Here is a 416,108-nt window from a genome sequence, read left to right as displayed (position 1 = left end):
GTGACCACCTCAAAATAAAAAGCTAAACAGGAAGGTTTAGACACATTTCTTTTCTGCAAACAGGCAGCAGTGTTTATACTGGTTGTCTAGTAAAGGCTATTTAAATAGCTCGTCTAAGAAAATTTGTTTGAGCACATTCAAGCCTGTGAGTTGCTTGCAGGTGGATTCATTTATTTCTGGTATTCAAGCTCTGTCCTTGGTCACCTAAGATACATTATATTGATTCCTTTCCTGACTGGAAAACTTAAAATCCACAAACTCTTACTACTTCTATTCAAAACAGATTTTATTTTTGTCACCTGAGTGAACAACTACCGTGATTAAACAAGTCCTGTCTGTGAGCTCAGGCTGCAGGCTTTCTCATGCACCCATCCACACACAAAAGTCTTTTCATAGAAATGGCCATGAAAAGTACATAGTCTGAGTGATAACAGCCACCTGGAGCCTCCCATTAACCCTGGCCAAAGACAGGCTTCCAAAAGCCTACTGAGAAATCACAAAAATGCCAGCGATTAAACTTGTATCCCTCGTATGGGAAATCAGGACGGCACACAGAGGAGTGTGCAGGAGTCAGTGCAGACTGGAATTTCTGAGAAAAATCTGAGAATATATTCAGCACAGACACTGGAGCAGTTTAAGGCTGTTGCAACATAAACTGTGATAGAAAACTCTGTACAAAACTCCAACTGAGCCAATATCCTTAACCCCCACCAAAATGATTATAAAAATACATATGTCCAATGGCTTTCTTTCTAAAGAGAAAGAAAAGGGAGTATGGCTGAACTGAGCTGTGGATGCTGATCTGAAATGGAAGAAAAAAAAGGAAAAAAGTTTTAAAACAAAGCACGGGGAAGTTTCACCAAAAAGTTTCATCTATTGCAAGCAGCAGAAGCAGAGCCTACTGCCTACAGCATCAGGGGATGGGGCTGGCCTTGACCAGACTTAGCACTGACCACAGCTGCAAAAGCAAGGCTCAGAGATGGGGCTGCAGGTGCAGTTTGGGGAGGCACAGCACCAACACCAGCCAAGCACCTCCATATTCCCTCAGGACATTTGCTTGTGGAAGACCACCAGTAACCCTCCCTGTCCCATCTTTCTCTTCTTCTCTTCTCTTCTCTTCTCTTCTCTTCTCTTCTCTTCTCTTCTCTTCTCTTCTCTTCTCTTCTCTTCTCTTCTCTTCTCTTCTCTTCTCTTCTCTTCTCTTCTCTTCTCTTCTCTTCTCTTCTCTTCTCTTCTCTTCTCTTCTCTTCTCTTCTCTTCTCTTCTCTTCTCTTCTCTTCTCTTCTCTTCTCTTCTCTTCTCTTCTCTTCTCTTCTCTTCTCCTTCTTGTGAAAGCTAGAGCCTTTCGTGGTTTAATAATGGAAGAAACAACTGCTCCAAAGCATTTAATTAAATGTTTTTCATCACTCTGAGTTTGCAAGATTTTCTGGCCTCTAAAAGTATGAAAAAGGGGAAAAGAAGCATGTGACTCTCCTTTGACTAACATACGCTATAGTCTGGGACAGATGTCTCAGCAAAAGGTCAAGGAGTGATATTCCTTTCACTTCACTAAAAGGCATTTCACTAACCATGGCATCCACCACTGCAAAATGTCACCAGCCACTGTCCAGGGCTGAGCTGCTAGGTACAGCACAATGTGTAATAATAACCAGAAAATAATAAGCCAGGGGAAAAAAATACTTTTCCTTTTTTCTCTGGAGCCCATGCTTCCAGCCAGAAGCTGCTTGCTGTAGAAACAGCAGCTGGCAGCTCCTACTTCTTGATCCTTCCTCCACAGATGCTCCACTGCACAGACCTTAGCAAGCTGCTCAGCCTTTCTGCATCTGTCATTTTGCTTCATCTCTTAAATTTTAATTTTATTTTGTGCCCATACTTCCCACTGTAAAAGCCCTGCACTACCCTGCTCATCCTCATCAGAATGCCCCTCCATGGCAGATGAATATCAGTGCTCCTGTTTCAATAAGATGGAGAAATTGAAGCATGGAAATTAAATTACTACTCCACGGTCTCAGACCTCTCTGAATCAAAGCAATATCTTTTTGGTTTGTAGAGGTGTCCTCTCACTACAAGATCATTTCTTTCCATCTAGTTCAGAGATAATAATATCTCTGTAACTAATGCCTGTGGTTGTTTTGAAAATCCTCTGTTCATTGTGTTGAAAATGTAAAGCAGTATAAAATATATTACTGATTAAAGATATATTACTGATTAAAGTCACAGTGAAGGTGGAAAATTAGAGTTATTCCTCCTAATTTTTAGATTTTCATCTGCAGCAACATGACATACCTCCCAGAGCCTTGCTCTCCATCCTGTTATTTCTATAATGCTTTTCCAGAGGAACTGCACAGGTGGGCACTGCTTAATGAGAGGACATTAAAAGACAGTGTTATTCAGAAGAGGAGTGGACCATCACAGTGAGGTAAATTTTTAAGATACAGACAAAAGAAATGCATGCCATCAACTGGAAAGGACGGTGGTAAGTTTCCATTGATTTGAAGTAATTCAAGAATAGTGTTTCCATAGTCAAAAAATCCATTCTAAACTTTCCTGTCCTTCCCTGCTGAGTCCTTCAAAGGTTAAACCACCAGCACAGCTCTGCCAATAGGACCAAATTCCAGGGAGCTTATGTGAAACCCTGGGGACCCAAAATACTAGAAACAATGGTTTCAAAACAAGAAGGGCTGGGCTGTACCAAAATGAAGGGATGAGGGAAGAGACTGGAGCTCTGGTTGGTGATTTTTATATCCCAGACTAGAAATGACCCAGAGTTTCTCCAGATGTCAGCCAGCATCTGGGCCTGCTTACAGCAGCTTGTGTCCCCATGGCCAGGGAGGGGCTGATTTTAGCACAAAATGTGGAGAAAATCAGGCAGTTAGGTGTACAGACAGCAAGCAAGCAAACACACAGGATCCACAAAAGTAATGTGAATATGCTTTTCTAGCCAAATGTGTAAAAACTGGCCTTTAAGACAGACAGGTGGTGTTAAACTTGGCTCAGAGTTCAAGACAGAAGTTGGTCATGTTTATGGCTAAATTTTTTTCTGGCAAGAACCATGTTGTTTAAAAGCATGAAGAATTCATACCCCTAAACAGCACATATTTGTATAAAAGTCTTTTAATAACACAAGTAATAAATTATTTCACAGGAGATTGGGCTTTTTTTTTTTTTTCTCCTCACTCTCCTCCCTTATTTCTCAAGTATTTCATTATGGCCAATTACTTTCTTAGAATAAGAAAGTGTACTGGGACTTTGTATGCACCAGGGGAAGTTTGCCAATCACTTGAACCATGTAGACATGCAAATCCTCTTAGTGGAGACACAGTTTATAAAGTCAAAGGAGATGTATATCTAAATGGCCTGCTCAAAATGGCAAACTCCTAATGCAGACAAAACTGTTGTTTATTTTGTTATTCTGATAAGCACTAGTGATAAAATACTGAAGTATTAAACTTGAATTTAATGAAGTTTGGCCTCTAGTTGCTCTGCCACTCGAGAGAACAAATCTAAGAGATGCCAATTAGGAGGGAAAAAAAAGCCAGGCACCAAAATGAGTGTCTCCATCACAATGAGTTAGATTCCAAACAGTTCCATCATGGATGAGATATAGCCTTTCATCATTTTTGGAAACTTCCCTTCCCAATTAGAGAATACAGCTGCTCGAATAGTGTCATGTCTGTTCAGCAAGTAGCAGGCACAATATGTAAGCACTTGTAGCATCAATAGGGGCCATTGTTCAGAAAATATTGCCATTGAAATCTTGTAAATGTGAATAGAATTAACTTCCCATTCATCTCTTGCTGTCACACTCTGTTTATTTTACTGCATTGTCTGAATGAACGTGCAGCCTCTCATATGCTCGTAGGTCCCATTTCACCTAACAAACGTTTGATTGTAGTCACTGCTCTTCCCTTCCTCCCCACTGGGTTTCCTGCAGAGATCAGGGCATTAATGAAACCCCTCCCCAAATTGTCCTTTTCCTGCCGAGAATGTTATATAAGGCCTAATTCTTCTTTATGTTATTCTGTGCAAAGCCCTTTTGCTCTTCTACTCATGGAACAAAAGAGACTTGTTCAGCCATAGCAGAGGAGAATCAAAAGATCATATTCTTTCAGGTAATGGCACATTTCTGCTGATTGGTTACTTGAGTCTTGCTATGAAAGAAAGTAACATGTCACATCCCAGAAGAAGTTAATCACACCTGACTATTACACTCTGTTCTGAATTAGGACTATCATGAAAAAACACAGGTTGATGAAACCAATATTCTTCGATCACTTAATATCTTTTATACCCTCAAACTTCCAGCTTTCCAATGGTGCTCTTGAAGATTTAAAATATTTTTATGTGTAATGAACAGTCTCATTCTCTTTTTCAGAGTAGATATGCATCTTTCTTTTAATTAATTTTAGGGCTGTAGGATTTACAGTACAGGACTGCAGATACCACAGAGGTTGCATTTGTGTGGAAATGAGTGTGTGCATCTCATGGGGCACTGGGAAAGGGCAGGGGAAAATTCTGTATGAGCTACTATGACTTCTGCTTCTAATGCTGCAGCTTTTTAAAATCCAACTGCTTTAATGGGACCTTTATCAAATCCCATTATATGGGTGGGAAACTTACAATGCACTTCAGTGGGAGGTCAGTTAGATTCACGTCACTAAACAGTGCTGATGGACAGTCTGCAGTTGTATCTTACTCATTTTCCAGTATTTGCTAAAAATAGGAGAGACACAGCTGATGTGCAGTGGAGTGTGCCCTGCTGTCCTGCTGTCTGCAGAGGACCAGCTGACATGGCTAGGAAAGCACAGGTCTTTCCTGCCTCTATCTTCCCTTCAGCTAACTCAGTCACAAAATGACAGAACTGTTGGAGGTGTCTAGTCCAGCCTTCTGTTCAGAGCAGGGTTAGGGCCAGTGCAGCTCACTCAGGGCTCTATTTAGTAGATATCTACAATATCCACAAGCATGGAGATTCACAGCCTTTCTGGGTCACTGTTTAAATATTTGACCACCCTTGCTGGGTTTCTGCCCTGCCCCTTAGGAATCCTTATATCAATTTCACACATTTCAGGTTGTGCCCATCACTTCCCTGGGCACCCCAAGAAGAGTCTGTATGTGTCTACACCTTCCTATCAGAGGTCTGTAAACAGCACTAAGAACCTCCAGGCTGAACAAGCCCAGCTCTCTCATTCTCTCCTCATACCATATGCTTCAGCCCCTGAAAATCTTTGTGAATCTGTGTGGGACTTTGGTTTGTTAATGTTTTTCTTGCTCCAGGGTGCCCAAAACTGGTCACACTCCTCTAGATGCAGTCTTAAAGATGCTAATTAATGAGGGGGAAATCACTTCGCTCCTGCTAGCTACTGTTTTGGTAACACAGCCCACGATGACTTGTTACAAGGACACACTCCACACTCCAGCTACACTCCCAGATTTCTTCTGCTTCCATGCCAGTTGGCCCCCAGCCTGTACTGGTGCAGTGGGTTATTCTGGTCCAGTTGAAGGAAAGTGCACTGACACTTGCTCAGCTTCATGGGAAGTGAAGGACAAGTCAACAGGAACTTGCTGACGAGTACCTGTCAGGTCACCTCTCCAGCCTGTCCATGGTCCTCTGAATAGCAGCCCTGCCCTCCAGGTTATTGATTGCTTGTCCACAAACTCACTGAGAGTGCACTTTATCCCCCTGTGCCATTAATAAAGACATTAAACAACACTGGCTCAAACATCAGTCCCTGAGATAAACCACTAGTAACTGGCTGACAGTTATTCCAGACCATGGATCACTAACAATCTAATTTTCACCCCCCTTTCATCCTCACATCCAGTCTGTATCTCAGCACTTGGGCAATTTTAGTGATAAGCTGATCATGGGCAATACAGGGAAACCTGATGTATGCAAAGATGTACAGGGGAAAAAATTATGAGTGTTGTAGGTCAGGAAAGCACAGAAAGGCAATTTGCTTTATTTGTGATTGCTCCTGTCTGCAACACTCATCTGTTGAACAGTGGTGTTCTCTTCAAAGCCCCTCAGAAGTCTAAGCTTCAAGAAAATTAGTATGAACCTTGAATTTTCTTTTTCTACTGGGGAAAACCTTCTGAGAATAATTTCAAGGATCAGAAGAAAAGCATAAATCCTCCACTTTTCTCAGTAAGTGAGTTTCAACATTTCTTATCCAAACATGTCAATGCACTGGGCCCAGATGCAATGGCAGTTCACCACAACCAAAGCTGGATTTCAAACAGAATTGAAAAGTGGTACAGTAACCATGACAGATGTCTCCCTGCTTTTCCTAACTTGAATGAGTTAAACACACTAAAACAATTTCCAGGAAACTCTTGCAGCAACATGATGGAAACAGAAATTTTTGTCTTGAGTTTGCCACTAAAACTAACCTAGAAGAGAGTGCAGACACAGTCCCCCTTCCAGATTCTTTGGTTCTTGTCCCAGGGTTTCATTTGGGACTTGGAAACAGTTTAAAATGCCAGGACTTTCAGACCTCCTGCTATGAAACAAGAAGCCTTATGTGCTTGTGCTAAATTAACTGTGCTTGAATTTAAGCTACAGACATTCAGGTGTGTCCCAAAGTTACATCTATGGTGCTGCTGGTGAAAAGGGCTGCACCTGGTGCACACCCTGCACATTTAGGCATTGGTTCCCTGGGTGGTCCCAGAGCTCTCAGCTGGTCCCTGCAGGGGTGACACAAGGGACTGATCTCAGACAAAATTATTGTCTGAGCTCACAAACACCCTCACAGTAAAGCCTTTGTCTAATTCCTTCAGGAGGAATTAGGTGGGATTACATACGGGAATTTTGAACAGACTCAGAGATTCTCCCAGGCAGTTCCTGCTGTACCTAGATCATTTCACAGACTGTACTGAATGTGTCAATGTGTTGCTATATGGGATGGCAAATCTGGCTGTGTTGGGGACATCTCCAAGCCATACCTGCTGCAGAACTGACAAACCTACACATTGATGAGCTACTTCTAACTACTCAGTAGAAATTGTTCCTGCAGTATCAGAAATGGTCATGCAGAACACCCTTCTGCACACAGTAAAGATAAATAGGGGATGTTTTGCTTATGGTTAAAGAAAATCTACAGTAGACCATGTAGCACTGCAACACAGCTGGACAACAGGAACAGAGCAGGATGGTGCTTCAGGAAGTGTCACCTGATCCAGCAGAAGACACAGTTGCAGGGACAGCCACTTCATTTGCCATGTGGATAGTGAGCCAAACATCCCATCCAAGAGACGTGATTTCCCACGCGAGCATTACCCTAAGCCAAGACCCCAATAAGTTAGGGATTTTCTTAAGGAAACAAACACTCTCCATAAGACAACAGATGTTTCACATTTGTTGTGCAGATGTGCAAGGCTTGAAGCCTTAGAGCACTGTAGTTATCCCCATCTAGACCTTGTGGTCCATCACTGCCCCTGGGATCGTGGGAGCCCTGCAAACTCAGTGAGGCGTGAACGCTCAGAGCTGCTGGACTGTCTGCAGAAAGGCACACAAAATTCTGCGAGTCTCGGGTCTTTTGGGGCTGGGGGTGTCTGGTTTGTAAGAGAACATTGACAGCTGCTTAGATCTATAAATGTTCATGCTGATTTCACAACTGCTGCCACAACAGTGGGCCCAGAGAGATTCCTGGAATGTGAATGGAACTGGAATGCAGTATTGCATGTACAAAAAGTTAAAAAAAAAAAATTCTGCCACCAAATAATGTTGGTTTCCAGTAAGCTGCAGCTGCTACCCTCAGATAGGGCAGAGGAGAGCTGTGAAAGACTAGCAGGAGTCGGACATTTGGCTGCTGACCAACACGTGGATCTTCATTCTGCAGCATATAGTGCATGTCCCCGCTCAAGTCCTTCTCCAGGCCTTTACACTGTACTTCAGGACTCACCCTCCCCTGCCTTTGATTGCTGGTACTGATCACCACATGGGCTCTTCCATGAGGCTGGAGTTGTTTTTCCACACTACTCCCAGCTCTGCTCATTGCGCTTCCCTACATTTAATCTAACCCAGCCTTAAAACAACATTAAAGAGTCTGGATTAAAAAAATAAATTAATTCCCATAGGCTCAAAACAGCACTATCTTTAAGAATTCTGTGTTCTCTGGCCAAGTATATACTATAATTATACAAGCTTATCACTGTTATCATGAATGCATTTTTCACTTTTATAGTAAATGTACAGCAATCTTGCTTTTATTGTTATGTTTTAATAATGGATTGCCACCCAGAAAAAATCAGAGTTGCTGTAGGCAACTGGGAAGCAGTCCAGAGCTACCCTCCTGTGTGTTCTTGGTGCTGGATTTCAGAGGCTCATGCTTATTTGTCTCAGCTCAAATCTAGTGAGAAAGTTATTCTGCATTTGCATCAGCATAAAGAAACATATTTTGCTAAAATCACCGCCTAGTCCCCACTGTTTTTTGTCTAATTATATGTGGTAGAACCAGATTCCCAGAGGAAGTATACTTGGCTAATAACTGTGCTGACTATCCCAATTGTTAACACATTGTGCAATTTCTATTACTACCTCCATTTTAACAACCTATTTTTAATCTATACTAAATAAATATTAAATAAAACCCCAATATTTTAGAAACCACCCAATCTTTGAAATTATGTTTTCCATTATGTGTGTTTCAGCACAGTCTAACCAACATCACCTACCTAAAGACCAAACTTTTTATGAAAAGATGCAAGAAATTCACTTCCACTATAATACCAATTTTAAAAAGGATTCTGTCTATTCCACCCTGCCAGAAGATTAGTCGATATGTTTCAAACTAAACATGGTTTTCAGTTCTGGAGTAGATATTAGTTCAGTTAAATATACAAAAGTAAATCTAGTTAGTATGTCACACCAAAAAGCTCCAAACTCCAAGAGCGTTCCACCTCAGTAGACTCCTTGGGCAGAAGCAGGGGCAGTGGCCACAGTGAGGGGAACACAGAATGGGTAAGGTAGGGTAGGGTAGGGTAGGGTAGGGTAGGGTAGGGTAGGGTAGGGTAGGGTAGGGTAGGGTAGGGTAGGGTAGGGTAGGGTAGGGTAGCCTATTCACTGATCATACAAACAACAATGTGCACAGTGTGGAAGAGCTAAAGAGGATGTGGTTTGGTAGCACTGGGTGGTAAAAAGAGATTACATCTAGAGGTTTCTGCATTCTCTGTTACTTCTTCATCTTTTAATTTCATCCTGAATATTGAGAAATGTCATTGTGTAGCCCACATAATAATTTCCTTTAAAGAAAGTTAAGGTACTTTAAAAAGAAATTCAGTATTATAGGTATTCAGGCTTATACACAGAAAAATACTGACATAAAGGCAATCCACAAACAAACAAAAACTTTTATGAATCTGTCAGGCAGATGGGGAAAGGGCTCAAACATCTGTCCTACAATGCATTGTGCAACAGGTGGGATTAAAGGATGTTTAAATGTCACATAACCAGTGCCACTTAGGTATCAGCATCAAATACCTTCAAAGTTTCTTAAAATGGAATTTGAAGCAACTTTGTTTGTGATTTATAAATACGGTGGGTTTGCCTCCAACAGAGGTATCTGATTTAACACAGAACTGTGGTCCATTTGACAACTGTAGCAGTGAATAGATCTATTGTGACCCAGTTTCTGGTTTGCAGCTCACATTCACTGCCACGGTGCAGAGCTCGAAGGGGCTGCCTGAGCTCCTTGCCCTCTCTGGTGAAGGTGCCTCTGAAGCACAGAGAACCTCTCCCACTTGGAGTATCAAGTCACTATTCCAAGCAAGGACAGGCAGGTAGGAGAGCCTTGCTCAGGTCCTGGAGGGCTCCAAGAAAGTTCTTCTTTGATAACCAGGAGGGCCATGGCACTTGCCTCTCTTGGGCTTAGGGATGCTCTTGGGAGACAAACTTGTGCTGAAGTCACAGTATGAGCTCAGCATCATCTCTGCAGGACCAGTCTTGGAGAACAGCCTGTCTCCAGATTGCAAACTCCTCTCTTCATTTCCTTCTGTCCGAACAAACCATCTCTGTTTTCCGCCACTGTAATAGGCTGGTTTACAGCCTTGGAAGTTGCGTGGAAAGAGGGACAATGACCTTATTTCACCTGTGAGAGGGTACAGCTGGGGAAAACTAGCTTTTCTAGCTGAACTACTTTGCACAAAGGAAGCAAACACTTCTGGCACCTGCAAAGCATCCAGCTTCTCTCCTTTTGTGTGCAGCAGGCTGCAGGCACAGATGTCTGGTGAATACCTCAGGAGAAATGAATACTGTAGGGGATCCCAAGGCAGGAAAAGTCCGAAGACCTTGTGGACAGCGTGTTTCACAGGCACCATGGCAGGAGAGGAGTGGAAGGTAGGGCACGTCCAAGTGAGATTTGCAGGAATGTACAGGATTTGACAGGTTGAGGACATGGGCATGAAGTCACTGGGTTGTAACACACGACACATCTCACCTCAACAACATTAAGAAAAAGTTTACACCAAGGCTAAGACCAAGAAGAATGAACAAGATGGTAAAAAATGCTTTTGTTCTTTTGACACCCAACCAGATGAATGTGTTTCTGATGAAAATGAAAACCAAAGCTGAAACATGCTGGATGGTATCTGGAGTTCCACTACCTTTTTCATTATTTATTATATGTTCAAGAATTACTGCAATGCAAACCTCTGATCTTGGCATTTAAAACATCCTGGCTTAGCTTACGGAGTGGAGGGAGATCGGTATGCAAGAGATAAAAAACTAATTCAAGAACTGCAGGATCAAAGTAACTTCGAAGGAAAAAGTTAAGAAACTAATGCACCAAGAGAGATCTACAAAGCAGAGGAAAGACAAAACCAGGAAAATCCCTGCTATAAACAGTGTAGCTATGAAACTTTATTTTCAGAGTCTTTTGAATTTAGTTATTTCATAAAATTGCTTGAAGTCATGGCAAATTTTTCTAGAGTTCTGAGCTTGATCTTGTCTATTTTAAAATAATTTTAATAGTAGAAAGAACCAGACTCAGATCTGTGTGCACAAGAAACCTGAACACTTCTGGCACACGCTTCTGCACTAACTTGTGCCAGAGTTGTATTTGCAGCAGGGAGAAGTTTATTTGCATCCTGGCCCACAACTCCATGGCTGTGGGAATATTTGCTCAGTTTGCCTAGTTAACATGTGACTCAGGTAGGTGCACATATGGATTTCACACACATCCTTCTTTCATGTACACACAAGTAGGTTCCTGCTTTGAAAAACTGAATGCATAAAGCATTTGCTGGCAAGCAGTTATGCATTCATTTTATTTTCAAATGCCATGATGTGTGGAAAAACCTGGACAGCTTCAAACTAGGAAGAGAAAAACAAATGCTTTTGTAATTTGGAAAATAAACCATAATGCAACCTCCAGGTTATGAAGTTCTTCAGGCATTCTTGACATCTTCATAAACACCACCAGCACCAAAGAGCAATGATTACTGAATGCTGACTTTAAAGCAAACAGGCTCCCTCAGCACTGAGGGAAGGAGGAAGGGAGGATTACTCCTGGGGATTAGGTGGGCTGCCTGCCCTGCACCAGCAATGCCTGTTGGAAGGCACGGGCCACGTGTGATGTCCCTGCACCGTGCAATGGGGACATCTCCATCAGGCATAGACATAGGAGGGGCTGCCATGGGGGAGTGAGTAGTTCAGGCATGCTCCTCAGAGAGGAACTTAAACTTGGCTGCTGGAGTGTCTGGGATCACTGAAGTAGCTGAACTCCCTTCCAGCTTTCTCGTTACTTGTCGGGTTTCCAGCACTGGCCTTCCGACACTGGACTTCCTTCCTATCCAGATCCATCTGCTGAGCTGGTCGGTGTCAGGGTAACAAGATGGGAACGTCATTATCCAGACCTGATTTTGTCCAACCTCCGTCATCTGAAACATGTTCAAGGATCACAACCCTCTTGTTTCCAATTTAAAGCACTTTTGGCTGAGCTAGCTTTGAGCTGTTGTAACAGTGATAATGCAAAAAGGAAGAAAAATAAGATACGCAAAGGATTTGAGCATGTCCCATAAGCCCTTCAAAAATTACACCTCTATAGCAGAGGTGTAAAAAAAAAAAAAAGAAAAGCACAGTCATAAAGAAGCCACAGCTATAGAAAAGCTTTCCTGTGTCCTTAACTTCTCTGCCTGTGAGGGGAATGGGAGCTATGTTCCCTGCACCACTGAATGGTGAGCTTGCATATGAGCCTTGCAATGATTTTGCTATCAGGAAGACAGTTTATTTACACAATATGTGAACACTGACCTCTTTGCTTGAAAAGAGAGGGGAAAACCCCCAATAACAAGCAGTGTCCTCATTCTGTCTCCAGTAGCCTCTATAGTAAAGCTGAGCCTCAAGAACATCTTCAGTGCTATACCTACAACCCTCTGAGTTTTTCTTGTATTTTTGTTCTTGCACACATGCCCAGACCCCAAATCTCTTGATCTTGCTTGGACACCCAGGCAGTTCCTCAGACATCATTGCTGCACTTTATGACCTGGACATGCTTCGGTGCTCCTTGTCCTGGGAAGCAGCTTCTGTCTGTTTTTCAGTGCCCTGACTTCTTCCAGTTCACTGAACTGCTTCTTCCATTTAGGCCCTTGACTTTAGCTGAGCCCATAGGCCCCTGCAGGTCAACAGCAGCTATTAGCATTATCCTGCCTAACAATTTGTTTATGCAGCAGGAGTGGAAGGGACACTAACCTAGTTCAAGCATTTAAGCACTGATAAAATACAAAAATAAAAAAAATATTATTTGGCTTGTTTGAAAGACTCCATTCTTCACAGCAAACCATTTCAGAAGGACAACTGATAGAGAAAGAGTTTTGCTAAGCTTTATCTGCACTGAAAGCCTTTCTAGTGATTAGAGATGGAGGTCTGGAAGTATTGAGTGTTTTGCCCATCCCACTAAACATCCCAGCTTCCTTGCAGAGAGTCACACTGAACACTGCAATTGCAGGGTGAGTAATTACAGATGCTGCCAGAAACAACACTGTCAGGAAAAGTTTGTAGTTGAAATTAGGAATTTGCTTTCTGCTATGTCCTGGAAACCATTAGGGACCAGCAGCTGACTTTGGAATAAAAATTTTATCTGTAGCAAACCAGGGCATCCAATAGATGAATACCCAATTAAACACCTGTTTTTATCTTCTGTTTCTGCTCCTGCTGCATAAACCTGAATTTCAGAAATCACACTGCAGGTGTGACTGGCAGACCTAAGGACTAAGGACAGTAATGTTGGCAGGGGTACCAGCAGAGAAGTCCCAGGACACCCTTACTTTCTCACCCTCAGTTCAGCAGCCTGAAGTTGCTCTTGGGGTACACAAAGACTCGGGGTACACAAACACAGTTATGAGCCTGCGCTCCCAGGACAGGGAACACAGACATCAGGCATCAATTGCAGTGTCTCCAAGAGGACAGACAATCTGGGACACTGTTTGCCTCGAGCCTGGGCCTTAGCATCTCTAACACTATCTTTACCTTTAGTTCCAAGACTAAAATATCACCTCTGTTTTCTTCACAGATCCAAGGTGGGCAGAGAGGGGGAGGAGGAAGCAGTGAAGGCTGCTATAAAGTCTTTTTTGTACCAGGGATCTATATCTCAGATGCTGGCCCTGGGAAACTTTATTATTTACCCCTGTTGGAATGGGAAAGGAAAATAGCTGGAATAAGCACAGCTCTCAGATACACGCAGTGCAATTGTCTATACGAGCAAGTTCCATGGGAATCCCACTGGAGCTCCAGACACACTCAGCAAACACAGTCCAAACACACAGTGTGCCAAAGAAGCGTGAGACATTAAACATTGACTTTCCTTTCTCTATTACCTTTGCACAGTGGCACAGAAATCACCTGAATATTTCTTCATTGTAAATTTTCTGAAACTACTTTGAAAATACACATTTCCATTAGCATTAGCACTGATCCTTTATTAATTAATGAAGAAGAAACATGAAATAATTGGTAAGAGCTGATCGCTTGGAAACACATGTCTGATTTTATAACTTGGCCGGGACACTTGGGCTTGAAACTTACACAGGAGTGCTACAACAACTGGTGCTGTAACACCAGTTAGCCTGTCCTTTCCCTCCCATCCTTCTCTCACCTCCCTGAAGCTGCTGGAACCAAAGGAGCACATTCATTAACTATACTTTGTATGTGGGAATGGGACCTACAAGAGCTCACCAACCCAAACATCCAGGGTATTGTACATGAGCTACCTAAATCAGCAAGGGAGAAAGCAGCTGGAGAAAAGGGTGTGTTACAGCCTCCTCCTGTATAGGGATTAGGTGCCTTATTCAGGTTTAGCGGGACATGCTTCTTTTCACTCAGGATTCACAGCCCTGAAAACTTAATTATAGCTTTTCACCTTGCATTGATTAACATCAGAAATGAAGAGACCTCTCTTCCGTCTGTTTTTTCTCCACCCACTCATTATCCTTGAATAACCCATCACCTGTGGGTTCTCACTCTCCATAGGTGCAGGGTTGCATTCCTAGTGGGGAGGGATGTGAGCATAGCCTGGATGAGGCTGCAGGTGAAGCAGCATAGAGGCCTCCTTCAGCTGCCTTTTGGAGGAAAGGGAAAGCGTTTTGTGTAGCTTAGTGCAAGCAGCATGGTCAGAGAGACCCTAGTAAACCAAGACAAGCTTGTTTGAGGATGACCCCATATATAGATCCTACCCCACGCTGAGGAGGTGAGTCCCGAGTTGCCCAGCCCACATTAACCTGGGGCACGTGTGTGTGTGTACCTGGAAGCAAACCCCCAGTGTGAGAAGTTAATGGCATCACTTTTAAAAAAGGGCCAGATGCGTTACTTAGGGAGCCACATGACTCACATGGCTGAAGTGATTGGGACTAACACCTTCTCTGGCCATCCCACTCTCCAGTGTTGTTCAAACATACACCAAACGGTCTAGAACCACTGGAGTTTTCATTCCAGCTTAGGAAGGAGGCAGAGCTGCTCTGCAAGGAGCAGAAACAAAGGCATTCCTGGAGGTGCTTCCTGTCTGTAGATGTTGTGGGGGAGCACCTCCAGGACTGCTGGAGACATTTCCGAAAGGCAACGAGAAAGTGCTGCCTTATCTGATGCCTAAGCAGGAGCTTCAAGCCCCTTGTCATGACCCTGCTGTTTCCTAGGAGGGAAAGGAGGATGGGCAAAACTGCAAAATGAGACATGTAGCCCTCACGAGTCTCTAACATTTGTAATCCAAGGGCATAGAAAACAATTATAAAATGTGCAAAAGTATCCGTCACCTGCACTTAATACTTCCATCCTATAAAGCCGTGAAATAAATCGTATTCTCTTTTCATACAGCTGAAATTTAAGTACCTTTAACCCGTTAATTTATATTTAAATTTAAACCCGTTACTTTTAATTCGCATTACAGAAAAATCCCCGGGAAAAAAAAAAAAAAAACAACTGAGTTGGGTTTTCCTTATCTCTTCCCTGCCGTTGATTTCCTTCAGCTCCTCTCTACATCCCACTGCAGACGGCAGCTCCGGCGGGCCCAGATGCCATCAGGGCCCGCGCTGGGAAGGAGCCGCGGCTCATCGCGGGGTGTCCCCGGCCGTGTCCCCGCGGGAGGGGCGGGACAGCCCGGTCCCACTCCGCCCGCGGGCGGTGCCGCCAGGTGCGCCCGCCCCGGCGCGGCCCCGGGGGGGCGGCCGCGGCTCCTCGCCCCACCCCGCCGCGCCGGGAGCTGCCGCCCCCCGGCTGAAGTCCGGTGCCGCCGTGCCGAGCCGAGCCGTGCCGGGGGTGCTGTCACTCGGCGCTTCCAGCATGCTCCTAAGATGGCGGTAGCGGCGGCGGGCGGCGGCGGGGGCGGCCGGGCGCAGCGCAGCGGCTGGCTGGAAGTTTTGGTGCGGGAGCGCTGGCACAAAGTGCTGGCCAACTTGGGCGGCGAGGCGCTGGTGCTGAGCGGCGAGGAGCGCCCCGACGGCGCGGCCCACAACGGGCTGGGCGGCGATGGGACGGCGTGCCGCGGGGCCGAGGGCGGCGGGGGCCCGGCGGCGGTGCGCACCGCCTTCACCGACCCCCCCGAGCAGGTGCCCGAGGCCATCTCCAACAAGAAGCGGTGCGTGAAGGTGCTGAAGCAGGAGCTGGGCGGACTGGGCATCAGCATCAAGGGGGGCAAGGAGAACAAGATGCCCATCCTCATCAGCAAGATCTTCAAGGGGCTGGCGGCCGACCAGACCCAGGCTCTCTACGTGGGCGATGCCATCCTGGCCGTGAACGGCACCGACCTGCGGGATGCCACTCACGACGAGGCGGTGCAGGCGCTCAAACGGGCCGGCAAGGAGGTGCTGCTGGAAGGTAGGGGAGCGGGGACGGTCCGGCCGTGCAGCCCCGGAGCGGGGGCTGTGGGGCGGCTCGGCTGCCCGAGAGGCCGCGGGGCCGAGCCGGGGGCCAGGGGGTGACCCCGGGCATCTCGTCCCGCTCCTCCGGGCGTCTTTCCGGCGCGGGGAGTTCACTCTCTGTGCGCCGCGCCGGGGCCCTCGACGGCGTGTGTTCCGGACACAGCCCCTCGGGAAGGGACAGGGGGGATGCCGGGGAGCCGCGCTTGAACTTTCCGCCCTCGCATGTGCCGGCTCAGTCCCCAGAGCCCCGTCCGTGCGCGGTCCGTGGGAGGCTCCGCGGGTCCGTCCGGTCGCGGCGACGGCTCTGCTCCTGGGCTGAGCCTCCCGGTGAGAGCCTGATCGAGCCTCCTGCGGGGTGAGGGATCTTCTGGATCTGCGTCAGGACGTTTTCACATCTTTTCAGCCCAAGAAAGATGGTGAGAGTTAGGTACTGTGAGAGGAGGGGTTAAAGAGGTAAAGGAATCCCCCCCTCCTCCCTTGGCGTTAAGGGGATGGCTCGGGTGGCTTTGCCCTTACTCATCTCGAAACACCCGACACCACCCTCTCTCCAGTTCCCCCTTCCCGCACCCTACATCCCGATCCGGGACGGGGGCTGGGGGCAGAGCGGTTTCAATGAAGCTGGCGGTGCCTCACGGACTCATTAGCCATCCCTGCAAAGCAGCGCCTTTTCCTTTCTCAGGGTGACTGAAACAGTCTTGTAAAAAGTAGCCGTAGAAATTGACTTCAGGGAAAGGAGCAGACGCTGGTTTGCGTGGAGGAGACGTGGAGGGAGGGTGCACCCCCAGAACGGGACCTCTGTTGGGGGCAGCAAGTAAAAAAGCACAGCCAGATTCCCCCAGACCACGAGTTCATGAGGAGAGAGGCGTGCACAAACGTTTAATTCCTGCCTTTTCACAAGGACTAATTTACTTGCTCCACCTGAGAGAATGAACAGCTTCAGAACTGCCCTTGGCGTGTGTGAGATAAAGCGATTACATATTTGCCCACAAGTTCATTTAACCGGAGGTCAATGGCATTTGAGGCATGCTGCAGCGCTGCCTTCCCCTGTGCCATCGCTCTCCGGCACTCCCTCCCCGCTGTACGTGGAGCCCTTTCCGTACCGCATATTTCCTCACGTGTGTTTTTTTGAAGAGATATTCAAAATACGTGGGTATTTTGAAGAGCAAAGGAGGTGCTGCTGCTGGCTGAGGATCAGCCGTGAGCAGCCGACTGTGGCATAAAGTTACAGAAAAAGTTTGAAAGGGAGAGAAAGTGAGAAATGTATTCCACAGTAGTGTGTGCTGAGAAACTCATTTGTTGTCCCCGTGACGGTGAAAACTGGAGGAGTTAGTACTCGATGAGGATTTAAGAAGCTGAGGACAATTGTGTCTCCCCTCCCTGTGTGCCCTGCAATAGCTGCAGGACCAAAGTGTGTCTTGTCTTCCCCCAGTGCATTGAGGGAATTGTTTACAGATATACCTCTGTAGTATTAATATGAACTTCTCTGGGCAGTCTAAAGTGGGGCTGTTGCATCTAAATTTTATCACTGATTTTTTTACACAGTTTAAGGGTTATCTGGAGTGCAGGCCAGGTCGTGGCTGAGCTTTGCTGTGACCTAATGAGTGATGTGTACAGTGCTTGCAACAGCCCCATCCCTCTGTGCACCTGAGCACGGTCCTGCAGCACGAGCCTTAAAAACCCCTCCGTTTTCTTCTGGGCTAGGAGTGAAGATGAAGCCATTTCAGTGGGGACTCTAAGCATCCTCCTTCACTCCTTTTGACATCACCACTGTCTTGCATTTCTTTGCTCTGTGCTGAGGTGCCTCAGTAGTTATTTTTGCAATTGAATTTGTCATTTACAAAACGAGACTATTCTTCAGTAGTGATCTATATGTAGAGTTAAAGTATTCTGCTGCTGCTCTCAGTATTTTGTCCTGCCTTTCTCTTGCTATTTCAGCAGAGTAACCAAACCGAATGTTGGCTCCAGCATTGCGTGGGAGGGCTGCTCCCTTCAGCGGGGACCCACTCCACATGAATGGCTTGTGAAAACAGGCAGCTTAGAACAATTCCCTGCCATTCTATTGCCCACTTTGAAGCTCATTCTTCAGCAGCAGAGTCTAAAATGGTATTTTTATTACTGAAGGAAGGAAAATCCAAAAGTTCTTTTTAGTCTTTAAAGTGTAAAAGTGTAAAACATTTGATTTTCCTTTCCTTACAGACTTTGGGAAAAATCCTTCAGGATTTTGCCATTTCCTGACCTCTTAGGGAGTTATATATGGCAAAAAGCAGTCTGTGATGAGGCAGGGCAAGACCCTTGTGCAGCTCCTCTCTAGACTCTCCAGTTTACAGAGCAAAGCCAGCATGTGTTTCCAGGGTCAAAGTATAAGATTTACATTTTAGGGAGATTCTGAGATTTGTTTGTGACTTCCAGCCAAGGAAAGCCAAATTTACAAAGGCATGGGAAGGTGTAAAGCACGAGAAACACATTTGATGGTGCAGCAGGGCTCTGGGTACTGCCCAACGCATTGTGCATTCCTGGAAAGGGTCTTAGCATTGAGTATTTCCTAGAGGTTATGGCAAGGAAGATGTGGCTCAATACACCCAATATCAGAGGGCTGGAGCCTGCCTGTTTTATAGTGTCCTGCCTAAAACTGCTTGCTCAGTGAAATGAGGCATTTACCAGCTCAGCACTAAACTGTAGTCTCCTGCATTCCTGTGCGGGGAGGAAGGGAGTGGAAAATCCCTCCCCAGACCTCTGTGTGGGAGGCAGGGCTGGCACCCGGGTGGGTGGCAGGAGGAGGAAGGTCTGTGAAAAGAAGGGATCAGGCAGTGATTCATTTTAACACTTGCCCCTTTTCCTGCATTGATCACTGTCTCTGAGCTGCTGGAAGGAGAGATTTGCTGAAGGGTCAGGGGTGGTGTAGCTGCAGCAGCTGTGATGGTGTGGGGGAGCACAGCTGTAAAGCCCAGTAGGAGAGGTCCTACTATACCAAATTTAATAGCTATGCTGGGTTGTTCTGTCTTCTCATTTTCCATCCCTGACACTTGTATAATTCACCTACTAAGCTAAAGTTCCTTCTTATAGGTGTGGTCTGTGTCATTGGCCAGGGGGCCTTAAATCCAATAGAATTTGATAAACAGAAGGGAAATAAGGTAACAGGTGATACTGCCTTAAGAGAGGCTGTATGGACGAAAGTTCTAGAGGAGAGGGAGGTGATGAGGAGGAAGGACTTGAGCCCTTAAAAATCACTGTCTCCTCATCTGCAGGGATGGACCGCTTCTGCCTGCAGGGTTTAATTTCCTGTGAGCTTTCCATCACAGCCTGGGTGTGGGTGCGGGGAGCAAAGCTGGCAGAGGGAGCAGGAGTGGGGGTAACCCTGATTTTGGGCTTGTCAGCCCTGGGTGGCTTCTCAGGTGTTCAGCAGGATGGAGTTTCTCAAGGCATTCAGGGGCAGAGAGAATTTCCCTACGTGAGAGGCAAGGCAGCCTCCTTGTACAATACATATTTGCAGGTGTGGAAGAAAGCTAAAATTATCCTGACAGCTATTGTTTGTACAAATAATTTCCTTGTGGTTCTGTTAAATTTGTGCTTCTTAAATAAGCACTTTGGAAAATCAAGCAGCCCCTCTCTTGTGTGAAGCACATTACATTCAAGTGACTCTCAAGACACCAAAGGTATTTGTTTTTATCAAAGCATCCTGAATAAGAGCAGTTCCTTGACGTACTCTGTAACCAAGCTTGTTGTGCTTTACTTTATTCTCTATGTGTTCAGTGAAAAAAATGAAAAATTGAAGTAGCCTATGCTAATGTCAGTGTCAGGACCCCCCCACAAGATGTTGTATTGGAATGTGAAGATAAAAAACCCTGCACTGGTGACTTTTGCTATCTTTCTGCAGGGTATTTTTCCCTAACTTGTTTAGTGTGTGTGGATGAGCTATTAATGATGGTGGTGGAAGGTATGTAGTGGGAAAAGGAGCATCTTCTTAATGTTGTTAGAGTTTTATTGGTTCTGAATGATTCCCAGTTAACACAATTCCAAGGCCTGTGGAGAAGTGGCTTTGGCAGCCTCCCTGGGTTTGCATAAATTTCCCACAGAGAGGCAGCCCCCTGCATAGTGAATTTCAGCATATAGGCAGTAGACTATAGTCATCTTCTGTGGCTTTCTTGGGACTAATACACAGCTTTAAAGCTATGTACGAATAAGCATGATGCAATTTGTACTGCAGTAACATGCATTATTTTCCAAACAATATTTCTGTAAGAATTGTAAGGATTCTCCCCTTCCTACCCTTTTTAAATTTCCTCTGTGTGAAGCAAAGCAATCCTATCTGTGTGAATTACATGTTGAAATAGTGTAAAATAGGTATGGGCTTCTTGTTTGCTGTAGTTTCTGATCTTATCTATGTTTTTGTGCTTCTCTCAGTAAAGTAGTGAGAACAGGAGATTTATGAGGGATAAAAATATACAGTATTTATCCAAAAACTATGTCTCCTGCAAGTATAGAGGAAAAATGAGGCACAGGGCACTTAAGTGCGTATGTGACATAACTATTTACTACAGTCAGGTCAGGGCTGTAAATCTCAGTGATTGCAAATTGTATGCATAGTTATTCTTTATACTTCCAGTATATGTATGGACAAAACACTTTTTTTTTTTTTTTTTTTTTTTTTTTTTTTTTTTTTTTGTGGGGTGGTGGTTTGTACCAGCAAATGGGCAGTTAGGGAAATGCCTTTTATTTAGAAGCTGTACATTTCATGACTCATGTAGCTGCCCTTGGCACACATCAGTTTGAAAGTGAAATTGAAAGGGAAAGGAGCAGGTAATCTTATTCTAAGAGTTCCAGGTCTAAGCAGTTCCTGAGAATCTCAGTTTTTATTGTTTCAGCTGCCTGCAGCTGATGGGGAAGCTTGAGTGGCAACACTTGATGTGTTTTTCATTGATTAGATTAGATTACAGGCTAATTTAGCAGTCCAGACAGCCTGTATAACCTTTCACAGATAAAAATCAGTACATCGTCTTTGCAGTAATTCTTGTATGAGTCCTCTGTCTCGGTTACTCTAAAGAAAATAAGGCAGCTGTGGGCAACACATTCTTGGATTTATTTGGACCAAGTGCAAGGTGCCCTGTCAACCCATCCATCCTGGAAATCATATACTACAGGAGCAACTTACTGCCATCTCCTTAAGGGTGCTTAGAAGATTGAATATGTCTAGAGACCTGGGATTCAATTGCACATACAGATTATACAGGTTAAGTATCATTAGAAAAGAAAAACCTTGTTTTAAAATCCTAGTAGTAATTTCTTCATGAAAATTAAATTTAAATCTTGGTATAACTCTTTGAAGAATCTTTAAACCATGAGAGTAAAATTGAAAGCTGAAGGCTTCTGCTATGGTTAATAAAACAATGTTTGTATCTTAATTTTGCTAGGGCAGGTGCCTTTTCACTGAAGGCCATTTCCACCCTCTCAGGACAGCATTTTCACACAGGTGATGCCAAGGGCACTGGCTTCTTCCCACTCCTGCTGCCCACTGGGTTTGGGTCAGAGACACTCACTGCATGTCTGTCCTGAGGGAGCTGATAAGGAGTGTCCAGAATTCAAAACAGTTTGGATTTGGGACAGCCCAGCTCAGGTGCTGATCCAAATAGATTGATGGTTTCAGGTGTAACCTGGGAATGAGTTTTAATTATCTTTTATTCTCTTAATCTCACTGTATTTAATACATGGTGTGGAACTTGCCCTGCTAGTAATGTATCTGTAAATTTGGCTGTAAGTATAGCATCTGTATTGATTCAGAGCTCATAAGTATTGGAGAGTTTGCTCTATTTGTAACCTGTACCAGTAGTCAGTCTATTTCCAGGCTTTAAAAACACATTATTTCCATTCCATTTTTCTAATTTAGATTTCTGATCACAGGATTATTTTGTCCTTTATTCTGCAAGATTATGTTGCCATGGCTACTTGTTAGAATTGGTACAGCGACTTCAGTAGAAGGGAAATTGGAGGAAACAGTAGTTCAAAAGAGCAATGGCATAAGTGAACAAAATGTGATGGGAACAAAGCTGTCCCAGTACAGCTGGCTTTCCAAGTCTGAAACAATTCCTCAAGCATCTCAGAAAAATAGTTGGTGAAGAAGGGATGGTAGCAGTATTTCTAGAACGTGCAGAAAGTCCTTTAACTACTTATTGTATAGAGTTTGTGAGCAGGCTGTAGAACACAGATTTGCTCTCCTTGACATGGTGGGTGGAGGTGAGCCAGGTTCTTCTTTTAGCCTCTCCCAGCCCAGCAGTGGTGTCACTACAGCAGCTGAAGCTGGTGTGAAGTGGGCTTCACTCAGCTCAACTATGTCACCTCTCCAAACCTTAAACTGTCAAGCAGAGAAAAATACTTCAGCATAAGGTGTGCCTGTGCTGAGGGTCTTTGCCAGGACATCTGTTCTTAGTGCAATCAGGGAGAGCACTGGACTGCAGTGGCAGATTGGGAAAGAGTTAAGACTCAGAATAAATTGACTTGTTTTCGCAGAGGCACAAGGTTGTAATGATGGGAAGGCACATCAGGGGAGTGGCAGAATTTGGTACATGCCTTGAGGAGTGTCACTGCAAGCAAGGAGGCAGTTTGAAGATGTGCAAGGTGAGACATGGCTGGTTTGGGCTAGAGAAGTCTGTGAGAAACTACAAAGTATGTAGAAAGCATGGAGTGCTACTTGTCATTCATGTTGGAAGGTGTGTTGGGAGCCTCCTTCATGCTCTTAAATAAGTGTGTCGGCTGCTATTTTGCAGGACCAGGAAAGCTGCTCTATGAGACCATATCTCTGTGCTTTAAAAGACGGTTAATTGCTCAGCCGTCTTTACCGTGCACTTCTGGGAGAGAGGATTAATTGAAGTTATGACATCCAGCATCTTGCAACATCTCAGACTCCAGCAATACTGAGTAATGAACTAGGACACAAAAGTTGGCTTGTGGGGGAAGTTGGGAAAAGACAGAATTGGTTTGTTCATCATCTAATTAACAATCAAAACATAATTTTTTTCCAGAACATAAGTTAATAAACTTGCTTAAGAAAGGTTTAATCAGCTGTGAATAGTTTATCAGATTGCTTCAACACTAGATATTGCCTTGCTGTTAGGTTGTTTGTTCTTTAACATAAATTCAATTAAGGGACATAATTTCCACATAATTCTTTGGCAGATATGGATTTCTGAGTGCTGCTACTGTACACTTCTGTTACAGTCTGGCTTTAATTTCGTCTGTCTAGAGCTTGAACTACTGAACTGGTTACGGCTTTGTTGCACATATGCTAAGGGCACAACAAAGTAGGTCACTGCCAAAGCAGCACATCTGTATTGCACTGTTGGGTAAAATGGAGTTTTTAATTGTAAGGAAATGAGCCAGAAAAGTAGATGTGGAAAAACTGTCTCTGATTAGAAATGATTAGCACACAGCACACTCCTTCTAAAAATGATATGCAGGTTTTTGCTGAACTGTTGGAAGTTGTGCTTGTTGGTGGAGCTCTAGAAGTCATCAGAACGAAAGCTGTGGCTGTTTATTCCTCTCTGCTCTGGGGTATTTCCTTCTGAATATGACATGTATTTGAGCAGTGAGGCAGCTTCAAGGCAGGACATGGGTGGGTAATGTGTGTTTGTGAAACTATGTGAGCAGCTTTTGTTCACTTTAATGGCAGAATAAAAATTAGTAAATTCCTGGTATGGTGTGGCTACCTGAGAAACAGAATTTTTTTCCAAGTGTCAGAAAGCTAGAAATATATCATAGCATAAAAATAAACTGTAAAAAGGTAACATCAGAATATAAATTCTTTTCTGGCAAAAGAGACACAACTTACCTGATTTGCTTCAGCAGATGACATGACCTCTTGGGAATATTTATCAGCCTCGTGTGCCCTTTCAGCCAAGTGGGCCCATTAGTTTAGCTTTATGTTCCAGTTGCCATAGGCATATGCAGCTGGTGCAGTACCTATATTGGCTTTTAACATAATCAACAAGTTGTGAGAGAGCATGGAAACCTACACCATGGAAATAACATATCTCCACTTTAGTCTGAATTATTTCAAGAACAGATATTTCCAGGATGATTTACTATACTGATAGATATTTCAACTTCTATTGGCTCTGATTCTCTGAGGGGAGCAAGAGACAGCTGTGTGAAGATGCTGGAGAGGTTCGGGGTTATCCAGCACATATCTTACAAGGCTGCTTAAGCTAATAGTTTTAACTCAACCAGTGAAAGTTTAATCTGTTTATCCTGGGCTTTGGGCTTTAGTCTCCACAAAACAGCCTGGAAAGACAAAGCTAGCAGAGGGATTGGCAGGATTGTCATGGCAGATATGATATCCCTTATAGCAGGCAGCTTCCCTTTGGTCTTACTCTTCCCAGGTAGAAGTCAGAAGGATTCTTTTCTTGCTGATGTGAAGCCAAAGGAGGTATTTAAGTATTGGCTGTTCAGAAGTATTTTCCAGGAATAAGGTGAGCAGGATTTGCCTTCAATACTTGTTGCTTGATTTCTTTGTGAGGTTTTTTATTGGACTTATTTTGTCTGGTTTGGAGGATTCTTATTTGGGTTTTTTGTTTGTTTGTGTGGGTTTTTGTTTATTTGGTTGGGTTTTTTTTGTGGAGGATGCTGTGAACAGAAAAAATGTTTCCAAATTATGATTGTTTTTCAAAGATCACATTATTCTTGGTAACTACCTGTCCCTTTTAAACTACTTGTCCTGTCTCATGCAGTGATAGACTTTCCTTGGTGCCCAGTCTCCTCCTCCATCAGTGATGGGTGGGTGGGATGGAGAAGTGTCTGCAGAGACCCAGCAGGGTTCCTACTATATAAATATATACTTGAGAGACACAGACCATAGGGTGTATTTATATACATACTTCTGTAATGAGCAGTCCCATCAACAGGTATTCCTTGTTTGGTGCTTGACCTTCATACGAGCTTAGGGCCAGCATGACAGCTTTATGCTGCTGGGGCTTTGCCAGGTCTGGAGAGGCTGAGCTGATGCCTGTTACCTGTTGGGTCTCTCTGCTTTTAGCACATTGTGGTGGGCTGCTGTAGCTCAACACTGGAGAGGTTGTGGAGTCTCCCTCACTGGAGATGCTCAGGAGCAGTCCAGGTGTTACCCTGCTCTAGGGAGGTTCTGCTTAAGGAGGGAGGTTGGACAAGATACCCCACCCATGGTCCCTTCCAGCCTTAACTGTTCTGTGATTCTTACTCTGTATCTCACTGCTGGGAAGACTTTTCCAGAGCTGGGGATATGGTTGTTTGTGAGCTCTGTCCTATTAAAGTCAGAAAGATGTGCTTATGCAAGAGAAGGGAAGCAGGCTTCAAGCTGGAAGGCCTTAGATTATGACAACAGGCTTTTCATTAAAGCTCCAGGTGTTATTACTGTGTTTTGCCCAAATTAAACTCTTCTAGATTGTAGAAGCTTAGGTAAATAGCCAGTCAAACAGTAAAAATAATCCAAATTTTTGAAGTCCTGAGCACAATGGTGAGGAGTGATACAAGCAACACTTAAACTGATTAAAGACCTAAAGGTGCTGCAGATGTCTCAGCTAATAAGCTTGAAGCCACGGTTGCTTTCATGGATTTTGTAACCCTTTGCAGGAATAGTGGTTGGGTTGCAGGCTGATGCTCTTGGGATGTTTGCAAGACACAACTCTCATCTAGCTCTGGGGAGGAAATCTCTATCCCTGCCTTGAAACTGGTAAAAAACCCTCATGCTAACTTCAGTCTTTATGTTTGTGAAATGCTGGAGAGGTGTCAGGCCAAAAACATCCATAAAAGCAAATAACATTTAAATACAGGAAGAATGCGAGTGAAAGCAGCTAGTTAGAAGAAGCTCCCTGTTCAGTGAACAGCTGTCTGTATAACTAAGCCAGACCTAGGTGATGTGTGAGGACAGGTCATAAAGAAAGAATTGCAGTAACAGACCAGTGGAATTTCCACTTTACGTGTTAAAATCAACCCTGAAAGTCTCCATTAAGGAGAGTCATAAATTGAAGTTCTAAGAGATGGCATATAAAATATCCCTGAAACTAAAAAGGTCATCTGACAGTTTTATGTTTCCCTTTCACTCTGTTATATCTATTTTAATAAACTTGTGGGATAGATTATCAAAAGAGCAGCACTTTTTTAATGAAGTCTTGAGGAAAGAGTGAGTCTGAGTATATTATAAATTACACCAAATAAAAACAAACTGAAATTGATTATGGCCTTTGCCTGTGTTCTGACTGCCTTTCTAGGATCATTCTGTGTTGATCTTGTTTTATATATGTATTGAGCTTTTCTGCTAGGCATACTGTGAAATGTTAGTATGTAATGCTTGAGTTTTCCTTCAAATACTGCCAGAACTTTTTGCCTATGTGCATAAATAGCATTAAGACCTTAGAGAGGTTTCAGGGTTCACTCTCTTTACAAAAGAGTGGGGAACAAATACCTTTTGGTTTTTGAGGGAGGAGAGGAAGGGCTAACTTGAAAACACACAGGTTTCTGTGGGAATTTTTATGATGTTTCAATGTGAGATGGCATTTTATATCATAAAGTTAATCAAATTTCTTTCAAAAGGCTGATTTGAACTTGCATTAAAAACCTTTTATAAGTAGAATTTTCTGTGTGGAAGAGCAGAGAATTACCCAATGTACCATCTCCTCATAGAAAATTTTTGCAGTCGCATCATCATTATCGTCACATTTATCACAGGAAATTCTCACAGCCAGAAAGTTTTGACCAACTCAGTGTACTATTTGGTTCCCATTTTTTAAAATACAGTTAATTTCGTTAGGTGCAGGTATTTACTCAGGTCTTTGGAAAATTTAGATATGCTGTTCTCCTTAATCACTTTGTTCTGTTACTTTTCTATCAATATGCATGCTGTAAGAAGTGAATAAGGATGTATATTTGGTATGAGCCAAGACAAATACGCTTCCAGTAGAGAAGTCACAAGTGATACATTATATGAATTCCTGTAAGATATTTACATTTGATCTTTTCAGTTAGTCATACTTCTGGGGGAATGCTTCCTTGTTTCTCTGAAACTCACTGGAAACCTTGAATATAGGAGGAAATGAGGAAGAGACTTTTCTCATCTATAAAACTTGCATAAAATAGTTCTTTACATGTAATTTTAACAACTTCTCAATGGAGCTGTAAATTGACCACCACCTTTTTAGCTTTTTCTGTATTAAAGATTTCATGTAGAAATCTGTATGTGAAGGAATTAAGTCCATGAAACCATAAAGGCTGTGCAATTATTTCTATAATAAATATGTTATTTAGTTTGTTTATTTTCTTTTTGTTTTCTTTCTGTTCAGCTACTGCATTGGCTGATGTTGGTTTAGGAATGCCTTCAAGTGTAGCTGTTAAATTCCAGAGCTCTGGTGCGGCACAGCTATAAATGTGGGCACAGCTATAAATGTCTATCAGCAGTTTTACACAGGCACAAGGTGCAGGTGGGCACACACAGCTTGCATGCATGTTGTACCTGTGTTTGCTCATATCCAAGACAGAATTTGGTTGTTGTCAGTGCAATGTAGATTAAGTTAGCTGTTCTTTGAAAACATAAATAAATAGTCTTGATTATACTTGCACTGAAGGAGTCTCAGGGTTGATTCATTTTCTGAAATGCTTTACAGAAGGCTGCACCTGCAGTTTTGGTTTTTTCAGGGTCTGTGTTTCCCACCCAGACCCTGCTGTCCCTGTCTGGTTGTCTGTGGCCGAGCCTCTGGCGGTAAGACGGTGATGGCCAGGCTGGTGGGGACAGCCTGCCCTCTGCTAGAGTGCCAGGAAGGGGAGTGAACATGGAGCAGGAGGTGGGAGAGTGAAAGTCACCTTGTCTTCAAGCTGCCATGATTTTTCCCATTAATTTCCATGGGATGAGGATATTTTTTAGCAAGCAATAATGACATAAATGACAGATGGGGAAAAAATATGCCAATACAGTTTTATCTTTTTCCCAATCCCTACTGTATTAATTCCTCTTTAAAACAGCATGGACAGCTCTTTGGTCCTGACTGGGTGATTCACTTGGCTGGCTTTCTGCTCCAGGCTGTCCATGGAGTCTCTGTTACTGTGGTGCTTTCCTGTGCTCAGCAAACCTGGCTCCATCCTCTGCCTCCCCAGCCCTGTCAGGCTGTCCCTCCTCCCTTCCCACTCCTCCAAAGAGCGATGAGCAAAAGCTTTGTAAAACGCACGTGGCAGCAGTTCAGTCTCCAAGTTCAGTCATTTTGTGCAATAATATTTGATTAAACAATTGTTGTTTCTTTATTTGCAGTTCTATGCTAATCACAAAGGTTGAATAGCTCTGCACAGTCACCTGCTTAAGTTGTGGGCACTTGTGTCAAATTAGAAAGTATCAAAATGTTTCTTCTACAAACCTCCCTGCTTTCTCTTGAATTCCAGGGTGACAGATACTGTCACTGGTGAGAGGATGTTTTAGGTCTTTCTTGTTCAGAGCTCAGCCCTGACCTCTTCAAGAGCAGAAACATACTAAAAATAATGTTTCACTGGAGCAGAAAGCGGTCACTGTTTGTGGAGACAACAAAACTGTAGTTTCGAGTGGAGGCTGGTTTATGAAATAATGATTTTTGGGTTTTTTTTCTTTCCAAAAAGCTGCACCCAGCAGAGATTTGACCCCTTTCCATTTGAACAGGAGGTTTGTAAGTGCCCTCATGCCCTCTCTTTAAAACTGTCTGTGCATAAATGATTTTCCAGGAGAAATTTGAGTTTGTAACTGCCTTGGTGCCATTGCAGTGTAGAGTTACAGACCGTGACAGACATCAGAGGTATTCTGGGTCTGTGGAGTACACCAAACCCAGAGTCTCTGCATGTCTTACGCCTGACCCAACACCATGATGCTCCTCTCTCCACTGGGTTTTCTGGGTATCATTTGCCTTCTTTCTGACTTGCAGCATTTAGGATGCGAGGCAACACCAGAAAAAATTTGATGCTTATCAGCCTGATTATGCAGGAAAACCTGCAGTTGTAGCTGAACAAGTAATTGCATAATCAAAACCTTGGCTTGCTGGCTTTATCCCGGCTGGCTGCTTTGTGTGTCTGAACGCTGGCAGATCCCTGCTGGGGATGAGCAGGGGTTCCGGGCAGGCTCCATCAGCTGCTGATGGCTACCTGGCTAACAGCCAGAGCCCATGGTTTTCCTTGTCTTTAAAGAGGTGCAAATTTCTGACCACAGTTTAAGAGTGATTGAAAAGTGACAGAATTGGTATCATCACAAGAAAGTTGAAGCTATATTTTGTGCCTGAGGTCTCAGGGGAATTTGGGTTAGCTCAGAAGCCCTGAGATCTCCAGGTCTGGAATGAAACACAATTACCTTGTGAGTTTGTTGTTTTTTTTTTCTTTTAAATATAGGTGTCATTAGAAAACATGGAGAGTTGAAGCTAAGTCATAATGTTAAACCTGTAATCATAGCTTTGGAGGGTGCTGCAAAGAAATCTCTTATAGTATTAAGTGAAGAGTACCCTGTTAAAATACAGTAAGTGTTTCTGAAAAGTCAAGTGAGACACAGCTCTGCCATAATAATGCCATGTGTTTTGAATGTTATTTACTTTATAAATGATAGAATAACAAAAAGTAAGTCTGATTCAACAGCACTTCAGCTGCAATGCCCCTGGCATTGACTCCTTTGGGGATCAGTTCTAGTGGAAGGACCCCTGTGGTACAGCTTGGGCCCTCTGAATAGCCCTGCTGAAGGACACTTTTGTGTGAGTCACAGTGGCCAAGGAGGCTGGAGAAAAGAGGGCCTGTTAGTCTGCTTGCTCTGGGGATGGGAGTGATTTAAGAGTCGCAGAACTGCTTAGGTTAGAAAAGACTCTAAAGGTCATTGAGTCCAACTGTTGACCCAGCGATGCCAAATTCACCACTAAACCATCCATCCCTACATTCCACATCCACACATCTTTAAATATGTTCAGGGAAATATGTGTTCACCACTTGCCTGGGCAGCCTGTTCCAGTGCTCAATACCCCCTTTCTATGAAGAAAATTTTCATACTGTCCAGTCTTAACCTCTCCTGGCACAACCTCAAGCCAGCTCTTCTTGTCCTGTTACTTGGGATAAGAGATTGTCCCCCATCTTGCTGAAAACTCCTTTCAGGGAGTTGTAGAGAGAAGTAAGGTCTCTCTTGAGCCTCCTTTTCTCCAGGCTAAATACCCCCAGCTCCCTCAGTCGCTCACCATAAGACTCCTACTCCAGACCCTTTCCCAGCTCCTTTGCCTTTCTTTGAACATGTTTCTGTCCCAGAGCCACCTTCCACCATGTCCCTGTTTATTACAGTAGGTGTGAAGGGGAGGGAGCCTGGCAGGCGCTGTCAGCCCCCTCAGACCAGCTTTCCTTCCTGCCTCCTGCTGTGGCTGGATCCATGGTTTTTATGCACAGATATTCCTGAAAGTAAGGGAGGCCCTGCAAACAGAAATACTCCACTTCATAGGCTGAAGCAGGGTGGGCAGGCAGCAAGGCCAGGCAGAATGCCCTGACCTGCTCTGCAGTTCAGTAGGCTGAAGTTTAGTGTGTACAGTTTCCTCTGTCCATGTCCTGATCCTGTAACTGCATAGACGAGGATGACCTTTAATATAATACAATATGTCTTTCATGTTGATTTCATTAAGGCTAAGTTTAGGTAAGGCTATGCAAGAAGAAGAGCCATGACTTTGTTTTCTTTCTCCTGTGGGCACGCGAGTGCTGATTGTACTATATAAAGCTGCTTGCTGTCGAGCCTGTTCCCGTTCAAGGTGAGGAGAAAAAGTGTTCATGTTTTTATTATCATCCCTCCCTCCCTCCCTCCCTCTCTCCCTCCCTCCCTCTCTCCCTATGCTGCACCAAAACAAACAAGCAAATGGTAGCAATGGCCAAGGAGAGAAGCAGTGTTTTGCAGAACATGGCTTTTTCTGTAAGGAAACACATTTAACTTCTTTTTAAAGAGTGGCAATGTTGAATATAGAAATTAAACTCAAATTTGCACAGTTGAGATTCCCATGAGCTCTTCACACAAGTATTCTCAAAGTGCAATGTTTTGAAGTAATGACATTTGCTAGGAAGAGTCTTTGGGGAAATGGGACAAGCCTTGTGTTTGTACCCTTCCCCGTGTGACGCCAGCCTGTGCCAGCCAGCGCTGCAGCCAGCTCTGAACAGATGGGCCTTTGTGTCCCCTGCACAGACATCCCTCTTCTTTCTGAGGGAATGGGCAAAATAGCTTCTGACCAGCACAACCAGCTGTTTGCAGCTTGTTGGGCAGCAGAAGAGAGACAAGTGGCTCCTCTGTGTCCCTGTTAAAATGCTGCCACAGAGTGAGCTGTGGAGCAGGCAGTGAAACAGCTTAAGTCTTTACAAGCCAAAGTTTAATATCAGCTGTGAGGTACTTCAGCTGTGTCACAAGACTCCCCAGCTTGCTCTGCAGAAGTTTTCTGCTCTGGTTGGAGGCTTGGAGCTGCTTTGCTGCCCTAGTGCTCTGGGAGGTGCAGAGGTGCATTAGTATCCAGCAAAGCCGCTGCTGGTTGTTTCTTTCCTTGGCAACTTAAATCTTCAAGTGTTTAGTGGGAATGCCTCTTGTGGGCACAATTTAAAACTTAGAAAAGCCAGTAACAACGTCTGCCATTGTTACTTCAGAAGCTGTGTCCTTGTGAAATTTCGGAGGAGATCTGGAATCATGTAGAGTCTAATTCTGCCCTTTTCATTTATATGATGCTTTACACTGATATTAAAGTACTTGGTATTTTGACTATTCTTAAGTAAACTCAGACTTGAGTTACTTTGCTTGGCCCAAGACTTATTCACCATTCTTCCTGAGTGTGGTGTAGCTCGCAGCACCTTTTACCATCAGCAGCAGAGACGTGGGGTGTATGGGACTGTAGTTCCAGCTTTGCCAGTGTTGTTTGCATGGCTCCTTTGGCTTTGTCTCAAGAATGCATCAGAGGAAGAGTAGGAAGAGGAAGATGCTTAAAAGCCATTGCTATTCAGAGCACCGCTCAAATGCTGCACGGGTTGGGATCCCTGCTGCCTATCATTGCCACTCAGCCTGGCACTTTGTAAGCTGCTGAAGTTAATGGGGCTGAGCCTCTGTAGCCAAGTGTGGAGTGCTCCCATCACCAGGGAAAATGCTTTTCACACCCTACCTGTCATGTAGGGAGCGTGGTCTGATTTCTGTGCACACTCCAGTTCCTCCTAACTCAGTTAATGATGTGGAGCCAGGGCTGGCATGTGGGCAGCCATGAAGCTGGATCCTACAGAAAATGTTTTCATCACCTCCAAATGCCTGTCTTTTTATTTGTAGCAGTGGTGATGGACTGTGAGAGGTGGGCCTGAGCATCTGGCTCCCAGGGTAGGCAGTATTATTAATGTCCAGTAGCACTAATTAAAAGCTGAGTGCTGAAAAAGCTTTGTGCTGGAGACAAAGTCCATTCTTTGTTCCTTTAGCTCCCTCATGCTGATCCTTCTTTGCTTCTCTGTCGTTTAGGGCTGGGCTGGGCTTCAGCAAATAAAGCCAAGTGAAACCTGTCTTTTTAGGCCTGGTGTGGCACGTTTGCTTTTGGGTCATGGTTTTTGTTGTTCATGCTGTAGAGGTAACAACAGATCTTGATGCCTTGGTGTGTGGGGTCCTGGCATGGTCTTCCCTCTGGGGCAGAGGATCATTGAGCCAGCACAGTGTGAGGCTCGATTGTGGCTGGGATGCTATCCTCATGCACTGATGTTTCTATATCCTGTGGGGCAGGAGGGAAAATGCCCCACTGCTACTGTCCCTGTACCACAGCTGCCCAAGAAGTCTGTCTCCTGGGTAGTTTCAGTCCTCGTTGGGCAGCTAGACTGCAACCCAGGCTTCTGGGTAGACTTTAATTTGAGGGGTAATGTCTGGAATACAGCCTTTGCTCTTAAAGGAATATTAAGTAATTCCTTTAGGCTTTTGGTTGAAAGGATATATCATTCTCCCTTTTCCTCTTTTTTATTATTCCTTTTATTTATAAAATAATTATCTTATAAATAAATTGTTTGTATCTTTGAGTGTTGCCTTTATACTGTAATTTTTTACTCATTGTGTAGCGACCTTTGCCACCCCCAAAATCTTAATTTCTAATTCTGAGCATTAGAGGTAATAGGCAGAGAAAGGTGCTTGTGATTTTGTTTTCCCCTTTCCCAGGTATGTTCAGACTTTTAGACAAGATTCTTCTTACTTTAGGCATTTAGGCTATGCTGAGCATCTCTTCTCTCAGGACCAGCAGCAGAGAGAAACGGACTGGGTGATTTTTGGGAGATGCCATTCTCCTTCCTCATTTACTACAGGGATACTAGCTTGGCTTCCAGTTTTGTATAAAGCTATGTGACATACACTCCCTCCCTTACAGTGTGTTTCAAGCTTTTCATTTGCAACCCAAGGACAGTTCTGTATCTCTCAGTTCTCATTCAGTTACATGGTTCTCCAGAACTGGAATTTTGTGTAAGGCAGGATATAGTCCAAGGAGCAGAAAGTGCTGTTATAATAACTTTGTTATAATAATCATACAAGAAGATTCCAATATATACTGTTTGAGAATATTAGCATGTAATTGTGTTGTGTGCTGGCCTTGACCAGAGACCTGCATGAGCAAAGCCCATCCCTGTGCCGCAGTGCATCTCTCTGTGGTTGCACTGAATTGTGGTGATGCTATGCCAGAAGCAGATTATTTAAATTTACATGGGTTAAATGTATGCTCCAGAAAAGATGTCATCTCAAGTGCTTCCTTTCTCCATGATGGAGTTTACAGAGCAGACTGGAAAGCAGTTGTGTCTACAGAAGGGAGTTGTGGAGCTTAGCACAAGGCAGAAGTGCCGAGGCTGGAAGAAGAGCCCAGCAAGATGGTTTTGTCACTGAAGCCAGTGTGTTGTGAAACTGCAGCTGAGCTGATCAGAACTTTCCTGCCATCCTCCTGGCCTTGGCAGCTCATTCCCGCTCTTCCACCTGAGCTCTGCCAACTGCATCCCTGTGGCCATGCTGTGTGTTGTGTGTTCCAGGTCCCCAGGCTGGCTCTCTGGGTGGCAGCAGGCCATGAGAAGCTTGACCCTCAAGGGAGGTCCCTTTTGTGGGACAGCTCATATTTAAGTTCCATGTAAAGCTGTTGTGAAACTGCACCAATCATGCCGAGGCTTGTCTTGTTGCTGTCAACATGCAGTGGATGAAATCTGGCCCCGGTGAAACCAACTTCAAACACTAATTGATGGAGCAGAGCCAGGATCTCTCTTAGTGTTGCAAGTTGTGCCACAGTTGAGAAAAAAGCCACCTTTTCTCTTTTCCTTTGAAGTGCTAGACTTCTGAGTGATAATCTTGAATTTTCAGTGTTAATTGTGTCACTTACAAGTTAAAGTGTGCTTCTCACCTGCTTTGTATTCTGCATATCCCAGCTTTTATATAACCTTGTATTTCTGTACAAAGGATGGATATAAATCTTTTATACCGAATGTCTCCTGGATTGTGTGGGAAATTCTGCAGAAGTTAAAAGTACCTATCCTGAACAAAGGCTGGGTTGATTTGACAGCAAGAGCAATGACCTTACAGTTGAAGTCCCAGGTCCTTCCATGGGCAAGAAGAGAGAGCTGAGCCTTGTGCCAAGGAGCAAAGCACAGACTCAGCTGAGCCTCTGGAGCTGGGCATGTTTAACTGTTAATTTGCATCAACACAGGAAGGGAGATTGAAGTGCAGCAGCTTTACTTGTATAAACCTTGCTTAGAGAAAAAATACATCTTATTCATGAATGAGTTTCTGTCCAGTGTCCCCTAGTTTCATGTTCTTGCTAGCCATACATAGAGACGTCTTAAAAACTTCAAATGCACCGTGTTCCTGGGCGTGCTAAATTTGGTCCACACTGTGCAGCTGGACACGCTTTAAATGTGGGAATCCTGTGATTTTTTTTTAGTGTTTTCATGGATCTCAGTTCTGGATGACTTGTCCTGTGCCATACTCAGTCAAGCTGTATTTACTGTGCCTGGAGGCTATTGAAATAAATTGACTTTTCTACCCATTTCATAGCTGTTTGAGTTGTTTTTTTGAGGTCTGCAGCCTTTCCAAATGCTCTAGTTTATTTATGTAAGGCTTTTTTACAATGCTATTTCTTTCTGTATTCAGTCCCTGTTGTATTAGTAATAAATTTGATTTTTAAAACTTGCTGCTTGTCACTTCTGTTGTTTCTGCCTTCTTATTTCGGAGTTTTGGTGACTCCAGCATGAATGTTCTGGTTCTTTGCACCTTCACCAGCAGTTTGTTCCACTGCATGTTCTTCCAGCTTACTAAATCCAGCAACACTATCCAGAATACCAGGTGTTTGAATATTTAAAGATCTGCTTTCTTGAAAAAATATTAAAAAAAAAAAATAATTCAGGAAACACCCTCAGATGTGTAAGAAGCTTATCTTTAGTAGCTAAATTAGAAAATTGTGAAGGTTCCAAAGATCTGCCAAAAAAACCCACCAAACAAAATCCCCAAAAACCAAAACAAACCAACAAAAAACCAAACAAACAAACCACAGAAAACAAGTGGAATTAGGAAGTTTGGAAAGCTCTGAAATGTTCTTGAGAACTTGACTCCTTGGATTGTGCTAAAGGATGGTGACCCTTAAATTTGGTTGCAAGACTGATTGCTTTGCATTTTCTTATTCAGGAGTTACAATTCATTCCTTAGCACAAGGCTGCTTTCCAGGTCCTTGGCATGGCTCTTCCAGAAGATTGGGTGCTGCAATGTGGAAATATAATTCTGTATGATCCAACAACTTTAGTGTATTGATCCAGCGTGAGTTAATGCACATGTGAGAACTTGGGGTGTTGGTTACATTGCATTTAAAACTTCTCAAATGGTTGTCACTGTGGCACTGATCTCCTTCCACCCCCAGCTGTGTGTTCCTGACTCTTCTTCACATGGTTCAGGCCTTTATCTGAGTTTCTAGGGGCCTGGCTCAGATAATTAGACCAGCAATAGTTTGGGGCTGTTGCACTGGCCATGCAGACCTGAACTGTCCCTTATACGTGTTTTTGCAATCAGGCAGGGAGTTGGTTCACACAGCTGAACATGAGGAGTGTTTGTGTTTCATCAACAGGGTGAAATGATTCCCTACCTGAATATCTTTCAGGAAACCTGCTATAGTTTTTCACCCAGTGTATTGTCATCAGCCCAGCAGAGAGGGTGGCAAACAGCAGTTTGTGGATAGAACCAAGAATTTGGCATGGCACTTCTTGAACCTGGTGGAGAAATCACTATTACATGCTGACTGATTTCAGTTTTCAGGAGTTTTTTGAGGAGTTCCTGAATGCAGTGGTTTTGGAGGCAGCAGCCTTCTTCACATCCTTATACATTGTTCTTATTTGTGGGTTTTTTATTTCCCCTTAACTGGTATATTTTAGCATAATATCAGTTAAAAGTTTCAGGTTCTGTGAAAGTGTAAGAACCATTGTGTCTGAATCAGTGATTATCTCCTTTTTGGAGGGTTATTTGATTTAATCAACATGACTAAAAAGCACTAGAATGGGGAGGCCATGGAAACCCTTGCTGTGAATAGCCCAGATGACTTCTCTCCAAACTCACAGTTTGGGCACAGAGACTGCAATATCTCACATGTCCCTTTTCACGCTGTTTTATAGTGGGTTTTGAGAAACATGCACAAAAGTTTAGCCTTTGGAAGAGGACTTCAGCCTTTTACTGATGCTTTGTGTGAAGACATGGTCAGCATTGAAGGCTGGGGATCAACATGACTACATGAGTTCCTGGGTTCAGATTACCTTTCAAATATCCCTAAGCAGTGCCCTAGTGCAGTCCCCACACATACAGTGGAGGCAGTCAGAAAACCTTCAGGGAGTTTTGGCTGTAGAGCAGATGAATAGTGGCACTGTGTCAGTTTATCTTAACAACTGATACGGTAAAATCACCTGGTTTTCCCCTCCTTTTCTTGTCTTTTCCTCCTCTCCTGGGTTGCTGTTGTGAACTGCCAGTGTCCCTTTTGTTCAGAGATGCTGTGGGGTGGTGGCAGTGCCACGTGGCACAGGGTGAAGGTAGAGGAGCCAACTATATAGCTCTGCTTGATGCACCCATTATGTTTTTTCCTTTCTTTTTTTTTTTTTTTCTGTATATGAACATCAAATCTTACACACTGCATCTCTGCATGTACTCTTGTAGTTGTTCTTGCTCTTACAAGCTCTTTTACATGGCTCTGCAGGTTAAGATTTCTAGACCTCATAAGGTCCCTCATCTCTCCTTCTCCTTTTACTTTTTTCTTTCTTATATTTTTCCCTTTATACTACCACCAAGGTACCTAAGCAGCAATTTTCAATAAAAATACTTGCATCTTTGCTTTCCTGAAGTTGCAGCCTTCCTGTGACTTGGGCTGATGGAGGTCTCTGCTTTTTCCTGGAGGGGGTAAACACAGGCCTCAGCTTTAGTGGAGGTAAAGCCAGGTCTAGCTGCACATTTCTCACCTCCTTGGAGAGAATAAATTAGCTATTGAAAGTTCAGTGGTTCAGAGCCTGTCTGTTTTGCACAGGACAGAAGAGGTGGGAGGGTTTCGTGTCTTTCTTGCAACAACAAAGGCAGCAGGAAGTACAAAATATGAAGTTGATTCAAATTTTTTTTTACTTTATGTTGAAATTAAGCATGCTGAATCTGGAAAGGAGCTAAAATATTAATCTGGCTTAGGTAATTTTGCCAAAGTGTGAGCCCTCTTTACACCAGTAATAGTCCTTGAGGAGCTGGTTGGATGTCAGACAGTATGGTTTCATGTGTCATAGCGTTTTGAACATTTTAAATTTGGGGTGAGCAAACTTAGCTAAGAAATGCTAATAAATGTATTCAATATTTTAAGTCTTTGTAAGTACTGATGTTTATTTCTGCTGATAAGGCTGCAAATCTCCTGAAATGGAGGTGCAAGTGGAGAGGTGGTAAATTTATCCTTCATACAAAGATGTATTTCTGTAAAAGTAAAAAAGCACATCTCCAAATCCAATAAAAATTAGGATGGAAAGTCATCTGTCATCCCAGGGTTCTGCCACAGCAGTGAAGCTAACAGCCCTCACTTCACTTCAGGATTTCTGATGATGTAGCTTGAAAATACCATTCTTAATTTCCATGACAGAAGAATACGGAGTTTCACATATGTTTCCAATTCACACATAAAAATAGATAAATGGAAATTTTTACCATCTATTAAAGTTTCAAAGGAAGTAGTTATGTTTAGTTAATTAGCTTTGCTGTTTCAATATCTACAATCCATCCTTTACTGGCATGTAGATTTAGTAAAGAATCCATTACAGAAATGATAGCCCAGGGGGACTGTATCTGTCCTGTAAACCCTGTTAGCTGATGGGTATTATGAATGTATGTGAAATGTCAGCTTTGTTCAAATGCAGGAATAAATAATGCTTTTGTAATGTGCTTTTTTTTTTTTCATCTGGTGCTTGATCAGAGGTTTTGGCTTCACAAACCAAAGGAGTAGAGAGAGTGAAGAGGAAATAGGGTAGAAAGCAAAGAGGAACCAAAGCATTTGCAAATCTTTGCAAAATGTTTGAGGCTGATTCCTGGAGAATTTGGTGGTGAGGGTGTGTTGTCAGCTTAGCACACAATGTTGTTGTCTTCATGTGATCTGTCTTCACCTGGAATATAGACTACACAGATGTATTCTACGAAGTGAACCTTCATCCATGTCAACAAGGAGCCCAACAATTTTCTGTTTGCCTTTTCTCTCTGCTGTTGTGTCTTCTGGGTCACCATTCCTTGTATGTTTTTTTCTGGTTCCTGCTCCTGTGTGTCACCTGTGGAGCGTCCTCACTGCCGCAAGCCCTCGTCGCCTCTTCCACACTCAGACGTGATTACACAGCCACAGGAGCGTGGGGAAGCTGCTTGCACAAAGGCACTGGAACTCTTGGCCTTAGGATCTTTACTCAGAGGTTAAACTGCTTCAGACACCTGTTATTTTGGCCCTGCAATTTAAGTTATGAATCTTCTTGCTATTTCTGCTCTACGTTTGCTTCACAGTAAATACATACTTATCTTTGCCTTTCACAAACCTACAGAAAGTGCAATTTATGGATCCAGTCTGTGTTTAATGATTGGGTCTTTTACAGGCTGGCTGAGAAAACTGTCCTCTTATTCAGAGCAATGGTATTTTTCTTCCCCCGAGTGTCTCAGCTGCTGAAAAAAATGGGGAGAATGCCTTCATTAAAGCAGCATATGACAAAGTCAGTATTGATTGAAGGCTGAAGTTGTGCATACAGGTGTTTGTGCATTTCTGTGCATAATTTAATGTCTTTGAAGCTGAGCAACAGAATTTTTCCCACTTTTAAGATCAGCAGTCACTTTCCAAAATGTCCAGTTCTAATGGGACTAAAGTACATTGGGGGAGAACAAATAATGAAAAATGAAAGCAAGAAATAAAGTCTGCAGAAGTGGTTCTGGCAAAGCCTTGCATCCACTGTGTTTTTAATAATGAAATGATTCTTTCTTAAATGACAAGGGAACAAATATTATGGTTCATTTCAGTGAAATTTTTAAATATGGCTAGTTTTAATGTACTTTATTTGCTATAAGAGTTATTTTTTTATTGCATCATTAGTAGAAGATCAGTTAGATTCCTTTGAACGTGCTATGTCTGTAGGAGATTAAAAATGAAAGAGACCATATGTGTTTTCTTGAGTCTCCATCACATACTGGAACCTAATCCAAAGCCTTCTTAAATTGCTGAGTAGAAAGGAATCTTTTCATTGACTTCAGGTTTCTTTGGACAAGTCTTCATAAGAAAAATTCATTTGGACCATTTAATTCTTGTTACAAATATGCAAACGTAAATACTATATGGAATCGGATTTGTGCCTGCACGTTCTAAAACATTTTGGTTGTTGTTTGAATAATTAGGAGACAAATGAGATTTTACATGTGTCAAATGTATGTTCTTCAGGTAGGTACCTTTACTGGTGAATAGGATTTGCTACATTTTTTTGTGGCTGCCTAATAAACTGTTGGAATGGGACACCCCATTTCCTTGGCAGGTTCAGTGCTCTGAACTTTAACAGAAAGACCTAGTGAGACTGTTCCCTTATTTCCCTTATCTTAAACTGAAGCAAGTTTTGAACAGTTGCAAACTTCCTCTATTTACTCAAGAGAAGGCTGTTTGAAAGTATCCCATCTTTATGTGGGACTTATAAGAGTATTATTATTTCAATCACTTATGGTGGCCTGGAGAATACTAATAGCAGGGCCAGTTTGATTGATTTTGTCGGTACTTTTTTACTACTTGAAGTCACACAGGCATATTTACAGCTGTAGGGGAACTAAAAGAAAAATGTTCTGCCTTGCAATAGTTTTCAGTGCTTCTGGTAGATGCAAAGTGTTTTGCTGACCCCCTAGCAGACAGACCAGAGATGTGTTTTGTCTTGATCTTGTTATTGTGAAGGTATAAGATTACCTCTGAGTGGAGGAGAGCTAGAGAGAAAATTAGTCTTGGGGCTTACTCAGAGTCATTTATATTTGTCAGTATGGTGTTGCCTTGGGGATTTTTTTTGCACTTGTTAAAAATAAAGACAAACCTCAGGGGGGTGGGGAGTCTGGACAGCATCTCATCAGGGTGTGGGAACAGCGTGGGCATTTGGCTCCTTGTGACGTCCTGTTTCCCCAAGTTATCACAGCAAGTCTTTACTCTTTTTCCAGCCAGGCTTCACGAGTCCCTCCTCTCACCATGCCCTCCCATCTTTAACTCCTTTTCTTCCTGCCGTGGCTGGGAAGGAGGAGTGCTTGACTGCTGCGTGCAAGGATATTTTTGCCACTGTTCCTTGTGGAGCTGGATGATGGAGGTTGAGGAACTTACCTGGTGTGAACACAGAAAATGGTGGCTGAGTCAGGCCACTTCCAAAGTGTGGGTTGTTGGGAGAAGAGAGATCTGCAACTTTCCTGGCTGTTGGAATCACTTCTTTCTATAGGGACAGAGCTGGTGAACATCCCTGGAGTGCCTCAGTGGGTGAGCTGAGTCAGCTTCACCCCTGGCCTGCAATGGGGTGGTGAGCACACCTCCAGCTCCTGGAATACTCTGTGAAGGATTTGGATTGGCAATGTGTGGGAAGCACACAGGACTGCTGCTCACGAGCAAGCTACCTTCCAAAGCTGAGGTGAGGACGTCCTCATCTCGCAGCTCACTCTGGGCTGGGCCCACCCTTAGATATGTAATTTGATCCTGTGCATGTCCATAAACACCCATACAGATATGGCTGTATGCCTGCCCCCCCAGCATTCTCTGTTACACTGGCCAGTAACCTGGTATTTAGGGGTATTGTAGTTTAATCTCAGCCAGCAACTCATCCCCACACATCCCTTACTTATCCCTATGGGATGGGGGAGAGAATCAGAAGAGTAAAAGTGAGTAAACTCATGGGTTGAGAAAAAGACAGTTTAATAGGTAAAGCAAAAGCCACACATACAAACAAAGCAAAACAAATTAATTCACCCCTTCTCATGGACAGACAGGTGTTCCTTCATGCCAAGGAAAGCAGGTCTCCATCACGCATAGTAGTGACTTGGGAAGACAAATGCCATCACTCTGAGTGTCTCCCCCTTCGTCCTTCTCACCCCATCTGTATATACTGGGTGTGATGCTACATGGTACAGAATGTCCCTTGGGTTGGTTTGGGTCAGCTCTCCTCGCTGTGTCCCCTCCCAACTCCTTGTGCACCCCCAGTCTCTTCGTGAGGGGCAGAAAAGGCCTTGACACTGTGTAAGCACTGCTCAGCAATGACAGAAACATCCTTGTGTCATCAACACTGTTTTCAGCAAAAACCTAAAGCACAGCACTCACAGCTCCTCCAGAGAAAATTAACTATCCCAGCTAAAACCACCATGGTAGGGAATGTATAAAAATCTGCCTGTGTGTGAGGCGCTGTTCCTTCCCTTCATGTCCTCTTCTGCTCTGGGCTGCTGGATGCAGGCATTGTACTGCAGCCACTGCACGTCATAGCCACTGCTGGCCTAACCCCCATGAGTTTGTTTGAAGTTTTTTTAAGCCCTGAAATATCTGAAGCTATGCCTGCAGTATCTTGCAGCAAGCAAATGTAGAAGAAGAAATACTTTTCTTTTAAACTGTCGAGCTGATAATTTCACAGCATGATCATTAGTTCTCTGGCAGGAAAAAATGATGAATAGTTGTTGTTTTCTCTGTCATTTCTATCATCAAACACATTTTTTTGAACATGTTCTGATATCCTCAGTCTACTGATGTGTCTGGAAACTGGCACTTAAAGCCTTTCTTTCAATCCTCACTGCCTTTTCTTGTTTTTCTTTATAAAGCCTTCTTGAAATGGTGTGACCAGGAGAGAAGGCTGTGCTGGAGATGTGAGTGAATTGTCAATGTATTTCTCTTTCTTGCAGTCCCCTGGTCTGATGTTCCTTGAGCTAACGTTAATCTCATCAGTAACGCCTTTTGGGAGTATCCTGATGCCTGTCCAGGTTGGTTTAACCAAACCTTGGAACACTTCTTGTCTGGCACGGGACTGGGAGGCAGGTAGAATCTCCACAAAGAGCTGAAACCCCAGAGTCCTCAGCAGAGTGAAAGCAGAGGGATTAAGGTTGATGGGTGAATTTAACTGTTTTGTGAAGAATTGCTGCCACCTCTGTTTGATAGACAGGCTACAAATAATACATTTTTTCACTTCAACCCTGAAATAACTTCAGTGGCCGTGGCATAAGACTCCTGGGGAGGTTTTATCAGTTCTCTTTGACTCCCTGATGTACTTCAAGTGTCAGTGATTCCCCAACTCAGCCCTTTTGCCTCTGACCAGATCCTTAAACCATGACATAGATACTTTCCCTGGTTATGTGGCAGCACATTTGTCCTTCAACAGTATTTGAACACCTAAACTACACCAAGAAGGAACTGATCTTGAATTTGTTGAGTTGCATGGCACAATTTGACTTTCCGTGTCTGAATTTTTTGAGGGACAAGGATGGAGTTAGATCTGAGATGAGGTGAAATCCTTTAGCAGACAAAAGGAAACCCTCTGAGCTGGAAGTCATGTTGTGAGGGCTGCTGGCTGTTGTAACCTTGCATCTGATTTCCAGCTACAACATCCAAGTCCAGTGGCTTTAAGCGTTTGCTTCAAACCTCCAATAACTTAAGTTTTTTAATTAATTAATTAATTAATCTAGCTGGGGGGAGTTGAAGGGGAGAAGCAGGACAGTCTCTATGGAGGCCCAGGTAAAAGTGCTATTTAACTGGAACATGATTTTTTCCTTGTCTCTGGATCCTCAATGTCATCCAAGCCAAGAGTGATACAAATAATTAATTTTAGTGATTAGAATATTTATGCTGTATCTATTTATCTGCTGACAAAGAAAATGTACCAGATGTCACAGCATATAGCTGCATGTCAATATATTTTGATAATTCAGTGCTCAGTTAGATAACTTTCTTTAGGAAAAAAGTTACAAATTTAAGATTTAACTTTATTAAAAAAAAATGCAAACTAGGATAAAAACTGTTATGTTTATTTAAATCAAGGCTTCCCACTGCCTTCATTGCACCAGCCAGCCTCTTCCGATCTTTTCAGCCAGTTGAGTGTAGTAATCTTTAAGCTTGTGAACAAACTGTACTTCTTATTTATTTGTAAGCTCTCACTGGCCCTTACTGGTTTGTTTTGTAACATCACTTAATTAATGAGTAAACCCTTTGGAGAGTCTCACTAGCTTATCCATTGACAAATGTCTGACCCTGTTTAACAGCACAGCCTGCCCTGGTTGGGTTATGGTGCATGGTGAAATCTGGGCTGTCAGCCTCCAAATATAGGGATAAGTGTCCCTTCTTCAGAGTGTCCACAGTCTAAATAAACAATACCAGTGAGGCAGAGCGGGAAGGGGAACTAAAACAGTATGTGCTAACCTACTGCATGTTAGCTCCACAGCTTTTATTTTTTATTTTTAAATCCTCATTTTATGTTTTTTGCCCTTGAAGTAACAGACATGGGAGCCCACGTAGCAGCCGGTGCTCCAGCTGCAGCTTTTACTGGAGCAGGTAAGGCTGCAGATGGTGCAGTGCCTGCAAACTGTGAGGCAGCCACCCTGCTCTTTATGTGTGCAGCACATCTCTGCTTGCAGTGCCTGAGACTTTGCAGAAGAACCAGATACTTCCTTTTCTGTTCAAGGCATGGGAGTTTATTACTAGGCAGACGGAATGCCAGTGGTGGAATTATTTCTGGTTTATTATTTTCTCCCCCCTTTTGCCTTTCTAGTGATTTTGCCTTTCTAGTAATGGTTTGAAAATTGCATCTCCTTGAAACAACCCTTTTCCTTGTAGCAATGCTATCGAGAAAAACTTGAAAATAAGCACTCAAATCCTTGCTCCCAGACTTTCTGTAGTTGCAGCAAGTAAATATACTCTTTAGATGTATCTTAGGCACTGTGTAAAGTAAAACTCACAGCTCCGTTCCACTTACATTTCTGTCTACACTAATCCATCTAATCTTGCTTTTATTCACAACTGGCAATCAGTCTTTTTTTCGTGGGAGTTCTACTGTGTGGGTGATCATGACTGTTCTGGGAGGGTCTGTCAAAATAAAGGTGTTTGGGTGTTCTGAGGATGATGCTTTTCCTCAGCCTCATTCCCGTAGACTTGTGAGGAAGCATGCAAAGCCTGGTTGAGCAGAGAACTTGGACTAAAAGGTTCTTGAGTGTCTGATGGGAAATAGTGCTGATTTGGCTGTCCAAGAAAACAAAGACTTTCACCCCAAAAACATTCACCCTGGACTGATATGGTTCAGTCCTTAGATTTTCCCCTTTAGTGTACTGCAGACTTGTTGTTCCCTAACCCGGTGTGTATCCCTGTTCAGTTCCTGGTGCACCAGCAGCCTTGGCAGCATTTGGTGGTTTGTTGATGAAATTGAAAACACAAAACTTCCTAAGGCCTTTCACTGGTGTTTGAAATTCAGTTCACGTCAGTAGTGATTGAATCCTGTTATCTGATGGTTGTTCAGTGACCTTTGCAAATTAATAGCTTGTTTGCTCTCCTTGTAGTTCTCAGTAGATAAATAGTTATGTTACAGGACATGCTCGTTGATGATACTTCACTGATTTGTCTTGGGGTTTGGGGTTTTCTTTCTTTCCCCGTAGGATTTCTCCTCTTTTGCACTTCTAGAGAGGAATGATGATTAAATCCAGTTTTAGGAATGGCTTCTCTCTGTGTGCTGAGACATAGTGAGGGCTTGCTGAAGTGCTGGTTACATTAGTAGGGAGATGTGGGTATTTATTAAGGATATGAAAGCTAACACTAAAATATTATCCTGCTGAGCACAAAATAGATGGGGGACAGTACCAAAACTCATCTTAGATTAAGGAGTGCTTAAAGTTATGGTCAAATACTTGCTGCTGGCTTAGAGGCAGTTGTGGACTGTGTCACACAATGGGATTTTTTTGTTTCTTGGGCTTTTTTGGAGAGGGTTGCACTCTGGGTTTGAATCTCATGCCTTTTTTTCCTGCCAGTTGCAGATGTGCAGCTTTTTTCCTGGCTTTTGAATCCAGGAGGCAGCCAGATGTTGAGTTCTTCTTCCAGTCATGTTTGCAGTCTGCCTGCTGCTTTTACTACTAGCTCCTAGACTGCTTGCTGGATTATTTAGAGCAGGAAAAAGCCCTATTGTAAAAGTGTAACAGGTTACATAAGCATTTGGAAAGCATACCCTCTAGCACTTGAGGTCTTTCAAGTGTTTTAGAAAAAAAGTAAAAAATTACAGGCTTGCTGTGTTTTCTGCCCTGGCGTTTTGTATTTGGAAAGGTAGGATTCTTGGTAACATTATGTTCTGCCCTCCCAAAAGGTAAGTGGCCATGCTATTTCTGCTGCATTCATCAGTGACTTTATCTATAAAAAAACACAGATCAGTGAACCACTTAGAATTGGAGTGGGTTGACAGATCATAGGCATTTTAGCATTTCCTTTCTAAAGACAAAACTGGAAATATTAAAATTAATAACAACTGAATATTCTTTCCTTTTGCCTGTAAAGTTTTGTAGGAAGCTTTTACCTGAATAAAATTTAGAGTATAGAATTTTAAATGTAGTTTAATTCAGCCTTGCAGCACAAGAACTGCACATTGTATTTCCAACTGAGAGACACAAGTTTAGGAGTAAACAGACTACTTTGCTACCACATGCCAAAAATAGTTATTGTTATTATTATTATTAATAATAATAATAATGCCCTTCAAAACTGCTTTAGTAATTTGATTACCTTCTGTGTATTAATGTTTTATTCAATTTTATGCACAGTCCTCCTGTTTCATGTGCCAGATGATTCTGCTCATGCTTTGGCTGCAGAAAAAACTGTGTTGGATTTTGGGGTCTGTATCAGGGTTCTTCATGAGCTCTTAATATTAAGAGAGCATCAAGTTATCTGGTCCAATTCCTGTAAGCTGCATTACAGGCATTGTTTTTTTAGCAGTTCAAGGCCAGAAGGGCATGATGAACAGTAATCACAGAGTCAAAGTGTCTGTGGTGGCCATAGGTTTTCAAAATCCCAGCTGTGGCCTGCAAATTTCTAGATCTCAGTGCATGACAAAATGCAGTTGCTAATGTGACTGAGAAACAAAGGAATGTCCCATGGAGGTCATGTTTTGCCTGTATCACTTGGGCATGCTTATTTCTCCCACTTTCCTTTTCCTTTCATGCTAATGAAATGTGGGTTCACAGAAGAATCTTATCTGAATAGATTCACCACACGGTCTGGCAATTTAATCCTTATTCAATTTAGTATTTTTGTCATACTACCACCTAATGGTTGTTCTAGACCTACCATAACTTTTTTGAGTTACCTCAATACCTTGAGTACTATCAATAATCTGAAATCCCAAGGTTTATTTTTCATGATGATTAGAACAGTAAGTTCAAAATCTTGTCCCTTAACAGTCTTGACCTGAAAATGTTCATTTTTCCTCCTTGTAGTGTACTTTGTAAATTTGTCTTGAGGTAAATTAATCAAGATGACTGTACTTAAGTTGATATCATGAAGAATAATTCAGGAGATGTCAAGAGTTAGACTTCCAAAAGCCAACATTTTGCACGCTTTTTATCCAAAAGAATGTGTTTTGCCTTATATCAAAAACCTCAGAAGTTTTCTGGAAGATTTTCATGTCACTTTCATGTCTTGGTTGTAAAAGCTTCAAAAAAGGTCTTCACTGTGTTGGTTTATTCTGCACATTCTTCTGTACTCCAGATTCACCTTAGAGGTGAACGTGTTGACTTGTTGGCATTTAAAATTACATTTTTTACAGAAACAACCAGAAGAAGAATCTGGACTAAGAGATTGATACCTTTTGCAGGCCAAACCAGCTTGGTAGTGTTGTGCTAGAATTATTGGAGTCTCCTGATGAAACAAATGGCAGGATGTGTATAAACCAGCAAGTGTCTTTCTTGTGGAAGAGGAAACATCCCTATGCTGTTAAGGACGGGAGACTGTGGCCACCACTGAACTGAGTAAGAACTGGATAGGCAGCTTTTGGGTTTTAATTTTTAGGTTTGTAGGTAAATGTAGTTGTCATTTTTGCTTCAATAGGCAAATAGGATGACAAAGCTGACTGATCTATTGGAAGGTTATTCTAAAAATGACTCTCTGGTCTGACTGATCTCTAACAGAGACAACTGAAAGAAAAAAACAAGATCCTATCATGTCTAACCTAAACATGTGATACACAACTTGGTGCTAGAACTTCCTCATGAAAATAACAAAAGGGACCAACTGTCTACATCTGATTTATACAAATTGGTATATATATTGGTATATATAGGGTGTATATCTGAAAATCTCCTTGCTTTGGTATATAGCTTCTAATATTGTCTTTTAATGTTGTTTTCTTGCTTATTTTTATGTTTTTTGCAATGAAGACAAAATCTTCCTTTTTTTTTTTTTTTAAGAAGTAGTATAGTCAACTGGCACTGTCTTGAGATAAAAATAGCATATTTTACTTGGGGTCAATAATCAGAAATTACATCAAGCTGTACCTTCTGATATACAGAGATACTCGACTAGCCTGCATAGTTCTAACAAACATCTATGAAATTCTCCCCATAGTTCACTTGAACATGTTCAGACTAACTCAAACATTTGTTTCCGTCTGTTGTACTCTTGACCAGAGTTTATTTGCTTTCTTTTTAAATATGACTTTTTAAAAAAATAAATTGTTCTGCAGATGGAACGAGAAACATCAGGGACAAATGTAATGGTGCAAGCAGTTCAGAAGCATTTCCTGAGCTATTTCACTGCATCTGGTAATTCTTTGCATAATCTTCTCTTCAGAAATCTTATCAAACCAATTGTATCCAGGCAACATATTTTGAGCCTTTAATCTTCAAAATCCACAGTGTGTGAAACTTAGAAACTTCCTAAAGAGTTGATTAGTGGTAGAACTGGATACAAATACAAACAAAACAGGCGCTCCTCATGGCACTGACCCAGGGTCTAGGTTGGAGCCATGATCAAAAGCACCTTGGGCCCTTGGCCAAAATGTGTGAATCAGCTCTGTGAAAAGAGGGAATTGACAGTGTGTGTCTCTACTAAACTTTGTTGATGTAGACTTTCTTTCCTTCCACTTTCCCATCTTGGTGCTGGGGAATTGGGATTTGCCAACACTTGCAGTTCTTAAAGCTTCAAATTGCCATAGCTGATATCTTTTTAATCTCGCAGGTTGAAACAAGGAATTCCAGTTCAATATAAAGCAGAAATTCTTCAGAAAGCAAGGTCAAACACTGGGACAAATTGCCCTGAAAGTCTTTGTAATCACAGTCCCCAAAGGAGTTAAAAACTTGCCTGGGCAAGGCCCTGAGCATCTGGCTCTTGGCTAGAGGTTGGTCCTGCTCTGAGCAGGGGCTGGACCGGGCAACCTCCAGAGGTCCCTTCCAACCTCTACCTTTGCAGCTTTTGTTCAGTAGCTAAGTTCTTCTGAAGATTTTCAAAATTTGTCCAAGGTAAAGAAGGGAAATGTAGATTCTTTGGATTCATTTACCATTGCTTTTATCAAAAATAAAGCATCTTACTGCCAGTCAGAGAAGATGTTTTCAGAGAAATATGCATGAAACATGAAAGGGGAGGAAATTGGTAGAAGGCAAAGTTTTTCTTTTGGTAATTTACTGGTAACCACAGAATATTAGTGTAAACGTTTAAAAGGGAGGACAACTACTTTTTCTTCCTACAGGAGATTGTATTTGCTGGCCTTATTCTGCCTTTTCTTGCGATTAGAAGCATTTCTGTAAATAGATTGTGTATGTCCAGACTGTTCTTTATGTCTCTGATTCTGGTAAGCAAACGCATGCCTGGCAGCATCCTGCCCACAGTATATGTTAGCAAAGCCTGTATCAAGAGGATATTCAAAATCTTTAATCTTGTAAAGAAGTAGCTTACAAATGTATGCCCAAGAATTCCTGCATGCAAAGCGGCATTTCCCTGCAGGCATGTTGTTTGGTGGCAGCTAAACTGAGTTCTCCTTTCAGCTCTGGCTGTGACAAAGTTCTTCCTATTAGAAACGTATATGGATATTTTGTGACTTTCTCTGGGATTAGTTTTGGGGTGTTTTTTCCCTCTGTGTACACCAGTTTCATGTTACTGCCTTTCAGAATTACAGAATCATCAGGGTTGTCAGAGACTTTCAAGGTTTGTCCACTCCAACCATCAACCCAGTCCCACCATAGTCACCCCCTAAACCTGACTTCCCAAGTGCCACATCCAAATGCCTCTTGAACAGTTCCAGATGGTGACTCCACCATCTACCTGGGCAACATTCCAGTGCCTGACCTTTCTTTCTGTGAAAAAAATAAATAAATTATGATATCTAATCTGAACCTTTCCACATGCTGCTTAAGGCCATTTGCAACTGACTCCCATCTCACTACAACCTCCTTATTAAATGACAGAGATTTTGGTTCTTGGTGAAGTAAGGAAAGGGGTCAACAAAGCCTCTGCCTTCAACTTCTAGAGGGTGGACTTTGGCCTGTGCAGGGCACTGGTTCACAGAGTCCCTTGGGAAGCAGTGCTAAATAATGATGAGCTGTGAAGGAAGAAAACCAGCCTGGCTGAACAGGGAGCTTTCTCTAGAACTCAGAAAAGAAAGAGTTTATAAACTTTGGAAGAAAGGTCAGTCAATTCAGGAAGAGTACAAAAACATTGTTAGGTCACGTAGAGAGAAAACAAGAAAGGCAAAACTCATCTAGAACTCAGTCTTGCCACTGCTGTAGAAGGTAGTAAAGAGTGTTTTATAAATACATTAACAACAAAAGGAGGGCCAAAGAAAAACCCCATTATTTACTGTATGGGGTGGTAAACATGTCACCAAGGATGAGAAAAAAACTGAGGTACTTAATGCTTTCTTTGCCTCAGTTATGCATAGGGATGGGGAGCAGAATAGACTCCCTGCAATCCAGGAGGAAGTAATTAGTGACCTTCTGTGCCGCTTAGATACAAATCTAGGGCCGGACTGGATTCACCTGAGGGTACTGAGGAATCTGATAGAAAAGCTTTCCGAGCAATTCTCCATCATTTTTCTTTAGTCCTGGTTAACCAGAAAGGCTTTGGATGACTGAAGGTTGGCCTGTGATGCCCATCTACAAGAAGGGTTGGAAGGAGGATCCAGGGAGCTACAGGCCTGTCAGCCAGGGAAGGAGCATATCCTGAGTGTGATCACATCACACGTGCAGGACAACCAGGGGATCAGCCCCATAGAGCATGGATTTGTGAAAGGAAGGTCCTGATCTGTGGCCAGGTGAGCTGCCAACTGGATGAGGGAAAGGATGTGGATGTTGTCTACCTGGACTGTAGTAAAACCTTCAATACTGTGTCCCACAGCATTTTCCTGGAGAGGCTGGCTTCATGGTTTGGACTGGTGCAAGCTTTGCTGGGTTAAAAACTGGCCAAATAGCCAGGCCCAGAAACAGGATGGTGAAGGTTCTAGAATCAGTTATATGAGGAATAGCTGAGGGAGCTGGGAGTGTTTAGCCTGGAGAAAAGGAGACTCGAGGGAGACCTTACCGCTTCCTACACCTACCAGAAAGGAGTGTGTAGCCAGGTGGGGATTGGTCCCTTGTCCCAGGTAACAAGCAATTGACAAGAGAAAATGGCCTTAGGATGTTCCAGGGAGGTTCAGGTTGGAAAGAATTTCTCCACTGAAGGGTTGGTTAAGCACTAGAACAGGTTATCCAGGGAGGTGATGGAGTTACCATTCAAGAAATGACTGGACACAGCTCTGAGTGCCACGGTTAGGTAACAGGCGCTTCGTGCCGTGGTACAGGTAACAGGATTGTGTTTGGTCAAAGCTTGAACTTGATGGTCTTGAAAAGGTCTTTTCCAACCTTAATTATTCTATCTGATTTGCATCCATGAGCAAAAGGGCTAAAAAGCCCAGAGATAAGAATTAGTTTTGATTGAAGCTCAGCAGCCATACTGGGTCCTCCTAACTAATGCTTGGTCAGCTCTGATGTTGTCAGCAGGGTTTTTGGAGGGAGCACCAGGAAGGGCTACACATTGTGGTTCAGCCAAGGCATGTCTTTCTCTGCTGGAGATTAACTGTGAGCTAGTTTCTATTGTAACCATAGACTGTCTCAATAGAAGGGCTGTCTGGGCACAGAGAGGATTTACTTCACTGTTGAAATAACAATTTGGCCCCTGAATATCTCCCCTACAGCTACCAAATAAATTCCTTGGAGCTCTGTTTCCAACCATTTATTTTTACCACCCATCCTTGACTGAGATTGTGGCATAGAGATCAGTGTCCTGTTTTCATTACCAGGGAATGAAAAAGATTTTCTATGCAAACTAAATTATGTTTCTCCATGCTTAGACCTCTGTATGGTTTTGGGTATGGACTTGGTAAACTTTGGATTTTCTTTTGGTTTTATTTCTACCATGCCTCTGAAGTTGATTTCCTGTTTATTTTTTTTCCGTAGCTTTGAATTTCTTACTTGTTATACACCCAGGTAACTCTGACATTTAAAAAGTCAGGTCCTGTACTCTCCCCTTCTACATAAACTTTTTAGCATTTAGAAATGAAGTACTGAGGTACTAAATAGCTGTTGGTCAACAATACATATTAATGTGCCTTCCATGCAGAAAAAAGTCCTGAAAGACCTCCACATATAGCTTAAACTTTTAACTTGTACCTTGAAATTGTGCACATGAGATTGGAAAACATGCAGTAATGTGAGCCTGGAGAATTGATGTGATGAAAACCTTGGGCATAGGGGCCAGTTATTTAAAGTGGTTGTTCAGAACAAGGTTCCCATGTAGACACTAGTTTTTCAGAGAGTGAGTTGACCATGATTTGAGGATACTAGTCATTATGCTTGAACATAAATTCATTCTAAGTTCCTAAATAATTGTGCTACAGATTAGTGCTTGCATTAGAGAAAATTAATACACGATTGCTGAAATATTTTTGGACCTGGAATAAAGTGGTTTGGTTTCTCCTGTCCAGTTAAGACTAATTATTGTAATTTTACCATAAAAAATGGAATAAGGTAGCAGTTGATTCATTGATGGAAGAGCATTTAGAGTGCAGTTCAGAATTTACTTGTATAAATAAAATATTGTTATTCTTTTAAAAGAAGAAAATGTCAGTTAAAGCATAGGCAATACATTGTCTAATTCCTGCAATCTTTTTTCCCTTTTCTTGTTTTTTGGTAGTGCTAGATTCTAAGTTTAATTCTTCCCCACAGACAGTCCTCACTGTTCAATGCAAATGCATGAGTTCATTGGTTTCAAAGTAAAAATCTTCACAATACTGGTGGTAATAGTAAAAGAAGTTAACAGTCAAATTTGCAGGACTGTGTGTAACTGTGTCATGTTTTGACAGCTTGGCCTTTAGTTTTAATTCTTGCTAATGTCATTGGGAACCATCACTGAGCAGAGCAGTGAAGTGAAGGCAGTAAGAGGCTGAAAATCTGACATCACCCCAGGGACTGGGGAGAATGCTTAGCTGCTGAGTTTGCCTGTTCAGCTCATATATTATTAGGTGTAAATAGTACATTTCTGGTGCCTCACTTAGGATCTTGGATTTATGAAGACAAAAAGCAGGACATTTGAAAACCCTCAAGCTTCCATGAGAGATTTCCAAGGAGAAGAAGGCAGTGCTGCAGGGGCTGTATGTGACAGGTGGTTCCTGAGCTGTCAAAATGAGTATTGAGTTGTGTATTACATTGCTCAGTGACAGGGATGTGTAGTTGTGTAACTCTATATGAAAAAGGACAATACATAGTCTATTCTTTGATTGTCATGATCTTTTAAATTTATATTTCTATTTAGTTTTGCCTCACACAGTTACTTTAAAAGATTGTTCAATTTCACACCTGCTGAGAAAAGTCTTTTTTAAACATCCATTCCTCCCTGTCTGTGGAAGATGCCATCCAAATAAACCTGCCCAGAGGAATTCCTGAATGTCTGTTTTATCTCTGACTATCCAGGATTTGTATTGGAAACAGGATAATCTATACCTTTGATTTAGAATAGGTTTCGGAAGGAATGGGAAAAGGAGGGATGGATGGGTTTGAGCTTCCTTTTTGTTCAAGATCCATTAGTTTGGACTTGCAAAACTTAATGAACTGCCTTGACATCTCTGATTATGGCATGCAGTTAAAAGAATAATGTATATGTATGTGAGTTGTGTATGGTAATGTAATCAAAAAACCTTATGGAAACTCCAGAGCTTTTAATTTACTCTTATTTTCCTGTCTCCCAAGTCTTTGCAGTACCACTTCAGCATTCACAAATTATAATTGAATGATATGACCTTGGATTTAAAATACTGGATTTGATGCAAAATCAAATACAGGTTGATCAAGTGGAGTCTCTTGGTCTTCTGGATGAGCTTCACATCCCTCTGAACTTTAGCTTGACAGCTAGCTAAAATGAGATACTGACTCTTCACACTTGTTAACAAAGAAAAGGAGAAAACCTGGCAGCTCCAAAAACTGATTTCTTCCCACTTTACAATAACTGCTGCATGAATTGCCCTCTGGAGAGGAGTATTTATCTCTGTGAACTACAGAAATTGCCAGTTTCTAACATAGGAATTTTAACTCAGTGAATTCCTCCTGTTATGCCACATAGTTGGCTGTCTTCATTTTAGATTTTAAGTTGTGTTAGATCACATTAAAGGCCTCTTTCTCTCCACAGACTTCTCATTTTTAGTCATTTGATTTTGCTAACTTGATCACCAAGGGAATAGCAGCAGCATGTGTCTACCAAAAGCTAACTGTGCCAAAGCAGCAGAGACAAATCATCTCCTGAAGTCTTGGGAGCACAGCCAGGCCTGGTTTCTGTTCTACAAGAAGATTTCCTGGTCTTTTTTGTCTTAAAGGACCAATATCACCATGCTTGGTTAAGCAAGGGGATTGATGGCTTTGGTGACTGGAATCCTCAGTAGGGCCAGGCTGCTGCACTGGGTGCTGGTGTGCCCAGCTATTGGCATGCTGAAGAGCTGAAGAGCTGAAGAGCTGAAGAGCTGAAGAGCTGAAGAGCGTGTGTTACGGCTCTTCAGGCCTCGCTTCTCCACTCAGCTCCCCTCAGGGCTCCATCTGGCCAGCTATGGAGCATTGCTAAGTGGGGATGACTCTGTTTATGGATACTTTTGGCAAGGACTTGACAAGCTGAAGGCAGCTGCATGTCTTGTACTATTCAGGCTCTTCCCATTGCAAGGGAACAGGTTCCTGCTCAGACAGACTATTATTTTGGGCTTGGGCTTTCTCTGTAGATTCTTTGAGGAATCTAATGTTCTGTGTGTTTGCTGTGCATGTAATTGGACTTCCTGGTTATTTGCAAAAAACATGAAGTCTGACAGCCCCAGAATTAATAGAGCCTGGTTTTCAGTGAATCCTGTTTCATGGTTGATTTATTTCTTAATCTAATTAATCAACTAGAAATATTATAAGACTGTGGTGGGAACTGATGTCTTGTAAACATCAGAGTCAAGAGTGAGAGAGTTGTAATGTCCTAATGCAGGAAACATTTTGCTGAGCTTTTATACCTCTTTACCAAAGAATCTGCAAGAGAAGAAAATATTTCATACCACTTTCCTTCTGTAGATCTTCTGGTGTCTAGGGAGGGTTTGCCTCTGGTTATTTCCTTTAGCAGGCTGCTGATAAAGTCTCTCTGCTCTGCTGTTTGATCAGTGTTTCCAAGGAGGTACATTATATTGTCTAAGGTTTGAGGTGTGTTTTCCTTCCTCCTGCCTCTCCAGTTTTTGGCGGGACTGCTTGGATGTCTGTAGTGGTAGCAACCCAAAAGCAAGACAGACTTTTTTTCATGCTAGTGAACGTCAGGATCATATCACTGCAGTGCTGGGCAATGCAGACGGAAGGCAGAGGAGACAGTGCATTGATTGAAGAGATCAGCATTTAAGAATAAGATGTGACAAGTTTGTGTAACTGCTGATGAGAGTAAAATAGGGATGAAAGGTGAGAATAATAGTAAAAGATGATGAGCTGTTACATAGACTTAGTTTTGTGGAATTACACAGCCCTGACCTGCCTAATTGGTTGATTGTATGAAACAAATCAGATGGTAAAATAGAGCTGATCTCTTTTCTTCTCCTTAGTGGTGCCAGTTGGGAGAGCCCTGTAGATTTTTGTCAGAAACAGAGCACAAGCACAAAGGGGTATCCATGGAAAGGAATGTGGTGAGGATACCGAAAGCAGAGGATGGTAGGAAAAGGTAATTTAAATTGAACACCTGTTTGAGGCTGCAGAAGGACTGTAGAGCAGTAAACAGAATGTTGTGTGAGAGAATACGTATGGGAAAAAAACAGTGTGTGTTCCTTTGCTTCTGCTGATATTTCTGTGTCTGGTGGATGCCAGGAACAAGCTGGGTTGTGTGAGCAGCTGGGGCTTTGCTCCGTGCAGGATGGCTCGGCTGGCAGCAGGGCTGTTTGTGCACACTTCCTTTCCTCCCACTGGAGGAGCAACTGTTGAATTTAAAGAAAAACAATGGTTCTTCAAAAAGTGATAGCCCTTGCAAAGGAGCCTGCTTTTTGTCACAGCGCGAGTCAGAGCCTTGGCTTCAGACAGCTGTAGTTACAGCAGAGCTCTGCTCCAGCACAGGGGTGAGGGGCAATGGACATAGCAAAAGGGGCTTGGACCTGCTTTCCTCACTTCTCCCCTGGGGATGAAGAGGCCCTGCTGCTACAAGAACATTTTAGGAGATTTGGGAAATGGTTTTTAGTAAGAAGTGTGGGACCAAGGCAATAGCATAACCCATTGTCTTTTCCACAGCAATGTTGTTCAAGAGATTCTCAACCACTACAAAAACCCTGATCACAAATTTTGAAGTCAATATATGAGGCTCCTTCTTGAGTTTCATGGGTACATGTCAGCCACACACTCCTGAGTATGTATTTAAAATGATAATTATTTCTGTTCACAAGTAAGAAATGGGAAGTTCTGGGGTGCCATAGAACCATAGGAGTAGGGGGATGCACATCTGGGAGAGGAGCTGTTGGTGGCCCATTGGGTAAGTCTTGCTGGAAGGTGGAACATGACTTAATTGACTGAGGGTTTCTGTTGTGTTTTACTTCTGAGGAATTTCTGGAGCTTTCCATCTCCTGAACACAGCAGGCATCTGCACAATTACTGCGGCATGATGCAGAGAGACGGGGGGAGAAAGTGTTGACTGTGGGATCCTGACAAACATTATTTAAACCATTGGAGAAGTGCAGCAGATTGACTCCCTGGCCATCACTGCCGATAATGCTGCTCATAGAGCTTGTCAGCATTCCAGCTCCACGTTTTTATAACCATTTAATTACTGCCTGTATTGAATGTAGCTGGAATTCACCATTGCAACTAATGCTCTGGAAATGCACTGTAGACTATAAGAAAGTTAAGAATTTCAAGGAGATAGGCTGTAATGAGTTTGCTCATCCTGTTAGGTAACATCTCCTTAACAGCCCCAATAAACATTCTGTTTGTTTTGTGCTTGGTTTATTTTTTGTTGTTGTTTGGTTTTGTTGGAGTTTTTTTGGTTTTAGGATACAGTGTCCTTGATTTGATAAAGTTTTCTTTTCCATTAAAATCACGCTCCCTTTCTCAAAACTTATTTTGACTTTGTATTATTAAATGTATTTTGTCTTTAACTTTCTTCTAACTCCCCATGCCTGGCAGAAGGTGGTGGTGGCCATGCCATGGCCCAGCATGGACACCTCGTTCCTGTTTTATCTGAGGCTTCTATTTGCAGAACCCTACTGCCACAGCTTGATCTGACTGTGGTGGGTGTTGAGCTGCTGTGAAGTAACTTGAAAATACTGGTTAGAGAATGCTATGAATGTTGTAAAGGTATTTTTGTCAGGGAGACAATATTTCTGTGTAATGGTAGATAGAATTCCTGATGTGAACGTGTTGGCATCATTCACCAGAGTACAACACGTGGCTCATGGCTCAAGGCTTCTGCCCTTGCTGCTGTTCCCACAGGGACAGCTCTGCAAGCTGCACAGCACAGCCTGAGAGCTTCTTGCAGCACTTGTCCCAGCACAGGGCGCTTCCAGGGGGGGAGATGTGCTGGGGTCCAGCACCAGCTGCTGCTCCTGTGTGCAGCCTCTGCACCACGCAAACGGGGAGCAGGCAAGGGCAGCCTGGCTCAGCACCACTGGTAATCTCTTCCTCCTCCTTCCCCTCAGCAGAAGAATTTAGAGGCTGCTGCTGTGGGAAGGGAAGGGTAAAAGGGAAGGTGAGGTGTTTTGGGCAGGGAGGGAAGAGACTGGCACTCACTGAGGTGGGTGAGAGGGGTGTGCAGGGTGTGCCCATGGGAGGGAGGCAGCGGAGGGGCTGGGGCACATGCTGGCTGCAGGGGGGACTGCTGCTGCTGCTGCTGCTGCTCAGTTCCTGACAGAGGAACAAATGTAGAATTCGTCACAGGGGTTGAGGGGTAGGACCACTGTGGTCAGGTAACAGCTGCTGGGGACCCAGAAATCTCTAGCAGTACCCTAGGACATGGCACATGTTGAAAAGATGAATGTATATCTGCGTGCACTTATAAATGTCTATATATTACTGTGTTGGCTTGTGCTTATGTAGTTGCTCTGTTGTACTTCTGTTGCTACTGAATTATCTCATTAACAGTTTTGTTGAAGAGGGCTTTCTGGTCATTGATCATTAGTGTCACTGCATGCTAAGCACAAATCCTATAAACCTCAGTGTGAGCCAGGTCTAGTGTTTGTAAACTAAACTGAGATCCAGGGATTGTGCTGTCAATCTGAAAGAATCCTATGAGTATCCTAGTCCTGCCTCTGAAGGTGATGATGATTTGTCCCTTCAGTGGGCTAAGAAAAGGCAGTGCAATATAAATAGTGTGAGCTTCCTCCTCCTGGAGGAAGCTGAAGTGACCTAGAAGTAGAATTTACTGGCACGTACTTCAGAACTGGTCTGCCCTCTTTGGAATTGATAGGCTTGTACATTGTCTAATCTATCATTCATTTAATGAAAGAGCTGCAGAATAACCCTTGGTTAAACGAAGAGTGTATAGAACACTCCAGTATTCTCAGCTTCTGACTTGGGATAACTAGTGGGCCATTACTTACCCATCAGAATAAATTAATAATAGAATAAGTTTCTAACATTCCCCATGGCAGAAGAGATGTAAATGTCACAGACATACCTCTGCCACCAGCTAGCTTAAAATCCTCTCCCAGATCCTCATCTTTTTTTCTTAAATTCAATAACCAATCAGGCAGATTCCTCAGAGGTTTTGCTTTAGGGTCTCAATCTGCCACAAGCTTTACTTCAGCCTCTTATAGCTTCTAAAAGGGGAGAAATTGCAGAGTTGGTCTTTAAAGAGTTGTAGATGATTATTGTATAAATACTAAATTTTTAGTTTCCAATATTTGCTATCTAGAGTTTCAAGCTTGTCCTTTAAACACTGGAGCACAAACCTACAATAGCAATAAACCCAAAGGTCAGCTTATTTATGTGAGTGATCTCTTTAGAAATATATGTTGATAATATTTTGATGGCCTTTGGTGTGCAAGATGAGAGAAGAGTCACCCTGACTGTGGGGACATGGGCTGGTGTTTGCAACCTGCAGAGGTATGGTGTCAGCACTATAGCTGATGTCAAAGCTCTTTTCCAATGGTTCCATTTGGGATATCTCTTGTTGAACTGGAGTTCAACAGCTGCTTATGCTGCTATATAACCTGCCAGGGTTAGTTTTCCTCCCACTTCCCATTTTTTGCTTCTCTATAGACTACTCATATCTTCAGCTTTGACCATATGACCTGAGCTCATTCCCACTGATGATGAACCCAGTGACTTTGGCAGAAATTGTAAGTGACCTTGAGATCAGAAGCACTTTGAGGCAGAAATTATTCTTCATACATTCTTTTCCCCTCTGTGCCCATCAGTGCTGCTGCTGTTTAAAAAAAAAAAAAAAAAATTAAAAAAAAAAAAAAAGGAAAAAAGCAGCAGCCCTGATATAATCTGATTGTGCTGTCAGCAAGTAGCAAGTGAGACCTGCCCTTGAGCTAAATAAAGCAAATAAGCCTCAAACAGATAGTTATCCCTGTTGTGTATCCCCAAGCCTCTGTAAAAGCACAGATGTGGCTGAGAAAGCTGTGCTTCCAGCTCCTCATTTCACAGGTACTCCCACACCAGAGCATGAAGGAAACCAGTTACACTAATGAAGCATACACATGTACTATCCTTTGCTTTCAGTCTGCAAGCCTTGCAAGCTTGTTTACTTTTGCAACAGGATTATTCCCAGGTCTCACAGGACAGACATACAAGCAGGGTATTTTTTTGCCCCTTTTGTGTGAATCATGCGAGGCCAAGAGAGAGATTGTGAGGTTCAGCAGAGCTGCATCTGCACATGTATTGAGGACTTTTCATTATATGTACCTCAAGGCCAGCCTGCCTGCCCGTCCAGGCTCTGCTGGACATCTTATCTGGTTAACTGTTCCCAGTCACCTGAGCTGTCCTTGCTTCAGACAAATGCTTTTATATCTATATTTATATATAAGCAGAATTCAAGCTACAGCTCCAGTGTGAAAACCTTTTATGCCCGAGGTGGTGTTGCAAGTTTATGTCTTGATGGAGTTCCTGCTTTGGAAGTAGCAGTGATAACAAGGGAAAATTTTTGCTACTATTAATTGTAAAAGCATCCTAGCAACTGTATCACTCCACTCATATTTTTTCAGTGTTTTTACAAACAGCACCTGGTACTGCTGTCTCTGTTACAGGGAATGCAGTGCAGCTGTAACAACATGGGGAGATACATGCATGGTTTTTACTGTGGGTTCTTCTGCCTGCTTATTTCCTTGTCATGTCCCTATTGTCCTTTAACTTGTACTTGATTTCTAAGATCTTTGGGAGGGGACCAGCTTTTTGTTCTGTGTTTGCACAGCATCTGAGGCTGTCGTGCCCTGGTTCCTCACTAATCCTAGTAAGTGGTCCAGTAGTACAAATGGCAAATAAATTTGATATATAAACAAATTAGCATTCTTCTCACTGATTAAACAAACGGTTTCTCTGTGATGATTTGAACCGGGGTTGCATTTTATTACAGCCCTTTGAAGCTCAGCTTGAAGTTGCCAGTTTCTTTTCCAGCCTCTGTTATCAGCCTCTTGTACTAGTTGACCAAAAAGTACTTGGCAGGCAGTTTGCAGACTTTGAAAAACAATAGGTTGTACTATTTTAACCTGGCTTTGACCTAACCTGAAACAGTCAAAACTGACATTTAGCAAATGTGTTTTGATGTGCCGAAACAACTTCACTTGCTGAAAGCAGCTGCTGAGAGCAACCTGTGCCTGTCTTGCGCTACAGAGAGGTGGGGGGACTTTGCTGGCCCCAGCATCAGCTCACGGTGAGGACAGACTCAGTAGTTCTCTGTAATAGGGCTGGAGTGAAGCAGGGAATTATTTCACCCTTAAATTGAAGATTAATATGTTTTTTTTCTGGGACAGAAAACATTGCTTGTTTTCTGTAAGGATAAAGTGCCCACTGGAACGGGATTATATTTACATTATTATTGCAGGGTGATCTGTGAAATAGGCTTTCTGTGCCTCAGTAAAGAGCCATGACCCCTCACAGAGTTATCTTTTAAGCTGTGTGCTAAACCCAGAGGGGGCTTATGGCTCAAAGCTAATGGGGATTTAACTTCTCACTGAAAGGAATTTGCAGCCTAACCCTATTTAGATGTTCTTTGCTCTCATTGATTAAATGCCCAGTCCACTGCAAGAAATCTAATAGAATCATAACTGTATAAATTTTCCAGCTGACAAAATGGATGCTGGGAAACTCTATGCAATATTTATTAGAAAAGGAGTTTGATCTTAAAAAGACATTTTAAATCAAAATGTCAATTCACAGTTCTGTTTTGTTTGTAGAGAAAGAAAAGAATTTGAATGAAGATGTCTTTTTTAAAGCACTTCACAAAACCATTTCATGAAAAAAACCCATTTCTAAAATAAGTATTTTTGTGAGGATTTTCATTGCTTCCCTTGTTCACTGTGTTCACTAATTCGTTTTTGAGATCCTGTCTGTAGAACAGTTTTAGATGAGGCTATTTAAAAGTAATAAACTTTCCCCTCCTCCCAAGTATTTCTCACCCCAAATTGCATTATGCACTGAAGTTCCAGGAGGACCATATTCCATCATGGATCACTGGCATTTTTTTAAGATACAGTAACTATAGCTCCTCAGGGACCAGAACAGAAGAGCTGTCATCTTGGTAAGAGACTTTGAGATGCAAAGAGCAGTACACAATGCCATCCATGGTCCTATGGCAGCACAGTTGCATTTCAGTCTCAGTCTCTTTCTGAGTCAGTTCTGAGAATTTCCCATGCTTGCTTAAAGTGCAGGTGGTTTCTGAAAACCTTTTAGCCAATGCTAATGACTACTGTTCTTATTCTTTAATTGTTGATTGTTGTAGTTTGTTGATAGGATTTCAGTGGCTTATTCCTAGAGAAATCCATAATCCGTGGTAGAAAAGAGCTCCATTCAATTTGGAACCAAAGAACTGAGGCACAAGGATGTGGTTTAATGTTTCATTGTCCAACTGTTTTCATTACCCTTCCTGCATATACAGTCCTGTTTCCTTTACCCCTTGAAATACAAGGGGTGGTGTCAGGCGAGCTCTTCTCTCCCTCCCAGTGCCCCAGCAAGCAATCCGTCTGCTTCAGGTGGTTTTCTTCTAGCCTGTAGATGAGCCAGGAAATAGGTGTACAGCCAAATCTCATTCCAGGTCTGCCTGGTTAATCTTGCAAATGACTTTAGGTAGAGTGGAGGCGGTGTCAGGCTGTGCTTGGACTTCAGAACCAGGCAAAGGTGCTCTTGATCTGTGTGAAAACAGAGTTTCTACATTATGCCCATGTCAGATACATTTATCCCAGTTTCCCGTAATCAGTTTAGGATTTGTGTTTGCCATTCAACTTAGTGTTTGTATTCTCCCTCCCTTCCTCCTGTCCCCATGTGGATAAGTATTCATTAATCTCTGTTACTTGAGGACTCTGGATGTGGCCATTGGCCTGTCCTGTTGGTAAGGTTGCAAACTAAAGGATTCCCCAAAACAAAGAATTTAAGGTGCCTTTTCATGCACAGCCCAGCCACAGGAGTTACAGCAAGTTCTTAGCTGAATGTGTGCCCTGAGTTTGTTCATTTTCAAAGCTCTTGGTGTTGTCCAGTGAAGAATGAAAAGGGTGAACTGAAACTTTCAGAGATTTCAGCTCTGCTCTTCAAAATAAATCCTGGAGATCTTACAAGGTCTTCAAAGGTCTTCTCATAGGGAGAAAACACTAGACATTGTGAATCCAGTTTTCTCTGGCACTAGGAACTTTCTGAGTTGTTTAAACAGGAAAAATAATATAGGTAGAAACTGAGTGTAATGCTGAGAGCTCTGTCAGTGACTTACTGCATGACTTTGAGGAAGGCAGTTTAACTTGCCTGTGTCAGTTTAGCCATCTGTAAAACAGGTACAATCATACACAGCATAATAATTTCCCTCTCAGTGAGTGCCATTTTCAGTCTACCCTGTACTACTTAATGATTTGTGTGCCTGCTGAAATAACAGCATCCTCTAAAACTGTAATACCCTTATGTATTTTTCACATGATCACTAGCTAGTTGAAATATTTGTTCTGACACTTGAGATTACTCATGTAAATAGAAAAATTATAGCATGCTGGCAATGCCAGACACCTTGAATTCCATCTGAGTGTGTGGGTGATGGGAGAGGGATCTATAAATACTGGCAGAGGCAGGGAAACAAGCATGAGAAGCACACAAGAAATTGTGAATCAACTTATTCCTGAGATATAGGTAAAAGATTTTAAAACATAGTGTCAATTTGGGGTAGGAGAAGGCCCTTTGAAATCTGCATGCTACAGTTCCATTGAAGAAATGTATTTTGCTCCATTTCTCTGCTTTACATGAAGTTACATTCATAAAGTTCTGTTGTACTTTAGGGCAGGAGTACTTTTTTTTTTTTTTTTTTTTTTGGTTTTTTTTTTGTTTTTTGGAAGCTTAGGAAACATTCTACCTTGGGGGACAAGCAAGAGCTCCAGTTTGGTTATCAGTGAGTCACTCACTGGTCCCACAATGCTTTTTCTCAAAATGTGGCTGCTAATTTCCATGTTCAGCTCCCAAATTACCGGTTTCAGATGTTTTCTACTTCCATTATGAAAGATCTGCATAGTTCTAATTGCAGAGTTCAGTGTCACATAACAATGCAGCAAATGAGCTGTGTCACATTTTACTTAAAAAAATGTAGTAGGTTAGATAGCTACAGCCTTCAGGTTTTGGCAGTAGTTTTTTCAATTTGTAGTTATTTGGTAAGAGGCACTTGTGCAATGTAGCTGCTCCATGTTCTCCACTGGGTCCTGTTTATTTGAGTACAAGCTCTTCAAGATAGCATCAGTGTCCCCTAGATCAAGCTATAAGCATCTTCTTTTTAACCAAACATTGTACTTCTGGGATTTACAAGCTAAAATTTGTTTTTCAGATTATGAAGAGCGAGATGTGCATGCATTTATTTTGCTGCAGTAGGTAAAGTTTTTGAAATATAGATTAATAGCTTATGGGACCTTGAATTCATGAAATTATTGTTAGTGGCATATTAAAACTGAACTGAATACATCCAACTGATTGAAACAGAAACTTTGAAATTTAAAATAAACTAAATTACTTGAAGGAGACTGTAGTAAATTCAGCATAGTAGGTATGAGTAATGGACATTATAATGGAAAGTATTGAGAAACACCCAATGGAAACAGTCTGCCTTTAGTTTATTATTATTATTATTATTATTATTATTATTATTATTATTATTATTATTATTATTATTATTATTACTACTACTTTACCAGTTGAAATTTTTGTGTACCAGGTTACTGGCAAGCTGTGACTGTTTTTAATCACTTCATCAGCTTAAGTACTGGTGTCACATATTCCAGCCTCCAGTTCCTTTGTGATTCTGTGTGATGAAGTTTGTCTGATTACCTTCTGTTAATCTGTTTTGAGCAGAAATACAGAAGAATCTCACCCCAGCACTGAAATTTCTCCTGCTTCCTCTAACATGGCTGCTGTTAACTTTAAACGTGAACTTTATTATGAGGCCATGGAAATGCATCTCACAAAGGAGCTGAAGGGGGAAGGTTAGCAGTGACCAGCTCCAAGTGATCTCAGAGAGAAGTGGGCGGGCAGTGCTGACTGGAGGTGAAGATTTCAGGCTGTCTGGTACAGGCTGGTGGGGTCTGAGTTGTGTGCTTCATGCTGCTCTGTGTGCCATACAAAACCACAGCTCTGTGGAGGAATGAAAATGAATTAATATTTAGAGGCTTTACAGTTGACAAAATTGATATGCTGTGTATGATAAGAAGACATATAAAGCCTTCCCTCTGTAGAAAACATTTATGCTGAGGAAACTCAGAAACGGTTGAAGTGTTTGCTAATGGGGAAACATCAGCCTAGGGAATCAGTGGCTGAATCAGCCCACATCACAGGCAAAGTCTCAGGAAAAGAAACTGAGGATAAGTAAAAGAAGAATTTTTGGTGTTATGCAGAAGCATGGGATGGGCCATGAGTGTAATCTCCATTGGATGTGTGAGTTTCACAAGTGCTGGAATCAGAGTGGAGGCCCCTGGTGCAGATGGGAAGGAGGAAGCGTCCACAGGGGCTGCCCACTGCTCCAGCCAAAACTTCTGCTGCCACACAAGCTTTCCCCTGCCATTTCTTAACTTCTAAGACATTTTTGGTGGTGAGGTATGTTTTTTGAAGCCTATGTAGATAACACAGTGTGGCTAATCACTGTGACCTGTTCAAGGTATCAAAACAATGAGGTTTCACAAACTTGAAACCTCACAAACCTTGCATGGCTTCCTGAGACTAACCTGTTTAGTCCCATTTTCTTGTGTTTGATGGGGCCAGGACTGCAAGTCTTCTTGCCTTGTTGACAAAGAAGTTCTCTTAACAACATTAAATTGCTTATTGCAAGATACTTTGAAGGTACTGCCTTCATTTGTTGAATGCAAATGTGTGATGGTGCTTATACCCCTCCTTAACATAGCTTTACCTTTCCTATAAAAACAGCTGCAAATTTAAAAGGATACTATGAAGTAATCATTATATTTTTAAAATGCAGTTGTTTATTTTTTTAATCCAGCCTATTTGTCCCTACTGAAAACTCAAACTTGAAGCATGATTGCTTACTAGCCACCTTTTGGGACCAATTGCTAAGGTGCTTTTTTCAGGTAAACTTTATCTTACAGATGTGTTTCTCTTCTGGATCTTTCTGAAGTTATTCTTTCAAAAGAGTCATCCTTGTATTCCATATAAAAAGTATAATAACTGCAGTGTATTTTAAAATGGATTTAAAAACAGCCCCTTATGATTTAAATCCAAGCCTATCTCTCTAAGAGATGGATAGACAGTACACTGAAATAAAAGTAATTCAGTGGAATTACTTTAAAAACAGCACAAAATGGGAAACTGAGCATAGTCTCACTACAGTGTGAGAAATGTCCAAAGCATAAAGGGGATTTTTATTATCACAAGGTGTTCATTTTAACTAAGTTTTGTCATCTCCCAGAGGTGGAGATATGATGCTTTTGGCAGATCAAGAGGTTTACTATTGCAGATCCATTTCAGCATGGGGGAAGGCAGATGATGTTAACAGATAATACTTGTCCGAAAGTAGTAGCAGATGTTTCAGTAGGAAATGTAGTGGAAACAGACAAGCAGGATTGTTGACTGTTTTTTCGGTTTATGCCCACATTAAAGCTGCTGAAAGGATCATGTGGCACATCTTCATAGATGGTCTGACTCATAAATTCTTTCCTTTGGGTCTTAGTTTTGATGATGGCACCAGCAGCTCATCTCATTTTTATACAGTGCTTGACTGTAAGGCATGCGCTTGGCTTGAGTTTAGAGGAAATTTGATCTCTCACATAAAGCCAAGCAGGCAAATTGTGGTACTATGGTAGAGGACACTCTGTGCTTTTCTCCTGCAAAGGGGAATTCCTTGATCAAGTGTCTTCAAGCAGATTCAGGTATGTTGTTCCTTTTACTTCTGTATTGTAAACCTACACATCCTGTCCTCGTTCCTGGAGTAACAAAAGATCTTTCCTCCGCTTGCTGGCTTCCCCTTAGTGCTCTTTGTCTTCCCTCCTAGGAAACAGTTTGAATGTGTCAGAAGAGTCCCAGTTCCTCAGAAAGGCATCTGGCCAAGAACCTGACCAAGTTGGTCTGTAGTATTTCTCTCATTAAAAGCCTGCTTCTTCCCCCTCTAAAAAAGTCATCGGTGAACAGAAACAAAGGATTAATTGTGGAGTCTTGGGACTTGGCAGAAGTGCTTATAAATGAAGTGCTATTTTGGAAGCTACATTGCCTGTCTTGCAGATCAAAAAATAAATCCAAAATATGTCAATGTGCATCAGTGGATTAATTCATTTGATTGCCACTTGCCTTCCTTTTCTCTTTGTGGGGAGGGACGCTCCGGAGATTGGAATTTTAATTGCTTGACCGCAGTTTCTTATTATTGGTGCAGCAAAAGGGTATGGATCATTAATTAGTACTGAGTATAAGGATCTCTGAAGTTGAGCTATAGCAACAAACAAATGAGTTTAGACAATTCCTGACTAAATTTATGAGTGAATTGAGTTATAATAATGAAACTATTAGAATTTTTTTCTGAGTCCCTGAATGTTGTTTTCTGTGTTTGCAGTCTTCAGGTGGTCATAAAGATTGTAGCATTTTAATACAAATATATATTTAATATTTGTATATATGTTAGACATAGGTATTTATTCTGAAGGTATATATATGTGTATACATGCCTATAAAATAGTTTTTCAAAATTCAGAGTTGTTATACAATGGCATGCTTTACTTAGTTTCATTAAATGTTTCGAGGTTTTAATTCAATAGGTAGTTTCATTGGCAATATATAAAACAAGTGTTTTTGATAGTTGCTTTCTTTTTCATTTAGTACCTGAATTTGTGCTACTGTATCGAAAAGGAAATACAGCTCTTGAGTTAATGCTCTGAAAGCAGAATATTATCCACATTATTACTTTAATGTCCAATAGACTGTATCATCTTTTTTGCTGTTTTTAAAACCTGATGATGAAGTGTATTGTATAACTTCAGTTTAACTTTGCTGTATCCATGATTCTCAGATCATGCAGTGTGGAATAGGAATATGACACATATAATAGATACATATAATAGATACTGGTATCAACTTGTTTTCTGCTATGTGGATTCTGGTTAGTGAACAAGCTGCAAAATGTAAACTTATGGGGTCATCCTAAATTGCTCTGTATGTAGTGGGGTTGCTGGTGCATTGTTATAAACCAGCAATTTTTTGGTGCAGTATTTGCACCCAGAATTTAAAGGTAAATAGGAAATAATTGCTGATAAAACTTATGAGTCATCTGAACAGTGTGTGCCTGATTTCAGCTAAATTCGTAAACTGGGCTTTGGTTATGGACATGTAATTACAGGTGTTGAGGAAGGAAATGGAAAGCAGTGGCTCTGAAGTTTAAATAATAACAAAAAAAAATACATAAATGAATCAAGTTCTTCCACCTGTTCCACTCCCATATTATATTTGTGCTTTTATATGTGTCCATTTGGGGGCTTTTAAAATATGAAACACACCTGAATATGCAACAGCCATAAAGTCTGGACTGTAAAACCCAGCAGAATTCAGCCAAGAATCCAGAGAGCTGTGCTTGTGTTTATTAGGAAGTGGGATGTTATTAGCAAAAGCTAGAAAAATATTGGTTTTTGTTTTTTTTTTTAAACAGAAAGCATGTTTACTTCATTTTTTCATTCTACTGTGGAATTTCATATGAAGATGGTGTTAGCAGTTTATCAGTGCATTAATCGCTCTTTATTCATATCCCTGGGGCTGAGCAACCATCTTCTGTTGAGATGTAGCAGAAACTAGATAGATGTCTGTGAATTCAGTAGTTGGAAGGAATTTTCATAGGATGTACTTCCTCAAGGTAGTTTTCCTGGCTTTTGCTGTGTTTAAGACTCAGTTTCTGGAAAGAGGATTGTGTTTCTGCTCTCCCCCTACTCCTCCTTCCTTTTTCATGGGATTTTGTGAAACACTGCAGCTGTCTGCCATGAATTCACCGGTACATCGCATGGAAACTTGGCTTTTGGCTCATGGAAGGGCTGCCTCTTTTCTTCTGTCCCATCTCCGGGGAATTAAATTCACATTTTGTGTTCCTGCTTAGGTTTTCAGCCAATTTTTCTACTTCAGCTTCCTTCCTCCCCTTGCCCCTCTCTTCTTTTCTTAATTAAAATATGCTAAGGTTGAATGGATATAGCTGCAACTGAAAAAGGACAAAAATAGCACAGATGAAATAGCTACACTATTGAGATCTGGATCTTTATTTGGAATCACATTTGCTGGCATGTCACTGCACCAGGGTTCAAAAACTGACTGGATTACTTTTTCAACAGATCAATCATTAATCTCAATCATTAATCTCTAATTTTAAAGGTAACAAAATTTTGTTTGAAGTTGAATGTGATTTTCACAGCTTCAACTGTTCCGCCCATGTAAATTAATGACAAAGTCGTGTTCATTCAGTGTTAACAGGAGTAGATTCACCACATCTGTAACTGTTCTGTTTCTTGGCTTCCCTAAGGTCATGAGTACATCCAAACTGAGATGGCAACTGCTGAAACCAGTATCTCTATGACACTGGCAACAACTGCTTATTTTCAGCACCTTTGAAAATCATGTAATTTGTGGAGTACCCAAGGATGAGCACTGGTTTGGGGAGTTAGGTGACACAGGTTTTAGATAGTGGACTTTAGGTAGAAATCTAAAAAAGTTTTTAAAAAATCAATCTCACCTCGTTTTGCCTGAAATAGTTTCTGGAAGCCTGGCAGAACTCTGTGCCAACTCCTTCCTGAGAAGAGAACGAATTAATTTAAGAAAATAACTCAGAATAGGATTGGACAAGGAAATGAAAACATCAGTGTTGAGTGGACATATCAGCCTTTCTGATAAATCAAAAATGGTCCTTCCCAAAAAGGAATATCCCATAATATACCTAAACACAGAAGTCTTTGTGATTAAAGTTAACAGATTTTTTTTAAAAAAAGGATAAAATGAGCAATGGCAAGATGGGCTCTAAGGTGTTTTAGAGAAAAAGTAGCAATCAGTGCTCACAGAGCCTGGACTCTAGATTTGTACTGGTTTCTCTCTTGGTAATATTTTTATGAAGTGCCTTGAAAATAGTGCTGCTGAAGCTGATCACCTAACCTGTGGTTTTGACAGGAACACTGTTGTTCTTCTCCACTCTTCTGAATACTTCTCTTGCTTTCATTTGAACTCAAAAACTTCAGTTGGCTTTCCCTAATTTAAGATCCTTCACCACAATGCCCTTTTGTAATTTACCCACCCTTTTGTTATTCAGTCATTCCCAGTTTCTTCAGCTGAGCTGACACGATGATCTGCGCCATTTCCTTGAAACAGTCTCTCACAGCATTTTAATAACTTCCCCAAATAAATTCACAATGCCCGGGTCCTTTCAGGTCATGTCACTGCTGTTTGAGTTCTGGGTACAATCAAGGGGCAGCAGCCAGTGATGCACCACAGCTGAGTGCAGGGGGAATATTGGCTTGACCAGGGCACTTAAATGGGACACTGGTCTTGTCTGAGCTCCATCAGGTTTGTGAAGGGGAAGGAGATTGTGACTGGCAGATTTGTGAAGCACATGAATAGCAAAAGCAAAAGTGAGCTTAAACTACCAAAGAATTAAAAGACAAGAGAAAAATGTTGCAGGATTTGCCTGCATAAAGAGAGGAATGTGAATCATACATGTAAAAGTTTGGTTTTAATACAGTAAGATAATTTCAGAATCCTGCATTCATTTTTCTTATCCATTCTGGAAAAAAGCCCGGAAGAGACTGAGATCTAATCTGACACTTTCACAAAAGGCTCAAACTCCATTTTATTTTCCCAAGAGAAGGCTAAGAAGTGAATTGTTTTTTGTTTATTCCATATATATATGTACAAGTAGATTAGGTAAAACTGCTTCCCAGGAAGCAGAAATAGTTGTTGAGATTAGTGGTGGGACACTGACAAGTGTGAACTAGAAGAAAGATATGAGTTGGAATCATGGAAGTATTGCTAGAACATTTTAGATAAAGTAATAATAGGTTCACTGTCACTTGGTTGAATGTCTTCCTTTAAAACATCCCTGTACCTCAGACAGCTCACAGCTTCTGCATGAAGCAATTGTTGCATGACTGCTTACCCACTGTCACAGAAAGGTGGGATGGTTCCATCCCTTTCACTGTATGGCTGTATGTTCTTACTTTGCCTACTCTGTTATTTTCCCTCCTTTTATTCATACTGAGTACTGGCAGCAGGCACATCTCCATCTGCTGTATTTGCACAGCATCCCATGCTGGGATGCTTGGTGAGCAGAAATAATGGACAGCACTGAGGGTTAACGCCAGTCCCGAGAGCTTACATGGGCATGCAACTCCTGAATATTCATTTATTTATTGTTTTCCATCTCTTTTTCTCTCTTCCATAGTGAAATACATGAGAGAAGCAACCCCCTATGTGAAGAAAGGCTCCCCCGTGTCAGAGATCGGGTGGGAGACGCCTCCCCCCGAATCTCCACGCCTGGGCTGTGCCTCTGCTGACCCGATGTCACAGCTTTCGCTCTCCATCCACAGAGACAGGAAGACAATTCCCCTCAAGATGTGCTACGTGACCCGCAACATGACGGTGTCAGACCCTGAAAACAGGTGAGTGGGGATTTGCTTGGCCTTGGGATTTCACTTCCACGTCGAGTGGTTGTTGACGTTGTCTGCGCTGGGGCTGGTGAGCAGGAGCGGGGCTGTGGCCACACGCAGCAGCCCAGCAAGAGGAGTGATCACTGCTTTGGGAGGGGTGGGTGCTGGTGTCTGAGCCATGTGAGGTATGGCTCAGCTTTTGGGTTATGCTAGAGAAACTTCGATGCAGGAATCCTGCACTTTTGTTGGAAACAGAATCTCAGGGGGTTGTTTCCATCCTGATTAAGTGTCTGCTTTTGAAGGAAAAGACACTGCACACACTAATTGGTTACATCCTCCAGGCTGGCTAAATCTGATTCCACTAAATTGCATTTTCTTTCCCTTTTTTAATGAATATTGTTTTAAGAATGATCTGGTTTGAGTATAGAGTTCTGGACATTAAAGTCAAGAAGAAGAGAAAAGTTCCGCTTAGAAGGCATTAATGGGGAGTTTTTGTGACTTGTTTTTTTTCCTGATGTTAAAAATAGGATGAGGTTCTACCAGCCCTTATTTATAACATATGTGGAACAGCTGCACTGCACCAGCACACTCCCTGATCCCTTCTCTAACAGCTGCTAATAAAAAAAGGGAACAGTCAAGTGACTGATACAGACTGATTCTCCATCCACATAATGGCCTTTTCGTTTTTCTGCAGTGCTCAGAAGCTGGGTGTAATGCCTTTGATTCTTAGCATTTACAAATAGGCACAAACAAGTTACATTTTTCTCTTTGCAGAGAAGGATAAGGAGAAGTGGAGAGAGCAGAAAGTGGCTTGGGAAGGATGGATTTCTCTATAATCTCTTGCACTGCAATGCAGAAACTTTATTAGTTTATTAGTTTGCATTTATCTGTGTAGTTTTGCATATTTCCTTTTTATATTTGTCTGACCTTTTTCATTTTCCTCCTTCATGCTTTATTGTTTAGTATGGCTTTACTTTGCCCTGGCTCTTCATCTCACAGTGGTTGCCACCATAGACAGGGTTACTGACTGCTACAGAAGTGTAACTGTAAACCAGAAATAACCCTAGCAGTCCTTCTCAGTTTAGATCAAGATGTTTATTGATATTGGCCACTTTTTTTTCCCACATGTCTGCATGGTTTAAGGTTTGACAGCTGTATCACTTGTCTGAAAGTTTGTCTTTCTCTCTGCCATGGAGTGTATTTTAAAAATACTCATACAGGCCGCATTTTTTGAATCAGTCAAATGTAATGATACTTTGCCTACATTGACTTTATTTTCTCATATTTTTTCCCCTTTCCTTTTTGACTTCATTGTAGTTTTAACCTTCTGTCACTCTGCTGGCCCTCAGCTGATTTGAGAGCCAGGACTGACTCAGAGGGATACACGCTCATTGTTCATGATACCTCTGCAATGTAGCTGACTTTTCTGAAGTATGCTACAAATGTGTGTGTTCTTCAGTGTTACTAGGAAGTAATGTGTGGGAGAGTCATATTGCTTGTTATCATGGTTTGCATTTTGTGTTGCTGTCATTTCCTGTGGAAAGAGTGACTTATGATTTTTACTGTAGTCCAGCACAGTGCAGTCTAAGATGGATTTTTCCATCAAAGCATGCAGTACCTCACCATCGTGCTAGCTGCTGTGTCATAGAAGCACCCTATGGATTAGCATCTTTACTGGTTCCAGTGGTTTTTAACAATTCTGAGCTCATATTTCCCAGTATAAATGCTGTTACAGTGCAGCGACCCTTTCCCACTGGAATGCCTTCCAAGATAGTAATCTGATTCCAGAAAAAGAATTTTATCTTTGTTCACAGTAGAGCCTAAGCCATGTCCTTACATGCTTGCAACACTTCTGTTTCATTATCCAGTGACCTGACACACATAGATTTTGTAACTGATGGTGTCACTTTGCTGGATGGCTTTAAGAGAGCTCTGCTGGCAGGATGCCAAAGCATAGGTTGGCCATTAAAGGCCTCCTTTGGTCTATAACTGAGCTAATTTCCATTTAGGAGCAAGTGTGGGCATGGAAAGCCTGAGTTTTCCAGTGCAGTAATTTCTTCAGTGCAAGCTGGGGATAATGTCAGAAGCCTTCTGGGACCAGGATTGAACTGAATTGATGTTCAGCATGAGAAGATACCTATGTTAAGGGACCCAAATACTTATTTGTTGGCACTGACTTTTCTCCAGTTCTTAGAAAGCTGCAGTGAAATGTGGATTTAATGGGCATGGAGGAGTATTATTTTTCCCATTACAGCTGGTAGCCCTGCATAGGATTTTTTCTTCTCATGGAAGACTGACCCCAGTTCAGGGATTCTCAAGTCTGTGTCTACTCTCAGGAGCTTGTTATTTTGGAGCAGAAGTGAAGTCTGATGCTTTTAGAGCCAGCAGTTCTCAGATGTCTCCTTCACCTAATCTGCCTGCAGGTTCACTCTGGAGGAGATCAGGAGATGTCTTTTCTGTTACCTGATAAAAAAGCTGTAAGATACCAAGGAGAATATCCATAATACAAACCTATTCCAAAATTAATGTGTAGGATTTTTTTTTTTAACAATAAACACAGGGCAACAGGAGAAAAGATGCAGACCATCTATTCTGTTCTTCTCTAGGTGTAGGGTTTATTATATTTTCGGCTGGAAGAAACTAGTTAAAATAATTGCTACTTAAACCAGTTGTTTGCCTGTGTTTTTACTGATAAGTGACCTTTTTGGTGGCAGCAACAAATGTTAATGTCAGGCCTCACAGAGGAGCATCCCCTCCCAATGAAGGGACACGTAGAAATGATCATGGCTAGTAATGCCAATAAACAGAAGATCTTGCTGCAGTGTAGAAAGCTTTTCATCAATTTCTGGTGATGATATTAAGGAACAGGAGGAAAAAAAGGTCTCTCAGGTAAATTTTTTTCTGTTGGTGGTTTTAAAATATTGGAACATAATGGAAAGGTACTTCTGTACACAACACAGGAGACATTCCCTGGAGAAATGAGACAATGCTGTGTGGATGGAAAAGGTTTTCTCATCTGCTTTTTAAGCAACCCTAAAATTCTGCTTGCACATCTTTCAGCCAAACCCAGGATGTGTGGGCCTGATGCTGTCAGCACTTGGTGTGCACACATTGTGTTCTTCCAGTGTCAGGAGTCCAGAGCAGTGTGATCCTCACAGGGAACTTCAGCAGGGCCCAGCCTTAATGACTGGGTTACTTATTGGAAGGATTTGGCCCTCTGATGGGAAAGGTTTGCTTTGGTCTGGAAGTTAGGAAAAATGGACTGAGATAGATTCCCAGCTGTAAACTTTTCTTATCATTGTCCATTTCAGGATTGGACTGAGAATTACAATCAGAAGATAAAATTGAGCAGGTACATTCTATAGGTGTGTGTTGGGTTTGCATGGGCAGGTTCTGGTAGCAGGGGAGCTACAGAGGTGGCTTCTGTGAGAAGGTGTCAGAAACTTCCTCCATGTCCTACAGTGTCCTGCAGTGCCAATGGCAACCAGCAGCAAGATGGACCCTGGTCAAAGCTGAGCCGGTCAGGAATCACAATAACACCTCTGTGATAACATGTTTAAAAAGGAAAATAAGAAAGTTACCTTGCAGATGTAATTGTGGCCAGAGAAGACTGGAGTGAGGATGTGTGAGAGGAGCAGCCCTGTAGACTCCCAGGTCAGTGAGGAAGGAGGGGCAGGAGATGATCCAGGTGCCAGAGCAGAGATTCTCCTGCAGCCCACGGGGGATCACAGGGATGCAGAGATGTTCTTGCTGCCTATGGAGGAGCCCATGCCAGAGCAGGTGGGTGCCCAAAAGAGTCTGTGACTGTGTGGGAAATCTGTGCTGAAGCAGGTTCCTGGCACGGACCTTTGGAGAGAAGGGTCCACCCTGGAGCAGGTTTGGTGGCAGGACTTGTGACCTCGTGGGGGATCCATGCAGGAGCAGCCTGTTCCTGAAGCACTGCACCCTGTGGAAAGGGAGCCACACTGGAGCAGTTCATGAAGATCTGCAGCTCATAGGATGGACTCACATTGGAGAAGTTCATGAAGAACTGTCTCCTGTGGGGGGAACCCCACACTGGAACAGGGGGTTCCTGAGCAGCAGCAGAAACAACCTGTGATGAACTGTGTAACCCTCACTCCCTGTCTCCCTGTGCCACTGGAGGGAGGAGGTAGAGCCTGGGAAGGAAGGGGTTGGGGAGAGAAGGTGTTTTAAGATTTATTTTACTTCTCAGTATCCTACTCTGATTTTGTAAGTAATAAATTCAATTAATTTCCCGAAGTTGGAGCCTGTTTTGTTTGTGATGGTATTTGGTGAGTGAGTGCTCCTGGTCCTTATCTCAGTCAGGAACCTGTCATATTTTCTGTCCCCTGTCCACTAGTGGAGGAGAGTGATAGAGTAACTTTGGTGGGTGCCTGGGTCAGGGTCAGCCCACTGCAAGATAGCAGAGGAACTTGCTGGTATCCACTCATTCTGGACTCTGCACAGTGAGCTGCATCTGGGAATTACCTGAGCATCCCAAGACATCGAGGAAAAAAACAGGACAGACTGAGACATATTTACTCCAAAGACAGAAATAGATTCAAGCAGCTTCATTACTTTGAGGTGGGGTTTTTTTGGTGTTTTTTGGGGTTTGTTTTTTTATTTTGTTTTTTGCATTGGGAAATACTGATTCATTGAACGAAGTATTTACAAGATCTATTGCAAAGCCATTGTTCCCCAAGCTTCCTTTTGCACACATTTTTAAATAATAATTTCTTCTTACATTATTTAATGACAATATCAGTAATGGAAAGTAATAGTGTCAGTGAGATTTAACATTTCGAACCGTAGTTGGTGTATAAGTATGTAACTTATGCAGCAGGAAATAGCACAATGTGATTCTAAAATGCCATCTCAAAATCTTAAATATAAAACAAATTCTAGCAAATTTGCATGTATTTACTTTTGTTACAATAAGACATGAGAAGAAAAGTTGAAGCTTCTTTAAGAAAAGAACTGAGTTTCAAACAGACTTAATATGATGTAGTAGAAACAAGTCCTTGCATCAAAAAACTTGAGTCACTAATGCTCACAACAAATATAAGATGTAAGCAGAAGATTGTAAAAATGCAATGAAAAGACAACTTGAAGTAGATGAGGGAATGAAAGACCAAGGAGCTCCTGTACCTCTTCAAGTTCCTGCTTATATAACTTAAGGGGAACTGAGGAGACAGGGAGGCAAATATTTTAGGCAGTAGCAAGCAGAGGTGGGGTTAGGGGCTGGGTAAAGGCTGAGCCCTGCACCAAGGAATAAGGAGGTCACAGCCCATCCCAGCAGTGTGCTGGCACTGCTGACATGCTGTGTCAGACCTGGGTGGACATGCACAGCTCTGTGGGCCTTCCTGGGGAGGTGGAAATTCTTTTTCCCTAGTGCACAGTACAGATTTATTTGGATTGAGCCCTGGTTTAGGAAACTTGTGCCTTTTTTCTGTTACTGTATGTTGTAGATAGGCAAAGGAAAGACAAAGAACTTAGATCTGCACGGGGGATAGAGCATGGATAAAGATATAGAATGGGAGCTAAAAGTCGCCCATCACATCTCCTCAAGGAATTTATGCTTTGCTCCTTGTGTTGTTATTGAGCTGCTCTCTGGCTGTAGAACCTTTATTAAATGCAGAGACCATACTTAATTCATAGTGTTATTGTGAGCTACAGTTTGAGATCCGAGGATGAAAGGCACATAGCAGTTAATTATCATTATTGGTACAGACATGTTTTACTATATGAATATCAATAAGTCCTTTGAAGAAGTCATTGAGCATGCTCGAGTCAGTCTGATTTATATCATGAATTTTTGTTAGCATTTGTTGTTTTTTTTTTCCTGGTGGGCTGTGTTTATTATCTCCTTAGATTACTATATCAACAATCCAACATTAAAGTAAAGCAACTTGAAAGAGTGTAATTCAAATCCAGAAAAGAACAAAAGTGACAATAATGAGGGTGAAATCTGGTTGACTCTCCCCTCATCCTTAAATCACCCTGTTGTGCTATCACAGTGTGCTTGGTCTGTTACAGCCTTGCCTTGCTTGTGTTACAACACAAAAGGCTGTAGATTTAAAGTCATGATGAACATGTGTTTTTAACCTTAGCTTCCAACTATTTTACTGTAATGGATCCAAATCCAGCTTTTGTGTGAAGTTGGATGTCTCTTGTTGTGTTCCTGTGCTGTAACTGCTAATCTGCTTACAAAATCTGCTCTTTACTGGAGGGGATGAACAACGTAGGCAGTACTTGAGGTTGCTTCTACTGTTGCTTCTTTCAAGCTGAGAGAAGTTAGGTAATTAGCTAAAAAGGCATTGGCTGCATCCCCTTCAGTACTCTGAGGGTAGGAGAGGGAAGAAGTTGGGGTGTGGGCAGCAGGAGTGGAGTTGTGGGATGGGTCATGGGGAAGGTCTCATCTTCCTCCTCAATACATTGCATTCTCAGTAGCCAGGGTCAGTGCATTCAGGGTTGTCAGATGAGGGACCTGTAACATTGCTTTTTTTTCTCTCATAACAGTATTTTTGGGTCAAGTCATTAACTGCTAGAATTTATAATTCATTAACTGATAGATTTAATAATTAATGGCTCTATAATTGATTGTTTGACAGCTCTCTGTCATCTACATCATCTGCTTTTTGGGCAGCTCTGCAATTGCTGGTGCATTTTGCAAGCTGTAGTCATCTATCTTGATAAGGGGCAGTTTTCCAAGCCTGTAGGAGCTGGAGCTCTGAAGGCTCTAGGCAGAAACTGTGATTTTTAAATTTGATTTTCATTATGCAGAATAGTGGTTTTCCATCATTTGTGAAACTCCCCACCAGCCAAACAGTTTTAGTCTGGGTCATACCAATTTTTCTCTTAGGCCTCAGTTTCTTCTCATCTTCCTTGAAAAGCTACTGAGATCAGACACTTCTGTAGGACTATCCTTCCCATAAAGATGAGCATTTTTGTCTTTTTTGAGACAAATCACCAAACTAGGGTGAACTTTATTACTTTTTTTTTTTTCTTCATGATTTAATTCTTGTTCAGTTAAATCATGTTAGAATAGGTTTATATCCTATAGTCTCTGCTGTAGTTTCTAGGCAGTGGTTTGAGAACTGAATTACTGGGAGATGTGCCAGGATCTGGGGACACAGTGGAAACCCCTGAGTTTTCCTGCAGTGTGTTTGAGATACCAGTGTAGAACTGGATAGTTACAGCATGTCATGACTGACCTTCAATCTCTGCAGGTCCTGGTGAATGTGGGACTAGGCATGTCTCATTTTCTTGGAAAAAAAAAAAAAAAAGAATCTTCTGGGATAAGGACATGGGGCTTTCTCCCTTCCCCATCCTTCTGGGCCATACAGGTGAGCTCCTGGTGTCCTTCCCATCTCCAGCATAAATCAAATAGGAATGGGCAAAGCTCCTGTGTGTGTAACTCAGAAGCAGTGTTTGTGCATGCATGCATGCATATATGTGACTATAAATAAAATTTTATGTATATGTGTGTGTGTGTCTGTGTGAGCTGGGCTGAACATGACCTGACAGGAATAAAATGTGTGACTGTGAGTTGGGTGGTGAGAAAGGATGTGGGTGATGAGGAGGTGACAGTAACTACAACTGGAACAATGCTTTCAGCTGGATTTTTGATTAAAAAACTTTTAACCAAAGTTGTTCTTTCCTGTGAAAATATTTAAATAATGAAAAAACCCATATGCTGGTGGGTTTTTTTCTTGCATTTTGGGTTTTTTTTCAGCCATTGCTTCAGTTAGGGGAGTTTTGAAAAAGTCAAAGAATTTTGATTTTTCCAATCAGCTTCAGCTGTAGAGGGTTGAGCTGAGAAATGGAAATAAGAGCAAAGGAACTGTAAATGAATCAGGTGAAGGGGAACAAAAAAAAAAAAAAAAAAAAAAGAACTGCCTTGAGAAATGCATGGAGGGAAGAGAGGAGCACAAATTAAGAAAAAGTGATTGAAGATGAAGCCAACCAGCAAGGCAGAGCAACAAACCCAGAGAGTGAAGACTACAGAAGACTTTACGGAGCAAACACTTTGGTAAAAAAGAAAAAAACCCTAATGTTCTGGAGAGGTGGAGAAAGATAAATGCTCCAAGAAATGTGTCACAGAATAAAGGAAAAGAAAGAGCAGTGGGAGTGCTGGAGGGAGGAGGACAACAAATAGTAATCATGTTTTTATATCCATCTGTATGTAAAGGTATGTAAGTGCTGACATCCAGGCTGCTGGTAAATAATGTTGAAGAGCAGTTTAAAGACCCCTGAGATCTCCCAAAGAAAGAAAGTTGATGTGCAGGGGTTTCAGTTTCCTGCTATGCTCCCAGTCCCCACAGTCTTTGCATTATGGCTTGGACAGAGTGACAACCTCAAGGCTCTTTTTCCTGCCTGGCTGTTGTCCTGTGCTCAGTGCTGAGCTCTCCTTTGCCTACCAGCCTGCCTGCAAACTGGATTTCAGTCTCACAGGTCTGATCTGGCCTGATCTGCCATTAATTAAGGAGCAGGATTTGCAGCTGGTGTATTTAAAGCTGCTGCCTCCTGCACCTCGTGTAGTCACGGGTATGGCAGCAAATGACATCCACAGTGTGAGCCCTGGTGGGCTGCCATCAGAGGTGTCCCAGCACTGCATTGGTAGATGCTTGGTAGAGGCTGATTCTTGGTGCTTAGGTTGTGTGTGAATATTTTGCTATTTTAATACCCTCGGGTCACTTCTAGCTTGCTTTCTCCCTTGATTCTGCTAATGAAAATGGTTTACTGCAGTAAGAGTTTTGCTGAAGTTGCTACTTCTTCTCATCACTTACATACAGCTTTTCCATCAGTCTGTGTGTCTGTTCAGTGGGGAGATGAGTCTACTGCCAGTTGTGAAAGTGTCAGGAGGTGACCCCTGCCCACTGTCCCCAAAGAAGCTGGTAGTATCTCTGGGAGACTGGCTCTGAGGTGGTGCCTCTCCCCACAGCAATGAGAGGCCAGTAACTGATCCAGAAGGAATTTGTGGCTTTGTATAATGGTTGTCTGGCTTTGGTTTTGCTTCACTTAGTGAGTAAGCAGTGATCCCTGGGATTCTCAATCATGGGAGCCAAAAAGTAGATCTATAATGTAATGAGGCATTGAGACATACCCTGCTGGATAAGGTGGACCTGCCGTTTCTCTCTTCCAACAAGACTTTCTTCTGTGACAATTCATCCACAAGAGAGAGCTGATCTGCCAGCAGCCCTACTGATTTTTCCTGTTTCCATATCAGTTTTCACTCATGCTTGTGGATCACATGCACTTCTTTTCCTTGGGTCCTACTACAGCTCTTCCTAACAGAAGACATCTAATTCTTCTCCAAACCTGTGATCTCTTACTTACACAGTAGCATGAGACCCTCCACCCTCTTCTCAATTTGAAGGGGTCATTTACCACCATTACCAGCTGCAGTCATATGCTCTGCCAAGCCCCGATGCAGTTCCAGTTGCAGAAGGTTTGCTTTGCTGCTGCTGCTTTGAGTTTGACTGTGGCTTTGCTTCAGGGAAAACAGCTGCTTCAGGGAGCTGTGGTCAGTGTATTGAATATACCAATCACATCTTCTGTTCTTAATATTTCAGCACTTTCTAAAGTTAAAACAAATTCCTGACATCTTTTTTGAAATAATGCTGTTTGTGGGGATTTTTTCCCAAATAATTGACCCCAACTGCTCCTTGAAACAGCGCTTTTGCCATTGTTTTGTGCTGAATTCACTGTGAAGAAGGCTGAACTCTATATTCCTGGATTACCAATATTCAGTACAATTACAACCAGAATATAAAAGAAAAAATCAAGAAAGTAAAGTCTAAGTCTTTTGGGCACTGTGGTGTAAGATCCTGCTCTTTAATATCCATATACATTTAGAAACTAATCAGTTACTTTTGTGGTTGCTCTGGGTGGAGAAGGCAGTGTGTGATGGCTCTGCAGGCTGGTCAGCATCTGCATGCAGTGGTGTGAGCAAGTCCATTGCAGAACCAAATCCTTTCTTTACTTGCATGTGGCACAACTCCACTGATATCCCTTTTATTAAAGCCCAGTGGATGGCAAATAGAAATTGAATCACCTGTGACAGCTCATTAGTGATGTATACACCCTCTGGTTGGACATCAGTCTAGTCCAGCTCCCAGGAAAGCATCTACATCATTTTTAGCACTGTAAGCTCAAAGTCACCAAGTAACTGTTAATACAAAAATACAGCAAGTTAATACAGTTAATACAGCAAGGACCCTTGTGACAGTGAGGGGACACAGAGAAATTCCACTTGATTACCATGTAGTGCTTGCTTGGTAAAATTGCTTTCAACTCCGTTTAGGTTCATCAAATGAAGATGCTTCTTCAGAGAATATGCTGGGGAATTCATTGCAAGCCTAACAGTCTCTCTCTGGAATATTTTTCTTGAAGACTAAGCCCAAAGTTTCTATTGCTTAATTTTAATGTATTCTGTTCCTGGTTCATCTCCTGATGCTGCATGTAGAATTCAAAAGAATTCTAACAGTTTTTTAAAATTTATTTTATAACAAAACCTACAACTATTTAAATATAAATCAGGTTGTGTTCTTCTATATCCCTCCTTTTCCTGGAAAGGCTCCTATGTTTTTACATTTAGAAAAAAAAAAAATTACTTACTGTGGTTTCATGTGCAGACAGTGATGGAGGAGACAGAGTGAACAGTTTGGCCTTTGACTCATCTTTAAGTCTGCAAAGTCCTTGACAGACTGTTTTGTTTCTCTCTGTGCCAGTGCAGAATCAAAGTAGTGTGATGGACTTGAATAACTCTGGCTCCAGCTTATCATTAACTTCAAGGGATTTACTCCACACTTTCATCAGTCACCGAATACATAATCTGACCCAGGAAGAGTCATGAAGTGTAACTCAGTCCCTGATTTGGTCCTGAGCCAATGCTGGTGGCAGAAGTACTTTAAAGAGTTTTGATAAAAGGTATTTCTTAGATAATGAACACTCCTACAGAAGGAAGCTTTATCAAATGTGGAATGAATATGGTCTACCAAACATTTGCTTTCAACTTCTTCTGATGCTCTGTGAAGTAAAAAGTCTGATGAAGAAAGGGAGAGAGTTTTCCTCTTACGTGCCAGGTTACAGCATTTGGAAGCACTGGGTTTTGTGTCACCCCCGTGTTCTGTGGGTGGACAAGGGGATGCTGGAAACACTCCTCAGCTCATTGAGGGTCTTTGAGAAGGAGAGAGACAATTACTCTTTTATTATAAGGTTTGCCAAATGATCTCTGAGAAAATGTGATATCATTCATATGCATTGCCAAGCTGGAGAGATGCCGCACATCTTGGCAGTCATCTAGAGCTAACATATAATTCCTTTGGGTTAGTATGGGCTTTATCAGAAACAGCTCCATATGCAGTATTTACATAACTGTGGTGGAGTGTGAGAATAAACACAGCTGTGGCATTGCCCTAAATATTTCAATTCAGTGGGGAATTAAGGGAACTTTATCACTGAACTGCAGATAAACAGAAGTCAGTAAGAGGTGGTCAGTTTAGCTAAGGAACAAATCAAAACTATAATGGCTAGACTGCTGGAAGCATTTAAGTGCCTTAGTCTTGCAGTTTACTAAGGTCACTTGTGTTTTTTTCTTTTCAGAATGTATGGAAATGCCATCAGTCAGCTGCTATACAGAAAGCATCATCCAATTGGACTGGTGAATCAAAGCAGCGTGGGCTGAAAGGCAGAAAAGGAAAGAGTTTATAGGGATGCAGCACTTTCAGCATCTGATTGCAGTTAGAGCCCATGGATTTCTGGGAAGATTTAAAGTTTCTTTTAGTATCTCCATCCCAGTTGGCTGTGGAGACAGGAGTCCTGGGTTTTTGGTGGAAATCTGCAAGCTTGGTTTCCTAAGGTTTTCTAGTACCGATCTTACAGCAATCACCCGTAGCAGAATTCATACAGTTGTTATTTAGACTTTAGGGTGTATATATAAAAGTTGGCCTATGTAGCAGCTTGCTAAGGAGTGATGCTTGCAGCTGCATTTTTGGGAGTGGACAAGTGCTGTGGATAAAAACAGTAATTTTCAGCACAGTCAATGCAGCATGTATTCCTTTTTCAACTAAGTTTTGAGAAGTGTAGTAGTGTTGTCCAGTCATCTTGTTACTCAGCTCATGGAACAAGGATGTCTTTCTGCAATTGTTAGTGCATCACCATCAAACTCTGGTGACTGACAAGCAATCTCAAGCTAGCTCTATTAGAAGTCACTGAGCAATGAGTATTTTTGCAAGCATGACTCAGTATGTGTGTATGCAGATGTATATTAGAATTTAGACTTTGATATCACATTTGAATATGTAGATAGTGGAAAGAATATGCATGGTTTAGAACCCCTTAAACAGAACTGTTAAAACTGTCTAAATGTTCATTATTTTAGGGGATAGAACTCTTGTACAAATACTTAGTCACCATCAAGAAAAATACACTTTGATGAGGGCCCAAGTACTAAAATACCTGTTTGTATGTTAATCCACTTGTTTGAAAGAAGAATTTACAAATTAGAGGTAACAAGTTGCCATTTGAAGCTCTTTCAGCTCTCTATAATTTAAGTCAAAACCTGCTACAACTCTAACTTAGAAAGAAATCACACAAGTTTGCTGCTGCTCCTTTGCAACTGAAAAAGCAGCACTTTCTTCTGAGTCTTGAGAGTCTGTTCAGCACTTTGTTTACTGCATGATGTGCAGTAAGTTTGTAGGTGGAAATCCCCATGTAGAAACCGCAGGCTTTGTAAAGAACATTGTTTCACACAATCTATATGGTGTGTTAACATTTTTCAAATGCAGTACAGTACTGCTGTGTTGTCCAAATAATTTTTGTTTTTAAAAGAAGTATTAAAATGGGAGGCAGAGGACTGAAAATTGCTGCTCCTGGCCTGTTCCCTGCCTTGTCTGGGTTCTTCACTTTTCCACTTTTTTGTGGGTGAAATGAGGATGCTGTCACTGACCTCATTTGTGAAATGTTGCAAGATCTCCTGCCAAAAACTGTTCTGTAAATAATAAGCAACATTTCACTGATTACGACAATGTATTTTGAAAATCCAAACCTGTCTAGTTTGTTTTTGGTGGTGAATGCCTACAAGAACATGCTCCAACTCCAGAGTCACAGTGGGACTCAGCAGTGGGAGAGCTGTGTTTGTGATGGAAAGACAGACCAAGAGTATGGTAGCTATGCATGATCATAATGATCAGTGGACACAAATGGCTAAATCCTAACCATGAAGGAGATGGCTGTCTCTAGCAGTTCAGAAAAAAATGAGAGTGTGATTTGGAATGTGCCTGTCTATAAATATAGTTTTCTAGTTCACAAGACTGCCACCATGTATCAAGGAATTTTTGCTGTGGTACCTGAAACTGAAAATTTGGTGCATCCTAGAGTGGCTAAATAAGAAGATTAATTTTCAGATACTGCTGAACTGTAGCAGCTTTACTGAGGAAACATGCATTACTGTGTTGGCTCAGTGCTTCCTGAAAAATCAAGCCACTTCTTAAGCTACCCAGTGATTTAAGACCCTGTACAGTTCAGCTGCTGAGTTTGGAAAATCATGACCTTTTCTATATTTAGAACCGTGTCTACGTGGAAACCTCCCCTTCTCAAAATGGACAAACATGAAACCAGGGATCCTTCCTCTCTGAACTCCAGAGAGCTGTGCAGATTGAGTCACCTCTGTTCTGGATTTTGCTCTGGTTTAACCAAATAATTAAAACCTCTTAATTGTTAGTTAAGCTCCAAATTGCTGGATTTTGTAATTGCACAACAAATACGTGCATTGCAGTGCTGTTTTGAACTTCAACCTGAATAAATTCCACTGAACTAATTAATTTTCTGCTGCAGAAAGGAGCCATTGTGTGTCCCAGAGGCTGGGCAGCCATACACAGGACAGAAGAACATGCCTAGGCACAGATCCCAGGTCGAATTTGGGAGGGTAACATTCAGGACTGTCACTGTCCTTTTATAATAAAAAAGCACAAATGTGATACAGAGTTGAACGATGGGCAATGACCAGGACTTTGTTTTATAACTGCCACATAAAGATAAACCAGGCTATTACTTTGTGGGTTATTTAACAGATGTTCAAGTAAAATGGCCCACACAGCTATGAAGAGTACACAAAGCCCCACTAATAATTGATAACTTCGCTGAGAACAGTGCTGAAATAGCTGCAAATAGCAATAGCTGCCTGTCAAAGCACCTTTGTTGTTGTTGTTGTTAGCAAAGGTGTTGGCACAGGTCCCATTACCACAATGAACAGGATTCGTTTTCCTGAAATCTGTGTTCAGTTGTACTTTTCAAACCATATTGGAAACCCACAGGATAGTCCAGTAAGAATGTTTTCTTTGAAGCAAAACTCATTTCCTTCTGCAGGATTTTGAAAATCTGTAAAGGTGCCTGCCAGCAGCAATCATATGGTTGTTATTAGCACTTTCTTGTTGCCACTGTTAGCAGGATGTAAATGGAGCATTGGGGATGCTGGTAACTCCTGGAGAAGGCCACTTGTGCTAGGCCTGTGTTAATGTGCAGTGGTATCACTGAAGCCACAGAACAATCCTAGGAAAATTCCTCTGTTTGGGGCGAGGCTGATTTTCATTTATCTCTGTATGTAAAAAATAAACATATTGAAAAACTCTGGTTGTGCCATGATGACCAGCTAAGGAAGGCAGCAGCTTATCTCTGTCTTCTCCACAGTCATCTTCCATGCAGTTTGCAGTTCTGGACAGTGTCCCTGTCAGTGAATATTCATCTTGCCTTTATATTTGAAATTCCTATTGACATGCTGTATGTGGGATTGCATCAGCACTGGCAAATCCCCTTCTCAAGGATGTTATAATACCAGTAGAGATCTGGCTTCAGTTAAGATGATCCCACTCTATTCAGGTGTTGAAAAGGTAAGTTTTTAGTGCTAGGTCTCACTATTAGTATCCTTTTTAACTCATTGCATTCACTAAGCGAGGTAATAAATTTAGTTGCCTACTAGTATATGAATGAACATAATGTTTTTCCCCCCATTTTTCTAGAATTATTGAAGTTCATTCACCTGATGCCAAGCACACCGTGGTGCTCAGGAGTAAGGATTCAGCTACAGCCCAGGCCTGGTTCAATGCCATCCACTCCAGTGTCAATGAGCTCATCCCCAGGGTGATTGCAGAGGTCAGAGACCAGCTGGGTAAAACAGGGATTGCTGGAAGTCGAGAAATTAGGCATCTAGGCTGGCTTGCAGAAAAGGTAACAAAAACATTCTTATTTTAATTTCTAAGCTCTCTCTTTTATTCTCTGTTCCTGACTTCAGCCTTGTCTAGGAGTAGAGAGACTAAATGAGATTCTGGGGTTTGATATACCTTTTCTTGAAGACTTTTCTTAACGTGCCAAATTTTGTGCTTTAAAAAACAAGCAGAAAACTGCAATGTCCTCATAGTCTTTTCTTCCACGTGCCAATTAACAAAGACTTTCCTGTCAGATCAAAAAGTCTCATGTCAAGTTCAAGGATGGTACAAGAGTCACAAAAACTGACACCAGCCCTTGAGATTACCTGCTGTTATAACTCCTGTCATGTATGTGAGTTGTCACCTTCCTACTCCCAGCTTGGGAAGTACCTATTTACATGGGCCATGGGCCACCCCTCTGCTGTGCCTGGCCTCTGGAGCTGGGCATGATCTGGAGCTTCCCATAAAGGCTGGGAATTGTTCTTTAATTGTACCCCTGTGTTTGAGCTGAGCATCCTATCAGGCTGAGCTTGCAGTTGCAACTCTTGCCCGTCTTTCAAGGTTTGAGTCTTAAAATGTTTCATGCACAGAGAAAACGTGGTGTTCATTTCAAGAGTACTTTGGGATGTGTTGACCTGTGGAAAGACAACCCACGAATGCACAGGGGTGGTATCAGTATTAGATAATCTGCTTTTAAATCAGTAGCCTCAGAATTCATTTTAGGCACTGTACCAACTGATAAGTGTGGATTTGCTATGGTAGCAGTATTAGAATTGTGCCTAGAAATAATTCCCATCCATTTACTGCCTGGGCAGCCTTTCAGAGCATCTCTGCCCCTTCAGCTGGGGTGTGTGGAAAAATGGCCACTGTGTACACACTGCCCTTTCAACCTGTGCATCCAGCACAGATGTGGAAAACTGACTGTAACTGCCCTAAAAAAAATACTGTATGTTTTATCTCTTTGGGGATTTTGTAGATGAAAATATGGAAGCCACAGGCACAGATGCTGTATTTCAATCTAGTGTCCTTTAAGAAGGCACATAATTAATTTTTAGCAAAACATGGGTCACTCTACACCACTTGCAGTGACACAAAGATTGCAAAACCTTTCAGGCAGATTTTGTATCTTTTCCTGTCCCTCCCTCCAAGCTCACAGAGTGGGGGCAACAGCACAACTCTTTGGTTTAGTGCTGTAGAAAGTGTAAAAGTCTGGGGGAATAATTTGGGATTAAATCACCAAAGGACTGGTAAGTAAATTTTAGCAGTATTAAACTATACAGCCATGTATAGTTGAATCTTGTTTTCCTTTTTGTAGTTCTATAAACTTATAAAAAGCTGAACATAAGGGGCTTTTCCTGTTGCAAAATGCTTTCCTCTGAAGGATCTTTGTAGTAGATCACAGAGATGTTGTAAATAGATTTACAGATCATCTTAAGTGGACACATCCCATTCCCATGCTTCTCTCTTACTCCTTTTTTTTTTTTCTTTGTTTTTTCTCTTTCCCCTTATGGGCTGAAATCTTATTTTGTGTTACTCAATATAGATCATTTTGAAGTTTTTCTAAATTTAGTGGTGAAACTTGTTTTGCCTTTGTTAGGGTCAGGCTGTGGCTCTGTGCATGTTCCAGTGTATTTATGGTGGCTGTTACCAAGAATTAGCCTTGAGAGATCTGCAGTGACATTGTTACTGAAAAGGCAACTTGTTTTTTTTCACTAAAAACCATCTAGAACGGTGCCGTAGTAACAGAGTGATGTCAAAAGTTCCCACCTTTCTCTCATGTTGGAGACCTGTTAAAACGTAGAGAAAATCCCTACATGTGGCAAAATGGGATGTGACATTCTTATTATTTTCTTACTGGTCTGTGGGCTGTAAAGCCTGGATGAAGGAGATAACCTGAATATACTTTTATATATGCCAGATGTTTATATAGTATTTCAGAGGAGGTGTTCAAGGCAGCTGAGGGAGGTGCTGACCAGAGATGCTCCTTGTGAAATACCTGGGTTTGTTAGTGGGAAGAGGTTAAATTCTGCAGTGATTTGTGGAAGTCACTGTGAATACCAGTGTGGTTGTTTGACTCTGCCTGGATGCCAGGTGCTCACCAAAGCTGCTGTATTGCTCCCCCTCTTCAGCTGGACAGGAGAGAGAACAGAAAAGGCTTATGATTTAAAGTCAGGGAAACATAATTCACCAATTATCATCATGGGCTAAACAGACTTGACTTGGGGGGAAATTTAATTGAATTTATTACCAAACAAACCAGAGTAGGATAATGAGAAAATAAAGCCAAATCTTAAAAAAACCTTTTCCCTGCTCCTCTCTTCTTCGCTTACTTGTGATTTTCTCTACTTTTCTCCCCTCCCTGTGGCCCAAGAGGACAGGAATGGAGTTGTGGTCATCACACCTTGTCTCTGCTGCTCCTTCCTCCTCAGGGGAGGGCTCCTCACACTGCTGCCCTGATCCAGGGTGGGGGCTCTCCTGCAGGAGCCAATCTTCCAGGAACTTCTCCAACATGAGCCCTTCCCATGGGCAGCAGCTCCTCACAAACTGCCCCAGCATGGATCCCCAGCAGCCTCACAGGTCCTGCCTGCTCCAGGGTGGGCACCTCTCCACAGGGCCACCAGTCCTGCCAGGAACCAGCTCCAGCATGGGCTTCCCACAGGGTCACAAAAGCGTCTCAAACTGTAAGTTTTGAGACAGATTTTATGGCATCATATTATGTTACTTTCTCACCAAAATGGGAAGACTGTGAGCTGAATTCCTCTGCTTGTTTGGGGAATGCAAAATGTAATCCCATAGAAATTTCACTGTAATTTGCTGTGATTACTCTCTGCTTCAATTAAACTATTTCCTGGTTTGATATTTTTTATGTGACTGCTCTAAACTTAGCTCTAAACTTCAACCTACATGACATTACGAAAATAGATTCATTAGGGGAGCCTCCCTCAGGTGGGTAACATTAAAATGAATAGTAGGTTATCTAAGATACAAAGCCATTGCATGCTAACAGGATTCTACCACCTTAATTGAACTTCTCTGTCAAGAAAGCATTAAACTTGTGGTCTTCAACCTGAAACTTCCATCTTGCAAGTCCACCTTCAGGTTCCTGGGGGCAGTCAGGGTCTGTCTGCTGGTAAATAGAGAGCTCTGCATCACTTTAAGAAAGCAAATGTTCTCTTTGGCCTTCTTGTAGGCAAGGAGAAAAACAGCCAGAAGCAATCATTAGAGATGCCATATTCCCTCTGTTATTAAGGAAGTAGCCTAGCCCTCACCTTGGCCTTATGAAGGTTTCTAAAGCTGACCGAGGATTAGGGAGTTGTATTAGTCACCAGTGTTCTAAATCTCTGTAACTAAGAGAAATACCAGGTGCTGGTTTGTAACGAGGTGTGTGCACTCCTCATCACTTCATGTTTCCTGTATTTGTCTTTTCACTTCAGCAAGACCTGTGCATTTAACAGTCGTGCAAAGCACGAGGGAATAGTTACATGTGTGTTTTAATCTGCCCAGGTCTTGTCTTTTTATAATGTTCTCTATAAAGATATTTTTAGCAACCAAATGAAAAAAAATTAGTAATCTAATGTAAATTGAGAAGTTTTTCCAAATGTGTATTGTTTCTGCTCTTCCAGAAACACTCTCAATCCTTGTAGAATGTCTTCTCCAGCTTTCCCCTCTTCCTTTTTTAAACACTTCTGCACATCTCATGACTTACAGAGAAGCTGAAACAGGCTGCTCTTCTCCTTACACTTACCCATCTACCACTGAGTTCCTTCATGAGGAGCAAATTCTGCTCTGAATGAAGAGCTAAAACACTGAGGAAATGCTGGTTTATTTTATCACTCTGAAACGTCTGCTCCAATAGACCAAAATATTGTTGGCAAAAGCTTTATCTGAATTTTTTCTTTAATGCAAGCACAAAAAGGTGTTCTGGCAAAAGGGGTTTTGTGAAGGTAGCTTTTGCCAATTCAGCAGTCAGCTACACAAGCAAAAGCATGACTGGCTTCAGGGGCAGCTGGAACTGTAGCCAGGCGCCAGCGTCAAGCTGGGTCGGTTAAGAAAAAAGCCCAAAACTAAATGAAACCCTGGGCTGTGCATCTCTCTCTGTCCTCACTGTGCCAGTGATACTTTTCATGTAGGCTTGGAAGAAAGAAAAAGTGCCTCTGCAGCCAGAAACTGTTCTCCTTTCCGGATGTCAAATGTCTTACAGGCAGTGGGCTTCTTAAAATTATCTCAAAGCTCCTTTGAGAAACTTAAAAATAGGAATTGCTGCAAGTTGTCTTTTAGAATGTTAATTTTTGAAGCTGCAGAAAAAGCGACCCTACGGACTTTTCTTGCTAGATCTTAACCCCAGCACGTGGTTCCTGGTCATGTTGCTGTGCCTGAGCAGGGTGGGGGTGTTCCTGCTCCCACAAATCTGGTGAGGGTTTCAGAGGGAAGACCTGAGGGGAAATAACCAGAGCAGCATGATGAACCAGAGTTGTTTTTCAGCTCCTGACACTATCTCTGAAATGAAAAGTGTGTTAATATATTACAGGTTGTTCAGTCTCCTCAAACCATAGATAACCATATCATTGTGTTAGTGCTGAAGTGCAAGGCATGTCACAGCAGAGTGATCTTCAGTATCGAGCTGTATATTGCAGTATTACATTTATCTCCCTGCTCTCACTCTAATTCAGAGGAGCTAGTGATAACAGGAAAATTGTGAGACGTGCAAGCTGTCCAAACAAGATTTAGGCAAATGACATCAGAGTGTATTTGAGGTTATTTTTCTTCCCCAGTATGAAATGAAAATGTTAGCATTCCCTTAGGAAGCATGTCCACAGGTTAGCATCACAGACAAATGAGTTTTCAAATGGAGATCTTTAGTTAAAAAATTTTACGTAATTTCCAAATTGTAAAAGTGAGCTTAAGGTGTCTTTGTCTGAGAAAACCACCAGCCCACCATGTAGTTAAAACATTTTGCCATTATTTAACGTGATGTGTCTGATGTTATCTGATCTTATTTATTTATATCTGACTTTAATCCACCTTCCTGTGAAGCACAGCATCTGCTAGGCAGCATTTTAAAAAATGTGGCATGGCTGTGGTTGCAGCTGCCACTGTTCCCCTTAGCACTCCCAGCTCTTCCATCATAGTGGTGGCAGTTCTGGTAGAAAAGTCATTACTTTTGGAGGGACACCATTAATTTTCTGCAGGTTTTGTGACAGAGGCAAATCCCAGTGCAAGACAAGTAGTGAGAACCTGTGGCAAGGAGGAGGAGATTGGGAAGCTGCTGCTTCATTAGGCAGTGTGTCACTGTTTCTCAGGGGTGGCTTCCTCATCAGGCTGCACCATCTGAACCAGCAGCATTTTCAGGAATAAAATCCAGGTTATACTAATCCCCAGGTCTCTCTTCTGTGCCTGGAAAGTACCTGTGCATGTTTAGGCTGAGCCTACAGCAAGCTTTGGGTTGTACTGTGTGTTAACCCAGTACAAATCAATATATGATTTAACCAGATAAATAAACTGCGAGAAAAATGGGTGTTTGCTAAAAAAAAACATTACTGAAATGCCTAATTTATTTGCAAGGGATTTACAGACAAGTTTGTAAATACTACCCACCTATAATATCCAGGAAGAAGAGCAAGGCAATTCAGTCCTGCTCTCCTGTTTTTTGTGGTTAAAGAAGGATGCAATTTCTCATATTGATAATATGCATCCGGTCATAATCTCAAAATTGTTCTGCCGTTTTAGACATTACATGTTCCTCAAATGGAAAACTTTCTCTGTGTCCTAAATTAGAAATTGCACTTTTAAATACCAGCTAATGACTTGCTCTGGAGCACTTATAACTTCTTATAAATTAAGAATCCTGGTTTTGCCCTGTGTCACTTAACCTTGCAGGTTATTAATTACAGAACTTATTTGTTTGCTTTGTAAAACACTAGAACAGAGTTCTTAATTACATTAACAGTCTTCATTATCTGGGATAACGATCAGCCTGTTCTTAGGAAAGACGTAAACCTGAAATAGCATGAAGAGTAATTTCCTCTCCAAGCTTCAGTGAGGTTCTTCCACAGGCCATTTTTACCAGCAGTGACATCGTTCTCTCCTTGCTTTCAGTGCCTTCAGTAAATGGCTCTACTAAGGAAAACTCAGGCTGGAAACAGCCTTTTCATTCACTGCAGTGTTTTAAAGGATTTTCCAGTCTCTATCTGTAACACACTCTGTAACACTATTTCTTCTCATGACAATGAGAGATGAGCAAATAATAAAATTAAAGTGAAGCGCTCATTGCAAGGGGTCTGGAAAGAAGAACAGGTATAGGTAAACAATTAAAAATTGTAGGAATATGGTGGTAAATGCAATGAAGAACCTGAAATGAAAAGTCTGTATTTCTGCAGTACAGTTGGTTGTTACAGTGAAGGAAAACCCCTCTATCAGATAATTATAGAGCACAGTTAAATAGCAAATGAGCTCTGTTGTGCCTGTGGTAGCCTTCAGGTATTAAATTATTCTTGCACAAGTTGAGCTGCAGTGTGAACTGGGCCCTGCATATTCCCTGGCCCTTCCCATGAGGGCTGCATTAGTTCTGGTCAGATCCCAGCAGAGGTAATCTCATCCTTCCCACTCTCCCTCTGCCTCAGCTTTGATCTGACTGCCCTTGCAGATGACTTAGCTTTCTCCATGAAATACAGTACATGTCTATCGCTGTTCCTATGAACCCCAGGAATGATGAGAAATTTCCTTTTCATAATCATTCCTCTCCAGAGAGTTTTATTTAACTTCTCCCTCCCTGCATCAGGAGGAGCTCAGAGCTCGAGGTGTGGCTGCTGCTATGTCAGCTATGCCTGCACTGGCAGGGGGACACCAACCACAGGCAGGATCCACCTGGCTGCGCTGTGGCGGGGGCTCTGCAGATGTCTGGTCAGCAAACCCGGGCTAGGGGCTGAGAGGGGAAATGCTGGCTGAAGCTTGAAGGGAGGGAGGGGATGCTGAGAGGAAATGGGGAGTTCAGAGCCTTCCTGAGGTGTGGGAGCTGTTGCTGTTGGTTCCTCCAACAGAACAGGGTGGTGGCTGTGGGACCACAGCCTAGTGTGGTCTGAAGCACGTCCTGATGTGCACTGCCTGCTTTGCACAGTGTGTCTGCCACAGCACAAATACTTAACTCTTTGTTCTAGATAACCCAAACTGGAACTGCTCTTTGGCTGGGTTGGGTTTTTCTGTACAAGGAGCTTTCTAGATTTTGGTTGATGAGGTGTTTTCTTCCTAGATTGTGCTAAATTTTCAGGATGTTGGGCCTTTCCATCTTTGCCTTGGCAGCTGCAGTTGATCTGTCCAAAAGAATCCAGCTCCCCTCGTGCATGTGCTGGGTCACCTCTCCTTTTGGGGCTGCACAGGTTTGAAAGCCTCTGTTTGAACATATTTGAAATACAGTTCATTTGAAAAAAAAAAAAAACAGCAGCAAAAATACAGCTGTGATGTGAAGGAAGGCTTTGATCCCCTTCCTTCCGAAGCTGGGGAAAGGTTTCCTTTTTTCTCTCAGCCTCTGACAGAAAATATTGCAAGAAGGATAGTAAAGGAATTGGAGGCAGTGATGCTCTTTGGTATTCAAATGTGACTTAAATGCAGCATGAACCTCCTGTATAAAACACATTGCATAGGGAGCAGAGACCTCTACTTAATCCATATCCAGCACTGCTGTTAGTGGGGAGTACAGGGAGATCTTCTTAATTATTTTAAGTGCTTAATTGCCAAAACAACTGATCTGCTTCTGCCCCAGTGTGTTTCTGCCTCCTCTCACTGATGCAAGTAGGAGCCAGCAGGAGTGGAAGAGGAAAGGGAAGTGCCTGTTCTTGCCCAGCTGTGGGATGCAGGGTGGGAGAAACCAGACCAGCACAATGGGTGAGGAAGGTGTGGAGCTCATCCTGGGCACTTGGAGAAGCAGTGGAGTGGTTATTCAGGTTAAGGAAGCTGCCATTGAGGCAATAGTTTGGGGCAAACTCAGCTGAAAGAAAGAGCGAGGCAAATGCAGTCTGAGCAATAGGAAAGTGCACTGACCACAGTGACACGAGCAGCACTGGGGACACCCTTCAGCCCCTGGATCCCCCTCACTTCTCTGGCCCAAGCAGACTTAGGCTCATCCCCAGGGCTGATCCACCCTGAGTACACATCTGTGCAATGCTGGCAAGCCCTGTTTTGCAAGAGCTGTGCCCTTGCACTCTGTTTGCTCATTTGTCTGCATTTTTCTGCTTACAGGCTGCATGTTACAAGCTTGAAAGGAAAGGAATTGTCTATCTTAGAGAATCCTGGATTTTTCAGGCATTAAGTTCCCATCGAGCTGCATTTTTTCTGTTCAACGTTACCTGGTTCTCATTTGCTGTTTTTGTCTCCTGATGTTAAAAATCACCTTCAGGGGAATGGAGGGGCCTGTTAGGGGAGTGTTGACCTTCAGGCTTTGCCCAGTATGAATTCCTCTCACCCCAGCATTGTTTCTTTGGGTTTTTTTCTAGCATAACAATACTCCTATTTCAGCTTTTTGATTAATGGCATGAATAAATAGATCAGAAAGCAGCAGAACTGGCTATGAGAAAGCTTCTGCAGTCCTTCTTCTCCCCCCAGGTCCCTCAGCTGATCCCCAGAGAAAACTTCTGGCAAAAGTAGAGCTATTCTTAGTAAAAATACCCTAATTTAGAGAGAAACATTTGGATTCTTTCCTCTCTTTTTGCATATTATTGTCCCACAATCACACTCCCCCACTCAGCAGTCAGAGGAGTGCTATCTCTACCCACAAGTGCTTTTAGGACAGATGAGCTGGTTAATGTTGGAGGGCTGTTGTGGAAGAGCAGAGTATCACTGCTGCTACAAGCAGAAGCAATATATGCCTTGAAAGCTGTTTTCCCAAACAACTGTTAACAGAGAAAAATAAACAGATTTTCTAAATATATCTTGAGAAGAAGTTGTGTTCTCTCTTGGAAAGAGGGATTGACCTTTAGAAGAATAAGAGAGTTTTAAAAGAACAGTGAAGTGGGAAAAGTTACATGTGTTACAATTTTCAGTGTGGCAAGACATTCAGTCAGTGCCTACTCTACAAATCCAGTTCTCTGTTTAATGCACTAAGTTCCTAAGGCTATTAATACCAGCCTTTTATCTTACTATTGCATCCTGTAAAAATAAAATTATACTCCATAATACCATGAGAACTCTTACAAAAATGTGCCATTAGACAATTCTATTGTAACACAGCAACTGTGTAGACTGCAGGGAAGTATTTCTCATACAGTCTAATTGTTGTATCAATAATATTTTCCACAGCCTTCGTTACTGAGGAAGAAATAACATGCTGATACCATAGGTAAAACAGCACAGTTTTGAAGTTCTGATTTCAGGGCTTGACTGTGGGAAAAGTTCTTGAGTATGAGTGAAATCCTTGTAAGAACTGTACTTGAAACAAATCCACAACTGAAAAGGTTTCATGTATCATTCCTCTTCTCTCTCCCAGTTTTAAATTAATGATTGTTTTATTTTAGTTATTTTAAGATGGGAAATGTTTTGACAATGGAGTTTTAACATTGAAAAAAACACCTATTGCTGATTAAAAAAAAATCCTTTTATTCCCTTTCCTCCAGATTCTTCAGAACCAATGATTTATTTCTGCCTGCAGAATTACCCTCTCTTCTTAAGTGGACAGTAATTGATAGTGCACATTATGATAATTAGTCTAACGAGTCTCCTAAACCCCAAGCCCCACAGCTATCTTTAAGCTCCACATTATCTTCAGTGTCTGTAATGTAAATAAAAGCTTTAGAAAAGGACTGAAAATAAATTTGATAGTGAAGGAACCTTGTTGTCCTCTCCAAGGGGTTTCCTCTACTCATTTTTAATGAGGCCCATGTTACTTGTCATTTGTACCTTCCCTGGTGAATAGTTTGGAAGAAAAGCTTTCTCCGAGCACAGCGAAATTTGTGCCAAGTTGCTGACCTTTGCTTTTGGTGAGACCTCATTTGATTCTTAGTCCCAAGCCCAAACATATTGTTGGATCAATCACGCTGATTTTTGGCTCAGATAGTAATGCAGGGCTAATGAGTTGTGCTGTGTACACATTAACCTCAGACCCGGAGCGCTTACGGCAGGCTCGGAGCAGGACGCGCATTCAGTGCTGGCATCTTAATAGAAGGAGACGATTGAAAACAGTGGGGCAGTATCACAGGTTCACTGCTTGTGGGATGTGGGATTTAATCAAAGCTGGAAAAACAAACTGCCTTCTGTTCTGTTTGGGAAAAAAAGCCACAACCACCTCAGTACCATAAAGGTGCTTTATGAACTGTGAAATAGAGAGGAAAGCCTGAATGTTTAAACAGTAAGACAATGAATCTACTACCAAAAGGGAATCTGCTTCGGGGAACAGCCTTTGAATAGCATTAGATTTAACCTTGTCAGAGCTTGCATTCTAATGGCTATAATGGTATTGCAAGGAATTTGGGAGCAGTGAGGTATTTTTCTTATTAGTAGATACCTTATTTAGCAATACTTTAGCAAAGTTATCCTTTATTTATAAGTAAAATTCTTAAGACCAATTGTTGAATTACCAGAAACAGCTGGTATCCCTGGTTTTAAAATAAGGTGTTTCTTATTATTTCCAAAAGCAACACTTCCCTCAAAGGACAAGATTTTGACCTCATTTTACAATTGTAAATCTAGGGAGAGATAGTGTTTCACTAATCATCCTTATGGAGAGAGAGACAAAAATCCCAACACACACAATATCCTTGTACTGACTGTTTTCCTCCCATGAAGGATTAGGAAAGGAAGGAAGGGTTACTCAGTGACTAGTATGAAAGCAACATTTTCAATTTTAATTTTAATGTAAGCTCTAAACAACTACTTCTAAGGGACAGGGAAATAGAGACAGAATGAATTTGATTTCTGCAGATGACACAGTTTGTGTCATCATTCAGCAAGAACTGACCAATAAGGCTGAAAGACCATTACTGCTTCAACTAGGAAATCCAGTGAAATCAAATGAAAAAACACAAAGTACATAGAAATCCAGCCTTTGGTGTTCACGTTAGTCTTTGGATGCAAGATAGGAAACACAGCTGAAAGGGACAGGGTGAGAAGGGGGTAGGAGTATCCAAAACAGGATCTGCTAGAAGAGCAAAGTTCTCTACAGGTATGAGAAGCTGCCCCATCCTGCAATTTTTGTGGCATTGCTGGAAGGGCATTTTGGCTTGTACACTGAGCCTGTTCAATAGTCAGGGTACAAAAAGGGGATCTGGAGCCAAATTGTGTGTCTGGAGGTTTGGACCTTCTGCTCTCAGTGTAGTGACACTGCTGTTGAAGATAAATGGACTTGCCAAAGGTTTTCTCAGATGTTTCTGGATTCCCTGCGTTGCAGGTGTTCCTGCAGTACCAGCGGCCCTGCTGGAAGGAAGCACCTGGGTGTTAATTACTAATGACTGTTAGCTGCAGTGAAGATTCCTGAAACTCCGTGAACACATCGTGTTACTTTTGGAGCTTTTTTGGTTTATACATTTCTGCTGAGCAAATGCTGCTGTGCAAACATTCATTTGTTGATCTTGTGCTGAAAATAGTTGCAGACATTGGCCAGAGTAGCTGCCAATGTGTAGTGTGGCTATAGCTGCTTTTTTGTACTTCATGCTGGAAATGCCAGTGATGTTTATGGAAATGGTTCTAAAAGGTTCACTTTGAGGAGAAGCCCACTACGGGAATAGAAGATTAGCTATTTGTTTGTGGAATGAAAAGCTTGTACATCATTACGAAAATAAATAGTTTATGGTGTTGTCTCTGGCTTCTGTCACCCTGGGAAGTTTAGTGCAGGGCTCTTCAGGTTGGGGAATACATTAAAACTTCATGTTTAAACATACACATGTATTCATTCCACATAAAAGCTGCTTATTATTGCTATGCTATTTGGATCCCTGAATCACAGGGTTAAAGAATACATTAATATTCTCCCACATAAAATTTCAAAACAGAGGTTTAAATCTGCTTGCCCAAAACTGCAGACATGTGTTAACTAGGCAATAGCCAAAGCCAGAATGTCATGGTGTGAGATTGCAGCAGAAATAGTACCAGCAGGAGCAGATCCTTCTCCAAACTCTAACCATGTGAGTAGGCAAGAAGAGATAGAAGGAAATGTGGGACCAAACATCTGGTATGTCCCTGCTGTGATTTTTGTTCCTCTGAGACATAAGCCAAATGGATGAGTGCAGAAAGACAATTAGAGCTGGGGGAAAAGGAAGAATGGGACAGCACTGGAAGAGATTGGAAGATTCTGAGCTAAGGGAGCCTCGAGGAAGGTGACAGTGGAAGAAGCAGCTCATTGATGAACTGCAGAGAGCTCTGAGTACAGACAGATACACAAAATGTTGAGTGGACTGTAAGGTATTGAAATCTTCTCTACTGGCAAGAATAAGACCAGCCTTCTCTGAACCTTTCATAGCCACATAAGATTAGCTCTTCACAGCTGCAAGAAGACTTCAAAGAGAGGAATTTTAGCTCTCCTCTCTTATTTTCCTTCAGATTTGACTCGGAGTTTGAACTCATCAAAGGTCACGTACATCATCAGTTTCTCTTAGCCCAGATACATCAAGTAAAACTTCCATCTCTACCCTCTTCAAATAACTTGAAACAGCTGCTTGGATATTTGCAATTGCAAGCAGAAGGAATGGGTTGTGGTTACAGGATCACATTCAAGTGAGTGAACAATTCTGAAGAACAGTGACAAGGAGGCAACCACTAACTGGTAATGGTTACACATCTGTAGCCCTGTGTGGACCTGCAAAGGGGTTCACAGCTTTGGAAACAATAGCATTACAGGCTGCTCTGCTAAAAAATGAAATACAAGAATATCACTCTCAGAGGTAACAGAGATCTCAGACTGCTTTTCTTCTAGGGAAGCAAACAGCCACCATGTTGCCTTGTGTCAGCCCCAGACATCATCAGCTTGGTGCCCAGGATTCAGCAGCAGCAAAGGTTATGTGCCTGTGCAGATAACAGCACATGAAGTTTGCTCCAAATCTCCTCTTTCTCTTCCCCTTGTGTCACTCTGCAGCTCAGCCTCAGCATTCCCCATCACTGACTGCCCCTGATGCTGGCTGGGCTATCTGAGCGTGCCTGCTGTCTGAGGATGTACTTTTGAATAAACGGTGCCTTTAAAGGGGTACTAGTTAAATGCATGAAAATGTTGTAACAGCTAGCCTGATTTCCATCTGGCATAACTTAGGAGTAAATCCATTGACGTCAGTAGAACTGAAAGGATATAAATATAATTGAAGTCAGACCCTATATTTTTAGGGTTAAGCCTAAAAACACTGTAACTTACTCTCCCTCCTTCCCCCTCAAATCTTTTCTCTTTCAAGCTCTGTCACAAATTCAAATGTCTTAATTGAGATTTTGTCTGTTTCTGCCTAGTTTAATCAAGGATCTGTCAGTAAAGAATGTTAGGAGATGCAGAGGTGAAGCTCTCCTGACCCCCTACCTATCTTTAGAAAATCTCACTGGCTGCTGGTTCTGAAAAACCGTGGCAGCAGTTGTTCTCCTCTGCCTTGGTCAGTTGTGTCAAGCTGTGTATCTGTAGCTAAGTTTAGTTCAGAGCACAAACATGAGGCAGAAATGGAAACTTTTTTGGCAAGCAAAGAATGTGATTTTCAGCCCATTCACACAGAATGGTGTTAATTAATAGATTGTTTTCTGACAAATAGTTAATTGTGCCTGACTGTTTTCCATATGGCTAAGGAAATAAAAAAGCCAATGAGAAGAGGGTATTTAAAAATCCAGAAATTTTGGTATGAAACTGCTGATATGATAGCCAGTGCAATCCCATTTGCTCTACTTCTAAAATGGGTTGTGTGAATATTAGCATTTAACTTTGTAATGAAATACATAATTCTCAATTTTCTTTTTGCAGTGTTACTAAACTAAGTTACTTAAGATTTTTTTCGACCAATATATAGAGATGCTTAGGCCAGTAGATACTACAAAAGAAATCTCAATGAATAGGCAAATATTTTTCTCTGTTGTAGGAATAAAAGCAATAGAAATAATTTATAAAATTTCCTAGTGAAATTTTCCTTCAGGGCATGTATATTTCTAACACCAAGGGAGGAATTAGGTGTAGTCAGTTGGTAACATTGACATGTGTTTGTCTTCTTGGAGTTTCCACTTTCTTGTAATTGCAGAAGTTACAGCAGCTCTGTGATGTTCAAGTTATCCTCAGCCAGCTCATAAATGGCTGGCACTTGCTGGCTGGGGTGATTTATTAGCCCACAGCAGGAAAGAAACTTCCATTGATCAAATCAGTTGGTTTGTGAGATCATATGTCTCTTGTGCCAAAAATAATCTCTCTTTGGATAGGTGATGTTTGTTGAGAGATCTTAAAGTCTAATGCTGTTACCAGGAAGTTCTTTATTTTATTAAAATATGTATCCCAGGGATAATTCCTAAATCTGAAACTTTAAATTTCAGATTTAATTCTTAAATCTGAAATCATCCTGGCTCCACAGATACATAACCTGTAGCATGCAATCTGGTTATAATAACGTTGGAGATTAACTTTATTCTTCCCAAGTTTTTCTTCTAGAAGGATGTTCAGATCTCAGTGGAATTTTCTGAAAGTAGTTTAATGCTGTAATTATTTTAAAAATATGATACACTGAGAATTAGAACAGATAGAGAACATTAGCTTTAAAAATTACATATCTTACAGTATTTAATTTGCTGATATTTGTAGGATTTGGATCTGTAGATTGATGGCCCTAATTGTGTATTTTAAAGTAATCTAGATGAAATAACATGGAACAGCACTGAAGTCCTTTGTCCTGTGAGGCTAATTTAAAGCTCAGCATAGGTAACTGCCAATTAGAATATTCTTTATTTGTCTTCCTTATGTAGCTCTGTTGAATATTCATAATTTCTATTAACACATGGCCTTCAATATTTGCTTTTTTTGTTTGGTTGGTTTGGGTTTTTGGTTGGTGGTTTTTTTTTTAGATAGCAGATTAATTAAAAGAGTTGTTACTGTAAACCGCTGTGCTGTGATCTTGCCTGGTCTTGTAATATAAACAGTATCAGATCTGGGAAAGTCATGGCTCTTGGGAAGTGGCAGCTCACATCCTGCCTGTAGGTGGCAACTATAGCTTGAATACTTCTACTTTAGGGATATTTCTTCGACTTCATTTTCTGAAATAAATAGGGTTTATGAAAGCTGAGCTCTCATTTTTTTTTTATGTTCCTAACCACAGAGAAAAGCTTGAAACTATGGAATGTCAGCAAAGCAAAAAGGCTTGATGTATCAGCAAGAATTAAAAATGTATTTTAAATACCAGGCAAACCTCAGACTGATTTTCAAGCCCCAGTTGACATCCCCAAGGGAAATTTGGCTGACTACAGTTGGTAACAGTGGTTTCCTATTAAAGCTGCCTTGCCAGTTATTTTTGCATCATTAGGGCTGTGTGTATTTCTTCGTGTGCCACACAGTTAGCGGAGACAGCTGTCCAGCAGATCACAGAGTGGTGGCAAACTGCAGTTATCCTCTAGCTCTGAACTTCCTCTTCCCACCTTCCCATTTCCTCTGTGATCATTGCTCTCCTGAAATTACTTTGGCAGGGTTACAGTAAAGACTTTTTAGCTAAAAAAAGCAAATTCAAGTTTTCTCTTAGTCTCCCAAGCATGTAATGATACCTGAACTCACAGTAACCCCAGGGCCATGTGCTGGGGCATGTGCTCCAGTATGGGCAATGATTTCCTAATGGTGAAACTGGCCTAGGACTACAATGGAGTAGCTGAGGATTTCTGTCAGGAAAGGTTTTAAAGAACAATCTAGACAAATCTTGGGAACAAAGGCTGTCCTCCCCTGGGCAGTGTTCATCTTTCAAGTCATCTAGGAGGTTCCTGGAGTGACACAGCTGGGGGGAGCCAGCTCAGGAAGGCACCTGACTGGATCTGCTGTTTGGAGCAGAGGAGGACTGGTGTGATGTGGTGTGTGTGATGTGTGTGATGTGATGGCTGGAGCCCATCCTGGCACAGTGATCACAAAATGAGTTTCCAGGTTTGGGAGAAATAAGGAGGGGGGGTCAGCCAAACTAGTAGCATGGGCTTTTGGAGGGCAGACTTTCATCTGTTTGAGAGATTGGTTCAGAGAATCCCTTGGGAAGCACTCCTGAAGGGCAGAGGGGTCCAGGAAGGCTGGACAGTGTTCAGGAAGGAAGTAATAAAGGCACAGGAGCAGACCCTCCCTGTGTGCTGAAAGGTGAGCTGGTGGGGATGAAGATGAGCCCGGGTGAATGGGAAGCTTTGACTGGAACTCATGACAAAAAGGAGAGTTTATGACCATTGGAATACAGGATGGGGAACTCAGGAAGACTACAAGGATGTTGTGAGGAGGATGTTGCAGGGAGAAAACTACAAGGGTGAAAGCCCATATAGAACCTAACCTGGGTGCTGTGGTAAAAGACAATAAAAGATGTCCCTATAAATACATCAACAAAAAAAGGAAGACTAAAGGAGAATCTCCATCCGTTATTGGAGGTGAGGGAACACATAGTAACAAAGAATGAGGATTGATAAAGCCTTCTTTGTCTCAATCTTTAATGTTAAGACCAGTTCTTTCAGTACCAAGCCCCCTGAACTGTGCTAACAGTTGGAATTTATGCTCTTAGAGGTCTTTTCCAACTAAAACAGTTCCATGTTTCTATGGTTCCATGATTCTGTCTTCAGCTCTCTTTCTATGAATCTAAGCATTCATATTTCTGAACCAGTGATTGGCTTGGATTGATTTCTGCCTTCCTTCTTGAAGACAGAAAAAAAAAGTTTTTTTTAAGTTTTGCAGTGGGGAAAGTGTCATTTTTGGTTAGATACCATTTGTCCTCTCTACAGATTCCTTAGAAAACTAACAAATGGCAAATCAAACAGAACTCTCTGAAAGGGCAAAGATTTTAAATTCAGTTTTGTCATCATTAAGTATTAAAAGAAAGTGAATTGGATATTAAGTGGAATAGCTGTTCATTTCTTGCCTTTACTGACACCCTGGGATCCACTCATGCCAAGATCCACCAGGACAACCTACTGGATGTTCTGCCAGCTCTCCACACTGTCTGCCAGGGTGTATCAAACCTCTTGGTGAACAGAGATCTCTTGGAGCTCAGCTGACTTTCTGGCTTCCTGACATTTCCAGGGGAAAAAAATAATCCTGCCCATAAGAAATTTTTGAATATGATAAATCAAAATGAAAAGTGCATGTTTAATTTTCTCCCCCTCCCCCACCCCAAAAAACCCCACCAAAACCAGGTATATTGCTTGTGTTCCTTAGATAGTTTGTGGAGGTCTGTTGAGATAATGGAGGTACAGACTTTGTAACCAATTTTTAAAAAGTTTTCAAATAATCAGATGTCTTTGAAGCTGACAACTAAGTAAATAAATAAACTAGAAAAAAAGACAAGTACAAGATATTTTTTGTGGTGAATCTTAATAAGTAGATTTGGATTCTGAATTGTGACTAATTTTCACCAAATTTTTCAGATATCTGTGGCTGCTGCACATTCTTTCAAAATGAAATTAAATTACTAAGAATTTTAATTGAATTTTTGCTTTTTTAATAAGGCTTTCAAACATTTTTCAGCATGCTCAAAATTGCATTTGATGAAGCATAGAATGCAGATTTGAATTGTTTTTTTTAAAGGTAACACATTTTTGTGCCAGGCATGTCGTGAATTCACTCATTTGCTCGAGGTCATTAGATGCATTGCAGTCTATCAGTATTACTGAATATTGATCAGTGACAGACTGAAATGACATAGTATTCTGGATTGCCCTTCAGACAACATAATAACAATGAGAATGAAACATCTTGTTCTCTCTGTATTGCTCCCCTACTATTTTTTGTTCTAGCACTTGTGATTTATTATGACCCTTGAGTAAAGTAGTCAAATCTGACAGTCTTCAAAAGGTACCAGTCATGATGGGCCATTATTTCTGAGACTGAATATTAGGGAAGACAATGTGGTAGACAAAGGCACAGAACATCTCCTGGGACAGATTTCAGTCACTATAGTTTTAATGTAGACATCAATGATTGCCTGTCCTTCACCAAATAGACACTGTAATAATTTCAAATTGCATTTTTCATGTTTCAGCCATTGCTAAAAACTGCAAGCTGCTTTCAAATCAAAAGTCCACCTCCAGCATTAACATTTGATTGGATGCTGTTGAAAAGTATTCTTGAGCTGCTATATAGAAATCCACACACTTTTAAGTGGATTGAAAGATGACACGCTTGTATCTTTTGAGGCAGTGGGTATTATTACTCATTTATCTTAAAGTGAACCCATTTGATCAGCAGAGGTCAGATTCAATTGCAAATTACAGACCCTTCAGGGACAGTGAGTTGAAATTAGGGTGCCTGCACATGGATTCTGCTCTTGTACAATAACCATTATGCCCCACTGATGATGATGATGTACTTCTTCAAAAAGTGCTTCAGCTTGGCTTGAGCAGAGCACTCTGCTCCCAGAACAGCTCCAGCACACAGTAACCTGCAGGGCATAGCAGGGATCTGTGGCTGTCCCTGGTGTCCTGGAGCATACCAGTTTTTCCCACCACTGAGTAACAATATCTGTTCTTGGACAGTTGCACAGGAAATGTGGTAGAGCTTCCAAAGCCTCCAACACAAAGTAGAATCCCTTTCCTTCTGTGCCTGACCCTGATGTGCAAAATAACTTCTCATGGACTGAAGCAGAAGATACACAACTGTGCTGTGCTCCTTCTGGGTTTTCACAGAGCAAGCCTGTCTTACTGGAGGAAGGAGAATGCTCCATTAAAAAAAAAAAAATAAAAATACAGATTTGTGCCCTAGCACTAGGTTTTTAGTGCTTTGGGGTCCAGTGATTATTTTGAAGACAACACAGCTGCTCACCTCTCCCAAAACTAAGCTACATCTTAGAAGTACAGTTTCTACCACATTTTAATTTTGTGATTTTTATTTAAATATTTATTAAACTTCTGATAGTTGCTGTCAGCAGCTTTTTGGTGATATGTTCATGAGACATGTTTCAGAAAGTTTATAGCCACTCTCACATGCAGTGTGAAGAGCCCAGACACCTCACAAATAAGTTATGCCTGCACACACAACAGATTCAAAAGTGTCTGCTGATAGCATCTTCACTTTTATCCTGAATGTGTGGTTGAGAGCATGCTGGAAGAGAGATTGATTGCTTTGTGAAACACTGGTGCTGGCAGATCAAATAGTTGCTGGCAGGTTATGGTACTTGAGATTGCCTCCACTTTTACAGATATTTTTGCTTATAAATAGCAGGTTTGTGCTCACACCCACTCTTCAGACTTTGCATTCATTTGTTCAATCAGTATAACTGATTAGAAAAGCCTGGGGTTAATGGTCTTTCCCTCCCTTTAGTCCTCCCTCCCCTGTGCCTCTTTTACGAGCACTACTAAAAATGTGACCTCTTCCAGTCCAGGTTTATTCCCAGGTAAGTTGTCTTTGAAGGTCAGTTGAACTTTAGCTGTCCTCTGTCTCCTGATGAGCCTCAATGGCCAGTGGAGCTGTGCTGATCTTCCTGTGTGTCTGACTTGTATCTGTCCCTGTCCTTGTGACTTACAGGTTGGCCACTGCCCTTGAGTGATGAAATGTCCTCTTACCTTCCCTGTTCTCCCCTCGCAATTTCTGAGAAGCAATAAAAATGAAAACAAGAAAAGATAGCAAAGTGCAGGTTTTTCTGCAGAAGTAATTTGGTTCAACACTATCATTTCAGGAGTGGACCTTTGCTATTTGCAAAGCTTTGCTATCATAAATTACTACTACTCTAATTTCACACAGTGCTGTCATGGTCTGAAGTCACTGCTGTAGAAGAAAATGTGTTTTACCCAGGAAGCACCAGCACACTTCTTAAATCACAATGATCACCTTAACTAAGATGAAAAGCAATCAGTGTCCTAACAAATGGTGTGGGGCATTTGCCATCTCCTGTGCATACTGCCTGTTTGGCTTTCCTGGAAAGATTCCTGACATTATCAGGAAGTTATAATCTCCTGTCTCACTGAAGAATAGCTCTTACTTATGGACCTTCAAGTCCCAGCTTCATGCTTAGCAGAAGGATTGTGGGTCATAGTTGAGGTTTCAAAAATAGATGAATTACCATTTTGTCCCTTTTTGAGTCCCCTGGACTTGGATTTCTGTGTACTTAGTTAATCAGTTTCTGTGGATCTCAAGACAACATATCAGGATTTTAAACTTTTCTCATGTTATTGTGTAATATATTTTTACTTAGTAAAGTGAATAAAGTTTATGTGATGCTGGGTTTTTCATTCCCTTACGTTTCTTATCTTTAATCTTCTGCAATGGAAATGCAGAGTGTTAGACTCCATAAAGATAGAAGGACCAAGGATACACTTCTTATACAGCTCTAGAGGATTTAAGGCTCAAGGCAAATCATCCTGCAAACCCTTTAGCAGTGATAACTATTTTGTATTACTACTGCATTAATATTGATGCAACATTCATGGAATACATGCATGAAAAATTGTATGTGAACAGAATAATTATACAACCAACTTTAACTGAGGGGCAATCTATATGATGACTCGGACTTCTTCAGTTTTTTCTGGTATTTCAGACTCACAGAATAACACAGGTTGGAAGGGTTTCAACCTTCCTGCTCTAAGTAGACCCAACTAGAGCAGCTTGCTCAGGCCCTTGCTTAGTCACGTTGTGAGTAACTTGAGGGATGGCCATTCAGTCTGTCCCAGTATTTGACCACCATGACACACAGAAAAGGTTTCTCCAAGTATCAAATCAAAATTCCCCTTCCTTCAATTTGTGTATATTGAATGCCATCCTCTTCCAGTGCACCTCCAAAAGGAATTTGGCTCCATCTTCTCTGTAGTGTGGAAGACATGAAACCCTCCAGGGTTTCCCAAGGGCATGGTCTAAAGAGTTATTAGAAAATTTCCAGCTGACTTCACCAAACTCTGGAATAAACCTCTGTTGCAAAATTTGGAGTAGGCATTCCTGTTTGGTTGTAGGAAAGGTCTCAGATCACCTGCCATTCTTGTATGGGTGAGTTCACAGCACTTGGGTACTTTTCTTGCGTTTAGAGGTCTTTGGATATGAGCTAGAGCTGTTTGAAAATCCCATTAATCTAGAGAGTAAGGACATTGTTTGAAAATATTGTTGTGTTGATGTGTTTGACTGTGTTCATTTTGGCAAAAGTTGGCTTGTGTCCTGTCGTTTTAGAGGATAATGAGAAGGAGTTCAGACTTGAACAGACCTGCCTTGAGAATGAGTGTCTTGTCCATGCCCAGCAGTGCCTGTGGCTGAGGCTGTCAGTGTGTTCCTGGGCTCTGCTCGGGGTGCTGCAGCGGGTGGATCAGTGTGGACCCACGTGCCTCTGGCTGCCTGCACAGCACTGGTGCCTTGGCGTGCATCGCTTGCTCACTGCTCACAGGAGCCAGTGGTGTGCCCTTTGAGGGGTTTTCATGTGTGCATTGACTTCAGTCCAGATCTGATAACGGCACAGGCCCCCTTTGAGCCATCACTGAGGTCAAAACAAGAGAAAAACAAAACCAGACACGTTTTCATTAGCTTTTAAAAAAATCTTAAACAACGTGCACGTTATTTCCTGTTTAAAACTACAAAGTTTAGCAGCAAAACACATCTCATCCGCATGTGGTATGGGAGGTGTTGATATCCCCTGCCTACGGCTGTCACTTACACCCACTCCTGCATTGCAAATTGCCTCCCATCAAATGAGCTCCCACAAATATCAGCGTTGTTGCATATGCTGGGGTTTGCAGGATGTATTTCTGCTTCCCTGCTGTTCATCTTGCAAATACCCTTTTCAGTCCCAGCTGTTATTTTCAGGAACTGACAAGTGGGTTTCTGTAAATTAATCAAATTTATTCTGAACATGGATGTAACCTTTCATCAAAAGACAATGAAAAGGCAAGAAATACGTAGCAGAACACATCTCTCAGCCCGTGTCAAATCTGGCTTGTCAGCACAGAGAAATTTTAAGGAAGAGATAAAATAGCAAGAAAATTCTTTCTTGGTTGCTCCTCCTGTGCTCAGTAAGAGGGTAACGTAGGTCTGAGATTTGGGAGGAGGCATTAGAAAAGGGGGTTAAACAAACCACTTACTGTAGACATAAACTTGCTACCTTCACTTTGGTCTCTGGAAAGACATATGGATACTTGCTGCAGTGGAGTCTGCTGGCAGTTTATAATTTGTTTACTAAACAGGGAATGTAATTAAAATGTCCCTTTTGAGGTAACAAAAATATAAGAGTAGACCAAGAGTATTCAGAGGCAAGTAGCCCAAGGCATCTAATTTAATTATCTGTGTCACAGATTAAAAGTATTTTTTCATCCATTCCTGACAGCCTGAAGTAGATGAATAACTGAAATTCAAAGCAAAATCTATTAAAAAGGAGACCTGGCGGATGGCAGAGCAAAGGTCCAAACAGTTTGTAAAAGGCTTTATCTCCACTGAGATGCCTGTTGTCTTTACAGCAACTGATTATGTGTAAAAACTGTTCAAGGTTTGGAAGCTGTGATACCCATTGGAGGGGACAGGGGTCCCCATCACTTCAGGCACAATAATCTGGCTCCTTTCAAACACTGCTGTCTACCAGGGGAATTACTCCTTAAGGGTACATTGTGAGCAGTGGCCAGAAAAGCAGCAGGAGCAGAGCTGCCACACAAGTGATGCTGAGCTTGTGTCAGTGCTTGCAGTCAGTCCTTGGCACCACAGATCTGGTCCCAAAGCAAAGCCTGGCACTGCACAGGCATCGGAGGCAGCCGGAGCTCAGGCATGTCCTCGTGCCGTGGGGTCTGGTGTGTCCCAGCCCTGCGTGTCCTGCACTGCAGCATGGATGTGTCAGCCAAAGGCTGATGGCCAGGTCTCCCTGGAGCTGCTGGAGTTCAGCAGCTGCTCTTGCACACGTTTTGTCTGCCCCCACATTGCCTTCTGTTCCCACTGTGTGTGTCACAGCAGCACTTCCAACCCCAGCAGAGGCCGCAGTGTCCGTGTGGAAACACAGAGCACTTAACCTGACTCTGCAGGGGAAGTCTGTGTCTGAGCAAGTCGTGAACACAGGTCTCCTCTGGTGTCATCCCAAGCCCAGCCATCATGCTATTATTCACAACAAAATTAGATTTCATCCCTGCAGCACATGAAATATTTTCTGAATTTGGAAAGGTAAACCAAAGACATGCATATGGGAAAAAGTGGCGTTTCCACTTAAAGGGGTGAGTAAATGAGAAACAAAGAGGTTTGGAGTAGCAAAAATGGGTTATTTTCTTAGAAAAACGTTCTCCCTTTTCAAGTTTGTGCTTTAAGACTTTGATCTAGGGGCACAGTATGTCTAGGAAACAAAAAAATCAAGTTTGCTTCTGGTAAAAACATTTATAGCTTCATTGACTTGAAGTGGAATTTTACCTGGGAATGTAAGCGGTGACCCCAGTGACACATAGAGGGAACACTGGCACCTGTTGATTGGAGGTACTTGAGCAGTGCCCAGAACACCAGAAAAATATCTGCTGATTCATTTCGTTGTAGAGTACTGACTTTTCTGTAGTTGATCTAGAGTTGATCTAACAATTCTGACTTTGAAAAAGGGTTGAGTTTGAAAAGTTTTTTAGAATGGATGGTGATTTTATTTTTCTGCAACACGGATTAATGCACTTTAAATTGTACATGTGCAAGTGGGAACTGGACTGAAGAAACTGTAGTGCAAGTGCCAGAATTCTGCAAAATTCTGGCTAAGGAACTGGCCCTAATCATTATCTAAAACCATGCATCTAAAATGTATCTCAAATGGTATTTAAATTTACTCTTACACAGGTATTTCATGTTATCTTTATGCTGGCTATTTAAACCTTTAAAAACCTTTAAAACATGAAAAAATCTTTCACTTAGCTGCCCACAAGCAGCATGTTTTTTGCTTTTGATTTGTAATTTGCTATTGTACCCACACTTGGTATAACAGTTGTTGATCTGGATTAATTTCTCATGTGGATTTGTGATGAATGGGCCCTGTAGGTTAATGGTATATTTGGTATATCTCTTCTTCCTTTGTAAAATCTGCTATTACCATTTACAGGACAGCATGTTCTCTTTGACACCTTCCAGAAGTGCCAACTGCCTGTTGAACAGCATGGCATCAGCTGTTACAGTCTGATCCAAACCCTACAAAATAAGGGAACAGTGATGCAATTCAAGGTTTTTAAGGAAAGGCAGTATCTTTTATTAGATCAGCTGTTACAGTCGGGAAAAAAAACAGACAGGCTTTCAGGCACACAGATCCTTCTTCAGGTCTGAAATAGCAGCAGTGTTGCTTACACCAGCATTCCTCATCAGTGAGGCAGCTATGGTCCCAGTAAGGTTTAAAAACTGCTGAAAATTGTGTGTATTGCATGGCCCTTCTCACTGGGGAGGGCTTCAGAGCAGGACACAGGCAAACATCATTCCCCTCCTCACCTCTTCCCAGGACACACCCTACAAACAAGGGATACATCCTACAAGCAGAAGCAGTCACTTACTCTTGAGAAAAATCTTCAATACCTTATGACCAAGCCACATCTCCACAGTCACCCTACTGTTGGGGAGGACTGGGGCAAAGCTGTGGGCTTCACAGTGCAGGTCTTTAACTTCAGAATTCATGCTGGAAATTCTGTCTCCTAATATTTACAGCTGTCCAGCAAAGAGTTGTGGGACCAGCTGACAAAATCAGTTTTATTCTCTTTCTTGTAATTACTTGTGTTTCCCAAAGTTTCTGAAGTCACTGTTGACTGACCAGCCACCTGATCACAAAACTTAAATTGTGATTGAAAATGCTACACAGGCAGGGTGGTTCTACAGAAAAGCTGTGAACAGCTTCCCACAGTCTTTAGATTGCTTGTGATCCCAGAGATTTCATATTTATCTTCCTTCTTCTTTTCTGGAAATCTTCAAAAGTATGTACTAAAGTCTTTCTAGTTAACAAGCACAGGTGAGGTGGTCCAAATTAAACATTAACATTTACTGAATGTTAATATTAACTGTGACACTCATTTCTGTATTCCCACGCTAGGACCTGGGGTGTTAACTGTAGTTTATAGCTGTGGTATTAAGAAGCTGAGGATGCTTTTAGCTCATGTGAATATTTTCATGGTACATGGACTGTGAGAACTCTGGATTTTGCATTCTTTCTTGAGTGTAATAATGTGTGTGTTAATTATGTGGCTTCTCTATTCAGCCCTATTCAAAAATGAAAGATGGCATTTCAAGAAACTGTCACCACAAGAAAATTGTAAATAAGTATTAGTGCTGCTGTAGAAATTGAAAGGCCAAACTGTTTTTGACTTCAAGAGACTTGAACAACCAATGAGCAAGTAATGCTGTAAACAGGAATATGATTATTGGAAAAGCTTAGTTCAGAGGGAGAAATACATCTTAAAAATTACATAAGCCAAAAATCTTAGTTTAAGATATGCTTTTGGACATTGATGTTCTGAGGTAAAGGTGTGTTACATCTTGAAAGCCTTTAAAAGTTTAGAAATTTGTGGGAGCCTGTCTTTGTATAAAATACAAGTGTTTCAAATGTAGTTCTGAATTATCATACCTGGGTGTGCCATTCCCAAACTTTGATCCCTTTTATATGTTTCTCCATCTAACAATGTGCCCAGTGATACATGCCTGTGGCAAGTAGGCTGGCATCACCACAGAGCAGCACAGACAGCTGCTTCTCTGTCCCAGGAGAGGTTTTAGTAGAGGAATCATGAAGACAAGCAGATTCTCTGGTGAATTTCAGAATTTCTTTCATTCCTTTTAGTATCCAGCCAAGATGTTTGTGTTTGAAAGCATGGCTGTGAGTGTTACTGTGGACCAGTGTTTCTTTTTATTTATGTGCCCTAAAAGAAAAACGATTTGTCAGTTAAAGAGCTTCAGTCTCAATTGAAACAAAGGTCCTTTCATATTCCTAACTATTTTAAGACACTTCTATGCTGCCAGAGTAGAAGAAGTGAAATCCAGGATCCATACATAGTCCCCATTGCAATAATTGTGTTGCCATGTGGACATCACACATCTAACCTGCAAAATATTCCACATCTGGATTCTGCAGCCTGTAAAGGGCTCTGATGCTCTAGTCTTTAGACATCTTTGACAGAAAGGTTTGAAATGTGAAGGCAGATCCATCCCAGAGTCAATGCTTGATATCAACCCCACATTTAGGGTGGATCTCTTTATAAAGGCATTTCTAAAATGGGAAGAATGGTATGAAGGAAGGAGAAGCAAAAAAAAAAAAAAAAGTAAACTGCTGAGGAAAAAAGCATCTACTCCCAAACCACTACTTTTTGCTATCTATAACTCTTCTTTAATAGTGATGATGTTGCAGCTTTTTTAAACAGAAACAGCAGCAGCAGTGTGCAGGACTCAGGTTAATGTGCCAGCTACTCATGAATGGTGCACATTATAAATATACATTTAAGGTCCTTTCATGCATACCACAGCTAACTAGCAGCCAGCTCCACCTCAGTGTTCTTCCAGTACTGCATTTATGGAGTAGCCTGTACTAAAGGAAGGCTGGAAATGGCAGTGCTAAAGGTAGCAGCAGATGACTTCGCACATTATTCCATTTGTGCTGTATCTGATTGTAAATTCAGGTGGGAGATGTCAAAAAGCCAGAGAAGTAAAACTCTCTTGTGTTAATTTTCTCACCCAGAACTCGACATGTTCGTCTCATCTGGCTTTGCATGGTGGTAGTTTGTCTCTTGTTTCACTGAGACTTTCCTCTTTTCCAGGTGCCAGGAGACAATGAAAAGCACTGGAAGCCAGTGTTAGTAGTTTTGACAGAGAAAGACCTGTTAATATATGAGAGCATGCCACGGATGAAGGAAGCCTGGTTCAGCCCTGTGCATACCTACCCCCTGCTCGCCACCAGGTACCTTTGCTTTTCTTTCATGACAGCTCAGGAGCAGTGGGAACAGCTGAGTCAGCCAGGAATGAGTAGAGCTGGTGCACAGCTTGAGTCACTCTTGAAATGTTGTGGTTGGAGAAGCAGGTTCTTCTCCAGTGGGCTGATATACTGAGCTTAACTCTTCTTTCCTCCACCATTTCAAGCTGTGGCTGAGGCTGATGACCAGAAGCTCACTGGGATTTTGGCTGTGGCCACTTGGCCTGGATACAGAGGCAGGAGTGCTGAAAAAGCCAAGAGCTCAATCTCCTGAGATGCCTGTCTCAATGTGCAGACCTGTGAGCTTGGCAGAAACACTGACTTCCAGCTCCTCCAGGCTAAAACAAAGTGAACTTGTTGCCCTGAGTTGAATGTTCCGGTGTGGCAGTTCTGCACCACCAGTTTGGGCCTTTTGGAGGGTTCCACATGTGTTGGAAACACTTCCAAGAGAGCTTCTGTTTCTGCTCTAGCAAATTAATTCCTGGATTTTTTTAGCTTAAAATGGTAAGCTTGGAAGACACATTCTTGAATCTAGGTTGGAAGTAAGCATTTGCATTATTTTGAAGATATCCATTAGCACTAATTTAGAGAGAGCTTTCCCATGGTTGCCTTTATGCAGTGGAAACTGTCTGTGCTTCTTGGTGTGAATCTTAATCATGTTTCTCTGCCAGTATGGTCAAAGGGCTTGAGAAAGAGCTGTTGTTCCTTGTTACAGCCTTGCTACAGGCCTCTATTATACCATTTTCAATGAGTTCTCATTCAGAAGGGCTGGTTGCCCCAGCCAGAAGCAGTGGGTCTCTTACTGCACTCTCATTAGTTAACTTTTGTTCTCTGTCTCTCCCCAAATGAACTGACGCTTTGCTACTAAGTCATTATATTAAAAAAATAAAAATTGACCTCACTGATTTACACTGATGACTGGTTGTCCCAGTCTAACTACGTGTGATGGGGCTCTCAGACTTCCTGGGAAGCCACCATCTGACTCCCCCTTTGTTACCCTAGCACAGGGTGGGAGGCACCAGCTTTGCAGCGTGCAGCCTGCTGCATGGTGTGGTGCTGGATGTTGACATTTCTAGGTGACAAGTCCCAGTGAAAGCTGGGTGAAGTGTTGCAGCCTGTGTCCAGCTGTGTCACTACGCCTTAGAATTTGAGAAGCAATAGCACCCGAGCAGAAGGTGATGCATTTCCTCCCCTTTTTGGGGGGGGTTCATTTTTACATGAGCTCAAACCCTCCTTAAAGTGACTGGGTACTTGTAGTGCAGCCTGCCCCTTCCTGGCCACATCTTGTCATGTGTAAAGACAACTCCTTGCTGAGTACTGTCAGCACCCATCATCAGTGAGACCAGTTTAATCATCAAACAATCTAAGGCCACATCTTGGGGCCTGTTACTTAATTATTTTTTCTCAAGAGGTCACACTGGATAGCAGACAGACTCGCCTTGGGTGGGGATGGTCATCTCCTTGTCTGATGGGATACCTTCCTGAGTGGAAAAACATTGGTCTTCATGCTGGAGGGGAATGAGAGGTTGCACAGCACGTGTGTCAGGCTGCTGAAGGGTCTTTAGATACTGGGAAGAAAGCAAGCCAGGATGGTCTGTAAGAAAGCCAGGGTGCAGTTCAGAAAGGACAGGTGCAAAGTTCAGTGCTGGGAAATAATCACCTCTGCTATTTTGGGGTGGAATGGGAGCAACAAAGTAGTTGCTCTACCAGGAAGCACCTGAGCACTGTGCTAACATTGCTTGAATCTAAGGTGCTGTGTTTTTAAGAGGGGAAAATGAAAACAATCATCTTGGGTTATAGCAGAAATGTTGCATTTTGAGCAGATGTAGTAATCATATATCTACAGAGAATGAGTAAAGCCTCAGGTGATACTCCATGTTCATGAGAGGCATTGCACTTCCAAAAAGATGCCAGTTAACTGTGGAAGGTCTAGAAGAAAGCAATGCAAATATATAATATAGAAACACTGTCAGGAGGGGAATACTTTAGAAACCTTAGTAGCTGAACTTAGAGAAGTCCATGTAAAACATGTCAATAGTTTTCAGATATGAAGATAAGACACAAGGAGTGTGTATCTTTTCTAGACCCCTCCTGAACACAACAGGACAGAGCTGACTGCACTTGTGGCAGGGAATTGGTGAGGTACTGGTTTAGATTCTCTGGGAAAGGTGTGGGGACATGGAAGAATGGGTGACACACATCACAGTTAGCCCTGCTGTGTGAAGGAGGAGGTCCTGGGTGACTTCCTGACAAGCATTCCAGCCCTATTTTTGCAATTTCTTACTGCTATCACTGAATGGAACACCCAGATAAAAAGACAGCAACTATACAGAATTTGGTGTTCAGAATGGGAGTCTATGATAAATACACATATACACATATACAGCAAATTCCATAAATAGACAGATTCCCTAAATCTAAATCCCTAAAACTTCCTGTTTTGGATGATTTTAATTAAAACCCTGCAGGGTCCTTCTTGTATGATCTGCCACACTGAGTAGAGTTATAGCAAAAAAATACAGCAGGTTTTCTGTTGGTATTGACTGCTGTGTTCATTCTCGGTCAGTGATTCCGCTCCTCGTGACGAGTTTTTTAATCCCCTCTGTGCATTGATCAGAGCAATTTAGAACTTTTCACCTGGAAAGTTTGCAGAGCACATGTTGTAATCTTAGCTGCTCCCATCTTTCAGATTTTTATGAGTCCTTGGGAAAACATTTTTGCTTAGCTAATGCATATTTGGAAAGCTGCTGAAACTGGAAAACTTCAGTGCCAGATACTGTACAGAGTCATGCTTAATCTACCCAAGACATAATGAGCAGAGAAAATTGGAAAGTTGTAGAAGGATTACAATCTTCTCACAGTCCTTTAACAGCAAAATTTCAACATGCCCTTCTTGTTTGTTGGTAAGTTTGCCTACAACCTATGGATGTCATTAAGACCTAAAAGTATTTTCCAGCTTTGCTTGGAATATAAATAATAGCTCAAATAAAACTGAGATCAGATTTAAGGCAGGGCAGCTGGCACACAGCCCTGACTCCAAGGACCTTTTTGTCATAATCTCTGTTTCAGTGTTTCCTTATGCCTGAATAACAGTGCCTCCCTCTAGCATGGGAATGGGGCTTAAGTAATTACATCTTATATGTTTGCAATCAAATTCCATTATCTATCATAGCTAGATATGAAAGGAGAAAAAAAAAAGCAGCCTATGTTGGGCTCTGATTAAAGATCAGGTAAGAAGCTTCTGTGAACAGCTGAGGTCTGAAACCAGAAAGTATTAAAGCAGTTTGATAGCTAACAACGTGGAAAACACGGGGAAGGAGTTTGGGCACTGATCAGTCATCCAGGCAAGTGGGCAGGGGAGAGGCAGAGAGCACTGGGTACCCTGAGAGCCCCAGGGAGGTGTCTGAGGTGCTATGTGAGTTCTCTGCTTGTCTCCCCAAGGCAGACAGGGGGGCTGTGGGTGCAGATGAATTCAGAGATACGTTTCCAAGGAGCCATTCCAGGGCAGGGTAAGTCAGGGTGCCACAGGAAAGGTCAGATGGTGGTGGTGTTCTAACCAGCAGAGCTGCACAAGTGTTGATGCACTTGGACGTGGTCTCTTCTGAGCTAAATCTCAAGTGAGCAGCTGAAGGCTTCCTTTGAATGTCAGTGCTGGTTTCACTGTCCTTTCTGAAGAGACCATTAGATCTGGCCGTGAATTGCTGAAACTCTTCCCCATGGCATTAGGATGAGCCACAAGTCCCAGTGCATGTCATCATCCTGCACCAGCACTTCATGTTAGACCATTTCTTGCTGTCACACGTTTGCAAAGAATAAGGTTAAAAAGGTCCCCGAGATATGGAGGGACAAGGGAGAATTGAGAGAGGATGAGAAGTGTCTCCGAGGCTCCCGGAGGATGCCGAGGGTTGCGTTTTGCAGCCGTCGCGTTCCGTGCGAGCCCGGCCTCCTCCTGCCCTCTGGCGGCTGTGCCTGGGCCGGGAGCAGCGCTCGGGGCTCCGGCCGCGGCTCCGCTGCCACACATTCCCCCAGAAACATCCACGGAGCACAGGAACCCTCAAGGGCTTGGCTGAATATCGCCACATCCGGGCCTGGGGTGCTTCTTGGGCTCTAGGGTGCAGCACACAGCCCCTCCCCTGCAGTCAGGGTGATGGGAGGCAGGAGCGAGGGGAAGCCTTCTGTGAGCTGTCTGAGGCTGATTTTTGCCTTTTGAAGTATCTCTGTGTCTTTAGGATAAAACACCTTCTATTTAGATGAAATGGCCCACGTAAATACAACTTTATTAAAGCATGGGAATCCTTTGATCTGTACCCAAGTACAGCAGTACTGACAGCTGGTACATAAATGCTATCAAATGTCCTTCTGCATGTTTGTCTAGTTCATGTTTAAGTGCATGACTTTCCAAAGCATGATCTGGAGTTGCTTGAAAGAACAGCATCTTTAAATAGTGAAACTGGATTTTTAATAATGAGGAGATAATGAGAAAAGGCAGGCAAGAATCATTGTTCATGTTGGATATGTTCACATAATTTGTAAAGTACATCTTCATTCTATCCATATGCTGAAAAACCTACAATACAGTGCTATGGATACAGCATGAAGGTGTGGGGGAGTGGGTGGTGGTGCTGTGTGTTTTGGAAGGAAATCAAACATTGGAACCATCTGTTTGTTATGTACTCAGGAACATAAGTAATAGAAAATTATTTTTAGTACGGCTGATGAGCGCTGCATAAAGGAGATGACCCAGGAAAAAGGTGGATTAGTTCTATTTCTAATGACAAACTCAATGTGATTTTCCAGGCTGCTTTTCCACAGCCCTGTAGCCGAAGGCAGCATGAGAGCAGTGGCTGTGCCTGGGTGACCAGCCAGGGACAGACAGCAGCAGATGTCACTGGAGATTTCAGTTCCCTAATTCCTGCCTTAGTTATCAAGATGTAGCTTCCCCTCAGAGTTTGCACCTTCTCACACCAAATGAAAGGGCATTAAAATGTTTGGGCTGTTTGTTTGCCACTCAGTCCCTGACTACAAAATCTCCTATAGTACAGATAGGAGGGTCTGAATATTAAAGCTGAGTGGGGCATTAACTCAGCCTTTCTAGAGAGGAAAAAAAGCCCTTCTTGTCCTGCCCAGATACAGGGCAGAATATCTCTGACCAGGATATTCTGTGTCTCCCTTCCCAGAAGCTCTTGGGACCATAAAATCAAAGGGGATGCCCAAAAGCAAAAGAAAGTTCCCATGAACTTGAGCATGAGCAAATCTTGCAAACCTTCTAGTGGGATATGAAAGAGGGGTGCATCTCTTTGCCACAATGTGCATCCCAAATGTCAGCACAGACTGTCAGGGAATTGGAGAAAATTTCAGATGCCCTGTGGCTGGTGTTTCAATAATTAAAAAGCTAAAGTGTGCTTTTTCTTTCCTTTCTGCTTTTTTCCTTTCTACTAAAACATTCCTGTTTGGTGGCATACCCAAACAGTGTCAGCTAACAGGCAACTATTCTTGCTGATAAAAAACAATAATTTGAGGAGAAATTAGTATTCAGTAGATTAGTTTAATCTAATGTTTTCATCCTGTAGCACAAGTGTTCCACTACCATGCCACATACTTTATAGACTACTATGAAGTATATTGTTTCCCTGTAGAAAGAAAAACAGAAGGCACAAGACAAAAATAAGCTTTTCAGACAAATTTCATTTTTTGATTGTCTCTCAGGGTTGGTCTCTGAATCTCAGAGTGATGAGCTCCTCATGATTATTCTTTTCCGATGAATCAGTGTTGTGTTCTTGAGTGAATTCTGTGTTGACTGTCCATACTTTTAGAGGGGAAAAAAAATATAACATAAAAGGGCAGATTTAAGGAAGAATTAATTTTTATGAGGTATTGATTTTCTCACTCAAAAATATTCCCTGCAATTTTTGTTTGCCCACATGAATAAACCTTCCCTGGCCACAGGAGATTAGCTGTTGATGCTGGGCAAAAAAATGTTAATTGCAGACAAATATGAGAGAATTTCAGATTACAAGTAGCTGCAACATTTTGCATTTTACAGGTTCCTTATGGGAAAAGTATGTACAAGACAGTACTTTGGCATCTACATATTTTACAGAGCTTCATACTTTATTCAACACTATTTATCATTGAATTTGACAGCAGATGTTTAAACTTTAGAGCAAATGCTGCTTCACAGTGGAAGTTGGATTCAGGTGCCTCATCTGAGCCAGCACTTGTATCTGTGGACCAGATTCCATCACCACAGACCAGTCAGGGATTTCTCTCAGTTCCTCATCCAAAATGATGTTTTGTTCAATTCATTAAGTAATTTTGGGACATCCATGTCATCACCTGTGTGTCCAGATGCTTCTGTGCTCACTGCCTTGGACCATCACTCTTCTGAGAGAAAATAGAGGAGATGTGAGTTCTCATGCTGCCAACCAGAGCAGAGCTGTGCTCAGGTGGGGATTTTGGTGCAGTGCACTGTTGTTGGAATTTCCTGATGTGTTTCCAAATCCAATTGCAGGTTGGTTCATTCTGGGCCAGGAAAAGGCTCACCGAAGTCAGGGGTGGATTTGTCTTTTGCAACCCGTACTGGTACAAGACAAGGGATTGAAACTCATCTGTTCAGGACTGAGACCAGTCGAGACCTCTCATTGTGGACAAGGAGTGTAGTGCAGGGCTGCCACAATTCTGCAGAGCTCATCACAGAAATCACCACATGTGAGTAACACCTGCAGCCCCACCATTCCCACACCTCCACACCCTCCCTGAGACACTCGTAGCAGTTCAAGTTCCTTCTGCTAGAGGTTATTTGTTTTATAAATATGCATGTTTAGGATTCTACTTGTTTAAAATACTGTCGGGTTCTGAGCCAGTCCCAGCTGCTATTGTACCTGTGTTCAGTGACACACTCATTGTCATGCTGACTTTTGGGTTTGTTTTCAGCATGTTGTTTCAGAAACGAGTCTGTAGTCAGCCATGTAGGTCTTCATGTCACAGACAAGTGATTGTCAGAGGTTTGGCCAGAAACCCACAGAAAAGAGCATTTTTCTGAGATTCAGGAGACTCCTGCTAGCCTAGCAGGAGCTTCTCCTGCAGAGGGAAGAGGCAGAAGAGGACCGGCAAATTCACAAATATGAATTGGTCATTTATTCACCCAGCTCTATACCCTAGAGTAAAAAACCCACAAATCAGTCTAATAACCACATTTTGATGGGGATTAATTCCCTTCCCTGAACATCAGGGCGTCACTTCTCAGTGCTTCTGTACATGCAAAATCAATTGGAATAAAAGTACTTGGCTGCAGATGCTCTGGAGTGTAGCCCTGTTTGGCCAGGTAGCTGCAAGCCTGGTGTGGCTCTGGGCTTTGAGGCTGGGCCTTTCTCTTGAGTGCCCCCAGGCTTTGGAGTACTTCCCCTGCTAGTCCTACAATTGGCAGGGCTGTTAATGTTGAATTTTATCTCCACTCATTTCCCAAAAATGTGAGAGCAGGAGCTAAAGCACAAATGCAGCCGTGCTGAAGGGCAGTTCATGTTTCTCAAAGCTCAGGTAGAGCCACGTGGCTGTGTGTCAGCTGGCAGCCCCAGCCCCCACAGGGAGCTCAGGATGGTTGATGTGCAAACCAGACAGAGAACTCAGGGGGAAGCAGCTGGAGAACAGGTCCATCTCCTCAGTACCGTGACAGAGATGCCATTCTTTCCAAAAGAAGGGCATCAGCCCCTTCTGTTATCAGTGTGCTTTTATCTCACTGCCAAGGATCCTTCTTGGTAGAATTGTTCCAAGAAAGTGGTGGAATAGTAAATTTGGGATGTGAACTCCAAAACTTTTAATTCTTTAATTTGGATCATGGCCTCTTCCAGAGCTGAGTGGAAGATGCAGATTTTCTGCTGCAGGAGCTATTATATACAATTACCTGGGCCCTTTTTCAATTACCACGACACTAAGGAGGACTCAGGAGTGTGTCTTTAGGGAAATCCTTTACAGGTCCTAATTTTCTCATGTATTGTGTGCCATGTTTATTGATTCTGGCTGTGTCTGTCAGATGCAAGAAGAGTAGTTGTGACTTTGTCAAGGTTTGGAAGGAGGAAACACTGGTCTGAGCCTTCTTAAACTTCAGTACACTGTTTTTTGTCAGAATGTAGATGTATGATGCAACATGAAAAACTGCTTTTAAGAATGTGAGAGACTAAATTTTGATTTCTTCTCCAGCTTGCACATACAAAAGCCAGGAGTGCCGCTTGACCATCCATTATGAACATGGATTCTCCCTCACAACCGAACCACAAGATGGTGCCTTCTCCAAGATAATTGCACAATATCCCTACGAAAAACTGAAAATGTCCTCAGATGATGGGATAAGGATGCTTTATTTAGACTTTGGAGAAAAAGATGGAGAAATTGTAAGTACTGCATTTAGTAAAGGGATGCATGTTACCATCTCCTTGATTGGCATGGAGAAGCACTAATTGAAGTTGGACTAGATGAGCCCTGTAGGCCCCTTCCAACTGAAATACTTTATTCCATTCTAACAGTTGGCCAGTGCCAGGTTCCAGTACCAATATTTAGACACTTTTCTTTCTAGCACAGCATGATGATCAGGCTTTAGAAGGCGATAAACTAAAAAGACAGTTAAAATTGTAAAACCATACAAAGAGAGATGAAAGATTCGTCATATTTAAGAACAAACTGTGCCTCTAAATAGCCAGATGTTAAAATTTGTGTATATATCCATTTCACTTTTTTAAATAATTGAGGATGAAAGAAAAATGAGACCTAATTAATTCCACTGTACACATAGGGACTTCATGTTTTGACAACAAGCTATGTTTTAGGTGTTTCTGAATATGTCGTTGCTGAAAAAAAAAGCTACAGATGTTGTGAAAGCTGTCTGTGTAGGCCTCTAAGCTGTCACAATGCCTAAAGATAAGGCACACATTCCAATGAGCAGTTTAACTCCATTAATTATGAATGTAAACATGGTCTTTCCTCACAGATTTTTTCAGCTGTTCCTAAACATGGTGGGTGCTGAATTCTAAACATCATCTTTGTTGACATATACTCTGCAAACTGCTCATTGTCAGGCTTTTGAAGGGAATTTCTTACTAGCTGTCAATAAACTTGATTCGTGACTGCTGGAAAGGTGTCACAAATGAGTGAGATCACTTACAAAATCACCAGCAAGGGCATCAGCAAAAACCAGATTTAATATTTAGCAGCAGCATGACAGAGTTTGTTGGTAAGATTCCCTCTACTGCCTACAGGACAATTAAGGCACACCAAGGAAACAAAGCAACAATAAAGCCAGGCAATCAAAATCCAGGCAATCAAAACAGAAATGAACTGAGAACTATCTATGGGGTGCGTGTGTGTGTGTTAAGGTCTGCATATCAAAAGGATAGCAAAGGCAAGGATAAAAAGGAACACAGTCTAAAAACTTAACAGCACTCACGCTTTACAGTACTTATACCTTAAATGTAACATTTTAACAAAGGAATGACACTTAACTTACACATAACAATTTAGCAGAGGAATAACAGCATTTAACCCAATTTATGACTTCAAAGTTGAAGTTAGCCAGTAGAAGAATACCACTCAGCAGCATTTAATTTAGCTTACAGCTTATGACTTAACTTACTGAGAAATCTAAGGTTCTTAAACATCTAAGAAATCATCATTTCTCCCAGATTTGCTAAAGCAGGTGCATGCACACAGACAGAAAGAGTGAATGCAAGCAAGGTACCTGTGAAAAATTCCCCTCAGAGCTCAGGGAAACACTCACTTTGGATACTTTTGCAGCTCCCGACAGGCAAAGGGTCGGGACCAAAGCAGTGAGGGTACCAGCCCAGGACTCATTGTTTGGTGATCATCCAAGCACAGCAAACCTGAGAGTTCACTGGCTCCGAGAGGCTCTGCTCAGACAGAGTTGCTGCAGTTCAGGAGAGCTCAAAGGATCTCATTTTGAACAGCTGTTTGTAGGGTCATAAGAGAATCGGCTTCAGTCATAACAATGTTTCATCCTGGCCACAATTTGGGTCACCACTTTCTTCCAAAGGGTGAGAACAGGAATGTTGTGCTGTTCAGGCAAGGAAAATAGTTTACAAGGTTGTTCATTAGGAAAACAGGAGCTCCTTAGACAGCAGTAGTTCCTGGGAGCAGACAGATGCTTCTGATAAACTCAAAAAGGGATGGGCCCAGATGCTGCTTTTCAAGGCCAAGGCCTAATGAGCGTTTCTCAGAGTGCAGTGCAGCCTGGAAAAAGGAGGAAGCAGGGCAGAATGCACCACCACAAAACACAAATGTGGTTTATTTTGATGTGACTCTGTCTTTGGGCCTCTACACGCTGACAAGCCTGTCACACTTAGCAAGTGTGAGATGGGATCACCGGAACCATGACTATGGAAAACAAAGTCTGAGTTCAGTCTCACTGCTGGCTGTGAGAACAGAGAAGCAGCTGTGCAGCACCAGCTGAAGGTACTTCACCTGCACCAGCAGCAAAGGCACTGGGGGTCAGACAGAGCAGTGCCACCCCCATCCCAGGCAGAAATGGCCAAAAAAGATGGGGCTGAGTCTCTTGGAAAGTGCTTGCAGCATCTGACTCAGTTTTCTGCTGCTTACCCAGGTGGATACAAGGCCAAAGGCATCAGGATCTCACCTGCTTCCAAGATGCTTACTACTTTCAGTAACCTAAGTATTTGCAGCTGAATGCAATGGGAAAACAGTATGTTGTAGAGAAGGGTTGTTATTAATAGAAGCCTGTTCAAAATACAAGACAGCAGTTTGAGTACTCAGTAAATGATTTCTTGTTTGAGCTATAATTCTCAGCTTGATTTTTTTTTTTCTTTCAGCAACTGGACCTTCATTCCTGTCCAAAACCAATTGTTTTCATCATTCATTCCTTCCTGTCAGCAAAGATCACAAGACTGGGCTTGGTGGCATAAGTGGGATCCATCTGTTTCTTCAAAGAGAGACAGGGTAACCACACTAATCTGAAGTACAGTCAAGAGCAGCAACCTGTCCCAGCTGGCAGCAGACACCAGCCTGGGACTCAGAACTGGGCATTGATCATTTCTGCAGTCCTCCAAGGCCCAGGTTTCATTTTGACCAGCTAAAGAGATGGCATGACAAGGAAGATGGTGGATTTCATTGTAAATAATGGGATTTTAAAATCCCATATGAGACCGTAAAAGCGTGTAGTACCCTATATGTAAAAGTTTCAGAATCATAAATCGTGCCTATTTCAATGTACTTGTCTATATAAAGTAAAGGGCTATGCAGGCAAGAGCACTTGTTGGTTGTGATGCAAGCTGAGGTTGGTTGGGGAGAAATCCTCTAAAGATTGTCCCATCACCTGAAAGGTCCTTTCAGTTATAATCCATGCACCTCTGACAGAAGATTTTTCTTTTGGAGCACTGCCAAAACCTGTTGCATGAATACCCAGCAGAGCCTGCAAATACACACCTTTGAGTTGGACTCTGAAGCAATCCAGCTGTGGTCAGGTAACAGCTGGAGGGCCTCTGCCTGGGGCAGTTTCACATGAAGCAGTAACCATGTCACCCACACTCCTAGTGATGGAGCCAAAGCAGGACCAGCCACAGGGATGGTAGTGAGAGGCTGTCAGGGGGCACAGGCAGTAGCCACAGTCCTTTGTTAATGAACACAGGATGCATTTTAATAGTGACTTCCCAGAATAGCTTAATGAGCTTTAGCTATTTGGAAGCCCCAGCTCAGGTAGAAGCTACCTGAATTCATTCTGAGGCATGATTATGCTTCTGCCAGCATAGCTGTGTGGCAGGTTTCCAGTAGAAAGCCATACCAACATTCTGTCCTCCTGCCCCTACTGAGCCACCCCCCTTTTCTCAGACAAGGCTGGTTGTGTGGTCTTCATAGAAGAACTAACATAGGGAAGGAGGAAGACTTGATTTTATGAATTTTTGCAAAAAATTATTGAAGCAGCTCCACAACAGCTAGAAACATATGCCAGGGCAGGAAAATGAGCTGCACCCCTTGAGATGGAACTGCTCCTGTGGGAATGACTTGGCAAGACCAAATTTCTCGCTGGGGAAATAGAAGATGTTCATCTCCATGCCCACTGCTTACTGGTGACTGTGTTGCACCACAGCTTACTGCTGTGGCTCAAAACTTGATTCACTGAGTTTCAGCCTTATTCACAGCTACTTGAGCCACAAAAAGCGGGCAGGAACACTGACCTTCAGCCCCAGAGATGATACACACAGCTTGCACCTGGAAGTAATAAACTGGCATCATGTGATCTGCTGGGAAAAGGAAGAAGCAAAACAGGGATGCCACTTATGTTGTTCTTCCTTTGTAAAAAGAACAGCTTCACACAGGGGTCTACTTTTAGAGTTATGCCCTAAATTCACACTTTGAAGGACAGGAAGTAATATACAGTAATGTACAGGCAGTAATATATTCAGTGTCGTTCACAATATACTCAGTGGATGTTCAGTTTTCATATTACAACATTTCTTTTATTCCTGAGAAAGCACATAGATTTCAACTTTGTACCACTTAGCTGGCAAAGGGGAAATTAAAACATATTTTGGTTCCATGTTGTTTTTAAGCTAAGGTTGAGAGTTAAGCATAAGTCATATGCTGTCTATTCACAGCATAAGAATATGGTGATTTCCACAGGTATCTTAATCATCAAAACCAATTAAAATATTAGGATGATAGGCTGAATTCATAAATACAGAAAACAATCACTGAAGAACAGCTCAGTGTCCCACTGGAAGAGCAGCCCCATTCCCAGCACCTCTCACCAGTCAAAGGCACACCAGGAAGGGAGCCACCCAGCTCTGCACTTTCATTTCATTGCCATGGTACTTGCACTTAAAAATTAATTCCTCATGTAAATTAACAGGGTAGGAGGTAACATGTTGTGTAACTTACCAGTAATTTCCAGATGGACATTTTTCTGACCACTGCCATTCACACAACTTCCTGTGGCAGTTACTTGGGACTCCTTGAGCTTGGAAGCTTCTAGGAGAGATGTGAGAAGCTGAGAGCAGTCGGTACGCAGGGGGACAGGACTCTGAGGAGGAGCTCATGTCACCTTATCAAGGAAACTGTTGTGTGAAATCTTTAAAAACCAGTTCAGAACATTTTTATGGCTGTTCCAAAGTATTAAAAATTTGGAGACAGGCTCCTATAAAGGTTCCGGAGGTTGAAGTGAAAACTTGCATTCTGGGGTGGGTAGGCTAAATACATATGTAAACTATACTGCACTATTTCCTTATTCCTTTTAACACTTACAAATCACTGGAATGCTACACCTAACATGTATGTGCATTGTAAATATTACGAATTCCTATATTAGTGCCAACAATTAAATGACAAATGTAATCTAAGGTGCTCAGTACTATATGAAGTCTAAGTGAATAACTAAGCAGTTTGCAAAGAAAATTCATATTATATATATTTATAAAAAAATAATGATAATTACAGATGTTATTTCTTCATTTTCAGATTTTGGACTGATTCATATTTGGATGAGATAGACAAATGAAATATGAACCCCACTCCACATTTATAAGAGTATAGTGAATATTTATATTTTAGAGGAAAAGAATATATTTAATAAAGTCATTTATTGGATTTTTGTGGGGTGAGCTTACTTTGTATCCACACAAACTATCTGGAAGGCGGTCCTTTGGTTTTGGGCTGGGAGAAATACATTTAAACTTCAGTGCTTCTGTTACAAGAGAGAACTGTTAATTGCAGTGGTGGAATGACTTAAAAACTTAAAATTAAAAAAACCAAAAACCTGAAATCACACTGGGATGTTTCAGGACAGGTCATTCAGACATCTCTGCTGAAGTTGCAATGCTTTCTTCTGTCGCTTATACTGGACTAGGTGGTAACACAAGACTTAGGAAAAAAAATTAAGAAAAAGCAAAAGCTTCTGCATTCAAGGACTGAGGCCAACATGTGCCTTTTTTCTCTTACAAATGTTTATGGGAAAAAAAGTTTTTGGTTTTTTTTCTCCTTTGATTTAATGCTTAACTTAGTGGCCCAAAAAGAAAATCTAACTGTGGGAATTTAAGTCTTTTCTTTCAGTCTGACCCAAGTTATGACAGAACAGCCTCATGGAAAGCCTAAAACAGGATATTCCAGAGTTCCACTCTTTTCACAAAAGAATGACTATAAATGGAATGATCTTACCAGAGAATTTGTATAGCAGCTTCACCATGAGAAAGATTGAGACATATATTGGAGCAAAAATGTTATTGGAAAAATGTGATCTAAAGTGTTTGTTAAAAAAAAATAAATAAAGCTGATCTGATTGTATTCAGGGAATCATACTGGTTTTTTTAATAGTCCTGCCCTTCATATGAAACCAAGCATCTCTCTTAAGGTACTTTGGAAATCAGAGCAAGATTCTTGACATGCTACCAAGCAAATCACCCCCACAAACACCATCAGAATTGATCTTTTGCAAATGACAAAACGAGTGCTTTCATTCTGCAGAATGTTAGAATTTCTTCCTCCCACAGCATAGGGCAGCACACTCCATTCAGCCCTTTGCATTGGGAAGCTCAGCTGATTTGAAGGGGAGATCGATCTGATTTCCACCTGAAAGCATTCTCAGTGTCCTCTTACCCATGCTTAGAAGTTAACTGGAGCTTCTTTGGTTTCAGTGGAAGCAGAATCAGAGCCTAAAGAAATTACATGCTCCAGATCATTACACTGCCACTGATTTCTAAATTTATGTTATTTTTCATAGAAGTCAAGCTGGCAGATTGATAACTAGCTATTTACTGAGTCTTATTTACTATATAGACAGACCATTAATACAGTAAATATTAAGTATTTATATGTAATAACACTGTATATTGTGGACCCTTTTGAATTCAGTGGTGGCTTCAATTTTCAAGAGCAGATACTAATAATATGCTTGGAAAATTTTGAGAAACTCAGTCTGCTTACTGTAAATGAACCCTCAGACTAACCAGGGCAAAAATTTAATTTAAAAGAATGAGGAGAAGAACATTCTAAATATTTAACAGAGATGATAACCTCCTGTTGAACATAATCACCTGCTTTTCCCACATGGGATTTGCTTTTCATTTTTTTTCCTTCATCAGAATTTCCATGCTTGTGTAAATAATGAGGCATTAGGAAACAAATTTAGAAAACAAATTCCAAGAGGGAACTATGAATCGAGACAAAGAAGTTTGTGAATTTGGACAAGCATTAGTACCCCCAAGCTAAGTTCTGTGGTAGCTCAGTGATATTCATCACATAACTGCTGTAATATAACAAGTAATCATATCACCAAGTAATTGCAACCATATCAGTACTGTCTTACCCCAGTCCTGTGGGGAATATAAGCACATAACATGGATGGATGATGTGCTTCTAATATAATACATAATATTATTATATTATGCTATATTACACACTTACTAGACAGGATGGCTGGATTATAGGTAAACCAGAAATGTGTTCTGGTGACATTTGATATATGGTGATATATGACTTATATCCTGACTTGCAAAAAACATGAAAGCAAGCACCCAAAAGATGCATAAGGCAGACTGGATTTGGGATTCAGCAGCCACAAACAAGAAAATAATTTGAATTTCAGAGGCAATGGGTGATGTTACATTCTGCAACACTTAAGTTACAGCACATAGGCTGAGCTGCAGGAACTCTCAGTGTGGGGTTTTGGAACTATGACAGATATAAAATAATTTAGTTTAGTGCTGTTACAGTGGACCAAGTCAAATTATTGTGCCTGCTTTTTTGTAGGTTAAGAGCATGGACAGGGACAGTTATCACAGCTCATAAGGGGCACAGTGTTATTAAGCCACAATAATAAACCAGCCACCACTTGCCCTAAAAAGCCACCAACACAAAGAGCAAATGAGACATGGGTAGCAGTGTATTACTTTTGCGCTGGGAATTGTGCAAAAAGCCAATACATCAAAATGCTTATGTTTCCCTAACTGCTTTCCTGCTGATTATTTCAGGCCAGCCTTTGAGTCTACAAAATTAATTAAACCAATAAGCATTAAGTTCTACTTGAAGTACAAGAAAAACAGTTCAAAGTATTAATTACTTTCCTGAAGGTATTTTCTTTGCTTATGGCAGCTAGCCTCAAGGATTTATGAAATGTAGAGCTTCTGTACTTTTACTTATCAGCTTATGTATAATTATTAACTACAAAGTTTTTCTAATTACAAATATATAAACGTCCTCAAATTAAGTAGAAAATACAACTTTCAGTGGTTTGCTTTAGTATTCAAACAAAAGTATCAGCATTCAGGCTGAAGAGATAAGGCTACAGCTTACAACTTTTCTCTCTGGAAGCAGAGACTTTCTTGATTCACTATAAGATATTAAGAAAGGTTTACGTCTTGATTACTTCTCTCGTTTTCTATATTGAATGCAAAGAAATCTGAGCCATAGACAGTAATCATTACGTTGGAGCAATTTTGACTTATTAAATGATTATTTAAATATCTCTCTTCATTGCATTTCTATTTTACCAAATCACTAAAACTGGGACGCTGTGGATGTGTGGCATTCTGCAGACAAATAGAATCCATCTTACAAGTAGTTATGTTTGTCCTGGGCTTAGATGCACACAGTGCTCACTAGAGCCCAGTGTCACAGCAGAACAACTTCAGAGCTCTCCTACTGCAGCTCAGTTAAACCCAGTACACACCCACTCATTAAAGGTCTTGTAGAGTTCAGAACAATGATAAACTTGGGAACAAAGGAACAGAACAGTTTAACTCAAGATTCTGTTAGACATGTAAAACCTCCTTAGGGCTCAGCTTTAACCAAATAGAATTAAGCAAACAGTAATGTCACAAAATCAGGAATTCTTTTTAGAGAAAGCATAGATTTTACAGTATTAAGTCCAACCTCCACATGGTTTAGTTCGATTACTTTTTCACTACATTGTATTTCATTTCTATTTGTATTGATTAATCTATTTTCCTACCAGGATAATATAGCAAACAATAGCCCTGCATCTGTCAGTTTTAATACTGTTAGCTTATATGATAAATAGGAAACCCTTAATAGAGAAAGCTCAGTAGGAACTTCTCATCTCAACAAAATACTAACTTAAATAATTACATCAGTCCCAGCCAGGTACATGCCAGAGACTTAAACAAACCGAGGCCAAATTTAGTATTTTACTGTGTTTGCAACACAGCTAGAAACTCTTTTTTCCCTTTACATTTCAGCATAGCACACCAGCTCTTTTCCAGCTCTTACCATCCTCATTACCACTACTGCTTTGATTTTCTCCTCTTCCAGGAAAAGAAATCAGACTTCTTAGATATTTTTCTAAGGAGTGTTACAAAGAGCATGCAGGAAATTATACCAAAATTCAGCTTGTAAAGCAAAGAAACTTTCTTTAATAGGACCCTGCATCAAGTTTCAAGCCTGCATCAAGTTTCATGCTTTTTTTCCTCCTTATACTACAACATAGAGATAATTATTATTCAAATTCTGATTATGTATTATGTATTCTGATTATGTATTATTATGTATATGTATTATGTATTGTTTTCACCTGCAGAATAGGAACTGTTCCTTAAATTAGTGTATAAAATGTTAATGGCTGATGCTGTAAACAGCTGTTTATACAAGAGCAAGCTGTAGTAAGTAGAATAGAGGTCTTCACACAGAAAGGTAAAACAAAGTAGTAGGTATCAAAATTAAATATGTGGGGTTTTTTATTCATATAAAAACCAAATACACTGGTTTAAAAAGATACAAAGCATTATAAACCAAGTCAAGCTATGTTCCTTTTAACAAACATAATAAATACACATATAAAATGCAATCTCTTTTCATTTGAATTAAAAAAAAAAAATAAAACTTTCAGTATAAAAAGCTTCCAACCATCCTCCTGTGCTTGAAGAATGAGTCTATATAATTCCACTGACCAAAGTCCTCCCAGTGTGCAGATCTGTGTGTGCATTGGGCAGTCTAAAGCTTCTCCAGTCAGAAGTGCTCTGTCTCCACAGCTCCTGGAAAGGTGTGAATAGAATCCACAGTGCCTCTACTTGCCAGTCTTCTCCAAAACCCATTCAATCACCTGGGCAAATTAATGAGGATGCAAACAATTTACGTAACTCCTGGTTTTGAATGCAAATTAAGAACATCTCACAGACTTCATCAATTCTTCCTTTAGTCATTTGTCACTATATCTGTGGTATTTACTAAACAGGATTTAAAAGCAAACTATTCAAGAGGAGCAAGTGTTATTAATAAACTAAGAGGAAAGAGTATTACCCTAGAATTGTATTTAATATAACAGAATGCTTTGTCTTTAGGAAAAGGTATTTTTAACCCCTGAACTACTTCACCCCATTCTCTCCAGAGAGTTTGTGTGAGATGAGAGTGAAACAGGACCCACAGCCAAGGGTATGCACCTCCTCATCCCTTAAAGCTGTGGACTAAACCAAGGTGCCACAGCAACATTTAGCCTTGGCTATGTACAGGAACAAACAAACACATGACCTTACCTGTTTGGCATTGCTATTTGCTGTTTTCTTCATTTCATCTAGAAGTCCTCTAGAAGTTTTAAGGTCCTAAATATGAAACAAAAAGTCATATTAGTCAGCAAACTCATATGGTCACTCTAATTTGGGTTATAAGAGCCCTGTTGTTCAGAACAACAGAATTATCTTACATTGCTTTTTTAATTAAAAAAAAAAGGAAAATAATTTAAATTTAGTCCAATGGGCAGCAGGTTTCCTTACAGCAGTCCAAACCTAGTACTCAATTATGACTGAGTCTTCCTAACCTTCTGCATGTTTTGCAGAATTTCCAGAACTTTTTTTTTCTTCAATGATATTCAAAGTTCTTACAGTCTTGGTCTGTTTGTATATAAACATGGAAATCAGCTGTGATCTTACCCTGTAATACAGAGTTCTGGCAAGGAACAGAGAAACAGACATCAGAAAAGAAAATGGGTGCAGAAAAGGGAAAAATCTAGAATGGCTTTTCTGTTTTGCAGTCCATTTAATGAGTTTAACCTAATCTACTCTTTTAAACAAAGAAAGAACAAAACTTTGCCTGAAGAGAAAGAAAATTAATTTACTACTTGTCTCCAGAGGAGAATGATACCTATGTTACCTTGCTTTTGAATTATGCAGCACACAAAAGGATTCAAAAGACTCCCACAGACTTGGAGCTGCAAGACAGTTCAGGAGAACAAAATCCTGACACCTCTCTCCAGAAAGGACAGGATCACTGCCATATTCTTCCTTTTCCTTTTCTACTTGGAATGGAACCACAAACCCTGATTTGCTCTACATCCCTACATGCATCCCTTTCTGATTTTGGATTAGGAGATCTTCCTTCAGGACATATTTCAGGGAGATTTTGGGAGCACTTATAGAATGACTGCACAACTGTGTTCCAATTATTTAAGAAGCTGGTGGTTATCAACAAGGTGTTCTGATTGTGTAAGCATCCAGTCCTGTTCAACTTTCATTTAGCTTAAAGCACCATTACTGAAGTTGACTAAACTGAGCTGGTTCACCCACAGCAGTAGGTTAAACAGCAGCTCAGCTTATGAGCAACAGCTTTTAATCACTCAAGTAATTAACTTGATTTTGTGCTCAGACCAAGTACCATGGGCTTCAGCATTGACTCAAAGTCTCCTGAGTGTTGTGGAAAGAATTCTCATCTTCCCCTCAACATGAGACTGATGCAATTCTGTGGGGTGCTGCTGAGCCAGTATGTGTTAGATAATAGAGCACATCATGTCAGGGAATTGCAATTTCGGAGTCAGTTCTGTAAGCTACTTATTGAACCAACAACCTCAGAAAAAGGGAGAAGTGGAGCTGTCACAGCTACAGCTGGGAGATTCTCTATTGCTTCCTTAGCTGTCACAGCTCTAAGAGTGACCTGACCTAACAGGCCCATGCTCTAGCATATTATTTCACTATGCATGAAAGGCTAATGCTTTAGAAGGTTTTAAAACAAGCAAAACCCCACCAAAATATATTGTAAAACTATCTTCTGCAGTTGACAACAAATCCAAAGGTTTCTCCACACAATCTACACATTACTAACACACCACTGGGAAATATTAGCTTGATCAACTCTGAATATCCCATATGCTCTCTAAAGTTTTATTCAAGAGTGGCTTCACTTAACTAAGAATAAAAAACTCTAAGAGTGTGTCTTCCAGTTACCTTTAAGTAGAATTTTGATATCTCAAATAGACGTTGGCTGCATGATGCAAAGCACTTATGATCTTCTGCAATCCCATGTTTTTGAAGAGTCTTAGCAACCACCTCCTTCAGCATCTTGGAAACAGAAGAAACACACACAGAAGCTCATCAACTATTGACATGAAAAATTGCCAAGGGAAGCAAAAAAGCCCAAAATAGAAAACCTGATATTTGTGAACTTGTCTGTCTTAAATCTATTGCCAAATGCGATCTGCTCACTGCCTGAATTTGAGCAGAGTTATTTAACAATCTATTTCCATTCTCTTTATTTTTTAAAAAATAAGAAAATGCTTACATGTCAAGGATCAGTGAATATTCACATGGAACTTGGAAGATTAAAAAAAAAAAAATCAATATTATTTTGGGTTTTTCTTCTCCAAAATAATATATATAAAGATCACTTTTTGCTTTATTGATACTCCCTTGTTTGATGCATACATATTAAAAAAAATTTAAAAATCTGACACTAAAGTCTCATTAGAAGATTTCCTCTGACATTCTTTACATCACAGATGTTTAAACTCTGCTGCAGGTCTGAATGAGTCACACCAATTTATGCTTCATTGGACCATTCCAACTTGCCTTTGACAGTACATTAACATTCTTGCAGTGTTTTCCTGGGATTAAATTAAAATTAGTATCAGCAAGCCAGAAACAGTTTTGTGTACTGTATTTAAGAACAGGCATTCCTAATACACACAGCTGTTAATTAAACACTATTCCACCAAATTATTTAACTGCTATCTCAATTAATGGATTTACAGAACAACTGGAATCTCTTTATTCTCAAAACAGTTTGTTCCTCCACAATGCCTTTGACCCTTCTAGTATCTATATCTATATTTATCTTTGATGCCTTTAGGTTTTATATTAATCATCTATATTTCCTAACTCCTATTAATTGATATTCACTTCCACCTTTTTTATTCTTCACTGTTATCTCTCTCAGCCTTAATTTCTTGGGCATGATAAAATTTCCTTTACACACCTTTTCACTGCTTTTGCAGCACTCTCCTTGGTGCCTTCAGGATTCACTTACACAAGTGAACAGAATGAAATTCAGAAGAAGATAGTACACCTTAAGTTTAAAAATTTTTAAAAATCAAGTCCCATGGGAAAAAGCAAAACAGCTGCTTCTTCACTAAAAGAACAAGGTAGATTTTTACCCTCGTGTGCTTCTGGGATCTTGATTCCTTCTCTGGCTTTGAGGCCTCGGGCTCTGCAGCTGAGCCAGCCTTGGTGGTTGCTCTGTGGGCTTGGCTGGGCAGTTTCGATGGCACTGCAGCCACAGAAACGGATCTTTCTGAGCATTTCCTCGTCACACCAACTGCACAGTGACTCCTGCTGCTCCCACTTGCCTGAGACAGGAGGGAGTCTGTACTCTCAGATTTGGTTAGCCTAGAAAGAATAATTAAAAAAAAAAAACAATAAAAATAACCTTCAGGTTTTGTACTGACTCTTTTAGTGCCACTGTTTCTGCTACACAGGCTGCTGCTTTAGAGCTGTAAGTACTGAGCATTCCTGCAAACAACATCTGAAAAGGACAGAAGACAGGATTCTATTCTGTAAAATTTTTTGTATTAAAAGAACACTGCTGACTGGATTGGCCTCTGATACGTAGACCCATTGCACCTCCAATTAAAAAGGTCCAGCAACAAATTCAAGAAATCAGGTAACTACGAAAATAAAACTCTTGGAAGGAGAATTGGCCTCCAGTCTTAGGATGAGACAAAACTTCTTGAAACTAATTTCTTTTGGCCCTATAGGAATGTCACAACTCACTTTAACTACAGGAAGTTGGGCATTGTAATTCTATGGGAACATAGTTATCCTTGATCCTTCAACTGTAAGAGCACTAGTAATTCCAAACTCCAATTTACAAAATGTTAAGTATAATCACATCTTCTTTTCTAACTATTCAGTAAGCTGAAAAAGATATACATATTTCTAAACCAAGACCTCTATTAAAGGCTTATTGTGATTAGAATGCAAAGGGTATCAAATTGGAAATAAGGAATAAGTGAAGTATTACAGTAAAAAAAGTGAATGTGGAAATAGTGTTACCTAGCAGTTATTTTTCAGTGACAGAGTTTGCATCTTCAGAATGAGAACAAGGTTCAAATGGAAATCTTAAAAAGTAAACTTCCAGAAAAGACTTTAATAAACAAGGCTGACAATAAGATTGAATTTTGGTAGGTCATCTTATGCCAGCAGTCGTTTGGATTAGAAATTCAGTTATTCTGTTTGTACAATCCTTGGCTTTCTAAACCTTTAGTTATTTATTTGTAGTGCAGGAGCACGGACTATTTCAGTCCTAGATGAGGCTGTCATCTTTTCAAAGGCATTTGAGACTGCAAGATAGAACCCCAAATCTACTAAATAAAGTGTGCCTGTGCTGCATGGTTTCGATTAATCTAATGCCATTGATGAGAGATCACACTTGAGAAAAAAAAATGAACCTACAGAAGAGGATTAAACAATTAGAACATTTGTCTAGATAGCTTCACTAAAATATTTTGAGATGAAAGAAAAGATGTGGTTCACAAGAGACTACTGAAACATTTCACGCTTAAGGTTCATTTCATTCAGTGCATTACCTTTTCTTGGGATAAAAGTAATCCAGGTCTTTTGATCTGCATTTTAGCCTTGATGTCTCTGTTTTGAATTCACTTTGTAAAGACTCTCCATCAGGGACACTTCCAGGCTCTGACAAGACTGCAGGAGATGGCAGAGGACTCAAGACAAGTGGCACAGGGCAGCACTCCTTCGTGCAAGTTGTCTGAGTTTCGTAGCGAATAAGACGAGTTTGAAGTTCAGCATATCCCACATCTCTCTCCAAGGCTCTTCTGTTATCTAGACAATATCTAAATTGGAATTGGGTGAGAAACCTGTGAGAGAAAGTCTCTGCCTTATTATAATCAGGAAAACTTCCAAGAGTCATGTGAACGCCAAAACTTTTATTTTTGTTTGAACTGGTGTACTGTTCTTTAAGACAACCTTTAACAGCCCAGTAAATTAATACTTGCCCGGTAGATTTTGCTATACTTAAGTCCAACCCAAACAAAGAAGCTGAATTATATATTATTTGTAACTCTTTACACTGTTCTTACAAGATTTCCATGGACCTTAGCAGAAATTTTTCCTTGAACAAACTCTTTGAAATGCAACTTTTAGCTCTGAGATAAACACTGCTCTATGAGGGATTCACATTTTTTAAGTACTAAAAATACAAAAAAAGTATCACTGAGCAAGCACAAGCTTCCTATTGACTACAATGAATAAGTGGCTTACTCAACCAAATCAACAGAAAAAACAGTTTTAACTACAGTGGGGCTGAACTATAACGAATGAACAGTGCTAACTCAGTAAAACACACAAGATAACACAAAATGCATCTTAAATAACTTTTCTCTGGTGTAGATGATTTTCAGTATTCCTTGCAAGAGAACAGTATTTCATCACCCAGTATTTTACTATAATGCAAGGAAAGATAACAGTAAATCCTGTATTATTTCAGCCTCTTTGTTACAAAATGTTTTGTGCAGTGTAAGCTATTGCTCAGCCCACCCTTCAAACTGCTCAGCAGTGTTTCCTACTCTTAGGAATGCAACACAGATTCTTTACTTTTAGCTCTTAAATGGAGCCATGTTAAATTGCTAGTTCTGATGTTTCCACCTTCTTCAGAGTATTTTTGTATTTAGGGAGAAATTAGTTTTTCTAATAACTGGCTGATGAATCCATTTCTACAGCTGAGAAAGACCTTCCACTAGAGATGAATTCATTATCTGATAAGAGAGTAAGTTGTCTTGACTTAAAAATTTTAAGGTATTTAATTTTTCTTATTTATATTCTCAGTCCCAAGTAGTAACATACCCTATGAAGATACAAAAAGTCTATTTAACTTTAGAAGGCAAATTGTCATTTTACTCACTTCTTTAATGGCTCTTTGCAAAACAGTATTCAAGTATCTGGCACAATGTTCATTACACCAAAAATTTGATCTGATCATAAACAGGAACAGCCTCATGTCTTCAGCCATCCCAATAATCTGCTGGAGGGCCAATACGCAGGGCAGAGGCAATCGAGGCAGTTCCTGGAATGCACTGGTGACCTCCTTCCCTGAGTGAGGTGAGGAGCTATGCTGGACCTTGTGCCCACCAACAAGGAGGGGGTGGTGGGGAATGTGGTAGCCTTGGCTCCAGTGACCATTAACCAGTGCAGTTTGAGACCCTCAGGGCAGCAAGGAGAGCACACAAGCTCACCCCTGGACTTCAGGAAAGCAAAGCTGTTGGCCATTGACACCAAGCTCTGTGGTACAGTCAACACCAGGGAAGGGGTCCCATCAAGAGGCTTGAGAGGTGGCCCTGTGCAAACCTTATGAGGTTCAACAAGGCCAAGTACAAGGTCCTGCCCCTAAGTAAGGGCAATGCCAGCACAAATACAGGCTAAGTGAAAAATTAATTAAGAGCATCTCAGGGAAAAAAGATGTGAGATATTGGTGTTCCTACCCATGTCATGGAGGCTGCAACTAGATGATCTTTAAGGTCCCTTCCAACACAATCCATTCTATGATAACTGCTACTACTCCTTGATTTTTGACAAGACTTTACTTCCAAATATAAATACAGCAGCTGGACAGATGAAAACTGCATAGTAACAAACACATCTGCCCCAAAACCACAATACTCTTGTTAAAATACCTCTCACTACTTCCCTCCCATACTGCTAAGCACATTGTCCCTGCAGTATTAACATGCCAGGATCTTCTTCCTCTCCACAATACCCAGGCCTCCCTGTGGTCATATTTTGCTAGAAGAGGCAGCACAAGCTGTGCTGTGCCTAATTTTAAATCTCAGGCACACTCTTTGCTGAGGTCATGCAGGGAAGCAAGATACCACATAGCAACAAACAAGTTGTTTCTTCTCACACCTACCATATGTATTTCTCTTTTCTACCCAGTTGCCTCTCATGTATCACTTATTACAAATTTAAAAAGGCTAACACTCATCAGTTACCATTTAGAAAAGGAGGTAACAAAAGAGGTAAGAATGCTTCACTGCCCTTGAGAGCCTGGCTAAAATTACCAGATATTAAACACAGGCTTAACCAAACTGTAAAATTGATAGGAAAAAAATACCAGCAGCATTGTTAGCCACATTCTGATAATCTGATCATTTGAAAATGTGATTTTAGGAAGCAGCAGAAATTTGCACAGAAACTGAACTAACTGTGTTTGGTATCCACTGCATTTCTTAATATATACTGCACTAAGACTGCCTATATGGGAGAATTATTAATTATCTGCTCCAGCATTTCTATAGCCTTTTTCCTTTTCCCTCAATGTCAATATTTGTATTTTTCTAAACTATTTTTATACAGTCACATTATGTGACAGTTTGCCCATTTATTTGCTTTGACAAATAACTATTTCTGGCTGGCTGGGATTAACTAACAGTCCTAACTATATGGATCCTTTTGAACATTGTTACCACTAACACTTGCCTGCTGGTGTTTTCAGGTTCCCTGAACATACAGGTAGCAGCATCACAGCAGCTCTCAGTAAACCTTTTGACTATTAGTCTGGAAGAGTCTACAATTAAATACCAAAGCAGAAACCATGTATGTACTTAAAGCATGTGTTTCTGAGGAACTTGATATGTACAAAGAACCCTAATTCCCTTGCCAGTTTTAGTTCTGAAAAAATTTTCAGAGACACTCAGAATAGATACAGCAGTACAACTGAGAAAAGAAGACCTTCAATGTTTCTACAAACATCAGGCATCAAGGCAGGAATGTTGAGATTTAAACCAGTGACATTTAAACCATAATTAACATACCCTTAACATGTTGCTTGAAACTTTTCTAATTATACCTAGCCTGGAAAATAAAAAATAAATCTGGGAAAAGAAGCCAGGAAACTTACTCGAGTCCATGATAATAGCATCCAGCTGCTTTTTCAAAAGGCAAAGCTCTGAGTTTCCTAGGAGTAAGCTCTGGTGTCAAAAGAAATGTATTTTCACTGAAAGGAGAAAAATAAAGATCTATTTTAACCAGTTACTGTCAGGATAAACTATACTTCCAAAAATCAGAAACAAATGCCTTGACACAGGAAGAACAAAACAGCATGTCTTGCAGCTAAGCCTCTAGGATAAGGCATCAATGGAAAATTAAATCTGTATTGAAGTGAGAATTTAAATTCAACTAATTCCTATTGAGCTATTATTGTTACAAAAGCTCTTAGACATTTCTCAGACAGTTAAGGTCACTGCTCCAAATAATTTACCACTAAAACTAGAAAAATATCACAATGTCACAATGGGACACCTGAGTAGTAGCATGAACTGAGAGGAACTGGCAAGTGACCTCCCATTTTTCACACACACTGTAAGTAGTGAATTCCTTCGCTTTGGCTTCAAGTTGTTGCCTCACCCAACACTCATCTCTTCCAGATCTCAGAACTAAGGGCTTGTTTCCTGGGATATTTCAATTCCAGCTAGTAACTCTCTGCAGCTAAATCATATGAGTGTATTTGTTTGAAGGTATTTCAACAGAATAAGCCATAGCAAGGCAGATAGAACAATCTTACTGCCAGATCTCAACACACCATGACACTTATCTCTAAAGAAGGGAAGAGACAAAGGCAAGATGTAATAGAGTCTGAAACTTACACATTGCTTCAAATTTTACTCATATAGACTGCCTCTGCACCATTTCCACTGGAATAATCTGAGAAAAATATCCAGGAAAGATGTGATACTGAATCTAGCAAGATGGTAATTTGGAGAGACTGTCAGCCAAAACTGTAATATATCAAACTTCTATCTCAGCTCAAACACAGAAAACAAGTGAACATGCCCTTAATTCACCAATCTCTCTCAAATCTCTTCAATCCTTTTGTTGGTCAGGAAGATCCTTGGGTCTGTATTCACTGCTCTTGGTCACCTACTGTGCAAAGTTCCTCATTTAATCAGAGAATTTAGTCAGAGCATCTGACAGGGGAGTGAGCAGCTCAGTGTACAGGGTTCTGCTGGACTTGATTCAAATTCAGACCTCACTCATCAATGCAAATCATTCAAGACACTCAAGGTACTCTCTGCTACAGTGCTTCTCTGGAGGCTTTGAAAAAAATCAAGACTAAAAAATAGATCTCTGTAGTGAAAAATTATTCACTTCTTTCCCACACAACTAGTTAGAAGGAAAATATTTTACTCAAAATTATAAATCTTTTGCACTCATTAATAACCCAGTAGGAGATTCTAAATCTTTACAGCATGTTTTCTAATTTGCTTGAATTCTCTGCTCAGAACATATTTTGTTTCAAAATTTCAGTAACTATTTTACAGAAGTCTCAAAAATCCTACAGAAAATTCAAAATACTACAGAACCTTTTCCCTCTCACAAGCACTGTTATGACATATAATGAAGTCTGAAAAAGGATCAAGGGCTATATCAAATAATTGCATCATAGTTTCTAGTATTCAGTATTAAAAAGGTCAACAAATATAATTGCAGTGACTGCAAAGACTGTCTTGCTTACCTAGCAGTCTGTGACACACTGCACAAATAGCAGAGGCTCTGCTTCTACAAACACTATGACTCCTGTAGAGTCTAGCCTTAAATCTAACAGATATTCAGATCCTGAAAATTATTCCAGTAACTCCATGTATCTATCTTCCTGCTGAAAAAGCAGAAGTTAATATACTAATAATTACCAGCAGACACACTAAGAATGAATACTTGCAAAGCCACCAGAGTACGTAAGTTTCCTTCAAGAAGCACTTTACCACATAAAAAGCATGACAGGAAAAACACACAGTTAAACAGGCTCAGCAATTTCCTTTTCCTATTTTGTCTTCTCACCTAGACTCCTCTCCACTGAAAGAAATCACATCAAAAAAGTTAAATTACTCTGCCACAGTAGCTTCTGCTTTACTAGAAATACTCTCTTGGAAATAGACACATAGGCAGCAGCAGCTTAGCAGAGCTCTACCAGTAACACTTGTGCTTCAAGAGATTCTTTTGTTGTTTAAATGCCTAGGACCAAGATCATCATCTCCAGCCATTTTGGATTCTGAAAGAACTAAATAGCAATACTGATGGGAGACCAAAACAGTTGATTTCACTGGCAGGCATGTGATGTAAGGATGTTGCAAGTTAAAAACTCAAATCTAGTTATGCCATTCTGTGACGCCCATTCCACCCTTATTTACATGTCCCTACATCAGCTCTGAGTGTGGTCCTCAGTGGCTTTAACAAGCTGATCATACCGCTTGGGAACTTGGAGTGGCTGGAGATCCCCCACGGGCAGCCCTTCTGGGGTGAAATACTTCAGCAGCTCTTTAGCGTCCAGCAGGGTCAGGGACTCCCGCTGGCTGTCTCTATGTCCCAGCAACTGCTCGGACGAATGTGCAAACAGAGGAACTCTGGAAAAAAGGAAGCAAGGAAAGATCAGTCTAAGATTTTTTTTTTTTTTTTTTTTTAATAAACTCATGGTATTTTAAAAGATATTAAATCATTTCTGCTCTGGAGAAATTAAACTAGCACCAAAGTAAAATGAACAAAGTTGCTCTTTAAGAACATTCACACAAATGTTCATGATAAAGAACATGATAATTGGTGTAAATTCTCTAACATTTGACTGAAGAAAGTAATTTCTTCAAGAATTTAGAGTTTGGTGATGAAATACAACATGGGAAGAAGATTATTCAAACCTTTTTACTATTTTAGGACCAAAAATTGATTCCCATTAAAAAAATATATACAATAGACAGGAAAGGAACCATGAAGTCACTACTGCATACAACCCTCCATTCTTTCTTAGTGTCTTCAATCAAGTATATCAAAGTTCCCCTTTTCTACTGTTAGGAAAAACATTATATCCTGATGCAGGATAAGAAAGATAATCAGTTCAGATTATGAGCAATAAAATAAACACTGACTATGTGTCAGTGAACAGAAAGGTCCTTCAGGAAGCTTTTTGACAGCTAATTAAAAGGAAGAACTTTGCCTGTTTGAGAAACAAAAGCCAATAGTAATAATAAGAATAAGAATACCACCATGAGAATGCTAATGTGAGAATTTATCATATGCAGAACTCCAGTCTAAGCCATGGCAAACTACTGTACTTGAAAGAGGGAAATGGGACGGAAGTGACTCAGAAAAGGACAGTTGGACACTTGGCTCTACAGGTCTGTCAGCATGAATGTTACCACCAAAGACCATTAAGTCACAGAATCACAAAACAAGCTGAGTTGGAAGGGACCACAAGGATCATCAAGTCCAACTCCTGGCCCTGCACAGGACCATCCCCAAGAGCCACACCATGTGCCTGAGAACACTGTCCAAACTCTTTTTGAGCTCTGTCAGGCTGGTGCTGTGACACTTTCATGCGGAGCCTGTTCAATGCCCAACCACCCCCTGGGTAAAGAATCTTTTTCTAATATCCAACCAAAACATTCCTTGACAAGTGTTATATAAAGAGAGAGCTGAACTGAAATCTACAGGCTGCCTTAAGTGACACAAAGATCTACGGGTTTCATTTGAACAGCACTGAAGGCAAAACATAACTAAATATAAATTCCAAATATAAAACCAATAGGCTCTTTGACTTCAAAATTACTTGATACATGATATTAAGTACTGACTATGAAATACAAGCAGATTAGAACACACTGTACATGTTGACAAAAACAACAAAATTATCTCTATTACTTAGGGTGTATTGGGAGAAAGAAAAGCTTTTGTATGTTTTCCCACCATGGCTACTATTTTCTAGAAGTGCCATTTTGGTAATTTAGTTTTAGAACTATTCTACTTTCAGCTAGCTTCCAGCTGCATTTAGTCAATAAAAATCAAAACAACACTTATTTAAATACCAAGAAATTACACCTTTAGAAATTGACAGAAAAATAGTTTTAGACTTAAGCAATTATTTTCTTTGAAAGATTATCAATATATGTGAAAATGGTTTACACAGTGGTTATCAACACAAAGTTCCTCTATAGCAAAATTCAATGGCTACTCCAAAAAAAATCTCCAGTATTTTATTATTACCTCATTTTTTGCTTGTTTTTTTCAAAGTTTTCTAAATTCTGAAGAACGTGTCTTTCTGGCCACTCCAATGGATTTGGCTCCATTAAATCAGGCTCTGCAAAAAGTACATATTGGATAACTCTAAATAAAGAATCTTTTTCCTTAAAGAAATAGATATACAGTCCATTATATTAGATATTCCTCAAGTCATATCTCTGAAAGTATGTAAATAAAAATCTACCTCGTTATGCAATCAGAAATGTTTTCTGGAAAAATTTTTGTCAAGAAAGAAAAAGGAAACAGGCATTGCAAGTTTAATTTCAGTTTGCAAAATAAGCCTAGAAAGCTACTTTACTTTTCCTTCCATGTTTTCCTCTTTTGGTAAAAATACTTTATTCTTTTTCGCAAAATATTGATGACCAAAAAATATTGAAAAACATCCAAAGAAAATAAACAGCGTATTTTGTAAATAAAAATACTTACCACAAGTCACAGTGCATGATCTGGTTTTATTGCAGACTTTCTGTAGAACAGGTTTAGGAAGACTAGTGCTGTACAGGTCCAAAAAACATTCTCTTGTAAGTTTTAATAAGCTTTTAAACTCATTGGTAGAAATAACTGCAGGCTTCTTGGTCAATTCCTTTCTGTCTATAAAAGAAAAAATAAAAGGTACTGCATCTGCAAGTAACAACAACAGGAGCCTGCTAAAAAACAATTAAACAAGAAAATCCCCACCCAAACACAGTAAGACAATAAGTTAACTTGACATTTACTATTGTACCAGTAAGACATGGGTGGTTTATTCCAAAGAAAAGTTGAAAAAATAGCAGTTAGAACAGCTGAAGTCACACATGATTCATGTTTTTACAGTCCTTTAACTTCTGGGTATATGCATTTCTGAGTACATCCAGGTTTGAATCCCCCAGAGACAAACACCTGGACTTGCTGAGATTAAAAGCAAAAGTCTCCAGCCTGCAGAGCCTCCCACCCACCTGTTTCCACTGCTGTAGCAGGTGTGGCTCCACTATAACTGAAAGCCTGTTCTGGACTCTTCGGTCAGAATATCAAAGGTCAGGTAATTCTCTATGATTTAGGTCCCAGTGTGAATCAGTGAATCCCAACTGAATCCCTTAATGGAAATGGGTGACCCACTCAAAAGAAACTAAAACACAAGCTCTAAAACTGGCCAAGCAGGCCCAGCCTCAGGGCTGAGGCAGACAGGAATCTGAAAATAACTGTGAGTCAGCAGGGGGTGCGGGGTGGGAGACACGGCTACTTACAGAAATTTTATTTTATTTAAGCTGCTATTCTGGTAATGAGAATACAGTTAAATTATCTCCACAGCATGCCATTTTCAATAAGCCAGCCAAACTTTCTGAAGCATTTTTTCTTTTAATTGAGTCTCTTTATGCAATGGATTTAAGATGGAAAAAAAAGGGGACACTCAAATGTACTTCTCTGCAAAGTCATAAAAATCTAAGGAGGATGATCTTTTAAGTTATCATTATGAACAATACATCATGATAAATCTAACAAATCTACAATCCATGGTGTTCCTCTGCTGCTTAAGACTTTTCAAATAAAGAATAAAAATTTAAAAAGCTGAAAAATCCAAACAAGAATTCTTATTTTTGTAGAAGGCATATGCAGCAGTAAATCATTTTGGGGAAATCATCACAGAATTGCACAGAATTATTTCAAAGCTATGCTCAAAAATTCAGAGTATTCTCTGTAGCAACCACCAACACTAGTTCTTTCATTATCTGTCAGATAACTTCCATTATCTGACAGATAATCATGGATGTACTTCAAAGTTTAAAAATAAACTTCTGCTATTTCTTCACAAAATGATCAACACACTTGGGTTGTCAAACAACTTCAGTTTTTGAGGTGAGCCATCCCATCCAACCTGAAACAAAGACTTTTTAAATACTAGTTTGAGAATGACCAGAGCTTTCAAATTACTTACTGAGATACTCCTTCAAGGCAAACACTTGGAGACGAGACAGTTTTGTTTCTCTCTGTACAATCTCCTCTCCACAATAGCATGGCAGAGACTTGATAAAGTCAGAAATATGAAAGTCTGTTCAAATTAGGAGAAATCTATTACAAATCTCTTTTTGGAGTCATTACTTAATAAAAGATATAAATATAGGAAACACAAAAAATCTCATATTCAAAGGAAATGACCAGACTTTCAAATACGGGTAATCATCAAAAAACCACACAAATTCATTCCAGTTGAAGAGATGCCTGAGCAGTATTTTTGAATTTCTGTACAAAACCAGTATAATGACAACACAATTAACATGACTAACACTTAAAGAAGATAAAAAGATCCTAAGTTTGATACCAGGAAAGAAAAGTTTTCTCCCAGCATATGGTCAAGGACTTTCAGTCTTCTGATGCTGTACTAATGGGATTTTAATTAGGATAAATGGCAGAGTAGTCAGTCATACCACATACAGATTTATTTCAATAATAAGGAATTAAGTGGATAAGATGCAGGTCACTGTGCTCCTTTTCTTTGCCAGTGTTATTGAAACAAATACAGGAATTAGTAGAGTTATCTGGTAGGTGTAGCTGTAACATGACAACTACTCCATGATAAATGGCTTCACACCTGCTCCTACCTAGTGGAGCAGTTAGGATAGGAGTGCCAGCTCATACCCTAAAGACTGCAGTAACATGGACATCAGCAAAGGAACTGAAGGTAATAACAAAACTCAACTTGTCCACTGGCCTTGAAGGTTTTATTTTAAATCATCTGTGAAACAGGATTTTCAAAAGATATTTACCTAGATTTTTGGCATGGGCTGGTCAGTCTTTACTCCAACAATACACACTTTCTAAACCTTAAGCTTCACAAATTTGTTTTGCATTATTTTTATCTGTATGTCCCTTTACAATAAACAATTTTCAACTAATCTCAATTATGAGAAATGACTGACAATAACTTTGCATAATCAATTTAAAAAATATAGTAGCAGTAAATTCTGTGAATAAATAAGCTCTCATTATATTTTCTTACGGATTTGGAAAAATATTGTTAGAAGACAGATTCATAAAAGATGTAATATTCCTCCCGGTTTTCTCCCTTTTAATAGTGCCTGGAGTGAATAAAACGAACTTAAGAAATTTAGTAGCATTTGCCTGCATTCAGATTCTCATTAATAAATAATTGATTACTCTTACCTGACTCTGTTTCTTCTGCTTTTGCCTTTAGCTTTCCATTTACTGCAGCAAGAGTGGCCATCCCATTGATCTGGCCAGCTGAATGAATCAAGGTTGCTTTACATCCTCCAGAGCCATTGCCTTGTAGCAAGAAATAGTATCGGCAAGATTCTCCTTTCAGTTCAATTTCTGGAACTTAACAAATAACAGGACATAACTGTGAAACACCCTCAGGAAAACATCTTTAAAACAAACTAAAATCCACCATCAAAATTCTTTCATTTGCTTTCCTCTGTTCTGTGAGAAATCTTACTAACCAGCAGCCAAGAGAAGTTCTTTAATTGGGCTAAATAACGGGCAAACCTTTAACTGGCAAAGTTACATTTTTACTATGAAACAATTAAGAGAAGTTTCTGTTCTGCTAGGTAAAAACAGGCCTTTTTATATATGTGCATTGAAATAATGTAAATGTTCAGTGGATGAACATACAACTGTAGAAGAAAAGGAAATCTTGTACACACTCTTCCCAAGGACACTGCATTATTCATTAATAAAAGCTTCACTCCCTGCTTTACCCTTGTGCCTGGATGAAAGATAAAGACAATCTATTTTTAAACACTGGCATAAAGTATGCAGTTTTCAAAGTATATTAATGTGGGACCTGACAGTAACAGTGAAAGGATGGGTCTGCTATCTTTTCACAAAGAAAACTTTTTTATAGCACCTTGGTAGATATAGTAATCAAGACAATGAATATCTCTTGATGTAGTAAATTTAAAAAGTAAAATATTTTAATCTCATAAGGTATTTGAAGTACTGATTCAAGAATTAACTCTATGGGAATTGAGATTAGTATCATAAATTAGATTAGTATCATAATTTAGATTAGTGTCATAAATTTTTGTAAGCGACAAATAATATATTCCTGTGTTTGTTGAAAATGTAGAGTTGGACACAGAAGGGAAAAGACTACCTCAACACAAATTCAGAGAAAGGAAAAAGAACAATAAAGATTCCAGAAATGTTGTCATATTTTCCTGTTTCCCATGTCATTTGAAATATATTTCTTCTCCAGTTTATCTTGACATCTCAAAGATGACTCCTGATGGGTAAGCTTTTATGTCACATTTTAATCTTACCGTTTAAGAACTACCAATACCAAGAATTATACTTTCCCACAGATGGAAGAGATTAAGGATTCACAAATCCTTAGTACAGTCAGATTAGTAGTACCTACTAAAAAAAATCAACAGTTTTCAACTAAACAAGAAAATACATTTAGAAAGTCGTGCTTCTTCTCCTATAGTAAATATTACTCAAGAGGCTTAATAAGAACCTGTTGTGTATTACTGATGGCACAATAGTTAATACTTGTACAAAACCCTTCCACTGGAGCACAGGACAAATATCCTGCAGACACTGGGGATCTTGTGCTCATTTGACTGAATCACTACTATCTCTCCAATAAATACAAATGCTGCTGCTGTGACCAGCTCTATACCCTCTGTACTCAGCCACTTTCAAACATGCAGAGAACTTTAAGTCTATATACTGCTGATGCCATTTGGCTTTTGCCTGTTTTCTTTTTTTATGTTCTCTATATTCTTCACACATATGCTTCTAACTCTGTCACATATTGTATCAACAGCTGATTTCCCCAGTACTTTTCCATGGCCCTTCCCTAAGCAGAAAGACAAAACAAATTCCAGTGCTCCAAGCCCCGGGAAGTACAAGGCCCCAGTGCTATCTTGGTTCTTCCTGGGAACCAAGGCCAAGAACAACTCTTCAAGATACATTCTCATGGACAAAGTACAACTACTGCTGAAGGGGAGGCTCCAGAGAAGGGGCTTGGCCTGGGGGGGAACTGTCTCCTTAATTGGTGCTTTTTATCAATTATCCTAATTTCATAAAATCTATAAATGTACTCACCCCTGGGGTGGGTAGGCTTTTGTGGACATCTTTCCATAACTGCCTCTGAAGGCCTTCAATAAAGATCCCCTTTTTTATTACCTCCTTGCTAAAATTATCTTGAGTTTCATCTACAGGTTGGGAAAAAGGCAACATTGCCAGCACCCATTCCATAATTAAGCTTCTTGTCCTGTTATACAAATCTTCCTAATTCCTCTCAATTTTTTCCTGTCTCTAAACCTGAAAAGGTATCAGTCACCAATATGAGCCATCTTCATCTGCATACTTGTTTAAAAAATTGTCTTGAGCTGGCAACAGAAATAGTCATTGTTCCTTGGAATCTATGTTAATTACGTATTAGACCATGTATAAATGAGATTATTTAAGAAGAAAGAATCCAGAAGACTTCATCGTGTCTTAGATAAGTACTTCAAGCACTGGGTTACCATCAAGTTCCTTCTAGCCTGATGTTTTCAAGTGCCTACAAACCTCACAGTCACTGCTTGTGCAACCCCTCCACTTGCAGGACACATTCACTGGCTGACTGAGAAATCTGCCCCAGCCTTGCTCTGCACTGATTCCCTTCTCCCACTTTCTGAATCAGATTTCTAAGCACTGGCACAGCTTATGAGAGGCAGCTGCCATCAGGGAAGCCCTACAGGGAGCAGGTTCTCAATCACAAGTTTAGCACACTGGCTCCCAGGTGTATGGAGGCATTCAGTATTTCTTAATAGTCTTTATTTTCACAGGAAGAGATTGACATTAAATGCAAGTGCACTGAAGAACCTCTGGAAATGCTTAAACGAAAGGGAAGTGTGGGGAGCTAGGGCCCAGCGCTCGGAAGGTATCGGGATGTAACAGAAAGATAGTCACCCCCCTCCTCTATAGTTTATGGTAATGACCCCCATAATTAGCCAATAGCACCTAGCTGTGATGAAAGCAGATGGGAGTGACACTGTGAACCCTGGTTATAAAGTGTCAAATTCTTCACCAATAAACACCATTTTTGCCATCCATCACATTGGTGTTGTGTGCAAATGGACCGAGTGACCTGGAAGGGGTCACCGTGCTGTTCCTGAACCAGGTCGTCTGCCTCGCATAAGGCAGCAGGGAAGCACCTCAGTGAAGCAGACTGGAATTCCACCTGCAGAAGTAAACCTCTGTGCCATGGATTTTACAATCACCTCAGAAAGATGTGTGGAAACTGGACCTTAACTGACAGATAGGACACAAAAATGGTTTAAAGGAGACGCTGTGCTTCCCCAAAGCTTGCCTTGATGTTACCATTTTTCGTCCAGGAGTTTGCATAGCTGAACTTCCATTCACTAAATCTTCTCATGTCAAAGAAGATTTTACAATCACTGACTTAATTTCATTGAAGTTAAAAAGATAACCCCAAACATACAGAAAAAACTCACCATATATATATACATATACACACACACATAGCCATATAACCACAACAAAATACACATACCAGAAATGACCTTGGGTTTCTTAGCCATATATTCCTTCCATTTCTTGCTGCTCAGCTGGGCAGGAGATGGGATCACTACACTGCTTACATTACATGGCAATGTAAATAAAGCTCCCACCTAAGGAGAGAAAATATAAGACATGCAATTAGTGAAACCTGCTTTACATTTCATTCTTGAGCTACTGATTTGGCATTATTTCAAATCTACTTGAACTGAAGAAAAACATCTCAACATATCTGTCATTCACATCAATCAAAATGGAACTGCATTTGACATAAAAGCTGTAAAAATTGTGTTTACTTTTTGGTCCAACTGAGATTTCATTAACTGCTGAATTTCCATTTAATACATAAAAAAGTTATTTACTATGTATTGCAAGTGTCTCCATAACCTGGAGACACTTCCAAAATCCAAACATTTTTGTAGAGCAGTATCCAGAGTGAAAAGAGAATTCAAAGATAATAGTTGGCATTAGTGACTCTGCCTGCCTATGAAAAAAATTTTTTTTTTTTTCCTTCCTACATATTACCCTTGTCCCTCAACCAGACACTGGACTATGTTTATGTTTCTATGTAGACCTCAGACCAATAAGCACTAACAGAAAAACTGCAGACATATTTGAACACTCAAGCAATAAAGCAATGCTATTACAGGTACTAGAAAAGCCTACAAACATGCAATATTTCAAGTAGCAGACTGAAAAAAAATCCCCATGAGAAATTATTATTTTCAAAATATATTCAATTCAATATGTACAGAATCTAAAAAGTAACCTGAGAATGTGTTTTTGCTGTTTGGGCATCTTCCTTAAAAAAAAAGTAGTAGAAATGTGAGCCCTTCAATTGTAAAAAGGGTATGACCAAGTGTTCGGTATTCTTAAGTAAAATGAAGATTACCTGGGATGTTTACCAATATAAAACCATTTTAAAAGATACTTTTGGTACAGCATTAGAAAAAGGACCTTTTCCTTTTGTGGCTAAGTTAATGGAGAATGGAGTAGCAGGGGAGAAAAAGTGTTACTAAAAACCTAAATAACAAACTGAAAATTAAACATGCAGCCTGATAATGGGATATCATCTCCACAGTAAACAAAAAACATATGTTATTCATAATAACTGTACCACCATTTTTAAAGTGCAGGTTTTGTTTTGAATGGCATAGATTTATTTTATAAACACTAAGAAACTTTCCTAAACAGGACGTATTAACTTGTATGTAAAGGTGCTAGAATGTTCAGGAAAAACATGTTCAAATTAATACTGTGGCTATATGATAATGTCACTATCATTCTAAGGCAGAGGAGGGAGGAAGAAAGCAGGACTGTAAACGTTTCATGAACTCTTTTCATCCAAAATCAGAACATGCCCATATAAAATAAAAAAACTTTCCATTTCACAGTAGCTAGATACATTTTGTAAGCTACACATATGCCCACCTTTTGCTAAAAAAATCAATAGCTCAATTATGATAGTACAGAAATTATCTGTCAGGATAGGATAAAAAATTAGAAAATCTTTTACAAGACTGAAACTCAGCTGAGATAAAGAGAAAACTGTTCAGTGGGTATGTATAGCATGGACCCTTGAAATCCATGTTTGCTTTAGTATTAAATATTGAAGAAGCTTAGAGTCTAAATTTTAAAATATTATTCCTGTATCTTTTATAGGCAACATACATACCTTCATTTTTCTGCTATACAGAAATAAAAAGTTTTTACCTTCCCAGAGAGAAAAGAAATCTGGTCCAGAAGCAGTGTAGATGTCTCCTCGGTATTCTTTCTTGACAGACTCCTGAACAAAACAGTTTAAGGAATCTCATCTTCACAAAGAACTATGCACCTCTATTTTACAAATCGTATCTCAAAGAAGCACTGCAAGCATCCAGTTTTTGATACTACAGTACCACAAAACATAAAAAACTCACCTTTCCTGGTAAATACACTTGAAAAGTGAATACACTTGAAAATGTTATATGACAAAATACTCCACTGACATCTGTACTATAGGCTGACAGAAATGGATATTTATATATTCAAAATCACAGCACCCAAAATTATACATTCTAAGGTATTATTGGTGCACCAAGACTAGTACCAAAACCACATACTTTTAAAAACCAATAGTAATATATCTCGAGATCTCTGCAGCACACACTGCAGAGAGAACTCCTCTGCTAAATCTTGCCACAGAATTTGCCACTGTACAATAAAAATACGGTTTGCAGACAATTGTTCCTAAATTCTGAAGCATGCTTCATTCTTTCATTAGAAGGCCTTGAGGCTTTTTTCAAACTTGTACAGAATAAACATTTTTCTCTTGTTTTCCCACAAACAGCATGTACATCAACAGATGAATTATATGTGCAAAATATCAACAACACATTGTTATTTAAATGTCAAAACTAAAAAATCCAGTTATAAAAAATCACTGTGACTATTTTGACAGGCTAGAAAGGAATGAACCCTTGCCTATCTTCATCTGTCTGTTACTTGCGTGGGTGGATGCTGATCTTTTTCTTTCTGCTATAGACAATTATCAGTAGTAGTTTAGATCCTTAAAAAAAAGGATACAGCTCAAATTCCAGATCTGATATAAAAATGGAAGGTAGATCAGAAAGCACCACCATCTGTAAAAATTCCAGCGCAGGACCATAGTAATGAAAAACCTGAAAAGAGATCAAATTAAAACCTATATATATATAACACTACATATGATGTTATGTCAGCTGAAGTTCCTCAAGTGTTTTGCTGGAGGCATTAGCCTTGCAGATAACATCTGAAACAGGAATAAAGGAATGCAAAAACATTTCACAACATCATACTAAATTATATTAAAAAAGGAAGGTATTTAATTTTTGATAATAAATCTGACTTTGTAGAATGTCAACAATGTGCATTAAATGAGTTCTAATTGTTACCCAAAATAAAATATGATCTACCAGGAACAGACAAATGCAATACAAAATGTCCGTGTTTTAACAATGAAAACAACAAACTCCAAACTGATACCAATTTTCATAACTCTCATTTTTGTTTCCATCAACACATATGATTCTGGAGTTCCCATCAATTATCTGCTAGGAGAAAACATGAAACAGCAAGAGTGTAAAAAAAAAAACATACCCAAACCTTTAAAATTAAGTGGGAAGGGTTAGATAAATACAGAATTCATAATTTAACTATTTTGAGTATTAAACTGAACAAAGTCTCAATTTCTACTAAAAAAAAAAATCTGGTATTGTATCCTTAAGAACAAACAGATGAAGTCTTAAGGACCTGTTTTGACAATACAGATGTACAAAAGAAGCATTCCTCAATATCCTTTAGCCAATCATTACTTCTATACTTAACTTGCAGATCTGACTAAGAATTCCCCAATTATTAATTTTCTCTGGAAAGTAAAACAAATTCTAAAATTCAAAGAAACATCAAGAACAATACTTGCTTCTGGCAAAGTATCAGTGTTCCTCGATTGCCACTCTTTCTTAGCAGCAGAGCAAGAATTTAATTTTGCAGTCCTGAATGTCTTGGCTGAAGTGCTCTTAATACAAAATTCTGGAAAATCTACTCCTGATCCGAACTGAAAAAAAAAAAAAAAAAAAAGATGACAAATGTGTGAAAAAGAGATAAAAATTATTTATCTTCAGCCAGTTAGATGTGTTATTATTTTTAATTAATTAGTATTATTTTTTCTTAGAACTGTAAAACTAAGAAAAAATACAAGACTTAGATAACCAACTGGGAAATCCAAAACAGTAACACTGAAAATGTACACAATGTCCCAAAGCTCTCAGGTTTGCAGAAACATTAGACATATGCTTGCAACAATGACTTACACTTACATGACAATGATTTGTGATAGATATAAAATTATCTAATTTTGAACAGTAAGTTTTAATAAAAATATTTCAGAGGGGTGCATCTGGATTTCTGAAGTTCAGATCTTGATGCATCGGTCTCATTTATCATTTCATCCTGTCACCCACCCAGACATGTTGCACGTTACCTTTGAATTACATGATTGAAACCAAATTTGGCTTAAGGCATAAAATGCACTGCACAATAAATGCTTTAAATGAGGTACACAGATGCTTTAAAAAAAAACCACCACAATAATAAATTAAAACCTATTTTACCTTTCTTTCCCAGATCTGAATCTTTCCTCTCCAGAGTTCATTTAAATCAATAATATTCATGATATCATCTGAAGATACGAAGTCTGCCGACAGATAGTCTGCAATCTTTTGCCAGCTACTGTAAGAATATCGAAGAATTAATCTTACTGAATTTAGGACTACAAATAAACATGCAGTGCAGTTTTACAGAATTTACCTATGCACTGAACAATCTTGTCTTAGCACTGAACGATCTTGTCTATGTCAAGACAGACAGTAAAGCTTTACAAAAGCTTTATATTCCACAAAGTCAAAAATATTATAGAATTGCTCGTTCAGGCTCAGTAAAGGAAGTTGCTCATATGCTCCAAGAAAGTGACAGCAAAGAATTTTGACATCAAATAAGACTGACAGTGGCAAGCTGCAAGCACAACACAGTAATGCTGGGTGCTAGAAGCTGCAGCAAAGCCTGGCAGCTGTCAGTGGGGCCATCACTGGTCTGTCCGATGGTTTGTAGTTAACCTTCTAAATGGAGATATGACTGCAGCACAAGCGTTATCCAAATTCTACCAGAGAACAGCCAGTATCTGTGGGTTCTGCTGGCAGTCGGTCTTCTAATCGAAATCAGCACCATCAACAGAACAGGAAAAATAAGTGAAATCACTTTCATCAGAGATCTTCTACACCCAAATAATCTCACTTCACATAAAAGGCAACAGAAAAATGTATTCAGTCAAAAGCTGGCTCCACAGGCTGATATCAATGAGCACTGAGATCAAATATCCGTGGAAGTCACTGAGTAACTTTCTTGTCTTCCACATACCTCAGGAAACACTGCATAGTAAGGTATATTGCTTATTCTATCCAAGGACTGAACATTCACCTTTTTGAACAGTTTTATTAATTTAGGATTAAGCTTAACCATATATGAAGCAAATTTCAATCTTTTGGGCATGGAGGGGAAGGAAAGCAGAGACCTTGCCAAGTTGCTCAGTATCCAAACAATCATTCACTTTGTGGGATAAAAACCCCAAATCACTGTGGTTTATAGGGCAAGATATCATGGCCTTTATATGTCAATTAGAGGACAGTAAGTAAATTACTTGACTTAATTTCAACTTGAAATAATAGTCTCAGTAATTCTTCATACTATCAGAATCTTGCAAAACATACAGGAAGTAATAGTTTATACTCCTTTTTCAAAAGGGACAAATGAAGCTCTCTACTTTTCCTCCCTGAAATGTAATACCAAAGGTAATATAAAATCTAAAGCAAAACCAGCAGTAGAATGGTTTCATTTAAAGAAATCTGGAAAACTACAATAAATATATAAGTTATCCCATAGCATAACACAACATGAAAACATTGTAGGCACACTGAGCCCATGGAAAGGGAAGAGAAAATATTTTATTCTTTGCTCCCACAGAAAACAAGAAGTGCAGAGGACTGGTTCTTTTGCCTGCTTCTCTGGTTAGGACATGCATCTACAATAAATTAGCATGAGTAATTCCTCCCCTCATACAATATTAGACAATTAATTCATGTATTTTCAAAGTATACATGTAAAGTACTCAACATGCAGTTTTTATTTCAACCCACTGACCTATGCTAACACAAAACAGAAGTGACCTTGTTTTAGACCTGAAATAAATGTCATACCCTTTAGCATCACTTGCTGCAATAGTGATCTGTGCAGAGTGCCACTCCCTCAGGTGTTTCAGGGCACCAACAGCAGGTAAGCAGTCCTTTAACTTGGGTCCATCACATTCAACAGCCTGCAGGATTACATCAACCATTGCTCTGCCTATAAAACAGTTGTGTATGACTCAAAGGATCACGATGCAGTAAATGATTCAGTCATTTAAAGATAGAGTAGTATTGGTTACCATTAACTGCTCTAAAACCAGCAAAAAGATCAAGTAACCTCAAGATTTAAAAAACTTATTTTAGCTCATCTCCTGCTGCTCCTCTTAGATGAACACAAAGTATTTCATTGAGTGAATCCTCAGTGACAGCGGTTCTGTACCTTTCTCCTTGCTCACTCAGAACTGACAGATGAGATTTGTCTCCCATACATCTAAGCTAAGTAATTTTCCTACTTTTAAAACTCTAAATTGCTATTTTTCATTCTTCTTGAGTTGCTTTGTTATCCCAAATCAACTTCTGCAACATTATATAACCCTAACATGCAAGGTGATATGTATCTCCAGTTTACAAAATCCCAATCCAACTGTTCTGATGTACTTCTCACCCTCTTGTCTCCCACCCACAAGTAAGCAGCAGTCAAATCAGATGTCAAATCAACATCTTCCTTTTTTTTTATAAGAATTTTCCTGTGCTGAGTTTTGCATTGCTATGATTATTTTGGTGCCATTTCAGATGGATAAATTTATTATATAAATAACTATTTTAAACTCTACTGAACTACAGCCTGCCAAAGAAACAAACAAGCAGCAAACTAGTCTTCAAGCTTATCTTCAATGCCAACCATGCTCAAGTTCCTAAACTACCTTCAAGAGCCACATTAAGTTAATTCAGCTACCAAACTAACATTGTCTGAACTTTTCCATTCACTATGCTTTTACCAGATGAGTTTTTATATCAGTAACTAACAATATAAACTCCAATGAGATTGATTTTTAAAGACAGATTACCTGGGGCAGGCAGTTTATCAGCTAATTGATGCAGACTTTCAGCAGCTTCATCATAGATACTAAAAATGAAGAACAACATGTTTGGAACCAAAATATAAACAAAATCATTTAGAAACAAAATGTTTCTAAACAAAAATGTCAACTAATGAATGGTACCTGATGTAAGATCTTACATCTTTAAAAATGCACAAACATACCTAGGCTATGAGAAATCATCTTTTACTAAGACAGAAGTAGGCCTAATGACATTGAAATAATCTGCAGTAAAACTGGAAGAAGGATTCAAGAGGAATTAGCAAGAAATTTTTGTATATATGACGTTGGCTGTTAGGAAACTGCTCAGTAAAAATCATCTGTAAAAAAATTAAAGCTATGCTAAACAAAAGAAAAGTATTTTCCGTACTAGTAGGGGGATTGTTCATAGTTAACTCTTGCTTTGGTAGTAACTTGCACTTGTTAAGCTTTCTTGATTCCCTTGGGTCATCACTGTTAGATATCAGATCATGCTCTTTAAGTAAAAAAAATAATACACATACTCAGTCAGAGACAGTGATTCCTGACTGTTACCGTCATCTTCCTCAAAATTTTGTGTGGTTCCCAGGTTCTCATCAACGCTTTCTTGGTGAGAGTCTTCATTTTTCTGTGTGCCAACATTTATTTCCTCCCAGTCCGAACTGCAGAACTAATCAAACACAAAGACTTAAATAAGCAAAAAGACTTTTGAACATCTCAGTTTTAGCCTGTTCAACAGTCAGGCAGATGGCTGAGGAACTTACACTCTAAAAAAGTTTGTTTTACCTGATAATAACCACAAATGACCTGACTTGCAAAATACCATTTCTTTGCACCTGGAATACCAGCCACTGAGCATGCTGCAAAGAGATTAAAAAAAAGATAAGATTTAAATTAATCAGCTCACTACAATCTATTCTTCCTATTTTAATGAACATATCTGTTAAAAGACTCTGTAAGTCATTTAATGTGCAACAATTACTTGAGTTCTACTTTCCTTTGGCATCATAATTTTAAGTTCTGAACATACTACGGTGTAGGTAAGTGTCTGGGCAAGTGTCTACTACTGATATTCTGACTGTTTATAAGTAAGAAAACCTTTGACCTCTTCTCTGTTCTGGATAATATTGCTTTCTCTTTGCATGATCTGTATCAGACCTGAACTAAATAACACCTTTCATAAATATGATTTAGAGTTCACAAAATGAACATCATCTATCAACATTTCTATGCAATAAAACGCACAGAAGTTGCAAACAGCTTAACATTCCCATCTCTGTGAATTTTAAGAGCTTATAATGGCTTTCCCAAATGAATACTAATTATATGACATATATATTAATTATAATATATAATTATTATAATACATACTATATATAATTATTAATTATAATATTATCTGTGACAAGATGAGCTTATAACAGTATATATCCAAATCAACTAAAGAACTAAGAAAGCATTTTTTGATTAAAAAAACCCAAAACAACAAAACACAAACACACAGCTCCTAAAAGTACTAAAGTAGATGTTAAGAAATCTATTTTAAGGTGAAAAAATTATTTCATATTCATCAATTAAGGTTCTGATTTGTTACCAAACAGACAAGTATTACTTCCACTGGAAAAATTAGAAGGCATTATAGGAGTAATTAAAATAACACGCTTCCCACTGACTTGAGAAACAAGCCCTTTCCTCCTTTTCCTTGTTCAGCTAAACTGGAATTTCAAAACCATTCCCTTTCATTTCTTTCAACCAATCAACCTAATAATCTCCTACCACCTTAGCTGCTGAAATGATGCGAGTTCTCCACAGAAACAGGAGCAGCAGGAACAGGCCCACGCCACGCAATTGGATTTACTTACATTTCTGTTTCCACTAACAGAACATGCATAGGCCAATGCCTTGATAACATCTGCCCTACCTCACCGTGCATTGCAATATTTACCTGGGAATGTGCTCACATCTGCGTTCATAGATGCATTACAACTTTCTTTCAGGAACTGATAAATGTCTGCAGCAGTCCCAGCTAGGAAAAAAAAAAAAAAAAAAAAAATCGTAAAACTACTGAATTATGAAAGTTAAGTCTTACTTTCTTACAAATACAGTATAAAGTTCAGAGTAATATTAGAAAGTGAATTCAGGGGAGAAGGGGGAAAGGGATTGGTTGGGGTTTTAAAGAGAACGATCACCTGCAGATTTGCAATTTAAAAAGGCAAATTTTCCTAAATAAGTCATAAGTCATGCTCAGGAACGCATTACAGAGTTACACGGCATCATGGCAATAAAGCAGGAACCCCCCTGGAAGTTTCTGCAGGTTAAAGGCACCAAAGACTTTCAGCCTGAAAGCAAAGGGGTGTTTAGGGAGGCAGGAGCCCGGAGAGCCCAGCGGACACCGGAGCAGCCCCAGCCCCGTCCCCCGCCCAGCGCCCGCGGGGCCCCGTGGCCCCAGCGCCGTCCCCCGCGGTACCTGTGGCGGTCGCTGCCGCGGGCCCGCCCTCGGCCCGGCGCTCGCCCCAGCTCAGGAGCAGCACGTAGCGGTCCATGGCCGGCCGGGCCCGCGGCCGCCGCCGCTCCGAAGGTCCCGCGCTGCCGCCCGGGCCCCGCCCTTGGCAGGGCAGCGCTTCCGCTTCCCGCTTCCCGCTTCCCGCGGCCCCGGCGCGGCGCTCCCTGCGCGGCCGGCGGATGGCGAGCTACAGCCGGGCGGCCCAGGTGAGCTCGGCCTCCCCCGCGGAGCCCCTCGGGCTCGCTGCCTCCGGGACAGGGCCCCGGGGCCGCGGGCGGGTACGGAGGATCCCCAGGCCCCCAGGGGAGCGCCCCGGGGCTGTCCCCGGTGTCCGCCCTGAGGGTGCCGATGGCAGAACCGCTGTGTGCGACGCGTCTGGGCTACAGGGACTCCCGCGGCCCGGGCTGAATGCTCCGTGTGGGGGAGCTGTGCCCTTCGCCGGGAGGGAAGGGGACTTTGCGCGTTAAGGATCTTGCAGCGGTGTTACGTTAAATGTCTTGTAGCGAAAATGGAAGCTTGTAGCAGGAGATCTGCATTTTTGAGGCAAAGCCCTCAGGGCCGGTAACCGGTCAGTGGTGTTACACGAGTCCATCGCACTGCAGTGGGTGTATCGCGGTGCTCCGTCCATTTAAAGGTTATTTGAAGGGGATGGTGCTGCATATCAATATTTCGTCCAGTATTTTTGGGTGTAAAAGAGGTGTTGATTTAATTGATGAGGAAGATAGATTACGGTAGTGTGAGCTTTTCCTATAATAAGTACTGATCCTCTTTCTTTTCAGCAATGGGCTACTTTTGCCAGAGCCTGGTACCTCCTCGATGCAAAGATGCAGCCCCCAGGAAAAATAGCAGCTGCCACTGTAATCAGACTCGAAGGCAGGCATAAACCTATTTATCATGCACTAAGTAAGTATTGCAGTGGATGAAAGCAAATTTGCTTTTCTTCACATTCCGGTTTCTTCCAATTTCAGTTTTAAAATCAAGCCTGATATAAAAGATTACATTTCTCAATTGTTTATAAATTATAAATTAATTGAGCTTTTTTCTCATCTTTTTCCATCATACTCCTCCACTACCGAAGGTTTTTTCTTTATCAATACACATAAAGGATGTTACAAATTTGTAATTCATTTTGAGTAACTGAATTACAGTGGGTTGTTCTTTCATTTTTTAAAAAACCTCAGAATATGTTTCGTAGATTTTAAATGTAAAGATTTAGTTCACAGTGCACATAAAGAAACATCTGAGTGCTTCCTTTCAGTAGGTGCCCAGGACCACATTCTTGGAGTGCTTCATTCTGAAGAAGGTGCAAAGAAGTCCTGTTTTCATGAGGCAGAGGGCACAAACTGAAGCACAGGATACACTGAACATCAGATAAGATGTTTTGTACTGTGAGAGTAGTGGAAAATCGTTGCCCAAGAGGTTGCAAAGTCTCCATCTGTGGAGATTTTCAGAAGCTGGTCCTGCTTTGAGCACAGGCTTTAGAGGACATGACCTTCAAAGGCCCCTTCCTGCCTCAGCATTCTGTGATGAGGAGGCTGGGACCTGTCTGATACTTAAATGGATGACAATTGTTGAAAGGTACCTTGTTTAAACAAAACAATCATTTTGTTTTTCTGCAAATTAGAGATTCATCTATAAAGATGCATCTGTAATCCTGTTCATTACTTGTAACTCTGTAGTGCCTGTCTCGTGGGGATAAGCATTTTATAAATAATAAAAAGTTGATCTGATGCACCACTGGTACAGTGTTCCCTGTAATACCCATGCAAATTTTCCAAACACATAACTGAACCATAAAAGAAGCCTTAAAGTTGGCTCATACATGTTGAAGTGTATGTAGTAAAATTATACTCAATCTACTTCATAATAGCAGGCTGAATTTGTTGTGCTGTAAAGATTTTTAAATGTCTGTGTAGTTCTGGTGTTGCAAATTTTGTTGTATCCACAAGATGTCACTGCAGACTGAAGGCTGTCTTGGGAAATAAAGCAGATGCTGAGAAGAAAATATTTTGGTTACCCTGTGCAAAAGAACTTTGATACTTTTATGTCTGTGGAGTTACAAAGTCTTGGAAAGTATTTCAATGATAACTTTATTTTGTTTAAAATATTCTGTAAATCAGTACTTGGAGTAATAACTCCTTGGACAGAGTAACATAAGGGGGATTTTTTTGTTTTGTTTTTAATTTAGTTTTAATATTTGTTAATTCAGTGTTCTTGCAAGTGGAAAATTGTAGGCAGAAATTTCCTTAGATGAGCTTATTGTGTCATCTTACCAACCAAAACACCAAAAAGTCACAAAGTCCAGTGTCAGTTTCCTGATACTTAAGAAGACATACAGTGTTTTTAGAACTGAACTGTCAGCAGCGAAAGGGTGCAGCAACAAAGATGTGTAAATTGCATTTGCACTTCAGGTGTAATTGAAAGTGGAGCATTAAAAGAATACAAGATTAAAAAATAATAAAAAAACTTAAGGTGTGAAACATGCTTTGATTAATTACATGCTCCTATAAAAGGTCCATGGTCACTTCAAGCCCTGCTTTGTATAGCTGCTTTGTTACCTACTCAAAAGTGTTTTAATCAAGTGAGCCTCTTCAAATACTTGTGTTCTGACATGGTGATACAAATGGGACTGAACTATGGACAAATCATTTTCACTTTAGTTGAATGGGTGGCTACAGCTTATCAAGATCATTACTTCTGATATTAAAAACTACATCTTTTCTCCTATTTAGGTGATATTTTTTGAGATAACAGAGGTTTTGTTAGCACTTTATTACTACAGAAGCCCTATTACAAACTAACTCTTTCTGGCAGGGTGTTGATGTTAGATTATAAACCCTACACTTGAAGAACTTTTGATGTTAAAGTTGCTGATAGAACTCTAAACATACATGTATATGCTGTAACATTAGCTTCTGTTAGATAAATGAAAATGTGGGGGTTTTTCCAATAGAGCTGTTGGGGGTGGTGTTTCTAGGGCTTTTTCACCCTGCCACTTCCCTCAATGCAATATTTTTGTTTGTTTTATATATTTAGCCTGAGAGTGTAACTGTTTAATAGAAGTATTGTATTTACCCAGAATGTTCAGTGCTTCAGTAAACACAGATGCTGCGTTTATGAGAAAGTAAAATTAAAAATATTTAGGATCATTTGTAACTAACATTTTTTTCCTGTTTTTTTAGTTTGTTTTTTTTTTTTTTAATACAGGTGTATATGTAGTACAATGTGTTGAAGAGAAAATTTCCTGTAAACCAGATTTCCACATCTTAGCTGAATAATTGCAATGATTTAGTCATCTGGCCTGATAGTATTTTACCTGATTACCTAACCTGATAGTACTAAAAATAGTAATTAAGGTTGGTATTTAAATGCTAATTTGGATAACTCCGAAAGCTCAGATTTTTAAATTTTTGTTTTATGGAAGGTGTATTTATATTCTACTATGTATGTGTAGCACACATCGTAGTTACTTTGATTGATTCCCTCTGTGGTTTTCTTTAATATTTTCCACTTATTTCTACCTTGTAGATGACTGTGGAGATCACGTTGTCATAATCAATACAAGACATATTGCCTTCTCTGGTAACAAATGGGAACAGAAAGTATATTCTTCACATACTGGGTAAGCTTTATAGTAAATAAAGCTTGTGGTAGTGAGCTTATGGTAAATTTCATATCGTATTTTCTTAATAGTTGAAGTATTTTTTAGCATATTGCTTTAAAAGGGAATTTCTGCTTTAACTTTTAGGGGGGTGTTTTGTTTGTTTGCATGTGTACAATGTTTAAAATGATGTAAACCTTTTTCCTCTTTTATTTTTCTTTTCTTTCTTTTTGTTGTTTGTTTTTTTTTTTCTTATACCCAGAGTATATTTCTAGGGAAATAATTACCTCAAAAGTAGTCAGAACAATTGAATAAATTAACAGATTTGGTGAGTGAGGTTGTGTCTGGACCCAAGGATCTGGACTATTCTGTTTACTGTGCAATAGAAGATACTTCTGTTGGCACCACACATTTAAGATACACACACACACACACACACACACACACACACACACACGTGTATATATATGTAGTCACCAACTTTAATTACTTTATCCTACCAGGACCTCCTTACCTAACAGTAAATGTTGGATCAGAGAATGAAAGTAGGAAAAACAATTAAAAAATGGAACACTCTCAAGTTGTATTGATGTACAGTACATTGTTATATACAGTAGTGTAAAATACATTATTCTGACAGACATGACTTGTTTGGAGAGTGTAATAGTCAGCTACAGACAGGGTGTTGATTGGTTCAGTGCTCCTGTTTTATACAATGATACTAATACATAATTATCTCTGAGTGTCACCGTGTATCCAACTGAGAGATGAAAAAGTCACACTGAGAAAGATAATGTTGCTAGTGTTAACGGTGCAGTACTAAAATTGCTGAATTGCTGAGAAATTCTTGTTCAGAGGTGATGGAAATTATTGTGTGGGTTTTTTTCTCCATCTCCCCTATGACCTAGAATTTTCTCTAAAAACTTAACGTGTAAGTTAAAGCACTTACTTAAGTACATAAGTTGGTTTTGAATAAATAAAAATAATTGTTCACTTAAAACAAATACTTAAGTCCATGTAGCTCAGTGGACATGTCTTCATGATGCTGGGCCTATTTTCATTTCACTTAGTCTGATTTCTAATAATTTAATTCAATGAAAATTAAACCCCATTAATTAAATTAAAATTTACCTTCGTGTAATTTCTTAGTCCACGCTATCGTTCATTTAAAGCTTATGCATAGATCTGCATTAGTGCAGCTTCAACATGTCACATAGGCTTTAGAAAGATGGATCCATTGCAGTAAAATGAAAATTTTATTACTGTAGATATGTCATGTCTTGGCAAGGTTTGTTTAGGATAGCAAGAAAATAATAAATACAGTTCAAGATGGATGTCTCTTACGTCAGCCACAGACTGGATGTGAGTCTTGATCATCTGAAAATATTTCAGAGTTCTACATATCTTATTCCTGTTGTATTCTCTAGCTGTTACGGTATATTTGATAAGCAGTTTTAAAAACATATCCATCTGCTTGTGAAGCACAAGGTTTTTCATACTCAAGTGAATAAATAAGGAAGCGTAAATGGTGTTGAAATTAGATATTTGACAGGATAAATAAAACACAGTTTTTGGGCTCATGAGAGCCACTTCCTTTTTTGGGGGCCTATAATGCCATTACACCATTGTTCAAGATGCAGTGATACTTTTGCTAAAATCATGCTTGAGCATGTAGAATTAAGCTTGTATGTTTGTTTTGTTTTTCTAGTTATCCTGGTGGTTTCAAACAAGTGACAGCAACTCAGCTCCATTTGAAGGATCCAACTGCTGTAAGTATTTTTCCCTTCTCTTTCATTTGTGAAACTGATTGGTTTCCAGTTAATTAGTTCCACTAAACAAATGGGATCAGTTACCTGCATATGTAAAGTTAAATTACAACATTCTGCTAGTGGTTCATAGAAGCTTCGCTTGTGACACTGTTTTTATAAACAATGTTTTCAGAGTTAGATTGTAAGTTGTGTATTTTTGTCATTCTTCCATGCTGTCCAAAGGAGCAAATCAAGCTTGTTTGCTTCACTAATTTTTCACTTATTTACTTCCTTTTAGTTTAAGGGGTCTGACCTGTCTCATAAGTGAACTGCCTCCAGTTTGAGTGAGCTAAGATGTACTTGAGCTTAAAGACCCTACTGCTTTTTTTAAGAGCCAGCAACAATAATGCTAATCTTAAAAACGTTAGAAAGTGCATCTGCCTCTTCTTCCTGGTGAAATTCAACAGTAGGTTTTCAGTAATGATGTTTTTTAAATCTTTCCTGCAATGCTGTGTGTTCATGGTGTGAAAGAAATGGAAATGGTGATTATGTTTAACATAAGCCTCTTATCTATGTTACACTATTGTATATTCTGAAATGCAGTGTTCATGTGTTTTTACCGACCAAAAAAGTAGGTAGCCAGATATGAACATTTTGACTTACACAGTTGTGAAATTACTTCTACTGCAACTGGAATGGACAGCATTGGAGGGCTGAATTCTCTAAATACTAATGTTTCAGAGCATGATACAAGACCCACAGAGATTATTAGATATTTATGTTCAGTTTTGACTTTGAAATGCTTTTGTTTAGGTCACTTTATATATAAAATATAAAAGTGTTTCTTCCTTTACCTAGAAAAATTTTATCTGCTGTAAAATTCACGAGTTTTATCAATGATCTGGAAATCCTGGTTTGTCCAAAGTCTGCCTTATACAAGCGCAAATACTCAGTGAATAAGTGGCGCACCATATGAATTTGCCTGGTTTCTGTTTTTACTGTCACAACTTCTTCAAATAAAATTAAACTAAATCCTACATTTGCATGTAATGTTCTGTCTAGAATTTTTCAAAATAAATGCTTTTACAAACAGCCTCTAAGATAGTTGTAATTCCTTTGGGAATTACTGATAGTTCCATGTCTCAAATGGACTAGTCAACCTATTTCATTTGAGCTTCAGGCAGGTGCTGAGCACTGGGAGGCAGTGTAACACAACTTGTTAGGGCATGGGAATTGGATGTTCTCTAAATTACCTTCTGGCATTCGTTCTGAAATACCTCTTTTCTTGCCAAACTCAGAGATTAATTTCTCTGCAAACAGAAGAGGATGAAATGCATTGCCAAAAACTAAAGCATGTTGGACAAAGGCTCAGCAAATGGTGATGTGGCTCGAGTCTTGGTCTAATTTAGCAGCAGACACTATTTTTTTAGCACAATAGTGGAGTCTTCAGCAATTAACTCTGTCATTCTATTGAAGATGGAGCATTCAGTTGCCTTTCTCATAAAGATATCTCAGACATGTTTTTGTCATAATTAGTAGTAGTGGGTGGTAATTTGGCAAGATACATACATTCTCTATGTGTAGTTGTAAGAGGTTTTTATGGCTAGAAACATTTGTTTACTAGTTGAATTGTATTGGAGTGAAATGCATTGGGATATGACAAACGGAAATTATGATGATACTTTGTTAACAGGTTTTATTTTTAGAACTAGCTTTTAAAACCTGAAAAAGTGGTAGTGAAAAAAACAATGTCAGCCTAACTAACATGGATTTTCTAATCATAATCCAAATGGCACAGTTATTATGGAGACTTTTATAAATCACTTTATTTCACTTCCTTTGTCTTTTAATCACATCAAATTCAGTTCCTGTGAAGCCAGTGGAATTATGAAGATTGTAGGAAGCAGGCTGTATCTTCTGTGGCATCCAAATCTTCATTTTGTAAAGTGTTACTTTCATCCTGGCAGCTACTGCTATTTCTCTGCTCTTGGACTTACTGCGTCCTGCTAATTTATCCTGGTAGTGCTTCATTAGATGAGTCATCATTGCTTTTGGAAATAGTGCTGTTACAGAAATTAAGGCAGTAAATTAATGGAAGAGACTATTTCCAAGGAAAAGGATGTTGTAAACTTGCTTGGTGTTACATAGAGATTTTGCAATGGATTTGACTATTTTTCAGTTTATATGAGACTTTCTGAGTGTGTGTGTGTATAGTGGGACTGCAGGAATGCTTAGCACTGTCTTTACTTGCATATGTCTAAATTCTAACATGCAAATCCCCAAGATAAATATTTTTCTGTTAGTTTTGTTTCTAGTATACAGAGTTTTAGGAAAACCTGGTTCACAGCTAATGCCTAGTTTAAAAGATTATAATGAGTAATTTGATGCAAAATGCTATAGTTAATGCTTACATGGGAGGGTGAAAGTCATAAATATTGTCAGAATTTAGACAAGGTTACTGTAGTATCATCCCTGATCATTTCTAGCTCCTTCCTAAGGTACCGCCAAGGTTAAGTGATAATCTCCCTTAATTGGAGCTCACCTCATTCTATCTATCTTACTAATTGATCTTTACTTTACTTGGAAGTGGTAGTGCTTCAGAGGGGTTGTGCTGAATTTGAATTTACACATGCCTTTTTTCAGAGGGCCATAGGATGATTCAGATTGAAGAGAACCCAAAGAAAGCTCTAGTCCAACTTCTTACTTGAAGCAGTGTCAACTATTAGGTCAGATAAGTCTGCTGGGAATTTATCCAGACAGGTCTTGAAAGCTTTCCATGGCAACTATTTGTAATCCATGATTACTTTTCTGTGTTGAAAGGAATAACTTCACTTGTCCAATCATAAGTGTCTGATCTCTGATGTATAACTTTATACCTGAGATTAGCAGTTGATGTTTTGTATAGAGCTTAACGTTCCTTGTTCATTTTTCCAAGTTTTTCAGCACTTAAAAAAGATTTGGGTTTATGCAAGGGTGAAAATTAGTGTATTAACAAAAAGATACCAAAAGTACATAGTCCAGCACATTTTTACCTTAAATACTTGTGAGTTCATAAATACTCAGTGAGTTCATTTGGGAGGCATGAGGAGGGGTGTCTCTGAATCTGTTTAAAATTTCAAGTGTTTTCAGTTGTCTGCTCATCTGCAAAATAGCAGAGAACAGAACTCATCTATTGAAGTTGACTGGGCTACTTTAAGAAGTGCGTATTGAAGAAAAAAACCCAGCTTGTTCACATTTCTCTGACTTAGATTGAATGTAAATTCTTGGACCACCCATAAGCAAAACTATAAAATATGTTCTTTAGGTGCACCATGAAACTTTGTTACTGTAGGTCAAAACAGCCACTCTGTTCTTCAGGTTAATGTAATACTAACATTCTGTATGACAGCAATAATCTCTTGGGATATAAGTGGGCAGGCAGCATTAATTTCCGTTGGAGGTTACTAAAACAAAAATCTGATTGAAGGGTTTGGTGTATTTTCTTTGCCAGGACAATCTTTTGAAAGTAAAGGAGACTGGTAAACCTTTGGATTTGAGGTGTAAGTGTTTAGAATACGCAGAGATTTGGGATTATCTTGGCTTTTTTTGTAATAAAACTTTCAGAAATTTTATTTAGCTGGAAAAGTGATGGGCATGAGACCAGCATTTTCAAAATTAGACTTCTAGGTAGTTGATACAGAAAGGCTAAAGGATGTAGATTTAAATCTCAGATTTGAGAGGGTGCAAAGATTACTTGAATAAACTTCCTGGAAAAATCTTACGACTTTTCATTTAAATGCCTGCAAAATAATGTTGTCAGATCTAATCTGTAGAAGTAGATAGTAATCCTGTAAGAACAAAGTTTTCACTCATTTTTTCTTTGATTTGTGATTTGAAAGGTAGGCAAAACTCATCTTATTTTTTCTTATTTTTTTTCCTGGCTGCATCAGAAACTTGACCCCAAAAAAGAAGGAATTACATTTAGCTAAGACTAAATGCTCAGTGAGAGGATTGGCCTTTGCATTATTAGAGGCTGTATTGCCTGTGACAGAGAAATAATGGGCAATAATTGTTCAGAATGAATGTTACCTGCTAGGGAAGATTAAGTGAAGCTCAATGGAAATGTGCAGGGAGGGAGCCTCCAGGGGTGTCAAGGTTTTGGTTTGTTCAGCTGCTGACACTGATATGAAGGGGTTTAAAATGTTCTAATTCTCCTTTTGAATGCCCTTTAGCAACTGCTTGCATGTGTAGACTTGCCATTATGGTCTTTTGAAGAAAAGCAAAGACAGCACAGTTAAATCTTGCTGTTGGTGTTTGAGAACCTATTTTCTTTGCATCAGTAAGGAATAGTTGATAGAATTATATGTACTTGATAGAAGTCAGTTACTGGAACACTAGATGTAGTAGCATTTCCTTCTATTACTAGAGAGTAATGTTTATTAATTAAGTAGAGCAAAACTTCAAAGACTGGATTAGGAGGCACACAGTTAGTTTTGCATAGGGAGGAGAACATGCTATCTTGAAACGAGACCTTGAAAACTCCAGGAGATCTCAGTAAGTCTTAGAGTTGACATGGTCATTTTCTTCATAGTACACAAAAATAAATGCGTATATTAAAAAGTCTTAATCCATTCCTTATTTTTGAGTCAAATTAATAATTCAAAGAAAACATTAAACTTCCACATTTTTGTGAAGTGAAAAGCAGCAGTGGAAAGTCTAATGGCATGCACATGCATGGAAGTTTAATTCATTTGTGACCAAATGATTCATATGGCAGTACTGAGTACATTCACTCTTGCTGTACTACTTGTACAATTGTCAGAGGTTGAAAGTTCTTTGTGTTGTATTTTATAATGTGTGGTGAAAAGAACAATATTGTATACAGAAGAAAACCATGGACTAGTAGAAGGAAGATGTGGTATTGAACTGTACCTCCAAGTAACTGCTGTATCACTTGAAATTCTTCTAGGGTTATTTTGGTATGCCTTGTAATTAATCACTTTGTTTTCTCTGGAGCACTGTGTCCTTCCCATGTTCTAGAGTTGCTTCCTGTTGATTATTGGACTTAATTCTGTTAGGATAGACTTTTTGATAGCTGTTAGGGTAGACTTTTTTCTGGAAATTCAGCCAATTATTTTGTGCTTCTCAGTACTGAGAGTGGTAATGCTCTGTTGATTTTCATCTTTAAAGTATGTTTTATCTGGCAAAGAATCTTTCTCAGAACTTGTCTCCATCAGCCATAGTCTACAAGTTGCATGTAAGCCAAAGCCTGTCACAAAAATTGAAATGTTTAAGCCTCATAGTGTTTCAAATAAATATATTTTAATTTATTTGTACTCATAAAATGTATTAACATGTTGTAAGGGACTGAAAGTGTAAGAATTTTAATAGACCTGCCTTCAGATTCCTTTCCTTCTAATTAGCCCTTTAAATTGGAAACTAAAAGAATAATGTCATAGAACTGTGTTACTAAGAGCATGTCTATGCTGTGAGTGTATAAATTAGCTAAGCTGCAAAAAAGGTTTTGCAATATTCAAAATGGGAACTTTGTAATTAAAAAAAAAACTGGGACAAACAGCATTCCAGTAGTATAAAAATCCCCAAATACTAATGCTGGGGTGGCTATGTACATTCATCTGATGGTGGATGTCTTTCCCTGATAAAGTGTCATGGTGTTTAGGAGTAAATATTTATGAGGATGTGGAATTTTACACATTGCTAGTACTAAAGGTAAAGGACTAGGGGAGGAGGCAGTGAGAGTCCATGAATAACTGAATTAACTGTAAAGCTGTGCTAATCAATTTCAAAATGAAATCAAGGTTGTGGGTGGGTAGACCTCTCTGCCAGTCTGAAATCCCACAGAAATCACCAGCTTTTTTAACTTTCACGTAAAATTAAGCTCTTGCTATTTTAATAGGTCAAAGTAAGCATAATGACATAGAAAGCAATAATGTTTGTCTTTTATTAGAAGTATATTACAAACATGTAAAAACAGGGTTTTTATTGTTAATTCCTGAAAGAAACAATATGTTCTGATGTGTTTTTTCAGGGAGCATTGAATCTGGGTTTGGGTTTCATGTGAATTCAGTAGCAGATTTGCAATTCCATACTTTTTTACTTAGGTTTGGTCTATTTTTAGTAAAACTTGAGTATGTTCAGGTAACAGAAGAGCCCTTACTTAACACTCTGCAAGTATTGCTGGTTGGATCTGCCTTTTCTGTTACACAGTCTTACTCAAGGTGCAAAAGCAGTCTGTAAAACTTCACTTAAGCCTGTGGTTTACTGATTTCTTTGACTTGACACCACACCAGTGAAAGTGAAGTTGTGGCTGTAGGCAGAATTTTGGCCAAGAAGTTGGATGTAAATTTGGTCTTTCCAGTAGCTAGGTTTGGATTTATTTTGGCTTGAAGAAAATCTTTGAGGCAGAAGTTACAATGAAGGAAGTTTTCCAGCACTACCTTCTGTGTCCTGGCTCCCTGTTTAGCCTTCTGTTCTGTAGTTGGACTTACGACCTTGCAGTAAATCAGAGTCCTGGGTTGCTTTCAAAGCAGCGTGGCCAGCAGGGTGAGGGAGGTGATTCTCCCTCTCTGCTCCGCTCTGGTGAGGCCCCACCTGGAGCACCGTGTCCAGCTCTGGGGCCCCCAGCACAGGAAAGGCATGGAGCATGATGGAGCAGGCCCAGAGGAGGACCACAAAAATGATCAGAAGGATGGAATACCCCTCCTATGAGGAGAGATTGAGAAAGTCGGAGTTGTTCAACCTAGAGAGGAAAGGACTCTGGGGAGAGCTTATTGTGACCTTCGATGTATATAAAGGGGGCTTACAGTAAAGATGGGGACAGATCTTTTATCAAGGCCTGTAGTGACAGGACAAGGAGTGATGTTCTTAAACTGAAGAGATTTAGATTGGAAATCAAAGAGAAATTTTTTTTGTGAGAGTGCTGAGACTGAAATAGACATGCCTGAGAAGTTGTGGATGCCCCATTCCTGGAAGTGTTCAAGGCCAGTGCGAATGAAGCTTCGAGCAGCCTGGTCCAGGGGAAGTTTTCCCTGCTCATTGCAGGGGGTTGGATAGGATGACCTTAAAGGTTCCCTTCCAACCAAGCCATTCTGTGATACTTTGGCTTGCCTGGCAGTAAAAAATAGTTTGTGCTTCATGTGAACTGATTTTTCTGTTGCAGAACTTGTGGTTATGAACTTCTTGCATGTGTGAGGGGTTACAGAAAGGCAAATGAGTTCTTAAACAGCATAGAGAATAACGGATTTACCACAGCATGCCTTGGAATATGCTTATTGCCCTTAGGATAGTTACCTGCAGAAATTATTATAGAATTTACAGTTGTCTATGATAATTCATTATCCATTATCATTCTTAAAGTCCTGTTTTCATGGTAGTTTGTTGGAACCTGAGCTTGTCACTACTGTAGTGACTGTACACAACATTGAAAATATTTATTCTTGTTCAAGCTTGTGTATATAAATCAGACATTCTTTACAGAGTGATTTGTTTTAATTGGCACATTTTTACTACTGAACTGACTTTTTGTAATGTAGATAAAAAATTAAGAACAGATTCACTAATCAGAAGTATCCACAACCAAAATAGATCAGTTGCTCTACCTCACTGGTTTGTTTCAGCAGATAACTCTGCCACATACTGCAGAGGAAGATCAAAAGTCAAACATGAACATTGGTTGCTTGAAGAAATCAAGTATTTAACATAATGTTCATTAAAGTATTTTAAAGTCTCTTTTCATTGGACTGAAATCATTAAATAACTAGCTCTGTGTATCTATAGGTCAGAGGTCATACATTGGATCATGTGTATGTACAGTTTATTAGTCTAAGAAATCAACACTAGTTCTAATACAGTCTGAAGTTAAAAGTAATTTTTAGATAAGTAAAAAATCCCCACAGTCAATGTGTTGTGAAGTCTCAAGATTTGTTTGTTAAATTCAGATGCATTTTGATCTTTCATTGGCAATAAGGATAAACACTGGATAGAAAAGAAAATTAGCATATGAACTTAAAATTATTAATGATAAAAGGGCTATTCACATGAGCTGCTGTTAATAGCTCTGTATTTTCTTTTATTATGATATTTTAATATTCAGTGAAGCAAACCAGGGAAGGTTCATTTTCCTTGCCCTTGTCTAAGCAGATAGTATACTGACCTAAATAAATTATAGTTTGCTCTACAAGCATGAATAGTTTTTATCCCTAAAAAGCATTTGTTTTCATCTTTGGTTTTTAATACATGCTTATTAATTTTTATTAGAGAAAGTATAAAAGCTGTATATTAATCTGCATGACCTGATATATTTCTCCTGTCATCTTGATTTATTGCATCTGGCCACATATTTATGGTACTGGCTGCATAACACCTGAAAATTCTATCTTAATGTGGTTCCACCTTGGAAGTTGGTGATTGTCTCTAAAATTTCAATTTAATTCATTTAGTTAATTTTATAAAAAGAAGCCATTTTGCTCAATATATTTTAGAAAATATCCAGGTGCCTGCAAGATTTGTTTGTTCTTAATGCCCTGCATTTCAGTGTGGTTTATTGGCTTGAGCTTGATGTTGCACTAAGCATGCCTGGGTTGTTTCTGATTTGGAGCTAGTTTATATCCAGGTGTCCTGGAGCAAACATTTTATTTACAAAATTGCATGTAGGTCTAGCTCTAACTGCTTTGCTGTCCTTTATGAAACCTTTTTTGTCTCCTACAGTTGTGTGCATTGTTTTACATTTACAAATGTTCCCCTTCAGGATGAAGTCCATAACAATTTGTTTTGTATTTAATAAAACACATCTTTACCAGAGTCCAAGAGAAAATCCTGTTGAAGTTTGTTTACTTTACAATGAGTGTCATTTAGAGTAGATGTACAAATTCTATTCATTCCTGATGTTTAGAAGTGAGATTGTTCATCTGGAACTAATAGCAAGGGAATGTATTGTAAATATAAATAGTAAGTTCATAATGCAGTGTTTTGGTATGTCAGCTTTGCTTAAGGTACGAAACATTAATTATAAAACTGTTTTAAACACAGCAGATTATATTATTAAACTAGTTGCTGGGAGCACTTGGAAATTTGCTAGAGCATTTTTTTTCTTAAACAATGTGCATATGTAAATTTGCAATACAATATAGTTACCACAAGCTTTTCAATTCTTTGAAGCTGAGTGATCATATGCAGTCATTCACAATGTTAAATATAGCTCTTAACTTTCTAAGCTGAAATTTTCTACATGGGTCTTAAAATAAGTGTTTATATTACGAGGAGTAAGTATTCATTTTTTTAAAATTAAGGTCTAGAGCACCTTCTGAATGTGGTGCCAGAATTCTTCAGCATGAGGGATGACTAAGAGCTTCAATGTTTAATGGAGTGGACAGAGAGAAACACAGTTAAGCTATTTCATGTTATTGGTAACCTCCCTGATTATATGTTTTTATGTTTCCTTTCCTCAGATTGTTAAATTGGCTGTTTATAGAATGCTTCCAAAAAACCTTCAGAGAAGAACTCTGATGCAGAGGCTACACCTGTTCCCTGAAGATGTGAGTAGTCATGCACTTACATTTGCATCCTTGTGTTATATAGAGGTAAAGTGGGAGTGTTAGCAAGAGCACTCATGTCATCAGGTAAATTAAAACAAAAATCAAACTAATTTTATATATATATGTGTGTATATATATATATATATATATATATATATATAAGTAGTTGGGTGTTTTCCATATTACTTCGTAGAACCATGAGATTCAAGACGTATGAGATTGGTGTATTTAGGTCAGACACTTAGCATGAAGAATGCAGTGCCATTGACAAGGGTGTTGTTTGTTAAACAGTTGGATAGTTCTGTTCTCACCTATCTCAGGTTATTCCAGAAGATATAGAGAAGAACCTTCTACAAGAGATTCCTCAGCCACGTGCAGTCCCCAAGAGGTTAGATGAATATACACCAGAAGAAATTGCTGCCTTTCCGAAGGTTTGGACTCCGTAAGTATCCTAGATTTTTTTAAGAGGACACATTGACTGAATATGTATTATTAATTTTTTATTCATTATTTCTTTCTACATTAGTAGAAAGAAAAGTCATTCTTGTCTTTGTAATTTTTTTTTGAGAGAGGTGGTCATTAAAACAAAGAACAATGGTTGCAAAAATTTTCTGTTTCTGGTTTGTTTTTTGTTTTTAATAAGAAATGCTTTACTTAAAATCATGGTTTCAACTCTGCTGCAACAAAATGAGTAGGGTAAAAACCTTCATTTCCTGGTTTGTGTTGTATGTGCTCTATAATGCATAACTGTTAGACATAGCCAAAGGAGATGCCACTCAGGTCTGTAAACTTTTAAAAGCTTAATAAAAACCACTTGTACTTAGGCTCCTCACCTTAGATAATACTAAAATAAATCTCTACATCTGTCCTGTGTAATGGAGGCACCTCTGTGTTACAGTGTCTGTTAAAGGAAACAGAATCCAGCAAAGACATTACACATCTTCTGAGCTGAAACAGGGAGATTGGTTTTGACTTCTTCTAACCTATGTCAGTGATAAAAATTGCTGTATTTTATCCTCACTACTGAAAGGAGCTGAAATTCCTGAGACTTCCTGGTTTCTATGAGATTTCAGTGGATTAGCCCTGAAGAAGTTTAGATTCTGCACCATTGACCAGAATTCTTGCAGTACATTACAGTAAAGCTGATAAGCCTGTCCTGTCATATGGGTTGCTGTAGTATTCTGTAACTGTGTTCAGTATTAAAACTGTAAAGGTCCTCCACAATAACTGAGCTTGAATGAGGAACTGGCACTTAGTTTTAGCCAACTAATTGGGAGTATCTGTATTGTCAAATGAAATAGTGTTGTGCTGACAGAGTTTTTAAAATGCATTTCTTTATCCCCACACACTACTATAGTCTTGGTTGAGTTCACCTACTTAGGACTGGGCCATCTTAATTGTGTTGACTCGCAGGTGTGTGTGGCAGAGGACAAATAAACTTGATGCTATCTCATTTAGTTATTGCTGTCAAACTAAGTTTTGTAATATCTTCATGTCAGCATATTAACCTTGGGGGAAATCTGCAGGTAAGAATACTACTGCAGTTAGAATTCCCCTCCCATAATTTCTTGGAACCATTCCCTCTGGAGGAATTCAAAGCACAGAGAAAATAAGCATCCCCTTTTTTTATATTTCTCTCCACTGCAGTCTCATTTGGATTGATTGCTGGTAACTGCTCTCTGTATACAATCTTTTTACTCCTTGCCAATTATGGGGGCTGGGGAGTGCAACTGCCTTAGAAACCCTATAGCAGATAGTGATTCTCCTGTGGGAGGGCTGGTGAGCTCAAGTGCGTATTATGGTGAGAAAAAACATGGAATAGGTGGGCCTGAGAGGAACAGAATACTGGCTCCAAAATGAATGAGAGAGTGCTAGAGAGAATTGGAACTAGTGGGCTCTTGGTGGATGGAGTTTGGGAGAATTTTAATGCTCTGAGTATAGAGACTGGGGCAGAAGTTTCACTTCAGCCAACTGCTACATCTAGAGCCATATTTAAAGGCCTAGAGACATTTTAAAGAGACAAAATTCTAACCCTTGCTGTGTTGGACTTTTATTCCACCTGCTTTTCTGCTCTCAGGAACTGATTTATCTAGCAGAGGGATAAGAATGAAGATGGTTATCTTCATTCACTCTGCGAACTGCAGGGCTTATTGCTGTTGTAATTTTGGCTTCTTGTCCTGGCTTGCAACCAGACCATTGTTGGTGTCAGATAAGTTTTAATTTAGTCTTCAGCTCACTTTTTTAGCAGTTTTGATCTTGGGAAGAGTTTCCAGTATGAAGTAATGGGAAAAATAATAATGTGTTTCCTGTCTGAAGGGAAAACTGTATTTTGATTCTCTAGCATTCTGATTTTGGGGCAAAGCGGGGAGGAGAGCTTAGTTGGGAAATAAAAAATAAAGAATTGAGCAAATTTGGTAAAATAACTTTCTGTTATTACATATGATGTGTTAAGTAAAATAAGTAAGAGGTCTGTAAAAGGGACTTAAAATGAACCATAGTGGTCACTGTTCTGATTAAAATGCTAGCTGGAGTGTCTGAGAATAGACAGCTTTTGCATCAGACACATTATAAGAAAGGGTGCAGAGATAACAGAATCTGTGTTCTGAGTTTTTTCAGTGTGTGAACCTGTCGCTGCCCGAATCGGCCTCTTTTGCCTCGGCTAGCTGTGGCCGATGTCAGCGGCAGGAGTGGGGAACCAGGCTAGCACTGCGAGGCTCAACCTGGAACCTCCAGAGCTCCTCTGCGCTCTGGCGTTGGGGCTTACAGGGCGACACAGGATGCGGCGAAGGGAGAAAGAGTGCTCAAACTCCTCCGATTTCCCAGGAACAAGTTTATTCCAACAGGTGCGGGGCTGGGATCACAGGGGAGAGGTCTGAGCCGAGACCCTGGGCACCCCCATGCGCCAGGTTTTAAGGACCGTGGGCGGCTCGTATGGTGACCAATGGGACAACAGCCACGGAGGGGTTAAGGGTGGGGATTACAATATGCAGGACCAATGGTAGGGACCCGGGGGGGGGAAAAGCAACTGTACAATCAATAGGGCGTCGAGGAAGGGATGATAGGCAGGGAAAGAACTGGAACAAAAGGTGGGGGTTCACATAGATTGACAGGGCTTAGGGGCAGGATTAGGGTGATGGATGGGGAACAATCTGGAAAAATGGGAAGGGTTTACCATGATGGGCACCTGGGGACAAACCATTCTTTATGACCGGGGAGCAACTGGGGTAAACTACCTCTGAACTTAATAAAACCAAGCAATATGGGCGGCAACATGAACCCTCTGAAGAAGTAGTGTTTGCATTATTATAATATTCCTGTGAAAGACTGGAGACAGAACGAAAGTATAAATATTGACATATTCTTCTTTTTAGAGGCATATAATACAAATATGCTTTTAAAAAGAAGTCAAAAAATGGACAGCTTTGTTCAAAAAATCAAAGATAGGTTAAAATATTGTTGTATAAGTCTGATAATTTGAGATGTACTGAAAAAACAACTACCTGACATGAAAATTATTTCACAAGAGAAAACATAAAGGGAACATGAGTTGTTTTGTAGAAATCCAGATACTGCAGAAATATGCATGTATCTCAGAATGCCAAACTGATTTTCTGTTTGGGTTCCTTGTCATTTCATTCTTTTCAGATGCCCAGGGAGGTTTTGAAATTTCCAGCCCTGGAGATGCTCAGAGCTCATTGCACAGTTCCTGAGCAAACTGATGTAATGTTGAAGTTAGTTCCTCTTTGAGTGTAGTCCTTTCAGATGCAAGTAATTCTATAGTTCTTTATATATGGGGAAAGTAAACTAACATAGTAAAATAGATTAATATTGTAATAAGCTGTGTTTAAAAAATCCAGTGCATCGTTTGCTAATCTTACTAGTCCTGTTTGGTGTTTCCTTGGGCTGCTGTTTGCTACTCTGTACTAGGATCTTAGAAATCTGGGTGAGAACACACAGTGCTGAAATGAGTAGCCTGCTCTTGTCCCGTGTTCTGTTTGGGATGTACAAAGCCTTGTGGACTTGGATCTGTGAGCTTCTGCAGAGCCCATGGAGTATTAGCAGTCCTTACAATAAACCAGAAAATGAAGGACACAGAAAAGCTTTAAACTATTTTTTTTTTCTTCAGATGATTTTAATAATTCTTCCTGCTTTATTTGACTTTTGTTTTTAATTATTATTTGTCTTCCATGAAGTTTTGAGTCTGGTGACCAACCTGTTTACCAAAGGGTAGATGTTCAGAAGGTAATGAAATATCTCTGAGAGTGATTATAAAAGGGAGAAAATAGAGGGAGACAGTGGTTCATCTTCTTTCTACAAAAAAAAAAATAGTTGGTTAATACCAACTTTTAAGATACCTGTATGCTTTAAGGGAAAAGATCAAATGAAAAGGTATGTATTGATTAAAAGTATATAAGGCTATAAATACAGATAAACACAATTTTAAGTAAAAAATTAATTTTTGAGGTTTTTTATTAAAACTTTTACTCAAGAAATGTATGTTACTATATACAAACTAGATATAAGATAGATAATATGGAACAAATGTAAATAGCTGAATTTGTGAGAAATTACTAATATCAGGAGGAAAATACCCTTTTTCTCTTTAATTGGAAATAATAATGTAAATTTTCTTCTGGAATCTGAAGAACTTTGTCAGTTCTGCTAGTGATGTTATTGGACATTTTGACTATATTTTGTGTTAAAATGTCTTGCTCTAGAGAGCTCTTTAAAGGCTGTTTTGCTGGTAGTTGGAGGTTGACCCACCACAGAGAAAGACACCGTATGCAAGTGGGACACTGAAATAGAGATATAGATTTTAAGGAAAGCACAGGTGTGGAAACCCAGCAGTGGTTTTCAGAGTAGTGAGCCTTCCAAGCAGCCCTCCTTCCACCATGACAGGACATCCAAAGGGATCTTGCTCCAAAAAAGGGGAGAATTAAAAGTCAAAAAAGCTTTCTTCAAGTGTTCTTTCCTTTTATTCCTAATCTGAGCCAACTGATTTCCCAACTTGTGCAGAGGTTCTTACTTAGATCCTCCATGCAGAATTCTGAAGTAAGTGGGATGGAAAGCCACATAGATTCAGGAAAGAAAATTATGTCTGTTCCAGATATATTTCAAGGTGAAAAAGATCAAAAACTAGTCCCTTTGACAGAGTTTGATTTTGTACTATGAATGAAACTTTTATTTAAAGTGTGTTTGAAATTTCAGATTGTTTGTCTTTTAAATGAGTTTTAAACAGAAATAATCACAGAATTCACCAGTCATATATGACTAAGCAAACAATTCCGTTCCATAAAAGCAAGGATGCATCAGATTCATGGGCAAATTTTGCTGTTATATACCATTTGAAAGTTGTTTACCTGTCTGGGTCTATATATATGTTTTGGGACAGTTTTAAAGGCAGGAAGTTGTATTGCAAGAAGTATTTAAATAAGCATGTTACCAAATAGATGGAACAGCAGCCCTGTGTTGTTCCAGTGAGATTTATGTATTCTTGGGAGTTTCCCTTAAGAAAGCAGAGAGCCTTAAGCTCCCTTAAGAGAGCTGTCTGGTTGCAGAGTGTGCTTGGGCTGGTGCTGGTGTGTAACAGGCTGAGTGCCTGGTCCACTGCCAGCCCTCCTAGGAGCTCCCCTCAGGCCAGACAGATGCTTGCTTGTCCTTGGGGGAGCAAGTTCTTCTACACTTTTGAAGTTTTTAAAACTTGATATATTGTAAACTCTGCAATTTGGTTTTCGAAAACCAAACACCTTCTTAATGTTTATATTTCTGAGTAACTTCCCTGATTTCTGCCCCCATCTGTACATCCTGCTTTGAGGCAGGGGGTTGCAGAGCCTGGTCTGAAGCCGTGATTCTGTTCCAGCTGAGCAGCATGGGGTAGGCAGGGTCACAGTAATGACACTGCATGTCATCCCCATGCAAGGCATACAGATGCCTGGAAGTTCATCAGTAGCACTCTGTGGCTTTGAAAGCAGAAAATCACAATGTTCTCAGACAGAAAAGTTTATAGGTGATGAAACACAAGCATATTGGATTCCTGTGGACTGCAGATGGCTCTGATAATCCTCTTACATATTCTGTACCTTATTCCAGTTCCTCCCCAGTTTTGTGTCCTTAAAGTCAGTCTTGCCAGACTCAGGCAGCCAGAAGCCACCTGTGATGTTCCCAACAAACATATTTTTGTTTAGGCACTGATAAACAGAAAAGCTTTTGGGTTAAGAAATCCTCTCATCCACCACTTCCTTTTCTGTTTGTTTTTTTAGAAGAACTACAGCAGAATTTATCTTGCACAATTCTACAATTTCTAGTGCAAATTTCTATTTTTAGTTACACAAATTAATTCTGGAATGTAATAACCAAACAGAAGAAGCCAGAGATATCCTGGTTATGTGGCTGAAATGATGTTATAAACAGTACTTCTATATATTTAAGATGCTAACAGGATTTATTAGGTTTTTTGTCTGTTAATTTTTTCAGATAACTTCATGAGGAGCCAACATCAAAAAACACTTCACATTATATGGCATAGAGAAATTACATTTGGAGTATTTCCAGTTATGTGTTGTGTTACAAATTATAACCTGCAGTTTTTTCTAAGTTTATAAAATGTTGGGGTTTTTTCCCTACAATGAAATAGGAGGTAAAACAAAGGAAAAATTTTTGGAGTGGTCACTCTAGTTACCTTGAGAAGAGCAGAGGGAAAGCCATAAAGCCATCTCTGAAGATGGTGAGGTCTTGAGCTATTTTTATGAGGACCATCTCAAGTATATTCATTAGTGTTTAAAAATTTGGTACCAAATTAAATTTCTCCAGTCTTTTTCTTAGTTCCTGTTCAGTTGTCAAGTGTGTCTGCAGCTTCTTGGGATTTGTATTGTGTTTCATATTATGTCTCACTTGGTAATACTTGTTTTTTGTCTTGGGCTAAGTACTGCCTCTCCAACTTGAGTGCTCATCTTCTCTCACAAAGCAGGGGTAGCATGCAGCAGTGTTGAGAGAAGACTTGGCCAGCGCAAACTTCTGTAAAAGACGGCAGCCAGTCTTAATTTTCCCTAAAAAACAAACTCTATAAACCAGGAAAAAGCTATCCTGCCAATACAGCCCAGTTCTGTTCCAATGTACTCTTTGAGGAATCCCACTGGCAGCTCATTTTCTGTGGCCTTTTTGCCTCTTGGTAGGAATTACATGAACTAACTGTAGATCATTAATCCATTAATCCCCAATCAAATCTAGGAACTATCACTGGTAACTTTTTTTTTTTTTTCAATAGTAAGGGCATAAAATGTCTCAGGATTTTGTGTAGCATTTCATTTAACAGGAGATTTGGAGGTACCTAAGTCTCACATTTCAGACTACCAGAGCTAGATCTAAATTCCTGTGGACAAAAAGCCACACAGATACTTAAGAAGAAAATTGCTCTCCTCTACATTAGGTTTTAGCTGCAGGCAGCAACTGGACACTAATCAAGAAGGGTCAGTAATTCAATCATCTTAAAAATCCAACACATTCATATTCAGATTGTTTAGTCTGTTGAATTCGATTACTGGCTTTTCTCTGGCATGCTTAAAACATATCAGTGCTACCGATTCTCATACCCTTTATCTGGGGGCAGGTTAGGTTGTTTCTAAAACAAAAGTTGAAGGTAAGAGATAATAAATGGGTAACTGGGCCCTTTTACTTAAACTTTCTGAAGAGGCTCCCAAAAAGAAAGTTCGAAAGCTCCTTTCCCTTAAAACGTGTTTATCTCATATGTGAGAATGGAAATTGGACAAGGAATAGGAGAATGGTTGTATATGATACTGTTGAACTACTTGCCCAGATGAAATTAGAGTTAGATTAATTTTTAATCACTCTTTTATAAATGTCTAGATTTCCCTTTTTCACTTCTGTGGCTGACAGTAAGTCTGGAAAGTATTTCACTATTCCTTCAACCAGTTCTCTGTTTATTTGAAGAATAACGTAATTCTTTGTCCAAAGCCAAGTGTACAGTGTTGCTCTTTATACAGTACTACAGTTTTTAGCAAAAAATATCACTAAAAAAGAAACCTTCTATTTTTAAAAAGCATCATCTTAACAAGATGAAAGTTACATGTGTATTCCATTGATTTAACGTAAATATTTTTCCAGACAGAATTCATATAAGCAAGGTCAAAAACAGGGAATTACAGTAAATTTGAAAAAGCTTAGATCAATTTTACTTAGTTTGTTTTTACAGAAACTAACGTTGTAACCACTTAAAATTTTAATAAGCCATTCTTCATTTCACTAAGAATACCGAAATGCATATTGGATAACATGATTTAAGGACACTTTTTAAAAATTACAGGTGCTAGTTTTATGTAGAAAAAAGCAAACAAGTTGCAGCTGAGGATGACAACAAACATGTCTTAAGTTTTGTTTCTGCAGAAGATGATTAGACACTACAGCTGTACTGTCATAGCAGTATCACCTTTTCTTACTCTTGTTACAAAACGCAGCTTCTGTTTCTGTGGTTTGTTCTCCAAGCAGAGTAAGTTATACTTGTAGAAATGCTTTTTAGGCAAGATAGCAGTCTGCATGAGAACAACACTAACATGGAAACAGTTCTTGTGCCCCAAGCAGAGGAATTGGGGGTTTAGAATAGGCCACAGTGTGAATTGGAAATTGAATGACAGTTGAAATAAAATTAGCTATTTCACTGATTATCTTAGCAGGGGCATAGAGCTATAATGGGATAATAGGTACACCTCGAGTAGAGGAATGATTCTTCTCACCCCAGCACCAAACTGTTGATGTTTGTGTGTAACCACATAATTTTGTTTTACAGGGAATGATAGTGATGTCTGATCCTTGGGTTTTGATTTACTAGTGTGATTAGTGAAAAACATGAAATGTGTTCAGAAATCCCCTTTAACTATAGTCCCCTTACCTAATAGCTATTGACTTTGGCATAATATTCCTGAAAAATACATACATTCCGCTTGTTTTAGAATTTACAGTAAATTTTGTCTCTGTATTGAAGTTTTTCTATAAAAACAAATCTTAAATACTCAAAATTTCATCATTATTTATTCATAAAATAACCTTAAAATGTGTGCCAGATAGACAACAAATTTCACATTGTGTTTATTGTGTGCTAATTTTGGACAAAACCAAATTATTTGGAACCTTTTGTTATAAGAAAAGGCTAAAAGCCACCTATTGTCCTTAATAAGCAGATATGAAACATGAGCCATAGAACCATTCTGTGTAAGCAGACAACTGTCATCAGTTAGCAATAATTCCACATTCCTGTGATGGTGATTTCCAGAATTATGGAGAAGAGCATCACAGTAATAGAGATCAAGTGTTGCTGCCAGCACAGAGTAATGGGATCAAAGAGTGGCTGAGGGCTAGTAACTAAGTGGCATGATCAGTCCACAAAATCTTTTCACTAATAGGTCTTCCCCAGTCTGTCAAAACAGTGTTGTTTCTAAACTCCCTTAAATGAGACCTTTATGAGCTAATGGATATCACTTGTTAAGTGCTTTAAAAATTAGGGGTAGGTTAGAAGTATTTTAATACCAATTATTTCTTTGTGTGTTCTAGTTTTTCAGCCAAGTTTGGAGAGATTGTTGTTTCTTAAAATTCTTGAAACTTGTGTAAGAAAGTCAGGGGGAGTTTCTGTAAAACTACACAGTCATGCTGAAGATTCTTTCAGCCTTTTGGGGAACACTACACTGTTACAGAAACAGGAAAGGGGGAAAAAGAGGCTACTGAATAAAAAGCTGACATAGCAGCCACAGACCTAAAACCCTCTGGGGTGAGTTACTCTTAAAACATTTTGATAACTGCGAGTTAAGACCGATACTTTTTTGGTTTTATTTTTGATAAATAACCTATGCAAATGAGAATCCTACCAGACATTATATTTTTCAGGTAATAGAAACTGAATGGAAGAGATGGATGTGTCTTTCTTACGGGATGGTTATTAAGTTTAAGGGGGTTTTCATGCATTTGGAGTGCTTTCTCTCATTCATGGAAGCAGTAAAATCTTAATAGAATTCTAAGCCTATACTCTTCAAATGTTGCTCTTGTACCACGTCTCTCGTCTCAGTCACCATATTAGCCTGTGACATTAGCTAGCCTTAAGGCACTGACCTTTTGCAGAGCTGATGGAAAAGTAAATCCTTTCTGAACACTCCTTGTTACTGCTGCTGAGGGTGCAGAAATTCCAGGGAGCTCAGGCTCTATGGGTCATGTGCTCCAGTGGTGAGATGATTGCCCACAGGTGAAGAGAAAATTGCAATTTGAGACAGTGCTTCCACCCTGAGTCAAGAGCAGGTATTGACAGGTCACTTCTTGTGCAGCACTGCCTTACTCCTCAGCATCAGCACAGGCAGGTTTGAAACCATTAGCAGTCATTAACACAGGCTTGCAAGCACACAAATGACTTAACAATTCCATGAGGTTTTACTTCTTTTGAAAAGTCTTAGACAATGAATGCAATGTACCAGCAAAGCAGTGTGAGTAGGGGTTGTTTGTGGAGAGATGGTTATCCAGGTTTTTTGAGCTTGAAAGAAGAAAAGATCATGTTATCAAATGTTGTTTATCAGCAGCAGGCAGTGGAAGAAACCAGGGAGGAGTGTCACTTCTTTTGGAAGAAGGACAATGTTGACCAGAAATTATATTGTTTTAGCTAATCCCAGTGCATTTAAAAGTTCTAAGAAACAAAGTCATTTGGATTAAAATATGCAGTTTTGAAGAAGTATTCTGAGTCATTAAAAATGAAGAGAAAATATTTTTTTAAATATGGTCTGGGTTGTAAAATAACTGCTGTACATATAGAATAGACAGTGTCATATATTAATTTGCAGCCTTATCTTTATTATTTCTTTGAGATTAGTAATGCTAACCTGTCTGCTGTAAGATGCTACAATATTTTAGCTTGTTTGCCTAGAAATAAGATGATGAAGTTGTCCTGTATATTTTTGAAATCGAGTTAGTTGCAGTATAACACAAACTAGTGATTACTTAGATTTGGCCTTCATAGAGTAACACTCACACCCCCCCCCGCCTTATTTTATTTTTTCTGAGGCTGTTTTATCTCCACAAAACATTGCTAGGCAAAGGGAAACATTCTTGCTGGAATGTGCTGACAAGAATTTAATAAAGATGGAGCTGTTCAGCAAGTCTCTTCAGAGTTGATTGAAATAAATATTCACTCCAGGAGTTGAGAGTTGAACACATGTAACTATTGCAGAGAGTCTCTGTCCTGTCCTTCCTCACAGGAAAAATACCCTTGGAAGAGGATATTTCACATCACACTGAAAAAGAATATTGAATATTCTGTGAAGTGGGGGGTCCCATCATAGTTGCAAATATGTAAGTAGGTCCTTTTGTGCTGTTAGTTTCTGTTTGCCATCTGAGATGTTCAGAGGCAGAGGTCATAGCTTTGTGAGCATTTTTTCTGGCAATAAGGCTCAGTTTTAAGAATCATCCATCACTTCCTGCCTCTCCATTCTGCTTGTGTGGCAACAGAATGGAAAATCAGAGAACTGACCTAGATTAAAGGCAACCTTGTTTTATGCAGCTGCACAAAGGGGTGTATGCTGGAGTTGGAGTTGCTAGGGAAGCACATGTATGTTCATCAAATTTCAGTATTAATTAATGATACAGATGCCAGCTCTACACTCTGCAGTACTTTTCAGACATAATTGTAACTCTGAAATCTGCAGAGACACTGAAGAGAGAATTTACAATGGCAAGCTTTAACCCAAGGACACAAGCCTCTTCAAGTCATCTCTCAAGTCCATGAAGAAAGGCAGGACTTCTCCATGTTCCAGGGTTTAGTTTGACCCCAACCTTATTTCATGAAGTGGGGTCCAGAGCAAAGAAGTTACTGTTCTCCTGTAAAGAGGAAAACTCTCACAGTCCATTGGGGTTTTTTTCAGCACTGTAGAGTGTAGGGCTGGCATCTGTATCAAAAAACAGCATTTTTATGAAATACATTAATTCTGAAGAGTTTTGGAAAGCTCTCTACCAGTTACAGTGGGGATCACTAAGACCCTTTTGTTTTCCATCACAAAAGCTGATCGATCATAGGAGCTGGAAATACATGCAGGTTTATCTGTTTTGTAAGTTCCATTGGCTGTGGATTGTCAGCAGTTTACATCAGCTGTATTTCTCTTCTGATAACTGTGAATATGGATAAAAATTGCGAGAATTTACAGAATCACAGAACTGTGAGGGTTTGGAAGGGATCTATGGAGATCATCCAGTTCAGCCAAGTCCTGCCAAGGCAGGATTCCCTAGAGCAGGTTATACAGGAATGCATCCAGGTGGGTTTTGTGTGTCTTCAGAGAGGGAGAATCCATTACCTCACTGGGAAACTTTAGGAGATTTAAAAGCTGTAATCAGAATTTAGGATGAGCTCTTCAGTGCCTTTTACTCAGTGATAAAGTATTTGTTATTGAGAAGCACTGAGCGGCCTCCTGTAATGAATGGATTGCTGATTTGCTGAGTATTTTGCCTAGAACTCACAGAACCATCTTAACACTTTTTACATGGAGTATAAAAATGTTAGTAAAACAAATATTTTTTACATATTTAGGTGATAGACATCTGCTGCACAAACTAGTGTCTCTCATTTTCAGTGAACCCATAATAGTTTGCATTTCAGCTTAGACTGCAGATACATCGGTTCCCACATTCCCACATTTCCCCTTGTCTTGGAGTCTGTTGTCTATATACAGCACAGCTTTTTTTCCTCAAGAATATTACTTTAAAAATAAAAAGGAGAAGCAGCTCTGTGAAGTCTTGCCTTTGGGTGAATTTCTGAACTGTCTCTTCTAGGAGGCAGCATTTCCTTTGTTCCAAGTGCATAAACTCAGGCCTTTGCTGAGGAGCAGCAAAAGCGCTGCCATCAAGGAGGAAGACTCCCACGTGGATTTATGTCACTTATCAATGAGCAGTTACCCATTGATGCTCACAAGTAGTTCATAATTCTCTCTGAGTAGACAACGTTTTTGTGGGTTCATATTCTTCATCTGACAAAATGCCTATAACACTTTTGCCAAAGGCAGTGTTTTTCAAGGCTTAGCTTTCCTGGTGCCAAGGACTCTTCAAAAGCAGTCCAAAAGCCAAGTACTAGTAAGCATAAAAAGCCTACTGTGGCAATAGAAAAGGCTTTAAAAACTTTTGTATTTGTTCACACAAGTGTTTTAGTGTGGAAAATCCTGTCTTTAAGCTTCATTAACTTCATAAGACTACAAAGAGTCCAGTGTTTTATGCATTTAAATTTTAAGACAATGAGCATTAAAGATGAAATGCAGATTACAAGCAAGCAAGAAAAAAAAAGGATTTTCACCCCAGAACAAAGTGCTGTGAGACCCATAGCTCTGCAGCACTCCAGCATAACGCTAGATTGAAGTTTAAAGTGAGCCCTTCATAGAAAAATGCAAAATCCTTTGAGCACTGCACAAGAGGATGGATTGGCCTATAAAAAGAGAGAATAATAACCATAAGCTGCAAGACAAGGATGTCTTTGGCATGCTGCATTGCATAAAATCTTCCAGCACTGTCCACCTGTCTAGGATGGATGTAGTGATAAACCTTCTAAGTCACTGCTGAGAATTTTTCAAAATCCCATACTCTTGCTACTCCACAGACAGTTTGATATAATGAAATACCTATTCTGGCATGCAGGGTGAGATCTGAGTTACAAAATGTGGAATGGCAGAGAGGCTGGAACCAGAGGATGTTGAAGGTCCTTTCTGACCCAAATCATTTGTGATTCTATGAATATTTCCAAGTACTGAAGTCTGGAATTCTAGAAAATGTGACTTGACTTTCCAGCGCACAGCAGCCATCAAACATTGAGTGTATTCAAGTTCAACATTAAATAAGTATGTAGACAACATATATGGTGCTTGCAGCAGTTCTGTCATGCACAAAATATGTAAGTCCAAATGTTAATACAGAATATGCTATATAAATGGGAAACAAAGCAGCTTTGTGATTCATCACAGTATGAACATTAGTTCTTCTTTATAGTTGTTCTGTAAAATTCACACAATTTTATATGCTATTCTTGAAACAACACAAACTGAATTCCAGAGTTGCTTTCATGTGAGAACCTATGGGCTCATACAAGAGTTGTGTGAATGACTTCACTTTGCAGTGCTTTTGCTTGGCAAATTCTAGAACTGCAACACAGGACTAAGCAAGTGTTGGATTTCTGCATCTCTTCAGCCATTTAAACTCTCAGTCTTCAAAGTAAGCTGTCTGCTTTCATTGCTGTCTGCTTTTCATTTCCACTATTGAGCTGCATTACAGATAAAATCTACCACCTTTGGAAATTTAACTTGGTTAGTGTAGTGGTTTGCAGCTTTTACTGTATGCCAGAATTTTTCATTCAACTTCACGACAAATCTGGCCCTGTATTCCTTTAGATGTCTCTAAAACTTAATTGTTTTAACTCTTGTTGCATCCTGGTCAGTTCCCCAACCTGCTTTGATGACAGATGAGAGAAGCAGTGAGTGGCGTTGTGTTCCAGCAGGCCGCAGCTCTGTGTGGGATGGGGGCTGCGAGGAGTGGCTGTTGTGTCCTGAGCACTCAGAGACTGCTGGCCTGCTCTGGGGGTTTGGGGAGTGACTGGGCAGAGTCCAGGATGTGCAGCTTCTCTGCAGGACATGTTGGAGATGTAGACATGCATCTAGTCTGCAGAGTTGGCATTCTAAAGGCCATGAGCTGGTCTGAGTTGTTTAGTTTCAGGGAGAAGTGGTTCCTGCAGCCAGTGCATATGTGGCAGGCAGGGCGAGAGATGTGACTGAATAGGAAAGGATTGCAAACAGCAGTCTGCTTCTATCTGAATGTTATCCACATTTGTCATCCAAGCAAATGGTATTGCAGAACTTTTAATTAAGATTCAAATTAATTTTTTTTTAAATCATCAGTTTTAACTGTTTTAGTAGTCATGGTGGTCTATGCTGTTAACTAAAACTTAATGCCTTATGCATGAATTATTCAGTTTTTAAAAGTGGAGACAAATAAGTACCTGTATTAAGACCCTGTGAGACTGCATTCAATTCAAGATTATTTTGTTTTGCTTAGGAAAGTAGGAGTGACCAATTAGTTTTGATGTCTGTAAATTCATAGATGTCTTAGTAAATTTCTTCAATTTGTTCTGTCTTGTTTGTGTAATCCAGAAAATACTCTGTCAAAAAAACTTCACCAGAGTAAGAAAATAAAATGAGGTTGCTACTGCAGCCTTAAAGCAAAGCCATTGTAGTGCACATGCATTTCTTAAAACACCTTTTTTTTTCCCCCCCCACAGACCTAAAGATTTTCGAAGGAAGTAATAACAAGAAAAGAAGACATGTCATCAGGAGTGTCTCTCTTCCTTCAAAGAAAGTTCTTCTAAGATGGAAACATCTGTGCCGCTCAGTCAACCCTTGTATACTGAATGTTTCTGACAGCTGTTAGCAAACTTGACTTGGCAAGATTATAAAAATTAACGTATTTGAAACAGCTAAGAATAGGTATTATCTTGTTAATACCATCTGTACTCTGCATTGTATGATCTGGTATTTGTTAATGATATTTGATTTGATACTGTTATTAAAGAATTAATACCTTTGTAATGAGTATTTGCATCTTACAGAAACAATACATTGACTACTGCTATGAAGTAGCTGACTCTAAAAGTTGCAAAACTTGAATCCCGTGCAGGAAGAGCAGAGAATAATTATGGTCATCAGCCATAATATTTTATCCATGAGCTTTGGGAATCTTTTGATACATTTTGCTCTAAGGAACAAAATGACAACTACTATTTTTTTAATGATCTTACTTTTTCAGACTACTGTTCATCTCCATCTAAATCTGAATCTTGGGTGTGCTGAATGACAGCAGTAAGGGTGACTCTACTTTCTAGGTGCTGAATGTCATTAAATGTGTTCCTAATGGTATTCTGCTCTTGATGTTGAGGTGTTACATGATTGTCATTGGGAGATTCGATATCCCTGTGGTTCTGTCTGCCTTGGAAAGTAGCCAGGCAGAGCATTGCCCCAGCTGGGCCTGGCTTTTGAAGATGGCACACTCTCGACGCCAGTGTTGGTAACTCTGCTTGTTACCAACCAGAACACCCATTTGGGGCTGTGCAGAGCATTTTCTGATGTGACTCTTCTTCATTAGGAGGAGGTCTGCTGACAACCCAGTGTAGAACAGATTTCATTAAAGAGCTTGTTGAAATAACAGACAGTAAAGGCTGATCACGGAGATACTTTACCTTTTTTCCCCCCTTCAGCCTCAATCTGATTTTTATTCAAGTCACAGGAATATGCCTTACTTACTTTAAGTAACATATTACAGAACAAAGCAGCAACATTTTTATTTTGAAAACCAAATAAGGAAACCAAACTTAAGTGTTGAATGATGCAAAAAAAGTCTAAAAATTTACTTCACTTTTGCAAGTTACTTCCCTGAAATTCCTTTCTGCTTTCCTGCTCTGAAAACCCTCAAGCCAAAGCTGTTCTGTAGATAAGTAAAGCACCTGTTTTCTGTGTTGTAGGAAATGCTGGTACATTATTTGCCAAATTTTACCATGTTTGGTAAGGGGAATTTGAGTGTTCTGCATTTGTTTCATACAAGCATCATACAGGAAGAAAAACAGATGTTTATTTATAACCATATTTCATTATGTGAAATAAATTAATTGGGCCTTTCTTTGACATTCAGATGGGCTTATCCCAGGAAAAGTTCCTACCTAGTGAATGTGCAGCCTTCACGTCCAAGTCAGTTACTACACTGCTTTAACTAGTGAAAGTATTTTTAAAAGCCCTGGGTTGCAGTAAATGCTCTTATCTTTGTAAGGACACAGTACACAGCTTATTGGTAAGATCTATGTGGCATCAGCTGTTCATTATGTGCTGAATACTTCAGTCAGCAGCTTCAGTTTCTTGGGTGGTCTGGAAAAAACACAAGACACTCTTGATTATTCAGAGACTGGATTTCGGAGAAAATCTTGTCTGACTGTGTTTTACTTCTTTTGGCAAACATACAATTCCTGAATAGTATATAATTGGGTAGAGCCCACGCGTTTGTTACTCTTTATTACCAAGGTATGTCCAGCAAGTCACTAAATGATCAATAATACCAGAAGCATTCTGGTCAGCATGGTGCCAGTAAATTACACAGAAAATAGAAAGTTAAAACAAATTGACTACTGCAGCTGAAGCTTGTTCTTTAGTATATAAATTGTTACAAAATTAGAATGAGTCTGGCCACTTTATTATGCCAAGTCATTTGTTTAATTCACTCCATGTGCATCCCTGTGGTGTGGGGAGGAGGTGGCGGTGGCAGCTGCTTGTGCGGGTGTCCCACGCTGGGGATCCCTCAGGCCCAGAGCACCCAAATTCCCTGCAAGCAGAGGGGTGCTGTGCTGCTTCCAGCTGCTCCCCCAGCCCAGGAGACTGCTGTGGGAGCTGTTGGGTTGGCACAGCACAGGTGACATCAACTGCACACCACAACACCCTCAGGGATTTGCTCAGGCTGTTAGCATCAGGCTGTGACATGGAGTGAATAACACCATGTTGGATTGGTGTTATTCACTCCATGTGAATAACACCAATTATGGTGTTACTGGATTATGGTGTGTCCCTACATCCCTGGTGCTGCCCTGTCACTCTCTGTGGTCCCACAAGAACTTGAGATTTGGATATAATGTTGCAGGACAGCGAGTCAGGACTATATATATATATATATATATATATATATACACACATATATACACACACACACACACACACACACACACACACACACACATATATATATATATATAGTGCACTGTTAGCAGGAGACAAAGTCCTTCAGAGACAACAAAGGCATAATGGATTGAAAGATGATTTTTTTCCACAGGACCTGCAGGTAAGCATTATCTCAGGCAGAACTCTGAGCTGTGTCAGTACAACATGGATGGAAGTGGGCTAACCAGACAGTTTGCAGTTGGGATAAATTAACGAGGGTGTTCACAGCCAGTGCCGGCAGGGAAATTAACGCTGTGACCCCAGGCATTACTGTATTTTGTTTTAATAATACCTCTGAGTATCAGTTGCATGTGCCAGGCTGTGGGGCCTCAGTGTTCTGTCAAGTGGGGTTAAGCTGCTAAAAAATAAAGTCCATAAACTACATTATGCTTTTCTACCTTCTATTTTAAATGGAAGTGCAGGTAACAAAATTACTTTCAACTCACATTCCATCACCTTTTATTGCCTTTCCCCAAGAAAATGATTGGAGTCAGAGGTGGAAGAAGTAATGGTAAAACAGAAAGAAGGAAGATATCCAGCCCCCAGCCAGAGCGTGCTAGTCACATGTGCAAATCGTGTGTCCTACTAAAGAGGTTGAATTCTAGGTGAGATAATTGAAGATTACACAGCAAAGGTACCCATTCATCTTCCTGATGAGCTAAGGGAGCTCCTGGCAGTGGCCAGAGGCCAAACCTGACAGGCTTTTCTTGACTGTAGAATATGGCTACACTCCCCCACCCAGTCAGGGATGAGCAAGAAGATGGTCCTGGGATGTACAGGACAACCTCTCCTTGTCTGTACAGGGCTGAAGAAAAAGTGTTCCAAACCTATGCTTTCAAGTTAAATGGCCGCTTTTGAGCTAGATCTTGCTCAGTTTCCAGTGCTCTTATTGAGTCTATAACTTACCTTGTTTGTAGATGATGAATTGCTCTGTGCTCAAGTGTTTTTGCCTTCCTCTCCTCGTTAGCCAATCCAAGTTCCTAAATACACCTGCCAGTCTTTTGACTTGGGCATGTCACATGTGGAATCTCGCATCCGCAGTCGGTACAACTACCTCAGCTCATAGTTACTCTCTGCATTTGTCCATATATAATTTAAAAAATAAGGCTAAATAATGTTTATACTACAACCTTTAAAATAAAACCATTGCCCCAAAGTGTTGAAAACAGGAAATGTGTTTCCTTCTCATTATATCCTGTCCCCCTGAAGATCTAATGCAATTGTTTTGAGTTAAAAATCAAATAAATACAGGATTACCATATAAAAGCTTGCCACTTTTATTTGTATACAAAACAGAAATGAAAGAGGTTCACAATAAATTATCAGTGTGCTCCCACAGAACATTCTTGTGTATTTATTTTAGGTGAGTTAAGAAAACAATGGTCTGTTAATGTAAGAAATCTCTGCAAAAGAATAATAAGCCGGGTACAAGGACACCTGATGCATTGTTCTCCAGTGGATTTAGTCAGGTCACTCTGCTAGTAAAGCAATTCATCCAAAACAAACAGAAAATAATCAACTGGGAAAAAATGGATAACCAAACATTAACTTCTGTGACTGGTTCTACATACACCCCCTAGCCAGATGCATTTTTTCAGATACACTTTGAAGAGTGAACGGAACAGTACTCCAGAGAAAGATCTACAAGTGACCTTTCATCATCAGCTAGCACCAACCCACTAACATACTAAACTTCTGGCATGCAAGATAATTACCACTATTTGTTGTGTCAACTGGCCAGGTACACTTTTTTCTCCTTTAACATAAGAGCCTGTAAACATCAGTGACAGGTGAGGCACCAGGACAAAAGGCCAAACACAGGTGTGCATAAAATGTTTCCTTTTTTTAAGCAGTTCATTGAGAGGGGCTTTTTCTGTTTGCCTTTGTGCGTACCGGGGTCTTGGCGCTCCTTTTGGCTATCCTCCTCGCGAAGCGACTGATTCCCGGGGATCTCAGCTCAACGGCCTCCATCTCTTCTTGAACAGGAGTAAACTCTGGTTGAGCAAGATGAGGTGATGGATAGGACTGGGAGTATGGGGATGGTAAGGGGTAGGACCCGTGAACTACGTACGGCTGTTGCTCACCATCATAAAGGTCCTCAGGGTCATAGATTTGGTAGGAGTTATGTGGCAACTGCACTACTGGGATGTCTTGATCAGTTGGCTCACCGTATCCACCTTAACCCACCACCACCAAGAGTATTCATACGGTTAACACAGGGGAAGGGGAGTAGAAAATTAAAGCATTCATTAGGAAATTGACATTTGATATATAGATATATTTCTGTATCATGTGTGTGAGTATATATATAATCTTTAAATACACATCTTTTATTCACATAAAGGAACAATGAAAACATTTAACAAAATTAATAAGCTGGAGCAATTGGAAACCCACAACAGACAGCCAAGTTAGTTGGAAACCACCACCACAATTTGTCAAATATCCGGTTGTAATACTGTGCTCATTATACACTGCACGCTCTGCCTGCTATAGCTTATTCCAATAATGGGCTAGAATACATGATTAGCAGGCAAAAATGGGTCAGGCAATAATTTTTAGCAGTGCCAGGAAGCCAAGTGCATGTACAGCAGCTGTAAGTTCATTAGTGGTAGTCATTATTGTTGCTGGAAAGCACAGAGCAGTTCAGCATCCATCTCTGACCTTCAGCGCAATGAGACCTGAACCAGAATGAGCCTTTCACCTTCTGGATTGGTAGCCATTGTAAGGGATTGGGCCTTAAAACAGGAAATGAACAACAGGGAGGGGAAGTGAGGAGAAAAGGATAGGAAGAGACGACAACAAAAACATTCAGGTAAGTAATACATACAAATCAGCTCAGGGCAGATTAAACCGTAAACATCAAACAAATATGCCTTACGCATAACATTTTTAGTTTAGTGCTTTACTAATAAATTTTGATTTTAGGTTGGGTGATACAATTTTTGGTAATTGTGTTAACTTCTTTTCACAGCCTCTCCGTGCTGTAACAATATGGGAAAGTAGGATACAGAGAAGATACAGAAAGAATAATTTTCTCCAGATGGCTTCACTGGTTAATGATGGACACGTGCATCCCTGTGCCAGGTTACACTACTACAGGTTTAGTAAGGGTCATGCTCTCATGCCACTCAGAGGCACATGGAAGGGGAGGTTGAGCAACACGTTTGAAAAACTATACGAGTAAAACTCTGCTGTCACAAACATGAGTTGGTAGGACTTCAACACAGACCATTGAGATGGAACAGGCTCATACAACTACACAAACATGTACAGGACAAAACCCACTAGGCAGGATCAGTTTTACAGGCTGGGGTCAGACGGTGGTCACTTTCCTTTGGTCACTACGCTGGGTCACCTTCTCTTCGTGCTGCCGTCCCACAAAGCAGAGCCACACTGGACACGCAGATTTTTAGGGAGCCACCACATTTTAGTGCAAGGTTCATCGGTAGCCTCCATCTCACTTGGGCTGTTAGAAAATGCCACCCACACCTCCGCAAACGGCAGCTGTCCCGACTCCTCGCTACTCACCTCCCATGCCGTACCCAGCGCAGGAGGATGGGTCACAGTACCCTGGAGGCCCAGCAGGACCCTGTGAGCCCGGGGATCCCGTGTGACCAGCAGGACCTCTTGGACCTGGAGATCCTGGTGGTCCCGGGCTGCCAGTTCGACTTTCTCCTGGAGGTCCTGCATAGAACAGGGAGATGAAACATCTGAGTAATGTCTTTCATGAAAGCAGGGATATGAAGCCATCTTTCCTGGCCTGGAAAACATGGCACCGAGTGTGCTGTAAACACTTCCAGGAGACAGCTTGAGAGGACGAACAAGGCATCCTGGCTCTGACTCTGCTGGGCAACCTGAGGGAAAGACTTCAGCCTCTGGCAAGGAAGACAGAGCAGCAACCTGAGAGGAGACCCACTTCCAGCGAGCTTCCTCTCTGGCTGCTGCTTCATTTTCCTTGCCAGAGACAGCTTCTAGCCAGAACCGGAGAAAATGTTTCACCAAACATCAGACTTCTGGGAAGGGATTTTCATGGGGAAAGGACAGTCCTGGATACCTGCACAGCTCCTGATTCCTCCAACTCCCTTTCAGTACACTTTCTGGATAGTGCTGTGAATTAATACCAGTGCCTAATGGCCAGGATATCCTCATGAAGTCAGTGCAATTTATTCCTGTTTCAACAGGTCCAGGTTATCATTCTCTCTGCTTTTTCAGGACCTAAATATAAATCCATGTGATATAACATGTTTAATTACAATACATTTCTCTGTTAACTCATGTTTAGGTATGACATTATGTCAATGAGAAAACCTATGTAATTAGTCCAGATTAATTTTTTCCCACTCCAGAACCCGTGTCTGGAAAAAAAAAAAATGGAAACATTTTTAAAGGGTGGGCTTGGAGAAGCAGTTTGTCACAGAGAAAATGAAAATACTTGTGTGATGGGTGACACCATCATGTGGCACATCCTAACATGATATTACAAAGTAAGAACATTATGACAGCTAAGGTCCCTGAACTGCTCTTCTGCAACTCTTCTTAAGGATGCATACAGAGATGCTGTAAGCCTCTTCACATGTGGGTCAGAGTGGTCTAATCCAGATGTAAGTTTAATGTAAGTTTAAACCTCAAATGTAAGTTTACCTGTGGATCCTGGTGGGCCTCGGGGTCCTTGTGTTCCAACACCTGGATTGCCTTTTTCTCCTTTCTCACCTGGTAAACCTAAGGAAATAGTATTCAATCACATTTTGATCAAAAGTTTGGGCAGTGTTTATTATTTAACCAGGATCATAGTTCCGTATGTTATTTTTCATCTAAAAACAGACGGCAGAGAAGGAAGGAGGTGAAAATTAAAAATTATTTGGTTCTTTTTCCATCCCTCCCCTGGCAGACTCTGAAGGGAAATGTCATTCTTGGGGTCTTAAACATTCCTGCTGCCATGGTGGTTTCATCAAGGTGGTATGCAGAGGCATCGGCCAGTTTCCAGGCTGCACTTCCTGTGGAAAGCTGCCTCTGGACTACACCAAGGTGCAACTATTGTAAGTCAGAAGAGTCTTCCATGCCTCATAGCTATAAATTACTATGTGGCCCAGAAAAGTCAAATTTTTTGTGCTACAGCAAATTTTCCTTCAAACATTCACCCACCGAAGAGTGGTACAGCACAAGATTGTTCATGGAGAGAGTTGTTAATGTTATGGCAGATTCTTGCTAAAACATGAGAAAGGAGTTTCATCACCAGTCAAAATCTGACCCCCAAATAATACCCAATCCGAGTGTTTACCTGTCTTGAAACTGATATTCCAACAGACCCAGTGGGTTGTGTTCCTGCACTCCCTTGTGGGACTAAATTTCTCTCCTAATGTCTGATCCATGGAGATCACAAATCTAGTAATTCAGAGAAAGCACTGCTTACTTCCAGCTTTCCATCTCTTTCTGCACTACCTCTGTGGCATCCTATAAAAACACTTTCTATATAGCCATCACAATAAGCAGTGTTGAACTATAGTAGGTGTCAAAACTATAAATTCCAGACCCTGAGTTTCCACTAATGACTTGGAAATTCTCATAAAGTCTGTGTTTGATTTGGATGGTTCAAAGACACCAAATCCAGGCTGGTTTGTGGGACTTCCCCCCAATTTTCCAGACCTCCCTCCCAGCACTGGTAATTGCTCTTCTGGCTTCACAGCTTCCCCACTTTCAAAGTCTGTATATGGCACCTTCATCAACACAGAGCAGAAAGAAAACAGTTGCTGCCTTGGATAGGGCAATATCTACAGTTCCAAATGACTGGGCTCCTTCCTTCCTCTCTGCCCAAGTAACTGCTATCTCCTAGGCCAAAATGGCTGGAGAACACCTCATTTTTGCAAGGAATCATAGAACCACAGAATATGCTGAGTTGAAAGACACCACAAAGATCATTGAGTCTGATTCCTTGCCCTGCACAGGATCATCACCGAGTCACACCATGTGTCTGAGAGCATTGTCCAAACACTTCTTGAGCTGATGCTGTGACCACTTCCCTGGGGAGCTGGTCCAGTGCCCAACCACCCTTTGAGTGAAGAACCTTTTCCCAATATTCAACCTAAACCTTTCATGACGCAACTTCAGGCCTTTTCCTTGGGTTCTGTCACTGGTCACCACAGAGAAAGACCAGTGCCTGCCTCTCCTCTTCTCCTGACGAGGAAGTTGTAACTGAGGTCTCTCCTCAGTCTCCTGGCTGAACAAACCAAGTGGCCTCAGCCCCTCCTCAGCAGGTTTCCCCTCAGGGAGTCACAGAAGATCTTTTTTACGTTCTTAAGCTAATTTGTTATGGAAGTAAATAAGTAAATAAAAAATCTAAGTGTGGAAAAAATTGTAATTAAAACCATCAGTGGCAAAGAATTGCTCACATCAAGTTTATTAAATATGAGTCCGCTGAACTGGATTCAGTATCTGTGGAGGAGTTCTGCATCTTCTGCAGGAGCAAAAGGCTTCCAGGGCAACATATTGTCTGACCCAACCACATGGAAAACACAGGCCACACCACTGCAACCAGTAAATCCACAGAGAGCATATAATTCTTAACCAAAGCATTATGACCTCTTTATCTTACCTCTACAAGGTTCTTTGCACTGTCCTGGCATAGTTAAGGCATTGCCTCTTTCCCTTTTTTGACTTTTATTTCCTTCAGTTTCATAATTTTGACTGAAGGGTGGTGGTGTTTTTTCCCAGATGCCTGGAATTTGCTTAGCCCTGGCTTGCTTCAAACTGTCATAGGGTGACTTTACCTCTAAGATAGTTTTGAGAGCTAAGGAAGTTGAAGCTGCTGGTGACTGATGGGAGTCTTTTCTCCTGACCAATTATCAGTCATTTCTAAGAATTGATGCAGTTTTGACCATTGAAAAGTGAGATCAACTTGTGAACACCACCTTAAGATGTAAAGCCAGAGCTCTCTTGTTCGCTTTTGGGTTTCTGGCTTCTGACAAGGTAACAAGGCTCTGTCTCGGCCTCCTCCCCCCCTCCAGGCTGGACAAGGCCGCAGAGGGCGGGGGGGGAGAAGCAGAGCCGGCCAGCTGGGTTTAGTTTTCAGTTTCTGCTGCTGGACTGAAACCTGACACCATGAACACTTGCAGCTTTTCTAAGACTTTAGTTCTTTTACTACCTGGATAAAACATGCAGATTACTCTTTTTTCTCAGAGAGACAGAGAGAGAGAGAGAGACAATCAACACAAAGAAGACAGTGAAGAAAATAGTTAAGTTTTAGATGGGGAAGAGAGAATAAGGAGATGCTTTATAAGCTGAAATATTTTTCTGTTAAAGCTATGGAGATGGACAATAGTGTTCTGAAAAAAAAAAGCTCCTTTAATTCATGACAGAGTATATTGGGAGGAATGGAGTGTTCAAAGTGTGGATTTTGAGCAAAAGGTAGAGTAACTGTGATACAGTGAGGTGCTGGAACAGAGTGAAGCAAAGATTTGAGGCCTTGAGGGCAATGAGAAAACTGTTTTTTTCCAGAGAAGCTCACAGAGACAGATGAAGAGAACTTTTGCCTTTGAATAACTCATCCTTAAAATGACATCCCTTGACTCATTGACCCATACACACCTCAGAGTGATGTGAAATGGGAGGAGTGAACTGATGACAGGATTTCCGGGCAGCTGGCATCGGAAAAATGGAAAACTATAACAGAAATAGTTTTCTCATTAAAAACTCCATAGATTAACAGGAGAAGACTTCTGTTTCTCTACAAAGGCTGATGAAAAGACTCTAGCAAGAATTGGGACTGTTTTAAACACCAAAGTTCCAAAGTTTTTTGTCTCTATGTTGTCATGTGAACAAGGGAATGGTGGGTAGTGGGGGATAAAAAGGGTTTTCTGGAAGTTTATTCTAGTGTTCTTATTCTTGTAGTTTTGTTAATAAACTTTCTTTATTCCTTTTAAGTTTTAAGCCTGTTTTGCTCTTGTTCTAATCCATATCTCACAGCAAGAAATAAGTAAGTTTTCTAGTAATTTTTTAGTTACTGCCTTAAAACCACGACATTTATTTGGTGCATTGGCCGGGAAAACGAAATTAGCAAATCTAAACCACTACACAAACATACGCAGAAAATCATCTATTGCAGTTCTCTACCTGTGCTGCAGGCCTTGTAACAAGGAAAATGTATCCAAATTATCCCTTATCACACAGGACCTGCACGGAAAGACTTGCCCTTTGCAAAAGGCAAAGTCTGTTTTTGTGAATTGCTTTTTTCCTAAGAAGACTGACCCATTAAAACCATCTGCAATTTACACAGATGTTTAGGACCGTTGCTTATCCTGTTGCATGGTAACATTACTTGGTGACTTCAAAGGTAACAGTCAGGATGTTTTGAAATCACAGCCTGCCATGCACTCAATTACAATTATTAACACACACAAAGCTACACACCCATATGTGATGTTCACAGGATAAAATGTCAGTAAGAAATACTAAACATGGAACAAAGAAGAAAACATTCATTGTGGAATAAATGATGAATCTCTTGTGCAGGGCAAACCTTCTTTGAAAGCAGACACTGAAGGCCAAGATAAAATCCTGCATCGGGTTTCTTTTAGTCTGATTTCCAGTAATGTTTATCCAAGTTAAAGAGAACATAAACACTGATGCAAAAATATCCTACTACTAAGGCAAAATGCTCATGAGTTAAAGCCATGGGCTTCCCTCAGGGACTTAAAAGACTCACAGACCTCTTGTCTCGCTCCTAATAAATGGCAGAATATTCAAAATTCACCCAAGTCCTCTTTGGTGCCAGATAGTATGGCTTACAGAAAGCCATCACTCTTGCAGGTTACTGCATTATTGGTTACTGCAATGGTTAATTGCCCTCAAATGAAAGCCTGTGTATCAAGACAGCATTTGAGTTAAGAATGCCTTCAGGTCCCAGGAGCTGCTTTCATATTTGTGCTCTGGACATGCTTCAGCAGTACCATCAAACTGTGTCTCCCCTTCATGCTAACCATGGGTTTATGTCTTGCCCCCATCCAAAATAAGCAATGTCTTCAGGTCAGCCCCATGAAGATCACAAGCAACTGAAATCAATTATTTCCAGCCCTTCACTAAAGATAACTCTGATAGCACCAGTTATTGCAAACAAAACCAACCTTTGCAAACAAAAACAATCCTCACATTCTCCAGCAAAGAAAATTAAATTTTCATGGTTTCTGCACAAAAGGAAATCTCAGGTGTTCTTCATCTAATTCTGTCTTTAAGAGAATACTGTCCTATGAGGAGAACCATGTATTGCACTTCAGAAAAATTAAACTACTACCAAAATTTCCTCTTTTCAAGATGTTCAGCTGTAAGCATAGTGTATAATAACACAGGGTTGTGATTTTTTTTTCATTTTTAATCCAGATGAAGCTAAAACTGGAAATAAAAATATTTAATTGACTCAACTGGCAAAAGTTCCATTTAATTCCATTGGAATTTTGCCATCACAGCTGTAAACGTGGCTTTTGATAACACATGTTTAACTGGCTCTTTCATACAAAGCCAAGAAGCAAATAAGGATGAAGCTGTGCTTGAGAACAGTAACTTTCCCAGTGACAGCTTAGGTATTTATTGTACTTTTATCATGGGATAATAGTGGGATGGGCTGAGTAGCTGTAAGCTTTATTCACCACTTCAGACCACATAAGAGCTGAAGTCCATCCAGTAGTAGAGGAACTGCACTTTCACAACATCTGAAATATGCCTCAGTGCCTCAGCATAGTTTTTACTATGGCTTTTCCATTTCTCCACAAAGTTGGGAAAACTATCCATATATTATAAAAATAAGGAAACCAAAAATAAGAAAAAACCAGGTTGACTCTTTTGTTTTCTATGCCATTTTTCAGAGGTGCAACTACTTTCTGGGCACTCAGAAACCAGACACTAGTTGTTTAAGTCTCAGTTCATAAACCAAACCAAATCAAAACATGTTCAAACTAGCTGAAAGAAAAATTAAAAAGTTAAAATTCAAATAGAGATGAGGGCTGTGAAAAATCAGTGTTTGTTTTTTTCCCCCAAACTCCTATACGTATGCAAACAAGCAAAGAGCAAAATTCTAGTAATTAATCTGTGATTTTGTACTGTAGGGGCCTGGTAATACAACGTGGCCTCTCAGCTAGCAACAGACACAGAGAACGGAATCTGTCGAGAGAATGACTTGTCCTTTCTCACTGAGGTGGTCTTTCTTGGAAGGACCAGCTCAGTGTTACTCCTGAGAGGAATCCCATCCAGGAATGGGACATCCAGGACTGAGAAGTTCAAGTGGAGGTTTCTAACAGAACTCCATACACTCTCTCAACCCATGTCTCTTTCCAAAGCCTCTGATTAATGCTTGGCAGAGTGACAAGGTAAACAATGGAAAAGATATTGGCCAGGCAAGCTAGCAGGGAAGTGCACGGATGTCTCTCACTGCTGACATTTTCCAGTAAAGTTCTCTTTGGTGCACCATTTCTAACCAGTTCCACACGCTGCTTTCTGAAGTGCCCCTTTCTTACAGGCTGGGATTGAACAGGTGGTAGGCAAGAGAGATGAGTCAAAATAAACATCTAGCCTGCCCTCATCTTTTTATCTTCCTTCTCTACCAGCACCTTGCCACTCAGCTCACAGCCAGTAACAGGCTCTTGAAGCAATTCCAACAGTTTGAGGGGCAAAAGAAACACTACTAAATAAGCACACAGGTGGGTTTTCCCTTCTAATGACTATTACTTCTTAGCACACTGTTGCAGGGCATTTTCTGAGCTTAGAGGTGGAGACTGACTTTCAGAGTTGCTAATCTGGCACTGGGTTTGAACATTAAATTGACTTCATATACAACCAAAATGCTGATGACACCAGTGAAAAGAAACTTTTTTATATAAAGACTTCCAGGTGGCTGACTGCAGATCTTCAGGACAGGACTATACAATGTTTGTATACAGTGTTTGCTGAACAAGTTAAATGCAAACAATGCTTCAGAACATAGCAAGGGATGGAGTCTGATTCCATTTACCCTCCTCTTGGTAGTCACTGGAAACTTAAAAAAAAATTCCTTCCATCCAGAAGCTGAGCAATTTTAGTCTGCTGCTTCCATGTATGATATTAGGAATCCAGTGAGAATCGGGAATGCATGAAAAATCATTCTCCACAAGCATGAAGTTGGTTAAATAATTTTTATTTTTCATTTTTGCATTTTGGGGTTAGCTTAGAGCAATTCCTTAGAAATGGATTCAGAAATATCCCAAGAGTCTGTAGAAAAAGGTATTTTCCTGCTCAGTAAAGTGCTACTACATCAAACACAAATCAGTCTAAAAATTCAGTTGCTTCTGAAGAAATTAAACCCTCAAGGGGCAATAAATTTTTATATACTTTTGCCTAGTTTCTGAAGGAGCTCCTTCCTCTCTTCCAGATTCTGTTCAAGGCTCCAGTTACATGAATGTCCTAAAATTTTCACTCCAAGTAAACCAACCAATTCTTTTGTCTTAAAGTTTACACATGGATTCTTGATTCTTCAAACAACCTCATTTTAAGCTGAAAATACTGTAAAACAGTCCCAACATTTGGTATCACACTTTATGAAAATCTGCAGAAAGGTCTGGCTGACTGCAGTTCTGCAGGATGCTTGATTAGAGCTTTCTCTCTACCAAGTATAAAACTCTCCACAAGCACTCCCTGCCAAAATCAGTCCCTTCTAACATCAGTTATCCATATAACTGGATATGAGTTATCATATCCAGAGAGGAAACGGGTAATAGGGAAGAGGCAACATTCTTTTTAATGTCTTTTTCCCCTTCTGTACTCTATTTCCAATGCTGCTTCCCAGACATTAATATTGTCTGCAGTGGGCTGACCCACATCGTGTTTCATTTAAATGACTGTGTCTAATCACTGTGATTCCTCAATGGGCATGTCAGGACATCAGCACAGTAAATATAACATAAAGTACAGGCTAAATGCTGGACCTGCTCTTTTTTTTGTAGCCTGGCATTTTGGTTGTCCCTTTCCCGAAGTCCTAGCTTGAGCAACCTCTTCCCAAAAAGAAGGGAAAGATCTAAAATATGCTATGTATTAGTGTATTCAAGTATCCTGAAATCTGAATTCAGTGTTTCCAGATCACCCTTTCTGAAGTCAGAAATTCCTGTCTTTTCCAATCTCCTTTTCTACTTGTCTCACACTCCCTCATTCCTCCTTCTTTCTGGACAGTGTCTGGTTTTTGCTCAGCTGGAGCAAGCAACAGCAGGACTGAAGGGTCAGTACCTGAAACCTTGCCTCTTTTTTCAAAATGGTAATGGGAATCACGGTCTTGAGGGCAAGACTCACAGGTTCACTCAAAGACTTTCTATTAAAAAAAATGTTTTAACTATGGTCATAATGGCCATAATGTGAACTGGAATTATTGAGTTCCTGAACAGCCTTCACAGCAATTAATTTTCAAAATCCCAGTTAGCAGATTTTGTAACAGCAACACTAATTCACTTCTTCTGAATATCACATTTGTCTCTTGGGTTTTTGGTCACGTCCTCATGTGATATTCTTCAAAGCCCTTTCACAATTGTAGATCTACTCAGTGTTACCTTCTGAGGTTAGTGCTACTTTGGGACACAAAAGATAGCTATGGTTGTGCAGAGTTAATCAAACATGGAGCTTGTTTTGTTATTAGACAGTGCTCATGAAGGAAAGGAGAATGGGATCTAGCCTACATGAGAGAATACAGAAGAGAATTCTTGTCAATTTTGAGTGTATTTCTTCACTTTGACCTCACCATTTCCTCTTCTTGACTCTCTCAACCCCTCAAACTAGGAATTTTTCTCTCTTCTAACCAATCTTGCTCCTTTCAGGTGATGATGACTCAGAAATTCAACTTGAAATTCATATTTCAAGTTATCAAAAAAGCTCAACAGTTCCCCAGCATACACTTCAGTTTTGCATCTGACTTTCTTCAATTGCTCCTTTGCTTATACATTGAGAGAATCTGCTTATTTTGTAGTCTTACTAAGATGAAACATGATGTGATAGGATGTGCACAATAGATTCCACCAATCTTCAGCAGTTTAATCATTAAACCTCTGTCTGATCCTGCCAAATCATGCCCAGCAAAGCCTGCATGACCCTCATGACAGTCTCCAGAGTCTTCCTTATGGTCTGTGTTAAGATTCTCACTAATTAATTAGTGAGAAAAATGTTGCTTTTGCATTTAGACAGGAGACAAAAGCTATTAGAATGTATCAGGAAAGGGGGGTATAATTTATTATTTCTGAAGTATGAAGCTTACCTCTTTCTCCTGGTCTTCCTGGTTGACCAGGGCTTCCTGGAAACCCTTGCATGCCTGGTGATCCTTGCTCCCCCTGTGGCCCTGGAGCCCCTGGCCGACCTGGCTCACCAGGAGGTCCGGCGATGGTTCGTGTTGAGACAGACTGGCTTGGAATCTGGTTCAGAATCGAGTTATATCTTGCCATATGACCTGACAGGAAAAAAAGGCAGAATTTTCAAGTAGCAGTGGAAAATCTGATTCAGCAAGGTTTAAACAGAGTACTGGCAGGTTCTCAAGGCTGTGGTCTGTCATGCTTTGGTATTATGAAGTTGTGCACTGGTTGGGGGAGAAACAGTAGTTTAGCGAGTGCACAGAAAATGAAAGAACTATTGTACAGGATTTTTTTTCTTCTTTTGGTAACGGTTTGGGGGGTTTTTGCATTTTATGTCTATAAAAATTTAAAATTGTTGCAGCAGGAGCTTCTGTATACTGTAATATCTTGGAGACAATTCCAGATTTTTTTTTCAGAAGGCTGATGTTAATCAGCTCTAGTTGGACATAAATCTGGTTGAACATAAAACTAGTTGGAACATAAATCTCAACTGCCTAGTCTAAAGCAAACAGATCCCCTTGGATATTTTGAGAAGTGTGATATTTGTAAGTAACTGTGGCAGGAAAAGATTCATTCCAGAGGGAGAAGTATATGGACTATCTGTGTACTTGCCTTGGATGAGCTGTTCACACACTTGACGAGCAACAGCCCGGACCATGGCTTGGGACTGGAGATCGCCCTGGATAACAACAGCAGCAATGCATGAAACAGTTTCTTGTGTCAGTTCTGTGCTGAAAGCACTTTGAGCAAAGAAAGATATTTATTACTGCCAGGATATTATATCCTCACGGATGAGAAAGGAAAGCCAAAGAAATTTTGTGATTTCACTGGTTCCCATTTCTCTTTTTGGCCAGCAATCAGAGGTCTGAGAAGATAACCTTAATGAGGATTATGATTTGGAAACATGCTTACTGCCACATACTCCCCACCTTCAAAACTTTTATGTAAAAGACCATGTCTGGAAAAGAGGGAAAGTTTACTTAATTGCAAAGAGAAAAGTACTGTGCCTGTAAACACAGAGAAACAAATTTTCAGGAAAAGCTCTCTCTGAGACAGAAGGCCAAGCAGGGAAAAAAACACAGCTAAAATAAACATAGACTTACCCGTTCACCCCTTTCACCCTTAGCTCCAGGAGGACCCTATGAAAAGATTCAATACAAAATCAATTCTCCTTTTGTTCTGCTCAAAAGTTTTCACACCTAAACTTTGTCTGCCTTGCAGATTCATAGTAAAGGGAGAAAAAAAAATAAACAAACAAGCTTTCAGGAGGTCATGTGACAGTGACAAATACACTTCTGTCATTTCAGTACTCAACAAAATGTTCACCTTTGGCAATCACATGGGAACAATGACTTTCTCAAGTGTTTGCCACGTTGAATTCACTTATACAAAATGAGAGCAAGGATAGGCCAACACATGATGCATTTTATATGTTTTTTCATTTTGCAAAATAGCAGCCCAAGATTTGCTGCACTGAGACTCTGCATCCACTATGAACAGAGCAAGCAATGGGATTAAACTACACAGAAAATTATGTTTGACATTTAGGACAGTGTAATACTGTAATGATGATCAGGAAGATGATGGATTAAAACAAGTTGTCTAGGGCAGTTACAACTTCACCAACACCAGATTTTGGGGTAGGCTACATATTTCTCAGAAACTCCTGAAGGAAGGAAAAGTCTGTTGGTCAGAGCCTGGTGCTAACATCAAGGTCATGGGTTGGGCCATCCACTTGAGAGCTGGACTTGATGATCCTGTGGTTCCCTTCCAACTCAGACTATGCTGTGCTTCTGTGCAGGTAACCAGCTGATGGATACATGGTTAAGCACAGCTCATTCCGTCCTTGGAGAAACGAATCTCTCACAAAGACTAAAAGATTATTTCTAAGGCCTCTATTCTATAACTCTACAATTTGGAATAGACAGCTATTGAAGCCCAGTAATTTTTCAGCCACCTGTTTTTTTTCTGCACTAATAGAGTCCAACCATGTACAGCAGAACTCTTGCATGACTCACAGGAATATCTAGATTCCAGAAAATTTAATTCAGTATCTGGAACATGTGATAGGACAGGAACTGCATAGTCAACATGTTATATATTGATTGTAAAAATTCCATAGCTCATCAAATCTCCTTTGTAGATTTCATGGTTACACTTAGAAACTATCCAGAACTGGGCATTAGGTTGTTATCTTTGCTTATGTATTATCAGTCAATTTAATTTCATTTCCACTTAACCAAATGCAAATGCTTACATTGGTCTAAATCTCCAAACCAAACTGGATTTTGGAAAAAAAATTTCTATTCTACAAATAGAGTCAGAAATGCACACTGTCCCATTCTCATGTCTTTAAAAATTAAATAGAATGTTTCTCTAATATATGGGAAAAAGCTGAGCAAGCTTTATAATTGAACAAGTAATCAAATGTTAAAATATGGATACATAATATCCAAACTCTTACAGAGACAAAGACATCCACTATGAATATTCTCTTTAGCATAATTTACGCACTCATTTCATAGTTGTATTCCTTTCTTCCAGTCAAAACATCTTGTTCTGGAGTTTTTTTAATAATAAAAAAAAATAACATCTGAGAGACAAACTTAGAATTGGAGGTTCCTAATACTAATTTTAGATATAGAGGATATAATTTTCCACTCAATGAAGCTGAGAGTCAAATTTATAATAGCAATCTAAAAAAAGCCTAGTCATTAGTCATTTGTAATCTGATACATCTGATGTAAACACAGAGTTACCCCAAAAGACAGTTTTTTATTTACATATTATTTTCACAGTTTGGAAATCAGAACAGTATTTTGGAAATATTCAGGTTAATAAATACTTAAATTTCCAGAGTGTTGGTGGAAGAGCAAAGGGAAAAAAAAAAAAAGGAAGTAATTACACAAAGAGTACAAATTCACAGAGTTGTGTTCTCAACTTCAGTGTTTTAGTCTTGTGTTTTGACTCTAATCCCTATATTCCAAACATTGTATGTAAGATCAACAAATATATTTAATTACAAAGAATGAACAAAGAAAGGTCAATACGATGTTTAACTTAACCATTAACTGCAAACAGATCATAGGCAATAAATATTGAGGAGTTCTGTCAAACAGTGGAGCCAAGCGCAGAAACCAACGAATGCGCAACAGCAAACAAAGAAATATAATTAGTTTTACTTACAGGAGCTCCAACATCACCTTGTGGCCCCTGACTTCCAGTAACACCTGGAACACCTGGAGCACCAGGTATGCCCTATGTGGAAAAAGAGGAAGAAAATCAACAATCAATGGTCATGATTCCTGATGAGGAGAAAGATAGACTCTTCTGTCCGTCAAAGACTGGAGATACCCAGAGAGAGGACTAAAATACAATTTTCAGGAAGAAGAGCACCAAAAGCACAGCTCTGAGAAAAGCACTTGAGAAAAATAACTTGTGTTGCTTTCTGGAGCAGGCAGATATTGCTGAACCACTGGAATAAATCCTGTGATGTCAATACTGTGTTCAGGATGGATGACTCAGAGTGCTCTGTGAAAAACAACAAGATGGCTTGGAGAATACTCAGTACAACCAGCAGCTTCAGCTTCATCTAATCTTTAAATCTATTAAGAAGGCATTAACTTTGCCTAGCTGCCCTAACTGAGAAGGCTGAGACTGATTCTGAAGGCAACATATATCCTGCATTAGTGGCTGGATGTGGCCTTTGCAGTCTTCATTGATTACTCTACGAGAGCACCTGTGCTCACCTCCAGCCTCCAGACCTCAAGCAAAACTCAGTGGTTCACTTCAGCTAACAGTCCTAATCGGAATTTTTGCCAAAAACGAAGTCTTGTTTCAAATGTTAAAGGCAGTAATTCTTTCTTTATAGTGCAGTTACTTGACTGAGGACAAGCTATCAACCTATTGACAGAACAACTCTCACCCCTTCCCATGGGAGACATTTTCTTCTTGAGTTAAGTAGGAGTGGAAAGAGATTACACTGGACAAGCAGCTCTCTGCCAACTGTATGCATCATGAGAATTCTAACTTCCCTTGGCCTTGCTCTATCCACTGCAGCATAGATAACAGTGTGACCTATAATCCCCCAAAATCCTACTGAGTTTTGCAGTAAGAAATTCCATGGGCAATACTCACCATTGGGCCAGGAGGTCCTTGTGGGCCTGTGGGTCCATCCTTGCCAGGAAAGCCCTATAAAAGATAAATATATGCAATTTCATCAGTTTTTTATATGTATTTCATGAATCTGTTCTGTTTCATCTAGAAGAAAATTTTTACTTTTGTTCTTTGGTTTTGTTTTGCTTTGTTGTTGTGTTTGGTATTTTTTCTAAATTAATAGCTGTTGGTAGTGATCTCTTAGGAAAAAATTCCTTATTTCCTCTGGGGAGAGTTTGTTTCTTAAAAGGAGCTACACTGCCACCAAGATTAAAAAAAAAAAAAAAAAAAGTCCAGCTAGTGTCACGGTATTTTTGAAGAAAAAACAATAGAAAATTCTTCATACTGGCAATTTTCACCTCTGAGTGAATTTCACTCAGAACACTTATGTAGGGAAATGAATGAGAGGTTTGCTGTCAAACCTCTCTACCACAAGGTCACGTTTCTCCATCTGTTCTCACTGGGTGCAAGCATTTGCAGTCCCACTGATGAGGTGCTGAAAGATGGCAGGGGAGAGTGGCTCTCTCTGCCCAGCAGAGCTGTGCATATGCTCCAGCTATCACTGAGGTCCTGGCTCAGGAAGCAGCAGGAACACTCATGTGGTTTACATTATGAACGTGCCTCAGAGCTTCCAGAAATGAGAGCCAAAAACTAAAGATAACTTGGAAACTGGAAAGTGAGTACATCACAGAAAAAAAAGACTGACCAGATGTAGAAGAAACTACATTGTTAATAAAGTATTCTTCCAAATTAACTAATATGTGCATTTTGTATCCACATGCTATAAAACTTGGATTTCTGACCAGCCTTCTGATTAGGCAATTCTTTAATTATTTCACAGCCTGAACAGGAGAAATATGGTTTTACCTCTGGCTCAAGACCACTTTGAAAGGTGGTTTATGCTGGGAAGTGTTTGGTTTATTGCTGAAAGGTTTGAAAATGTTTATGGTGACATACACAGTAAAGAACATTCCAGGCCTCAGTATCTCATGGAGCTTCAGAAGAAAAAATTTACAACTTTTTTGGTTTGCTCTTTTTTCCAAATCTTTGTTTCTGACATGGTTTTAGTAATGAATATAACATATTCTACTGCTTTTATGCTCTGCATAATTTGGAAACTATTATTCCAATCTGCAATCATGTGGCATAAAAAATGGCTGGGGAATAATATTATCTGCCATATACCTGGAAAGGTTTGTTGGTTTTTTTCAAATTCTGCTGGATGGATGTTTCGATGATAAAATAAGTAACATACTCAACTCATATTACGTTATTTTGTTATCTATGTATCCTTAGATAAGTTTCCTTGATAAGGAAATGCCTTTTTATTCCACAGTATAGCCAGATGAAGCTGAAGCCTTCATATTTATGTTTCACATTTTAAAGCAAAGATGTAAAACCTTAATTTATTTTTGCTTGGTTCCTAAGCAGGAAGAAAACTGATTGGCCCTTTTAAGGGTTAAATTTAACTAGGAGAAGGGAAATAAAGTGCTTTCCACTGCCTTCTAGGATCCAGCGTGGATTCACACAAACTTCTAAAGAAAAATAAAACTGTATGTCTTTCTCTTCTCCCACCCCAGACAAAGAATAAAATTAACAGTATGATCAGGAATATATTTTCTTGGAATACATTTCACAATTTCTTCCTTCTGAGCAGTGCTTTTACTCCTGGCTGCTCAGTAATCACCTCCTGTCTATTCTCCTAGGGTTTATTTCTCTTGGCATTGTGTCTGTATCACTCACAAAAGATCACCTCCTACTGTATTTGCTAGATGTGAAAATTGCTACATGCAAATCAAGTCAAAGAGAAGCCTGGTTCGAGTAAGAGTATGGCAATACATATTCTCTCATGCTGGTAAAGGACTAAAGGTTTGTCCTGCCAGCAGTGTTTGAAGATGATGTTACGCAGACCACCTGATGGCCAGAAAGGATCTGACACTCATCCTGAACTTTTGAGCTGAGAGCAGAGATTAGTAAGTACCAGGAAATTGGCAGGAAGACTGGGAATTTTTTTTCTTCTGGCTCTTTGTCCCATAATTTTTGGTGTGTGTAATGTAGAAGAAAATAGAGCACAGTGAGAATTCACAAAGTTGTATTCTGAGTACTGAATCCTTGTAGATGCTATTTAATCTCCCATTTATTGAATTCTCCTCTCTGCTTAACCATCTCTAATCCAAGGGGAATGACTGAGGAATTACAAGAAGCTCTTTCTCTCTGTCACATCCAGGATAGAAATGACTCTGTACAAAGCCACTGATTCTCTCCCATGGAACTGCATGTCCAAGAGCAGGATAGGACAGATTTTGATGTGTGGCCTAGGATGTAGGTCTTAGAATCAAGGTTTATATCATTTTGGAAAGTTAAATGAAGATATATTTTGCTAGTGGCATGAAAAAAGTTCTAGAGAAAGAGTGTAGCTCTGACAGAATTTTTATAAGATATTTGCCAAAATGCAAATGGCATCACCGGTTAAATCTCAAGTCTGCTGAAATCAGCACTGCTGCTGACCTCATTATAAACTCTTGAGCTTTCTGTAGCCTGGAATTTGTTTGGGGGATCTTGTGGAGAGGGGACTTTTCAAGTAGGACTAGGTACCAGCAAAAACTTTACTGAAGCTACTGAGCCAGGCTTGAAGACTTTCATGTGGATCCTTTTAAAAAAAAACTCTGCAGCCTGGGACACATGACTGCCAATTCAAGACCTGTCTTTCAACATGAAATGCTTGGGACTCTTGGTGGAGAAACATGATCTGTTCTCTTTAGTAAAACTCCCCTATACTGCTAGCTGCAAATATGGGGCAGCAAGAAAGGACACCAAACAACCACAGCTACAGCCATACAATAAAAATAAATCATTTTATATTTATAAAATCTTTCCTGACACTCTGAAAGCTGATGAGAGAGGAGGGGACTGTTCCTCGTGTGGTGTCTGAGATGTAGATTTAACCAGGTTACCAGACACATATAAAATACTATCATGCATATTCAGAGTATTTGCTTTATTTTCAGATGAAAATTTCTTTTTTACTCTGATTCAACCCTCACAAAGGATTTTTATTACATCCCATTCTTCTTCATAGGGAGAGTATGTCATTATGGAAATGAACTTTTTATGAAACATAACTGACATGGAAAATGTTCTATTTCTTTCTAAAACCCAAGAAAAAGCAAATAAATCAGGGATTACAAAACAAGTTCAGAAATACAAAAAAGAAATTTTACAGATTAAGTGCTGAATTACAACATTAAAAATGGAAAATCAAACCCTTTCCTCAAATGATTTCAAAAAGAAAATCCATATGAACACTACATATCAAAACAAAAAGAAAGGAAAACTGTAAAAGTGAAGTGATTCCAATTATCAGGAACCGAAGGAAAAAAAGTCTCCATTCCAGCACTTCATGAGTCTACTATCACATTACACCCAGTTCAAAGTTCTCAGAGATCTCCCAATAAATATCAGCCCTATGCTTACCACCCATTAAAATTAAAATTGTGATTTAGCAACCTGCCTAAGTACTCTACAGGATGAGTACCACTATAATTAAAATATTCAGAGATCAAAAAATACTAGAGGAAGAGATAACTAAGCTAAGAAAAACACAGAAAATCTCAGTCCTTGCAAAACAGTTTGGCATCTTGGCCAACAGGAGGAAACCCAACAAAAGGAACATTATACAATTTACTTCTCAGGAATTTTCCAGTTCCCCTTTGCTGCTGCAGTTATGCCCTTCAGAATTATCCCTTTTTCAAGTGCTGGGTCTTCAAAGAGACTGCGGTGAAATAATTGGTTTGGATCTTTGCCCATTAAAAGCAATTTTATGTTGTCGTAACTTCACAGGAATCAAATGAGTTACAACACCCTAAAATCAGTATAGCATAATTATTTGTTGCCATAGAAATAATTACAGCTGGACAACATTGCATAAGGGTCACACAGAAACAATACCAGGCTAACAGAACTAATTTTATGAGCTCTAGGCTGTTTATCCAGCTCCTGTGATTAACAGCAGAAGAAAGAGAGCACATGAACAAAGCATTATTACTGTACCTATAAAAATAGGCAATTTATGTAATTGCCCTGCCTTTTTATAGACAACAGTGGAGTATTCTACAGAATAAACACCACATGGCCTTTCCAGGCTGTATCAAAAGCCTCTGCTGCACTACTCTTCCTTGGCTTTTCTCTGGAATTCCATCTCTCTGCAACAACCTCCCACATCTGGGAGCACTAGACCCCTTCTGAACTGCTGGCTGGCATCAAGGCATGGCTGAGGGCATCCTCTGCTAAATATGAAGTCAGTTACAGAATAACATAAAAACACAGAGTTCTTTTCTGCTTGAACTGCAGGCACCTTTATGTCCCTCATGGTCAGGAATGTAGAGGGAGGAGGCACATGGCACTCGCTTGTACAAAGTTTAGCACCAAGTCACCTCAACTTGTCCAGGACCAAGACTAGACAGAACATGGCAAAAACCCAAATGTTCATCAGGGTCCAGGTCTCTGTTAACCTGGAGATGAACAGATGGCATGAAAGTTGGGCAATTTAGAGGGAAATATTCCAGTGCAGCCAAAAAGAAGACATAAAAACATGCAAAACCATAATATATCACAATATTATAAAGTAGAAAAAAAAAATCATTTACTTACATATTTCACCACAATTTAATTGAAAATTAGAAGGCTATTCCTCCAATTAAGTTATTCATATGATGACAATATTGCATAAATCTTTATCTTAATAAAATGCCTTTCTTTTCTTGATTTTTAGAGAAAAAAATAAATATTTATCTATTGTCCGAATTCTGCAGTAACTTCAGTGGAATTACTTCTAGACATAAAGATATGCCAATGTTTAAATTCATAATAGTGAGTTCAAATATGTGTTTCACTAGAGGGTTAGGGATTTTTTATAACAATGTCAGAAAATAAAAGTTCCAGATTTCTCTGAAGTTCAAGTTACATTAACATATCCAAAAAAAAAGGATCATGAATATGTAAATCTTTCTCAAATAAAACTGAAAAGTTATATTTCATAATGAACTTCTGCTGTTGACAGAAATCTAGTACTATGCTAACAGTAACTTTCCAGTGTCTGACTAATAATGAAACAGAAGTCTCCCCAAGGAGATAAAGAGGAGGACTTATAGGCTTAACTGCACAAATGAATATGAATTTTCTTTTACTGGCTCCTAGACAGACTGTATCTGCAGTTGTTTTATCAGGAGCAGAATAAAGTTGACTAAATTTTGGTAGTATTTTTCACCTTTTCCTCATGTCAACTGTTTCTGCAGATGCTGTTATACATTCAATGTTAAATTCCCTTGTAGTTGTCTCTGTTATTCATTAATCAGCTAGAAAGCAAATTCAGATTGTTGCCTTGGATTGCATACTAATTATATACCATTCAATTTTAAACTTATAAAAAATTGGCAATGCTGAACACAAGTGACATCTGTCCCTATCAAATGCATAAAGCACAGGCATCCTGCAGGGTTCCCCTCACACATCTCAGCCCTCATCAGCAGACAGAAGGATGTCCACCCTCCTGTGCTGATTGGCACAGAGAGATGATCTCCAGAAAGTAGAGAGTATAAGTAAATTATAATAAATCAACCATGTCAGGAAACATTTCCATTACGGAATGGGAGCAAAACACATGTAAAACATACTCATTTTACCTTACCCTTTGACCTTGAGCTCCATCTCTTCCTGGTGAACCTGATGCTCCTGGGACACCCTAAGCATTATAAAAGGAGAGAAAATGAAGAGATTAAATTAACAGAATCCAACTAAATAATCTTCGAGTGAAACTGCATGCATGTTTTGGACAAATGGAACCAGGGAGCTCAATAATGGGTGGCACCATAGAAGAGGTCCAGTAAAGAAGGTATTTCTGTGAAATGAGAGTTGGGTGAACACACATTGTTAAAATGCAGAGGGGTTGAGTCTACAGAGACACAATTTCAGCATTAAAGAAAGTAACCAGCTCTTCAGGCCCAAGATAATCAGTCACTGCACACCAGCATACCCTGGATTCCTCCTCTTTCTACACCCCTGTTCAAATTCACCCCAACAATTCATTTCTCAGCAGTTTGGAGTATGTGCCCTAAACTCTAAACTCACAGTGATGTCAATTCAACATTCAAACTTAGTAAGTCATCAGGTATACAACAGGGAATACCTGCAGGCCAGGAAAACCAAGATCTCCCTTCTCTCCCTTTTCACCTGGTGGCCCCTGAAAATAAAGAATCACACATAGTAAACCAAATATATGATTACTTTTCTATTTTTAATAGTTCCCTTCAGCTTCTTTAAAAAATACAAACAAAAAAGTAATCAGTAAGAAAATAGACTGTGTTTCTTTCTGAAAGCAAACATACAGATCCTTATTTGCAAAAATGCATATGTAGAAGTTATAAACATAGAAAATAAAATTAACTTTAAAAGATTTCATAAGTAATTTGATAAAACTTTAGCCATTTTGTTACAAAAAAAAAAAAAAGAAAAAAGAAAGGTAGCTATTTTCTTCTTCTCTTCAAAATAATTTGTTGCACTTCAGGCCACAGCAGTATCTCCAATAATGGTACAAAAAGGGTTTTCTTTGGCAACTAGGCATGTTTCTGTGGTACATATGCATGAAAAAATACACTTTTCTAGATAATAAGAAAAATCTTTTATAAAAAAAAACATTTTCTTTATGAAATAACTGGTCTTATAATTAAAGTATTCTTCTTATTATTCTCTATGACAACATCACCAAGAATATACAGATTTGGTATACCATTATATTTCACATTAGTATCATATAAGTTGGAAAAAAGATTAATTTAAATTGTAATGTAGTAAATTTTGAAAAAAAAAACTAGCAGAAAAATATATATATATTACTTCTTTTCTAGGCTTGTCTGTACCCATCTATTGGAGAGGTGTATGAAACAAGATAAGTGCTACTGGTTCATTATTTTAAAAATGTTTATTTGTGATGAAATTCTGTGACTTATTTCACAACAGCCTTGCAAACTCCAGGCCTTATCACTTCCTCTGATGATAGATTTTATTATGTAATGAATATTATTGCTTAATTTTGGCAGAGAATATGGTGTTCTTGTTTGAGTACACCTTTCAAGTCAGAACTGATCTGTGATGAGCAGTACAGCCAGAGAAAGAGAAAATATTAACATTTTGGTCTGGTGCCATGTCACAACCCCCACTGCAATTTATTTTCATTTGACTCCAGGCTTGGATGCTAATACCCAGGTCACATTCAACCTGCAATCAAATACTTTCAGCTGACTGAAAATTCAGATCAAAATAAAAAACCAGAAATGTTGGCATTGAACCCACATTTGCTAGAGGTCAAACCCACATCTGTGATTTCACCTCAAATATTGAAATTCAGATTCTGATCACAATACCAAAAGGTATTTCAGTTTAGTCTAAGCTATTTGCTGTTTAAAAGATCACAGAAAAAAAAGCCTATTGATTTTTTCAATCTCACTGGAAGCCCTTGAATAGAAAGTCCACTGGGTCCTTGTGGTCCTGGAGGTCCTTGTGGTCCAGGAACACCAATTTCACCTCGAGGTCCATCTGGTCCCTAAAGTAGCACAGAACATAAGTTAAATTCTTATCATATGGACAAAGGCAGCTTCTGTTTGAAGAATCAAATACCAATAGACTCAAAAACATCTGAAATATGAGTTAACGTGATTGAACAGTTAGGGTTCAATGTTAAAGTGTCAGGTTTCTTTATAAATACTAAATAAAAGGATGATTTATGCTGTGAAAGCAGCATTCTGAATTTCATCTTTTATCAAGGAACAAATAGGACAATTAATTGTTTTAAAAAGAGCCACAGCAAATGCCAATGGCATTTCACTATGCTTTTTCCTCAAAAACACCAGAGACAATCTGGAACTCATTTCAAGGTTTACATGCAGCAGAGATAAACCAAGAACCCGTGCATCTGTCAAATGTAGAGTGCTATAAAAAGTACCTTTGGACCTGGATCACCACGATGACCTTTGGCACCTCTGACACCTGGACCACCCTGTAAAGCACAAGCACGAGACTCACTGAAAACCAAAACTCCCAAAAAGAAATGAAATCCAGAGAAGCCCAAACAGATTCTTCCTGTTCCTGAATCAGCATTCAAGAATCAGTAAATATCCTGTCGATATCCTTTCACTGAAGTAATTAAACTGGGAACATACTCAAGTGTGGCCATAGACAGGAACAGATTTAAACACAGATGTGACTACTTTTTAGAGCCAAGAATGCACACTACGTAAGAATGAAAATAACACTGAAAGCTAAGAAAATGGATGGAAATGTGGTCACAGATTCCCTTCCAGTTGCTGAAACCTCCTGCACATCTGTTCCCACCAAAATCACATTGTTAAAGTCTGAGTTTCCAGAAAGGCCAAGGGCATTCTGGCCGGGATCAGAAACAGCAAGACCATGGCAGTGACCATTCCCCTGTACTGAGCATTGATGAGGCCACATCTCAAATCCTCTGTCCAGTTCTGGACCCCTCACTACAAAAAAGGACATTGAGGTGCTGGAGCACATCCAGAGAAGGGCAATGGAGTTGGTGAAGGGTCTGCCTGGAGCACAAGTCAGATGAGGAGCAGCTGAGGGAGCTGGGGCTGTTTGGCCCAGAGAAAAGGAGGCTCGGGGGAGACCTAATCACTCTCTACAACTCCCTGAAAGGAGCCTGTGGCCAGGTGGGGGTCAGGCTCTTCTCCCAGGTAACAAGGGACTGGATGAGAGAAACTGGCCTCAAGTTGAACTGTGGGAGATTCAGATTGGATATTATGAATAATTTCTTCACAGAAAAGGTTTTCAAGCTTTAGAACAGGCTGCCCAGGGACATGGTGGAGTCACCATCCTGAGAGGTGTTTAAAAAACATGTAGATGTGGCACTTGGGGACATGGTTTAGTGACAGATTTGGCAGTGCTGGGTTAATGGCTGGATTCAATCATCTTGAAGGTCTTTTCCAACATAAACAGTTCTATAATTCTGTGATTCTAATGACTTAGGAATAGTTTTCAGCAAGGACAACTCCAGAGTCTGCTAGACCTACACCATGGTTTAATTTGGAGTTATTCTTAGGTAAAATGCTCTTTTGGACATTTTTCTCTTTTTTGCTTTCTTCAGCAATGCCTACATCTGCTCATCATTTATTAACCAACTTTTGCCTTTTTTATTAGTATCATCTGAGACACTGGAGTACCATATATTCATGGATGGCTGCCATGAATGTGTTTTGCAACATCTACATGTGCTTTCTGTTCTAGGACAGCATAAACAATTTTTTTCCGTATCAATTTCCCTCTTCCCCCACCTGAGTATATTGTCTAATCTCTTGGAATGTGAGCTTTAAAGGTATTCCATCTATCATTGTACTCAGACAAGACCTTGTACAAGTAGACACCACAACTGAATAGTACTCTTTAGTGGCTACAATAAGTACTAAAAAAATAACAGTAGTTAAATTAAAGCTATAAGAATAGAAAATCTGCTTATATGCATCATCTATGAGACTTTAAATAGCAGAAAGGACAGAAATGTCTGGAAATCCCAGAGCACTGTTGCTCTTCAATGAATGTATCGTGACATGGTCTTCATATGTGTGGTCACAGAACAATTTTCCACTGCCTCTCCCAGCTCCCTCAGGCTTCTCTTTTCCATCCCACATCTCTATGGCCACAACTCACTCCACCATGGCCAGTTCTGACCCTAAAATCTCATCCCATGTTCTCTGTGGAACCAAATTCCAGTTGCCAGTTGCGAAATTCCAGATCCTCATATTTCTGCATTCCAATCTGCTCTCCCTTCTCCTTTCTCTGCCTTACTACAAGCTCTGAGATTAAAAATTACTCAGCACAATAACTGCAACTTTTTAACATTAAAAAAAAAAAATCACAGTTTTCTCCCATTTTGTTATCATAAATGGACTGCATTTTTACAAAGAATAGATGCTTAAGAATAGCCTGATGCTGAGCCATTGAATCATATGCTTTCAGATTCATGCTGATGTTGGTACACTTGTCCATGTTTAGAACCCAGTAACCTTGCTTGGTAAAAGCACAATTTCCAGAAGAGCATTTATTTAAGATGAAAACATCAGAAGAGGCCCCTTATTTTTCTCATAAACTTGTTTTGGTGGTTATGCCCCAGCACTGCTAAGCCTGTATGGTAAATTTCAATTTTATTTTTTTTTTGTGCTGCTTCTCTTTCTGGCCAAAAATTCATGTTATGCCTTCTTCCCTTATTTTGAATAACTTCTTAGTAGCCAGTGCTTTTCCCCAGAAACGGGTCTTAATCTACTGTTATCAAGACACCTTCTCATTTCTTTTTAGTAGTCAAAACCTATGAAGCACTGAAAGCTTTTTTTTTTTGCTATTAAACTTCTTCAATCCTTTAATATTTTTGTCTCCTTCACCTTCTTCAGTTCTGCAGCATTCTTTTCAAATGCAGGCATTAGTTTTCTGTGGTATCTCAATTTTACTTTGTGTGGGGAACTTCACACAGCAAGATCAAATTTTGCCAAAAACAAAGCCATGGAAACAGTATCCCATGATGAAAATTACCAGATAATCTTAACTCAAAACAACATTTTGTCTTACCCGAAGTGATACATTTTCTCAAAGGTTAAAAATTCTTTCTGGAGTTACTATCCCAAACAAATGGAAGCATTTTATTTGGAGTGTTTTTAGCCTAATGTCTAAAACTAGTTACATGGTAGGATCCTGATCTCTTAAACAGATGAATCCTTGGCTTGGAGAAAAGTCACATGACATTTTAATGACTTGGAGCACTCCAGTCCAGACATAGCACATGTGACTTTCTGACTTTTGGTTGGCACAGAGATGAAAATTAGCTTTACTCTTTTGCTCTGCTTTTCTGTAGGCCTTGAACTTCTTTTTTTTTTTTTTTCTTTTTTTTTTTTCCCCCCCAGAGCTCTGCCATCTAATTGTCTGGCAAAAAAGCATCACTTATAGCAGGCTGAGTTCTAGAATCACATATTTCCCTGCCTTGGCAGTGACTTTTCTGCTTGATTTTAAGTTTCCTCTTGCCTGGCACTATGCTATTCAAAACATGGTTAATCCTAATGTAATATATAGAAGTACACTGTTTTACTGCTGGGTTAAGCCTTAGCAATTCCTGACCCATATATCTTTTGAACTATAATAATACACACCCTTCTAGTCAAATAATATTTAAACATTTTTCATTTTACCGTGAAATGTGGTCAAACTACTCAATTTAAGTGACCTTTTTATATGAATTATCTCATTGCCTTTTTTACAAAACACAAACTGGATGCTATAATGTGGGAATTAAAACTTTTATCCATACTTGTTTAATAACCTACATTCAAATAGGAGAACAGAATAATTTCTCTTTGTTCAAGATGCATGTCTTAAGTGAATTTCCTCTTGAATTTCTTTCCAGGTTTTTTCAGCAGAGCTTGAAGAACAGATCTTGAAGAAAGCCTGACCTCTGAGTTGTCAGGAGGATCAATGTCTCCTAGGACATACTATGTGAAGGCGTTATGTCCAGGTCAATTTTGTTGTTAAACATGCATCTCATGTAATTTGTGTACTTTAACACCAAAAACATTTTCCTTTACTTTCTTCCCTGGCTCTTTCATTTAAAAACATGCCCTTGGAGCATCCAGCACACAGTATGAGCAGAGAAATACACAGCTCAAACTTTTCACAAGAGAGCCTCATCTCAAACTCACTCTGGCAGGCAGCACGAAGATAATAATCATATTATTTGTCTAGCTGTAACAGAAAAACACCATGACCATTCAACAAATATGCCAGTCAGGATTCTTGTTAAACCAAACCAATAATGGACAATCTCAGAGACTTTCTAAATCGATAAAATCAGCCTTGGGATGAGAGATTGAGTTCTCAAAATTTAGTGGGCCTATATCTCCATTGTCTGGTCTGAGTTTCCACAAGCCAGTAAAGAGAAAGGAGATTTATTCCATCTAAGATGCTGCACTGACATAGAGGGAAAGTCTCTTCTACAAGAGACTACTTCTACTGGTTACACGAGGGACTTGGACACACACTTACTTAACATCTACACAGCAAACTCTTCATGAGTGCATCAAAATGACACTACTAAGCATACTTAAAATTGCAACCGTGTACACTTCACCATTCACTGGAAAATTTAAAAAAAAAATTAAATTCAACTTTCCATAAAGGACGAATTCATTATTTCTTCCCTTCACGGCTCTTCGATACCTCTCTGCCTCCAAGAACTCTCAGAAGAACCTGCACTTCCAGGCCTACTTTCCAATAAATATTGTACTTAGGTAGGGCTTTTAAAACAGAAAAGTCTTCTTTCATCATATACTACGCAAGTGGCATTGTCATGTTCCATATTTTTAATTGATAAGAATTCTGTAAACTGAGCATTTCAGAAATCTAAACTCCAAGCTACATTTAATACACATCTGCTAGAGTAGACAGCAGGTGATTAAAAATTTGGAAATGAATGGCACTACCTATGACATACCTAATGCTACAGACAGGTAAAAGGGTTCCAGGTTTAAAGAATACCCCAACTGCTTCAGCATAATACTTCTTTACATAATTTATTGCATCTTCAATATAAACTGAATATAATTTTATCTCTTTACCAACACTTAAAAGTGTAATTTAACTTTATTAGTTATACAATGGCAGTATATTCAAGTTTTGAAATAAAGGTGTCCAGTGGACTATTTGCTACAGTGCACTACAAAGCTGAATAAAACCTTACCGGTGGTCCAGGAGGCCCAAGGGGACCTTTATTGGCTTCTGAACAGGAACAAGCATGAGGAAGGGCAGGGCAATTTTCCTCATCTCTCTATGAAAAGGTTAAGATAGGAGAAGAATGATGTCCAGAACTTCAAATGCTAGGTATTTTATCAATCTAAGACATAGTATTTAGTACAGTCTAAGATACAGTACTCAAAAGCACCTCCTTGATTTAGAAAAATACATCTTACTGATTTTCAATAGGACAAATGATCCAAGCAGAGATGGGCTTTTTGAAAACAGTTAATCATCCATTTCCAATAAAACATTAGTCTCAACGAAGTAGAAAATAAAAGGTAAATTCTACAGCTATTGAAAGAGGTTTCTTACCAAGCCAGGAAGTTCACAGCATTTGTCTCGATTGGCCCATGAGGTAGCACAAATGATGTCAAACATCTGTAACTGCAGCTGTTTCAAAACAAGGGTGATGTACAATATGACTGTTAGATATAAGATCAGTGCAAAATGGAGTCATCAAGCAAAGCCAACTTGATTCAAGCACTCAGATTAGACAAAGGCTTTTGACTTCTAGCAGCAAGCCACAAATACCACACTTCAATGGTAAATACACTGCTTTTAGCAAATGTGTGTCTGACCAACTCATCTGAACTATCAGACATTATTTTAATTAAGCAAAGTGGATCAAGGTTAAATGCTACAGGTATATGTTGAATTTTCCCCTACTCCTTGCTCAAATTCCTTATTTTGCCCAGTGTTGTCTTCCAATATATTTTTATAGCAAAAAAGACATCTAGAGTCAGGCAAAAGAAAGTTTAGTTTCTCTGAATAATTCCTCTTAACCCCTCTGGTCTGCTGTTCAGATTTTATCTGGGACATCTTCTGTAGACTATTACTTACACTGGAGCTGAGCCACAAATAATATTTCTCATTTTTTCCAGTTTAATTTTACTTTAGAATATGCCCTCTCTTAACCACATTATCCCCAGGCAATGATAGCTTCAGAATGGGGAAAAGGTTGCTCACCACGTGACAACATTGGGCAGAAAATTCCCATCACAGGTCTGGGAACAAGGTTTAGACAAGAATTTAATCTGCAAGAACACACACATTTGCTAAAAATAGTGGCTGCTAGACACTCAGAAACAATATACTAAATAGGACTCAATGGTAAAACCAATTATCTCCTTTACAGCCCTGACAGAACAAAGGAGTCTAGAGAGATGAAGCTTTCTTCTGTTACTATTTCTATTCTTTTTCCATGCCTTGTTTATGTGCATACTGAGTAGAGAATGGTATGGAACAGAACATCCCATTAAATTAACCCCACATGTTCAAAAATTTGAGGAGCTGCTAGAGATAGAACTCTGGGTTTATTCCCATTCTTTTCAGTGGCATTATTTTAAGATCAGAACAGAGGAATGAATTTTAAAATTTTCTTATAACTGCATTGCTTCTAAAGCTGTTAAAATGAACTACATATGTGCACCTTTGGTTTTGCCTCTTTTTTTTCTTATAAAAGTCAAATATTATATTTTAAATAAAGGCATACTTTCATATAAATAGACATTCTCCTCACCTGCCAGCAGATCAGCTGGTTTGTAGATTTGCTGTACTACAGATGCAGACACAATGAGCTGCCACCGTGCTGAAGAGCTCAGACGGCTGAAGCGCAGCATGAAGGCAGCATTTGGAGTCTCAGCTTGGCTCCACAGAGACCCCCCTGAGTGCAGCAAGTCTGTCCATGTCTGTGTCCAATGGAAGCTGGCTCCACTTAAGAGCCTCCCTCCTTGCTACACATCCCTAAGCTCCTAACTCCAGGATGCCTCACTGGCTTGGGTGCAGCAGCAGATGGAAGTGCAGGCACACACTGCTCTGGGACACAGAATATCTGAGCTTTTGCATGATACTGCCCTAAGCAAATCAGATTTCCCAGAAATGGGGTGCAGCAACACCAGGGTTAGTTCTGTAGAGAGCACCCTAGGTTCAGAAGTTAAGTTGTATTGCCATTTTTTTCCATAACCCAATCTCTCCCAAGCTATTCTGTTATCCTGAACAATGGATAACAGCACTGGCAAAATTTATACACAGGCGTGTACATGCATTCATTTTGTCTGGACTAGGCAATCTGGACATCCATTGAGATAAAGTATGTTGGTGTAAGGTAAAGAGCAAACAGACATTTTCTGAAATGCTGTATTCACCAACCAAATGTTGCATGACTCAGTATTCTTTTTTAAAAACATTACGTGGGTTGTTCTGACTCAAGCTAAAACCCAAAACAAAGCTTTCTTTGCTACTGTAAAATGTTTATTCACAAGTCTCTACATTCATAGTGATTTTGCTTTCTAAATATCCAGCCCTGCAAGCAGAATCAGTAAGGTGGAAAAGTCCTCATCTAACCAGGCTACAGCTCTGCAAATGTTTCTCAACAGATCACGCTAGACAATACTATTAACAGGACACATACATGTAGGCAAACAAATTAAAATCCAAAAAGGAGGAAACATTAATAAAGAGAAGATCTTTGAATTATAGATAATGTTTTAAAGTTGGACTTTTCATTAAATCCCACTGAAGAGACAGAAAACTGTAGTGGTTTAGATTTGCCAATTTGAGTTTCTCGGGTTTCTGGTTTTTGAAATGTGGAATTCACAGAGGTGAATCTGATTTCTAAATGGTGCAAAATGTTGTCAGTTCTCAGAACTGGCCAAATATTGACCTTTCCCAGGCACAGAGGAAGCTCCCAGCAGCTTCTCTCAAAGAAATCACTTCCATGGGTGTTGTTTTTTTTTCTTCTTCCCCTAATGTCAGTCAGTGTGAAACCACCACAGAAACATTACTTGCTGCATGTGCCAGTCAGGTTTCATTGCTCTTGCTATAATCTAATCCTGAGATGACTCATTCAGGCATCTTAAAAGGGTTAGGCACCTTGAGCCTAGTCCCCTTTTTGTTCTAAGTATATATGTATGTATCTGTCTACCTACCTATCTGTCTAGCTATGTCTGCCTGTTCATTTTACCATTTCACACTGTATACATTGATGGGAAAAAAAAAAACAAACAACTCTGGTAGAATTATATTCCCTCAAAATTAAAATGTCTGGCAAAACTCAAATGACTGCTCTGTATTGATTTATTTTAAAAATACACCAAAAATATTCCAAGAATGTTAAATGGTTGCATGGGAATACAATTGGAACAAAACACCCACAATTTTGTTCCAAAGTAACTGCTTTCTTTTATTTTATTTATAATCTAGTAGCTGAAAACCTCTATCCTGCCTCCTAGTAGATTCCTTCAATGTCCTCCAAATTTTGGAGTGAGAAACCAACTCATTGATCTCTTAAATGTGACTATTCAAAAAAGTACTTGTCAATATAAATAAATTGGGCAGAATGGAGACTTCAGAGGATGGCATTTGGGTGCTTTCTTGATTTGTGTCGAATTTGCTATATATGGTAATACTAGAAAACAGCTTAAAACTACTATTTTCATCTTCATCTACACATTTCTAATCTTATGTCAGCTTTACAGTTCATCTGAATAAAATCAAATTTTTCAGTGAGTGGGCAGTCTGATTTTTTTTTTTTTATAGATTCCTGGGTTCTAACAAAAGACACATTTCTTTTCACTTCTTTACAAAGGCTTCTCTAATTCCAAGATTTCCTAAGTCTGTCTTTTTCTGCTTCTATTGGAATGTGACTACAAAGGTTTCTCTGTGTAATTGTCTTTCCAGGCTTCATATAATTATTATCCATCAACTTGAGTCCTAAAAGCTCTTTCTTTCTGTACAGAGACATATTCTGAGGGCTTATTTTTTTGCGAAACAAGAGTATTTTCATATATTAACAAGTAAATACATATTTGAAACCTCATTCCTATTCAAGTAAATCCTTGGTTCAAGGTTCACATTCTCTGCTGAACTCATTCTAGGCTCAAGAAAGTTCAAGGAAAATTAGCAAACACTACTACGCACCAAAAAGTCAAAATTCCCCCAAACAAAACAAAATGGAAAGAGTCGCATTGGTTGTCGTGCAGAAAGAATAATCAATTGCTGCTTCTAGGAGAATAATTTCAGAGGAATGAATGAGCACTTAAACTGGGGAAGGGGGAGATCTTTCACACATAAAATGTCTTATATTATAAAAGAGCTAGGTATACCAAGATGGGAGCTTTTGGGGACAGTCTGTGCCAAACCAGTTCGATTTTTTAGTGAACAGACAGTGAATTAAGGGACAAACAAAGAATCAGAGGGAAAAACAGACATGGGGAATTACAAAAAATTTAGAAACCCAAAGTTTAAATAATTCCAGCCAAAGGAGTTATAGATTGTATAACCCTATATAATTACATTTGGAACACAAGTCATATCTGAATGTGCCAACTGTGTTTACCTATGTTTTCAAGAATAATGTTTCAACAATAATGACCTTATTACTTCATTTATTAAAATAATAAAAGATAGATTGTGCCCATGTTGACAATTACTGCAGGCTTTTGCAGAATTTCTGAAATGCTGGGATTTTACTATTTAAAATATGAACTTGCTTGGCTTCAAGTTGAAACTAACTGCAAAGTTCCCAAACAGTTGATTTTTTAGGATATTTTAAACATTAGAAAGAGTTGTTACTATTCCACTCACCGGTGCAGAGTTGTCTCTTGGTCCCCTGGATCTCACCATCCTCCCCAGCACTTCTATGCCATCAGAACTGATGTTCCCTGCTGCATTAATGGTCTTCTCACCCACTTCCTTGCAGTCAATAATTATCTTGGCCGTGGTCTTGCTGATAACAACATGTAACTAAGCAAAAGAGAAGATGCTGTAACACACAAAGCAGCATATGGGATATATTTGTCCTTTCCCTGGAAAAAGGGGGACAATTTTTGAAATGAGCTCATAATTCCATGTTTGCTAATAAAACTCAACACTCCAAAGCAAATAACCTAGATGACCTCAAGAGGTCCCTTCCAACCTCAATTATTCTATGATTGTAATCTGTTTAATGAATTTAGTTTATTTTTCTACTCCTGGAACGTCTGCAAAGAAATTGGCAACTTACATAATTTATTCAATAGGTAAATAATTTGTCCCAACAGAAGGTCCACACAATGTTCCTATACCACTCAGATCCCACAGAAACCTTGATTTATGTGGTCATTCCTTGTATAGAGTATTGGATTTCACCATTACAGCCAGCCAAAGCAAAAGCCAAAACTAAGCAGTAAAATTTAGTTTGTAAATGATACATTGACAGCAAAAGCTGTCATACTGATGTTTTTACAATGAAAAAATCAAATCACATCAAATGCAGTATCGAAAGCAGAGCACAACTAAATTCTTTCCTTCTGCCTTGATCACACTCTGTTGTCCCTTGCTGATGCAGCAGAGACACTCCCAGTAGGGAGGACTAGCTATAACTCTCCTGCCACGAGCAAACTCTCAAGGTTTTCGCTTGCTTGCTTTGTTTAGGAAAGATCCAAACATCAGGAAAAAACCTCTTTGACAAAAGTATCCTCCCTCAACAAAAGCTCTGCTACAGCCCCAGAACTGCTTCACGTGGTTTCAGAAAGAATGTTACAGGTTTTCAAGTAGCAAAAGAAAGTTCAACATGTCATAGCTCTTAAAATATATTTTAAAATTACAACTGATGAAAAAAGGAACTTTCTTCTGAACTTTTTTTTTTTGAGTGACACTGGCAATCTTAAAGAAATCTAAGATCTTAAAAAGAAAGACTGCTTTATTTCTAAATTACTTTTCAAGATATGTATTTCTAAATGAACTCTAAAACACAGGCAAAAAGTATGAGATGAAAATTGAACACATCAGCTTCATGACAGAAACTATGACTTGTTTAATGTTAATCTAATACTGCAAAGAGACTTATGACACTAAGGTAGTAAGGTAGGTGATGCAAAATACACTTTTTTGGCAGTTATTGACCTCATGAAACATGATTTTGAAACATGAAAAACTCACAAGCTTTTATTCAGAGTGCCTTTTTTCCCTATTGTCATTACTAACCTTATGGAAACTCCCATAAAATATCTTCCTTATTTCAGGACCTTCAAAAGTTACAGTTTGAAAATCTCCTTTGTAGTCATAGTTAAAGAAAGTCAGAGTTTTTCCACCATCTGTGTGAGATCAAAATTAAGTGCTCTGTATTAAAAAGTCATGATACAATAGTTGAAGGAGTAAATATGCATTTAACAAAGCAGACCAAAGATGACAGCTCAAATGTTAACAAATTATATTAATTAACAACAAACTGGCCTGGAAGTAACAACATGTATCAAAGAAATGCTCTTTCTTGGTTTGACAGGAAGGATGGACCAGCAGTTCTGAGTCTACCTCACCCATGTTTACCTGGTTTTATCTCCCATTAGCTCTCTGTGGGAGCTGGACAAGAAAAATTCTTCCTCAAGCCATCTAAATGCCTAATTCCCACCTATTTCAAGGTGACAAACTGGCTGCTGTGAAGAACTGGAATCACAGTAGCTTCATCTTCTCAACAGTAAAACCTTGTAAATTATAATCCCCATTTCACAATTGTGAAAGTAAAACCAAGCAGAAATGAAGAGCTAGCAAGAGTTCATTTCTGTGGTTCTAACTCTGTTTTTTGTCAGACTGCATTTCCTCTACATATGCTGTCAGTACCACTGGCTTATATCAAGACGGATTCAATCAGAATCAGATCCAAAGTACTGGGAATTTTAAAAGCAGATGAGTACCTCACATCAAATTGAATCTATCAGAGACCCTTGGAATCCAGTTTAAGGCAGCTAACTCAAAATTTGACTCTAACTCCAAATTAAATTCAGTTAAATCAAATCTAAAAACCATGCATTAGAGATTAACCCCTGCCAGATTCAGGTGGCTGTTCTGGTAGCAGATTGAAATATTGGCAATAATAAAACTAGGCACAGAATGAATCATTTGTACAGTTAAGATCACTGATAAAATACAGAACACATACTATCTAAAATAACTCCAACCAGAGGTTCATATGCTTCATTTAAAATCTCCCACAGAGCAAATGGCTCCTGTGGTGTGTCCGGGAGTATCCGGAAGAGAAACGTGATGGTGTAATCAGAAGGGAGACCTTCAGGATGCAAATACCTGTAAGAGAAATAATGTCTTTGAAACTGACACATTAAATCTGGTGATTTACTCATCAGAATTTCACCTGACATGCTTTCCATTACTCTGTATATTTCGTTATAAGTTATGACTGAGAAGTAACATAAGTGTTTATAAAATCTACTCAACTTGATAATTCTAAAAGGACACTTACGAAGAAAGTAGAAGTTATTGTTTCCCTTGAAATTTACAAAATTGACCTTAAAATTTAACACTTTAAATTTGAAGATCAAATCAGAAGTCAGCTGGAAGTAAAGCTGAAATTAATTATATTTAAAGCTTTTAACAAACAATAGCCATTCTCAAGACCTTTGAAATTGTCTTATTTAGGAGACAATGGAAATGGAAATTGCTTGGAAGACCAGTCTCAATAGACATGTCCCTTGTCATTAAACCATTAAAAATGGATTAAAATTAGGAGTGACAGACTATTATAGGAAGCTTTATAAGGTACAGAGAATGGAGTTTATACATTTCAAAGCAAATAAAAAAGAAAGTGAAGTCAGAACAGGTCACATGCTGAAATACAATCTGATTTCCTAGAATTTATGCAGAAGAGAGAGGAAGTTTATGGCAGAAAAGAAGTACTTTATTTTATGTCATTGCCAAAAATTCCTTATTTCTTACTTCCAGTTTAATTTAACTTTTTGTTGTCAAATCCCAAAGTGAAATATGTGGACAAGTGTCTGAGACAACTGACTGTATGTTAAATGTTAATCAGTCTGATTCCTTAAAACCATAGTAAGGGGATCTGAAAGAACTCTCAAGAGTTATTCAAACAATTTATTTTTCCCAAATATGACCCATTCTTTCTTAAGTGTTTCTGGCACATAGAAGATGTATAGATATGAATCATGCTGAAAAGAGAGTTAATATGATATACCATCAGTATATTCTGCAGAGTATCAGCAGATGATCAAATGTGATGTTACACTGCCCATTTCCCATAGAGAAAGAGAGGGAACTCAATAGGTAAAAGAAAAAAGAATTACACTGTGTCCATTGTACAAGAATGAAAGTCAATTCAATAAGCAGGGTGGGTTAGACACAAGGTTTGGAGATACAGAGCTCAAAAAGGAGAGTAAAATTAATGGCATTCAGTGCACAGATGAAGTGACAAAGCCAAGTGGTATTTTTCAGACGTACCTGTGGATCATCAAGAGAAAGGTGTTCTCTGAATCATGAAAAGGAGTGAAAGCCTAATGAAGCAGTAAGACTGGGGTGGCAGCTAGAGAACAGCATATAAAGGCAGCAGATCAAATTAGAAAGAAGCAGAAAGGGAAAAAGAAGTGTGAAACGTTAATCCCTCGACATCTCAGCCCATCTAAGCCCAGGAGGAAACAAAACAAGGAGAATGTTAAACAGCACCAAGAAGCACAGCTCCAACTGGGACACAACAGGATAATCACACACTGATGGTATCTAATATAAACCTTCATTTTTCCACCGTTTCTCATTCTTATTTATCTTAGCTAAAGAATACTTTTCATTACACCTTCCCATCAGAGCCATTGCTTCTCTCTGGTGCCACTTAATATGAAACAGGGGTCTGGACAGAGAGGAACCCAACACAACACAGACACTGTTCATACACAAAACAAGGTTTCCATCACATCCTCTCTGAGGAATGACTGTAAAAGTTCAGTCAAGGGATTCTTCATGGCCTCCTCCATAACCCACCCAAGATACAGTCCTTGTGACTGAAAGATGTCCTGCCTCTCAGGAAGGTACTAGACAGGGTTCACACAGACTCCCTTCAATATAAGGGGATTAATCTTCATTTATAACCAATGGCAGGACATAGACTGCAGTAAAAGTGAAGCAGGTTCTCATTCTGACCCTTGCTTCAAGGACATGCTGAACTTGATGAGACTTCAACCTGCCTTGCACAAAGTGCTGCAAACTGGAATCTGCCCAGACACAGGCCTGCATGAAATTGCCAGGTGTTACACAGACACAAGCCTGAAATGGGCTCACGGGAAAACCAAAACAGCCAGTGGGCTTACCTAATTTAACCTACAATTGTTATTTTTGAATTAAACTGATCGAAGGGTCAGAGCAATTTTCCTATTCATCATTATATCAGATATACACTAGCACCTCTGCTCTTCTGACTTAAAAATACTAGTCCCTGAAATGAATAATTGACTACACCAGAAAATTATCTTCTTGTGTTTTTTGAGCGTTTATATGTGAATACATACTTGGTAGGCTGGGATACCAGAGCATCCTTGTGCAGTCTGTAACATGGGAAAACATTAAATGTACCAGGTTCCATGGACACCCCTTCCACAGCTGAAAACTCCTTTTCAACCAAACCAAACATTTCCATCATTTTAAATCCTGGAAGGTATGAAAAGATATATTTTATTAATTTAAATTGATACTGCATTAGAGGAAACAAAAAAGACAACATCAATTGTACCTAAGAGTTTCATTGCCTGTTAGCACAAAGGGAAATGTACTAACACTGTGAAAATAATGTAATGAAGATGATTCCATAATTCAGAAACAAAAATGAACACAAAAATACTGTACCTGCAAAATTATTGCCATCTTTAACTACCAGTGGGCAGGCTGGAAAAGAAAAAAAGATATATTTAAGAGTACAAAAGATGTCCCACTGAGTCATAACAATCATGCACTTGTACTCTACCCTCAAAAGCAGCAGGAGATGTTGGGTAGGAAGATCATGCAAACCTGGCCACTTTCTTCTCCATTCTGTTGATGCTTCTCAGGATTCCCAAGGGTTGCAGTAAAGATATTAAGGTATACATACCTGTGTGCTCCATGTAATATATTTTTATTGATTTCTTGGCCGTTAATTTGTCTAATCCTCCCTATAAACCTGCCTTCACAACCTCTTCAACAAGTTCAAATTTGTTGGAAAAAAAGCAGCAAATTCATTGTCTGTTGCATAAAACAAAATATGTCTTATATTAGGGTTTAACTAAGTGTTCCCTAATTCTCTGTTTGTGAGGCTTCTCCAGCCTCAAGTTCCAGCTGACATTCTCTGTACCTCTTCAAACTCCACAATAGTTTTCATGAGCAAGAGAAACCAGAACAGTCCTTAAGATGTGTGCTCACATTTTAAATAGCTGTAAATCTGGCTTATATATTTCTTTTGGCGGGGAAGAAAGGTCATTAATATCTTTCAGGAAAGGTGCCCTGGGAAATCAACAAGCCTAAAGCAGCACATCAACCAAATATGGCACCCCAGGATAGTCACATTTGAAGATCAAGCACAAGTGATCAATAAATGATACTGTTGAGTATTGTTAATGTTTAACATTCTTTCTACCATTGAAAGTAGAGCTCATGGTCAAAATCTCAGAACTGATGGCTCACAAACATTATTTTTGTTTACCAGCTCTGACAATTCCCAGTCTCATGATAACTCACGGCCCTGTGCACAAGGACTCTTTACAATCACAAACGATTCACGTCAGCTACACAGTGCCTGCTTCCTGGCTTATACACGATATATTGTGGGCACATACCTAAAAGCATGTGAATTACTGGCCAATAATCATTAAGTGTTGCTCTGGAATGCCTATTCCTTAATTTTCATAAAGAGAAGGAAGTGTGGCTTTCTCACAGATTTCAGAATTTGAGTGTGTTTTATGCTTTTGCTTAGGCTACAACTTGTCTACTTTCATAACAAAAACATTAATGATTGGATATCTATTAATAAATTAACCATGTGACTTGAGTAAGAATGAATGGAGCTTACAGAGAAAGAAAATAAAATATAATTATCTTTTATGATTCTGAAATGTCAACATCTGAAATGAGTTTTTGACAACCAATAGCTGTATTCTGGCTTTATAGAAACAGTCATTAATTATTTTGAAGTCACAACATCTTCATGTCCTAATCTTCTGAGGAAATAACATAAGAATTATAGTATCAACAGAAAATTATATTAAAAAGATCAAGAATATGTCTTACTAGAAAATTAATAGCTACAACCCCCCCAGTATTTAGCAGTTATTTTAGAAACAAGCATAAATCAAAATGGCTCACTTGCTGATGCAGTTTCACAAACAAAAGTGATGAGCTCATCTTCAATCTTTATAAATGCATCAAAGTCATCCACGAAGAAGACATGTCTTTCACTGGGCTTGCTGCCAATATTAACTAACTCTGAATAGTCAGCATCAGCCACTCCAATAGCAAAAAAGGTAAAACCTGTAAAACAAAAAACAACACTCCTGTGAGTCACTGATTTTGAGAGTGGAAATACAGTATGAACACGACTGTATTTGCAATGACTCCTTTCCTGATTAAACATGAACATAAACATTAAACTAAAATAAAAGTAAAACATTCTCTGTGAAATATTTCTTCTGGATATTCATGTTTAATTAGTTAATTAAAGTTAAACCTTAAACATTTCTGAACATATATGACTACTGAGTAGTACTCATTTAGCATACGTTTAAATGCTTTTCTAATTTAATTCTATACTGTATTACACAAAAATATCCATGTATCGAGTACAGAATAAATACAAAGTAGAAAAATTAATTTCCTGTAGGTCCTTTACAGATTTTTTTCTGTGCCACGTGTTAGTATATATGATTTCAAGCCAGTGCTGCCTCATGAGTGAACACTGAAATAAATGCATTCTCATTTCATCTGGTTGAATCTGGTCTATATATTCAGCATAAATATTTTTCAAAGTTTGAAAATAGAAGATTTAAATGAAGTGGAAACTGTTTCCTACATGTTTCAGGAGCAACAAAAGAGCCATAAGTTTTTCAGCATTTTCCTTTCCATAAGAGATAAAGGAAAAAACCTATCAGGCTGAATGAAGTTAATGGATATACTGTTCTAGCATGGCTTAGTCACAAATTTATTCCAGTCAAGCAATATTATCTTTAAATTTGAATGAGGACCAGGGGCATTCATCACTTTCTGCAGAACTTTTGGCATAACAAAACTTTGACTTTAATACATCATAACAATGTCTTCATGTCCCGTCCAAGATCAGCCCCTCCTGTGCCGCCTCCATCGCCGATGCCCATCGGTACCTGCTCCAACCCATCTGCAGCCTCACTCACAGCACACTCCAGAGGAAATGGGAGAGGGGAAGTCGTGTGCCACAGCCCAGCAACTGAACCCTCACAAAGTGCCTTCTCCTCTGGAGGTCATTCCCAGTCCAGGAGCTAATAATGCAACTGCAAGACTTTCCTGAGAGATGAACATTTTTTGTTCAGCCTGGACACAAACGCCAATTTATTCACAAACACATGGTTTTGACTGCTACTTCAAACAGGTCATGCAAGCCCACTATTTTGTTATGTGCTTTATTGATGAAGCCACTACACTCAGCATCTACCAACAAAACAAGGAGGCAGCCAAGCTGGACAATTACATTTGGTTTCAGAAATCAGTGAAATACACTGGGAACTTCGTAGCCATCAAAGATAACAGCAAATAAAAGGTGCAAATGTAATTTCTCCTTAGGTCACCTCGCATTAAAAGGAAGATAGGTTTTTTTCCATCCTTTAGTCTTACTCCAGGTGGCACATTGTGCCCTTCGGGTTTTGATACAAACTTCTGCAATAATTAATCCCGTTCTTACACTTAGACTCACAACATGGTGTGGCTGCTTAAAGCTCTGAAATGGAAGCTTTAAAAAATTCCTAGAGGTAATTAGTATAACATAAGAGCAGGTCAGAAACAGTATAAGAATTTTCAATAGACCTCTTGTGTAGAAAACAAAATAGTTCAATTTGCTAATTACCACAAGAGTACACTTTATAGATGACAATCCAGATTCTCAGGATCATATTCCCCAAGTTCTTCATTCTGGGAACAATTCCATTGACTACTACATGATTTTAGCACTGCTGCCAAAATGAAAAATAATTCCAATAATCACCAAAAATATCCAGAACCTAATCATATCCTAGTGATATTCTGTGTTTCTCAGCAATTGCTGTTTTCTTTAAAACTGAAAATCTGGAGCAAAAGCTATCCTTGTCTCATGCCCACACATATGTAGATGCAATTAATGACAAAAAAAGAGCATGTGAATTGTTTTTAAATCACACAATTTACCGTCTAGTTGCATTTCTCTGGAGACTTTGTTCACATCATCCTGTGATCGCCCATCAGTAATGACAACCAAAACCTTTGGGATGCCCCTTCTCATGCCTGACTCTCCTGTAAATAAGATTTCTCGTGCATGTTTAATGGCTTTGCCTGTAACACAAAGATTGACATCGACAGTGATAGCAATCCCATTTCTATTGGCTTCACATATCACATGTTAGACATATATAAAAAGAGAAAAAGACTGTTGTGTCCTGAGTAGTCTGTCAATTTGTTCATTCTGCAGTTATTAAAATCAAGATTAAGAAAAGTTTGATTTTGACTGTAACACTTCAAGTTCCAATGGCTTCAGCCATCCATTTTTCAATGCAGAAGGTGAAGATCGTGAACATGATTTGTGTGGGTGTCCTGGTTTCAGCTGGGATAGACTTAATTTTCTTCTTTATTCTTTACTGTGCTGAGATTTGGACTCCATAGGAGGCTAATGTTGATAATGATGTTTTGGTTGTTGCTAAGCTGTGCTTACCCTGAGTCAAGGACTTTTCAGTGTCTCATTCTGTGCCCCTGAGCAGTTGCACAAGAAGGCTGGAGGAGAGTGTACACAGGACAGTGACCCAAAGTGGCCAAAGGGACACCTGGTACCACAGAATATCCTGCCCAGGATGTTTGCCCCATACTGGGGGAGGTGGCCAGGAGGGGACAATCCCTGCTCCAGAATGGGCTGGGCATCAGTCAGCGGGTGGTGAGCAGCTGTAGTCAGCATCACCTGTTTTTCTTGGGGTTTCTCTCCCTCTATTTGTTATACCCCTTTTAATTACTATTATTATAATTGCATTTTACTTTATTTCAATTATGAAACTGTTGTCTTAGCCCACAGGCTTTACCCTTTTCTCATTCTCCTCCCCATCCCACCAGGGCTAAGGGTGGGCAGTGAGTGAGCACTGTGTGGTATTTAGCTGCTGGCTGGGTTAGAGATAAAAAAACTTTCCTTTTCTGGATCGTAGGGCACTGTCTACATTAACAACTGAGAATGTCATCATAGTAAAAGGAAAATTATTCTGATAATGCTGAAAATGGGTGCAATGCAACAGCTGCAAGAAATTTCTGTGCAGTCTGAAAATATTAAAACATATGGTTTCCAACTAAAACAGATTTTAACCCTTTCAACACTCATCTATAATTTCTTTATATCAGAAAGCTATTTTAAGGATTAATTAAAATGCAACCTTAACATATATCTTTCTCCATTGCAATCTTAAACACCCCACAGAGGTTTAACATCCTGGCTTATAAGCAGACCCTCCACTCTCTCCAGCGTTCTACATGCTCTGCAAGCTCCCTCCCACCCTCTCCCCTTTCTCACTTTTCTGCTCACTTGCCAAGCTGATTTTATATTACTCCCCACTCCACCCTCCACTACCCCCAAATTAATTTGCTTTTGCCCTCCTGCCCTCTCCCTGCCTCCCTGATCCTTGTTCCACTGTTGGTCAGTGGAGTGAATATGCAGCAGTAGGGGCTGAAATGTGTAAACAATAGTTTACAAAGACTTTCTAGAATTTCAGAGCTCAACCTTTCATCTCCAGTGAGGAGATAGCACATTATCACTGCTTTTGCAGTGATTAATTAAACCACTTAGTAAACAGGAAATATTGCTTAGAGAAGCAGGGGGGAAATCTGCATTACAATAACTTTCTCACCTGTTTTTGTATTTCCTCCTTTGTAGGCAATTTGCTGAATAGCTTCAAGAAGAGTCTCTTTTGTTTTGTATGCATTCAATTTAAATTCTGTCCTGGGATCATCACTAAACTGAATTATTGCCACCTGTGCACATAGAAGATATTCATTACAAAAGCACCACCCACCGTGTAAGCAAAAAGTGAATCTGGCCACTTAAAACAAGCATTTATCTTGTAACTTTGCCTCATTCTTAAATTGCAGCCAGAGGTATTTTTTTCTCTTTAAGAGGGCTTTCACTAAATAAAGTTCAGTTTTACTCTCTGAAACCTTGGCAACCGTCTAACTCTTTCTGGTTTCATTTTGCAGCAAACAGTAATACCCACTTTGGCAGAAGCCAAAGCATAATCAAGCCCAAAAGCAAAATCCTGGTTACAGCTGCTCACATGTGTACAGTTATTCATATTCAGAACTGCTGGGACTTAATTCAGTCTCCACAAGTTAATAACTGCACATAAGTAACTTAAGCTAGGGACTGAAGCAGGTAATAGAAAGATTCAGGATTATATTTTGAAATATTGCCTCTGTCAAATATGACACTACTCGAGTTAAAACCCTATATTACAATCCTGTACTCTAAACCCCTAGAACTCACAAAGCATATTCCATAAGCGGTGCTCCTAATTCAGAAGGAACTATCGTGTTTAAACTTGTGACAAAGTTTCTGAAGCACCATTAACTATATTCTGGAAAAATAGCTGTATAGCAAGAAACGGTAAAAACTAAGTATTCTTCAGGGTTTGGACAAGTTAAAATTAACTTCCAGTGAGATTCCAAACCCCGTATTATACAGGTAACACTTAAAACAGTAACATATTCGCCAGTAATATGTTCTGGAGCACCTCTCTAAACAAATACACAAATGGGACATTGAAATCATTGCAATTTTTTTTTTCAAGCACTGTAGGTCCTGTAGAGTGTGTGACTTAAAGTAACAGAACCTTTAATTTTCCTTATCAGTGCCATTTTTAGCTTATTTATAAACATAACAGTGAGTACCAAAAGCATCAACAAACTTAAACGTCATTAGAATTAGAGGAGACTGAAATTACACTTAGCCCTTGTGCTACAAAAATTTGTATTGTGAATTTTAACATATGGTGTGCATAAAAAGTTATTGAAAAAAGATACTGACCTAGAGCAGTTTATATTTTCACAGAACTGTGAAATTATGTCAGTTACTTCTTGATTCATTTAACTTTTGGTCTAGTCTAAAATACCCTGTCAAGTCCCATGCACCCTCCATCTCTGCACAAGTTGATTACCTGTGTTCCATCAGGACCAATCTTATCCAAAGCTCCAACAGTGCTATAGAGAAAGTTAATTATCTTATTGAAATTGTCATCTCCAATACTCCATGACCCATCTACCAGGAATGCCAGATCAGCTTTGGCTGCTTTGCACACTGAGGAAGAAAAGCAAGAAATTTGGAATTAGAGCAATGCCTAAACTCCTCATGAAATCTCATAAATCACTTAAGAAAATGCAACCATCATAAAAAGCCCTTGTTTAATGTTAGCTATTTATGCTTCAGCCAAGAGACCTGCTGGCATTGACTCCAGTGCAGGCGTAGAACCAGCTGAGCTCTGCAAGGGAGAATTGTCTGCACCAATAGATCCTCCCACAGAACACATTTCAGCGGTTCTTCAAAGTCTGGCTAATCATTTCTATTTTTGTTTAGGTTTTTAAGTAAAGTCATACATGAACTTAAACAATGCCAGACTCCTAGCATGACACAGTAAGCTAGACAACAGAATTTCAGCTGTAGAGGAAAACTATGGGAAACTGTTCCATTCAAAAAGTTACTCTAAGGTCTGCAGTGTCTAATGCACTTCAGCTGCAGGGGCAATGCAGGTTTCACCCATCCCATCTTCTTCCATTCTTAGGCAAAATGGCCTGCAAGAGCTGTACTTTTGCTCACACAAGTTGCTCACTCTTCCATGGGAACTGGGAACCTTCAGCACTCCACATAATCCCAGACTATTGCTTGGGGTCAGAAGCAAACTGTCTCAAACCAAAGTTGTATTTGCCAATATATTTCATCTTCATATTTCATCTAAATCCATAGAGTAGGACAAGAAGATGCAAACCAGTGTTTTTCATTTTCTGTTGATTACTCCTTGGATAACAAAAAACCCACGTTACCTACTCCTATGTAGCTCTAAACATACACATACAAGGTCTTTTTCCCCTGTGCTTGTGGATTAAATTCTCAATTTCTACATGTCAGTTTGGTCTACTGACTTCAAGCTGATGTATTTGATCCTTAGTCTCCACCAATAATGCTCCTTTCACAGAAATATTATGAGCCTCTGCACAAAACCCTACACATTCAAATAATAATAAAAGGAAGTCAGCATTTAAAGAGGAGAGTATGAACATGGCCCATACTTTTCACATTACCTAAAGCAGACATATTCAAAAACAATGCTGCTTTTGAAGTTTAATTATCCTAGGATGTCTGCTTCAGTTGCAAAATAAGTATGGTTTAGGAGTTCTGGAAAAAGGAAGTGTCACATATATTAATCACCCTTTCAGCAAATTTTAACAGTACAATAATGATGTCAGATTTTTGGATCATTAAATTTAAGCCAGCTGCTTTAATAGTGTTTCTACAGCAAATGCCTCATGAGATCTGCTCCCCACAGGTCTAAATACCATCAGAAGCAGAAAAACATTGCATTAACACTTTAAAATTACTAAAAACTCACACATGTAGCACTTACCCTCTTTTGCAGGTGGGATTGTAGGTGGTGGAGGGGGTGTTGAAGGTGTTGTTGGTGGTTGAGTAGGAAATGGTACTGGAGAATAAAAGAAGGAATATTCAAACATGCTTAAAAGCCAAATAGCTTTAATAAAAAACATTTTCTACTCATCTCCACATTACAAAAATTCATTATCTCTAATCAATTAGTTAAGCAATTGGAGATAAATGTAGATGAGTGCATGCAAAAAATGTCACTTCAAAGAGAATACAGAGTAAAATTTTGTATACAAAACAATTAATGGCTGTATATTCAGTATGAATGATACAATAATATAACTGAACTGCTACTGGAACTGCCCCTTTCTGAGATTTCCCAGTGTAGTAGACCATATCCCAGCACTATTCATGACCTAGAATCCATAATTCTCTTTGAAAAAGGTCCATGTCCTTTTCCTTTCTCACCAAAAGTCCTCAATAACAGAAAGTAGGTCTTTATTCACCCTGGAAGGAAGAAGACCTTAGTCCTACAATCCAAATTGCAAAGACAGAGAATAAAACCAAGCCAGTTCCTGCACTCAGAGCTGATCACAGTCTGCCCTGATGAAGACTTTTCTGAATTTGGTCAAAGACCTTGCTATGCTTCCAGACAGAGACGCAGCTCTGACCACAACTCTAACAGGACTGTGGCTCTGTTGCCTGCAGCATCTTCTACTAAACAGTTTCTGAAAATGTCCCTCACTCTTCTCCTGAAAACTGACTTTGGAATTCCAGTCTTGCAGAGACCTAGGTGAATATCCAATCACTGACTGTCAGCTTTTCTGAATGCAGCAGTTTTATTTAGTGCCTTTCAATACAGCCCAGCTGAACTTTCAGAGATAAAATGCACATGCATTGACTTCCACAACTCTACAAGAGGAAAAGTTTCCACGTTCATTCAAGGTTTTTTCCTCCATTTTTATTCATAATATAATATGTGGCTTGTTTATAAGAAGCCACAAGTGACAGAACATCGGTCCTTCAAGAAGATTAAACTTTTTATTTGCTGTAACACCTAAGTTACTTTCATAGGCAATGGAAAGAGTTAGATATGGCAACCTGAGAAAAGTAACCTACATTTGGGCAAGATCAGTGCAAACAGGATTCATTACATGGCCACATCTCACTGCAGCTGATGGGTTTTTTTTCAATGCCTTCAGCAACAGAAAGGGCTGGGACTCTGAAACACCTACAAGGAAGCAGTGCCCAGGACCTCCATGGCCACAGCATGACCAGGACCAGACCCATTTAGAAAGGTCACAATTTCTGTGAGGTGACTTGAAAGGCTGCTCTTAGCACCAAAGACTGATCACCCTGAAGACTTTTTCCCTTTAAGGTGAGACAATAATTAATAATTTATCTGCATCACAAACTAATATTCTCAAACAGACAGTCAGGCCAAGGTGTGCTCTCCCTCATGTCTCCTAGCTCACGGAACTGCAGAGTTCACTAAATGCAATTCCCCAAAAACAGGAGAAGCCTGGCTTTCTGTTCACTGCATGGAGAATTGGACAAGGAAAAATTAGAATCATGAACTTGTGCAAGTTTTTCCTATGTGAAACCAAAAATGTGGGAGGAAAAGCAGAACAGTACAAATACTTTCTACCCTGAGAGAAAGAGAACAGCATTGTGGTATACAGCAATATACTATGAGAAGGTGGGTAACACTGAGACTGGAAACGGGCTCAAAGAATGATAAACTATTCATTCTAGTAGTCCCATGTTTCATTTTGAAATATTTTGAATTCATGACAGCAGGATCTTACTTTCATAAACAGCTGCAAGGGTTTTTTTTTTGCCTGTCATGTACAACTGCTAGTAATAATTTAAAAGTCTGTTTGGTCGGTTGGTTTGTTTCAAAATACTTCAATAAATTGTGTTTCGAGGTCCCATTTAACTGTAAATTATTCAAACACTAGTTTATTTTACTAAATAACAAGAGCTGCAGGAACAAAACTTTCTCTGTTTGCTCCATTTTTCTGTTATTTTTCTCAAAAGTCACAGATATTCAGAGTATTCTGATGCCTTAAGTTTAAGCTTTCATGTTTTTCAGATTCTGAGCTACCTAGGTGTGTAGTTTTGAGCTTCACATTCAGTGTTAGTGAGCTCTCTTCACAGAGTAGGTAGACAAAACAATTCCTTTTCTAGCTTGATATCAAGGACTATTGTTACAATTTTCAGGCCCAAAAGCATCAACAATGATGGACTGACGAGAGAAAACAAGAAGGATGGGACTTCGTAATCTGAAGCTGTAACTGGACAATTAAACCCAATAAGCAAATAGACCAAAACTTATAAAAGTGTAAGACTTGCATAAAAGTGTGTGACTGGTCATCCATTTTGTGACCATTTTGGGTCCATCTTGGGTGTAGCCCTGGCCAGGCTCTTGTACTGCCCAAGGTGTATCCTTTAAGGCCTTTTAATAAATACCTACTTCATTCTTAACTCCATCTAGCCTCTGTTCTAGGTCAGCCTTCTCAAGGCATTAATCCAATAGCAGGATTTTTATGAAGAAAACTAAACCAATCCTCCCTGTGTCACTCTCATTAAGAAGTCCAATAGAGTTGTTGAATGTGACTTAACAATTAATTCACAGCAGTGGTGTAAGAATCCTGCACCTCTGTGGAGGAAAAATTAATAGCTCAGATAAAGGAAACTGTAGGAATACCACATGTGTGGACAAAGGCAGAACACAGGAAGCAATTGAGCATTATTGATGCTGACTGAAATCTGTCTCCTCTGTTTTACTCACATGTTGTCTCCATGATGCTCACAGCAGGGCCCTCCAGCTCCTGAAGCTGTGTATGAACACTGATTTTATATTTGGTTCCAGGCATCAGCTCAAAGAAACAATGTCTAGATGTCCCTCCACCAAGATTTACTTCTCGCTTTTTTCCACCTGGAATTACAAGATAAACCATAAAAACTTAATAATGTAATTTAAATCAATTTAAATCATAAATAAGGGTACAAGACAGCATATGAAGGGTAAGAGGTTGACATAAGTTAAGAAACTAAATGCTGCCTTACTTTTGGAAGTTGACCTCTGTGCAGAGGTCTCTATAACATTTCTTTCTTCATACTAAGTAGGAGCTGAGGAATGTGTCAAACATCTTCAGGAAAAAGAGATTCATTTTGCCCCATGCATTGAAGGCAGTAAAAATCACTAACACTGTCATGAATGGGCTTTGGATCTAAATTATCAGTCTAACTAGGAATTGTTGCATTATGTAATTCTATGGTATCCTTCATCTATGCCTCTGGTTTTCAGCATCTCTAATCTGCTTGGTCACAGCGAAAGAGACTGAACTAGATGTCATATTCCAGCTTTCACTCATGACCACTTTACAAAATGGTTAAGGAATAGAATTTACAGAGTTCCAAAACTGATTCTGCCAAATTCTGAATTGGAAATACATTTGCAAGAGAAAAAGGCTGGGTACTGGAAACAGCATAATGTTTTAATAACAAGAAAAATGTTATCACAATTTAAAATCTCCATCAGGAAGAAGTGAAATACAAGCAACTGACCTCACATTTTACAGACTACATAAAAAATGACACTCTTTCAATGCTTATCAGGTGTTACACTAATATAAAAATATTTGATCACTGCCTGAACCAGACACACCCTATTCAACAATCAAATCCCTTCAGGACAGATATTAATAAAGAACATTTATTCGCACTCCAGGTCATTCTGCTCACATTTAGGTGCTTTCAGCTCAGCTAAAACAATTCTGGCAGTTCTATATGAAGAAAGTAGAATGTTGGCTCGCTCCCAGATTAGAGAGATGTTTGTGCTGTCTCGTGTGAGCCAAGATCTCTGCTATCTGAATAGCTTGTCTGTATTTCAGGGCTTCAAATAAACCTTATCACCATCTAGTTGCTCTTCCTCAGAAAGGTCATTACTTTTTTTGCCACAAGATCAGTGTTTTTGTTCACGATATCTTTGACACAGCCCATTAAGTGTCACTAACTGCACTTCTCTCAAGTTATCCAAGGTTTTAATTTGCCGCCAATCAGAAGAGCACTGATGTCTACCTGGGATAAGAGAGCTCGTCTGCACAAATAGTGACTTCTCCATAATGTCTTCTGGCTGCACCTGAGAACCAGTGAGGCTGAAGAGTCTGTAATTTACCCTCTGTATCTGCTGTGCTAAAAGCATCAAGACACCTTGTGTGACTGCATAAAACCGTGCCATATTTATCCATACGAATAACATTGCTACTATAAGATATAATGAAGCATCAGCAGAATGAGAACAAAACTGGACATTGTTCTGATTCTGTGGGCATGGTCTGGATTCATTCAGATGTTTTCTACCCTTCTGCCCTCTTCTGTCTATCCTAATCCTACAGAGCTACTGCTGGTGGTATATTTACAAACTTTGATGTATTCAGTTCATCCTTACCCATGTTCTGTTCCTCACAGCAATGAAAAACTCACCAATCACCTTTCTTCTTCTGACAGGTGAAAGTCCCTGACATAAAATGCACAAGCTGTCAACGTGTTTGACATAAAAGGACAGGGATGCTACTTCCATTCTGAAACTGTCAGCGTGTACACACCTCTCTTCTGTCCACCATTTTCAGTATTTCAGCAGCCTGTCTACAGGTCTAACTGCATGCAGTTTCTATGCAATTCAGTTCCCTGATTGGGCTGTAGCTGCATATCAAATTATTTAGTAACTTACCCTCAAGTGACTCTATAACTACCCTGTAAGCAGTAGCATGACTGTGAAGCTGCCACTGAGCACACAGACTCGTCATGCGGACTTGGTAGGAGTCCAAATTCGTCACACCCAGATACACTGAAAATTAAATATAAAAAACATTAGTTTTATACCTCTAATAAGACATACAAGAAAAAAAAAGACAAAATAATTACAGTGAAACCAGTGCCAATTAATTTTTAACAAGTAATGTCCATACTGCTTAAAAACATCAAGAAAATTTAAAAGAAAAATTTAAAAAAGAAATGAACCTTCAAAACAAAAGTTTAGAACTTTAGGTAAGTTACTTAAAACTAAACAAGGAACACTGCTAAAAGGTTCAGTTATTACAAATAAGTATAGAAGTATCATAATAAGAGTAGTATTTCTGTCAAAATCTAATTTAAATTTGAGCTTTAGCTATATAAAGAGAAAATAATCCTACATATGGAGTTAGAAAAAATATACTAACTAGATTTTCATTAAGGAAATTTACATCTACTACTAGGAAAACATATTTTTTGGCTAATAAATAATATCTGTTTTCTGATTCCTGTTTTGCTAATGTCCAGCAGATTACTTTAAATCTGGTATAGTCTCATAGAAAGAGAGATTTTCATTTCAGGAAAACACAGTTTGGACATTATTGAGAAAGTCTTCCACATGAAAATTTATTCAGGAGGCTTCAGAAAGCCACAGTTGTAAGGAAAACCAGACTGTAGAGATCTGAACAGCATGAAATCATTCTTACAGGTTTTGGCCACGCCTGTTAGGGCATCACTGAAGCCTGTTGAGTATGAAGCAAATACTTTGACACTGTACTCTGTTCCGCTGAAGAGATTTAGAATGAGAATGGTATTAATATCATCCCCTACAAAGGTCTCCAATGCAGGGCCAGGAGCTGCAAAAAATGAAATTAATTAGAAAATAATTTGCTTATCCACTAAATTAGAAAAAAATTACACGTGTTCCTCAAGTTACCGCTATTTTTTGCCTATTTTCTAATTTTTTTTTTTTTTAAACCCTACACAAATACAAAGACATTCTCCTCAATCCTTTCATGGAAAGAAGATACAAGAAACACACTTGGGAAATTCAGCAGTGGGATTCATTAAGGCAGAGCTAGACACTGGCATCTGTTAAGACCTTTTTGTTCTGCTTCAGTGACTTACTACTGCTCTAAAGAGGCAGCCAAATATCTCCCCAGTTTGATTGTGTGCCAGGACCAACAAGGGGGACAGCAGATGCCAGCCAGCACTACAGTCCCTTAGGGCTTCTTATACAACAGCATCATTTAATACTGTGCAAAAATGGTAATGAAAATAGAAAAGAATGAAACTTTCCCAAATCAGAACAGAAACAGCTCCTTCATCACCTCCCCTAGTTGTTCTAGCTACACTTCAGAAACCAGGCAGCAGTATTGTCTTTGGACAGTATTTTAGTCCCTTAATGGTCACACATCTGTAATTTGCTGTCAATAGATGACCCTGGTTTTCTGAAGAAATTTTAAGGATTTTGGATGTGTTGTCAAGATGCAATGTACAGGTGGGAAAAGGATGCAGCACACACAAAATGGACAATGAATAAAACGTCAAGTGTCTGAGAAGAAATGAGAACCTTTTATTGTGAGGGGAAGGAAACTGAAGAACAGGAGAATAAAGAAGAGAGGAACAGGAAAAAAGCAAACAGAGTCTCCGAAACAAAGTCATGATAAAATGAAAAAACACAGATTGAAAGACCTGGGAATAATCAGCCTTAGGATGGGAAGTCTAAGGGGAAATCTACTGATGCCTCTGCCTACCTTATGCAAGGTGGTAGAGAAGCTACGGCCAGAATGTCTTCAGAGGCAAACAGGAAAATGTAGGAGAAAAAAGACAAATTTTGCAGCATAGGAAATTTTTACTATGTATTAGCAAAGACACTTCCAGTGGCAGTAGTCAAAAACTGGGAGAGATGCTTAGAGCAATTTTAAAATCTCCATTCTTGGAGATAATATAAATTCAACTGGCAAGGTCCAGTTCCACTGAAACCTATTCCAAGCTGGCCCTGTTTTTTTCAGGGAGGTGGACCAGATGACCTCCAAATATCCTCTCCAACCTGCATCATTCTACAACTATGAAACTTTCATATTCAAAGACGAGACACCAAATTTAATAACACTTTCAAGGCTGTAACCACAACTAATGTATTTAAGAACAAAATTGAGCAAAAGATGACATTCAGTCAGAAGTGACCACAAAAGAATTCAGTTTAAAAACTCACTGTTGACAGGTTTGTAGACAACTCTGTAACCCATTGTTGCTGAAGGTGGGGCATCCCAGCTGATACGTAATCTGTTGTACCACTCATCAGAGACACGTAAGTTCCTAGGAGCAGACAGGGGCACTGAAAAGAAACCAAACTGGGCTTTTACAAGTTTATCTCATACAAGCTTATACAGAAAAATCAAGATATGCAAATAAAAAGAGTGCGATAGTAATCTCAGATTTACAGGTAAAATTATCAGGATGAAACTCTTAAATTCATCCTTTGCATTACTCTGTGGATTGACCACAAACTTTGATCAACAATGAATTTTTTAATTAATTCCAAACTTTGTACCTACATTTAAAAAAAAATAATATTACTTTTGTTTCCTAAAAATGTAGGGTAATTTAGAGATAATTATGCATTGTATAGTTTCTTCCAATCCAAGTGCACTAAAGTTTTTAATGTATAAATCATGCTCTTTTGAACAATTAATCCTGTAGAATGGAATGAAAGGAATTATTTACAAGTGATTTAAGTCTCTACACAAATAGCACTTCAATTAAGACTAATTATGTAAATTAGGAGAACAATTCAATGAAATTATACTATCATGACTACAAGTGCACAATGGAAGGATTTTTTACAATATACAGTAGAGAGGAAGTTTAAGCTACAGCTGAGTAATCTTTTGGTACTTGGTCAGAACTCTGGAGATAATGCAATCACTTTTAGAAAAAGTTCAGCAGCATTTCTAATGACCCTTAGAAAGCAGTAATCTCATACAAAAGAAAATCTAACAGTACAATGGTTGGTTTGATACCATCTCAGCAGGCTTTGTTTACTTTTTCTCTGTATTAGTTGGCTTGCCCTTGGTGGGCTAGCTACCAAGCATTTACCAGCTTTATTACTGAACAAGTTTCTGCAAACTCAGAGTATTTGAATATAGAATACAGCTTGTCTGTTAGAAGAAACCCATTGTTTATAAATCAATCAACTGAGATTAATTTAAATTTCAAGTCATATAAGTCATGCAAAATAAGCCCACATTTATACTAAAATACATTCCTACAGCCAAGGGAAAAAGGCCACAAAGAGTAAGTCTTTATTCTTGCATATCCTGACCAAAGACAGGCAGAAAGTCTGTACTTACAAGTTTTTCCAGGAGCTGAGACACTGATTCCTTCCCCATCAGAATAGATGGGGGTTATGGTAACTTTGTATTCTGTATCAGACAGCAGAGGATGAAGTAGAAGAGTGTTTTGTCTGCCAGGCACCATTACCTGGAGGGTCAGAAAATGCAGAAGCAGTCAAGCTTCATGACTAGAGCCAAACCACTTTATCTTACATAGTCTCTGACAACACATTCCACTAGCATTGCTGTATAGCTTGTGTTTTCAAATATTATTGATGCTCTACAGTAAAATAAAATCACTACATTATCCACCCTTTTAACAGATCTACTGTTATACCAAAACAAAATAAAATAAAAAATGTTTCTGTGGGATAACACTATATTGTATTAAACCTATGAGCCACTACAGGTCCATAAACCACTGGTACTGTTTGGTCATAAATACTTAATACTTTACTTTTACTGTATAGACAAAATACATCCTCTTGATGTATTTCTCCTGGACAAATTTAGATTTTCTGAAACTCAGTGATAAAGGCTGATTGTTTTGTTCTTCAGAGACAAAAAATCCTCCTTCCCTGGGAGGAAGAAAAATCTGGTTATGAGATCTGGAAGTATTGAACTGAGCAAGCAGGAATAAGATACGTTTGTCTTGTCTGCATCTAGTCTGGAGACCAGCAAAGAAAGTATCTATTTAGGAGAGGAAGTAAGATGACATCCCACAGGTACCACAGGATCCCAAACTGCCATGAAACATGGAAGATCTGCAAGAAAAATTCAACCAGGCAACCTGGCAGTAGAGCAACTGTAGAAGTTCCTCTGAGCAGCTCTTGGCTCTAGATTACATGTTTCAGCCTGCTGAATTAAGCACAGTGAAAGGCTTCCCTATAAGCAGCTAGTTCTAAAACTCTTCAACAGATTATTGTATTTTAGCCAGAGCCTCAAAAACCAGTATCATGATAGTGGTGGCAGGAGCGTCAAACAAAGCCTTACAATTGATTAACTTGCCAGTAAAATTAAATCACAGAGAGCCTCAAAAACCTGTATGGGAGCCACTTATATCCCATGGTATGGGCGTGGTAAAAAAGAGAAACTAGTCCTGTGTTTCCTGGGCAGAGACCTGTGCTCTGAAGTGATGCTGTGGGAAGCAAATCCCAAGGCCCAACATCACATTTTGGACATTCCCTGGCTGATGTCCACTGCATGAATCTATCACCTGAGCCAGCAGCTACATGTATTTGGCAAGAAGTTGAGAGAAGCATAAGCCCTTCGAACTCACGGGGGAAAAGCAGAAAGTCTATAAAGGTGTTTTGCTGTTTCAAAGAAGACTGATGCATGTGATGACGGCAAAGTATTGAAGCATATGCTCAAGAATGGTCTCACCAGTTTAACACTCCAGGACACATTCAAACTACTTCTAGTTTTGGCAAGTGATAGAAAGAAGGAAATTTATCTAGTGCATAAGGTGTTGAGACTTGTCAAAGTGCTTTCTTTGATCAAAAGTGAACTTAAGCCATTAATAAATGTTCTTGAAAGGTTTCCATGTTCCTCTTCCATACACACGCACTCAAAACACAAATTAAGTTTCTGAAAAAAATCCAATGAATTTTTTAAGTTTTTTAGAATAGTGGATGCAAGCATTGAAAACGTTCTCCTCTCCATATGTGCATAATCTTCCACAGATCAATATAACTCTAAGCAGTGAGAAGCATTTTTGGCTTTAAAGAAGGAAAAAATTTGATCTTTCCAGTATGTACAGCACACCCAAGAACATACATGCAACTTGGAGCTTGACCCTTCTGCATTCTATTACATTTTCTAGTCCCTGATTTTCAGCCAATTGCATCAAGAATTATAAAGCTTATTAGTATTTTCATGGAAAGGGAGGAGTTACTGAAACTTTATCACTGAAATCAGAGCCAAAAGACTTAAGCACTCACCACAGAACTGTCACGCTATAGCACATGTAAGCCCAAATTCCACAAAACTTTTGAGTTCTGCATACAAAAATGTACTCAAGCATATAAACATTCCCCTAAAATTGAACATCTGTGTTGTTTTATTGACATCTGTTGTGCACCTCCCAGGTGCTTGAAGCCACATGATAAAATACACTCCTTCAATTAAAATGTGCCTAATTCTTAGTATAATCTTACATAATTTCTTTTCCAGTAAAGTATTTATCCATGTGATTAATTTCAAAGATGAAAGGTGGTTAATCTGTTTGCTGAATTGTGGCCAAAGCTAATATGACTTGAGAGTGTACTTAAAATTAAATAATTTATGAGAATAGAGCCAAGATATCTACCAAATTGTACAGTTTTATTATTTCATTTAATGAAGGTTTGAGTCAACTCTAATATCCTTCTGATAGCCACAATTTTAATACCTTCCCTACAGTTTAAATTTCATTTTAACATAATAGTCAGTGAATAGTAAAGCAGAATGACATTTATACCATCCAACTGAACTAGAGAGCTGAAACAGTAAATCTGGGATCTGAACTTCAGAAAATCTGGGTTATTCTCAGAAGAACAGTACAATTTGTGCCATTATCCTGTGAAAGTTTTCCATTTTATTATATAGTACCCTAACATATAGTTGAGGCAAGTTCATAGAGAGTGTTTCCTAATCCAAAAGGACACCACTACACTGAAAATTCATCTTCAGGTCATAGTTGAAATAGGTGGCTAAAAAGTACATTTACAGCAGGGTATCATAAAAGATGAATAAAATTGAAATGGAAAAAGACAGATTCATATTTTCCTAGAAAAAATATATTCAGCTCCTTATTGATAGAGGGCTAAAAATGTCAACTGCTAAACATCAAAAAGAATAACCCATATTTTTGATATAACTGCCATATGAAAAGAAGTGACTCAAGTGGCAGACACAGAGGAAGAATAAGGAATATTTTTGCATTCTGAGCTATTAACTAAGGAAATAACCTTGAAATATACAATATAATCTTTTACATGTAACTACATGAAGCCATCCCAAAATTTTATAACAGATTTTGCAGAAACCAAGCACAACAATACTAATTTTTTCCCAATTTAATAATAATTTTTAAAAAAGGCACTTAGCCTAGCTGAATTCTGAAAGTATCTCAAAAATTGTGAAGTGTTAAAATAATGGAGCTCAGGCTTCTTTTTTGCAGAGAAGGGTGTGTGTTTTCATTTGTTTGCTATATGCTCAAAAGAGTACAGGGAATACTCTTCATACTTTCAAATATTTTCCAAAATCTTAATGACCATAATTTTTTCTTTGTAGAACAACTTTAATCTTGATCATCACTTGGCACTGGAAAAATAACAAACATTCTCGGGCACTTAGATTTAAAAGTGCTATCCATATTGTGACACATTTGGGTTAATGAGAAATATGAAAACTCAGCATTTGAACTTCAATTTCATTGCTGTAGCATGAGGAGAGCAAGAGGAAGAGAAGACGTAAAATTTCTGAAGGAAAACAAAAATTTCTTAAGACTGTCCTGTACAAACATTTAAAACACAATCTCAGGACAGAAAAATTAATGAAATTAAAAATAAAAACCCAACTTGGATAAATTTAAAAAATAGAGGAAGAAAAAGACAGCCAGCTCCTCTTTAAACTGTGAGTTCATTAAACATCTGTGTGACTGTTCTTGATCCTACATTTGACTGCTCTTGCCCGCAGTGCAGCAGGTGCTCCACAATTAGATTTTTGAAGTTCAAGCTCAGAGTAATATCAAATACAGATCCTTTACTAATTGCAACAAAACTGTCATATAAGAAGATATCATGTTTTAGCAATTATTAAACAAGCTTATGAAGCCAATAACAAAACCCATACAGACCATTCTTACCGCCTCCTCAGCACGGTCACCTTCTGCAGTGAGATAGGTCACTCTGAACTGCTGAACACTGTAGTCAGAAATGTCCCATGTCACCCTCAGACTTGAGGTTGTTTCATCATCTATAAATAGATTTCTGACTCCTGTTCGGAAAACTAAGTCCAGAAATATTTAATTAATATTTTCTCAATTGTATTTTTTTATTTAATATAATTTTTATATTGTGCTGATTATCATCAAGTAGCTGTAAGCTCTATTGAAGAGCTTGGTGGCTCTGAAGACTCACACTGGGGAAAACCATACAGTTCAGTCCTATTTGGGCTTAGTAACATAAAAACTGTAAGCAATTATTAAAATAATAGTTATCCTGTACTTCTCTTAACATATAATATTCCATCTGCTCTGTTTATCCTACTCAGGTTATGGATCTTTAAAATAATCCAAGGTAAAATGCTACAGAAGATAAATAACCCAGAAATGTTGTTCCTTAAGAGTCAATTGTCTAATTACAGGGAAAAGAAAGAGAACACTCAAAACTAAACTAAATTCTTGAAAGTTTCCAAGCTCACATTTATTAAGGGAAAGATAAATTCTAGGTGAATTTTCAAAATTAGTCTCTGTACTCCTAAGTAATACCATTGTAGTATCACAGGCCTGCCCCCAGCCCTGGAGGTGCCTGTGGGGAGCCTGAGTGCTCTGCACCCAGCATTTAAAGTGCTGGCATTTGCTCTGCTCACCTGCTGTGGTGGGCTCAGAGGTGGTGGCACTGGTGGTGGCCACCGTGGTAGGTACTGTGGTAGCACTTGCAGCTGAAAAAACAGGACTTGGATCACTAACAGCTCAACAAAACATGGAAATCACAGTATTTTCCTTGTATGCCCAACTATGACAATGAAACTATGTGCTCACACCTACAAGTATTCCACACACTTCAGACATTTCAGAGACTACAAGGGAATTATTCATTTAGTTTACTTTAGGCATATATATTTGCAGGATTACCACTTAGATCTGCAGATAAGACAAAATCATAAACTGTATAATCAAATAAGAATGCATATATTTTAACAGATTTCTGGTTGAACAGACAATAGACTTCCACTTTGAACATTTGTTAAGGTTGCCAGATCAATTAAATTGAAAGTTTTTTAAGGGTATTTTGCTTCTGTCCAAGTAAAAAATAGAAAGTACATTCAGCAACACTGGGTAGTATCAGTATCATTTGGATGGGTATGGGCTTCTTGTCTTAATAGAAGATTTAGACTTAAGCCTGAAGTTAAATTACTAAAGACAAATAAATTTTAGAATTTACACATAAGAAATATAGTTGTTTACTTATCCAAGTAATTATCCATAAAAAGAGAATAGAACAATCTTCCTGAAATACAGGCCACTGTTTTGACAATAAGCTATAAAATAAGCTGGACATGATTATCAAATTTTATCTTTGTTACTTTCATGTCAATGTCACAGGAGGCCTGTGTAAGCTTTTTGGACCATTATTTCAGCCAAGAGTGAATTCACCTCTAGTGAGTATAAATTACATAAATAAGAAAAGGTCATATTGAAAATGACAAACATCTCAAGTGAAATTCCTTATTTACTTTAAAACATTTTACACACATCCCTTCCAAAATCTGATGGATCTTCTCATAAGGAACCCTGTTCAAAGACTAAATATTAATATGAAGGGTGGAAGAATATCTACCCAGATCCAAAGGTTATGAATACCACAGCTCAGATAGGGAGCCAAACCACTATTTTGATTCAATACTACATAATATTAAATAGGAAAAGCAAAAACTAGTCAGCAAAGCCCTACTGCTAAACCACCACATTCTTCAATGTTATAGCTACCCAAGATGAACTATGTTTTATATATAAGATATATGCCTCAAATTTAAATCGCTTAAACATTTTTTATAATTACAGTCAAGAGTTTGTCTTACATGTAGCTCCAAGAATAGCAACAACTTCGCTTTCACTGTCATCTTCAAAAACTGCCAGCAGAGAAACTTCATATTCTGTGTCGGGCAACAGACCCTCTATAACATGACTGTCTGCATCTCCATTTATGACAACCTAAGTTACACAGCAAGATTGAAGAATATCAGTTCTGCATCTGATTATTTTACATTAATTGAAATGAATGAAATAAGGAAAATTGATTCTCCTTTAAAATAAATTAAATCTACATTCAGTTCTGCCCAAAAAATGTATTAATATCACAGAGTACATCTGGAAAAAACACTTAAGAATATTTAAAATGTATAGTATTATGCTTTCACTCAAAGCTAATTAATTTCTTAAGCCGACAATATGCTTTTGGTTTTTTTAAAAAATCACTACAATTCAAAATATTTATCAACAAAAACATAACGGAATAGATTAACTTCCATTTATATTTCCATTTATATTCTACTATACTACTATTCAAACATTGTTACGAAAAATGTATTCATCCTTAAAAAAGGCTGTTTCAATACCAGAACTGTAATCTCAGTTATGGTTGCACACTTCTGAATGGAACTTGAAAGAACACGTGCTTCAGACTTGAGGATTAAGAGATGTGCTGATGATTAGTTTGCTATATGGTGTAAAGTTTAAATAGTAATTTTCCTCATTTCTAGCTATGACAGCAGCAGAAGATTGATGTGCAATGTGAACTGTAAGCAGGTTTCACTTCAGATTTTTGTGTGTTTCATTTATTTTATTGGAAGGGATCACCAGATGGGGAGGAGCTGGAACGAAGGGGAAGGTGCAGGAGCCTGAGCAGTAATTCTGGGCTGGCCAGTTTTGGGAATAGTTTTCAGGTTACACAAACAGATGCTACAATAAAACAGCCTTTCTCTGGGTTAACATAGACAAGTTTTCAAAGGTGATCACTGTAATACTCAACATCAAAGTTGGACTTCTAATGGAAATCAAAAAATAGATGTCCTGTGAAAAATCTGCCACAGAGGTTTTCAGAAACAGTGAACCAGTCATTTTTTTAACTACCACAGGAGATTTCCTGAGTTGGTCCTGAGGAAAAAGGAGCCATAACACAATCACAGACCTTCTGAACTCAAATACAAAAAACAAAAGCAGAAAGAAATTAATTGGGGCCATGCCTTCTACAACTATCAAGTAATGAATTAGGCATCCCATGCTGCTCACTTTCTGGCACAGATTTTCTTGGGAAAAGTTCAGAAACAAGCTTTGAGTGAACCTAGCTGTATACCAAGTAGATTAATGTAATGCCTTCCTTTTCAACTCTCCCGTGCTTCCAGTTGTGTATCAAATCATTATAAAATATCTATGCATAATTACTCTCTCACTCTTTGGCATACTTTCTGAAGCATCGCTTCCTGCACCCTCTCCTCCCTGCTAATGTAGCCTACAAAACACAACACAAAGTGCTGGACTTTCAAGTGGGCAGGACAAATAGCAGCAACAAGCACACGAGTGCAACAGCATGCCTTCTCTACTTCAACCTAGCAATAAAAGGTCTGTCTTAAATTTATTCTGGCTTTTTAGTGCTAACACCCGACTGCACGCTCTTCTCACCCATCAGCAGAGTGGGTGAAGTGAGATGAGAGGTGTGTGATTAACCACTGTCCCCTGACCCCTCTCAGCTAATTGGCAAGTTGGGTCTTGGGAGAAGAACAAGGGAGTGCATGTCCTTTGTCTGCATGACTGATCACTTAGCTGGGAAAGGAGCTTAAAGAGGCAACAGCCCCGAGGTATTGTGCTATCCTAGGCCTGACCCCATTAGAGAGGTCATGCAAGGAGAACAAGAAAGCAGCTTGGGCATTTTTAATATTTCAACATTCTAAAATATTAGTGCCTCCAGCAGTTCTTTGTGAATACAGTGTGCAAGCAGAACCTTAGGAGTTCAAATACTTCTCGATAATTTATTCTCACACTGAAAGAATACAGATACCTCAAATTTTGCTTAAAAATGTGACTTAAGGGTTTTCACTGGCAGCTATTCACTGGAACTGAAATAGAAACAAATCAGTTTATATATTACAGAAGAAACTGCTAGTGGATGACCTGTGTCCACTCACTCATCTGCCAACTCCTTTTCCTTGCTCACTCCTCTAATTTCTCTCTTTCTTGCATGACTACCTCTCACTAGGTGAAAGGGAGGAAAAGAATCCAGCTAAGCTAAATTTATAGAAAAAAATGACACATAACCTAAGCTAAAATGACTGCTTTCTGCCCTAATGGATGACAAAATAATTCATGAAACCTAGGGCCAGGTGGGAAATGTCATCTTTCCCCCTGAGTTCTGTACCCAGATAAGCAGTTTACAGATGTGGCTTCTTCACACACTGCTGATGCCAAGAGAACAAGATGTTTGGGAGTCACTAAAGACTGAGAAGTACAAAAGAAGCCAAAATAATGAGTTAATAAATAAAGAAAAAGAGGAAATGAGACAGACTATGAAAATTTGGGAGACGAGAGGAAGTGTCTGTCTTTCTATTTCGGAAAAGAAAATCAAAAAGGAAAAGCTAAGAGGATGAAAATAATTTAAAGATTTAGACTGATGCAAAGGGTACTATGGACAAGATGTACAAGGGTTTCATGCAAAAAATACAGCATAAGAGGGGAAAAAAGAGAAAACTAAGAGGAATAGATGAAAAATCTAATAAATTTACTATGTGTACACTTTTTCCTTTAATGTTTTCCTTTAATGTTACTTAATAAGGCTTCAGAGGCAAATTTATTCAGGACAGCACATTAGACAAATTTGGAACTTTATGTGAGGATATCACTCCTCTGGCTCAGTTATCATCATCACCTTCACATCAAAGTGAAAAAAATGAACCTCTAAAAACTGAAGTGGCCCCAAACAACAATGCTAGTTCTATGGCTGTTGGCACATTACAGATGAGATTGACTACTCACAAAATATCTCTTCTTTCCCTAGTTCCTCTTCAAAATAAAACTGGAATATTGGTTTAATTTTTGTTTAGAGAGCTTTGCAGTGGGGCAGATTTTTCTGTAAGTCAATTTGCCATATTTAATTAACAAATGTTGCTGCACAGTTGTCCTTAGCATGGAATTCTCCCCCCTTTTCACCCCTCAGAATGTCAAGGCAACTTACCTCCTCAGATTCTCCCCCATCCAAAGGAATCCATGCCAATCTATAAAAAGCAATATCTGATGAGGTGGGCTTCCAGCTGACCCTGAGACTATCTGTTGATGCTTCATCAATTTCCAAATGCTGGGGAGCTGGAACTCTTTCTGGAGAATATTACACACAAGAAAAGTGAGTGAATTTTGCTCTGATATTTGCACAGATGTCAACATTAGGCACATACCATTTTACTTGCAGTTTCTTGAAAGAGTGTAACATGGGAGGCAGACAACAAAGGCACTACAGAATTCTTTGCCCACTTATTTATTCTTAGGGAAGTAGTTCTGTAGTTTGAGGAAGGCAATAGACTATTCTAACTGGACAGGACTCCTTGTCCTCTCTCCACTGAAGGAGCTGCATGCCACCCTAAGTCCATCTCCTTTGCTCAGAGCCCTGTGCACCAGGCTCTTTTCTTGTACCACAAAGCAAAATCCCAGTCTCTGCCCTTTCCAGACTCTCTGTGCATTTCCATTTACACTTTGCATGTGTCAACATCTTGCTCCATACATGTATGCTCTCCCTTACTCTTCCACCTCATCTTTCTCTTTTCTCCCCTTCCTCCTTTCTCTTCCCATGGTTGGAAAGCATTCATATGCATCATCAGCCATTAGTTTAATGCAGAACTAGTTGCAGAAACTATAACTGAGTTAAACAAACTACAGGAACTTTCAACGTCTTCCATTTTTCCTTTTGATGTAGTTCCTCTGTATGCATATAAGGTTCTAACCTCTAGTGCCTGGATAGTTCAGTGTTTAAATGTGTGATTCAAAACTCATCACACTTCATCTGGAGATACAAATGCCATCATATAGAATAATGTTTCAGAAAGCTGTGGACATGTTTTCATGATGTCAAGAGATTACTCATGCAAGTAAAGAGGCAATTGGCCCCATAGTAAGGGATCAAAGAAGCCAAAAACACCAATGAAAATAACAGAAAGCATTCTATATATCTGAATTCACAGCCAGAGACCTTTGCTGTAACTAATCTTACTTTCCAGTAACGTAAGAGAGTATAACATTTCTTCTTGGAAAGCCTTCAGAAGTTCAGCAACACTTACTTGTGGTAAAGCTGCCAGTAAGTGGTTCAGATTGTCCCTCATCATACAGGGAGAAAATAGCAACAGTATACTCTGTAAGGGGTGCCAAACTTTTCAGAGTATGGGTTGAAACACGACCAACTTCCACCTAGAGGAAGCATAATTTGCAGTAGATATTGACCATACAATACATTATCAGTGCATGAAATTCTTCTGGGTAATAATGATACAGAAGGAGAATGTCATGCAATTAGTAAAGAAATTCAGTGAAACTATGAATAAGTATAAACTCAGGTCCATCAAAGCTGAAACAACCAGTTACAATAGACAAATTACAAAACATGAGAATTTTGAACTTAGGGCAAACCATGGAAAAGAAGAATTCAACCTTGGTAGGCCCAGCTCTCCAGCTAACATCAGTACTGCATGTTCAGGAATCCAGAAGAGGAAGGAGCTTTTCAGGCTATTTAATCCAACCCCTTATCATGGACAATCACTACATAAAACCTTTAAGTTTAACATTTGTCAAGAGACAGATGAGGGATTCATCTGGTCTCTCTCCAGGCAGCAGTTAGGTGACTTTGCCAGGCACATAAAACTCAAAGCTGTATAAACAATTTATCAGTCCAACTATTCAGTGCCACATTAGCTCAGCACTGCAGGGAAAATGCCACCAGTGCAGAGCAAACAAAAACATGCCACCTGTTCTTTGAACAGACAGAGGAAAAGTGAACTGAACATTCACTCACATTACAATGTTTACTAGGCTGAGCCTGAGATGTTCAAACACCAGTCAGGCACATTGTCTTTATTAAGAGAATCAACAGGAAGAAGTCAAATGATTTCTAATTTAAATTTTAAGGGATCTAGCAGAAAGAAGAGAAACAAGACATTTCACATGTATTCTTCCTTCTAAAGCTGGGAGCAGTTTCTTCAGGTTCAATACAAATATTCCACTTTATACAGATGAACAGCCAGATATGTCCCAGAAGAAACATAATTACAGATAACTACCTTAAAGACTTCTTTTTCTGGAGAGTCAAGTTATCCATGACAACTTATTTCCTAAGGGATCTGGACTGTTTTAATAATCAAACCCACTTGCTGCAATTATTTTTTAAAATCTGTATTTTTAAAAATTTCTTTATTAATATTTCAGTATGAATCATTCCATCCCATTTTGCATTCTATCACAGAATTCACGCTACTAAAAGGTATTATAAAGCACCCTTGGTAACAAGGCAGAACTAAATATTGCAAATTATTAAATATAAGAGTCTAAGTTAGAATATCTTGGTTCCTTAGCACTCTGTTCAAGCCAAATCCTGTTTTTAAAGAGTTCTCAATACATAATTAAAGCAATAAATGTTGAGAAAATGTGGCAAAGCCTTCAGATGGTCTTTTTGAATGAGCTTGAGTCCATGATACATGATACATCAGAAGTCTTATTGTCTGAATTGAATCAAGAATAAGTATTTCCATGCTACATTTAGTCAAGATTCTGCTCCTAGCAAACCACTGTTCCCTTGAGTTGTCTCCCTCAGTTTATGTGCCCCAGACTGCTCAGAGTACTCTCCCCAAGACATACATACATCCAATATTAAGCAAACTCTTATTTACACCAAGTCTCAGAATTCTCTTGCAAATCTTTTGTTAGAGCTTGTACGGTAGCTTTTGTTTACAAACTTTCCCCTAATAACTACAGAAGCTTGGGGAGGTTTGAGATTGGTTAAGGGAAAAGTGGTGCTAATAATTTACCTCATTGGTTTCTGTTCCGTCTGTTTTTACGTGCATGATGCGATAGCCATTTACATTTTTGGAAGCAGGATCCCACGATAGCTTAGCACTATTATGTCCAACATCAGAAAATTTCAAGTTTGCTGGTGGACTTAGAGGCACTTGAAAAGAAAAGAGATAAAACCATGAAAACGATCCCAGGTTTTAGCTGTGAAATCTTTCATGTCTTAATAATACATAGTATGTTTTCCATTTAAAAATTTGTATCACCAGTATTTCTATTTGAAGGCCTACATCAATGGAGTTACAAAAGTACTTAAGGCAGGTAAAAGGGCTTGGCTCTTTACTGAAATGGAATTTCCAGATTTGCTAAAAGCACCTCAACTGATACTGGAAAAGAAGTTAAGTTATGATGTTTTTCACTGCAGATATCATAGCACAATATAGCCTACAGAACACTTGCAATAGATTTGGGATCATATTTGTGAATTAATTTAAGCCAGCTAGATCTTTATCCTATACACATTTGGTTTCCATGTGTATCCCAGCAAAAATACTTCATGGCAGTAGAATTTGGGAAAAAACTTTTCTGAATCCTGAAAGACCTTGACAAACCCTAAGTTTGTCCAAAAAGCATAACTAGCTGAGAAGATCTGCAAAGGTGGTACTTTTTACCCCTGCCTACCCTTTCTGTTAGGAAAGCTTAGCTGTTTCCCAACAACAATCCCAGTTAAAGCCGTACTTTTACACTATATATTCCTTGACAGTCAGGAGCTGAAGGAAAATGAGGTCATGCAAGAGACAGTCTCGGATTACATTCACTTCTCTGTCACACCACAGAAAGCAATTTGTGCTGTCTGTTACTCTCAGCAGTAGGTTCTGTGTTAGTCCAACATCTGCTACTTTCCTCTGAATTATAAAACCTTTCTCTATCCATTGTGCCTTCACACACACACTCTTCACCAGTCCAGGTGGACAGATAAATATCAGCACTTCAGAAGCTGCTTCCCTCACACCTGGCAAAAAGCAAAGATTTTAAAGGCCTCATACATGATGGGAGATCTTTAGCCAGGCCATTTATCAATCCAGAATCTGCAACCAGCTTAGGAACAGTGAAGCCAGCTTGGCTCTGAGAAAAGAGAAGACGGGAACATACTGGAACTGTAGTAGATGGGTTTGCCACACATTCTGGCATCCAACATATTCCTCTGAGTCTAGTGAAGGGAGTATCACGTGCTGGCTTTCCTTTCTACCTTCTGTCAGTTGTGAAATGCACTTCATTCCACCATCCAGGTCATACAACAAAATGTGTCAGTCTCAGCTCTTTCCTCTTGGAACAAACCTCCTGACAACATTGCTCTCAACCAGACAGGCGATCCTGGTGTCAGACTTACGTGAGATTTACAGTGAGTCTTGGATGAATCCCAGCCTCAAAATGAAACTACACCCTAGAATGAGCTTGCTGAGCATGTCTCTGTTTGGCATAGGGAAGGTTTTTCTACAGTAACCAAGATGATACAATGAGTAGAATATTATTTACTAAATACAGATTGTCAGATACTACACCTAATACTACAGCAAATTTGGCAGATCACTCTTCAAGCAGATATGTGCCCCAGGAAGAAAATACCAGATAGCCTATTCATTAATTGTAAGCCAAAAATAATCACACTGAAAGAAAAAAAAAAAAAAAAAAAGAAAGAAAGAAAGAAAAAATAAATTTAAAAAAAAGAAGAAAAAAAAAAAGCAGCTTAAATCAGATACTGGACATGTAAGACATTATTGATAAACACCAACAATGTGGGACAGGCATGATCTTCAGGAGCTTTCTCCCTCCCAGATTGCCTCACTGCCTGATTCATCAAAGCCTGTTAGCAGAGGGCTTATTTGAATAGCTGCATATGACAGAATCCATCCTCTTTCAGTCTTACAGACCAGAGATGGCTGCATTGTGTCATCCTAAAAAGAAATGAAGGTTGCAGAGAAATGAGGTTTTCTTTTTTGTCCTGGTCTAGCAGCAGCAGTAGTGATGACGGGCTGCCTAACACATGTTACAAGCTTCTGTGATCTGACAGTGGTCATGAAAGCTCAGCTTGTGCTGATGTATCTGGAATTTGTATGTGATCTTCCAACCAATGTGTTAGCCAGGTTTAGAGCTCTGCATTCTCCAAGGTCATATGGTATGAAGTGAATTGAAGCTGGCACAGTCAAAACCTACATAAACTACTGTTTAGGAGAAATGAAGTAGAAATGAAAATCTGATACTTGGTAGATACACCCAGTATAATGCCAGGATGGGTGATGTGGGCAGGGGGGGCTGTGCAAGATGAGAAGTAAGGCATAAAGAGACAGAGAAAGGAAGGGAAGAATAAAGATTTGATTCTCTTTGCTGGGAATCTTCTACATGCATTTCAAGTCGACAAACACTCCCAGGTTGCAGTAGTTTGCTATTGAAACTTGTCTGTCCACAACTTTCGTCCTAGGGAAGACCTAGCAAATACCAATGCTTAGAGCTTCTTCCACTATTGCTTGCTAGCCTTACAAGGAATTGCTCCAGGGTTTCTTTTTCCAGCATTCGCATGCCTGAACTTCTCTCACTTATTAAATGTAAGTCACTTTCACTCTGACTGGGTTACTCATGCCAGGAGCACAAAATAAGAGGATTCACTCACTCCCCTGCTGGGAGCAATAGAGATGTCACTGAATGCAGTCCCAGAAATGTCCCAGAAGCACAATTGCTTATTTTCAATTCCTTTGTCTCCCAAATGCTGGAGCTATTTAGAGAGCTGACATACAGTCTGTGTACTGTTTGTAGAGGACGGAATTTAGCTGGCAAAACTCTTGCTGCTTATTAAAAACACACCATCTATCATGACTGCACAGGCACTTTCCAACCCTCCATTTACCAGATGTTAGGCAGCAGGGGTTGGACAGAAATCTTCTCTTTGCCTCTTTTCTGCCTGTACTACTACTGAGCCAGAGGAATGACTTTCTCCATCTGAGCAGGCTCACACACACACCTAATTTTCTAGTTTGAGGAGCCCAAACAGAGCATGTTTCTGTTTTCACCTCAAAGGTCTACATGGTGACCTTCATTCACCTTCAGCAAGTTCAGAAAACTGTCAGGAATTCACCAAGATCCATAGGGGCAGCCATAGTACCACTGCCACTGAGAGAGACAAGTTCATAAACCTGTTGAAAAAACAAGCTGTTTTGTAGAAATCCTCAGTCTCTGTAAATTGAGTATCCACATTGAGAAACCTATGTCAAGAGCTTGCCCAATTGTTCAAATCAGATAATCAGATGCTTGCTCTAATACGTGCAAAGACCATTCTGAAGTTTTATTAACACTGAAGTGAATGTAGATTTGAGCTACCTACATGTAGTTTCTTGTCCTGTAAGGGGATCACTAGCTTCTTCTCCAAACATGGCATAAACTGTGACTGTATATTCTGTATTTGGCAAGAGTCCATCCAGTTCAAGATCTGTCGAGGTCTCCCCAATTTTTATCTAAAAACACCATGAATCAAAAAAGATACATTATTTCTGAATTAGGTTATAATGAGGAACAATACCAGTTAAACATTTGAAATTATATATATGATCAAATGTTCTGCTGTCCATTTGTCTGACACTGTTCCCACAGTGCTTTGCCCAAGATTTTGGGATTTTGCAGAATAATTAAAAGATTAAAAAAGCCAAAAGCTAACACACAGGTAAAAGGACTTTAAAAGTGACTAATCACATTAGCAATGACAAAATATGCCTCTCCAGAATGAGCAGCTACTAAGGGCTTTTCCTGTCTACATTTTTTTATTCCCACTCCCATCTACACTTAGGTTCATCTCCAGTCACAGATCTGAAAATCACATGAACTCATTGGAGGAGTTGATTTCTGTGCACACTGAGGCTCAGATTTGTTGCTATTTCTATCATTTTCCTCTTCCACCTTTTTGTGGAGACCCACACTAATATGGACTGTATTTATTTCTTTGGGGTAAAGCTCAGTCCTCCTGTAGCAGCCAGTTCTCATGAAGGCCCCACTTTTAAAAGAATTACGTGCTTACAGCCACTGCTTTAGCAGTGAGCACAAGTCTGTGCTGGCTTTCAGCAGCTTCATGCCCCCTTCTCAAGTTCACATGCCCCTGCATGCTTCATAGTGTTCCTGCTTGAACAGAGATATTGTACATAACCTTAACTATACACATATAAACTGGAGTGTAGAAATTTTTACATTCTAGACCAGAGGTTCCATTGGTTTTACTATGTTAGTGACAGGAGACTAGACTTTACCTTTTCCCCCCTTCTTTTCCTTGGAAAGAATGTCTTCTAAAATCACTTTTGATGAAAGATGTTGTTTTTAAATTTAAAGATAAAGGTTGAACAGAACTAAAAGAAAACCAATGTCAGCTTTCTTTCAGACCTACAAATTTTACTTACATTTAAAATCCCTGATGAGAACAAAGGCTAAACTTCATCTTCTTCTGATAACACACTTAGGAAATATCTTACCTTTAGTTTATTTTTTCTCTGAATGTTAGTTCTACATGATGATACTATATCACTTTATACAAAATTTCAGAAGAGTCACTTAAATTTAGTTAAATTTGTTGCATTTTTATGACAATGACACAGCAATAATCCCCTGGCACTTGCACTTTATTCATAGCCTGTGCCACATACAGTACTTAATCAAGTCATTGTAAAAATCCAAAGTATTTGCTGATCACTTTGGAGGTTAAAGGACATGTACTATTTTGTTTTTTAAAAGACTGGGTATTTATTAACTGCTATTCAATGAAAGCACAATACATCACCTCCTTCTCATCTGCTGCCAGTCCTTCTGTGAGGGGAGCATAGAGGATCATGTACCCTGTGGCACCCACGACTCCACTCCAGCTGACCCTCATGCTGCTCTGGGACACATCGTACAGCTGCAGATCCGACGGCATCGGCAGGGCAACTGCAGTGCAATGGGAGACAGACACACCTCAGCTCTCCCACTCCAACAGCCAGCTGCTATCCAAACAGCTTGCTTTACCCCAGCAAACACAAAGGAATACAGCTTTCTCCAGGCATGGAAGTGCTGTCTGTATCCTGCAAATAAGGTCTAATTGGTGCGTAAAAGAACTCAGAGAAACAAGGAAATGCTAACCCAAACCAATTCCAATGCCATGGCAGATGAAAGCATTTCAGCACAGTTGCTATTAGGAACCAAGTTTTAAGTTGCTATTAGGAACCAAGTTTTAAGGGGTGCTTCTTTCCCAAGCCGGAGTGTGGACATGATAGGCATGAGATACAACACCCTGGAAAAACCCTGGATGAGCACACTTCACACATCAAAATATTTTAGCTGTAAACTGTTGCCTGTTTAAGGCCTGGACTGCCCAAACTGGCACCAAGGTTTGTGTCAGTGGGATTATGCAAATATGGGTAAAGCCATCCATTGCAAATCAGAACAAATGCTAACCTGGCAAGAGAGAGCAGGGTGAGTGAAATTCAAACAATATTAGGAGATTTACTTGTGAATTTAAGGCACTGATACCAGAACATAGCACCAGTCAGGGTTTCCAAATGTTTCTTTGCATTTCTGTAACTCTTTTCCTGGTTGTCCTCACTTTATTCCTCCCAGAGGATAACATCCCATGGCCTCTCCTGTACTGCTGGTACATCACTGATGAATCCCACCAAAATATTCAGGCATGAATATGGAGAGTTATGAAGGAACTTTGACTTCTCCTTTGGAATTTATACACTGAGAATAGTCCCCAAAATTACTGGAATGGTCTGAAAAACAGAAGGCAATTGCTAACTGATACAAAACCTTTCCTATCTGAAATTCTGAAAAATCTAACCTGCATACAAATATTCAGGAACAAATTCTAATTTCACTTACAGAGCTTCTCTGGAGTCCTTGTCCAACCAAAAGCCTCACCCTGTCAAGCTGGTATCTCCAAGTCTATCTCTTACATTATGTTCAACAAACTCTAACAGAGCTCTAACAGAACCATGCCAGCCTCATCCTTTCTTGCTCATTGAGACTGTTCACTCACTGTCATTCATGTCTGTAAGTGGTGGCAAAACTTCAGCCCAGACTTCTCTTGAGATTTCCACTTCCAGGTTACCCCACCTACCCCTCCAACCTTTTACAACCTACCCCTATCTTATTTAAACCCTTGTTCTATTGATTTATATTCCCATGAATTCTCACAATTTCCCTAATTACAGGGAGAAACTACCTGTGAACATTTTCAAATATACTTCAGTCTCCTTGCTCAGAGCTCCACTCACACTTCTGACACCTACAGCAAGAAATTACATGCTGAGATATCCTGAAGCCACTTTGCACCACATTGTCTCATTCCTATTCAAACTGCCCCAGGGTCACAGTGAGAGTATCCATCACCTGTTCTTCCCCTTATTTTGATTCTAAAAAATCTATAGGAAAAGTGCCTTCTAACTGTAACTTATGACTTGCATTTTAACTCTCAACAGGAACCAGTAGATACTCTGACAATATATAAAAAAACTCACAAAGAGGTGACTGGAGATAAAACATGGTGTTTTCTACTGGAACTTTCAGCCAAAGAGCTCAGAATCTCAATATAAACATTTAGTAGATTATGCTGGTTTGCATCTTGGACAGTTACCAGACTATCCTAATATTCAGGTAACATAGGGATAAATTAAAACAAACTAAAAAAAAACTGGAATAAACTAAACCAGGTAAATCATATTTTTAGCAAATTAATATGTGAATGAATTTCATATTTATTTCAATTTAGAAGTGACTATGAAATTACAAAACTATCTACTTATCTGTACATTATGTATATATCTGTTTAGATTTCACATAACTGTAAACTATATTTAATGTTCTATATAAACAAATGCAACTGTTGACTATTTTAATCTGTCAGTATCTCACGCACAGGCAGGAATGTAAACTACAATTTTCCATAATTCTCCATAAGAATAGTAAAAAAAAATACTTCAAAATTGTAGGTATTTTTAGCATATGGAGTGATGAACACTTGCATATGTCAGACTATTACTTCCAACATACTATCAAAGACAGCTATATAAAATGCTTGATGCTGCATGACCTTGGGGTGTGATCTGATCAAATCTCTGAAAGCCAGCAGGGCTGGGCTCCGTCAGAACTTGACTGGGTGACTTCAAAGGAGTACCAGGTGCAATACAAAATAATCCTGTTGGCTCAGTATGTGACTGTTCCCTCAGCCTCAATAAATTAAACAGGTCCTAACACTGTCTCATGGGTATAACGTGGCTGGAGATGACATTCTGGGGGGACTGAGACTAAAAGAAAAGCCTAAAATAATTTTATATTATCCTATTTTGTTTTCAGATTGAGAAGATTAGCACTGACACAGAATCAAAGAACGTCTGAGGATGAAAGGCACTTCTTGAGGTCATCTGGTCAAATTAACTTCCCTGTTCAGTCAGGTTCAGATAAAGCAGGCTGCTCAGAACCTTATCCAGTTTGGCTTGAAATATCTCCAGAGATGCAGACTTCACAACCTCTCTGAACAATTTATTCCAGTGTTTGACCACCATTACAATAAAACCACCTCTTCTGTTCAAATTTAATTTCACGGGCTTTTAATTTGTGCCCATTGGCTCTTGTCCTGTTAATAAGCACAACTGAACAAAGTCTGGCTCACTCCTCTTCATATCCTCATATTAGGGATTTTTATACATTAACAAGATCACCTGAGCCTTCTTCAGGCTGAACAGTTCATCTGTCTCAGACTCTTATGAAAGATGTGCCAAGCCCTTAATCATCTTTACAGCCCTTCACTGAAGTCCCTACAGTAAGTCCACATCTCTCTTGTGTTGAGGGAACCCAGCACAAGACCAGGCATCCAGGTGTGGCCTCATCAGTGCTGAGCAGAGGGCAAGAACCATCAGCTCCCTAAATCTGCTGGCAATCATTTTCTAATGCAATCCAGAAGGCTCTTGGCTTTCTTTGTGACAAGGATGCTCTGCTGGTTCAGTCAGGTTGTTGTTTACCATGACCCCCATTTCCTTCTCTGCAGAGCTGCCCTCCAGCTGGTCACCTGTGTAGTGACACATGGGTTTGTCACTCACAAGCATCAGGACTTTGCACTTCCCTTTTTTGAAACGCATGAGGTTAAACTTGTTTTCCTCTTCACATCACTTGCCAGTCTCAGCTCCAGGTTGGCCTTGGCTTTTCTAAACTTACCCCTGCAAGATGAGACAGCAGCTTTACACTTCTCCTGGGTCATTTGCCTCTTCGTGTGCACGTCTTATACAATTATTTTTGATGTCTGGGTTCTGTTACAAGCTTCTTGATTATCCATGCGAGCTTCCAGTCAGCTGGTCACCAACTGGTCAGTAGGGACCTTTCCTGAGCTTGTAGGATGTGATGACCTCCTCCACCATCAGTTCTTCCTTGTTTCTATGTATGAGCCTTCTCTTGCTGGCTCCTTGATCACCTGGGTCAGGAAGCTGGTAAAGCATTGTAGAAATCCTACAAATTTCTTGAGCCCTGCTGCTCTGTTCTTTCAGCAGGTATCAGCTATTAATATATCACATATGGACTTCGTGTCTCCTAGTCTGAACTATAAAGTTACTCTTTATTTCCATTTCTAATATTTATCATATTTACTAAAAAATCCCTGCACTTCGTATACAAATACCTAAAACAGTAAATGTATCAAATCTTACAGTATATCAAGACATCATTTTACAGACAGAAAATAATTAAATCATTGAGAAAGAAACTTCCAGAGTTACATTGCAATCTTTGTCACTGGCAGGAATCACATGCAGGTATTGCAGGTCCTACCTAAATCTCCACTCATCAGCTCATCTCCAGCTACAAATCGAGTTTGCAAAACTTGGCTCCACACCCAAAACATAGGAATGTTCTAATTTAGGGTTCAATACAACAGACTTCAAAGTTCAGCCTGGAGATAAAACCTTTCTCAGTGTTTAAATATCCACAGAGCGTTTGACCTTAAGAGCTTAACCCAGAATTAATTAAAACAAAATTTAATTTAAGGCAAATGCACTAAAAGAAGGTAGATTGAAAAACACTCCCTTTTGTGTTTATTTTTCACAAAGACTAATGCCTACACAGTCTGATTAAATGCAGACAGTCAAATCTGCAACAATCATGCTAAGGATACTCACGTGTGGTTTCCGTTCCACGGAGGCCCTCACTCGCAGCGTTGGAGTAGATGGCAAACACAGCTATCTGGTACTCAGTTAAAGACATCAGGTTTTTCAGAACTGCTGTGGATACACTTCCATCTACCACAACCTGTTTACAAGAAATTTTAACTAAATACGCATAAAGCAAACAAACTGTATTACTATCAAATCAATCAACCCCTCTTTCAGGCAATTTTTACACTGTACTAATATTCAGTTCATGCTGTATTTATGTACAGTAAACTGCCTGAAAAGAACAGCAACCATATATATAGTCAAAATGTTTATCTGATATAAATAGCCATTCAGAACAAAGGAAGAGCTTAGCTGAATAAAGTGTATGGGATACAGTTTTAGGGTGTGTAAGTGGCACTTTTTGATATAATATCACCATAAATATTCCTTTAGTACTACATATATATACACACACACACACAGAGTACTTCAAAATCCCATCAATACATATCCATCCTAAACTAGTTTCTAGTGCAAAAGGAAACAAAATATAACCTTAGTTAAATCCTTTTGCTCTTCTACATTTCCATTCAATTTGATAAGTTGTCAGCTGGAGTCAAAAGCTTGTTCCAAGCAATTTTTCCATCTCCAAAATGTTGAAGTCCCATCCAAATAAACAATTCTCTCCAAATTTTCAATGACCAATTGTAGATGTCTCAAAATGTCCAATCTTCCTTTTATGAATATTTTTTTCTTAGAACTGAAAATGCAGCTTACCATCACCTCCTACCTCTTTTGTTCTCATAAACAGAGTGGTGCAGGGGGTGTCAGCAGAATTGTGCCAAGTAACCATATGAGTAAGGAAAAAATGCAGGCACTTCACCCCACCCCCTGAAAGTGATTATTATTATTATAGCACTTAACTGACTTTAAATTGTATGATAGACATGTAGCCTGGCTACTACCTAACCTTTGTCACCATCCAGTGTGACCAGCCTCCTTTCTGGAGCCCTCATAGGGAATTTCAGGGTGCATTCAGAAGAGGACCATGGATTTCCTGTCTGGTTAGTTGCCCCTGCTGCATTAAAAACTTCTGGGCAGCTTTTCCTCCTATTACCTCTTCTGGCTGTCCTCCTCGAGTGGGGTAGTACACAACCCTGTATTTTTCCACTTTGCCTGGCGCGTGGGTCCAGCTAACGCGGAAGCCTCTTGCTGTTACCTCCGACGTGACCAAATCTGAAGGAGTCCCAAGAGAAGCAATTGTTCCTAGGTTGGAGACAGCACAAATTTTTATTCCCTTCTGCATAATAATTGCTTGGCTTGTTGTATTTGCTGAAGCTCTAAATATTATTCCTTATCAGAAAATCAAATAATTGGCTACTGCACACCTATTTATGTTATTTTCAATGGAACCAAAGAAGTAATAATGAGTACAGCACATGGCGTTTCTCTGGGACTAAATCTTCCTGGTTTTTCATAAACCTTTCTATGAAGACAAAAATACAACACTAAGCCTTCCTGACCTTCTTCCCATCGCTACTTCCAGACATTTCTGCTGGGTTTTTTTTCAGGTTGCTTTCATCCCAGTCATGACAAACATACAAGTACATATACAGCTGTGATCTCCTGTGCTCCTCAGCAGGCTGGAAACTGATACTGCCTGTCAGCCTGCTGAAGAGACACAGTGAATGGTCATCTTCTCTGGCAATCAATCTTTTCCACAAAGATGTCTCATCTATCCATGGTTTTTCCATTTTATTCTGCTCAAGAGAGCCTTCCTTATTGATATATATTACATATATCTATATATTATATTGAATATATATTATAGTCAATGTAATTATATATATAGTGTGTGTATGTGTATATATGCATACAAACACACACACATTTATATAATTTTCCATATATCCATATATATTATGAGAGAGGGAGAGAATAACTTAGCATTTCTGTGATATTAAGGAATCATAAACCAGTAAATAAAAACAAAATCCACTGAAACTTTTCAGAAAGAAAGGCCCCAGGTAGAACTGCATTTCTGGCAAATTGTAACATTTTTTCATAGCCATTTCCTTTCTTCAGAAAAGCCAAGATAATTGTAATCAGAAGAGGCTTTTTTATATAAGAACCATTTTCTTTGCTGCCATCTTTTCCTGTGAACCAAAATATATTTTGTGTGTATTAAATAAGAAAGAGAAAAAAATCCATCAAAGGAGGGATTAAACAATCTAAATAGTTGAAACTCTTGAATACTTATGAGACAATCAAAACATTAAGTTAGGAGATGGAAAGCACAGCATGAATGTAACAATTCCACGTGCATCTGTTAAACTAATTCATCCCCAAAACTCTATTACAAAAAGATTTCCTTAGCCACCACTTGGAAATAGTTATAGCAGAATAAATTAACTTTTTTTTTTGTACTACCAAATACCATAATACTTACCTCTACTAAAAACAGGGAGCAAAAGATCAGATATCTGAGCAAGAATAAAACATAGCTGGGAAGATAACTTCTCTGACAATACTTTCTTGCAAGCAAAAGAATATATAGCGTGAGTCTAGTGCCAGAAGCCAGTCTAGAACTGCAGGTATTTGATTTGTAGCTCTAAGTTCCCCATAAGTTACATTAAATTTTGTTTCTGTTCACCTTTGATTTCCTTTTCCTGCTCCTCTACTCGTGAGCACACTGTTCTTGTAAGACCTTCAACTATGGTATGCATGAAGTTAAAGTCAGCCACGTTGTAGACATGTGTGCTGTCAGGCTCAGAGGCAATCTCTTTGAGTTCATTTATATCTGCATTCTTTACACCTTTTATTGGAAAAGAAAATAAAGAAAATATTTGCAATGAAAAAGAAAAAATCTTGTATACACAGGGATTGATAAAAAATTACTAATATAAAATGATATTTATTTTACTGAGCAACTACAAATTGCTCTGTTTTTAAGATGTCAATTCAAGATGTTAATTTCTGCCAGTGAAAGTGGTATCTTTCAGCTGTCTCATGAAAATGCAGCATCCATGTATACTGCTAAATTCCAGTTATAACGGCAATGCTGTAAGCAATGCTTATAAAAGACACAAATTAATGATGATACTTATTGGATACAGACAGAAAAGAGCACTTCCTTAGTACAGCCAGCAACAGATTCAAATACAGCAGAGTACAATGGGACATGCACATGGGTATGGCAGAATACACACCAATAGCAAACAGCTCAATGCCAGCATCCCGCAGGTTTTTAGCAGGAGGGATAACATCATCTTGGGACTTCCCATCAGTGATCAGTATCCCAATTTTAGATACTCCAGGTCTTGCACCTGCCTCAGGCTTAAAGCTGTTTTCCAAAATATAAGTTAAGGCAAGACCTAAAAAAGAAAACATTTTAAAAGACTTTTACAGATGAAAATGTCCATTAGTTTTGCCAATATCACAGTGTTTGCTTTTCTACTCAATTTAAAAGTTCTGATAAAAAATAAGTATAAAAGAAAAGAAGAATTTATTTACTGAAAAATTAAATTCCAACAAGCAGCCTAAACTACAGAGAAGCTAAAATTTATTTTTATCTACCTTTTAATCAATCAATATACTTTAAACTGGCTATGAAAACCTAAACGGATGTTCCTGTAAATGCATCATCTTTTTCTTACTTTACCAAATTCTACCAAGTTAGAACAGGAAGTTCCCTCTCCTTCTACCTACATTGCTTATATGAAAGCACGTGCTCTGGATAGCTTAGTAAATCCTCATGCTATAGATAATCTTACCTTCGTTTGGTTTTTAATTTTTTCCAATTTACAAGCTAAGAAAAAGCTTTATTTATGCTTAGGAAGAATCTGATTTTAATAAATGCTAATTATTTAAAAGGAAAGAAGAACAATAGCTCCAGGATGAACTTACACATCACAATGAGATCTTATCTGAAAACTCTTAAGTCTCCCACAGTTAGTTTCTAACTCATTTTCTTCTAACATCCATAAAAAATAATCATGATAATTTACTACTTCCTACCACCGAGTAATCTCACTCCTAGAATCATACTAGAGTCTTCTGTCCTTTGTCCCTCTGCAATCACTCCTTCTACCAAAATAAAGAATGTTGCTCATTGTTTCTCCGGTTCCTTACCCGCCAGAAAAAAAAAAAAATAAAATAAAGGCAGCAATTTACTTAAAGCCATGTCTGGGTCTTTGGATATATCATTCCAACATTACTAACTGCTGCTTTGATGGCACTGGAATTGTATTCAGAAACTGTATTTTTCCCAGACTGTCAGGCATCCCCCCTTTATCCATCACTAAGTATCTCTGGGGCCGCAGTGCTTTAACTGCTAAAAGGTCAATGGAAATCTAAAAGCCCTGGGTGGTCATTTGTAAAGCTACTATTACCAGTTGTCAAATACTGAAACAACATTCTTTCCTTCTCCAGAACAAAGCCCTGTGCATGAACATTACAAATGGATTTTACATTTTCTTCCCAGCAGGTAAAAGATCTGACTTCCATCACAGAGAGTTAGGTAACTTTGTTTTATGAGACCCTGTCCCGATTCCCAGTGAAGTCAATGGACAGGCACTTCAGAAAAGACATAACTGACACTGGATAAAGCCATTGGCAAGCTGCAAAATCCCTATCCTTTTTACCCTCCATAATAAGCACTGACACTTCTTGGGCTGTGCAGCAGAATATGCTTTTTAATAAAAGGGAAAAGCCAAAACATACACAGTACCTGTTAAAGTATTCCCTCCCTTATACGGTAGATTCCGGACCGCATCCAAAACAGCATCCTTTGTGCCATAGGCATTCAAGTGCCATTCAATTCGGGGATCACCACTGTACTGTGCAAGACCTAAAGAACCAGGAATGAAGGTAATCCATCAGACAATAAAGTGGGGTTTTTTTCATGTATACTTTATGTACTTGGTTACCAGTACCTTACCAATTAGTTTACTGCAAGTAGGTTTACTACCATACTAGAAAAACTGCATTGGTTAACAACAAAAACTAGTATGAACATGTTCTGGGTGACAGCTCCTCAATTAACTTTCAAGGCCTTTTATTCAAGTGCTAATTAAATGAAAAGCAAAGAAATACAAAATGTTTTCAGAGTTATTAACGTTGCAAGATTTTTTTTAAAGAACAATTTTATTTAATGTAAAGTAGAAGATCAGAAATATAACATTTCAGCCAGTTTAAAGCACAAGAAAAGCCATCCATTGGCACATTCTGCCTGCAAAAATTAAACTGCAAGTGTTTGAGACTAATGCTGACTGAAATCAGTAAAACTGTTTCCACTGTTTTTATTTTTCCACTGACATTGCATTAGGGTTAATGAAGTTGAGGATACAGTAAACTGTGAGGAATTAATACTACAAACATTCCAGCAGCCTTCCTCTGATGATAGAAGTGCTAGTGCTAGATGAGGATGAATCTTGCACAAAAACAGTAACATCAATCTGTTAACTATCCTGAAATAATAACATCTTCACATTGCTACAGAAATATTAGGAAAAAAGTGTGGCACCTTACCTACTCTTGTTTTCTCAGATCCCACATTGAAAGCAGAAACTAGGTTTTCCAGGAACAGTCGAACGAGCCTGAAATTGAATCTGCCAATACTCCAAGAACCATCTACTAGTATCACAATATCTGCAATTGCTGGAGTTTTACAGGTAAACAGGCTCCCTGTAAATCATTAAAATTAAATCAATATTATTAACTCAACAATAAAATTGTAATTCAATAAATATATGCCTTCCTCCTCCCACCAAGCTTGGTAATTAAAGCTTTCTTCCACAGTCAGTGAGAAAAAAGCAAAATGACCAAATGTGCCTGTTCTAGTTTCAGTTATAAAACAGTCTGGCCATTATTTACTTCAGTTCTTTCATTAAAATGTTCAAAATTACTTTTGGGAGACCTATGAAAAGAAACCTTTCTTCTAAAAATCCTTGAGAAAGAAAAAATTAACTGCCATATAGCACAACTGAACCAAGAGTTCATTTCCATTCCCAATGCACATATACAATTTCAGTCCCCATACACAGTGCATGACACGTAGCCTTAGGCACAGACAATGCAGAGAGAGCTACCTAGAGATGCAGACATATAAAACAGTTATCAAGGCCCCTTTCACAGTCAACAGGGAAAACCAGGTGTTTCTATACATCTCAAAAGCCCCATAGAAAACCACCAGGCACCACTGTAGACTTGTAAATCCAGAAGTGAATCTCACTCCTGGGAGCTGAGCAAAACTGAAGGCCAATTGAATATGCTGTATTACACCTAAGTAGGAGGCACTCAATACAGCAGAAGTAAAATGCAAAGGCCTCAGATTCAAATTCACTGTCTCTATGAGAACTGGCATGAGAATGAAGCTTTGGTCTTACAGATCTATGGAAAACAGAAAAATACTAAAGCATTAAAAAAAACCAAAAACAAACTAAACAACAGAAAAGATCTGATGAGAATTAGCAGAAGTGCATATTAATGGTCTCTAAGGTTTAACTAAACACTGGGAAAATCAAAGGAAGGGAAGTAGTGATTAGACACAAATTGCACTATAAGCCAACTGAGAAGCCTAAACAGAAGTGCCACATCCAGTTTGAGAAAATGCCAGGAAGAGAAGAAAGGGAAGGGAAGAGGTTTTCAGAACCTCAGACAGAGTTGCCATATTCCACAGAAGCAGATGTGTGACTGTACAATTAAGGTTGCTGAAACAGTGGACTCATATTGCAGGGAAGGAAATAAAGGAATGATGCTAGACAGGTATAAGAAATGAGAGCTTATGTTTGAAGTACAAAAATACAAACTCCCCACCAGCTTCACTATAGAATAAGGAGGGAAGTAGGAAAGACAAAGCAAATCAGGTTTAGTAGAATAGATATGATGCATGACAAACCATTTAGGGATGAAAATCATATCCCTCAAGACAGTAAAAAACAAACACAGATTAGTGAATTAAGCTGAAGCCCAGCTTTTATCATCATTTTTGTCAGGATCCACTGTATAAGTTAGTTCACAAAGAATACTAACAGTTCAACATGGTGCTAATAGGAATCACCAAGTACACTGCCAGAAATAAACTGATTTGAGCAGAGATGTTCAGCAAATAAAAGAAGTTAAGTCAGTGAGAAATTATGTAAAAGGTGTTTGCATTAGCTCCCAAGAAATTCTCCTGATACACAGAGAAAATAAAACACATGGTTAGCAATTTTAAACTTTTACAACATATTATTAATGACAATTTTCATTAAATACAAAACCATAATTTCACAGGCAAACCAATCTGATGTGCAGAAGTTCAATTGGTAATAAAAAAGGGTTAGATTCATACTGTAGTGAAAATCCACTGAGCATTAAGCCCTATCCATAAAGTTACAGTTAATGTCTTAAACGTGTACTACAAATGTTTTTAGAAGAAGAGGGAACATTTCCTACGTGCAGCTAGCAGTGCAAAATAAGTTCTAAACACATGACAAAAATTCCACTTACAAAGATGCCAAAGCAAATATTTTATTTTAGCTTTTACAGTACAAGACAACACTATTTGAATTGGCAACACATTTTAATGTATTGACACTGGGGAACATTTAGTAAGCATCAGAAAAATGATCTTAAATTGGAACATAAATCCAAAAGAGGTCCAAATCTTTATGTCACTGAAGTCAACAGAAAAACCTCCCTTGATTTCAGTGGGAATGGAATCTGTTTTGTGACTTAATAGGAATCTACTAGTCATGGCAAAATTAATGTTTTAAGTATCTTTGCCAAATAAACTTCCTGTTGATCAGTCTGCATTGCCTGCAGTATCTGTCTTCCATCAACACGCAGTTCAGCTGTGCCATTCTCACACTGGCCATGACTAGCATTGCAAGCTTCAAAAAAGCTACTGGCAATGTAAAATGCTACTCAACACCAGTAAGAATGAAAGCACAGGACCCCTGATTCACATCCAAGCAGCTGTACAATAGCACAGATGCACCTTTTCAGTGTTATCCCAGCAGTTTAATCATACAGCCCAAACAGGATTTGTGTGGTTGTATTTTCCTTCTCTACTTATACAACCTTGTGCTGAGCATGAAACCCAGTTATTACCCTTGGTAATATTTCATATCATTTCACATCAACAAGTTTTGCCTATAAGCCTTCTTTAATCCTATAGTGATGGCTTTGTAGTGAAAGCTTTTATCAGTTTTGGTAAATCCGTTCAGTGAAGCAAAATCCAAAGAATAAAGAAAACAATAACGACATTCCTTTCAATGTTTTATTTCCACATCATCAATCAATGCAAATAGTATAATTCAATTATTTTTTTGTTAAAGAAACTTGTGATTTGATCCAAGATTGTACTGCAAGGTCACAGTGTGAAAATTTGTTTCATTCTTCGTAGGTAGGAGATACTTGTTGCATCTTTTCTGCATAAAACATTTAGGTTTTGTTACTTCTGTACACCCACTATTTTGCTTATGCTTTCTCCTTGTTGTACTTAATAGAATTGCAGAAAGTTCCCTAAAAGGGAATAAACAACAGTGAGATATTAAACAGAATAACGCAATGATAGAATCTTTAAAACCTGATAGGAACAAAAACACCATGACATCCTAGTTAATAATTAGTCTAAAAGACACAGTGTGTAGTAAATAATTTCTGCACCCCACTGTGCTTAGTTTCCATTGCCAGTTCTTGAAAATGTCTTTTTCAATAGTCTTTCCATACAATCATACATGATCATGAATTCCTGTGGGGTTTGAGGGCAATTCTGAACATTTCAAGTATCTACATAACTTTAATAGGCAATTTTCCCAACAACCTTTCTTAAAGGAGAACGATAGCATATCATTCTATATAATAAACCTTTGAAAACTCAGTTTTTTAGTCTACTACAAGGTTCAGCAGTGTGATCAGGTTCAATAGTGTGCTTATTTCCCTTTTACTCAGTCATCTAGAAAAGAGTAGTGAGAGAGAAGGTCCCACTTCCCTCTGAATTATACAATACTCACCAATTTCAAAAGTAGGACAGCAGGGAAGAGGCCAGTTACCAAATTTTGTACCATGTTTCCTAACGTTATATAGAAACCATAATTCCAATTCAAGTGCTGCATTCCACAACAAACAGTAACAAAGCCTGTGATCTTTAGGTAAGTAAAAACAACAGAATTGCACAAATTGTAAAGTCAGAATAACAACCTATATATTTTACACCAGCAACTGTCTTCAGTTGCTTCACTTACAATTGGTGGAGAATTCTTATAGAGAGAAAGCATAATATTAACGTTTTTTCTGTAGCAAATTTGCAATCTTCCTAGCACTACTTGGCAGAAGGAACTTGCCACTCTGCCAGAAAGCTGAGGAGGTAGGGACTCTGTCTGCCCATTTCTGCTTTTCACAGAAGAAGGCACAGGCTCAAAATTTCACCTCCAAAGGCACCAACATATAGTGAAAGGCTTCCATCAATGTTTTAGGGTGAGGTATTTGCACAAAACCTGCTTCAGTACCACCAAAAGTCAAATCACCAGGAAGAATTTTGATTTGTTTCAGGGAATTTTTTCAAAGAGCCAGTGTTGAAAGAGTTCTGCATCTGCCAAACAAAGTTTTCTGGTTTTGATTCCCCAAGCCCCCAGACACCGAAGGTGATTTGCTGGCACTTCCAATATGCAAGTGTTACACCACTCTCAAGACCATGTCAAAACTGGCTGAGAGTGAAGCCAATGATGGCAACGCTGAAAGAAAGAGCCAGATAGAATTTTCTGGGATAGAGGGAGTGTTATTGGAGCCAGAAAAACAGGACTCTTGAGTCATCCCATGAAGGGAATGGAGTGTAGAGAGAGACTTGAGAGAAGCTCTGGCAGTGTGGGGGCTGTGCAGAGCACAGCAGGCTTGACAAGCTCCTGGAAACACTGAGCACCTCTGCGCACTCCCTGCCTGCCGCTGCTCTTCCACACACATGTTGTGAACAAGTGAGCAACGGTAAAAACAGAAGTTACAGCAAAAAAATTCACAAGACTTGCTCACAAAGAAAAACTAAACTATGATTTTTAATCTAGAATGGGGTTCTTTGACTCTTGGAGTTAACACCACTACTCTTTGAAAGTTCCTTGAAAGGCAAAGGGAGAAGCAGCAAATACAGGCACTGTCACACGGGAGGACTCAATGCTTTAGACAAGCCAGCTCAATTTGCATGCAGTTATGATATGTTTTACAGAAACATATTTGATATTTTGCCTCCCCTTCATATGAAACTCTGTTCTCATTTTCAAGAGCCAAAACACACACTTCTTCTGCTAGAAGTTAAGACTATAATTCTTTCTGAGCCTGCAATATGTTGTTTCCTTTCTTACTCCCTGTCACAGTAGAAAGTCAAATAATATATGTGAAAGGAGAGAAAAAAAGTTCAAGCAAAGGTCAATAATAATAATACAGTATGAATAGCAGACTTGTTCATGGGATAACAAAGCACAAAAGGCAAGAAGCTTGATAACAGCAGTGAGTGAAAAATACCTTGTGAATAAAGCATGAATGACAGAGAACAGCCAGTCCTCCACAGCAATTGACAGCACCACGCTGAGCAGAACCACCACTGAGGACAAGGGTAATGTAAACCCATATCAGCAAAATGTAACATCCTTTTTTTAAAAAGGGTTTAAAAATTTAAGGGACGTGAGGCAGTGTCCAGCTCCAAAATTCAGCAACTCACTAGTCCACGCTTCTGACATTGATATTATTTTTCTGTGCTGATGATATCATCCTTGCACTTGGACCTCAGTTTAACACATCCCATATGTCAGGCCTATGGACCAGACAAATGCATATAACATAACTGCTGTTCTTTAAACTAGATCCAACCACGGCTTGAATTTGAAGAACTCAAATGTTGGAACATTAGGTTTAAAGAGCAGCCCAAAAAGGTTAGAAGTTTGTCCCTGGTCCCTAGGAAAAAAAGAAAAAGCAGACAGCCCTTTTCCATGTGCCTTATTCCTATCCAGGAAACTAATATAGCCCAACTGGCAAGCCTACAAATTTGTTATTTGGTGGAGTTGGACTATTAAGATTTACTGAATGTGTTGTGTCTAATCATGTCACATTGGACTCTGAATAATGTAGTCAAAAAATATTCTGCTTCCAAAAAGTATGCAGCAGTTACTAAGTACTATTTATAGCATACCTTCTGAATTTAAGGCCACAAAATTAATCAAAGCACTAGTTGATAACACATTAATTGCCTATATATACTGGTGATAATTCTCAAGTATGAGAGAAAGAAGCATAGAGCCATTTTCTTCACACTTTTCCACACACACTCAATGACAGTTGTATTTCTGTAGTAAGTAGCCACTAGTTTAGAAAAACTTATAGAACTTTCTTTCTAAATCTGAACTTTTTAATTTGAGAGACAAAAATAACTGTGGAAGAAAGTGCTGATGTCTCCTTACAGACCATTGTTGATTGATAGCACTGAAGAACACAATGTCTGCAGCAGCTTACCAAAAAGCAACACTAACCACTCCTGGTCTGTGTACCTAGATAGAAAAATATGTTTTTAAATCCCTAGAATTTAAATTGAGAGTTTAAAACATTTGTTACAATTTCTCTTCCAACAGGCAACATGTCAACACAGAACAAAGGATAATGCTGAAGTCTTTCCTAAACCTGAAGCCCAGCCTGGTAATATACTGTGTCCATTTAGCCACAATTTACACTGAAGATGATCTGCAATCCTCCTGTAGAGTACATGAAACCTAAGAAACTCTTCTGCAGATTATAGTGATAACTCTCTACCTCTCTTTCCTCTCAGTACTGCCTCTGAGTGCATGAATGTTTTAAATGAAACAGCTGTCTCAAGGTCTAAATTACTTTTCAAGACAGAAAAGTGTAATTTTTACTAATGAGATCATACTTACCCACCATTCCTATGTAAAAAATATGCCAGGATTTAAAAGGCTTATTTCTCCTATTTCTTTAGTAAGGTATGAAATCCTTGACAGTTTTCTTTGGCTGTCTAGAAGACAGTTAATCATGGCACTTCAGGCAAAAGTGGTACTCAGAAATCCTCAATATTAATTAAGGAGTATGTCTAAATCCCTCTAAACCATGGCAGAGAACTGGTCTGTGCCTGAGCTTGTAACACAACAGGTAAAGTAACGGGAAGGAGCCTGCTGAGAGAACAGTCTGCATACTTACAAAAGTAATTAACACAGAAATAATTAAAAACTAGTTGAAGCAAACTGCTGGAGCATAGTTAAATTACAGCTCAGCATTACAGATCTGAATATATATGATATTATGGACAATGTGTCTGGAAACAAAAAGGATGGTGTAATACAATTACAGTGCAAAAGGCTTCCAAATTTGAGGCCCTATATTAACTTCATGCAGTTCTTGAAATATTTTCATAATGTAACCAGTGTATATGCTTCTATAAATACAAATTTGCAGTGATCTTCAGAAGCATTGCTAATTTAGGATGTCATGTATCAATCTACAAAAACTCAGGATGAAATTTGTGCCCTCTTGAATGCAGCAATTCTTCCATTCTCTAACTAGCAGAGATGTCTGAGTGAATACTGAACTCTGAGAAATCTCAGCTCCCAGAATTACAGGGTACTGGAGGTGAGAAGGGCATTCTTGAGTTTAGTCAAACTGCCCTAATCAAAGCAGGAGCAACAACAGCAGATTGCTCTGGGCTGTGTCCAGTCAGGTTAAAGAGTCTCCAAGATAAAGACTCCACAGCTGGAGTAACCCACTCCAGTGTTTTACCATTCTCATAGCAAAATAAGTGTTTTCCTCTATTAAATATAATTTATAGTTAGTTTGTATCTGCTGCCTCTTGTCTTTTGGCTGGACATCACTGAGAAGAATCTCTGCCTTCTTTACTCATTCCAGAGTGTAATTTTGCACTTAGGAAAGATATCTCTCAAACACACTGTCCTCCAAGCTGAACAGTCCACTTGTCTCAGCCTCTCCACTTATGAAAGATGCTCCAAACCTTTAATCATCTCCGTGGCTTTTCAATGGACTCTTTTCAGTAAGTCCATATCTTTCTTCTACTGGGAAGCCATCCCAGCACCAGACACAGAATTCCACATGTGGCTTCAACAAGGCTGGGCCGAGGGGAAAAATCACCTTCACCTACCTGCTAACTTCCTCCCAGTGTAGCCCAGAAGGCTGTTTGCCTCCATTGTGACACGTGTCTATTGCCAGCTCGTGGTCACCTGAGTCCCAGGGCTTTTTCTGCCAAGCTCCATGCAGCCAGCTGGCCACCAACATAGCCTAGGGCTATTCCTCCTCAGGACTCTGTGCTTCCCCTTGCTGATCTGACACTGCTTGACACCACTGCCCTGCCTATGCATGAGCTAAATTTGGATGTTGAGGTTGAAAGGTCTTGAGGGTATGGAGAGATGAGATATGAGTGGTTTTTCACAGGCCAAAGGAGCCACCGTCCCTGTGGTGGATCTTGTTGCATTGTGCTCACAATTTAGTTTCCCTTTATCATACTAGAAAGATCAATGCAAAAGACCAGAAATTTTAGCCCACATTTTTAACCACATAAACAAATCGAACCCAAGCAAAGACCCTGTTGACATGAGCTTTACTTCTAAAATAGCAGCCCTAATTCTGCTAACTTTCCTGCATAAATGGAAACTAAATATACTCAGGCACCAAGCTGGTGCTGGTGTTCGACAGAAGCTCCTTTGAGTATTCCAGAAGGGCAGAGTACAAGAACATCACATCTCTGGAGATTAATGAGCCAAAGGCACACACACCAAACTCAGCAGTCAGATAAGGAAACAGGACTCCCTGTATGCAGAGTAGTATGATCAGAACAGCCAGACAGGTGAGAACACCTCTGAGGTACCCCACAGACAGGTAAGTTCCATTTTAGCTACCACCTGGCATCTTCTAACCAAGGGACATATCAGCTGTAACATCAAGGCTCACTCAGCACACAGGGCAGCAGGAAAAGGGTGCTGACCATGAGACAGAACAGAGACAGAGTCCTGCATCAACAGATCCAGAATGGACATGAAGACCTCAGAGCATGCAGTGAGGATGAAATTATCCTGAAATCTTCCCTCCTCAGTACAAGCTCATGCTTGCTGTTTAGCAACAGATGAATAAGATTGACTATGAAACAAAACTTACAGTTGTTTTCAGGGCCATCCCACAGTCCCTTAAAAACAGATACCAAAACTTTAACCTTTCTCTCCCATTTTGCTGACCATAGTATAAAGCAAAGAAGATTATTCATCAGGATATGCAAATCCATGATGCTTTGATGATGAATGCATCAATCCATTATGATTACAGACTCCTACAAGAGGTCCTCGGTCTTGCATTTCAATCTTTACAATACATGTGTCTGCTACCAACTTCCCCAAAGCTTTTTTTGGTTCTTCTTTCAAGGTTGCCATACAAGTTTTAAGAAGTGGCCCAGAGTTTCAACTTGTTACTATGTGGCTTTTGTGTTATATCAAAGACAAGCATCACTCATGACATACCAAGGTGTTAACTGTTAACCTAGAATATACATAGTCCTGATCAAGCCTACAGACTTCAGACTGTATTCATGATGCCAGCATCTTCATGATGAAGAGCTGCTAAGGAATGTCTCAGCAGGGCAGTAATCAAAGTGTTTCAATAATGAAACATGTCAACACAGACCCTGCATCTGACTTATGGGAACATCTCTTGCTGCCAGAAGAATCCAGCCATGCCAGGGCACTGTTGATTGGATGGATACTCAAGAGCTAATGACTTGAAGAGATGAAAATCAGTCTAAAGATAATGAAAGGCCATTCATTCAGCTGAGCTTCTATTAATCCATCATTCAAGAATGTGAGCAGCAGCCTCCCACTTCAACTAAGAATAAATTGCACAAAAAAAGGTCATTGCCCTAGGGAAAGCTACCAAAGGGAAAAAAGAGGCCAAACAAGTTTTCTGCTGGTAATAGTTCAGATTTATGAAGCATTATACATATTTACTGTGCAGAGATATGAGGAGAAACATAATCCAAGTGTTGTGAATATGAGGATAAGCATATTTTAACTCAGATTGTCAATCTCAGTGGTTCTGATATCTGGAGTTGATTCATTTTATGAAAAAAATGAAACTTCCATTTAGGTCAAAGATAGGCTAAGTCTCTTTTCCTGCTCAGAGAGTAGAAAGAGAGCTAGGAAGTTGTTATTTTTCCAAACTGCAGATTCTCTAGATATCGATGTCAACACTGTGTCTATACTTCAATGAAGCAGATGCATTCAAGGAGAGTTCCTAGGAAGGGACATTTTAGATGACAGAAAGGCAATGTCACCAATCTCCAGCTTCTACCTGGCCAGGAACTTATGAGAGGTGATACACAACCTTAACCAGATATTAATATACTGACAGGAAGAAATGCATTCCCTCCTACAGAAAAGCAGAGCCAGGAGATAAGGGTAATGGGTATCTGGTTAAGAATGGAGACTGGTCATCATTTCTAATGCCAAGCTTTATATTTTCAGAATAAAGCAAGGGTTTGTCATCTGGAATATACAAATTGAAGAAGACATCCAGCAACCTCCAAATTAATACTCACCCAGGCTAATGGAAACAAATAAAATTTTACAATTATCCAGAACAGACAAGGCAGTTACAAACACATAAGAGAGACTTCTTAATGTTAAAAATCAACCCCTTGCTCCCAGTCTCTCTTCCTCTCTCTCTCTTCTCTTCCCTAGGATTTCTCCTGTCAGGATCAAAGTGTACAACTCAACATGATGCCCAGCTCCAGGCATCACAGAAATTTCGAGGTCTTCAGTTTCAGGCTTGCTGTCTCAAAAGTGTATTTTTCACTTATTCAGATTATGTGAACACACCTGTGTGCTATTTAATTTGGCCAGATGGCAAATGTAAATGCTGCAGTCTCTAAATGTAGCTTGCTTAGCTTTCTTCAAAGCAACTATCAAATTATGGCAAAGGAAAAGCACTTAAGAATTCTGTCCATGTCAGTGCTGATACTTCCCATCACTTCAGTCATGTGAGCCAGGAAGGAGTCTTCCAAATTACCCTAGCGAGGTCCACAGAAGTACTGCCATTGCAGAATGAAATCCAAGTTACAAGTAATACTCAGAGGACACAAAAGCTATTTCCTTCAGAGAAATCCTTATGATGAGTTCCTGGAATAAGCACTGATCATCCACAGCACAACGAGCTTAACTTTCTGTAAAGAGGAGTTTACCAAAGAGCCTTGCGTCAGAGTCCTCCTGTAAGTCCTGAGTGTTTAACAAGGAATTTCTGATATACAAAGCTCTGCATGGCAGCTCACAGGTTTATAGTCTAGCTTGGAAACCTAATGGATGTCTCTCCTCAAATTCTACCTTCTGAAAAGCACAGAAACCAACATGGCCTGGGTGGAGCATCCTAAGTTCACATTTCAAAGAGAGCAATGGTATATTCTGACAGGTCTACATCTCCTTATTGTAACAGATATTTTCATCACCTGAAGCTGAAAGAGAAAATGAGAAGTCCCAGAGAAACACAGAAAGCCATGCCATTTGGCACAAATTAAAAAACAACCACTACCAAAAAACCCCATGCTCTGATGACCTAACATGGATGGGGACAGGATTGCTGGGCAGGTTCTGTGTGGGGCCCAGTGCAGACATCTTTTAGCACACATCAGTATGGTGATCTAACCACCACTGAAACCACTGAGACCACTGGCTGTAGGCTTTTAAATGACAGTCCTATTGGCAAAGTTAAGATGGTCAGGTGCTGCTTGCACTAGAGAAAGCTGAGATAGGAGACATCTTGGATTCTCTGTTTGGGCTAAGGTTGGGCAGAACAAAGCCAGCTGAGTCCAAAGCCAAGGTGACAGAATCTGAAACCAAAATCAGGTCTACAAAATACTGTCTGGGCTAAGCAACCTCAGAGTGATCAGAAGAGCATGGTGAAAGGAACATAATAACAAATGCCTGCCAAAGCTTTGTGGTGGTCCAAAATGTTCTAATAGTGCTGAAGAATGGTCCAAGCATTACCCAGTCTTCTCAAGGGAGGCCTCCCAGGGTGCTACTCCCCTTGAAGAAGCATAGAAAATAGATTCATTTCTATGTTCATATTATTTTTAGTTTATTAGTAAATGCTAGAACAAGCAGGTATACACCACACACACAAGAGCTACTGACAATCAAGTCATTCGCATGTCACTGCAAATGTCACTGCAAATGTCAGGACAAATGCCACTCAGTGCTGAAAGGCAGCTTTTGCTAAAGACTACAAACATATTTACCAAGATGGTAAACACAGAACTGAAAAGCAAACCAAAAAAGAATCCTGAAGTAACAGCCTAGATAGAGCACATGTCCTCAGGTGTGAGGCAGCTAAGGACAGTAGATGTGCATCCTGTTTCATCCATGACAAGGCAATACTCCCTACAGACACTGCAAAGGTGAAATATTAGCCTCAGTATTATGCATAGATATCTTTTAGGGCAATGTAGGCAGTAGCCTAGAATGTAGATAAATGCAATGAATAGCTCTAAACTCACTATATTTTCTGATGCAGATTTTCATTTACAAATGTCCAAAAATGAAACCTATCATATAAAAGTACTCCATACCGTTTAAATAATCTAACGTATCTCTGAAATAGGCAATTTTCCCATTTTGCAGCATCAAGAAACTGATGCTAAAGGCTAATGGCCAGGGTTGTCTCTACACTTTGGAATGGAGGATGAGGTAGATGTTGAGCTAGCTAGTTCTGAGCAGGGAAGTGCATTCACCAGGGAGTGCTGTACTGAATGGGATCACTGAACTGCTATTAGTTTTGGAGTAAACTTGGTTGCATCTAGCTCAAGCAACCCTTCAATATTGTACTGCACTGGAACAAAAGAAAACAAGAGGTATGCAGAAATTTTTTTCTCTCTTTTGCCTCTTGTGTAATTCCAGCATTGACCCAGAAACTAAATAATAAGTGCACAGGTTTCATCCTGCTTGCATCTTCTGAGATCAGTCACACATTTGGATAACTTGTTCTTACTTCATAACATGGTCTGTATGGTTCAGACTGGTGGGTCACAGCCGAGGGGATGCAGGATTGAGTACCTGGGGACTAGGTAGATCTAATTACAAGATCTAATAAGATATGTTTAGGAGAGGATCCAAAAAGCATTGAAAGGTAGTTTGGGGAAAAGCATGCATGGGAAAATAGAACAATAAAGGCATCAAGGGGACCAGTTCCATCTGCAGAAATGGCTGATTAGTACTCGCTTGGCCAAGCCCTGTGCTTGATCATCGCAGACCTATTGGGACTACGTGCTTAGTCTTGCTACTGGCTGGAGCTGGGGCACTGGGCTAAAGGGTTCAGTGGTCCCCAAAGCAAGACCAAAAAAATAGTATTTAAAGTGAAAGAGCTAAGTACTTTCCAACAGATTTTGCTTTTACGCTCAGATTGCAAAAGCAGAAAAATGTGCAAGAGCTGAGAAAAGACAAAGACTGTTTAGGAAGAACATTATGGCACTGGGGGAAAATGCCCACACAGCATAGTTATCATTTCTTTCTTCTGCTGCTCATAATCAAGACCTAAAGTGTCCTCCAGAAAGCTCAAGGAAACCCTGCTAGTAAATCAAATTATAGGTTGTGTAAAGACATAGTTAATGAGTTCCATAGCGCTGGAGTTCAGCAAGTAATAAAAAAATCATGACTAAAACCAACATTTGCAGTTACATTAGCCAGGATGAAGTGAGTAAAACTATGAAACACTGCCAATGAAGCAGAAGTTCAGAAGGTATTCATTCCTGTGGTTTAGTCAAATACCTCATAGCACTCATTTCACACTGTCTAGTAATACTTACTGAAGCATCTGACATTAACTAAACAGACAAGTTAATAAATTAGATAAATAGTCTCTTCTGCTGACTAGTGCCTTAATATACTTCTCTGTGGATTTTTCCTACTCTGCTTAAATAGTGCCACTCAACAGCTATAACATTATGAATGAATGTCAAAGCTCATTTGCATCAAAAGTAGTAGGAATGTTGAAAGAAGAATGCAAATCAGTATATCTTTTTAAGCTTACACGTCTCTCATTTCTACCACTATCAGAAGACTGATTCCACCTCACTCTAAGAGCTATTAAAATAGAAACCTCAGACAAGTACACCATAGCATTTTGAGGAAGGATATGCCTTTTGTGGTCTGATAGGTGCATAGCACTGAATGAAAAACACATTATGAAAAAAAAAATAATTCAGAAACATTTACATTGAAAGATTGTAGAAATAATTTAAATAATAACATCACTAATAATGTACAACACATCAGGAAGTTAAAAAAAAATATCAAAAACTATTCTACCACAAAACCATAATAACTTTGGATATATCTACACAGTTTTTACAGGCAACTGAGCACCGGCAGACCACACTTGCCCAAAAGAAACTGCAGGCATACTTATTGCTACTCAGCAGATAGGTATCACATGACAGATGACTTCAGGCCTCTTTCCAGAACACTTTATGATACTAAACCCTGAAAGTGCTAAAAACATGAAATTTAGTACAATATAACCAGAATCTCTTCTCTCTGCATCACTAAGTAGTGAATAAAAAAAAGCTGTGTCAGAGGTAGCTTTGACTAAATGAGCAGCTATTCTTCATTGCATTTATAACTTGTATATGCACATATCTGTGTGCATAATCACAATCATAATGATAATATTAGTAACAATGTTAAATTCATTAAAGGCCACTAATAATATGAAATTCTTTCAAAGGAAACCTACATTTCTCCTTACAGATAACTTTAACTTCTTCCTCAAAAAATTTTTAATTTAAATTACTATACAGTGCAGGACTACTGATCAAAGCACATGAAGTCACTATTTGCTGTTTTTAATATTAGTTCAGGTTATCTTACATACAGATAATGTAACCTGACATCTGCACCTAATGCCAAGGTATGGTATTACACAGCTCATTATATAGAGCATCTGCTTTTCTAACTCTAAAGCCCACTATGATTACTGTACCTTTTTTCACTCACCAAATATCTAAATTTTCCATTGCCAAGTTGTCCCTTCTATAATCACAGAACATAGATTACTTATAAATTCTCTGTCCTAAATTTCTACCTGCTTGTCCCAGTCTTCCACAATGTGAAACTCAGATCTAGCTTTTATTGTCAATCAATTTCTCCTAGAGATTTCTCTATATTCTGTTTGGGCAGGGTGGCAACACCCATTTTGTCAGAGCTTTCAGATGGCTTCCCACTAGCCCAGAGAGCTCAGCTAATATTCTACCAGTTTGGCTTCTAGCATGTGGTAAAGGTGACTCCCATCAGAAACAGGCACTTAAGGGATAGAAAAAGCTGCAGTTCCCCCAGGTATTTAACTCAGTGCCATATCACTGGATTTTCATAGAAATCACTGAAAAAACCACACCTGCCCCTAATGGACTTGCTCTGGGGTGAAACACAATTTTAATTTGCAAAGGTTGAACAAACTGCTGTGTTCTGTGCTGTGCAGTAAAGATCCCTGACCTCCCTAAGCAGTCATACTGTAGTAAACTTACTGTTCATTACACACACTTTACAATGAGAAAGTGACTACCATTGTGGTACACAAATCACAGTCTTTTATGGGAGCTTATTTCTCATTGTTTGAATGTCTACAGACTGTGTAAGGCTTATCCTGCAGCACCTGATTCAGAAGAGAAATCTGACTCATACATGTCCTGTGCTGTCCTAAATCATCTTGATTTGGGATTTTCATAAGGAGATTTCCAAACAGGACAGGTTAAAGACTGTGTAAATTCTTTACTCCAGTAAAGCACAAGTGGAGCACCTTTGGCATTGAGTGTTTGTGGCCAGGCTTGGCAGGATAAAGGCTGCAGGAGTGAAAAGAGGCCAAGTGTCCATGGACAGGTGACGGCACTTCTGGGAAAACATTTTTAAGAAAGGAAAAAGAAATGGACAGCAAAGAGTGAAGGAGAGTGAAAAAGAGTGCGAAACAGTAGACAGAACCACAAAGTCAGAGGAGAGTGTGCTCCATGGCAGAGCAGATATTTTCTGCAGCCTGTGGATGATGTACATGGAGAAGAAAGGTATCAGAAGAAAGGAATGGAAGAGAGAAACCACTACGCCCTGCTCACAACCTCTCAACACCCCTTTTGCACCACTGCTTCCTCTCTGAGGGACTTGGACTGAGTGTAGTTTGCAGTGATAACAAGGGAGGAGGAGAGGAGTCTGGGAGGAGGTCAAGCTGAGCCTGGGAAAATGGAAAGGAAAGCTGTTGTTTTAATGTTTGTCTCTTGTTTCCCACTACTCACATTAGCAAAATTTTTAACTGGCAAAAAAAAAAAAAAGTAAATCTTCCCCCCACTTGACTCTGTTTGCCTACCATGGCAACTGGTAAGCAATCTCCCTGTCTTTATCTCAACCTATGAACTCTTTCATTCCTGTTCTTCCTCTTTTCTCTCCCATCCTGCAGGGAAGAGGAATGAGCAAGCAGCTAGGTGGAAGTTTGGCTGGTAGCCTACACTAAGCCACCACACCTCTCAACTAACAGCCCCCGCCAATCAAGTCAACAGGCATGCAGATAAAACTGGCCTCAGTGTTTTGTTGTTTATATTGAAAGAGGCAGCTAAACCCAGTTCAGATACATGGAGAAATACTCTACAGAAAAAGATATAGTCGTATATTTGCCAGAAGATATAGTCAGAGCAGTGATTCTCCCCTCCCCAAAGGGATTTGATTAGAGAATCAGTCATAGAAGCTTTCTGAGAAACTGTAAAACATCTGAGAAGGCACAGAATGTATTAACCCCTGTTGCTGTACAGAAAAGAGCTTTGTACATGAGGGAGTTGGAGAGAAGCCAGGGTACAAGCACTCAAATATCAGTGCGTGCTGAAAGAAGCTGCATCTGTGAGCTTTTTCTCAACAGACAGAAAGAGAAAAGGCTTCTGACATTATTAATATGAGTGTGCACAGCAGTGATAAATCACTGCTCCGAAAAATGACAGGCTCTCAAAAATATAGAAAGGAGATTGAAGACTTGAAAGTAGTCATACAGAAAGTTTCTGGAAATAAAATATAAAGTGAACATTTGATGGTTGAGTGCTAGACATTAAGCCTGAATTAATTTGGCACCATGACATTACTGGATATACACTGGAGGTTTGCTTGAGATAAGAGCACAGTACTTACAGCAGAAAAGGAGTAAATCTTTTTAAACTACTCGAATGATTAGGACAGAATAGATGGGAAATTTTAATCTAGGTTGCTGGAGCTGCTTTACTAACAAGCCATACAAGCTGTTGAGAGAGTTCCATAAAGACAGAGGAAAACCCTCATAACAATTTAAGGACAGAAGAAGAAAGTAGATTTCGGAGTTTGGGAGAAGGCATTTACAGCTCCCAGCACTGCTCAGAGCCTTAGGCAGTTGGTAATTAAATAGCAGACAGCATACATATATATAAAACATAGTATACATACATACATGTATGTATATATACATAAATAAAACAAAGTATACATAAACAGTCCTGCAAACCACAGATGAAAATACGAGTGAAATGCTCTGGAACTACCTAGAATCATGAGTACAGGTATTTATATGTTGCATTTCTTAGGAAAGACCTGGTTTCTAGGAGCAGAAGTGTTAGGTGAAATCTTTGTCCCATGGAAATTGAAATTTCTGGGGTTTATTGTGTGACCTTGAAGAAGGTATATTAGCTAAGTATTTATAAACAGCAACTTTATACCATAATGTGCCTGTAGTGCCTTTCAGGAAAATCAGCAGGATACATAACATCATAATGCACAAACTGGAGCTTGTAATATTGAAAGAGTTCATACTCTTTTTTCATACTCACTGACAAGTACATTGATGCGCTTTATTAGTTTTGTCCCGAAACAATGATTGTGGATTTTCTGGTTTATTAATGCTAGTGAGCATAAGTCTGTAGCAAGTGGTAAAGATGCTCACAGAAGGCACCTCTTAACATCAAAACTTGACACTAATAACTGGGGAATTACGGTCCTCCTTCACTCAAGACAAGAGCAGAAACCACAGCCACTGACAATAGTAGTCTGGACAATGGTTGTTTGCAATTTATCTTATGGGCAAAGATGGCTCTTGTTCTCAGGTAGATATTATTCTACCTAACTCAACCTGACAGCCATCATAAAAGATTTTAAAAACTTTATACAGACACATTTGGTAACACCCTCAGTGACAACTGTCACAGACAACACCAAGCTTGGCATCACTGTTGATCTACTGGAGGGTGGGAGGGGTTTGCAGAGGAATCTGGACAGTCTGGAGTAATGGCCCAAAGTCAATGGTATGAGGTTCAACAAGGCCAGGCCCTGGGTCCTGCACTTGGGTCACAACCCCATGCCATCCTACAGGCTGGGGAACAGTGGCTGGAAAGCTGCCCTTGGAAAAGCACCTGGGGGTGCTGGTCAGCAGTGGTTGAACATGAGGCAGTGTGTGCCCAGGTGGCCAAGAAGGCCAGTGGCATCCTGGCCTGGATCAGGAACAGTGTGGCCAGCAGGAGCAGGGCAGGGATTGACCCCCTGTGCTCAGCACTGGTGAGGCCACACCTTGAGTGCTGTGTCCAGTTCTGGGCCCCTCACTACAAAAAGGACATTGAGAGGCTGGAGTGTGTCCAGAGAAGGGCAGTGGAGCTGGGGAAGGGTCTGGAGCACAGGTCAGATGAGGAGCAGCTGAGGGAGCTGGGGGTGTTTAGCCTGGAGAAAAGGAGGCTCAGGGGAGACCTTGTCATGCTCTACAACACCTGAATGAGGCTGTGGCCAGGTGGAGGTTGGGCTCTTCTAATAGGTAACAAGGGACAGGGCAAGGAGAAATGGCCTCAAGGTGAACCATGGGAGATTCAGATTGGATATTACAAAAAAATTTCATCACGGCAGGAGAGTGTAAATATTGGAACAGGCTGCCAGGGAATTGGTGCAGTCACCATCCACAGAAGCATTCAACAACTGAATGGATGTGGCTCTTCATGAGATGTTTCTGTGGACATGGTGGTATTAGGTCAAAGATTGGACTTGATGATCTTTCAGGTTTTTTACAACCTCAATGATTTTACGATTCTAATAATTTTTTCTGTAGTGTTAACTCCTGAGGTCTAACCAACTTGACCAAAGATATAAACACAGCCACAGAATGGATCAGGGTTGCCATTAAATCCACCAAATTTAGCTGTACACTAAATGGTTATGAAACCAATTAACTGCTGGCCTGAATTCATTTGGTTGTACTCAAATCATTTCCTGTCGAACATCTGCAGAGGATCAAGTTATTATGGTTTTGCTGTAAAATTTTGGACTTATTTCTTTAATCCATTTCTTTCAGACTTTTCCTTATTTCTTTGATCCAATTTCAGTTTGAGGTGGAACAATCTTTATATTTTGAACTAAGAAAATTTTGGTACCATTAATGTCTGTTTCACTTCTGAATTCACTTCTACACCAGCTACACATTTTTTGCTGCTGCTGTTATTTTTGCCCAACATTTTCTCTTGGAATCTCATCCTACTCCCACTGAAGTCATTCAGTTGGAATCTCCATCACTTTGAATAATCATTATAACTGTGCAATGCAGAGAAATATGCAATAGTTAGACCAGAGGAAAAAGTCTGTTACTTAATTATTATATATAGCTGAGTTGGAAATAGGGTTAAACAAATTCAAGAATTCATAAAAATTAGCACAATATTTTTTCTTTATGATCAGGTTTGCTGATTGAGAAGTTTTTAAGTTTTGCCTTAGTTTTAAATGCATACCAGGTTTTCTAGTAAAACATGCTACAGGAAGTATAAGGCAGTATCTTTTCACAAGTGCTGGATGGAGATATATTTTCTTCTGTTACAAACTGCCCTGATACAACTGAAGTAGTTCAGACGAGTAAAAAGTAGTGCAAGGATGAGGAAAGTGACTAAAGACTTCAAAAGTAAACATGAATCCTAAAAAAGAAGAGACTGCAGATCCAAGCTCCTCTTGCCAGTTGTATTTTACTCCACAAAAAAAGCATAAATTCTCTCCCGTAGTCTGGCAGACACTTTCCTCTGTCTGTATTTAATCAACATTTTCCAAGTAAAGGCCCAGTTTTCCCTCCTTCAACTTTTATCACTTGTCTTTCATTAAGAAAGCAAATCACATTTTCCTTCTCAGTTCTGTCATTTCTTCCAATTCAGCCTTCCTCTAGACATGCTATAGGAAAGATCACCTATCCATTACCCTGTCACACACCAGCAGGTACAACTTGTCTCTTTAGTGTTGCAAACACTAGCTAACATTCTTCCAATGCACCCAATGGAATTCAAGGGTGTTTTGTTTTGAGAAATGCTGTATGGAAACAAACTTGCATAGTGTTAATAAATACAACATGACACAGAAATGTGTGTTAAGAAGAAAAACCCACCTAAGAAAAATTTGCATGGGCTTCAAGGAAATTTGGGTGAGGTCTTTAATACTTGCATTACTGGAGACAGATTTATATGGCAGGCGAAAATGGGATCCTTGAAACTCTCCAGTTTATTCATAGAGAGACTATTTAAGGTCATACCAAGCTCCTCTTGCTCTGTATACCACAAACAACCACTGAAGGGAATAATTACTGTTGTGGTTACTTCATAAAGAAGATGCTATTTGAATTTAAAATAACAGGAAATAGATCTGTATATTAAGCTTGAAATAGATTTTCATCCATACTAGACAAACTTCTCATGGCAAGCAATATCACATTTCACCAGAAGATTGGAGCCTTGCATCAGGACAAAATTAACTCTTTTTTCTTCCCCTCCTTCAAAATGTTTCAAATGTTTTCATATATACAACCTACACTAGGACAGACTTATCAAGCTATTATGAGGCTAATTATACAATAGTATCAATTAGACTTTAGTGGGAATTAATATTGCCAGTCTGTCTCACAGCCAAGATAAAAAAGTTATTACATACACACACACACCTGCATGATTCTTCCACTACTCAAAGTGCCCCCAGTGGGGAAGTACAAGCAATTTTTAATAATTTTAACATTATCTAAAATTTTTTTTTAATAATTTTCATCTATTCATGATGGCATTAGGACTTTATAAAAAAGCAAAGCAAAACACAGAACTGAAAGAAATACTTCTGTAGCAGTTCTCCAGTATTTCTGAAAATACTGGTTTTTGCCCTCTATTCAATTTAACCCTGGGAACCACATTTAAAACACTGACTTACAGAAAATCTCTACAATGGCCAAGTTAAATAGAGAAGCTGATTATTTTCAAAATATCCCATAAGTCGTATGCATTATGATCTGACCTTCTGGAGCTGGTTTACTCGCATTTGTTTTTTCTGGATCCTTCACCTTGGATTTACTTGTGTCTTTTCTTCTCTCTATGTCTTTAACTGTAAAGTAAGGGAGGAAAATCAATTAATCTAGAAACAATGCAGTTACAAGCATGTCATTTTCTTCTTCCTGATAAAGTAGTTGCACAGATCATCTGAAGATGTTTAGGTAATGAGTTACTGTTTCTCTGTTTTCCCTCCCTCCCTTTGCATTTATTATTTTTATGGATCTTTCCCCATTCTATCATCATTAAAACTCTCAAAACTGACTCTCTTCACACAGGAGAGTCCAAATAGTGACATCAGCACCTAAGCCCATGCAGACAAGATCCCACACTGGAAATACAGTCCAGAAAATTGGCAAAGCTAGCTGGGGAAAGTCCAACATTGAAAAGTTTCACTCCAAGACAGTCAACACAAAAGCACATAGGCCAGCTGTTACACTGTCCTCGTTACAGAATCAGCTTAGATCCCATGCCCAAATCTGTATTCAGGGCATCAATGCACTCCCAGCAGTGCAAGGCTGCTCCAGAGCAGAGACTTTGACAGTTTCCTGTACTACAAGTGGGTGGGATACCTCCTTTACTATGTCCCAAATCGCTCACAACAGCCAAGCAGAACCCAATTTGGTTAGCAATTCCTAATATTACATTAGTAGAACAGTACTGCTCTACTAATAGCCTGAAAGGTTCTGACAAAGTCATTGCTAAAGTCACATATTGGGAAGAACAAGCCCTTCCAGAATTTTCTTGGAATGCTAATCCACACTCCATCTGTCTGCAACAGACAGGAAAAGCTTAAAACAATGAAGCTGAGAATATCTTCCACAAAAAATAAAATTCTACTCCAATTACACTTCTTACTTTATGTAAAACTGGATTATGACTGACATTCATCCAAGCAGGCACTGATCCTTAGCCAGGATCAAATTTCTCTGTGCTGCATCATTCAATAAAACACTGTGAGGGCATGAAAGGAGGTTATCTGTCTCTTGGCTATGTAAGAAAGACAATGCAAATATTCTGTTGTATATTAGTGGGACCAAAGTCAAATGGATTTACTAATTTACCCAATAGTATATGGAATATCTGAATCAACCAGGAGTGTTCCAATTCAAAATATCATCACAAGACTAAGGAAGACAAGGCATCTGAACGTGATTTTCTCAGTACGACAACCCTTTGCAGAACCTATAGAGCTCACACTCCAGGTACAGAGGTGAGAACAAAAAACCTGAAATTTTGACTCCTCTTCTTACTAAGACAGCACATGTGATTGTGTATCACCTCTGCCTTTAGCAACCAATTGTGAAACTGCTTTGGGAGCAAATTCAAGTCCACAAGCTTGCTGAGGAGCCAGCTTTTAATAATAACCAAGGCAGATCTTGGTTATTGGTTATTAGCTAGGTTACACATAATGCCACAACAACAACAGGTCTTGGTCAGAAGTCTGGGTTTAATCCTTAACTGAAAAAGAATCTGACTAAAACGAGAGGTGAAATACTCTTAATAATATTTGCCAAAAAGAATGTTGCTGCTGCTTATCCTTCCAGGAGCATTCCTTTGAAAAAAGGCCAAAAACAAAGCCAATTAGCTTGCCTCTCTAATGCTACTGCTATTGAGGGGCAAGTCTCCAGAGAAAATGGTACAAAAGCCTGAAAATGTTCGAAGGAGACAAGTTGGTCACATCCTGACAGAGATTTCTGGATTCAAGAACTGTCAAAATTCTAACCACATAGGAAGAGCCAAGACAGCAGTTTTACTCAAATATCTACACAGAAAAAGATTTTATCTAGCATGTGTTTTAACATCTGCATTTTCAAAAGAAACAAAATTCCCATTGATCTTAGTTCATTAAACACTATGTATTAGAATAAGAATGTATACCTCACTATATAAAAAGAAATACTCTTTTGACAATAAAATTTTATTGTAAGTTTGAGAATTCTTAGTACAAGAGTTACAACTCCACAGCATTTTAAAACCATACTTCCAATGCACTAAACCAGATGGTATTCTCAAAGCTCTTTATATATTTGACCTTTTATCATCTCAAGAATTACTGACCACATGTCAGAGAACAGGGAAAAAAACCTATAATACAGGAGAGCAAAAAAAGGATTTGTATATATGCTGTATCTGGTTTTACTCATGAAAGGTATGTTTTTAAATGAAACTCCAGCCTTAAGTGCAGCAAAGAGAGTATACTATCCCCATATCCTTAAATTGAGTTGCCAGTTTTACTTTTCCTAAATGCCATTTCAAAAATAGCTACATATATTATGTTATTATATTATACATTATTATATTATATATATTATAATAAAACAAATATAATATATAATTAAGATATATAATATTATAGAATTTGCTGTAGCCTTCTGTGGGCTTCTCTTTAATGCTAAAGTAATCTGTGGTTTTGTGGGTTTCCTAACCTAAGGTAATAAATACACAGTTGTAGTGATGAAAAGCTAAAAGGGCTTGGATACACATCACATCAAGTATTCAGCATATTTTATCTTGTGGTGCTTTTAAGAGAAAGGCAATTTAGCAAAGACAGTGATAAAAAATTAGTGTCAGAGAATTCATTAGGCTTCCAACTGTACTTTACACTGCCACATTATCAACCGAATCTCCACTAATCATATTTAACATGTTTGACATGAAGATCAAGATAAATCAGAGGTGTATATATCACTATGATATAGACATTAAGAGTATGTCTTGGTCATATAAAAAAAATTAAATTTATAAACATATTTGACCACTGGAGACCATTAAGAAATCAGCCTTTCATTCTATTGAACTAGCATCTAGTTGCCAGTTGGCACAGCTATAACATTATTTTAATAAAATGGAAATTTTTTAAGTGTCAGAATACAGCAGTTTCTTTCTACTCACTGAATGTTCTTTCCATGAAATACCAGCTAATTTCCTAATGAAACGAGGAAGAAAGGAATGCCAGTCCAGTGGAAACAAAGATAGCCCAATGCAAGAATATATTATACAATCAATTCAGGCCTCCACCTGTACTTACACCAGTTAAAATACATGGCTTTGATTTTCCTTCTACCACAGAAAAAACTGGTTTTCCATCATTCCCCTTTGTGTAAGGCTTGTCACCATTTAAGAAATTACATTAAATATCTGATACATTCTGTATGTCAGCCATAAATGTACACATACTTCTGAACTGGCCTTGTGCTGGCTTACTCTCCTTGTCTTCATTGAATGCAATGATCTCAAGGGCATAATTTTGATCTGGAATGAGACCTTGAATAATTGCTTTGGTCGCAGTATTTTGAAGAATTAATTGATTTGTTTTTCCACCTATAGGAGAAAAGACAAAAAAAAGCCAACAAATGCATAACTTTGTTTTTATAGCACAGTAAACATAATGAGTTAAAAATACCGTAAGCTGTACCATGACCTAAGTATTCCCCCTTTATCCACTTTTGGGACTACTTATACAGCCAGGCCAGAGAATATCCCAGAAATGCAACAAGATAGTCACTCTAACCAGTTTTCATAAACAGAAACACTCTTAGGATCAACCTCATTATATGGGCCTCATGAAACAGCAAAATCATTAAGAAAAAAAGAAATGTTTTACCAAAATCTGTCAAGTTTGGTAACATCATACTGATAGGCTTTCACTCCATGACTGGCTGCCAATTCTGACCCTATTGTACCCACATCACCTCTGAATATTCACTTTGCCAACTTTCTCTGGGCAAGGAAATTCTCCTGTATAAATACAAATATTAAACATTTCTATGTCCATTTACATATAAAGATTGCATGCCAATATGTACAAAGTTGTATTTTGGCTGTATGTTAAAACTACTTCTATATCTAAATTTAATTTTAAACATACAGAAGTAGGACCTTTCTGGCTCTATACAGCAAATTTGTTGCCTACATTTTTCAAGCTTTCATTCAAAAAACTTTAAAAGATTACTTGTTTCTTTGTTTTTTTTTTTTAATTATTCTTGATCTTTTCCAGAGAGCTCACTAAGGGATAAGGGACCAGGAAATTCACCTTAAAGGTTGGTTGAATTAGGATTTCAATGCTTTCCCTTGAACCCTTCCTAGACTTTCTTACATCACACTAGAAGAAAGGTAAAGACAGATGATCAGTGGCAATTCCCAAAGACCACACATGAAGCATAACTAGCACTGACCCACTTCTGCTACCTTAAGCATTCAATTCCCATTTTCTGTGCCTGACATCCCTCTCGTGAAATCAATCTCTCTTCTGTTGACCAGCCAGTACTACATTATCCAAAGCCTGCTCACAATTTCTTCATTGTGGAGGATGACACTAAACTCTGAAAAGCTTTTATGCCTCAGGAAGACATGAAAGAGACCTTCACCTTAAAAGAGAACATACAGGCTTTTACCTGAACTTGGAGTGACAAGAAGTTTATATCCAGTGAACTGCCCTTTGGGGGCTTTCCAAGAGATCTGTACACTGTCAGGACTCACTACATTATATCTTAGTCTTGTTGGTGGAGGCACTGCAAGTTCGGAAAGAAAACAACATTTTAAATTCAAATAAAGACTAACCAATTTTAAACAAACAAAAATAAACACATATAGGAAGACAACACAAAATTTTAATGGTAAAGGATGCAAGTTATTTAAAATGTCACATACATCAGTTTATTAGTTTGTAAAATGACATCCCCAAGTGCACTACTTCCCTCAGACAGACCTTTTATTTATCTCTTTACAAAACAAACTAAAGAACCTAACAGCAGAGGACAGAAAGACAAACAATGTTAGATGTTAAGACACTAGTTTAGCAGGCAAAGCTGGCAATAAAAATGCTCTTTGTTAATACATGGTAATTAAAATTGCTTTCTTGCTTACATTGACAATATGCATGACCTACACTCCTTTACCTCTCATTACTGTGGGCATTTCCCCACATTGAACATTACCCAGGGCCAAATTTTCAAATCCTTGTGAGGAGAGAATAACCAAGAGAAAAGACAGGCATGCACAAGGAAAAGGGAACATCAGCTGCCCAATTTGCAAACCTGGCTTACGCAGCACAAAGCTTTGCAGGTGCAAACACTGCTTCAGTCTCATCAAGACTAGCTGGCATGCACAGGCAAGTCAAGACTTAGACAGGGGAAATCTGGATGGTAAGTAAAATTTGGCTTCTATTTATATTGTGCCATCACCTAGGTTTCAAACTGAAGCAGCAGGTGAAATGAATAAAAGCATGAAATGATTGAAAAAGAGGTGATGTATCAGTGAAGCCACCCAAACAAGAACAAATGGAAAAAACTGCCCCACGTTGTTACCCTAGTATCAGCAACTTTGTGTCTCTGCTCATAAACTAGTTTTTCAAAGTTTTGCATCCCACTGCTCAGTCAAACTCAGTGGAGATGCTGGAACACGCTCTACAAAACCTTTCCACTCTGCTTCAGGGAGGCACAGCCCTTCTTCATTGAAGAACTGCAGCAGAGCAGATGGCAGTGCACCCTGGGGTATCCAAGGCTGTCAACAAGGGAAAACCTTCATACATTTGAACAGAATTTGGCTCACAGAGAACAAACTAATCTACAGGGAAAAGCAGCCAAGGAAACTACCAGAGGCTGAACAATAGAAAGGCTAGAAAACCTTTGACACCTCCAACCTTACTCCTTCTCTTCCCATTGTCTCCACAGCCCCTTGAACAGTCTTCCTCATTTTCCAAACCCTTGGTGCCTTTGCCATTACATCCCTAAGGTTTCTGTTAGTAAGTCTAAGAAATCAGGGAAATTAATCTGAAGCAGGCAAGTGGTAATTTCTTTTTCCCAGGGCTAAGATTGCTCTTAATTGACTAGGCTCATGCCCACAGCTTGTTGGTCCTTCAGATATAATAAACCAACACTCTCATGATACTTCTGAGATTTAAGGATTACAGCACATGGAGCATCTGAGTCAACAGGCAGAATGTGCTGGCCAACAACCTCTGGCCTCTCCACTTGACCTGCTTACAGCCAATGCGGCTCTGGCACCAGCATCAGCCAAAGACCTGTCCCAAACCAGTAACTTTTTCCTACGTGCTACTTTTTCCAGCAGCTTGGGGGAAGAAAGAAGGAAAAAGGCCGGCTGTAATTTTTTGAGATTCAGGGGTGCATGTTTTTCATGTCATCTACTATTAAATACATTTTGGATCTTAGAAGTAAGAATCTGAAGGTTTAATACAAGAGATATATTCCCTTGCATCCAGCCTCTCATTCCCTAAGTGGCAGTTTTGTCAGACCAAGGGCAGGTTCTGCAGTTCTCTTCTGTGAGGGACTTAACACCAGAACATGGAAAAAAGAGTACATAAGTACCAAGAACAGTTTAGCAACACCTATGCATTCTCAAAGACCACAGAGAACAAGCTCAAGAAGAGAGGCAAGGGGACAGAAACAGCAGGCAGCACATGAACTCCACACACTCCAAGCTGTTTTGGTTCGCAGCACTGGGCTCACACCCAGCCCATGCATTCCTTTAGTTGCTGGGCACAATCTTGTCAGACCTCATCTTCAGTCTGCCTGTCACCTCCCCGAGGTTTAGAAAGAAAGAGGCTGTGAGCAAGATTGTGTGTAGGAATCGCTGCAGATACATCAGTTCTTTGAAAATTTGGCCCTCGTATTGCAAAATGTTTTGCTAGGCAGGTTTATGCAAGAACATTCAGCATGCTATAATTGTAAAAACATGACAGAGATTATGGCAAAAAGCTTTTAAAGCCAAGCAGACTGTAATTATGGATTACAGCTTTTAATTAATTCTCAGGATTCATTGTGTCTTTGAGCTATACATAAATCACAATAAATTGGGGCTGAATGAACATGAGTGACAAATCATACCTAGAAGTTCACAAAAATACAATTCCTTTTATTATTTTGCCTCGGGAATAGAAAATAAACTTTTAAATAATGGCTATATGTAAGTGTGAAAATGCTGCAGATTTTACTGGGATTAAGTGGTAAATTTGTATGGGGATTAGGAAGCAGAGCAGAGAGCAACAAACATCAAGGATTGACAAAAATCCCAATCATGTCTTAGAATTTCAGAGTTCACTTTCTCTGCCACCTTCTTCCTTTCCATCCTACTTTCAACTTGTCAGTTTATGAAAGCACCTTCTAACAAAGAAGCATAGTTCTGACCTAACTGCTATTAGCCATCACCAAAACAAGTAAATGTATGAGCCCCTAAAAAACAATCACAGACCTTACAAGCAAAGAAGGACACAATCACCAGAAGTTTTTTTGTATACTACAGAGTTACAATGTGAAAGACTAGAAAAGTTGTGCCAGAATAGTCTTTACATAACTGATCAATTTTCACTGGGTACTTTTTGTATCAATGGCAGCAGCGCAGCGGAAGGGACAGTCCCACACAGCAATAAACCATAAGAAAGAAAACAATTATGCACTAGGCAGATAATCAACTGTGTCTTAGTTGTGCAAAGACTAATGCTCTGGCATAGAAAAGTACATATAGCTAAGGAAGTTAAAAATCTAGCACTCGAACAGACAACAAAATATTGATGGGAATTACTGTGCATTCACCAACCTGAAGAGGATATCTTTATTTCTTTGGACCTTTATTGTCTGTGGAACAAAATCTCACTTCTTGCAGAAAGGGAAAAAAATTAATCCAAGCTATAAAAATCAGTAGCTAGATCTCATGAAGAGGTTTTACAGGAATGCAAAAGAGAATGGCTGTCAGCAACATCAGAGCAGTCACCCAAAAGAAAACTGACAAGTTCAAGGCTTTGGTTTATGCCACCAGGTAAATTAGCTCTCCAAAGACATAACTCTTATGCACAACTAGGGAAAGAATGTTTTCAACTCTTACTGAAAAGGAAAAATACAATAAATTGCTTATTGAGAATTCTCCAAGACATCCAATAGTCTAAGTTTGGATACTAACTCAATATTGTGGGTTTCAATTTACTGTTGTCATAAGAATTGAACAAATTAATATGCACCACAATTACTTAGCAATTACAGTAGTAAAATTATTGCTATACAAAGTTTCCATCTTTAAATACAGAAAAACTCTCAAAGCAAGTTACTTTATGAAAAAAGAAAAATTCCCAAGTGTTTTTCTTGCCCAGTGCTATTTTCATGTACTACATAAGAACATAAGACATAAGTAGACAAAAGCTGCTATTTATACATTATACTGAATGGGGAAGAAACAGCAGTGCTGAGAAAATAATTGTTGTTGAGTAAAAACTGAACAGCACTATGTGGTTTTTAAGGCAATAGGGCAAAAAATGAGATAGAACCACATAGCTCCTCTGAAGAGATAATTTGTAGCTTCAGGCATGTTGGCCTCAGTCTCACAAACATATTCTCCTTTCCAAGAAGTCACATTACACACCTTTACCTGAATATCTTTGCCAAAGGAAGGAAACAAGCTGGAACTAATGCCAGCCCTTCCTACACCTTGGCAGAGAGTACAGTTGATTAAAACAGTCAAATAAACTGTATAAAATTATAAATAGTTAGCCAGCTGCATGAAGAGCTTACTTCAAGAGGTGGCAACCTTGAGAAAAGAAAGAATATGAGAAACATCTTATTACTTTTATTGTACCAAGAGATTTTTTTTTTTCTCTGAACATGGAAAGGTGACTTCATATCACCTAATTCAATAGAATAACAGTCATGTTGGGCTAAGGCAATGATCCACTTAGCTTAATATCACACTGCTGACAGCATTCCGTAGCTGATGCTTGCTAAAAGAGTCTAAGAACAAGGGAAGTATTGTTCTTTATTCATCAAGTACACCAACTCTAGCTGCTGCTGGTGTGATTACTGTGGAAAAAAAATAACCTCTCTGACCTTCATTTCATTGTATTGGTATTAAAGGGGAAAAACTCTCCAACTATAATTGATTGAATCACAGTTTAAAAAAAAAAGCAGAGAAGAATATAGTTTTCCAAGATCAAGGAATTATGCAAAACTTTCTGGAGGTGGACCTCAACACCCAGTCCTGTTTTGCAAATCTTAACCATATGTATTAGGACTGAAATACAGAGCAAAGACTAACCATATGCTTTGCTTTATTGGCTCATCAAGTAACAAACATTCTGGACCTAATTTCTGACCAGAATGATGCACTGAACACTGGGAACATACATTTCTTGATTCACCTCACATTGCCGACATCAAATATTACAGCTTACATGTGCCCCTAAGTTCTGGGAGAGGCTTGTAAAATGCTCACAGATTTCCAAACATCTAAGATTGTATGCTTCCCCAGCACTCCAGTGCCACGCAGACTGGACAACATTGCTACTTGCATTATCAGGATTTTGAAAGCCCCACGTTGCCAATAGTCTCCAAATGTTCTCATGAATAATTCATTATACAAAATGCTTTAAAAGACCCCAGGATCCAATCCTGCTCCCGGTTATGCCCATGCAATCTCATATCAAAGGGATTACATAAATCTAAAGTTGAGAGAAATGCCTTTCTTTAGAAATAATAAAAACTCATTGGTATTCTTCCTCCCTCCTTCCCCAAGCAATAGGATAAATTTTCTCCAGCAGTCAAGTCACTGTCAATACAATCCAACCAGTATGTAAGCCTAACAATTCCAGCAGTATCCTTTAATATTCACAAAGGAGATTTTCATTTTAAAAGCTGCAGAAGTAGTCTGTGACATTTAACAGATCTGTGCAATATGGCATGATATAAGCACTAAAAGAGCTACTGTTCCAAAAGAGAAAAAAATACATATTCCATACAAGCTTCACATCATAGCTGATCCTTCAAACTTACTAGGTTACATAGAGGACAATAAGAGCAATTTCTGATAAGTACTTTCATGTAAATAGGAGTAAAAACATGTTGTATATAACTCATTTTGAGACACACTAATTTGCACAAATATTTATGCTATTTGAGATACTGGGTTCAAAGAGCACACATGAAGGTGTAATTCTACTCCCACCTGCTCCCCGAGCTCAGTAGTAAAATTCCTGCTTCATTTCAGTACTACTGGATTCACATCCTACTGAAGTAACCTTTGCATTTGGAATAAAAGGTCTATCTCTGCACATCAGAGTGAAAAGTCCATCTTCTTATTTATGACTTACCTTGGCCCTGAACATCACTGATGAAAAAAGCTGTGACAGCTAGAAAAGCCAAGAGAAAACAGCTCTGTATCTCGTATCGACAAAACATCTTCTTCCCCTCAATACACACAGTATCAGGAGGTCTGGAAAAACATGGAACAAAAATACTTACTAAACAGGCAAAGAGAAGCCATCCACTTCAGTAAAAATTGTGGGGAAAATACAGATTTGATTAAAACAAACAAAAAAAACTCCAGCAAACAAAACAAACAAACAACAAGGAATTTACCACAGACATCAGTGGATACAAATTTTCCTGGCAGCAGTTTTATGACCAAAGCACATTTTACCTGAAAGGGGACAAAGAACCTCAACTGGGCTACTCAACAGTTTTGAAAACTTGGCCCACATAAAAAGAAACTGTACATTCTTTGCTAATCATACACAAGCATTGGAAATAGAGTAAGCTATAGATAATACCAAAGTACAACATGTATTTCCATACAATCCTGTTTTATAAGAACCTTATCAAGATATCTGTAGCAAAGAACTCTTCAGCTTTTTTAAAAAGGCAGAACTTTGTTCTGAAGAAGCTCATATCCTCTTCCCACTCTCCATTTTCCTTTTTCTACTTTATTCAGCTTATCCTGTACTCTCTGTTGTACTACCTGCACCTACAGTAGGTAATGTCATGGTCAAAACCATTTACACTAACTTAACCAGTTAGGAGAAATCAACACTTTAGAATGCAGCAGTATATGAACACTAAAGGTAGTCCTAGGTGAACTAGCTGGATTACAGGAAACAATTCTGGTGCCAAAGAGCAAGTTTCAGAGTGGGTAATTCACCTGACCACAGAAATTAGCTTAAAAACAGTACTAATCTCAAGATACATCAACACATGCCTAGCATCGCATGTATCAAGATTTCTCTTTCAGTAAACTGCACTAGTTTTAGTCTCTTTTCTAGGCCAAGAAGAAGATTTTTTGCTGTCCTTTTATGGTAAAATTCTACAGGAGAAACAAATAATTAAGATAATTAATAGTAGATTTTTTACTGTCAGTAAAGAGCAATTGAAGGTTTACTTGGGTAAATTTTGGTCTATGTATTTCTGTTTTGCAGGTTTCTCCCATTTACCTCCTCTGTCATTTTCTCTAATATTACTGACATATCATCACTGTATTTGCCTTCCATGTTTCCCGTGTCTTGAAGGCACATGGCAAGTGGTTCATCCACTATAAAAAGCAGACTGAAGTACCTCAATCATTGTTAAGCAGAAGAGGATAAGACATACATCCCCTTCTCTCTCTGAGTATTTGCAACCTGCTATAGTTGTCCTGGGACTTGGTAGGTCTACTGCCACAAATCTCAGTCATGAATGCTTGACACAACTCCTAGAAATATATAGGGGGATTAAACATCGTCAATTCCATCTCCACGGGAGGTTATCAAACTTTAAACCAAATTATCAAGAAATTTCACATTACTTAAACATATATTTTGAATCCATCTCTCATAGTATAAATCTCTCAAGATGGAGGAAAATGCCTGGATCCCAAATCAAAGATGTGCGCCAGAAATTTCTATATTGCTATGCAGAGTTCTTAGACCCATCCTCCAGACAGAATTCAGAAACCTGTGCAAAGTTCCCAGGTTTCCTACTACATGAACCAAAGCGTCAAACACTCAAGGACCACAATCAGCAGACAGCTGTGACAGGCAATAGGAAAAACCAAGAGTATCTCAAAACATGCTGAAATCCACCTCTTTTGTATCTCATGTTGGGTACTCCCCTCACTCAGGAATACAACCTGGATCAAGTCAATACAGACTCTGCAAACAACAGCAAACAACTCGTTCTTCCCGGCAGTTAGCACTGATGATGAGTGGATTGCCTTCCGTAATAACCCAGACATTAAAATATTCACTCACAGTGGTGGCTGAATTCCCCATTTGATACAAACCCGCCTCCAAAGCAAGAGCTATAAATACTAAATGACCAGTAATCCTATGTTAGAAACATCGTCTACTGCTGCTTTTAGAGAAAAGCCAGAGTAATGAGATTTATTGGCATAGATGCAACTGGTGCTGGATCAACTACACGCAATTTCACCTCTGCAATGATCCACACGTCAGGGTTCACTTAACTAGGAAAGGAAACCTCTGTCTGCAGCCGCCTTGTGGCTGACATCTTCTGGAACTAAAAACAAGTATCCTATTCCTTCTGCTTTTTATATATTTCATCTTTTAGTAAGTCAGTGGTAAATGAGTTATCTGCCAGACTAGCACTAGGAGCAGACACCAAGCAAGCCAAGAACGCTGCCATGAGGTGAGCCCCGCTCCCTGCAGCATCTCTCCCAGCTGGGCTCCAGGACTCCTGGCACGGGCCTGGCGACAGGGCACCTTCTCCCGGGGGAAGGGCGCGTCCTCGACAGCTCCCAGCGGGAGCTCCGAACGCGGGACACAGCCTCATGCTCCGGGCTGCCCCGGCTGGGCGCAGGGCAGGAGGCTCCGCGCAGCCCTGCCGCAGTCCCCGGGACGGGCAGGTCACTCGGGGCTCTCCGCCGATCCCGGTGTCTCGGGACAGCTGCCCGAAACACGCTCCCGTTCCTGGGGCAAAGCCGGAGCGCCACCTGCCCCGGCCCCGCAGAGAGGGGCGGCGGAGGGCACCGGGACCGCGCTCTCCCCTCGCCTCCCCACAGCCCCGCAGCGCCAGCCTGGCCGGGGTCCGCGGCTCACAGGCTCCGCTCCTGGCCCCCGACTCCCCTTCGGGGGCTCCCCACCACCAGCACCCACCCGTGTGAAACCGAGTGCCCCGGGCTAAGGCAGGGACGGCGGGGAGCTCGCTGTCTCCGCCGAGCTGGGGCGGGGAACGGGCCCATGAGAGGCAGGGGCTGCCGGCGGGGAGCGGGGACGCGCTCGCCGGCCCGGGCAGCCCCGCGAAGAAAGCGCCGTGCGGGGCCGGGGCGGAGCGAGTGCCCCGACACAGCGCGGAGCGGAGCGAGGGGAGCGGGCAGCAGCCAGAGCCTCCGCCAGGCTAGCAGAGAGACTAATAGGGTTTTAATTACTATCAACTATAAAATTAAGGCGTTTGCAAGGGGGTTTTCTAAAGGGGCTTCCCCGTCCTAGTCCGAACTCGCTACCTTCCACTCCTCTAACTCCTCCTCCCTCATTCTCCCTCCGGGGCTCCGGTCCTGCCGCCGCGGAGGTGGCCGGGCAGGTGGATGGGAAGCGCCCCGCTCCTGCCCCGACCCCCGCCCCTGCCCTCGAGCGGGACGAAGCGCAGCGCACACCGACCTGTGCGGGCATCAGCCGGGAGCGGCCGGCGGGGAGCGGCCGCTCCTCTTCACGCGGGGCTGCGGGCGCTGGGCCGGCTGCGGGAGAGCCGCTTCCCTCCCCCCTGGCCGCTCCGCATCTGATAAGGCGAAAGGGTAGAGAAAGGAGGCGGGCAATTATAGAGCAGAAGGTGGAAAGAAGGGGGGAGGGAAGAGGCATAAACGATGCCTGAGATCCCACCCTCCGCCCCCGGGCCCGACCCCCGCGGCGGGGGCGCGGCCAGGTGCGCGGGAAGCAGGGCTGGGGGACACGGGCGGCGCTCCACGGGCAGGTGCTGGGCTTGCCAGTGTCCTCGGTCTTCTGGGTTTGCTATCTGTTAACTCATTTTCCTCTCTCCAAAGTTCCTTATTCACTTCGTCTATAAATGATTTAGAAGCTGCCTACACCGCGGTATGGCTTGGAATGCGAGTATTCTCCACTCCAGCTATTGAGATGTGTGGATTAGTGACTCATTGGGGAAATATTTATATAAAACTGTTCCAACACTTTTCTGGCTTAGTGTAAACCTTGATTAAAAGTGTTCTAGTACATATCTACTTTTTTTGCCATATGGGTAGACACTGCAGTGATACATGGAATTGCAGAATCTATATTCTTTATGTCCACAGAAATATGAGTTGCCCTGCGGTATATCCTACTGAATTTACAATTAAGGCTAGTATTCTCAAAGTCTGCAAGTCCTGAGAATTTAAGAGGTGAATGAAAATATTCATTACAACATGCCTGGTCATCTGTATAAAATTACAAATGAAATCACTGAAGGACTGAAGTTAAGAATCAGTTAGGTGATACAGAGATGCACATGCTTTCTTAATGTAAGTAGGAGCCCCTTCTAGGGCAGGAGAAGGCAGTGAGTCACAGGGAGATGACTGTGACTAAGTGTAAAGTAGGACCTTCTGTTGCTGAGTAGGATTCCCAGTCCTGTAGATTCTTGTCCAAATTCATAGCGCATGGATATCTTTCCAGTTAAACTGCAGAAGTGTTTCAGCTTTAAAGGAACTCCTTTAAGTCCAGTTATTTTCTATAGCAAAGGTTCAAAAGCATTCTTAGATCTAAAAAGCATCTACCAGATTCCTAGATCTTGTCACCTGCAGTTATTCTACTGCACTGCCGGGTGTGTGCAACAGCCAACATCCCAGTCAAGAGTAGCTTGCAAGATAACAATTCCTCTAAAGCAAAAAGATGTTCCACTCATTGATGTTAAACATGATACAGTTCGTACCTCCTTCAGTCCCTAATTTATGTATTTAGCTAAAGAGTAATACCCACCAGAACAAGAAACAGCTCCTGGAATCATAAAATTATAGAATATGCTGAGATGGAAGGGACACATCAGGATCAGCAAGTCCATCTCCTGCCCCTGTGCAGGACACCTCAAGACTCACACCATGTGCCTAAGTGCATTGTCCAAACACTTTTAGAACTTTGTCAAACTTGGTACTGTGATGACTTCTTTGGCAAGCCTGTTCCAGTGCCCAACCAACCTCTGGGTAAAAAACCTTTTCCTGATAAGGTAAAAAACCTTATCCAGCTTGAACCTCTCCTCACTCAACTCCAGGCCATTCCCTTGGGTCCTGTCACTGGTCATGAAAGTGAAAACATCAATACTTGAGCTTCCACTTAGCCTCAAAAGGAAGTTATAACTGCAATGAGGTCTCCCCTCAGTCTGTTTTTCTCCAGACAGAGCAAACCAAATGCTGTCAGCTGCTCCTCATATAGCTTCCCCTCCAGACCCTTCACCAGCTTCACAGCCCTCCTCCCACTCTCTGATAGCTTAATATCTTTTTTATATTATGGTGACCAAAACTGCCCCCAGGACTTGAGGTGCCACCCCAGTGCAGAGCAGAGCAGAACAATCCCCTGCCTTGCCTGGCTGGCCATGCTCAGCCTGATGCCCCCAGAATAGGGTTGGCCCTACTGGCAACCAGGGCACTGCTGACTGACGTTTATCTTCCCATGGACCAGGACCCTCAGGTCCCTTTCTATGGCACTGTTCTCCAGCCTTTCATTCCCCAGTCCACACACACAGCCAGGGCTGCCCCATCCCAGGTGCTGAATCCAACACTTGCCCTTGTTCACAGTTGGAGATTGCCCAGTCCTTTAATTTGTCAAGGTCTCTCTGCAGGGCCTCTCTACCCTCGAGGGAGTCAACAGATCCTCCCAATTCAGTATCTACAGGAAACTTAATATTCCCTCAGGTCCTGCATCCAGGTCGTTATTGAAGATGTTGAAGAGAGCTGGGCCAAGGCTGGAGCCCCTTGGGACCCAACTAGTGATAGGTGACCAGTCTGATGTTCCCCATTCACTGTAACTCTTTTTGCCTGACCTATGAGCCAGTTGCTTATCTGTCACATAACTCAGTTATCCAGCTGTGTGCTGGACAATCCAGAAGGATTCTGTGAGAGACAGAAGCAAAGCTTTGATGAAGTCCAAAAAGATCACATTTACTGGCTTCCCTTGGTGGATCAGTCTATTTGCAGTGCCCCTGAAGACTCAGTAAATGTAGAGAGGTAAATCGACCCAATCCACCATTGCTTGCTGGCTCGTGTTTCGGGATAGGAACAGCCTGCCAAGGAGAGAGTCTGGCTCCCTCTTTCTCCCTTTTTTCCCCCTCCTCCCAGATTTGTGATGCAGTATCCAAAGCCCATGAGCACCATCCTGTGGCTGCAGCTAGTTGGAGTACTGTGATTCCAACAAGAAAGGTCTTGAGGATCCCACTGCTGGGTAAACAGATTTTGTAACTCTTTGTAGCCTTCGAATGTCTTTATACTTCAGTTTTTATTTGTTTGGATCAGAATGAAATTATTATTTTAAGATTATGCTATGTGCTTTCCAGTGTAACTTGGTTGATTTTATTATTACAGTTTTCTTTTCTTCATTTATAATTCTAACATAATTTGACTGCTTTTAGAGCTAATGATGCTTATTACAATTGAGTTTACTCAGCTTTCTCTGGAAGGCACAATAGATGTCTTTGTGTTATTCCAATGAAGAACTATTGTTCATAACTTCAAGGTAAAAATTAAAAGGTTAGGTTCCATGAAAGAGTTTGTATAATGTGCATATCTGGAAATAGAGGAGGAGCACAATATGCTTAATATTAGTGTACAAATTACTTCCAATGTTTCCTTCTTGTCTTCCTTTAAAAGCAAAAAACCAACCAAACAAAAATATTTTGAATTTTAAGAATTAATTTACTGATTGTGAATTTGCCCCATAAATTTACTTTTCACTATTTTGAATTGGCCAAGCCTCAGAAATTTCTAAAGAACAACTATTTACACATTTTGAAAGTATTCACATTAGCAAGATATGGATCATCTTTTTCTTGGCTAGTGTAGATTCCACAAAATTTCTATAAATAGGATTACATGGCAATGATGTTGGAAATACAGCTGGAAGCAATTCCATTAATCCATCACAAGAACAGAATTAGTGCAGGCTCACGACCTCAGAATGAGCTGACTGAATATCAGTCATAATGAATAACCAATGGTATGGTTAAACCAAGCAATGGATCACCAGCACCAGTACTTGTGCAAACTAACAGAAACCAAAATAATGGATATTTGTGATTGTTGTGGGGCAGAATTGCACTGTAATTATCAATCCTTATCTTTTTTCCCCCATAACTCCTGTTTCTTAGGATATGATGTTTTTAAAGCCAACTAGCATTTTAAACTCCTAAACTAAAATAGGGTTTCCTTTCCTTTCCTTACAAAGAAATGTACATTTTTAAATGCCCTTTCCCCTCCAGCATCCAAAAGTTCCAGTCACATTCAAAGATCTTGACTATGGCACATCTATTTGAATGACTTAAACTTGTCCCTAGACCTAATAACAATTCATAGATTTTTCTTTTTTTGCTATTGAAAGAACTCCATAAGACAGAGACAATACTTGAGGTGAAGTATAACTGACTTTTGCTTTACATTTTGTTAAATATGCTTTACATTTTGTTAAATATAATGGAACATACAATACTCTTTGAAAAAATACTATTTGCCAAGATCAGTCTGTCAACACTTGCAGTAATTACATCTATAAAGTAAATAATGCACTGAAAGAGTTGAGAAGGGCTTAGAACTGTATTCTGCCCAAACGAAAATAGAGAAAAAATATTTTAATTGTGATGCACCTTTTCTAACATATTAACCATGCATGCATACTTTTTAATTTTTCTCTTCATTAGTTAAGACAATTAGTTAAGACAATTTTTTTGTGATATGAATATACAGTGAAATGACTTTTGAAAAGGGTAACTATCTTTTGTGAAGTATGATTTTTCTAGTGGATTTCTTTGTGCTGCAACTATTTCTCTGATATCAACCCCACAAATGTGGCTTTCTCTGTTTTTAGGCAGGAGATGTCAAAGTAGTCCAGCTTTGCTTCATTATTTGTTGGCATGTCTGATGAGTCATTTTCATTGCCTTGATACTTTTTCTTTGATTCTTTCAGTGCTGTCAGCACTTCAGTGATCTGCTAGGTGTATTCATCTGAAGCTTATTGCACACAATGAAGTAAGTGAAAGGGATGCAGAAGAAACCAGATTGATGCCATGGCCATCAAAGTGTAGAAGTTCATATTTAGAGTTGGTCCTGCTTCTCCAAACATGCAGGAAAGAGAGCAAAACTGGGAAAAAAGACTGTAGGGAAATGGAAAAAAAACCCCAAATATTATTAAATCATTTTTCTGTTTTCTTCTCAGTATGAAGAAAGTGATGGCAAGAATGACAAGGTTAGTGTTTCTTAAAGTTGGCTACTCATGCTGCAGTCAAATTAAATGTCTTCAGATTTCAGAGGTGAGGTTTTCTACCGTCTGTTTACAATTCCACATCTCAGTTTCTGAGCCTTCTCTGTCCAGGTCTAAGGAATAAATATAGCTGTATGATCCTGGCAACATGGTCAGGAGCTACTTCCATCCTTCTGAGCCTCTGACAAGTGCAGCTTGTCCAGATCCATTTACGAGGGAGTTCAGCCAACTTATTAAAGTCCATGAGCAGCGGAAGGCTGAGTTCAGTTTGTTGAGACATTGAAGGTGCAAATTCCTGCACCCACAGCCTCCTCATAGCTGCAGTGAAAGGGCAGAGCACCAGAGAAGTGATGTTATCCTCCCTGACATGCTCGCAGCGCAGGAGCCCATCTTACTTCATTGGGCAGGGAGGGCTCATGTGTGTTCTTTCTCCCTCAGACTGTAACAAGAAGAAGAGGTTTCCTTGTCTGTTGCTGGCAATACTCTGGACTTAGCAGCATTGTACAGGATCACAGAGTCTTTGGACTTTTGCATTTCTGGAGAATATCAAGTCCAGCTCCACCCTGCTAAAGGAGGGTCACCCAGAGTGGATTCCCAGGGCCATGTCAAGTTGAGTTATGAGTATCTCCAAAAATGGAGACTCCACATCCTCCCTGGGTGACTTACTCCAGTGTCTGACCACCTTCACAATGAAGGGAAAAAAACTTACCACAACACAAATTTTTTCTTGCACTCAGATGGAATCAGCTTAGTGCCTGCCACTCTAGGGCCTTTACTGCAAAGTTAGTCAGCCACCAGTGTGTAGAGGTGTCTGAGTTATTCCTTCTAAACGGCAGGAGCTTGCACATCCTTTTGGTGAACTTCATCATGTTTCTATTTTGCATTTCTCCAGCCTGGTGAGGGTATTATAAATGGTAGAAGAACCATCTTATGGTTCAGTCACTCCTCCTAGCTTTTTCACTATCTGCAAACTTGTTCAAGGTGCATTTTCCACCATTGACCAGTCCAGTAATGAAGAGTCAAAGCAGTATTGGCTCTGGTATCAACCCAAGGTACATCTCTAGTAACTGAGCTCCAGCTGGACTTCACACTCCTAATCAGAACTCCTTGAACCCAGAAATTCAGCCAATTTTCAATTCATCTCGCTGTCCACTTACCTAGTCTATGCCTCAGCAGTGTGTCTGAGGAAGTTATGGGAGAAGCATTACTAAAGTTAAGATAAATGCACTGCAGTCATAATGTGAGCACAGCTCCCATTTGCTCCCAGGCTATGTGCTGAGACTTCATCAGCCCTCCCAAAAGAGCACTGCATCTGGTGGGCAGGTCCTGGAACACTGCCAGCAGGGAGGAAGGGTGCCCTGAGTAGAGGAACAACCAGACTTGGTGAAGTTGGATCTACCAGGAGCTGGAAATGGGTAGGTACAAGCACATTAGCCTGGCAAAAGGTTTCACTGGATTAAGCTGCAGTGTGGATTAATTTGCAGCCCACCAATGCTACAACTTAACATGGTGAGGGAAGGATTCCCCCATATTTTACTGAATAAGCATAACAGTTACAGATTCTGGCTGTCTGTGCAAGAAATAATTTTCTTTGGAATGAAATCCTGGCTGAAATGAATATTTAAACCAGTAAGAGCTGGAAGCAATATTGTGGTGGTCTCTGTAATAAATACCATAAGTAATGAATACAAGGGATGTATGGAACAAGAAAGAATTCCTTTCCAAATAACACATATCTTAAGCTATTACCTAAAAGAATCGGAGCTTCTTGTCTTTCTCCTGCTGAGCTTCTACACTGAGTTCTTACACTGAAGACCCTTGATCACTGTAATTGTGCACCTCTGGTCTGCCTCACTCTAAGCACTTTTCTAGTACACATTTGGCATGAGGAACAAGATTTGTTAAATGTTGTCTACATGATGATCTGGTTTTGCATCTTGTAGATTACTGAAAAACTGAATTTTCAGTTTTCCCTTATTTGCAATTTTAAGAAAAACATCTGTTCATTAGACTCTAAAAATATAGTTGTCTCCTAGAATAATATCACATGGCATTTTTTATGCCACTGAATAACACACAAACCAAACTCACCTTTAAGATAGCATTTTAAATTTCTCAAAAAATTTATTCACTAAACTGTTTCATTTGTTCCATTTTCAACAGCCTGGTTCTCTTTGCTGCTTTTGTTTTAACGGGTTTGAAGTGGATGATGAGATTCAGACGTGGCTACTTTGTTCCCCTACACATTTTTAAGCATTACAGTTGGAATTTTCAGAAACAGACTTGAGTTTTCCAGTATGTATTTAAGCATATGTTAAACATATAAAGTTATCTTTCCATGAATAAAATACTGAATTAACCTTAGCAGAAACTTTAAGAAAGATAAATGGTCCTGAGATTTGTCTTTGCCAAAGAAAAAGAAAAAAAAATTCTAAAACTTTTTTAAAAAAACCGTAGCCTGTATCTTAGAGTAATTTTATACAAAATGTGAACAGAGAAAAACCAAGAGAAATATTAATATTTCATTTGCTGCAAACAGATCAATAAAATCACCCCTACTCAAATACTCACTGAAGAAATTCAGTATGCTTTCCATGTTTAAATTTCAGGAGTATTTAACCTTTTTTTTATGTTTTATTTTATTTAGGTTCTATTTTTCCAATAAATACCCACACTAAAAATCAGTATACTGGAAATCTCACTTTATAGGGTATGAGAAGAATTTACAGAAGTTTGAAATATTTTTCTTTTTTTAGCTGTGAAGCAATTAACAGAGGGGGGCAGTCTTGGATAAACATCTCTTCTGTGTATTCACAAACCTCTATCTTTTGTGCTTCTGCAGATCCAAATTCAAGTACTGTGTCTGTTAAAACACAGCTCTTTGATCTACTTGATAAGAATCAAGAAATTATCAGCTGTACAGATTTGGATTACTCCCCTTCTGTGCAGAAAGGGTCCATTCAGCCAAAGGCAACCCATTGGAGCTCCTCCATGGAGGAAAAGCTGCTGCCGTGGGATGACTGTGGTGCTGCCCAGGGTGACAGCTGAGGCCAGACAGCGGTACCTGCACTGCAAGAGTTCCTGTGCATGTGGTCTTTGAGCCCTCCCTGAGACTGAGATGGTCATTTGGTTTACCAAGAATAGCTGTGATAAAGAAGAGGCTGTTTTGTTTCTGTGCTGCATCTGTCACAGAATTAATTCTGTGCTGTGTGTGCACCCAGGAAGTGCACACACTTCCCACTGAACATGATTAAGCACCTAAAGTATAAAGTCAAAAATAACAGGAAATTACACAGGAGGAAAGCAAGTGTATACTCTAGCCTTAAACAAAGAGCCAACAGAAACTGTGCTCCAAAGTGATCTGACAAAGTAAAGACTTATAGGGTATTGTGACAAAGAATGAGAGAGCGGAAAAAAGGAGAGGCAATAGTCTACAACCACAAAAAGCAGATAACATCTCAAAAGCATTTGGGTTAGCCTTTTTTTTTTTTTTTTTTTTTTTTTGGCTTCACTCACTCTCAACACTTAAGGACTGTATTTTATGGTGTTGTAAAAACTATTTGCAGTGTCTGGTTCTTGCCCTGAACATCACCTCAATCCATGTTCTCCACAAAAATAGGGAAAAATAGGATATTTGACAACACTCCATCCATGACTACATCATTTTCTAGTATTTGTTCAACTGTGGTGGCTGACATCTCATCTCAGGCTACTTGAAAAAGTACCATAATCCCTATATCATCACTGTTTTGCTGCTTCCTTTTCATTATCACTGTCTGGACCCAATTGTAATCTTCAATTTATTGGTAGTATATTTAATAAATTATAGTTGAAATATTCTTGAAATATTGGCACTGGCCACCGTAATGTTCTTTGTCTTATAGTGCATGGAAAAAAGTTTATCTGTGGCCTGTTTAGCACAGTATTTGAGGTCAGACAGTTTACAAAAAAATAAGAAAAATAATGTCTTGTTTCTTACACAGTGTTTCTTGCAGCATAATCTTCAGAGATAATGGTGGGATAGTAAATGTTCTTCACTGTCTTACACAATCAAAATCTCTGTCCTGAGGTTTGCAGTCTTGGAAGAACAGTCAAAACACCTACTTTAGGCCACTGGGTATTTCACAGCGTTGTTTTTTGTAATAATCAAAATAGTAGTTAATAATAAATTTATTATTGTTAGTATTGTCCAGCACATGGAAAGGAGTTACTGCTGTTTGACCCATCAGCCAATTTGTCCCTTCAAACAGCAAGGTTTAACCCAACAAATTAGTCCTTAAAATCTGAAAACTCTGGATGCTTTTGCATTGGAAAGCAAGTGTGTGAGTCCTTGTAGTAACTGACTCTGTGTTCACATTGCTTTTGCACATGCTGGCTTGTTGGAGCTAATATTATCCTATGTAAGAGACTGGATACACAGACAATTAGATAGCAGTTCAACTACATAGAGATGCACCACAGTCCTATTTCATCCTGATAAATTATTTTTTCTCCAACCCAGCTAAAGGAATAACTTGCCTTCCTGCCTCCCATGTAGCAGAAGTCGCTCTCCAGGGAGGAATCAGACTGTTATCTGACTGATATTAACCTTTGGAGGACTCCCCCTCTTGTCTTCCCTGTGCCCTGTCACTGTTTAGGCTGCCAGCCTGGAAAGTCTGGGAAGCTGAACAGGAGAATGTGGGTTTGGACAATGAGACTTCCTCAACAAAATAATTCTGCACTGGACCTAAAATATGCAAACTGTCTACAATAGGGATTTGAATCTGTGCAGCGATAAAAGCAGTTTGGTTAGGATTTGACCATGTTCTGTTACAATGAAGAGCAAAACTCACTGGAAAGGGAAGAGAGAGGACAGGATCAGCTTACTTCAAAGTGAGCTATAAGCACCTTTGAAGTTCTGTAATCTTCAGGCTCAGCTCACACCCAGAAGCTCTTCTTGAGCAGTTCTCCACCAGGTGATGCAGATCCAGATGTCTGTCCATTAGCTGCTTCTGTACTGTATCAGAGAAGGACAGGCAGCAATGAGGCATTTTGTTACTGACATCAACTGTGAGTGCATAAAGATTTCCTAAAATCATGGTTCTGCCCTTCTTTACAGCCTGAACTTCATTTTCTTTGCATTATATCTGCTGATATTTTTAAAACCTTGGGAATTTATTGCCTGCACACTAATGAGAAAAAAATTAACTGGAAAGAAGTGAAGAACAGCCTTGTTTCTCCAGTGTAGCACATGCTTACTGTGTTATCTTTTTGTTTGAAAATCCACCTATGGCCATTTTCCATATCCAAAAAGTAAAATCATAAGACAAGTTCAGATTGCTATGTTCCTGCTATGTTCCTATTCAAAACCTTTCATCATTAAACTCACAGCATGTAAAGTTTCCTCAGCAGAGGAACACAGTAAGAATGCAGTGCTGTGGCTTGTTTCTGGGTTCACAGGATTAGGTGAGAGCTTAGTGTCCCACATAAAAGCAGCCCATTAAAACAAGGTCCTGAAGGACACCCAGTGCTTTAGTGATGCTGAATCACTACCCTGAATATCAATGGATCAGGTTAATTCTTTACTGGCACAAGGAGCATCCAGTCTCCTTTTTGTTGGCTTTTTTTTTTATTTTTCCAGATGTTGCTTTAGAGAATCCTCAAAGTCAAATCTGTGCTTCTCATGTTGAGTAGCATCCATTTTTAAACCAAGGCTGCATTTGGTGGTCAAGTCCAGTGCAAATTTAAAAAATAACTTCCTCAATATGAGCTGTCTTATCTTTCTGCTGTTAAAATCAGCCTGCCAGTAAGAAGTTGGACTGTGATTTTTCTTCTAATCTTATAGTTAGGTGGCATTTTTGTACACTTAATGGAATTATTTCTGATTTTCCAGTAGATAAATAAAACAGGTCACCATAAATATTTATAATCACTATTGTCATTTGCCTAACTGCATTCTTGAAGAATTTTCAACACTATTTGTTAAACTAGCATGAATTTTCTTCACTTGCTTAGTGAGTGTGTAAGATATATAGGGCTTTCAGTGTGTGATTAATGTCAGTAATAAAATCAGAATTATTAACAAGTTAAAATTAAACATCTGAACTCTTCATAATTTTCTTTCTTTTTGCAAGAATGCAAACCTGCATTTTACAGCTGTCATAGTTCAAAAGATGTTAACATGTCATATATAGTTACAAATTCCCAGTTATTGTACTGAAAACACCATGTGAACCATGTGAACCATAGCAATATTCATTATTTGGCTATGAAGTTATTCCTTTGAAAACCTGTGGGCTTCCCAGTGCTTGTTTTAGCAGCAGGCAGGAATGTGCTGGACAAATCCTGAACCGCACACGCTGCTGAGAGTGTTTTGTACTCGGCCCAGCTTCTTCAGACTGTTTTTGTGGCCTTGTCCGGGTGAACACGACTTGGGTTGCACAAGGGATGCTTGGTCTCCACGTCCTCCCGCAGCGGCACCAGGCCGCGAGCGCGGCGCCAGGGCCTGCTCAGCCCGCGGGGCCTGGCACTGGGGCTGGCTGCAGACAGAGCCTCTCGCCAGGACAGCCCGGGAGGAAGAGGAGCTTGGAGGGGAGCTGGAAGACGACTGCGGAGCTGAGGAGGTCGTAGGTTGACCGCACACAACGGGTACCTGGCACACTGGTGACAAGAGGCTGCCAAAACTGAAATACAAAGTTGCAAATAACACATTCTTGTCTACAGAAGATTCAAAACACATAAAGGGAAATATTTTTCCACAGCCATGGAGCCTGTGGGGTGCAGTCAATATGGGGCACTACTGTCTTTGCATTAGACAAAATGTGTGCCTTGCTTGCTCACTGAAGCACCATCCTGCAGACTGCACACTGGCCAAGGTTTTAAAAGACTGACTTTCAGCCCTGCTCTCTGCAGGCTTCCTTGATGGGCTTAGATATCCAGGACATGGATTTTACATCATGTATATTAGATCCAGGAGCTCATGTGGTAATACTTGGACAGTGGTGGATGTGGGAGTGGGGACTCTGAGGACATTCCGTAAAACCATGAAGAACATGATGATGAAGAGAGAAGCCAGCTAGTAATGCAACAGTCACATGTCAGATAACTAGTGATGAAATAAATCTTCGGTCCCAATAGGCTTCTAAACACCTGTGTGAGTTAACAAGGGTTTTTAATTGATTTCTTTTTTTTTCTTAAATGTCAGCACCTAAGTTCTCTATAAATTTCACTTTGATTTCCTCACTTGTGTTTGGACACTGCCTGTGCCCCCTTCTGCTACAGGGGTGAGGAGAAACTCTGTTTGTAGCAAAGGCTAAGATGTCAAACACTGAGATGTGACTGACTGTGGTGCAAGGGACATAGCAGAGAGAGCCATCACTGTAGGGTGGTATACAAATACCTCAAGGTTCCCAAGAGCTACCATACCTGTCATATTGTAAGCAGTGTGATAGAACTCAGGTTTATGTGGAAACACTCAGCTGCTGCTGCATCTGTTCTCATCTGCTGGGTCTGCAGTAGCTGATACTCCTTCCTATGATCCCATTTCTCTAATGGGAGCAGTTGCTGCCTTGCTGTGACTCCTTGTGTGAAATTAGTACTTTTCAGGACAACTTAAGAACAGTAATACCCAAAAACCAAGAGAACCTGTTGAAATATGCAGTAAGTAATTATACATGATCATTTATATACACAGATTACAGCTCAGCTGACAATGGCTCTGGTCCCCTTGACTGGCAACAGACAATTCAGAAGCAAAGGGATCTTTGGGTGAGAGGCCACTTTGCATCTTGACTAAAAGCATGAAGAAAAGGAGTCACATTTCTTGAGACATTTAATAACAGCACATCACAGTCAGCTCTGCATGATACAAGTATGCAGCAGCTTCTCTGAGAATTGGCTGGATAGCCAGGATGTTCTTTTCCATCAACAGTGCTAATTGAATATACAGCTGGGTAACTCCACAAAAATTACCAGCAGTGAGACAATTGAATCAGCAGATGTTAAGTGGTGATTATTAAGGATGCCATTCAGTTATTCATACATAGGTGTCTAATGCATTTTGAAGTATCCTACAATATTTAAGATGTCCTCTGGGACTTAATCTCTAGATGTGATTTTGTGGGGTCACAGACTTCCCTGAAGCTGCTCTCTGCTACAGAAGAATGTCTCAAATACCCTAAAAGCATCTTCAATGGCACTTGACATTTATGTGTATGCAACAAAACTAAGCCCCTCATTTTTGAGCTCCGATTCCAATTAGGTAAGTAGAAGTAGATGCCATCACCCTGCTGTGATGTTTTTTCAGACTATCTGCAGTGCTGGGAAAAGAGCACTGCATTAACCTGTGTGCCAAAGGTCATCTTTGCAATCACAAGCCCATTGTTAGGAGTTAATCATGATAACTACTGGAAAAGGGTATCATCAAAGAGCCTTTAAAATGTGGACAATTTGATCCTAATCATGAAGTTTTTATTCCTGTATTACATGACTTCCTGGAGCTCTGCACATTAAGACAGCATTGTCTGTTTTTCAGAAAGAAGCAGTAATCAGCAGGAGTTAAGGTAAATGTTTTTTGTGCCTTCATCTTCCAAATTATAATTTCTGAACCAGAGAAGATTTTTTCTTTAACTATAGGAGATAAGGTCCAGGGGATTTATATTTCAATGGAATGCTGATGCTACTATAAGGAATGTGAATCAATAACCCCCAGAAAATAATTTCTTAGGAGAATGAACAATGATGCAGTCATGTGCAGTGGGAAATGAAACAAAAATCTAACACACAATAACACACATTTTATCACAAAAATCAAACATTAAGAAGGTAACTCAGCACTCTTTTGTAAATGCACATTTAAGCATTTAATAGACTATTTGCCTGGTGGAGTGTAATAGAAAATGAAATATTGCATATTTTAATATTCAACAGGATCTTGTTTATTCTGGCAAAACAAATGAAACACACACACTTCCCAGCTGCAGTAACAAACAAAGGGTGCATAAAATTATCTTCAGAAAGCATTTGAGCTGAAAATGCTTATAAAATGAAACAGACATTGGGAGAATGTAACATTAAGATCTTAAATACTTTCATGTTTCTTCCTTTCCATAGTTAAGCCATAAAAGCTAGTACATTCCATCTACAATTTTTAAATGAGTTTTAAGAAAATCTTATCATGGTTCTAGAAATATTTTGCAGGCAAAGCAAGGCTGTTAGGGCACTTTGAGAAATTAAAGGGTTCCTGATCCTGGAAACTACTAAGCACTTCTGAGTGGAATCACTTAATATTTCCCAGGCTTTTCTCAACATCACGCTTAATTAAACTTTTGCTAATAAACCTGAAGCACTCAGTTTAGCCCCATTGCTGGACCCCACTGACAAAACAGTTGTTCAGTCAAGCCTGGATGTGTATTTATTTTTAGTTGATACATGCAGTGTTTGCATTATACTTTATAAATAGAAGATATGAAAAAAAAGTTTAAATTACTTCATAATGTAAATTAAGCTTTTTTTTGTTCAAGGATATGTTTGTTATATTTTGACAGTTTGTTATATTTAGAAGGGAAATATTTCCCAAACAAACATATCTTTACTATATTCTTATGTACTGCATTTTAGGATGGAATGTTCATACATGTGAAAGCATTAACTACAACTTTGTTCTTATTGAAAAGACAGGCTTAAGAACATAAATTGTAAATTTAGCCATTAAAATACAACACTTTTTCCCTCTGTGATGTTATTAAGAAATTTAATAGGACATTATGGGACTGTCTCATCCCAGGCAACGCTCAAGGCTGAGTGTGATGGGGTTCTGAGCAACCTGGTCTAGTGTAAGGTGTCCCTGCCCATGGCAGGGGAATGGAACTAGATGATCTTTAAGGTCTCTTCTAACATAAACACTTCTATCATCCTATGACAGAACCTTTCCATACTACACCCCTTTACTGCACCTGTCTGATGGATTCTCTTCTGTGGTCTACATTCATTTTGCTTATACTTTAAAACCATCAACAAGAATTTTAAAAAACCTAACTTGCCTTCATTTGTTTTTTGGGGTTTTGTTTTTTGGTTTTGTTTTTTTTAATAATTATTTGAACATACTATGCATTTTCCAGGTATGATCTACTAATAGGCATCATATTGCAGGTTTTGCTCAGGTTTTCATGAAATTCTCATGAAATTTTCATTAAATTTTCCCAGGGGAGGTTTGCCTTGAGAAGGGCAGGTAAGAACAAGCATTCCCTGAGTCAGGCTTGAGTACAAACTGAAAAGCATTTCTCTTTATCACACATCCCACTGCAAATATAAGGGGGGAAAATGCAGCACTTCTTTACCAGATAGATAAAGAAATTAATTGTTTCTCTGTTTAATAAGAGAAACTCTAAAACCTGAAGTGGAAAACAAAATGTAATTATAAAAATCTGCAGTTATTTACAGCTAGCAGTGAGGGTAACAGTTTATGTGGTTCCAAGGCTGTGGCTGGGACGCTGTGCTCCAGCCGGTTCGGGAGGGAGGGGAGTCATGGGTAGCTCATCCAGAGGCCCAAAAGAAAACACCACTTTATGGAGGTTTCTTTTCTTTTGTCTCCATAACCTGAGAAAGTCCATAAAAGCTGTGGCCCATCTGTGTTATGTATCATACACAGCTTTTTTAAGAGTAGATGTGGTGTCATTTTATATCTAAAATGGATTTTATTCCAACATTTATGGTAGCTTTTTTTTACTTTGTTCTTTTGCCTCAAGGCTTTGTTTATACATGAGCTAACATTTGATTGTAAAGCAGCAGCCAATTCATCTGTTTTCCTGAAATATTAGTCTGGCTAAATAAGCACTGCTAATTTATGAAAAGCTAAGTTATGAAAAGCTAAGTTATGAAGAGATAGATGGTGATCATGGTAAAGAGGCACTCAAAAACAGACTAGTAAAAATACAAAGAAAGCAGGGCCATCAAGATCTTCCAGAAACCATTTTTAAGCTGTAAGAATAAAGTAGGACCAATGTCAACTATGCAGCAAAATAAGCAGAATAGGAAATAAATATATCCATAAATCACTGGTAAAGTCCAAACAGTCCAATGGGTATGGGCTGTCCTTTTGACCATTGTTCCCCAGCTTGGCCTGCCGGGGTGCATGCAGCAGGAGCAGGAGCAATGGGAGGAGTTCCCTGGAGAGGAGGAGTTCAGCTGCTCAGGTATGACACAGTGAAGTGGTCAGAATACCACTAGCTGTCTATGTACTATAGTCTAGGGAACAGTCTGTAGACATCTCTATGTAGACTCACCTTAGGAACAGAAGCAAGAGGTTGCACATAAAAAGACAGTTTTGCTCTACAAATCACCTGCAGATTCTGGAAAGAAACTAAGATTATTATTTGACAAGGCCATACAAAAGCCAGTAGGACTGTTGTACTCTAAGTTCAAGGAGAATTATGGTGACACAGGATGGGAAACCTATGGGTATATGGCAGCATCTTTGTAGAGGCATTACAACAATTTGTGCTACCTAAAGTACAGTGTCTGCTTCAAACCCGGTTTTTAAAGCTAAGCATTGCATTTTATGTGTGTGCTTATAAAACTTGAGTTTCAACAGTACTGGAAATTCACAGCTCCCATGGCCAATACGAGAGTGGATACCTAATTGCAAAAGAACTGCTGTCCATTATACCTGGCATAGCTGTCAGCACAGAAGAAGAAAGGAGTCAGTTGCTTCTTCTTCCTAATCCTCAGACTATTCTCATTTGTCTATGTCTATGTCAGTACATCAAGTCAGTACAGAGACTGTCTCTGGTCTGAAGGCCAAGAGGCAGCAAATTCAGATTTCACGTTACTCTCTGAACTACACTTTTCCCAGGGCAATTTTCTCAGAGATCCAGACAACGCTAAGGGAACAAGCTGACCATTAAACCAGTAATCCTGGGACAGCATTTGACACATCCCTAGTACTTTAGTCATTAGTGAGGGTATGAGCAGAAAATTAATAAAAAAAATTAAGAAAAACACTGGAAAAAAGCCCTACAGCATGACCTTTCATTCCAAACCTCTTCCTGAATGTAATCTCACAGAAGGTGTAGCAGGCTGCACCCACTCATATTTCAGATGCTGCTATGACACAATGTCTTTTGAATTCTGAAAGTTTTATTTTCAGCCTCTATGCAGACCTAAAATGCAGACAATTAAGTTCTGATACACCTGAAGTGGATTACTGCATCATTGTCTGAATGAAATGCCTTCCACAGGACTAGCTGTGGAACCGGTTGTTTTCAGTACCTTACACATGATATGTGATCTTGAAAAAGATACTGAAAATTATGTATCTTGTAGGAAATATAACAGAAAAAAATATGAGAAATATTGCACTGATTTAATGCTCCAATTAGCTTAACTGCTACTTGAATTTAATTAAATATTACATTGCTTGAAGATGTCCATAAATGATTTGCAAATGTACATGTACAGAGAAATAGCAGTAATTTGAGTGATTAAGGCTTAAAGATTTATTAGATGATCTTGAAAGATCTACAGTAACCAAAAAATGAGATCACAGAAGAGAGTAAGTCTTACAAAAATGCCTGTCTTTTTAATGAAGCTTTTACTGCTGATGCCAGGATTTTTTTTTAAATTTCTGGTTTCTTGCTTCATTCTACAATGTGATATTCATGCATCCCTTGAAATGCCTCACTTCTGTGAATAATCTTACATTTCCCCTGGCACTTTTCAGGAAGCAAGGTGCTCTGTTATATTTAAAAGTCTGTGCCCTCTGAAGTGCATGAGAGTTTGACACCAACTCCTGTGGGATGTCTTGGAGCATGTGCAGCTCTGTGTGCAGACAAACCGCAATTTAATTGGAAATTACATATTTCATAGCTTAATTGTTTACTTTCCAGCCTTTTTTCCAAAATACAAAATTTCATTGCAGACACAATTTGAATACCTTTGTCACGTTGAAGAGGGAAAGAATTAATTAAATCCTGGATTGTCAGTCAAGTTGAGAACACAATATGGAAATCCCTGTTAAACAGAAGGCAAGTAGCTGTGCTCAAATCGTGATAGAGACTAATGTATCTTGTGAATCAAGATGCCATCTCCAATCTGTAACATAATGAAATGCAGATTTCTCCCTGCCCCCATTCCCACTCTTTTTGCTCCAGTATGAAGTGCACTCTGTAATGCATTATTAAGCCAAATTTTGACCCAGTTTCTTAATTATCTGTAAGCTACAGAGAACTTCTAGCAGAATATTAACTAAGGCAAGAGATGCAATACAGACAAACCCATGATGGCATTAGAGAGAATCATTAGCATTTTGCTAAGAAAATCCTTCAATTGTAATATTTAACTAAGCCTAGGATGCAGAATTTATATTTCAAAGGGGCTAAGCCACCAAAATAACCCAGAGGAAAAAAGAAAAGAAGAAAAAAAAAAAGGAAAATAAAGAAAAAAATAGAAATTAAATAGAAATATTTGTAGAAGCATTCCCGGATTCACAAACTCAAAATACTTACAGCATTGAAACATTTCTGGAACAACAAGACTGTTTCCAACTGTTCTGAGTGGATACCATGGACAGTTATTACAATTTAATATAACATAATGTACCCACCTATTTATTTTAGATGACCTGTAAAATGTAACCCGCTGTGGCTTATGCACATGTACCAAAATTTTGGGGAGTACAATCAGGATTAAGAACTGCCATAGCAGATGACAATTTGAACAAACCCTCCAAACACTCTTGTGCCTGGCTAATATTAAGTAGCTGCAGTTTTATATCTCCCTGCACTGCTGCATATTAGTGGAATATGAGAAGTTTTCCTGGTGAAAATACAACCACAGATATACCAAACCAGAAACAAAGAACACAAGGACTTCTTCCTACAAAGCTGCAGGAATAAATGAGTTTGAAGATTTGCTGTATCTCTGAAGTTAAAGTGTTTGAGTGAATGAAAAACATACTGAAAGAGCAATTTATTTAGTGAGAACAATTTTTAATACAAAACATGTTTCAAAATTATTTGAGGAAAAATACTTTCCCCACCCCATAATTGCATGATTTGTGGTTATGTGCATATATAAAGTTAAGCTTTAATTGTAAAATTTGGACAGCAGAGAAAGTCTGCAAACTCTACTTATAATTTTGTGAAGCAGGATGTATTCATTCAGTTCAAAGAAAACCCATGCAGTCCCCTTAACATCAAGCTGAAGAGTCACCTAACTGCAGAATAGAGATTTTTCAGGTATGTATTTAAAAAATATTTCTTTAATATTTTAATTGATGAGTTAATGAACTCATCAGTGAAAAAAATCCTACTGTTTGCGAAACAGTAAGGGTCAGTTAAATACAACGTTTTATTTGTAATTGTGTCAAATGCAGCTCATGAGGGAAGCGCGTTCTTCGCAAAACATTAGATGATTGGAAAGTGCTAATAAACTTAATGTACATTCAAGTACATTGCTTTAATTTGAAGTGTACTTTTGCTACTGGAGATCCTTATGCTAACACCATTAATTTCCCACTGCAACCTGCCAAATATTCTTCTTCGGGGAATTAATGCGGCCAAAAGTTTCTCAAAAGTGATGAATAGCAAGAGTGAGGCACCTTTCCTTTACAGGTATAGAAAAAACCTCAAAATCAGTATATAATACTCAAGCACCTAATCTAGCACACAGCCATTGAAACCAAAAGACCAATTTTCATAGGCAGTTTTTGTAAAAGTACCACACATTTTTCCATTTTCTTTCTAGACTAACCAGTGTAATCAGTCAGGCCCAAACATTCATACCAGACTATCCCTACAGAGCACAGACACCTTTTCTCATGCATTGCAGTTCGTTTGTGTTTGACTGTAATCAAGCCAGGATGCAGTCAGCCCAAGGAGAGAATAACTATGACTGCACGTGCTCCAGGGACAAAGCTGGACAGCAGGACAATGTTTATCAATGCCACCATCTCATGGAAACCATCTCTGACATCCCGACCCCACAGCGCTTGGCTCTTTCACCTCCTGAAGTGCTTCGAACGAGTAGTGGACTGTGAAGAAATATGCACGGCCTCTTAGGCTGGAACCCATTCTGACCAATGCAGCCATGGCTGGACAGACCACTTAAAGGCCCTGATCTTGTCTCTGTTGGGCACAGAGAAGTCCGTAGTGAAAATATGCTGGTATCTATTGTTCACATCTTAGCATAATCACCAGTGCTATTATTGTTAAATGAAAGAGAGCCCCCTCCCCTAAAGCAAAATCATCTGTTTAGACACAGCAACATTCTGCTGCCTTGTGTCATGACACTCCATGGCTGTTGCTGTTTGTCTCACAAAAATGTCCAGTAATAGGGTTTTTTTGCCTTCTCAGGCCTCCATTTCTTCCATCACTTCCATCACAATTGTTCGAGGGCCGGTCAGGATGAGGTTGCTTACTGTCCTGTAATCCACATGGAGAACATTGAGGCCATTGACAGACACAACAAATTGGCAAACCTGAGGAGAAAGCAAGCAGCAAAATGAGTTATACATTAGACCTTATTTTGTTAGGTTAATTACACAGATGTAGTATCAACTCCTGGGCAGACAAAACCTTCAGAACTCTTCCCATCATCTCATTTGGTACTCTTAAAAGCCGCCGCATTTCTTAGAATTAATCTGGCAAGTTAATTTTCCATAATGTTTTTTTTGAGACACCACTTCAACTTTCAAATCGGTGGAATTCAGCTTTCCAATCTTTGAAATTTGGAGGTCCTATATTAATAATTTTTTCTTGTAACAATGTTATTTTTTCTTGTATCAGTGATATTTTATAGTATCAGTGGTGCTTTGCAAACAATATGGGACATCCAGCTAAGGGTTCCCCACGACAGGGAGGACAACAACTGTTGGAGCAAGTCCAAGGGAGGCCACAAAGATGATTAGAAGGATAGAGCACTTCTTCTATAAGGAACTAAGGCTAAGGGAATTAAGTTTGTTCAGCCTGGAAAAGAGAAGATTTCTGGGTGACCTTATTGTGACCTTCCAGTGTTAGTATGGGGTTAAATGTTTCTGAAAATCATGTAAAAGTAGGCCACAAGAATGCTTGGTATTTGGGATGATTTAGCAAGCTATGATGTTTGGGAATTGGTGCTTGGGGTGTCTAAGATACCTAAAGGTAAGATTTGTACATGTTCGTACAAGCTCAGGCTATGCTCTTATGAAGTAATATTGATAAGGTTTAATGAAGTAATATTGATAAGGTTGTTATAGTGATTACTGCTACAGCTGAAATTGTATAAATATGTGCACTTTGAACAAAGATGATGGAGCTAGATTTGGGTTGTTGATACCCCTAGTTCCCGCACTCTTCAGTAAAAGCATCTGCATATAATCGTTCTGTGATTATGTGTGTTCACGAACGCTAACACAAGGAGCCTACAAGGAAGATGGAGAGGGACTATTTTCACAAGGGCCTGGAGTGACAGGCCAAGGGGGAAAGGCTTTAAGATGGAATCGAGTTGGTTTGGATTAGATATTAGGAAGAAATACTTTACTATGTGTGGTGAGGCACTGGCACAGGCTGCTTAGAGAAGCTGTGGATGCCCCATCCCTGGAACTGTTTAAGGCCAGGTTGGATGGAGCTTTCAGAAATCTGGCCTAGTAAAAGGTGTCCTTGTTGACAGCAGGGGAGTAGGAACAAGATGATCTTCAAAGTCCCTTCCAACCCAAACCATTCTATGATTCTTTGAAGATAGCTCTGGCTACTGCAGTCTGTTATCTTTAGATTGTCTTAAATGCTTTCTTAGAGATTTTAATCAGCTATTGGTAATCACAGCAAAAAAATGCACCATGTTTCCAGGCTCAGGGTGAGGTTGGATGATGACTTCACTAGATTCAGTGCCAAAACCTCCAATGGTATAACATGAACCAAATGGATCCAAATTTTAAGAAATAATATCATGCAAGATATGAAGTCAGTACTAGGACAGATTAAAATGTCACTGCCATGTGACTGGTTTTAATTTCCTTCACCAAGTATGGCTTATTAATTAATTTCAAATATGCTAGTATTTTGTCTGTAAAAGCTGTACCAAATACAAACATTGGAAGTTTTGTATGATTATAGACCATTTTCAAGCAAAATAGTCTTGATAGAAATATACTGACCAACATCACTGTACATCTTAAAATACTTAAACAGAGAAAAAGTCACATCAACATTGTAAAAATTGCAGAAAATGAAAGATAATACTGATTCCTCAAAGACATTGAGACTTCTCTGCATCTAATCATAACATCACAGTGCTTGGTAAAAAAGGTTGAAAAATGTATGTTGTGTCTACATCTGTATTTTTAATGATAAAAATATGGAGCCTAAGTGAACAATAATATCACCCCGATGTTTCGATGGAAACAATACATTCATTAGAAGGCTATCTTACCTGTAAGTCACCTTGAATCTGTAAGAAAGAAGCTAAGAAACACGCATCACCAGAAACTGTCATGCTTTATTTTATGTGGACACACTGGATCAATGGATTGGGGTCAATTTTATGAGATTCAACAAGGCCAAGTGCTGGGTCCTGTACTTGGGTCACAACAACCCCATGCAGTCTGGGGAAAAGCGGCTGGAAAGCTGCCCTTGGAAAAGGACCTGGGGGTGCTGGTCAACAGTGGCTGAACATGAGGCAGTGTGTGCCCAGGTGGCCAAGAAGGCCAATGACATCCTGGCCTGGATCAGGAACAGTGTGGCCAGCAGGACCAGGGCAGGGATTGACCCCCTGTGCTCAGCACAGGTGAGGTCACACCTTGAGTGCTGTGTCCAGTTCTGGGCCCCTCACTACAAGAAAGACACTGAGGGGCTGGAGTGTGTCCAGGGAAGGGCAGTGGAGCTGGGGAAGGGTCTGGAGCACAGGTCAGATGAGGAGCTGCTGAGGGAGCTTCGGGTGTTTAGCCTGGGGGAAAGGAAGCTCAGGGGAGACTTTATCACTCTCTACAACTCCCTGAAAGGAGGCTGTAGCCAGGTGGGGGTCAGCCTCTTCTCTTCTCCAAGGTAACAAATGACAGGACAAAAGGAAACAGCTTCAGGTTGCACCAGGGGAGGGTTAGTGCCAGGTCTAGTTGACATGATGGTGTTTGGTCATAGCTTTGACATAATGATCTCAGAAGTCTTTTCCAAGCTATTTTATTCTGTGATGAGAAAAAATTTCTTCACAGAACAGGTGGTCAGACATTGGAACAGGCTGCCCAGGGAAGTGATAGAACCACCATCCATGCAAGTGTTGAAAAACCCATGGATGTGGCACCTGGGAATACGGTTTAGTGATGAACACGGCAGTGTCAGACTAATGGCTGGCTATTAGACCAGCTGGTCTTTTCCAGCAGTAACAATTCTATCAGCCTATGATTTTTCATTTTTCCTATTTAGGCAGAAGCACAAGACAGAAATGGATGCAGGAAAGGTGGGAAGCAGCTCTGTTGTCCTGCAGTGCTAGCTCTAAAGCAGATTTTCTCACATACCAAGTCACTTAACTTATGTGTGCCAACTAACTTCCCTCTCAAGTAAAATGTGCGGTGAAACTCAATTTGTATTTCTGCAAAATGGACAGAATGTAGCTATCAATTTAAGAAAAATTACAGAGGAAGCAAACCCAATCCAAAAATGTAACATTTCATAAAAAATGTCACCGATGACTTTAATCTCTGCTTCTTAGAGCCTCTGCACTGGAAGAGTGGCAGCAGCAGACCCTGGAGGGGTGATAGACTCTTGCACCTTACTCCTTACCCTCAGAACTCCTCTGCAGAGCTGAAAATCATGAAAGTAGCCTTACTGGTAGCCTAACTGATCACTAAAATATGGCAATCAGTGATACAACTGAATAAACTCCCATGGCAGCAATCTTTCCTATATATGAATATCTCAGCTGCAAGTAGCATTGGGAAAATGGTTCAGTTTTTGCATGCAGACAAAGCCTCCTAAATTTTAAGTATTTTTGTTGAAAAGGTAACTGGTCATCCTCTGCAGTGTGTCCAATTAGTATTTAACTGGCATGTCTATTTATTTAGTTTAAAATGCAGATTACTGCAGTATCTCTAGGTCTCAACTTCCAGTGGATTTCCTAATACTTTCTATGGCTTTTCAAGATTGTATCAACTTTTACTGAATTACAGCTCTGGCTCTAAAATAGTATTTGGGTTGATTTAAAACAGACCTGCAGAAACAACATTGTCTCTTCTGGCTTAAAGCAATTTTTGGAATTTGAATGGCTGATTTTTGTTGTACTATTGCATATTCTCAGACTTCTTGAGTTACTGGAATCTCAATGTATGGGACATGTTTGGCCAGGTTCACACATGCAAGCGTGCAATGGATAAATCTGCATGCTGGATTGTGTGGATTGATGGATGCGATTGATTGGATGTGTGGGCACTCAGGGGCCTTTGGAGAAGGCCCCTGCCAGAGGAACAGACTCTCAGACCAGCCAGTCACCCGCAGCAGTGCTGCAATGGTGTAAATGCAGATGGTACAGGCACAACGTGAACAGCAATCTGGATGCCAAAGAGTGAATTTCTTGTGGAAGACAAGAGCTGACATGTCTGCATTCTCAATGTGTTTGTTTTACCATATGCCCTTGGCAGTACGATTAACCAGCAATGCGTATGGGCTGAGAACAGCCCCTTCGTGCCCTCCTTTGCAGTGGATCCACATGGCTTATTAGTTTCATCATTCCCAGTGGAGAGGATTAGATGCAAGAAGTCCACCCAGGCTAAATGAAAAGAGAAATGCAGAGGGGAGGGCAATACACAGAAGTGCACAGTCCCATTCTAAAACTGCAGGAAAAGAGCCATGAGGAGCAGAGATGGTAATAAAGAGCCAACTACCCTGTGGGTAGAAAACTCTCTCCACAGTAATTGCTTGACCAGTGCTCCTGAGGACTGAGTCCGCAAATTCCAGACCTGCCCCCTCAGGAATGAAGAAATGTGGAGCTATTTGCTCTGTCCTCCAACCCTGCTGAAGAGAAGGTCTGCACAGTCCTGAGCCCTTTGTCATGCTGACTGCCCTCAGCTCACTCAGTTTTCTTCTCCCCGTCTTGATTTCCTTTTCAGCACTGCATCCAGTGAGGGGAAATGAAATGCAGTGCTGCTTTGTGCATTTTAGTCATCATCAATCCTGCCCCAAAAATGCTCATATTGTGCATTGCTCTACTAAAGTCAGAAAACAAGCAAAGAGCAAGGGAGATCCCACTCACCAGCCCTGACTGAATATGTCAACCCACGTATTATTACTTCAGGAATTCTTTTAAGGAGACTGATTTACAAAAACACAATGATATAATGTTACATTTATAAAAACACATTTCAAAAAGCTGTAAGTGCTCAGTTCATAGCTGCAGCTGTTAAGGACTTTGTAACTAAAAACATGTAAAATATTTCTGTTGGTTTCCACACATCAGTAACTATAATAGATGATAAACTACACTTAAAAGAGCCTCAAAGAACCTTTTATTGCTCATTTCCTCATTGTTCTCCAAGGAGCTTGACAAGAGATAACCATCCTTTTTTATCCCTTAGACTTCAAGAAATGACACAGCCCAGAATAAATTCCGACCATTTTGTTGGTCAGGATGTGGTGATCTAAAAACCACAGAACTAATAATAGTTAAATAAAGTAACACTCAAATAAAATAAAAAAAAACCAAAAAACCTCCCTTAACTGATTTCAAATATTTAAGTATTACAGCAATAAGCTTTTATTGTCGAGTATTTCAATTTCCCGACATTGGTAACAGCAGCTCATGGAAGCAGGGACAGCAGAAAAAGCACTTTCTCAAAAGGTCTTTCTGTGGGTTTTCCATGGTGCATACAGAAGGTTTAACCAAATCCAGGTGTCCCCATGAAAAGATAAATTTCAAGTTTGAGCTTATATTTGAACAAATAGGATCTGGGAACCTGTCATTAAAAGAAGTTAGCAAAGATTCGTCATGCCATTTATCATGAGACTGAAGATGGCATGAAGAGGCGAGAATAATTCATTACCATAACATTTACTGGCCAAAATCAGGATTGTGCTGTACTTGGAACTGTACAACCCTTCCTCCCCCTCACTGGTAATTGCTCTTTCCTCCACGGCAATCTTTGGCTGCCTGCCCCTCCTCAGTCTTGCCAAGCTGCCCTGCAGATGTACATCCACACCCCTTGATTTTCCTGCTGGGATCACTGCCTGCTGGCCAAACCACAGCCCCTTCCCTCGCAGGAGGGTGCCTGCATCAGGGCTGGACAGCTGAGTTGGTGTTGATCATGAGGATGACTGTGGGATCCTTCTAAGAGACTGGCTGCAGGCATGGGTGTGGAATTGCGCAACTACCTTAAAGCCAATCATTAAATAAAAACATTGCATACCTGTCATGAATTCTTTGTTTGTTCTGCCTCAGGATGACCTTAATATTTATAAATGCTACAGGAATGTTCTTAGAGGGGAGGCAGCTAGCCTAGATCCTTGGATATTCAGATGCTGTTTGCACTGTAGGCTTTAGTTAGCTCTCCCAGCGGAGCCAAGCCTTGCTTTTTGGACTTTTTTGAATGTAATATGTTAAAAAATCCTTTAAAAATGTTCTTTCTTTTTTTAGGCACACTTTTTAGAAGGGTGTTGTGAAAGTTTATGAAGAGGTGGAAAATCCTACTGCAGACTTTGACTTAAATGATCATTGATGTTCGGGACAGCCCTAAAAAGACATTTAAATTTATAGATACGGTGACTCCAGTTGTTCATCTCTGGTACAAAGCAAGTAATAGCCATGAACATCAACAGATAATATATCTGAAAACAGTATGATAAGACCATGATTACATGGCCACTTTGAGATAAATTTTAAAAAACAACTGACCAGATGAAGAGTAATACAACTGCCACAAAGCAAAGTGGGGGCAGTGGGGGGACTTTCCACAGCAGCAAATGTGTGTGCCCCACTCCAGCAGCTGGGGGGTGAGGTGCTAATTCTCAAAGGATTTATAATTTACATTTCAGTGTCTGGCATGCACTCTGATTTTTTTGTTTGTTTGTTTGACTGCTTGATTGACTGTAGCATTTTAGTGGTTTTTTGGTGTTTTGTTTGTTAACTACTCTTTAAGAAAGTACAAACACTACTAAAATTGCAGATCAAATAGGTACCAGAGCAATCAATGATACCAAATATAATGCAGGCTTAAAATTCTCAAATTCAAGGCTAGATTATGCAATGACACAGTAAAGATAGTGGCAAAAGATAGTTTTCAGCAGTACTGATACTTTACCCCATTATCTAGGCAACGATGGGAATATCCGGGGTCTAAACCTGCAAAGCACAAAGTCTATGCCAGTACACTTGAGTTTTCTCCTTCAAGAACAACATAGTCAACCAAACAGAAAGGTTTGATGGGTTGTTTGGTACTGATAGTAGCTCTGGCATCAGCAATTAAGAGCATAAAGAGATGCTGAAAACACTGCCACCAGTTAATTTCCACTGAAGGTGTGAATATTACTGTACTGAACATTACACATGGCAACTGTATGAAGGAAAATATTAAAAAATGCTGGAGAGAGTGTGAAATCCAGTCTTGCACTAATCTTTTCACTCTGGAGCAGCCAGGCCTTCACTCCTGGACTCTGTGTGGATCTGAAAGAGATTTCTAGCAGCTGACAGCTCAAAGCAGGCCCACGTTCTGCAGCAAAGCACATCCCTTTGAGACCAAGGTAGCTCAGAAGTTATTAGCACATTGCACAGAAACAAGCCATTGTTGGGAAAGCTGTGTCTGAAACAAGGCTGGCTCAGTCATCCAGCAGGAGACAGACTGTATTTAACCCTTTGCTCTGTTCATCATTTGTATCCACAGTGATTTCCATACATTTGGATAGTCTGAGACATGCTTCCTTGACTACTATTTCTTCTTATCATCTGATGTGAAGCCAAAGTCACACAGATAATTTTTATTTTAAGACAAACCATTCCCAAAATGCATGAATAAATGTATTGTTTTCTTTTTAGTATCTCTCTTTTTTTTTTTTTTTTTTTTTTTTTTTTTTTTAACCTTGCTAGCATCATGTAAAAATGATGAATTAGGGCAAATGTAGGAGTTATTTTCAACCTTGGAAAGTTCTTCAGCAATTTTCCTAAGAACAAATATAAAAGCTTCTAAGTATAACTTCTTTCAGAGCTGTTCAAACAAAACTGTATTTTGACTATTTTATAGAGTAGAATTCATATCAGAATTGACAATTTAACTGTTTCAAAAAGAAAAGTATATCCCAATGGTAATATTTTTGCTTTTCTTCTTGTTAATGAAGATTAAAATTAAATCCATTACAGAGACAGCCTGCTTACATTTCTGTTCTACAGATACCCTCAATAATTATAAATAAATGCTTTTTTCATGTCCTACTAATCTGGGAGGGACGAGGATCATCTGGGGGGTTTGAATAGCTCAAACTTTTAATTGTTTCATTAAGGCATTCTGAAATTCACTGTTATCTTCCAGAGGAAAGTCCTTCACATGTGGTTAGCAAAGCCATCTGTCTTCTGTGTGCATGAGAGACCCACAAGATCCTGATTGCTATTAAATATCAGGCCATGCTGTCAGCAAGAACTTATGGGCACCCATGAAATCAGGGCTGAAGGGTTAACATTCTGCAATTGCCAGTGACTTGGAGATGTCATCAGCAGGATACCAAACAAATCAAACTTTTCACACTTCAGATACCTTTAAAACCTCTGGGCCATTCTAAAATTGAAAACTTACTGGATGACTCCTGTGGTATGGCCACAGCTCCCACCTGGGAAGGTTACTAAACACCTGAAACTGGGAAGGAATAAGCAAAGCAAAGCGAAACAAAACAAAACAAAACAAAAAACAGCCTTTAACATTACTTGTTTCAAGAGTCAATATAGCTGCTTTGGCTTTTCTTGTTTTGCTGACAGATTTCAGCAAAATTTGGGCAAGGCTTAGGTGCTACAAGAACAAAACATCTGAAACACAGCTTTCCAGCTTTCTAAATGAGGAAGGGGACATCCAAGCTTCCAACATTTTAAAAGAAGAGGTATCTCTCCAATTGGATCCCTTCCCCCTTGCACGCCCCTTGCTCCTCTGCAGATGCTGGGAACCATTCCTCCCACTCCTGCCTCCCAAGCACCACTGCCCTCCAAGCAAACAGATGGAAATCATGACATTGTTTTTTAAAATCTAATTTAAATATGAAATATGAAAGAGTTGAGAAATTACTGAACGCAAACACTTCCATTTAAGACTGTTATTTCGTCAGAAAGGAACAAAAAAACACCGTTTGCTGTTACCAACTAGAAAGGAGCTGTTTACAAGTGGATAACCACACAGGTCTGCCTTGCCAGTTGTTAGACCTGTTGAATAAATCTTCCCAGCCAATTACCACATCATTACTTTCTACCTCACACACCACATCATGGGTTTGTATACAAAACCCTTAGTGACTATGAGGTTTCCCTCTCTTTAGGGCGTAAAAAGATAATTTTACTTTTAAAAGAAATGTGGAAAAAAAGTGCTTGCTTATTAAAACCTGAATAAGTAATTTGATTTGGAACCCCACAACTCTTTCTGCTCACAAAAAAGGACACACTCAATCTGAATTGCCAAGGAGTCTGGATCCAGATATCAATCCCCTTTCAAAGGGGAGGAAGGTTCATAGCAGGACTTGGTTCCTGCAGTCCCAAGAGTCCTGTCCCTTTGTGCAGGCTCTGGGAGCAGCACACCAAAGCCAGGCACCGCTCCCTTTTCATCCTTTTCATCCCCTGCCAGCAAAAATAAATAAATGAAAGGACTTGTCTCCAGGCAAAGTAAGTTCCTTGATGTGCCTGACATGGATGGAGGAAGGTGGCAATAGATATGTAAGTGGTTGGAGGCAAAGGGAAAAAGGGAGACGAAAAGGAGGTGAAAATAGGATCAACCTTCTTGAGAAGAGGAAGAAGTGTAAGCAGAGCTTACACTTAGACCAGTAAACTGCAGCCTTAAGTTTTCAGGTAACTTTAAGTTCCAGTGAAATCAATGGCAAGATGGATGTTATGGTACCATGAACAATTTGAGAGAAATCTGGGGCAGGAGAACAGTGGAGGAGAAAGAGTGCAGAGCTCAGGCTGCATTTATGCTGATACAGGATTTCTTCTATTTTAATAGGTCACTCATAGCCATAAAGCGAAGGAATCCCCGTGCTCAGCAAGAGCCCAGGCTACAGAGATGTTGAATGTGGTACCACAGAAGTGCCTAAGACCTAACTTCCACATAAAGCAAACACAGGCAGCACTGAATTTTTTGCTCTCACTCTGTTAAGCTTTACACTGTCACAATGGAATGAGGAAAAGAGATGAAAATCAGAAGTTCTAAAAATAATGTTTCCAGTTAGATTTTTATCTTTGGGGGTTTTTTGGTTTTTTTTTTTAAGAGTTCATGAAGTCTTGATAGGATTAGTAAAGTAAAGCTGGAGCCTCACAATTCACAACCAGTGACATGTTGCTGGAAGGTTAAAAAATCATACCATGGCCTTTCCTCCATAACTGAGGTTACTGGATGGAACCAAATACATTGCAGATGTGTGTTCAGTTCTGTAAATATCTCTAGCAAAAGTGTAATTGGCTGTAGAGTGGGTGGTGTGGGAGTAGGCAAGTATCCAGGCTTTGCATAAAAAATATTTTGTCTCGAGAGAGATGTGTTTCTTGTTCATTCTTCACATCAGTGTGAAGCTGGCCTACTATTCCATCAGGGGTCTAGAAACTGGGTACCAGCAGAGCACAGTAAAACTCATAGCAGAGAAAATGAACTCCATTTACGGAATTAAAATATAAGTTCATAATTCTTGTGCTCCATCTTGGTCTGTGACTGCAGAGTGATGTGGATGGTTTTCCTGAGCAAGGCTTCGTTACACACTTTTATTATATACATATTATATACTTCTTTCATTTTTAAAAAAGAGGCTGGATTTTTTATAGTTTTCCAACAAATTGGTCTCCAACTGAAAAAAAACCAATGGGAATTAAACAACATAATCTATAAAGTGCATAATACAAAAAAAAAAAAAAAAAAGGAGGTAAAAAGTAATATCTATTTTATAACATAATACAGTAAGTCACATAATATAAAAAGTCATAGATTTTCAAGGGCTTCATCACTGGTTCAGATAATCTCTCCCTCCCTTCCTTCCTTCCTTCCAAATGATGAGAATCTTGGGGAATTCAAGTCCTTTTTTCTTCACCAGGAAGAGAATTAAACCATTGCTGAGCACACCCCACAAACAGAGTGGACAAATTAGAGGAGGAAAAGAGCCAACCAAGAGCCCATGAGAAGAACTCTTGCTTTGGAGTGCGAGTCTTTTGGGCTGCACGAATGTCAGCTCTGCAAGCAGTGCAGCTTCGCTGACACAGCTCCTGAGTGATCAGGTGAATGTTGACACAGCAAACAGGAATTATTCAAGAAGGTAAATTAACGCTATCTGTACATATCTGGAGAGTAATAACATAAGAACCTAATACCCTGAAACACAAACCATCCATAAATATGGAGTAGGGGAATATAGGTCACTGCTTTCCATGGCCCTAATTGGGAATTGGTGTGTAAAATCACTGACTTAATGTGATTCCCAGTGAGAAATACCCACAGGTAAAGCTGGGCCAAGGCTGGGCCACATCAGGAAAGCAAACCAGTGACTGCATGTCTAACTTTATAAGCGTTTTTATTGTATAGTGCAACTTGATACCTACCATAGAACAGTTCTGAAAATGTTAAATAACTCGAATGGCTAAAGATGGCTCTGGGTAAAATACTGCATCAGTGTCAGAAGAACACAGAGTCTAAGCTTATAAATGTCTTTTAATGCTTGGGTTGACCTTTTGGTGTCTTTTTTTTTTCCTAGTATATCTGTAACTAAACTATATTTGATAAAACAAAACTGCACATAATGAATAAAGAACTTTAAAACTATGTATCCGTTTACTTACATGGTCAAATATAATTATGCTGAACTGTAGTTCAATTAAGTCCCATAATGGTTAAAAACAGTCACTAAGTGTGAGCAAGGGGCAGACAGGCTCATGCAAGGCACCCTCAGCACCCTCCGGTATCCAGCATGTCATGAGCAGGAATAGTCTGTGTTGTTTGAGACAAACAGCTGCTCTCTGTTTGCACAGACAAAAGTGCAATTGTTTTTCCATGTGTTTGGCTAGCTAAACAGAGCCTTGGCTTTAATGCAACATGCTTCCCGAACCATTTGCTTATACTATGAAAGGAAGCCACTTCTTGAGCAGCAACAAGAAAAGAGACGAAGAGACGGAGAAGTGCATGTGAGAGTCAGTAGAGCAGCAGCTGGGCAGCAGCAGCATCCTAGAAGTGCTCAGGGAAGAGAGCTGAGATAGCCATGGACTTGTAAAACCAACAGCATCTGAGGAACTCTCCAAGACATCAAGTGAAATGAGTATTGCAACTAAACCAAATAATACAAAATGCTTTTCATCCTCAGTTGAGAGCAAAAGTAGTTCAAAATGACAGCTTTTTGCTGTATTGGCCTCTAACTCTATGTCTCTCTTACAGACACTCCAGCAGATCAGTTTTTCAGATGCCAGTACTCTCTTTAGAGAGCCTGGACTACCTGGGAGTGACCTGCAATAGCCTATGACAGCTCGAGCATGGGTGAGATCCCAGCTGTTCTGTCAGGCACTAGATCTCGCCTTTCAATGGCCTGCAGACCACACAGGAACTTGGAAGTTACATCAAAACACAAGCACAGCCCTGTTTTACACTGCTGCTCTCTCTCTTTCTGAATGGTTACAGCTGTAAGACTCCAGAAAAAAAATCAAGAAAACACTTCCATAATGGTAGGCTGTTCAGATATCTGGGTTAAACTGTCATAAAACACCGGTTACTTGAAAAGAATTTTTAAAACTATCGTTTATTAAAATAATGTGACTAAATGTAGAAAATCCACTGACCTCCAATAATCAAATAATCAACCTGCAGAATTTTTTTTTTTTTTTTTTTTTTTGGTATTTGTATTTCCTATTGATGAGAAGGAGCCAACACACAGACACAATCACAGTGGGTCACTTGTTGCCCAACAGCATTTTAGGTATCTGGCCTAAAAACAAGTTCAATTCTAATGTCAAGTACACTGCTGTGAATGCAGAAAAAGAGAGCTCTGAGATATTATGAAACTTGCTGTACTCACATAAGGTTTCAGTTGTTGTAAAGAGGAAAAAAAGTTATTTTATTGGCCAGTAAAACTCCTTCTGTTAAGAGTCTTTAGGAAAAATCACACAGAGGCATTGGAAACCTGATACTGTTCTGCAGGCCAAAATTTGGGTCTGGGATAAGCAAGTAAAACCTTGTTAAACCTGTGTCCTGTAAGTTCAGCGGGGGGAAAGATGTTAAAGGCAAAACTTAGACTCAAAAAGTTGAAGTTACTATTTTTATATTTCACCTGGGAATTCCCAATGTCTTAATTCCTTTCTCTGTAGTGAGTAACATGGATCCTGTTGTCCAAAACCAGGTCTGACAATCATAAAAATAATTTTTCTGTTTTCTTTTGTGTGTGCAGTTTGTAGTTCACATCCTGCTGGCGTGATGTTTGCGTCAATGCTCCCAACTGCATGGGAGGGGGTCTTTCCCCTCATACCTCAGCGTGTGACTTCTCACACGCCAAGTTTTGATTTATCACAGAACAGTTCCAGATAGTCACAGCAAGCATGTGGTCTCTAGTACAAAATAAAGGTGGACGATTTTTAGTCAATTTTATGTCCACTGTCTCAGAAGAACAGAAGCTCATGGTCCGCTGAGGCAAGCACAGTCCCAGACCCAACTGCCTAGTACTGGCTGTGCACTCTGAGGCTCGTGTACAAGACTGGGGTTTGTTTAACCTTCCAAAACAGCTTCAGAAGCTGTTCTTCAGAATAGATTTCTTCAAAACAAACTTATCCCTATACAACTCTGTGGACAAAGAAGCAAGGCAAACCAAGGAAATAAGCAGAAAAAAACGGAGATCCACCAAAAAAATGTAGGAATGCAGGATGAAATTATGACATGTCAGAAGCTAACAGGAGCTTTATCGTGACTTTAAAAGAACTAAAATTTCACAATTAAGAGTCTAATGATTTATTAGTGAAAACTGGAGCAAACCAGGAGAATTTTTGTAAAGATCAGCAGAGACTGGAATGTGGTAGCACTGGAAATAGAAAGTGTCTGTCTGCAGAGTAGCTACAACCTGGGAAGGGGTAGCAGGTTGGGATGTCACAAAGAAAGTATCTGGAGTTAATACAAACATAAATTTTAGGAGGGGGAGAAGGATGGCTTAGAAAGAGCTGTATAAACTGATGTTTGAAACCTGGGGAGCTGTGACATTGCTGCATGGGAGTCATGGGGCCCAGTCTGCAAATTCTCTGCTCTGACACTGGAAAACCTGGACCTGATGCTGTGAACCACAGCTCCCACAAGAAAACAAATACACTTTAGCAAACTCATCTGTACAGCTGCCAAAATGGATCTATTAATCAAATGTTTTGGTTATGTTTGAGAATATGTCAGATTTTCTGGCATTTTCCATCTCTGTTTAAACCCAAACCACTTCACAAGAATTCTGGTGAGAAATGGTCCGTATTGCACAGAGGGTTTGTGACAGGAAAAAGAGGAGAATCTAAATCCAGTTTGTGACTTCCTTGTGGCCACCATGGGGCAGGATCACCAGCAGCTCAGTGGAACAGTGTCTGTAAGAGTCTCCTGACACAGAGGTTCAACCATGACAGGGCTTCCAACATAGAGGAGGAATAAAATGGACAGAATAGGTAATGCAGTGAAGGGGAAAAAGAGAGATATCCAATCCTGCACTGGGATTCCCAGTGGAAAAAACTTCCACTATTTCATTCAACTTAAAGACACTGTGCTAATGCAAAGGATAGTCAAGGACATAAAGACTCTGTTGTTGCACTTGTAGTAGCCTGTAATGAAAGCAAAGGAGAAATCTGCCAAACCTTGTCTCCTTCTGGCAACTAAACAAAGTTCTGGCAGTGACACACAATGCAGCTTTCAAACCATGTTCTTCTTCAGTTAGAGAAGCCTCTACTTTGGTGAGAGGGCTGAATTCACAAGAGTCCCAGGCAAGAGGAGATGGGTGCAATGTAGTCTTCTGCTCAGTTCTCACAGAACCATGTTACTGTGATAATTTTCATGGCATTAATCCCAGTATACTAAGAGTAACATGGTTTTAGGGTAGGTCCAATCTATATGAAAGTGGTAAAGAAGATTCACTCTAAAAATTTGGGAACTACTCATTGAGTTTACTTAAATACACACAGGGAAAGTGGAAGCCTTGGGACAGTTAAGGAGGCATCACCACAGCTCACCAGCATCACTTGAGCAAATGAAGACCACAGACCAAGAAGAAAAGGCAGACACAGAGCAGGAACACCCAGGCATAGATTCATTCACTGACCAGGAAAGCACTGCGAGTGCTATACATGTTAAAAAGTCATCAAGCACAACCAGCCAAGATCTCATTTTTCATGTTGGTGGCAGAGCCGAATATTTTCACATTCACAAATATTTGATCCCTTCCAACTTCTGTTGAATCATTATGTGTTGGGTTTTCAAGCAAGGCAGGCGCCCTGGCCAACTCCAGCATGGTGGCTATCCTCAGCCGATGGACCACAACCCAAAGCATCAATGTGATGGATGGCGTTAATGGCGATTTATTGCAGGGAAACTTAACATTTTATAGCCTAGGGTCACTGTGTTACTCCCATCTGCTTACATCACACTTAGGTGCTATTGGCTAATTGCAGGAGGTTTTACTATCCTAGAGAGAGGGGTGGGTTACTAGCTTTCCGTTACATCCCGAGTTCTTCCGCACCGCAAGGCCTTAAACTACAACAATTATGCTACTGACTAGCCCTACTAATTTTTTCTTTAGAGTCTTTTAGAAAGATTACCACTAAGGATTAAAGAAATAATAATGAAAAAGCCATCCAAACTGCTCAACATTATGTTCCCCATTTCTATGCTCTTAACATGTCCTAATGCCCTGGTTCTGCACCTCGGGAGGAACAACCCCATAACCTGCTGGAACAGCTCTGCAGGGAAGGAACTGGGGGTCCTGGTGGACAACAAACTGCCCATGAGCCAGCAGTGTACCCCTGTGGACAAGAAGGACAATGGTATCCTGGGGTGCATTAGGAAAAGCATTGCCAGCAGGTCAAGGGCGGTGATCCTGCCTCTCTACTCTGCCCTAGTGAGGCACATCTGGAGTGCTGTGTCCAGTTCTGGGCTCCTCAGTACAAGAAGAGACATGGAAAAAATTGAGTGGGTCGAGTGGAGGGCTACAAAGTCAGTCAAGGGTATAGAGAATCTTACAATGAAAGGTTGAGAGAACTGGGCCTGTTAAGCCTCGAGAGATGACTGAAAGAGAATCTCATTAATGTCTATCTAAATGGAGGGTACCAAGAGGATGGGCCAGGCTCTTATCAGTGGTTCCAAGCAATAGGACAAGAGGCAACATGCAAAAACTGAAGCACAGGAAGCTCCACTTGAACACAAGGAAGGACTTCTTTACTGTGCAGTGATTGTGCACTGAACAGATTGACCAGGGAGGCTGTGGAATCCCCCTTAGTGGATGGGCCTGTCCTGTGCAGTGTGCTCTAGGATGACCCTGCTTGAGCTGGGAGGTTGGACCAGATGACCCCCTGTGGTCCCTTCCAACACGACCCATTCTTTGATTCTGAAATGTAACAACCACTCTTCTCAAGCATTATCTCAATGATGTTTGAGGCTAAATCTACCCTACTTGGTTCACTTTCCAATCTCTGTGATGGATAATAGTAGATAAGATCTGAGGGCCTGGTTACTGCTGCATAAAATGAAAGACAGAGTTAAACCATCTTTGAATTTTCTTTGGTTTTGCAAAATCAGACTGATTTTATGGTAAAAAATTAGATTTTCTTAAAATTAGATCTTCTAAAGTCACAGATGCTTGAATACAGCTTCCACATTTCTGTGGAGGAGAATGGACCTTTATATTATAGTTTATCATTAAATACTATCAGAAAATGAAGCACTTACAGAGACATGTTTGAAACTTATATATACATTTATATTCGAGCCCTACAGCAGTGGCATTCATTGTGGGTAGTGCTATGCATGTTTAGCTCTGCTACTTCTCTATTTATGGACAAGCTATGAAAGCAGTTTGTCAGCAACTTTTTCTGAGTGCTCATATTACCAAATACATCCATTCTCAACTCACTCTAATGTAATTATCGAATTCGGCAGCGAGCTGATAACACAGCTAAAGGAAAATCCCAACCTGCCTCAGTGTTTTCATGCTGTAATTGAAAACAGATGGCAACTCGTGTAATTTATGCTTTTCTACAATCAGTAACATGTTGGTATAAGATAAGAATTCTAAGACTGAATAGCATCTGCTTCAAAAACACCATATGCTAGTGCACAGCATAAATATTTATCCAAGCCTTCTCCATCTTCTCATTTAAAGCTCAATTCCATGAAAAAAATGAAAGTACCCTTCAGATACCTTCAATTAGCACTGAAGCATCCCTGGAGTGCTTTGAAGGGTTCGGGGCCCAGCATCAAACACTGAGGTATCTTCCTTTTCCTAAACTTCACGGAGAGGGTTAAATGGAGGCATGTACCTTGTGCCTTACTGATGCAATATAAATCCCAGTTCTCAAGCTCCCATTAGAGTGCCTTTAGGAGACACAAAGAAGTTTCTTACCTACAATATACATGCATCTCTACCTTTCCCACTATACTGTAAAAGACTGGAAACTGGACTTGGGATATATTTTCCTGGGGGAAGTTTTTTTTTAAGGATTTTTAGACTGATTTATCTTGCTTGTCAAACAGTTATGCTTTCCTTATACAGGTTTTGTATTTCTCTGCAGCTTGAGGTACATTCAACTACACGAGAATCTCACTGTTCAAATTTCTTCCAATTGCAAGAATATAAGGCATTGGTAATTCCTCTGACATCACATGGTTTTGGGCTGGTTTTCACCCTGCTGGACACTTATAATGTGTGCCTTTTAGTCTTCCATGTTATAAATCTGTAATACATTGTTATTGTGGCAGTACTTGAATTCTTTGGACTAATTAGATAATACAGATGTTCCTTTGATTACATGAAATGGGCTTGATGACCTTGATGAAGTGACATCCATTGGCTTCTTGACACAGTGGCAACTCAATTACACTTGAGAGTTGGTTCTTATTCTGCTAGTGAAATCATTTGAGAAACTGGACCTGAAATAATTTGTGAATTTGTGAATGCAGAAGATAAATACACAGGCAGAAAATATATAAAGCTGATCTCCTCCCTGTGCCAGCTTTCAGAGATCAGGAGAGCAGAACTCCTGAAAGGGTCCTGGCTGCACATTACAGTTCCCAAGCTGAGCTCCAAACAGAAGGTGTTGGTACCAGTGACAACACAAACTCCCTGCTGCTGACTCCCTGCTGCTGAATTGAAGAAGAACTAGGCTTGAAAAGCTTAAACAGCCACTGGCAATTTGTAGGATTTGAGCACCATAGGTGTAACAGCTGTAAATACTAATTTGCTAAGAATCAGTTTAAGGAATCAGATAGCTTTCCCTTGACAGTTCGAGCAGGGCACTGATTTCTCCAGCCAGTGGGAAGAACAGATGATCAACGAAATGAGTGATTAAATTGTCTCTTTCACAAGCCTCATACTTAGCTAGGTCTGCTTGTTCCATCACACTCTGTTGCACTTATGTCACACTAAATAACAATGTGATGCATAATTTAAGTCACCAGTTTGAAGTCAAGTTGTAACTTTTCAAAAAATACTTAAATTACCTTAAAACAGAAATGAACTTACATAATAAATCACTGAAAAAAGAGAAAAAGAGTTTTACTGACAACAGCTGGCAATATTTAGCAGTGTCATCTGCACATTTTTCAGCCAGTCAATAATGAATATTAAAGCAACTTGGGAACTTCAAAATCCTGCTGTTCCTGTCTGCACTGCTGACGACAGCAGACAGCTAAACAGAGCTGCAAATAACTCAGAAGAACGCATCGCAACACTGACTCCTTTCATAGCCTCGCGTCGCCTCCAGCTCCCTCTTGTTAATGCACTTACAGCAACCACTCTCCTCACAATGCTGTCACAGGCAAACATACTTCAGCAAACCAGGTCCAAAAATACTTAAATAAAGCTAACTGACTCGATATTTATTGAATTATTTTCTCAGCTTCACACCTGAAATTTCAGACTCTGAGTGGTAATCCTATTTACCAGCCCCAGAAGAGGTATCAAGTCCTAAAGCTTATAGCCTCTCACACATCTTTAGCAGATCATGCTAGTAGGGATTTTGTCAGAAATAAGTTCTCTTAAAATTCCCCTGGAAGAGGATGTCACACATAAGGAGATGGCAAGTGCTGCCATGCTGAGGTGCACGTGTGTGACAGAGCACACGTGTCCCAGCCGCTCACTCCCAGTGCCCAGCCACTGCCACTGCGGGCAGCCAGTGTCCCGAGCTCATTGAGTTTTCTGCTCAGATTCCCAATTCACAGCACTTCGGAGCAGGCCAAGAGCCCAGACAAGCTCAAACTGAAAGCAACCCACCAGTAAGTCCAGCAGGTAGGTTAAGCCTGCAGTGTTTACTGCTTTCTGTGATAAAAGATAGAATTTTAAATGCACAAACTAAGGTGCTACAATGAGATTGTGGGCAGCAGTCCTCTCTCAACAGTATGTTCAGTATAATGCAAAGACAGGAAAATAGTGCTCTCCAAAACAGGCAAGTGCAAAATCACAAGCTTTACAAATAAAGACATTCTAAAAACAATTACAGTGGATGCATCTCCTTAGGAGGAAAATCCCTGCTGCTACTGCCAAGAACTTTTCTACAAACTGCAACGCCAAGGCTTGGCTCTTCTTCAAATTCTTGCCCTTTTCATCATAGCCAACTTTCCTTGTTAGCGCTTCTTTGGTGTAGCACTCTTTTTGCAGACAAAAGCCTCTTGCACCAGCCCACCAGAAGTTACTGTGCCCAGCAGCCTGTTTTCTAAGTGCCCTTCCTGCAGCTTCCACACAGGGGAATATTTAATTTCAAGGAGCTGTCATCTAAAGCCTGTCATTCGTTTTCTTTAAATTTGCCAGATTGAGGAGTTCTGTAAACAGATGGATTAAGTGACATAGATTTTTTTAAAATTTCAAATACTGCAATATGATTTACATACTTATTGCCATGAGAACATCTAACAAAAGCCCTTATTTTCAAAGAAAAACACCATCTCTTCACTTGGCTAAAAATTTTTTAGGCAACAATTTTTGTATCTAAAGAGGGGATCATCTCATATACAGCTATAATATGTGCAATTCTGCTCTGGAAAACCATTTCATGTAAAGATAACAGCTTTGAAAATAATCAGATCTGTCCTTGTGTAAAAGCAAGGCATTATATTCCAGTTTTACAGCACTGTTTGTTCCTTTCAGGACAGTGAACTATTTTGCATTTTTCAATCTTGAATGGTTCAGGTAGACCTCTCCAACCCATGGGATTACACATATGACACCACAGTGTCAGCTTTCAGAATTGCTCCACTGTACAGCTAGCCTCTATATTCAGAGAATAAAAGGTGCTGTAAAATACTAAACTGTCAAGTTCAGGATCTAGAATATACACATGATTTAATAAATTATTTTCAAATTTAGGCCCTTGAAATTTTAGGCAGGATCATTATTTGAAAATCATACTCTTCATATAAAAATTGTAATTGTAATTATATTTAGGTGTTGTATAAAACATTAAAAAAAAATTCCAGCTCCCTCAGAACTCAAGCTTCTTTGCCAGCAGGATGTGTCTGTGTGCTACATGCACCAACAAGCTCTGCAGCTGCCAGTCCCTGTCCCAGGGGTTTTGCCTACCTTTACTAAAAAAAAAAGTTTCCAAGACAGTAGGTTCCTGAAAGTTCCATTAAAAAAAGAATTAGCAGGCAGAGAGCAGGAACCCCTATCCTGCTCTTGCTAAGGAGGGTCTCATGGCAGGTCTGGCACCATGCAGTGAGCAGGATGTGCATCCCTGGAGCTGTGGCCTCCAGCTTGGTGGGTTGAATGGACAGGTGAGAGGCAACTGGAAAAACTTCATGGCAAACAAGTGGAATACACCTGAAACCTACATCTGTGTTGCTGCCATACAATAAAGCATGGCATAAATGGATAGTTTGATCTTTCTGGTCATTGGAGCAGGTCTAGCAGCTAACTTTTATTAAAACTCACTTTTATCTGTACTTAATACAATACTTTTTTTCTTTATTTTTATCTTTGTACAAGGCAGAGATTAATTCACAGATATATGCAGGATGTGATCCAAGCCCACAGGTAAGTCAATGGTCTCTGCATTGCAGTGCAAAAGCTAGAAGTGGAATGTGTATTTATTGATTCTTAAATCACTTCTGAAGCTATTTCAGCTCTTTATGAAAGTATCATCTGTTGTTCTTTCCAAATTGTCTTGAATCTTAATTGCTTTAGATTGAACAATGGGCTATGTTAGCTTCACTTTCACTAGGTATGTCTGACTTTGCCTGTTCCTAAACAGTCCAGAAGCTGCACACCAGTAGTCGCATGAATTAGAAAGTAAAAAGGGAAGCTAAAATTGTGCAGAGTTGAAAAAACATGAAAATAAAAAAATAAAATAAAAAAATCCATCAAAAAATAAGAACACCACCACCACCAAAACCAGCCAACCACTTGAAGCAAAACCCACCTCAAAAAGTGAAAAGATCAAGAAAGCAAGTTGGAACAGACAATCAAGTCTCATGTGAAAAAGAGACTTCAAGAATCTCATGGACAGAAGAGAAACAGGAGGGGGTTTAAAGGCAACAGAACTCACTGTGCACAAATGCCTGAAACTGAGACAAAGGCACTGAACACTGGAAACAAAAGCACCTCTCTGTCCCCAGATACTGGCAGCACAAGACCTTCACAAAGCAGCACAAATTTCCCTGGGAAATCATCCCATTTTGAGAACCCACCTTCATCCCAGCCGCGGCTGCTGGCCCACTGGGGTCCACAGCCTGGATGTGGCAGGGTTTGCTCCCCCGCACCACAAAGCCCCAGCCCACGGCATCACCAACAATCTGGAAAGAAGAAAGGACATGATCACTTTAAGCAGTTCCATGAAATTCAAGGGGGCAACTTCTAAATGGTCTGAGACGTAACTTCAAGATCCCTGTACTTCCAACACATAGTAGAATACAGGCTGCTATGTCACTCATGGGAAAGGCTCTATCTAAATGACTCCTCTTGCTTTGAATGAAGTTTTTCTGTTACACTAGGAGGCTGTAAAAGCAATGATTCCAATGACTAGGTTCAAGAATATCATTAAAGAAAGGCTCTAATAATGTATGTGAGTCAAATTTTCTATCTCATCATATAGAAAGACCCTGTTAGAAACCTCAGAAACCCTACCCTGCTACCGGTTTGGGTAGGTGATCCATTCCTGCAGAGCAGGAGCACCAAGTCCAGATGAGTTTATATAATACAAATGTTATTGGCTTTATGTAGTTTTACATCCCTTTTAAGTATCACACTGGCATAAAGACAGAATAAACAAGCGCTGAATCAGACCTGAAATTTGTGGAAGTACTTATTATGGAGTTCGGGATTTTAAAGTATAAACCTCAGCAAATACAAATAAGCTCTAATTATCCCATCAGAAAATGTCTGTTTAGACTGCCCTATGCATATAACACTCAGAAAATAAAGAAAATACTGGAGACATACCGTAAAAGTTTTTCTAACATATGGGGCTCCAGGCATCAAGAGTTCATCAGCAGTCACAGGTCTCTTTAATACTGTGGAGGTACAGAAATGAATATTCAATAAAAATATTCCTCTGGAGTTTCTCCTAATAAAAAAGATACAGTGTCAGGATACATCTTTTTGGCCCCACTTCCCATACAAGCTTTCAATTCTTGCAGACTTGCTTGTTGAAAGCAGTAAGAGAACCAAGGAAAAGCCTGCAGAATAATTCTGAGTATAAATGATGAGATCTTTGGAAAACTGAGGGATTTAGCCAAAAGACTGTTGTCTGCAATCAAAATCTCCTAAACACTATCACAAAAAACCAAAGTGGCTTTTCTTGTGTCCAGTGTTGAAACAAGTGACCAACCTTCCTGGCACAGAGCAGCTTTCCTTCACAACTCACTGTGTGCTTGTTGGGTGCTCTCTGCTATTTCATCTGCTTTGTGTTTGAATCACAGAATTGAATAGCAAGAAAATCCTGCTAGGGTGAGGAATTATCTCAAGAGATTTCTGCAACTGTAGGCACAGACCTGTAACTCCCATCTTATCCAGGGACAGATGAGGTAACCTACAGGTGTTTGGGATTTTAAATGAAAGGAAATAGCAGTAAGTTTCTGTAGGTCCCCATTGCCTTCCTATGTAATGGCATCATTTTCCTCCAAATAAATTAAATTTGAAGTTCTGCCAGATCAAATCAATACCATCCTGTGTACCATTTTTTATCTGTCCATAAATGCTTCACAGACAAAGGACAACATAAAGATATATGCTGTTCAACCCATTTGTCTGCTTCACCCTTAATATTATGGCTGTTTTTCTTTTAGTGATATATAATTTTGACGGTCTCTGTCTTTTCACAGGTGGGAGACAAAATTTCTCACAGATGGTATTTGAAGACATTCTTGAATTTCTTAATGACATTCATGGAAGCAGGGAGAATTCTAGCAGAAAAACCAATACTTTTTTTTTTTTACTTTCCCATGCATTTTGATGAACTGTCATTTAGTCACTGTTATACTTTGCAGAGCATGTCTGGTCAATGTGAAAAAACCTGAACGACTGTGCTCATTTTACAAGTCAGAATCAGGTAAATCATCCATGCAGAGCTCTCTTACGTGCCTCCCTTCATTAGACCTCCAGAATTTTTCTTTTTTGTTTGATGATTGTTTTTCTACATGATTGGTCAAGTCATGACCTGGGTGTTTTTTAAGTGTTTGCCTGCAAGAGAGCTCATCTTACAACAAATACACCTCTGCCTTGTGTTCATTAGCATGTAGTTCAGCAACACACTCTGGGTCTGGATAGCAGGAAGCTATTTCTGAACAAAGTCTCCTTATAGTCAGCAGAGGATTAAGAATTCCTCGTAACATTTACATCTGACAGCCTTATGTTAACCTATGCAAGCTGACATGCGGATCTGTACTTGTGCTCTGGGAGAAATAACCCTACATTGCCAGTAATTGTATAATTCTTAAAAACCAGTCTGTTTATAAGCCCACTGCTGTCCTCTTTCAAATATGAGTCTGTTAAAGCTATTCACAGCTTGAAAACTAGTCCTAAGGGAAAATTTCTTCTAAAAAATTTATGCAAGAGCAACGTCAGCCTATTCTTTTTCTTCCAGTGTTGTGTAATCAGCTGCATTAAAATAAACTTGTTCTCACTACTCATGGCCTGACACTTCATATAAAATCAGAACTGTAAATGAACAGAATAGTTGGCATACTTCAGATAACACACACATTTATGGATAGCACATGAATGCTGTTTTATCTGTCCCAGAAAATTTTCCAGGATGCAATTAATGTACTGGGGACAAAGAGCTACCCATACAAAAGCTACCAGAGCATTTCTGGAAAACATACCTGAGAGATATTCTGCCAAAACATGATACTGTTATGATACAGGGGCAAGCCCCTTGCATGAAGGGGTGAGCATACTGGTAGGTGGTGCTGAACACCCAACAGCAACACACCCTGAGGATGCAATGGCCACTAGAACTGACAGCATTTCCCCTGCTGGGCAGCAGGTCTGCTGGAGGGGTTATGAGCATATAATCCTACTGAGTCCTTCCAATTATTTTAGTTCAGAGCTTCATACTGAATTCCCAGCAGAGCTTAAGCAGAGAAGGAAATGTGCTAAAAGAAGAGAGAAGGAAAATATCCTTCCCTTTCTGATGGCCGCTCTGCACAGCAGGAATGAAACGCACTTTAGCTCACTCATCTCTGGAGTAAATGGTCAACGCTTTGAACAGCATTCACCTAGTGCTTGAGGCACTCTCTTGTAATTGCTTCAAATGCCAGCATCCCTCTGAAAACAAAGATTACACATATCCACTGAAGCCTTCCCTTGCTGTACACTACTCCCCACACCACTGGCAGAGACTTGGTGAATTTGAAATAATAAGGAGCTCAAAGGGAAGCAGGGGCCCTGTTTGATATTCAGGGCTATTTCTGAGGGAAACAGAGAGGCTGAAACAATATGTATCTTGGTCTGTTTTTCCCTTCCCAGATGTACAGTAAGAAACAATTTTAAGTGAACTGTGGAAGAATGGGTGTGTTTAACCTTCCGGCGTGGGATAGGAAATCCTTTCAAAAGGAAAATAAGCTTCCACACTACTTCTACCTTCTGAAACAGACCAGTGTAAGACTTAAAACAAATTAAAATGTTCAAATGGTCTCTGACAGGCTGAAACAATGCTGCCTCAGTTTTTTTAGAGCATGCTGTTTTCTGAGAAGTGTTACTCCATTGGAGCTCAAGCAGTCACTGGATAGTTAAACTCTCCTCTGACTTGCACCAAAAGAATGTCTTTAGGAGGAGATTTGAATTGGTTCAGAGCTTGGCAGTGAAGAGGCAAATCTAGGCCTCTGACTGCACATCGTCCTAAGAGATAAACTGCAGCTCAAACCACAATTATGGACTTGACGTAGAGATTACTGGAGGCAGATGTCTGGCTTCTGTTCAACAGAACTTCAGGCTAGAAGATGATAATAGTTCCCTCTGGCCTACAAAACCTGTGACACTGTGAATTTTTAATGTATTCTTGGAAACAGAGGCTTAGGCGTAATGATAGGCATTCTTCACATTGCCTTCTCCCCACAGAGATGTCTGTACCCTGGCTGCTGTGCATTGTAAGCCATGCTGGTGCTCACCAGATTTGGGGTTGCAGAGCACAGGGGGACTGCTGCTGAGCGTGGGGCTACTGCTGAAGTACCCGCTGCTGCCACAGCTACTCATGCTGCTCCTCCGCACTGCCGACACGATCTTTATCTCCTTGGTGGGACTCACTGCAAGCAGAGAGAAAACAGAGAAAGGGAGCCGGTACCAGTTATTAAGCTGTTCTTCTGTTTCTTTTTTAAAAAAACAGCAACAAGCCATGTTTTCACTGACAACACTGGGAATGGGTTAGTGCATCCCTACACTGTTAGAAGAGTCACTGCATGAGAGTAATGCTGTAACTAACAGGATGGCTGAACTGCTCCCATTGCAGTGTCTTCTAAGAGGCATTTCAACATAGGGAATGTTTTTCCAGTTTTCCTTCCCCTTCTTTCAGTACTTCCTAGTTATTACTGTACAAAAATGCTGCAGGGCTCTTTCCCCTCACTTTAATCTTCTTGAAAACTCCCCATAGCATGTATGACAAATTACTTTGAGTTTGGAGGACTTCAACCAGTTCAGTTTAAACATGGACCCCAAATTTGGACTAGCATCTGAAATGATGTTGATACAGGTACACCCCAAGGAGCTACAGGTTTGGTAAAATGAGTGAATGGACAATCCCTGTGAAGAGGGATATATAATACTCAGCCCTGCATTTTTTTCTAACACCGAAACCCCTTGTCCAAAACCAATTTTTTAACACTCCATGGAGTCACTCTACAAACAGCAGTATATAATTAATGAGTCACCTGAGAGAAAACTGGTGTGTTTCCTGTTGTCATGGTTCTGTTTGCGCAGGCAAAATGGGCTGTCATGGCTTTCTGGCATCAAGCGAGATTTCTCAGTGAGGAGCTCCATTAATCGCCGTCGCCGCCGGAAATTCATTCTGCACTGGTAGAGCAACTTGCTGTCCATAAAATGGTGCTTGTTGGACACTAGGAAAAGAAATGGATACAAAGTCTATGCCTGGTAGGCATAGAAAGAAATCCAAGCCTACCCATGTGCAATTTGTGCACTACAGACCTTGCTTTAAGGATGCAATGGTCAGAGCTCTCCTCTTCCCCTGTGCAGCCTCAGCAAGAGGAGGAAAGTGGTCACCTTCACACAGGTGGCTCCAATATACACCCTTTATAGCAGCAAAAACAAACTAGGAATTGTTGTGGCAAATTCTGAGAAGAATCTTTTACACTACTTTGATTAATGAGATGCACTTTTTATTGTCCAGTGGAAATAGAATAGAATATAGAGAGAGTAATAGAATTACCTCTCTGACAGGTTGCATAATGGTCTAACACTGTATGTCTCTTGCTGCTGCTGGTTGCTACAGACCAGACTTAGCTCCTTACATCAAGTTTTGTGTAAATTCATCAGTGTAGGGCAGCCCCTGGGACTTCTGTCCAGCTACCTTGTTCAGAGCTACAGGGCAGCAAAGAATCAAGACCTGTGTATTTCCTCTGTCTTGTTCACCACAGACACTGTGTCCCAGACATTTCCTGCAGGCCACTTCCCCCCCTTGCACGGACACACAAGGTTTGGGAACAGGCACCTGGCCAAAAGTAATTTCGTACATAATGAACAAAAACCTTAATTGCAACCTGTATTGACACTGAGAGCAAACCCCAGGCTGCTGGGGTCAGAGCAGGAGCACCAAGCCTACCCCCAGCGTACAAGAATAACATCTACGCCTTCACTACCACCGATGCTGTGATGAAAAACACAGTAGCTGGATGGAGCTCTGTGCCAGGTCCTGAAAGTGCTTTGGCTCCTGCAGGTCCTGATTGCAGGAAAGCTCTCTGGAGTACTCTCTGCATCAGTACTGCAGCAATTAAAATAGCTGCAGTAGGTGCTTGGCAGCATTTTTCTCCATTTTCACCCAGCTTCTGTGATCACGTTCCACAGAAATAATTTCTCACAGTTGACCAGACTCTGGATTTTCCCAGTTTATAAATTGCATTTCTTGCAATATTGAATTATAAAAACTGGTGGGCTATAGATATTTATGTGTAAAGTGTAAACAACACCACAGGTATGCATTGAGGTCAGTCAATGATTATGTCTCAGTCACTTGGCCTCCTACTGCAGACACAGAACTTTTACCTCGCTCTTTCCTCTGCCCAACACATGGGTCCAAAAACCAGCAGAGTCCAAGGTGCTACACAAGATCCAGAGCCTGGAGCCCTGCTGGCCTGCTTTCCTTTCATTCTCATCCTAAATACAGTATTTCTTGCTCTCATCCCTTCTGAACCTGTGTCTCAGGTTACTCTTTATGGAGCTACAGAACTACACCACACCTTGCAAAATAGGCTGCATTCACATATAATCTGCCAATAAGTCATTTGATGTTTGTGAGCTGAAGAAATAACCTCAAAGAAGAAAAAGTCCAGTCCAGTCACCCTCTTCAGGGATGTCAAGTCACCCAGACAATAAGGAAGATTCCAGTCCTAGATATGATCCCGAGGGCACCGTCTTTTGTGTGGGTACAGAAACTGCCTTATGAGGTCAGACCATCTTGCAAAGAAGCATGTCCCTTGCCTGCCTGGGTCACTGTCAGGGAAACCACTGTCTATACAAATGCACTTCTACCTTTGGGACACAAGGAATAATCAGCACAGGAACTTTCTGAACTGCACATGCTGGTGCCCAAGCTGCCCCACAGGCCATCTGCCCCAGAGTCGTGTGGCGTAGGCTGTAAAGCATCCCTTAGATTGCCTGGTTCTGTCAAAGATCTTTGGAAGAGCCAGTGCCACCTGGCTTTTGTCTGCTTCCTTTGGATGCTGAATCTGTTGCGTCCTCAGGGATGCAAAATGGCTTTGTTTAGTCCAATTTAGCATCACAAGTTAACTCCCTGCTGTGTTCTGACACATTAATTTTCACAGGCACACACTCCTGCTGTGCTCCCCATTTTGGATACATATCATATGCAATACTATTAAACAACACTTATTTGACACTCACTATTTTTGAAGAACGGAAGTAGAGGAGGAGAGATCTGGCAATCTGCCTACGTTCCCCCAAAGGATTTGCTATCAGAGGCAGAGTTAGTACGTAGGTGTTTGCAGCTAACAGTTTCATTTTAAGATCACTGACACGGTAAGTAAAAGTAGCAATATCTATCAATATCTTACCACATTATTAGAATAACCTAATTTAAAGACAAAATAGATTTTTTGAGGCCATCTCAAATTCAGTCTTAAAAAGGCAAGCTCTGTTTATTCAGCACTATTGTGATTCATAATCTTAAATGAAAGAGGGCTCCACAAATGCTTCCTTGGAAATAGAGCTGCTATGGCCAGCCATTCACAATGTAAGAAATATCAGTAGGGTTTCTGAGCCAAGTTAAATATTACAATGCCACCGTTTTTAACTAGAATTATTCTGTTGTTTGTGTCATTAACTTAAGTGCTCTGACAGTAATGAGAAATTATGACAATCAGATATAAACATACACTCATGCTACAGACATTGTCAAGCACTCTGAAATTCAAGAATTACTGACCATGAAACTAGATAATGTAAACATTTTTATGCCACAATACTGAACATATTTATGACAACAATACATGTTTTGAATTAAATATTGTAATATTTATAGACTTAAAACAGCAAGGCTTAGGTTTTCCACTGAAGCCAATAATCTCTGCAGTAACTATTTCAGTCCATAGAAGGTAAATTTTTATACAATAAATGAGTGCAAGTGGAAAAGCTAAGTCCAGTGACTGTATGTATGCTGAAGAATATTTGTATATGATTTACACAACAAAGGATTTGCAGCCAAAATACTTAGGACACATACCATCAGAATAGAATTTGGCATGCTCCTTGACTTTCCTATTTTAACCTCCTTATTTCTAAGGATAGTTCACATATCATGTATTTGTAACATCATGTAATTTTTTACATATTTAAAAAGAAGCTAAAAATACAAATAGGAGCAATATAGCTCAGACTGCCTCCTTGTTCATACATCATCAAATAAAGACTCTAACCAAAATTACTACCATGCCTCATGGGGCTCTTTTTTTTTTAGTCATCTGACTAATTCATGATTTGTGATTAAATGTCCAGGCTGTGACTCTGCCTAAGGATGACTGTATCTGGAAAGGTGTGGAAAATGGAATTTCCAGACCACAGATCAGAAGGAAGAGGTTGAGGAGGGAGAGGCAGATGTGGGTGCTGGCTGCCTCTGAAAGCACTCCTTGGGTGCAGTGGCTGACTTTAAGCAAGAGCCAGAAACTTGCCCTTATCCTTGGTAAATCACAGCTCCCTGAATGCTGGATGCAGAGCACACACAGAAGGTTGGGTTTGTTACATTGGTAGCTGCTGGGTGAGTGGTTCAGGTGCAGTCACGGGTGCTCAGCTCAACTGCTTTAGCAGCCCACACTTTGCTGCAAGCAGCAGAGAAAAGTGGGAGTGAAAAGCTTTTCCAAACTGATGGCAGAATGCTGAGAGGGTTGCACAGACTTGTCCAGGAGCAGTTTCTTTAAAGGTAATTTAGAGGTTGTTACCTCTGGGAGTTGACTCAGAGGCAGTAGCAGACAAACTTGTGGCAGCTGACAAGGTTCTTGCTCCAGGTATCTCTCATGGAAGTTGCTGCTCTAGAAAGGGATTAACATTACTACTCCTGAACTAGTTCACTGCCCTTCATGGTGCAGCATAGAACAGCAAACTGGCATCCATTTCAGTTTGTCTTTAACAGTCAAGCTGTGGCTGATGAGTGTCAGGACCTGCATTTGTACATTATGAGGGTGACGCAAAGAGCAAGGTGGGGTGACTTCATGTTTCTGGCTGCAATTTAATTCACAGCTGTTCAGGTGGCAACATGTTCATGTTACAATGTGCACCTTATGCAACAGAAAGAAATGCACTGAAGAGAGTAAAGAAAAATATGGTGACTGGAAAACTCAAAACCATAAAAGTACACAAGAACATTTATTGTCCTGGAAGGAAAGGCACCAACACTAGCACATATTCACCGATGTCAAACTTTGGAGGTAGGGTCACAACCCACCAGTCTAATCTCCCACATATACAGGCCACAGAATTTTTCCCAGAAACAGAATTTAACAATTATCTTTTAATCTTGCAAAAAAATTAATTTGCTCATATTTTAAGGCATTTATTGACCACTTTAATCTTCCCTTTACAAGCTGTTCAAGCCTTCAGTCACTTGCCCTTCCAGAAAATAAACAACTCAAAGCTGAATTTTCTTAACTTTAGCTGCTAATCCCTGGATTTTGTCACACCTTCATCAGAAAGTTATGTACGATCTGGTCAAAAATCTTTGCAAAGAAATCTGTGAAGAGATTAAGCCAACTCTCAAACATATCTCAAATCAACTCAATAAATACTACACCCTAAATTCTGTCCTTTTTTAGCCCTCCTCTTCAGAATTTATCTTTCCTAAAAATCCATTTATCAGAATTGCATGCCTACAATTACAACCTCCCTCCCCTTTTCTTACTGGCTGTTGTTCTTTTTGTACATCTCAGGCCCACCATTACAACTGCACTGTACTGCACAAATAGCATAAAATGGGAATAATTTGTGCCCTGCACATCCTCCTTTCCCTACACAGCACTGCTCCACAGCAGCAAATGGACCCTGTATTCTCATTTCCTAGATGCATTGCCTTGTGGTTATACCATCAGCTATACAAAAAACCATAACTTTTGGGGTAATGACCATTTAATTAATAGAGTTCAATTATTGGTTTACTGTCTCATCTATCCCTAGAGTTTGAAAATTTCATTGGCAAGGATTTTAGCTGGTCATCCACCATTTATGTTACTGATGAGAATGATGAGATGAGAAAAATCAGAATATTTATTTTAGATCTCTTTTTGGGAGCACTTAATGTCGCAGCTTTGGTGCTTCTTGCTCCTGGCTGCTTCGCAGTTTCTGTTCAGATACATAAAATATAAATAGCAACATCCATGCAAATCTTCTTTCAGCTTCTGGTTCTGACATAAAATCCCAGGATCTGCATGGAGCTCAAACAGCCTTTTCTCTTCCACTTTTTCAAGGAGGCTGATGCACAGCAGTGATAGAAATATTAGCTTTACACTGATTTCACAGAACTGAGGAAGCTTTAGAAAGTACAAAAGCCTATTTTAATAAATGGTATGACTCATGCCTGAAAAATCAGGCCATTTTCATAACTGGCTTTTCCCCCAAATCCCTCCCACCACTTCAATTTCCCATGATTTTTAGCGCTGATAATCTGTGTACATCTCCACTGTGGTGATTAATGTTTTCTACCAGCTGAAAGCTGCAGTCCCCAGTAGGACATGTCCAGTGAGGCACTCCAGCTGCTCTGCACTTCCCCAGAAACAACACTGTCACCAAGCAAGCTCGTGGCTGGAGCCAGGGAACGGCTGTTCCACGTTGAGCGAGCAGTGGGAAGGAGATCAAAGTTCCACGAGGAGCCAGATGAGCAGCTTTTCTCAAGAGAGCAGAGGACACATTGAAGTGTGTTTGTTTGTGTGAGAGTGTGCTTGCGCTAGGGTTAAGAGGAAGAGGCTAAAAAAGCAGGGTGTATGGATTTTTCAGTGTGGATATGTCATGTCTTTCTCCACTTAAAGTCAAAAGCAGCACTGAACTCTTTCCAGCAGAGCACAACACATTTCCAAGTCTTTGACTGCACAAGGCAGCAGCCCCAGTCTATTCAAAAGTACACTTTATCTTTTTAATGAGGTAGTTTCCTCTATTAAAATGATGTGAAATGCAGTTGGAAGTTGCAGGAGATCATTCTAGACTTTCACTGTGACTGGCTGCAATAGTCTGTGCCTTCATATAGCAAGTCACAGATGACTGTATCAGTTTTGACCTCTGGAGTGGCAGGGTATTACCCCAAAAGAGCAATGTCACACCAAGAGCAAATGCAGGATGATGAGACATACACTGACAGGCTGCGGGGGCTGGCAGGGGCTGGGGGGTTATCTGAAGGAAAGCACAGCTGGAGCTGCTTCCACCTGCACCCAAAGTGTGCCTAGGGAAGGGTCTGGCTCCCATTCCATGTCATTTTGCTTTCTTGCTCCCCTCTCCAAAGCAGAACCAGTGTTTAAAAGGGAAGGAAACAAATCAACATACAAAATACGAGTTCCTTAAAAAAATGCCTCTGTCTATGGCTAGCACACAGCTTGCTGAGCCAGCCCCCTCTGTGCCTCAGGCCTTTGGCCAGCCCAGTTTTGGTCCCTTGCCAGAGAAACTGGAAGTGTGTGTCCACTTTGGCTTTCAGGGAGCAGCGGCGAGTCCGTGGGCTTGGCAAACACCAGCAGCTGCTGAGAGCTGCCCAGAGTGGCTGCACAGCTTCCAGCCAGTCCTCAGCCCACACTGCCCACCTCCCCAGCCACTCCTGGGCTCTTCCACTCTGCCTTGCACCGACACGTGCGGCTGGAGGAGAGCAACTGGCACGTTAGTCAGCACCGGACAATGCTTTTCCCACTCCTCTCAAAGCCTTCCTGTTTTTCTGCTAATCTGGCACTGCAAATGCATTTTAATCATGGCACCTATTCAGATTAGTTTCCTTTTACACATGGATGAATTCCACCTGCTTGGATCTCCCACAAATCCAGGGAGAGACTACAGATGTTCAGTGAGAACAGGGCCCTGCATCTTGGGTCTTGGATTCCCTGCACTACATAAACACAACACTTGCATTTCCATCTTTTATGAATTTTTATATGCTACACAGACCATAGATAAGCCCACCTGTGCATGTATTCAACCATCATGTTAAACTCTCAGCAGTGCAGCTGTGCTAAATTGTATTTTTTTTTCCTATTTGGATTACAAGGAATTCACTTTGAACAGACAATGGATCTAAGCTTGAACTGCTCCTGTTTCCACTGATCCCCTTGTATAAAACTGCAAGGCAGATTCTGTCTCTGCAATACAAAAGAGAGCTGCTCCAGCTCATCCCAATAAGGGTGAAGTCAGTAAGCATGTCCAGAAATAAATAGGTCCTGGAACTGTAAGTAGGTCCAGAAAAAAAAGCTGTGCTATAACTACAGCACTCTGAGGTATAACTAGGGAGGGCTTTCTGAGCTGTTTCAATGAACTGTAGTAAATTCATGTACTCAAAAAAAGAGTCTAAACAACTTTTATACTGTCTTTAAAGTTGTAATCCTGAGGATTACAGTAGAAAACTGTCAAATGTTCCTTGGGAACTGAAATTCAGAGTATCCTATTAAGGTGGTATGTTCTGATCATGTAACATGTTATTTCTGCTGCCTTAAAATAGACATGCAGATAAATGTTTCTATATACATTTTGTCTTTCCAGCCAGTTTGCCATCTATTTGCAGTATATTTTCAAATACATATTACTTTAGCATGAAAAGCCAGTGTTGAATCACACACATTTCAGCAGTCTTTTTGGTTTGTATATGAGGATTTATCATCTTTAATTTAGTAAGTTTACAGAACATAGCCAACTGCTTTTCTTTGCTTCCAAATAAAGTATGGAAAGTACAGTCTGTGGCAAGGGAAGCAAGCAGAAGATGAAAAGGCCCATCTGGGTATCTCTTTTTTTTTTTTGCTGCAGCTGTTAAAAACTGAAACCCATTCTCTGTCAGAAAAATAAAACTCAATAGTTAATATGAAAAGAATTTTTCATATGTTATTTACATAAAGCATAGAGCATGTGGTTCTTTCAAAATCCAAATCCATTCCCACTGTAGATAAAGACAACTGCAAGAAGAGCACAATGAGAAGCTGACAAACTAAGGAGCTGGGTGTTTATACAATTACATACGAAGTTCTTATTATTTGACTTCTTACAAGGGCAAAATCATTAAAAATATTAAAAGTGGTCTCCAGATTTAGCAGAAGCAGCTGAATTACTATGGGTGAGGTTACTGTCCCTATGCACAGGAACTGCCAGGGAAGAGCTGCCACACAAAAACCTGAGTGCTTCTGCCTGGCATCAGCACGGGGGTAACAGGACTTACAATAAAAACAAAGTTGGGTTGCAAGACATCATAGACCAACTGAAGGCTTGTGTTACTGAGATAAATCAAGGCATCATCTGTAAAAACATGATGTTTTATCATTTTTAGCCTAATGAAAGCTTGGATATATCCAAAGGCTGATGTGATTCAGGTTTTAGATCAAATAGAAAAATTGTTTTAAAAAATATAGGTGTTGATTTTGGAGAAGAAAGCCTATGATCAATTAAGTCAAGGATTTATGGTATGCTTCACTGATACTTGTAAACTGCTATCTGCAGTTGATATTTCCAAGAAGGAGGTTCCAAAGAGAAATCTTGAATTAAGAAGGAGTACATTTCACATACATGTCAAATTTTCACTTTGTAACTGAATCATAATCATAAGCAGTCAGACATGTAAGGTAAATATAGCAACACATACTTCATTATTCACATCAATTTTAGAAGAGAAGGAAAGTTTTTCAACAAAAGCAAGAGAAATAATACTTTGTTAGATATTTAATCCACTTCTACAATTATAACAAACTTTCAATTGCATCACGTGTCTTGATGCTTAAAACTAAATGCACTGATCATCTTCACAAAGAAAATTCTTCTGTAAAAAGGTACAGAGTCCTTGCAAAGAATAGGGAAAATTAAATATAGATGTAAGACTTTCCTGCAGAGACAGGGACATAGCACGTGACAACATTTACTGTTCTCACTAAGTCACTACAAAGTGTTTGTTTTCATCTCCGAAAGTAATTTATACAGTGGAGTTTGCAGATAAAGAATTAACTCTTGAAAGGAGATAAGCACCTGCTTCTGTGCTAAGCCAGCAGAACATGTGTCTACCTGGAACACACCAGGTCTGATCAAGTGCAATTATCTCTGTAAAATTTCTAAAGTTGAAAGGTATTTTAAAGCAGGGTGGAGGCCAAATATACTGATACCATGTCTAAGACATCTTACAACATATTTATTACCATCAAAAAATCTTAGCACTGATGAAATCATATAATCATTCAGGTTGGAAAAGAGCTCTGAGTTCATGCAGCTCAACCATTCACCGATACTGCCAAGTTAACCAGTAAACCATGTCCTTAAGTGTGACATCTACACATCTTTTAAATTCTTCTAGGGATGGTGTCTCCACCACTTCCCTGGGCAGCCTGTTCCAATTCTAGACAACCCTTCCAGTGAAGAAATTTTTCTAATACCCAACCTAAACTTGCCCTGGTGCAACCTGAGGCCTTTTCCTCTTGCCCTGTCAGTTATTACCTGTGAGAAGAGACCAACCCCACCTGGCCACAGGCTCCTTTCAGGGAGTTGTAGAGATTGATTAGGTCTCCCTTGAGCTTCTTTTCCCCCAGGCTAAACATCCCCAGTTCCCTCAGCAGCTCCTCATCAGACCTGTGCTCTAGACCCCTCCCCAGCTCTGCTGTCTTTCTCTGGACACACCCCAGCCCCTCAGTGTCCTTTGTGTAGTGAGGGGCCCAGAACTGGACACAGCACTCAAGGTGTGGCCTCACCAGTGCTGAGCACAGGGGGTCAATCTCTGCCCCGGTCCTGCTGGCCACACTGCTCCTGATCCAGGCCAGGATGCCATTGGCCTTCTTGGCCACCTGGGCACGCACTGCCTCATGTTCATCCACTGCTGACCAGCACCCCCAGGTCCTTTTCCAAGGGCAGCTTTCCAGCCACTGTTCCCCAGCCTGTAGGATGGCATGGATTTGTTGTGACCCAAGTACAGGACCCAGGACTTGGTCTTGTTGAACCTCATACCATTGGCCTTGGCCCATCACTCAAAACTCAAGACTCTGTAGAGCCCTCCTACCTTCCAGAAGATCAATACTCCCAACCAACTTGGTACCATCCAAAAATTCACCTTTGCTGCCCTTGGTCCCTTGATAAAGATCTCCTTAATAAAGATAATTAAGAGGACTGGCCCCAGTAATGAGTCCTGGCCCCAGTACTGAGCCCTGGGGAATACTCCAGGCCTGGCCATCCAGCCAATTTTTTTCCCTGTGAAAAGCACACCTATCCACACCATGGGAACACAGTTTCTTGGAATGCCACAGGAAACAGTATCAAAGGCTTTACTGAAGTCTAGGCAGACGCTGCGTTCCAAAGAAGACAGCTGTTAGGCTGTCATCTCTGAAAGAGACTCTTACACCCCTCAATCATTCAGGAAAGCAAAGCCTCACCACACCTATTCTGCTGCTGTTCTGAGTCTGGAAATCCGCATACCAACCCCCTGGAACAGAGGAGACCGCCATGCAAAATGTTTCATGCTGAACCGTGCTGTGGTCACTGCTCAGGGAAGGTGCTGGGGCATGTCAGGGAAGAAATTACACCAAGCACATGGACTTGAAGGTCAGCAGCAGCTTGGGAAACCCCAACAACAAAAGAGACAGAATGTGACCTGGCATGAGAAGACCAGTTCTCCTGCTCAGGCCCCCATTTCTTGCAGGCTTAACTGGCAGCATACACTGTACATCTGTGGTACAAGGCAATCCCTGTGTGTTGACATTCCAAAATATATTGAAATGCATGAATGAGCTATGGTTTGGTTGTTGCACTGGAAGAAATGCAAATATTCATCCTGCATGTTGTAGGTGTTATCCTAAGACAGCACTGGTTTCTCTTAACAGTATTAACCAGATTTTAAATTTAAACTATTTATCACTGGAGATTCCAGACTTTAAAAATTTCTGCAAGGCAGGCAGATGCTTCTCCATCCCTCAAGCTTTCATACCCAATGAGTCTTTGGAGGAGGGACAGGAAGACTCTGGTTGTCATGTCAGCAGTGCTTTGCTGTTGTGGCTGCAGGTGCAGGGTAAGTTCTTCAGCAAGACCTATAAGCAAGTATGAGCCAAAAATGACTCCATAAAGAGCTCTGTGAAGGCCCTCTTTTGTCCTTGGACATCTCAGTATCTCTGTTTTCCAGAATAAGAAAATGCTGTAACTACACATGCTCACACTGTCCTCTGCCTGCCCCCAGACCATCCTTGCTTTGGCCTGATCTACCCGGGAGCTGGCAGAGAATTTCTTCTCCTGCTACATATAAATTTTGACCTCAGTAGCTAATCTGTCTCACCATGCCCATATGAAGAACTAAGAAAGATCCAATCTCCTGGAGAAAAGTCATATCTACTAATATTACCAAGCTCTACATACCTCAGCATACTAGAAATGGGCTTTTCTACAACTGAGAAATATGTTCTGTGCACCTTCTGTCCCTGCCTTTATTGTATATATATCACCAAACTTCTAATTCTTCCCACAGTCTTTATTCCTACATTCTGTATGAAGGCCATCAGTGTTCACAAAGGCCAAGTAACTACTGGTAACTACAATCCCAACATCAGCCTTCAAGAAATGCAAAATGCATAATTCCCTGCTACTTATGGGGGCTTTATTCCATAGTACATGGGGGCCCCAATACACAGGAAAAGAGATCTGGGTCCTATTTGTGAAAATGGTGGTTTCTGGGTTATGATTTCACAGAATATTCTCAGTTGGAAGAGACCCACAAGAATCATTGAATCCAACTCTTAAGTGGATGGCCCATATGGGGATCAAACCCACAACTTTGCATTATTAGCACCACGCTCTAACCAATGGAGCTAATCTCAGTGGTTTCTGTGGGCCAGTGAGATTTTGGCAGGAAACAATTCAGCACTTAAGTACATTTCATAATTTTCATGCATAGTAGGGGAAATGTGTATAGTTACATTTGTCCAATCCAGGAAGATTATTTCAAAACTGAGAATTCAATGCTTTTGCAGTGTTTACACAACTCCTCTTAGACTACTGTTTTCCTTTTTAAAATTAACATCAGTGTTTGTTTCCTGTGTGAAACCTGGTTTGCATCTGACCAATTAAAGACAAGAAAAATGTTTCAGGAAGCCATTTTGAATACAGTGCCTCAGCTGCAGAATACAGCTTGTCTGAGTAATTGAAATGAAAGTCAGTATTAGCAAAAAGACATTGCGTAATTCAGTTGTGGCTGGAAAACTACTACTGAGATTGGCAACTTGATGCAATTATTTCTATTACTTTCCATCGCATTAGGTGGAGTAATAAATACTTCATCAGAATAATACAGCAAGTTTTCTTTTATTCCATATTGTGGATATCAAACAATACTGCTAGAAAAAGACTGCCTTTAAGATAGGAAATGTTTTATTCTCCACTCCTGTTCAGTCAAGAATCTTTCTGCTGGTTCTGCCAACAAGGATGCCAATTAGTGTCAAGTAACATTTTGATACTGCTGATGAGAGACAAAACAAAGGAAGCACAGTCTGGTGAAATAATTTATGGTACTAAGACACAGAAAAATAGCTTTCTTTTGTTTTTTAATTGGATCTAGGACTCCGTAAGTTGGGTGGGAGGGTGTTGGGGAGACAATACCTCTCCTGCTGTTTTATAGTTTATATCCCTAATTCTGTACTGGAAGTTCTCATTTCGAACTCCCTTCTTAGAGGAAGCCAGCATTACAAGAACCTTCAATGTGCACACTGAAGGTCATATCCAGTAGCTAAGATGAACCTCAAACCAACTCTGTCTTAATTCTGCCAGTACTTTTTCATCAATATTCCTAATGTTATCTGGACAAATTGCAGTGAAATGAATGAAATCTCCTTTCACAAAGGAGAAAGTGTGCACAAAGCATTTTCACTCGTAAAAGGTAAATCTCAAGAACACCACTCAGTTTTACTCTACTTCCAGCATCCCCATCAAGTCCTTGTGAAATCTCCACTCAGTTATGTTTGTTTTTATTAAAAACTGGGTGAGGAAGACGACAATACCTTGCAGCAATGACCTGGTATGGACAAGTGAGAAGACCACTTCCTCAGCAATCAACTAATTCCCAGAACCCTGTCTTTACTTAATGAGTTTCAAATCTCTTTCTAAGAGGGCGCTTTGCACATGCTCTTGACTACAAGAAAACGATGGGCAGGGGATAAACCTGCAGAATGGCCAAGGCTATCCATAGAGGAGTAGGGCCAGTGTCACTAAGGAATGACCCCGAAACCTGGCTTGACAGGGGCAAAATTATTTCCCTGCAAACATGCCCTGGTGAGCATTTGCCTTAGTTAATGAAACAATGGTTGATCTGCAAGAAAAGCCACATCCTGACTTTCTTAGCTCTGCAAAAATTTCAGTAGCTAAGAAAACCCAGCTTTGCACCAAATATTAAGCCCTGACTATTTTCTCTGTAAAAACATCTGTATCAGCATAAATCTCACTCCTATTTTTTTTTTTTTCTTTTTTTTTGTAAGCATCCTGGTTTGGGACCCCAGGACAGTAGGGAAAATTTACCACATATGTAATACACAGAAAATGTTCAGGTAAAAATAGGAATGAAATCATTGTTGCTGTAAAGAGGAGGGGTGGCATACCTTTCCTGTCCATCAAGCTCTGAGCAGTTGGTACCCTATAAATCATAGGAAGTACAGGAGTAATTATAGAACTGGAAGCTGATCACTGTAAACATTCAGAAGCATCTCCTAGTAATTGCAAGTTAACACGAACAGGATTAGAACCATGACAGACCTGTGCAAGCCACTTACATGCCCATTTTTCTCAATTCATTTAAACTAGGTTTTCTCACACAGTAACAAGCAACCAAGACAATCCATCACCTTGTGTACTAACAGCTTGCTGATATCATCAGTTTGTTCTCTGTCAGAATTAGGTTTGATACAACAACACCTGGACCACCAGGATCTGATTATTTTCCTATTGTGCACTAAGTAACATAGGTAACAACTTCTGCCATTCTGTTGTCATCTCCTGGCACCCCTTCACTGCTCCCAGAGGCACTGCCATTTCTATGGTGGAAAATGCCTGGTCACAGAAGGGCAACGTGCACTGAGAACAGATAATGACAACATGTGAAATGGGGTTTTGTGCCAGGGGTGTTAATCTCCTAACCCTCAAGGCAGTAGAGAGGGAAAACTCTGTCTCCTCCACCCTTAACAGAAGGAACTTCTTGGTGAAGGTATATCTGCCAGACACATTATACTGGATCATGAAGAACTATTTGATTCTTGCCTCGAAGAAGATGCACCATCAGGACAAATACTATAACACTTCAACCAAAAGTGACATCCTCTTTCTTGCCCAAACATGCTAGAACAACTCTGCTACATGGCCAAGAGGGAAAGCTGCTTTTCTGGCATCATATAGTCTGTTCTGCCTTCAAGTAGGGAGATACACAGACCCTGAAATTTTTATCCTGCATACAGAATTCTTATTTATGGCTCTAATCCCTATTTGATCCTTACAAATCTATTTACCTCAATTACACACATTGCAGATAGCAAGTTCTACAAGTTAATTACTACAAGTATAGGAGTATTGATTTTCATCCACATCCTTGAGTTGTTATTATACAGTTTCAAATTCCAGCCATATTCTGCATTTGAGTAAGTATTTTCAGAACTAATACAATGTGTTTTTGAAAAAGACAACCTTTTACTAAATAAAGTTACTTAGACTCCTGTCTGAAATAATTTAGAACCTGTGATCAGGAAGACAAGGTCCCCTCCACATGATCTGAGCTGAAGAAAGTGCTAGAGTAAGCGTAGCTTTTACTACTTGGCAGTAGATTTCTCACCGTGCTGTATAATCCCGTGCTCCAAGAGCCTGCGGCCGAGCTGCTCCGCTTCGCTCCGTGTCGTGGCCTCTCCTTCCTGGATCAGCCAGTCAATGAACTCCGATGCTACAAAGGTCCGCTCGTACTTGACTCCTTCCTCTTCCCTGGCTTGCAGAAGGGTATTTTCAGAACTCATCAGCCTGGTGTGATTGGGGGAAAATTGGTAGGGAAAATGGTTCTTCAGAAAAGCAGTGCAGTTCCAGATCTATTCTGGCAAATCCCATTTATATCAAGCAAACGTATATGAAGCTTTCAGTGACTTACTAAATCTTTCCTCAAGCTATCAGTCCACTTAGGAAATGAATTAAAACTGCTTAGTCAAGAATTTTAGGCTTTTTATCCCTGTGGGAAGTTAATGCTTTCCTGTTTTTTCACCTAAAAGAAAATTAGATTTTTAGGTTTCACATTTCCCCTATTTATTGTTTAACATTCTCTAAAAGTTACTGTATAATCAGCTTTGAAAAAAAATTAGCCTAAAAGCAGCAGAATGTGACTAATGTGTTCAAAGCTTCCTAATGAATATTTACAGTTAGTAGGACTATGCCCTGAAGTAATTTAGATTACTTTGAAAATTCTCTCCATAAGCTCTAAAACAGCTGCAGAAAAATTCAAGAGGAGGAAAAAGGTAGTTCTGTGGTTTGGGGGCAGATACATATTGTGCACCCAACATTTGGTGATGCAGCTGCAGTCAGCGAGTTGCACATGAACCTGAACACACTTTAACATCTAAGGCTCATAGTTCTCTGTGCCTCATCTGGCTCTGTGTAACACCAGACACAGGAACATCATGAGATATCCCTGAATCTCCCAGCAACTGGCATGAGAGTAGCTGAAGGATACTAATAAAATTCTTCTCTATTCAAGACACCTATGCAAATGACAGTCCTTAAAAAAAAAAAAAAGCCTCAATATTTTGTTAATGCAAAAGCCAGTTTGAAAGTCTGAAAGAGAAGGCAGTTTTAAAGAAGAAATGAGAATCATTTCTTTTTAATACAGAATTCCATTTTTTGAGGGGAGACTGAGCACCATAGTATCCTTTTCTTCATAACTATTTTATTTATTATAGGCTAATAATAGGACTAGTGGTAAGAATGGAAGTTCAAGAATGGAAAGATTATTTTTTCCATGTAAGACTGACAGATCCCCTCCCTTCACCAACTATTTTGAAATAAGGGAACATCTGAACTACAACAGGCATATTCTGGAAGTGCTTAATCTTTGCCCTTCTGATAAAGGAATTGAAATTCAAGTAAATCCATACATGAGCCATCTGCTTCTTAAACTGACAGCATGTCCAGAGATTATAGAATATAACTTTACCTTCTTTGGGAAGCATCAGAAAAATCTGTGCCATAGAAACACAGAGAGACATTTCATTTGAAATTACAGTGAAGAGGTTTCACGGGGTTCAACTTCTGTTATTTCACCTAAAAGACTCTTCTCTTGACTTTAATGAGGACTAACCTGAGGCCTGAACCTACTGGATCTGACCAGGTAGCAAATCATCAAACCAGGCAAAGGTTGCCCAACCACAGCTGTGTGTCAGTGGTAGCACTGTGAACCACTTATTTAGATGGTGTGTCATTGCCAGCACCTCGGAGCTGAGTAAGAGCTGAGAAAGTCAAAATTAGCTGAAGACTACATATTGACTCCAGAACTCTCGCAGACTTTATTCTTTTTTAATATTTTAATTTACAAGCATCTTGTCCCACAGCATTTTGTCACACACTCACCACACAGACCTATTATGGTCCAAGGGACTATCTTTAAATGTGTCTCCTTCACGAGGCTTTTCCCTCCTAGAAAAAAAATGCAAACCCAAAGCTTGTGTCGTAACCATCTGCTGCATGGTTACCCAGGCTCTGCAGGCACCAAATAAAAAATCCTTAGGATTACGTTAATTGTTCTTTGGTGAGTCTATAATTAGTTGACCGCCTCATTGAAATCACAGATAGAAAGGTCCTTGAAAAGGCAGAGCTAATGGTTAGATTTTTACAGAGACACAAAAGAAATCTGGAAAAATACCAAGTGGAAAAACACTCAGTTTGACATTTCACACCCTTCTGCATAAGCCCAGAATAGCACTGCAAAGGATTTGGACTTGTGAACACACACGACAAATTGCCAGTTTAAGAAGCCCAGACACAGCAATTCATGGACTTACATCACTCACTGAAGTAAATCACTGTAACTCCATGGCTGTCAATAAAACTGTACCAATTTACATCAGTCAAAAACCTGGCCTTTCATTAAGCAGAACTGGAAACTTCCTCTTACTCTTCCATTTTCTCCTTGCACCAAAAAACATGAGGCTATTCATGTTGAAATGTATTATTTGCTAAAACTGGTGTTGTCCTGTATTAAAGGAATGTATTTAGTCAAACACTGAAATTCAAACTCCTTTTCAAAAGAAATCTTTAGCCCTGTTTTTATCAAAATAACTGCACCAGAGGATAAACGCAACTCAACCACTGATGAGTTAAACTGAAAGTGATTCCAAGAACGCAGTCTCAAAAATATCTGAAAGATTTCCTGAAATGAAAACCATAAATCTGCACTTCTTTCACTGTGAAATCTGGTTCAAAAATCTCAGTTGATGTCAGCATCATGAAATGACTTATAGCTCCTATACATGACTGCACCAGAAAAAACAATCTTGTGTGCCTGACCAAACTCTACTGAGAATTGCAAACATCATAAAAATAGGATGCCTGCACAACTTTTTTTTGAAGCTGTGAAAGGTCTGTGCTGGATTTATATAAGATTTGTAGGGAGAGTTTTGTTGAACAGGAAGCATGTTTATCCCAGTCAATCTATCTGGTCAGTCCTGTAGAGCTTGAAAGCTGATACCAACCTTAGATTGTATAAACTATTCAACAATTTCAGATAAGACTGTAGGAAATCCAGTAGTTTTCATCTCTAGTTATAAATCTGAACCTCAAAGCATGTTCACACAAAGTGTTACCAAAGCTTGCAACGATGTACAGGGAACCTGAAGTGATTAATGATTTTCAGTGCAAATAAAGGGAGAATACAATCAGAGACTGATTTTATATCTTCAAATCCCACAGGTACAGCCACTGAAGGTGCCCACAGCAGGTGAAGGGGGTAATGCACAAAAAGGGAGAGTTCAGGTTATGAGAAGCTTTGTGGTCATGCAGAAGGGAGATGGGAAAGGGAGCTCCTCAGCAGAGGGACAGTCCTAATGTTCCCATGTCCCAGGACAGAGAACAAGGCATTTACCCAAACCAGCTGTCTGAATGTAAAGAACCGTCCATGACATCTAAGAATGTAAAGAACCATCTAAGACATCCATGCCTCTTCCCACGCAACAACCTAAAGCATTTTGTTCATTTTATCCACTGGGTACAAATCTGCATGGACTGGTGTTGGGTAATGTCTGCAATTTTGGCAAGCACAAACTATGCTGGCTTCTGAACCTAGGGTACTCCAGCCCTAATGCAGAGTGGGAAAGAACAGGAAATAATTATAATGTCTATCTTTAATTAGCAAAGCCTAGTGAAGTTCAGCAAACTCTACAATATTAGACACAGATTTTCAAAATGTGTTGGATTTGGATAGATTCCTTTGGCACAGCTGCATCTCTTTTGCAATCAGGCCCATAGGCATTTTGATAAACAAGCTGAATATGCTGGTAAATGACTTCATGTTTGTGCATGAATACTTTTCTCTGGTTGATTCCATTTATTAATTATTTTAATAGCACTGAATTAATATTTTCTTTCTCAGGACTATCAGCAAACTGATGCAACAGATATATTACACAATCACACATTTCATTGCAGAATTCTTCCTGACTTTCAGCATTAGGTTTTGAGTTTAAAGTGTATCCAATGAAATTGTGAAGGTGTTGCTAATACAGGTGCATGGCCAAGGGAACTAACAAAATCTGAAATCTCTGCACAGGGGATTTTCTGAAATAAACAAAGTGAAGCCCAGATAGCCCAAGTATGCCTTCTTATCTTCCATGAATATAAAATACGTCTGATTATCCATGGTGAATTTTGACTAGCTTTGATTGTCGCATACTGGTTTTGAAATGACAGGTATTTTTAATTTATACTATATTTAGCACTCAGGGCTGGTTTTAAAAGTTTCTGAACCCTTCAGATATGTTGCCTAGGAGCAAATACCTCACAAGGATGCAGTTATATTTAGATACAGGTGCTGCTTTTGGCATTAACTCCTTTGCCAAGATGGGAACACTCTCTACCGTTAGGAACCTTTTTCTGCTAGCACAATGTTAGACAAACTGGATCACAGACATTGGTTTGGGTAGAGTTCTCCATTCAGAGAAATGGTTATGGAAGCAGACACTGGCAGAACAGAGTTCTTTCTACTATGGCTCCTTTCAAGCAGAAGACTGACATCAACCTTGCCAACAAAAACTACTTTTCTTATGAATAATTGAATTAGAAATGTTGATTTTAAAAAGCACTGTTGATGCTCTAATCTGTTTTTCAGAGTATGGGTCAGGCTTGTAGACACTGCATGTTTACTGAATCTAAAGAGCAAATGCTGTGCTTAGTAAGGCACAGAAGACTTTAAAGGTGGCTGATTCATTTCACCTGTCCCAGTGCATAGAATGGACCATTTTCTCCAGTGATGCATTTTCTTATGTTTTATACAATTCATTATATTTTTAGTTGAAATAGTCACAGCCACCGTGTCTTGGGGAATTTTGTATGATGGGTGTAACAAAAGGAGTGGCATTTACAAGTATTTGTTTATATTTTGGGTTCACCGCTGTTGCACCAAACTGATCTTCAGAGCTGGCTAACCTTGAAAACAGTATTTATTATTAGCTCTTAAACTAAGCAGTTTTCTGAGTGCTTTCTTCTCAGAAGGAAACAACTTTTCTTCATCAAGAAAACACAGCATCTCTCCTGGCTGCTGCACACTTCTGCTCCAAGCAAGCAGGAGAGTGGGTGGTACTCAGTCTAGAGCAATACTTCAAGCTTTTTGGTAAATAACACATCACAACTCTTGCATTAATTTGTAGCATATGCCAATATGCATTTTCTTCTCTCTTCTTAAAAGTATCACATCAAAATCTCTACATTCTGAATAAAAATGTCCTTAGTTTTATATTAGGAAGTACGGTTATATTGATGGAAGTAATCCAGTGGGATATTCGGTATCTCAGCATAATAGTCTGTTTAAAATCATAATTAGATGCTTTTGGTTGGGTTGGTGGTTTCTTTGAAATTACTTTTAACATAACTTTTCTGACATTGAAACTTTGCAGACTGGAGCACTGAAGACTCATCTCAGCTATAATTTAAAATCATACCCCCTGTGAAGCTGTAGATATGGAGTCTCCACAGACATGTAGCTGCTTGTTGAATGCATTTTGGTGTACTAATGTTATAGGAATTATAACTATGCTTTTACATATCAAAAAACAATATGTAATTATTTGAATTATTTTGACAAATAATTCTGTAATTATTTTTACAGAACAGATTTCAAGGGCTTCAATTCACATTGAATTCTCATATAGGATGTATTTACAATCTGGGGCATCAGATTTGAAACAAAATGTTTCAAGTGAATATGGTAGGAAAGCAAAAGATAAATAGAAAAGGAAAGGACTCCCAGAAATTACTGGAAGTAATTGCCCAGACCCATTCCTGCATGAATTGAAAGCCTCTGATGATTCCAAAATAGTTTAACAAGTATCATTTGACTCACATGGCACTATTATCAACATGTTATGAATACTGAATGCAACATACTTTTCATACAGTCTTTGTCCTCTCATGAACACCTTCACCTCATTGTCCAGTGGAAACGTCCCGTCATCTTTTCTGAAGCGGTAGAACAGTTTGACATCCTTGAATTCTTTATGCTCATCACAGACTGAAACATAAAATAATTAAACAAAATAACATCTTCACATACATGTTAAGTAGCTGAGGACCCATTTAGCAGGTACCACTGCTGAGCTTCAAAGCAAGCACGTGTAGAGTCTAACCCCCTGTATTTCTAAGCACACAGCTTTACTCTGATCTAATGAAAGGCTGGAAAAAACTTTCAGGGAGGTAACCAAATTTATTGCCAAATTTATTGTTCAGGGGAGAAGTGTCCATCAGTTTTGTGAGTATTATTGCAAACATAAAGAGCAAAAAGCATCCATCCACTACATACCCAGAAAACCTTTAGATGAAAACACTCTGTTAGCTTGTTTGTTTAAAAGGCCACCAGAGTAGAATGCCCAATAATTTAAGGTTTGCCAAACTTCTTGAAGTTATTCGTATCAGTTAGCAGTGCTGTAGGAAACCTGAGACTTCCAAAAGAAACCGTTAAAACCAAAGCCTTCTGTCTTCTTAAAACTGTCTCAATTGCTCTGCCATGCCAGCTAGCAAATGGTAGGTACAACATGGGCACACTGAGAAATGCCAAATTAGGTTTGTAAAACAGCAGCTGAGCATGGACTCTTGTTTATGTGGAATAAAGCCCCGTCAAGGGCATACACTGATGGGAAAGCTGTCCCAAGCAAGCTGCTCCTAACACAGTTGTCAACCCACATATATGGGGGACCTTGTGCACCACAGAAGCAGAAACCAGTGTCCCATTCACTTGAGATGGGACTTGAAAGAATGTTCCAAGCATCCCGCCGAACCCAATAGACCCTCTGAATTTACCTTCCCAATCTCACTTCACAAAGTATTTTGTTAGAGTGCAATATATGAACATTTTCAAGAAACACCTGTTCCATTCCTAATATATACACACATACCTATAAAATTTCTTCTACAGTTTGCAACTGGATTCTAGGGTAGAAAATGCTTGAAGGTTGTTACAGCTTTCAACTAGCATTCAGCAATACAACATCTATTGCTCAATTAAATTAAGTCACTCAGGCATCCACGCAACTCTTCACTGACATTTTCTCAATAGAGTATTAAGTAGACAGATTTGAATACCCTATAATTACTTTATTCTTTAACTATCTACCGTGAGTCCCAGTTTCCATAACAACCCAGAATTTTCATTTAATAGCCAAGCAGAAGCTGAAGAAGTGGCACTCATTCAATGTGTGCATTTCTGACTTTAATTAAGGTGTTGTTAATGTACTGCAGACAGCAGCAGCATTGCTGCGCATACAGTGACCTCTGCATAAAGTCAACATTCATCTGTTCGTAGTCACTCAGTTTTCTCTTAAAGAAGAAACAAATGGTACATTTGCTGTTTTGAAATGGGTAATACTATAGGCCTGAAATTGAGGCCTTGGATCTTCTTTGCTCATGTGCTTCCCAGCCTCTTTGTGCCTCAAAAAGGCAACTAAAAGCTACCAGTGAATTGGAAGTCTTTTCATCAGCATGAATTGTTATTCAAGAAGCTGAAAGGAACAGATCTCAAATAGACAACAAGTTTAGGAGAAAATTAATCAGGGTACAGCCAGACCACTAACTTTCTTGCAGCTGTACCAGCACTAATGTTTGTGCAGCTGCTGTGAGGGCCAGGGCCAGGGAACTAATCCACGTGAGAAAAATGATCTTTTTTTTTGCTGGCTGATTTTTCAGATGGGTTTTTCAGCTGGAGAACTGCACTCTCAGGAGCAGGGAAATGAGGGCAGCAGGGAGAGGAGGGACACGATCCAGCTGGGGCTGCTCTGGAGACAGGGCAGCAGCATCAGTCTCCAGTAAGCTCCCCCTGTACCATGGGGGACTGCACTCCCCACCTCTTCAGGCTCCTATCTCCTTCAGGGCACAGGTGACCTTGCATAGCAGCACAGCTCCAGAGAGAGCCTCCATTTCTGGCAGGGAAAAGATCCTACCTGTCCTGTACTTGGCTGAAGAGCAGGAGAGGGATTTCCCTTTGTCTCACAGCAGTCAATAAATTTAGCTTAGAACTTTTTAGCAGGTGATACTGCACTTACCATGGTGGATAATGCTGTGATCCAGTAATTTCTGCACCAGTTTAATGGCTGTCTCCCTGTCGGAGGCCTCTTTGTGGTCGATCAGCCAGTCAATCAGCTCTTTGGCAACGAAGCAGTTCGGGTATGTTTTGAGGTGGTGTCGCCGATCCTTAATGACCTTTTCTTCATGCAGTCGGAGCCTGGGGGTCAAGTCACCTTGTAAGTATCATTTGCAAAGAGCCTCTGTAACAGCAAGACTGGGACGAGAGCAGAGCAGGGACACCCAGGCCCTGCTCATAGCATGGGCTTTGCATGTGATGGGCAGAAAAGTCACACTCAGTTTTGGCATCTCACAACCAGCAAACCCACAGCAACCATTTCTTACAACTTTAAACCCCATAATTGGAAAAGCTTTTTTCCTGCTCAGTGGAAAAGTTTAAAAAACTGAACAACAGCACAGCGTACTAAGTCCATTAAAATACTTCCCGTAGGTCAATTAAACTGTCAATAATTTGGAATTAATTTTCCCGCATTACCACTAATGTGTTCCATATTATTTTATAGTATTGCTGCTGTAGGTTTCTTTTTCTAATCTCATTAGTTTTTGCAGCTGTAGCTTCTCCCTTGGTTGGATAACTGCATTTTGCTTCCAACTGCACAATAAGAATCATATTTATGATTTAAAATTCAGGTGCGAAGCTGTTCCAACACAATGTAATCTACCATTAAAAAGTTGCCTCCTACTCCAAATAAAGGAAACTGATTTCTTGCTTAGGGATCTGTTGACAAATACTCTGTTTGCAAAATCTTCATCATCCTGAAAGCAAGTTGGTTGAGATGCCTGAGTGAGAATGCAAAATCCTGATTAGAGTAATACCTTGAGATTCTGAGGTTCTGCATCTTTATGTTTAGTCTTTTTTTTTCCAAATAAACAAAATAAGCAACATTAACAATAAATTAGCAGACAGAGGAGTTTTATGCTTTCTTGTTCCATTTTAATGAATCATATCAGAAAATCTGGTTCTGTAATGTCAACACCACAGTTCTGAGGAAAGCACAGAAATGACAATGCTTGGGCTCCTATCACAAACAGAAACACTGCTGTTCATTTCCAAGTGTCCAGGGTCCTACTTTGTAGACACTCCCACTGACTGCAAAGAGTCCTGAGTAATGCTGTAATAATTGTAGGTGGTACGTGGGTAATTGCCCAGAAGGGAGTTAATGTGAGCCTCAAGAAGCACAAAGCAGGAGTATGAGAAATTTTCCTCTCAATGAAATTCCAGTATGAAACAATAATTTCTCTTTAAAATCATAAAGAGGGAAAATATTTGGCTGAAATCAATGAAGGAAATATTATTAGGGCATCAGACAAGACTTATCTAGGCTTCTACCTAAAAATAGTAGCAAAGCAATTCTCTGTTCTGCAGCATTTAGCCTTGAAGTATACTGGAATTGGCAATCTGGGATGTGAATTCAAATCCAGATTTGCAAACATCATAAAAATAAAGCAGGACTTTTACATTAAAAATACTGATAAATCAGATTAGTATTCTGGAAAGAAATGCTGGTAAATATCTCACAGATTGTGATATTCTCTGAGCTAAAATACTTTTGCTTAAAGCATATTTTCCAGATGTGCTCTAACAGCTGTCACTATGCTTCGAAAGAAAAGCATTCACAGTTTTAATTACAGAACATGCAATTACCAGTGTGCTTGATTGAACTTTACAATTAAAATACATTCCAGATTCTGTTAATGTTCCTCTGGTCTTAAGTCACACAATAACCTGCAGGAACAAAACTAGAAAAAGAGTGTATAATACAAAGGTAGACAGCTCAATCCAGCTTTCAGTCAGTGGTGTAAGTCTAAATGGATGGAGTTCATCTGATACAAGAGGGAAAACCTCTTCTATGAAATTCTTTGTCCACCTGTTGCATAGGAGTATACCAGGACTGGTCTGACATTTCACAAACAAGGCAGTAGTCAAGAGCTCCAGAAATGAGCATTTATGTCTTAAATTCCAACTGCAGGCTTTCCTGCAGTTGGTGGACTTACAAATATTTCATTTCCTCTATCATGTCAAAAGACTCAGGTTCCCACTACAATCTTTATCCCCACTCAGAGAAAGGATCTCTCTATATACCTTTTTGTCTATAATTATAAAATTCATAGATATTTCATGATCTGAATTATTTCCACTCACTTGCTAAAGTGGATCCATATTTGCTAAGAGGATACAAAATCATTAAGTCAAAGAAAACATGATCATATAACCCTTAACAAACCTGAATTTCCACATGAATGTGGGAATTTCTTCTACAATCTATACCAATTATGTCCACACTGAATTATGTCCAGGTTTATTTATGTGAAATAACAAACACAAAAGGAATTCTGTTTTTCACTTTGGTGGTAAATGCTGTTCTCTTTATGAAGGCTCCCTCACCTCTACAAATCATTTAAAAATCAAACTCTATGGAGGAGAAGTAGCTCAATATATTCACACTGCACCTAGTGCAAACTACAAATATAGAAGCCTCACGTAAAGTTATTGAGTATATATTGCGGTGTGCCAATCAAAAGTTCAGGCAGGAATTAAAAAAATGTGTCTGTGCTCAGAAGTATTTATCAGAAGCCAAATCAAATCGAATAAAAAGGAATAAAATGTACCAGTGAATACAATTATACACTGGAACCAATGCTCAAGTGAAGCTGTAAATTTTTTATCCCTCGGCATTGAGAAGCAGGCTTCTCACCCAAAGTCCTTGATGTTTTCCCTTTAAGTAATGTTAATCACTTTATGTCAGCTAGTCTGCATGATGATTGGAAAAGACCTAACTTGACATCAAACACATTTTTCTCACTAGAAGAAGTTTTTCTCAAGTGCTGCTCAGGAGAATTAGCTGACTGACAAATACTGATGAGGTTGGAAGGAGAAGGGGGAGAAGATAGGCAAATAACAAGGGGTGGCAGGGGGACATGTTGATTCAACAAGCCTTTGAAATACTGATCCACTTTCTGCAACTTAATAGCTTAACACCAGAAAACAATTTTGTGTGTACCACTACCTGACCCATATATAATTCCATACATTATTCAAGGTTACCTGCCAGATTTTGCATGTGAGGCCACAGTTTGCCCTGCCTGAGGAAAACACTGTGAGCGAGGTCCAGAGCATTTGAGAAATTGCCTGTGAAGGTTAACAGGCATATGCAAGCCTTTAATATTTACAAATTTATATCTGTGGCCTGTACTAATGCTTACAACAAATAAAGGCTGTATTTGCAAACATGCATGCCAGAATAGTTTTCTTGGGGGTCTGTCTAAACAGGAGTTGCTCCTAATTGACAATATGCAGGGACTCTTGCTCCAAACAGAAGTGCCTTCCTCCTACACAGCATGGAACAAGATAACTTGGAACACACTACTCCTGCTTTGCAGTAAATGTGTTCAGAGCTTTCTGGAACAATGTTATTTCTTAAGATGCCATTAGGCACTTCCAGTATAATGAAAAAACCTGATTTTTTTCCTAGAAATGAAGAATCAAGCACTAACTTGGGATGAAACTGCTCTTGCAGATACATGAAACTTACATTTTGGTTTTCAGCAACAGGGGCATTTTTATTTCCACCAGGGACATTATGCATTCTGAAGTTCCTTACCTCTTTTCTGAACCAGTGGGTAAGGATTTACAAGATAGTGCCTGCACAATTAGCTTTCTTTTCCATGCCCAGAAAAGGCCAACATCCTGGATGAATGCAGTAAGGATATCATTAATTGAACCACAGTTCAAATATCTCACCCAGCTTTCCTCTGTTAAGTCTAATAGTTTGTGCTTGGCTGACATAGATCTTACAAAGCATTATCCAATCTTAGTTCTGTGAATGAAAAAAAAAATTAAAAACCTGTTCTTCCTGGCAATTTTCTGAATAATTAACCTGCCAGTTCCTACATCCTATATAGTCTCTATGTTTATCCTAGCAAGGCTCAAAAAAATGTGCAGGGAACAGGTTGGTCCCTGACGCTTTAAACAGACAACATGGTATGAAGACTTTCATAATGTGCTCCACTCTTTCAACTCTTAGCATTCCTGAAACAATCACACACATGAAATGTACATATAATAGAATTATGGAATCACAGACACACAAACAGTTTGGGTTGAAAGGGACCTTTGAAGGTCATCATGAGCAGAAACATCTTCCATTATATCAAGTTGCTTAGAGCCCCTCCATGCTGACCTTGAGTATTTCCAGGGATGGGGCATCTGCCACCTCTTGGGCAACCTGTTCCCTGTATTTCACCACCCTCATTGAGAAAAATTTCTTCTGTATATCTAGTCTGAATTCACCTCTTTTAATTTAAACCATTACCCCATCCTATTACAAAAGGCCCTACTAAAAAGTTGGTCCCCATCATTCTTCTAACCCCTCTTTAAGTACTGAAAGGCCACAACAAGGTCTCTTCCCCAGGCTGAACAGCCCAAACACTCTCAGTATGTTTCTGTGTTTCTGTTTTCACAAGGGGTGCTCCAGCTCTCTAATTATCTTCAGGGTTCTTCTCTGGATCTGCTCCAACAGGTCCACATCCTTCCTGTGCTGAGGACCCCAGCTGGACACAGCAGTCCAGAGGGGGTCCCACCAGAGTGGAGTAGAGGGGCAGAATCAATTCACTCAACCTGCTGTCCACAATGCTTTGGATGAAACAATATTGGTTTTTTTAATGGAAGAACAAAACACCAGTGAAGAATTCACTTAAAATAGAAGTCCCTATCAGAATTTACTAATTATTGAACAATACACACTGATGATGTAATTAGTCATGGCACAATGCACATCCTGCCTCAGCAGGCTCAACTGCTGCTGAGGAGTTCTGGCATGCTCATGGGTTATTGCTGTGTTACACCTTGTATACACCCTTGGTTGCAGTGACTATCCCAGACTGAGCACTGCCAGGCAGCATTCATTGAATTACTACAATTTTATCAAATTTGGATAAACTGAACAAAACTGTATTAGATCCCTTGAAAATTAGCAGCTATATGCAGAGAGGCAAAGCCCTGCAGGTGGTTTCTGCCATCTTAAAATTCTTTCCCAAGTTTCATGTATATATAGAACTTCTATAAGAGAAGATTTACTTTTTTCCAAGGAAAACTAGTCATGATGTCCTTTGTGAGAAACATATATGGACAAAATAAGTATCTTGCCAATGATAAGGATAATTCATGGTGGCTGAAGAGCATAGGTTTTTCACACCTCTTCTCAAGGCACATCCTCGGTGCTCCACTGGCAGGTAGAATTGCCCCTTTCTGTTTGAAATAGAACATCTTTGTATCCTCGCAGAGGTTAAAAAATTTGGTGTTTCTAACATAAGCATATGACCTGTCTAAAGGATGGCAGTTGGGCATCTCACTAAAAGATCGCATTTTCCAAAGCATCTCAGTGACTTAGAAGCAGACATCCCACTGAAATTTAAAAATTACAAGTCAGTTACACACCTGATTCACTACAAAATATATGAGCATAAGGTGGCATTTGTGTATATATATACACACCCAGGAAAACACTACTTAAAATATACTTTATACTAAACTTTTGCCTTTGCACTGTCAGCAAAAAAATAAAATAGGTCAGTGAGGATATGAACTTTGTACACAGAGGCAATCGTGAAGGTACTCTGTGAATGCAGTGTGTGTTGCTGGGACAAGCATTTCCAGCTGGGCTTGCCAAGTCTCAGCTGAAGTGTCAGCATTTCACTGCTGCCTGTTCCTCTTTCTATTTATGCTTCAGCTCTGCAATCACTTAGTTCTGTTACTTGATATTCACGGGAGCTAAATTACCTTTAAAACATGGTGTCATACTGGAAATAGGATGAAGATATTTCTGTTTTGGTAGCTGTGGCAGAGTAGAAATTTTGCCATCTCAAATACATTTAGAAAGGGTGTCTTCAAAGCAGCTCCTGATCGCAGTTCTCATCACTGTGACAATCTCCCCTATTTTGCCCACAGCCAGGCATGTAGTCAAAGTGAGGAGATGCCAGAACATGGAGCCAGATAGACTTCAAATAAACTATCTCTTGGTGCACAGCAGAGGAAATCCTAAATCTTCCAAAGAAACTATGGTTCACCAGTGTCCCTGTGGCTTTAAATAAAATATTGTGGCTGCCTCTTTTATGAAGTCTTTTTTTATACATTCAGAAAGTACTAAGGCCACTAAGCCTGCAACCAAAAGTGAACAAGGACATCCCCAATACTCCTAACATCTTACTAACACTGTCAGGGATCAAACCAACTCTGGGGAACAGACACAGGCATTGCTCAGGGTCTGGGATGAAATCAACATGATGTCTTTCAGAGACTCTCAGCCCACAAATTCAGGCCAGAAATTTGGAGCCACAGCTTCCAGAGTACTCCAGACTGCAGACAAAATTAAATCTGTGTGTTTGTATTGATCTGTCATAAAACTAGAGACCCCTTGTAAAACCTACAGAAGCTGTGAAGTGACTAATCTCTCTGCCTGCCAAGCAATTTCACTTGCATTTCACTTTAAAGTAAAATGTGCTCAAACATGAATAATATATCTAACTGCCTGTGCACTTGAACCTTGAGACATTCCTGCTATAAAGGATAAAACTGGGTTTTATAAGAGGAAAACACAGAATACAGGCAAGTTTTTATTTCACCTGCCCCTAGTCATATAAAGAAAGTGGAAGTCAGCCTGTCTCAGTCAGGCTGCTCACTTTCTGGGCTGAAGCTGTCAGAGCTTAGCAAATCACAGCCCTCCTTCTCCAAATGGAAGTCAGACATAATTGTGCTTCCCACTCAGTTATGGATGAGCTGGGAAGCACCACAGGACAAATGTATGCAGGTCAAAGCCTATGGGATACTGCTGTGTGGATCCCCAAAATAACTGATGTATTTTTCACTCAAAAAAAGCGCCATTTTTGCTAATATCCATCAACTAGTTTTTTATCCACATTAATTTTCTGTGTCTCCATTGCATGGATATTCTTAGGCTTATTAAATCAATGTGTACTGTGAGGAGTAATTTTTGCAAAGATATTTTTCCAAATCTAAACTGAAGACCACCAAATTTGAAAGTGCAGACCAGAAACCATAGCAGAACTATTATTACAGACATCCTATGACTGGATTAACATAGTAATAAGCTCACCAGCTCTTGTAGACTTCCCAAAAGTACCTCTCAATAAAGGAATTATTTTATGGATAGCAAACTCAGAAGAAGCATTGAGGTCTCAAGGGAGGCTAGTGAAAAACAATGAAATTTGTGTCAGGGAATGCAGGCATGTTATCTCAGTATGATGTCTGGAAAAAAAAGAGTGTTCCTTTGAAATGCCAAGTGTGCTAAACAGGGAAAATACAGGTCAGAGAGCCCAAACCCCACTGCTACAGATATTCTTGCTAGCACTGCCCTTCAGGAACCTGGAGAGACCAGCAGCTGCAGAATAGGATGCTCAACTACAGACCTGTATGACGGGAGTCAAGAAGGGCTGCACCAAGGACACAAACAGCTGTGGGTACCAGAAAGCCCTGCTGTGTGAGAACTCCTCTCCTCGATATACCTGGCGTGCCATGGGGGTAGGGCAACCAAGAAAGTTACAGGATGAGGTCTCTTACACAGCAAGGCTGACACATTTTTTACCCAGAGGGAAAAGCTGACTGTAACCTTGGTAGGCACTTGCACTGTGTGCAGCAAGTTTCAGACCACGTGAGAAACAAGGTCTTTTCTCCACCCACCTCTCAGCACACCTGGGGAAGAGCAAATCTGTAATGCCCAGAACGCAGCACAGCACTGAACAAGCCTGGAGTGCAAACAGTAAAAGGGGTTGTTATGTGCCACAGATAACCCAAGAAATCCATGGGAGAAGTGAAATCAGTCAAGTGCCTAATCTTGAGTGCAGTTCAGAATTTCTCCTACCCTGTCAATAAGTGACAAATAGTTTTGCTGGGACATTATATGGGTAACTCTGAGTTCAAAGTCCTTCCAGGAATGGCTGCTCTCAGCCTGAGAACCACAGATCTGCAGGAGATTTTCTCCTTCATATTCTGCACTTCTCAGAGGAGCACCAACTGTTTGGACTTCTTTCAGTGGTCCTTGGAAACCCTACTGAACGCAAGAATAAAAAATCTGCCTTCATCATTAATAAAGCGTCATACCGCAGTAATATCTCAATTGCTTTTAGCAATTGTTTTCCATCTCTACACTAACAGTTATCCAAATACTGTGCTGAATCATGACTGTTATTAAGCATAAATATCCAGTACCTGACAGGTAAGATAATGAGTAACAAAATGCTTAGTGTTACATATAATTGTTAACAAACTTGATTTCGTACTGGGGCTACGACTCAAAATTTTTAGTTCACCTGCAACAAATAAATAGGTCCATCTTAAAATTAATAGAGATGCAATATTCTTTCAATATACAATATGTTGTATTAAAACCATCAAAGTTTGTTTATCTGTTCACATTCTAAATGAATAGCCTCCTTTCTTTCATGTTTAGTATAACTGCATTTCTAGGATTTATTTTTATTTTGAAGGCAGCTGTAATAGCAGTAAGTGCAAAAATACTCACTAGAAAAGGCAATTTGTATTGAATTTCTTTAAATTAAAAAACCAAATATCTCATGTTTTGACAGTGATACATGCTTTTTTACCTCCTCCAGCTGGCAACACTACAATAAGGCAGGATGCTACACTGACCAAAGCATGATTCAAGGGAGTTCTTTCCACTGTCTTCCAGAAGTCTATTGAAATTCAGTGGTTGACCACTAAACTGTAAAACAAAGGTGGAAAACTGATGTAGATTTTTTAACACTGAAAGTAATGATCCATTTGACTGGATTGCCTAGAGGCAATTAAATTGTTAGAGGATGACCTTCACAGTTCATAAATAGACGTGGAGGAACAGGTAAGACTATAAAATGTAAGGCTGTGCATTAACAACAAAATGCTCTGCTGAAAACTGTGAACTCAGAGGCTAAAATCAACAGACTAAGAAGTAGCAGAACATGCAGTAGTGATACTTCCACCAAGTACAGGCTGAGACCATGCTGAGACCAAGGGCGACCTCATATTGCACTAACAGAGATGTTTCCAGAAATGATGGGAAATCCAGTTGTTTATGCCATTGTATCTGTGTCGTGGTTTTAAACTAGTAACAAAAATTACTTATTTTTTGTTGTGAGATATGGATTAAAATAAGAGTAAAACAGGCTTAAAACTTAAAAGGAATAAAGACAGTTTATTAACAAACTATTAGAATAAGAATACCAAAATAAACTTTCAGAAAACCCTTTTACTTCTTACTCCTCAATTATTTCTTTGTACACATAACAACATAGAGACAAAAAAATTTTAGAATCTTGGTGGTCAAAAACAGTCTCAATTTTTAGAGTCTTTTCATCAGTCCCTGTAGAGAAACAGAAGTCTCTTTTTACCAATCTATGGAGTTTCTAGAGTCCACTCCTCCCATCCCACACTATTCTGAGGTGTGCATGGGTCAAAATGAATCCAGGGATGTTATTTTTAAGGATTCAAAGGTAGAAATCTTCTTCATTTGTTTCTGTGAGCCTTCCTGGAAAACAGCCATCTCCTTGGCTCCTTTAAGGCTTTAAAATCTTCACTTCACTCGTAAGTTCCAGCAACTCACAGTATCACAACCACTTTTCTTTCTCTAGTCCACACTTTGAATACTCTATTCCTCCCATACTCTAGTCATGAATTAAAGGAGTCTTTAAACTACTGTCCATCTCCATAGCTGTAACAGAAAGACCTTTCAGCAACAAGCATCTTCTTTTTCTCTCTTTCTTATTTAAACTTAACTCTTTTCTTCACTGTTTTTGGTGGTTTTATGATGTCTTACATGTTAATTGTCTCTCTTTCTCTGTCTTTTCTAAGAAAAAGGAGTAATCTGTTTGTTTATCTAGGTAGTAAAAGAATTAAAAGTTTTAAGAAAGCTGCAAAAGTTCATAGTGTCAGATTTCAGTCTAGCAGCAGACCTTGAAAACTAAACTAAACTGCTAAACTCTGCTTTTCTCTCCTCCCCCCCGCTCCCTGCGGCCTTGTCCCGGGCCTGGGAGGGGGGGAAAGCCAAGACAGAGCTTGTTACCTCTCAAACGCCGGAAACCAAAGAGAACGAGAGAGCTCTGAGTGTACTTCTTAAGGGGGTGTTTACAAGTTGAATTCACTTTTTAATGGTCAGATCTGCTGTCAATTCTTGGAAATAACTGATAATTAGTCAGGAGGAAAAACTCCCATCAGTCACCCGTAGCTTCAACTTCCCCTCTTTTTGATCTGTCTTAAAGGTGAAGCTACCCCATGACAATCTGATACTACAGAACGTCATCTGAATAGTGCTTTGTTTGTGACATCTCATTCAAGAATGATCAGCTCAAAGAGATGCAATGATGTAGCTCTACTCTGGTATGATAAATGATGAGCCAGTCCTATGAGCAGAGAAGATGATACTGGATTGGGAATCTGGCCTTACCTAGACAAAAAGTGAGAGGAGGAGGATTGCTGTCTATAATCTTTCAGGTGAGTTGAAAGCAGAGAGCAAGAAAAGCTATTTAAGTAATGCTGAGGATCCTAACAAAAGAATTAGACAAAGTTTAGGAAAAAAGATTTCTAATTCTTACTTAAGGCAAGAATAATAATAAATATACAAAAGAATTATGTATTACTATATTAGGATTATGTATTATATGTAATACATACATTATGTATATGTATAATGTTCTTCAGATGATCTTCCAGCCCTGTGGTTTATAATTACACGATTTACACTGCTATCTCCAAACAACCTTGGGAATACTGTAATGTGGAAGAATATCAGAGGCTGGCCTTTGAGTGCACTGTACCAGGATTCAGCCTTTTTAAAGTCCTGGTTCATGTCAGAAGCAAAAAAAAAGTTCAAATGCTGCCTATATTAAGACACTTGCTGTTTATATCAAAACTTTTATTACAAGTGTATATGCAGATATACAGACATTCTTTGTGTGTTTGCCAAAGCTCAGGAGCTGTACATACGAGAGATGTCCCCATTTTGTGAACATGCTTTCTTGTTTTTGTCACAGGATGGTCCCTGGTTTTCATTTTCATTGCTCAAACATCCAGTAGTCCTCACCCAGCTGATTGGAAGGATGGGGATTTAACTGGCCAGTCAACACCAAACTAGTGGCAAGTTTTCCTCCATCATCTGAAGGAAACTGTACAACCTTTGTGGCATACAACTGTGTCAAGACAGAGCTGGGGATCGGCTGTGAGGAAGCCCTGTCAGCTGGGTAGCAGCATGGGTAGAGACCAAGGGTCTGCTCTGATTCCTTGCTAAATCAAAGTGTAGAAGCCAGGAGGAACTGCAGCGGCTGAGGATCCTTCTGCCAGCTCCACAGCCCAGCTCCGCATTTTACGCTTGGCTGAAGTTTCTACATGTCTGAACTCGGTTGGCTTTCCTGCCTCCACGTGCAACATTCACTCATCCTCTTGAGATCCAGATCACCAGGTTTGCAGGAACCTCCAGCTTCTAGCCTGAGATCTTGTGAAGTTACTGCAAACAGCCTGTCTGTATAGTCATAGACAGCTTGGTCTTAGCCTGGAATTTGTCTAATTTTATGTAGTGGCACATAACTTTATTGAAATAATATGGAGTATGTCATTATTAAAGTGAATAAATTGAAAGAAGTTAGAAGTCTAAATCCAATGGTGTTACAGCCTTTTAGAGCTCCCTTGACTTGTGTTTGAGAGTAAAATACAAGCCAGTATGACCTTTCCAATCAGCTGGAGGAAACAAAGCAGCATAATCCTAATTAACATTCTGCTCATTTATACATTTTCTTCTTACAGAAAATCCTGTAACATTCAATAAGTTTCATTGCCAAAAGAAAAATAAAAAATAAACCACTTTGTGCAGATGAAAAAATGAAAAATGTGTCGGAAATCTACTGATTGCCCCAGACTACAGTGAGCTCCAAATGAATGCACGCCAATGGTAACAATGATTTTACTCAACAATTTTGCAACATAACACTACTGCATTTATTTTTTAAACACAGAAAGGATTGCTCTCTGACACAAATGTTTTAATGGTAAAAAAACATCTTATCTGCTTTAAATCTCTCTCTTTATCTAGGTCATGCAAACACATCACAGCACGTATTATGGTACGTGAATTTAAGGGGATTATTTAATGGGATGAAGTTGCTCATTGCCTAAATTCTGGTAGGCTAATGAAGAACTTCATCATTAGGGAAAATCTATTATTAAAAATCACAGTTAAATACTGAATCTATTTAAAATATTTTCCTTTTGCAAAAATCTAGCCTGAGGGATGGTTTTGTTTGATTAGCTCAGCATTTTTCTGTGTCTCATATATCATGGTATGAACAGATACACAGCTGTGGCACAACCACTCTTTATGAATAGCTCCTTCTGTCAGGATGCTATCAAGGATCTTGTCTTGTTTGATTAGGCCTTGTAAAAAGCTCAAAAGTATATAAGCTTTGAAAAAAAATAGTATTACAGAAGCATTCTCCCTCTCCTCTTAAGATTAAATGGAAGTTTTCCTTTAAAGTAATAAATAAATCCCTAAGGAGTCCAGAGAAGTCCTGCTGCTCTATTGAACTGCTTGCTCCCATTGCTGGGCCATGTGTTTGCCATTTTTCTTGTAAGCAATATTCTCTCTACACACATGCAGAAAGCTCAAGTAAACAGGTATTTATGTGCTCTGACAATAAATTTAAAATGTGACTTCTTACTGCTTTAATAACTCAGACCATGCACCCTGACCCTTATTTACCAGGTAACAGCATCAGCTTTACACACTCATCAGCTCTAGTAGAATGCTGCTGGATTTAGACTGTAACAACAGGGTTATATTTACAGCATACTCCAAACTTTATCTCAGGCCTCAACTTGAATCCAAACCACATGTTGCACAGACGGTTAGGGATAGACTTCAGATGGGCAACAGGACAAGAGGAGGTGACTGCTTCAGACCTGCACTGTGCTCTTACACAAACTCAGACACTCACCTATCATCAGTGTAAATGGCCCAACACTGTGTTAATCCAATTCATCACCTCAAGACCAGCCCTGTCATCACCTGTCTTGAAGAAAGGAAGATCTGTAGGAGCTTGGCTGTGGTTGCTCTTCAGATGGCTTGAACGAGCACAGCTGGGCAGACAGACCACAGGCACTTCTTGTCACAGCTACCCAGGCACATGGAGGATGGCTATAGCATGTGCCAAGGTTTAGCCCCTTATTCATGCTATCGAAGCACAGCACAGTGTTCATTAGGTCTTAATTTGAATGTAACCAAAACCAATTGAAAGACAGAATCACAGAATCATAGAAATGTTTATGTTGGAAAATACTTTTAAGATCATCGAGCCCAACCCCTTAACCCTGGCAAGTCCACCATTAAACCAGGTTCCTAAGTGCCATATTGTTTAAATACCCCCAAGGATGGTGACTCTAACATTTCCCTGGGCAGCCCGTTAGAGCGCTTGACTACCACTTCAGTGAAGAAATTTTTCATAATGTACAATCTAAACCTCCTCTAGTTCAACCTGAGGCCATTACTTCTTGTCCTATTGCTTGTTACCTGGGAGAAGAGACCAACCCACCTGGCCACAGGCTCCTTTCAGGGAGTTGTAGAGATTGATAAGATCTCCCCTGAGCCTCCTTTTCTCCAGGCCAAGCAGCCCCAGCTCCTTCAGCAGCTCCTCATCAGACCTGTGCTCCAGACCCTTCCCCAGCTCTGTTGCCTTTCTCTGGAGACACTCCAGCCCCTCAGTGTCCTTCTTGTAGTGAGGGGACCAGAACTGGACACAGCACTCAAGGTGTGGCCTCACCAGTGCTGAGCACAGGGGGTCAATCCCTGCCCTGGTCCTGCTGGCCACACTGCTCCTGATCCAGGCCAGGATGCCATTGGCCTTCTTGGCCACCTGGGCACACACTGCCTCATGTTCAGCCACTGTTGACCAGCACCCCCAGGTGCTTTTCCAAGGGCAGCTTTCCAGCCCCTCAACTCTGGAGCATTGTTTGGGGTTGTGAGCAGAATGCAGGACCTGACACTTGGCCTTGTTGGATCTCATAAAATAGACCTCAGCTCACAAATCCATTCTGTCCAAATACCCCTGCAAAGCCCTCCTGCCCTCCAGCAGATCTACACTCCCACACAACTTGGTATCATCTGCAAAGCTGCTGAGGGTGCTCTTGATCTCCTCATCCAGATTGTGGATAAAGATATACAACATTTCAGTCCATATGTAAGTAGGCTGTGCATACATGAACTGCTGAAACTGCAAAACTGATCACTGCTTGTGGCCAGTGAAGACATGAAACCATTGATCAAGTGGCCAATGCCTTTCTGTGTCTTTTCCTACAGGTTATTCATCTTCTGAGAGAGAATACTGAATAAAAAGATGTGCTGTGTAATTTTCTATCTGCAAGCAAAATTTCACAATTTCCATTCCTCTGTATTTTTTCCCTAGCCACTATATGTTTAAATAAATTCTTCTTTCCATTTTTATTGTGATTCTCCTGAACGGTTTATGCAATCCTTTCTTTCTTCCTCCTTTGGCCCTATAATATCTTTCCCAAGAGTACTGTTGTTACTGGCTCCATCTAAACTCAGACATTCCATATTCATCAGAAAAGCAAGCAACACAGGGTACAAACATATTTCATGTGAAATAATGTATGAAACATTGTTTCAGCTGGTGTTGATTTACAGATTCAACCAAAAAAAAGTAATAGGGAGTTATTAATATATTAGTTTGGAGCAGCTCTAGCCCCTCTGTAGCCCAACGAAGTGAATGTAAGCAATTTTCTTCCAAACACTAGTGTTTGATTTATTAGTAGGCCCAAAGCATAGCACTTGCAAAAACCACCACTTCATAGAAAACTAAAGAGATTGGATTTTCCCCCATGACAAAATATTTTTAAAGGATCTAGGCCTTGCAACATTGTGATAAAACACAATGGCATACAGAGAAAGAAAAAATCCCATTGTTTTGTGTGTGTTGAAAGAAATGTTGTTTTTAAATAGGTGGCATAATGGTTGGGCACATTCTTGATATAGTCATGTTTTTGATTGCAGAACAGACTACAGGATGAGATGTGCCTCTCCAAGGGAAGAAAATTTTAATAGTTCAAATACCTTCCTCCCTCAATATGTGGGAGAAAATCCTCTTTCCACAAGCAAAGTTGGAGCTGCAGGACTACGGACACTGTGCACATGAATGAACTCCCAAACCCTGGTCCCACAGGGTGAGGGAGTCTGAGAGTGTCATGCAGGCAGTGAGAAAGAGGAGCAGGTGGCTGGTCCTGAGGTTTTTGTTGCTCCTGTAATGCCAACACAGCACAGCCAGCAGCATTTCTGGCACCATGACCTACTGGCCTTACAGCACATATTGCTCTCTACCGTCTCAAATCTTTTCCCTATTCTCACTCTTCAAGGATTGCTATAAAACCATCATGCCCCAATTATGTGCACTTTGGTTTCTGTACCCCAAGTTCTTGAGACATGAATCTACAGATCACAAACATCTTGGAAAGAAGTCTTGGTGGTGGGAAGAGTTATGATGTTGGAATTTGATTAATCTCATGTGATCTGAGGTAAAATCCTAGCCAAACTTAAGACATTGAGGTCAAGGGAGCCAGGCCATCATCTTCACATCTTCCTAAAAATCTTAGTAGAAACAGAGAGATTTTGAAAGTTCTTGGGGTTTATTTGGAAATGGATACATTTCTCATCCTTAAATTTGGTTGAAAAGCTGGATAATGTGAGAGCAGTGGTACAAACTAGCCCAGATGATTTTGCACTGAAGCAGGTCAGGAGGCACTCTTAGAAGCCCTCCCACCAGTGTCACTGAGCGGATAATCATCTCTGGTTACCAGCCAATAACAAAAAGCTGGTAATATCACCCACCACAGCTTAAAGAAGACAACACACTATGCCTTCATAAAATATTCAGTTGGAAGGGATGGATCTCTGGAGGTCATCTGGTCCATCCAATACTGGAAGTATAACCAGTTAGTACAAGTTGCTAAGGGTCATGTCATCCAGGCAAGATTTTAATATTTCAGAGCTTCTCTGAACTCTATTCCAGTTTTCTACTTACCCTCACAGCAAATATCTGATTAGAAAGTCCCTTGCAAATTTTGACTACTGGCTCTTGTACCATCCCTGTGTAACTTGGAAAATTCTCTCCCCCTTTCCCTACATCATCTCATTTTCGTAGTTGCAACCAGAACAATTTCCCAAAGCTTTTCTTCATAGGCAGAGCAGACCCAGCCCTCAGCACCTCCTTGCAGCTCACGTGCCCAGGGCCAACCCCAACCTGAGAGCCAGCCCTCTTTGGGGCTTGAGTCTTGTAGGAAGACAACTTTCTGCAGTCTATTTTAGAGTTGCATAATTTTGCAAAATTAAAGATAAATAAAGCTTATTAAAATAAAATAACATAAACTTTTAATAAACCTTGCTTTATTTCTACTGTTCAATGTGTTTTTAAGAACCCATTTTCACCCCTTGTCTAATTAGACATGTAGTAACATGATACCAATGGCTCCTATTATTGACCCATTTTTCTTGTCACAGAGATCTATTTATTAACCTCATTCAATCTCACCTATTTCTACCATTTTCCAAAAGACTTGAAAGGTCTGAGTTTGTCCAAAATGCTATGAGTTTTGAAAATAATTGTTCGAGGCAAGGCTTTAAGCTTCTAGACATTCTCAAAATTATATTTGTACAATCTCTTCTGGGATTTATACGTGATAATGCTACTTTCAGCTTCTTCTCATGACAACCCCCTTCTGTTTGCACGGGACAACCAACAAAACAGCAGTTTAAGATAAGAGTAATTTTTTCTACATCTTAGTAAAAATAAATTAATTTCAACTAGAGGAAAGTGTAAGTTAAATACATCCTGAGCATCAGGAAACAATTAACAGCTTTCTATTATATTGCACTAATTTCTAAGCTATACAATTACATGCTACTGTAGAAAAGGATGTATGATTATCAAGACAAGGATCTTTTCAGAAAAAAATGAAAGGAAATTGTTCCACTGATGACAATCAGTGCTATAAATAATGCCTAGCTAATATATTTTCAGAAGTCATTTCCATTATTTGCAATCCTAACTTTGAATGATGTGTTGGCTGTGTGTTGTCAGATTCTCCTTCCAAAGAGGATGAGCATAAATGTTGGACAGACTCCTCAGATAAGTCCTCAAAAATTCAGCTTTCTGTGAATATTCTCCAATACTCATTGGAATTAAATTAAAAATCATTGTATTTACTAGCCATATTGTAATTATGTCTTGCATTCACTTTGTCTCTTAAATCAGGGCCAAGACTGGCTTGTAAGGGACAGGCAGGCCTGCTCTGAGCAGCCACAATGCCTTGAAGACACAACTCACAATGCAAAGAGCGACAGACATAACATACAAACACTTCTTTTTAAGTACCAATAAACCCATTTGTCCCAGTACACACATAAGCGGTGCAGACACGGAGCCAGTGGGCTGTAGAGCAGTTCAGCTAAACACTACTAGAAACACTACAGAAAAACACCCAGCAGTACTTAGTGTGAGAAACAAGGAAGCAAACCCACACAAACCTCTGTAACACAAAGGCTATTGTGCTGGATGGCCACTGGGAGTGGGAGAATCTTCCCAAAACAGGTAGAACATATAAGATTCATACAAGATAAATATGATAGTGCTGCATCAGCAGAAGAACTTTGGTCCCTGCAGATTCCTTGTGCAATGCCCCTTTCAGGACACCTATACTACTCCCCCAGAATGTTTAAGCTCTGTTTCAAGTTCTCCTTCCCTATTATTTTCCACCTCAAGTCTTCCAGGCACTGTCCTCAACAAACATGATCTTGTTTGAATCTTATATACAGCTTGGAAATATAGCTGCCACAGCTCAAGAGCTGTGAAGAAAAATAACAGTATCCGTCTCCCAGATTCCTTTCACTGCCTTGTCTTCTGTCACACCAAACACAGTATTACTATACCTGACTTTCAAGCTCCCATCTTTGCTATCACTGTCTCTTAGGTGCACTGGCTTTTGCTCTGATCAGCCATTTAGTAACAGTTTGACATTTGATTTTTTTTACCTTCAAGTGAGCATCTCTGTGCTTGCTGCCTTAATAGAGGAGGCACCCTCACCCAAACAGCCACAGAACCATTTGGATGGAGTCACCCAAATCTTGTCTAGCATTGCTATGATCTCTGAAAAAAACCTGACATGTAAACGAAGGTCAAGCAGGGCAACAACTAGGGTGAGAAGAGACTCCTGGACTGGCAGAGCTGAACTTTTAACTTCAAGAACTGATTCCCTGAGAAGCCAATCCCACTATGGGGTCTGCATCCCCTCATCTCAGTCCAGCTGATCTTACCTTTTACATCATAAGCAGCACTAGTCTGACACAATAACACCCTGTCTGAGCCCCCGATACTGTTCACCATGGCCTCAGACATGCACCAATGCAGTGAACCAGCCATGCAGCAGAAGCTGGGCTGCCTCCTTCTGCAGCAGTAGCCAAACACTTTAGACCAACAGTCCTGTAAAACCCACAGCACGACCTGCCCCTTGTTCCTCACAGAAACCAGAAAACTCTCATCTGCCTGCAAAGCCCTGACACAGCTGTGGTAGCCCATGTACCCAACCACATAATTGCAAGGAAATGGAGAATTACAGCCTGTGACGTGAAAACATGCTTCTATATTTGCTCTGAATTAGCAAGTGCGATCAGGAACATTTTTTAATTATTTGCAACTGCACCTTTAAGATCTGAATGCATTTACTAGATTGAGGCACTGCTAAGACACAAACTGAAAACTGTAAAAAGCTGATAATTAAGGTCAGGGTTGCCTTCTGAAGTAGTGCTGTCACACTGGTGATAAGCTGGTCGTGCAAATTGCACAGTACAAATTTCAAAACACTTGAAATGTCAGTATTTGAATGTCCATTCATGCACAATACAGTGACAAGACTGTAGAAGGAAAGGTAAAAGCCTTGAAAGAAAATAACATTGTCAAATTTAGTCTCTGTTCCTGTCCAGTAACAGCATGTGCATTGGGCATTTTGCATTCAACACCATTTTTACAATTGTCTTCTACTGGAGTCTGATATTAAATCCAGCAAATTAAACCCTGAAGGGATGATCAAGCAAACCCAGCAGTGGCTGCTGTCACCATTCCCTCTCCTTGTACTTGACCATGTGTTTCTCCTGTCTCCTTCACGCCAGTGTTGGCACTGGTCTGAGTTCATGATGAACCTGTTTAGAAAGTTAAATTTTTCTTATTTGGCTTCAGCTGCTTCAGTTCCCTGAACTTCTGATCCCAGACAAACACCAGTGCGAAGTGCAAGGGAAGTGATAAGAGCAGGGCAGTAGCAGCCTGCAGTTAGATCCGCTCTATCAGTAAACCACAGCCTCAAACCGTACGTATTTCAGTGAGATGGGGGAAGCCAGCACCCATTTCTCCCCCTTGTACTTCTTCAGAGAAAGCTTTTTTGTGGTCATGTGGTAAATTGGTTTGTAAAACTGACCCAACTGAAATACCAGCCTTCCAAAAGCTCTGCTGATCACTTCCCCAGTGCAGGTCACCATACAGTGACGGTCCAGAGATGCCTAAGCCAATCCAGAGGAGGGAAAACACAGAGGAGGGAACCGGAAGGCAAGAACACCTATTTAATTCCAGTAGTTTATACATTAAAATTGTTTAAAATATATGTTTACATATCCTGATCTTGCTTAAGAACAAAACCAACAACCCATGATTAACACATGAAATGCATCCTTCCCTCAACAAATGCTGGTGGTTCTGCTGAGACTTCAAGCTTTACACTTTCTGTCTTTATTAACCTTTAAAGTCTCAACACAGTTCTTCTTCAAAGACCAGATATACAAACCAAACCTGATTAGCTCTTGCTTCTTCCTGAGCCTTTGATCCCCTTTGCCAGTTCTCCATCAGTTTAATCTCTTCCTTCTTAAATTAATTCTGAGGAGGTGATTGGCCTTGAACATAGGAAAAAAAGTATCTTTAAGTTAAAGGGACTTACTGAAGTCTGCTCTGCCAGGATGGTAGTAGAAAGAGAATTAACAAAATAAAAATAGCAGGGTTATGAAAATAAAAAGCAGAATAAGTAGCAAGAGAGTTAGACGGGCCCTGAGCCTCAGAAGGCGATGTGTGTTTCTGAGAACAGACCCCAAGTAAGAGCTACCACCAAGCTGGCACTCAGTACCTGAACACTTAATGGTGGGGACAAAGAAGTTTATATCAGGAACCTAGCTGGACTGCAGAGAGGCTGACATTTGCTGCTGTGACAATATCCTTCACTTTCTTAAGTTCTGCATCACAGAAAGCACTGAAATCCTGTGAGTTTTGCACTTCAAAAAGTACTGGAGTCTACACATACGTCAATTAAAATGAGACACACTGATTCCTCTCTTGTCCTTTTCCATCTATCCTGTAGTAAAAGCTGGCTAGCCTCCCTGCTGGCTCCAGTCTGGTGTCTTACTTTACTGATGTGGGGTACTGGTCATACTGATGACTCTGTGGGGGCAAAAAGAGCAGATCCTTCCCTGAAGAGGGTACGCACAGCTCCCTACATAAACAGTATCCTCTCTGCATCTCCACACTTGGGAGTTATTTTTCTCTGTGCTTTCAGGATGCCACTCTTAGGCTCAGGGTCTGACTTCCCAAACCAGAAATCTCAGTACTGACAGAATCCCACCTTGGTGGCTTCACCCTCATCGTCCAGAACCCACCATTGCTGCAACCAACCGCAGCCAAGATTTGTGTTGCAAGGGCTTCATTTTTCTTCAGAGCATACAGTAGCCACCCCTGTTGGGACCTGATAAACACCTCAAATTCCTAGGCACTACCACTACACAAACAGTAAATTATAATGACAAGTGATAGGATGACTCCTCTGTCATGGTGCCACTATGGTCACTGCTCCCATAGAAGCAGGGATCATGTAATAAATGCAAACATAGATTGGTTTTGGCACATTCATTCTGCCTTCCCTGCATGACCATCAACATTGAAACAAGTTTCTTTCACTTTTTCATAGGCAGCTCATAAAATAAATAAAAAATATTCTTGCACATGCTATACACATCAACTCGCCTGCCGATCTCTGCTAACCTGAGACACAAGTTAATGATTGACTCCATCTGGAATGGGATACATAAAATATACAGCACAAACCGCTCATACAACATTTGCTTTATGTACATAGTGAAAGAACAATCCCTATTTGCACATGCGTTGTTAACTACTTGATCTCTGAGCTGCACTTGAGGAAAGCTGCTGAGGGCAACAACTGAATTATTAAAAGGCATAGCTAAAAGGAAAGAACTAAGGAAACAAAGCCTTACATCTTCATTTCTAGAAATGTTGAAACAAAGCCTTACATCTTCATTTCTAGAAATGTTGAATACCCAAATTTTACTGAATGACATCAAAAATTTAAATAATTTATAGTAATAAAAATATGTAATTGGAATTGTTGTGATAGTGTAGAGTTAGCAGGAAACCTTTTAGATTTCAGAACACTTCATTTTGCAGCTTTACCAACCTTCACTTTGACACCTTTCAGTGCATCATCCTGGTGAAACCTCACAGAGAAAACTGACAATTTTTTGGTTGCTTGATTTTGGAAAACAAATTGATGGAAGTGAAATTATTTGTACAGAGAGTTCTGAAGGAGTCTGTTCCACAGAGATCTGATGATATAATCTCTGTGTTCTATCCACCCTGAGGACGCTAACATACGAGGGTCTCCTCAAGTGAAACAACTGAAAACTACTTTTTTCAGGGTTAGTTTTGAACACAATCAGTAGCTCTTGGGAAATGCAAGCATTGGTAAAGAACTAAGGAAGTTGCAAGAAAAATGTTCAGGGGGTAGAAAAACAATCATTCCCTGAGGAGGAAGTACAAAATTGGATTGTTTTAGGCATATTACAAAATCTCATTTTATGAAATTCTGTCAATTCTTCAAATCACATAGATGTTTGTTTAACATCTATGGATGTGACTTGAGAGTAAGTGACATTATTATATATCTCAAATCCTTTTAGAGTCTAAGCTTACACCAAAGTCTTAACACACTTTCAAACACAGTAATAGCATTTAATAAATTCTGTAACTATACAGTTCATATAATCTTGTATCATAGCAATACATTAACACTAAGGGTCTTTTGCTATCATTGCTCTAGAAACTGTCACTGTAATGTGCCATGGGATTTCTGCACCTTAGAGTGCTAATGAACTTTTCAATCCTATCAGAATGAAAAAATGTTGACTGTTTATTGCTTAGAATTAGAAAAAAGTTATGGACCTGTAAGTGCTGCCATCCTTCACAAGTTAATGACTCTGAAAGTTATGAACTCTAATATGGCTTCTGAAAGTGATTAGGTTCATGAAGTGAAACCTTTGGAAGACAAGTGAAGCTGGTTATGTCTTACACCTTCAAAATGTGTAGCTGTTTACCATGTAAAACCTTTAATTCTGTAAAACAAAACTCATACACCAACTCCTACAAAAATGGAAATAAATTTCTGTTGAATCTTTTGCCTCTTCCAAAAGAAAGAAAAATTTCTAAGAAACATGCTTCATACTTCTCTAAGTAGAAAGAAAGATGATGCTGATTATAAAAACTGTTCTATCAAAATCACTGCCTTGTGGAGAAGGCAACACTGCCTCATCTAAAGAAGACTCATATTTATTTACCCAGTTATTTAATAGAAGTGTGAATAGGGGAAGACGTAGATTCTTGTGAAAGCTGGCAATAGAGGGATCCAAAAGTCTGCAGAGACATTAGATTTTATTCAAGTTACACCTACTACAGAGAACTGCACATCATATACAGTGGCAATTATAGGTGTTAAAATATTGATGCTCAGTTGACCAAACCCTGAGGATTCCTGAATAACTAGGCACATTTTCTGCAAGAAATGAGAGACTCTGGGGAGATATACAAGATTTTGGTGACAATCTGGCATCAAGGAACAATTAGCAGATGAGGAGATTTCAGACACCCCTACCTTGTATTATAGGCAACCAGCATCTATATTAAAATATGCCCATTGAAACTGCTTTTGGTTGCCAGAGGGTAAAATCAGGTCTATCCAAGTCAGTTCTCAAACCCACACACAATACTTTAATCCTTCTGCCAAACTGCTGAAATGGGCACAACCTGTTGCCTTCAGCCATGAGGGCAATGAGCTTGGAATTGCTCTGCTTCTGATAAAATTCTTAACAACTTCAGTAGTGCCGTTATTAAGCTTCCAAGGATGACTATCGATGTGACATCTTCCTTCAAGCACTCCCAGCAAGGCCAAGGAAGCTCAGGGACATTCACTTCCCCAGGGCTGTACCATGCATGGATTTGCAGGCAGGGATGTAGCAGGCTGGAGGCCTCAAAGGGTTCTCCCAGTCCTGAGGAACCTGAAGGTGCCATGATCCTCTCAAACATTTAAAGGGCAGCACTGTTAAAACCTCCTCAGAAGAGAGAGCTCACCACTGAACAGCTATAGGGTCTCTGCATAAGAACAAAGGGAAGAGCTGAGATTTTGGGTGGCTGGAGCTGTCAGGCAGCCAAAGCCTTCACAGTTTGTCCCTGCAGGTACATCAGTGCCAAAGCTTACAGCCAGATCATGCCCATCCCAGCTTTCACCTTGCTCTTGCTAATCTCCTGCACAGAGAAGCTGCCAAAGAGTCTGTTCTGGTGTGTCACACTGCTGATATCTTCAGCTTTCCTTCACAGCTGTCAGCTTAATAATTTAAAGGCTTGCCAAGAGCCAAACTTCTAAGTTTTCACTTTAAAAAATTATATTTCTATTAACCAAAAGTAAGAGTTAGGCATTTGCTCAGAGAGCTGCTGGCTATAGAGGCAAAGGACACTACTAGATGTAAAAATTTACGAAGTTATCTAACCTATAGTTCATTTACTTTTTCCATAAATCACCCCACCCATGGGCCAGGATTTACATCACAGCCTGTGCCAGCAGCCACGTTCCTGCGTGCCAGCTGACATTACACACATTAGGGCAGAGGCTCCTGACCTTGCAAAGTCAAAACACACATCACAAGCAACCGGGAGACAGGAACAAGGAGAAGGAAAAAAACTCTTTGTCCTATTCTTTCCCTCCCCAGGCCAGTGTTCACTTGTCTAGGGAGTGGAAGAGGGTACAGGACTTCCATTCCCACCACAGGCACTGCCAGTGTGCAAAGCCAGGCTTGCCAAGGTGCTGCTCAGACAACTTTAACCCTCACTGCATGAGATCCCTGACACAGAAGGACAGACATGCAACAGCCCATGGGAATGAAAGCTATGAGGGAACTCGTGAGGCCAGACCAAAACAGGCACTAGGAACTTTGCAAGGAATTTAAATCAAGCAGCTCTGGTAAGTATTTGAGTTTAGACACACGTGCTGTTTGGTCTAGTACAAGAGTGCTTTAAATACCTCCATTTGGTTGCGTTTGTGTAAGTAACACCATGCTCAGTTTCATTTTACACTTTTACTCCTAAGTTATGCGCTCATCTTGCATGCACTTTCACCCAAATACACACATAATCACCTGTCTGGCTGCATCAATCCCACTGGGGAATCTTGCACTTGTAAGCATCACTAAGAATAGAGTACAGTACGTTGCCTTGAGTGCATGTGTGTGCTGGTTTTCTATCATCTGTTTGCCTGCCCCAAAGGCTGCTGATATAAACTGTCTTTGATCCCGAAAACACTCCACATTTTCATTTCGCATTAACAATTATACGCTTATCTTGGACAGGAAAAAGGAAACTTTAAATGCAGGGTTGGCTAAAACTTGTCTGCCAGGCAGTCTTCTATCACTTATTTGTGGCTTCTACTGACTAGAAAACTGAAGAATACAAATTCTTTGCACAGAGTATTCCAACAGAGAAATAGAACGAAGTAAAGAAAAAATTGAAGGGAAGTAGACAATTTTGGGTGCAGTTTCACAATACAGTTCCAGCTGACCCAACAGCTCACTGCAATACAAATGAAAATTTTGTATCTTCTCCACCACATCTCCACATCTTCTTCCTGGCTCCTCATTCCCAACACCTATCTTCCGTGGCTTCTGGATGTCAGCAGATCCAAAAATTAAGCTACCCACCAAATCACCACATTGGATCTCCTTTCAAGAAGTCCAAGCAGTTACCTGAGCAGGCACAAAGAGGAGGTGGGACTACACTGCTGGGTAGTAGGAAAAGGGCCAGAAGAAGAGTGGATCTCCCTGTTCAGCAGTAGCCAGACATTATGCACACTGACTTGTTCATGAACTCCTAGTCCAGGCAGATCTAAGCCACTTCTTACAGCCTCATGAAGGAATGTCCATAGGTAACTACACAGGATGGGCAATAATTATTGTGTATCTGCAGATCACCTTGTCCAAAAAGGCCACTGTGTTTTCAATACCTTAATAAACAAAATGACAAATATAGTTCTTGGTAGCAACATTGAGCTGATCTAGGAGCCTCATTTGGTAACATTTTCTCAGTTTCTTCTTAGGGAAAGATTGCAAAGCTTTTGTTTTTACATTTAACTATGAGGCATACAGAAAGATTAATGTGATCCTTATAGAAATTTTGTGTTAGCCTGAATCTTCAACTTCTAGCAACATAAATTACGAACAGCAAGATTCTTATCTGACACTCGGATGCTCAACTCTGCACCAAATCCACCATATAGGACCCATGCCAGTGCACTCTGTTACCCTAAGTGTCACTTCAGGCTACTTTGAAGCAGAATATCAAGTTTGGAGGAGTCACTGGTGTGTACTGGAGCCAGATCACCAAAATAACATTTACTTGCTGAACAGGAGTATCACTGGTGTGCATCACCAAAGTGGCACTTCTTACTTCGTGGATGCAAACAGTAACAGTACCTGTACTAGCAGCAATTAGGGCATCTGCCAAACCAGGGAACATTTCTATCACTTTTCAGTGTTTGTCTGGTATCTGAGAAAAAAATGTTAAAAAATTCAGGAAAAAACAACTGGGAAAAAATTTTTACCCTCCCTTTCTAGTTACTTATATAACACATTATAATGGGATTTTTCTTCCTGGATCACAGGATGGTCCATCACCAAACCAAAATTATTAAAATTATTTTTTTCTCCTCTGTATTGTATAGGTACAGCCAGCACACATAGCCAGCATACATCACAGAAATTAAAAATTAACTGAGTCAGGCATTTTTTGTTCAAGGATCTTATGCTGCTCACAACTCCAGTCACACAGCACTGTTAATTGCTGCTGGCACTGACAGTAGGAATCCCCTTCCATCTGCTGGGACCAGCTGATGCAAAATAAAAACAATCCCTTGGAGTGAGGCGCAGCTCTGCGGGGTCAGTGCCCGGAGCCGGACGGGCAGCACGGGAGCGCTGCCCTGCGCTCGCCTTGCCTCTCCACGGGGCGCAGACTCTTTATCTCTTATGGTTTCTTTGGGTTTTTTACTCTTGAAAGACGCCACTCTCCTGCAGCGTTTGATGCCTTTAGTGGCGCAGCAGCCTCTCCCCAGCCGCCTCCTGTTCCCCGCAGGGCAGCGGAGGTGCCCGCGGCAGAAGCCCCCCGTGCGGGGCTTCACCTCCCGGGCTCGCAGCGCCGGCTGCGGCCCCTCGTCCTCGTCGCTGCTGAAAGCGGGGCCGGAGCCCGGGGCCGCGATGGATGCAGGGCAGGTGCTCCGGTGCAAAGAAAGTCCGCGGGGACAGAACCTCGCCCTCCTTCCCCCAAACCTCCCCCTCCAGCCGTCAGCGGGGCTGCCTGGGTACGCGTCCCCGGCAAAGCGGGACGGAGGCATCGCTTACCGGAGCTGCTCGCCGGTGAGCAGGACCTCGGCCATGTGCTCCAGCTCCGCCGCTTTCTGCTGCATGCTGCTCATGCCCTCCTCCATCGCCGCCGGCCTGCGGGCACAGCACCTCCGGCTGAGGGGGGACCGGGGACTCGCCGCCCTCCGGCCGCGCTGCCCCCGCCGGCAGCCCCGGGGCGCCTCCCGCCCGGCCCCGGAGCTCTTCGCGGGGGTGGCGGCCAGCGACAGCCACCTCCAGCCGCTCCGGCTCACCTGAGCGCCTCAGGTCACTTTTCCCCACGGCAGGCTCGGATCCCTACCGCCGCTTCCCGTGTTATTGTGTCAGTGGCAGGCGGAGAAACACATGGCTGCAGCCGCCGCGCCGCAGCCGGGCTCGCCGAGGCAGCAGCGGCCCCCCCCGGCTGTCACACGGCAAGGTCGGCGCTGCCCCCGCGGCAAGGGGCCGGCTCCCCTCCGGGGGCTACGAGCCAGGCGGCTGCTGCCGCTGCCCTCCCCGCCGGCCCCGGCCCGGGAGGCAGAAAGCGGCCGCGCACGGAGGAGCGCAGCGCTCCCCGCCCGTGGCTCCTTCCCGCGGGTGCAAAGTCCCGCGTCCTCCCCCCAACACGGGGCTGCCGGGAGGACGGGCTGCTCCAAGGAGCAGCGAGCTCGGGAGATCTCGATCCGACTGTGCGGGCGGAGATGCGACTGCTGCCCGCTCAGGTAGTGCGGGCTGCGTCTTGGCAGTGTTCCTTGGAGGTGCAGGTGATCTGGAATTTCACCCTCAAACTGTTACTGCCCTCCGGCTGTCCACATTTTCGCTTATCTGCCACCCAGGGGTTATTTTCAAACCCTGGTCCCCTGCTCACGTCAACTCTTTGTCTCCAGGCGACAGAGGATGCAGAATTCTTGAGGGCAGAGGAACATTTTGTCTTGGCAACGGGAAATAAATTGCAAGGTCATGAGCACTGTTTGTCAACACTTCTGATGGTGAAAAAAAATCGTCCTTTTCTTTAAAAAAGTCCAGGAGGAGACATCTTCTGCAGTGGTCCAACCATGGTTTTCATTTGCAAACACATGCAATACCTAGACTGACTACTCCTTGCTTTTATATCTGTCTGCACATACTCTGTGTGCATGGAAATTGTGTCTGCTAAAGTACATGCAGTACTGTCATCGATTCAGAACCAAAATGATAGAACCACAAGAAAAACTAAGAAGGAATCAACTGAACCTAGTAGTAACGAGAGTGCAGACAATGGGAAGGTGTTTGCATCACCCATAGTGGAATTGTGGCATTTATTACCAAAGGTGGCTCTGGATTTAAAAGAATGGACTTGGAACCAAGGAGAAAAATACTTGGAAAATAAATCTACATAGGGTTACTGAGCAGACAGCAACCACATCCAGCTCAGGAAATTCTCTGTTCTAAAAATAATAGTCTCACAAGGCAAGCACTTGTGTGACATTTCATATGTGCTTTGCCTGCTGCTCCCTATGCATCTGTTTATAGCTGCTGAGATGAACACAGGACTGGATGGACCTTTGGTTCAATCCAGTAGAGTCCTTTTAATGAACACCTTTCTGGGTCTCAAAGAGCACTAGAGGTCCATGAATGGCAAAGGGAGGAAAATGCAATCTGTCTTAGTTTCATCTGGGCCAGAAACAGGGACACTTTAGGACTGTAAGCACTACAGCTTGAGATTACTTTCTGTAAATTTGGAAGATACACATTTAATCTGAATACTTGCAAACAGCCTTTAATTCCACTCATACTGCAAACATACAAAGTACGGATTCACAAAGCTGGAAACAAAAAGGGAATTGAAACAACCATCTCATCTGACCTTATCTTTAAGACAAAGAATGTACACAGCAATTTTTATCAAGCACTTTATCACATGACAGAAGGAAAGACAATTTCAAGAGCATGTACATTGCAAGCCATTTCTGGGTAAATCCTTGGCTCCATCACCTGGGTTTGGCTGATTTCATCCTTCGCTGCTGCTAAAAGGAGATACACTGTTCTTCCAGGCTCTGGCAGCACAATCTGCAATGTGTCTTATGTTACTTTTCCCACTTTTAGGACTCTGCTTGCTGCAATTCAATTCATTGAACAGGCAAAAGAGTAACAGAAAGTGGAGAACTTTCTTCTGAGCTAGTGAGCAGAGCTGTGCAGATGGTTACAGGGTGCAACAAGTGCTAGAGCTGACGCCAAGGTAGAACGCCTTGGCAGCTTGAAACAGGAACAAAAGAGGGAGAGGGAGAAGAAGCTGTCTTTATGCAGTGACAAGGTATCATGACAGGGTGCTTATGGAACTGCAGCCTGAAATCCATATCTTTCCTTGCACAGTTTTGCAACTAGCAAAATGCAGGCCAGTACTGGATTATTTAATGATTATAGAATTTCATGCTGGCCTTTGCACACTGATATCACATTGGTAATTTGTTCCACATGTTCAAACTGAAAGTTCTTACAGTTACAGTTATCCTGAGAGGGGGGAATTGGCTATCAGTCACTCCAAGGCTGCCATCACCCAAAAAAGGGTAATGACATAACCTTGAAGGGTCACATTGCAGCCAAAAGCCAGTAAAAGGCTACACAAAATAACCTGATGGAATGTTTGCAACTCGTTTTTAATGTACAGATTGCTATAGAACATACGGTCTAACAAAAAATTTGGCTGTGTTGACCCTTCCTCCCAAGGGAGAGGTGATGAAGACTAAAACTCTTCTCTAAGATGTGGGACAGCTCTTGCAGAGTCTGAAATCCTGACAGCAAGGGAGAGGTATCCCCATGAGACAACCTCCAGTAAGTAGATTGATTTATTTTTTCAGATATAGGTTCAATTTTAGAAGCTGGTGCCTATTTTAGATATGAATACCTGAGTTTTACTTCAGCATGGCTGAGGTTAAGTGAGATGGAGGTAGCTAGCTGCAAGTAAGGCATTCTTCAGCTAAAACATGACAGATCTTTGAGCTGGAGCCCTGTGAAACTACAAAACTCATCCTCCACAACATCAAGAGAGTAACAAAAGCAGCATAGGTCTGCTAGAGTTTTGGTATCACAGGTGTGAAGGGTAGCTCAAGTGTCTTCCAGCACCTTTTGATAACATTTCAGCATGCAATGAGGTATAAGGCTGTACACTTGAACCACCAAGGTCACAACGCTCTGTGGAACCTCATGCATGAATAGGCACATTGTATTAGAGTACTGGGTTTAGAAAGCATGTTAGTAAGTTGTATAAACTTTCTTATCTCATTTAGTAAATGCCCAAGTGGTGAAATACTAGATGTTTACATAATGAAATACGAATATTGCTTTTGCTGCTTTGAAGACTGTTGCATCTGTGGCCTACATTTTGACTTGATAAATTAATCTGATATTTGATAAATTCTTTAGTTTCACTAGTCATTTTTCTGCCAGCTTATTTTAACACAAGACATCTTCATGAAAGAATTAAAAAGTATTCATGTCTATACTTCTCATTTCTCCTATAGCATTGTTCTTGAGTGCCATAGAAAGTTGTTTGGCTTTCTCTTGCTAGGATGACTAGAGCTTTTTAAACAGGAAAATGACATGGATGCAAAAGATGGTGAAGCACTTCAGGGACAAAAGGCATTAGCAGGTAAGCTGTTGGATGGTTGTGAGGTGTTTTGTTTTTTTTCCCTAGCATATTTTGTATAAGAGACAGCATTATGTAAATATAGTTTGAAAATACTTGCTCACTCTCTTTGCTGAGAAAGACAAGTACAAAATGGGTTTTGGCTTCTAAGTTGACCCTTTATCTAAGTAGCTCTTGCAACACTCATGGAAAATTAGTGAGAAGGTTTTTTCCTATATTCCCATGTTTATTTTCAAAGAGAGCTCCCTTGTCTTTGTGTTTCAACTGGTTGACTTCCTTAGCACTAGAGGCCTGGGAAGGGGCACCATAGGAACTACCAGGTATTGTCCAATCTCCCCTCCTCTGTTCAGGCTATGTACAATTGTGTTTCCCATACATGAAAGTCCACAGATTACATTCATTGCTGCTCTAAGTTTGAACCATTTAAGTTGTCTGCTAGGAACTGGTCATAAGAATCAATGCTTGTATGATTCAAAGAATGCATCTGGCCAAGCTAATTTTAGTCTTGTGATAAACCACAGGAAAAGTTAGTAAGTTTTTTTCTAAAAAAAAAAACAAAACAAAAAACCCCCAAAGATATGTTTTAAACTTCTCTTTTTCTATTATTGCATCCAAGTTCCTGCAAAAGCCTCCACAGTGAGATAACAGAAGGAATTTTTCACACTCTGTCCAACTTTTCAGCACTAAAGTGAGAATCATATCTGTTTATATTCTTATATTTCATGTGTTACTGACCTGGTAGTTGTTATAATAGTGAGTTGAAGTGCAGAGAGAAAGGCATTTTGATCCTGAGATATACAGAGACAATCTGAAAGGGGTTTTCTAAGCCTGTCCCTACACAGCTTTTCCATTTTGCATTAAATATTCATACACTCACTAGGCCAGACAGAGGTAGTGAGATTTCTGCAGACTGACAGCTAAGGCATAACCAAGAGATGGGTACCTCCTTTAGTGCTTTTTCTTGTGAGCAGGTAAATATTTTATAGAAACAAGCAGCTTCAATAAGATAAAAAATCAGAAATTTGCATCAGACCAGTAATCCAAATAATTCCAGTTGACAGTATGCTCTGTTAAACCAGCATTTTGCACTACCCAATGCACGTTTCCCCCCTTATACCTGGAATATTTTCTAATTCCTCTTATTTCATATATTCATTTTATTTCCCAATGATTTCAAATTTTGAGCATCACAAAAATATTTTCAAGTCAAAAAGCACCTGTAAACCTGTCGGAAAACTCAGGTTTAACTTTGAAGAAGATTGTATGTATTTCCAGTAGTTTTTTGTTTGTTTTCTCTTTATTTTATTTTGCATTTTAACCAATCGAAATTATGACTTGTACAACTGGAGTTTTGTCTATATCATATGTTTAGTCCATAGACTTGTGTAGTATCTAGCCTAATGCATGGACTGGGAGGTGTGAATCAGCTGGGAAGCGTGACTAAGAGCGGAAAAGGAACTGCTTTCTAAACCACTTCTCAAGTGTGAAGACAACACCTTCTAGTTTCGTGGTAAAAGCCAGCTTCTTAAGCCGTCCCCCAGCCTCATATGTGTTAATGCACTCTGATGTCTGGTTTAAAATGTTTGCTTAAAGCGCTGTGGCTTGAACTGGCGGTTTGACACTGAGTTGTGATCAGCCCTGAACACTCAGGCATGGGTTGGTTTTCTTGTTCTCTGGGAGACAACACCCGAGAGTAGAGATTCAGTCTAAGACACCTTAGTATCCTTTGCTATCTATTTCTGCTTCTCAGCGCAAGTTTCTGTTAACTATTTATCTTTCCACACTGCCCACGATGGAGCACACTCTGCCTTAGGGCACCTGGCTCTTTGTTGCCTAGGGTGAGCATCACAGCCAGGGCTTGGGGCAGGTGGTGGGTGCAGGCGTGCACTGTGCCCGTCCCGGGGATATGTGGTTCTGGTGGCAGGAACAGAGGCAAACAGTGTGACAGAGTCCAAAGAGCTGCGTCTATAAGGCACAGAACAGGCTGATGAGGCTTCAGCATTGTCTCTGTCCTTCACCCTGAAATTCATGAGGTGAGGCTGTGGGGCACACAGAGACATCCCGGGCCCGCGGAGCCGCTCCTGTGGCTCCCAGAGCTCGGCGGGGCAGGGCAGCAGCACAGCCCAGTGCCGATGTGCCGGTGCTGCTGCGGGACCCCGGCATCGCTGCAAACCCCTGGCATCGCTACAAACCCCTGGCATCGCTACAAACCCCTGGCATCGCTGCAAACCCCTGGCATCGCTACAAACCCCTGGCATCGCTACAAACCCCTGGCATCGCTCAGCCCCGCTGCCATCATCAGCACAGCTGCTCCCTCCGCCGGCTCGCCTGACTCCTGCCCGTGTAAGAACTGCTGCCAGCGTTTAATCACTCTGCCACCCTGCGGCCCTTCCGAGAATTTAAGTTTGAAAATGCCAGTTAGAAAATTGTAGTGAATCGATGCTTCACGCAAGAAAAAGACTGTTAAATTAAGCTTATTTTATAAAGGAATACTCTTTAGACAATACAATCTTTGCACACAATTAAAAACACAAACATATTTGACTTCATCATTAATTTCCCTCCTCAATGTACACCAAAAATAACTGCCCAATCTAGTAAAAATTAAAAAGTCAGTAAAACACTGGATAATTCAATATTCTCTTTCAGGAAGGCGGTTTGCAAGCATTTTTCTGGCACTTCCTGGGTTCTCAAAGTATTTCAGGAAGTTCTACAGTGCTGAAGCAATGAGATTAATTCAGTAGAACATGATTCTAAAATAAATCAGAATATACATTGTGCTGAGATATAGCAAAATGATTGGCTATGACCAGTCCCTCTATTGAACTAAAAAGAAGGTATCTTCAGTGCTATTGAGAACCAGAATTCTTTAATGTTGAAAGAGTTCTTCTGCAGCTCTGGAAAGCTCTCTGCTTTTCCAGCAGGGAAACTGGATGCCAAAAACCTGTGGGAAGGAGGCGCCAAAGACAGAATTGGGATGAAACAAAACCATATCAAGGTTCTCTCATAAGACCAAATTCAGGTTTCTTGAAATAGATAACCTGGTAAACAATACTGCAAAGGGTTGAACTGTAGTGGGAACACTGTTCTGCTCTCAACAGCTCAGCAGGAAAAAAAACATGTAAAGATCAGTCTGTAGTTGTTGAGTCCAAGAAGGAAATTTCACCAAGGTGCACTCCCATATGGAAGAAGGGTGAAATGAGAATAAAATGGTCCAGGAAGCACCAGCAAAGAAAAGAGGATTGGTGAGAAAAGCATCCCACTAAGAACATAAAAGTAAGACCTGAGCTGGAGAAAACTGAGGGAAAGAAGCTGGAACAGCAGTAATGGAGATGGAAGGAATACATTTTCTTTGTAAAGTCCCTCAGAGTTTTCTCCCTGTATTACACTGGCTTCACGGCAGCTGTCAGAGAGACAAGACCTTCCTTCCTTTTCTTCAATGACTTCTTGCTCTGGAGAGGAGCCCTGCAAATTTCTATTCTTAAAGATGTCAATATAGAAAACTCAGAAGCAGAAGCCAGAAGCATCTCAGAAGACCCACCTACTTCCCCACACCAGAACAGGATCAGCTAAACCCATATTTTTTCAATAACACAATTTAGCAGACCCCAGTGTACACTGCCCCAGGAATGGAACCTGCATAGAATTTTTAATTAAAGCTTTTCATTTTTTTAAAATTGCCTTTGATGTTTCTCTCATTCAAATAATTAAATTTTGGAGGTAAACTCATTTAGCTCTCTGAAGATGGGCTTAAAGGGCAGTATTTGGCTTCATGCTTCATACAGGATCTCTCTCTTGAAGCAGTTCATGATGAGAGCAGCCTCATCATCCACTTTCCAAGCAATTTCCCAGGGAAAGGCAATTCTATTAGGCAAGGTTTGTGTCAAAACTGATGACCCAGTCTCTAACACTTAGACAGGAGAAAGTGAGAGGACAAGAATCTCTCTTAAGTGTATAGGCACTGAACTTTTCTGAGTCAACAGTGATTGGGGATCTGAGAGGCCAAAACATCCAGTGAATGGAAAATTGCTTGTGCTATCCTGGTTATAGCCTACCACATTATGTCAAATTATCTCAAGACACTGACAGCTCTTTTAGTATAACCACTACTATTCATTACTCACAGAGTTGTAAGAAAATAATTAAGCTATTCATTTACACAATTGAATTGATTACAGTGGAAAAATGTTTGTCCTCACAACAAACTCCAGTATTCAGCAGCAGGAGAAAAAAATAAAGATGGTTAGCATCTTCACAGAAAAATATCAAAAATATAATAGACATGGGATGCTTTAGCCATAGGCTCTAGTATCTGATGAGGGGGGTAGATGAAAATCTTCAGAACAAAATGTTTCCTGCAGAGATGTCTGCAGAGTTTTTCTATTTTCATGTCAGGTTGATGGTTTGGGGCTAAAAAGGGCATGGGACTAGAAGGGCTTCTAGGTATATTGGGGAGCAGGATGGGAAAGCTATAGCTTGCTCATCTAACATGTCAGCATAGGGAAGAAAGTTAAGAATGACAAAATCGAGTGAACTGGTAATTTTTGAACAGTTACAGCCTGAGATTGCATTATTCATCATGACTGAGGGGGAAACTAGAAGGCCTTACAAGGAGAAACATGAGAAACACCTAGAATGTAACAGAATCAGATACTTGTTCTGCAGCTCGTTCCAGGATTAGATTTGTTGGACAGAATTTTTCTGATGCATTAATTAGTATTGCATTTTATTATTTTCCATGTAAGGCTTCTGCTACCTTTGTTACATGAGCTTTTCCTATATTGGCTTCTTCTCACTTAAGTTTTCATCCTGCCATTTTCACTGTCATTTTCCTGTGTCACTCTATTCCTCCATTGTGTTCTCTTTACAAGTAGAACACTCGATACATTTTCCTGTTTGGGTTTTTAAAAATATTTTGCAGAAAATGGCTACAGTTTTCACATTAATTTGATTAATCTATTTTTTTATTTTATATTCATACAGAAAGTGTAAGTATGTAGTTTGCTGGGTTATATTTGTAGTATATATCCCCAGCAATACCTTAAAAATTAATAATAAACTAAAAAACACCCACTCTCTGAGGTTACTACTATGCAGATAGCATCTAGTCAAGAAGTGAGATGATGGGATAACTTGCCAGATGGTAAAATAACTAAATACTAAATACTAATACCTAAATACTGATATTTAGATTGTCAGTATTATTAAGGTCTGCAGACTGAGGTTTGAAATGAGCCACAAAATTCTCTACACAATATTTTAAAAATTACATTTATTTGCATTTATCTCATGTAACTCCTAGATATTAATGATAAGACTGTTTTAAATATTTCTAGCAGAAGGTGTTTTATGTGATTAAACTTTAGGGCTTGCAGTAAAGTATTGCTGTTAATTTTCCCAACTAGCAAAATCATCTGGATATGAATTACAGACTTTGCTGTGGTAGAAGCACTCCGGAGATCTACCCAGAAAATGATGCACAGGGAGCAGAAGATTTTAATGACATACTCATGCATGAACTAACATGGTTTCTTGACTTATATTCTAAATTTGAATTGTCACATTATGACATTCTAGGAAAAAACAGCTTGCTCTTACATCCCAATGTGAACAGACATCACAGCACCTTCCCCCACCCATTGCACCAGTGTTTACATTGTGAGGACATGCTGTAAAGCACTGAATATTCTGGCTGACTGGCTGAGACTGAGAGAAGCTCTGAACGTAGGCTGGATACCACCTTGCTCAGGTTTACCCCACCTTATCCTGAAATCAGTGTTGCATGATGGATCTTCTGCCTTTGTTTGCAATTACATATACAGTCCCTGCAAAGAAATAACATAGCAACAAAAGAGGTCTCTAATTGCTAGTTGTCTCATAAGCATTGGGCATCTGGGTTCTTGCTTGTCACAATGGTGTGTGGTGAAATTCTGAAAGTCATTTCTGAATTGTCTTGATTGTGTTTGAGCTCTGACTATTTGGCATATGCTTTCCAGCTCTGTGGTTGAATTTTTCTTCTTCAGTATTTCCAGGTCAGAGCCAATTTATGTCATGGAGATATTCCAAGCTATTTTATGGTTTACACGAATATTTAAGTTTGGTTACAGCTGTTTATTTTCTCCTAATTTGAATATAAGTGTTTTGCATCTCCCTAGTGGCCTGTTAAGATTGACAAGACATCATGTCTGAGGTAGCAATGAGCTATCTGGTTATTCTACTAATTGGCTGAAATTCTCCCTGTTTGAGTCTTGGACTCATTAGCTCCTGCTTTGTGGTGCTTTTCTGGCTGACATCATCAGGTATGATGGTTTTACTGGGGAACAGTAATACAAATGAACCAAGGTCAACACAGAATATGCAAACCACTGTTTTTCTATTTTACATTTCACTACCAAAAAAAAAAAAAGTTTAAAAAATTAAAGTATGTCTCAATAACATACTTTATGGTCTGATCTCTTTCAATGGAGAGCAGAAGAGTGTGTGTTCTGGTGATTTAGGGGGTCTGAATTTATTTAGGATCCTGAGTTATGACTAAAACCTGAATATTGTGATTAACAGAGACAAGCACATCTTTATGAACCTATTAATGTGGGTCACAGTCATTTTGACTTTCACCACATCTCCCAAGTTTTGCAGTGTGTTGCATAGAAATTTGTTCTCTTCTGTTATCCCTTACTTTCTGTTCTTTTCATCAGTAATCTCTAGTTCTTATATTTAAGACAGACTAGACAATCATCATTCAGGATAGGTGTGCACCATGCATTTATACAATAGGATAATGGTATTTTCTGTTTGGTCTTTTGTCTTTCTTTTTTTTCCTGAGAAGGAAATGTAACACATTCATTGTAGACATTGTAGTCATTTTGGCATTGCCAGTGTCTCACGGGAGTCTGTGATATGCTGAAACAGCATTCAGAGCTGTAACCCTAGTCACACCCAGAGCTTCAGTGGTCACCTTCTGTACTGAAACACAATGAGCACATCCTACGGCAGGTATTTCTAGATAATGACAAACTGTCATTTAATGAGTGAAAATTTAACACACATGCTAATTTTAAATATTGCAGATGGCATTCTGGCTGAAAAAAAAGAAATCCTTGAACTAGGGTTTATGAGGCTTTAATCAAAATGAGTCTCTCTTGTGGAATAATTTCCAAGAACTGTAACTGAATTGTGTAATTATCACTGAGCTGATGATGTGTCGGTATAGTCAACTTTGGCACTGTGCCAGTTTTTCCAGTGCTGGCTTTATATTTTTTTTTTTAAATTTTCTCAGCTACCTCTGTTGTACTCTGAAGCACATCTGTAAATTTCTAGTGTGTACATCTTTGTCATTTGAACACCCCATTTCAAGTAGCCTTATTTTC

At 39.9% G+C, this 416,108-nt stretch overlaps 5 protein-coding genes across 7 annotated transcripts; 2 read left to right on the top strand and 3 right to left on the bottom strand.

Moving 5' to 3' along the window:
• Window positions 1-15,477: 15,477 nt before the first annotated feature.
• On the top strand, window positions 15,478-127,981 carry SNTB1 (syntrophin beta 1). The gene is made up of 7 exons (XM_058830314.1): window positions 15,478-16,297; window positions 71,328-71,544; window positions 86,553-86,760; window positions 113,526-113,665; window positions 120,189-120,385; window positions 121,874-122,064; window positions 124,510-127,981. The coding sequence occupies exons 1-7, from the start codon at window positions 15,496-15,498 to the stop codon at window positions 124,600-124,602; spliced, it is 1,848 nt and encodes a 615-aa protein (XP_058686297.1). The 5' UTR covers window positions 15,478-15,495; the 3' UTR covers window positions 124,603-127,981.
• Window positions 127,982-128,113: 132 nt separating this feature from the next.
• Window positions 128,114-159,862, bottom strand: MTBP (MDM2 binding protein). Its single transcript, XM_058830313.1, has 22 exons — window positions 159,732-159,862; window positions 159,210-159,290; window positions 158,051-158,124; window positions 157,789-157,934; window positions 157,253-157,311; window positions 156,258-156,402; window positions 154,620-154,737; window positions 153,929-154,063; window positions 153,055-153,149; window positions 152,203-152,275; window positions 150,485-150,602; window positions 147,121-147,294; window positions 145,895-146,008; window positions 144,409-144,573; window positions 143,947-144,040; window positions 142,161-142,316; window positions 139,817-139,912; window positions 136,491-136,757; window positions 135,060-135,291; window positions 133,855-133,968; window positions 132,175-132,240; window positions 128,114-131,744 (listed from the first exon to the last, which is right to left on the bottom strand). The coding sequence occupies exons 1-22, from the start codon at window positions 159,805-159,807 to the stop codon at window positions 131,709-131,711; spliced, it is 2,634 nt and encodes an 877-aa protein (XP_058686296.1). The 5' UTR covers window positions 159,808-159,862; the 3' UTR covers window positions 128,114-131,708.
• Window positions 159,816-190,241, top strand: MRPL13 (mitochondrial ribosomal protein L13). Its single transcript, XM_058830315.1, has 7 exons — window positions 159,816-159,973; window positions 160,547-160,670; window positions 163,296-163,389; window positions 165,077-165,137; window positions 174,563-174,649; window positions 174,970-175,091; window positions 189,939-190,241. Exons 1-7 carry the CDS (start codon window positions 159,947-159,949, stop codon window positions 189,961-189,963), a joined length of 540 nt encoding a protein of 179 aa, XP_058686298.1. The 5' UTR covers window positions 159,816-159,946; the 3' UTR covers window positions 189,964-190,241.
• Window positions 190,242-190,384: 143 nt separating this feature from the next.
• Window positions 190,385-309,178, bottom strand: COL14A1 (collagen type XIV alpha 1 chain). The gene is made up of 49 exons (XM_058830316.1): window positions 309,071-309,178; window positions 305,795-305,916; window positions 300,099-300,215; window positions 298,882-299,025; window positions 295,670-295,756; window positions 274,899-275,054; window positions 274,099-274,218; window positions 272,579-272,743; window positions 272,023-272,184; window positions 270,487-270,635; window positions 269,394-269,523; window positions 265,031-265,176; window positions 263,594-263,723; window positions 260,235-260,374; window positions 258,498-258,624; window positions 257,405-257,544; window positions 254,259-254,391; window positions 253,047-253,118; window positions 252,313-252,464; window positions 248,493-248,622; window positions 247,355-247,477; window positions 245,844-245,993; window positions 245,075-245,191; window positions 243,131-243,277; window positions 240,362-240,436; window positions 238,901-239,040; window positions 237,599-237,722; window positions 235,908-236,051; window positions 233,865-234,029; window positions 232,377-232,415; window positions 232,043-232,181; window positions 229,675-229,817; window positions 228,723-228,832; window positions 227,343-227,501; window positions 223,071-223,148; window positions 222,703-222,789; window positions 217,909-217,962; window positions 217,414-217,509; window positions 216,097-216,150; window positions 215,599-215,652; window positions 209,895-209,948; window positions 208,944-209,015; window positions 206,861-206,896; window positions 206,370-206,436; window positions 205,667-205,855; window positions 197,056-197,133; window positions 195,943-196,098; window positions 194,496-194,588; window positions 190,385-194,405 (listed from the first exon to the last, which is right to left on the bottom strand). The coding sequence occupies exons 2-49, from the start codon at window positions 305,880-305,882 to the stop codon at window positions 194,266-194,268; spliced, it is 5,571 nt and encodes a 1,856-aa protein (XP_058686299.1). The 5' UTR covers window positions 305,883-305,916; window positions 309,071-309,178; the 3' UTR covers window positions 190,385-194,265.
• Window positions 309,179-322,638: 13,460 nt separating this feature from the next.
• On the bottom strand, window positions 322,639-405,661 carry DEPTOR (DEP domain containing MTOR interacting protein). Of its 3 annotated transcripts, XM_058831320.1 has the most exons (11): window positions 405,392-405,531; window positions 405,138-405,233; window positions 378,273-378,451; window positions 376,126-376,249; window positions 372,109-372,165; window positions 370,328-370,506; window positions 355,521-355,706; window positions 354,765-354,899; window positions 351,595-351,665; window positions 350,844-350,948; window positions 322,639-329,315 (listed from the first exon to the last, which is right to left on the bottom strand). In XM_058831320.1, the coding sequence occupies exons 2-11, from the start codon at window positions 405,221-405,223 to the stop codon at window positions 329,187-329,189; spliced, it is 1,251 nt and encodes a 416-aa protein (XP_058687303.1). In that variant the 5' UTR covers window positions 405,224-405,233; window positions 405,392-405,531; the 3' UTR covers window positions 322,639-329,186. The 3 variants fall into 3 exon arrangements, with proteins under 3 accessions (XP_058687303.1, XP_058687302.1, XP_058687304.1); XM_058831319.1 differs by having other exon boundaries at window positions 405,138-405,661; XM_058831321.1 differs by lacking the exon at window positions 372,109-372,165 and having other exon boundaries at window positions 322,642-329,315; window positions 405,138-405,650.
• Between the last annotated feature and the right edge of the window lie 10,447 nt (window positions 405,662-416,108).

The sequence above is a fragment of the Poecile atricapillus genome, chromosome 2 (genome assembly GCF_030490865.1).
Source record: "Poecile atricapillus isolate bPoeAtr1 chromosome 2, bPoeAtr1.hap1, whole genome shotgun sequence".
Lineage (NCBI taxonomy): Eukaryota > Metazoa > Chordata > Aves > Passeriformes > Paridae > Poecile > Poecile atricapillus.
The sequence above is the reverse complement of the archived record's forward strand: the minus strand, read 5'-3'. Positions and strand labels throughout refer to the sequence as shown.

Coding starts and splice junctions, on each gene's coding strand:
- SNTB1 (XM_058830314.1), top strand. CDS start 15,496: ATGCCATCAGGGCCCGCGCTGGGAAGGAGCCGCGGCTCATCGCGGGGT. Junction 71,545..86,552: donor GTGTCAGACCCTGAAAACAG/GTGAGTGGGGAT, acceptor CCATTTTTCTAG/AATTATTGAAGTTCATTCAC. Junction 122,065..124,509: donor GAGAAAAAGATGGAGAAATT/GTAAGTACTGCA, acceptor TTTTTCTTTCAG/CAACTGGACCTTCATTCCTG.
- MTBP (XM_058830313.1), bottom strand. CDS start 159,807: ATGGACCGCTACGTGCTGCTCCTGAGCTGGGGCGAGCGCCGGGCCGAG. Junction 154,738..156,257: donor GCAGCAAGTGATGCTAAAGG/GTATGACATTTA, acceptor ATATTCTTACAG/TAGCTGGCAAAAGATTGCAG. Junction 144,041..144,408: donor ATCATGCACTGTGACTTGTG/GTAAGTATTTTT, acceptor TACTTTTTGCAG/AGCCTGATTTAATGGAGCCA.
- MRPL13 (XM_058830315.1), top strand. CDS start 159,947: ATGGCGAGCTACAGCCGGGCGGCCCAG. Junction 163,390..165,076: donor GTATATTCTTCACATACTGG/GTAAGCTTTATA, acceptor TTGTTTTTCTAG/TTATCCTGGTGGTTTCAAAC. Junction 165,138..174,562: donor ATTTGAAGGATCCAACTGCT/GTAAGTATTTTT, acceptor TCCTTTCCTCAG/ATTGTTAAATTGGCTGTTTA.
- COL14A1 (XM_058830316.1), bottom strand. CDS start 305,882: ATGTTTTGTCGATACGAGATACAGAGCTGTTTTCTCTTGGCTTTTCTA. Junction 260,375..263,593: donor TACAGGACAAGAAACTACAT/GTAGGTAGCTCA, acceptor TTTCTTTTCAAG/TGCCTCTAAGTCCACCAGCA. Junction 196,099..197,055: donor AGGCCCACCAGGATCCACAG/GTAAACTTACAT, acceptor TGTTCTATGCAG/GACCTCCAGGAGAAAGTCGA.
- DEPTOR (XM_058831319.1), bottom strand. CDS start 405,223: ATGGAGGAGGGCATGAGCAGCATGCAGCAGAAAGCGGCGGAGCTGGAG. Junction 370,507..372,108: donor AGTCCCTTGGACCATAATAG/GTCTGTGTGGTG, acceptor CAATCACACCAG/GCTGATGAGTTCTGAAAATA. Junction 350,949..351,594: donor ATGTTAGAAAAACTTTTACG/GTATGTCTCCAG, acceptor TCTTCTTTCCAG/ATTGTTGGTGATGCCGTGGG.